This window comes from Leopardus geoffroyi, chromosome B1 (assembly GCF_018350155.1).
Source record: "Leopardus geoffroyi isolate Oge1 chromosome B1, O.geoffroyi_Oge1_pat1.0, whole genome shotgun sequence".
In the NCBI taxonomy this organism is placed as follows: Eukaryota; Metazoa; Chordata; class Mammalia; order Carnivora; family Felidae; genus Leopardus; species Leopardus geoffroyi.
Window position 1 is genome coordinate 14,352,032 of NC_059327.1, and position 576,716 is coordinate 14,928,747.

General features: G+C 43.7%; 4 protein-coding genes and 6 long non-coding RNA genes across 26 annotated transcripts; 6 read left to right on the forward strand and 4 right to left on the reverse strand.

Moving 5' to 3' along the window:
- Window positions 1-3,906: 3,906 nt before the first annotated feature.
- Window positions 3,907-21,425, reverse strand: RWDD4 (RWD domain containing 4). 9 transcript variants are annotated; one of them, XM_045452773.1, is made up of 8 exons: window positions 21,113-21,425; window positions 18,372-18,452; window positions 13,085-13,194; window positions 12,854-13,001; window positions 10,897-11,014; window positions 8,581-8,630; window positions 8,444-8,446; window positions 4,987-5,864 (listed from the first exon to the last, which is right to left on the reverse strand). In XM_045452773.1, the coding sequence occupies exons 1-8, from the start codon at window positions 21,134-21,136 to the stop codon at window positions 5,832-5,834; spliced, it is 567 nt and encodes a 188-aa protein (XP_045308729.1). In that variant the 5' UTR covers window positions 21,137-21,425; the 3' UTR covers window positions 4,987-5,831. The 9 variants fall into 9 exon arrangements, with proteins under 9 accessions (XP_045308703.1, XP_045308693.1, XP_045308747.1 ...); XM_045452747.1 differs by lacking the exons at window positions 4,987-5,864; window positions 8,444-8,446 and adding an exon at window positions 3,907-4,240; XM_045452737.1 differs by lacking the exons at window positions 4,987-5,864; window positions 8,444-8,446 and adding an exon at window positions 3,907-4,240 and having other exon boundaries at window positions 12,854-13,022.
- A 95-nt stretch (window positions 21,426-21,520) lies between these two features.
- On the forward strand, window positions 21,521-69,042 carry TRAPPC11 (trafficking protein particle complex subunit 11). Of its 2 annotated transcripts, none has more exons than XM_045452717.1 (30): window positions 21,521-21,761; window positions 24,917-25,141; window positions 26,837-27,006; window positions 27,647-27,717; window positions 28,554-28,668; window positions 32,081-32,180; window positions 32,516-32,589; window positions 34,331-34,427; window positions 36,456-36,589; window positions 37,250-37,397; window positions 39,364-39,457; window positions 40,201-40,280; window positions 40,383-40,461; window positions 40,545-40,599; window positions 40,935-41,080; window positions 41,524-41,585; window positions 41,696-41,828; window positions 42,919-43,049; window positions 46,708-46,863; window positions 48,214-48,401; window positions 48,537-48,685; window positions 48,866-48,987; window positions 49,518-49,637; window positions 53,675-53,740; window positions 53,851-54,007; window positions 58,397-58,508; window positions 61,372-61,463; window positions 61,913-62,046; window positions 63,913-64,080; window positions 68,038-69,042. In XM_045452717.1, exons 2-30 carry the CDS (start codon window positions 24,938-24,940, stop codon window positions 68,080-68,082), a joined length of 3,402 nt encoding a protein of 1,133 aa, XP_045308673.1. In that variant the 5' UTR covers window positions 21,521-21,761; window positions 24,917-24,937; the 3' UTR covers window positions 68,083-69,042. The 2 variants fall into 2 exon arrangements, with proteins under 2 accessions (XP_045308673.1, XP_045308667.1); XM_045452711.1 differs by having other exon boundaries at window positions 21,526-21,574.
- Window positions 69,043-77,657: 8,615 nt separating this feature from the next.
- Window positions 77,658-106,752, forward strand: LOC123585020. Its single transcript, XR_006705850.1, has 3 exons — window positions 77,658-78,020; window positions 78,116-78,206; window positions 105,541-106,752. It is a non-coding gene; the product is annotated as an uncharacterized LOC123585020 (long non-coding RNA).
- A 15,287-nt stretch (window positions 106,753-122,039) lies between these two features.
- STOX2 (storkhead box 2) lies at window positions 122,040-351,461 on the forward strand. Of its 8 annotated transcripts, none has more exons than XM_045452857.1 (6): window positions 236,596-236,677; window positions 315,077-315,401; window positions 315,510-315,629; window positions 328,825-328,977; window positions 336,996-339,261; window positions 344,951-351,461. In XM_045452857.1, the coding sequence occupies exons 3-6, from the start codon at window positions 315,605-315,607 to the stop codon at window positions 345,144-345,146; spliced, it is 2,640 nt and encodes an 879-aa protein (XP_045308813.1). In that variant the 5' UTR covers window positions 236,596-236,677; window positions 315,077-315,401; window positions 315,510-315,604; the 3' UTR covers window positions 345,147-351,461. The 8 variants fall into 8 exon arrangements, with proteins under 8 accessions (XP_045308775.1, XP_045308786.1, XP_045308770.1 ...); XM_045452850.1 differs by lacking the exon at window positions 236,596-236,677 and adding an exon at window positions 314,683-314,699; XM_045452819.1 differs by lacking the exons at window positions 236,596-236,677; window positions 315,077-315,401; window positions 315,510-315,629 and adding exons at window positions 122,040-122,335; window positions 122,490-122,933.
- Window positions 344,416-345,109, reverse strand: LOC123585064. Its single transcript, XR_006705878.1, has 2 exons — window positions 345,017-345,109; window positions 344,416-344,493 (listed from the first exon to the last, which is right to left on the reverse strand). It is a non-coding gene; the product is annotated as an uncharacterized LOC123585064 (long non-coding RNA).
- A 12,460-nt stretch (window positions 351,462-363,921) lies between the features above and the next one.
- LOC123585070 lies at window positions 363,922-378,250 on the reverse strand. Its single transcript, XR_006705888.1, has 2 exons — window positions 378,055-378,250; window positions 363,922-364,162 (listed from the first exon to the last, which is right to left on the reverse strand). It is a non-coding gene; the product is annotated as an uncharacterized LOC123585070 (long non-coding RNA).
- On the forward strand, window positions 369,249-379,002 carry LOC123585075. Its single transcript, XR_006705891.1, has 2 exons — window positions 369,249-371,357; window positions 378,962-379,002. It is a non-coding gene; the product is annotated as an uncharacterized LOC123585075 (long non-coding RNA).
- A 38,219-nt stretch (window positions 379,003-417,221) lies between these two features.
- Window positions 417,222-535,490, reverse strand: ENPP6 (ectonucleotide pyrophosphatase/phosphodiesterase 6). Its single transcript, XM_045452889.1, has 8 exons — window positions 535,173-535,490; window positions 480,073-480,252; window positions 449,615-449,726; window positions 439,780-439,921; window positions 438,680-438,859; window positions 435,606-435,743; window positions 422,135-422,258; window positions 417,222-417,568 (listed from the first exon to the last, which is right to left on the reverse strand). Exons 1-8 carry the CDS (start codon window positions 535,411-535,413, stop codon window positions 417,363-417,365), a joined length of 1,323 nt encoding a protein of 440 aa, XP_045308845.1. The 5' UTR covers window positions 535,414-535,490; the 3' UTR covers window positions 417,222-417,362.
- LOC123585091 lies at window positions 417,575-422,141 on the forward strand. Its single transcript, XR_006705899.1, has 3 exons — window positions 417,575-418,374; window positions 420,629-421,091; window positions 421,559-422,141. It is a non-coding gene; the product is annotated as an uncharacterized LOC123585091 (long non-coding RNA).
- On the forward strand, window positions 477,175-479,377 carry LOC123585097. The gene is made up of 2 exons (XR_006705901.1): window positions 477,175-478,736; window positions 479,316-479,377. It is a non-coding gene; the product is annotated as an uncharacterized LOC123585097 (long non-coding RNA).
- Window positions 535,491-576,716: the final 41,226 nt, after the last annotated feature.

Here is a 576,716-nt window from a genome sequence, read left to right on the forward strand (position 1 = left end):
CGGGGCTTGAACCCACAAACTGTGGGATCATGACCTGAGCTGCAGTTAGACGCTTAACTGACTGAGCCACCCAGGTGCCCCTATATGTATATATTTTAAACTTTACTTATTTATTTTGAGAGACGGGGAGGGAGTGGGGGAGGGGCAGAGAGAGCGAATCCCAGGCAGGCTCTGTGCTGTCAGAACAGAGCCGGACGCGGGACTTGAACTCACCAACTGTGACTTCATGACCTGAGTGGAAATCAAGAGTCAGACGCTTAACTGACTGAGTCCCCCAGGCGCCCCAGAAGTTTCCTTTTATGAATTGCATTCTCCTTAATTAGCAAAAGGACAAAACTAGATACAGAGATTGCTTGTTGCTTAAAATACCAAGAATAGTGTCCCAACAGGCCAAATCTTTGTGGAAGCCACAGAAAATGATAGCTCCAGAAGGCCGCAGAGAGGTACACAAGGTTACTTAGAACTTCTCAAGTGCCAGCAGCAACAACAGGGGAAAATGGGCGCTGGGGGTGGTGGGGAGGGGGATGTTTCCTGTCTGTGTTATCACCACCATCAGACTATTACAACAATTTATTTTATTTTAAAAATCTTTTTAAATGTTTATTTGTTTATTTTTGAGACAGAAAGAGAGAGATGGGGCGCCTGGGTGGCTCAGTCGGTTAAGTATCGGACTTCGGCTCAGGTCAAGATCTCATGGTCCGTGAGTTTGAGTCCCACGTCGGGCTCTGTGCAGACAGCTCGGAGCCTGGAGCCTGCATCGGATTCTGTGTCTCCCTCTCTCTCTGCCCCTCCCCTACTCACGCTCTGTCTCTGTCTCTCAAAAAATGACTAAATGTTAAAACAAAAAAATTTTTAAAAAGAAAAAAAAAAAAAAAGAAAGAGAGAGAGAGGCAGAGAGAGAGGGAGACAGAGAATCCCAAGCAGGCTCTGCACTGTCGGCACGGAACCGGATGTGGGGCTCGAACTCACAAACCATGAGATCATGACCTGAGCCAAAACTAAGAGTTGGACACTCAACCGGCTGAGCCACCCAGGCGCCCCTACAACAATTTGTTTTAGAGACTAGATTTAGACGGGAAACCCAGGAAGAAAATGACTGTTCCTCTAGAAATGGTGGGAAACTTAGAACTAATTTCCTTATGTTTGGTTCTTATCAGTGAGAAATGAAAGCCGTTATTTACCCCCGATTCAGGCACTCACTCTTACAGGTGCTCTTCAGCTCCTCATGCAAGTTCTTCAGCTCAAAAGTTGTCATGTCACCATCGCGCTGAGCCAGCTTCGCGGACAGTGTGGAATCACTAGGCGGTACATCTGGAAATAACGCCACATTGCGTGTCAGCTAGACTCGAGTTTAAAAAACAAGTATTGAAAAGTTTTCAACAAGATTTCTGAATGAGAAAGAAAGAAAGAAAGAAAGAAAGAAAGAAAGAAAGAAAGAAAGAAAAGAACGAAAGAAAGAAAGAAAGAAAGAAAGAAAGAAAGAAAGAAAGAAAGAAAGAAAGAAAGAAAGAAAGATGGAAGCATTAAGCCTATAAAAGACCGGGCCCTAGAACTCCCAACAGGGCAGCTCCTGGAATGGTCTCAGGGTTGGAGGGACTGGTGTGCACCATAGTAAATGTATTTTTGAATCTGAAACTGATTTTAGGTTTTTAAAAAATTTGCTGACATTATAGGCAAGTCCTGCATACTTCTCCCCCAGGTTGCCGTATGGTTAGCATCTTACTTTATTACCTGCTTACTTAATTATAAATCTTCATATAAAATCTGTCCCATATTTTGTATGCGCTGATCAGTGACTTTCATACTTTTTTTTTGCCATGACTCACTTTAAGAAATACATTTTACCTGGTACTCACACATATATACCCCAAGCCCAAACAACTGTCACACGCACTCAAATACCCTTGTGTGTGTGTATATATACATATATGTACACACACACACACACACACACACACACACACACACTGGTATTTTCTGTTGCATTCTCTTCTCTTCTATTCCATTAGGAAAATGGCAGGTGAAGATCCTCAATCAGTTTCTTCAGTAAATGGATTGCAAACTGCAGTTTGAAAAACACCTTAGGTCACAAAATTCCTTACTATTTTGTCACCTAATTGGAATCACTGAAATTTAGAGTTATGGATTACCAAGTAATCCCTACCAGATAATGCCTCTTTTCTGTTTTTACTCTGTGGAATATCTGATGACAAAACAAATCTGTTTTTACACAGCTTGATTTTTAAATTTATTATTATTGTTGTTGTTGTTGTTGTCGTTGTTGTTAATTTTTAAGCAGGCTTCGTGCCCAGCCCAGAGCTTAATGTGGGGCTCAAACTCATGACCGCAAGCTCAAGACCTGAGCGGACATCAAGAGTCAGATGCTTAACCGACTGAGCCACCCAGGCACCCCTAAATTTATTATTTTTAAAGCTATTGCTAATAGCCCTCTGGATACCCACTGACCAATTCCTTGTCATAAGGACAAGGTCTTCTGAACCAAGATCCAGGGAGGCACATGCGCGGTGTCAAGCTTCTGGAAAGCTCAAATCACCCAGCTAACCTAAAATGGGGCAGGGGAGGGGCTGTGAAGAAATGATGTGGAGACAGATTCTAATGTTACGATCAAAACGAGACAAAACCCAACGACGCAACTGAGTACCGCTTTTCATTCCAAAGGATATTTATACTTCACATTTGCCGAAGCGCACTTTGCAAGCAGTACTAGTCTTCATCTGTAACTTTAATTCCGTTTTCACTTTTCGAGAAGCTCTATTTGGCTCTTTTTCAGATCTGTTTGATGAGCCTTAATAGTTTCTCAATCCTGATTTAATTCCTCTTAACATGTAAGAGTCTCTGTCTGATCAATACGTCCTCGAAGTCCTCATTCCCTCAAAGTCCCTGCTGTCACAACATCCTGTTTCCGGGTACTGTGGCTTTTGACTATGCCTGTACATTTCAAGCACTCTAGGTGTGCAGCTTCTTTAGAGGTCTCTGGACGGTGGGTTCTTTCAGGGCCGATCTGTGCTCATTTCTACCAGTTGCCCAGAGGCTCTACCCCATTGGTAACACTTTTTCCTTTCATTTCTAATGTTTATTTATTTTTGAAAGAGAGAGAGCGAGCGAGCGGGGGAGGGGCAGAGAGACAGGGAAACACAGAATCCGAAGCAGGCCCCAGGCTCCCAGCTGTCAGCACAGAGCCCGACGCGGGGCTTGAACCCACAAACCCCAAGATCATGACCTGAACCGAAGTCGGACGCCTAACCAACTGAGGCACCCAGGCACCACTAATTCTGCTTTAAGATTTTATTTTTTTAAGCAATCGCTTCACCCAACATGGGGCTCAAACTCACAACCTCGAGATCGAGAGTCACATGGTCTACTGACTAAGCCAGCTAGGCACCCCAGTTGGTACCACTTCAAAATCCTGGGTCGAGGGATTTTTTTTTTAGATTGCTCATACGGGGAAGAAGTTGGGCTGAAATCCAGGTGTGAGGTGACGTGTAAGTCATTAGGAGGGCACATGTTTACATTTCACCCTTCCACCTAGAAAGAACCAAATTTCAAGACAGGAACTTTCCCTCAGGGTCCCCACCTCAGGCATGCTGTGCATACGTGCGTGTGCGTGTGACCCTTTTTACCCTGAGTTGACCCCAGACTTCATGTGTCTTCTGGGCCCCCCAACTCTGTAAAAACCAAAGCTGTTCTTAACCTCAAGCTTCCAATCTTCATTTATTGGACTCTGGGTACTCCCTACCTTCTTGTCAGCTCATTACAAAATGTCTTCTTAACCCAGCATTTTAAACAGTATCTGCTAGGAGGGCACATCTTACACCCTAAGTCTGTGCAAATCTGTAAAATCAACAATTCTCTCGCAATTGATTTGAAATAAAACACATAGAAAAATGAGCGTGTAGTTCAGGTTTTATTGCTTATCAATTATGTCATTCCATACAGTTTCAGGTGAACAGACTTTGAGAAAATATACTGGGGTGTCAAACAGATGATGGCAATACAGATGAGAAAGTTCAAGTGTTTCACAGAAGGTAGTTAGAGGCACCACTGCCACCATCACCCCCCAAATTTGTACAGTTCATATAAAAAGAGTAAAAATAGTTCATTGGCATTTAACTAGCATTATTCTTTGTCATCTAGGAGCCACAATGTGAGCCTGAACGATGTCACGGTCTTCAGAGCAAAACACAGTTCGTCCCACTGGCGGATATAGCTGTTTCAGTTTCTTTAAAAACAAGCCAACAAATCAACACAACCAAAACCACGCACGCAAGCCCCCCCAAAAGATGGCATGTTCCAGTGGTCTTGCCAGTGGTCTCAAATTTTACTGTTTCCATTACATAACTTCCAGATATGAAATGTGATTCAGCTTTTGAAAATCAGATTACACTCCTTCACCATGATTGCACAGTATTGACTTTGTAATTCAAACGATTGAACAGAGCCTAATATTAACCCGGGGAAAGCCGGGGATACAACTCAAACTGCTCTTATGCTGAAGACACATCTTTAAAAGTTAATTATTTGTTAAAAACTCAGACCCAAGCTGCACGGGTATAACTTGAGGAACCAACAGTCTACCATTCCAGACAATACAGCAGCAGTTCTTAGGGTTTTAAAGCCGGGGAGCAAATGCAGTCACTGGAAATCACACACACACACACACACACACACACACACACACACACGCACGCGCGCGCGCATGCGCACACACACGCGCGCACACACACACACACACACACACACACCAGTAACTTCCTGCTTACGCTATACTAATAGTTTCCCTATTTGGGGTTTTGAAAACAATCAAGCATGAACTATGATACAGCATTTGAAAGACTTCTATGTCTCTTATGATAAAGATGCTCAGGCCGAGAATTCCATGTAGATACTTGAAGGGAAACAAGACTTGAAATGTGGCTTTAAGACCACTTCGAAGACCTCAGTTACCAGACAACTAGAAACACACAGTCGCAGATAAATAGGAATTTATTAAAACCATGGTCTCCGACAATACAAAAATTAACTAGTAAGGCATTTTTACTTCCGTCCTGGCATATGCAGCAAAGAGAGACGTTTTAAATGGGAACCAGCACTTCTAGTCAAATGCTTTCGAGTGTATTTGGCAGATTTATTTTTATATTCTCCTATTCCACACACCACTGAGAACTCTCACGGTCAAACATCAGGACCCAAACCGAGAGAAAAGCGTAAAACAGAGGCTCATTTACTAAAAGGAAGCAGTGCACCCTCGAGAAATAAGAAGAAACTACCAAGAATATTATGTGTAACGTTCAAATGCTAGTATTTCGATTTCCCTGAAGCCATTGGTGCTTCAGTAACTAAGAGAAAGAAGAGATAAAGACACTGTTAAGACGAGAAGTCTACTGGTAAGGACCGTGCTGCAGAAACACCGTGGACTCGGCATTCTGCCCCACCGGGCTGAGAGTTTCCAAGGGGCTGCCGCCTCCTCTAAAAAATATCATAGCCACTAGAATAAGATCATATAAATTCACCTTGATTACTTATTTCCCATTTTGTCCATTTACGAAGCTCAACCATCTTTATAAGGTATACGAAACGGTAACATTTCACCTTTTATTAAGGCAAGTTTGTGAAAATAATCTCATACAACCAGATCTCTTCACGAACTTTCAGGTTAAAACATTTCTTCACGTAAGAAACATACAAAAAAAAAAAAAATTCTGTTTTTATAAAAAGCCACCTCAATACCAGAAAAGAGTAACGAAGGATTTTGAACCCGAACCCAGTTTACTTTTTAAAGGACGCTCTTCCTTTGTCTCCAGCTCCAAGCACTATTCATCATCTTTAGAGCCAGTTTTGCTTAACTATAAAAAAAGATAAAAGACATCGTCAACAAGGTGAAGCTATCATGTTATCTGCTAGTTCATTACTTCCACTCAACATCAGAAATAAATATTTATAGTTGATAGAACAACACGCAACAAGATTCACGTAACTGACACCATCTACAGCTTTCACCATATTTAACTAGTTTTCATCTTGAGGCTCAGCTACTTTAAACAGGATTCATTAAAAATATAACCTCAATAGATCAAGGGCGGGGGGGGGGGGGAGAATCCCTCAAAGTTTTCCAAGAAATAAATTGGAACCAAAACAGGTGCCATTTATAAAATGAATGATATTCTCCTATTTTTGTTTTCTATCACAAATCATAAACTTTAAAAATTTTTAAAACTGTGGCAAAAAAAAAAAACCCACATAAATTAAGTACAGTTTTAAAAAAGTGATACAAATCTTAAATTGCAAGTCTTTTCTGTAACAATCCAAGGAAGTTAGCAAGCCGCCAGGTGTGGGGGGAGGGGGGATGTCCCCAAAGCCTGACACACACACAACTCTGACCAGAATAAAGACCCAGCCACCAAGAAATCCCCACTGAACTCAAAGCCCGAGGACCCCAGAGAATGTGAGAGGCTGTGAAAGGCAGAAACTGCTAAGAGTAGCAGTTCTCAAACATTCTGGCCCCAGCTCCTCTTTCCACTTTGAGGATCTTAAAAAGCTTGTTTTTAATGTAGGTGATACCTACTGCATTTGAAATTAAAACTGATAAATTTAATTCATATAAAAAATAACAATCAACACATTGCATGATAACTGAACAACATTTCTTAAACGAAAAACTGCATTTTCTAAAAAAACTAATAAAACTTAATGTGAAGAATAGTGTTGTATTACATTTTTGTAAGCTTCTTTATCATTGAGCTCAACAGAAGACAGCTGGGTTTTTGCAAATCTGCTTCTACTGTACGGCAGGTATCATGGAAAACAGCTAACAAGAACATGGTACAAGTATTACGGACAAACTGACTTCATGTAAAAATGCACACACACACACACACTTAGATTCTACACCTACTCACTACCTTAGAAAATTCTGGAAAACACAAGACTCTAAAATCGCACATTCTATTAGTGCTCTAACAGAAGAGTATTAGTGATGGCACCATCACACTCCCCGCAGCCTCCGGTAAATACCACCGTCCACTTGTGAGAGAACGCGGAAAAAGGACGAACAACACTTAATGTTAAGATGTAAATAGTTTTGACCTTGCAGACCCCCAGGGAGCCTCTATGACCTCTAGGGGTCCAAAGACCACACTTAGAAACAACTAGTCTCCAACACTTGGGCTAATGGCTTCTGAGTCCAAACCATGCCTCGGTGGGAACCTCCCTCTTAAGATGGCTGGATTATTTAAATCTTCATTTCTTTTATGTTTCTTGAAATTCTAATTTATATTAATGAGGACTCTCTGAAAAACAAACAAAAAACGAAATTTCCGGAGCTAGGGAAGGAGGGGTACTATCCCCCCCTCTGGGACCATTTTGGATTAATCGGACAATTTTGTCTTCCCAGTTTCCGGGGAGATCTGCTGCCTGAAAAGAGGCACTTCTGTTCTGAGTTAGGAGACAGCTCGTTCTCAGGCATGAAGCATTCTGCAGAGGGAAACGACCGAGCTGGTGAGGTACCTACAAGCACACCTGGGACGACACGCAGTACCCAGCAGGCATCGGTGGAGGGGCCTGGGCAAGTGAGAGGATGCTGGAGAAGCTGCTCCCATACAGGCGTCTTGTGTACGGTCAGTCTCTTGCCCCGGAAGGGGACAAGACATACCGCTTCTTTATTACAATGGCAGCTCATGGTTCCCTACTCCCAGGGACTATTTTTGTACTAGATTCTAGAAGCACAAAGCTTCTTTTCAACAGTTTCTATATAGAAAAGGTATCCCACGGCCCAGAGGACTGACTTTCGCATAAACTTTAAGAGTATACTGCTTATACATTACGTGTATTTGTAGGTGGTCACTAAAATCCTAACCTTTAACTACTCTTGAATCATATCAATTACTTCTCACAGCAGCAGTGGCACTAATTGTCATGCGAAACTCATTTCACGAAGTCCTACAGAGAGAATTAACTTACTGTGCTAAGTATCACTTTATTTAAAACTACGAATAACTCAAGAAAAACAATGGAGAGAAGTTGGCAAAAAACTTCAAGGTGAAAAGTGAATGATTTTAAACAAGAAAAACAGAAAATTCTTGTTGACAATGATGGGAAACCCCATCTAGGGTTTGCTCTAAACAAACAAACAAACAAACAAACAAACAAACAACAACAGACAAACCCTCCAAAACCCAAAAACCTCATTTCTATTAAGAAATCAAAGCATTCCTTTCTATGACTTGTTTCTTCAGCTTCCATACACGCTCCTGCTAGTTCAGAGTCACAGTGAGGCACATTCATTATTCAGAGGTAGTTACGTAAAGTCATACTTTAGCGTACTCATAACTTAGTTCTTCACATTTTCCATTATTTAAAAAAAGAAAATCTAAAACTGAAGGTGTAGGAAAGAAAAGAACGCGAAGGATATTTCAAAAATACTTACATGCTGAAGTAAAAAAGGAAACAGCCATCCCAGTAAAATTCAAAGGTGGAGGGGGAAAGAATGGAAGATATGAGTTTCATTATTTGACGGCATAATCGTAACAACTGTCTGAGGCTTAGATTATACGCGTTACGTACCTTCACCACGTCAACCCAGTTCCATCCTCGGGGAAGCTGTCCTTTGTGATCTAGAAGAGAAAATAGGGACTTTACTTCCAAGACCAAGCACTAATTTTTAAATTAATTACCATTTGAATAAATCAGCTTTTGCACACTATCCCATGCAACAAATTAAAATTTAAATCACATATTATGAAGTGAGAAAGCTAGTGTAACATCACTGGGAATTGGGAGCACGGCTCTGCCGGGGATACTGGCAAAGCAATTCGATGTACTCCCTTTTCACATTTACCCCATTTCATTCAAGACAAAACCTGATACTAAGGGGGAAAAAATATGGAGGTGAGTTAGAAAAGCCAGAAAGAGGAGCTAATCAATTTATTAGTTTCATGCACTTGTACAATTTTATTTGCTTTCTATAAGGTCACTACTTATTTAAAGTAAGGAGTTGTGTTACTTTGCTGCTTCGGGCGTGTTTCACACTAGGGAGCTAGGCTCAAGACAAGAGACCTTGTAAACAAATGTCCAGCCCCAAGACTAAGAGGAGGCCCGGGCAACTTCTTTATTAACTTTTGTGGTCTGAGAAAATATGACTTATTTCATCTAACATTGTTTAATCTGACAGGCCTTTAATCTATTGGGAGCACTTGAAAACAAGCTCAAACTTTATGTAAGAATTTATAGTTCACAAAGCGATTTCGTTCTTGTGACAGAATATTTAAACTTGAAGAATCGTTTAATAAATACAATATAAAAGTGTTTTAATTTAACATGGCTTGATTTCCTGTATGCTCGATATATCTATATACATCTCATTTTATGGAATCTTCAAAATCTGCATTCAAAACCAGTACATTAATTTTACACAGGGAAGTAGACACTAGCCTCATGATTCTTATAGGACAGAGGCAATATTAGTGGAGCTCAATTTTAGATGCTAATACTTCTTTCCTCCTTCGTGTCAGTAAGAATCTTATCCCACTGTTTACTGGGTATACGGGGCATGGGGGCAGGGCACCAATGTGGGTAACTAAAACTTACCCACAGCGCCATGACTGTCCTATTCAAGTTTTATTTAGAATCCAGGTCCCAAACTCCTATACCATAACTATAGAAAGATAATCCCTTTTAGGTGGACGTCACGAAAAAGATGGAGATAGGGAACTATTAATGAAAGGGAATGATCATAGGTCATTATGTATGAAAACAACAGGTGATGAACCAACAGAAATGCTACAGCTTAAAAAAGAGATTAAAATTCTAGAGAACAGATTACAACAGCTAACAATCCACTGCTTCAGTTGTTCATGCTTTAATTCTGCTCTGACATTAGGTATAATGGATTCCCTGATTTTTTATTTTACAAACCACTCCAACTTCAAAAATGTATCTTGAGGGCCAGCACAGGGTCGTGATCTTTTCATTCTGTCACGCAGGATGTTAAACAAAGCATCAACAACCAAAAAACTGCCATCACTTTGTAAAAGAAAGGGCATTATTTTAAACTTCCTCACCAAAGTACAAGGGTCAGTTCCTCTCAATGAAGGGCGACTTGTAACCTTATATCAATAACACACACACACACACACACACACACACACACACACACGTACAGACATATGTACACATGGACACACTTGTATATATGTATACAAATGTTTATATGCATCCACGGTAATGTCCTCATTGTTATTAACCAGAAAAAAGTTTACGGACTGATACCAATTTGCAAACTTTCAGGTTAAATAAAGAGATCAAACATTATTGATGGTATGAGCTAGAATTTAGAACTCTCTTCTAAAGGTGCACACAAAAGGACTCTGCTTTAGTAGACACAGGAATTCTGTTCTTAAATCTTACTGTAGCTGTAAAAAATGAATTGAGTACAGACAAAAGCATTAAACCATTTATTTGTGCAAAGACTGAATGGTATACCAAACTTCATTTCAAACGAAAGCTAGAGTTCAAAATAATTTGAGTACTACACGTGTCTCCCATAGAGATAAGCAAATAGGAAAATCCCAACATGTGGAGAAGGGTACGAGTTGGACCCACTTTGCTATGCTATTCTGCTGTTTCTCAGTCTCAAGACTCATTTGTGGTTATTTTGCCGCTCAGTTACCTTCTCCTCACCTGGTGATGTCTGGTGGTGAATTAGTGGTAAATATTTTCAATATATATCCGTGACCCAAGACAGTGTCTGATCCAAATGTTCCAAGAATGAAGAGACGAGACCTTCTCTTCTAAACCTAAATATACTGATTAAACACTCATATCATATTAAAAAGCAACCTATTTATCTGTGTTACTAAAAAAACAAAAACAAACACAAACCTGTTTTATCTGCCAGCTTACGTTTCTGAGCTTTTGAAAGTTGTTCTTTTTTGTCTTTTTTCTTACTTGATGGGGCTGTATTAGGAGTTTCAACGGAGATGATACTGCTTATGGGTATCTAGAAAAAAAAATAATTCCTATACCAATGCCTTAAAACTTATTGAATTACACTAAATATGGCCACATCCACAAGTGAGTTGACAATTTTTAGATTTATGAAGTAAAAGAACCCTGTATTACAATATTCATTTATTAGGGCAGGTGTCATTAGCACATTGATGTCACTCTTCCAAAAGTTCACATAGAAGGGCTTACATAATATTAGCTCAATTATTATAACCAGGTCCCGAGAAAGAAGATCTGACACCAGTATCACATTGAAGCTCTAAAATACTAAGGTAATTTCACAATTCAATCGATTTGCTTTATTTGGAAATTTAAATAGATCTTTAGGAAAATCGCATGTGCCTACCGAGAAAATCCTGATTCTCTGAAGAAACGAAGAAAAAGATTTCAATTTGGATTCATGCAGTCAGAGTGTGATCCACACAATTTAAAATGCTTCCTAGTTGCCAAGCATTGCTGTAAATGATGTACGTATAGTACTCATCTGATCCTTACTGCAATCTTACGAGGTAGATGCCGTTATAATCCCCACTTTTACAAATGAATAAATCGAGCCTAGTGAGGTTAACACATCTGCCTCCTTCCTCCCACCGAGAGAAGTCACATCACATAGCAAGCAGTGCAGGGAGGGTTTTCCAGGCCACGTGGTCTGACCCGCAGGCCATAAGCTTTGCTGCCCTGCCCGATGGCCTCTCTAGCTGCCCTCCTTGTTCTTCCGTGTTCTGTTAGGAATGTGGAAGCCAGGATTGCTCAAGTAGAAGACATGCAGCCTTTGCTGTCAAACAGCTTACAGTTTGGTTCACCAAACTTGACGGATCCCAACCGCTAAAATTCTTTAAGCACATGACTTGGTGCAAAGGGGTCTAATATGTAGATGCTTAAGATCATGAAAGATGATTATTTCCTAAAACACTCTTAATGAAGTCTCTTTAAGCTTGCACCAACTTCAAAGTGAACTGTGGCAAGACTATCTACAACTAAATTTGCCTCATGAAGAAAGTAATTTCACATGTATCTTAGTGCTACATAAGAATCCTCTATAATCTTTATGAAAACATTAAATAAATTAAAAAAAATACTTGGTTCAACAATGTCTCTCTCTTTTTTTTTATAACATTCCTTTTTTTTTTTTTTTTTTTTTAAAGTTTATTTAGTTTTGCAAGAGACAGAGCAAGAGAGAGAGAATGCAGGAGGGGCAGAGGGAGAAGGAGACATGATCTCAAGCAGACTCTACACTCTCAGGGCAGAGACTGATGTGGGGCTCAAACTCACAAACCACAAGACCATGACCTGCGCCAAAGTCAAGAGTCAGACGATTAACCGACTGAGCCACCCGGGTGCCCCAACAGTATCTGTTTGGGCAGGCACATGAAGTCTTATATGAAGGGTAAGATCTAGGGGATACAATTTCATTTTTGAAGTTAAATAAATACCAAGAAATCTAAAATTCATTATTCTTATTTAACTCAGATGTAACTCATTTTAAATCTAACACAAAATCGGGGTGCCTGGGTAGCTCAGTCGGTTAAGCGGCTGACTTTGGCACAGGTCATGATCTCGCCGTTTGTGAGTTCGAGTCCCGCGTCGGGCCCCGTGCTGATAGCTCAGAGCCTGGAGCCTGCTTTGGGTTCTGTGTCTCCCTCTCTCTCTCTGCCCCTCCCCAGCTCTCGCACTGTGTCTCTGTCTCAAAAATAGATAAAACGTTAAAAAAAAATCTAACACAAAATTTCCTTCCAATTAAAAAAAACAGTAACCAGTAAAGATTAATTAGTAGCAGAGTGAAACCAAAACAACAACAACAAAACCTGACCCAAACTAATCACAAGCTCACCGTAGAATTAATGGGGTGGTGATTCTCCATGAACTGCTCTTTATTGTCCTTGGCATATTCAAACAATGTGTAGGTCATGGCGGTCCCGAGATGAATTTCCACTGCTTCCTGTAACTTGGCTAATATGCTCTGCTTTACAGCTGATGATCTACAATGCACAAGAAATACACTGCTGAGAAAAAAGTAAGGGGGAGTGTTACAAAAAAACAATGAGAACAAAACACTACTCACATGGTGTTGTTAAAAAAAGCGTTCATAGATATAATTGGAGGTGTTTGGGGATATGTTTCTGTCCAGGAAATCTCTATTAAGAAGGCTTTGGGATCGCCATTTTCACCTATCTGAAGAAAAGGGAAATCTTAGGCTTGTAAAAAGTGATACAAAGACAGAATATTTACTATGACTTTTTAAATGATGAATTATTGCCAGTGCTCACGATCAGGTCAGAAATGTAGTATTTTGAAAAGTTCAGGAGTACGGGACTTGTAGGAGTTGAGGGCCGTATGAATAGAGTCTGACTTTTGATGTTCACGGCCTGTCTCTCCAGACAGACCTTCAGCTTTTCCCAGTACCGAGACTGTCTTACATAATTTTTGTCTCATCAAAACTTTTTTTTTTTTTAATTTTTTTTTTTTCAACGTTTATTTATTTTTGGGACAGAGAGAGACAGAGCATGAACAGGGGAGGGGCAGAGAGAGAGGGAGACACAGAATCGGAAACAGGCTCCAGGCTCTGAGCCATCAGTCCAGAGCCTGACGCGGGGCTCGAACTCACGGACCGCGAGATCGTGACCTGGCTGAAGTCGGACGCTTAACCGACTGCGCCACCCAGGCGCCCCATCATCAAAACTTTTTGAAGGCAGACATCAACTGTGGGGGACAGGAAGGGAATGGACAAAAATAATAAACCAAGCTGAAACCCTTCATCTTTGTCTGAAGTTTTCTAATTGCCAAATCATAAAAGGCATCAAGAACAAGTGAATTGCTACACATTAGCCCAATTCCAAGAGACCAGAAAATGAAATGTAAAATTTAGAGAAAAAAGGCAAAGAGATAAGGTTTAGGAATGCCTTAGGCTGGGTGAGAACTTTCAAGATCCACTCTCTTACCAACCTTCAAATATATAATACGATACTCTGAACTAGAGTCACCATGCTGAACGTTACATTTCCCTTACTTACTTTTTTCTAACTGGAAGTCTGTAACTTTTGACCCCCTTCACCTGAGTAAAGATGTCTTTTTTATTTCTTTTGCTCGCCCCTACTTTTCACTTGGAAAAATGTTAATCTCGCAGAGAAACTAGAATAAGACGACGAGCACTCCTTGACATGTACCTTATTCACCAAATACCTCTGCTTCCATCCATTTCCCTTTCTTCCTTTCCACTACGGAACCAACCCCTGGCCCCAGGCGGGTGGCTTGTTTTCCTCTGTTTTTTGTTGAACTCTTTGAAAGTAAGACATGGTGAAACATCCTGAAATATTTATTGGGTAGAGTATCCTAAAAACAAGGACGTTTTCCTTTATAACCACACTACCATTATCACACCCAAGAAATTCAACATTGATACAGAAATATCATCTAATTCGTAATCCATCTAAGAAGTTCCCCAATCATATCTAAAGTGTCTTTAATGAACCACCTCCTCAACCCGTAAATCTGTAATGCATTAAGGATCATGGATTACATTTGGCTGCCAAATTTCAAATCCTGCTTTAATTTAGAACAGTACCCAGCCACCCTGTCTGCCTTTTAAATATCTTTCATGACAAAAATAACCAAGGGCAGTTTTCTTGTATAATGTTCCCAGATCAGGACTGATTGTTTCCTCTATTCCAAGTCCGATTAAATATTTTGGTAAGGATACTGTGCAGGTGCTGTGGTATATTCCCATAGCATCACATAAGGAGGCACATAAGATCTTCTGGAATCGTCACTGGTGATACTAAGCTCGATCACTTGGTTAAGGTGATATTCTCCAAATCTCTTCAATGTAAAGGTATCTTTTCCATTTTGTAATTAAGAAGTAATCTGTGGGGTGACACTACAAAACCACGTGAATATATTGTCTCGCAACATCTTCTCACCCAAAGGTTTTAGCATCCATTAATGATCCTTGCCTGACACCATCATTGTGCTGGCAGCAGCAAAATGGTGATTTTTAAAAATTAATTAACTTATTTACTTGAGAAAGAAAGAGAGTGAGCGCACATGTGCACAAGTGGGGGAGAGGGGCAGAGGGAGAGACAGAGAGAATCCCAAGCAGGGTCCATGTTCAGCACAGAGCCCCACACACGGCTTGATCCCACGACCCTGGGATCATGACTTGAGCTGAAATCAAGAGTTGGACACTCAACCAACTAAGCCACCTAGGTGCCCCAAAATGGTGATTTTCCAATACTACTATGGAGTAACTCACAAATCAGCATCTCCTTGCGCAAAGCTATGCTAATTTCCACTGTAATACTTTTAGTATGTATGTTGGGGTTTTTTTAATATTTATTTTTAGACAATAGCAACAGATTAAAAAAATTTCATCCCAAATTGTTATTTGATTTACCTTCACTCTCTGACCACTACATTTTTATTTCCTTCCCCTCCTCCTCAATCACAAGACACAGCAATATAAGGTGAGGCTTAGAAATTATGTCAAACTTAGGGCTCTGTTGATATTCACCTATGTAAGTTGATTACATACTTGGTTTATGCTTGTGTTTCAAATGCAGAGATGATAAAAAAAAGTGATGAAAATTACTTGCTTTATGCACTGAGTCCTTTTTCAAGGTGCATGTAAACAATGTGCCACATGCCTCCTGCAGTGCTAGGTATGGAAGATGCAAAGATAGAGACAAGACCACGCCTGTCTTCAAGGGGGGGCAGATGTTTAGGTAATTCACCAAACTGCATCATGATTAAACGTTTAAGGGGATGGAACAAAGTATGAAGACACGGGGGATGGCCAGTTCGGCTTTAAAGTCAACGGCTAGGAGACATGGCCCAAATACATCACAGAGGAGCCCGAGATAGGGATTAAAGGAGAAGAAGGCTGGATGAGGGATGTGAGGTGAGGGGAAGAGCAAATGATGTGTCCATGGGCACGGTATTAAAAATGCAGGAGGAGCACCTGGGTGGCTCAGTCGGTTAAGCGTCTGACTTCAGCTCAGGTCACGATCTCGTGGTTCATGAGTTCCAGTCCCGCGTTGGGCTGTGTGCTGACAGCTCAGAGCCTGGAGCCTGCTTCGGATTCTGTGTGCGTCTCTCTCTCTGCCCCTCCCTCGCTCGCACTCTGTTTCTCTCTCTCTTTCTCAAGAATAAATAAACTTAAAAAAAAAATTTTTTTAACGCAGAGAAATGTTCCACAGGCTACTATGGCTAATGGACAGTGGTGGCTGGGAAAATCTGGAGAGGCAGTGTGGGGCAAACAGAAGGGACTTGAGTGTCAAGCTAAGGCATTTCATCCTTATTCTATAGGCAGGAGAAACCTTTTTAAAAGAAGGGCTGGGGTAACTAATTACATGTCTCAGAGAGCTAACTAGTAGTCTGAGAAAGGACTAGTGGGGAGGTGCTGAGGGAAGCTGAGGACAGAACCAGAAGGGAAGAACTGCTCAGCAGGCTACTAAACCAGTCTGCACAGGAACTGAGTGAGGGGTCTGACTATAACCCGGCCAGGACCGTGCCCTTGTCCTCCGACTGTCACAACAGACAAGGTTTCTAAACCTCACTTTTTATTCCCTTTAAATCCATCCTGTAGGACACATGCACATTCCATACACTGCTCAACGAGTAGCTGCTGTTGTTAATACGGATATTTAGGAAAGGATGGGGCAATTCTCAGTCTCCCATTTGCTAAGGGGAGAGTGGCAGTTATTGGGGAAGTCTGGGCAGGCAGGCGGATTCAAATTGAAGGTCTAGGACTTAACTCCATTGTTAACCTTGGCTATTCAAAGTCTTTCGTCTTCCTATCCATGGAGTGGCCTAAGAATTACTGAGCTTGAAAGGGAATCAAGAGGAGTGGAGCAGAGGGGAGAATATCTAAAGAAAGTAATTATAGATAATCTATTTCCTGTGATGTCTAGAATTATGTATTTATTGTCTTAACTTACTTTAGATGATGATGCAAATAACTGTAAATCTTTTACAAAAAAACTTTCTCATATTACTACCACTTATAATCATCTGGATAAGTGGTTTTTACGTTATTTATTTACAAAATAAGATACTGGTACTGTTTCATGTTGGAAACAGTTATAAGCAAACTCCCTTTTAGAGAAAGATTGACATAACACATAATGTAAAAAATATTCACACATATTGATTATATGGAATTAGGAAAATATCAACTTTTCTTGACTATATCATAAGGTAGTAAAAATAATTCTAGATTTGGATTAGAGACCCAGATTTTAAATCTAGTATTTATCAGGATCAGCTTGGAAAGCTTAGGAAGCTATGACTGAGAAAAATTATCTTTAAGATTAGAAGGCAAAATCATATAATTTCCAAGGGTTCTTCCATTTCTAACATTTGATGATTCTGTCATAATAAAAACAAATTTATCTTGATTTTTAAAAGTTTCTGAATTGGGGCACCTGGTTCGCACAGTTGGTGAAGCCTCCAACTCTAGATTTTGGCTCAGGTCATGACCTCAGATTCGTGGGTTCGAGCCCCTTGTGGGGCTCTGCGCTGACAGCATGGAGCTTGCTTGGGATTCCTTCTCTCTCTCTCTCTCTCTCTCTCTCTGCCCTCTCCCACTCATTCTCTCTCTCTCTCTCTCAAAATAAATAAACTTGAAAAAATAAAAAAATTTTAAAAATTCAGAAAAAGTTTCCAAATTGTTTTTAAAAGTTACAAATAACTGATGTCACGGTGTGAAGCTTTCATTCAAATGCTTTGGAAAACTCAAAGATGTAATAAATTTAAACCACTAAATTCAAAATACAAAATCATTAAAAAAAAACACACAGCATTTTTTTTTTTTTTTTTGAAAGAAGAATTTCTCAACGTTTATTCATTTTTGGGACAGAGAGAGACAGAGCATGAACGGGGGAGGGGCAGAGAGAGAGGGAGACACAGAATCGGAAACAGGCTCCAGGCTCTGAGCCATCAGCCCAGAGCCCGACGCGGGGCTCGAACTCACGGACCGCGAGATCGTGACCTGGCTGAAGTCGGACGCCTAACCGACTGCGCCACCCAGGCGCCCCAAAAACACACAGCATTTTTAGCAAGCTTCAATCTTTTATAAAAAAATTTTTTTTTTTTTAATGTTTATTTATTTTTGAGAGACAAAGAGACAGAGTGTGAGCAGGGGAGGGACAGAGAGAGAGGGAGACACAGAATCCAAAACAGGCTCCGGGCTCCGAGCTGCCAGCAGAGAGCCCGACGCGGGGCTGGAACTCACGAACTGCAAGATCATGACCTGAGCTGAAGTGGGAAGCTTAACTGACTGAGACACCCAGGTGCCCTTAGCTTCATCCTTTTCTGGAACAGTCGCAAGGGCTCCTGTCTGTGCCGCGTCTTACCCTGTACTGGAATGAAACTGGACTCAATTCCCGGAAGCTTTCGTCTCCTTCATAAATAGAACGTAATGCTTCCAGTTCCATCTGAAAAAAAAATGAATCAAGTGAGTTTTGCTTAGTGGTATAAATGGATTAGTTTCCACTCAAGACCACTCCACTGTGTAAAACGTAGCTACCTTTTGCCGCCTTCCATGTTTATAACATTTGTATACAATGTATACAGTCCATGTGCAACATAGTAACACAATATTAATACTAATAGTTACTTTAATCCTTCCCCCAGACTACCAAACTTGAAAAAACATTAATGGACAACAGAAAGAACTTAAAAAAAAAAAAAAGATGGCTAGAAACAGGTTGACAAGGATCTACCCAAGACGCAAAAGGGACTGCAAGAGAAAATGTCACTAATAATCCTTGCCTGGAAATATTTCTGAGAGCACTGTGGGCTGACGGATGAGGACTCCATCACATTTGTGATGACTGATGAACGCCCGAGAAGAGAAGCAAGGAAAGACATCACTTGGGTATGTATTTTACTTTTCAAAAAGATGCGTGTCGTGAATTCTACAGACTAAGATAGACAAAATTTGAGAACAGATTATTAAAGAAACGGTTCGTGGGGTCCCAGGGGAATAAAGAGAAGAAGTCCCTGAGCATTGGCAAATGGATGAACAGCAAGATAAATGGAAGCACCCTTTCCTAGAGAGGGTGACTTGGCTGGCACATCAGGGAAAGGCCCACATGAGTTTCGGCAACACACCTCTTGCTACCTTCACAGGAAAACAAATACAGGAGTTCAAACTGGATTCAAGAGCAACTGAGATTAGATCAGAAACAACAACCTTATTTCAGATCTAGTACTCCTCCTCCTGCCCTTAATCCTTTCACATATTTTAACTAAGGAGTAGGACGGGAACAAAAATTGAAGGCAGGCTTAGCAAGTTTATGAATGACAATTTGATGGGATAGTGAATCGCGCTGGTAGCAGAAGAATTCAGAACACCCTTGCAAAACCATCTAACCACATGAAACTTTACAGGGTGGGAGGAAGAATTTATCTCAGACACCTAAACAAACGAACAGCGGATGAAAAACTAATTGCTTTGTACACGGCACTTAAAGGGTTGTAGTTGACAGGAACTACCTGTAGAAAACAGGACACAAATAAACGTAATCTGTGCACAGACACGATTCCAGGAGAGTGAAAGAACAAAAAGAATGGACATATGGAGAAAAGCTGAAAGGAACCACTGCGTATGAGAACAGGACATGGGAAAAACTGGGCAGAAAACTGTCTTCAAAGATGTGGAAGTCAGTCACGTGGAAGAAGCATGGAATTCTATTATTAAAATAGAGATCTCGGGGCGCCTGGGTGGCGCAGTCGGTTGAGCGTCCGACTTCAGCCAGGTCACGATCCCGCGGTCCGGGAGTTCGAGCCCCGCGTCAGGCTCTGGGCTGATGGCTCGGAGCCTGGAGCCTGTTTCCGATTCTGTGTCTCCCTCTCTCTCTGCCCCTCCCCCGTTCATGCTCTGTCTCTCTCTGTCCCAAAAATAAATAAATTAAAATAAAATAAAATAAAATAAAATAGAGATCTCTGGGCTCCCCAGGAATTCCAGGTCGGTAAATTCCAGGCAAAGTACAGGCTTCCGATTGTCTAACAACCACCCCAAAGGTTCTAAGCCTTGCTCCCTGGGCCAGACTTGGAGAAACGTTACATTTTATGCTCCATGGTTCACAGTACCAACTTTTTCATGCCTCCGCTTAGAAACTCACCAGGCAAGAACGGTTTCGAAGGGATTCACATATCAATTAGCTTGTTGGACATTGGGGTCCTTTACAGGTAACTTCCAGTCCAGAGAGACTACCACATCTATCATGGAAAGTGCCACCTTTCAAGAAATATATTCTAAATGAAGAGTGAATTGCGTACCTGGGAGACTCGGATTCCAGTCCTGAGTCTACCCACAAGCTCACTGCGCAGCCCTGGGGCGTTCACTTTGCCCCCGCCAACTCTTTTCCATCTGTACACACGACCCAGCTAGAGAAGGTTCCCCTAGAGATGACCTGTGTTACTCCCTGATCATATGATTCAACGTCGACGTGGCGTTTCACGAGAAATATCTGAGCACAAACCATACGATTCAGGTGGCACGTGTATGCTCAAAATAGACTTCGTTTCCACTGGACAACCACCAGATGGATAAATGATGCCACCAAACAATAAGGCCAGAAACCAGTGTCATTATCTTCCTCCACCAGAAATTTAACTAACTCAGGGAAGCCTCTCCCTACCGGCCAATACACTTGAAAGTTTAAAAGTGATCAGATTCCAAACAATGTAACTCAGTACACAAGCGCTACAACAAGAACCTTGAGGACTGAAGGTGAGCCGAGAGCACTGGGTCGCCAACCAAGGACACTCATCCTTGTTATTAAGGAGGCGTGGGGCCACCCCCCCCCCCCCGGGCTTGCAAAACTGAGATGGGGTGGGAGGAGCGGAGGCAGAAGCTAACCCTTCCCCTTCCCGCGCGCCTGCACCCCCCCAGCCCCCCCACCAGGACACCGGTCAACTTGGGGCACCCCAGCCAGGCTCTGTGCGCTGCAGAGGGGCGAAGGCACGTGCGGGGGCGCTCGTCCCGGAACCGGGTCGCAGCCGGGCCTCGCGAGGTCAGTCGCCCTCCCTCGGAGCCGAGGCACCGCGCCAGCGCGGGGGAAAGGGGAACCCGGCCAGGGGGACTCACCTCCTGGTCCTCGTTGGCGCTCATCGCGCCGGTCACGGGACGCGTCCCGGGAGGACGTGCGCGACGACGAGAAAGCGAGAGCAGCGGCTCCCAGCCCCGGGCGTCCTCCCGCTTCCGCGCCCTGGGCTGCGGGAGGCACACCCCTCGCACTGCGGACGAGAGTCACGCGCGCCCCCGGCCTTCGGGCAACGTGAAGCCGCCTGTAGCGGGGGGGGGGGGGAGGGGGGGGTCTGTGGGCGGGGAGCCCGAGGCCGCCGAGGGTGGGGCGCCGGGGAGACTGGAGCGCTGCTGCCGGGCGGTAGCGTCAGAAGCCCCGCCTCCTCCCCCTCCTCGCTTCTCCTATTGGCTCCTTCTCTCCCCGCCCCTATTTCCTGCTCCCGTAGGAAAGGGAGCGTCTTCCTACGTTCCGTGGAGCAGCGTGAAGTTTCCGGACCGCCGTTGGTGTACGGCGCTGTCGCTCAGGTCCGGAAAGTGCTTCCTGTGCCTGCGAAGGCAGTACCGGGAAGTCTCGCTCGCGGGGACAGGCTCTGGGGCGGTGGCGGTAGGGACGGGCCCCGGCGTTCCGTGACACCCGGCCTGCTTCCCCTCGTCCACCCCCGGCCGGCGGCGACCGGCCACAGCTGCAGCGGGCCCGGGGCGTGCGGCCTGGGTGAGTCCGGCCCCGGAGACCTGCGGGGCCAGGCGAGACCGTCGAGGGAGAGAGCTAGCTCTTCACAATGCTAGTTGTGAGGGGCCTGCGTTTTCCTTCGGCGTCTGCGGGTGCAATCCTGGCATGTCCCTTCTAGCCCCTGAAGACCAGACGCACCTGTTCCTAGGGCCTGCAGGTTTAAAGGGGAGGGGGAGGAGACGGGGAAGACAGCCTCTGCCGTGAGGGCTGCAGCGTTATTTCTCCGCCTATCCTCTGGATCTGCTGGGGCAGAATACTGAGAGCCTTGGGGATGGGAGCTTCTTAAGTCGGGTTGTTGCTTCACGTTTTCAACATCTGCCCCCGCCCCATCCTGGCCCCCAATTGTTATTCCTTTTAGGATCGTTTCGTAATTGGGCTTCTCCGAATCTCATCCTTACTAACCTTATGCACTACACCCCGAACCTCCGTAAATTAAAAAATAGTGACCACCTTGGGATATTTTTGTTTTGTTTTGTTTTACCTGCCACTTTGCTGAGGTCGCCTTTCTTTGCAGTATATCATCCTTTCCAAGGCTCTTCCTTATTATTTTCCACGCCAGCTTCCAGATTATTTCCCTTTGCATTACATGGTCTCCCATCCAGAGTGTTCACATTATGACTTTTGCATCTCCTTCCATGTAACAGTTTATTAGTTGCTTCATTGGCTTCTTCCAGGAGATCTGGAAATTTCTACAAGCTGTCACTGAGATCCAGACAACCTCTGCACCTGTCCTTTGCCAGTGTTGTTCCCAGTCCCATCCCTTTGCTGTAGAATAAGCAGTACCGTCTCAAGTGCCAAAGGCTTTTAAGGTAGCAGGTGGCAAGAATTTCTGGCACGGTTTCCATACGGTAGTTTTTTTGGGACAGAATTACAACAACATAAGCTGGGCTGTCCATTATGATAGCCAGTAGCCATATGTGGCTTCTGAGCATTTGAAATAGGCTAGCCTGAACGGAGATGTGCTGTGAGTGTACAATACATTTCAGATAATGAAGACTTAGTTCAAAAAAGTGAAATACCTCATTAACAATTTACATTAATGTCGAGGTGATAATATTTTGGACATATTGGTTAAATAGAATATTATTAAAATTAATTCCACCTGTTTCTTTTTGTTTTTTAATATGAGTAGAAAACTTAAAATTCTTTATGTGGTTCATGTTCTATTTCTCTTGGACCCACACTGTGATTTAGAGCTTTCTAACTCATTTCTAGTTCCCCTTAATTCTCCATATTCAAAGACCACAGCCAATTCTCTGGAGCCTCTGGCGATGTTAAAGGAAATGGCCCTTTTAGGGTTCTAATCTAGATTGGTGCAAAGCAAAGGCCTCCATGTCTCCAGATAGTGTGTTTTGGCCGACTCTTTATTTTTCACCTCCAAATTCCCTAGAAATAGTTTTTCTTTCTCTGAACTTGGCCCTCATCACTTAAATCCTATCTGGAAAATGTCTGTTTAAATAATTCTAAAACTTCTATCTCTTGTAAGCATTTATCATTTTTGGTAACCTTTCCAAATCATCTATTCAATACCCCTTCTTCCTTCAGTACCTAAATGTGAGAAGCCTCATGATTTTTTTTTTTTTAATTAACTTTTCAGTTAAAATTATTTGGTTATCAGGTGGTGACGGCTTCTCATTTTCCACAAAAATTGTGTTTGAGTTCTGTATGATATACAGGTGAAGATTACCCCTTAAAAGAAACTTTTGATACGTGATTTTGGAAATGAGAAATTATCTTTAAAATATAATGGCAATTTTGTTTGGAGTAAATGTGTTTTTATATAATTGTTTTTCTTTTTTTTTCTCTAGATTTAAAATTTTTTCTTTTATTTTTAAAAATTTTTTTAAATGTTTTATTTATTTTTGAGAGAGAGAGAGAGAGAGAGAGGCAGAGTGTGAGCGGGGGAAGGGACAGAGAGAGAGGGAGACACAGAATCTGAAGCTGAGCTGTCAGCTTGGAGCTCGATACTGGGCTTGAACTCATGAACCATGATCTGAGCTGAAGTCGGTTGCTTAACCTACTGATCCACCCAGGTGCCCTAAAATTTTCATTTCAGAGAGAGCATGCACGAGCAGGGAAGAGGGACAGAGGGAGAGAGACAGAGAGAGACAGGGAATCTTAAGCAGGATCCATGCTCAGTGCAGGGCCCGATGTGCGGCTCAATCCCACAACTCTGGGATCATGACCTGAGCTGAAATCAAGAGAGGTGTTTAACCGACTGAGCCACCCAGGCACCCCTATATAATTGCTTTTTTTTTTTTTTTAATTTTTTTTTTTCAACGTTTATTTATTTTTGGGACAGAGGGAGACAGAGCATGAACGGGGGAGGGGCAGAGAGAGAGGGAGACCCAGAATCGGAAACAGGCTCCAGGCTCTGAGCCATCAGCCCAGAGCCCGACGCGGGGCTCGAACTCACAGACAGCGAGATCGTGACCTGGCTGAAGTCGGACGCTTAACCGACTGCGCCACCCAGGCGCCCCTATAATTGCTTTTTAAAGTTAGTGCATGGTAGGATTCATAGACTGATTCTCAGCTGAAAGATGCAGTAGAAACGTGCCCTCCTAGAGGTTTTCACTCATTGTTTTTTCCCTTCTAGATATTCCTTTAAACAATACATTTTATATTAATTGCGGAAAAGTGTGAAAGCATAGCTATTTATATAACTGGCATATTATTTTAATAATTTCCCAGGAATTCAGAAATTAGATGTTAGCAGTTACAGAGAAATTGGAGTTGTATTTATCGTATATGTAAGTCAGCAGTTATTTTTCTTCATGTCAAAAATCGCTCATGAAACTGATTTTAATTTGATCACCTTCCTGCTTTCTTTGTCTGCTCATCCCAAAGTTCTGTGTGCATTTTGAGATGTTACTGAAAACACCGATTTGTCATGAGGTTGACTACAACCTTTGTAATAGGAAAGATTTTTCTAAAAAATATGGTACCACTCGTTATTCAGGAATTGAAGTTTTCCCTTTAGTTCTCCTATTTGGTATTTGCTTGACAGTTTGCAGACACTTGAAAAGACTCAAAGTCTTTGGCCTTTTTGTAACATTTTTTAAATGGTGGAGCCTCCTATATTAGATATGGGTGTGGACTTTTAAAACATTTTGAGTGTATTTACATTTGTATTTCAGATTTTTTGTGACACCTTGAACATGAGCCCCACACAGTGGGACTTCCCTGTGGAATTATGTTGTCGGCCTATGGCTTTCGTTACTCTTACGGGCCTGGATGTGGTTTATAATGCTGTCCATCGAGCTGTCTGGGACGCTTTCTGTGCCAACCGGAGGGCTGATCGGGTACCGATTTCTTTCAAGGTGCTCCCTGGTGACCATGAGTATCCCAAATGTAGACCTAAGGTAATGACGTTATGATTGAGTGAGGGCTTTCCTTCTCTCCCTCTCTTCCTCTGTGTGTGTGTGTGTGTGTGTGTGTGTATCTTTTTTTTGTTCCTGATGTCTGTGCTGGAAAAGCGATGGTTATAGTGATGCATTAAGAAAACCCAAGGCTTTTTGTATGTATTACATTATAGGTATATTTAATGATATATTTTTTAACCCCAGGGGAATAATTACATTATCATTATTAAGCTTTCTATCCTTGTTTTTTTTGTTTGTTTTGTTTTTGTTTTTACTTGCTTAAAATCACCCCTAGTCTCCATAAAGTCCTCTCTAAAAGTAAGGTCTCACATTCTCCATTTATCATTACCCGTTATTATAGAATCCAGTTATTATAGAATCCAGCTTTCACAGTTTGGTTCAATTTCACACACATATTTTTTGAGCACTTGCTTTGTGTTAGGTACTAGGAACTATACAATAGGCTGGTGACACAAATGTAAATAAGACATAAAGACATACTTTCTGTCCCTGGAGACTTCTACATAAAATAAAACAATTTATATAGTATGGAGTGAGAAAAGGCATTAAGTTCAAAACTGACTTTTAGGTTGAATATCGTAGTGGAGACTCTGATTGACCTAGAAAAATAATGGGATGATGTTAATAATAGCAGCTAATAAAAGTGCTTACAGTGTCAATTTACTTTTTAAAGAAAATATATATTCACCTGTTATTATAATCTTATGAGTTGGTCTGGTCTGAAAGTCAGTTAACAAGACATCAGAATAAACCACCTGTTCTGTGTGTGTGTGTGTGTGTGTGTGTGTGTGTGTGTGTGTGTATGTGTTTTCCCTGGAGCAGTGTTTCTGACAGAGTGGTCTATGGACCAAATATATCATCGCCACTTGGGGGTGTTGATTAAACACGAATGTAAGACCTCCTTGATGAAACTGTGGATCTGGTTGCCAGTTGATTCTTTTGCTTATGTGTAGGAGAAGAGTGGAGACACTGTTTTACGTTCCGGGCTGTAGAAGCCGTGAGCTCTCTCTGGACTTGTGCCAGTCACAGCACCCCGGCGCTCACATGTTTGTTCTTAGTTGGTGTTTGTGTCCAGGAGGGCCAGTGCCCAGCACAGCTGTCCCCCGTTTGTCCTGGATCCATTCTCCAGGGCAGGGAGCTTTTCATTTGCCCATTCCTTGTTCCTTCCTGAGTCCCTAAGCTTTTTGTGTTGGGTTTCCTTACTGTCCTCATCTTTCCTCACTTGAAGTGGATGTTGGATCAGCCCGAGTGGAGCAGTCTGAGTCAGCGCGGGTGCTTTGGAAGTCATTAGAGGTTTCCACGAGTTTCTTCAGGGCTAATATTCACATCTGCCACCTCTTTCCCGTGATGTGGCACTTAGCGCTGACCCCCGAGTGACTGCTATGACATTTCTGTATTTAAGAGTTGTCCTGCATTTCTTTCGTCGTGCACAGTAAGGCGAAATGCCATCCTGGTAATATGTCTTTGAAACAAGCAGATCCAGGGTTGAGATTCTACCTCCGCTGCTTGTTAGCTCTTATTTTATCTCTGTAAACCTGAGCTTCCTTGTCTTAAAAATGTGTCGTGTGTATGTTGAATGAGATGAAGGCACGTAAAGTGCCCGTCACTCAATAACAGGGGCTTCTGCTGCTACTTTATCAAAGAAGTCTCTTCAGCTTTTGCCCCTGTTCACAGAGGACTTCCTACGAATGGTACATTCCTAAGGGGATCTTAAAGACGGGTTGGATGAACAAACATCTGAATCTGGTGCCGGCCCTGGTGGTCGTGTTCTATGAACTGGACTGGGACGAGCCTCAGTGGAAAGAAAAGCAGTCCGAGTGCGCCACCAGAGTGGAAATTGTCAGGTATGGGTTTCCCCGTTTTCCAGACTGACCACGTTAGCTGCACATGTCCGTTATTTACCAGCACTTACCGAAGGCAGCCGAGAGCTGTTCAGGCTGCGCTGCCCTCCAGTGAAACTTGTCCGGTTCCTAACGGGCAGCTTCACATTAACTTGTACAAGGCTAAGCTGTGTGAAGAAATTTAGAAGACACATTAGTCCGAATTTCCAAATGCTTTCGTCTTGCATTTATAATATTTTGGGGAGAGAAAAACTAATTTGCTATTTAGTCTCACAAGACACTTGTTTTATCACCACTGCTGTTTTAAAATACTTCTTTTGGATGACCAGTCTATGATGTATCGCTATAAAGAGAGAAGCTGTGTTATGACTTTTACACGAAAGTGTTTATTCAACTTTGCTTTTGAAGCAGATTTTTGTTAGGATTAGAAGCTCGATACAAGAGTATACTTTTAAAACCTCAATCATTGTAGCATAGAGGTTTCTTTGTGTGCAGGAAAAGATTTCCTCTAATCTTGGGTGTTTTTAGTTGAAATTTATCTTCCTTCACCTGAATCATCAAGCTTGTACTTTATGTAAAGTCTTGAATACATTTTTTAAAAGTTAAAAGTTATGTTTAGTTAACTATTATTTTTCCATTGCAGGCAAAGTTTACAAGGGAGAAACACAAAAGTTGCAGTGGTTCTGATTCAGAAGAAAACTCCATTGCCCCCAGGTAACAAAAGATTAATTAATAACGAATTAATTGCTTTATGTTTCCCATTCATGTTATCAGGAGGTGTAGTTTTTGATGTTAAAATCTTTTATGCGTTCAGTTACGGGAAAGATGGTGTGTTCACTTTAAAAGGTACAAATAATGCATGAATAAATGCTTATTGTAAAAAGAATTAAAATATATTAAAATGTTTTTAAAAATTGATGTTAAAATGTTAAATATTAAAATATTCTCCCCCAGCCCCAGTTCACTTCCTCACCATGTAGGCATATATCTATCAACTGATGAAACAGTTATTCACTTGATCTTTTAAAAAAGAATGTTATCTGAGGTCTGTTTGAAGTTATATTCTTTATGTAATTTTTTTTCTTAACATGCAATGGGACAAAGAAAAATGCCATAGGATTTCTAATTTCTTATAAGAAAATGTCTTAGTTTCAAATGCTTATTTCTTCTACCTTCTAAGACTTTGAGAGGCCAGAATGTTTTTTGTTTCTCTTTTGAAACTTGTGGCATTTTGGAAACCACTTTCCTGGATTATTGCTTCCATTTTTAGTTACGGTTTTTGAAATAGTTATGTGGCATCTCTGTTGGCATAACTTGGCCTGTCTATCTTGGCTCCGTAGAAAATTCCACCGGGTTTTCCTAACAGATAGGTACTGTGTAACTTCTGAGGACCCCAGAGAGCCCTCAAGGATCCCAGGAGACCACATGGCATGGTGAAAGGGGGTTTGAGTTTTTCTTCCTAATTCTGTTGTTTAGATTTGGGGAGCCATTCATTTAGAAAAAACGCACCAATCATTTTATTTCTCTATCTTTATGGGATTTGTTAACAGGAGAAGATGTCACGGCGTCAGAAAGGGCTGCGGCTTTATGTAATGCGTGTGAACTCTCAGGAAAATCTCTGTTTGTGCTGCCCCACACTGACCACCTGGTGGGTTATATTATAAGGTAAATCAAGATCTTAAAATGTTTCTTCTTTAGATTGTTCATGAAGCATTGAAAAATTGGTTGTGTAGATTCATTTAATTAACAAAAACACGTGTTCATGGGAAAAAATATAAACGGTGCACAAGCTATAAGGTGAAAAGAAAAGTCCCCATTATTAACGTTTTCCAGTTCCTTAATATAACCACTACAACAGCTTCTTAAGTTTCTGTCCAAACATGGCTTTTAATATGGAAATAGATGTAATTGTACAACACATGCTGAACTGCCACTTAACGTTACCTCATTGACACCATATATACATCTAGGTCAACTGCAGTTTTTTGTTTTAATTTTTTTTAATGTTTTATTTATTCTCGAGAGAGAGAGTGTGTGTGAGCAGGGGAGGGGCAGAGAGAGAGGGGGAGACACTGAATCTGAAGCAGGCTCCAGACTCTGAGCTGTCAGCACAGAGCCCGACGCGGGGCTCGGAACTCACAGACCGCGAGATCATGACCTGAGCCGAAGTTGGACACTTAACCGACTGAGCCACCCAGGCGCCCCTCTTAAATATTCTTTATAAATCCCTTGTATCTAAAAGGCATATGACTTGGGGGCACAGCAATATCTCACAAAATATGTGACCATTATCTGTTGTTTTCTAGCTTTCAGTGTTGCAGGGAAGTTTTATAATATTACATTTTTGGCCAGGTTGTATTTTAGACTTGAACCTTTTCACTGATTTTGACCATAAGATGGTTTTCCTTTTCATTCTGTGTAAGTGTCCCTCTTAAATTCAGGAACAGTGTAGTTGATCTTTGATTATTACTTCCCTTCTGTTGGTTCCTGTGTCTCAGAAGCAAACTTCTGGAAGTGATGTCCTATAGGAAGTAATAGGTCATTCCCGTTGGTGTGTAAATGACACGACTTTAGGAAAGAGAAGTATAAATTCCACAGTAGAGAGCTTGAAAAGGCAACAAACGAAAGGATGAACTGCGAGAAAACTTAGATGCAGTCAGCAGGTAGAATCTCCGCACAGAAAGTGATAAACAGTAGGTAGCGTGGATACTCAGATCAGCGGTGCTGAGGCTGAAATTGCCATGATTGCCCAGAACGCCGAAGGAGAGGGCGGTGCGTTTTGTTTTCAACTGTGAACACTGACCTCTGGGGAGCAGAGGGGGGCGGATACCTAGGAAACTGGTAGCACACCCGTACTGCTTTTCCTCCACCAAGGCCCATCCCAGCCCCCCAGCTGGCCTCGGACTTCCTCTCCAGGCTTTTGACAGTTCCTGCCCGTACGGTGCAGTATTTCGCCGTTCACAGCGCTGTTTCCTGTCACCGTGCTTTCGTAGGACTCCTGCCTTCCAGCTCCCCTTCCTGGGCTCTCTTACTCCACTTCTGTGGCTGAGTTCGCATGCAGCCTCCTTTAGAAAGCCACTGTCCTCCATCCATCCTGCACCCTCATCCACTGATTCCTCACTGTGGGGATTTTGGCCTCCAGGGAACATTTGGGAATGCCTGGAGACATGTATCAGGGCCCCTACTGAGGCTTCCTAATACTGGCATCTAGTGGGTAGAGTTCAGGGGTGCTGCTCTCCACCCTTCCGTGCACAGGAAAGCCCACAACAAAGAATTACCCGGTCCACAACACCAGTGGTGTTGAGGTTGAGAAACCCCGCCTTAACGCCCTCCTCAGCTTTCAAATTGAGCGCTATCGTGGGTGCAAGAGAAACAGAAACTGTGGCTTCTGCCCTTAACCGCTGTGGTCTTACTGGGGATAATGCCACATTTGAGTAAGGAGGGCTGTATCGAAATTACTGATATAAAAAGCAAGTGCTCTGGATCCAGGACCTCCAAAATAGAGATGCGAGCGCCAGGGGTAATACCATCCACTGGACGTGAGGGAAGACATTATTACACCTTTCCTCATATTGATAGTTCATCTTAAGAGAGAGGGTAATGCTGAATATCGGTAAATCTTCATATTCAGTGTCTGATCCGGGAGGGAGTTAGCAGAGTTCCTGGTGGCATCCTCACTCATTTGTGTGCTTTCAGAACATTTTGATGTACATATTAAGTATATAGACTACAAGATTAAGTGATTCAGTTAAGTTTCTTTTAATATTCATTTATTTACTTATTTTTTTTTAAATGTTTATTTTTGAGAGAGAGAGAGAGACAGACAGACAGATAGTATGAGCAGGGGAAGGGCAGAGAGAGAGGGAGACACAGAATCTGAAGCAGGATCCAGGCTCCGAGCTGTCAGCACAGAGCCCGACGGGGGGCTTGAACCGTTGAACTCTGAGATCGTGACCTGAGCTGATGTCGGATGCTCAACCGACTGAGCCACCCAGGCCCCCCTGGTTAATGTGTTTTTTTAATGTCAAAGAAACAGAATGTGTATAAAACTCCTGTGATGTGTTGAGTGATCAGGAGATTCTTGTGCTTCAGAGGTTCACTGATCATTTCAAGTGAAAATACTTAAAAGAATTGTCAAGCTTCTCATGAATTAAGCATTTTTCTTTTATAAAAATGTGTTCTAAGTCCAAAGGCCTTTGTCTTAGGACAATAGACTATCAGTGTCATGCTAACCAGCAGATTTTTTTTTTAATCATATTTTGTCTTTCAAAACAAAGGTTACCCATTTATAAGACTTTATAGTTCAGCTTAGGTTCACATGTTCTTTCAAAGTTAGAACCTAATTTTAATTATTTTCATATTTTAACATTTTAAAAAGTGTAGTTTTAAAAATAGAAAATCTTGCCTTAAAATAGCAAATTTTTAAAGTTTAGGCTTAGCCATTTTTTTTCTTAGCATATTTTCCTTAGATGTACCTAAACTCTTTGAATACAGCTTCAAAATTGTGTTTTATTCCGAGGAGGAAAAGCCTTGAAGTCCAGCCTTTATCTGACTGTGAATTTAGCTTTCTTTCATGCCGTAGGCAGATACTTCTGATACATACTTATTTTCACAAAAGGAGCTTTGAGTTGTTTATCTGTCTGTGGTCAAATTTTCTTTGTTCTTATGTTATCCCAAAGTTAGGGAACAAAGTGGGATTTGAATCCTGTAAATGCTACTCTTCTGTCAATTGCCAGTTCTCATTTTTGGTCCTTTTTTCCATCAGTTTTCTTATCCTTTAACCTTAAATATTAAAATCAGAAAAAATAGTCAAATGAATATTGTATATCTGTTTCTTTCACACTTCTTATAAAATTATAAAATAAAAGAGTGGATTATAAATAACTAAATGGTTTTGGGGGTCTTTACATTTTTTATTTAGAAATTAAGGATATTTTGCTTTTTATCTTTATCATGAAGTAAGCTATAGACATTATCTCTGTCATGATTTTACTTTTAGGTCTTACAAATATGACTCTTGAGAATAGTTTGGTTTAAAATAACTTTAGTGTTTGAATGTTGATTTTTTTTTAAACAGATTAGAAAATGCCTTTTATGAACATGCACAGACTTATTACTACACTGAGATCAGAAGAGTGAAATCTCATAAAGAATTTTTGAATAAGACAACACACCAGGTACATTATTTTTCCTAAAGAAGGAAATAATAGAAGCATTCAGCATTGATTATTTTAGAGGAGTTTTTTAAATGTCTGTAATACTTTGATGTTTTTAAATAGCTTCTATGCTTTTAAATTTTTTTAAAAGCTTTTAAAAACTAATTTCTCTTTCTACTTTTTGCCCTTAAAGTTCTTAGAGATTTTTATAGCTTCCTTAACTATACTTGTTTGTTGGAGTAATTCTTGATCTTTAATTTTGAATACTTTTGTGTTTCCTCTTAATAAACATTATCGTAATTTTTACATTAGAAGAGAATATGTGTAATGATATTTTTTCTATTCTTTTTTTTCAGCTTTTATTTGTTAGACATCAGTTCAAAATAGCTTTCTTCAGTGAACTGAAACAAGATACACAAAATGCCCTGAAGTAAGTTTTTAATGGTTATCAAACTAAATTTTTCTTATCTTTATGTTAACAGTAACATATTAATGGCAGTGTCTGAATCTCAACAAAAGTTTAATTAATTTTAAAATGTTTATGTTGGTTAGATTCGTGTATGTAGTATTTGATTCGTTTAGAGATGAATGGAATATAATATTTTGAGATTTTAAAAGAATTTCCATTTTATTATCAGAAGTAAATTTCATACTCTCATAAAGCTTTCTGATCTAATTTGATTAAGTTTTGTGATCTAAAGAAACATTAAAATTCTTCCCATCCTGTTGACTACTTATTTGTATAATCGGTAAAATCTTTGTGTTGACTGACTTCCACCGTTAAATATATGTTAAACATTCCTTATCTAATACGATGAATTTCTGAAGATGTATAGTGCATTTAGTTAGTTAATCTATGATTTTACTTATTTAAAAAAAAATTTTTTTGGTTTATGTATTTATTTTGAGAGAGAAAGAAAGCAGGGGAGGGGCAAAGAGAAAGGGAGAGAGAGAATCCCAAGCAGGTTCCATGCTGTCAGCAATGAGCCTGATCTGGGACTTGAACCCACAAACTGAGACCGTGACCTGAGCTGCCCAAACTATGAGATCGTGACCTGAGCTGAAACCAAAAGTCAGACGCTTAACCGTCTGAGCCACCCAGGGGCCCCTATGATTTTGTTTTTAATTAAATTTTTGTTAAAGTTTATACATCTCAGCATCATTTTTCATTCGAAGGCTCTGCTTAGAGCTTTGAAGAGTAGTTGTGTATGTGTTGTTAGTGGTTACACATTTTATTCCTTTGCTTTTATTAAGCACAATTTAGTAAAACATTTTTTTCTAACTTTAACTCAGTTTTTAAAGGTTGAGTGTGGCAGTGTAACATAGGAATAAAAACTGAAGAGAGGCTAAGTATGCAGGGCAGAAGAATAAGAGAAACAAAAGTCAACCTACTATTCAGAGGAATATTGCAGAAACATCTTTTTTGTTATTATTGAGGTGGGGAACACCAGATTGTGTTGTGTAAATGTCAGCAACTCCATGGGATGGTAACTGGCTTTAACGTAGTTCACTTTGTACCCATGGTACCACTTCTAGGTCTTCTCAAAGGTAATTCTGGAAAGACAAATTTTACCAGGGGAAGTTAGGAGCAAAGAGTTGTCTTTGGAGAAGCCTGGAGATTTTCTCATCCCCTTCCATCCTCAGGGGAGGCATTCTTCTAGCAGGCTCTCCTGTCTCAGCCCACTCCCCCTTCTCCAGCCAGTGCCCGAGATCGGCAGTGGCCACTGAACTTGTAGACATACTTGGGTTTAAAAGCTGTTGACCTGTGCCCTGTCTCGATTAGCACCTTCTGTGCTATTACAATTTCTGTTCATTGGAGAAGCTCGCAATGGTGCTTTTTAAAAAAAGCTTATTTCTTTTTAACAGAATGCTGACTTTTTAACGTAATTCTGGACAGTTGTCCACTTTCGTTTTCAACTTACTTTCTATCAGTTATTGACAGACGTTAATGACAGAACGATGCACTTACAATGGTTCTGTTCTTAGTGAAAAGTCATTGATTCCTCCCACATACTATTAATCAACATCATTTTTCAGATGGATATGTATAAGTTATTCCTAAACTGTTCAGTGCTAAGAAATGTTTCCTTTTTCTAATAATTTGTTCTTGGGAATCTTTTCTTGAGATTTACTTATATCATAATTAACCATGTTCCCCATGTTTGCATTAGGAATTATAGGACCGCCTATAATCTTGTGCATGAATTGAGAGCCCATGAAACTAATATTCTGGAAATTAAGACAATGGCAGGATTTATAAACTACAAGGTAATGGTTCTATTTCCAAATGAAGAAAATGTGTCTTTAAATATTAGATTATCTTTTTGAAATTTGGAAATCCATATTAGTTACTTGCTCTGAAAGCGAGTATTTGATTAATTAGGCTCTCCTCTTGGTAATGCTTGCTTTCGAGTTTATGGGTCCCAGAGTTCTCCCTTAGGGCAGTTTTATTTTTGTAAGACTCCTTTAGAAGGGGTTTTTGTTTTTGTTTTTGTTTTTGTTTTTAAGTTTAGTTGTTTTGAGAGAGACAGAGCGCAAATGGGGGAGGGACAGAGAGAGGGGGAAGAGAGAAAGAATCCTAAGCAGGCTCCACGCTGTCAGCACAGAGCCCGATTTGGGGCTCAAACTCACAAACCATGAGATCATGACCTGAGCCGAAACGGAAGTCAGACGCTTAACTGACTGAGCCACCCAGGTGCCCTGAGGGGCTTCTGTTTTTCAGTGGGAATAGGAGGGAGAGAGAGAGAAGAAAGCTGCCTATATTCGTGAATTTTTAAAGATGCAACACATTCAAACTTTGTAAGCCTCCCTTGGTTTAATGGCACGGCCATAGAAAAGGCGTATCTGTTCACCTCGGAGGAAACTTTTATACCTGTTATTTGAACATTTTCAGATTGTGTGTGGTAGAAATAGATGCCTGCAGAAGGCAAGCGAGGGGTTTTTGTTTTGCTTTTAATCTTTCCACATTCATGTTTTAAAGACAGCTAACACTGGGATGGTGACGTGAGGGCGGATAGACACTTGGATTCCTTGTGTAAATGTAAATTGGTACAACATCTATAGAGAAGGTTTTCGCAATATTGAAAGGGGGTGTTTCCTTTAACCTAGCAATTCCATGTCAGGAAATTTATCTGATGTATGTGCTAATAATAAGACTTGTAAGTCATGCATGTGAGGATATTTATTGCACCTTGTGATAGGAGGAGATTGGGAGCAACCCAACAATAAGTGACTGGTTAACATAACTTATAAGTCCAGACAAGGGAATATTCTGCAACTATTAAGAATGAGACAGCTCTACTTGTTGATATGGAATATTAGGTAAAAAAAAAAAAAAAAAAAGTGAGTCACGAAACATATTTATTGTGAAACTATTTATTAAAAATGATAAGTTATATATAAATGACCACACACTTATCTGTGCAGAGACTATATTCTGAAACATACTGGGAGCTGGCTGCCTCGGAACAGGAAATTGGATGGCTGAGGGGCAGGGATGGATGAGAGACTTAACTTTTCATGTATTCCTTGTACCTTACAAATAAAACTGATGATAAGCATATGGAAATAAATTTAGGCCGCGTTTCTTCTGTTTTTCCTTTTACCTTATGTCGATGTAGATTATTACTGTTTTGAAACAGCATTCCAAATAAAAAGCTTTCAAGAACTTCTGTGATCCTTATTTGATATGGAGGCCGTTGTGCTGTAATTGTGGTACAGAAAAATCTTTATAGCTTTCTGACAGTTATAGTCTGTGCTTGGGGAGGTAGTATTTAATTTTCACCAATCTTTGTGTTCTTCATTGAGTATAATTTTTGTGTATTCTACACTTTTTTTGTTTTTAATGTTTATTTATTTTGAGAGAGAGAGAGATAGGGCGTGAGCAGGGAGGAGCAGAGAGAGAGGGAGATACAGAATCCGAAGCAGGCTCCAGGCTCTGAGCTGTCAGCACAGAGCCCGACGCGGGTCTCGAACCCACAAACTGTGAGATCATGACCTGAGTCAAGTGGGATGCTTACCTGACTGAGCCACCCAGGCGCCCCTATTCTATACTTTTAAGGTTTTCTAAGGTATACGGTGCAAATATGGAATAATTTTGTTTCATTTATCAAGGAGACATAACCTCTGGTTTTAGCATAACGATTCTAATAGAGAAAACCAATTCCGTTGCCAAGAACCTGAGAGGAAATTTCATAGTCTTTTTAAAGTGCGTCTCACGTTTTACATATTTTTAAATGAATACACCTTTTGACCTTATTTTCTTCTTTATTTTGGGGTTGATTCCACCTTTTGCAGATCTGTAGGCTGTGTTTTCAGCACAACACCCCACTGGACGCAATCGCTCAGTTCCGAAAGCACATAGACTTGTGTAAGAAAAAAATCGGAAGCGCAGAGTTGTCTTTTGAGCACGCCGCATGGATGTCTAAACAGTATGTTTTAAATTGTACTTTTGGAATTTTTTTTTCTTTCAATACTTGGGATTTGAAGGAATGGAATTAGCATGGACTCTAAGTTCTACATGGAGCTAAGCTTTTTGTCAGTAAGTGGGCTTTTAGAGATCTAGCATAAGTATGTTTCCAGTAATGGTAGATATTGATTCATAGAATTCCTTAGCGGAAATCACTTAATTCATGGTACCATCTCTCTCATTCAACGTGTATTTACGGAGTTTCTGCCACATGTCTAGGTACTGAGCCTATAGCAGGGAATAAAAGAAAAGCCCTCCTGGCCTGGAACTTGCTATTTGAGAATGATGTTTAACAGTCCCCAAGTGAAATTGTTCCCAGAAACATGGATGTTTCTGACTGGTGGGAACTATGTTGACATAACACTTTGATGGTATATTTATCAAGGTTTGCCAGTACAGAAGAGTTGACTTAAACGCAGAATTTATCTATAGCCTATAATTAGTGTGTGTTCGTATTTACAAAGAAACCCCCAAAATTTGCAGTTCCTCATTAGCATTATTTTAACACAGTCTGCTGAGGTTATGGTTTGAGAATGAATAATTATTAGAAGTAAGCTTCTTTTTCTTTCCTTTTTCTTTTTCATCTTTTTTTTTCTTGATTTTTTTTTTTTTTTTCTTTAAGATTCCAGGCCTTTGGAGATTTATTTGATGAAGCTATTAAGTTAGGGTTGACAGCTATTCAAACTCAGAATCCTGGTTTCTATTACCAGCAGGCAGCATACTATGCCCAGGAGCGGAAGCAGCTTGCAAAAACCCTCTGTAACCATGAGGTAAGTTACCAACTCTTGGCTTACGTGGCATTTAGGAAGTGGATTAACCTTCTCTTGAAGGAAGATAAGACTGATTAATGTTGATCATTTTTTTCCAAGCCTTTGAATATCATCAGTTTTTATCTTTAATAGTTTTAGGGATTATGATTATTTTCAGTTTTAGCCTGAAAATAATTTTCACCTGTGGATTAAGCAGAAGTTTTTCTGGTGAAGAACCAGTTTATGATTGACCATAAGTTAGTGATTTAGACAAGAGCAAATTACTTTCAAATAAAAGTCACAGTTTAGGGGCGCCTGGGTGGCGCAGTCGGTTAAGCGTCCGACTTCAGCGAGGTCACGATCTCGCGGTCCGTGAGTTCGAGCCCCGCGTCGGGCTCTGGGCTGATGGCTCAGAGCCTGGAGCCTATTTCCGATTCTGTGTCTCCCTCTCTCTCTGCCCCTCCCCCGTTCATGCTCTGTCTCTCTCTGTCCCAAAAATAAATAAACTTTGGAAAAAAAAAAAAAAAGTCACAGTTTAAAAAAAAAAAGTCACAGTTTAGTCTGTGCCGTAACATAACTCCATCTTGTTGTTTCCACTGATCACGGCTGTAGGAGTTTGAAGGACTTTGGAGGAATGTGCTTTATTTTGACCCACCAGAGAGGATAACGTTGGACTTCTTTCTCTTCCTGGGGTTTTTCTCTGTGGAAAACTCTTAAGAATCTGTGGCAGAATTTTAATTGCAGTTTCTTAACATTTCATTTTGCCTTTCTCGTGGGTGATTATAGTTAGATACCAGTTTCCCCAGAAGCACTTTTAAAATAACGTGGCGCATACATGTATAAATACATCTACGTTTGTATAGTTGTATCAGTTTTTGTCCTTTAAAATCTGCAGTTTTCTTCTCTGAAGACAGATGAATATCATCAACAGTACTACTTAAAAAACTAGTCCAAAAACAGTTTGCATATTAGTACTTAAAAGGTTGGATTTTTTTTTTTCCCTTAAACCATGATATAACCAGACTATTTTCTACCATGTTATTTGCATATGATTTTCATTTTCAGGAAGTCTAAGGCAGATAAGGGATCCTAAGAGATAAATACTAAGATTTAATTATAAAGTTCTTCGGACAGACTTATTAATTATAACGTAAAATATAAATAACAAAATGAACGATAGGGAATTTGTTAAAATGTAACAGCAGGCAGCCATGAAAAATAATGTTTTAGAAGAATAGTTAATGATGTGAAATTTACAGAATGTATTTAAAGGAAAAAAGCAGGTTGAAAAATTATTCCAGTTAATAACAAATAAATGTTTGTGTACAAAATCTGGAAGACTAAGGTATACATTGTCAACAGTGGTAATAGGTTTATAAGTAATTTAAATTTTTATTCATTTCCTTTCGGATGTTTTCTGTATTTTTCAACAATGTACTTGCATTATATGTCTGTGCCGTTTCAGAGGGAAAAAAATTATAAAAAAGAAAAAGGTATAAATTTGTAAATTCCGGTGCCAAAAATATCCCACCCCAGACAATACCAGGATTGAATACACAAGTGATAAGGAAGGAAAATAGTGTCTTCTTTTTAAAACTCCTTGTCACATTACTGTATTTTCATTTGCACAAAAAGCACTTATATGTGTGGAATAAACGTCAAGCATAATTTGTAACACATTTTTATTGGTTTATTTTAGCAAAGATGAAAAGGAAATGTAGAAGAGTTAGCTACTATGAAATCATTTGTCACAATCAGACTGATTTATTCAATTTAATTTTTATGATACTGCCTAAATATTAAGTGAAACATTTATTTCAATTTTTGTGAAAATTTAGTGTGTGTTGAAGTATTCGCAACTATGATATCTGAACATGTATTTGGTGTTTGTATTTTTGGAAATGTTTTTATTCTGTCAAAGACTGAAGAGAGTTGGTTTGCGAGAGGCTACGTAAACTCTTAATTAGGGTTGTGTTTTACTTTACAGGCTTCTGTGATGTATCCCAATCCTGATCCGTTAGAAACACAAACAGGTGTTCTTGACTTTTATGGACAAAGATCATGGCGACAAGGAGTACTAAGTAAATGATTTTTCCCTCCTTTCTTTTCTCTCAACCTCAAAAGGCACAGATTGCTATCACAGTTTTCCATTGGCTATATAGGCCATAACACATTATGTTGAGGTAAAAATGTGTCTTTTAAAGCATCTTCTTAAAGATTTTCAGTTCTTTAGTTTTTAGAATGTTTTATTTATATCACTACATCTTAGAATAACTTCTAATTAAAGATGTGAGTATGATTAAAACATTCGGACATCTCTTAAAGTCACAATTAATAAGCCACTTTAGGCTATTTAAATATTTTAATTCCAGTTAACTTTAATGATTTATTAGATTTGATATTTTAAAACAGTATTAACTTGTATCTCCTGAAAAATTTCTCTGTATCTTTTTTGCGTTTGATAAATACTTAATTTAGCAATTTTTGTGGCAATCACGCTTTAACTGTTAAGCAATTATATACCTTAACCTCCAGAAAGTATATTCTGTATTGAGAATGATAATTGATATTATTCATCAGGTGGTTGATATCGCTAGGCAAGAGAATGCTGAATTCAGTAATGTTCTCTTCCGAACAGAGATCACAGAGAAGTTCCCATGCTCATAAAGCTGTCTCTTAGGATCTTTAAAATTCTAGAATGTCTAAGAATCTTAAATACGTTATTTTAAAGTAAAGGATTCAAGGAGTGTACACATCCAATGTGCCTATGAAGGATTTATGTTAAATGAGCTATCCAAAATGGGTTGCGTCTTATCTTACACAGGTTTTGATCTTTCTGATCCTGAAAAAGAGAAGATGGGAATTCTTGCCATTCAGCTGAAGGAGAGAAGTGTTGTTCACTCTGTAAGTTTTTTGTTTCCCAATCTAAACTATGTTTTGGAATAGTCGAGGAAAACATGAGATTCTTTTTATTGGAATGTTTCACACTTTTCTCTCTTCTAACAGGAAATAATAATAACTCTTCTGAGCAATGCTGTTGCACAATTTAAGAAATATAAATGTCCAAGAATGAAAAGTCATCTAAGTATGTATCCATAATATGCCACAGTTTCATGCAGCTTTGAATAACTTAAAATTATGCACATACAAATCTTATTTCCTTTACAGTGGTTCAAATGGGAGAGGAATATTATTATGCAAAGGATTATACCAAAGCTTTGAAGTGAGTCCTGTTCCCTATTTATTTTTCTAAGTAATCCGATTACTTTACAGCAAAATTAGAAATTTGTTTTGAAGGATTGATTATTTCCATGTTTCTATTTCTATTAAACTCCATTTCTGCGGTATTTTTTTCAAGTACTATCTGTTGGTACAATCATTCTCAAAGTCTTAGGAAACCTCACGTTTAGCTAAATGTGAAAATACCTGTTAAACTATTTCAGTAAGTTTTCTGACATGTATATAACGTGGGTAAGGCACGTTATTTTCTCCACGGAGTCCTTAGGCCCTTTCTTTGTGACTCCGTTTCAGCATGTCTGACATTTTGCCTTCTGACAGGTTGCTGGATTACGTGATGTGTGATTACCGGAGTGAAGGGTGGTGGACCCTGCTCACGTCCATATTGACTACAGCTCTGAAGTGTTCCTACCTCATGGCCCAGTTAAAAGATTACATTACTTATTCCCTAGAACTCCTTGGAAGAGGTAACTTGGTGCTCTTACAGTAAAATTCTGATTCTTTAAAATTATGCAGCATCTTTAAGCTTCCTCAAACTGAAAGAATAATTCTCAAATCTTTGATAGTACTTTTACCATGTGCAGATCAGTTTGCCAAGCGAAAGGACTCTTACTTTCATGGAACTTACTGTAGTCGAGGTCTCATGATAGTTGAGAAGAACAAAATTCTTCTTCCTATTTTTTTTTTTTTTTAAACATGGCATGAAACGATTCTTCATATGGAGTTCAAATGCAAGTATATAGAGCATTGGGGCTAACATAGAAAGCCGTGCTGTTGTACGTTGTCTGGAATGGTGCTTAGCCGTCTTAGAAGACATATTTTTTCTACGGTATTTTGATCCCTTCGGTGGGGCTAGTAGACTTACTTGCTCATCTTACAGTTGTAGCTTTTTTTCCCTCTTTCATGTCAGCTTCCACTCTGAAAGAGGACCAGAAATCTCGGATAGAAAAGAACCTCATAAATGTTTTGATGGTAGGTTGGAGTTCTTTGTATAAAATATGTCCTGGGGATATGTATACCTAGATCTGTATCTGTGTATTTTCTGTAACTGGCTGAATGAATTGTGCTCTGTGTTGGTGCAGAATGAAAGTCCTGATCCTGAACCTGACTGTGATATCTTAGCAGTGAAAACGGCTCAGAAGCTGTGGGCGGACCGAGTTTCTCTGGCCGGCAGCAATGTTTTCACAATAGGAGTGCAGGACTTTGTGCCATTTGGTGGGTAGCTGGCATCTACAGTGTTACCTCAGAGAGGTTATCCTTTTTGCTACAAAATGAATAGATGGAGAATAATAAATAAGAAAGTCAAAGAAAGAATGCTCAAAATACGTCATTCTATAGATAAAAATTGTGATTTTTTTTTTCCCTCACCATTGACTTAAAAAGATGTTCAGAATTTTAAATAGTTAGTTTACATATTAAAATCTACCCTGCCTGTTTGTACTTTAGATGTGATTTGAAATGCATTTGAAAAGACAGTTATTTAAAGAGTTTATTCTGTAATGCCTGGGCAGGTATTTTGAAATAAGTTAAAAAGAACAAAATGGTTTTTTCCCTTTAAAATTCTATGTTCGTTACATTTCAGGAGCAACTATGTTTTTAGAATTAAAGGTAGTTTTGGAGTTGTGTTGTATTTAAATTTGTTTTGTTTTGTTTTAAGTGAACTATATTTTTGTGTTGAAATGCTTCAAGTACAGAATTCAGTAAGAATGTCCAGTGTAGGGGTGCCTGGGTGGCCCATTTACTTGAGTGTCTGACCCTTGATTTCAGCTCAGGTCATGATCCCAGGATAGTAGGATCAAGCCCTGCATCAGGCTCTGCACTGAGTATGGAGCCTGCTTGGGATTCTCTCTCTCTCTCTCTCTCTCTCTCTCTCTCTCCCTCCCTCCCTCCCTCTCTCTCTCTCTCTCTCTCTTTCTCCCTCTCCCCCTCTTCCCCACTCATTCTCCTTCTCTCTCAAATAAATAAAAAGAGGGAAAAAAAATTTAAAAATTAAAGAGGCACCTGGGTGGCTCAGTCAGTTAAGCATCCGACTTTGGCTCAGGTTATGATCTCACGGTTCGTGAGTTTGAGCCCTGTGTCTGCACTGTCTGTCAGTACAAAACCCACTTGTGACTCTGTCTCTCTGCCCCTTCCTCACTTATGCTCTCTCTCTCTCAAAAAAAAAAAAAAAAAAAAAGCCACTTAAAAAAAAAGAGGATATCCCATGTAGGTGTTTCCTTTCTGAAGAGTAAGCGCGGATCAGAGTAATTTGTGTGTCTAGACGGTCTTGTACTGTGTGACTCTGCTCTCTCTGTTTTATTTCTAGTTCAATGCAAAGCCAAGTTTCACGCCCCAAGTTTTCATGTTGATGTTCCTGTGCGGTTTGATGTCTATCTGAAGGCTGATTGTCCACATCCCATTAGGTTTTCCAAGCTCTGTGTCAGCTTCAATAATCAGGTAACGGTCGCTTTTAATGTATTTTTACCCTGTATCTTTTAAAAAAAAATTTTTTAATGTTTGTTTATTTTCAAGAGAGAAAGAGAGCATGAGCGGGGGAGGGGCAGAGAGAGAGGGAGACACAGAATCTGAGGCAGGCTCCAGACTCTGAGCTGTCAGCACAGAGCCCGACATGGGGCTCGAACCCATGGCTGTGAGATGAGCTGAAGTCGGACGGTTAGCCTACTGAGCCGCCCAGGCACCCCTAGCATGTGTATATCTTAATGTAGCTTATTTTAAATTAGATGAAATGAGCTTAGTGAATTTTAGGTCATAATGGTTTCATAGTAACAAATGGGCTTTGGTAAACTCTATCTGAAAATAAATATATTTATAGTTCTCACTTCTGTATCAGCCATTCAAGTTTTACTTACTCTTACGCTTTTCTTTAAGTTTTGTTATTATTCCATCCTTACGAACTATAAGAACTTTATCTTTTGTGATACATAACTTGAATTTCAAATGAGATCTATTCAGGATGAATGTAATTTAATTTTTAAATCATTTGTTTTGTATTCTAACAACGGTATTAGTTTTTTATTATAAAACTACTAAACGGTTGGTGTTAAAGTAAAGTGGACTGGATGGATATAAAATGAAAAGTAAGCGTGCTCTGTCCAACTCCATTGCCCAGAAGTCATTGCTGGTAACTTCTTGAACAGTCTAGACATTTTCTGTGTGTGCACATATAAGCAGCTTTTTCTTTCTGCAGGGCCAGGATTATATACACTTGCACATTTTTGTAGTGTGTTACAGTGTGATCAGCTACTTGATTACATTCCAAATATTCCGATTAGAAGCTCACATAATAGACAATTATCTTCTGGTCCCCCAGAAAGCACATGGAGCCTTTAACCAGCAAGCGTTTAATGAGAGTTACAGTGTTCTTAGCGTCGAGGTGAGCCTGTGAACGTTTAGCATATGTCAGCTCTGTTAAAATGGAAGCGTTCTGGGGGCAGGGGCCAGGACTGACTCACAGATTGCCCTAGTAGGTAACGCGGACTAAATTACGTGGCGTAAGCCAGAAATACAGTTAGAGTAGGCGTGCCAGAGAAGAAGGCGGAAGTTTCAAGAATGAAGATGAGATGAAGGGAGCTATAAAGAGATGAGAGGGGGAGCAGGCTTGGCACTTGCAAACGCTGGGTGGAGGCAGGCGTTCCCGTTCCGGGCGTGTGGGCAGCGAGGGGCCCGTGGGAGGCAAGGCTCCGTGGCTTACAGGAACTCGAGCTCAGCGCATTTAAAGGTTTCTTTATTCATTCACTTATTCATGTTCTATTTATTGGACAGTGGTAAAGAAAGAGCTTCACCTGCTTTACTAGATTTTTCTGTCTTCACAACTGAGCAGTAACCCTGTAAGAGAATCGGTTGGCTGAACCTGGGTCACCTGCAGACCGGTGTGCTTCATTCAGTTTTGAACGATTACCCAAAGATTCCTTCTGAGTAGTTGGAGAATTTCATTTATTTGTATACGAAAAACATTTTTTTAATGTTTGTGTTTGTGAGAGAGCATGAGCAGGGGAGGAACAGAGAGAGAGGGAGACACAGAGTCCAAAGCAGGCTCCGTGCCCTGAGCTGTCAGCACAGAGCCCGACGTGGGGCTCGAACCCACAGACCGTGAGATGTTTAACCGACTGAGCAACCAGGTGCCCCTAGTTTGAGGATTTTAAAGCAAGAGCATGAAACTTAGAATTTAAGACACTTTATTCCAGTGACAAAATAGAAAGAAAGGATCTTCTGGAAACCAACCAGAGCCTCTTTAGTGTGCTTCCCAGTACTAACGTGTGAGGACTTGGATGAAGACGCTGTCGGTGGGGATGGGAAGGAAGAAAGGCCTACGGGAGGCGTCTATGAATAGAGAAGTCTGGATTGCTGGGTGTGTGTATAGGGTAAAGAATAAAGGACAGCCCCTGCCCCCACCCCCACCAAAAAGCAATTCATTTGTGTGTGTATTTTATAGCTAAAGTGTACCTACAAGATGATTTGAAACGCATATACTGCAGAATATGACCACAGTTACCTTACATAATTACTTTTGTGGTGGGAACATTTAGGATCTACCGTCTCAGCAACTTTCAAGTATGTAATACAGCATTATTAATTATAGTCGCCATGCTGCCCCTTAGATCCCAGAACCTATTGTCTTGTAACTGGAAGTTTATACCCCAACCCTTCGCATCCACCATTTTACCCTGTTTCTATGAGTTACAGATTCCACATGTGATTGAGATCACACCGTAGTAGGACAGGAGTATGTGATGTTACTTCTTCTTAATTCCTTTTCATGTTTTATCCCCTTAAAAGCCTTACTTCCTCAGGGACACCCCCCCTGCCTAGCTGATTTTCCTGGCCGTAGCCCTCTGTAGTACTTACCACACCTGTGGTTTCATTTTTGTCTGTGTGATTCATTGGTAAGTCATTTGTTTTCCTTGTTAGCATGTAAGCTCTCCCAGGTCAGATACTTTTTTTTTTTTTTTTTTTTTTTTTGTTCGATGGTGACAGTTTTGGGGAGATATTCTAAATCTGGAATTAGAGGATGAATAGAGAGATTCTTATTGTACTTTTGCTGTTAATATCCTACTATTCCATTTCTTTCCCCCCTTTTCTTAAACAACAAACAGACTAATTAAAAACTAATTTAAAATGTTCAAATGTAAAGCAGTTCATTTTTAAAGTTAGATTATATTCTGAATATGCGTTATTTGAAATTCAAGATCTGAATCAGAAGAAAAAAAAAGTAGTCCTTAGGTTTCAGAAGCACAGAATAGAAATGAAAACTCGAAGGCAAGTATTAAACTTAACTAATAAGAATTTTCTGTAAGATAACTCATCTGCTGGGGTAGAAGACAGCTCTTGGGAAGTTCTTACTGCTTACTGAGTGGATGAGAATGTTGATTCCATAGACGTGCACAAGAAAGAGGTCTCCCTTTCTCACCTCTATTTATCGCAGAAGGAGTGTGCTCTTCTAGGAAGGTAGATGTACATTGAGTTTGGGACATGCTAACTTTGAGTGGTAGTGGAATTAACCTCTTGACATTTGTGGATACGAACTTTTGGTTAAAGAAATAGGACAGAGTTAGTTTTTAATGTGGGAAATATTAGCATAGAGGTACAGAACATGTAAAAATGGATAAACTCTGGAATGAAATGAACATAAAGAGAGTAGAACTGAAAGCCGAAGACTAAGCCTGTGGAGCCTCTGAATTAAGGGGACAAGAAGAAGAAAAGACCTTTGAGGGAAAGACCTTTCCCACTAATTGAGGGAAAAACAGGAAGTAGTCAAGAAGGATGTCACAGAAGCCACGTAAAAAGAAAGCTCTTTTTAAAAAATATAGTAGATAGTAGTGTCCAGTGAAACAAAGAATAAATCTTTGCTTCTCTGGGATTTGTAAATGTTTTCAGAAATCAGCTTGTATGTGGTGAATTGTCTCTACCTTGTGGCAGCAGTGAGTGGATAAGTGTTTCCGTTTGGCATAAAATACCTCCCATTAATCACCCTTCATAATGCTTTAGTTATACTGCAGGTAAATTTACCAACCTCCGAATCATTTTTGTTTAGTGTGAGCAAAACATGTGACACTTGCTGTGTATAAACAGTGACCCTTGCTGACGTCTTTTACAGGAATATAACCAGTTCTGCGTAATCGAAGAAGCAACTAAAGCAAGTGAAGTTTTAGAAAATTTGACCCAGGGAAAGATGTGCTTAGTTCCTGGTAAAACAAGGAAGTTTTTATTTCAATTTGTTGCAAAAACTGAAGATGTGGGGAAGAAAATTGAGGTTAGTGATGAAATTTGTTTAAAACATGCTTTAAATGACAAAAGTAATATGTGTACGTCAGAAAAAAATGTCAGTAATACACAAGTTTATTAAGTAAAAAATGAAAATATTCCACCTGGACTTCCTAAGGGAAATCGTTCATCATGGTTTGGTAGGTTTTCTTTTTTTGAGACTATACTGTACATAATATTCTATAGTTAGCTCTTTTTACTTACTAGTATATATGAGGCATCCTTTCCGGTTAGTACATAAGACCAACCTCAGTTTTAATGGCTATGTAATCAGTTAAGGAATTTCAAACAAAATACTATATTATACACTGTACCAATTATATTTTATATAATGACATAATTCACACTAGAGATATATATCATTTTGATGTCTAAACATTTCTGAATGCTTTTTTTTTAAAAAAATGTATATATTTAAAGGATTCCTTTAATGTACATAATTAAAATGACTTTAGAAATATATGATAGAAGTAATAATTTTATTGAGCGTAAATTCTGGAGCCAAACTTCATGGGTTTAAATTCCAACTCTCCAGCCTACTAGTGTGGGGCTCTGTGCAATTACTTAACCTCTTTGTGTCTCAGTTTACTCATCTTGTAAAGTGGGGATAATGATGGTCCCTACCTCTTAGTGTTTTGTGAGGATTAAATCAGTTAACGTAAATTGCTTGGAATAGTGATTAGTATATGGTAAGCTTGTTTTCCATGGTTAAATGGCGATAGTTGGTTCATCTAAACTTTGGGCCATTTCTAAGATAGAAACGTAAGACTGTACTACCAATATTCCCATAACAGTATCTGTGAATCTGTTGATTTTATTATTAACCAATATCCAGAGATTTTGCTTATTCACTTAAAGTTTTTTTTATGATTTTGACTAAATCCCTAATTACATATTTTTTATAAGATACTAAGGAAGGCTACCAGATGGAAATCATAATTAGTAATACTGTTTCGAGTACATTTGTTAATGGATTTTGTTGAAAGGAATATTTATTCAGTTAATAGTATTATACGTGTCTTTGGGGAAAAAACATGTGTGGAATTAGGAGTTCGGTTATGAGTGTGCTAATGGTCATGAAAATATTCATGTGTCTCACTCAGCAACCACTAATTGAGCATTTGTTATGTCAGGTTATTATCTCTGTTTAAAGGTGAAGCGGGTGGAACCTAGTCAGTGTCACAGCTAACAGATGTCAGGGACAGCTGTACAGCAGGTGTTCTGACTTCACCCGGGGGGTCTCTAGATGAACTCCACACACCAGCAATTGCTGTGTAACTCGTCGAGAGGGATGGTGACAAGTATGAGGTGGCATGTCTGACAACCCTCCATCTTTCAGATTACCTCGGTCGATCTAGTTCTGGGCCACGAGTCGGGAAGATGTGTGGTTTTAAATTGGCAGGGAGGAGGAGGGGACGCTGCCTCCTCCCAAGAAGCCTTGCAGGCCTCGCGTTCTTTCAAAAGACGGCCCAAGCTCCCTGACAATGAGCTTCACTGGGACAGCATAGTCATTCAGGCCAGCACGATGTAAGTCGACCTTGCTAGGCAGATTGAGGAAGGTCATCTTACTTCTTTTAAATACTTTGAAGAACTTGTTTTTTTTTTTTAATCGGTTGCTTAGCTAAGGTTTTGGGTTTTTCTCCCCCCCCCCCCCCCCCGAAGGATTATTTCCAGAGTTCCAAACATTTCCGTGCATCTGCGGCATGACCCTCCTGCCCTGACGAATGAAATGTATTGTTTGGTTGTGACTGTTCAGTCCCATGAAAAGACCCAAATCAGAGACGTGAAGCTCACCGCTGGTTTAAAACCTGGTAAACATGCCTTTTCCACATTTGATCAGTGTTTGTTCAACAGAAAATAAGTATCAGTGGTGTCAACCACAGGAAGTTTGTTTAAAATATGGTCGTGAAAGATGCTCTCTATGAAGTAGTAATTGTTAGGATAATGTCCGAATGCTCCGTATTTTAAAACACTGATATTAACACTTTCAGGACAGGATGCCAATTTAACTCAGAAAACTCATGTGTCTCTTCATGGAACAGAACTATGTGACGAGTCCTATCCGGCTTTACTCACTGACATTCCTATCGGAGACTTACATCCAGGGGAACAGGTGAACTTGGTCACCTATGACTGGGGAGGAAATCAACTAGATTGAGGTTTTAAATATGTAGTGAGTTTTAGAGAACATTGTAACAGCATATTCTGAGACTACAAATGGGATTTAACTAATGCATGTTTTTAACACTTAAATGTGTAAGATGTTTACACATATTTAGATGCATAAGATGTTGTAAGCAGTTTTATACAAGGGGTTTTAGAACAAATGGCCCTGATGTGGAGAATTAGTTGCCTGATAAAATAACTGAATAACATTAAGTTTGTAACTTTGTGAAATAGCCTTTCAAGCAACTTTTATTTCCAAACGAAACACAGTTCTTGGGCAGTTGGGAATGATAATAAAAAAGGTGGGATAGTACTGGTTGGTCCCACATATACTGTGGCAAGAACAGCCTGTAAACAGGGTTCAAGAATTTAGTCAGCTGGTACAGTAAACTCCAAAAGGTGGGAACATTATCCTAGAGTATATACCAGGAAGAAATCTCTAAATTATTAAATTAAAATACTTTTATTTTGTTACAGCTGGAAAAAATGTTATATGTTCGCTGTGGAACAGTAGGTTCAAGAATGTTTCTCGTGTATGTTTCTTACCTGATCAATACAACTATTGAAGACAAAGAAATTGTTTGCAAGTGTCACAAGGTATTACTTCTTTTTTTTTTTTTTTTAATTTTTTTTTTTTTTCAACGTTTATTTATTTTTGGGACAGAGAGAGACAGAGCATGAACGGGGGAGGGGCAGAGAGAGAGGGAGACACAGAATCGGAAACAGGCTCCAGGCTCTGAGCCATCAGCCCAGAGCCTGACGCGGGGCTCGAACTCACGGACCGCGAGATCGTGACCTGGCTGAAGTCGGACGCTTAACCGACTGCACCACCCGGGCGCCCCACAAGGTATTACTTCTCATGGCTACTTCGGGAAGCATCATACGTGGGGCGTTCCCTATTTTATGTTTTTTTTACCTGTAAAATAAGCAGCTTAGGTGCTTGTAGTCTATTACAGATTTTAATTAAACATCTTAGGTTTTTTTTTTGTTTTTTGTTTTTTTTAATTTTTTTTTCAACGTTTATTTATTTTTGGGACAGAGAGAGACAGAGCATGAACGGGGGAGGGGCAGAGAGAGAGGGAGACACAGAATCGGAAACAGGCTCCAGGCTCTGAGCCATCAGCCCAGAGCCTGACACGGGGCTCGAACTCCCGGACCACGAGATCGTGACCTGGCTGAAGTCGGACGCTTAACCGACTGCGCCACCCAGGCGCCCCTTAGGTTTTTTTTTTTAATCACTTACATTTATTATAAACGATGTACTATGGCATTCACTGCTCAAACCTTAGAAAACTGGTCTCCATGGCTTTTTGTACAATCAGCAGGTTTAGGATCTCATGCAAAAAAGTTTTGAGATTCCAAACCTATGTGTTTCTTTCTAAAATCGCACATTAGGTAAAATCTGTAAGTTGATTATATGCTGAAGATTTGAGGGGATGGAAGGTCTCCCTTGATGAGATATTTTTTCTATTAAAAAAGATTCTCATGAAAATTGTGTCTCGTTAAATGCAGATAGAAGAGGATGAGAATAGCATGGTCATAGTCAGTGCCTTGGAGGCAACTGCTGTCAGCTTTTTGCAGTGTTTTCTGTTGGTTTTCTGTTTATAGTGATTTGGGGGCACCGTGTTTTTATTTAGATTTAACCATATTGTATGTAATTGCTTGTACCCACTTTTAGTAATGGAACATTATGATACTTACTGTCCTCGTAGTCTTATCTGTATTGTTTCAGCCCGTTCTCAGGAATTGATTGATTCCTCAGCCAGCAGAGGAGAAGGCCAATCAGTCTGGGGATTTGTAGTTTGGTCATTGCCCAGAGTCTGGGCCGTCCGCCATCGTATGAGTCAGTAGGAGGCAACACTCATCCTACAAGAGTTAGGAATATTTCCCAAGTGGAAGGGAGGAAGGCATACAATATATCAGAGATTTCACGTAGCCTGATGCACTACAGTGGATCATGGCTGGTGAACTAGGAGGGGAGGGTGCCAATCTCAGCATGGCCTCCTAACGTGTCCACTCAGCCTAGCCATGTAACCGTTTGACCTGAGTTTCCTATCTACAAAATAAGAACATTCAAGTTCTATACAGCTTTGGAGTCCTATGCCTTGGAAAGGACTTCTGATAATGAAGCTTCTAGTAGACTTGGAACATATCTTTTTAAAATGATTGTTTGCTATGTAGTAACTATCCTGGAATCAAGCTACAACAGTGTGTAATGCTCTCTTTGCCTCAAGACACGATATTTTTGAGGTGCATGCCACTTTTTTTTTGATCCCTTCCATCTACTTCACCCATCCCCCCCACGCACCTCCCCTCCGGTAGCCACCAGTTTGTTCTCTGCAGTTAAGAGCCTATTTTTTTGTTTGTCTTTTTTCCCTTTGTTCCTTTGTTTTGTTGCTTAAATCCCACATGTGAGTGAAGTCATATGGTATTTGTCTTTCTCTGACTTATTTCGCTTAGCATTGTGATGTCTAGCTCCATCCATGTGATTGCAAATAGCAAGTTTTCATTCATTTTTATAGCTGAATAATATTTCACGGTATATATATACCCCGTCTTTTTTATCCATTTATCTCTTGATGGACATTTGGGCTGCTACAATTTGGCTATTGTAAATAATGCTGCAGTGAACACAGGGATGCATATATCCTTTTGAATTAGTGTTTTCATATTCTTTGGGTAAATGAATATTCAGTAATGGAATTACTATGTCATATGGTAATTCCATTTTTAATTTCTTGAGGAACCTGCGGACTGTTTTCCACAGGGGCAATGCCAGTTTGTATTCCCACCCACAGTCTACAAGGGTTTCATTTTCTCTACATCCTTGTCAGTACTTGTTTCTTGAGTTTTTATTTTAGCCATTCTGACAGATGTGAGATGATATCTCATTGTGGTTTTGATTTGCATTTCCCTGATGATGAGTGATGTTGGGCATCATTTCTGTGTCTTTTGACCATCTGTATGTCTGTCTTCTTTGGAGAATTTCTGTCCATGTCTTTTGCCCATTTTTAAATTGGGTTATTTGGTTTTTTTGGTGTTGGGTTGTATAAGCTCTTTATATATCTTGGATACTAACCCTTTATTGGCTAGGTCATTTGCAAACATTTTCTCCTGTTTAGTAGGTTGTCTTTTAGTTTTTTTAGGGAGGGATACTAATTCTGAGGGATAGAAATAGATGTTACACAAAAAAGAATGAGTTGGTCAAATATGTTTGGAAAATATGGGTTAAGAGGTATTAAATGGATATTTTGACTTTAAGACTTAGCACAGCATTGAATTTGCTAATGTGTGTTGAGAATTTCACAAAAGGCTGTGGTGATTATCTTTCAAGATTATTGTACACAGAAGCACTTTTCTCATGGAATATCTATCTTACAGGTCCCAGTGTGACTTGTAAGACATTTTTGGAAATTTAAATGTAAATTATTTTCCCTTCACTGGATTGAATCTCATTTTTACCTGCATGTGTGGAAATTTAAAGTAGGCCACATCTGATCTAGTCATTGAGTTGTTTCTTCATTTCCTTAGATCTTTTCTGTGGGGAAATACTGAGGCCCTGCTTTAGATTCACAGACCCAATGCAGGCGTTTTCTACCACTAATATCCTGCCTATTACACTTTCTTAAAAAGTTAGCTTGATGGTATTGAGAGGAAGTCATTTGAAGTATGTGATAATAATGAACATGGTTTAGGCATTTCACTGGTGCTTTATATATGTTATCTCACTTCATTGTCAACAGCCCCACGAGGATTATGAAACTGAGACTCAGAAACCATGGTTCTTCCTCAAGGTTACCTCACTAACCCCAAGGTCTGCATAGCTAATAGGAATGTGTCCTCCAGGATTAAAACCCACATCCACCTGGCATTATCACAGCCTGAGTTTTTAAATCAATGTGATTTTTAAAAAAGGGTTCTCACTAACAGGGCGGGTGGTTTGTTTCCAAAGACATAGTAAGCCCATTGCTTCTTGAATAGACTGAGGGAGGGATGTAGCATGTAGGTTAAGAGTACAGACCCCTACGGTCAGATCCGGGTCTGTTTCTGCCTTTGTCACTTACTAGCTATGCGGGACTACTTCATCTTAAAATAGCGAGTATAATGGCATCTGTTTCCTTGAGTTATTACAAACATTATATAATGCATTACATATATAGCGATTATAGCGCTGTTATATTATTATTGTCATTATCATTATTAGTAGTCGTCTTGACTTGAGGTGAAGTAAAGAACTTAGACAAAAAGAAAACCCAGATTCTAGGCTTGGCACCGCTAGCTTTGTGGCCCAAGGCCAAGCATTGAAACTTCCTTAACTTCTGCTTCGTCCTCTCTAAAATAGTGACATTGCCTGTCCTGCCCACTTTTACTAGATCCTGAGATAAATAACGTGTTAGAAAGCACTTTGCAGTGTGAGCTGTTTTAAAGCCATAAGATAATTTATTAGAAATTGTAGTCTGGTTTCTCTCTATAGGTTTTTATAAATATTATCTGAGGGAAAGCTTCTAGCTTCTTCATATATAAATTGGGATTATTTCTTGATCAGTTGCAGATTGTGTTTTGCATGTCTTCTATTTTTAAAACTATTTTTAAGTTTAGAAAAGCCATTGAATGTGCCCTTTAAATTCTTACAGGATGAAACTGTCACTATAGAAACTGTCTTTCCATTTGATGTCGCGGTTAAATTTGTCTCTACAAAGGTATGTTCCTATGAAGCATTTTGGAAATCATTTCAATTATAGAAATTAACAGAAAAAGCAAAATGAATTATTGTAGTTCCAGACAGATCTTTTGTCTTCATTTGTGACAGTTTGAGCACCTGGAAAGGGTCTATGCGGACATCCCCTTTCTATTGATGACGGACCTCTTAAGTGCCTCACCTTGGGCCCTCACTATTGTATCCAGTGAGCTACAACTTGCTCCTTCTATGACCCCAGTGGATCAGCTAGAGTCCCAAGTGGACAAAGGTGAGAATGTGGACCATCCCACTTAATTAGAAGACCGGGGTGAGTGTGTGTGTGTGTGTGTGTGTGTGTGTGTGTGGGCGTGTGTGTGTGTGTGTGTGTGTGTGTGTGTGGGCGTGTGGGCTAGCAGGGTAAGAGTTAGCTTTTTGCTAATGGAGGGCACTTGAGACTGATAGAAAAGTAAATACATTTAGAATTAAAGTAGAATTAGTATCAGTTACCACTTGTTTGAGTATACCTTATTTTAAAAGATAAGATTTTTGCTACTATAAGGAAGTTACTCAGAAAAATGTACTTGAAAATAAAATAGTATTTTTTCATATTTGGATTTTTTATAGATTGTTTTTTCTTATTGATTTTTAATTAATGTTTACCATATCTTATAATTTGAAATGGTGAAAGATGGTTATTAAAGAAAGTTGGGAAATATAGAAACATAGACGGTAAGTTTTCTAAATCAACTAAAATAGTTTAGAGAAGAGATTTAAACCCAGGATATTACTTTTCTGGTGCATTATACCTTGGGCTTATATGCTTCTTGAGCTGTTAGAGAAAAATAAAAAAAATTAGTTTGAATGTTAACCCAAGCAAAATTGTGCTCAGCTCTATGATAAGGATAAAGATTGTATGAAAAAAATCACAATGTATTTTTTTTTAAGTTTATTTATTTATTTTCAGAGAGAGAGCACATGCTCGCAGGAGGGGCAGAGGGAGAGGGAGAGAGAGAGAATCCCAAGCAGACTCTGTGCTGTCAGCATAGAGCCCAGTGTGGGGCTCAATCTTGCAAACTGTGAGATCAAGACCTGAGCTGAAACCAAGAGTTGGATGCTTGACTGACTGAGCCACCCAGGCGCCCCCCACCCCCACGATTAAAATCAAATATAAATGAGTCATTTATTTGCTGTATCTGTTTATCTATCTACTACTTGAGTTCAGTGTCATAAGTCATATAGTTGATTTGCAATACAGATTAAAATTAGATGAGTAGTTTCAGAATTCCAGTATATTTTTTGTATCCGGCCTGTGAATAAGTTTCAGTATCTATCAATAAATAATCAACAGGTATTTATCAAGTTCACTATCTGGCCCCATGCTAGGTTCTCAAGAAAACGCCAAGAAGAGTTTGTCTCTACAAGAGACATAGTCTTCATAGTCACTTCTGTGCATTTTAGGAAAGTCATCATAAAGGAGGAAAGATAAAATAGATTAAAAAACCTCTTTATTTAAATGCTACAAATAGGTCCTACGTCCTGTAAAGTAATAATACTAGAAAACAATTTTGCTTTCAGAATGCCTTTATAAGTTTTGTTTTTATCTTTTGAAACTTGGTTTTCTCTCATGGTTTTGGAAATCAGTCTGTGGTTCTGCTTTGTTTCTCTGTCCACACTTCTTCCTCTTCTCCTCCCTGGCTAACGTGGAATGATCACGAGCTGTGGAGTCACGCTGAACTAGATTCCATTCTCTGACCTTCTGCCTGCTCTTAGGTTACGTTGGATGGTTCACTTTGTTTCATCACTTGTCAGAGTTAAAGAAGATAACATACGTGAAATAGCGTGTATGAGGTAGTCTGTAGGAAGTATCTCAGCCCGGTGTTTGTCTCCTCACAGCTCAACACAAGCTGGCTATCTGTCCATTCTTTGCTGATTCCTTTTCTTACTCCTTAAATGTGGGTCGCTTCCAAGATCCTGACTTTGGCTCCTTTTACTTTTTCTACAAGTCTTCACCTGCCATGCAACCTCAGGCTCCCCGCAGTCCCCAGTCCAGAGAGAGGAGTCAGTGTATATTTGGCCCCGGGTAGAAACCACAGAAACAGACCAGACTCCCTCTTACGTGCGCATCCATCCTGGCGCCACGTTCTCCCTTCTGCACGTCTCTCGAATCCAGCTTCTCTCCATTCTCACCGTCTCTCATCTGCCTTCAGAAACACCTTCTTAACCGCTTTCCTCTTTGCCATTCTCTCCCCTAGTCTGCCTTTCATATTGCTGCCAGAGATTGATTTCTCAAAAAGCAATTTTGAACTTGTTTTTCCTTCTTAGAAAACCTCACGACCTACCAGACCTTTCCCTGGGAAGCTTCCCTTTCAAGCTTCTTCTGTACCAGGCTCCCTACTTCCCCTTCCTCTTTCCCAGACTTTGACCAAGCCCGGATTTGTACATTCAGCAAACACTACCTCCATCTGGTTTTGAACATGTCAGTACGTCTGTCCAAAACCCTTTCCTTTTTCTTTCCACCTGTTCAACTCTTGTTTGCTCTTTCGGTCTCATGTAAGCTTTGACTTTTTGATCTTCCTAAGCGGGACTAGGTAATCTTGTTTCTTTGCTCCCAGAGTTTCTTTACATCTGTGATGACACTTATCCACTTATATTGTAATAGTTTACTTACTCTTACGGCTCCCCTACTACACTATGTGCTCCTTTAGAGCAGGAGCCATGACTTACCCCTTTTTGTATTGGCAGCCTCAGCTGCATAGTAGTTGCTTAATAAATGTTTGTTAAACGAATGAATAAATACCTACCTTGAATTTCCCATTACTCGTTTCCTATTGCTGCTGTAACACATTATCACAAAGTTAGTGCTTAAAACAACACAGATTTATTATCCTAACGTTCTAGAGGTCAGAAGTCCTAAAATCAAAGTGTTGGTGATGTATCCCTTCTAGCTCTGGGGAATACCCTTTTCCTGCCCTTTTCAGCGTTCAGAGGCCATCTGGATTCCTTGGCTCATGGTTCCTTCCTCCGCCTTCCAAACCAGCAGTGTAGCATCTTCAGATGTTTCTTCTTCTGACCTCTGCTTCCATTGTCACATGTTTTTCCTCAGATTTCCTCCTACCTACCACTTTCCCTCAGAACCCTTGTGGTTACATTGGGCCCAATTGGAGAATCCAGTATAATCTTCCTATTTTAAGATCCTTATCTTAATCACATCTGTAAAATCCTTTCTGCCGTATAAGGTACCACATTCACAGTTCTGGGAATTATGATGTGGATATCTTTGGGGAGGGGGTGGCATGGCTTTATTCTTTCTGCCACCTCCAAGGACACCAGTACTAATGCATTACAAACTTTGTATTTGACACATTAAAGATAACAACTTTCCTAGGTCATAAAGTTGACCCCCATGTTAATTGTTAATAAACGTTGTGATCATTTTTGTTAACTTCTTAGAATTAAGGAAGGCTTGAGCTGGGGAGAAGCAATATGAATGTCCTAGGTTTTTAAAAAAGGTATCTTGGGGCGCTTGAGTGGCTCAGTCAGTTAAGCATCTGACTCTTGGCTTTGGCTCAGGTCTTGATCTCTCGGTTCGCAGGATCAAGCCCCATGTTGGGCTCTGTGTTGACAGCGTGGAGACTGCTTAGGATTCTCTCTTCTCTCTTTCTCTGCCTTTCCCCCGTTCTCTCTCTATCTCTCTCTGTCTCAAATAAACTTTAAAAAAATGAAAAGAAAACGGGGCAAGGATCCTGAATTTAAAAAAAAAAAAAAAAGGTATCTTAAGAGGTTTAAATTGATGTATGTTTTACTAACTGGGCTACAGCATCATTTCCTAGTCCTTAAAAATTACTTAAAAGTGGTTAGAGATTGGCCCAGCATTTTCCCCTTTGACTTCTAGTATCTGCTCACAATCGTAACTAGTAATTTGTCACAACCTTCTTCATTAGAGAACCATGAAAACAATTAGTTAATGTTTAGAGACCTTGTTATTACTGTTTGAAAGTTTCACCCACAGATTTGCCCAGGTCAGCCTCAGATGGGCACTGTTGCCAGCTTGCATCGAAGGCACTGCAGGCTGGGAGGTGCTGATGGCAGGGAGGGCTTGGTTCAGACGAACCTTTATCTTGGCGTCAGGAGTTTAGGCTACACTTGGCAAGAGGAAAGCAGCCTTGTATGAGAGGTAAGTCACCACATTAGGCAATAATGAGGCAACATGTAATGTATTTCCATTTGATGGTATCGCTAATATGTGTTTGTCAGAGAAAGCCAGAGTTGCCTGGAATGACATTTTGAGTACCTAAAAGGTTAACTAAAAATTTCTTTTTCCCTACTGTGAAATGTTTCCTTTAGAGACATGAAATAATTTGTAGAAAGAAAAATAATCACCAAATGGTATTATTCCAACTCCAGACTTTGCCCTGTCATTAGTTCCTATAGGATCTTGTCACAGACCTACAGCTGCTTTGCTGAGTTTTATTATAATGGAATATTGATATATTAGAAAAAACACTGGATAGGGACTTTGTGACCTTGAAAAAGTCATTTAACATCTCTGAGTCTTAGTTTTTAAGTCTCTACAAATAATGTATAACTGATATTCTTTTTTTGTTATATTACTTAAAGGTAAAACTCTCCTTTCATAGAGGAAATCGTTGCATAGGATTATAAAGATTATTCCTTATAGTTGTCTTACAGACTGGAGAGAGTGCTAGTGAATGCTTTTGTCTTCGGTGCCCATCTGTTGGAAATGTTGAAGGTGGAGTAGCAACTGGTCATTATATTATCTCCTGGAAGAGGTGAATCAGCCCTATCTCTTATTCCTTCTCTGTCCTATTCTACTGCCTTTATTATTTGTCATTGTCATTTAATATTTGAAAGCTTCTGTCAGTCCTGGAGAGAAGACTAGAAGTCACATGCTATCACTAAATGTTTGTCAAGAACACAAAGATTAAAAAGGATAATTAAACTTTTATTTGTATTTGTCACAATTTGTGACCTGTATACTGATGAAATTTTAACCAAGCGAATTCTCATGACAGGACCATTAAAAACATTAAGAGAAACTGTTCTTATTTGCATTCAATAGGATTGTCTACATAGAAAACCCAAGGGAATCAACAAATTATTTCCATTATAGGAGTTCCAGCAAGGTTGCTGGATATAACATCAATATACAAAAATCAGTTGGCTTTCTATATATCAGTAATAAACCTCCAGGCAATATACTTGTAAAACAGGTATCATTTAGATGATAACAACAATTATAAGGTAAGTAAGAATATATCAAATAGAAAATGGGTATTGCCATTATGGAGAAAATTATAAAACTTTAAAACATTAAAGGAAGTCCCTACATGGGACATACACAAAATTGTCTTGGGTAGGATTTGGATAAGATCTGATATTGTTTGTTCTGTAAGTCACTGCAATTTGCTTCAGGATCTCAATAGCTTGTTTTAGTTTGTTTTTGTGGAGCTTGACACTGTTGATTTTAAAGCTTATATGGAAAGGCAAAAACTCAGAAATAGTCGAGATACTTCAGAAGAAAAACTAATAAGCAAGGATACTTGGCTCTTCTAAATTCCCAGACTTAAGGTAAAGCTACAGCAGTCATTGCTGTGGTATTGGAATGGGAATATGTAAATAGGCCAGTGGAACAGAAGAGAGAGTCTAGAAATAGATCCACACATATGAAAATTATGTTTTAGGGAGGTAGCATTGCAAATCAGTGGAGATCTGGTAATTGGTGGTAAACAATTGGGTATCCTTATATCTCTATACTGTGTATAAAAATTAATTCCAGGCAAATTAAAATTCTAATTGTGAAAAGCAAAACGTTACTACTTTTAGTAGAAAATAAGAGAATTGTTTTATGACTTTGGAATAGGGAAGAGTTTCTTTAAATAAGACATAAAAAGTGTAAGCTTCTAAACTTGATGAATTTGATTTGTTAAAATTAAGCTTCTTAGTTCATTAAAAAATACCTATAAAAATACAAATTGGGAAAAGCTATTTACAACATGGAAAACTGAGAAAGCATTAGAATTCATATCAAGAACTTATACAAATCATAAGAAAACCAAGTCTCCTAACAGAAAGTTGAGCAAAATCTTGAGTATGCGGTGTTAAGAGAAACAGAAGAGGCCAGATGGCCAGGAAACATAGGGAGAAAATGTGCTGCCACTAATTTGGAAAAATAAAAGGGGTTAACAATGCAAAGTTTGTCAAAAAAGGTAGAGTATAAAATAGAATAGTTACTTTGGAGATCCATTCAGCAGGGCTAGGTGAAACTGAAGATATCTATATCCCTCATAGAAAAGGTCTCAAACAAGTACACAAAGATATATGTAAGAATGTTCATAGCACCTCTGATTATAGTAGTAAAAAGGAAAATGGACAAACTATGGCATGGTCATAGAACGGAATGCTATGTATCAGTGAAAATCGATGAACCAGAGCTGCTCCTGTTAACCATTAGTATTAAGGGAACAAAGCAACTGCAAATGTTGAAAATATGAACAGATTGCATGTATGTAATATTGGGAAACATGTAAAACACTGCACATTTCTTAGGGCTACCTTCATAATTTTGAAAAGTATAAAGAAATACGTAGCAATGATGACTCCTAAGTTAGTACTTCTAGGGCACAGGTGCAAGCAGGAAGGGGCACGTGGGGAGGTTCAACTATATTGTGATGTTTTCTTAGGCTGGGAGGTAGATATGTGATATTTCATGTGTGAATTTCTTGGCTCAATTTTTTCATAAATTTAAAAACTGCGAATGAGACATGAAAAACGAGAAAGGAAAAATCATGGACTTATTTTTTTTTAAAAGCTAAGATCTTGCTTTCTCCCACTTCTGAATTTACCACATCGAAGTTTAGTTTAATTTATGTTTACAGGAATTAAAATAGGAATTTGAAGGCACTGCTTACTCATCCCATCACGTTACTGTAATACCATAAAGACCTACTAATGAAGAGGGGTTAGATGTGTTCGCCTGGGGCTTTTGTGGTGTACTAATTTGCACTCAGTGTCAGCTGTTCCACATCTTGATCCAGACCCTCCCCAAGGCCAGTTCTCGGGAGTCAGCCAGCCGCCCTGTGGTTCCCGTCCTAACTGTGACACAGGGGAAGATATTTGACAGTTTCATAATGTTACTCACTTTATCTCCGTGATGTCAGAATGCTGCTTTTTTATTGGTAGTAAAATACTTTTTGTTCTTTGGTTTCTATTCTGTACTTTGGGTGTAGCTAGGACGGTACACTTGGAAGTGGTCTGGTGCTCGGCCTCGAACTGGCCACAGGGGGAGAAGGTCTGTGTCATAACGTCAGTCAGCGCGCTCCCACCCACGCTGAGCGCTCTGCTACCACGCCCTGTGTTAAATGGTGGGTTTCAAGGTATGGCTGATTCACATTCTGGCCCCTGGACCAAACAGCAGCCTTGGGTTATACCATAGATTCATTGGAAACATTCAGAACCCAAACGGGATTCTAAAAGCCTTTTCTTCACTAAACCACTTCCAGGAATAAAGTTTTAGGAGATGTTTAGGCCCTTTCTGTTTCCTTTGAAACAAGTTGGTGAGTATACACGTGGCCTGTTTTTGGTTTCACGTTTCACGTAAAATGCGGATTTGAAAGATTCCCTTTTCTGTCACAGGACCTCCGCCATGGGAAACGTCCCTGTCATCAGTACTGCCATCACTCTGCCACACGTGATCGTAGAAAACATTCCCCTCCATGTGAATGCAGGTAACGGCACCAACTTGTACTTGGTAAAAAGAATCCAGTGAGAATACTTATTTTAGCTTCTAAGATTTAAAACTACTTTTATTACAAAAAATGCCCAACGTTTACAGAAGTAGATTATGATCAGTCTTGTTTCATCTGTACCTCAAGCTCCTCCTCCTGCCTTATTTTAAAGCAAATCCCAGATAATATCCCAGATATTATTTCATCTATCAGCATTATTTCATCTATCAGCTTTAGAAGGAGACTTGATTCTGTTTAGCCTATTTTATCACAGTCCCATGGCTGTTGTCCAGTCCAAGAATGTGCTTCTTTAAAAAGAGTGCAGTATTAGCACTAATTTAAATAACCTCATGTCTACAGAATGAGATTCATTTACAAGAAGAACTCATAAATGGTACACCGTTTTCTTTAACCAAGAGAAATGAGAAATGTGTCGTCTTTCTCTGCAGATCTGCCATCGTTTGGGCGTGTCAGAGAATCCTTACCTGTCAAGTATCACCTACAGAACAAGACTAACTTAGTTCAAGACGTGGAGATTTCTGTGGAGCCCAGTGATGCCTTCATGTTCTCTGGACTTAAACAGGTATAGGGCCTATCGCATTGGGCTGCTTGTGTAGACACAGAGGTGTGGCCAGGAAATGGAGAGCTATATACTTAGTTTTTACAAATGAACTGATAAGGCTGATTATGGTCCCTGTTATTTTGATAATAGGAAATTTTTCGTCACCTTTAAATATTAAGTACAATTTGTGTAGCAGCGGATTAAGTGGATGACCCTTTTCACACAGAGATCATACATACAAGTTCTTTCTTTCTGTAAAACAAGAATGCACAAATCCTCAGAGTATAATAGACTTTCTGAAAATTTTAGATTTCCCTTTTATTACCACTGTGTGTGTGTCTGTGTGTCTGTGTGTGTCTTTTAACTTGAGGCCTAGAAACCTGACTACCCATATTAAAAGCCTGATTCTCTGGGGCGCCTGGCAGGCTCAGTTTGTAAAGCATGTGATACTTAATCTTGGAGTCATGAGTTCAAGCCCACACTGGGCATGGGTCCTATTAAAATTAAAATTTTTTTAAAAATTAAAAAAAAAAGCCCGATTCTCTTCTGAACTATCAGTGAAATTTTTTAGAGATTTTTAACCTTGCATAGAATTTACTTATCTTTGGTGCATTTAGACATAATTTTATATTTACACATAAAAATAAATTATTCAGGTGTTTTGATTCACCCATTCAAATCAGAGGTGGATTCCACATTTTTTGAGTGGAACATACACTTTCAGGCAAAACCAATTTCCATGAGAATACTGTTTTCTGTCAAAGTTGATAATAGACGCCCCTCAAGAGTCAGTAAATACTTTTTGTTAACAAGGGCATAATTAGAGGAACAAACATGTCATAATACTTAGAAGTGTCTACCTTGACTAGTCATTTTTGCTGTGCATATTCTGGGTGCTAGGTTTGTTGTGAAATGTAAAATAGAATTCTTGGGGTGCCTGGGTGGCTCAGTCGGTTAAGCGTCTGACTTTGGCTCAGGTCGTGATCTCATGGTCCTTGAGTTCGAGCCCTGCCTCGGGCTCTGTGCTGAAGGCTCAGAGCCTGGAGCCTGCTTCAGATTCTGTGTCTCCCTCTCTCTGCCCCTACCCCGCTCATGCTCTGTCTCTCTCTGTCTCTCAAAAAGAAATAAAAACATTAAAAAAAAAAAAAAAAATAGAATTCTATACGAAGTAGAGTGTAAGTCCATACACTAATTTAAGTTTATAACATAGTACATGTCGTATTAGCTGTTCTATGTTGGTACACACACGTTATCTTTGACACATACATAACGTATGTACTCATTTGCAAATGCATAAGCTTTTGTTGAGTGTCCTGATCCTTTTCACGTACTGACTTACAAATAAATAATGCATGATACCAAAATCTTACCTTCGTGTTCTTTTCTAAAGTATCACTAAAATTTTCCAAACATCTTTTTTTCCCGATAGTATTTACCTCACTACAAAGATAAAATCCCGAAAACACCAGAAACAACTAACTAGCTTGCCTTCTGTTGACATAGTATTTACAAAGATACTTTCCTACAAATTATCTCATGGCATAAGTGACTATAAAATCTACATGGTCGAGACATAGAAAATGTCAGTCCATCTAGCGTTCCCCTTTTTAAGCTGGTACAAGTTGCCATTTAGATCTTGGTAGAAACTGTAGAAGCTGAGATGATCACGCACGTATTTTTTGCATATTTATTATGTGTGTGGTCCTAGTCTCATCCTAATTCAGCCCTGTTAGTAGCATCTGTCTGGAAAGTGGAATAGGAGAGAGAGCACATTTCACCAGAAAGATGTGGGTGTCCAGTGATTTCTAAATAACTAAGGGGTGATACCATGAAGATGCTGTAAGTGTATATACTGATTATCTTTCTCTACCATTTGTTATGATGTAGATTCGACTGCGTATCCTCCCCGGCACCGAACAGGAAATGTTATATAATTTCTATCCTCTAATGGCCGGATACCAACAACTGCCATCTCTCCACGTCAACCTGCTTAGATTTCCTCACTTCACAAATCAGCTGCTCAGGCGTTTTATACCTACCAGTATTTTTGTAAAGGTAGGTCTTAGGACTTTTAAATCTCCTGTCTTGAACACAAAGCAAAGGTGGCTTTTCATGTAAGCTTCTCAACGATATTTTGAGATTAACTCATAGTTTTTTTGTTTTTTTTTAACGTGTATTTATTTTTGGGACAGAGAGAGACAGAGCATGAACGGGGGAGGGGCAGAGAGAGAGGGAGACACAGAATCGGAAACAGGCTCCAGGCTCTGAGCCATCAGCCCAGAGCCTGACGTGGGGCTCGAACTCACGGACCGCGAGATCCTGACCTGGCTGAAGTCGGACGCTTAACCGACTGCGCCACCCGGGCGCCCCTGGTTTTTTTTTTAACGTGTATTTATTTTTGAGACAGAGAGAGACAGAGCATGAGCGGGGTAGGGGCAGAGAGAGGGAGACACAGAATCTGAAGCAGGCTCCAGGCTCTGAGCCTTCAGCACAGAGCTCGAGGCAGGGCTCGAACTCACGGACCACGAGATCATGACCTGAGCCAAAGTCGGGCGCTTAACCGACTGAGCCACCCAGGCGCCCCATGACTAACTGATAGTTTTGACGTGTATCATATGAATTTGGCAGTATTGCTTTTCGTTTCTGTAAAGTTGCTATTATTTTACAGAATCTAATTTCCAAGGTTTTTATTCCCTCGGGTAAAAATGATTTACCTTTACAGTATCCTTAGACAGGTTTTTTCCTTTGGCTTGTAAGTAAAGCATATTTTTAAGTTGTGGTTAGTTTATAACTAATTTTTAATCAAAATGGATTAACTTTCTAAATATGACCCTTGAGCTTTCCTGACTCTCTATGTAATACTGGAGTGGAGTCTTTTCTGAAAATGGTCCTGTGTTGGAAACTGCAGTCTGGTTTAATGTTTTGATTTTTTTTTACACTGGTACCATTTCCAGGTTCCTGCAGTAAAGGAATGGGTAGGATGGTCGTGGTCAGTGTGGGAAGGAGTGAATCGGGCCACACAGGTGGTTTATTTAGCACAGTGCTCACCTCCGGTGAAGCCGTTCTCGATGCCTAAAATTAAGGCTTCCCTCCAGGTGGTTGTGGTTTCCTCAGTCACTCAGGTGTAAAAGTTTGGAGGAACTGTCCCTTCTTTATGTAATCTGGGATTGGGTACATTTTACATTCCTCTGTATTAATGTAGCCTTCATAATCTTCCTAGCTCTTATCTTTCTAGACTTACACTACTTCTTACTTACAGTTGCAAAAAAAAGAACTTATTGATGTTTCCAAGCACCATACTTTGATTAAAAAAAAAACACTTTTTTTTTTAATGCTTATTTATTTTGGAGAGAGAGAGACATACAGAGAATCTAAAGCAGGCTCCAGGCTCTGAGTTGTCAGCACAGAGCCCGATGCGGGGCTCAAACCCACGAACCGCGAGATCATGACCTGAGCTGAAATTGGACGCTTAACCGACTGAGCCATCCGGGCGTGCCCTAAGCACCATACTTTTAAACTATAAAAGAAAAATTTCATAATTCTAGATCTCCTGTGTTTAAAAAAAGTAGCTTTTTAAGAGACTTTATTATTATTTTTTTTTTTTTTGAGCAGTTTTAAGTTCAGAGTAAAATTGAATGGAAAGTACAGAGGTTTCCTGTTCACCCCCTGCCCTCCCCACCCCCCGATAGCAGTGGCTTTTTTAACATCTCTGCCCATTCACGTTCTGAAGCTATGTCTGTTGCTCTTCCTCCCTGTCATGTCTGAGGTCACCTCGCTGGGAAAAAATCTCATGACGGGTGGGGAGCACTGGGGAAGTGATGGCCGCTGATGTCCTTTTAGCCGTTGACCTTCTGAGGTCTGCTGTTCCCAAACTCAGAAGTGCAAGCTTGATTAGTGTGAGACAGAGGTGCACAAACACAGCCTGTTTGAGGTGTGAGAGTGGATTGATTTGAGGAATCGGGATTTCAGGTCCACCAGTTAATCTCCTCCATTCCTTTCCCTGTAGGGCTCCCTACACCCCACCCAGTCCCAGCTCCTGCTGGTTCAGTCTTCTCATTTTCTTCCACAGTAAACCTCCTCTGGGTAGTGCTTTAATCTAAGGAAGGGTTCCAGAACAATAAACATTTGCAAGGTTTAACGTAACTAGCATGCCCTTTCGAACTGCCATGCTCTTTTTTCTAAATCCACGTACTACCTTCTAGTAGCTTGACTACTGCCAAAAAAGTTGGCTGGGATCCTCAGAGCCAGCTCCTTTATCGGGGAGAGTCAGAACTACAGTTGTTTTACTTGTCACACTGAGGACAGTGACTAAGGGTTACCCTTTTCCCACTTAGCGAACAGTCTTACTCGCGCTGTATATCCCTTCACATCTTTACTAAACTTGAGCGCCGTGCTATTCCAGTATGACAGCCACTGGCCACGTGTGCCCTGTCAAGATTTAAATTAAAATTAATTATAATTTAATTTACTTTAAAAAGTAGTTGCACCAGCCCCCCTTGAAGTGCTCAGGAAGTCAGCGTTCTGGTGGCTACCATGTTGGACAGCACTGACACAGAGCATTTCCATCATCACAGAAAGTTCTGTTGGATGGTGCTTCCCTCCTTCAAAGCTGGATGAATATTTTTCTTCCTTTGAAAAGTACATTCCAGTCTTCTAATTGCATGACGTTCTTGTCTTCTGTTTCTGTTTGTAAAGCTGTGTTTCATAAGGATTTAGCCACGTTGAGCCATTATTCTCTTTCTAAAACTGAACATCCTCTGTCAGTACTAAAGATGACATGACGTATAAAAGACCAGCACCTATGCTTTCATTCCTTCCGTTCCTGCCTCAGATGTCAGAGGCCTAACTTATACAAGCACACACGTACATATACGCACACACATGCACACATACACACACACATACGTGCATAAAACGCACAGCAACAAAGCTGAAGGCAGGAGTGCTCCCTTCCTTACCTCAGGGAGTCCCCTGGGGATCATTCTGCATAAAGCATAGTAAATGGCTTTTGGTGATGACGTTATCACACTGTTCTGTTTCATGTCTTGAATGCCATCTGTGTCGTGCGTTACCACAAAGGTCTGCTGACATACATCTGCTTGATCAAATTATTTGCAAGAATTTCATTTTGGGGGCACCTGGGTGGCTCAGTCGGTTAAGCGTCTGACTCTTGATTTCGGCTCAGGTCACGATCTCACAGTTTGTGAGTTCAAGCCCCAAGTTAAGCTCTGTGCTGACAGTGTGGAGTCTGCTCATTCTCTCTCTCTCTCAAAACAAATAAGCATTTTTTTAAAAGTTTCATTTTGTCAGTTACTTGATGACACCCTGAGGTGTTGCTTACCTGTCAGAAGTTTGATACCCTAAGTACAGTTACAGTACCTTTTCTTCCTGCTTAGCCTTTACTCTGCTCATGTGATGGTTTAAGTTTTTCCAGTGACCTTGGGGAAGGGGAAATTTTGGTTTTCATCTACTGCTTCTATCCTTGCACTATTCATTGTTAGACACCGTAGTTCATCGCGGATTGCTCTTTCTCAAACAGGAGACTGGGAGACCTTGAATCCCCAAGAACTTGTCTATCAGCTCAGGTTTGTCGCCTACGTAAAGCTTGAGGTGCAGGAGGGCCCTGAGCGAGAGAGAATAAAGCTACCACTTAAGCGGGAATGGTAACTAGGTTCCCTCTCACCCACTCCCGGTGATAGAGTAGCTGCTAGAAAACAAGGTGAAGAGAAACAGTGCCTGCGGCGGATTTGGCAGGTGGACGTGTGTGGCCAGCGGGTGACGTCTGTGGTGTCGGAGGGAACGAGGGGGGAGCACCTAGGCTTGCAGTCTGCCATCCCCAGGTTCAAGCGCAGAGAGACTGGGGCGGGAGAAGGAGAAAAGCAATGTGATTCTGATACTTGTACACTTTATTCTGTTTTTGGGAAACAGTTCCAAGAATTTCAGAATCTTTTCAATTCATAGAGCTTTTGTTGTTACTGTGTTGTAAACCTGTTTTGTTTTCCCACTTTAAAGCCACAGGGTCGACTCATGGATGATGCCTCTATTGCCGCGGCGTGATGCTCAAGACTGGCCGTCGGCCGTTCTTACAGAGAAGGTGTACAGAACTGTATGTTTTTCATTGTGAACTATATCTTTGATCATGGTAAAGTTAATCTTTTCTATTTTTTGATGGATGTTATACCAACTATTCGGAGGAACTCATGCTTAAAATATTAGGAAAATCTATCCTCTCTTCTAGTTTCACTAATAAATATTTGAAATCTCTCAGTGCGACATGGAAGGATGTCAGACCATTGTTATTGTTAGAAGCCATTTTATGAATAGTAAGTTCTCTTAAAAGTAAGTGATTTGCATGTGCAATATTGGAGGAAAGGTAAGCATCCCAAATACGAGTGGCCAAGGAGAGGGAAATGCCCTAGTATCTGCCCCAGCGAAGTTCTGAATCCCCGTGAGTCACTTTTAGAGTTGACTGAACTGGAGATAAGCCCATCCTCACCGACTGGATGTGTGCTGAGAATACATACATTTAAACTCGTAAGCAGCTGTATGACTGATCCAGAAAACTTCTAGAAAGTTTTAATCAAAGCAATTTAAAAGCTGTCTAAAAAAAAAAAATCTTTGCTTGGCACCAAAACATGTGAAATAGGTTGAGCTTGTAGCCCAAATGTGGATCAGTTATGAAACAGGTTTGTATTTGTAAGTGTGTTAACAAGATTTTTGTCTGTCAGGATCTAAACTATAAGGATGTGATTATAAGCTGAATTTCTTAAGCTAACCGTTTTTGAAAAAGATACAAGGTCTAAATGAGAGCTTTAGTTATATTGGGCCGTTTCAAAAGGAACAATTTAAAACTCTTGGAAATTCATGTAAATAAAAATCATATTGTGGAAATTTTCTTCTGTTAAAATATCTTAATTTAAAACTTACCAGATTTCCTGGAAAATTTTATTATTTAAAAGTGTAGGAGTTGTAAAAAGGAAGTAGTGATGTAAATAAATATGTTCTCTTCTCTTTCAAGTATGCTCGTCTGTATCTTTTATTTATTTTGAGCCTGTTTGATTTCAAGTTCACAAAGCATCTTTTACTAAGAATACTGCTGCCTGAGGCCTAGGGAGAGCGTAGGATTGGAAATTAGGAGCTCTGCATTCCCGAACTGACTCTGCTAACCTTCCAGGAGACCGGACAGTGGGATTGGTGGTCTTAGGAGGACGTGAGTTCCCTGTGGTCTTGGCTTTTCAGATAGAGGCCCCGGGGAGCTCGTCTCCACAGTCAGGTTGTCCGGGGTCAGATCCTGGTTCTGCTGCTTGCTTGTGAGGTCTGTTCCAAGTTACTTACCCTCTGTGTGTTTTGGTGTTCTTATCTGTAAGATGTAGGCGGTGGTACTACCGATCTCCTAGGCTTAGGAGGAGAGTAACAATTACTGCATGAGAAGAGCTTGGAAACAGTAGCTGACGCACAGGAGTGCTCAACCAGTGACATCTATCATATTATTATCATTGTTATTATTATTATTATAAGACTGAAGATGATATTCATGCACCTCCTGGAGGGTTCATGTTGTCAGAATTTGTTGATATTTATGTAGTTCAGTTCTACATACATGAGCATATATGTGTGTACATATATATAACATATGTAAGTGTCTAAAACCGTGAGCAAAAACACCATGGAACAATATATTCTATATACTCTTGTATTATATATCCTGTACTTCATGACCCACTAATGGGACATAACCTGCAGCTTGAACCATTCATAGTTTCCTTTGAATTTGAAGATGGTCTGATGCAGAGCTTATGTAATAAAGATCTCACGTGTTAACACTGCTGTCGTCAAACACGAAGTAGGTGTTAGAACAAATGAATCACCGGCACTCCCGTAAAAACGGTTAACGTTATTGTGAGCGTGATGTGTGCAACTCTGTGCTCCTGCAAACACACCAGATGCACAGCCCCGCGCCTCCCCTCATCTTCCTTGGAGCTGCCAATAGAGTAACCCTTCCCCAGCCAGGAGTTCTCCCAGACCAGGAGTGCTCCTGTCTTATTTTCTACTCAAAAATACATGAGATCAGCAACTTCCCCGGGCCCCAGAATCAAAACTGCCACAGTGTTTCCAGAGCTGCTGATTAACAGGTTACAAGGGTCAAAGGGGACCTCACGGTCTTTCCCTTCCTGCCTCCGTGCCATCAGCCACAATCATCTGTGTGCGTGGAAACCTCTTACTTTCTGTTTTTTACTGGGTACCGTTTGGTTCTCAGTATTGCTCTCCACCAATTCAGGGGTATACATTTTTAATTAAAGAATTATATTTGGGGGGAGGTATCCATGGAACTTTGACTCTTTTTTTTTTTTTTTTAAGCTTTTTAATGTTTATTTTTGAGACAGAGAGAGACAGAGCATGAACGGGGGAGGGGAGAGAGAAAGAGGGAGACACAGAATCCGGAGCAGGCTCCAGGCTCTGAGCTGTCAGCACAGAGCCTGACGCGGGGCTCGAACTCACGGACCACGAGATCATGACCTGAGCCGAAGTTGGACGCTCAACCGACTCAGCCACCCGGGTGCCCCATTGACTCCTATGTCATGATGGCGAGCACTACTAGAGATGAGATGATCAGTGTCAAATGTCACGAGGAAGATGAAGATGATAATGTCTTGGGGAGGAAAAATTCAATTTTTTTTAATTAAAAAAATTTGTTTTAATGTTTTTATTTATTTTTGAGAGACAGAGCACAAGCAGGGGAGGGGCAGAGAAAGAGGGAGACACAGAATCCGTAGCAGGCTCCAGGCTCTGAGCGGTCAGCACAGAACCAGATGTGGGGCCTGAACTCACGAACCATGAGATCATGACCTGAGCCGAAGTTGGATGCTTAACCAACTGAGTCACCCAGGCGCCCCTTTCAATTCTCAGGTTGCCTAAACCCGTATTTTATGATCCTAAAAGTTCAGTTTGCAATTTAAACTCAGTTTTCCTCAGAAAATCTTAGGTTCCTTATCCTCAAATTCTTTAAATGATTTTATGGAGCTTGACTCTTAGAGTAGATTTTTAAAAATGTTTTTCATGTTACTTGAAGGAGGGATTCTTTAGTTTTAATTCAGTCATGTCTTTCATGGCCCAGGTTATATCTCCATCCCAAATATAAAATGTCTTCCAGTCGAGATACTGCCCCTAATAATAGCTGTTAAGAATTCTGAGTTGTGATTTCTACATTGGCATTGTAATGAGAGAAGGGCCACTTGTAAGTGGAAAAGTCAGGCTCACCCTTTCAATGGTGTGGGCTATGCGGTCCCAGGTAATACCTTTCTGAAGCTCCCCCTCTTGAGCTAAAACCCCAGAAAAGGCACCTAAAGTGTCCCAACTCCTAGAGTAGAAACTACTTAGGAGTTGTATTACTTAATGGTACAGTGAATAAATAGTAGTGACTATAATCTTCAAGAAGCAGGTATGTGCAACATTAGTGATTAGAGGTTGTTAAATGACTTCGTGACACCAGATGGAGATGTGTACTCTCTCCTGTTCCCCTCTCTTTTTTTCTTGCCGTAAGTCCTCTCCAACTAAAGTGTTATGAATGGATGCTAAGTAAAAAAAATCATCGATCCTGTGCATGAAGATATATAAGAAGACAAGCTTACATTTTATTTTATTTTCCTAGCATTTCAAATACCTTTTTTTTTTTTTTTTTAACACATATGGATTTGTTTGGAAATATTTTTAACAAGTGATACTCATGCTGTCCTTTGGTGAGTTCCAAAAAATATCTTCCTTTTACTTTAGCAGACACTGCCATTCTCAGACACACGTACTAAAGAGCTCCATAAAATTCGCTACATGAGTACAAAATCCCGTGTTTTTAGGTTTTCTTCAAAGATCGTATTTGTGAGAAACTTTGTATTTGTGAGAAACTTTCTCTTCCACTCAGCTTACTGTTTCTGCTTTCTCAGGCATGTTTTCCCACACAGAGAAGTAGAAGCAAAGTCATAGCATCTTTTTTAAAAATTCTGTTTTCTCTTCAATTGCCAAAGGAACTCCTAGCAACCTTGAAGTTGATTTTTCATTATGTAGTAACAAGCCTTATTCAAAAGGTATTAGCAAAGGTATCAGCAGGCATGGCAAATGGAAACTTGCGAATACTATCTTTATTAGGTTGGTCAAGATTTCTAAACGATGTATGTTTCCCAAATGATGATCGCCAACATCTTTTGAGTGCTATAATGTGCCAGTGATGCTCTTACCTCAGTTAATACTCCTAATAGCTTACTGTGTAGGAAACATTTTGGAGAAGTGGAAACTGAGGCATAGAGACCGGTGGTCTGGTTTTCTCTTCAAAACAGGCCACTGCAATAGTTAAGGGTTTTTTGTTTTTGTTTTTGTGTTTTTAAAGCCTAATTTTTGTTATTTTTTTTTTTGTTTGTTTATTTTTGAGAGAGAGAGGAGAGTGAACCCACGAGCAGGGGAGGGGCAGAGAGAGAGGGAAACACAGAATCTGAAGCAGGCTTCAGGCTCCGAGCTGTCAGTACAGAGCCCGACGCGGGGCTCGAACTCATCAACTGTGAGATCATTACCTGAGCCGAAGTGGGACACTCAACCAATCGAGCCCCCCGGGCGCTTCTAGTGGTTTTAAACAACAGTGATTATCTTTCATGGTTACAGGGGGTGGGGAATTCAGGAGGGGCGGGCTGTGCAGTTCCCACTGTAAGGCCGTCGTGGTCCCACAGTAACTGGAGTTAGAACGGCAGCGAATGGAACAGGATTCTGAAGTGGCCCGGGCCGGCCGGGAATCTGTGCTCATTGAGTCTCCGCCTTCCCAGCCGTCTGCCGGCCACGGACGGTTTGCAGGACCGCGCGGAGCTTCAGCGCGTGTGCCCTAGGAAACCGCATCGCCTTTTGTGACCTCACCTTGGATACCACACGACATCACTTCCACTGCGGCCACCGGCCCACCCGGGTTCAAGAGGAGGGAACATAAACTCCACCTCTGGAGGGGGAAACGTGGGGGACAGGAGATTCTGCAGCCATCTTTGGAACCCACCTTCTGTCGTTCCCAGTGACATCCACCGCAAGCAGCCAAGGGCAGGGATTCAAGTCCAGGCGCCCCACGCGCCCACCGTCCTGAGGCTGCCGGTGCCGAGTCCTAAATACTGAGTGTTTGGATGAGTATGTTTTTGATGACCGAGGCGTCATGCATTCTGTGAGCGAAGACCTGTGTTCTGAATTCTTAAGTCTCCGGCAATAAAGCTGCTGCCCTTAATCGCACGTTCAATTCCAAGTGTTTCCTGAGCACCTACCGTGGGCCAGTTTCCGTGCCGCTGCCAAAGCCATAAAGGACCCCCTCCTCCTGAAGAGCAACAGGGGAAAATGTAATGCACACAAATTCCACTACGAGGTGAAAAATGCAGCAGTGGGGAGGAGACTGGGAAACTACTGGGATGGCTGCGATTTGTTTTAAAATGCTCGGTGGGGGGGGGGGGGGGGAAGAAAATTAAAAGAAACTGGTCTGAAAGGAATGGATAAGATAAGATTTTGAAAAGTTCTGGTAATTGTTAACGGTGGGCCAAAGGGTGCCTGGGGGTTCATCTCACTCTATTTTGGGATGTGTCTGAAAATATCCACGATTAAGGAAAGAATAAAAATACAAGGGAGAAGGGAGCCACAGTGGAGGTGAGCACAGGGCGGGAATGAGGAAGCTTCGGTGAGGCAAGGGCTTCCTCCAGGAGCAACATCAGCTTTGTTTTCATATTTGCAAGAAAATCATTGTGTCTTTCTTGTATGGGAATGCATCTCCATTACCCTTGTACAGATAATGTTGTGCGAGTGGGTTTGGGAGGACATATAAAAGTTTGTAAAATCGACAAATCCATAGAGAGCCTTCCAGGGGATGAAGGATGTGCTGGCTGGCACCCATTCCTGCCAGCATGATGGCGTGCCAGGTGCTTTTAGCATAGACTTGTTGTAAGCTACTGCTGTTTTCCTATCCAGGGGGTTCATACTCAGTGATAAGAGAAAGAAGGGCCACGAAACTCACTTAAAACTGAAAGAATGAAGCTTTGTCACCGTCACCACCGCTGCTACTGGAGAGCGGGGCTTTTTCTGTTGAAATTCAAGGATTTGGGGATGACGCTGGTCTTTTTTGGCTTTGTCACGCTCATCAGATTGAAGACCTGTAGTTTGAGAAATGTTTGCTCTTGGATGATCATCAACAACCGTTGTCTCCGCAAAGGACTGAATCTGAAATGCCAAATTTAACTGGAAGAAATAGACAGCTCTATATTCAAGATGAAATACGGAATTATTTAAAGACAAGACAGGAGGAGTTCTGTGATAGCTCGTTTATCAGAGGTGTTGATGACCAGCAGGTACTCAGGCCACGTGGACACTATTTTCTCCACTTCTGATGGCTATCCCTGTATTTCCTTTTTTTTTTTTATTGTAAGAATTTCCAAACATACACGAAAGTAGACACTGTAACACACTTCCATGCTTGTGCTCATCTTCAGCAGCTATCAGTACTTTGCCATGTACTATTTAGTCTCAGCCTCTTAATTTTACCCATAAAAGGCCTTTTAAAAATAAAACCACAATGCATCATTACTCTTAAAAATTACCAATAATTCCCTGAGATTGTCTAATACACAATGTGTATTCAGTTTTCCCTGATTGACCAAGTAGTCTTTTTATAGCTGGTTTGGATCCTAACAAGGATTGACCGAGTAGTCTTTCTATAGTTTCACCAGTATCCTAACAAGGTCTTCCATTATATTACGTTTCTTTAAGTCTTGTTTTTTTGTTTTGTTTTGTTTTGTTTTTGTTCAGTGTCATATAACATAGAACAGCACCCCCTTTTTATCCCTTACGTCAAAGGGAGGTGTTGAAGAAATGGGGTCGGTTGGCTTAGAAAATATTTCACCTTTTGGTGTTGGCTGATTGCTTCCCCAGGGTGTCATTTAACCTGTTGCTCTATCTCCTGTATTTCCTGTGGTCTGAGGGTTAGAGTCCAAAGCTTGCCTGAGTCCCTTCCTGCCTTGCTTCCCACCCCCCTCCCTTTTTTGGTAAGAATATCTCAGATGATATGCTGCACATCCTATTGCCACCATGTCTGGTTGCCTCACTTTTGGTGACGCTGAGATTGATCAGTGGGCTTAGAGGATGACAGCCTCAAACTTTTAGTACACGCTGTCAGCGAAACATCCATCAATGGCAATTATCTGAACCAGAAGTTGCAGAAGGAAAATTTTAAATGCTATCCTACATTTTATTCCTGCTGAGACTATTCTGTATTTTTTCCCCACATCGACTAAGTCTTTTTAATTACCCTAAAACGTAAGAGAGAATGTTTAATAACTTAATTCTCTCTTTATAATATTCAGAGTGGTAAGTTGGTGCCTTCACGAAAATCTCTAATATTATGCAAGAGCTTTGGTTTTTGTTTTGGTTTGCCCTCCTCCTTTTGGCCCTATTCTTATGAAGTAATCATGTAAATGAAAAGCTGGAGGACCTGGAGGACCGGAATGTCAGGCTGGTGTGATGGCTTTATGACATTTTTGGTAGCAGCTTTCACCTTCTTTAAAAGAGACCCAGAACCCTCCATCTGGCTTCATCAACTCAAGAGGGATATTTGTGCCTATGTTCACCCGTGCAATGCTTCTGCTTTGAAAAATAAAGCTTGCAAGGAATCTTCAGCTGTACGGATAAAATCAATGAGATCACTTCTTCAAACTGATACTAATACCAGACTTTCACTCCTGTGAACCTTTTTCAACTATGCACTTAAAATCAGTATTATATGATGTTCTAAATTATTACCTTGGAAAAGCACATGAGCTTGACACGGAAGCAAAATGAAATTGTTTAATGAATGTATTTTATACTAATTGTTTAAAGATGTAATCATTACATGATGGATCTTTTACCACACTCACCCACACATGCATGCATACACCATTAGAAACCTGCTAAAAAAATTATTCAGGACACGTTAGAGACAGGCAGCCTCTCTTTATTCAAGAGGGGCTCCTACAATGGGGTTTTGTAGGGGAGAGAGGTTGGACTCAATTCTAAAACGGACAAATGGGGATGTACAGGCAAGGCATAGGGTGGGGGGGTCAGTGGATGGAAAATCACCAAGAAGGGGATGGGGGGTTCTTGCTAGACCAACTCCACAGAATTTTTTTTTTAAGTTTATTTATTTTGAGAGAGACAAGCATGAGCAGGGGAGGAGCAGACAGAGACAGAGGGAGAGAGAATCCTAAGCAGACTGCACTGTCACACATGGGGCACGAACTCACTTACTGTGAGATCATGACTTGAGGTGAAACCGAGTGGGACCCTTAACCGATTGAGCCACCCAGACGCCCCGTCCACAGAATTTTTGCTGAAGGCAGCCCAGGGGTATCAGATACTAAGGCTGGGGGTCGGGGATCCCCCTAAACTGATTTAGCAGGATTCTTGCTCAAACAGGATTCTCCAAAGTCAGAGAGAAGCCCAAGGGCAGGCCAAGTCGGTGCATACAGGAGCCCGAAGAAAGTGTGGTCCGAGGACACTCTTGTCCATGCACACTTGCTTACAACCACTTCCCACAAAATTGTAATTTCAGGTCAATAACCACCACCCCTCCCCCCACGCCGTCAAGTAGTGGAGTGTTTACTGTTCTTAAAGTTCGAGCGCGCTGGGAGAGCAGAACTTTTCTTCTCAAGCGTTGCTTTCCCTGCCTCGTGGAAAATTAAACCAGGGTCGCCCCTTCCGAGAGAGGTTTGCTGGGTAAAGCTCATGCGTCAATAATCCAGTGGCCGGTGGGACAACTGCCTCCAAGTTCCGCGGAGCATAAAGAAACTTCCAAAGTGGTCAGACAGGCTGGGTGACTTCAGGACAATGAACCTTTCTGTTCCAACAGACCGGCTGTGGCCAATAGAGGTTTCCACGCGCTTAGCGGACGTGAGCAGCCGACTCGCTGCAGGTGGAGGGCGTCCCAGCGCCGCGCATGCAGTCGCTCTGGTCTCGGGGTTCAGCGACCCCCCGCCCCGCCCCGCCGCGCACGCGCACGTGTCCCCGCCGCGCACGCGCCCATGCCCGCCGCGCACGCGCCCATGCCCGCCGCGCACGCGCGGACCAGGTGTGGCCATCGCAGCCCCAGGCTGCCGCGACACTCGCGTTCCCGCCGCCGGTGCACGCCTGCCTCTGTCTGAGAGAAGGCGCAGCCACTGCCCACAAGCTGCACGGCCGCAGTTCCCGGAGAGGCCCCCGCTGCGTTTCTGAAGCATAACGCAAAATGCCTTCTAGGGACTTTGCAAAGGCCACCTAGGAGGTGAAGCCATGTTAAGTCGACCTTTCCTCTCCGGGAGCAGCACGGTCCGGAAAGAGAGAGGACACGTCTGATTTATACCACCCCCCACCCCTACAATCCGCCCCGGGTGCTAATCCCGCCCCTCACCGCACGCCCCCTCACCCCACCTGTCTCAGAAGCCCAACTGAAGAAAAGTGAGAGCACAGCGTCCAGTATCTGAAAGGGAGGCAAGGGCGGGAGAGCCGCAAGCCTGTTGCAAGGCCTCCTGGCAGACGCAGGGAGGTGCTTCTGGGATTTGCGCTTCCAGAAGGGAGAGCGTCCGCGAGGCTGGTGCCTGGCGGTGTTACTCTCCCCCCACCCCCCCACCCCGTCCCCCGGGCCTCCTTTCTCCTTCCTGTCCTGTCTGTCGGGTTTGGCAGATCTGGGCGCCCACCCCAGCGCGGCCCGAGCCTGGACAGACGAATCCTTCTTTGTGACAAGGGCCCTCCTCCCTGGTGAAACCACCTGTCTTCCGGATATATCGATCTGGTCGTAGAGAAATACTCGAGAGCACGGGAAAACCGTCACTCAATATCGTTGAGGAAGAAAGCAAGCTACAAAACTACGTGCGATAGGGTCCTGTCTGAGAGGACAAAACCAACACGGCCCACACATACCCAGGGGGTTCCAAACGACCGGAAGTATACACATCAAACTATAGTTTGGAGTTACTGGATTATAGGTGATTTTAATTGTCTTTGTTTTATCATTCTGTTGTGTTTTCAGCAGATGTGTTTTTTTCTAACGAGAATAAATGATAAATGTTATTTTTAAAAGGAAAGTATCACAGCCACCAGAGGGAAGAGAGTCAGTGGCCGGATCCTGGCGTGACCTTGCTCCTATGTGACCCATGACAGTCACCCGGGAGGTAAGGTGTGCGAAGGCTGAGTAATATTCTAGGATGAGGATGTGATTAAGCAGTTTATATCCCCACTCACAGCTCTCTCTTCCTATTTGAGAAAGTCTCCCAGGAGTAGTAGGTGGATCTTTGGCCATTTGATTTTGGGAGAAGGTGAAAGGTTCTACATGTCTAAATGTAACGCTGCAATTCCCTTTGGGTGAAAGAATTGTTAGGTGTCCGAGACGAGGAACATTCTACTCAACTCGGAGGCACAGACATGTCTGCTTGTGAGCTGTGACTACAGACACCCCCCTGAGAAGCATCCTGCCCAGAGGCACAGGCCTGGCTAGAGGGGCCCCTTGGGGAAGAGCATGAAGGGAGGGAGACTAGCAAGGTAAAGACAAAAAGATACATTTTTGAGGGGTCATTATTTCCTTCTTCAAGGCTAAGCCTGGAATGTTCACTCACACATTCCGGTGGCCAGAGGAAGTAAGGAAATGCCATCTCCCTGGGTGCCCAGGAAGTAGAAATGGTGTGATAGAGCATCGTCTCTGCCACAGGGACCCTTCAAGGCTCAGCTGCACCTCGCCCTCCTCCACAGCCTTCACGGTCCTTCCATCGCCCTCCAGAGCCCTCTAGCATTTCCTATACATATTGTGCATCTTGTGACTTTTTAAAGGATGCATTCTGCCTCCTGACTGGACAGAAGCTCTTTGTTTTTCACCTCTTTCTTCTCCAGAGCCTAGTATGGGGCTCCAGAGGGAGTTGGATGCAGCCATAAATGGCCAGGAGGTGACGTAGATGCTCAGAAGTGTGTCAGCTGCGCTGTCTTTGTACATTACTAAGAACAATTATGCAGATAAAGTACCAAAGTTAACAACCAATTGCTTGTTACTCAAGTTACTGAACTGGATACAGAGAAGAGAGAGAATCCAAAACTGAGGCCAGCTGCCTTATTGATTTGGTCAGGAGGGAGAAAGTTCTCTCCACCAGCACACCCTGGAAGTCTAGCTTGCTGCCTTCAGGAACTTCATCCCAGAAAGTGATAGGTCCACACCTATTACTTTTTGAAGTTGAACAACGATTTATTTACTGATCAGACAGAATTTTTTTAATGTATATTTCCTGCTAAGAATGCAATTAAGGGAGCTCATCTTTGTAGAAATTGCTGATTCCTTTTCTGAAATCAAGATATGTAAAGATGAGTTCAGAACATTTTGTCATGCCAGAAATCAGGAATTAACCAAATATTGCTAGAGTCATGCCAAAATGACCTTGGGGCCAACCAGAAGAGGCTCCCAATGGATCTATAAATTCACAATGGCACTCAAATAAAAGAAACAAACAAACTTATAGGCCATGTTGGAAGATGTTAAAGAACCACCTTATTTTGTTTTTCGTTTTTTCAAGTTTATTTGTTGAGACAGAGGGTGGGGAGGGGCAGAGAGAGAGAGAGAGAGAGAGAGAGAATCCCAAGCAGGCTCCACGTTAACACTAACGTGGGGCTCAATCCCACAAAATGTGAGATCATGACCTGAGCTGAAACCCAAGAGCAGACGCTTAACTGACTGAGCCACCAGGTGCCCTGAGAACCATCTTATTTTGAAAACTGACCAAAAAAAATGTGTTTGTGTTGCCATGCCTGAATGAATTGTGCTTTAGGGTAACCACATAGTTGATAGAATAATTTTTCCTATGGGAGCATTCCAGCTAGTAATGACTCTTGGTAATGATTATCAATAGCTTGTGACATCTCAAAAAAGAGAAACAACTTGACACTATATGCCTCCTGATGGAAATACACAGTTCACTGAAGTAATTTTGCCCAAAACTTGATTCTGATTCTGATAGTGTTTCTAGACCTAACTACCAATTTTCGGGAAATATGGTGAAGTATTAAGTGACACTATAACTAAGCAGCAAAATCCACACTACAGGTAGTTTGGGGGGGACAACAGCTCCTCCAACAAATAGAATTTAAAGAACAGAGCAGGTGGTAGGGAAAGAAGGAACTTACACACTGAAAGATACTTGAGAAACCTCAACTGCAGTGTATGAACCTATAAAAAGGCATTTTTGAAGCAATTAGCAAAATATGAACACTAAAGGCTAATTAGATAATGTAAAAAGAGATGTCAGCTATTTGAGACATGACAATGACACTGTGGATGAAATAAAATGATGTGTAGATAAAATAAAATCATTTGCTTCAAGATAATCTGAGGTTCTTGGTTAGTGGGAAGTGAAATAAGATTGGCTTTGAACTAATCACTGAAGTTGGACTTTGGGTGCCTAGGCACTTCAGTGTGTATTTTGATTTTTTTTATTAAAATATTTTTAATATAAAAAGGCAGCTAGATTCTTAGTGATTTCTTTTTTTTTTTTTTTAATTTTTTAACGTTTATTCATTTTTGAGAGAGAGAGAGTGAATGAGAGACAGAGCACGAGCAGGGAAGGGGCAGAGAGAGAGGGAGGCACAGAGAGAAGCAGGCTCCAGGCTATGAGCTGTTGGCACAGAGTCCAACACGGGGCTCAAACCCATGAACCATGAGATCATGACCCAAGCCGAAGTCAGATGCTTAACCGACGGAGCCACCCAGGCTCCCCCATTTTTTCATTTTGCTACCTGTTGTCTCTGGGGGAAAAAGTGCCTCATTGAAAGAGATTGTTTTATTCCCCCTCATTATGCTCTACCCTGCGTGAATATGGTGGGTTAACACTGGTCACAACACTGTAGGAGCACCTGGGTGGCTCAGTCGGTTAAGTGTCTCACTCTTGATTTCAGCTCAGGTCATGATCTCACTGTCATGAGATAGAGCTCTGCATCAGGCTCTGATGGGGCGTGGAACCTGCTTGGGATTCTCTCTCTCCCTCTCCCTCTGCCTCTCCCCCACCTCAAAAACCAAAACAAAACAAAACAAAACACTGTAGAGTGTGCTACCTAGAAGGAATTTAACCTAATGCCATGAATTGGTCAGGATTTGACTTGCCTTTTTCTATTGTAACAAGATTTGGCAGAGATCCTGGACCTTAGGAGAATTTAATGTTTAAGGGCACATTCTTGATTCAGCCAATGCTAAGAAAAGCTGTTTGGCCAATTACTAGCGGATCCTGTCTTTTGCACAACCAGTTGCTGGATTCCGTTCAATCCAAGGGGCATGGCAGAGATGAATGTCTCTGAACTGTGTGTAAAAGGGAGGATCTCCCTTTCTGTTTCGGTTCTCTGCGATTAACAGCAGTCTTGTCATTCGTTTGTCTCTCAGTCCGGTGCAAATCCCATGGGGACAGGCAGGAACTTGGTGGAGCAAGCTGGTAGGAGAATCACAAGAAACAAGTGCTCTTTGCCTAAAGGGCAACTTCCCTGGGAGTTGACATGGTACTGTATCTACTCAGGTATTCCTTACCACCCCTTGGAAGACAACAAAGAAGAAACCTGCTGGATATTTCTGATCATCTCAGCCTAGAGTCCTAACTGCCTGTGACTAGAGATTGTGAATATTTTTATTGCACCCTGAGTTGCTCATTCATCCATTCAACAGATATTTACTGAACACTAACTATGTGTCAGGGGCTCCTTTAGGCCAGTTCAGGTACATCAGTGAATGAAATATACCAAGATTCCTGCCCGCATGGGTCTTAATAGGAGTGCAGATAATAAACTATAAACGTCATCAATAACTAAATTATAAAGTGTTTTAGAAGATGATAAATGCTCTAGAAAAAGAAAAAAGCAGAGTAAGTGATTGAGGAGCTAGGGTGGGGCTTCAGTTTTAAATAGGAAGTTATAGAGGGCCTCACTGAGAAAGGAACATTTAAGCAGACTTGAGGTAGAAGAGGAGGTTGGAAGTGAGCTAGTTGGAGAGACAGTGTTCCAGGCACAGAGAAGAGAAAAGAGAAGAGAAGAGAAGAGAAGAGAAGAGAAGAGAAGAGAAGAGAAGAGAAGAGAAGAGAAGAGAAGAGAAGAGAGGAAGAGGAGGGGAGGGGAGGGGAGGGGAGGGGAGGGAAGAGCTAATTCCAATATTCTGCAGCAGGAGCACACTAAAGGTTCAAAAACAAAGTCAAAATGGCGTGGGGAGCAGGGCAAACAAGGGCTTGAGTGGTAGGAGATGAGATCAGGAGTAGGAGATGTCTGATCTCGTAGAACCTTCCAGGTCATTGCATGGACTTGGCTTTTCCTCTGAACGAGACAGGAACCACTGGGGAGATGGAGCAAAAGAGTGACAAGATCTGAGAGCTTCTGCAGGATTGTTCTGGCTGCTGTGTTGATTCTAGACCATTGGGATGTGAAGATGAGACTAAGAAGCAGACGTTGCAATGGTCCCAATGGCTGGAGAGAGTAGTAGCAATGGAACTGGCAAGAGGGGATCAGATTCTGGCTAGAATTGAAGTGACTTGCCCAAGATCACATGGCTAGTTGGCAGAGCCAGGTGAGAACCCATTTTCCCCAAATTACAATCTCATGCTTAGTCACTACCCCTCCCCTAGATCCTCTTGGTCTTATTGCCGTGTAGGGATGCAGGTTTCTGCATGTGATTGTTAGTTGTCTTGGAACTATCGATGCATATTCATGTGTATCTAGCTGCCTATTCGCAGCACTATTCCCTCAGAAATGTTTTGGGTCAAGAAGTATATCAGATGTCTGCTCGTTGCCAGCTACTGACATTGTGTCAGGTTTCTAGATAATTTCTAGAAAATTTCTGGGGCAAATTCTGGTTTTCAAAGGAATGCCTCGGAATGCGATACCAGTATGCCAATTGGAAGCCCCATGTGGATTCCATGTGGAGAGATTCTGCCCTGTGTATGATAAACATCTGCTCCTGTCCCATGGCTACTCAAGGAAGAAGGAGATGAGCCACCACTGTAATTAAAACCATGATGCTTTTCTCTTACCCAGAAGACGTCTGAGGACTTGGTGACTCTGATCGGTTGCTTGGCAACCTACTCACTGAGTCGGTTCTCTTTCCCAACTTCCAATCCTATGTGGCCGGGGAGAATTCTCATAGCAGGCACTCTGCTGCATCTTGACTTTTAGATTGTCAGAGGCAGATCTGGATTCAGATTTCTGACCTAAGGGATGATGCCAAGGGACCTGAAGACATTCAAAGTTTTAACTAAACAGGACGTAGTAGCTTCAGCCTTGCCACACCTTCCTAAATGGGCCTTCCAGCAGGACCCCTAGCATGTAAGTGCCAGAAAGGCATGTTTGATTCACTGCTCTGTCTCCAGCTCCTAGAACCATCCTTGACACATTAGAAGGGACTGGTGAATATTTATTACATATATGTAGGTAAACTATAGACTTACTCTTTGGAAATGTTTATCTCCCAGTACTTCAGATTTCTTTTTCCTGTTCTTTTTTATTTTCTTGACCTTTCTTCCTCCCCTTCTCCTCTTCCTCCTCCTCCTCCTTCTTTCTGACTTTTATACCTATACTTGAGAACACCTCCCTCCCCCCGACCCCTGCCCTTTTATCATTTGCCTGCTATCATTCTAGTCATTCATTCAAAAATTGGCCTGTCTGAATGACAACTGAAATCACAAGCCACAACCATGTGATTCCTGGAAGCTTCCCAGTCCCAACACAACAACGTCTTGAAGCATTTAAGAGGAGAAACCAGAACCCAAATGATTCCAGCTGTGCCCTTCATTTTCATTTCTAGCTCCATAGAAATTTGGTACTAACTGGAACATAGGGTAATGTGCATTAGTGATGCCAATGGTTTTTGTCAACACATGAGAATGAAAAGTCTTATCAGACACCGTAGGCAGATGGGCCTGTGAAATTTGTGTAATTCAGCCAACACAGGCTGACTGACCCTGTTTCCCTTTGCAGCAATCCTTTTGCCTCTCACCAAGTTGTGTTTCTATGTCCCGTGTCCCGTGGAGTGAAAACTCCAGACAGTGTTTTCTAACTCAAGTTGAGTGATCAAGGGATGCCGGGGTGGCTCAGTTGCCTAGGTGACCAACTCTTGATTTCGATTCAGGTCATGATCTCACGGTTTTGTGAGTTCAAGCCCCGCATCGCGCTCTGCGTGCTGACCTTGCACAAGTGCTTGGGATTCTGTCTCTCCCTCTTTCTCTACCCCTCCCCCACTCAAGTTCTGTCTCTCTCAAAATAAAGAAGTAATTTTTTTTAAATGTTTATTTTTGACAGAGATAGACAGAGCATGAGTGAGGGAGAGGGGCAGAGAGAGAGGGAGGGACACACAGAATCCAGAGAGGGGCAGAGAGAGAGGGAGACACAGAATCCGAAGCAGGCTCCAGGCTCTGAGCTGTCAGCCCAGAGCCCTATGCGGGGCTCGAACTCACAGACCACAAGATCATGACCTGAGCCAAAGTCAGCCACTCAACTGACTGAGCCACCCAGGTGCCCCAAGAAGTAATTTTTAAAATCAAGTGATCCAGGGACGCCTGGGTGGCTCAGTCGGTTGGGGGTCCAATTTTGGCTCAGGTCATGATCTAACAGTTTGTAGGTTCAAGCCCCGCATTGGGCTCTGTGCTGACAGCTCGGAGCCTGGAGCCTGTTTCGGATTCTGTGTCTCCCTCTCTCTCTGCCCCTCCCTTGTTCATGCTCTGTCTCTATCTCAAGAATAAATAAACATTAAAAAAAATTGTTTTAAGTAAAAAAAAATCAAGTGATCCACATTGAAGTGTACATACATTTGGTAAAAATGCTAGGGCTGAGTTAGTAGGTTGTCAAAATCCAGGATAACATTCAAATCTCTGACCTCTCCTGGACTAAATGTTCAAACACTTGAGTGAATTGCTTCCTTAGTCGTCCTCACACTGAAACAACTTCTCTCTCCAGCTTCTCCATCTCTATCAGTTGTATTGCACTCTTGTGGGCTCCCAAGCTCCAAACTGGGAAGAAGGGAAGAGGTGTCTCCTCCATATTGTAACTCAGGAATACCAGAACGTTGTTTTCTCCTTTCCTCGTCCTCTCCATTCAGATTCTTCCTGGTTCACTGATGCCTGAAATTTCACAATTTACTGTTTTGGCTTAAATCCAGGAGGAGGAAAAAGATGTAAATTTCTTCTTTTCTAGTGCTGACTGTGTGTCAGATACAATCTTATTTATTCTCCATATCAATCTTATGCTTTAGACCCTTTTATAAATGAGGGAAGTTAAGTGATTTTTTTCCGGGTCACAAAGCAGGTAAATAGGAGAGATTATAATTGAACCCAAGTTGGGTTGACTCTAGAATCTGATTTATCTACTACTCCAGGGTAATATTTCTGTGAGCCTAGCACTGTATTAAATATTTGTCTTATTAGATATATATATTCTGAAAGTAAACAATTTTATCAGTGTAGTTCCTGATGAAGGTGTACCACCCATGCCTCCTTACAGTTTATGATGGTAATCACCCTGTGGGGTTTCTGATGCCTGAGGTCTTTCTTTGGCTACAGAGCCCGTCTCCTCAGAAATGTTAGTATAGCAGACTAAAAGTACATAATCAACCCCTCACCCCAACCCCACCAATCCTCAGTCAGTGACTGATGGAAATGGTGTACTAAGATCAAAGTTCCCTTGCCCCTAAGGTGGGCTAACCCTCCACTGAGTCCCAGAACTCTCCACTGGCCTTAAGCTCCAGTTGTCCACAAAGAGATGTGCTTCGTAATACACCTTTTATTGGCTGCCATTCTTTTCGTTTCTCAGTTCCCAAGTTACCCACAGATGTTCCTGGGATCCTTTCCAAAATAAACAACTCACACTTGAATACTTTTCTCAGGATTCTCAGGGTCTGCTTCTTTGGAATCCAAACTAAGGCAATCAGTAACTGTCCTTTTTTTTTTTTTTTTTTTTAAGTTTATTTATTTTTGAGAGAGAGAGAGAGAGCGCATGCACATGGGGCAGAGAAAGAGGGAGATGGAGAATCTCAAGCAGGCTCTGCACTGTGAGCACAGAGCCCAACATGCGGCTTGAACTTTCAAATCATGAGATCATGACCTGAGGCAAAATCAAGAGTTGGACACGTAATTGAGTCACCCAGGGCACCCCACGACTGTCCTACATATAACTTTTCATGAGAAGAAGAATCAGCAGACTTTAAGATCATCAAACATTAGAAGGAAAAGAAGAACCTGTCAGCTCTCATTTGTTCCCAAAATAGTCTTTACTAAGTCAGCTGTTTATTCGTTATCTCATTAGCTCCAGCCAGGGAGATGAAGGCGTGTATTTGTCTACGAACAAATATCATTCCAGTTCTAGGGAACAGGGATAAAGCAGGGCACTAAGTGCACTAAAATGCCCTACCCTTCTGGTGGTTATATTCTAGTGCCTGCAAGGAGATTTTGAAAAAGAGCCAAATAGATCTCCTGGAATTAAATAATACATTTCTGATATAAAACATTGATTTGATACACTTAACAGCGGAAGAAAGAATCAGTGAATTTAAAGACAGATGGATAGAAATCATTCAAGCTGAAGCAAATAGAATAAAAAGACTTAAAAAACATAAACAGAGCCTCAATGATCGCGAGACAGTATCTAACATGGGGTCCTAGAAGAAGAGGAGAGAGAGAAAATATGGCAGAACAGTCATGTGAAAAACAATAATGGCCCCAAACTTCCAAATTTGATTAAAAAGTATTTCAACCTATAGACCCAAGAAGCTCAGCATATCCCAAGCAGGATAAATTCAAAGAAAACTATCATTTTCATCATCAACAAACTGCTAAAAACCAAAAGATATGCAGCCAAAGAAAAAAAGCACTTCACATCTAGAAGAACAATGATCAGAAACAGTGGAGGGAGAAGACAATGGAAAAACATCTTTATAGTGTTTAAGGGAGAAAAGATTGCCAACTTAGAATTTCATGTCCAGTAAAAATATCCTAATCATCCAAAATGAAGCTGAGTGAATTATCTGGATAATTTACTCTGTGAAAACAACGGATTTGGTTGATTTAAGCTCCAAAGTGCATCATATGTGCAGTAGAGCATGATTCTGGAACCAATATGCCTGAGTCCAACTTTTTTTTTTTAATTTTTAAAAAATGTTTATTTACTGTAGAGAGAGAGAGAGAGAGAGGTATAGAGTGCAAGCAGGGGAGGAGCAGAGAGAGAGGGAGACACAGAATCCAAAAGCAGGCTCCAGGCTCTGAGCTGTCAGCACAGAGCCCGACGCAGGGCTTGAACTCAGGGACTGTGAGATCATGACCTGAGCCAAAGTCAGACGCTTTACCAACTGAGCCACCCGGGTACCCCGTCCAACTTCTTATTGCAACATTCACTAGCTTTCTTCACAACATTCAAACCACCTCCGAGGGTCATTGTAAAGATTAGATGAGTTGACCCATGCAAAATGCTTAGCATGGTGTCTGCAAAATGGTAATCTCTCAACAAGCCGCATGTATTGATTTCAACAGCAACTGTCTAAATTGACTGAATGAAACAGGCAGAACAGGACCTTGAATGAGTTACCCAGGGCTGCCAAAACTAAGTACCACAAACTGGGTGGCTTTAAACAACAGAAGTCTCACAGTTCTGGAGACTAGAACTCAGCAATTCAGGTGCTGGCAGAGCCATTCTCTTTCCGAAAGCTCTCGGGAGGATCCTTCCTCGCCCCTTCCAGCTCCTGGTGTCTGTTGGCACTTCTCGGTGCTCCTTGGCTCGTGGCATTATTGCAGTCTCAGCCTTTGTTGTCACATGGCCCTCTTCCCTCGTGTGTCCATTCCAAGTTCTTTCTTTTTCTGAGGATAGCAGTCGTTGGATTAGGGCCCACCCAAATCCAATGGGACCTCATGTTAGCTTGATTACATCTGCAAATACACTCTTTCAAAATAAAGTCATATTTACAGATTCTGGGTGGACAAGAATTTTGGGGAGACACTATTCAACCCAGGATAGACCTCAACTGTCCACGTCTCTTGACAACTTTATGTAGATAGGCAAGTTTCTATTTTTCTTCATCCCCTTCGGACAAAATATTTTCAAACTCCCTTGCTTACTTTTCCACATTTTAAAATCAGATGTACTGATTGCAATTGTGCCTTTTTTTTTTTTTTGGTAGATTTAGGCCATCAAATGTGTGTCACAGGGTCTGTGATGAGGTTTGAAGTCTGCTATGCTCTCTGGTAGTTGGGTTGGCACTAGAGAGTTTATCTCTTTTCTTTCCCTTTATTTGTTATTACCTGTCACTTCTTGCTGATGTTAGCGTTTGTGTGTGGGTAAATAAAGCCTCTGTCATTTCTAATTTCTGTGAGTTAGAAAGCCAGAACTCCCAAGTTTGCTGTAACTGTAGAATTTAGCCTTAAGCAGTCTCAATAACAGGCTGAGGGGCTTCCCTTGAACAGAATAGATTATATTGAATGCAAGTGTTGTTTGCAGCACTCCCAAAAATAAGCCAGGAATCTAAAGGTTTACTAGCTTGGAACTTGTTGAGAAAGCTTGAAATCAATGAGACAATATTATAGCCCATTTAGACAGGAATATGAACAGTTGTAGGTATTGATATTGCTTGCCTATTCTTTGTAATTAGGGTCAGCTGATTACATTTTGTCTTCACAGCTAAGGGCAGAGACCCTGTCCCAGCCATCCAGGGCACCTGCCCTCTTTGCATTGTCCTTGTGTCTGGCTCTTCTCTTCTGTGTTGAGTTGCCCCTCCCCTTTTTTTAATGCTTGTATCACTAACCATGGCTCAGTGCACTTGTTCAAAGCAGTCTTGAAGCATACAAGTTTCATTAATGGATTTCTTTAGAAAACTTTGCTTCCCTCCAAAATACTCTACAAAATGTGGGCTGCCTGCTTTGTGGTTTAGTAGGAATGGCTGCACAGTTCTCTGTCTGTTTGTCTGACTGACTGTCCCTCTGTCTCTACCCCAAGCATTGTTTTCCAATGCCTATAATCTCTACTCCATCACAAGCCCTTGTCTGCTTTCCTGGTTCCCCCTTATGCATTTGCTGTATAGTTGGGTTGTAGATGAGTGAGGTGTTACTGTATTTATTCAGTCTGATAATGTGTAGAGGTTCAAGTGATGATGGAATGCACAGTTCTTGTATCACTGGACCTTGGATTCCCAAGTCCATTAACCTCTGGCCCCTTTCTGCGAGGATTCAACAAAGAAGTCAGAAGTTTAACTCCCGGGTAGGAGAAAATTGACTGCGTAAATGCAGATTCTTCTAAGCATTAAAACGAAGGCTCAAATACTGACCCCATTGTGTCTTGCAGTAGTCTCTTCTGAGAAGAGAATCAGCAGACTGTTTTCATTGAGCGTATTTTTAGACACTCTGCATTAAATCCAATTTTGCAGGTATAGGCCTGGCTCTGGGTAAAACATGGCCACATTTGACTTTGCTGCCTTTGCAGCTCCTGTCTGATTCCTCTGCCTGTCTGAGGGCCCTTTCTCTGCCCCAGGTCCCCCACTGGAACTCGCTCCTGTAGGCAACACCCAGTGCTCCAGACCTTCTCATTTCTAAAAGCATAGGCCTGTCCTATGTTCTGTTTCCTCAGGGTTGAGCTACGTAACTAATGCAATGCGGAATCCTGGAATATTCAAGCTAGAGGAACTCTAGAGGTAAATTAGATGGATTAATTTTAGTTAAGAGCTGGACAAAGGATATATGTATATGTGTATATACATATTTATATGGGGGTGAGTAGGTGCATATGCATATATATATATATATATGTGTATATATATATATATATATATATATATATATCTACATATATACACACAGAGATACTATAGAAGTATAGTGTAGTACTAGGATGCTATGAGGGGAGTCCTCCCAATGATTCCACGTCAAAGATTTACTCTCTCAAAAGACCTGCCCAGTAAATGATACACAGCTGAAATGATCTTATCTCTTTGGTTCATTGAGCTACCCAAGACATAGCATTATACCAAATAGGAGATATTAGCGAGCCATTATCTTCCTGGAGAATTTTTGCCATGAGAGTTCATTCTTTACTTATGAGGGCGCAAGTGTCCTTGAAATCTTGAAATTCAGTAATTTTTTTAAATTAGAATTTTTATTTTGAGCTAACGAGCTGATCACGTGCAGTGCGAGAAATGTATTCAGTACTTTTAATTTAGGTAACGATTTCACAATGCCTTACATACTGTAGGCGTGCTCAATGTGTAATGACTGATGGATACATTGATGAAACAACTATAATTTGTGCCTTACAAGAGGTCTCTTGAGGGAAATATGTTCGGAAGTTACTGGGCCCAGGGATAGAAAGTAAGTCTCCTGGATCATTCAGTGGCTTTGTGTTTTGTTTCTTACACGTTTCTCACTCTTAGGGTAGTTTGATTTCATTTCCGCACATGCAGTATGCACTTAGTCTCACTGTGTTTAGCTATTGTCAGTGGGCATGAGGAAATCTAACCTGTGAAATGCTAGTATTCTCTTCACTGAGTTGGTCAGGGGGGAGAAGGAACTGAGGGGTGCGGTGGCCGGGTAGAGCCAAGAGCTGGATAGCAGCACCTTTCTGAAGGCCACGGGCATCTCTGGTTGTGCAGCTCCGAGGAACAGCCTGGCTCACAGATCTGTCTCCCACGGCGCAAAAGGAACATCACTCCCTTTCGACCCAACTCACCCACAGTGGCTTCTATTTATCATTCTTTTTCTCTGCCTCTAGAATCCTGCCAGGCAAGAATGCTGCCTCAGGGCCACCAGGCTGCAAAGTACAACAGCCTGCTCTCAGGGAACCATAAATATTTGGAATTTGAAGTGCATTACAAACTTAAAAAAGAAAAGAAAAGAAAAGAAAAGAAAAGAAAAGAAAAGAAAGAAAGAAAGAAAGAAAGAAAGAAAGAAAGAAAGAAAGAAAGAGAACGAACACCTTAGGAAACTAAAGTTTGGGAACGAGTTAGCTAAACCCTGGATTCCTTGAAATGCATTTGATAAACATTGCCTTAAAGTTGACCTTTTTGCAAGAGTTTCTGGAAAGTGATGGTTAGTGGGGTTTTTTTTCTTTTAATGTGATAAGAATTCACTCTGCCAGCTGAGCATGTACTTTGGGGTGAGAGCAGGTTCCTTTCTCTGTGGGAGACAGAAGCGTTCGAGTGAGGCCCTCTGGGGGAGTTCTTGATGCTGGCTACAGCTTTGATGAAGGCTTAAGCTGAAAGATACATCAAGTTTGAAATACATATTTTACAAGTGGAGGGCGTGGGGCACTGTCCTGGATTCCGTCAGGCATGCACAGAGCATCCTGTCACGCAAGGCAGAGGGCGGGTTGGGCTTACTGTTCAAGTCCCTGAGGAGACAAGGTCCCCTCACTCACCCTCAGGAGCAAAGTCACACAACTTCTTCTGAGATCTGTCTAAACTAGGAAAATGAAATTATCTAATTCTGAGGAAGGCAAAAAGCAATGTTACACAAAGAAAGAACAAAGTAATCATTTGGCTAAATTGTTTGGTGAAGTTTTAATGCTTCCTCCTCCATAGTCCTAAATGGGAAACTCCCGGAGCCGTGGTTTACTGTGCATAGACCAGAGTTCTCGAGGCCATGAGCACAATGGACTGTCAGGGTCAAAGGCAGGGCCTTGTATCCTAAACCACCACATCCTTTTGGGGAGCTATCACAACTGGAGAGGGAGCGGTGGTAGGAGTCAGGGCTGGGGCTGGGATCTGGGACGTGGGGAGAGAGCAATGTCGGCAGATAGGAAATCAGACCCTTCAGACTTGTGCAGTAGGACTGTTTTCAAATCATTTCCCTCCTTCCACCCCAAGACCACTGTCACTGGCGGTGGGGCTAACCCAAATTTCAGCGTGAGGGTTAACCCCCTGTGTTATTTATCCTTCCTCTTGACGTCTCACAGAGGGAAAATCTGGTGATGGCCTACATCGAGGGGAGAGCTAAAAGGAAAGAAGGACAGAAAGCATCATCAAAGGCCCCGAGGTGTGGAAGGCAGACACTCAGCTCTGACCGCCCTCGTACTTGGGGCATGACTGGCTCAGACCCTTTTACCACCAACTGGAGCACCAGCTCCTTCTCCATCCTGTGCCTCTGACCCCTGCCAGCTTCACCACCCCCAATCCTGTCACCTTAAGCATAGTTCTGATCCCTGGTCTCCAAATCCAGAGTGGCAAATTCTAAGAATCCGAAGGAGATGTGAGAATTTGATAGAATAGCTCCAGGGATCAGTTTGGATCAGAGTCTGGTAGTAAAGAACAGTTGTTTTTTTTTTTAACCTTATATTAGGCAAAATGGTTCTATTTCATATTGCCTTTTGATTAGCGTTGCCAGATGTAGAAATAAAAACACAGACGCACTGACATATGCTACAACGTGAATGGACCTTGAAATCAGGCTAAGTGAAGAAGCCAGTCACAGAAGACCACATATTGCATGAGTCCATATAGGTCAGATGTCCAGAATGGTCAAATCTGCAAAGACAGAAAGTAAAGTAGTGGTCGTCTAGGGCTGCAGAATAAGAGGACCCTGGGGATGGGGAGTGACTGATAATGGCTACAGGGTTTCTTTTTAGGGTGATAAAATGTTTTAAAATTAGGTTGTAATAATGGCTGCACAACTCTGTGGTATACTAAAATCTATTGCCTTGTATAATTAAAATGGTGACATTTCATGGTACATGAATATCTTAATAAAGCTGTTTTAAAAAGTATAAAATAAGTTAAATTTGAATTTCAGATAAACTATGAAAATAAATTTAGCATAAGTATATGCTATGCAGTATTTGGGACATATTTATACTAAAAACATTTTCATTATTTATTTGAAATTCACGTTTAACTGGATATCCTGTATCTTAGTTGGCAACCCTACTTAGGATTTGATTAGATGTCTCAGAAAGCACCAATCAACAGCAAAAGTAATAAGAAATAGTTCATGAGATGTCATTTAAATGAGATTTATGGGGACCCCTACATACTTTGGGGCATCAGAATGCTTAACAATTAACCAAGGCCAAGAACTTCTTGATTTAATAATACTTATTTTTAAAAAGTCTAAATGTAGCTGCCATTGTGGAGAAATCCAGGAAGAAAAGAAATAGCCTTGAAATTCTACATTAAAAAATTTCTAAAAATTATAGAAAATGTTTAGAAGTGAGAAGAGCTGGATATTTTATAAGAGCCTTCTGATCTTTACATTTAATGAATCTTGCCATCAAATTAGAAACATTTTGGGGGAAGTTCATCAGTGTGGATCTTAAAAATTTTTGACTTGTTCAAGTAGATGAAAAATTATTATAACATATTTACTATACAGTGTTCTTACACGGTAAGATTTGCTATAAAGTAAATATTGTCATGCTTATGGAAGAAAATGAAGGCAGCACCTCTGAAGGTGTTACATGTATATATATCATACATACGTGTATATGTATATACATGTTATATATGTGTATATCATACACACGCACGTGCACACACATATGTGTATGTACATATATATGTATACATGTGATACATGTATCTATATCATACACACACCCACTCACGCTGGTACATACACATTCTTTGGATGTTTTGTATTTGTTTTAACGGGATGTCTCGAGTTGCAAATTCTGATAAGCAGAATTGTTTAAGTTGGCACTCGCATAATGGTCATCTCTACAGAATGACTACATCCCTGCTTTGATCCTGGAAAATCTAGCATAAAATTGCTACAGCGGTATAAATCAGTGCTGGATTGGGGCACCTGGGTGGCCGAGCCAGTTAAGCATCCGACTTCAGCTCAGGTCGTGATCTCGCGGTCCGTGGGTTCATGCCCCATGACAGGCTCTGTGCTGACAGCTTGGAGACCGGAGCCTGCTTCGGATACTGTGTCTGCCTCTCTCTCTGCCCCTCCCCGGCTCATGCTCTACCTCTCTGTCTCTCAAAAATAAATAAACTTAAAAAATCAGTGCTGGATTATGTAGCAATTATTAGCAAGTTGTGCTTGCAATACTCGTATTCAGGCACTTAGGCCAGTGGTAACAGCAGCCAGTATTATTTTTCTTGTCTTACAAGTGAGAAAACATAAAACTGCAATACATTTTTCTGAATTTAATAATTTTATAAATTGAAATTCCAATATGTTGGGGTTACATGGCATGGCATATAACCAAACCTTAGATTTTTGATTACATATTTTGAATAAGTAATAGGTGTTGAGTTAATTCCTTATACTGTGAAAGCCCAACTTTCCCAGTGATATTGGTGAGATAAAGGATACCATTTTCTAAATAAAAATTAAAATTACACATTAAAAGATACTAAAATTAAATTAAATTGGCAAGTTCCACATAAGTTCAGTGGAAGAGACCAGTCTTGCCCCTTGAATAATTTCAAAGAGCATAAGTGATGGATGTTATACGTGATCTCAACAGTGGGCGATGATTTTCAGAACACTTTTCCTCTTCCTACTTACACCTGGAGTTTTAAAAAATCATTCATTTAGGTCACATCTTGAGAATTAGATCCCTAAGAGGCCATTACATAATTGTTCTCTTTTGAAAAAATTCCTTTTAAGGGCTGAGGTCTTTATATAAGAAAGAGTTTTCAAAAAGAGAGAGTGTGTATTTTTTTTTTTTTTTCAAAATAAGAAGCAAAGAGTACAAAGAGCATTTGGGGATTGAATCTGTTTAAAAGAAGAAAAATTCAGGCAGCTAATGTTGTTCCTTAGATTCATGAGGGTGCTTTCTGCTGAAACTTTCCAGGACTGGGGTGTTTCTGGGGACCGGAGCAGGGAGAATGCTGAGCACCCCGGAGCTGGCACTGTATCCGGGCATCTCCCTTTTCCACCTTATCTAGTGCTGCCTCATGTGGGCTGTTGGATTCTGGCCCCAGCCATATTAATTAAAGCCACCATACAAATGAAGACGTTCCAGCTTCCCTAACATGCCAAGATAGGAAATTTGGGGTCGTAACTGAAAAGTCACACAACTGGTGGACTCAATAGTCCCCTCAACTGGAGAGAGAGCTCGCTAGATTCAACCAAAGGGACGGATGCCACAGGAGAAGGAACAGCTGGAAAGAGAGGAAGATTTGTGTGCTTGCATGGCTAAATGATTTAATTAGAATCTCTCATTAAAATTAACCACATCGCCCAGACTTTATTTAGCAGGCAAGAATATTTGCAGATCGCAATGGTACAAAAGGCTGGGGAAAAAAAATGACCCATGATGTTCCCACTTGGGATTAGTGTAAAACACAGAGATGAACTTCACAAGGGCTGAATCTCTTAGACGTGAATAACAAAGTAACCCATTCCTTTTCATTCATTCCTAAAGACGGAATATATTTGAAGTCGGTACTACCATTTTCCATATTCTTTTCACCCAGTAGCAGACACTTTCTGTGCTATCTCATTAAAGTCTTAGTGTCATATCTGTGGGTCCAGGTAACCAAGTTACCAGGTTTCAGTCAACCAAATAAGGAAAGTGTTAGAGCCACTACCTGCCACTTGGCTAACACATTGAATCAAGAACACATTGAATCTCTGTTTCAATTTGTATTATGTTAACATACATTATTATATATTTCCATAAACAAGTTTGAAAACCCAATTCAACATTGTATTCCTTCCACTATGATCCAACATGTTTACTGGGTTCACAAGCATGCCCTCAAAGTTCCTATTGATATAAAGTGGTAAAATCTTGCAGTTCTTCTGGTGTGTATGGCATAGGTCCTATGTTGTACCTGTTGGGGCCTGCTGGAATTTGAATCTGGTCTAGAATGAATAAGTTCACCCTGAGGAAGGTCACCAGTCTCTTGTGTATGGCCTCAGAAGAGACCACGTCAGGATCTTCAAGCACAAGGATGAAAACTTCCTCAGACATAGGAGAAAGAATTTCTTCTACTGGCAAAGAAGACTCGGCAGAACTTGGGGACTCAAGGTCCCTAGCTGTGTTGGTTTCCTATATCTCCCCTTCCCGGTTTTTGGGCTCCTCCTCCTTTCTAATTATTGCCTTAACTTTAGCAAAAGAGATCCTGTAAAGTTGGAAATTCAATTGGATTGGACTTTAGGTTTGGTTTTCAGAAACCTTGGCCCCATAGCTACAGGCAAAAGGTTCGACTTTGGGGAAAAAAAGCATAGATTTCTTGTCCCTTAGTGAGAACTTGAGTTAGGAATTTAAAGCCCTGAGCGTGTCATTTCCCCCCCAAGTTCTCCAGAATGCAACTAAACAACCCCATTATATATACGAAGTTTTTTATGGAACAAACTACTTCATCACCCAAAGCTTTGTTTGCTAGAGACATTTGATTGCCAGTAACCATTAAAGTAACTTTTGCTGTGCATCTCACAGACCACCATTACCAATTGTTACTAATGATCCTGGTCATTAGTGCCTTTCAGTTGAATAAGGTCAGAGAACCAATTTCAGATAGTCTAGAACTGGTTCAGAGAACATCCTCTGACAACAGTTGCCAAGTCCAGGCTCAGTCAGAAAAGCCAGATCGCTGTAAGTGATGCAGAATAATGGGATTATTTTAGGAATCAGAGCTTACACAGTTGTGGAAGCTGCCTGGGGACTCTGTGCAAGGCTGTCGCCCCTCCGTCTGATGATGGTCCCGAAGTACTTATAAGTTACCTAGACCAACTCGTGAGGAAGGAAAGCTAGATGTGAAGCGGGGTCAGCAAGAGAAGAAACCAGAACCCGTCTATCAGTCACTGCCTGTAACCCTGATAACACAGGGAACCTGTAGGAGGAGCTGGTGGTCTTCACCATGGAGCTGTGCGCATGCCTGGCCCAGGACTCAGAGAAGCCGAAGAAAGAGAGGTGGTGGGAAGGAGAGGAGCACCAGCCTGGGCGAGCCAGCAGATCCGTGACCACGTGGGCCAGCCAGCACACTGCCGGGGCCCTGCACTGACCTTCAGAGCATAAAAATATGGCAGAGGCTTCACTTCTGACTTCCAAGTAATCATGCAAATTTCTCTTGTGACCAGCCCTAAGCCAAGAATATGCAGGGAAGAGAATGCTGGAGATGTAGTTTCAGTTTAGCTAAGTTGATACAGGACAGTCACCGTAGCAGCAAACAATCAATATTTCCCATTGTTATGCAGTTTACATTCTAGTGTGAAAATAGACTAAGAAATAAATACACGCATATACCTATATCTATATCTATACCTATATCTGTATCTATATACACATCCCTATGGGTGTGTTTGTACGTGTGTATTCCTTATTACAACCTTCTGATAAAAGTGCTTGTATTATCTCTATTTTACAGATGAGGAAACTAAGGCAGAAATAGCTTAAGTATTTTGCCCTACAGCTCCAAGCATTTGTCCTATAGCTCATAGGTACCGGGGCAGTTCGCAGTCAAAACCCATGGCAGTAATTGTTCCTCTGTTCTGTTTATTCTGCATGAAGCCTTCCCCAGGCACTCAAATTGCACAGTGCTTTCAGGTGATATCACAGATTGTGGCCGTTTATTGCATTCATACTGTTTTGTTCTGTAATTTATTGTTGCATTTATTGATAATCCTCTCCAGCTGGACATAAATCTGAGCGATAGTATGACTTTTATTTTTGCATGCCGGCTCAGCTGCTAATAGCGTGCATTTAGCGGGCACTGTTACTCTTTGTTGCGCTTGCTTAATGCCGTTGATGGTCGGAGCAAGGTGTGTGTACCTGTGGCCTGAGCAACACTGAATCCGAAAGAAATCTTTCCTCAATTGCTTTTGTCAGTTCTTTGAAATGTGCCGAAGAAAAGAGAAAACAGTCAGGGCTCCATCAAGGGTCCCCCTGTGTGCTGGTCTTGTGATAATCACATAATCCAGACAAGTCGGGGCAAGAGAAGAGCCGGGGAAGAATGAGGGGTCAGCGCAGAAGCTGGTCAGGTGGTGCTCTGTCCTTCCATCTTCCACGAAGAAGGATCATTCCACAGGATTATTAAATGAATTCCTGTAGTTCACTCAGCCGATGGAAGGTCTCAGAGACTTGAACCTTCAGGACCGGGCCCTGCAGTTTTGTATGTCCCCGGATGAAAAGGACCTTTGTTGACTCTCACTTAGATTGATTTAACATTCGGCCCACAGAAAACGGAAGGTGGTGTATGACATTGAGGGGAAAGGGGCCCCCACCCAGCTCCCATCACTTTGGGCATCAGCTGTTATTGGCCTCCCATGAAAACACTGGAAGGGAATTTGTTTTGTGGTCAGGTTTCCTTTTTAACATCATTACAGTTATATCTGCAGTATTTCCTCAAATATGTGAGGGGAAGGGAGCGGTGACTTCCTAAAGGAAAGTATTTATATTTTTAGACTGAAATATGCTTTTATAAAGCTTTTCTCAAAAAAAAAATACATTAAAAAAAGAGAGCTCTGAATAACAAGAAAATACCTCTGAAACCATAGTTAAGGCAGTGTGGCCTGTAAAATATAGTTTAATGTAACAGGGAAAAGATGAGCAATTTTGGTTTATTTCAAAGGACGAGCAGAAAGAAAGTGCTTCTGGATTGTGGAATATCTGCCTTGACCCCACTGTATTTTGCGTTGTCTTGCTTTAGGCTCACAGGCCGGCAAAGTCAGGAGAGCCATTCTCTTTGGGGTGATAGGGTCCAGCTCGCGCTGTGAATGATGGAGGGGTGTGAGCGGGGAAGTGGGGGAAGCCTGGGAGAGACGCTGTCTTGCGAGGACACGACCCATGCTGTGTTATAAACTCCCGTGGATTATTGCTCAGGAGGGTCCTGGAGGGCATCCAGTCCAGTGTTTTGCATGTTGTTAACCACGTCTGCCGGGGGGAGGAGGGGAGCCCAGGAGTCCCCATGCTTAGTGTGCAGCCCAGAGGAGCTAGTCCAGCACCTACTGGTGCGGTGGCCTCATTTCACAAATGAGCAGGCTGTGGTCTAGAAGAGGTAATGGGACTCAGAACAGCAGCCAGTTTAAGACAGAACCCACTTGAGACATGTGGCTTAAAGAGGGACGCTGTGTCGTGAAGCATGGGTATAGACGGGCAGACAGAGCCTCCGCGATATGCTTTACGGGGCTCTGGGAAGACAGCCTCCCTGGCCCTCCAATCGTCTCTTACTTGCTCGTGCTGAAATCCTTTAAAGAAGACACAAAATCTTGGGGCACCTGGGTGGCTCAGTCGGTTAAGCATCCGACTCTTGATTTCAGCTCAGGTCATGGTCTCATGGTTCTTGAGTTTGAGCCCCACATCAGTCTCTGTGTTGACAGCATGGAGCCTGCTTGGGTTTCTCTGTCTCCCTTTCTGCCTCTCTCTCTCAAAAATAAATAAATAAGCATTTTTTTAAAGACCCAAAATCTTTATGTCACAGTTAGAGTAACATATGAATGCTCTTTTAAAAAGTAACCAGAGTGTGCCCTGAATTGAGGGAAAGTCACAGGTCACAGATGGAAGACGGTTGGAAGGTAGGAATTTTGTTTCCTAAAATTTTTGTTGTGAAAGTTTCAAGCATTCATAAAAATTAAAAGAATAGTATAGTGATCACCCAGATACCTATCATTTATATTAAAAAATTTTAAACATATCCCCCATATTTGTATATTTGTATCACCTATCCATGCATATACATCTGTGTGTGTGTGTGTGTATGTGTGTGTGTGCGTGTGCTCCAGGATGAGCATTTGTGTAAGAATATGGAGTGCAAGATAGAGGAAAATACCAAGATCCACCGCATAGACATTTAGAATTTACTCAGGGTCATGGAGTCAGAGGAAGGAACTAGACCCAAGATTTCTGGGATCTCAGACTCTGCTCTTTCCTCTGTGCAAAACATCCTATTATTAATCATGATGATTCATACCCAGCACTTTGATCACGTGTTAGAGGCTTCAAGTTGCTTTCACATAATGCATATTATGTTCACTGCCACTCGACCTAGTGTTAGGGAAAGAGGAGAATGTCAGGGGAAGGGGGATGACACAGGGTGTGGGATGTCCTGAAAGCCCAGGTCTTTCCAAGGAGTTAAAGCTCAAAAGATGAGGCGCTGTGTTTTCTCTTGTTGGTTCTTTTGAAGTTTCAAGCGGGAAAAGTTGGAAAAACTAACTGGGAGCTGTCAATACGTAAGGAAGAGGCTGCGCATTTTGCGGGGAGACAAATGGGGTGGTGACGCTGGGATCTTGGGGACACACACCTGCTTACACTGTGTGTCGGCACCTGTCTCTCCTCTAGCCTTCTCACCTGAGACTGTTTCTTTCCGGGAGTCCCTTCTTCCCATCTTTTCAGTTGGGTTGGGTGCCCCTCCCCCCCACCCCCAGCCTCTGCCTGCCACCCCCACCCAGTGCTTAGTCCTATGCTTGCATTTTCACTCTGGGCTGTGATTTCCTGTTTATTTATTTGTTTCCCCCGCTGACCCACAGACGTCACAATGGCTGAAATTGTGTCCTCATCGCTTGTATTGAGTTCCATCCCTGCCACCAGCAGACGCACAATAACATTTGTTGAACAAATGACCAGAAACCATAAACGTGTGAAGGTTTGAACTTAAACTCGGCGTAGAGGGTTTAACTGCACGTGGAATAACGTGGAGCGGGGTTTGTTTTCATTTCATTTTATGCTTTGTTTTTCGAGAGTGAGAGGCCAGTGAAAGAGTTCAACAAGTATCTGAGGAAGAGAGGAAACAGAGTTCAATGCAGTCAGGACAGAGGCTTAAGCAGGTTGGCAGGTACCCCACGGGAATATTTGAGGAGCTAATGACTCATTCTTGGGGACAGAACAAAGTGAAACGAAGAGTTTATTGAGTCCTGTGCTGTAGTCAGCAGGGTTGGAGGGTGCAAACCGCAGGTGGAGGAAAACACCAGGGGCAAGAGAGGGACATGGGTGTGGCTGCAGCACTGCCCCCCGGAGCAGCCACTGCATTGCTGGGTTTTCACAAAGGGCAAAGGTGACTAGTTCAAAATAAGCTCAAACGCACCCTCAGCAGGTCTTTTCTAGTCTCCAAAGGAAGAGGCTTAAGTTCCCAGAAAAAATTTTAAATGTATATTTTCATTTAAAATACGCATAACATAGGGGTGCCTGGGTGGCTCAGTCGGTTAAGCGTCTGACTTCAGCTCAGGTCATGATCTCATGGCTCGTGAGTTCAATCCCTGCGTTGGGCTCTGTGCTGACAGCTCAGAGCCTAGAGCCTACTTTGGATTCTTCTCCCTCTCCTTCTGCCCCTCCACCGCTCACACTCTGTCTCTTTCTCAAAGGTAAATCAACGTTAAAAAATTTAACATATACATAATATAAACTGTGTCATTTTAACTCTTTGAAAAACGTTTTAAAAATTGTGGTAAAATAGGGGCGCCGGGGTGGCTCAGTCAGTTGAGTGTCCAACTTCGGCTCAGGTCATGATCTCGTGGTTTGTGGGTTCAAGCCCCGCATAGGGCTCTGTGCTGACAGCTCGGAGCCTGGAGCCTGCTTCGGATTCTGTGTCTCCCTCTCTCTCTGCCCCTCCCCTGCTCATGCTCTGTCTCTCTCTCCTTCCAAAATAAATAAACATTAAAAAAATTTTTTTAATTGTGGCAAAAGACATAACATAAATTTACCATGTTAATCATCGGAAAGCATATAATTCAGTGGCATTAAGTACTTTCACATTGTCGTGCAGCCAACAGTGCCATTTATCTCCAGAACTTGTGTCATCTTCCCAAACTCCATACCCACAACAATAACTCCCCACTCACCCCTCTCCCTAGCCCCTGGCAACCACCACTCTACTAAATCTACCATAACTATAATTACTATCACTGCCATATCTATGAATTCGACTCCTCTGGGTACACGTATAAGTAGAATCATACAGTATTTGTCCTGTTGTGATTGCCTTATTTCACTTAACCAATAATGTCTTCAAGCCTCATCTATGTTGTAGCATGTGTCAGAATTTCCTTCCTTTTTACGGCCAAATAATGGAATAATATTCCATTGTATGTATGGACCACGTTCTGTTTATCCATTTATCTGTCGATGGATACTTGGGTTGCTATTTGGCTTTGGTGAATAAGGCTTCTGTGAACACGGGTGCACAAATGTCTCTTCGAGAACCTGCTTTCAGTTCTTTTGGATCTATATACCCAGGAGTGAAATTGATGGATTAATGGTAATTCTATTTTTGATTTATTGAGGAACCACCATGCTTTTATAGTGGTTGCACCATTTTACATCCCACTAGCAGAGTACAAGGTTCCAATTTTTTTTCACATCCTCACCAACCCTTCTGTTTTGTTGTTGTTTATGTTTGTTTTGTTTTTGATAATAGCCACCCGAATGGGTATGAAGTTGTATCTCACTGTGGTTTCGATTTGTATTGCCCTGATGATTAATGATGCTGAGCATCTTTTCATGTGCCTGTTGGCCATATGGATGTCTTCTTTGGAGAAATGTCTATTCAAGTCTACTCGTTTATAAATCAGGTTTTTTTTTTTATTGTTATTGTTTAATTGTAGGAGTTCTTTGTGTTCTGGACATTAAATTTCCAGGAGGTTTAACCAATGTCCTCTTAGTATTGGCCACGGGTTGTTCCTGATCAGACATATTCATTTCCCCTTTTTGCCTATTGACAAGTCTAGACTCATCAGAGTGACAAATTGGGTCCTCCATGCACACTCTGGTTACACCAGCTCCCCATAGATTCACCCCACCATCTGGACCTCCTTTTCCCAGCACATCCAGCCTGCAACGTTCAACTCACTTTTCAAGATCCATCTCAAAGGCAAGTTTTCCCAATTTCCATTTAAAATTAATAATTTCTTTTTTAATTTCTAGGGTACTTGGTCTTCAAACTTTTTGGTCAAACACCCCCTTAAAAAGATTTTGGAAAACTGCTTGGCCCTTATAATATGATCAAGTTGAGGGGTGCCTGGGTGGCTCAGTTGGTTAAGCACCCGGCTCTTGATTTTGGCTCAGGTCATAATCTCATAGTCGTGCGATGGAGCCCCACATTGGGCTCTGAGCTATCAGCGCAGACAGCTCAGAGCCAGCTTGGGATTCTTTCTCTTCCCCTCTCGATGCCCCTCCCCTGCTTGCACTCACTCTCTTTCAAAATAAATAAGCTGAAAAAAAAGATAAAGCTGATGATACTCCCAAGTTTTTTCATTGTAAGTTTAAATAGATTTAAGCGAGATTTGATTTCCAGAGTATTATAAAACTGATAGTTTAAAATACAATTATTGTGTTTCTCTTTTAAACGTATCCGGCAGTGGTACGGTATTCCCTCTGAAGGCTCTTGCTGTGCGACCGGGTCCTGGAGCATCCTGTGTGTGTGTGCAAACCGTTTGCCCCTTTCGACATGGAGATTTCATCTCCACCCTTACCCATTAAAAAACATACAAGAAGAGCTTTTTTCCTAGTAAGAATGGGATGAAAGTGATAGAAGGCAGCGAGAGTGTAGACGTTGGTCCGTTCCAGAAGGATGAGCCCCACATCTGCTTCTCCCATCACGGTTAGCAAAACCAGACAGGTTGTGTGTCAGAGGGCAGAGAGAGTGTGTGTTTCCTGCCCTCCTCGTGCCCCAGGAAGCCACCGGATCCTGGAAAAGAGGTGACCATGGGATGAATTAGACATCCTGCACCTCCACATGTCACAGAAACATCTGGATGATTCTCAGGGCCCCACAAGGAGCCCAGGATTCAGGGAGAGAACCCTAAAACTCAAAGGAGCAAGTGTATTGGAAGGGAACTATCTCTGTGATCACGAGTATAGACCAAATACTAAGGGCCAGGCAATGCATGTCTAAGCAGATGCCGGTGTGGACAGATGACAGCAAGGGACTGGTTCACTCTTCTCCACTTCTGGACACCTTGGCATGACATATGACCCCCACTCCCCCCCACCCCAAAATGTAGAGACAACCTCGGGTAAAGAATGAGATTTTGTTTCTACCACTCTGATGTAATGGTGTTGGTGTAATGGTGGCCTGAAAGATAAAATACTATGAGTTGAAGAAAAATAGAGCTGTATTTCTTACAGATCTGGGGGTGCAAGAAAAAATATACTGAGATATAGACTAGCTACAAATGTATAGAACATATTATTCTTGCTTCTCTCATTAGACATATGCTCTGAGAATGGAGGTTGTATCTGCTTTACATTAAGTGTTTGCACACTTGTGCTTGTGGAACGTGTGTGTGTGTGTGTGTGATGGTTAGGGTGGCTGTGATGTATGAAGAAGAACCATCCTGATTCCAGACAACTCAACCAATATTTCCACCATTCAATTTGATTGATTTATGCCTTTTTTTTAATCTTATTTTGGAATCACAAAGTCTCTCATGAGTGTTGGGAAGTAAGCATTTTCACTGAGGAAGAAAATGAACATTAGAGAGCAAACGAGTAAGAAAAAGCAGAAATTGGAGAAGGTAGAAAAGTACTAATGAGAATGAAGGAAATTGTGAGAATTTCTACCCGTCGGGGAACCAGAAGAAAGCAAGAGGTCGGGTCAAGTTCACTGGGCCATCAGACAGCAGTCCAGGGGGGCCTCCAACTAGGCACAGGATGGCAGTCTAAGGTTCTCAGATTTAAATCCATTTCATAAATGGGCTTTCAAATCCAATTAAACGGGGCCAGAATTATAATAGCTTCAAGTTAAGCTGTTAGCTGAAATCTGAGGCCTGGAAGTTGACTCATTCCTGTGCTTTTGATCAGAGCACGAATAGATGGTTAGACACAGCAAAAGCAATAGTAAAGCAATTTTATATCTTTAGAATGTTGCCGTTTACAACACGCCAACCTGTGCTGTTCATTGTCTCGGGTGAGGAGTTTTGGAAGGGCGCTGTGCAAAATTCATGTCCCGGGCTTGAAATAAGGGCTTAGATGAATAAGGTGCCTTGTGTTGGAAAGGTGCGTGGGTAATGTAAGCACCATGAGAACGCACATCATGGGCTTGATCTTAAAAGGTCACTGGGGAAAAGAGGCTGGTTAAGAGTTTCCTTCACTGGGAGAGGCGAGGTACTTGAAAAGATACATATTCGAATGGGAAGCACGTTACAAAAAAGAGGAACCCTTGTGTGCATGTGCATTTAGTCACCGAAGCAACACCTACTCATTTTTAAATATATAAACAATTACACAGCAGGGTAAAATAAAATGTTAAACAGTTTATCAATTCCTCCTAATTGCACTCACCAATGGTAGCTCCTTTTTTATCGCTTGGATTGTGGCAGGAAACAGATGGCACTCTCAAAACCGGTCATTGAAGACAGTCTTATGAGGGGAATATTAACAAAGGAGCGGGGAGGGTTAAGGGACTCTAACAAGGGGAGTGGGGCGTCCTGGGGCTAGCTGCCACAGGGACTCTGCTACTCTCTCCGAGGCCTGAGGAGCAACATAAGGGATCGGATGCTGGCCCAGCCAGACCGGCCATCGTAGACAAGGGCCCTGGAGAAGCACTCGGGTAGAGGACCACACTATGCTACTGTCACCCCGGCTGTCTGACCAGGAAGAGCTGGGGCGAAAAATACCCCATTGTCTCCCTCCCATGTCTTCACCAATTTCTGTTCCTAGGCCAGACACCCAGAAGTAAGAGGGAAGAGAGCCTGGCGGTGGAGTATATGGCGGTCCATGTCTCGGCGGAGAGCAGGAGAGAGGGAGGTGGAGAAGGAGTCTGGAGGGGAAATGGAGAAAACCAACGGGTAGCTTGCCCACGTCCCCATCCCTAAAAGTCTCTCCACAGCCCACGCTCCTGCAGATTTCCCCGGGCTTCCCCTTAGGGCAGAGGCAGCCTCTGTGGAGGATGACCCCTTAGAGAGGAGGGCTGGCAGGGGAGGGGCAGAGCCTGGGGACCTGAGCCTCCCACACAGTTAGGGTCTCCAGCCTCGAAAGGGCAGATCTGAGCAACAGACATGGCCTGCGGTGCTGTTTTAATATTTAGAGTCTGACTCATCAAATCCAGGTGGTAATCACTTAGATCCTTGGGCCACCAAGCAAGGATCTATGAAAGAGCACTTTGCTCTTAATTAAGGCATGACAGAACACTGAAGCATTTTCCCTTTCCGCGAATACAATGCTTGGGCTGGTCTGACCACATTCACCAGCACAGCATTGCTTTTGTTCAGGTGCCATGCCTTCCCCAGCTCGCACTCTGTTGTTCTTTTAGATATTGGGCAATTCTGCATAGATGCTGAATTATATCGAAATGATGACTGAGTACGCTATTTTTACTTTCGACATGTTGTTTCTTTAATTTACCCGTGGCGTTGATTAGGACAGACTTAAAGGGGATAATGATGTATAAAATGGACCATAAATTGAGTGCTAGGAGTTAGGAGCTGTGGCTTAGAGGAAAATTTATCTGTGAGTTTCATTGAATTGTCAATTGAAGACTAGGCTAGGAGAGGATTCAGTGATAGGAAACTTCTGGAGGAAATGGAGAACTCAAGGGTAACATGTTCTCAGCTTGGAGTGTGTACTTTCTCGAGACCGTGTGGTGACTAGCAGAACTGTGGAGTGAAAGAGAACCCTAAGTACTTTAAAGTGGTAGGGTCTAACGTAGCCTCCATTAGCGTGACTAGAACTTTCTAAATCCCTGTGCATTTTCCCCACCCTCTTTAGCATGGTCCTCAAGCTAGTCACCCACTTTGTGGGGCTTGGTTCCTAGTGTGAACACAGCCCTGTGTGCCTGGTCTCACTCGTGACCATGACAGGCTGTCCCTCACGTAAATGGAGACCCACTTACTGCACGTTTACATAGTCTACAGTTTTGTGTCAAGCTAACAAACTATTCAAATATGTTCTGAGAAATTGGGGCACCTGGGTGGCTCAGTCATTTGAGCATCCAAGTCTTGATTTCGGCTCAGGTCATGATCCGTGGGTTGTGGGATCGAGCCTTGCGTCAGGCTCCATGATGACAGAGTAGAGCCTGCTTAAAAGTCTCTCTCTGCCCCTCTCCCCTGCCTGTGCACATTCTCTCTCTTTCTCTAAAATAAAATTTAAAAACTATGTTCTGAGAATGTACTTCATTTGCCTAATTGATTATTTTTACTTTATTTTTAATTTTAACTGCTTTATTGAGATATAATTTACATAGCATGACATTCACCTCTATCAAGAGTTTTAGCATACTTAGGGATGTACATTTACTACCACAATCTGAATTGAGAACATTTCCATCACCCCTAAAGAGAAACCTACTGCCCATTAGCAATCACTCCCCATTTCTACCCCAGCCCTAGGGAACCACTAATCTACTTTTTTTCTCTACAAAGTTATCTTTTTTGGAGATTTCATGCAAATAAAAACATACAGCCTGTGGTATTTTGTGTCTGGCTTGCTTCACTGAGAATTGTGGTTTTGAGGTTCTCCCACTTTTTAGCATGTATTAGTACATCATTCCTTTTTATTGCCAAATCCATTCCATTGTATGGATATATGACATTTTGTTTTCCGTTTAGCTGTTCTTGGACACTTGGGTTGTTTCCACTCTTTGGCTATTATGAATAATGCTGGTATGACCGTTGTGTACAAGTGTTTGTGTAGATATATGTTTTCATTTCATTTCTTTCGGGTAGATAGTGAGAAGTAGAATTGCTAGTCACACGTAAGTCTGTATTTCATCTTTTGAAACACTGCTAAACTGTTTTCCAAAGTGGCTACACCATTCCATTCGACATTCCCCTCAGCACTATGTCAGGGCTCTAATTCATCCACATCCTGGACAACACTTGTTCCTCCCTGTCTTTTTCATCATAACCACCGAGTAGGTAAGAAATGGTATCTCACTGTGGTTTTGTCATGTTGACAGTGTGCATTTTCCTAATGACGAATCACGTTGAGCATCTTTACTTTCTTAATAAATTGTTTTAATGTTTATTTATTTTTGAGGGAGAACAGGACAGAGTACCAGTGAGGGGGTGGGCAGAGAAAGAGGGAGAATCCAAAGCAGACTCGAGGCTCTGAGCTGTCAGCACAGAGCCTGACGTGGGGCTCGAACTCACGGACTGGGAGATCATGACCTGAGCCGAAGTTGGACGCTTAACTAACTGAGTGAGCCAGGTGCCCCACACCTTTTCTTTTAAAAAAAACAAAACAAAACAAACTTTATTTATTTTGAGAGGGAGAGAGAGAGAGAAAGAGCGGGAAAGAGAGCGAGAGTGGGGGAGGTGCAGAGAGAGAGGAAGAGAGAGAATCTCCACACTGACAGTGTGGAGCCCCATGTGGGGCTCTATCTCACTAAACTGTGAGATCATGACCTGAACCAAAATCAAGAGTCAGATGCTTAGCTCACTGAGCCACAGGTGTCCCCGAGCATCTTTTCATGTGTCCGTTGGTCATTTTTACATCTTCTTTGGGAAAATATCGATTGAAATCATTTGCCTTTTTAAAAAATTGAGGTATAATTGACATGCAACATTATATTAGTTTCAGATGTACTATATACACCCTTTTTTAACTGAAATTTTTATTGAGGTAACTGTAGATTCATGGGCCTATGTAAGAAAAAATTCAGAGACTCTGTACACTTGCCCAGTTTCTCCCACTGGTAACATATCGTAGAATATCACGACCAGGATATTGACATCGATATAATCTACCAATCTTACTCAGATTTCGCATTTTGTTTGTACTCGTGTGTGTGCATGCGCGTGCACGTGTGCTTGGTTCTATGCATTTTTGTCATCGGTGAAGGTTTGAGTGCCATCAAAATCAGAACATGATGTCTCGTGTGGTTCTTTATAACCATATCCACCTACCTACCCCCGCCGTTCCTAACCTCTGGCAACTGCTAACCTGCTCTCCATTTGTACAATTTGTTATTTCAAGAATGTCACATCATGGAATCCTAGAGTATGTGACCTTTGGAGATTGGCCTTTTTTTTCACTTCGCGTAATTCTCTGGAAATTCATCCAAGCTGCTGCGTGGATCAGCGGTTCCTGTTGAAGGACATCGAGCTGTTGTGTTTTTCAGTATTGTGAAGAAAGCCTCTGCAAGCGTTTATGTACAAATGTTCGTGTGACTTGAGTTTTCATTGCTCTGACATAAAAGCCCAAGAGTGCCGTTGCCGGGCTGTGTGGTAACCGCGTTTACATTTATAAGAAACCGCCACACCGTTTCCCAGGGTGCCTGTACCATTTTGTGTTTCCACCAGCAATATATGAGTGATAACAATTTCTCTGCATCCTCATCAGCATTGATGTTGTCCCCCTTTTAAATTTTCGCCATTCCGATGGGTGTGTAATGGTAGCTTATTGTGGTTTTAATTTGCATTTTCCTGATGGTTAATGATGTTAAACATCTTTTCATGTGCTTCCTTGATACCTGTATGTCCTCTCCGGTGAAATATCTCTTTATGTCTTTTGCTGATTTTCTAATTGAGCTGCTTATCTTTTTGCCATCGAAATTTGAAGGTTATTTATGTACTCTGAATACACATTCCTTATCAGATGCATGATTTGCAAATATTTTCTCCCAGTGTATGGGTTGCTTTTTATTTTTGTGATAGTATCTTTTGATGTACACAAGCTTTTAATTTTCATTAAGTCCAATTTCTCATTTAAAAAAAAATTGCATGTGTTTCTGGTGTCGTAGGTAAGAAGTCATGGCCTAACCCAAGATCATGAAGATTCATTCCCATTCCTTGTAGGATGTTTATAGTTTTAGCTGTTACATTTCAGTCTGTGATAATTTAAAAAAAAATTTTTTTTAATATTTATTTTTGAGACAGAGAGAGACAGAGCATGAACGGGGGAGGGTCAGAGAGACAGAGAGACACAGAATCTGAAGCAGGCTCCAGGCTCTGAGCTGTCAGCACAGAGCCTGACACGGAGCTCGAACTCACGGACCGTGAGATCATGACCTGAGCCAAAGTCGGACGCTTAACCGACCGAGCCACCCAGGCACCCCAGCCTGTGATAATTTTTGAGTAAAGTTTTTTTATATGATGTGAAGTGTTTTTGTTTGTGAGTATTCAGTTGTCCCAGCACTATTTGTTGGAAAGGATATTTCTTTCTTTTCATTTTTCATTTTTTTTTATTTGAGAGAGAGAGAGAGAGAGAGAGAGAGAGAATGAGATTATCTTTTTTTTTTTTAATTTTTTTTTAACGTTTATTTTTGAGACAGAGAAAGACAGAGCATGAACGGGGGAGGGTCAGAGAGAGGGAGACACAGAATCTGAAACAGGCTCCAGGCTCTGAGCTGTCCGCACAGAGCCCGACGAACTCACAGACTGTGAGATCATGACCCGAGCCGAAGTCGGCCGTTTAACCGACCGAGCCACCCAGGAGCCCCGAGAATGAGATTATCTTAAGCAGGCTCCATGCCCAATGTGGAGTTTCACATGGGGTTCAGTCCCACAGCCGTGGGATGATGACCTGAGCCAAAATCAAGAGTCAGACACTCAACCAGCTGAGCCACCCAGGTGCCCCAAGGATAGTTCTTTCTTATTGCTTTTTTTTTTTTTTTTTGGCATGCTTACTGAAAACCAGTTAACCATAAATGTAAGGCATTTATTTCTGGGCTCTCAATTCTTTTCATTGATCTACATGCCTGTCCATATGCTAGTACCATACTGTCTTGATTACTATAGTATATCTCTTTATTTTGATAAATACACAGTTATGATCTCCTGTAGAACCTTTTGATCCCTTGGCATTATACCTGAGGACATTCAGAGACAGGCCCTTGCTCCCAGCCTTCCCTTCCCCCTTCTCTTCACACTCCCATCTCTGTCTCATAGTGCTAGAAGTCTCCTGTGCACATGTTCAGATGCCCCAACCCTCACACGTGGTACTAGGTTCTGTTTCTGTGCTGCCTGTCCGTTGTGGAACAGCATCAGCTCCTAGAGGCCTCTCTCTCATTCTTGCACATGGGCTTGCTTATCTCAGAGCTCACCATGATGCACTGAAGTCTCCCTGACCTTCCTTTCTGCTATATCTTTCTCCTGCCTTTCTCTTCACCTTTGGCTGTAAGGAAACTCTGCTTGTAAGGGCTCATATGATTGTGCATGGTTCACTCAGATAAACTAGGGTAATCTTCCTATTTTCAGGTCAGCTGATTAGCAATCTTAATTACATCCTCAAAGCCCCTTTTGCTATGTAATGTAACATATTCATGGCTTCTGGTAATTAGGACGTGGACATCTTTGGAAGGCCATTATTCAGTCTATCGCATGGGGGTTAGAATTATTAAGTTATTGCTATGGTTTTGATGGTCTGAAAATATTTTTAGTTCACCTTCACTTTGTAAGAGTGTTGTCACTGACTATAAAATTGTAGGTCAACAGTTATTTTCCTTCTGTATTTAAAGAGGAATCACTCCATTGTCTTCTAGATTCCATCATTTCTACTGAGAAGTCAGCTGTTAATCTCATTATTACGCTTTTGAAGATAATGTGCTTTCTTTTCCTTTGGCTTCTTTTAGGGTATTGTTTTTGTCTTTGGTTTCCAGCAGTTTTATTTTGATATGCCTGTGTGTGATTTTCTTTGTGTTTATTTTGCTTTAGCTTCTGAAGTCTGTGAGATGATGTTACACATTAGTTTTGGAAAATTCTTTGTTATCTCTTCAAATATTTCTTCCGTCCCATTCTTACTTTCTAATCGAATTCAAATTATACACATAATTAAACTTTTCCACTATATCCTGCATATTTCCATGCTCCTCATTCTTGTTTTCCTTTGTGCTTTAAAACATATGTTTCCTGTGGGCCTATTTTTCAGTTCGCCAATTCTTTCTTGTACTATATATTGTTCATAGAGCCATGTATTCAGTTTTAATTTTGGTGATTGTACTTTCCATTTTAGAGTTTCATTGATGTTTTTAAAAAAGATTTCTGTTCTGGGGTAAAATCCTCTAATGGTTTATTTTTCTCCATCTTTTCCTCTATTTTCTTGAACATATTAGTTATTTTAAAAATTCTTGTCTACTGTGGGTCTGTTTCTAGTACATATATTTCTTCCATAACTACTCAGTAGAGTTGTTTTCCTTGGCATGCCTTGTAATTTTTAAATAAATAGAGTGTGTGTGTGTGTGCACGTGTGTATGTGTGTGTGTGTGTTTCAAATATCATCTTCTTCCAGAGAGAGTTCACCTTTTTCCTTGCTAAGTAGATAGACTGGGGGCTGATCACATTAGTTCAATAAGGGACTAAAGTGGACCGTACTGGGTTGCAGTTTGGGCACAGCTCAGTTTACATTTGGTTCACCCTCTTCACATCCTGATGTCTCCTAAGGCTTTCAGCTGACAGCTTGTTGTGTGTGCTGGGACTCCTCCCCCTGGCAGATCAGGAACTCCAGTCTTTGTCTCATCATTACAATGAGGTTGCCAAAAGCTTTACTTTACTTTTCTGAGGGTTTCAGCCCAGCTTTTCTTTGTCCCATCCTTTGCAGCTATCTTGAAGAGAAAACTTCCTCATTTGAGGCCTTTCAATTATGTCACTGAAGCTGCATAAAACTGCCATAAGTCTGTTGGCTTCTCCATCAACCAGAAGCAGCTCTTTCATCAGGCAAAGACTGGGTTTTTGGCTTATTGCTTGCACCCAGGGATTGAATTAACCAGTTTCCTTTGGGGAAAGTGGCTGCAAAAAGATCAGCTCCCTGCTTTACGGGTTTCCCCTCCGAAATGTTATTACTTTCTTTCCTTCTTGCTTCAGCAACTATGTGATGCATTTAAGCAATGTTTGTATTAAAATTTTTTTTTAAATTTTTTTAATGTTTATTTTTGAGAGAGAGAGGAGCAGAGAGAGAGGGAGACACAGAATCTGGAGCAGGCTCCATTCTCTGCACTATCAGCACAGAACCTGACGTGGGGCTCAAACTCACAAACTGTGAGATCATGACCTGAGCCAAAGTCAGACGCTTGACCTACTGAGCCACCCAGTTGCCCCTAAATTTTTTTTTAATGTTTATTTATTTTTGAGAGAGGGGGAGAGAGACAGAGAGAGAGAGACAGACAGACAGACAGAGCATGAATGGGGGAGGGTCAGAGAGAGAGAGGGAGACACAGAATCTGAAGCAGGCTCCAGGCCATGAGCTGTCAGCACAGAGCCCAATGTGGCACTCGAACTCACAAACCGTGAGGTCATGATCTGAGCTAAAGTCAGACGCTTAACCTACTGAGCCACCCAGTTGCCCCTAAAATTTTTTTTTAATGTTTATTTATTTTTGAGAGTGGAGAGAGAGAGAGAGAGAGACAGAGAGAGAGAGAGAGAGAGCATGAACAGGGGAGGGTCAGAGAGAGAGAGGGAGACACAGAATCTGAAGCAGGCTCCAGGCCATGAGCTGTCAGCACAGAGCCCAACGTGGCGCTCGAACTCACAAACCATGAGGTCATGATCTGAGCTAAAGTCAGATGCGTAACTGACTGAGCCACCCAGGTGCCCCCAGTGTTTGTATTTTATATAGCTTTTCTAGGTTCCTGGAAAAATCACTGGTCTAAGTAAGCAACTCCATCCTACTTAGAAGCATAATGTCAGTGCTAGAGGTGGTATTTTTGATACACATCACTTTAAATGCTTGCACTAAGGTTTAGGATAGGTAGTGTGCTCCATTGCCAGAAATGGAAGGTCTAAAATGCACTTTTTCCTTTTTAATCAATATGTTTTCTATTAAAATATGTCTTTGTTGCATGTATATATTTAATTCTTTTTAAAAAAATGTTTATTTATTTTGAAAGAGAGATGTGTGCGTGCATGAGCGAGGAAGGGGCAGAGAGAGAATCCCAAACAGCCTCCACACTGTCAGCACAGAGCCCGCCGTGCGGCTCAATCTCATGAACCTTGAGGTCATGATCTGAGCTGAAATCAAGAGTCAGACACTTAACTGAGCCACCCAGGTGCCCCTGTATGTATTTAATTATGATGTGAAATATAATATTTAGACATGAAATGTTTATGTAGTTGCTTTTCCAAATTATATTTATACCTTTTAAAATATTTAAGTAGGATAAATAGGACGAATTGAAAGTGGTGAGCTGAAAAGACACCAGGGTTTGCACCAACTGCCGCAGGTGGTAGACAGTTCTCGTTGATGTGCCACTTACCTTGTGCTTCTAAATTATCAAAACAACCCCCATTAAGAGTATAAAGGAAATGGGAACAAATTGCAAATAAAACTACTATTTTTTGCAAGAGAAGGTATTTATAGTTTTTCATCTGCAATACATGGGTTAAATATTTAGAAGTTAATAACTTTATCTTGAATCATTAAGAATAACCAACTACATTAAATATCTTTTCTAAACCCTTTGGTTAGTCACATTTCTAAAGTAAGTATGTGTAAAAACAGCCTAAGAACCTAATTCCATTTATAATTGAATGCCCAAGATACGTGTTTTGAAGTTCCACTTTTTGACAATTACAACATGAATTACATCATTAAGCTTTTTCTTGTGAGTGCCTGTGTTGCTGCCTTTTAAAACGTTTTGATATCTGCATGTTTCAGATAGCAGTTATCTGATTAACTATAGCATTTTCCTAAAACCGTCTATTTTTAGTTGGCCCTTCTCTTGCCTTTGGAGATCTGCCATCTGCAGTGATCTCAGAGGAGGGAGGGAGGGCCTGTTTATGGGAGAGGACGTACTTTGGGTGACATGGCAGGGTCCTGGCAGGTTATAATTTCCACTGTTGGAGATCTCAAACACTGAGCACTTCCTTATTTGGAGGAGACATAGTCAAGGGTAGAACTTGGCAATTACATTAAAAAAAAATCAACAGATAAGGAACTTACCGCATTCTAGTGAGTAGGAGAAAATATACAAAAATTGTGTTTGCTTTATCATGTTGCTTTATTATTAGTATTAGCTTTTGTCATTTAATGAAATATCAACAAAGTGTTCTATATGTTCATTTATATACTTATAAAATTAATGACACTATAATATGTATTATAGTAGTACTTTGCCAAGTTTTTTTTTTCTCCCACACAACAGCTTTTGTGGGAAATGCCATTTACATGAGGGTGACAACCCCATGGGAAAGCTAGTGAAATGCACAAATTCTGGCAAAGTACTTGTAACTCCACTCTTTTCTTTCCCTATGTAAGGAAGCCTAGTTATTTGCAAAGGGATGAGAGTAAACTTATTGTTGGAGGAACTTTGAATCTACCCTAACTTAAAAACAAATAGAAAGGAGTCAATCCCAAACAGATACTCTGTTGTTAATAACCATTTTCTAGGACACATTTCCCAGTGATAGAAACTCACTAGGAGACCATATCCCTTAGTTTGGAAAGAGTGTGCGTAAATACATCAACATCATACAATAAATACTTCCCTTCCAGGTGTTAGCTCAGTTTTTTCTTTTTCTTTTTTTTTTTTTTCAACGTTTATTTGTTTTTGGGACAGAGAGAGACAAAGCATGAACGGGGGAGGGGCAGAGAGAGAGGGAGACACAGAATCGGAAACAGGCTCCAGGCTATGAGCCATCAGCCCAGAGCCCGACGCGGGGCTCGAACTCCCGGACCGCGAGATCGTGACCTGGCTGAAGTCGGACGCTTAACCGACTGCGCCACCCAGGCGCCCCAATATTTTCAAGCTTCATACCTAATGTATGAAATCTTATTCTCAATGTCACCCACTTAATGAACTTCCCCTTCATTTTATCTTCCTCCCTCTTTTCTGCTCACATTGATATGTACATGTTTCTACCATTGCACCAGTAAGGCATAATTTCATTTTAGGGAGATTATTTGTTTCCTCTTATAAACTATGAGAACTCCCCCCTCCCCCAAATAAAGACTAGGTCATATTTATCTAGTACTCAGCACACTGCCTAGAATACAATAGTTGCTTGCTATATGATTGTTAATGAACAGGAACAAGATTTAGTAACTCTCAATCACTCAGAGTTAAAGCCTGAGGCATGCATGGTAATGATATGGACATCTAGTATTATAAAACACTTCATGAAAAAAGGAAACACACTAATTTTGTGTGGCTGATGGAATTTTTGTTCAAATAAAAATGATTTTAGCATGAAATTTAGGGAATATTGAATTGGGTTTACAATAATAGGCAGGAAGATCGTAAAATACTTTAATGGGGGAAAATATATTACTCTAGACTGGTTTCTACTTTTTTTTTTAATGTTTATTTATTTTTGAGACAGAGAGAGACAGAGCATGAACAGGGGAGGGTCAGAGAGAGAGGGAGACACAGAATCTGAAGCAGGCTCCAGGCTCTGAGCTGTCAGCACAGAGCCCGACGCGGGGCTCGAACTCATAGACTGTGAGATCATGACCTGAGCCGAAGTCAGACGCTCAACTGACTGAGCCACCCAGGCGCCCCTAGACTGGTTTCTACTCTTAATTGCTGCCCTGCACAGCTATAGGAATTGAACATGAATTAATAATTAATAGAAACATAAGACAGAGAAAAATATATTTTGTACACTGCTCTTTGAAAATTGGTTTTGATTAGGATGGGCTTCTGCCACTGTAATTGAGATGCCATGGCTGATGTCATATGAAAGCCACAGTATAGAGGGGTCATGGCTGGGTGATTGTCAACAAAGGCATTATTCGGAAGCATCTCAAGAACCATCTAGATGGACCATCTTAACTTTTAGGTCATATGAGTCTCTCAGTTATGGTGGCAATAATAAATTTTGTCCTAGAACAGATTAATTCTTTGGGGGAAAACTGAGTGAGGAATCAGAGGAGCATCTAGGAGCACTTTGAGTCATTTTGAAAAGGTGTCTCAGGCAATGAAAAAGTATTCCCTATAAGGAAGATCATTATAGGTGTTGAAGTAAGGTATAGGTCAGGTAAGAATCTTTGGTAGGTTGTTGGGAGAAGTGAAGCATCTGTGATACTTTTGCAGTCTTTTCAATCTCAAATTAATTCTAAACCACAAATATAGCCAATATCCTCAAGCAAGTGATTCACACGTGTGGCTACAGTAACAAGATGATCGCTAAACTCTTTGCAGAAGAGTGGAGGGGACCTTATATTATAGTTGTCAAGAGCACAGATGCTGGAACCAGACTGCCTGGATTTGAATCCTGGCTTGATGACTTGGCAACTGAGCCCTTGACTGTGTTGCTTAACATCTCTGTGGATCAGTTTCTTATCTATAAAAATAGAGAAACAACAGTATTTACCCCACCGGGTCATTGTGTGGACTAAATGAATGAATATACATAAAGTGCTTAGCATGGTAAGTGATACATAGGAAGCACCATATAAATGTTAGTTATTTTTGTTATTAATCTAGGATAAGCAGTTACAGACATGTAATTCAGGGCATCAATGATCAACGTATGTTCTTCTTTCCAGCTAGTAGGTAAGCATGTAGTCATAAGGGTCAAACAAAATCATTAATACTGCATAAATGGTGTGATACAATTAAGGATGTAGGTTGATTACCCTTGAAAGAACTTTTAGGAAGCTTTTTTTTCTTTTTAAGTTTATTTATTTATTTATTTTTAGCAATCTCAATACCCAATGTGGGGCTTGAACGCATGACTCTGAGATCAAGAGTCACATGCTAGCTAGCCAGGTGCCCCTCGTTTTAAAAAGTTTGTTTGTTTGTTTGTTTGTTGATGAGGCTTTATTAGAACAGGTGACTACTGCATGGTTATAGAAGCTCTGTGGAAATTCTGGACTCCTAGTGCAGCAAGATTTTATTAAGTGTTTTGTGCAGATGCCATGGTTTCTGACACATTCATTAATTGGTGCCTTAAATTATTAGTCTAAATCCAACTACAACACTTGTGACATAAACATAACATAGCAGGACTTCCTTTTTCTTTATACAAGTTGACTTTCCATAGACACCACACTCAGGATGTCATTGAAATATTATTTCCTGCCTGGATTCTTATACATTTGAATTCCATAAGAAGTATGCAAATGCTGCAGGAGCCAACAGTGGCCCAATTATCTATTGCTTTGTAACCAATTACCTCAAAACTTGGTGATGAAAAGTGGCTGCCATTTTATTATGCTCACAATTCTGTGGGTCAGGCATCGGGCAGGGCTCAGTGGGGATGTCCCCCCCCCCCCGCCCCCACCTGCTACACTAAGTTGGAGGCTTTGGTTGGGATAACTTAAATACCCAGAGATGTCTCTATTGGGGTCCCGGTTCTTCTAGATTTGGTGTCTGCTGGGGATAGAATGTCTCCTTTACTCACACGTCTGGTGCCTATGCTGGCAAGAATGGCAGGGGGTTGGTTGGCTCTGCTCTCTCTCTCTCTCTCTCTCCATACTCTCTTCGTGTGGCTAGCTTGAACGTCCTCACAACATGATGACCTCAGGGGAGTTGCACTTGTTACATGGTGCCTGGCTTCCAAGAGGCAGGAGTGAGAACTACGAGGCCAATAACATCTAGGACCAGAAGTGGCACAGCATCAGTTCAGCTCTGTTCTATTGGTCAAAGCAATCACGGCCTGGCCAGAGTCCAGGAGGTAGAGAGAGAGAGAGAGAGAAAGACTCTATCTTGTGATGAGGGAGTGGCCAAGTTATATTCCAGAAATGCACATACACGGGTACTATTGTGCAGCCATCTTTAGGCAACACTATCTGCCACCAACAGAAATTCCAAAGCAAAGGCCCTCAGACTGGAATGCACCTCCCTGAGTGATGATTGTCTGAGCTTCTGTTAATCCCAGGGGACAATCAGCAATTGATAAGCCTGGACAAGAGAACGTTTAGCAAAGCCCACTTTCCGCATAGGAATGGCAGGCAATGAGAAGAAATGCTGACAGAGAATTCATTCCCAGGGCTCTTTCATTCTGCCCCAAATGCCACTCGATCTCGAACTTTAGGATGGAGACAACTGAGGCAAGTGTTCCCCCCGTGTTATTGGAGCTGGGTTTGGGGTTTTTATTTGATTAGTACTCAAAGCATTATTCATTGTTTTTCTTGAGTGTTTTCAAGTAAATTGGTGCAATAATTTCTTCTGAATGAAGTAACACTGTCTCTCTCATGGGTTCTTAGTTCCCTTGGAGGCCGCGGTGAATGCTGAAGAAGCACGGGTTCTGGAGTCATATAGATCTGGTTCGAATTTTGGGTTCATCAGCTATCAGTTGTTTGACTTTGGGCAAATGACTTCACATCTGTGAACTTTTCTCATTGGAAACACTGAAATCATCATTGTTCCTCCTTATTGAATTTTGTAAGAACGAGGCATTTGATCAATGTTGAACACCTTTCCTTGGAAAATAACCAGGAAATCTTCACACTGTTTGGGTCAATACAAAGGTCCTGAATACTGAATCTAGGGAAGGAAACAGTTGCTTGCCTAGCACAGCTGCACCTTCCTTTGTGATGACATACACAAGTGCCCCTTTGCAGGGGATAGAAGGCACAGCACCACATTTCTGGAGACATGACAGATGTGATCATGGCACTCTTGGCAAGGCGGGCTCCTTCTCAGCTTTTGGGCCAGAGTAATCCCTGCCTCTGCCGAGAGGCCTCCCCTACCTGTCCTGTCTGGTGTAGTGCTCCCTGTTTCTATCACTACACCTGTGTGACACTTTCAAGACTTAATCTCATGCTGTAATTATACTTGTGGTTGTTACTTGGGTATTGCTTCCCCTATCTCAGTTTTTTTCCCCTCGATTGGTTTTTAGTTCATCTTCAGAACAGCATTTGCAGGAATGTTCACTTCATCTCTGTCTTAGCTCCCTGCTGCTGAAGCAGCTAGGGATTGGGGGCCACAAGAAGAAGAGACTGGGGCTTGGGAGGGGGGCAAAGAGAGAGGAAGAGTGAGGAAGAAAAGAAAGCTGTATTCATGGATTGATTTTGGCAGAGTGTCCTGGAGCAAAAACAATTGAGTTCATGAATAACTGGGAATTGAGGATTATTGAAAATGAAAATATGTTTGATTACTTATCTAAAACCTATTATTGCCATTATAACTATCTTCTGAAAAAAATCACAATAATATCACCACATATAAAAAAGTTACTAGCACATTGCCTGGCATTTTGTGAATAATCATAAATGGCAATAATGACCTTAATGAGGTTGATACTCAGGTGATAGTGGTAAGAATTGATTAGGTAGCTCCTCATATTAATTCCACTGAGTTCTGATGGTATATACTCTCACATGGCCTTACCTGTTCAGAGGATCAATACTATCTGTGAGTGAGTGTGTGTGTGTGTGTGTGTGTGTGTGTGTGTGTGTGTGTGTGTATGTAAAGAGCTTGCTAGCTGTATGTGAGAGAGAGCATTTATATTAGAAGTTGCTCTTTTAATTTGTCCCATTATTACAAACATTGTAAACATGGAACTTTTCATTGGTTCATTTTAATATGGTAGACAGACTCTAAGATGATCTCAAATGATCCCTACCTGCTGGTCTTCATACCTTTTTGTAATCCTCTGCCTTTGAGTTGGAGTTTGGCTTTAGTGAATCACTTCTAGCAAATAGAATGCAACAGACATGATGGGATGTCACCTCTGAGATCAGATTGGGATTTCAGACTTGGGTGATCTAAAGGAAGCAGCCTTATGTAGATGCTCATACTGGAGTGGGTCTCCAGAGAGTGAGGAACTAAGGCCAGTCCAACCATGCTCAAGGAACTGAACCCTGCCAGCAACTATGTGGGTGAACTTGGCAGTGATCCACACCCAGCTGAGCCTTCAGATGAGACTATAGCCCTGGCTTGACTGTAACTTTATCAGACACCTTGAGCTAGAGGCATTCAGTTGGACTGTGCCTAGATTCCTGACCCACAGAAAGTGTTTCTTTTAGATTTTTAAAAACATGTTTATTTGTTTTGAGAGAGAGAGAGAGAGAGAGAGAGAGAGAACATGCATGTGGGGGAAGGGACAGAGAGGGAGAGAGAGAGTCCCAAGCAGGCTCTGCACTGGCAGCACAGAACTGGATGCGGGCTCAGTCTCACGAACTGTGAGATCACGACCTGAGCCGAAATCAAGAGTCGGCTGCCCAACTGACTGAGCCACCCAGGCGCTCTGTGTTTCTTGTTTTAAGCTACTCAGTTTGGGGGTATTTTGTTATGCCACAATAGATACCTAATACAGATGTCAAATGCCATTTATTCAAGAGGCACCATTGAAGGACTTTTCTGGAAAATGTTACCTGCCGGTGGCTGATCAGTTTAATGGAACACATGTAAAAGCATAGGACACAGATTGTCTAGGTGTCGATTGCAGTTCTACCACTTCATGACTGGGGAACCCTAGACAAATGACTTACGTTCTTTTTGCCTTAGTTTCCTCATCTATGAAATGGGGACGGTCATATCTAACTCAAAGGGCTGTTGTAAGGATTGAAGACCTTTGCATACTCTAAGCACTGAATTAATTTTACTCTATTATTATTACCAAGGGGGACTGCTGCCCACAGAAGACCATTACCCCTGCCTGGAACTACATGTCGAAAGAGTATGTCCATAGAACTTATCCAGACATCTCAGTGCTGAACTCCTAAGCCTTGCGTTTGGGAAAAGGGGCTTTCTTTTTGCAGATGCAAAAAGTCTTACTTTTTTTGTCTTACTCTTGACTAAAACATGGCCCTAAGAACTTCGAGCCTAGATAAGAGTAGCAGAAGATGGAAAGCCTGTTATTTCAAAGCTTCAAGCAATCTTTCAAGAGTTAGCTATTTGAATATGCTATTCCTTTGTATATTCTAGGAAACATTCTTTATTCTGGGAAAATCATTCACTCAGAGCATTAACTCCTAATGCTTCTTCTGATAGTCATCTGTCTAGAAAAATGACAATATAATTTTTTCTCAATGAAAAATAAGCAAAACACAGTTTTACACAAAAACAACCTTAATGAAAGTTTTCTTTTTCTTTTTTTAAGCATAATTGTTATCTTTTCTAGTAATATCTGTATCCTCTTCGTAGACAGATTTTTGTGTCGATAACACCGGGAATTACTGGGTTTCTTCTGTAGCAGGCCCACAGTACTTGATGGAGATATGACAGGAGAGTTCCAGAAGAGTTTTGGAGGAGGGACTGATGACACGTTTTCGTGGTTGACTAACTTTTTAAAAAAGCCACTTCCAAGGGCCCATCAACCAGTCAGCTAATCCACTTGTTACGGGGGGGGGGGGGGGGGGGGAAGGGGTGGAGCGTGGGGAGGAGCGACACAGCTCGGGAATCCTTGCCTTCCAAGTGTAGTCTTGTGTGCCGTCCCCCCTCTGAGCCCGGCCACCTAAACGCACCCCGCCCCCCCTCCCCCCCGGCCTTCCGGGCCACCTCTAAGACCTTCCACCCCAGACTCCTGGAGATTTCTCTGGGCCGAGTCCAGCCAAGAGCGCTCCCGGGACTCGGCGAGATCTGCCCTCCTCCTCCCGCGTCTCCGCCCCCTGCCGGGGCCGCCGGGCGCCGAGGGAGGCGAGGGTGCAGCAGCTGGAAAATGAGCGGTGCCCGGAGGGTGGCCCGGAGCTGCAGGTAACGCGCGCCAGAGCTCGGGCCGGAGCGGGCTCTGCGCACCCTCTCCTTCCCGGCGCGGAGACCCTGGGGCTGCGCGGGGCGTCCCGGGGCGTCCGGGGCGTCCGGGGCGCGGGGTGGGGGGCAGCACTAACGCTCCCCGCCTGTCGCACAGCGACGTTCCGGCGGCTGTTCCCGGGAGCGGCGGGAGGCGGCGGCGGCGGCGGTGAGCGGGGGCCGCGCGGCGGGCGCCCGCCGCTTCAGAAGATGGAGAAGTTTCTGCAGATCGCGCCTCACTCTCTGGCCATCGTCCTGGGCCCGGCCGAGGGGCCACCGGGGGAGAGGTCCGGGGCCGCCCAGCCTGCGCCCCCGGCCCAGCCCCGCCAGCTCGCCCGGCACCACATCGGCTACGAGATCTTCGCCGACTTCAAAGCCGAGAACATGCAGCACTTCTGGAACAAGAAGGTCACGGCCGCAGTGGCCGAGACCTTCTTCCTGGGCTGGATCGACGAGCAGGTCCTGCTGATCCAGGGCAAGGAGGAGCATCTGGAGGCGCTGCGCGAGGGCTGGACGCGCCGGGCTCTGCGGCCGCCCTCGGGCTTCCACATCCGCTGCCTCGGTGAGTCTGGCGGCCGCCCGCCCCGTCCCGCCCAGAGCCCGCGCCCGGCACCGCGACGGGGACGGCCGGTTCCCCCCGGGCGCCCCGCGCCTCCCTCCGCCTCCGCGCCCCGGCCGTGGGAGGGGCCGGCGGGCCTCCGCGAGCGCGGGATTGGGGAACTTCCTGGCACCTAAAACGGGGATTCGTACCTTTCCCCACACGCCCCCCCGCCGGCCCGCCGGAGCCTCCCTGGCGCGGGCCGCGCGCTCCAGCGGGGCGGTGCCTGGGGCCGGCCAGGTAGGCAGCGGCGCTCGGCGCGGGAGGCTCGGCGGTCGGCGGCCGCTCGCGGATCCGCCTGGCTCACCTTCTCCGCGCTGCCGGGATCGGGCCGGGGACGCGTGCTATCGAGGGAGAGAAGTCGAGAGAGGATTCAGGTAGCATCGGGTAGCCACGGGCTCTACGGCGGGAGGCGGCGGCGGGCGGTTCAGGTGCGCTGTTGTCCCCCCCACCCCCGGCCTCCGTCCCCCGACGTCCTTTCCGCCCGCGACCACTCTGCGCCTCCGCGCGGCTCCTGGCTGCTTTCGCCTCGGGGACCCGTCCCGCAGTTCTGGTGCAGGGTGGGGTCCAAGCGCCGAGGTTTGTGTGCAAGACAGAGCTGTGGATTTCGTTTTAAATATCCTGCCTCCCGTACATCTTTCCGAAGTCATTTTGTGTGTTTGAAGGGAGGAAGGGACACGAGGCAAACGGGAAACTCTGATCCTCAACAAAAGAAGATAGTGGTGCCAGGGAAGAGAGGCCGATAGGTGACATTCGCTGCGCCCTTCCAGTGTTGCTTGACCTGCTGCTTGTTTGTTTGTTTTTAAATTGGTTTTTAAATTGCACTCCTGTATTCTTAACCCAGATTGCATCTCTTTTTAGAATATACTTCTTAGTTTTGTACCTTGGGCCCAGTGGTTAAAAACGTATATAGTAAATAGTAGTGTTTTATGAAACGATTTCAAGAAAGAAAGCATTCTTTCTAGTACCACGGTTTAGAAATTCTTTCATGACATTTTTGGGAGGAGGTCAAAAGTTCAAACGCTAAAAGACTGTAAAGCCGCCCTTTTCGTTACCCAGTTGCTATGCCGCCTTCCTCTGAAGGATAAGCTTATACCCGCTAGTGTGTCTTCCTGTATGCGTGTGGCAAATTTATAGCATTCTTCATTTACTTGTATTTTGTCTGTTTTCGCACTGCAGAAATCTTTACAAAGATTCCTTTGAATCGAGTGGACAAAAAACCAGGAAGGTTTGCATCTTGTGTGTTTTGTAACCTGTGCTAAATTTCAAAAGGTCCTTTAATTTTTTTTTTTTTTTTTTTTTTTTTACTTTAGCGAAAACCTCAATGGACTACCTGTAATTAAGCTGCCTTAGTAAAGGGGCCAAGATTAATGCCTCTGAGACTTGATCTGCTCTTGTATGTAGGACTGCAGCACATCAGGAAGCAGGGATATATGTGGTTATTTTTCATATCCTGTATAGACTATAGCACTTTAATAATTTTCTTTTGAACTTGACTTTATTCTTGTTTTTTACTTTTCATTTTTGAAAATCTCAAACATGCAGAAGTAGCATATTTCAAAAACCTTATCTTGAATTCTCGTGTACCTGTTATCCAGTTTTGAAATTTATCTGCACGTGGCCAATCTTATTTCGTCTCTACCCTTGCCCTCCCCACCCCCATTTTGAAATCCCAGCTATGGTATCAATATCATTTGATTTGTAAATATTTCAGTTCATTTTTTTTTTTTTTTTCATTTCAGCGGAATTTGTAAACTCATTGGAATTGACGATCTGTCATATTAACCAAAGAGAGCTATTTTGGCAATTTGAAAGGTTCCAAACTGCTGTAGTTTGACCGACAGTTGCCCTGGTCTGGCTGGGTAGCTGGAGCTGTCTCAAGCTGACTGGTAACTGGTGGGTGGAGCTGTTGGCTTTGCTCAGCTCAGCCCTTAACTCTGTACCAGGATGGGAAGTAAAGAGACTGCCTCCTGGAACAGAAGCAGCAGGTAAGGGAGCGGAGTGATGCCTGCTGGGATCCAAGCGGTAGCTTTCTTTTGAACTACTTTGGGGGTTCATACTTTCTACTAGAATTCCAATTGTGTTTCAGTAATGATAGTAAAATGCAGAGTAGTTGGAGAGAGTATATCTACTGTGAGAATTCTCTGTGGGAAGCTCAGTGTGTGTGGCAGGCTGCCATGTGCTTTATTGAAGGTGCAAGCAATTCCAGATTTCTTCTGCCTGTAATTCCAAAAGTATGTAAATTTCAGGGGCGAATCGGACAATGAGGAGATGACTGTGGAGTCAACAAGAAGCAAGGAACTAAGGAACTCAAAGGAAGAGTTTTGATTGGGAATACTCAAATCCATTTCTTAGAAATTTCCTACTCTGGGCATGTAGAAAAAAGTTCAGACTTTGGATTTCCAGGACCCTTAAAAGGGATATGTGTGTTCAGGAAACTAGGAACGTTTCAAAATGGTGCTGTATATTTTGAGTAAGTTAAATCCCATACACGTTCATTGAGTGCGTACTAGTTCCAGTCTCCGCGTTTCTCCTGAGATTGTAAAGACTGGTGAGGCATGCGGTCATTTTGGGGGAGACTCCCACAAAACCGGGAGGTGCTTCTTTGAAAGGAGCAAGGAGTGCCTTCTGCCTCGTAAGCTGGTGGAGAGGTTTCCCAGAGATGGGACCCCCCTCCCCACCCCCAGCTAGACCTTGTGCAGATGTGGGCCTCAAGGGGCTTGTTCAGAACAGGACCGCTTTCCCACCCAGGCAAGAGCAAAGTCACCGGGTTGGGGAGCTCATGACACATTTGGAAACTGGCTGGTTTGGGTGGGTGGGGAGAGGGTTGTGTTCCGACAATGCAAAAGGACGCTAGGCCGAGATCTGAAGACTTAGAAGCCACTGGTGACTTTTGAGCAGGGAGGGGGGGACGTGATTTGGTTTTTGGTACAAGGAGAATTCTGGGGCCAGTGGGAATGGGGGAGGGGATTAGACACAGGAGCCCCACTTGAGTCCACGGACACAGTTGTGGGCAAGAGGTGATGGGAGCTGCAACAGAGCGTTCAGTCTGGAAGGCACATCCCATGGCCAACGGGTCGTTTCCTTAAGGAAGGTACCATTTTAGCTGGGCTGTGTCTGGAGGGTCTTCCAGCCCCGGCTCTTACCCTGTAGGACTTGTGTGGAGCCCACACGCTCCTTCTCCTGGGGCTCATGGGGTTTTCCCACCCGCCATGATCCAGCAGTCCACACCACAGGGTCTCCTGACTTCATATCTCAGGGGGCATGGGCGGTTCTCTGTCCCTGCCAGTGGTTCTTCCTATTTCCCCAGTTTATCCTTCCGTATTCAAATGCTTAGCACCAAATACACTTTCTAGACTTTAAATCAGAACTTATATTTTATTTGTTTTTTATTTTTTTAGCATTTATTTATTGAGAGATAGAGACAGAGCATGAGCATGGGAGGGGCAGAGAGAGGGGGAGACACAGAATCTGAAGCAGGCTGCAGGCTCTGAGCTGTCAGCACAGAGCCTGACGCGGGGCTTGGAACTCATGAACCGTGAGATCATGACCTGAGCCAAAGTAGGATGCTTAACTGACTGAGCCACCCAGGCGCCCCAGAACTTATATTTTAATTATAAAATGGTTTAGAACTTAATGGGCATTGAGATTTTTCTATTTCAGTATCTTTATTGGTTTTCCCAAAAGGAGTTACTTTCTTAAAGTGGTTTCTCCCAGGAGTAAAATTTTAAGACATAATTTTTTTTTTTAATGCCTTCTCTTGGGGCAAAATGGGAACCCTCTTACACTGTTGGTGGGAATACAAACTGGTGCAGCTGCTCTGGAAAACTGTGTGCAGGTTCCTCAAAAAATTAAAAATATAATTACCCTATGACCCAGCAATAGCACTACTAGGAATTTATCCAAAGGATACAGGAGTGCTGATGCATACGGGCACTTGTACCCCAATGTTTATAGCAGCACTATCAACAATAGTCCAATTATGGAGAGAGCTCAAATGCCCATGAACCGATGCATGGATAAAGATATGGTTTATATAACCAATGGAATACTACTTGGCAATGACAAAGAATGAAATCCTGCCATTTGCAACAACATGGATGGAACTGGAGGGTATTATGCTAAGTGAAATAAGTCAGTCAGAGAAAGACAGATATCAGATGCTTTCACTCATGTGTGGAATTTGAGAAACTTAACAGAAGACTGTGGGAGAAGGGAAGGGGAAAAAACAGTTTCAGAGAGGGAGGCAAACCCATAAGAGACTCTTAAATACAGAGAACAAACTGAGGGTTGATGGGGGCGGGGAGGAGAAAATGGGTGAAGGGCAGTGAGAACACTTGTTGGGGTGAACACCAGGTGTTGTATGTAAGCGATGAATCATGGGAATTTACTCCTGAAGCCAAGAGCATGCTGTATTCACTGTATGTTAGCCAACTTGACAATAAATTGTATTTAAAAAAAGTGTCTTCTGGGTATCTGGCTGGCTCAATTAATTGGTAGAGCATGTGACTTCTGATCTTGCAGTCGTGAGTTTGAGCCCCACGTTGGGGGTAGAGTTTATTTAAAAACAAAACCAAAGAAACGGAAAAACCCAACCAAAGCAGAAAAATATACTCTCCAAAACAATTTGTATATGCTCCTCCAAAGGTTGATTTATTTAAGTCAACTTCGAATAATATTCCTAGAAGGAGGGTTGGGATTGATTAATGAGTGTTAGGAAGCTTTCTGAGTGAGAGATACTGATTCATTCAATGACCGGAAGCCTGCTGTGTTGTAGGATTTCTGGGAGCCGAAGTGGAGGTTCCATTCTAGTGGGGCAACAGGTATTTCAAAAATTAAACAAAGATATAAGAATTTCAGATTGTTGCAAGTGCTGTAAAAGTTATGCAGGAGATAGGATAAAGGGTGATGAGGAGAAATGAGATAATAATTGACATCTATTGATCATTTATTATTTTCTAAGTACTTTATTTTTATTTATTTTTTTAATGTTTTTATTTATTTTTGAGACAGAGAGAGACAGAGCATGACCAGGGGAGGGGCAGAGAGAGAGGGAGACACAGATTCCGAAGCAGGATCCGGTCTCTGAGCTGTCCGCACAGAGCCCGACGCGGGGTTCGAACTCACGGACTGTGAGATCATGACCTGAGCTGAAGTCAAACGCTTAACCGACTGAGCCACCCAGGCGCCCCAGTACTTTATTTTTATTAACTAATCTTTTTTTTTAATTGAAGTATAGTCGACACGCAATGTTACATTAGTCTCGAGTGTACAACATGGTGATTTGACAAGTCTATACGCTTTGCTATGCGCATCACAAACGTAGCTGTGATCTCTCACCACACAACACTCACCATACCATTGGCCATATTCCCTGTGACGTACTTTTCATCCCCGCGACTTACTCATTCCTCGCCTGCAAGCCTGTGTCTCTCTCTCCCCTCCATCCCTTTTGCTCATCCCCCACCCCCTCCCCTCTGGCAACCATTATTTGTTCTCTGTATTCATGGACCCCCTTCTGCTTTTTGTTTGTTTGTTTGTTTTGTTGTTTAGGTTCCACATGTAAGTGAAATCCTATAGTATTTTGCTTTTTCTGTCTTATTTCACTTAGCATTTTATTAACTAAACTTTAAGATAATTATCCTGTTTAGGTATCATTATTTTACCCATTTTACAAATGAAAGAAGTGAGGGACAGAAAGTCAAGTACTTCTCCAAGGACACCTAGTTCCTAAGCAAAAGAGCTAGGATCTGGGTCCAGACAGTGGGTTTTCTTTAAAAAAAATTATTTTTTAATGTTTATTTACTTTTGAGAGAGAGAGAGAGAGACCGAGTGTGAATGGGGGAGGTGCAGAGAGAGAGGGAGACACAGATTCCAAAGCAGGCTCCAGGCCCTGAGCTGTCAGCGCAAAGCCCGACACGGGGCTCAAACTCACGAGCCGTGAGATCATGAGCTGAGCCAAAGTCAGACACTTAACGGACTGAGCCACCCAGGCGCCCTTGGACAGTGGGTTTTCTTTCCTTTCCTTTCGTTTCCTTCTCTTCCCTCCCCTCCCCTCCCTTCCCTTTGGTCAGGTTTTCGTGACCAAAATTTCCTTCCCAGCCCCCAATACACACACCTCCCAACAATTTAGGGGCCAGCTGGCCCAGTTGCAACTGGTTTGGTTGGCAGTGGCTAAGTTCTTTTCTCTTAAACACAACAGAAGAGAGAAATCACTGCCAGGGTCCAGGATGTTGCATGGGAGCATCATGTTTGAGCTCCCTTTGGACCCAACAGGTGGGTTCGTTACTTTGTGTGCTTAATACTCTTTCCGCAGGGCTTATGCAAAGCAGGGCACATTCTTCACTTTGGGCCCCAAAGCTAGCGCCCCTCCCCACCCGTGTCTCCAGTGCCTGCCTGTCAAACATCTTGTTTCCCGTCCGCTTGACTGATGATCAGTCTGCCAGCGACAATGGAGGAGCAGATGGAAATCTGCTTGACGTGTTGGCGGAACGGAAAGAGCCAGGGAGATGGGGTGGGGGGCTTGTGGAGGCGGCCAAAGAAGGGAAGGTGTGACAGGAGATGAGGTCAGAGGGGCCCCAGGCCATGTGGGGCCTCCTGGGATTTTATTCTGTGGTGACGAGGCATCCCCATCCTGCAAATACGGAGGGGAGCGCCGGGTTGGGGTCTGTAGGATGTACAGAAAAGTTTCACTCCTGGGCCTCTCTCTTAGAGAACCTCACCTCTCATGTTAAAATCTCAGGATGAAGTCTAAACAGTGAGCGATGATGTATTTCAAGTTTTATTAATTTCTGGCCAGTTATAAAAAATATTTTTATGAATTACCTCACTCTGGCTCAACGACATTTTCAGTGAAGGTGTGTCAGTTTCATTGTAATAAAGCATTTAGAATGAACTTCTGAGGCTCTCGGGCTTGCCGTGATAACTGAGAGGCTTGGCAGAGATTTACAGATTTCACCTCTTAGGGCTTAATTCTGATCTTGAGCGTGTGTTTTTTTTTTTTTTTCACTCTTGCATTAAGAGGTAAATTTGCTGGTTATCACCAAGTTCTTTCTTTCTCCTCCCCTCCCCTCCCCTCCCCTCCCTCCCTCCTTCCCTCTCTTCCTCCCTTCCTTTCTCTCTCTCTCTCTCTTTCTTTCTTTATCAAAATTTTATTTAAATTCTAGTTAGTTAACATGTAGCGTAATGTTGGCTTCGGGAGTAGAACCCAGTGATTCATCACTTACATACAACACCCAGTGCTCACCACAAGTACCCTCCTTAGTGTCAGTCACCCATCTAGCCCATCCCCTACCCACCTCCTTATTACCAAGTTCTTTTTCTTTAAAAAAATTTTTTTTAAGTTTATTTATTTACTTTGAGAGAGAGAGTGCGTGAACAGGGGAAGGGCGGTAGGGGGAGGGACAGAGAGACAGGGAAAGAGGGAGAGTCCCAAGAGAGGAGGGGCTTGATCCCATGAACCATGAGATCATGACCTGAGCCGAAATCAAGAGTCAAACGCCTAACCGACTAAGCCACCTAAGTGTCCCCAAGTTCTTTTTCTTTAATTTTTAAATTTTTTAATGTTTATTTATTTTTGAGAGAGAGCGTGAGCAGGGGAGGGGCAGAGAGAGAGGGAGACACAGACTCTAAAGCAGGTTCCAGGTTCTGAGCTGTCAGCACAGAGCCCGATGCAGGGCTGGAATCCACAAACGGTGAGATTATGACCTGAGCCAAAGTCGGACGCTTAACCGTCTGAGCCACCCAGGTGCCTCTAAAGGAGCATAAAACTGAAAGGTGTCTGTCTGTGTCTTTTGTACTGGAGTGAGAGCACTCAGATGCTTTGGGGTAAAAAACCCAGAGAGGTTTGTTGTATACAAACTACTTGCTACAAATAATTTTAAAGGTTTCATTCCGCTTAAAATATCTCACACAGGGATGTGTGGTCACCACGTGTATGAGGTGGGCTTTGCCATAGTTGCTGAATGTTTGGAGATGTGCCTCTGTCATTATTCTTCTCAGTGTGTGCATTTGTGAAACAAGTTTTGAACGCTTCGATTCTGTATTATAGCTGTAGAAATAGTATAATCACATTCATTCTTTTGCTTGGGGAAACTAACGATCCGGTTTACTTGAATGAGGAGGTTAAATAGATGTATTGTGAAGGAAGGTCCAAGCTGTGAATATCATTAATATATAAGTATTATATATATGCGTATACAGAAGGAACTTTATCTTTGAGAAGATTCTGTGCCAAACACTTTTTAATAAACTTTAATCACACTAGTCTCAGGGGATGTTTAAAGCAGCTTTTGATATTTTGATATCAATCAGTTTCTTGATAGAGAACAGTAAACTGGGACACTGTCAGGGACCAGAACTAGAGGACTCTCTGAAGAATTTGATAGGTGACTTAGGTAGAGAGGATCCATCAGAGTCTTTGCGGGTGGGGTTGAAGGTCAACCCTCCTGGGAGGGCAGACCCAGCTCATGAGAAAGTCCACAAGGTGGTGGTGGGCACCGTGTGGAACAGACCGGGTCCTAAGATGTTCTTATGACGTTAACAGCATGAAAGCATACGTCTGTGCTGTCACTTTGACTCTTAAGATGCAAATAAACACAATAAAATCCCTCTGGGTTTTTTTTTGTTTTTTTCCATCTCTTGTGAAGGCCCTAAAATACAATTTTCTAAAGCGAGAGCCCATCTGTTGTTGATGCAAAAGGACTTGTCCCTGAAATCAGGATGTCCCCTTCCCCTTCCCCAGGACCAAACATGTGGGAAGCATATAAAGTCCCTCAGTGTGCGTGAATGCTGGCTGATGAGCGGGTCATCCAAAATAAACTTCTTCTCATGAATCTGGAGGTCCCTGGCATCACCAGTGCCTTTAAGGGGTGCGGTGCACTCTGGTGGGGTTCCATTCTGGTACCCCCCGAGATAATTGCAGCAGGTGCGTTCACAGTCAGCCTTGGGGCTGAGGGGGTGCTGGCTCCGAGGGTGGCTGCCAGTCTCCCGCTTTGTTGCTCCCTGGGGAGAGTTGCTGTCTCTGAGCGTTTTCCTTCTGTCCAGGCCAGCCTTCCTCCAGTGCTGTGTCAGACACCCTCCTCCCATGACCCCCCCAGGGTTTGGGCAGTTTTTCCTTTCACACCTTTGCAACAAAAGATGATGATTACATCTCAGCCTTTCTAAGTAGTTTCTCCCCCCCCCCCCCCCCCCAGATTTTTTCTGGAGACTAAGATTCCACGCCCCCCGCCTTAGGTATCCATTTACAGGACAATAGAGCTCAGCACCTGCTCCTCTAAGGAATGTTATCTTAAGAAATTCCAGTCTACCCCTTCCCTCCCCTCACTGCTGTGCCACCCTTGAAAGTGACCTTCACAAGTCCCAGATAGTTTTCTGACAGCTTCATGCTGGAAAAGAGGGGGAGAAGGCTCTACACATTTAACCCCTTAGAGGGTCGATATGATTCTCGCGACAAAATTTTACGTGTTTACAGATATTCCCAAACCTTTGACTCTTGCCCCGGTAGCCTGTGTTCTGCTCCTGGCACAGTCCTGCAGTTCTGAGCCGACCTGTCAGCCCCAGGCACCTGCAAGTCCGCCCCAGAGAGCTGTGGGCGATTGGAGCCACTCCTGCGCACCTTCTCAGTTCCTTCCCTCTTCGACTTCAGCTTGGTGCAGCCTGCGTGTTTTCCATAAAGTCACGCACCCGCCAACCTTCCAGCTCAGTTTCCTAACACTTCCTGCCTGTTCGGTGATGGCCCTGGGTGGGTGGCTTGAGCTGGAGAAGCCGTACCAGAGCCACGTGGGATGGGGCGTGTGTGAGGGGAGAAGTTGGTGGTGAGAGGAGGATACGGGTCCAAGACTGACACGTGAAAAATGCAGGGGGGAGAGAAGGCAGAAGACGAGGAGAAACCGGGGCACAGGGTCACAGGGGAACATTGGAAACTGTCTGGTTTATGTGGGCTTGCAGAACGGTTCGGGCTGGAAAGAGTTGCTTCGAACGAGGTCCCCCTCTCAGAAGCCTTCTCTCCCTGTCTGACGGGGTGGGGGGCCCTGAGCTCTGTGCATCCTGGCTGCCATCTTGCCCAGGCTTGGAGGAGGCCTACGGGCTCAAGTGTGTGGCCTGCAGAGGACAGCTTTCCCCCTTCCTGTGTGAAAAGAATTGTGCAGTCTGAACAATTCACCTCCATTTTTTTTCCTTCAACCTCTGCTTCTGGTCAACAAACCAGGCGCTTCGAGACTTCTCCTGATACAGCTCAATGAACACTGCCATCCTTCTGGGAAGAAATGCCAGCTTTTGCTGATCTCGTTGACTATGTATGCCGTAATCTCCTTATATGTCCCGTATTTACCCAGATCCTCAAACCTTCTTCCTCCAGGATGACCTCTTGCCCTCTAGGCTCTGATGACCCATCCCTTCCCCGCTGCCTCTTCCCTTTTGGTCTTGCCCAGCACGGGAAGCCTTGGAAAGCCTGCTGACTTTGGAGTTAATAGGGATTCTCAGGAGAGATTAATGATTTTTTGTTACGGGGGACTTTGTGACTGGCACAGTTTGTCTGGGTTGATCACTTTCTTTTCATCAGAGTCTGGTTATTAATTTGTTTAAAAAAATAAAAAGGAGGCTTTAAGTTAGTAGACTGTGAAATACTAACATAGAACAAAGAAATCAGTACTTTAGAAACCATGTCTCTGAATGCTCCCACATAGTTGGGGGTTACTGAGGCATCTTTTTCCTCTTTCGTGTATCTTCAACATTTCGTCTTACGCTTGAAGAAGGAGCATTCTAGAAGACAATCTATATGCCACATGCTCCTTCATTTTATGAAATGTTTACTGACTCTACTCCAGAGGTGATAATGTGGGTCAGGAATTGTTCCAGGCACTTTAATACACGGGCTCATTTAATTCTTACAGAGGTAGTGGTAACATTATTTCCATTTTATAGAAGAGAAAACTGAGGTTCAGAGAGTAACTCTGCATAAGCAAGTAATCTCAAATTTCAGCCCAGTAATCTGATTCCAGAGTCTGTCAACCTTTTTATTTAAAAAAAAATTTTTTTTAATGCTTATTTATTTTTGAGAGAGAGAGAGAGAGACAGAGCACGAGCAGGGAAGGGGCAGAGAGACAAGGAGACACAGAATCTGAAGCAGACTCTAGGCTCTGAGAGGCCAGCAGGGCTCTAAATCACAAACCTCGAGGTCATGACCCGATCCCAAGTTGGATGCTCAACCAACTGAGCCACCGAGGCGCCCTAACCTTTTTATTTTTTTTAAATGTTTATTTATTTATTTTGAGAGAGAGAGAGAGCAAGAGAGCGAGAGCACAAATAGGGTAGGAGCAGAGAGAGAGAGGGGAGAGAGAGAGAAAGAGAGAGAGGGGGAGAGAGAGAGAGAGAGAGAGAGAAGAGAAGAGAATCCCAAGAAGGCTCCACGCCGTCAGCACAGAGCCCGACTTGGGGCTCGATCCCCCGAGCAGATACTAAGAGTCGGACGCTTAAGCAACTGAGCCACCCAGATGTCCCAGAGCCGTCAACCCTTTTAAAACCAATTGTCGTTTCCATTTTTCTTTCTTTCTTTTTAATCAGACCATTTTAATTTATTGAACTTTGGCTTTGTCGGATAAATGGAGCTCCTAACCAAGTCCACCTTAGTAGAAAGTCAGATTACTCTGCAACTACTTCCTAGTTCATGAGAGTGGAGTTGGAATTGACGTTCTCAGCAACTGAGAGAATCTCCATCCAGATTGACTTCCTGACCCGGTAGGGATGGTTTTGATGGAGAGGGCCACGTGGCAGCCCCGGGTTTCCCCACTTCCAATAGAAGAGTCATAAAATGTCTTGTGTCTTTGGAGAGGCTCACAGAATTTAAGACTACATCAGAGATTTGAAAGATGCAGGATAGTAATTTCTATCTCCTTCCCATTTAACTCTGAAGCATGACAGGTGCAGAATGAGAGAGAATTGCAAGCTTAATGAAGCAGTGACTAATGTCATAGCTCCAGATCTGGATGTGGTCTTAGAACATATCAGTACAGCCATCAGCACAGTGATCCCCAACTGATCAATACATCGAATTTGTGAAAGTTTCCAACACCAACTGGTATACGTAAAAAATTTCCACATACAACATACGTACGTACATAAGTACACACACATACATAATCATATTAAAACAAAATCTATGTAACCATGATCCAATTTAAGAATAAAATATTACAAGAACCACTGCAGTATCTTTTGTACTTTCCTTCCATGGGATCCTCTTCTGTCTGCAAGAGATAATAACTGCCCTGAAATTTGTTACTCCCTCCCTTGATTTTCTTTCATAAGTTTACCACGTACGTGTTCTTTCCTATGTTGAGCTTCATAGAAGTGGAATAGTACAGCGAAACTGATTGTCATTTCTGCTGATCGAAGGTTTTGGTTTTGTTCACTATCACTGATAATTGTTTTCTCTTGGACTGTAATTTCTTATGAATGTTAAACAAAGTAGACTCATTTGTATGATGAATCCCGAAACGTCCTTAAAACATACAACGATATCTCACCAAACAGGTGAAGCAGAGTCCTAACAACAGTACTGTGGTCTTGATCTTTAAAATGCAGGGTCGAGAGGGGCATCTGGGTGGCTCAGTCAGTTGAGCGTCCGACTTCTGCTCTGGTCATGATCTCGCAGTTCATGGGTTCAAGCCCTACTTCGGATTCTGTGTCTCCCACTCTCTCTCTGCCCCTCCCCCACTCATGCTGTGTCTCTCTCTGTCTCTCAAAAATAAATAAATGTTAAAAAAATAAAAAATAAAATAAAATGCAGGATCAAGAGATGGTTGCAGGATAGTGGCAGGTGTTAAGTGTATATTCATAGTGTTACCAAACAGGAGCCTTAGGAAGTAATTAATGATAAAACTTTGCTACCAAGTGAGAGGTATTCCTTTTTAGAAAAATAAAAGTTCAGTGTGTAAAAGGTCTTGAGAAAATTGTTTTAAAATGGAATACGTGCCAGAATTTATCACATGTTCTTCACTGTTTGTATTTATTTATTTATCATTTTATTTATCATTTTATGAATTTTAAATTTTAATTCCAGCAGAGTTACCATACAGTGTCCTATGAGTTTCAGGTGTACAATATAGTGATTCTACAATTCTGTACATTATTCAGTGCTTATCCTGGTGAGTATACGGTGTTTTATTTTTCTTCTTCTTTTTTTTTTTTTGAGGTTCCAGAATGAAAAGGCATTCGTGTTTTCAGATTCTATAAGCAAATTATCAACTCTTTTACATAATCTAATAAGAAAACCTTGCTTCTCGTAGTCCATTATTTCTATTTTCCTACTCAGGTATTTTTATTCTCTGCATAAGAAGTTACACTAACAGTTTTAGGTCTGAAAGAATTACTCCTTTTGAATATTCCTAGCTTAGAAATTAACTTGATATGATAAAGTGTATTTCAGTTACTTTTGGATTTGGTGCCAGAACACTTTTTCTTTTTTTAAAAAAATTAACAACAGAGATATAGATTCTGTGAGTGACTATATTGGGTAGTATGATTTATATAGTACATGTGTGATTGTTAAAATATAGTCTTTAGGGCTGTGAAATTGCTTTTGAGTACAGCTTTGGCTACATCTCGTAAGCTTTGATATATGATATTCTCGTTGCGATCACTTCAGCAGTCTGTAATTAGTATTTTCATTCTTTTTGACCTAGTAACTATCTTGGAAAAGTTTCTTTTTCCTTTTTCCCCTGTAGAAATTGTGAGTTTTTTTTAAACTGCTGTGATTGTGTTCTCATATTATTTTATAGTTGCCTGAATATTTATTCTGTAATGTGTATTTTTTTTTTCAAGTTTGCTGACATTTTTATTGTTACCTAGTATAGCTCAAGATTATATGCTCCATAGAAACTTGAAATAAGGGATTTTTTATAGGAAGTGTATGTATTATATTTTGTTACTAAATTTATATTATATTGTTTAACTCCTCTGTATTCTCATTTTTTTGTATCTCTTATTTGTCAAAGACTATGATAACTGTGCTAATATCAAGTCTTCAAAATTGTGTGATTTCTTTCACTCTATTCCTAACAGTTTTAACTTGATATATTTTGATATTTCAATATCCAATACGCATCTCTATTGTTAATTTTTTTCTTTTATATACATATAAATGTACATATAATCGTATATTTATACATATGCATATAAGTGTATGAACATTTATATACACATATTTTAAATATTTATTTTTGAGAGGGGGTGTGGACAGAGACAGAGAATTTGAAGAAGACTGAGCCCCATGTGGGGATCAGATTCATGAACTGTGAGATCATGACCTGAGCTGAAGTAAGATGCTTAACCAACTGAGCCACCCAGGTGCCCCTGTACATTTATAATTCGTGTAAATATGCACTTAACACAAATTTCTCTCTCATCCTTTTTACCTTGAAATCTTTTTCCAGAATTAATATTGCCACGTCTCCATTTTGCTTGGCATATCACCGCCACCTTTTTCTTTTTAATCTTTTGTATCCTTCTGTTTTAGTGTGTGTTTTATAATAAAGCAAGATGTAGTTAGAGTTTGAATTTTAACTCAATGTGAAGAGTACTTTAGATATATTGAACCATTAAATGTACTGTAGTAACTATATGTTTGCTGTTGTTTGAAACTTTTTTTTTTTTTTACAATTTTTTAACATTTATTTATTTTTGAGAGAGAGAGAGAGACAAAAAGAGAGAGAGAGAGACATAGAATCTGAAGCAGGCTCCAGGCTCTGAGCTGTCAGCCCAGAGCCTGACCCGGGGCTCAAACTCGTGGACCATGAGACACGTCAACTAGATTTTCTCGAATCTGAGAAAAGGGAACTCAACAACTGTCATAACAGCTGAATCAATTTTCCCAAGTAAGGCAAACATTTAAATTGTGGCCAATTAAATAATTTCTTGGCTTTGCTTCCAGGTCTTCTTTGTAAATATTTCTGCTCTAGCCTCCCATCAGGGAGACCCCCAGTCACTTTTTGGTTTTGGTAGTGCCCAATTGGAATTGTTTTCTCAGATAAATTTTTAAAAATGTGACGTGTCTCAGTTCATCTTTTTATACATATTAACATTGGGAAAAAAACAACTCGGGTCTGGTAAAGGCAAGATAAGTCTGATACCTTAATATATTGACAGTGGTATTGTAAACTGAAAAAAATGTTTTTGGAAAGCATCTTCTCAATATGTATTGAAAAGCCATCTAAATACTCATATAGTTTGATGTAGTAATTCTACATTTAGGACTACATCTAAGATAGTAATCCAGAATATAGACAGCTATATGCAGGAAGCTATTCATTGTACAATTTTTTTGAAGTTTATTTATTTACTTGTTTTGAGAGAGACAGAGAGCATGTGTGTGAGTGCGGGAGAGGCAGAGAATCCCAAGCAAACTTAGCACCGTCAGCATAAAACCTGATGTGGGGCTCGAACTCACACTGAGATAATGACCTGAGCTGAAGTTGGATGCTTAACCGACTGAGCCACCCAGGTGCCCCTCATTATATAATTTTTAAGAAAGAAGGATTGTAAGTAACCCAAATATCATGAGTACAGAGTAAATTATAGTCCTGTCTACTGGGTGAATACTATATAGTCATTAAAGTGACTATGATGGTTATGAAACCACATGGAAAAATTCTTACGATACATAGTTTACTTGAAGCATGTGTGTTATTTCATAGCAATACAAATCAGAACAAAATCTCAAACCAGATGCATAGGAAAAAATGGGAAAGAATAACCATAAATATTAGGTACTGAATAATATTATGTTTTGAGCACTGTGCCAAGTATATTTTCTCATTGATTTTTTTTTTTTTTTTTGAGAGAGAAAGTGAGCGAGTGTGAGTGGGGGACAGAGGGAGAGACAGAGAATCTCAAGCAGGTTCCATGCCCAGTGTGGAGCCCAACTAGGGGCTCGATCTCATGACTGTGAGATCATGACCTGAGCTGAAATCAAGAGGCAGTTACTTAACTGGCTGAGGCACCCAGGCTCCCCTTCATTGAATTTTTATAAATGGCTCTTCGTGTACCCATTTTGTGGATGAGGAACTGAGCTTTGAGAGGTTGGATACCTTTGCTCAGCCTTGTTCAGTGATGGGACTGGGTCTGGACCCAGGTCTGTGGGATCAAAATGTGTGCTTGAAACTGGTGATTCACAAAGTTGACTGTGCATCAGGATCATCGTGGGACTTTAAGGACATTTTTTTATAAAGTTTATTTTATTTTTGGGACAGAGAGAGACAGAGCATGAACGGGGGAGGGGCAGAGAGAGGGAGACACAGAATCGGAAACAGGCTCCAGGCTCTGAGCCATCAGCCCAGAGCCCGACGCGGGGCTCGAACTCACGGACCGCGAGATCGTGACCTGGCTGAAGTCGGACGCTTAACCGACTGCGCCACCCAGGCGCCCCTCATCGTGGGACTTTAAATAAATACATGAATTAATAAATGAATGAATCCTGAATGGCTTACTCCAGCTCTCCTGGGCCACCAGTCAGACTGCCAGAAGCCCATATTTCTTTAAAAAAAAAATTTTTTTTTAACATTTATTTATTATTGAGAGAGAGAGAAAGAGCATGAACATGGGAGGGACAAGGAGAGGGGGAGATACAGAATCTGAAGCAGGCTCCAGGCTCTGAGCTGTCAACACAGAGCCCAACACGGGGCTGGAACTCACACACTGTGAGATCATGACCTGAGCTAAAGTTGGACGCTTAACCAACTGAGCCACCCAGGCACCCTGCCCCATAGGAGCCTGTATTTCTAATACACAAGGTGGGTTCTGTGGCCAGTTGATGGCTAGCATTTAAGACCCTCTGCAAATTCCACTGTTTGTATATAAAAATACACTATTGATTTGTGAATGTTAATAGTGGTTGAATTTAGGTAACAGGACTAAGGGTGATTTTATTTTTTCCCTCCATTTTTCAGATTTTCTTTTGTGAGAAATGATATTACTTTGTTTTAAAAAAAAAATTTTTTTTTTTAATGTTTATTCTTGAGAGGGACAGAGACAGAATGCGAGTGGGTTAGGGGCAGAGAGAGAGGGAGACACAGAATCTGAAGCAGGCTCCAGGCTCTGAGCTGTCAGCACAGAGCCCGACGCGGGGCTCAAACTCACAATCTGCGAGATGATGACCTGAGCCGAAGTCGGACGCTCAACCGACTGAGCCATCCAGGCGCCCCAAATGATGTTACTTTGAATATAAACACTTAATGAAGAGAATTGAATAAAATACTTCATTTAAAGAGTCTCTTCTTTTGGGGGAGGATATTATATGCTGCTTCTTTTTAAAAGTCCATTCTGAGGGTACATAAATGAAAATGGAATGATGTCCAAAAGAGACATAATTTTCATGAGATATTACAAAATAGATCAGTCTAATGATGATTGCAGTTAACAGCATATGTTAAATTTGTTTGTGTTGTAACAGTGCCTTAGGAAATAGGACTTAGACTATAGATTTAAAAAATAACTTAGGTGGTATAATAATTATATTTTAACGAAAAAAAGAAAATAAATAAATTGGATGATTAGACAAAGCCCCAGAGAAACTGGTCTGTTTGGCTCTTTGACGAGCAAGGGAGACTATGATCACGGAATATTTTTGTTGTCAAGCAGAGGGAAAAGAGTTCTTTTTCTCATAGTTTGGAGGAAGGGGTGTGAAATGAGATCATAATTACAGGAAATAATGGACTTTATTGTTAACATGCAACCATGTGACCCTAGTGTCGGGGAGGTTAACACAGGGCCTTTTTCATGGGGTGTCTGTGACACTGCACATTGCCATGTTGGGTCACCTTAAGAAAGGAATAACCATGTGGCACCTTAAATCAGATGAAAGCAATGCCAGGACACCTGGTGGCTCAGTGGATTAACTGTCAGACTTCAGCTCAGGTCCCAATCTCACGGGTTTGTGAGTTCGAGCCCCGTGTTGGGCTCTGTGCTGATTGCTCAAGCCTGCGTAGGATATTTGGTCTCCCTTTCTCTCTACCCTTCCCCTGCTCATGCTCACGCTCTCTCTCTCTCTCTCTCTCTCTCTCTCAAAAAGAAACATTTGTAAAAAAAAAATATGGAAACAATGCTGGCAAGTTTCTGTTTTTTAGGAGGACAGAGAAAGATGTCAGAATTGGACAAATCATATGCACATATCCTAAAAAGGAAATGTTCACAAAATTATATTTTTGTATTTATTAGGATACATGAAATGAGAAAATTTGCTTACTTGATTGGATGCCTGGCGTAGCCTCAGGCTCCAGTGTGCAAGTTCAACATCTTCCTTTAAAGGCCTGGCCAAACAGTCTTCAGAATTTCTGGGTGAATTACAATTGCAGGAGCTATAAATCATGTATGGATTCATGAATGCATATTGTAAAGAATAAGTTGCATAGTGTCTATATTTTTAAAAGCTGAGTGATGATGTCATTTAGCCTTAGTTGTGAAAACCTTATTTGAAAAGTGGCAAAGTTTTTTCTTCCTCGGAGCACTGACTTTTCTTCTGCACAGGAGATTAGTTGGAACTGGAATAGGTAGATAATCAGAAATCCACAAAGACTGAAAGTTTTTTATTAAAAATTTTTTAAGTGGTTATTTATTTTTGAGAGAGAGAGAGAAAGAGAGAGAGAGAGAGAGAGACAGAGCATGAGTGGAGGAGGGGCAGAGAGAGAGGGAGACACAGAATCCGAAGCAGGCTCCAGGCTCTGAGCTGTCAGCACGGAGCCCGACGCAGGGTTCGAACTCACAAACCATGAGGTCATGACCTGAGCCAAAGTCGGAGGTTTAACCGACTGAGCCACCCAGGTGCCCCCCCTCCCCCCCCCCCCCCCCAGGAGTGATTTTCAAGAAGTGACATCACATTTAGTTTGTCTGCTGGGTGAACCCAGACAACATACTCTTATCACTGGTGGAAAGTCAATTTTCTTTGGAGGGGAGAGCTTTTCCTCGCTGATGTTCTTGAAAAGAACACTCCAAGAGGAGTTTTGGAAAAGGGATTTGACACAGGTGTCAGCATAGTTTACATATCGCTGCGGTGATCTCCTTATTTGTACTAAAACAAGCTTTCCCAGGTATGATGTTATTTCTTTCATTTGCATGCGTTAGCTGGGCTGGTTTTCTCTTTCACTTCTGCGTCTGAAGGCAAGCAGAACGCTTTGATGATGCAGCCACTCTCGTTGTCCTTTCGGTGAGCAAGCATCCTCCTCCGTCTTTAAAAACATTGTGGGATGGAGAAAAATATGTATATTTCAAGGTTACTCTAAATATTTTTCTTCAAAAATATCGTTGCCTTGACATTGTTCATTGATCAAATTAATTTTGAAGCGTCCAGTACAATTCAAAGAGAGCAGGAGATTTTTTTCCATTTACCAAAAGGAGGCGTGGTTGAGAAAGCTTGGCCATGGTAGATCACAAGTGGGAAGATTAACTTCTGACCCCCATTGCACTTGCTAGTTTTTGCGTTGTGTTTTGTTTTTCTTCCCCTCCACCCCCCCCCCCCCCGCCCCTCAGGTGAACTGTCCCTGGAAGAGAAGGTGTGAAGTTCATGCTCTTAAATAGAGTGAGCAAATATTCTAGAAATAGGTTTTTTTAATTTTTTTTAATTTTTCAATATATGAAGTTTATTGTCAAATTGGTTTACATTCAACACCCAGTGCTCATCCCAAAAGGTGCCCTCCTCAATACCCATCACCCACCCTCCCCTCCCTCCCACCCCCCATCAACCCTCAGTTTGTTCTCAGTTTTTTTTTTTTTTTTTTCAACGTTTATTTATTTATTTTTGGGACAGAGAGAGACAGAGCACGAACAGGGGAGGGGCAGAGAGAGAGGGAGACACAGAATCGGAAACAGGCTCCAGGCTCTGAGCCATCGGCCCAGAGCCTGACGCAGGGCTCGAACTCACGGACCGCGAGATCGTGACCTGGCTGAAGTCGGACGCCTAACTGACTGCGCCACCCAGGCGCCCCATGTTCTCAGTTTTTAATAGAAATAGTTTTACAATGTAGTTGAGATTAGGAGTGCTTAGAGAATGCAGCCTGTGGCATTAGTACGTATCAGAATTAAAGTTATACCCCACTCCATATTAGCGGTTAAAAATGATTTGCATACTTCCCTCATTAATCTGTTTTTGAGGTGTTTCCCAGTTGCACAGCGAATAAAATCTGAAAACTCCAGGTTATTTTTATTTTGTTACTAAAACAGTGTTCTCTGTCCAGGAGACTGACACCTGACTGTGTTTATCATGTCCCTCACTTTTTTTTTTTTAACCATTAGTCCCAATTATTAGGGTCGTATCTAGTAAGGAGGAGGGTCACGGTCCCTTATCCCAGCACCCTTTCCTGCCCCGTGTGGGAAGGCTTTGGGATACTGCAAGCCCGCCACCTTGCTCTCTGGGTTTGGTGCAGGTAAGCCTTTGTCGGGTGATAAACCTGGATGTGGAGTCAAGAACTCTACGTAATCTGGGGTGACGAGTCACTGTTCTACTGGAGGATCGAAGGAAGTAAAAAATATAAATGTAGCCGTTTTTTCTTTTTTTCTTTCTTGTTTGTTTATTTGTTTTTTTATCTGTTTGCATGTTTATGCACAACAGTGTATTTTTGGGTTCCGTATCTTGCAAAGGGTTGAATGTTTCATACCTGGTTTCAAAGTGGGCTGGTTGAATAGCAGGCTGTTGGTAGAGTAAAATTGGGCTGATTCCAATGGTGGTTTTTGAGAAGATCCAGGTAGCCCTGAAACGAGAAATATAAAAAAAAATGAAGCCAAGGAGAGTTTTTTTTTTTTTTTTCTGCTCACGGCTCTGTTGACTTCCTGGCCCTCCTTTCTGACACTGATCCAGTAGTATAGTGTGACAACTTTATTTTGGTTTTGAGTCGTACACAGAGGCTTGGTTAGAACCCTCCCTTGGCCGGAAGCCCACGTGTAACCATATGGTGCTTCACGGAATGCAGATAATGGCTCCATTTTCCTGTGTGTTGTAATAGGCAGAAACCTGTGCCGGCAGGTAGAAGGGCTTTTATACAAAGTACACACGAGAGCGTTGCACAGTATTATTCATGCCAGAGCACAGCAGACTTCATCTGTTCAGAAATGGTGATTCTCTTCTTTCTGGACATTTCACGCAGGACTCTGAAGAGCGTTGAGGGTGGCCCGGCTCCTTGCTTTCAAGGTCACAGGTCCCAGCTTCAGCCCTTTCTAGGTTCCTTGCTCTGATGTCACAGGTGCTGGGCTTGGGGCTGCTCAGGGAGGCTGCAAGGCAGGTAGGTCATGGTGGTGAGGTCTGCAGTGCCAGGAAGTACCAGTTTCGCTGCTGGAAAGTACCAGTCCCCCTCCCACCCCCGGGCCCCTCGTGGAGCCCGTCCAGGCCGTGACTAGAGGGAAGGGGGCCCCCTGCTCTCTCAGGCAGCCCCCACCTCCACAGCTGTCCCTGTCAGGCTTGACTGAACCCTTGTCTCAGGGGTCTGTTGTTGAGTGGGCTGGAGGTCTAGGTCACAGAGGTGGAGCCTAGGATATTAGATCGGGACAGGACCTTAGGATTCATCGTGTGACAGCCCGCCCTTCACTCAACAGGAAACAGAAGTGTGGGAAGATCTGATTTGTGTAGCGTCTCACAGCCAGGGTGTCCCAGAACCAGGTCCAGAGCTCTCAGCTTTGTCCTCCTCACACTCCCTTCCGTCCCTGTCCCCGGCAGGCTTTCAGGCTCCGGACGAGAGTGTCTTTGGCACCCACGTGCTGGCAGTGAAATGGCTTTTCCACCCGTGGCCCGGGAGGGTCAACCCCCATACACTGTGAGCCTGGAGAGGATTCCTGTGCCCTTGTGGAGATGGCAGACCCCACTGTTGCTTAAGAATGAGGTTGAAAAAAGCTGTTATTGATTGTGTACATGCCATATGTTAGACTCGGAAGCAGCCCGTGTATGTACGTTACCGTATTTCATCTACAGTCGAAACCCAGTGAGGTGCTTCCTATCTCCATCTTACAAGAGGCTGACGTTCAGAGAGGATGTCCTCTCTGCTGTCCAGCAGATAAAGAGTGGCAGTACTGAGACCCTGGCCCTGTTTGCTCCACAGCCCAGCGTTCCCCCGAGGGGCCTCCCCCTGGGTGCACCCCTGCTCCCACGCTCCCCTGCTTCCAACTTGGTCACTTTTGTTCTCCTGGAGCCTCCGGGCGCTCTTCAAAGCTTATTCAACCAACTTTTCCTCCAGTATACATTTTACCACAATAATCTCATAAAGGTCCTCTTTCTTTTTAGCACTCTATTATCAGGAGGCCACGGCTGGCTAGAAGTAGATGAACAAACCCAAGAGATAGCCATTCCCAAAGGTGTTTACTGCCCCTCAAGTCCGTGGAGGGGGTGGTCAGCTTCGACAGGAATGAAAACTTGCCTGATGAGCAGGGCTTTCAATTCCAGTGACTTCCACAACTTTCCCGGGGTTTTTACTTGGCTCTTTCCATTGGTGCCTCCAGACTGTAAATGCTCCGGGGCAACGAGTTTGTTCTTTGGCACGTGTTAACTGTCGTAAAGTCGGTGTATACTGTATGTTAAAAAAAGATACAACAACAATACAACCTCGTCCTTCAAATGCAGCCTCGGGTTTCGATCTTTTTCCCAGATATGCAGGCGTGTATAGCCATGTGTCTTGTAAAATCGGCTACCGTGCTTTCCACGAGAGGTGGTTTTTAACAGGGTACATTTTGCTGTGTTCTTGCAAACTTGAGAAGTCATGAAGTGTTAAAGCAGCTTGACAGTTTTATGTAATGGTTTTGTTTAGTTCATCCCATAAGCTGTTACCTACTTGAAAATAACTTTGGGATTAAAACAATCTTGTGATCAATTTCGACTGGCCAGAATAGGAGAATTTAAACAGGGATACTGTTATATCAAGCTTGACCGTTTTTTTCCCTGCGTCACAAAGCTCATAAAATATTTTTATTATTCCCAAGATTCCCCATATTTTAATATGCATTATTTCTCACCTACGTTCTACTTTCATTTTAAGCCTAGTTTATTTTCCTAGGCATGGGCCTTGGGTAATTTCTTTAGATACATTTCAGTTACACCTAATATGAAAAACATACTAGAGAGAGTTACATGGCACCTCCAACCATCTTGTTAAACTTTAACAGCTTCTTAGGGCGCCTGGGTAACCCTGTCTGACTCTTGATCTCGGCTCAGCTCACGATCTCATGGTTCGTGGGTTTGAGCCCTGTGTTGGGCTCTGCACAGTGAGTTCTTGGGATTCTCTTTCTCTCTCTCTCTCTCCTCCTCCTCCTTCTCCCCCCCACGGTCTCCCTCTTTCTCTCAAAGTAAGTAAATAAACTTAAAAAAAAAAAAAAAAAACTTCAACAGCTTCTCAAGTAGACAACCCCAAAAGTATTATATTGTGTGAGTGTTAAAAAAAAGTTCTTCTTGATAAGCTAGTTAACAAAAACTTCTTTTATTTGACTTGTGGGCTAAACTTGAGAGGGAAGCAAAGAGAGAAAAATGTACATATTTTAAAAATAACAGTATTTTGGGGCGCCTGGGTGGCTCAGTCGGTTAAGCGTCCAACTTCAGCTCAGGTCATGATCTCGCGGTTCGTGAATTCGAGCCCCGCATCGGGCTCTGTGCTGACAGTTCAGAGCCTGGATCCTGCTTTGGATTCTGTGTCTCTGTCTCTCTCTGCTCCTTCCCTGCTCATGCTCTCTCTCTCTCTGTCTTCTGTCTCTCTCTCAAAAGTAAATAAACATTAAAAAAAATTAAAAATAACAGTATTTGAAGCAATTGAGCATTTGTTCATGCATATTAATCAATACACAGGTACTAAGCGCCATTAGGAGAAGCAAAGTCACCACGTATTTGGCCCCAGCTCTAGGGGCTCCTGGCTCCACTGGGAGCGCATGGAATAGTAGACTGGCTGCTGGTGAAGAGCCAAAGCGTTCGTTGCTGGGCAAGCTCCATGGGTTCATGGAAGCGGATAGATCAGTATAGCTAGACTATATGACCCTTACCTTCCTGATTGTGGGATTCCAAGATGGCTTTCTTCCTGGCCTGTACATCCAGAATGCCTGCCACGTCCCCTTTCTCCTCGTATGGTCTTAGGCTTGGGGACAGGGGGAGCAATGAGGTGGCTGATCCTTGCTTCTTAGAGGATACTATCAAAGAGGCAGAGTTGAACTGGGGGTCCGGGAGGACTCCATGGTGTCAGCAGGTCAGTGGTGGGGAGTCCAAGGTAGCTGGGACATTCTTGCAGCTTGTTATGCTTTGAAGATCCTGAGTTAATTATTCACGGAGGAGGTGGCGAGGCTGCGGGTGAGAAAGAGAGGGAGCGGGAGCGTTCTAAGGTGGGAGAAGAAGCTTGCCCCAAGGCCTCCGAAGCAGGAGGGAACAAGGCAGGTCTAGGGGGCCATCAAAAGCTGATTCATCCCTCTACCTGTGTCAAGCTTGTGTTGGGGCTGGCAGAGGTCAACCCCTGGCGTCTCCGAGCATCTGTGTGTCAGTGAGCTGTGCTTGCACTGGGCATCCACACCGTCTTAGAATGGAGGGGAGCCCTCACCCCAGGGCTGTATGCAGCCTCGGGGGGGGGGGCAGAGTTGGCGCCAGATAGAGGCCTTCATTTGCAAAGGCATGGGTTGGAGGCTGCCACCCCTCCTATCCCCTTCCTCCCTGGGCCTCCCTGTAAATCCCAAGTGCTTGCTTCCATTGCTGTTCTCTGAGGAGGCCTTGAGGTCTAAACCCAGTGGCACGTCAAGGAGTGTCAGAGATTGGGAGGGATTTGGGGCCTGACGTCATTGGGGAGGGAAGCAAGCAGAGAAGTTTGGACTTGATGCCGTAAGCAGTGGGAAGCTGCTCCGGGTGTGATAAAAGCAGTGTTTGGAGAAGATTAGTCTGGCAGTCGGGGGGACAGATGCAGGGCAGAGGGCAGGAGCCGCGACAGGCCAGTCGGGTGTGTGCTGAATATTGACATCATTTCAGTCACTGAGCCCTTTGGCTTCTTCCTCTTCTGTTTCCTGTTTGCCTCACCTGGAAATTCTCAATTTTTAGTGTATACCAGACTCACCCAGGGAACATATTAAAAATAGAGATTCCTGGGGTACCTCCCGACCCCTACCCCCGCCAGCTCTGGAATCAGTAGGCCAGGAGCGGGCCTGGGAATCTGCATTTTTATTTTGCATCCCAGATGATTCTAGAGCAGTGGATCTGATGACCACCCTTGAGAAAAGTGAGCCAGTTGGTCAATGTTCGGTTCTCAGGTTTTGTTCTTTGCTTTTCCATTCAGGCCCTCAGCTGCTTCCTCTAGCCTTGTCCTCACTGTTCTCTTCAGCGAGCCTGTGCCTGTCACTGAGCCCAGGGCATACCTCGGAGTCCATCTCATTCCTCTGGCTCAAAGGCCTCCTTGTCCCCGTTAGTGGCCTTGGGGGCACAGCTCCTCATTCCTCTTCCTGCAGAACCTTCTGCCGTGGCCTCCCCAGCTGAGTAATGGAGACCTCCCTGGCTCATTTTATGTGAACTCCAGGGGAAGGGTTGTAATCAGGAGGGGCACAGCCAAGTGGCTCAGAGACCAATGTCCATATAAAATTTAAAATGTGTACCGTTGGGGGGCCTGGGTGGCTCAGTCGGTTAAGCATCTGACTTTGGCTCAGGTCATGATCTCACGGTTTGTGAGTTTAAGCCCTGTGTCAGGCTCTGTGCTGACAGCTCGAAGCCTGGAGCCTGCTTCAGATTATGTCTCTCTCTCTCTCTCTGCCCCTCTCCACTCACGCTCTGTCTCTCTCTCAAAAATAAACATTAAAAATGTTTTTAATAAAAAATAAAAATAAAATAAAATGTATGTTGTTACTTACACTACTTAATTATGATGAAGGGTAAGCCACCAACCAGCCTGTCGACAGAGTGAGGGCTTTGAATCAGCGAGCCCTGTGACCCTGGGCAGGTCGCTTCTTCCCTCTCAAGTCCACTTTTCCTGGCTGCAGAACCCACCCCACAGAGCGTGGTGGGGTGTAGATGAGATGCTTCCCGGGAAGGGACTTAGCTCAGTGCTTAGTACACTGGATATGTTAGGTAAGTGTTGTTTCTCCTGCTTTTCCTGATGTGTCCTGAATCCCCAGCTGGACCAAAAGACCCTCAACAGAGAAAGACTGTGCCTTATGTTCCTCTCGAGTCTCAGCACGGAGCTTATGGTTCACTAGGTAATCATAATGCAAAGAGTAGTCATGGTAGCAGTAATGGTAATAATAGCAATAGTAAATTTATAAAGTATCTGTGATATGCCAGGCATTATATATAGCGTTGCTCATGTAATCTTCTCCGCCAAACTCTGAGGTAGGCGCTATTATTAACACTAGATGAGGAAGTCGAGGCACAGAGTGATTAAGTAACTTGCTCAAGGTCACCCAGCTGCTCTGTTGCAGAGCCAGTATTTGAACTCAGGAAGTTTGGCTGCAACCTCTGTACTCTTACAGCACTTTTATTTGTTTTATTTTTTACATAATTCTTAGAAACACTTTTTTAAGTTTATTTATTTACTTTGAGAGAGAGAGGGAGAGAGAGAATCCCAAGCAGGCTTCGTGATGTCAGTGCCTGGCACGACGTGGGGCTTGAACTCACGAACCGTGAGATCCTGACCTGAGCCGAAGCCAAGAGTCGGACACTTAACTGACTGAACCACCCGGGCGCCTCTGCAGCACTTCTATTACTGTGAAAAATGTTAATCGTATACTACAGAAATAGAAGAAAAGGTATAATGATTTCCTGTTTACGCAGCTTCAGTGATAATCAATACATGGTCCATCTTGTTTCGTCTCTACCACCACCTACCCCTCTCTCCACTTTGGATTATTTTGAAGCAAATCCCAGACATCATATAATTTCACTGTAAATACATATGTATGTAGATCTAAAAGATGCCTTTTTATTTTTTTTTTTTAATTTTTTTTTTCAACGTTTTTTATTTATTTTTGGGACAGAGAGAGACACAGCATGAACGGGGGAGGGGCAGAGAGAGAGGGAGACACAGAATCGGAAACAGGCTCCAGGCTCTGAGCCATCAGCCCAGAGCCTGACGCGGGGCTCGAACTCACGGACCGCGAGATCGTGACCTGGCTGAAGTCGGACGCTTAACCGACTGCGCCACCCAGGCGCCCCTAAAAGATGCCTTTTTAAAAAATGTTTATTTTTGAGAGAGAGAAAGAGTGTGCAAGCAGGGGAGGGGCAGAGAGAGAGAGGGAGACACAGAACCTGAAGCAGACTCCAGGCTCTGAGCCGTCAGCCCAGAGCCCAGTGCGGGGCTCAAACCCATGAACTGCGAGATCATGACCTGAGCCGAAGTCAGATGCTTCACCAACTGAGCCACCAAGGTGCTCCTGAAAGACGCCTTTTTAAAAAGGATAACTGCAGTGCCATTATCATGCTTAGAAATGTTATCAGTTGTTCCTTCATATTGACTATCCAGTTTGTGTTTAAATGTCTGTGATGGTCACATAAACATTCTTTACAGTTCCCTTGTTCAAATCACGATTCAAAGATAGCTTATTTCTCGTAATGGTTTCTGAAGCAGAGTCCCTGAAAACTTGCACGTCTTCAACTTCATTCAGCACATATTTACCGCATGTCTGCATTCTGCAAGGCCCAGTTTGAGGAGGATGAAAGGTGTTTCCAAGGGGCTGTCCATTGGCGTGGTAACCGCCTGGCTTCAGAAAATGGTGGAGGGCACTGGCTCATCGTGCCCCCAAGGTTGTAAGCTTGGATGAATAATGCAGGAGTAGAACTCTTGCAGAGATAGGGAAGGTGGAAGGAAGAAACAGCCTCAGGAAAATATTGTGGGTTTGGCTTGTGGTTAGTATTTAGGATCTAAAATCATACTCTGTCTCACCTGGATATTTCCTGCATTCCATTCTTCATCTCTCTCTTTCCTCCTGATCCTTCTTTTAGTGGCAACTGGAAAGTCATTATGCTGGCTTCCCCCCCCCCCCCCCACCGCCTTTAAAAAATCGATAGAAATTTGGAGGATGTGCTGAACAGCAGGGTCTTTTTGTAAAGTTAATAAATGTGGTGGGGTAAATCCGTGCATGTCAGTGGCATAATCCCAGCGGTGACAGATTTAAGTTTTTAGATATGCGCTTTTATTGTTCAGCCTGGCTCGAACGTACTGGAAAATGCCTTGTCAAATGAGCAAGCATTCAGAGAACGGGAAAGGTGAAATTCTGTGAAATATTTCTGTTTGCTTTGAAATCATTCATCTTTTAGTTTGGGGGACCTTGCTAACTTCAAAGCGAAGTATTGTGATTTACCTTGAGTTTGATGGAATTTTTTCTGTGTTTAACCAAGACCACACTTTAAAAACTAAACGGAGAATCATGTACCCACTGTAAAAATCTACTGCAAAAGCCTGCCGCTGACAGACATATGAGTTTCATCAAGTAGATTTAAGCTGAAACAGGCATATGAGAGAAAGCAACTTGACTTTAGTGCCAACCAGGAGATTAGAACAGCGATTTGCTTATTTCGGCTGTTTCATGTAGTATTTATATAGTCGACTAATTTCCTCCACAGATATTCTGCTAGCTAGCACTAAGAAACCAGAGATTTTAGAAACAAACTTTTTTTTTCCTGTCTAAAGAGATGGTATTCAGTTTTTTTAAATCTATTATGTTTTTCTTTGGTTAGAGATATTATATTTGATGCATGTCAGTAATTTTTCATACTCATTAAAAGTTATTTTTGAAAGTGAATCATGAAACCACTGGAATTTGGGGTGAGCTCTTTGGGTCCATCTGCTGTGCTTTGAATTTAACTTCAAGCCTACAAGTTCTTGTTTTTGAAATATTAAAAATACTAATCTTTGTATTCAGTGTGCCTTAAGGCTGCCGTGAGATTGTGAGTTGCAGTGGTAGCAGATAGGAAAGAGGCGGAAACACGGAAAAAACCTGTTCTCTTCTCTTTCTGTTAAAACTTGTAGTCCATTGTCATTTTATTGTCTTCCCCCCTATGGTAGATCTTTCTAACCTCAAGAACCCACCAGTACAACATAGAACTAGAGAATTATTTATACATAGAAATTTTTTGTAAGTGAGAAGATTATTTATTGTTCCTCATTCTCTTGTGTTTTTATGTTATATTATAAGTCACTAGGGTAAGTAACAATACACATTTTATTTTTATTTTTTATTAAAAACATTTTTAATGTTTATTTTTGAGAGAGAGGCAGAGCGTGAGTGGGAGAGGGGCAGAGAGAGAGGGAGACACAGACTCTGAAGCAGGCTCCAGGCTTCGAGCTGTCAGCACAGAGCCTGACACAGGGCTTAAACTCGCAAACCGTGAGATCATGACCTGAGCCAAAGTCGGATGCTTAACCGACTGAGCCACCCAGGCCCCCAACAGTACACATTTTAAATTTTATACGGACGTTGGTCTCTGAGCCACTTGGCCGTGCCCCTCCTGATTACAACCCTTCCCCTGGAGTTCACGTAAAATGAACCAATAAATTTGCGTAATCTTAAAGCAATTTGACTTGGGGTGTCTGTTACTTGCAACCAGAAATACACAACAAATTCTAATTGTAATGCACTTTATAAACAGATCTTCTGTTTCCTGTTGAAAATGAAACAGAGTCATTCTTCTCTGTGGGCTGAGGAATTTATACTCCCAAAGAGATAAGAAGACAAGTGAGCAATTATTGAGCACCTGCTGTGTGTCAGAGCAGTGTGAGGTGTTTTCATATTTTCTTAGTTAGTCTTGGAGATGGGCATGATTGTGCTTGTGTACCTGCACAATTAATATGCACTTGATCATGCAATTATGAGCGATATGGATGGGATTGGCAAGTCCTTTTTATTGCTTTTCCCACTGTTGCTAGAGTGGTGCTGCCTGGGACCATTTCTGGGCTGTCGGTGGATTTTTACCTGATTCTGGGCACCGTGCCACAGGGAGATGGTGCTATTTCCAATGTCTGTGTGAGAAGAACTAATCTCACTCTGTTTCTAATCCAGGATTTTGGGTCACCTGGCGCATTCTTATTTGTCTTAATGCCGGTTTGTTTTTGGTGCCCATGGTAAAGAATTTTAATGTTCTGACTATAATTAAAAGACTTTCCTCCTGGGTTGCCTGGGTGGCTCATTCAATTAAGCATCAGACTCTTGATCTCAGCTCAGGTCTGCAAGCAGATGTGGTTTATTAAATTCTCAGTTGGCTGGAGTGCATTCTAGATGCGCTGAGAGATTACTACTATGGGTGATGACATTGTTTTCTAAATTCCGCAGGGCTAGAGTGGTATTCTTTGTCCTTGGGGAGAAAAGAAGATGTCTAGGGGAGGCCTAAATGCCAGGGGTTGACAGAAGCAGTTATGAAGGTTCTTGACCTTGGGGCTGGCTTCATTTTTGACCCTGCTCTCTCAATGTGTGCAGAGCTGGTGTGGCCTGGCCATTTGTCATTCCTCAAGTGGAGTTTAGCTGAGCGTATTTGAGGGTGGTATATATAGGGCATACCTGTTGGTTGAACTTAGCTGGAGTGGAAAATAGATCTTTCATCACAGGCCGGTGGCACAATGAAAAGAAATTAGTCACGAGCTTCACTCACACCTGAAAAGCAATAATTAAGTGTCCTCCTCCAAGAATAGGAAATTTGTCATGGTTTCAGTGTCACCTGATCCACGATGAACACATTTGGGAAAGTCACGGTAATAGGGGACTATTAACTAAGAAAACTATGCAAAATGTTTTAAAAGGTGGTTGTAACAGGCAGTTCTGTGTTTTTAGAATTTTGTTTTTTGTTTTGTTTTGTTTTGTCAGCTGCATGTAATTAAATTGTTCTCAGTTTAGGGCACCTGGGAGGCTCAGTCAGTTAAGCATCTGGCTCTTGATTTTGGCTCAGGACATGATCGCACAATTTGTGAGTTCGAGCCCCACATTGGGCTCTGTCTTGACAGCATGGAGCCTGCTTGGGATTCTGTCTCTCTCTGCCCCTCCCCTGCTCATGCTCTCTCTCTCTCTCAAAATCAGTAAATGAATATTAAAAAAAATAAGTTGTTTTGAGTTTAGAAATTGTACCTTCTCCTGTTTACATCACTCGTAGGCCAGCCTTAGGAGGATCATGGGATTCTGAGTCAGGCCCTCTTCGTGTAAGATGCCCAAACGCTGGGCTGACTTTTAGGCCTGAACAGCTGGGTTGGAGGGTGTTGGCTTCTTCTTTCTGGGGGAGGGGCGGGCAGTGGAGGATTCCAGTGGGAGTTTGCTGCCAGAGGTCTCTGGGAGAGGCAGGATATAGAAGGTTAAAAAGGTTGTCCTGTAAAAAACACACCCACGATTGTACAAGTGTAAGGAAAAGTTTGACAGGACAGAAGCTTGGCTCCTTTGCCGGCGCTCATTTCTGCCCCCTGGGTCTGCCTTGAACTTGGAACCTTGCTTTGCTCACACTGCCAAATGCAGCCTTGGTCAGGAAGCAGGTGGTCACCCGGTTCCTGAAAACGCTAACGATCGTGTGGATCATGAAAGTTAGTTTTTGATGACCCTGCTGGAGAATTTAGAAGAGGTTTTCTGAGTGTTTTGTGAATGTCAGACTTACATTACGGGGCAAAGGGTGGTCTAGAAATGGGTTGGATATATTGTCATATGGTTGGAATCTGGTGGTGCGGCCAAGAATTCATGTACTACCCTATGAAAACTATACCGTGTGGTAAAGGAGAAGAGAGTTAAATACGTTTTGTTAACCCAGTTCTTTGCCACTTTCTCTCTGGCCCCGAGCGCCTCTGAGTCTGTGCTCTGCGTGTTTCCTCACTGCTCTGCCCAAATCCTCCCTGGCCCCTGGTCCTCTCTTGGAGCCAAGTCTACAATTCTGGAGCTTGGTGGTTTCTGTTTGCTTTTGAAAGCAGTGGTTGCACCTATCGCTCCCACCCATGCTGACATTGAATCGGCTTACATCACTGTACATAAGGGGTGTGAGAAATCATGCACTTTTTTTTTAAACTCCAGAAAACTAGATTCTACAGGTCTTTAGTAGCCCATTACTTGATTCTTACCTGTATTGTGACTATATTTTTTCCCTGCGTCCTTCCAATTAAAATGAAGGCAACGTCAACTTCATGCATTAATATCCTTACATATATATATGTAAGGGATAATAATACCTCCTTTTAATTGTACCTCTGCAGGGGCCCCTGGGTGGCTCAGTTGGTTGAGCATCTGACTTCGGCTGGGGTCATGATCTCGTGTGTGTGGGTTCGAACCCCCACGTCGGGCTCTGTGCTGACAGCTCAGAGCCTGGAGCCTGCTTCAGATTCTGAGCCCCCCTCTCTCTCTGCCCTTCCCCTGCTCGTGCTCTCTTTTTTGTCTCTCAACAAAATAAGATAAAAAATGTTAAAAAAAATTTAATTGCACCTCTGCAGACCAGACATGACAGTTTCAGTTACTTTCAGCTTTTCTGCTTTGCCATACTGTCTCCTTTTAATCTTAAATGACTTTGGCAGATTAATTAGTCCTTTATTAAGACTATTTTGCTAATTTGCTGCCAGATTTAGATAACCTGCCCTGACAGGGTACCTAAAATTTCTCCCTTGTGGTGGATATGGTCCAGTGAGCTGTAACAGTGATGAGTTTAATTCTTAATAATCTTCTACAATTTAGCTAAAGTTCATTTTGCTGCATCTAATAACTGCCTGCAAAAAGTCAAGTCCAGGCTAAAGGGCCAAAGTCTCTTTTTGACTTCATGGGAAATTCTGTGCTTCGCAGCCGGGTCTGTGTTTATGTGACGTATGAGGTCTCCCTTCCGGGTTCCTCAGCAGAGCGCTCAGGTCCAGAACGATCCAACAGTGTCACACTCCATTTTGTGACGATGAAGCTGGCGGGGTGCTGTCGAACAACTCTCACGAAGTTGTTTCTGCAGGTTGAGTCCCGCGGAATGAGACCGTTTGTCAAGTGTCCCTTCCGCTCTTGTGGGCCACCCACCTTCTGACAACCTTCAGGTTATGCAGGACGGATCCTCAGGAAATCCAAACCCGGGCAATGGTGGACCGGAAACGGTTGTTCCAGATGGCCACAGCAGAGAGGTCGCAAGTCAGGGCAGGGACGGAACTCAGCCTAGTGTTCCAGGCTGAAGAGGACCTTTGTATTTCTGCCGGATTTTGTGCTTCACCCCAGCTGTGCAACCGCAGAACCAAAGCAGGTAGAAGGGATGTGAGGACGTGTGGTGACAAGATCCGTGAGTGTGCTTCCTCCCCCTTAGGACCAGCAGAGCCTCCTCGGGCACGCCGTTTGATCTGGTTGAGCCGCCGGCTTTCCCATCTGTAGAAAGGCCACAAGAGCGTTACTTGCCAGCCAGGAGCGGAGCGCTTCCTGGGCAGTAAAGCATTCGCCGGCCTTCGTTTTAGTCCCTCCCCGCCTGGTAGCGTGCCACACTGTCCACGCGTTTGGAACTCATGGGCTTCTGAGTCCTTCTTTCATCCGAACCAGCTGGGGTCTCCAAAGGTTTACGCGGCGAAAGCCGTCGAGCGGTTGGCCAACCCAGGCCTGTGTTGGTGACTGTTGGTTCCCTCTGGACCAGGAGCAGCTGGGGTCAGCTGGTCATCCCTGGGCTGCGAGGCCGGAACGCTTCCTCCCGTGTGCACGAGCGGGGAGGCGGAGGGGAGCCAGGACGGGTGGGGGGCTGGGTGCCCCCTGTGTGAAGCAGCACCAGCGTGGTCCTGGGCACTCACACGATGGAGCGAAGGCCAGGGGCTTCGGAATTCCTTACAGCCTTCCGTGGTGTCTCCGAACAGTCCTGAAGACCCCACCGGTGCCCCACGTTCTTGGCGTCTCTTGGTGGTTTCACTCTAAGGCAAGGAGAGCACACAGGCTCTTGAGTATCAGCTGCTTGCTTGGAATCTTAGTGTGAGATATTTCTTCACTTCTTCATTCAACAAACCAATGGAAGCACTTGCTTTGTGTCAGGCATTGTGCTAGGGCCTGAGGGCCCTGTCCCCAGGAGGTTCAAGTTTGTGGAGGAGGAGGCACGCCGTGCTTACGGTCCGGGGCAACAGAGGTGGTGGAGAGCCCACGGGTGAACCGCGAATCCCCTCCTATGAGGGCCGGGGTGGAGAGGAAGCAGGTGCAGAGCGAATGATCTTTGGAGTTTGATGCAACGCAGTGGCGTGGAGACGAGATGTGTGTCTCAAAGTAGAGCGTAGTTGAGTTTGAATTACAGCTCCTTGTAACAACCGTGTGCCTCTCTGGCAAGTTTCTTCTCTCTCTCTCTCTCTCTCTCTTTTTGTAATTAAAAAAACAATGTTTATTTATTTTTGAGTGGGGGTGGGTCAGAGAGAGAGGGAGACACAGAATCTGAAACAGGCTCCAGGCTCTGAGCTGTCAGCACAGAGCCCGACGTGGGACTCGAACTCACCGACCGCGAGATAGTGACCTGAGCCGAAGTCACATGCTTTACCAACTGACCTACCCAGGTGCCCCTCTTTTCTTTCTTTCCTTCCTTCCTTCCTTCCTTCCTTCTTTTCTTCCTTCTTGCTTTCCTCCTTCCTTCCTCCCTCCCTTTTTCTTTCTTTTTCTTTCTTTCTTTCTTTCTTTCTTTCTTTCTTTCTTTCTTTCTTTCTCTCCTTCTTTCTTTCTTCCTTTCTTCCTCCCTCCCTCCCTCCTTCCCTCCCCCTTTCTTTCCTTCTTCCTTCCTCCCTTCCCCCTTTCCTTCCTCCTTCCTTCCTTCTTCCTCCCTTTCTTTCTTCCTTTCTTTTCATTTTTCTTTCCTTCCTTATTTCCTTCTTCCTTCCTCCCTCCCTCTCTTTCCTTTTTTCCTTCCTTCCTCCCTCCTTCCCTCTTTCTCTTTCTTTCTTTCTTCCTTGCTTCCTTCCTTCCTTCCTTCCTTCTCATTTTTCTTTCTTTCTTTATTTCCTTCTTCCTCCCTCCCTCCCTCCCTCTCTCTTTCCTTCCTTCCTTCCTTCCTTCCTTCCTCCCTCCCTCCCTCCCTCCCTCTTTCTCTTTCTTTCTTTCTTTCTTTCTTTCTTTCTTTCTTTTCCTTTCTTCTTCTTCTTCTTCTTCTTCTTCTTCTTCTTCTTCTCTTTCTTTCTTTCTTTCTTTCTTTCTTTCTTCTTTCTTCTTCCCTCCCCCCTTTCCTTCTTCCTTCCTTTTTTCTTTCCTTTCTTCCATCTTTCTTTCTTTCTTTCTTTTCTTTCTTTCTTCCTCCTTCCCTCCTTCTTTCTTTCTTTCCTTCTTCCTCCCTCCCTCCCCCATTTCCTTCCTTCCTTCCTTCCTTCCTTCCTTCCTTCCTCCTTCCTTCCTCCCTCCCTTTTTCTTTCTTTCTTTTTCTTTCTTTCTCTCTCTTTCCTTCTTTCTTCCTTCCTCCCTCCCTTTTTCTTTCTTTCTTTCTTTCTTTCTTTCTTTCTTTCTTTCTTTCTTTTCTTCCTCCTTCCCTCCTTCTTTCTTTCTTCCCTTCTTCCTTCCTCCCTCCACCCTTTCCTTCCTCCTTCCTTCTTCTTCCCTTTCTTGCTTTCTTTTCATCTTTCTTTCCTTCTTTATTTCCTTCTTACTTCCTCCCTCCCTCTCTTTCCTTCCTTCCTCCCTTCTTCCCTCTTTCTTTCTTTCTTTCTTTCTTTCTTCCCTCCCCCTTTCCTTCTTCCTTCCTTCCTTCTTCTTCCCTTCTTTCTTTCCTTTCTTCCATCTTTCTTTCTGTCTTTTCTCTTTCTTTCTTTCTTTCTTTCTTCTTCCCTCCCCCCTTTCCTTCTTCCTTCCTCCTTCCTCCCTTCTTTCTTTCCTTTCTTCCATCTTTCTTTCTTTTCTTTCTTTTTTTCTTTTTTTCTTTCTTTCTTTCTTTCTTTCTTTCTTTCTTTCTCTCCTTTCTTTCTCTCTTTCCTTTCTTTCTTTCACCACAGCCTTTTCATCTGAAAATAGGCCAAAAAGATGCTAACATCTGAAGACCTTAGCACAGTGTTTGGCAACCAGTAGGTCTTTAATGTATTAATTAAGAATTAATCAGTGTCCATTTTTTCTCCCTTCTTTCCTCTTACTTCCTTCATGTTGTTTCTGGGGAGAAAATACTGTGGGAGAAAGAGCGCTGGAATTGGTGGATCGGGAGTCCTGGCTCAGCCAGCAAACTGCCATCACTGTGCCACTGGCTCGTGGAGTGAGGATCTGGTCTCGCCCGCCTGCACGCATTGTATGGGATCTATGAGAGATGAAAGGATTCTGGGTTGTTTCCCCTCTTTGGCTGAAGGAGTGATGCTGCTCTGAGCATTCATGTACGAGTTTTCATGTGGACATATGTCTTCCCGTCTCGAGTATATCCCTAGGAGTGCTGAGTCGTAGCTCTGTGTTGAACGTTTTGGGGAGCTGCCAGATTGTTTTCCAGAATGGCTATGCCACTGTACATTGCCACCAGCGGTGCATACGTGTTTTCATTTCTCCACATTCTTTTTTTTTTTTTTTTTTTTGAGAGAGAGAGAGTGGGTGGGGGAGGGGCAGAGAGAGAGAAAGAGAATCCCAAGCAGGTTCCATACGTCGGCACAGAGCCCGACACGGGTCTCAATCCCGTGAACCGTGAGATCGTGACCTGAGCCGCAGTCAAGAGTTGGACGCTTCACTGACCGAGCCACCCGGCACCCTCACTGTGATCTTGATTTGCCTTTCCCTGATAACTGATGATGCTGAGCATCTTTTCCTGGGCTTATTGGTCATTTATATGCTGTCTTTGGAGAAATGTCTATTCAGGTCTTTTGCCATTTTGAGAGCCAGTGATTTTTAACATTTGTTGTCTGGAATCCTCTTAGTTTGTTGGGAGTGGCTTTTACCCTCTGAGGCTGCATGGCCTCAGTTCTTTAAGTTGGTGAAAATCGTGGTGGCATAGAGGCTTCCAGCAGCAACAGTACCTGAGGTCAGCATAGGCACAGAGTCTCTGCGTCAGTCAATGTCTATTTTATGGTGTTGTAACAAACAGTCCCAACATCTCTGTGGCTTTAATGCCTTAAGCCCTATTTCATTCTCATACAAAGTCCATGACCCAATCTTATGGCTCTACTCTACTTTCCGTGAAGGGGAACAACTAGAAAGTTGTTCAGGGACTTCCTGGAAGTGACAGACATCTGTTCTGTTCGCAAGCCAGTGGTGAGCCCTGGCACGTGGCTGCATCCAGTGGCGTGGTATCTAAGAAGTATACAGTCTTCCACGTCCAGGAATCGAGACCTGATGTTAGTGAGTGCTAGTAATCTCATCTAAACAAAATGCCATCGCAGTGACATCTGGACTGGTGTTCGACCATCACCCAGCCAAGTGGACACCATCACATCGATCTGAAATGTTTGGGTACCACAGTTGAATGTTCTATGAATCTGCAAAAAAATATATATGTATATATTTAATTACTTGATTTTTCCTGGGAGCCACTGGAGGGCACTGTGAACAAGGGAAACAGAAGATGTGGCTCATTTGCTGTTTTCTTTTACAACAACCAACATCAGCACTGCAGGAAACCCTAGGAGAGTTCTCCATTCAAGTCCCTAATTTTACAGTTCAGAAAGTTACTTTCACTGCCTGACAGATTACACCGCAAGGCTGCAGAGTAAATTAACGATGGAGGCTAGAGTTAGCACTGTGGCTTGTTGACTTTACGTTTCCAGGTCATTCTAAAAATTTATATTAATTGCATAATAATCTAAATTGATAATTAATGACGATTAGTAATTAAGTGGAAATAATTTGAAATATATATGAGTTTTTTGGTTCTTATAAGTTACGTCTGATGAGGTGGCACGTATATATATTATGCAGGTTGTATGAGTATTGAATCCATACAACTTTTTGGTATGAAATATGAAATGATAAACTTTCAGGATACCCAAATTATGTAGGTATTGGGTCCATAGCTAGTTTTGGTGAACACTTTAAGGGTTTTGTTTGTTTTTCTTTTTAAAAAATATTACCTTGGAGGAACAGAGGAAGCTTGTGGTATAGGAAGACAGCCCGCAAAGATTCCTTTCTTTTTCCTGATGTGGTTTGTGTGTGTGTGTGTGTGTGTGTACGTGTTTCTTAGGGATGGGGGGTTTAGGGGAAGGGAGGATGCCAAAAGATAATTTAACTTTTTGGAATCAAGTCTTTTGTACCTAGATTGGAATGTTCTAATCCTTTGTTAGACTTAGGCAATGCGGGGCGCCTGGGTGCCTCAGTTGATTAAACCTCTGACTCTTGGTTTCAGCTCGAATCATGATCTCGTGCTTCATGGATTCATCGAGCTCTGCAGCCGGCAGCCTAGAGTGTGCTTGGGATTCTCTCTCTCCCCCTCTCCCTCTGCCCCTCCCTTGCTTGTGCTGTCGCTCTCTCTCTCAAAATAAATAAACTTAAAAACAAAAAGAAGTAGGCGATGTCTATGAAAGGTGGGATCTGTAGAGAATGGACGGGTGATTTAAAATAATGATTCCCACTGAGAATAAACTGTGGGTTGATGGGGGGTGGGAGGGAGGGGAAAGTGGGTGATGGGCATTGAGGAGGGCACCTATTGGGATGAGCACTGGGTGTTGCGTGGAAACCGACTTGCCAATAAATTTCATATTAAAAAAAATAATAAATAAATAAATAAATAAATAAATAAATAAATAAATAAAATAGTGATTCCTAGCCTGTTTGGAAAATTCTGTTTGTCTCAAATACCTTTTCTTTGTTCTTGTCCTTTTACATCCAACTCTTGTTATCTGAAGGATGAATTTTCTTGGCTGGTTTTGTTCCCCCTTTAGCAAGCTGGCTCAGGTTTGGTTTCCCCACCAGGGGGCAAGCGAAGAAAGGCAGAGTCAGTCTGACATTGACTTCATGGCTGCAAAGGCAGTGGAGGCTTGCCTAGCACACGTGTGAGGTTTCCTGTGCGAGTGTGTGTGGCAGGTGGGGATGGGGGGACGTTATTCGCCGTATTTTGACTGTATAAAATTGCCACCATTTTCACTTGGATTCTTGGAAATCCTTTAGAAATGATTGCAACATGGGGGCACCTGGCTGGCTCAGTCGGAAGAATGTGTGTGACTCTTGATCTTAGGGTCATAAGTTCCAGCCCCACGTTGGGTGCAGAGATTACTTAAATAAAACTTGAAAAAATTAAAAAAAAAAGATTATGACACAATAGCAGTTTCAGTGGAAACTGTAATACCGTGGTGCATGGCTAATCTGCATATTTCAACCTTGCCAGGACCCCTCTTCCATGCCCTGAGACGTGGTCTTAATCTATTTATCTGGCTACAAAAATGCTTAGGAATGTGAATACAGTGTGTTCTTAGAGACATTGCATACTGTAGATCTGTGGGAGAGAGTCTTTAACGCAGCATTACTAATAATCAGAACCCTCTGTAGCTCGTCTCTCCCCAGCCTCTTTCTGCCCAACCTGTTTCTTATTTTAAAGTGAGGTTTACTTGGAAGTTGCCTCCCTCACTATTTTAGAACATTTGGAACAACTTTTTATTCATTTATTTATTTAGTTCCAGTTTTAGCGAGATGTAATTGACATACAGCCCTGCACAAGTTGAAGGAAGACAGTGTAATGATTTGACGTTTGCATAGTGCGAAGCGTACAACTTTTTAGAACAGGTAAGAAGTTTAGAAAACAGGAGCCGAGAAAATAAACAACTAATTAAGGCATCCCAAAATCTATACCAGATGATGACGGAGAACAACTGTTTTAAGACGTTATTATTGGGTGAACGGTGAAAATAAATACAGAGTTGACCTTGAATTAATCAAGATATTGAAAAATAATGGGCGAGATCAACACTTGTGTCGGGCCGTCTGTTTTCCCATGGAGGCATACGATTTCAGAGAGTCATTCATATGGAAGAAAATTTGACTGTGGAATTATGAATATTGGCATTGCTTTCAGCAAGTACTCTGTTCTTGCCAGTGTGTGGCTTATGTAATTAATTTCCTCGTATAATCCCTGTTTAAAAAAAAAAAACTAGATGGATAATGAAATCACTTGATCTTTTCATGCTCATTACAACATATAGTCATTAAAATATAACACACAGGTAATTCCCCGTTTCCCTAGTAGTTCTTACTGCCTTCATTGATTCGAGTATTTAAGAAGCCAGTTTTGCAGTTGACCACCCTGGGCATTCTGCAAGCCTCCGTCTTTCTAAGAATGTATGAGAACTGCTTTTTTAGATGGAACCTAGCCCCTATCCGTTTACTAGTTGCATACTACATGACTAAACTAATTTTTCAGATGCTTTGAGTGGAGTGTAGAAGACTATCGGTTTACTAAAAAAGCAAACCTGAAAACTCCAAGCCTTACAGTTAACTCCTATCAGTTTACTTTTAATTACCTCCTGAAGTACCTGTTAATGATTCATTACTTATAAAAATAAATTATAGGTACTCTGCAACCCTGTTTGTAGTTTCTTTAAAGTTTTTGATTTGGCTGCCACCGGGAAAATGGGTGTGTGGCAAAAACACGGACATGTGAACCAAATTGCTTGGTAATTTTATATATTCAATAAAGTCTACCACAGGGCTCTGTGCCCATGGGGTTGAGCTGAGGTGGAAGAAAGTGCTCTAGGAGAAAAATCATGCCTTCTTATAACACACCGTGTTGGCTCCCTACATTGCGATACATGACATGGTCCCTCAGCAGACAGAGGGCTGATTGGCTTGTGGTCCTAGTCTGTGGGGTTTTAGATACACAATGGCGTTTTTATTCATGGCCTTTGAAATGGCTTGAGTTTTCAGTCATTTCTCAGAGATAACATAAGTCCCAGTGAATTTTAAACTTTTTTTTTTGAAGAAAACCGTTTTTTTTCAAATAAAATTACACATGGAAAAAAATTACACATGGTATTCCAATACGTAAGGACGGGGAGGTGGGATAAGAGTCTCAGAACCTCGCCCACGTATCTCCCAAAGGGACATCACCTTGACCTAGAGGACTCCTCAGTACTCAGTGTGAAAAGCACTGAAATAGAAAATTAAATTGTTTTTGCATTTAAGTACTGTATATCTTCCACTCACTGTTTATACTTGTTTAGTCACGTATGTGTACAGAAGCGTTTATGTGCCTTCGTGGGAACTAACTTTAGATCAAGGATTGGCAAACTTTTTCTATAAAGGGCAAGATAGTAAATATTTTCAGCTCTGTGGGCCATATGGTCTCTGTCACAGCTACTCCACTCTGCCATTGTAGCACCAAAGCAGCCATAGACATATGTAAACGATGAGCATGGCTGTGTTCCCGTGAAGCTCTATTTATGGACACCAAAATTTGAATTTTAGATAATTTTCACATACGATGAAAAATTGCCTCGATTTTCTTCAACCGTTTGAAAATGGACAAAGTGTTCTTGGATCGCGGGCCACGGAGCCACGAGCTGGATTCGATCTGTGGGTCATAGTTTGCTGTGACATTCAATAGATATTTTTTGGGGGGGGAAGAAAAAGAAAAGAAGAAAAAAGGCAATTATATGTGTTTAGCTGAAGTCCAGATAAAGGGGTTTGCAGTTTATTTCAGCTTTTCTGACAACCACTTTCCCCTTTTCTGAGATTACTGTAGATTCTGCTTTGTGTTTCAGAGGCTGCTAATTCCTGATACAAATGTTTTCTTGAGTACACTGCTAAGAGGCAGTTAAATATAGGGGCGCCTGGGTGGCTTGGTCGGTTAAGCGTCCGACTTCGGCTCAGGTCATGATCTCACGGTCCGTGAGTTCGAGCCCCGCGTCAGGCTCTGTGCTGACCGCTCAGAGCCTGGAGCCTGTTTCAGATTCTGTGTCTCCCTCTCTCTCTGCCCCTCCCCTGTTCATGCTCTGTCTCTCTCTGTCTCAAAAATAAATAAACGTTTTAAAAAAAAAAGAGGCAGTTAAATATAGGGCAGGGTGGTAAGCCATCGGGCATAGGCTTCAAAATGGCTAAACTGCTGTGTGTAAAATTTAAAAGCTCTTATTTTTGAGTGAATATTTGATTTCTTCCCAGTGTCTTAGGTTTCCTTCCTAATAGACATTTTCTCAGGAGTAGATGTAAAACCCAGGCTAGAGAAATGTATGCCTTGGTCCCCTAGGTCTCCCATCCTGGTGCACTTGTTCCTGTCACAGCCTGAGCATGTACGGGTTGAAAAGCATAAGAAGAGAAAGAAAAACACCATGCCCCGTGGATCTGCACACACGCACAGATGTGCTTTATGACCCAGAGCACACGTGCTCTAGGACAGGTACAGCTGAAAACAAGAATAATGCTCTTAATACATGCAGTGGACTCTGAGATTTGGCATTCTATTCTCTCCTAACTTTTTTGGTTTTTTTCTTTACCCCTGCCAACCAATGAAATCGATGCGATGACTCGTGAGAGGATGCCAGGTCGCCGAACACAGCCTTATGGCCCGCATTGTAAACAATTTGAATCCTCTCCTTATGGCTTTGCAACAACAGTTAAGACTGCTAAGCCAAGGCTGACGCCTCCATTTGTGTGCATTTTATAAAGATCTCTCTGGTTGTACCATCCCGAGAGATCGATGGGACTGAGAGCAGACTGAGAGGCCGGCAAGGTAGCAGTTGCAGTGTCCACCAAGAGATGGTGGCTGTGGAGATGCAGAGGGACTGGGTACTCTGGATACGAGGGAGGAGCCTGAGCTAGGTGTGAGGTGGAGAAGAAGGCTGTCAGGACACAGGCTCAGTTTCCATGTGATTCTCCCCTTTGAGTCTCCACGCCTTACCTATAAAGTGGGTAGCAGGGCAGGTACCCACCTCCTGAGTCTTGTGAGGTCTTCAAAGATGGTGAGATAGGGTAGACACTTTCCCCTCTTGCCCGCCACCCTCCCACCCCTCCCCAGGCAGAGGTGGACCCAGATCTTTGCAGCTTAATTCTGGAAAGACTCCGAGCTCTCTGCTGAACCCAGCTCTTCCTTGGTTCCCTCATCTGTCATGTGGGGACAAGAACACTTTCACACAACAGCTGTGAGGATTAAATGAGAGGATATTCGCAATGCCTTTGGTAAGTGCTCACTGAGTGGCAGATAGAGAGGAGGAACAGCATGTGGCATGTCCTAGGTTGTCGCAGACTATGAGTCTGGTGTTCTGTCCAGCAAGAGAGCAGACGCAGGATTGAATATAAGAGAGGCTAATGTCCGGGAGGAGACAAGAGTCCCGAACAGGGGTTTCGTTGAGCGCTCAAGATCTTACACGTGTGGTGAACATGAAGAAAATAATCAGATAGTAATCGTTAACTTGTGTGAGTAAGAAGCAAAGGGTCTGGGAGGCAAGTGGTGTTAGTGATCGAGGTACATTGGCACTAGATGGAAAGTAATTTCTTGAAGGTGATATAACAAGTTTCTCATGATCCCGTCACAATATCTCGCTAACTAACATTGGGCACTTTTGCCCTGTGGTGGCAGCTTTACCACCCTAAGCTTTTTTCTAACCCACTTATGTAAGTATAAGGAATTCTTGAACCTATTTCCCCACAATAGGCCTTCTACAAATGCCAGACCCCTCCCCTTTGAATCTTTTCTGTTAACAATGGCTCCTTAAAAAAATCATTTCTATTTCTATTTTTTGCATCAGCTCTGTATTAGTCTGCCATAACAAAATACCATAGACTGAGTTGTTTAAACAACAGGAATTTATTTCCCATTGTTCTGGAGGCTGGGGAGGCCAAGATCAAGCTGCTGGCAGAGTTGGTTCTGGGTAAGAGCTCTTTTCCTGACTTGATGATGTCTGCCATCTTGCTGTGTCCTCATATGGAAGACGGAGAGCCAGCTCTGGTCTCTCTTCCTATTCTTTATTTTTTTAAGTTTTATTTATTTAATTAATCTCTATACCCACCGTGGGGCTCAAACCCATGACCCTGAGATCAAGAGTCACACACTCTTCCAACTGAGCCAGCCAGGCACCCTTTCTTCCTATTCTTATAAGGACAAGAAGCCCCTCATGGGGGGCCCCACCCTCATGACTCCATTTTAACCTAATCACTTCCCGAAGCCCCTCCTCCAAATATCATTATGTTGGGAGTTAGGTCTTCAACATAGGAATTTTTTTCTGGGAGGGGAGACACAAACATTCAGTCCATAACACTCTCTAATTTCTTTGTTTCCATTTTTATAGAAGTTCAAAACTGAAATTAATACTCTCAGAAGGTTAGTGAATTCCTGTATTTTCTCTTGTCAAGACCACACATCGTCACCAAAAAGTCAAATCCCAATTTGTTTCCCTCTGAGCTGAGCAGTAGGTTTTAAAGACAAGAAGAGGAACTGAAAAGGAAAAGACACGTGGGAGACCTGGGTGGCTCAGTTGGTTGAGCGTCCAACTGTTGGTTTTGGCTCAGGTCATGATCTCACCGTTTCATGAGTTTGAGCCCCACATCGCGCTCTGCACTCACAGTGCAGAGTCTGCTTGGGATTCTCTCTCTCTCTGTCTCTGCTCCTCCCCTAGTTATGCTGTCTCTATCTCTCTCAAAATAAATAAATAAACTTAAAAATTTTTTGAAAAAGAAGGAAAACACTCGGAAGCAAGGAGAATACAGCAAAACCTTGGGTTACGAGTAACTTCTTCTGCGAGCGTTCCGCAAGATGAGCAAACATTTCTAATACATTTTAACTTGATAAATGAGCAATGTCTTGCAATGCAAGTAGTACACGATGCCGAATGTCACATGATCACAACTGAGCCAATGGTTCTTGAGATTCGCTTTGATATACGAGTGCTTTGGATTACAAGCATGTTTCCGGAATGATTTATGCTCGCAAACCAAGGTTTTACTGTGCCTCAATGGATATGCAGGTTGAAGTTTACTTCTGTCAGTAAATACCCATGCAGAATTTTGCATCTTATGACTTGTCATGTATTCATCCTATCCAACCACCCCAAGCACAGCTATATTCCCATGATGGTAATGATGTTTGGCAGTCGTATAGTGTGTGTGTGTTTGTGTTTGTGTGTGTGTGTGTGTGTGTGTGTGTGTGATAACTGCTGTGTTATTTGCTGTTCACAGCAACCCTGTCAACTGGCCAGTTTTGTTATGGTAAGATGCCTCCCCCGCCCCTCATAGTGATAAAGACTGGAAGCATGGGGAGTTGGGCAGACTTGCCCAAGATCACATCACAAGTTAGTGACAGAGCTGAGATTGAACGTAGGCCTGCCACTGAAGTCCCGTGTAATTGTCACATCTCGCTACTTCCTACAACCTCCTGGGTAGTTGAAAAGCACTTGTCTAAATCTTATCTTGGAGGCTGGATAACAGAGTTTCCTGTCTCAGCTTCCCATATCCTGCCAGCTGTGTCATAGTTGATCTTGCTATTTTGTGTCTGGGTTTAAGTGTTGGGGAGATTTTAGGGGGTAAATTCTTTTTCCTTCTTCTAGAGGTGTCACCATTCTCTCCCAGTCATTTAATGTTCAATTCTGTAGGATGTTAGGGACGAGCTTATATCGGTTAGGAAATTAAAACTAATTCTTTGGCGCACCGGCTAGATTTGTCTAAAATAAAGCCTCTTAAAATTTAAAGTTTGCTTTCTTGAAATGGTGTTTGAGGCAGAGACTCATGTAGGGAGACTACAAGATATGGCTGATAGAAAACAACTTTTAAAAAAGCAGGAAATTGGGGCACCTGGGTGGCTCAGTCGGTTAAGCATCCGATCTTGGCTCAGGTCATGATCTCACAGTCCATGAGTTCAAGCCCCGCGTCAAGCTCTGTGCTGACAGCTCAGAGCCTGGAGCCTGCTTCACATTCTGTGTCTCCCTGTCTCTCTGCCCCTCCCCCATTCATGCTCTGTCTCTCTCTGTGTCAAAAATAAAATAAAACATTAAAAAAAAAAGCAAGAAATTCTGAAGTCATTTTCTTAACCGACTGAGCCACCCAGGTGCCCCTCTGAAGTCATTTTCTGATCCTAGCAAATATTCAGGATAAGCCTTCCATTCTTTTTTGAGACTTGCATCTCGAGAATATCTCCACATTTATGAAATGGCATTTTTCTTCTAGGCTGTAGCTTCTTACGGTGTTTGGAGTTTGGGAATTGCTTTTGTAGAACCACTTCCTTCAGGTCAAGTGTGTTTATCTCCTCAAAGCTTGGAATACAGGTGCCTGTACCCAGTGGCCACTTGGCCTCTACAATTCAGTTCGATATGGGGAAGGACATGGGGAGGCTGGTCTGGGAGCAGCCTGCTTATTCTTGTAGGCTCCTAAAAAAGGGCTGATGTAGGTCCCCAAGAGTTGCTTAAACTTCCTGAATGGAGGAACTCTTGGGGCACCCCCCAGTCCCGGTTCCCAGACCTGGATTTCAGTTTCAACCCCATCCCTCACTGCCACTCATCCCCTATAATCTTTATTTTCCTTATGCATGAGAGGGTGACAGAGTCTGACAAAAGTTTGAGGATTAAAAAAAAAAACCAGTTTGAGGATTAGAGAGAACAGTGTAGACCTTTCTCAGTGCAGTCGCTGGCACAGAATAGGCGTGCAGTGTAAGCGAGTTCTGTTTCTCTTTCCTTCCCATCATCTCCCTCCATGTGGCGCCAGGAGAAGTGACCCTGGAGGACAGAGGAGGCCGAAAGATGGCAGAACTGGCCAGTGCGTCAGGAGTGTGAGGCCAGAGGCCCCTGGGTGGCCGGGTCCATCTCCGTCCATCCCCGCCTTCTGGGGAGGTGCTAGATTCGGGCAGGAACCCGGGGAAGTCACCAGATGAGCAGGACCGTCTGCCAAAGAAGTGACAGGATCCTGGATCCCAACTTGGGCTTCTCCACTCACACTGTGAAAGTCGGCACGTAAACATCCCTGAGTTGTAGAAGTAGACGTTCCCATCATGTCACTGGTTCAGTGCACGTTCATCAGTCCTGACTGCGATTGTTTAGCCCCCTCGTGTGACTGTCAACGTGGTGAGGGCAAGGACCATGTTAGTGTCAGAGATGCGTGGTCAGTGCCTCACATGTAGTCACAAAAGCAGGTGACTGGGGAGTGAACGTGGAATGCAGTGCCGTTCCCAGAATATAATATGGTCCCGATTAATGCCTGTGGGGCAAATATGTTTTTTTCTTTTTCTTTTCTCTATTTTAGAGGGAGAGAGTGTGTGAACGTGTGCGTACCGCATGTGGGGGAGGGGCAGAGGGAGAGAGAACCCTAAGCAGCTTCCATGCTCGGCTAGTTGTTTTTATTTTTATTTTTATTTTTACATACTTTTTAATTTTTTAAATATTTATTTATTTTTGAAAGAGAGAGAGAGAGAGAGAGAGTGCAACCGGGGGAGGGGCAGAGAGAGAGGGAGACACAGAATCCGAGGCAGGCTCCAGGCTCAGAGCTGTCAGCACTGAGCCTGATTCGGGGGTCAAACTCACAGACTGCGAGATCATGACCTGAGCCGAAATCAAGAATCTGATGCTCAAACGACTGAGCCACCTGGCACCCCAAATATGTTTTTTTCTTACTTTTAAGTTGTGTTTATTTGCTTAACAATTGAGGGCTAACATAATACAGTAAAACACGTAAAGTGCACTAACCTTAAGTGCACAGCTCGGTGATTTTACACACACACACACACACACACACACACACACACACACACACACACCATGTAAAACCAACCAAACTGAGATATAGAAATTCCTGGCACCCCTAATGTTCATTTTTGGGGGGGGGTGTCTGTATTATATATTGTTCTAATAGGAAAATTCATTCACTCAGCTTTATTTTCTAGAACACTTACGGCATACATAGCATTATGCTGCATTCCAAGGGATACCTACAAAAAATAAGGTGCATTCTGCCCTTTAGGAGCCTCCGTATCTGGTTTGCAAGACAGGACTAAACATGAAATAATCCAGTAACTGATTGTTTACCAAAATTAGCACCGTAGACCAATGGTTTCTGGATTTTATACTTATATTTATTTTTTTAATGACAGAATCCCTTCTTCAAATTAACACCTACTTGGAGCCTAACCTATAAAACAAACAAGCAAAGGGATGTTTGGGTTGAAGCTGGAGTAAGGAGCCCCTCCCTGCTCAGGAATAAGTTCAAAGCAGAAGATTCCTGTGGCTGGAGCGGATAGGGAAGATCCTGGGGTTGGAGCCGAAAGGTGTATACCCCAGGGTTGGAAAGGTCAGGGCAGCTGCAGGAGAGGAAAGGGGTTCCCCAGTGTGGGAGAGACGTGGGAGGAAAAGGGGCCTCTGGTCTGAACTGGTGTCATTGAGAGAGCTCCTGCGAGGCTGGTCCCACGGGAGGGTGCCAGTCAGCGGGCAGTGAGGACCCAGAAGCCACACCAGTGACAGGACAGCCAGTGCCAAATGGTGAGGAGATGATCCCCGGGAAGAGAGTTACTCCACCCAATATTACATTAGATTTCCTCACGCATTTCATTTAAATTTTGCTCCAAATACAGACCTTGGCTATTTCTTCTTTTTTTTTTTTTTTTTTAATTTTTTTATTTATTTTTGAGAGAGAGAGAGCAAGAGCAGGGGAGGGGCAAAGAGAGAGGGAAACACAGAATCCGAATCAGGCTCCAGGCTCTGAGCTGTCAGCACAGAAACCGACCGACACGGGGCTTGAACTCGTGAACCGCGAGATCATGAGCTGAAGTCAGAGGCTTCACCGACCGAGCCACCCAGGCGCCTCACTATTTGTCTTTAGATAGCCAGATTGAGCCCTGAGAATAATTTGAGGGAAAGGAAGGGGAGTTCTGTCAGTGGTCCACTGGGGTCAGGGACAGAGAATCTACGATACCAAGTGATATCATTTCCTTGAGCCGTTTGGAGACTTACAGGGCCAAGCAAATGTCTTAGGACTTTAAGCTGGGAGTTGCAAGTAATGAGGACAGAGACTGAAAACAAAAAAAGGGCACAGGAGGCGCATTTCTATTTATAGAATCTAATGACACCACGATGGTGTGAGTACTACTAATTATAAACGGAAAGGCTGTTCAAAGGCTCAAATGTACTGAGTTTGTTTCTGCCAAGGCGAAGTGAACTGTCATTTACCTATTGGAGCGGGATGCCCTTCTGCAGGTGAAAAGGTTGTCACCGAGTGTCATTAAATGACAGTTTACTAAATGGACTCTACTACTTGAGTTGTGCTTCGCAACAACCCCTGTGTGCCAGCAAGGTGAGCTAGCCACATTGACTAAACGATGCTTTATCTGGTCCTGTGAGAGTCTCAGAATTTAAGAGATTCAACTTCAGAAAGTAATCATGAAAAATCTTTTTTGTTGTTGTTGTCAACAGCAAAATGCATAACATTTCTATTTGCAATTCTTTGACCACTAAATCCTTGTGATTTAGTTCTACAAATTCAACAAATACATGACAGACATTTATTGAGTGTCTACTATATACCGGGCATTATACTGTGAGGTCAAGACATAGCAGGGAACGGAATTGCCAAAGTTCTTGCTTTCGTGGAACTCATATTATCGTGTACTAATTCTAGGGTTTTTCTACAGTCTCATCAACAAGGTGGAATAATTACTTAAAGCAACTCATTTGGCTGAAGTCTCAGTGGATTTCAATGTAAAATTTAAGAAGGCAATTTTAAGAAAAAAGCATATATAAAGGTGAATTCCAACTCACCATGCTAATACCCATGGATGTCCACTATTTCGTGACATTGTAGAACTTTTTCTCCGTGTTAGTATTCTGGGAGAATTCTTGAAGAATTACTGACAGATATTTTTAAATATCTCATTTCATGTGGAAAGTAAATAGAATTTGACAGCTAACAGCTAGAGCCAAGTATATACGTGGACAAAGAATGTAAGTATCAGTGATGTAGGAGTGGGTCATCCATAGACCAGGAAGGTCTTGAGTGAGTTTCAGATTTAAGAACAAATGTATCTGTGAGCACTTTAGCCATTTCTTTTATGCTTAACCATTAAAGATGTATCTTAAACCACTAAACATTAAGTGACACAAAGAAACATTACAGGGCATTAATGTGGTCCGGGGGCTAAAACATTCTTAGTTTCCTGATTTCTTGAGGGAGCAGAAACACATAAACAAACAAGACAAATGACATTAAGTGAGTGTCTTATCGGATTGTCCACCTGAAAAATCAAATGAAGTAAACCTGTTAAAATAATCAGCACACATGTTACTCTTCTATTTATAAACAGCAGATGCTTCTAGGGGCGCCTGGGTGGCTCAGTCAGTTAAGCATCTGACTTTGGCTCAGGTCATGATCTCCGGTTTGTGCGTTCGAGCCCCGCATGGGACTCTGTGCTGACAGTTCAGAGCCTAGAGCCGATTCACATTCTGTGTCTCCCTCTCTCTCTCTGTCCCTCCCCTGCTCATGTTCTGTCTCTCTCTCTCTCTCTCTCTCTCGCTCTCTCAAAAATAAATAAACATAAGAAAAAACAAGAAAAGCAAAGCAAATGTTTCTTAGAGAGGGTTACTAAAAAAATGCAACCCAAACTTATAATCCTTTCCTTAAATAGAAGAGCACCAGTATTAAAAAGAAAAAGATTAATTACCCAGTGTTTTATTTGGAGTTTTACTTCAAACACAAGGATTCTTGGTTGTTACCGAACTTGGTGCTAAGGAATTCTTCTGTTCCACATTTAAAAATACAGACCATAATTTGTCAGTTATTTTCACAGTTCTTAAATTTTGCAAATAAACTACGAACTGTGTATAACGTTAGCAGAAGAAAAGTAATTTTCCTGAAGGCCCCCTACAAATATATTCCTATAATTTTTTTTGTATTCAAAAGTGGAGACCACTGAATACACTAGGTTGAGTGCTTGAGTGGTTTTTATTTTGTTTGTTTTGTTTTAGCAAAAAATCTGCTCCCCCCACACATAAACAAAAACTCTAAATTTTCTTGTCTGAATTTTAGTTACTATAGGGTAATAACATGAGAGAAATTCAAAAAGGAAAAGCCGACCATTACTCTATAATACATTTATTCCGCATTCTTCATATGCCAATGTATTTTCTAATAATTGTAAATATAGTTGACTCATAGTTCTGTACATTTGTTTTCCCTCAGTGTATATCGATATATATTAATGTATACACTGACATATTATAAAAATATATATAAAATAAATTTGTGTTAATATATGCCGATCTATATTTGCATATACATATGTAGGTAGATATATGAAATCATACTGTAATAATTTTACGGAGTATTAAGGTATAAAATTTTGAGAAGAAATTGTTTGGTTCTTGAATTTCATCTATCCACCTCTGCAATTTCTAATCTAAGCCTACAAAATTATTATTCAATTTGGTGAATTTATATTTGTTGTGTATTCAGGAATATCAACCTCTGGAAAAGACACACACCTTCACAAGTAGTTACTAGGATGGCGGCCAGTTTTTTGGTCTTCTTCCACCCTCTTTTGTTTTTTTTTTGTTTGTTTGTTTAGAGAGTGCAGGTGGGAGAGGGGTAGAGGGAGAGGGAAAGAGAGAGAATCTTAAACAGGCTCCACGTTGAGCGATCCTTCCCACGACCCTAGATCATGACCTGAGCTGAAATCAGGGGTCAAACGCTCAACCGACTGAGCCACTCAGGCGCCCCTCACTTAATCTTTCTGTGTGAAAAATCTGTAAAAAATATAAAGTTGGGTATACTTTCACTATACCTGATGCAGTCAGTTTTTCTTCTCTCACTTTCATTTGACAACTTGATTGCTGAATTGTGAAAAATAGCTCTGGGTTCAGAAAGTTTTTACCTTGAGGGAGACCAAAAAGAGTCATGTTCATAGTAAAATAAGTTCTTGCTGTGTTAAAAGTCAAGGTGAGTCATTTAACTGCATCTATTAAAAAAAAAAAAAAAATTCTTGTATTGACTACCTCTGGTAGAGATTGTGGATAGGATGCTAAAATCATTGATAAAAACTCCTCTAAATTATTTTAAATTATTCAACTACATATCACAGAATTAGCATGTTTGTTCATTCCACAAAAATTTATTGAACATAAGTAAGTAAGTAAGTAAGTAAGTAAATAAATAAATAGTTTGGGCATAAATGTGACTGTGGACTCTGGCCCCAAGCTAAAATGTTAACTTCACAGATAAAGTTCATCTGTAAAATGAACTTTAATGATTACGAATAACACCATTAAATTCTCACAAGAATCTCATAAAGCAGACGTTGTTTCATTTATGTTAATGATGAAACTGAACCTAGAAAACAAAATAGTTCACCCAAGCCTGTCTCTAATGCAGTTCCTTAGATTCCCAATCGGATGACCTTTGTAAGCTGCAGAGAGGACTCTCTGACAATCTAAAAAGAACAATAAGAAATGTCCACCACGGCTAAATACAAAATAGAAGGCAGTACATACAGTCAGAGAAGTATGGCAGAAGTGATACAGGAGTCCAGAAGAGGGAGAGGTGGCTTCTGGATGGGGGATGGACAGAGGAATACCACTGGAATCAGGCTGGATGGACTTTACACTTATGGAGCTGGGGACGGTCTTTCCATCTAGCCCTGGAGAAGCTTCAGTAAAGTTTAAGCCGGGTAGGGAATGGACATGGGAAGATTGGAAATAGGACTAGTCAGCAGTTTTGTTTATCTGTAATATAGAATGTGCCATGTTATAATAACAGAGTTATTAGAGGTGAAGCCAGAAAGACGGAAATGAGACAAATACTTCAAGTCTATGATGTCAGATCAAGAAGTTTGAATTTGGGGCGCCTGGGTGGCTCAGTCGGTTGAGCGTCCGACTTCGGCTCAGGTCATGATCTCGCGGTTCGTGGGTTCGAGCCCCGCGTCGGGCTCTGTGCTGACAGCCGGGAGCCTGGAGCCTGCTTCAGATTCTGTGTCTCCCTCTCTCTCTGCCCCTACCCCACTCGTGCTCTGTCTCCCTCTGTCTGAAAAATAAATAAACATTAAAAAAAATTAAAAAAAAAAAAGTTTGAATTTTATTTGCCAGGAAATGAAGAACCATTTGGGTCCCTATGCAGAAGTATGATTCATCTAGGAGAAGTTTTAAACACAGGAGTTGCAAATTCAAATGCCTGTAAATACCAACCAGGTAACAAGTGAAGCAGAGGGGATGTGGCGAAAGGAGAGGATGTCTTCCCTTGGGGATTGTTATCATTCACTGCTTTAGGAACACAGCCTCTCACCCTATTGCGGGTTTATTGTTCTCTTGTGCACATGTGCTTTATTGTCACAAATTACATCTTTATACCATGTGTGCTCCTTGGCATAGATTATGATTATTGTATTATGTAGTTGTCTTTTAGGTGACAGAAAAAAAGGAAATAAGTGAATATACATTAATACTGACTTTTATATTTACCTGTGTAGTGACTTTGCTAGTGTTTTTATTTCTCCACGCAGGTCAGGTTATTGCTGGTCCCCTTTCATTTCAACAAGAGGGACTGTGTAGCATTTCTTGTAGGGTATTTTACTAGCAATAGACTCTCCTAGTTTTTGTTTGTCTGGGAATGTTTAATTTCTTGGTCATTTTTGAAGGATAGTTTTGCTGAATATAGAACCCTTGGCTGATAGTATTTTTTTTCTTTTAGCCCTTAGAGGTCATCCCGTTGCCTTCTGATCTCCATGGTTTCTAACAGGAAAAAAAATCACATGGTGATCCCTTGTATGGGACAAGTCTTTTCCCTCTACTTTTGAAATTCTGCTTTTCAATACTTTGTGGGTTTTTTTGTTTTTTTTTTTTTTTAAATAATATCTTTTATGATTTTTTTAAAAATTTTTTCTACATTTATTTATTTTTGAGAAACAGAGAGAGAGAGCATGAGCAGGAGAGGGGCAGAGAGAGACAGAGACACAGAATCAGAATCAGAAGCAGGCTCCAGGCTCCAGGCTCCAGGCTCCGAGCTGTCAGCACAAAGCCTGACGTGGGGCTCGAACCCACGAACCGTGAGATCATGACCTGAGCCGAAGTCAGACGCTTAATCGACTGAGCCACCCAGGCGCCCCTGCTTTTCAATACTTTGATGGCAGTGTGTCTCATTGTGGACCTTTCTGAGTTTTTCATACTTGGGGTCCATTGAGCTTTTGAATATATAGATTAACATTTCCACCATTATTACTTAACGTGTTCTTTCTATCTCTTTTGTTCCTTTCTTTCTGGGACTCCTATTATGTATATGCTGGTATGCTTGTGGTGTCCCTTCAATTTCTTAGGATCTGTTCATTTTTCCACATTCTTTTTTTTCCCCCCTACTCCTGAGATTGGGTAATTTCAATTGATTTGTCTTCAGATTCACCAGTTCTTTCTTCTGTTTGCCCATATCTGCTGTTGAACTCAGCTGCAATTATTGTACTTCTCAGAATTCCTCTCCCTTTTTTTTTTTTTAACAATTTCTGTTTATTGATATTTTTTATTCAGTGAGACATTGTTTTCATGGTTTCCTTTCGTATTTTTTTTTAATTTATTGTTTTGCAAGAGAGAGAGTGCAAGTGGGGGAGGGGCAGAGAGAGAGACAGAGACAGAGAGAGAATCCCAGGCAATCTCTGCTTTGATAGTGCCTAGCCCAACGTGGGGCTCGAACTCACAAACTGTGAGATCATGACCTGAGCTGAAGTCAGATGCCTAACTGACTGAGCCCCCCAGGCACCTCTCCTTTAGTTCTTTGTGTATGGGTTCCTTTAGGTTTTTGAGCATATTTAAAATAATTGACTTCAAGTTTGTCTAGTAAGTTCAACATCTGAGCTTCCTCAGAGATAGTTTCTTTGTTTTCCCTGTGTATGGGCCATACTTTCCTGTATCTTTGCATGCCTTATAATTTTGTGTTGAAAGCTGGATTTTTTGAATACTTGTAATGCGGCTACTTGGGAAATCAGATTGTCTCCTCTTCACAGGTTATTCTTGCTTTTTGTGATTTTGTGACTTTTCTGAACAAATTTTGGGAAGTATGTATTCTTTGTCACGTAAGGTCACTGAAAGCTTAGTGATCAGCTAGCAGTTTGACAGAGATTTCCTTAAATACCTCAAACAAGCCAAAGAAATAAATAATAAGGAAGAGGAGAAGGAGGAGGAGGAGGGGGAGGAGAAGGAGAACATTTTAAAAAGGAAAAGAAGAACACATAGTAGGCCGCGTGTGTTGGGGCATGCCTTCAACGCTCAGCTGTGCAAGGCTACCTGGGTGGCTCCGGCAGTGGAGTGTCTGACTCTCGATTTTAGCTCGGGTCATGGTCTTACGGTTCATGAGTTCAAGCACCGCATTGGGCTCCGCAGTGGCAGCGGGGAGCCTATTTGGGATTCTCTCTCTCTCTCTCTCTCTCTCTCTCCCCCCCTCTCTCTCTGCCCCTCCCCTGCTTGCACTCTCTCTCTGTCAAAATAAATTAATTAATTTAAAAAAAACACTCAGCCGTGCAGTTTACAACTCTGCCTTAGCCTTTGTTTCCTGTTTGCTCAGAGCCTGGAAGTCAGGTAGAAGTGAGAGAGCAGGGTCTTTTCTGAGCGTGTACCTTATCCTGGGCACGTGTATGAGCTATTCGATTTTCAGTCATATGTGGGAGCTTTTCAAAGTCCTTATTTCCCAAAGTATCTCACTCCCAGCCTTTTCTCCTAGGCTTTTTGGTGTGTCTGTTAACAAAGAGTATCCCTTTCCCCTAGTGGCAGCAGATAATTCATTTGCCTTTAATATATTTGACAAATGCCCCTTGGGTACTCACTTCTTTACCCAGGGAGGGATCTGGATTAGGTGAAATAAAAATAAGCCCTTTGCACCAGTCCTCAGGGATCCACCAGACAGGCCCAAACAAATGACCATGATTATTTGGAAAGAAGGTCTGTGCCGCTCCCTCCAGCACCGGGAACCCACACCAGGCAAGTGGGTTGCGTCTTCAAAGCCACCGTTGAGCTAGGTTGGGGGACGTGGGGCTAGGGTACGTTAAAACACCGCGCATCTCTCCTACTGATATTTAGACACCTTTTTCTTGATTGTGTGTTCACCTGATTACTTTAAACATTTAACTAGTTTCCAGGTTTGGGATGAAGTTGATTTTGACAGTTTTTATTAGCTGTTCCTGGAGGGTCCAGCCCATGCAATTCCCCACTTCACTGTTTCCACTGATGTCACTCATGCACCTTTAAAGTATTGTACATATAAAAGAAAACACATGTATGAGTGAAGTACAAAATGCTACCTTACTACCACCTTTGGTAGAAAGCAAACTGGAGAAGAGAGAGATTGAATGAGATGAAGGGAGAAGGAAATGGGGGATATTGACCAAGCCAACCTGGGCCCTGACATTCAGTACAGTCTTTCTAGAAGGTTATGCCGCTCACGTGTCTGTTCTATCAGGGGAATGGTGTTTGGTCACCTTTAACAGCAAGCCTGGCTAATACTAGCTCAGACAGATAGGGATTTATTTGACTCACATAACCAGAAACTTGGGATGGACAGCCAGGAGTTAGAGAAATAGCCCAATGATGCTGTCAAGAGCGCAGGCCCCATCTGTCTTTCTCTCCCGGTGTCATTAGACTGTTGTCTCCTACATCCTCCCCTGTTGCCTTTTAATCTCAAAGCGGCTTCTGTGGCTCCAGATATTTCCTGTGCATTCAAGGCAGAGGGTTGGCACGGGCCTTTTCCTGGCGATTTAGAAAAAAATGTTGGGACAGAAATCCCTCTCGGTAGACTTCTTATATTTAATTATCCATGAATAGGTCATACGCCCTCTCATATCAGCCACTGGCCAAAAGAACTGAGATTTACCATGGGACCCTTTCCTTAGGACCCTTTCCAAGGCCCATCTGTTGAGAGATCAATGGCTCAGAGTCCTGTAAACTAGGAGGAAAAAAGAAGGGTAGATTTTAGGTAGGCAATGGATAGTGGGTGGTCATAGGCAGGGACTGGGAGAAAAGGGTGGGAAGTGGCTGCTTTGTCCTAGACCATGCCCAAATGGGAGCAGGCTGCCATAGTTACTGGGGGAATTGGAAGGTTAGGGATGAGGATCGGAAATATAAAATGTCCAGAGTGTCATATAACAGGGGTAAAACCAGTCAACTCAGAGCCAAAAGAAGCCAAAGCCTGTGGTGTGTCCAAAGCTAGGACAGGAGCCCAGAACCCATGTCAGGGCCCAGATGGAGCAAATAGAATTCTGCTGAGTGCCTGGTTTCCGGCTCTGGGTTTTGCTTGGTGGGAGTTTACATTGTCTTTGAGCCGACAGGTGGTTTCTGTCACGTGTGGCAATCTCTAGGCCCTTCGACGACTAGTTCACTCTGGGTAAGAACACGGTGTGGCAGAGGCCGGCAGGTTCCAAGCATTGAACCAGAGGTGAGGGAAGGGTTTTTCGGGGCCAAGCCAGGAAACGGGCAGGAGTCCCAGACCCAGGAGGAACCTAAAGGACTGCACAATCACCAAACCAAAACAGGAGCTTGGGAACGAGGCCTGGAGGTGAAGCCCTGTTACTGGAGGGTCGGAGGCAGGCTGGGCTTAGGAAGTCAGGAGCTCTTGGATTAAAACTGGCACCTAGGGGCGCCTGGGTGGCGCAGTCGGTTAAGCGTCCGACTTCAGCCAGGTCGCGATCTCGCGGTCCGTGAGTTCGAGCCCCGCGTCGGGCTCTGGGCTGATGGCTCAGAGCCTGGAGCCTGTTTCCGATTCTGTGTCTCCCTCTCTCTCTGCCCCTCCCCCGTTCATGCTCTGTCTCTCTCTGTCCCAAAAATAAATAAATGTTAAAAAAAAAAAAAAAAAAAAAAAAAAAAAAAAAAAAAAACAACTGGCACCTTAGCGAGGGACTGTCCGTCTGTGCTACCTGCTGTAGGACTCCGGGGGAGAGCTGGCTGAAGCTGAACTAAAGGTCTTCTGCTTTAGGGTGGGATTGGTGGTGGGAATACAAGAGTGGACCAAGTCTACTATGCACCGGGGCCAGCTGGTCCCAGTTGGGGGCGGAAGAAAGGATGTAGCTTCATAGGAGATGGAGACAGGAAATATTTTGGAGATAGCATGGACGGGACTTTGCGAGAGGAAGACGGTGTGGGCGCTTGAGCGGATGTGGCCGGCCTTATTAAAACTATGGAATGTGGAGGCAGCAGTCGTTTTCGTGGCTAAAACCCCTCGAGCCTGAGCCATACATATAGGACATCTAGGTGGAGATGTTCGTGATGGGCCATATGAGACTGGAACTTGGGAGAGAGAGTAGAATAAAGGCTGCAGTCATCCACATCGGGATAATGATGCGGAGAGACGGGAGGGCGAGAAAGCATGGAGAGAGTTCCGCACGCCGTTTGTTTATGTGCCACAAAGGAGGAGCCCTTCCCTCAAATGGCGGTGATTTTTCTTATTCATTTTACTGCCCCATGAATTCGTTTTCCAGATCCCTCAGATTTCTGATGGATTTTTCTTTCCTAATGTTTTCAGTTATACCCGATTTCCCCAAATATCTGCATTTTCTTATGCTAAGAGGTTTATTTAAATTCTTCAAGGACCGCCCTTCCCCCCCCCCCCCCCCCCCCCCCCGCTCCCAAAATTGGAGACTATCATCTTTCCCAATCCCCAGGCAAGGATTTCTGTTTATTATTCTTTAGGACTTGTATTTACAGTAATTGTTATTTATGGAAAATCCCCAAGATTCCATACTGAGATTTCTTTTAAAAATGTCAAAAACAGAATATGTTGCTACTTTCTCCTTCATGTTTTACTCAGGCAGCAAATGGGAGAGAGAAAGGTGCTGCCTTATCATACCCACAACAAAATTATTCTGGACTGACAACCTGACCACACCTTGTGCCTTGGAAGGAACATTCCAGTAAGGCGTGAAGGAGTCTCCTGTGTAAGGTGGATTGTTAAGGACTTATATGAATAAGGAAAAATAAATATACCTAAATGTATACAGTAAAATAAATGCTTTTATAAGTTGATGCAAGAGTGCCTCAGTGTCAGTAAAAGGTAGGAGCAAGGTGTAAGTTTTCTTCTTCTTCTTCTTCTTCTTCTTCTTCTTCTTCTTCTTCTTTTTAATGTTTATTTACTTTTGGGACAGAGAGAACACAAGCAGGGGAAGGAGGAGAGAGAGAGGGAGAGAGAGAATTCCAAGCAGGCTCGGGGCTTGATCCCACGAACTGTGAGATCACGACTCGAGCCAAAATCGAGTCAGATGCTTAACCGACTGAGCCACCCGGGCGCCCCTACAAGGTGTAAGTTGTAAACAGTCACAATGGCTAAACAGTTACTTAAAACTGCGATTTGGAGGGTAGAGGTGTTTTTCAGACACACGGCAACTGTAAAGAACTTTCCAGAACTGAGTCAAAAGCTATCGACAAGGTAACCAAGAATTGATGAAAGCAGGACAGTTTTGGGAACGGAAGGCAGTGTCGGGGAGCTATTCTGGGCAGCATAGGACTTGGGGCCACCCTAGTTAGACACCGCGACCGTGGTTCACTGTACACAGACTTGAAGGTGAAATGAAATAAAAGTAAGGCATTTCCTCCTTGTTCTGGCCTCAGAGCTGAAGCACTGCTTTGTTATATGAAATACAGGTGGTTCGAGGGCCTGGCAGAGCCCAAATGAGATTGTCTTAGTTGTTACAATTCTCCAGTTGCTTTTCAAGTCAAGGTGACAGTGTTTGGAGGCTGTGCTGAGTGGATTTCAGGGCCCAGCCCCGTAGGTACTTAATGACTTCAGTGTGGGCTTTTAATCTCCTGCCCAAGTGTTATCTGACTTGCCCAGACAAGCCCTTCACCATTACAGGAGAGTGTGGGAAAATTAACGCGGCCGGAGCAACCAGGGAAGGAAAGAAATGTCTGAAGGAAGAAATGAATTGCATTAGTATTTATTTTAATGCGGTCTGGAAATGTTCAGCTTTAAACCTCTGTGCTGCTTAAGGAGAACCCAGCACCCTTCCATCGAGGGGGAAAAAGGAAAAAAAAAAAAAAAAAAAAAAAAAAAGAAGATTGAAAAATACACAGAGCATGGCTATCTTTAATGTTTGAGTTAGCTATCAGGAAGCCTGAAATGCTGAACGAAATAAAATGTTGACAGCAGCTTCAGTTAACGTGTGGTAACTCTGGAAAAGAACGACATCTTTGGCACCAAAGGAAATCAAGAGAATAAAGCAGCAGTCGTCAGGATTTGAAGTAAGCCACAGATTATTACCATCTGTACGTTTTACAGACCCCTTGCAAAACCAGAAACCAGGACCCACACTGGAGAGTAAGTATATTGAACTCTGGGGTATGTTGCTAGACAGAAGAAACTCAGGGATTGGTCTGAATTTTTAAATACAATACTTCATAAAACATGACAGTTTTTTTTTTTTTTTTTTTTTTTTTTTTTCTGGCGACAGTGGCACTAAGAGTTCATTTGTCCAAAATCCGGAACATTAGGGGGAGTTATGTGGGCGCCTCACGTAGGAGATACGATTGCTGTAAACTTTTACTATACCAGGCCTTCATACTTTCATGATTTCCCTGTAAATGTAGAATTATTTGTCAATTGCTCTCCACTTTCAGATGGTTCTCATAAATGTGTTTTTGTGTTCTTTCCAGAAACTTGTGGAAAGGTCATCATGAAACACCTTTAAGTGTTTGGAAGAATGAATTGGTCCATCACTGTCATAGTTCACTTAGCTAGGACTTTGCTATTTATTATCTAAAGGAAGGTACTTCCGGATGGGCCCGCATGAAATCTCTTCAGATTAATTTTTTGCCCCATGTTCGCCTGACATTATAATTTGGGCCAATGGCAAAATTCCCTACAGCGGAGACCTACGTAGAGACCAAACATAAAACACACAAACTTCAGACGGTGCGTGTATGCATGCGTGTGCTTTAATTAGGATTTCTATTTGTTCTGAGAACTTAGACCTAAACTTCTAAACTGTAGCCCTTGAAAAAAAACTAGATTCCTGGGGGGCGGGGAGAGGGTAGAAAGGGGAGAGAGTTTGTTCTTTTCCATACGGAGTGAACGTATGTTTTAAAATAATAAGCAGTGCATAAGACAGGCTTACTTAATCTAAAATGTTTACATAAAAAGTTAAATCCTATGTAAATGGAACCATTAGGTAAATTGTTTGACATCTCACTGGGAAATAGAAACGTCCTTATAAATGAGTTTGATATAGAGCCCTGGAAATAAATTTAATGGAATAATTTAAACTTGAAAATAGCAATTAAGGACAGATTGCAGAAGTCAGACAGTGAATGGTAACTTAGTACTTTTCTGTCCAACGCATATGGAAGATTGTTTATAAACAGGGAGTATTTTTTAATGTGCATATGAATTGAGTATAATACTTGGCAATTCTTGGCTAGTTTGGCAACATTAACATCTCAAATCTTCGAGGCTCAGACGAGTCTTGGATGTGAAATGTTCCGTGGATAGATTTGTTCTTTTCTGACAAGCCCAGAAACCTTAATGTGAAGCAAGAAACGCTTCACCCCGATGTTCTTCCTCTGGTGATTAATCTAAAACTCACAGAATAATTCACGCTGGAACATTTGGCCAAGTTAAAGTGAGGGAGAGTGGAAATAACACAACCAATTCCCACACCTGTTGTACACGAGGTTAAGCAAGTAAGTTGAATCACACACATTAGTTTTAAGTGCTTAATTCTGGAAACTGCTCATCCCAACTGTTTACCTTGTAATTAAAGTGTGCGTTCCGGTCTCTCCTACAACAGGGTGTTCTCAAGTTAGTACAGTACGTACCAGTTCTTTAATTAATGATGCAGATTCTTACTCCATAGACTAGTCTTGGGGGAGCCGTTCAGCATATGTGAAAGGGGCCATGCCGCCGGACTCTGGGGTCTCATTTGATAAATTGTTGCTTCAGTATATTAAATGGGCCCCAGTGTCCTGAAAACGTTCATGTAATATCCACATGTTCACTTTTTCTTGCTAGAAAGTGTAACTTTCCAGCAAGGGTAGCTTGGAAAGCCAAGCTCGTTACTGAAGAAAAACCAACGTTCGTAGTTTCGGCATACAGTTTGAAACCATCTCAGCGTGGGAAAACCTCTGGCAAAGTTTGTTATGAATATGTACACGATACAGTTTTTATGTGTATGTGAGCATCTTCGGGCTTAAGCAACAAAGTGCTCCATAGGCATCGTTGGTTTCTCCTATTGCAAAATACCCGTGAGCAAGCCGCGGGGTTTTCCTTCAGCAGGAGGTAGGGCTGGAATTGCGCACTGAGGCATGTTCGGGGTTTGCCTGGAAGCGTGTGAGCGGGGGGCAAGTGCGAGCCCTTCACCTCCATCCTGCCTGCTTTCTGAGGCGACGTTTGGCACTTTGGCTGCCTTGTGGCGCCAGCTCCGTAGGAACCTTGAGGTCAGCGCACAGATTCTGGGAATGCCGGGTGCTCCCAGCGGCTCCAGTGTGGGTCGGGAGCCGGGCAGGCTCAGCTGAGGCCTGCAGCTGCCTTGGCAGGTCTGTTCTGAGTCAGCGTCCGGTCTGGGCTTTCCTGCCCTGCCTTGCCGGGAGCCTCCCTGACCAGTTCCCGGAAAGTCTTGCCGCACAGGTGGACCTCGCATAGAACCGTTCCGAGCACGAGCCCTGGGACCCCAACCAGGCACGGGGTTCTGCCCGCAGACGCCTTGACTGAGGCTACCCCTGCTCCCAGCCACGTGTCCCCAGCTGACTCACAGCTTGGAACGTCACCTTGCAGCTAGCTGGCACGGACGGTGGGGGGCGATGACCCTGGCCCAAGTGTCGTGGGGTGTCAAAGGGGAGGAAGATGTCAAGGTGCTCCTTGACAGAGTCTTTTTTGCAGCGGTGTGTGTTTAACAATTATTGCATGTGGACTGATGTCTGTGGCCCTCTTCTCTTTGGCACTGACCCAAACCGGCAACTACCGAATCCCGTCGGGAACTGTACTATGGAAAGTCCCCACGGTTTGGCCTGCCATCTGAATGAGGGGATAGGACATAGGAAGCAGCAGCGAATGATCTGAGCGTGTAATTAGAGCTAAATGGTGTGGTGTAGGCTGGGAGCGCCGCGGGGCGTTCGGAGCACAGGGAGATCACACAGGGGTGTCCCCCTTCCTCCTGCCTCCTGCGGGTGCTGGCTCCGCCCAGCCAGCCCCCGCTGCACCCTGGATGGCTGCCTCCTTTCGGTTGTTGGAATAATTGAGATTTAGTTGAACTGAGCACAGGAGGAGAAGTTAGAAACATGGGAATCACTAGGCAGATTTTGAAGGATTCTGCCCCGACTCAGCTGCTCCTTGAGCTGTGTTATTTTACGTCTTCTCTACACAACCTAAAAGTGTGTGTCCTGCTTTCGTTCCTTTTTTTTTTCCTTCCTGAAACCATTCTCCCTCGAGTCACCAGTAACTTCGTAATTGGTCACCTCTCCTGTTCCCTCGGACGGTCTACCCAGCGGTCGTCGTTAGTCTCCTTCTCTGTTTTGCGACTCCCCTCCGGTGCTTTCCGGAAAGTTGCACTGTCCGCGTTTTGCATCCGGGTTCTGCATCTGTTCTGTAGGCAGTACTGTCCCTCCCACGCCTCTGCGAGTATTTCCCAAGCGTCTGTCCACCAAGCTCCTCATTCTCTCCCTCAGATGTGTCACTGCCTCTCCCTGCTTCAGCTGTCCCCGTGGGGGATGCAGCAAGCCACTCCTCCTACACTTCTTGGGCACAGGCCATGCCCCAGGCACTGACCTAGGCATTTAGGGTGGAGTGCTGATGGGTCAGCTGGGCCCTGCCTCCTGGAGTCCATGGTCTAGTGAGGAAGGGAGACCGGCAGACAGCTCAACTCCGTGGGCACCGTGGAGGGGCCCCTGCTCTGAGGCGGGGCGGGGCGTGACTCCTGCATCCACGGCCACCTCGAGCCCTCCCTTCCATCTTGAACCTCCGTCTCTCTTGGAAGACCTGTCACTCCTTTGAGCAGACATGTCCAGGGGAAACGATCTTTTCCTCCAAACTAACTGCGCTCCGTGCTGGTCCCCTTTCTGTCAGCTCTTCCTCTGTAATAGCTCTCAGCCCGGCCTCCTTTTCCGTTCCCATCCCCACTGCCTGAGGCCAAATCCTGGCCACCTCCTTCCTGCACTCTTCAATATTTATAAACGGGCTATTTACTTATTCAGAGGCGATTTAAAAAAATTACCCGTGTGGTTCGTGTTCATGGGAGAAAAGAAAGTTAGAAAATACAGATAAAGAGAAAGAAGGAAGAAAAGAAGGAAGGGAAAAATCGCCTATTTCACTGCTCAGGTAACATCCTCATTTAACGCTCTGATATTTATCCTCCTGTATATCTAGATATTCTCATATATAAAAATAAGAAAAATGTCGTACACATTGTATTTTTTTATCTATGTGGTTTTGTAGCCTACTTTTTGTGCTTGACCTCTATGATTGCTTTTCCACATCTATAAATATAATTATTTGTAGTGATTTTTTCATGGCTGTGTAATTATTGGAAATAATTTGTACTTTAATCTCTATGCCACTTCAGTGTATTTATATATCACTGCTACGTATCCCTCTTAGAACGCTTTTTCATTTTGGCTCTTCTTCCGTGGAAGAAAAAACATCAGTGGGTTCCTAGTGCCTGCACACACACACTCATGAGCACACACACACATACGCATGCACGCACATGAGTACACACACGCACACCCTTCTTTTTACGTAGGAAGATTTTTCTGACTTTCTCAGTCTTCAGGATTCCTTCCCTCATGAGGGATAAGATTACTTAGACCACGTTTTGGTGGTTATTGTACATTCACGCCGTCATATGATGCATCCCTGAGGAAGGTGGGGTCTCAGGTTGATGGAGGTCACTTCTTGGGATGTCCGCAGCACCTCGCTCAGCACCATGGTCGCCCTTTGTCCATTTTCTCTCTTCCTCCGCTGCCGTTCGGGTGTTCTGATGTGACCACAGATGTGACCCTCTAAGGCCTCTCTTAACTCTGGTCCCTGCAGAATTGAGAGCAGGAGGCAGCTGTGTAAACAGGCAGATACAATACGGCAGGACCGTGGTGCTGTGAGAGTGTAGGGCTTTGAACGGGGTGACATCAGAGCTAGTCTGGAAGTGCCACAGGCACTTAGCCAGTTAAGTTGGTTGTGATCAAAGAGGATAAGGAAGGCCAGGGCCCACAGGGACGTGGGATGTGGGAGGTGGGGGCGCTGGGCGAGCCAGGCCTGGAAGTCCACAGAAGGGGATGCGAAGGGCAGCCCTTGGAAGGACGGGGGATTGTGAGTGTTGGTGTGGCGGTGTCGAGAGAGAGATGGCCGGCCCAGTGGGTGGAAAGCCTTTATGGCGAAGTCTCAACCCGCCCAGCAGACAGTTTAGACTCTGAAGGGAATAAAGCCAGTATGGCTCCTGCTCTATAGGAGCTCATAATCAAAACGAAGATCAATTTCTGTGTTTTTACGACTTTGATATTGCAAGTCAGATCCTAAAACCCAGCCGTTACTGGTCAATCCAAATTATTTTATCAAACTGACCGGCCTTTTTTTTTTTTTTTTTTTCTAGTTTACCGAAAGACTAGAACATCTTTTTGATATCCAGGACTTTATTTTCATTGCCGTAATATTCCTTCAGGCCAGCGAGTGTGTGCGTATGTGTATTTACATATTTGTCAACATGTTAAAGCTAGGTGAAAACACCCGTACTCTTCTCTAGGGGGGAAGCAAGAAACCTTTTTGCCATTCAAAGGTAAAGCATAACTTCACAGTGAAATGTCTGTGTGCCTTTAAATCACATCTCTTTTTGCTGATGTATATACCTATTTTCTATTTAGCTCACTGTGAAATTTTAAGTCAAAGAGAATAACTTGCTCCCGCTTTTGGATAAGGAGACAAGGGAGAATTCAAGCTTCACAAATAGGATCATAGTGTTTTGAACCGTGGGGGGCTTTCCGTTTGGCCCAACCTCCTCCCTCATCTTGCTGAAAAGGAATCCGAGGCCCTCCAAGATGAAGCAGTTTGCCTAAAGTGACACAGCTAATTAGCAGCCCAGCCAAAACCAGAATCCAGGACTGCCGGCTTCCAGTCCTGTGACCTTTCCGTTCCAAAGGGGGAAAAAAAAAAAAAAAAAAGAAAAGAAAAAGAAAAAAAAAAAAAAACCAATGGAACGACTGAATGGGCACCTTGCTTTAATTCTCCTCCCCCTTTATAGAGTGTGAAAAATCCTGATGTACTTGAAAAGAAACATTTACAAATGTATCCGAGCTTGTCAAGAAGATCGGGAATGTTCGTGATATGCTAATTGGAAAGTATCTCATTATGGAAGGAACAGGAAGCTTGGCAGAAGGGTGCTGTTCAGAGTTAACTTCAGAAAACCTCAAAAGATAGGACAAACGCATGTGCTTTATTTATTTGATATCGTGTGGCTGCCATCAAATTTCTGATAGGGTCTGACACCTTTATAATAAACCCCACAGACACTGGGGGAATGTGTGAGACACATGGAGGGAAAAGCGAACAGTCTCATTTCCGTGTGAGTTTCCTCCGGTTAAGTCAGGGCCTTTCCCCCAGAACTCGCCTGCCAAGCTTCTTCCTGTAGAAGCAAGTCAGTGCCACCGTTTGGTGTTTGCCGAGGGATTATATTTTGGCAGTCATGCTAATCACTCCAAGGTGACCCTCTATTTGGAGAAACAAATCCTTTTTGGTTGTTACGGTCCACTAATCCAGCGATGCAAGTAGTTATTTGGGGGGAAAAAAGTGAGTTTTCCCCCCACCGTGGCTTACTCCCACAGCTCCCTTCTAACTAGAAGTGTTGCTTCTTCCAAAACGTTCGACATGACATAGAGAAAACACCAGAACCTGGTCAGATTTGAAACTCAGGACCGGACCTGCAGCCCCCAGATCAGATAAGAACCTGCCTCCACCTCCGGGAAGTCCTCCAAGTGAGAGCGGGCCGTCCTGTGGAGAGCTTGGTAGGTCGTCACCTCTGCGGCTGGGGCTGGCAGTGCCCCTTCGGCCCACTGCCTGCATTTATGCCACATGAGACTCTTTGTGGTGCGTTTGATGCGAAGCTGAAGTCCGTGCGGCCGTGGTGCTGGTAGGCACCCGAGAAGGTGCTGGGTAAGGGGCCGCATTCGGCCTCTGTTGGCCTATGGCAGCCTCTGGGGAGGAAAAGGTATGGGGAAGGGTAAGGACATTTCAGAACCAGTCCTGACTTTATTTTTCTTTTTTCTTTTTTTCTTTTTTTTAATGTTTATTTATTTTTGAAACAGAGAGAGACAGAGCATGAATGGGGGAGGGTCAGAGAGAGAGGGAGACACAGAATCTGAAACAGGCTCCAGGCTCTGAGCTGTCAGCACAGATCCCAATGCGGGTCTTGGACTCACGGACTGCAAGATCATGACCTGAGCGGAAGTCGGACGCCCAACCGACTGAGCCACCCAGGTGCCCCGAACCAGTCCTGACTTTAGACGTGACTTTCAAGCAGGGTTCAGCAGAACGCATTTTGCGTTTTAGAATTCGAACAAATTGGTTTGGGGTCCCGGTTGGGCTGACTTACTAGCTGTGTGACCACGAACAAGGTACTTGTTGTCTCTGCGCCTCGGTTTCTCCATCTGTAAAATAGGTTGTGGTGATTACTTAATAGGATTCTTTTTTAATTTTTTTTTAATGTTTCATTTTATTTTCGAGAGAGACAGAAGACAGAGTGCGAGCAAGGGAGGGGCAGAGAGAGAGGGAGACACAGAATCCGAAGCAGGCTTCAGGCTCCGAGCTGTCAGCACGGAGCCTGACGCGGGGCTCGAACTCACGGACCTTGAGATCACGACCTGAGCCGAAGTCGGATGCTGAACCCACTGAGCCGCCACCCAGGCGCCCCTGGGATTTTTGAGGATTTGATGTGATAATCACCCCTAGCAGGGTGTAGGGCTCATCACGGGGTCCTCAACAATAGTAACAGTTACTCTCATTCCCATATTCATGATTATATAAATACCAATACATCAAAAACCATTTTAGTGTAAACCGAGACCCGGAAGAGAGCCAAAAGACGCACGTGCAGCTCGATGAATGATCACGAAGCGAAGGCAGCCCCGTTAAGCACGATCGCTTAAGTGAGAACGCTGGCGGGATCATCATTCACCCCGTCTGCACAACGTCCTCCTCTCTTCTCGCCCGGGAACCATTTTCTTAAACTTCTTGCACTCAACAGATATTCGGTGAGGGGTCTCCTAGATTCCAGGCATCAGAGCACCGTGGACACAGCAGCCAGGGCTTACATTCTAGAAGGAGGAGCCGGGCCTGAATAAATTAATAGGTTGACTCAGGTAATGCTAAGAGTTACGAAGAACATGATGGGTTGGTGGGCTGGAGGATGGCCATCGCCGAGGTTTTCTGAAAGTGGGGTCAGGAAGACACTTGTGCGAAATGACATTTGGGAAGAGCGGCCCACGCAGAGGGAGCGGGCCAGAATGACATGCGAAAGGGTCCACGTCATGATGGCCTGATTGGCCATGCGAACAAATTGGGTTTGTCCTAGTTTCAGTGGGCTCCAAGATCAGTTGTAACTGGTGCCGCGAGAGAAGTACCGAGGAAATTCAGAAGAAGCAGAGATGCTTGTCCTCCTTCCAACAGTGTGTTGCCGAACATCGGAGAACAGGTGTTTCTTTTCTAAAGCGTGCTTGTGCAAAGGGTCTCCACCGGTAGCCATGACCGCCATGGGAGGTGCCCAAGAAAGGCAGGATTACTTCCCGTCAGAGGAGGACCCCTGAAGCCGTGAGGGCTTCCGGCCTGTGGCAGGACTCCTACCGCACCAGCGAGCCCGCCGATCCTCACATGTGGGTTATTCATGTTGTAATGGCTCAGCACCTTCCTAAGAAACGAATTAACTCCTGCAGGCGACAGGTCGTCTTGTGGTCTTCCAAAAGGTTGTTAGTGGAAAATCGGGGGACATACGGTACTCGTGAAAGAAGGGGTCCTGGGTTGAGTGAATGTGAACACGGTATCAGTACCTCCTCCCGCCAGAGGTTCTCCAAGTCGAATGCTGTCAAGGCTCCGAGAGGCTCTGCGGTGAAGAAATGTATTGACCTCGCCGTTCCCCACACCTGGCCGTAGGACCCCCTTTTCTGTGCAACATCTCGAGGAATATGCGCTCCAGACATGCCATTGGGGAAAGACCAGACCAGAGAGTTGCTGTTTAGTGTGTACTAAATGGTGCCTTGGAAGAATTCAGTTATTTTCTGAGCGTGAAACTCCCCACTCTTTGAAAGGATTAGAAACCACATCTGTAAGGCTCTTCCATATGCTTCACATGAAGAACCTGGATAAATGGAGATTCGAAGTGATGAAAATCCCAAATCCACTCCTGTTCTGAACGCTAATGTTAATTACTTCGCCCTTTGGACTCACAGCATTTCCATTAGTGTTGTGCCACGATTGGCTTCCTCTTCTGGATTCTAGGATGTCGAAGCTGGAGCCAGTTTCATCTGGTTTAAAAGATAAATGCTCCAAATCACACATGGCTTTGATTTTGGATTATTATCTATGAGAATATATGTTTACAAAGGAAAGAGTCCATTTATAGAGACTTGCAATCTTCTGTACCTGTTTCCGCACGGATTCCCCTCTTAATTGTTTTTTTTCTCTTTGTTTTTTTGTTTGTTTTTGTTTTTGTTTTTCTCCTCTTGCCTAGGGGGTGGCACAACCATATCTGTACTTACGGGTAGTGCTTTTGAGAGGTGTTCACAGGAACCCCACTGAACTCTGGCAAAGTTTGTGGATAAGTGCCTGATTCACTTCTAACTTCAACTTTTGAATTCCTCCCAGATTTTCACATCTCTTCACACCTTTGTTTCTCCCTATTTGTTAGTTTCAGCTCCATCTGTGTTGTTTCCTTCATTCTGCTAACTCTGTGGTCTACACTTTTAAAAAATGTGAGTGTTACTTTATTTTAATACTCTGCATTGCCTGGAGTTCAGCATTTCTTAAATTAGGGTTCTCAAAACAAAAATTTTGAAGTATGTGAAAACCCAGAGTTTGTAAATGGGGCACTTGATTGCAGGACTTCTCAGTGCCTTTAATATTCTAATACGGGTCATTAATCTCCGGAAGGGAGACCAAATAGTGTTTTCCAAACTTATTTAACTACCTCACCTCCTTTAATAGCAACTTGTAGGGATGTTATTCTGCAAATCCTGCCTTGGGAAACGCTGTCCTAGGATCCAACCCAAACCTTTCGGCCTGCATTTCACTGCATTATGCCCCATCGCCCCTTGGATTATCTGTCCCAGCCAAACTAATTATTTTATAATCCTCCTAAAACACTTCGCATTTCTCCACTTTCAGTCTAATCTTGTGATATTCCCTCTCTCGTCTCCTTAGATCCAATGATCTTTCCTCACAAATCGGGAAGGCTCTATTTTCATTTCTTGGCACCTGTGTGAGAGATCACAGTTCTTCAAATCCCAGCTTCTCTGGGAAGATTTTCCTGACCACCACAATCTACAAAGAATCTCTCTTAGAATTGTTATCATCTGTATCACACCGTCAACCAGTTTTATAAATGTTTACTGCCTTGTGGTTTATCAGATTTCTGCCTCGTGGTTTATGTTCTCTCTGCTCCTGGAGGCTGAAACCTGTGTGTGTGTGTGTGTGTGTGTGTGTGTGTGTGTGTGTTTAATCTCTAGTTGAGCTTTGCACACAGGGAAAACTCCATTGAGTGAAAAGGACAGTTTATATTTTGTTTTAAAGACTAACACCTCATTCTCTCACTTCCTGGATAAGGAGCGGGATGGGATGGGATTGTCGTTTACCTACTGCCTGGTCCGTCAGGTGGACAGAGGCTACAGAAGAGGAATGAATAATTGCCGTGGAAATTGCAATAAACAAACATATTCAGCACCCAGAGGGTGCCAAGCTTTGTGAATAAAAGCACTGTTATTTTCCCTGAATGAGCTTGTAGTCTGTTGGGGGAGATGTATACAATTGAATAAAAGGCCATGCTCATAGCACCGAAAGCCATTATAGGAACGCAGAAATCAGGACGGTGGTTAGTGTCGGGTGAGGAGGGCTGCCGGAAGGCAGATACAAGGAATTTAAGAAAAAGATTCATCAGGGAGGAGACAGTGATGTAGGCAAGAAGAGCAAATGCAATTGGGAGCGTGGAAGGTGGGGAGGAAGGAAAAGAGATTCCGTGCAGAGGAAAAAGAGCATCAAGCAAGTCCAGCAGACCCGAAAACCTTGGCGTGCGAGGTTGCTCGGGGAAGCGTCACGGACATAAAGGTAACATTTTGGGAGGGTCGTACCGCGGAGGGCTCTTTACCACATAGGCATAGAGAGGCCGTGAAAACAAGGTTTAAGCCGCGAAGGGATGTGGTCAGACAGATGCTTTGGGAACAACGGAAGGGGGAAGTGACCGTAGATGAGAAAGATGAGGGTCCAGCTGGGATGGTCCTGGATGCAGTCCCGCTCTCCTGGTTATTCCCAGAGCTGGGTCTAAGGACTAGAGAAGACCTCCAGCCTAGGTGGGGGACGGAAGGATGGACGTGCGCCAGGCCCTTTTCTTTCAAAGGGGGTTTCAGTTCCTTTGGCGAAGTGCACAGTGCAGGCACCTTAAGTTCTTGCTGTCCACCTTCAAGCGGCCCCACTTGGCAGGTTCTCTGATCAGAAGGGCTCAGCCTGTTCAGGAGGATAAGCTAACCCCTGAGCCAGTGCTTGACTTGCCAGAAACCTGATTGCTGGTTTCTCCCGTAGTCTCTCTCCAGCTTTCTCTAACCAGCAGCCTCCAAGATATCACATTATAACGAGTGAGGAAAGAATGTTCTCCACGGAGAACCAGTTCTGACACTCTCAAGATCCTGTTTCTCCTGGTGTTATGAGTAGGATGGTTCAGTCTTCAGAGCTCCGGGGTATGATTTAAGAGCCATCTGTTTTAATCAGGCCTTTTCTGTGATTTATGGGGAAGAGGAGGATGTGGGGGAGGGGCTGGTATATACTATATTCTCCTAATTAGATCAGAATTATTATGCAAGTACCTGAGGCCCAGGCCATGGTGTGTTTACATTATCTGATGCCATTGTTGTTTTTCCTCTCATTGCTTTTTAGCTTAAAGTTTCAAAGCCCTTTGTGAAGGTTTCTAAAACTGCAACAATTTATAATTTTGGAGCTCCCGGACTTTGGATTTTTTACAACATTTTTTTAACATTTATTTATTTTTGAGAGACAGAGGGAGACAGAGAACGAGCAGGGGAGGAACAGAGAGAGAGGAGGGAGACCCAGAATCTGAAGCAGGCTCCAGGCTCTGAGCTGTCAGCACAGAGCCCGACGCGGGGCTCAAACCCATGAACCTTGAGATCATGACCTGAGCGGAAGTCAGTTGCTTAACCGACTGAGCCACCCAGGCACCCCGAGAACTTTGGATTTTTAACGTAAAAATAACGGAGTCTTTCTCACAATATTTCTTTATGTTATGCACATACTATCTCCCTGCATGAAGAACTAGGTAACAGTTGTATAGCATTTACTATAGTTTGAAGAGTTGTCCTATATTCCAGACATAATGCAAATTCATCTCATCTCCTGGTAACCCCTGAGGTAGATCCTGGTGTTATTACCAGCATAGGATGGGTGAGGGAATGGGGGAGAGAGAGAGAGAGAGAGAGAGAGAGAGAGAGAGGTCATAATAATAGTAGGAGTGGCAGAGCTGAGATCTGAACCCAGGCACTGTCGGTTAAGTGTCCGACTCTTGGTTTCGAATCAGGTTGTGATCTCGTGGTTTGTGGGTTCAAGCCCAGTGTCGGGCACTGAGCTTGCTTGGGATTCTCTCTCTTTCTCTGTCTTCCCCTCTCCCCCCCCCCAATAAATAAATAAACATGAAAAAAAGTTGCAAGGTGACTTGGTTTTTAGGATGTGATAGAGTCAGTGAGTGACTTAAAGTCAAAAGAAGTGAGTTGCACCTCGGACAAGCCCTGGACTCGTCAGCACGGACTCCGACGAGCTCTGGGACATTGTATGGGTTATTTTGTTTTCCAAAGTCTGTTCTTTACGTGTGAAACGATTCCAGCTTTAGAGTTCCTTGAATCCATTAACAGAAAACAGTGGAGAGAAGGTTCTATCTTGGAGAGAAACGTAGGATGAGTGCTAGTTCCTTACAGCATGACCAGACCTCATAGACTTTTCTGGAAGGTGTGGGGCTCGGTGGAGGGAGGCCGGAAGGTCTGCCACAGAAACATCACCTTTAGGTAAGATTCATCTCGTACTAGTGTTTTATCTTTTCTGGCATGCTATTTGTCACTTTCAAAGAATTATGGTTTTTTTTTTCCCTAGATTATAAATCACTACCATTTGGAATTCTGTCACTATTTCTTGTTAGCACAAGCATATCGTCACCAGCAGAAGGAACAAAAGGTCAAGGAGTTTGCTTTTCTTTTTTTCTGTTGGTAGTTTTATTTATGAATCCGATTTAACTTGAGCCCAGCATCCCAACAGCACACAGGGTTTAACTGGATGGCCACGGGGCTCAATGGCGATAATATTCGAGTGGCTCTGACTTTTGAATCAGATGGTTATTCCCATTCTGAATGTCGTATTTGATCCACAGGATTTCTCATAGCATTGTTTCATTTATTAAAAAAATGTTTTTAATGCTTATTTATTTTTGAGAGAGACTGACAGAGAGACAGAGAAACAGAGCGTGAATGGGGGAAGGGGCAGAGAGAGAGGGAGGCACAGAATCCGAAGCAGGCTCCAGGCTCTGAGCTGTCAGCACAGAGCCCGATGCGGGGCTCGAACTCATGGGCTGCGAGATCATGACCTGAACCGAAGTCAGACGTTTCACCGACTGACCCACCCAGGCACCCTAATTTTAATTTTCCTTTAATGTGATTTGAAAAATCTAGGAATAGAGTAAAATTTAGGCACACATAAACATTCAGTCGCCTGGGACTTCAGTAGTAGGAGTCTTTGAAGTTTGTTTTCTTACGACGAGTATATCTGGACTGCCAATGTGGTCAGAAATTAATGCTTTTTTTCCATTGATAGACTCAAGCTGCACTCACTTTAAAGCATATGAAATATTCAGTCATGGACAGCTAGGGAGGAGAAGTAGGGAACAGAAGTGTAAATACAGTAGACTGAATGATCAGGGTTGTTTTGTCTTGTAAATGACCAAATCTAGAAGTTAAAGTAGTTCGTCCTCACATTCGATATCTGTGGTACAAGTTAGAAGACAAAAAAAGAGCTATCTTAGCTTTATAGTTTTTATTTCCACCAATGGGGGCTATTTTGTGTGTCAAAGAATTGGTGGCTGAACTTCCTCTCACCGTGTTTCACCTCTAGAGCCACCCGTAAAGCACTTTATAGATTTGAGCAGATCAGGAGGAATATGTGTTGAGCATCCATCCATAACCCCGTGCGCGCGTCCCACGGATGTTTAGACAACAGCCTAGGGGCGCCTGGGTGGCTCAGTCGGTTAAGCGTCTGATTCGCCTCAGGTCATGATCTCCCAGTTGGTGAGTTCGAGCCCGCATCGGGCTCTGTGCTGACAGCTTAGAGCCTGGAGCCTGCTTTGAATTCTGTGTCTCCCTCTCTCTCTGTCTCTCCGTGGGTCACATTCTGTCTCTCTCTCTCTCTTTCTCTAAAATAAAATAAAATAAAATAAAATAAAAATCAGTCTAAATTTCTACTCTCATTTGTTGACAGGTCTTTAAAAAAGTTCAGCAACGTTCTGATTGGTTTTGAAACTCCCAGACTGCCTTTAAAACTTACCAGGACTCTTCTCCTATGTAGGGTTTAGAGAGAGATTTTTAAAAATGTGACATAGGAAGGGAGGGTGAAAGAATAGAACTTGTTAAGTCCACGAGCCCAGGGAGCAAAGGCTGCCATGGTGAAGAGTAGACATGGTCACTTTGGGGACAGAGCCACTTGTGCGGTGGTGCCCAATGAGCTTTCAGTGAATGCTAAGTCTCACTTTTGTCCTTGGACAGATTATCATTAAAAGTATATAAAACTGTCATAGTTCCTTGGAGCAGTAGCTCATCTAGCCACGGTCCTGCTTTACACGCGGGAATCTGCCCCCCATCATCCCGAGAGGGGGTTTCCCACCCAGGCTCTTATCCCAGACACTTGTCCTGTGCGACGACTTGCGGTCTGTTGATATTCACCGAGTCCCTTTGCTGGTCCAGGTTTGGCGCTGGGGTCGGGAGTTACAACGGTGAACAGCTTCTCTTGAAGGCTGTCCCACAGCCCCCCAGAGGGGAACTAGCCAGGGAAGCAAATTGTGACGAAGCGCCTGGTGTTAGACCAGAGCACCCAAGGCATGCTAGGGATGCGGGAGGAGGAACTGATGGCTTGGGAAGGTCAGAACTCCTTCAGCTCTTTATTCATGTAGTTTGACATTTGTGTGATAGGGAATCAAATTAACACGCTGTGCCAGCTGATGCCTTTCAGACATTGAAGTGCATCCGAGGTCAAGGATTTGGGCTCTTGCTCAGCAAGTCTGTATTTACCCTAAATGCCTCTCTTCAGCATCATCTCCATGACGGCAGCCTCTCTCGGTGGCATCTGAGGTGAAATGTTACGAAAACATTTGGACATCGGGCCAATAAATCACAGAAACGATTTTGCTAATAAAGCATCGTGACATTTTTAGAGAAGACGCCAGAATCCCAGTTAGCCATGGACGATCATGACTTCAACTCCTTCCAGTGCCTGTGGGTTGGATAACGGAGGACCTGTCTGAGTCCTGCTAGGTCGCTGGGTGGGCCGGTGTCGGTTCTGCCACCTAAGATGAACGTCATGGCTGCGGCGAAGGCTGCTCAGGTGTACAGGAAAAGTCTAGGGAAATAAGGAGCTGATACTTAAACTCCAAGGTGGCATATCACAGCCCACTGCATCCTGACTGCTGAGAAGGATTCAGATGCTCAGTTTTGCCCTGAGTGCTAGTCTTTTACCCCAGGTCAGGACTCATACTGTCCGAGTCATTAAATGGGGTTAGAAACTGACTTATCGTTGAAAGCCGTTCAGAATCCTTGTCTTTTATTAGTGGTGCATGTGGATTGATGGGTAGAAACAGGTGTCCTTAAGGCATTTTTTTTTTTTTTTTTTACTTTAGCCATAGGAATCCCATGAAAGGTTAAAACTATAATGTATTCACCTTTTCAACTCGCTAAGTTAGATTTTCATCATTGGAAGTAATTTGTATTACTGTAGCTGCGTACCACAGTTTGAAAACAGGGAATGTTTCCCTTTCTTAGATTAAGTCAGTAAAGGTGAAATTTGGCATAACTGTCAGAATACTAACACTAGTCATTTATCACCCTGTTAATTTCTTAACTCAGAGTTTCCCTTTATCAATTTTTGCTTTCCCTAATTTTAAATGTGATTATTTGGATACAAACTGGACTAGGGTTACCTTTGTTGGATTTGTGAAAGGCTTGTTAGATTCTGTAGTTGTGTAAATAGAGACAATCAGCGACTCTTTAAAGCTACTTAAGACCATTCTTTGGGAGTTCCCCTATACTTGAAAACATTGATAAACTATTTAAAAATCTTTCCTTTTAATCTAAAGGAATCCTGGAGACAGTTTGCTTTTCCTCGCTTCTTTTTCGTGATGTGTTAATTCCAGGCTTTATTATGCCAGGACCAAGGGATGGGCTTCTGATTAATGGAGGCCTCCTTCAAATAGGCAGCCCATAATGTGACACACGGATCTTTCCCGAAATTTGTTTGTGAGTTGACTTGAAGCATCTCAGAACTCAGATTTCCAAAGGGAAAAATCATTTAAAATAGTTAAGGTTTTAGACTAACCCACCAACACCCACTTCATTCCTTGCGCAGCTGTGATGTGTATTATGGTAATAATATCTCCAAACTTTAGTAGTTGGTCTGCCTCAACTAGGTACCAGAACCCTTTATCATTCAGATGGTTTGTTGAGCCAGTTCCTGAAGTGGTACATCAATCCTTGTACAATCTCACTAACTATCTCACCCACATTAGGGATTATGTCGGCCTTCTGTACTCCAGATTGCGACAGGAATTACCATCGATGATATTGTTTCTTAGGACAGTGGATTCCACCACAGATCGTGGTTTATAAATTTTGAGTCAGAGAACACCTGTGCACATATTTGGATCGTAAGGACTCGAGTAAACTCTGTTTAATAAAAAGAATCTTTAGATGAAAACTCGTTCTTTGAATAGTTACTGCTTACCCTGTTAGGATGCTCATAGCGTTTCTGTCCTTAGAAGGTCTCTCAGCATCAGAATTAGGAATTTCAGTTGTTACACTGAGCAGGGTAGTGACTTTCAGTTACTACTACGGTAACCTTGGATTGCGAGTAACTTGTTCCGCGAGTGTTCTGCAAGATAAACATTTCTAGTAAATTTTAACTTGATAAACGAGCGATATCTTGCATCACGAGTAGTACGCCGAATGTCACATGATCACAAGTGAGCCAGTGGTTCTTGAAATTCGCTTTGATATACGAGTGCTATGGATTACAAGGATGTTTCCGGAACAAATTATGCTCGTAAACCCAGGTTTTACTTATATGGAAATTGGAAGTGCTGGTTAATAGAATCTTGTTTGTCGATAGAACTATATTCTTTTTTTTTTTTTTTTTAATTTTTTTTCAACGTTTATTTATTTCTGGGACAGAGAGAGACAGAGCATGAACGGGGGAGGGGCAGAGAGAGAGGGAGACACAGAATCGGAAACAGGCTCCAGGCTGAGCCATCAGCCCAGAGCCCGACGCGGGGCTCGAACTCACGGACCGCGAGATCGTGACCTGGCTGAAGTCGGACGCTTAACCGACTGCGCCACCCAGGCACCCCTGATAGAACTATATTCTTAAAAATACAGAAGTGTATTTCCAAAGAGGGTTCTTTATTTCACAGTTTTTGTTCATTCCAACTATACTTCTGTTAGCGAGCCCACATTCATGGAGTTTACTGAATGTGAAAATGTTCTCACTTGAAATCTTATGATTCTATCCTTTCGAGTTAAATTTAAGAAACCTAGAAATCACACAGATGCTGGTTCTATGTGACTTACCTAACAACTGACTAAAATTATTTATGAGCTTTCCATTTCTTGGATTCTCCTCTCTGGTTTTTTTTTTTTTTTTTTTAACATTTATTTATTTTTGAGACAGAGAGAGACAGAGTATGAATGGGGGAGGGTCAGAGGGAGAGGGAGACACAGAATCTGAAACAGGCTCCGGGCTCTGAGCTGTCAGCACAGAGCCCGACGCGGGGCTTGAACTCATGAACTGCAAGATCATGACCTGAGCCGAAGTCGGACGCTCAACCGACTGAGCCACCCAGGCGCCCCTCTCCTCTCTGTTTTGACTAACATGGCAGCACAGTGACAGTTATTCTGGTGAGTGGGCACCATTTCTGGTGTAGGAGGGACGCGACCCTTCCATGGAAACCACGGTCTTTATGCCTTGGGGTCCGCTCTGCTGCTCCAGATTTGCCCACAGTTTTTTGTTGTTATTTTCTTTCGCAACTGTCTCTCTCCCTTTAATGCCTGTGACATCTCTTCAGGGACTAAAAACTTGTTGCCCTGTCCTCGGCCCTCCCTTCAGAGGGCATGTCTTTTTTCAGTGCCTCTGATAGGCATTTCCAGGTCTGTTTTCAAATCTTGCTAAACTTGGGAACGTTTTTGAACCTTGAAAAATGTGTATCCTGATCTATTTTCAGTACTAATGCCAGTGAGTAAAATTACACTAATTGCCTTTAATCCCCTAGTCACTTTAGTTTTGGTATGAGAACATTCTGGTATTTGTGAACAGGCTTTTGTGCCAGAAAAATAATATAAAACCATTGCCCGGTAAAATAGTGCCATTAGGAGTCATCAGCAGCACATAATAATGGCAATTAATGACAATCAGGGCCAACATATTGCCTGCCATGTCTGACATTTTTTTAAGGGAGCAAAGCATGTGAAGTTTATTTTATTATTATTATTTTTTTACTTTGTGCAAGTATTTTTACATCTGCTTGTGATTATTCTGCCTTGTAACTACCACCTCAGGCCCAGTTCTTTTTAGGGGAAAAAAAATGAATTCCTTATGTAATAAGTTATCGTTCAGAAAATTTCTCTGACAGACCGTGAGCTCTTCTTATGAAACATTCAATCCGGAAAAAAAAAAAAAAAAGTGCAGCTATAATTCACTGCAGAAATACGGGTTTATAATGGAAAGATAGTGGATCTTATGGGTCCAACTTAGTTATTTTTGTGAGGATGAAAATTTGTACCTCGTACGTTAACGTGATAATGTAATACGAAGTGTTGCGGGATAAAATTTTAAAAACCCTATCATGTGGATGAACTCTAGCTTGTACCAAGACAGCATGGCATCATGGGGAGTCATTTGGATCTTGTTCAAGATGACTTATGTATTAGACATATTTTCAATTCGGGAAGGGCGCCTGGGTGGCCCAGTCTGTTAAGCGTCCGACTTCGGCTCAGGTCATGATCTCGCGGTCTGCGAGTTTGAGCCCCGCGTCGGGCTCTGCGCTGACAGCTCAGAGCCTGGAGCCCGATTCAGAGTCTGTGTCTCCCTCTTTCTCTGTCCCTCCCCTGCTCGTACTCTGTCTCTCTGTCTCTCAAAAATAAAGAAAACATTAAAAACATTTTTAGAAGTATCTTCAGTTCAGGATTATCCTGAAGTGTATGTTGAAAAGGAAGAGTCGTAGTCAGATTCCAGAATATGTATAAGCATTCTATGTGCTTGAAGAAAACACAGGAGCGTTTAAAAAATTTAAATATAAGAGAGAAATACAAAGGCTATGTGTCAGAGGCTTGAAATAGCATATTGAACCCCGATAACAAAAGGAACTTCTTGCGGATTGTGAAATGGTGGTTTTTAAAATTAGAAGCTGGGTATGTTGTAACCTAAGAAGCATATGATATAGCTGTTGCTAGGGGAAGGGTACCGCTTTTGCCAAAATCTGAGTAAATAAACAAGATAAACCCACATAAATTGATGGCTCTGGTCCTCATAACTCATTGACCATCTGCTTATTTGTTTTCTTTCTTTTTTTTTTTAATGCTGTGTTTTCTCACCCGACAATATCTGTGTATCTGACACTTTGGAATTCAGATCAGCTATAATGAGATTAGTCAGTCATCTTTGTGGTTCCGTTGTTTGCTTTTCAGTGAAAGTTTGAAGAACCGTGAAAACCCTGGAATCAACCGTAAGACGTAAAATTTTCAGAAAGTCACGTTCTGAGATGTGTGTATAAAGCTCTGGATGTTGCTTCTCAGATTTGGAAAGTGTTACTTATTTTTCAGAAGCCGGCTCTTTACTTTGAATATAAAGGGGGTCTTAAGTCTTTCCCTTACATGATGCGTCCTGTTGGCACGCTCTGATCTGTCTATACGCATTTTTGTATTGTGCGCCTGCAGACGTTTGGAGGATTGGTCTGGTTCTTTGAGCGTTCTGTCGAGATGTCTAGGAGAGTGTGGAAGACTGCCTGAATGACTGTTAAAGGACAACTGTGCTGGTAGCACCCACCACATGCACCCTGTCTTCTGGAACACTGGGGTTGGGGGACTGATTTCGCAGAGACCGTGGGCGTAAGCATGCCGCCCTCTTACCATCTCACAGGTATGCTGGAAGGATAGTGAGACCGTGTGTGCGCACAGGCTTTGAGTTCTTGGAAGAGAGCTCTTTCAATCAGGCATGTAATTCGTTTCAGCCCCATGATTATCTGTGCTTCTCCTAAAAATTTCCCAGGGAAGCTCCACGGCGACTCATGTCACAGTTGTGTTCGCACGAAGCTGCCTGGGCTGCCCGCCTGTGGCCGGCTTTGTTTCCCCAGGACCGTCAGTCCAGTGCTCGGCAGCAAGTTTGAAATAACATCTTCTTCTTTTAAAAACAAATTTTTTAAATGTTTATTTATTTTTGAGAGGGAGAGAGAGAGAGAGAGAGAATGGGGGAGGGGCAGAGAGAGAGGGAGACGCAGAATCCAAAGCACGTTCCGGGCTCTGAGCTGTCAGCCCAGAGCCCAATGCAGGGCTCGAACTCATGACCCCCGAGATCATGACCTGTGCTGAAGCCGGACACTTAACCAGCTGAGCCACCCAGGCACCCCTGAGATCACATCTTCTCACGTGATCTCACTGGGGGGTGTGGATGAACTCCATTCTCCAGACTTGACTTTCTGTCCCCTGCCCCCAGGCACGTGCCATCGGGTGCACAGGGGTCCACCTTTTTTCGCACACGGGCTGGACATCGCATCTCTGTTCGTGGTTCCTAGGCAATAAATGAGTGGATAGTCATTGCATCTTTCTTAGGGAAGGGATGTTCTGACTCAGACGTGGTTGTACCCAGAGCCTAGCAGATGGCAAGAAACAGATTGCAGAGACTTGGAGGGAATAAACGTGGCATTGGGTGCGTCCGGCCCACGCTTGGAGCCACAACTCCAGTTGAGCTGATTTCTTACCAGTGACGTCGTGAGAAGGTCTTCCCGCCCTGGCAGAAGTGACCCTTTAGTCGGTCATTTTCCCTTGGGTGTGCCTGTGAATGTCCTGCCATCCTCTTCAAGCCCAGCCCTCCCTGCAGTGCTAACTGAGTAAGAGTCTTTTTTTACTTACTGTCTCTCAGAGATGGGGAGAGCCATGTGGTCAGAGCTTAGATGTCCAGAATTCTCTTCAAGCAGCTGCACTCTTGGGTTGACTGATGGAAATTTCAGAGTCTCAGGAGGACTGGAGATTATTAATGAGCTTTTATCACTTTGTTGAGCGTTTTAAAATGTACTTATTATTATAAGCAACTGTACAGAACTCTCTCCACTGGTATTTTTTTTTCCTGACCGTGGAACTGTGCACATATTTATGCAGAGACTATACCCGTGTATTTTAGGGTTTTACAGTATATATTAAATGTGCACGTTGTGGAATATTTTGGTTCGGGTGCATACTCAAGAACAGAGTCCCGTCCATCTCAAGAGCTCCCATTCTTCAGACTTTGAGTGGCTCTCTGCTTCCTCTTTCACTGGCCAACATTCTGCCCAAGCAGTGGCCAGCAAAGCCAATCATTGGGTGCTCGAGGCCCTGGGGATTATGGAGAAACTGAACTCCAGTCCTTCTTTTAAGTTCTTCTTCTTATTTTTTTTTTTAATGTTTGTTTATTTTGGGGCAGGGGAGAGAGAGGGAGACACAGAATCCAAGGCAGGCTCCGGGCTCTGAGCTGTCAACACAGAGCCCAATGTGGGGCTCGAACTCTCAAACTGCGACATCGTGACATGAGCCCAAGTCAGACGCGTAACCACTGAGCCACCCAGGCACCCCTGGTTCTTACTCTCTTAAAAACAGAGGCTCTTTTCGTCTTCCCTTCCTACAGGCTTTAATCTTCGTGAGGTAGTGGTGAGTGTCAAGGTCAGAGTTTTAGAGATGGGGCAGAAAGGAGAGGCATTGTGGTTCTGTTTTCTCCTCCTTGCTGCTAGCTAGCACTTTTCCCCTGGCCAGGTTGCTTTCCTAGGGAGTCTCCGCACCTGCCCAGAACCCGGTCTCCTTTTGTGGGAAGGGCTCGGGACGGCCTCCTGTAGGGCTGTGTTACCTGGAGAGTTCTCTCTCACATGCCATGGGACCAGCAGCCCTGGGAAGCCAGGCTGCCAGCCTGCACACGGCTGCTCTTCCCTTACCTTTCACGAGACAGTAGCTGGTGCCTCTTTGCAAAGCCCTCTGAGAAGCGTGAGCGCCGGGATGTGCTTTACCAGAAGATGAAGGGGAGCCTGGGTGGCTCAGCCGGTTGGGCGTCTGACATCAGCTTAGATCATGATCCCACGGTCCATGAGTTCGAGCCCCGCGTCGGGCTCTGGGCTGACAGCTCAGAGCCTGGAGCCGGCTTCTGATTCTGTGTCTCCCTCTCTCTCTGCCCCTCCCCTGCTTGCACTCTGTCTCTCTCTGTCTCTCAAAAATGAATAAACGTTGACAATTAAAAAAAAATAAAAAGATGAAGAGGAGGGTCGCCTTAAAACCTGGCTCTCGAGAATGATGGAGTTTTGCTTATTTTAGTTGGACGTCAATGCTTCAGATAGTGTTGACCCAGAGACCCCCCAGGTCAGCTGGAATTTTTATGGGAACATCTTGCCCACGCTCACCTTGAACTTCGTGTCCTCCCCAAGAGGTACGGATCTCCCGTTGACCCCAATTCTGTTTCCTGGGGACACCTGAACCCTGTCCCCGACACACACACTTCTTTGACAGAGACCATGTCTATAATTTGAACATTAAGGGGAGACTCCAGGGAGTCCGAGTCGTTACCCCCGACTTGGCCAGGCCCCAAGCTCTTGGCAGCTTCCCAGACACGCCTGCAAAGGCTGTGCCTGCCGGCCTTCCAGAGAGTATGCAGCAGGTCTGGGAAGTCTGGGCTTTGTTTCCTTGGGGGAAATGCCAGCTTTGGCTCAGCGGCCTCCCCGGTTGGCTCTGACCAGTAAGCGGCTGATGAATAGGCTTCTTGGTGTGCCTTGTTTATAGTATTAATATCCAGAAATGGAGCTCCACCAGAGAGGAGAGTTTTAAAAATGAAAGTAGTTAGTCACGTTAAGCCAGGGATGGGGAGGAGAGGTTGGCGACTCGAAACAATTTGAGAGGTGTTAAAAGGCCCCACCTGCACAAAGGCCGCCCGCCCAGCTGCTAGTAATTCTCGGCGTCCAGTAGGGGACTGACCAGCTGTGGCCTGAGCCAAGTCGCTTAACTGCCGTGCCCCCCGCTTTCTCGTCTGCAGACTGGAGGGGATCAGGGGTTGCTAGGCAGGTCATGTGAATGAGCGCGGTGAGCCACGTAGACATTCTTGTCCGTCATTTCTTAAAAACACGTGGTCCTCTGAGTGCCGTTGTGACTCGAGAGTTGAGACATATATCTCTAGCGTGAGAAAAGTTTACAACAGTGCATGTATCATGATACGCAGCCACTGGCATCTGGCCTCTGTGTTGGGAAGGACCGTGGTGCTTTGGGGTCCTGGAGAGCGTGTGGTCCGTCCCAGGGGCCGTCATTCAGCTCCCGTGTTCATTGCCATTCAAGAATAAAGTCTCTGGGTTATGGTATCTTCGGAGTTTTTTTTTCATGCCGTAAATCTGTGAAGGTTTCCCAATTTCTTTTTTTTTTTTTTTTAAATTTTTTTTTTTTCAACGTTTATTTATTTTTGAGACAGAGAGAGACAGAGCATGAACGAGGGAGGGGCAGAGAGAGAGGGAGACACAGAATCGGAAACAGGCTCCAGGCTCTGAGCCATCAGCCCAGAGCCCGACGCGGGGCTCGAACTCACGGACCGCGAGATCGTGACCTGGCTGAAGTCGGACGCTTAACCGACTGCGCCACCCAGGCGCCCCAAAGGTTTCCCAATTTCTGAAAACAGTATGAGGACAAAAAACAAAACACAACACAACACACACACACACACAAAACCACAAAATAACAAAAACAAAACAAAAAACCCCAAACCCACATTGATGTGTGAGTTGAATGTGACCAGTTTTCCATCTTTGGGATGAAAAACAATCTCGGAGTTCTCTTGTAGCTCAAAGTTCGATGAGTCTTTGATTCTTATTACCCTGAACCAGAATCCTGTCATTCCAAATGTGATCTGGGGACCAGCCCATCAGCCTCTCGTGGGAGCCTGAGAAAAATGAAGAGTCTCAGACCCACGCCCTAGTCTACAGGGTCTGCATTTTCACAAGACCCCAAATACTGTGGTGGGAGAAATGGCAGAGCAGAACATCATCTCGGGGAAGGTCCTGCTGAAATATTTCAGAGTAGGGGAAAACACCAATGCTCACTGGTGTGCTACCATGAATCCAGACTTTAGATTAATTTACTGTCTGAAATAATGAATAGGTCAAACATAGGAAAATTAATTTTGATGAAAGGAGACGATAAGGCTTGTGATTTGGGTTGGGATGTTTTGAATTCTCTGGGCAGCCGTGTAGGATGTGTGGAAACGTGTGTATGTTTTGTTTTGTTTTGTTTTTTTTTTTTAAACTCTACTAAGAATTCTAAGCACCTATCAGATGCCACACTGTGCTTCACCCTTTCCCGTAATTTATCGTGTTAAGTCCTGATAACAGTATTTTGAGGCAAGATTATCACTTGAATGTTTTAGATGAGGAAACTGAGTTGCAGAGAAGCTTAAGAAACCAGCCAAGGCCACTTGGTAGGAAGGTGGAAAGAACTGTGGTTTGCACCCAGGGGAGCTGTATCCCCAAAGAGCTGTACAGTTCAGCCTTCTTTTCTTTTTTTTTTTTTAATTTTTTTTTTCAACGTTTATTTATTTTTGGGACAGAGAGAGACAGAGCATGAACGGGGGAGGGGCAGTGAGAGAGGGAGACGCAGAATCGGAAACAGGCTCCAGGCTCTGAGCCATCAGCCCAGAGCCCGACGCGGGGCTCGAACTCACGGGCCGCGAGATCGTGACCTGGCTGAAGTCGGACGCTTAACCGACTGCGCCACCCAGGCGCCCCCAGCCTTCTTTTTTTTAACTCTGGCAATGGCCTGGCCTTGCTGGCAATACTCTCAGATTCAGTGGCCCTGCCCCCTCACGGTACCACCTGTAGAATTTCCAGGAAAGAGAAAGAGTACAATGCGGGCCTTAGAATTCTGCCTCACGTTGATGCGTTGCGTTTTATTTATTTATTTTTTTAAGTTGTTTTTGGGAAAGACTATTTCTTCGATCTTCAGTGGCCTTAAAAAGTGAGAGCAGTTCCAGGATAAGAGATATTTGTCACTTCATGAAGACCCATTATTGTGTTTTCACAGTGGTTTCCTGGGCTTATTCGATCTGGGAAAGTTGGTTCCTGATTTAACTTCTGAATTAGAATTGCAGACAATAGCTAATTTGGAGCACACACACAGTTCTGGTGTTGGAAGAAAACTGAATGAGTGTGAATTTAAAAACCATGTTCTTTGTGCACCTTTTATGAAAAAGTTTCCTCTATAGAGACCTCTTCGATTTAGTATTTAACATTTCAAAGGATTTTGAAGAACTCTGCCTTCTCAAAAGTTGCCAGAGATTTTAGCTGTTGTCCTCATTAGACTTCAAAGCAGACACTGCAGGGTATTTTCAAAGCGGATGCTTTTAATCCTCACCTTTGTATTGAGATTAGGAACACAGAGAGTAGCCAGTAAGGGGCCAGCTGAGTTTTTTTGTTTCGCTTTATTTTTCTTTGTCCCAAAGAGTTACAATGAAAACTCCACTTTCTGGATTCGTTCTTTACTCATTGATAGATTTTTTTTTTTTTTTGAGTTTCTAAACTATGTTGAGATCTGCACAGTGGGATCTGTGATTAAAAAAAAATAGTTGGAGTAACGGAAGGACTCGGCACTTACAGATCAACGTCACGTGCTCACAGCCTGTTTCCGTAAAAGATAAAAAGCCAGAAAACTCGCTCAAATTATCTTCTGTGTGTCGTTAGTTTAGCATTTGAAGGGTGTATATGTGCATGGGGGGGGGGGGTGGTTGGTATAAATGAGTTGCAGTGACATCAAGCAGCCTTAGCCCAGCCTCCATGGACCCTTTGCCCAAGAGCCCCCTCCCTAAAATAGCACCTGCCCGCCCCACCTCTCGCCGTCCCTACCTTCCCCACCAACGCACGCTCTGCCCATAACATTCACACACCTTCCTACTCTCAGCCAATATGTCATGCTCGGATGTGTTACGCAGTATCTCCTCAGAATAAAAATCCCCCAGAAGCATGCCGTGGAGGGAGCCACAGAACTTCAGTGTGGTTTCACAAGGTCTTGTACATCTTGGGTAAGTTCAGAAAGTGGCTGGACAGAGGCGCCCGGGAGGCTCAGTCAGTGAAGCATCCAACTCTTGGTTTCGTCTCAGGTCACGATCTCACGGTTTGTGAGTTCGAGTCCTGTGTCGCGCTCTCCGCTGATGGCACGGAGCCTGCTTTGGTCTCTCTCTCTCTCTCTCTCTCTCTCTGCCCTTTCCCCGCTTGCTCTCTGTCTCTTTCAAAATAAATAAACGTTAAAAAACAAACAAACAAAAGAAGCGGCTGGACAGCGGGCTACACTTAGTTTTCTCTTCTAATGGCAACTACGTAGGAAGGCTTGTGTAGCCACAAGTCAGCGTGAGATCCATGGGACACAGTTGAGATCCATCAGCTACGTTCTCATGGGCGACAGTCGTGAACAGCTGCATCTATTGCCTTGGAGGAATCTGGGCACCGTTTTAGGAGTTACAAGTGGTGTGGCTGGTGTGCTGTTGCTGGGAGGAGAGCAGGGACTGTTTTAGGTCTATGACCGGCTTCACAGGAGGCTTTGGGGGTGGAGCTAGATAGAGCAGGAATCGGTTATACTTGAGAAGCCTGGAGGCGAGGGCTGTGGAAAAGTGCTGGCGTGTGTCATATGGCAGAAATAGAGCTGACTCCGCGGTCAGAGACCTGGGGCCTCGTCCTACTGTGTGCGCCGCCAGTGAGCTGCAGAGCCTTGCGGGAAAAAAAAAACGTTCGCTGCCTCAGTTTCTTCATCCAACTAACCAGGCCAAAGGTCTCAGTGGGGAGGACCAAAGCTTGTGTTAATTTCGCAGAGGGATTGAAAGATACTGTTAGAATTTTAAAAAGCGAATGTCGGGGCGCCTGGGTGGCGCAGTCGGTTAAGCGTCCGACTTCAGCCAGGTCACGATCTCGCGGTCCGGGAGTTCGAGCCCCGCGTCGGGCTCTGAGCTGATGGCTCAGAGCCTGGAGCCTGTTTCCGATTCTGTGTCTCCCTCTCTCTCTGCCCCTCCCCCATTCATGCTCTGTCTCTCTCTGTCCCAAAAATAAATAAACGTTGAAAAAAAAAATTAAAAAAAAAAAAAAAAAAAAAAGCGAATGTCACGGCCAGATCAGGAACGCAGGTAATTTTGTCATCTACGTTAAATGAAAAAGTGTGTCCGGAGGCCAGGAAGATGGAAAAGATAAAACCGAAACGCTTAGGTTAGACTTAAGTTGGAGGTCTATGCCACTAGCGACGAGACGGAAAGAAGAGGAAGGAGACATTCGAAAAGGTTGTGAAAGAGAGAGCAGAAAGATTGGACAGATCGCTATTCATTATTTTCCTCTCATTTTAGTATTTGAGCAACCAGTGCGTGAGATTTGGGGGGGGGGGGTCTTACCTCTGACAGATAAAGAACACTGCAGGGTAATCATTTTGGCTGGTAACTCCTTTCTGAATAAGATTTAGTGGCTGTTTAAAATCTGTGTAAAAACTCTCAGGAGGAAACTTTTCCAAGGAATATATGTTATTGTTGGATATTTAAAATTGAGAATACTGTATATGGCAATCAGCTTTGTCTCACTGGTTGGATGATTCGTGCTTCAGATACCGAGCGAAAGAACGGACGTGCAAACGTTCTCCTGATACGACAAGAGATACTGTTGCTGGTTCAGGTCCCTTCCAGAGCCTTTCTGCCTTCAATGAGACTGAAGTGAAGTGTCGTCTCTGAGCTCCAGGGACTGCTGAAGTGGCCGATAAGCTCAGAGATTGTCCAGGAAACAAGTACAACCTCAGATACCAAGAGGGAGGTGAAATCTTAGGCCCAATCATTGAGAACAAGCAAAGGCTTGGTCAGCAAACTGGAAGAATGTCACTGTGGCACATCTTTGGGTTCAGGTGTTTGCTAAATAAACGAAATCGTCGGTTTTTGAAAACTAGAATTCCCCATGAATTTATCGCCGGGGGTACATAGAAAAACCTGACGAAGTTATTGGAATCTCTGTATACGATGATTTTTAGGCAGAAATGCACAGAAAGAATCATTTTTCTGTGTTGCGTTATGCTATTCGCATTTCCACTCAAGCCTGTTTCATACTGCAGTTTAAAATTTCTGTCTGATTTCATTCTGTGTGGCATCTGAGCCATCCTCTGTGTGGCTCCGTAATGCTGACGAATAATGACCAAAATTATTTCTGATCGAGACATCTTTAGACACCCTCCATTCTAGAGTAGAACTAATTTGAACCAGTAACTTTAAAATACCTTATTTCCACTGGTTGGATCTTGAACTGACCTAGAACTGAATTAAGTACAGTGATGAGGGCCCCAGCTAAAGCACCACTCCATAATATGCTTTGTGACCAACAGTGTTATGTGAGAAGTATGGGTAAGTGACAGATATTAGGACCTCAGATCGAATGTACATAAATACTGAACTTACTGTTCTGAAAAATTACAGTGAAAATGTTTGTTCTAAAACAGATCCTGGCCTGTTCTTTCTTTATAAGGACTCCCAAAATGGAATTTGGGAAACTGAATCCCTGAGATGAAATGCTATTCCCTTGATCCGAGTTAGAGTCTTTGTTTTTCTGTATATGGAGTTTTCTATTCATTGACCCTTTACTCTGCATACACGTTGATCTTTATGGGTTCCTGAGTGCTGGGCTCCCACTTTTTAAAGCAATTATAAAAGAGAAAACAGGGAATTTCCCAGACATAAAACTCTTTCTCACGTCCCAGTGGGTCAGTTAATCCTGGGATATTGCAAGAGTTCAGCGAAACCTAATTCAATTAAATTCTATCACTTCATTCTATCCGGATTCTGGAGTATACTTCTGGCTGCATAAAGAGGAACAAAGCCAAGACTTTGGTCAATGTCAGAAAATATCTTTCTTCCAACATTTAGGTGGAATGCTTAGTTTTTGTAGTTGAGCAAATGTACTGTAGAGTTTTAGCAGCTGTTGGGATTTACTATGCCTGGGTTGCACTTTAAACTGCTTGTCTGACATATTTTGCTGCGTATTTTTAAGCGGGCTTCATATTTCATAGAATCTTATAGCTGGAAAACACCTTGGAAAACTTCTCGGGCTTGACCCATTTGTCTTAGAAACGAAGCAACAAACCTGTGGAAGTCAGGAGACTGGCTCAAGGTCACAGAGCTGATAAGTGACAAAGCCCAGGCTAGAACCCATATCCTGCCCCAGTATTTTCAGTCACTTATTTCCAAGTGGGATTTAGTGATTATTTTGCACCTCGGTCCAGAATCAAGAGGAAAATGTCTCAAGGAATGTGTGTCATTGTTGGAGATGATAAAACTTAGACCATTTTATGTGGTTGTGAGCTTTTTTCTTATTATGTTCAATGTCTGATGTATACAAAAGTAGAGAGAATAGAAACACAAACCCATAGTCACCTTCCACGATTCTCAGCTTATGATTCACCTTGTTTCATTTATGTCCCTACATACTCTCCCACTTAGCTTATTTTGAAGCAAACCCAGACATCGTATTATTTTCCCCATAAATATTTCAGCATGAATCTCCACAAGATTAAGGTGCTTAAAAAAAAAAAAACATCATCACAATGTTATTACTAACTTAAATAAATTAGCAGTGGTTCCGTGAAGTCACAAAATATCCTAGAGCCCTTTAAAGACTCTGTCATAAATACCCTACGACCATTTTATTTTCAAATATGTTTTTTCTTTGAAAGGAGAAACAAACTGTTAAGGATGGTGGGTGTTTTAAGTCAATGAAAAGAGAGAGGAGCTGCTAAAGGACTCTCAATATCACTGATAAAACGTGCCATGACTTTACAATCCTGGAGGAATTCGCTAGATTACTCATTTGATTTGGGAGTGTTTTAATTTTCCTTTCTACCTAAAATAGTCCATTTTAATACGACGTTTTCCAAAGACAGTGCAGCTATTTTCATATCGCTTTGAGTTAAGTACCAGTAGATTGAAGAAACTTATCGCCACAGAAAAAGGGAAGATTGTGGTTATTTCTGGTGGTGGGTCTGTAACGGGTTTTTCCTTCACGTCCACAGATGTGAATGGCTTGAGGTCCTAGAGGTCCAGTCTCCCAGGATCGGGATATAAAATGTTTTCTGGTTAGAGACGTGTTCTGTTCGCTGCAAGTTATATTCCAGGGAAGCATTTTAGGGGAGACGGGTTGAAGCTTTAGGGGATCATGGTTGATAACTGCATTTCTCATTTCTTCGACTTCATATTTCTTTAGTGATAGAAGCCAAGAGCAGGTTTTGAATGGATGTCCCATCTCAGTAATATATCCAGACTGGCCTGGAATTCTGTGTTACAGGATATGGAATACAAAACAAAAATTTCCTCCTTGCCCGTCTTGTGTAATGAGAAAGCTATGAATTTTGTCAGGCTGGCTGAAACCAGACGTTTTCTTCCTTAGAGAAAAGTTAGGGAGAGTCGGGTCCTGGGAGTGAGAAGCAGGAAGCAGGGTTTTCCTGAACGCAGCAGTCATGAACCTGGACACTGCAGTGTGTGTGTGTGTGTGTGTGTGTGTGTGTCTGAGCCAGAGAAACAGCCACTGAAGAGGGGACAGTGTGTGCCCAGGAGCCTGCCGCTGTCACCGGACCCCTGAAAGCTGACAGAGAAGAGGTGTGATCTGAAGTCAGTTTTAGACTTGCTCGATGTAGGTCAGGCGGACTTCCAGGATGGAATGAAAACCGCTGTCCTGGGGTGATCAGAGCCACAGACGCACTTGTGATTTGCTTATGGTTTTGTCTCTCACTGTCCCCTCAAGGTTACCAGCCTCCCCACAACCTTTCACACAGTGGTTGTTGTTGTTGTTGTGTGTCTTCTCTCCCTGCCACTGGTTTTGGCTGGTCTCAGAAACACCAGGGTCTCAGGGAAACAAAGAGAGAGAGAGGAATTATGCAGTTGACAGGTTCTGTAGCTGGACCAAGCGTTGGTGAGCAGGCCCGAACTCTTGGGTCTCCAGGGCCTGTGCTCTGGGATCCGCAGCTCCTGTCCAGGCCTCTCGGCCCTGTTGGAGTTATGGCCATTCTAGTTCTTGTGTGGGAGACAAATGAGTCTCCTCCATCCGTGGGAGCTGCCCCGGGCCCGCGGCCTCATATTTGCCTTGTTAGTGGTGCTAAGGGAGGGAGAGGAGACGCCCCAGCTTCTGGAAGCTAAACATGTGGACGTCCAGCCTGATGGGTGAGTAAAATTTGTGTATCTCCCCCCCCGACCCCGACCCACTGCCAATACTTCATTTATCCAAAGCCCTGCTCTTTAAACCTGTTGCTGTGCAACTCTGACTGAAGGAATTAGAGGAAGCCCACCTTTAACGTCGCCTATTTGTTTAAAGTTTATTTATCACAGTTGGCCAATTGCCAAGGGCCCAGACTAATAGAGCGCACCCTGCAAAGGGAACCTCAGCCCCCTTTGTGACAACGTTTGCGTGGAAACTGCCGAAAACGTTCCAACGTCTACCTGTCTCCTCGGCTCCTGTCATCCGAGACTGCCGGCCAGAGGGAGTGAACTTCCCCGGCCCAGAGATCCGGCTCCAGGCGGCAGGATGGACACAGAAGATTCTAGAAGTGAATAAGGACTAGGGGACAGAAGGAGGGGGTCCCAAAGTGTATGGAGGCTAGAAGGTGTGCTGGGGTTTCAGATGGTTGCTTGACTCTTATGCAAGATAAGGGTCATGAAGGTTGGATGTTGCAGGGCAGAAAGAATGGAATAAGGGCCAGAAAGCATCTTTGGAGATGGGCCTCGTACTTAGGAGATGCTTTGTGGTTTGGTTTCGTTTTGCTTTGCTTTGTAATATTTTTTTTGATGTTTATTTATTTTTGAGAGAGAGAGAGAGAGAGACCGAACACGATGGGGGCAGGGCTGGTGGGAGGGGCAAAGAAAGAGAGGGAGACACAACATCCGAAAAAAGGGTGCAGGCTCTGAGCTGTCAGCACAGAGCCTGACATGGGGCTCGAACTTGGGAATGACGGGATGATGACCTGAGCCGGAGGTCGGATGCTTAATCTACTGAGCCACCCAGGCACCCCATGTTTTATTTTGCTTTAAATGTTTATTTTTATTTTTGAGAGAGAGAGGGAGGGACAGAGAGAGAGGGAGACACAGAATCTGAAACAGGCTCCAGGCTCTGAGCGGTCAGCACAGAGCCTGATGCGGGGCTTGAACTCACGAACCTGAGCTGAAGCTGGACGCTTAAACCGACTGAGCCACCCAGGTGCCCCTTAAGAGATGCTTTGTAAATGGGCTGTTTGCAATGGGGGCCACCTGGATTTTTCAGTAACACAGACTTGGTGAGTAAATCCTGCCTGCCTGTCTGTGAGTCCTTGGGGTACATTCAGACCCAGGAGAAGGGGAGGGAAAGAGCTAAGGCCTGGGCAGTCAGGTGTGTCTGCAGCAGTGGGCACTGTGTCACAGTGCTTTCCACGTGTAGAATGAAGACAGACCCAGCCCCGGTTGAGGCAGGTGTTAGCGGGGCAAGATACACAGGAGAGGACAAGCAGCGGCCGTCTTTCTCTTCCAGCTGTCTCTCTCAGATGCCCTTTTACCCTCTGACGGCAGGTCTTGAGCGCTGACACCCATCAGTTGAACACAGGACAGCCCTTAACGACAACCCCCTCCCTCCCCCTTTCCCCTCCCCACTTCCCCTCCTCCTCCCTCTCCCGTGTGGAGAATCCTTTCCTGTGGCACATCAGCTCATACCATTCTGCAGACCCGCCCGGCACCAGGATGGTTTAACTACGAGGGTTTCATTTTGGCGGGGGGGGGGGGGGGGGGGGGGGGGAGATGAAATAATGTGGTGTCCTGAGACAGGACAGTCTCCCCCACCAGTTGTCACAAAGGCACCGTAGAAGCTAGTTGAGGCTCTGGATCCACCTGCTTTCCCCCCTTTATGGTCAGACGCACTGCTGCTGCTGATTGGACGTGTACGGAGTTATTAGCAGGCACCTGCTGAGCCCTTTACCTATATTTTCATGTTTGTTCTTTTTTTCAACGTTTATTTATTTTTGGGACAGAGAGAGACAGAGCATGAACGGGGGAGGGTCAGAGAGAGAGGGAGACACAGAATCGGAAACAGGCTCCAGGCTCTGAGCCATCAGCCCAGAGCCTGACGCGGGGCTCGAACTCACGGACCGCGAGATCGTGACCTGGTTGAAGTCGGACGCTCAACCGACTGCGCCACCCAGGCGCCCCTCATGTTTGTTCTTTACACCACATTAGGAGGAAGCTATTTTTCCCATTGTTCCCTTGAAGGAAATGGCGGCTTAGCAAAGATTTTGGACTTTGCTCAAGGTTATGCATCTAATAAATATTCGATCCAAGCTCCCAAACCCAGGCTCTTCTTAATACCTTAGAATGGTAGGCGAATATCTTAGACCCATCCGTATCCTTCTACCCCGTGGGAGAAAAATATGGTGCTGGAGACCTCCATTATTCTTTATTATTCCTGAGACAGCTTCGTTTTTCGAAGGATGCAGATTCAAGGCTCCAAGCAAGAACCTCCCCTTAGACTCTGCCCCTCAAGCAGTGATAATAGTAGCTGTTATTTACAATGCTTAATTCTGTATCAGGCAGGGTTCTAAGCAGTTCACGTGCACTCATCTATTTCACCCTTAGAGCAGACGTGAGAGTTCCATTATTATCCCTGTTTTACAGTTGAGGAAATTAAGGCACAAGGGGCCCACGCAGGAGTCGTCAGTGGCCCAGTGCATTTTACCTGGGCCGGCTGGCTCCAGCGTCTGCACCGACGGCCTCTCTGGATCCCAGGTACTGTTGAGGCCCTGTCCTGTCTGTGTCGTCCTGGCCTCCGCGGACCCTGAGGAGGAGGCCTTGGGGAGGTCTGACTGCCGAGACAGAGGTCTGCCTGAGACAGCACGGCCTAATTGGGATCTGGACGTGTTCTCTCGCCAGCTCTTTGCCAGTCCCGTGGTTCGTTCTTATTCTGACTTGCTTATTTATGGGCCCTGGGGCTTGGCACGGAGGAAGCTAGAGGTTCACAAAGTCTGCAAAGGAATGAGACAGTTTCTTGCTCCTGTTAATGAGAGTTAAACATCTCGAGTGCTACTTTTTTTTCCCACCCCTATCTCCCACTTTATTTTTTTTGGATAGTGCTCAAATCCTGCAATTAGGCCAGTGACTGGAAAGCAGAGTGATTTACCACTTTGTTCCTTGAACTCTTTCGGTTTTATGCAAGGAAAAGGGGCAAACGCTCCCTTTCTCTAGAACACAGCAAACAAGGTGACTTCTTCCCTGAGTAAGTGATATGCACAGGTTGACCCAAAAGGCAAGTTTTGCTTTTATAAACTGCCAGAGAAGTACTTGAAGCATTGTTGGCTTATCTTCCCCCCCCCCCCCCCCCGCTTCTTCTTCATGACTAGCTTTGGTTTAGGACTTTGAGGGAATGTCAAAGGATTGTCATCAAAAACACAGTTATGTGTTGAATTGTGCCCTCCCCCCCAAAATTCATGTGTTGAGGTCTCTAAGACCTCAGAATATGACCTCCTGTGGAACTAGGGTTGTTGGAGATGTAATTAGTTAGGATGAGGTCACAGGTAGGTGGCCCCCAATCTTAAATGACTGGGGTCCTTATGAAAAAGAGCAAGTTGGACACAGATACACACACAAGGAGGATGCCACGTGAAGGTAGGGGCGATGCCCCAGCCACGGAATGCCAACTGTTGCCAGGAAACCACCAGAAGCTGGGAGAGGGGCCTGGAATGCTTTCTTCCTCGCGGCCCTCCATAGGAGCCAACCCTGCCAATGCCTTGATCTTGGACTTCTGGCCTCCAGACCTGGGAGATCATTTCAGTTGGTTAAGCCACTCGGTTTGTGGTATTTTGTTACGGGAGCCCTTGCAAACGAGTACAAATTCTTTCCTTAAGCAAACAAACAAAAGAGTAAACGTGAAAACGCTTGATGGATGTGAGCCCTTTGCGAAGGTGGGCTTTCCTTTTTCCAGCGTTGCCACAACTTAGAAGCAGAGGACCTCCGTGCTGGCAGGGACGTGCACGGGAGTGCGGGACACCTGCTGGGTTGGCTGTGAGCCCAGGCACGCCACTCACTGCGCTTCCCCACCCCCACCTCTTTCCCTTCACTCTTGTCAACAGGTCCCTTGCACAAGCTCCGTCTCCCAGAGATAGTCTTCTCCTCTCAGCCCCCTAACCCCTCTCACTTTCCCTGCCTTTTCCTTTAAGTCTTCCTTGTTTGATAAAAATACGCTGCTTCCTTTCAGCTTTCCCTGGTCTGGAAGTGAAATCACCACCCCCCTGTGTTGTGGAAGAAACACCACCCTACCTTTACATTTGTTCCCACCCTTAACCCCTCCAGTGCCTTTACCCTTTGCCTGTATATTTGGATGCCATATTCTGTGCCTGACTGTCTGGTACCTCCCCTACTTCTGCCACGTGTTAGGTAAAGTTGGAGTCGATAGGGAAGCCAACCACCGGACCGGGTTGCAGTTGGAGGTGAAGGAGGGTGTTAGGGCAGCACCCACGAACCCTGAAGGGGAGGCAGACCATGGTTAGAAACACAAGCCAACACATAGGCGACTTCCCAACGGGGGGATCTGGCCAAGAACCAAAGACAGAAGAGAGGAGAAAACACCAGGCAGACTGAGAGTATGGGTTTAGGATCCACGCTGAGTGCGCAACAGTGTAGACCGTCTCTGGTGGCAGCGTGAAGTATATGTGCACGGCACTGGGCAGTGAGTAGGGCTTGTAGAGGTTGGAGCCCTACAGCTGAGGAGGTGCAGAGACTCATGGGACCGTGCCATTGTGTCGCCTAAGATGAAAATCTCTTGAATTCACGGACCCAGGCTGTGGAGGGCTTTGAGTATTACGCTTTCTATCCTATCATGTTTTACTGACAGGAATCGTTCTTTCTAAAAGTTTACTCCCTTCCTCTTTGGAACCCCAGTGGTGTCCAAATCCGCTCTGTATGGGAGAGTGGCCAAGAGCTGTACCAAGGGGATGGAAGAAAGTGAGCAGTGCCCTGGCTGGACCCCGGGGGGTGGGAGTTCCTGACTCGGGCGGTGTTGTTGAGTGGTTTGTGCGGATGTGGAGGATCGTGGGGAATATGGCAGAATTCCTGGGCGTCTCGTTTGGTGGGTATGTTCTCCCCCCCCCCCCCCCGGCAAATTTTCTTTTCCCTGAGCAGATGCCAGAGTAGAGCCAGGTTGCTACTTCTGTTTTTCTATTCTCTTTGGTAGATAAAACAAGCTTATCTTCCCCCCCCGAAGACTTAAGGTATTAACCAAATAAATACTTAATGGAAATCCTTGACTTGACTAAGTTTTGCCTCATTTGCTCATCTTCAATGGCAGGGACTTCCTGAGTGTAAGCCTGAGCCAAAAACTTCACATTTATTATCTTTAAATTTTTATTTTATCTTATTTTGTTTTTATTTTAGAGGATGAGCTGGGGAGAGGGTCAGAAGGAGAGAGAAAGAACCTCAAGCAGGCTCCAGTATCATCACAGAGCCCAAGGCGGGGCTCGATCCCACAACCCCGGGATCGTGACCTGAGCTGAAATCAAGAGTCGGACACTCAACCGACTGAGCCACCCAGGCGCCCCACATTTATTATCTTCTTTAAATTCACCACTAACGTAATATTGTTCTCATTTTAAAGATGAGACGACCGAGGCTTACAGAGATTAAATAAGTTGTCCAGGGACACAGAAGTAGTGAGAGGCAGAGACAGGACTTAACTGAGATCTGACTTCAAATTCTGTGTTAAGCATTGCTCTGGCAGAACCAGTCAGATCATACGTAGCAATTCTGGGCTCCTAAGAATTCCTTTTTACTATTCCTGTTGTTTCAAAGTAAAATTTTACCATAACCTTCTGTATTATTGTCTCGAAATCACAAAGAAATAGACAAATGACTTACCATTTATTTATTGTTAACTCTAGCCCTAATCAACTCCTCTGTATAGAGATACAGTGCTTATATAGACCTCAGAGCATGTTCATATTTATCATCTCATGTAAGAACGTGCGATGGAGCTCGAGCCAGGAAGGGGGCCTGGCAGCTTCTAACACGCTCCCCGCCTTTCCTAAATGAAGATGTCTACTCATAGAGGCTTTGTGATCTGACTGTTATGGGGATCGTGAAAGCCTGGCGTAGGACTCAAGTTGCCATATGTCTGTTCTAGTGTTCTTTCCCTACACTTGCTGTCCCGCCCAGAGCCCTGATCTTTCCCAGAACCTCGCTGAGGTTGTTGGGTGAGAAAGCACAAGCTCAGAGAAGTTAAGTGATGCTTGCTAAAGAAGCCAAGCAGAGTTAGTGGCAGAGGCAAGCCATGAGCTTCAGAACCCCGATTGCCATCTTAGCGTGCCTTCCATCACCCCACCCCAGCTCCCCAAGCCTTGCCACGCTGTGCCTGGTAAGGGCTGCCCTCTCCGTAGGTGTCAGAGTGGGCCATGTTGCCCTGAGCCCACTGAGAGGGAAACGGAGACAAGGAGCGAGAACCATAACCATAGTATATCTCATTGTGACTAACTGTGAAAATACTAAAGGGTGCCTGGGAACTTTTGTTCCATGAGTGTGTGTGTGTGTGTGTGTGTGTGTGTGTGTGTGTTTCTTTTACCCCTCTATTTTTCTTTTTTATGTGTGTGAAAAAATCAGATTTTAGAAATACTAAGGGATTCTTCCTATTTAGAGACCACAAAAGAAAAAAGAAAGAAAGAAAGAAAAGAAAAGAAAAAAGAAAAGAAAAGGAAAGAAAAGAAAAAAGTGAACTGCTTGCTTCCATTTCAAGCAATATAGCTGACTCTCTATCCTGGAAAGCCCCAGATTAGAAAAAATAAATCTATAAATTTCCAGGTGAAATATTTCATCGTATTTCTTGGCTCTTTAATCTCATAAAACAGAGATCTCCATCCACCATGAAACTAGCAACTCAGACCCAAGGGAACTGGTTTGTTCATGCTGTGCAAGGAAACTGGTAGACAGGGCCAACTGCAACAAGGTCTGACTATTTAAAACAGCAATAACAAGATGAAAAAAAGAGAGAAAGAGAAAGGGGGAGGAAGAGAGGGAAGGAGGGAGGGAGGAAGAAGGAAGGAAGGCAGGAGGGGAGGCAGCAAGGAAGGAAAAAAGGAAGGAAGGAAGGATGGATGGGGAGGGAGAGGGAGGGAGGAAGGAAGAAAGAAGGAAAGAAAAAAGGGAAAGAAGGAAAGAGGGGGAGGGAGGGAAGAAGATGGGAAGAGGGAGGAAAATGAAGCAGGAGGAGGGAAAAAGAAGGAAGGAAGGGAAGAAAGGAAAAGAAGTAACAACAATAGCCTGGGAGCCAATATGTGTTTTGACAGCGTTGAGTCATTCTAAGGTCTTTGTGTTGTTGGGGAGAATATGGAGATAGTGGTTCACTTTAGATTTTTTTTTTTTAATTGAGAATGTTTGCTAAAATAGGGTAATCACAGAAAGAGTAGAACGAGAGGAAGCGATGGAATGAAGAGGACAGAGGGCACTTTGATGATCTAATGTGGCACAGTAAAGAGCTTTGTGAGCTTTCCAGGGATCGACCCCTTGCCTTGGCGGGCAGAAGAAGTTGTTGCCTCTGTGTCCAGCCCCGGACCAGGTATAGGGTGTCAATTAAAAATAACTAAATTAGCATTTACTGAGCACTAATGAATGGGCAGGCACTATTCTAGGCTCTTGATGTGTATCTCACTGAATCCTCTGAATAACCCCATGAGATTGGCGCCTTTGTTTCCCCCGCACATTACAGAGGAAGAGCTGAGGAAAAACAGTCACCCGGCTGGGAAGCAGAGATACCGGGATTTGGACACTGACATATGAATTCCAGAAAGTTCCTTGTAGCTCCTAAACCATGCTGCCTTGGCAAAATCCTTGCAGGGAAATCCTTGCCCTGGCAAAATTCCAGAGAGGGGATCCGGGGAACCACATGCCCCCAAGATGGCTCAAGGCCTCTCCCCTCCATTCTCGTGTCTCAGCGACCTTCAGCTGCACACCGCGGGGACCCATTGTCCCGATTTCCTGGGTACAGACCAGTGCTGCGTTTTTGAACTCGCATCACGTATGAACTCTGACAAGTGCACAGAATCACTTTCTCTTAAGCTTTTGTGTTTTGGTGGCTGGGGTTGTGGTGGGGGTTACAGCAATCTGTAATGACATGTGGAAGCCCACTGGATGTTCTTCTCGTAATTGATGCATACATAGGGCAAATTTGGCCTCTCACCCCAAGCAGTTATTTTTCACTCATTACAGCGTCTAAATTTAAAAGATCACACTTGGAGAGCCACCCATTCATTAGCATATGGGTGCTGACTCCGGAGACATTTATTTGTTAATACCAAACATGGATGGGTTCCCTTATGCCTAAAACTTACATAATGTAGGTTTAAAATTGTATAATGGGTCTGGAAAATTCCGTAGAAGGCTTGCTTCCAAGGACTTGGAGATGTTTAAAACACAGTGTCTGGAGCTAGGAAGCAAGATCAGATATCCTCTGGAAATAAGTCCTTGAGATTTTGGAAGAAAACTGTGTCCCAAAACTGTGACCCTTTCTTATCTCTGGGCTCAATATTCTCTTTCCTTCATTGCCTTCGGTCTCTTTCTGGTAGCTTCGAATTTGGGTTCGGCCTTTTCCCACTTCTGGGGTATTTTCTCTCCTTTCTTTTGAGAAGCCACCTTGATAGACAGGCGAAGTTTCCGGACTGGCACAGATATGTGTCCGCACGAAGCCCGAATGTAGGCCGAGGCCGGGGTTCGACTGTCGCACGTAGTCTCGTTTGTGTGCCAAAGCACGTGCCACGTGTAAAATGTTAGGAAACGTGGCATTCTGTCCCTGTCCTCTGCTGCCAGTCTCCTCGACTGGGAGCCACCACTGGTGTCTTAACACAGCCCCTCATTCTCTGTGGGAAGCGGGAGAGGGCCAGGGAGGAAAATCCGGGAATGCTGGGTTCACGTTCCCTTCTCAAGGAGCATTTGCCATCACGTGCCAGTTACCTGAGCCAGTTGCCATTATGTTTTTTGGTAAGTGGGGTCATAGCAGAGCCGATTCAATCTACGTCTTGGCCCAAACTCAACTTTTGCTACAGGCCTTCGGATCCTCACCATTTTAGTCAGAGGACAGAGAAGAGCAGAGAGAGACACCCAAAGTATTGCTATTTTACATTTGCAAATAACTGACCGTCCTGGAGACTCTACTTGTCCCCCCACTTTAGATTTATTTATTTATGGGCTCTTATAGAGCACAACTTACATTTTTTGACTGACCTTCCTGAAAGTAGGGTGACCAGATGTCCCTGTTTGCCCAGGAGGGCATTGGTTTAAGTGTTTTGTCCTAGTCTAATTAATAGCGTCCCTTTTGCTTTAAAAAGTGTCCTAATGGAAGAATAAATGATACGGTAACTCGAATGAAAGCGGCTGCAAATGATTTTTAGGTTACAACTAATCCTTTGTGTTTGAACTAGAGGGTCCACAGCACCTTTAAAATACCAAACGAAGAATCATAGGAAGATTGAAGATTTTTATCCATAAGCCCAATTACTTCAACTCGAAACAATATTTCCAGCGGACTTAGCAGAATGTATTAAATAATCGCCTCTGTGTGTTTTTCACTCTATATTAGGGTTGAAAATGTTGTTAGTCGTCATTACGTGCTATTACCTAGAAGTCCTATATTTTGCTGTAAGTTGAAGTAGTTATTCTTAAATAGAGTCTGGAATTTCCATAATCTGGGACCTTTTTTTTTTTTTTTTTTCCCTTTCCAATTTTTGTAATTTGATAGAATAGGAAACTATTGGGGCTTTGCTTCTTTTTTGATATATGATTTTAATTGTTCACGTATAACATTTCCTTAAATTACAGGAAGCCACATGTTGGAAAAAAGATCCATCCGTTACAATCCATCTGTGGTACAGTGTGGGTTTTCACTGGCTTGGGAAACGGGTCTGTGGTGACCTGTAAACAGAACTGAGAAAAGAAAACTTTCAAGATTGATTAGTCTGAAGGAGGCGTGTGGATTTAACTCTAAATCTCATGCACCATCTGTACAAACCAGCCGAGGGAGTCATTTGAGTCATCTGAAGAAATTCGTCTTCTGTTTTACATGCACATCTATTCATAAAAACTTATTAATAAGATTACGAATTTGGGGGCTGTTCTGGCAGTATAAAAATGTGTATGAACTTCATTCATACTACGGAACAGCAGTTAAGAGAGAACCCTCGCAAGTGCTCCCATCAGTCATTCCAGAGGCAGAGGCAGAGGCGGGGCGGGGCGGGGGGGTGGGGTGGGGAGGGGGGCAGGGGAAATCCTGGACAGGAGCAGAATCCCGGTTCTTCAACCTCTGTACGACATTGGGCAAGTCACTTACTGCCTTTGGGCCTTCATTTTTGCATCTTTAACGATGATAACTCCTGCCTTGCTCACCTCTGACCTTGGACACTCCATAAACTGTCAAGTCCTGTGCAAACATAAGGCAGCATTTACTATCCCTTAGCTGTAAAATGGATCTGGGGGAAAACGACGTAGATATGGTAGCAGTTCCTTTACGACCAAAATCCGCTTTATGTATCCATGGCATTTGTTGCATTTCTGCTAGGACTGCAGCACTGAAGAGGGTCTAAAATTAGCACAGCACGGCACACATTTATTGAGGGCCTACTTCTGGAAAGGCACGAGGCATCACTGATGAGTCGAGTGAAGCTGTCCCTGGCTACCCCATTTTAAATCGCAAACCATCAGCCCCAGTGTTTGTCCCTGGCTTTATTTTCTCGCATCACACACATCACTATTTCACGTCCTCTATAACTTGCTGCTCTCTGTGTTTATTGTTATCTCTTCCCATTAGGGTGCAGGCTCCTTAGTGACAGAACGTTTTGTTCTTACTGCTGTTATTTTGTTATCCCAGAACTTCTAGCCTTTATGAGCACAGAGCAGGTGCTCAGAGCACATGGGTTCAGCGCACAAAACGGTCCTTGGTCTCAAGGGGCAAACAAGCCAGGGAAGCAGTGGGAATCTCTGTGCCATATTACGTTGTGTTACAATGTGGTGAGTGCCGTAATCGGAGCAAAACAAGGGCTTCTCACGCTGCAGGAGAACAGAAGGGCTGAGGGAGGGAGAAGTCGTGGAAAGCTTGTCAGAGGACTGACCACAGTTGGAATCTGGAAGGATGAGTGAGAGGTTTTAGGAGGATAGAGGGACCACAGGCATCTCCGGGAAACAGGACGGCTTCCAAGAAGGCCAGGAGACGGAAAGGACGTTGTTGAGGAGTAGGAATAGTTGAGCTAGTTGGGCACACCGCAGTGAGAGCCCACAGTGATTTACTGGAGCATCAGGAGAAAACGTGAGGACTTGTATTCCTATTGGTCTTCTAAGTAAAAAGTGCAACAGAAATGAAGACTTACAGATCGATGCCAGGACCTGTCCTGGGTGAATGTGTCACCGGGTTGGAAATACATGGTGGAGAGGCCATTTCTGTGTGGCCCCGTGTGTTTAACTTTTAGGATATCACTCTCTGTTGCAGATTATTTGCGCTCAGAAAGTGGGTTTACAGCTCCCATGATCTTCAGATCTTGTCACGGGATGAGGAGTAACCGTGAAAATAATTGCTACCCCGGCCAAGCCCACTGGTCGCCTCGTGGCAGGATGCTTCAAGGAATGGGTCAACAGAAAGCTATAGTATTTTTCGTTATAAAATGATGGGAGGTAACAATCTTGCTGACCTTTTCTGAGGACGAGGTTGGTACCACTCACAATAATCTGAGGAACCCACCGATACTGTGATTTTTAGCTGGTCGTCTGTGGTTAGTCAACTATGACACTATGTCGGGTTGTGACTGATGTCCGGTGGCCCAGTGGAGAACTCAGTCTACCTACTGAAGCTGGGCAGTGGGAATAGACATTCCTCAGTCGCACGTGCACAGGGTAGCCCTGACATGTCTGAGGATAAATGGAAAGATTTCCTTAACCAATTGTTGATATTATCATTTGCGCCCGTCAGGCAACTTTCTATTCTTTTCCCTCTCAATCTATATAGAGGCGAGGTGACTCAAGATTTTTCATTCACTCAACTCACTCAGGTTGTTTCCTTCGGAGGCTTGTTGGATTTCATGGAGAGAACTCAGGCTTGGTCTGTTTGGATTTCAGAAAAGTATTAGGCCTTTCTAGAGGATGCCTGTTCTCTGTGAGAGCGTGCCTAGCTGCCCCTGGCTTTGTAAAAGGTCACATTTTGGTGCTATCTTTAATGACTCGAAGCCTTGTGAGCATAGCTTTAGGGTCTTTACGTGAATGAATACAGCCGCGCCACGTGCTAATTTGCAAAGACAGATCTTCAGTATAAGGACGATTGTCAAAGAGGTGGTTACGAAGCTGGACAGAGGGACTACGCACCAAGGTTAAGGTGAACTGGATTCTTTCGCTCAGCTGACCACCCAGGTGAACTCTTCTGATTTTACGGAAAATATTTTAAGCATTTTGAAGAGAGACTTGAAAGCCTGACACAGGATCCTCATGGGTACTTTTCCCAAGAAGAGGGCAGTATATATTACTAAATATGTGGCATATTCAGAGTAAAAACCGGCCACGAGGTTTACCTCAGGTAACAAACCTTGTTGAACAGAAGTCAGCCGCTTCATGGTCAGTGTCGAAATCTTACCAGAGAAGATGGTTAAACGGTTTTATGTTTTTCCAACCGCATTCATGTGTGATTTGGGGCTTCTCCATGCTAGTTAATATAAAGACTGAAATATGTAATCTTTTTATTACTATGTAGTCTGATTTTTGCCTTAAACTCTTTAATATTGAGCCAAATTACTGATGATCAGTTTCCATTTTTAATTGAAAAACTGGTTTTGAAGTGTGTATTTAGACAAATTAGGCATACGATTATATATATCTTAATTTTTGACATTTAAATTTATAATGTAGTCTTATTTCATTGAAGATTTTAGGTTACTCTTTACCTTTGGCAAGTTAACACTGATTTTCCATGTATGGCCAGCTGCTCCGTCCTCATTGCCTTGACTCAGGCCTTTGGGAGGTAGGAAGGCAGTGGAGACACAAGAACGCGGCGATGATTGGGTGGAGTGAGGGGCATGGGATGGATGGGAGGGAGCCGTGGAAGAGAGAAGCACGGGCTGCCTCATCCCCATGGTCTTGCTGTATGACACAAGATGGCCAGAGTGTCATTCATGTATGGAAACGTGTGCCGGGAAGCCAGAGGCCAGGAGAAGGGGGATAACAGTGACTCATTTTGTGTAACGAGCAGTTCGAGTTTGATTGTCCGTGGAGGATCTGGGGAATATACTCCGTTGGGGGAATAGGGATTTGGAGATCAGGGGAGAGGTCAGATGGTGAGAGTTTGGGGAAAGCAGTCACTTACAGGGGTCAACACTAAGCGGAGGGTGTTGTTGAGTTCGGCTAGGGAGACTGAGAAGGGGAAGGAGGAGTGACTAGGGACGGATTCCAGAAAACGCCAGCGTTTCGTGGGCAGGGGAGAACTGAGAGGTGGGAGGAGAGCCAGTGGAGAGGGACAGCAAAACAGACAAAGGACAGACACATTTTAAGAGGAGAGAGTGGGCACCAGTGCAAACAAGAACCCAGATAAGGACCACAGTCGTCAAAGGATTTTGCAAGGGAGAGCTTGTCAGTTATGTCAGCAAGAAGAAAAATGTGTGTGTATCATATTTAGGAGTTATGTAGTATTGGAAAGTATGGGAATAAGGGCCAAAATATGTAGCATAAACAATAAGTGCCACAAAGTTCAAGAAAGGGGGGGACCCAGAAGTAAAATGACTCCCCGCTTCTGTGTGCGGAATCACCAGTCCGTTAAACCTTGGAGGTATCCGCGATCCCCTCCCCTTGGCCTGCCCTCCTCGCCCATCGTCTCCTACATCAGCCGTGTAGATCTGCAGGTTCTAACCTGGCGGTGTCTCCTATCCACACTCCTCCATGCTTCCAGGGAGAACTCAAATTCCAACTCGCATCTTGTCAACCACACTATTGCAGTAGCGCCCCAGCTGGCCTTCTGGGGTGGGTGTCTTTCTTTTCCAGATAATGTCCCACTCTACTGCTGGGCTAATAAAAAAAAAGAAAACAAAACACAGCATTTAAGAAAGTATAATTCATATACCATAAATTCACCAGTTTTTAAAAAAATTATTTTACATTTATTTATTTTTGAGAGACAGAGAGCGAACGGGGGAGGGGCAGAGAGAGGAGGAGACACAGAATCCAAAGCAGGCTCCAGGCTCCGAGCTGTCGGCACAGAGCCCGACGCGGGGCTCGAACCCACGAACTGTGAGATCACGACCTGAGCCCAGGTCGGACGCTCAACCGACTGAGCTACCCAGGCGCCCCTCACCAGTTTTTAAGCGTTGGATGTGTTTTGATACATCTGTGCAATTGTGCAGCCGTGGCCACAGTTCGGTTTAACAGTATTTTCATCGTTCCAAAAAGCTTCCCCCTGCCTATTTGCAGCCAGTTTCCGCTGGATTAAATTTATAACCACTCAGTTATGTCTTTCCTTTGCTTGGTAGTCACTGTGCCCCCGTTCCTTGTGAGTTATGCACAGCCTAATCGGCCTAAGTCTCAAGCCCTCCCTGCACTCACTGCCCCAACATACGTTTCCACCCCTGTCTCTTAGGATTCCCTGTATCTCCCTGCCTTTCAGCTGGACAAGACTATTAGCTGCCGCTGTTGACATCTGACCATTGTGTCGTCATTGATCAGGCTACTTTTGCCAGCTGGCAGACACATGGAGTGTTAGAATGGAGTGTTTGTTAATTGTATATATTTATGTATGTATTTATTTATTTATTCATGGCAAACGCTTCAGTGTCTGCAAACTTAGAAGAAATTTAAAAATTGTTTCCTCTCCCTCTCTACAAACTCCAGTGCAGCCTCGAAGGGCCCATTTTCCACTCCGATTTCGGTGGCACGTGACCCTGCCCGTTTACCTTTGAGCTTGTTCTGTGCCCGTGGCCTACCCGAACTTAGCCTGCGTTTTCAAAGCTGATAAAGGAGAAGATGTGTGCGGCTGGCGTGTGCGAGTATAAAGACCGACTGGCAACGGCACGGCCTCACACAAAGCCACTTCTTGCCTGTGGCTTTTGTTCCATGCAGTCTCTTCTTTTTATCTTTAAACGTTTGACAAAATGTACATTTTAGTTAATTTTGAGTTCAGTGGCAACAAGGGGATTCATATTGTTGGGCAGACCATCCCCACCATCTACCCGGGACTCCATACTCACTGATCACCAACTCCTCCTCCCCACCCTACCTAGGCCCTGGTGACCATGATTGTTCTTTCTATGGCCGTGGGTTTGTCTACACTAGGTACCTCATTTAAGTGGGACCACACAGCTTTTGTCCTTTTGTGTCTGGCATCTTTTCGCTTCGCTTGGTGTCTTCAAGCTTCATCGTCCACGTTGTGACCTGTGTCAGAATTGCCTTCCTCTTTAAGGCTGAGCACTGTGCCATTGTATGGACAGACCACATTCCGTTTGTCCTTTTGTTGGTGGACCCTTGAGTTGTTTCCACCTTGTCTGAACTCTGTTCTTGACCCCAGGAATTTCTCCACTTTAATCAAGGTGTGCTGGGTACCACTGAATGCCCCGGCTCCCGAGTATGCGGTAGCTGAGCTGGGTGCTGTTTTCTTCTTTTGTTCTAAAACCGGTCTGTGGATGCTATATATTTCCACTGTCCAACTCAGCAGCACCCATCAGGGTCAGTGAGCTAGCTGGTAGTATCCTTGACCCCCACTGGAATTCAGCCTCTTTTGTAAATTTGATACAAAGCAGGGTTTATAGAACAAAGGGATCTAGAAGGGACTCAGGTTTTAAAAAGGCTTTCCCCTCTCAGTGATCAATACTAATAAGAAAATTGGTTCTGTTTTACTGATGCCTTCTACTTGTCAGCAGTGAACTGGGACATTTGTGTATTTACCTCAGATTCTTGCTGCAACCCTTTAAGAGAAATCTTACTACCATCACAATAGAAAAACAAATGGAACCCAGAGATGAACTTTTCCCAGGCCCCCAACAAAGATATGGATATAGTACCTTGGACATCACCATGCCTCCCTGCTCTCTGTTTCTCTGCCTGCGATTAGCCTGGTCTGGAGGTGGGCATCACAATTATGCCAGTTTACTCCAGCAACAGTCCTCCAGATCTCAGGCCCTCTTGAGTTACTTCTCTTTGGTGAATCCCTCTGTCCCCAAACATTGCTGTCTTTAAAGGGAGCATTCATTGACAACCGTGACTCATTATGGCCCTGTTAGGAGTAAATGACAGGTGACAATGTACCTAAGTGGAGAATAAGAGAAATTCAGCTTAGATTTTGATAGCAGTGGAAAGAACAATATATACATGCATTCTCCTTATTCTTCAGAGCTCTCTTAACCATGTTTCCCCCTATGGATTTATCACTTCCCAGGGTGTTTCAGCCACCACCTGTCTAGCATCTTTTAAGAAAGACCGTAAGGGGGCGCCTGGGTGGCACAGTCGGTTAAGCGTCCGACTTCAGCCAGGTCACGATCTCGCGGTCCGTGAGTTCGAGCCCCGCGTCGGGCTCTGGGCTGATGGCTCAGAGCCTGGAGCCTGCTTCCGATTCTGTGTCTCCCTCTCTCTCTGCCCCTCCCCCGTTCATGCTCTGTCTCTCTCTGTCCCAAAAATAAATAAACGTTGAAAATAAGCTTTAAAAAAAAGAAAGACCGTAAGTACTGGAGCTTTCTGTTAAAATTGTTAACTAGCAGTTTGGGGCCTGGGTTAGGGAAGACAAGATGTGGATAGACTTGCCCTGGGGACAGAGCCTTGGTCAGCTACCTTAGCCAGCTGCCTTCTGGAGGCCAGCATATCCCAGGCCCTACAGACGTGCGAACATCTATACATATGAACATACGCGTGTAGATATGTGTCCCATAAGAGACTCCTCCAGTTTTCCATTTCACAAACCACTGAAAAAGCCCTAGTCCTTCAAGGGCACGCTCTTTTCCTACTCGCATCTAGCTTTATGACCAGGGTCACCCACCTGCCCAACTTCAAGGTGTGCATTTATGTCTCTCTCTTTTTTTTTTTTACTAATCAGCTCATTCGTCAAATTAACCTATTAATCTCATCTGCAAATCATGTTTCAAGAAGAAGCAGAAAGATAAATTATTCTCAGACTCAGAATTCTCATTTTTATTTAACAAGTATTTTAATCACAATATTCGATGCCTGTATCACATAACATACATAAATACGAGAATGCCTATTTCCTTTCTGCACATTTAGGTCGCTTACTGTACTATAGTCGCACTTGGGCAGAGAAATGAGGCCACAGGCAACTTTGGTTGCAGTTTCAATGGAATGTCCCCTGGATATTCTAGTTTGGGGAGTCTAATATGCCATTGGAAATTGCCAGTGGAATTGCAGCGGGCGTCCCTGCATCCCAGAGTATTGTGAGCCTAGGAGGTCCTGGATTGAAATTCCTCTTCTAGGTGACAGGGTCAAGGCTCAGACCTGTTACCACTTACATTTATGCTTGTGTTCATTTTTCACTCATATCAACCTTTTCTTTACCCCAGAGATTTTTCTCCCTGATCTATTATTACATGTTCAGTCTGTAGTCAGGGTGGGCTTTCTAACGTCTGAGGGGGGCTTTCTGTACACAGCAAAGATCATTTACAGATATTTAGGTCTTTCATTAATGCTCAGTATACGAGAGATACAAATTCAAAAAATCAGGTTTTCTTTTACAAGAGATACAAATGGAAAAAATAAAAATGCCCTTAAGTTTTTAGATTCGGTGACTCTGTTTGTAAATTTAAAATGATAAAATAAAGTAAAAACTATAACTCTTGGGGGAATGTTGAAAAAATATTTGATTAATTCAAGTTAAAGACTATAAAGTCCCTTTACTCAACAATTAGTTCCATTCAGAAATACGGTTTAGTCCATTCCCTTAAAAATTTAAATCTCATTTATAAATTTGGTATATTTAACTTTTAAAAAAGCACTTATTGCGTCTGACTGGGAAGGCTTCAAACCAGATCTTCCAGAATACTCACTCAGGCTTCATTAGCATCAAATACATGCCAGGCATTACTAGCCACTGGAGATATAACTCTGAATAAAACAACAATGAACAGCGATGAGTAAAACAGAAAAATCCCTTGCCTTCATGGAGTTTATATTCTTAAAACTCTTAAGTTCATTAAACTCCTAGAAACCTAAAAAACCAGAGTTTTAAGTGAGAATTTCAAAGTCAAATTTCTTACACTTTTCCACTTAGAATCAGAAGTCTAAGATCAATTATACATTTGAATTAGAATCACAAAGCAAACGTGTATCTAATTATCAGCGTCTATAAGCTCATATGTAAATGCCAAATGTACAAATTATGCTGGAGCCTGATTTTAAACGTTACACCGTAAAATTCATTTGCTTTATCATTTTTCCATTGAATTCTAAACTTGCCTAGTACTGAATACTGGGTTATGCAACTGAACTTCCTTGAGAGACGGTGGGTGACCCAGATACAGGACAGTCTCATTTAGGTGGAGAGACTTGGAACCAGTACTGAAGACCCACAAGTTGGGTGTGAGCGAAGTGAATGTTTGCACAGGACACGCTGGGTCTCATTTTCACAGTGGCTACAATCACAGGGGTTTCCACGTCCACTTTCTTCCGAGAAGATTGGTTTCATAATGTGCTGTTTACGAGATTCAAGCCTTACCTTCATAACCTTTCTTGATGTTGCCACCTGATTCGGATGGATAAATTACTTAACTGTCCCTAACTCTCCTACTCCATTTACTATCCGATTCCATTCAGCTAACCCCACCTATTTGCTCTTTGATGCTTCTGTGTCTGGCTCCTTGGCCTTGCCTCCAAGGGCACTCTGTTGGGTAGGTACACGGGACAGTACCACTCCCCTCTAAGGCCCACACTCAGAGGTGGCTGAGGGTAGCTCTCCACCCCAAACCTCCATCACCCCACCCCATTTTTTTTTTCACGTGAACAATGAATATTTTCTCAGTTTTAAGTCAAGGGCAATTCAGACTTACTCTCCAGAAAATTCCTGGCTGACCCCTCCCTTCAAACAGATTCCCTCTTCTGAGCTTCTTCTATTGAGAAATTCTAAAACTATCTGTGCGTCTTTGCTCAAAACCCTTCAGCAGTTCACACTGCACTGGGAATAGAATACAAAATCTTTAATACAGCCTGCAAGTCCTTGCACGATCTGGCTCTTGCCTTCCTCTATGACCTCATCACACGCGTTCCTCTTCTGCTCCAACTCCAGCCCCACTGGCCCTCCTTCACTTCTTCCAGCAGAGGCCACACTCACTTCCTACCACAGGTCCTTTGTATGTACTGGTCCCACTTTCTGAAATACCGTGTTCCCAACTCTTTGCTTGGATGACTCCTCATTTCCCTAGGTCTCAGATGAACATTGTTTTTCATAGAGGTTATTCTTCTTTCTAGAACTTAGCACACTTGGTGCATTTATCTGCTTACTACCTACACCATAAACTGTGTGGGGCCATGTGTGGTATTCAGCGCCCATGACAGGGCTGGCATATTCTAGATAGTCAATAATTATTTGCTGAATGAGTAAATATCATGTTTGCCACAGCAATCACCATTAGCCTTCAGTCAGAACTATTATAATCATTCACATCACCACTTTTGGCTCATGGGAGGTACTGAGTAATTGTATGTTGAATTGGATTGAGAGATCTAAATGTCAATATCTCATGCATTTTTATTTTATATTACCTTTATGGCTCTTTACACATTTAGTCTTCTGTAGCTTCTAACACTGTGGTCTTTCTGTTCTTAGAAGACCTCTTACAGTAAGGAAGTCATCTTAGCAAAATGTGCCTTCTGGGGGAGTCTCTTTTCCTAACTTTTAAAAAATGTCACTAAACTGTGGCTAATTGGTTTACAGTTGCAGTAAATTTTGATTAGTGTAAATATAAGTTCCATATGATACTTAGTGATTTTATTTGTTTGCTGGCTTGTGTACTCCCATTATCCCAAGAGATAGATTAGGTACGCTGGCTTCTTAGAGGAGTTCTGGCTCTTTAGAGAGCAGCCTTAAATTACTGAATAGAGGCTCTGGTTCTAGATTATCTAATGCTTGTGGCTTAAACCCCGCCCCCATATGCATAGTTCTTCAAGAACCTTGCTGCCCGCCCCCACCCCCAACAAAGAATTCAAGCCTCCGAATGGCACCAAATCATGCTAGAACTCTTGAATCTTAACCATTTAGAGCCCGCTGTTTTTCTGGTTTTATTTGTTTGTGTTTGTGGCATCAGCCTAAGATCATAGCCCCATAACATTTCGTATCCTTGTCTCTGCATCTTGGCACCTGTGTCTATGAAACAACAACATAAAAATGATTCTGAACGTTGCATCGTCAGTAATAAAAAAGCGCAAAAATGTACAATAAAGTATACTGTCGAAAAAAAATCAGGTTTATTTTTGTTGTTTAGAACACCCGAGCATTTCTGGAAACCCAAATGGGGGTATAAGCGCTTTGAAAACAAAAAACCAAAAACAGAAAACCGGCAGCCCGCACAGCGTCGTCGGGGTCCGCAGCATTGTGACCGCGCGCCTTTAACTCGGCGTGACCTCGGCGTCCCGGCCCCGCGCCTCGGCCGGGGCGGCGCATCCCCCTCCGCCCCTCCCGCGTCGCGCGCATTGTTGTCCTTTAGCGATTGGTTGCTGGACCAGAAGCAGCTGTGCAGAGCCGTGCTGTGTAAAGGACCTGAATGCAGGTTAGCGGGCTGCTGGTGACTTACACGAGGGATCCAGGGAGAGAGAGGAAGAGCCGGAGACCACCTCCACTGCGTTTCCCAGGCGGCGTGGACCAGGTGCCCCGGCGGTTGCGGCTGTCGCAGGAGCTCCCGGTGGCGCCCCCTTCTCCGGCTCTAGCTGACTCCGGGGTTGGCGCAGGTGGGCAAGACAGGGCACCTCAGATCTCCCTGTTCCCACCGAGGGGGTTCTGTCTCTTCCTGCGAGGGGGAGGGACTATCCTAAAAATATGTAAATATCCGAGCGCGGACTCCGGGCTGGGGCGCCCGCCGAGGTCCCCGCGCCGCCGCAGGGTGTTTTACATGAAAATGAGAAGCCTGACAGGATCCGTGCTCTAACTTAAGGCAGCTCGGTGATTAGCATGAGACTGGGCGGCTGCCCCGCTTCCTGCCCTTCAATAGCCATTCTGCGCGCTCGCGACCGGGCGTTGGTGCCACCGTGCGGGTGTGGATCGGCAGGCTCGGCATCGCTGGCAGCCATGGCTCCAGACGCCCCCTCGGCCAGTAAGTAGGAGCATGCATGTGTAGGGGGGCACATGCGTGTCGGCGCGCGCGCGCGCGCGCGCACACACACACACACACGCACACACACACGCACACCACCCTGAGCCTGGGAAGGAGGAAGATTGACGAGGCGCTGCAGTTGCGAGGAGGACTCGGGCTCTTCCTGGATTCCGCAGGAGCCCGCCTGCCGCAGCTGCTGTCTGCAGAGTCTGCTCGGATCCCTGTGCACACGCGCCCCCCATTCGAGCCTCTGTAATGAAGACTGCCTCCCGAGGACTGCAGGGGAGGCCGAGCCAGCCTGCGCCCGGGACTGCGGGCCGCGCGGCCGAAAGGCCCGGGGGGACACGACTCGGACGCTGTCATCCCCACGCCTCGCTCTGAGCCGCCGGGTGCGGAGAGGGTCTGCCGCCGCCCCTCCGACTTCCCGGGCGCCCGATCCCGGGTCAGCCCCGGAGGAGGCCTCGGCTTCCTCATTTGTTTGGGTCTTTTGTGCCGTGGCTCACAGTTGGCTAAGCACTCCTGCGCTGAATCGGGCCATTGTCTGCGCTCCCATTGCTTTCACGCTGCAAGTCTCGGCGCCCCCACCCCGCCCGCCCCCTCCCCGCCTCCTCCCGGCCGGGGAGCCTCCTAACGTGCCTTTCCCCCCCAGGAATCTGGAAGCTATAAGCCGGGCGGATTGCAAATGAAGTGTAATGCATTGTGGGACGTGTGTAAAATCGGAGCCTTCGCCGTGGGGGTGTGTGGGGGCGTGGGGAAGGCCGGACCCGCCGCTGGCGGTGTAGACGCCGACGAGGAGGGGCTGGGAAAATGTGCGCAGAGTCCGCCAGGGTCGTGCCCGCCGTAGACGGATGAAGCAGCGCGCTGCGCCCCGGCGCTGAGGCCCCCAGGATCGGGGCGGCAGGTCGCGCTCCCCCACCATGAAGAAGACCCGGAGCACAACCTTGCGGCGAGCCTGGCCTAGCTCGGATTTCTCCGACCGGGCCTCGGACCGAATGAGGTCCCGCAGCGAGAAGGACTACCGCCTGCACAAGCGCTTTCCCGCGGCCTTCGCGCCCCAGGCTTCGCGGGGCTACATGACATCAGGTGGGTAGCCGCGTTTCTGCCCCCGGGCCGGGTCCGCGGGGCGTGCTCGGTGCGCCGCCGCCGGGGTGCTTAGGTGGGAGCACGGCCGGTGATGGATGCGATAAGTTATGGGGAAAGCAGGAAAAATTAGCTCACATCCACCATTTTGTACCTCCGCAAGATCCACAGCAGGCCCTCTCAATATGGGGTTTGAGAGCTATTAGTTAGGTAAAATAAGGGAGGGGGCCGTGCCTGGCGCTTTGGCTGCAGGAGATAAATGACTGCAAGGCTCCTGCGCGGCAGCCTCCTTGAGCTTTGTGGGAGAGCCTGCGTCCGGGGCCGCCTGCAGTAGCGAGCTGGCCGGCTCCTGCATGGTGGCCAGTTATCCTGGTGGGTATTTAGACAGCCCCTTGTGCCTACAAGGGAACAGGTTCCGTGCACAACTCTGGATGGTTGGAGTCCGGGAAGAGCCCCGCATACGTCTCAGAGCTCGTGTGATTTGCACGCAGACAACTCTGTGGGAGCTCATCGCATGCATTCCGTGGGGTAATGGTGTGTATGCGGATTGAACGCTCACATGATTCTGTGTGGATTTAACATATGTTGCCTCGAATTAGGTTGTATGGAAAGAATGGAGGCTGTATTTGCATGTCAGACAGGAAGGACGAACAAAACGGTGAATGGAAACGGAGGCTTCAGAAAGGGTTTCATCATCGTAAAACGCAGGGCTGTTAAGAGCATTTCGGAAGGAGCCGGTTCCCTTTGGCAGCACGACGGAATGGCTTTGGCTGTGACTTGGGAACCCAGGGGATAAAATACTGGAGGAAATGCCGAAGAAGGCAAATCCTGGAACTCTTTCCTTGTTTTCTCCTTACTTATTGTTGACCACTTGTGTGCAATGGTCAGACATCAATTTTTGTTCATTTTTTTTCAGTTTGAAAGAAGTGATTTTCTACCAAACACAATGTGATGGAAGAGATGAGATTATATTTGAAACCACATACTATTCCAAGTCATCCCGAGCCCTGTCTTCACTGGCGAGGTTGCTTTAAGCGTGTGGTTGGTGCTCACAGGGTAGCTTTGCTATCTTTCCCCTTAAAACAGCAAGTTTTTTTTTTAATATGTATTATCCCTGGGATCAGTACTTCATGCTTTAAAAATGTCTTGTGACCACATTACCATAAATATAAAACCTAAATAAAATAACCATCTTTTTTATCGCAAAATCTGGCTACAGAGGATGTTGTACTGTTTTGGCAGTAAGGCGCCCTCGATTCTCTCTTTCATGAAAAGCCAGATTTGCAAAGTGACAAGTACAGTTTATACGTTAGTAATTCAAGTCGATCACTGCTGTGGTTGCTACAGTCTTCAGACTTGTGATTGTAAATTTTGAAATGCACCTAAATCGAAATCTAACCTCAAAACACATATGTACATAAACTCATGTCTGCACCGAGTGTTTCGATAATCCCAGGTCTCAGATGCCTGGGTTTGAATGTCTTCATTCCACACTGAATGGTTCCCCTCTTTTTTTTTTTTTTTTTTTTTTATCCCTCTTCAGGAACCAGTACTGACACCAAGTGTGAAGCTATGGGAGGGCAGGTGGCCATAATTTCTTCAACAAACCTGTGAGATTCTTTAACGATTTCAGGCATATTCCCATAGAGCCTGTTTTTATCTGTCTTTGGCATGGCTTCATTATGATCACATTTTCGTTATTTGCTGAAGTACTTCTCTGCGTTTGCCGGATCTGCGAGGTGTTTCTGAAGGCGTGGGGGAAGAAACTCTTAATGTTATTTGATTCTCTTTTCTTATTTCATTTCTTGATCTGCACATGGTAAGCAGGTCTGACAGTGATGTTGAAGGATAAGCTGTTTCAGGATAGTGGTTTTCTATGCAGATTGAATGTTAGGTACCTGCTGACAAAAAAACAAAAAAACAAAAAACAAAAAGCCACCCAAAAACAAAAAACCCAAGAGGTGGGGGACGAAGAGCTGTGTCAGTCATTCAGTATTCTCTGGAGCGTCCCTAAGGGCCAAGTGCCTTGCTAGATTCTCACCTATCTGTTAGGTTGGATGTAATATGGTGTGCCCAGCGAGGGAGGGGTATTATTTATCTATCCTTAAAACGTTAGCTAAAACGTGTAATGAGTAGTGTTGGTGCTGATGGAAGGAAATGGTAAATATTAAGACAGACACCTACAATGAGCGTTGGGAGAGTAGATGGAATCGCTCATATGCATCTTTTGTGTGTTTGGGGTGGGTATCTTATCAATTTCCTTTTCAAAAATGGCTCTTTTCCAAATATGAAACTTGATAGGAATAGATGGTATATCGAAACACTCAGAGATCATTTACAGGAAGTTCTTTTCCTCTTACGAAAGGTAAAGGAAATCTACTTGTATCAAGTTAGTGACTCTGGATATAAACAGAGGCTTTGTCACATAAAATGAAATAGGAAATGAGGCAGCTGAGAACATGAGTCTTTTCATATTCTGTTTGTCCAGTCATTTGGCATAATAACGACTGGTATTATCATACTTCATTTTCAGTAGAAAGAGTTTTTTTGTTATTGAGTTCAAAGGACAAAATAAGTTAGGGAGTTACTTAAAATAAGAAACTTAAAATAACTTCACTTGAGACTCTTTTTAGAAATCCGCCTCCCCCCACCCCAACAAATGTTCCTAAAAAATATGGGGGGGGGGGGAAATCACTTTTTTTTTTTTTTAACTTTAGGAAAGAGGAGAGAGAGAGAGAGAGAGATCCTTGGGAATTTTAATAGCAGTTGTTTTGGTCTGGCATACCTGTCACACAGTAGACACTTGAAGTTTACCTCTGTTTATTAAGGCCGAATTGCAGGCATCCGTAATAGCTTTCTAATGAGACAGCACCATTTCAAACAGCCTTTTCTCCACTAATAAGTAATCACCAGTTTGAAATGTGATTTATAGCAGTAGGCTTGACATTTAGCCGTGGCTTTTTCGTATAGCTTCAGGATAAACTACACTTAAACTCGAGAGGTTAGAACAGGCACATATAAAACTTAAAAGAGATCCTCTGGAAGTACAGAGAATTCTGAAACTTCAAATCTTGACGACCATGTCTTTTATGACCGTTTAAGCTCCCAATTCATGCTACCAAATCTAAAATAATCCTAAGAATTCACAGGCCTCCTTCTGGCAACCAGCAAGTTCACAGGCCATGAGATGAATTCCTTGTTCATCTTGACTATTAATTTCCCAATGGTAGTTTCTGGGCAGAAGGGGGAAAATCTTACCTTTTGTTCAAAACAAGGTGAATAACTCAATGCCCAGGCATTATCTGAAGAAGAAAAGAGGTTAGATCAAACGGATGTGGAATCATTCTGCGTTTTCTAAAACTAGATATTATGACATCAGTTAACTAGAAATAAACGTCTGTCTCCCCCCAGGGAGGGCAATAGCTGTATAATTTCTAGTGCTTTCCACGTGAAAACATGCTCACATACCTCCATGAAATAATTTTCAAGACCGCAAACCTTTTGTCGGTGAAGCTATTAGAGCCTTAACTGTGTGACCTCTTTGCACCAATGTTGCTACTAACTTTACATTTTCTTCACTGTCTTCTCCCCCAGTCCCGGGGAAGAGTGAGTCTAGATGTTCCACGCGCAATGCCATCAAGTCGGGGGTATTCTATTGATCAGGAGTTGGAAAGTCAATTTCCCACATAAAGGTTCTACAGAGCATGTCCATCAAAGCTGTTGCTTAATGCAAGGTATCTCCAAACTTATGGTGCTTTTAGATTTTAAAGAATGGCAAAGCAGACAGTTTTACCACTATGACTTTAAAGGGTTGGGAAAGAGAGATAACACAAAAGGCCCAAATTGGCATCTGAAGAAAATTTATATCCGTCTTGTCTGCCGACCCAACTGATGTCATTGGTGGGGCGGAATGACCAGCACAACCACCTTGATGACTTTATTAGTTTTAATTTTATAGAAACTAATTCTGGGGCACAGCTGACTGTGTGTCCCAGATCCTTCTGTTCTGTTATTTTAAGAGACGTGAGAGTTTCCTGGGAGTGGAGGATGGACACTCGAGGTTCCAATCTGGGCCTGCCACCAAACGGCTGTGTCCCTGGCGAGTAATGTGACCTCCCTCCCGTCTGTAACGGGTCCTTCTGGTCCCTGCTTCCATTACAGAATTGGGCCCCGAGGTGACTCTGTAATGAGCCATCACAGGACTCGTGAGCACTTACACAGAAATCGTTAGAAATAACCTTTGCCCTTTCTACTTATTGGAGTCACGTGCTTCCCCGTATGTGGGGTGTGTGGGAAGTGTGCTCATTTTGCAAAACAGTCCTATTTCCTGCCGTCCTCAAGCATTGTGTTAAATGTGCGCGCGGCTTGTGCTGGCCAGCAGAGTGATGCGGGAGGGAGGTGATGGACGAAGTTATAATCACATGCAAGTTTTAATAAATAACATCCTGTCACCTCCTTTCCCCTCTTTGGAGAGATCCATTTTCAGCCAGCTACTCCAACTGTGTTTTAATTTGAAACTACCTGTGTTGACTCCTTTCATCAGGCAAGTGGAAGTGAGGAATATTACACTTGGTGGTGAATGACTTTATTCTTTATTTCCCAAGAGAACACGAATGCACTTACAAAAGGTCACCTCTCTTGGTGTTTCAATATCTTTTACGCTCTCGTGAATGTTTTTATTTGAAAAAAGGAGTATGAGTGTATTGTATAAAAACCTTAGCATTTTTACACCTCCGGAGCAATTCTGGCTTAAGTTCCCAACACCCCAGAGAGTTAGGAGAGTTCAGACAATAGCATGTTCTTTGGTAAACCATTGCTTGTGCTGGGTGCAAATATAACCAAGAAACAAAATCTGGTTAGGTCCTTGCTGGTGGGATAATACGTTGACTTTTCAGTTTAGGACAGGCTTTTGTGGATCAGAGAAGCTGTATGGAGCCTAATCTATAAGGTGTAAAGGCTCTTGCATGTTATAAGACTGTAGGCTATAGTCAACTCTAAATTAACCCCAGCCACTGTACCACTGGAAAGAAATGTCATGGGCAAATTTTTTAAGTAGACAGCAAACCTTTCCTCGAGTGGTTAATCCCTAGACTGTTTCTATGTGACGTTAGAATGTACAACCAGTTGGTCAGAAAATCCAGTGTCTACCACCTAAATATTTCTAAAATCTGCCCTCCTTCTTCATCTTGTGTTGCTTGAATCTTCTTCTGTTCTATTATGGTATCTTCCAAACTGACCTGTCTTCAGGTACAGTTCGTCCTCCATGGGTCCCCAGAGGGTTTTTGTGTTAGGGTCACATCATTTCTCTTTCCAGTGTGTCTCATGCCTGTGGATGAAGTCCTAGACCAAGGCTCTTCTTGGCATGACCTCTTCTTGGCATGACCTCTTCTTGGCATGACCTCTTCTTGGCATGACCTCTTCTTGGCATGACTGCCTTTTCCACCCCCTCTTCCCATTCTTTCCCCACCATCCTGTGTTCTAGGCTCCTGAAAATACCTTCAACAATACCGTATTGCCATTTTGTGCCTTTTGTAATGTCTGTTCCACTGCTTAGACTATGCTCTCCATCTTTTATTTTTTATTTCTTAAAATTTTTTTTATGTTTGTTTATTTTCGAGAGAGCGAGGGAGGGAGAGACAGAGCACGAGTGGGGGAGGTGCAGAGAGAGGGAGACACAGAATCGGAAGCAGGCTCCAGGCTCTGAGCTGTCAGCACAGAGCCCGACGCAGGGCTTGGACTCATGAATTGTGAGATCATGACCTAAGCCGAAGTCGGACTCTTAACCGACTGAGCCACCCGGGTGCCCCATAGGCTCCCCATCTTTAAAGGTCTGAAGGAATACTTTTGAACCTTCCAGAACCAGCTCATACACCATTCTCTTTCAGTTGACCTCCAGATCCTTTCTAGAGCAAATCCCTCCTATGACATTTGTTCTGTACTTGTGTTACAGCAACACGGTCATCTTGTGTCATACCACGAGTTCACACGTGGGTCTCCAGTACAAGCCAGCGAGTTCCTCAATGGCACTATGTGTTTTATTCACATCTCTACTTTGCCAGCAACCACAGGGCTTGGCACATATCGGGCACTCAGTAAATGTTTATTGCGTGAATGAATAAAATACGACTCCTCTTTAAAAATTGGATAAAGACATGACCAGCTGTCAGCGAATCGACCATTAGAAAGTGGTAAATAATAGGTAGGATATGATCAAGAGTCAGGTGGGGAAGTTGATACAGTTGGTGTAAGGGGAATAGGAGTTCAGAGAAGGATATCAATTAGAAAAGGCTTCCCGGAGGGGAGACTTCCTTGGGTCTTGAAAGACTGGGTAGGATTTGAGGAGACAGAGAAGGAGGGGGATGGAGGGAAGGTTGTAGAAGCAGTAGCAACCAAGGATGAAAGGAGCATTTCAGGAGGAGTGTCTGTGGTGGCCTGCAGGACAGATGGAAAACATGAGAGTCTTGAGGCCAGGAAGCCAGCTGGGATGTGGTCGAAGGGGCCAATGTGATCAAGCCATATGATGCTGAGCGACCACCACAGAGGAGGGCTTCCCAGCACTGCCAGGCATTTGCACACCACCCCCAAGATTTTAGCCATGTCCGTAAACCACCCGTATTAGTTACTTAATATTTTCCCTTAACCTGAGCCCACTGTTTGATTGAAATGAATTAAGAAGAAAGTTTTGTATTCTGTGTGACATTACAGGGTTCATTTGCTAATTCCATTTTTCTGATCTCCATTAAGATTAATATATTACTGTATCAACTAAAATACTCAACTAAATACCGCCTAAAATGACCTCGCGTACCTGAGCAGTAGTCATGCCACATCGTGGAAAGCTTGTATCAGCCAAGGAAGGAGGGATGGGTCCGAAGGGGAAGGGGAGAATCTTCAAGAACAAAGAGCTGGCCATTCCTTATAACTGGATTTAAGATGTTAAAATAAAGGGGGGTTGTAAACCAGATTTTTGTTGGAAGAATGCAGTATACGGCCAGAAAGCTGGGACAGTAGAGCAGGTGACGAGTTCCATTTTGAACCTAATGGGCTGGTTAAACACACGAGGAACAGTAAGAGTTAGAGATACAGTTTTGGGGGTCATCCAGTTAGCAATGTTGGTTGAGAACACAAGTCTAGCTCAGCTTTTTTTGTACTCGGTGTTCTGTTTCTTAGAGGGGAGCAGATGACTGACTTATTTTTATTCCCGGCACATGGAGGGTCAGTTGGGTTCCGTGAACTTTCAGTCCCACTTGGGTTTTTCTGAAAACGTGGGGGACCAAGGTCAAGGTTGCTTGGAGATCAGCTGCTCTCCCGTTCGTAAATGTCAAGTGCTTTGTAACGCTAGGATTTGTTTTATTGGTGTTTGCCTTTATTCAGAAGCCGCAGTGCTGATGATAAAAGGGATATATGTTTGGTGAGTACAGTCAGGTGTGAAAAGGCTTAGAGTAACGGGTGTAGCAACCCAGGAGACTAGACCAGCTATGTAAATAATGTACATTTCAAACATCTGTCATACACCTATGCAGTTGAAAAATTATGGCTTAGGTAACTCATACACACAGTTAAAATCTCCATTTATCTTTCTACTCAAATCCATGATGGCCCCTCCAGGCCAAGTTTTCTCCTTTTGAAGATAAAAGAGAGATACTTGGCAGATGCCTGTGGGCATTACTGGTGGCAGGACCTATGCCTGGCCGTATCCTGCTGATGGCCATAGTTTCAGAGGGAGGAACCATCCAGCTTTGCAATTAACGCCCCCACCACACCCCAACTGCACATTCCTGTCTCGCTGATTCCCCGAAGAGAGCTAACAGGCCATTAATTGCTTTCGGCATATCCAACTTTGGCTTTGAAATCACTTATTTCATCCTTACATGAGATGAAGGGCCCTCCTAGCAATTGAGATACATTGGATATTTGTCTTTTTTTTTTTTTTTTTTTTGGCTGCCCAGCATCTGAACCCTCCACTGTCCTGTGTTGAATGAGCGCCCCCACCCGCCCCCACCAAAAGAACCATTCACGTCCTAACCTCTGGTACCTGTGAATATGAACTATTTTGGAAACAGGTTAGATGTAATTACGATGTGGTCATATGTGAGTAGAGTGGGCCCTAAATCCAGTAAGACTGGTGTCCTTACAAGAAGAAGAAGAGAAACACAGACGGCAGGCACAAGGTCATGTGAAGACAGAGGCAGAGATGTGAATGATGCGTCTACAAGCCACAGGCAAGGCCAGGGTTTGCTGGCCATCACCATACCGGCGGGAGAAAGGCACGGAGTGGGTTCTCCTTCGGGGCCTCCTGAGGGGAAATGGTCCTGCTTCTGTCTTCTGGTCCCCAGAACCCTGAGAGAATAAACGTCTCTCGTTTTAAGCCATCTGGTTTACGGCGTTTGGTTTTGGCGGCCCCCGGGAATTAATACAGCCGCCTTATGAAGGTTGGAAGAAGGTGGAAGTCTCCTTTCTCTCTGTGTTGCTGCTGAACTCGCCATGGGATTGCCTTCCTGGCCTGCCCGACGTGGAGGGCCTGGGTGCTGACCTAGGCTTCACCTGTTACCCACGCCCTTCGCTTGTGCACAGAGCAGCGGGGGCTGTGAGGCACGTTCCCTTCACAGGGTGGCGCTGTTGTGCAAGACCGCGCTCTGGAGGCTGCTGGGGGCGGGGGGGGGGGGGGGGGGGGGGGGCGGTGGATAGCTGGCAGGTTGTGTGCATTGTGTGGCCGGGTTGGTGGCGCTCATGCTTGGTAGAAGCTGCTGAGGAGGCCTCACGGAAGCTGCTCTGGCCACAGAGCTCCAAGCCTGGATCTCCAACACCCCGCCCCCCGAAATTCTCCGAGTTACTCAAAATATCCCAGTAAATATTTCAGCCTCTCTTCTCTGAGAGGCTGTGTAGCATAGCAACTTCGAGCAGAGATACAGGCCACGGGGCTTCATAATCAAGCCTTTCCAGCACTGGCTGGGTACACATGGATAAATTAACGTATTTCCTCCGTTTTCTTACCTGCAAAATGGGAATAATAATGGTATGCAGCCATGAGGTCTGGGGTGAATTATATACATGAAGCACTTAACACCAGGTACAGCACACGAGAAGCATTATATCAGTATTGCTTGTCATTAGCATTATTAAAAGAGCCTGCGTTCGTTCGTTCTTTCTTTCTTTCTTTCTTTCTTTCTTTCTTTCTTTCTTTCTTTCATTCATTTCTTTCCTTCTTTCTTTCTTTTTCTTTCTTTCTTTCTCTTTCTTTCCCTTTCTTTCTTTCTTTCTTTCTTTCTTTCTTTCTTTCTTTCTCTTTCTTTCCCTTTCTTTCTCTTTCTTTCTTTCTTTTTCTTCCTTTTTCTTTCTTTCTTTCTTTCTCTTTCTTTCTTTTTCTTTTTCTTTCTTTCTCTTTCTTTTTCTTTTTCTTTCTCTTTCTTTTTCTCTTTCTTTTTCTTCTTTCTTTCTCTCTTTCTTTTTCTTTCTTTCTCTTTCTTTCCCTTTCTTTCTTTCTTTCTTTCTTTCTTTCTTTCTTTCTTTTTCAATCTTTGTTTTTGAGAGAGACAGAGACAGTGTGAGCGTTGGAGGGGCAGAGAAGAGGACAGAGGATCTGAAGTGGGCTCTGTGCTGATAGCAGAGAACCTGACTTGAGGCTCAAACTCACGAACCGTGAGATCATGACCTGAGCTGAAGTCGGACGCTTAACCCACTGAGGGACCAGGCACCCCAAAAGAGCCCGCATTGGTTTCTGTGAACCCAGTGAACTCATTTGAATTTTCATTTTGGTTGGTTCTAAAATAATTGAAACAAGTGTTTGAACATTATTTTTCCTTACACTTGCTCACTGGTTATTTGTAATGAAGACAATGGTCGGCTGCTGATAAACAGAAAAAAAAAAAAGATGCTTTACCAGAGTTTGCTTCTCCGGGGACTGAACATGCCCAGAAGAGCTGAACGGGAAGATGGTCGTCGTGTCAGATGGGGTTTTCCACCTTTGTAATAGTGGCTTCAGTCTTACGTTTGTAAAGTGCCTTTAGAGAGCAGCAGAGCGTTGGGACTTAGGGCTTTGAAGTCAGAGGGTTGGTGTCCTGACACCCACTTGCTGGCTGTGTGATCTTGGCAGTTTGTGCGATCAGTCTGTTCTCTGTTTCTCGTCTGTAAAATGAGGATAAAATAGTATCTTCCTTACAGTTGTTCTGTGCATTAAAGGAGCAAATGCGCACAAAACAACTAGCATAGTGCCTGACACAAGTAAGAACTTAGTACGTTCTTGCTACAACATCATTATTTCTCTGGGGGCATAACTACAGGGCGGCCTCGGTCCTCAGTGTCTAACGAAGAAGGGCGACGACGGGTAGTGTTGTCCATGATCCGGCAGAGTTAAAAAACAGCTTTAAATCTTTTTTCTTACGCTTGGTACTCATGTAATCAGAAGTCAGACATTCCATTTCCTCCTGATTTTGGTATGCGATCTTCTAAGAAATCTGCGGAACTGTTCACGTACCTAGGTGGGCTCGCCTGTCCTCGAATGTCCGTCTTTGGAAGAACGGTAGAGCATCATTGTGCATTCAGTGCACCTGCAGAGTATACATCTGAGAGAACTTGGCTTCACGGAAATCAGAGAGACAGTGCCCCATATGATCAGACTCCGCTTAATCTGAGATATATGCATTGACTTTTCAGTTGAAGGCAAAGGGGAAAAAAAGCTGCTTCTGAGCTGAGGGTTGAGCTGTGTGCTTGTGTGTGTTTGTGTGTGCAGTTGAGCGTCGCAGAAATGGGGTGTGAGGTAGGAAGGCAGCGTTGAGGCCAAGGTCCATCTATCAAGGGCACTTTTGAAAGTGAGGCCCAGTGGCTTCTCTCCTCCAAGCAAAGCCCATTTCCCCTCCTTGGGGAGTTTAGTGATGGTCCCGTGGAATCTCAGGTCAGAAAGTCCCCCTGAATGGTGCAGGAGGTAAAAGGGTGCTGAAGGTTGGGGTCCACTTGTCAAATATGTTAATATTTCGGCAGCTTTCCTAAGAACAGATGGGATGGCAGCCTGAGCTGGGGGATAAAGGGCCCCCCTCCTCCGCAGCTTTCAAAGCAAGTCACTTCCCCCCTTCACCCCCCTTTCCAGGCAGACATGCGAGCTGCATCCACTGGGATTGGGGGGAACGCTGAGCTTTTCATTTTGCCTTGTTTACTCCTGAATTTGCATTTTACCTATTTGTTTTCAACACTTCTCCCCCTCCCGAGACCCTCCTTCCTTAAAGTCTAGGTAAAAATACCTAACGAACCGGAAGGGTACTAAGGACCTTGTTTTATACGGCCGCGGCCAACTGCCTGAACCTCAGAAGCCTCCTCTATCCAAAATGGGACAAAAGCATTGGCTTTTGTTGGTTAAAGCATCGTTTTTTGGAGCATGCAGATCTTGTTTCCCCACAGGTTGTCCTGTCCTTGATGTGGGTAATTTAAACATGTGCGAATTTCAAGGGACGTGTTTGGGATGCCAAATGCAAAAGAAGACGTGATACACCATCCTGATCTCAAGGCCCAGAAACGGAGGTTTGGGTCACCAAATGCTGCCAGAGGTGTGAAAGTATGTTCTCTGCACTGAGGCCCTGCGAGTGTCCTCCCTCAGGCTGGAATCGATGCTGTGGGCTTGTGGAAGGTGTCTTTCGCACCACTGTGTGTATAGTCCGGCCCTGCAAGGTTTCTGTTCAGCTTGGTGGAGGGAAGCCAGAGGTCAAAGGCCCTGGGACACGAGCACAGGCTTCCTCTGTCAGTCTGAGAGCAAGTTTCCAACAAGATAACAGAGTTCCCCCCACTCCCCAAAAAAAGAAATGTCTAAAAAGATAACAGAGTTCCCATGTGGTCCTGACATGTAGATATTCCGGGGGAGCCGTTTTACCCTCAGTCCCCTTTTCCCCCAGCAGAAGGGAACCATTGGTTATTAGGCACAACTTATACCAGCCAGTGGGTAAGAATGATCTAGGGGCGCCTGGGTGGCTCAGTCAGTTAAGCGTCTCGCGGTCCGTGAGTTCCAGCCCCGCGTCGGGCTCTGTGCTGACCGCTCAGAGCCTGGAGCCTGCTTCCGATTCTGTGTCTCCCTCTCTCTCTGCCCCTCCCCCGTTCATGCTCTGTCTCTCTCTGTCCCAAAAATAAATAAACGTTAAAAAAAAAAAATTAAAAAAAAAAAAAAGAATGATCTCATTCACTGACCCCTCACACAACGGTCTTGGGGGGCAGCCACTAATTACTGGTTAAGCAGTAAGATGACAAACCTGAGATTTTATATACTCATACACATACATACACACATACTCAAACACACATACATAAAACATATACACACACTCACACACACACTTTAAACCATGTACATATTCAACTATTAGTTTCTATGTTAAATGTTAGTAAAACCAACTTTTTTGATGGGTCGTCTTTCTCTTACTCTAGGGCTCCCTCTGGCAACACCTGTGTTCTACTGAGAGGACAGATCTTAGCCTTTCCTGCATATTTTAAGGAATCTAAAGTCAAATATTTATGTATGATATTTGAAAATTATCTCTACTCTGTCAGTGAATGTTCTGAGCGTGACCTTGACTTGCCTAAAGGACAGTATTCTCCTAAAATCCGGCAGGCGCTGGGGTGGGGGACCGTAGGGGGAGCCGTTGCTGGACTCTTTCCTTGCTGACTGTTTCCCTTAGCACCTTAGACAGGGTTTCCTCATCCACATGATCTCCTCTGGTGTCTTAATTAGCCTAGCATTTCCATGTGGTGAACATCCCTGATTCTTGGAGGAGAGGAAGCAGTTGGGACCACACACTTCCTGGGTCTCAATTTGTTTGGCACAAAAGGACCTGACAACAAAATTGGAAACTTTATGTATTTGTTTATTCTGAGAGAAAGAGAGACGGAGGGGCCAAGGAAGAGGGAGAGAAAATCTTACGCAGGCTCCACACAGAGCCCGATGCGGGGCTTGAACCCACGAACTGTGAGAACATGACCTCAGCTGAAACCAAGAGTTGGATGCTTAGCCGACTGAGCCACCCAGGTGCCCCCAAATATGAAACTTGAAATGGAAAGAAGTCTCCCACAGGAACATCATTTCATTTATTTGGTAAACCATTTTCTTCTGCAGGTTCATTTTGTCTTGTATTCTCCTTTACTTTTTTAGTTACGGAAAATCACCGAGGAAGCATTAGTTTAGCGCATCAAGCTTTTGCCATGTTATTGTTCAGACTGAGCATGATTCTGAGCATTACAATAGGCTGGCATCCAAATAATGGCGTAATTGGGCAGTACTCTGCACAATCATTTTTTTTTTTTTAATTTTTTTTTTTCAACGTTTATTTATTTTTGGGACAGAGAGAGACAGAGCATGAACGGGGGAGGGGCAGAGAGAGAGGGAGACACAGAATCGGAAACAGGCTCCAGGCTCTGAGCCATCAGCCCAGAGCCTGACGCGGGGCTCGAACTCCCGGACCGCGAGATCGTGACCTGGCTGAAGTCGGACGCTTAACCGACTGCGCCACCCAGGCGCCCCTCTGCACAATCATTTTAAATGACAGTAGCAGGTGGGGGGAGAAAATAAGGAGGAGTTGTATGGGTCTGAATGGTATATGGTAGGATTAAGTACAAGGTAGTCAAGAAATTAATAAACTAGGAATTTTGGTGAATATTGTAAAAAAAAAAGTACAGATGGCTAAAATCAGGTAAGTGGATTATATCTTTGAAAAGAATCAGTTAACTGATTTTGAAAACATCAGTTGTATGTTCTAAAATCTTCAGTTTGGGGGAAAATGAAGAAAAGTGTCCTTGGGATTCCCTACAGGAACCACTCTGAAAACGTACTGTATAGTCTCTCCTACTTTGTCACTGGGCAAAGAATATGAGCTCAGTAACCCACGGCAATGGAGTGAATGTCAATAATATGAAAACATAATCTAAAAAAAAAAAAGAAAGAAAACATAATCTTCATTTTGTATTTCTCCTGGTCAGAGGACTTGCAAAATCGAGCACCTCCCTAACCCTTGGAGTGTATAATTTTTTAAAAAAGGCTATTTTTCAGTAATCTCTACACCCAACGTGGGGCTTGAACACACAACCTGAGATCAACAGTCACATGCTCTACCTGTTGAGCCAGCCAAGTGCCCCTGGAGTGGGTATAACATTTAAAGTAATACAAATGAGGGGGCACCTGGGTGGCTCAGTTGGTTGAGCATCTGACTTGGGCTCAGGTCATGATCTCACGGTTTGTGAGTTCGAGCCCCGCATCAGGCTCTGTGCTGACAGCTCATAGCCTGGAGCCTGCTTCGGATTCTGTGTCTCCCTCTCCCTCTGCCCCTCCCCTGCTTACAGTGTGTCTCTCTCTCTCTCTAAAATAAATAAATGTTAAAAAATTTTTAATAAAATAAAGTAATACAAGTGAAGCAAACTCCCCTCTTCTTTAGAAAATTAAAGAACAGTCACAAAGCTTTATGATACAGTGTATTTAAAAAAAAATAAACAAATTGCTTTTAGACACTCTGTACCGGTTAAAAAATGTATCTCTTATCAACTCTTGCCCTGTTTTATGGCTAATCAGTGAATACGTATATTCTGTATGTATCAGATTTAAAAATACTAAACAAATATAACAAAATTGCCAGCTCTTAAATTAAAAAAAAATGTGACTCTCAGTTTCTCTGTATTTATTAACTTTAGAACCAAGGCACCAAACCGGATAAACTCAAAGAATGAAAAAGGTCACTTGCACTTATATTCAGTTTCCTTAGATTAGAATTTCTTAATATTTGCATATCTTTGTTTTAACTTCTTATTGCCAGGCAGGCAATGTGGGAGAGATTTGATTAGCCAACTACTTCTTTAAAGAAAAGAGTTTAACGATATGCAGGAAATTAAACGTATGGAAATTACTTTCATCTCAGCCAGAAGACTTCTTACAAATTCCCTGTACCCTGCTGCTTTGAGATGGATAGTTTGCTCCTCAGGTACAAATATATTTAATTCTAAAGACTCGTTCTTTAGTCATCTGGTTGGTTGTTTTTTTTTTTTTTTTTTTTTTTTTTTACCTTTTATTTTTATTGTGGTAAGATAGACGTAACATAAAATTTGTCATCTTTTTAAAAAAAATTTTTTTAACGTTTATTTATTTTTGAGACAGAGACAGAGCATGAACGGGGTTGGTTTGTTTTTGTTTTTACCTTTTATTTTTATTGTGGTAAGATAGACGTAACATAAAATTTATCATCTTTTTAAAAATTTTTTTTAACGTTTATTTATTTTTGAGAGAGAGAGAAACAGAGCATGAGCAGGGGAGGGGCAGAGAGAGTGGGAGACACAGAATCTGAAACAGGCTCCAGGCTCTGAGCTGTTGGCACAGGGCCCGACGCGGGGCTCGAACTCACGGACCACGAGATCATGACCTAAGCCGAAGTCGGACGCTTAACCGACGGAGCCACCCAGGCACCCCTATCATCTTAATTCAAAGTGAACAGTTCAGTGGCATTAAGGACGGTCATGTTGTACAACCACGTCGCCCCATCTGTCCGCAGAACTCTTTTCATCTTGCAAAACGAAAACTCTGTTCCCATGAAATGGTAATTCCCTGTCCCCCTCGTCTCAGCCCCTGGCAACCGCCGTTCTTTCTATCTCAGTGACTGTGACTAACTCTTAGTACCCGATACACGTGGAATCATGCAGTGTTTGTCCTTTTGTGACAAGTGTGTCCTTCGGTCCTTTTCTTTCACTCAGCACGATATCCTCAGAGTTTATCCGTGTTGTAGCACGTGTCAGGATGTCCTTCCTTTTTAAGGGTAGGTAATATTCCATTGTCTGTATAGACCACGTTTTGTTTATCCATTCATCTGTCGGTGGACACATGGCGGCTTCCACCTTTTGGCTGTTGTGAATAATACGGCTACGAATATGGGTGTAAAGGCATCCGTTCAAGCCCCTGCTTTCAGGTCTGTAGGATAAATACCTGGAAGTGGAATTGCTGGGTCATATGGTAGTTCTTTTTTTTTTTTTTTAAGTTTATTTACTTATTTTGAGAGGGAGAGACCGAGTGCAAATGGGGAGAGGGACAGAAAGAGAGAGAGAGAACCCCGGGATGGCTCCATGCTGTCAGTGCAGAGCCTGATGCGAGGCTCAAACCCACAAACCGTGAGATCATGACCTGAGCTGAAACCCAAGAGTCAGTCACTTAACTAATCGAGCCACCCAGGCACCCCACTGGAGCATATAGTTCTGTGGCTAATTTTTTGAGGGACCGCCATACTGGTTTTCAGAGCGGCTGCACCAGTTTGCATGCCCACCAACAGTGCAAGAGGGTTCCCCTTTCTCCGCATCCTCACCAACACCTGTTCCTGTCTTTCCCTCCTCCCTTCCCTCCCTTCCCTCCCTTCCCCCCTCAGGTCTTTCTTTTGACGGTAGCCATGCTAACGGATGTGAGGTGATCTTAGTCGTGTATTTTAGGAAGTGCAAATACTCATAGCCTCGCTGTGTTCCGGATGATCTTTTTTCTCTGGGGGGTTGGAAGGAAGGTGGAGTGATCTCTGTGTGGGAGGTGACCATACAGAGAGACGTGATGAGTGTCAGAGGCTGGGTTTTCGTTTTCTTTTTTATGTAAGAAGGCAACAGTCTCCTGGTTAATGGGCACGGTGGAAGGTAGAGGTAGGGCTGACGCAACCAGGAGCTTCTAGTTTCTTCGAATACTATTTTCTTATTATTCCCCCCAAATGAGGGACGTACTTAAATGTGGGTAAAGTCAACTTCTAATCATCCAAATGCTATTCCTGAGGTGGTGCTATGGGATGGAAAGACATGAGCCCTTACCCTCAGGGTGCTTAAAACATATTTGAGAGCTTGAAATATACATGGAGGTGAACTGCAAAAAAGCCGGATGCTGGACGGTGAGAAGTGGCAGGTCTAATCAAGGGTAAAGAGAGGGTGATGGCATGAAGTTGTGTGCATTTGGCAATGTCGGCACGGAGGTTCCTATCCTGGTATTCTGGATACACTCACCCCGAGATAGCCAAGACGGGAGCATGTTGTGTGGACGGTGGCTTCTAGAAGCCATCTGTGTGGCTCAGTGTTGAGTTCATTCCTTCTGCAGAATCACCCGGGGAGCTTGTGAAGCAGACCCCTGTCTTGGCCTCATTCCTCAAGTATTTAGGTTTGTAAGTTTGGGATGAGGCCCAGGATTCTGTAGTTTTAAAAACTCCCTAGGTGATCCTGAGGCACACTGAGGTTTGGTGGCCACTGATTTTGTACTCCTTGCCCAGTGCGTCTGTCAGTTCATTCCTCCCTGTGTTCATCCCGGTCCTGTCCTCTGTCCAGGAGCCTGAATGCCTGTACCTGTTGTGGGGAATGCAGACCGCTTCTGGCCTTCAGGAATCCTGCAATTTTCTGGAGACTTCGGGGAAGCAATTCTACGATAGGATAACGCAGGCTTGGGTGGAGCCGAGGGAGGCGTACCACACGGCAGGAGTACCTGGCAGAAATCTGGGAGACAGGAGGGGACTTGGGAAGAGGCACAGCAGTGGCAGTGGGGGTGGGCAGGGGAGGACAGCTAGAGGGCGATTCACACAAACAGCTCTCTCCTTTTGGAGGCCAGCTGGGGATGGTGGGAGGTAAAGGACAAAGACAGGAGAGGTAAAGATCTAGAAGGGTCTTTGAGTTCAAACCAAGGACCTGTGACCGAGTCACAGAGGAATTGTGAGCAGGGTTGTGACACGTTGTGATTTGCATCGGAGATCATCCTGGCTCTGGGCAGGGGAGGGGGAGGGGGGGGGACAATGGATTGAGGGACCTGGAAGAAGTGCCAGAGAGGAGAGTGGTCATCAATATGCCTGTAAGGGTCACAGGGACCAGGATGTGGAGGGCTTTCAGTCCCATGGTGTCGGTCTCCTTGAAGCAGGAAGTTGGCGATCGGCTGTGAGAGGTGGGAGGGGAGATGGGCAAGGTAGTGAAGTCAAAATAGCCGTGCTGCTACCAGAAGAGGGATGTGTAGACGGATTGGTGAACAGCTTGAAGAGCCCAGCTGAGGCCGATACCATGCATTTGTGGTGACATTTAATTTTTAACTTAGTTTGATTGAGTGGTCTCCATAATGAGCGCTCTGTAATCTGAGTGCAAGAGTGGAAAAACCAGACGTTCAGATTTTTCTCGGATTGGCACTTTGCCGAGCAGAGGGATCAAGAGTCCTAAGAAATCGAGGTGGCTTCTCTGTGTCATCACCTGCCAAGTGAAACCCGGAGCTGGTGTCTCATTTAAGGTGTGGTCTTGGAGGCACAGGTGTGGCGTGTGACTAGGGATCCGTGGACCCTGCTTCCTCTTCCAGATGGCTCTCTGGTGGTGGTATTCTGAATACTCAAAAGGTAAACCCAAATTCGACAGAAACACAGTAGGCCGAGATCTGAGTCATGTTCTCACACGGAGGCATCCAAAACTCATTTTGAAGTTGTTGCAAGAATAATTCAGATCTGAGTGTGGCATCATGAAGAAATTTTTCTTCAGGACCAGTGGTGTTCGTCTCCAGCTCTAGTCAAGAAAAATTGATCATCTAATTAGGCCTTTGTCAGATGGGACTCGCTATGTATATAATGTCCCACTAGACAATGTAATAAATATAACTAGGGCTAGAATTGCACTAATTTGGGATAATTAGGAGGAAGACTTGTCTAAATAAGTGAAAGATTTAAATTTTATAGAATGTTAATGAAATGGAGTCATTACTTTCATGTCCTCGGGCTATCTAACGAATGGATAAATTATTTATAATTAGCATATCAATTGTTGCCGTATAAGAGTTTGCTCCTTTAGTGTTTAAAACAGGTTATTTTTCCTTCTTCAGTAATTGATATGGTCCGTTGAAACTGTATTTATGCCACTTGATCCATACTAACTATCCATACTAACGTAAAGATGACCTTCAGCCTAGCCCTGTTCTGTAATTTTTAACTCCGAATTGGTAGGTTACAAATTAAAATGATTTTTTTTTATATGGGAGGATGAGATAATTCTGCATTCTTAAAGACATCTTAGGTTTTTTGCTTTCTTTTTAAAAAGAAATACATATCTCAGCTGTCTGTATGAGAACAGATATGCTTCTCAAATTCATAAGTAATACACTAAAAATGCATGTTATGTAAGTACATAATGCATAAATACATATTCAAGATAAATTAAGAGTTTATTCAGGATAAATTTAAAAAGTAAAATGGCGGGGCGCCTGGGTGGCTCAGTCGGTTAAGCATCTGACTTTGGCTCCGGTCACGATCTCACTGTTCGTGAGTTCAAGCTCCGTGTCGAACTCTGTGCTGACAGCTCAGAGCTGCTTTGGATTCTGTGTCTCCCTCTCTCTCTGACCCTTCCCCGCTCACACTCTGTCTCTCTCTCTCTGCCCCTCTCTCTTTCTCAAAAATAAACATCAGAAAAATGAAAAAAATTTTGAAAAAAGATCATATTCAAGATAAATAGTGAACTTAAAAATAAGTAAAGCGTACAAGATAAACACTCAGAATAATAAAGATATATCCCAGAAGAAATAAGTAATAAATCATGTTTTTTTTCCCAAAGAATTTTAGAATTTTGTGCTAATAATGTCCTTCATTATGGAGGGTCTATGAGATGTTGGTTCCATAGACACTTAACAGGACAACCAATCTTTTGAGGTTGGTACTATCATTCTATCAGTCTAGGTTGAACTTTACATAGTCCGTGAACATCAGAGCTAGGATTGGAAGGCAGGTCCAGGTTTCCTTAGTAAAAACACTTAGTACTTCATGCTCCAGTTTAGAATCAGAGTAAATGGTGTTTTTAACCAGATCTAACAGTATTAAGAGATGGAACCTGGGCAGTGAGTGAGGTTATCAGTGTACTGCTAACAGAAAGAAAGAAAAAACTGTTGGTAAAAGAAAGGCAGCGTACCATGAACATCACAACAATACATCATGGTGGACATTACTCATTGACCCTCATCTTTTTTTTTCTGGCCAGTTACCGATTCTTTACACACACAGACTTTTCAGTTGGTTTTCCAGGAGAGTCAATTGTAGCCTGTGGCCCCAGGCCCAGGTTTGGGAGAAGGCTGCCGGAGTCTGGACACGGGTCGTGCACGTAACCAGCTGGGTAGCCTGGCCTTTCTGTGTCTCGTGTGTAAAATGGGATAATAACAGCACCTGCTCACGGGGTTGTTTTCAGGATTAAATACCTTAATAAATACAAAACTGTGAAAGTAGTGCTTGGCACCTAATTTGTGCTCAGTAACAGTTAATAGTTATTATTATTAGTAATAACCTTACGGTCTGAGGATAGCAATGAGCAGCTTTGGGTCTCTAAAAATGGGTCATTTATTTCTTAGAACTGTTTCCTTTTTTTTTTTTTTTTTTTTTTTTTTTTTTTTTTTTTTTAGGGGTAGGAAAGACTTAACTGCCAGTAATTACAATTTCCCTGACCTATAGGGAGCAGTTTTAAACAGTGTGTTTAAAATAGATTGGCTTTGCGGGATAGACGGGGTGCTTTTCCAGTGCACGTGTTACTGATCTGGAAGTAGCAATTAGGACTTAATAGTCATGAGGTTGCCGACTGATGTATTTGATAGGAGGTAGGAGTGTGCGTGTATGCTGGTGTCGCATCCTAATTACCGCCTTGTTTTGCCCTTTCTGGGACTTACCCAGGGCTCTACATCTGTGAGGAGCTACCACCAGTCTGTTCCCTCCTCTCCCTTGGGACATAACCCCACTTTCTGTCTGCAGATCGCTGAGCAGACCCCTTAGCAGGGCACTGGCTTCCCCCGCAAGTTGCCCAGAAGCGGACTTGGCTCTGTGCCTGTCCTTGCTATGGAAGGACTGTCTTGCAGAGGCCGTGATGGGACCATCCTGGCGCTCAGGGCCCTCTACGGAGAGCACAAAATTGCATATGTGTTCCCGGACGAATAGAGGCCTTCGGGATCCACAGTGTGTTATTTCATTCGTTCCGTTTTGCACTGTTTGCTTTGGTGGCTGCTTCTTTTTGACACATCCGTTTGCAGCTGGGGCCATCTGTCTTGAATATGGTTGTTGGTTGCTCTTCCCTTGGTGTGGAAGGGGGCACGGCCCTAAGGATGGGACATGTTTGCATCTGGTCTGGCCTCCCTGTGCCTTGTGGCCTCTTCCCAGAGTTGTCCACTGAATGCTGGTAGACCCGGTTGCTGCCTTTATTTGCAGAAGATAAGCGCTCGGGATTAAAAACAAGAACAGTCCCAGCACACATACATATAAGGGTGCCTCCGTGCCTGAGGGCTTTGGGATTTCGCCTTCTCGAGGCTCTTGAGAAATTTCTGTTTTCAGGTGGAGAACACCTTGGAGAGAACAGCAGGGGAGAGCCTTGGCGTTCAGGGATTTATTTATTAGAGGTTTCAGTGATTGACCGGTGATCATGAAGGAGGTCTGGAATAAACTCGTAGTTGTGCAGAGGCACAAAATTCAATCCTGCATCCTGTCCACACGGGTGTGGGCGGCTAACCCAGTGAGTGGGTTGAGCCTGCTGTCCAGGGTCCAATCCAGTGTGGCCTGAGTCTTCTCTTAAGGTTTCTGAGACAGGAGGGAATTGCCTTAGTTTCCTTTTGGGAAAGGTTCCCAAAAGAACACTGACCACTACTTTTACTGATGAGAATTAAAAGGAAGTGAAAATGTCTGAGAAAGCCACAGTTCTTACACAGAGAAACAGAAACTTTGGATAAAGTGTGAAATACGAACTTTGGTGATGGTTTGGATCTGTGATGTAGTTCAAGCCCAGAAAGAGCAACTCCTATAACTGTCCTGAGAATGCACTCAAATGAACATTATATATATATTTAAAACATTTTAATGTTTATTTATTTTTGCAAGAGAGTGTGTGTGTTTGTGTGTGTGTAAGCAGGGGAGGGGGAGAGAGAGAGGGAGATATAGAATCTGAAGCAAGCTCCAGGCTCTGAGCTGTCAGCACAGAGCCCGATGTGGGGCTTGAACTTACGATCCGTGAGATCATGACCTGAGCTGAAGTCAGACGCTTAACTAAGACACCTGGGTGCCCCTCCTTTTTTTTTTTTTTTTTTTTTTTTTTTTTGGGAGGAAGAAGCCATAATTTTTTTAATGCCATCAGTCAGTATTTCTGAAAACCTGGTTCAAAATGCTGATCCAGCTCTCCTGTGTTTTGTTTTGTTTTTCTTGCATGATGCTTCCAAGAACCATACGTGGCTTCTATAGAGATGTCTTCAAATCAAAGAGACTGAGCATAAGCCATAAGAGAAATTTCTATTGAGAGATTATGAAAAGGTATTCGTATCAAAATAGCCCTTTATAATTGCCACCTAGAAACTAGAGGTCATTGTTGAAATGATTGCATTAAACCCAGATCCTAGCTTGCTGAGTTATTTTTTCTTTTAATTTCTCAAAAGATCTTCATCAGTCATCTGCTACAATACGCTCGTTATGGAACTACCGTATTCCCGGTACTCTCTTTGGTTGGTTTATCCAGTGATACCTGGTGTCTGTGTGCAAGCAGGATATTAGGCATCAGGTGCCTCAGGAGAGTGAAAGACACAGGCTCCTGTTCTCCTAGTCGGCAGACATTGGGAAAGAAGGGAACTGAAAGAAATTCACTATGCCTGGAAGGTGGTGGGCAAGGTAAGAAGCAGCCAGAGTGGACTTTGGAGAGTATGGCAAATCAGAAGGGGCTTTGTCGGTAGGGTGACCATATAATTTATCATCCAAACAGGCACCCCTGGGCCGGTGAAAGGGGGCACTATTAATAAATACACTAGAATAGCAGGCATGGGGTCCAGCCATGCCAGCCAGCCAGAGACACATGGTTACCCTACTTACAGAGTTAAGGAATTTGCATATTATTCAAGAAGTAGTAAACAAAGAGCCGTTGGCAGGTTTTTAGTAACAAAACGGCGTCGTGGAAGGCAAAGTGGAAGGCACAGCGACCAGGTGAGGGCTGTTCCAGAAACCCAGGCCTGAGAAGGTAACGGCCGGGAACTTACAAAGACAACACAGAGGCAGAGTGGTGGACAGACCTCAAGTGTCCACTGGGGACCCAACTGAAGGATCTTGGTGATCAATCAGACACTGCGACTGGGCGGGAAGGAGGAAGGGGTAGAGGATGGCACCCAGCTGACTGGGTGAGGCGGGGATGGCCTTCACTGAGAGGGACACACAGGAGGAGAGGAGCAGGTGTGGGGTGGGGGACGATGGCGAGTTCCATTTTGGCTTTGTTGTGTTTGAGGTTCTTCTGCAGACGTGCAAGTCAGAGATGTTTGATGGACATTTTCCCCTTGTGTTAACCTGGAAATCGGCCTGCACCGTATACTAGCGTTGGTACGTATAGCTTTCATTCCCTACAGTATCAAGACCTTGAGCGCGCAGACTTACCTTATTTCTCACAAGGGATCATGTCGATCTTGAAAAAATCTAGTTACTGTTCTGAGCCTCGTCCAGAGTAGGTAGTACGGTTGCTCTTCCTGAAGCAGCTTCAGTTTGGCTACGGAACTGGGGAACCCGGCTTCCTACAGCAACAGCGTTTCCCCTCTCCAGGTCAGAACTGTGCAAGATGTGGGTGCTTCTGCAGCTTCGGAACTAAAGAAATGTCCCACACGAGAGCTCCTCATCTGAACAGTATTTGCAGCCTCTTGTAGAATCCTACTTCAAAAATGCCTAGTATTTATAAAGCACTTCTTCTAAAGAGCTTTTGCTGGCATCTCTCCGTACATCCTTAGAACGTGCATATGACGTCAGCCGGAGTCCGACTCGCATTCTTTCTTTTTTCTTTTAACTTTTCCCTTCAGTTTTATTGAAATATATTTAACATATAACAGTGTATCAGTTTAAGGTGTGCAGCATGATGATTATATATATATGTATATAAGTGTATATTGTAAAATGATGACCACAGTAAATTTAGCTAACGTCCATCACGTCCCATAGTTTTTTTTTTCTCGTGACGAGAACACTTAAGGTCCACTCTTTTAACAACTTTTAAATATACAGTGCAATATTTTTTAGCTATAATCACCATGTACGTTATATCCCAAGAGCTCATTACTCAACCTTACCACCTGAAATTTGTGCCTTTGGCCACTTTCTCCCAGCTACCCCTCCCCCACCAGTAATCACCAATCTGTTTCATTTCTACGAGATTTTTTTTTTTTTTTTTTTAGATTTCACGCATAAGTGAGATCATACAGTGTTTGTATTTCTCTGTCTGATTTATCTCCTTTAGCATAACACTCTTAAGGTCCATCCGTGTTGTCACAAATGGCAGGATTTCCTTTTTTTTTTTTTTAATGGCCGAATGTTCTTCCGTTGTATATTTATTTATATAGCACATTTTCTTTACCCTTCATCCGTCAGTGGACACAGATTACTCCCCTGACTTGGCTATTGTAAATAATGCTGCAGCAAGCATGCGGATGCAGGTATCACTTCAAGATTGTGATTTTTGTTTCCTTTGGATATATACCTACAAGGAGAATTGCTGGATCATAGGATAATTCTATTTCTAATTTTTTGAGGCACCTCCATACTGGTTTCCTTAATGGCTGTATCAATTTACATTGCCACCAGCAGCGCACAAGGGTTCCCTTTTCTCCACATCCTTGGCGACACTCGTTACCTCTTGTCTTTCTGGTGACAGTCATTCTGACAGGGATGAAGTCATATCTCATTGTGGTTTTTATTTTCATTTTCCTGATGATCAGTGATGTTGAGCCTCTTTTTGTGTACCTGTTGGCTATTTGTATGTCTTCTTTGGAAAAATGTCTAGTTAGATTCTGTGTCCATTAAAAATTTTTTTTTAATTTGTTTATTTATCCATTTACCTATCTATTTCTTTATTTTTTAACGTACATCCAAGTTAGTTGGCATATAGTCCAATAGTGATTTCAGGAGTCTGTTCCAGTGATTCATCCCCTATGTGTAACACCCAGTGCTCATCCCAACAAGTGTCTTCCTTAATGTCCCTTACCCACTTAGCCCATCCCCCCACCTACAACCCCTCCAGCAACCCTCAGTTTTTTCTCTGCATTTAAGAGTCTCTTATGTTTTGTCCCCCTCCTTGTTTTTACATTATTTTTGCTTCCCTTCCCTTATGTTCATCTGTTTTGTTTCTTAAATTCCACATATGAGTGAAGTCACATGATACTTGTCTTTCTCTAATTTCCCTTAGCATAATACCCTCTAGTTCCATCCGTGTAGTTGCAAATGGCAAGATTTCATTCTTTTTGATTGCTGAGTAATACCCCATTGTATATATATATATATATACACCACATCTTCTTTATGCATTCATCCCTCGATGGACATTTGGGCTCTTTCCATACTTTGGTACTATCGATAATACTTCTATAAACGTGGGGGTGCATGTGTCCCTTCGAAACAGCACACTTGCATCCCTTGGATAAATACCTAGTAGTGCAGTTGCTGGGTTGTAGGGTAGTTCTATTTTTAATTTTTTGAGGAGCCTCCACACTGTTTTCCAGAGTGGCTGCACCAGTTTGCATTCCCACCAATAATGCAAAAGAGATCCTCTTTCTCCACATCCTCTCCTACATCTGTTGTTGCCTGAGTTGTTAACGTTAGCCATTCTGACAGGTGTGAGGCGGTATCTCATTGTGGTTTTGATTTGTATTTCCCTGATGATGAGTGGTGTTGAGCATTTTGTCATGTGTCCGTTGGCCATCTGGATGTCTTCTTTGGAGAAGCGTCTATTCATGTCTTTTGCCCATTTCTTCACTGGATTTTTGTTTTTTGGGTGTTGAGTTTGATAAGTTCTTTATAGATTTTGGATACTAACCCTTTATCTGGTATGTCATTTGCAAATATGTTCTCCCATTCCGTCGGTTGCCTTTTAGTTTTGCTGATTGTTTCCTTCGCTGTGCAGAAGCTTTTTATCTTGATGAGGTCCCAAAGTTCATTTTTGAGGCAGATTCACATTCTTAATGACAATTAAAAATATATAAATATCACAATGCTTTCTGAATGCTTTATTGAATGCTTATATTATAGTAATATTTACATTTTTAAATGTGCAGCCATATAAAGGCTTCTCCTTAATCTCTTGGATAATTTCAGAAGCAGATTATCTAGTTCACGTGAAACATTTAGTTGAGTTTATGGACAGATACAAATACTGTACTTTTCCTTAATGTATTTGAAATGATAGGGATTCATTTTAAATTTGGGAATGGCTTTTCTTAAGCATATTTAATCTTACCGAAATTAAAGTGATTATATAAAAACCTATGCGAAAAGATGAGGGAGTTTTAGGGCATAGAACACTGCCCAACCTGGGTATCCCTGGCCACTTCAGTTGGGATGCAGTAGTTAAAATTGTAGTATCTTATATTTGGGAAAGCATTTATTTGTACTCCACCTCATCCTCCCTCTCTCGAGAAGATTTAAGATGTCTTAGGGACATATTTAAATACAACACAATTTTAAAAATTAAATAAGTGGAAAAACGGACGTAGGGAGAATAAAAGGAAAGTAAACTGAAGGTGGAGTATTTAAGGATTCACAAAAAGAGGATACATGGCTGGAAGTGACTTGCAATTCAGACCTGATTCTCACCTATTTAAAGATGAAGTATAAATACGATGTTTAATCAAACCATCTCCGCCCCTCTCTCCCGATGTCTTAGCCCACCCCCATTCTCTTGAATCAGGTAAGCACTTCCTCAAACACCTTCAGTTAAGTGTTTAGTCATTTCTTATTTTTATGGAGCTTATCTTTTGTCTCTGGCTCCTTTTACTGACTTTTCTAGTAATACGGTAATAAGTTCATTAAAACAAATATCCAAATTCTCTTATTCAGTATTTCTTTGATTTAAAGCAGTGGCTTTCAGCCCCCTTAGCCTCAGCAGACCTCCTTTGTTACAACAAATACTTTGGTAATACTTCCTTTCCTACCCAGAAATGTAATCTTACCTGCACGCATAATTTCAAAAAACCAATATGTTTACCTAGTTGTCAAATCAGTGGGAAAAAAGAAGAATGTAATGTGTAATAAGATAATGGGTACTTTAATATGTAAGTGCGTGAGTAGGCTTTACTAGAAGCCACCCTGAAGCGGTCAGACGCCTGCACCTGTCAGCAGAGTCCTCCCGAATGCAAACGCTGCCCAACCCAGCTGAGTTGTGGGGTGGCTCAAACGATAATTGCCATTGCTATTATTGGCACAATTTTCGGCAGTGAGGAATCACTCAAGGCAACATTTAAAAAAATTTTTTTAATGTCTATTTATTTTGGAGAGAGAGACACAGAGCACGAGCAGGAGAGGGGCAGAGAGAGGGAGACACAGAACCCAAAGCAGGCTCCAGGCTCTGAGCTGTCAGCACAGAGCCTGATGTGGGGCTCGAACCCATAAACCGTGGGATCATGACCTGAGCCGAAGTCGGACGCTTAACTGACTGAGCCACCCAGGCTCCCCTAAGTCAACATCTTAAACAAAGCAAAGTTTATTCCATGTCCAGTTGTAATCTCCTGGAAAAGTCAGTGCTTATTAAAGGTGGTTGTAACAGTTTTGTGTTGTAAAATGGAATTCTATTCTAATTGTCAATGAGTATCTCACAAAAATGGATGTCCAGCAGGACGTGGAGAGCCCATGCAGGATCACGCACTCTAGGGGTCTGCCCCGTGCCCTCCAGAACCTCCGGCATCCCTGGGACCTCTGCCACTGAACGCAGTGACACCCTCTCTAGTGTTGTGGCAAACAGAACTGCCTCACTCATGTTCAAAACTTCTCTAATCGGTATCAGCCTGCTGAAAAAGAGGAAGATTAAAAAAAAAAAAGAAAGAAAAAAACAATTGCAAATTCATGTTTAGGGTTGTCTTTCCCTTAGCTTTGGAGTGCAGCATTCAGGGATCAACTCCTTAGAGAATTATAAGAGTGAATATATCTATCTACCTGTCCCAGAAAAACTAGCAGGCAGACAGCTGAGAGGGTCAAAAGGTGGGTGAGCGGTCACAGGCAGATCAGTTTGGTAGCTGGTGGAAGTCAAACCAGACTGAATCCAAGCCCTGGCACTTGGCTATATGATCAGGAAAAATCCTTTCAAACTCTGAGGCTTCTTCCGTAACACAACTACTTATGCCTCATTTGTAGGTTGGTTATGGGAATGAATGGCATGGTAATATATCGAAGTAACTGACATTGTGCGTAGGACCCAGAATGTACTCACAAACTGGGATTTGTAATACTGGTGTTTGCATTCCAGAAGGGGGATGTAAGGATAATAATTAGGTGACATTTTTCTAGGTGCTTAGGTTTTTAGGTTCTTAATTTCTTAGGTTCTTAATTTTTAAGGTCAAAAACCTCGTATATGGTATATTGTATACCTTGAAGCACTTTGGATTTTTGTTGAAACAAACCCTCTGCATTTCAGGTTTGGGTTTTACACTTTAAAACATTCCTTGGAGGAAAAAAAAAAAAGGGTATTTTTTTAAGATTGCAAAAGAAATACTTTGCTGTAGAAACTTCAAATGAAACACTTGTAAATAAACTTGAAATCCTTACCACCCACTCCAACTCCCGAAGGGTAGCCAACATTAGTAGAATTTGAACTCGCGTGCTCCTTTAGTCCCCTTCCTGGCCTTGGCCACGGCTGTTCTCCCTTCTGGAGTCGCTGCACTGTCCATGTGACTCTTCCGCACCTGTCCTAGAGAAGCCACCCTGCTGTGAAATGCCCGCATGATTGTATTCATTCTAATTGCTTCAGCATGGCTTTTCCTTGTCATAGGGCTGTGACGGCTGTACATCACTTTATATTTCTCCTGTACAGGTTTTCCTTTTTCTTTTCTTTTCCATTGGATCATGAGTTTATTGAAAACGCTCTTTCACTTTATTATAATATATTATTTTACCTTTTTATAAGTCCTTATGGGGTTGTTGTCGTTGTTTGCTTTTCTGCTTTGGCATATGAAGGTTGCTAAAAATGGGAAATATTGGGTGCCTGCGTGGCTTAGTCAGTGAAGTGTCCAACTCTTGATTTTTATCTCAGGTCATGATCTCCCCATCATGAGATTGAGCCCCATGTTGGGCTCTGTGCTCTGGGTAGGGGGCCTGCTGGGGATTCTCTCTCGGACTTCCTCTCTCTGGGCCCCTCCCCCACCTCTCTCTCAAAAAAATAAAGAAAAGAAAAAAAAAAAAAGGGAAATATGGACCAAAGCGTTGCTATTTTGATTATATGCAAACATTCTGTAGGAAGAACTGTGTCTGAGGACCATAAAAGAAAAATCTAGAGTATAAGAAACTAAGGACGTTTTGAGTACACTGAATCATAAATATGTTTATTTAAAGAAGAAATATAAATGCATGGGGTTCTTTAACATTTGGAATTACCAGCCTGCTTGTATTCCTAGAGGTGCTTTGTGCTGCATGGCACTCTGCCTACTTTCCTAACTCCGTGCGGTATTGTCTGTTGTAACCACCTAGAGGTCTGGTAGATGCTGTGTTACCTTATTTCCATCCTAACTGGGGTTGAAAAGAGTGTCATAAGAATGATTAATTCTTAAAACAATTTGAGGCCTCATCTTGTGGCCAGAGGATTGACGGTTTTGTGCGTTATGAATTTTCTTTACGAAGGCATCATCTTACTCATTTTAATTTTCTCTGGAATAGGCACCACAAGCAAGGAGGAAAACAATCATGACGGTATCTTAAGTTTCCATGTGTGTCTATTTTTATGCACTGCGTGGTGTCTTTGATGCACACTTAAGGCCTCCCTCGTTTGGGGGGAACTGTGATGATCTTCACTGCATCCGATGGACAGTCACTAGGGTTTTCCTTTCCATTCCCTGCCTAAGAGAAAGCTCAGTAACATGCAAGGAAAATCCCAAACATATTGCAACTAGGGTTTAACATATGTGATGCTTCAGCTGGGATAGAAATCTGTCATTTTTTTTAAAAAAACTATGAATTCTCCTAGTTAATTTCAACCCCCCATGGAGACATAGTTTTCTTAAAAGGCTGTAATGATTTTTTCATCTGACTTGAAGGAGAGAGTTCCCAGTGGAGAGAAGACTATGTCTTTTCACCTTAGGTCATGCACACAAGAAGCCATCATAAGGCCCCTCCTTTATCGTATGAGGCCACGGTGCTTCCATAGGGATGATAGCAGTTTGTTTGAGGGCTACTCTGGGTGGCGTTGATGGACAGGTCCACCAGGACTTACATTCAAAAATTAAGACTAGGCATGTCATTATACCTCAATAAAACAGGGGGGCAGTCTTCTTTTGAAGGTAAGGCTATAAGTTGTGTTAGTTATGGTCATCTAAAACATATTCTTTTCTCTTGGTGTATACATAAGTTTTTACTCAGTTTGTGAGTTGCCTGCCTATAGGCTCTAAAATCAAGTTATAGAAATACGATTATTTCCCATCATCTCCAAAAGTTTCCTCCCGGCTTCTTTATTATTTTGTGGGTGTGCGTGATAAGAAAACTTAACATAGGATCTACCCTTGTGGCAAAATTTTAAGTATACAGCACAGTGCTGTATTGAGGGGCACTTGGGTAGCTCAGTCAGTTGAGTGTTCAACTCTTGATTTCAGCTCAGGTCATGATTCCAGGGTCCTGGGATCGAGCCCTGCATCAGGCTCTGCACTGAGCATGGAGCCTGCTTGGGATTCTCCCTCTCTCTCTCTCTCTCTCTCTCTCCCCCCCCCACCCCTCTCCCCTGCTTGTGCACATTCTCTCTCTCTCTCTCCAATATAAAAACAATTTAAAAATTTAAGAAATATATTGAGGGGCACCTGGGTGGCTCAGTCAGTTAAGTGTCCGTCTTTGGCTGAGGTCAAGATCTCACAGTTGGTGAGTTCAAGCCTTGCATCAGGCTCTGTACTGACAGCTCAGAGTCGAGCCTGCTTCGGATTCTGTGTCTCCTTCTCTCTGTACCCCTCCCCCCTCAGAGACACAATCTGTCTCTCTCTCAAGAATAAAGAAACATTAAAAATTTTTAAAAAATTAAACATATATTGAGAGTAGGCATCTAAACCTGAGAGGAGATTGACATTTTAGCAACATCCAAGTATACTGTTAGTGGATTGTCCCCAGTTCAGGTGTGGTTTGAGCTGGAGATAGTAGGATGTTGTTACTGTATACCCCGTCTTAAGATTAAGTTCTGTAACCCAAAAGGCTACAAAATCTGGAAACCACTTTTATTGTGGATAGAGGATTTAAACTTAGCTCTGACTTTACTGGTTAAATTGTTGGCATCGACTACTGATGAAGGATTAAAGATAAATTTTGAAAATACAGGATCTCTGGCTTTGAGTAAAAGTTAAAAAAAAAAAAAAAAAAAAGCCCAAGCTTGTGGAATTGCTTTCACATCTCCTCCATTCCCATTAACATACCTTTTTGAGACTAATTTCCCTACTACGACTGTTCGTAAAACAAAACACAGAAGCATTTGAGATCTGCATTGTCTCCTGTAAGACCCTCGCCATCCATCCAGTTTAGATTAGTAAATTAACAACCAAGACTCAAGCTCAGTTGTCACATTAAAAACCTTATTGATACACTTGTTTGTTCAGAGTGTGCATATTGACATTGAAAATGACAAATACTTTTTCTCCTATAAATTTTGTCCCGTTACCAGTTACGAAAAGACAAAGAATTGCAAGTATAGTAACATTTCTTGAAATTAATTGTCTGAGTACACTTTCAATGATCAGTGTGTAATGTTTGTCTTTTATTTTTTTGCATGTGTCTTATTTGTTGTGATTTTATTTGTTGAAATGTAATTTGATAGCTGCATATAATAAAAATTTGGAAAAAATAGAAAATGGAAAAAATTTGGATTTCCCTTTTTGGTTTTTTTTTTTTAAATTTCCTTTCCCCCAAGAATTCATTTTTATTATATTTTACAGAAGTGTCCTTGGCACAGGTAGTGTGGCACGGGTATAATGAACCCATCTGACGTTGAGGAAGCCAGCAGTTACTTGGTTTTACATGCGCATCTTACAAACATCCCTTTTTCTTTTTTTTTTTTTTTTAATTTTTTTTTTCAACGTTTATTTATTTTTGGGACAGAGAGAGACAGAGCATGAACGGGGGAGGGGCAGAGAGAGAGGGAGACACAGAATCGGAAACAGGCTCCAGGCTCTGAGCCATCAGCCCAGAGCCCGACGCGGGGCTCGAACTCACGGACCGCGAGATCGTGACCTGGCTGAAGTCGGACGCTTAACCGACTGCGCCACCCAGGCGCCCCAAACATCCCTTTTTCTAAGAGCTTTTAGTGATTGCTTGTACCTTGTGACGTTCCTGTGACGTGTAGGGTCCCCATCATTTTTTTTTCTGCTTCTTTAAAAAAAAAAAATTTTTTTTATGTTTATTTACTTTTGAGACAGACAGAGCATGAGTGGGGGTGGGGACAGAGAGAGAGGGAGACGCAGGCTCCAGGCTCTGAGCTGCCAGCACGGAGCCTGACGCGGGGCTCAAACCCACTAACCGTGAGGTCATGACCTGAGCCAAAGTCGGATGCTTAACCAGCTGAGCCACCCAGGCACCCATTTTTGGTTCTTTTGTTTGTTTGTTTTTAATTTTTTTTTTAATCTTTAATTATTTTTGAGAGAGAGACAGAGTGCGAGCAGGGGAGGAACAGAGAGAGAGGGAGACACAGAATGTGAAGCAGGCTCCAGGCTCCGAGCTGTCAGCACAGAGCCCAACACGAGGCTTGAACTCACGAACCGTGAGATCATGACCTGAGCTGAAGTTGGATGCTTAACCAACTGAGCCACCCAGGCGCCTCTTGGTTCTTTTTAAATAAAGGTAAATTGTTTCTTTCTAAGTTATTTTTGTTTGTTTATAGGAGGAATCTATTTTATTCCCAAAGTTTGTTCTTTCAAATGCCATGGCTTCTGTGTGATAACTTTGGTTTTTATAACTCCTCCTTATCTTGGAGACAACATTCTGCCTCATTTTAGGATGATTGTTTTTGAAATGCATTTTAGATGTCTTTTCTAGCAGTGTAACATCAGTTGTTACACTCCGTCAGCTCTGATTTAAAATACCAGTCTTTTAATAGGCTACTAGTTATGAACTTTTTTTCCTGAAAATGAATTATTTTTAAAATGAGAGCCGTGTGAGGAAATCGGTCGAGTCAGTTCCTTGGCATCTACTGAGTGGGAGACTGCCTTCAGAGTTTGCACTTGTAAAGGCTGTTGAGTAGTTAGCCGGATAATTTGGAATTTTAAGTGATTTATAATCAACTTAGTCATGTGGTAGCTTGGACCTGTGGATGGTGTTTGAGTTTGCTAGCGGTGCCCTGGCAAAGTACCATAACCTAAGTGGCTTACGATCACAGAGAGTTCTTCTCTCACAGTTCTGGAAGCCAGAAGTCTGAAAGCAAGGTGTCGGCAGGCCCTCCCTCCCTTCAAAGGCTCTAAGGGGTGGATCTTTTCTTTCCTCTTTCAGTTCTGGTGGTTCCACAGCTTCCTTGGCCTGTGGCCACATCCCTCTGATCTCTCTCTTCATGTGGCCTTCTCCTCTTCTCTTCTAAGGACACTTGTCATTGGATTTAGGGCCAGCCAGCTAATCCAGGATCATCTTCTCATCTTGAGATCCTTACCTTAAAGACCCTTTTCTAGGGGCGCCTGGGTGGCTCAGTCAGTTTAAGCGTCCGACTCTTGATTTCAGCTCAGGCCACGATTTCGAGGTTCGTAAGATCAAGCCCCACATCGGGCTCTGTGCTGACAGTGCTGACCTCACGGAGCCTGCTTGGGATTCTCTCTCTCTCTCCCTCTCTCTGTGCGTCCCCTGCTCACACGCTCTCTCTCTTTCTCTCTCTCGCTCTCACACACATACACACACACCACACACGCACTCTCTCTCTCTCTCCCTCAAAAATAAAGAAATAACTTTAAAAAAGGACCCTTTTCTAAATAAGGTCACGTTCGCTGGTGCTGGGGGTTAGGGCTTAGACGTATACTTTTGAGGGGACCGCCACTCAATCTGTTGCAGATGGTAACACATTCTTTTACGATTACTGAGCATCTCTTGAGTGTTTTATAGTACCTGCCAGTTGTGGCTGGAGGGCTGGGAGCAGTGCCAGAGTGAAAAGGGCCAGCTCAGTCCCGGGTCCGAGTTCTGGTTCTAGCACATTCCTAGCTCTGTGACCTGGGGGGCCTGTTTCTTACATTCTCTGCACCTCAGCTTCCTCATCTGCAAAAGACACGGCGAGGAGACATGCTATTCCTGAAAATTCTGAGCAGTGTGAGAGAGACGGAATATCTCTCATATTATTATCACAACGATGGTAATTCTCTTATTTGTAAGATGCATTTTTTTTTTTTTTTTTTTTTTCCATTTCTGAACTCAGGGCATCCCTGGACGTGAACCACTGGTTTCCTGGCTTGGTTGATTCATCGTACGTTTCATGGCTCAGTAATGTTGTCGTGGCATTCCTAAGGCAAAAGAAATACCTCGTCATCCTGTTCAGTAATTAGTTCGGTCCATTTAAGTGATGTCCTAACAACTTAGTAACAATTTTAATAATAATTAATACGTTACATGGATTTTTAATAAAAATATATATTTTTCATTCTCAAGTAACTCCGGTTACTTACCGAGGAGATGTGTGCATACTCAGAACACTGTACCACTTCCCAAACCTGGGAATTAGATTGGACGCGGCCCCCCCTTATTCGTGTTCCGCACTGATATTCGCACAGCACTGCTTTTTATCACAGCCATCAGAGAGCCAGAATCTCAGAGATGTTGTCAACAGGAATGGAGCACAATCTAATTTGAGGCTGTACGATAACCCCAGCTGGTTGTTGGCATGAGATCAGACGGAGGTCAAATATTGTTTTCTAATTTGGTTCTACTACATTTACAACCAACTCGGCGACGTTAAAGCGTACCTGACATTTTCTCTAAGAACTTACTACTGTTTGTTACCCTAAATGATGTGTGTGTGTGTATATATATATATATATATATATATATATATATTATTATTATACCCGAAACATAGTACTTTTTTCGGAATTTCCAACCCTATTGATTTTACTGTTTTAATTTTTTTTACTGTTTTATTTATTTTTGAGAGAGAGTGTGTGAGCGGGAGCGGGGGAGGGACAGAGAGAGAGGGGGAACCGAAGATCTGAAGTCGGCTCTGCTCTGACAGCAGCAAGCCCAATGAGGGGCTTGAACTCACAAACGGCAAGATCATGACCTGAGCTGAAGTCAGATGCTCAACAGACTGAGCCATCCAGGCACCCCCATTTTACTGTTTTAAAATTTTGTTTTATAATTCCTGCATAAAATAATTGTTCAGGAAATGCTGTTTGATGAATACCATGTCAAAGAAACCTTTTTGTTGTTGTTGTTCAGGCTAACAGAGATAAACACAGATGATACAAAGCTTGCTCTGTGTTTTTTGATCTGTTATGGCTGACCAGCCACTGTTTATGAAGCAGGCTCTGATCTAGCCTCTTTGACTCTCTCTAGCCAGAGATAAGGATGGTGTAGTAAAAATGCACGAGGTTATCTTCAGTTGATCTTTTCATGAACCAAGTTAACTTCTCTGTGAAATGGCTGTACTCAACTATGGATTCAGTAGACTGATGGAGTCTTTGAGTAATCCTTGTTCATCATATTCATTTTGACCCATTCTTCTGGTTCTCTTCCTACTCTTCCGTTCTTAAATTCATTCAAAAAAATTTTTTTTAATTTTTTTTTAAATGTTTGTTACTGAGAGACAGAGAGAGACAGAGCGTGAGCAGGGGAGGGGCAGAGAGAGAGGGAGACACAGAATCCGAAGCAGGATCCAGGGTTTGAGCTGTCAGCACAGAGCGTGACGCGGGGCTCGAACTCACAAACCTCGAGATCATGACCTGAGCCGAAGTCGGACGCTTAACTGACTGAGCCACTCAGGTGCCCCTCAAAAAATACTTCTTGAGCACCCCAGTAGTTGTGTAGTGGGCATCTATACCTACTATGACACGCTTAAAACACTTAGCACGGTGCCTGGCGCATAGTAAGTCACTGGCAAATGGCAGATAGAATTAATGTTAATATTATTAAGTTTATATATTATGCATTGAAAAGCTCCACGAGAAAGAACACAGAGATGAAATATAAATCAGTAGATCGTGAATATTTTATTGTAAACTTTGGCTAGAGAGAGAATTTGAGACTTCTCTATGACAAGAGACATAATGATTCCCTTGTCGACATTTGTCACATCGTCATGCCTCGCTCTTCAGTTATTAGATTGCACATGTGTTGAAGGATCTGTCCTCAACCCATTAAAAAATATGTATGGTCCTCAGGGGTATTTAGTACATCAAAAGTGTTTAAAACCCTCAAGGATTAGTAAGTAATTAGCCTTCATGCCTAATGTGTAAACAGCAGAGGAATCTTTGATTTTGGCTCAATCAGTGTAATTTTGATGTTAACAGATCAGCAGCCAACAGTTAAATAAACTTTGACACCGAGAGCAGACATGTCAACAAAGGCACAGTCAAATCTACTATTGATTCGTCAACCAGCTAATTTCCTTTTAGTTTAGACATTTGTCAACGCTTTTCTTACACATTTGCAATATGCATATGTGCAAAGCTTCTTGCCTAAAAAAGCAACAAAACAAAAATTAAAAAAATAGATAATTGTGGGACACTCATGACTCACCCCGTCAACATACCAGATTTGAGATTGTTAGGTTTGGGTCTTCATGCACCTGCTGAAAAGTCACTGAGAGGCCTCTGATTCTTCAGAGCTCCTATCTAGGATACAGCTACACCTGCCCTCTTTCATTTTTGTGACCTATATGCAAATCCTGTAGTCCCTCAGCTCCCCTTCAACTGTATTTTTCCTTTTCTCAGGAAAAAAAAAAAAGGAATTCTGTATTGCCTAATTTACATCTTTTAATGTTTATTTATTTTTGAGAGAGCAAGAGAGAGCGGGTGAGCAGGGGAGGGGCAGAGAGAGAGGGAGACAGAATCTGAAGCAGGCTCTAGGCTCTGAGCTGTCAGCACAGAGCCTGACTCCGGGTGGGCTGGAACTCACAAACCACAAGCTCATGACCTGAGCTAGAAGTTGGAAGGAAGTTGGAAGCCTAACCAACTGAGCCACCCAGGTGCCCCTGCCTAATTTACATTTGTAAATTGACTTTGTAGGCACTCCACAAAGAGGGGGGAAAGCTCTTATTTGTAAAATATAGGGCAACTGCTGTTTCAACTTGAGAAAACAAAACAGGACCTTTGTAGACTACAGAGCTAGGACAGGTTCAAATGGAGAGACACATGACTTTCTAAGGATTTTTCTCTCTCACATGGTCTTTAGAAAACGTCTTTTTAAAAATAGTTTCCTTTTTTGGGGCACCAAAAAGGTGTTCGTGAGTTCAAGCCCCCCATTGGGCTCAGTGCTGACAGCTCAGAGCCTGGAGCCTGCTTCAGATTCTGTGTCCTCTCTCTCTCTCTGCCCCTCCCTCCCCCACACTTTCTCTCTGTCTCTCTCAAAAATAAATAAGCGTTAAAAAATTTTTTTAATAAAAAATAGTTTCCTTTTGAAAACAGTTCTTATGGAAGTGAAATTGATTACTGTTACTCTCCTAGTCTAATAGTTTCATCTCATAAAAAGGTACTCTTTGGATCACTGTATGAGCATTACTTAACCAGTCTGTCTAATTGCCAGGGCTCTGAACTCCAATTCTGGAAAGAGTGAGTTAAAACTTTTCTAGAGAAATGTGTCGCTCTGGGATGCGAACGGTTTTCAGAATGATGTACAGAAGAAACTGGGAGATTGCAAATGTGATACAGTTCACTATTGCAGATGAAAGTTTAGGCTGGGACGGAACAGTGGTCCTTCATTATTAAATACATGTAATCAGTTTAACTAGCATTAACTGTTGGTGCAGCATATTATAGGACCATGACCCTGTGTCTGCGAAGTTGACAATCCAGAACATGTTGTCGTGAACATGACTGGTAGCTAGTTGTTTAATGGATGAACTTAGCTAAAGCAGGGAGTCATTTTTTAAAAATCCAAAATATTTTAACTGAAAACACCTTTTTGATATAGGGCCAAGGACACTTCTTGGCATGTGATTTTGCATAGCTTTTCTTTCATAAACATACCTATATCATCTATGGTATATCCAGTTTTGGTTTCTGTAAAGAGAGATAAAAATGAGTTAAATAATGGGGCACCTGAGTGGCTCAGTTGGTAAGTGTTCGACTTCAGCTCAGGTCGTGATCTCGCGGTTCGTGGGTTCAAGCCCCACATCGGGTTCTACGCTGACAGTGGGGAGCCTAGACCCGGCTTCAGATTCTGGGTGTCTCCGTCTCTCTTTGCCCCTCCCCCATTTGAATTCTGTCTGTCTGTCTCTCTCTCTCTCTCAAATATTAAAAAAAAATTTTTTAATGAGTTGATTATTGAAGCTGGGTGATAGGTACATGAATATTCAGTATGCCGTTTTGTCAAGCTTTCGAACTTTGGGAATTATCCATGTTAAAATTGTTTTCAAAAGAAAAGTGATCAAGAATTTAAAACATACGAGGAGATATGGAAGCACAGAATCATTCTTGAGTTTTATGATATTTTTAAAATCTACAAGATCCAGTTCACTGAGGCTACAGCTGGGTATTGAGCTCAGTGCTATGGGTGCAAAGATGGCCGAAAAGAAGCACTACCCTCGAAACCCATGGTTTGATGTATCGAGGACAGACGTGTAACTCCCCAAAATTACGTTGTGGTGTTCTACATGCTGTAACGGAGGGTGTGGAGCAGGGGAGAAAGAAGCCATGCTAGGGATTTGGAGAATACATCACAGAATAGTCCTCAGTACTGAGTCCGAAAAATCAGGTCATTCCTGCGTATCATGGGGGCTGAAGCTGCTATACCCCTCCACATCCTGGAAAATAACATCTTTCTTTGAGCACCAGTGTTTAACTCACGTGGTCCTGATATGCGTGGGTGCTCCAAATTTTAGTGGATACTCAAATACTACATTAAGATGATGTCATTATGCAATTGGATATTTGTGGAGCATGCATGTGAAATGTACGGGGGAAAAAGTTGTGTGAGTTTTGTGTTTGCATTTGAGATTGATGTCTGGAATGTTTGGAGGAACTTAACTTATTCAGCAAAATGATGGAACTGCCCTATTATAAACCTATCTTTCATTTGTTCAACAAATATTCATCTAATATATACCATGTCTACACTTAGTGCTAAATACTGGGTTCATCAACAGAGAAGAGAGACACAATTACGGAACAATTAATAATATGGTACCATTTGGTTAAGTGTTTTATTAGGCACACGAAAATACCAATATCATGTGGGGTGCCAGGGTGGCCCAGTCGGTTAAGTGTTCAACTCTTGATTTCGGCTCAGGTCATCGTCTCGAGGTTCATGAGATTGAGTCAGGCATCGGGCTCTGCGCTGACAGCACGGAGCCTGCTTGGGATTTTCCTTCTCCCTCTCTCTCTGCCCCTCCCCTGCTTATGCTCTCTCTCTCAAAATAAATAAACATTTAAAAACAAAACAAAAAGCCAAATATCACATGTACATACATTTCCATATGTAAAAGCGTTTTAAGGATTGGGAGGACTGGGGCTCCTGGGCAGCTCAGTCAGTTAAGCGTCCAACTTCAGCTCAGGTCATAATCTCATGGTCAGTGAGTTCGAGCTCCACATCAGGCTCTGTGATGACAGCTCAAATTCTGTCTTCCTCTCTCTCCGCCACCCCCACGCCCCCCCCCCCACTTGAGCTCTGTCTCTCTCTCTCTCAAAAATTTTAAAAAATATTTTAAGTATTGGGTGGATTGACATCAAGTTGAGAATGATGATCTGTGGGTAGGGAGACCTTGTATATATCACCTTCCCCCGAAAGATTTCATTTCTTCTATAGAAAAGATTATGACAACATTTCAACAGTTGCCAATGTGGGGTGGTGGCTATACGTGTGTTCGTTAATTTTTAAAATTTCTCCAAGAAGGGAAAACACAGGAGAATATCAGTCGCAGGACTTGGGGGGTGGAGGTGGAGGGCGACAGAAGACCGATCTCATTTTCGCTGGAGAGAGAACTGTCAAGAGTACAGCCATTCATTGGTGAGAAAGCAACAGCAAAGGGACTTATTGGTTAGTTATTGATAAACAGTTTATCTATTTAGAACAATAAGTAATTTTGTCCTTTGGATTTTATAGACCCTTTCCAGGTAGTATTTTTTTTTTATCATTCTTCTTCTTTTTTTTTAATTTTATTTTTTATTTTTTAAAACGTACATCCAAATTAGGTAGCATACAGTGCAACAATGATTTCGGGAGTAGATTCCTTAGTGCCCATTTAGCCCCTCCCCCCTCCCAGGACCCCTCCAGAAACCCTCAGTTTGTTCTCCATATTTATGAGTCTCTTCTGTTTTGTCTCCCTCCCTGTTTTCATATTATTTTTGTTTCCCTTCCCTTATGTTCATCTGTTTTGTCCTTTAAAGTCCTCATATGAGTGAAGTCATATGATTTTTGTCTTTCTCTAATTTCATAATACCCTCTAGTTCCATCCACATAGTTGCAAATGGCAAGATTTCATTCGTTTTGATTGCCGAGTAATACTCCATTGTATATATATACCACATCTTCTTTATCCATTCATCCGTTGATGGACATTTGGGCTCCTTCCATACTTTGGCTCTTGTCGATAGTGCTGCTATAAACATGGGGGTGCATGTGTCCCTTCGAAACAGCACACCTGTATCCCGTGGATAAATGCTGTTGTAGGGTAGTTCTATTTTTAGTTTTTTGAGGAACCTTCATACTATTTTCCAGAGTGGCTGCACCAGCTTGCATTCCCACAGGTTGTATGTTTGATTTGAGCAAAACTTAGTCGTGCTCAAGTCAGTTCTGAGGGGTACAGGGTGCTCTGTGTGCCCGAAGGCATGATTTAAAAATGGTGGGGCGCCTGGGTGGCGCAGTCGGTTAAGCATCCGACTTCAGCCAGGTCACGATCTCGCGGTCCGTGAGTTCGAGCCCCGCGTCGGGCTCTGGGCTGATGGCTCAGAGCCTGGAGCCTGTTTCCGATTCTGTGTCTCCCTCTCTCTCTGCCCCTCCCCCGTTCATGCTCTGTCTCTCTCTGTCCCAAAAATAAATAAACGTTGAAAAAAAAATGGTACCTGTGGCACTTGTTACGAGAAGAAGTTTTGCGAAAACCAAGAAGGTTCAGTTTTCTTGGGGGTTTATGCGTGTTGCCAAGGGTTGAGGAAAACCACATAACCGGTACAGCGATGGTGTTTTACAAACATCCCTGAAGTCAAAGCACATTTTCGTGGCGGCTAAAAGACACTGTTAACTCAGGTTCTGACTGAGACTTTTTGGAAATGAGCTCTTGTCCTCATTCAGTCTGTTCTTTTATCTTTGGTTTGTTTTGCTAGGACGCATCACTTCCTCTCTTCTTGCCAAGAACCCCAGTCATCTTGCCCTCCCTTTAGAATGTATTTCTTTAAGCTCTTTAAAAAACTTCAGTCATGAAATGCTTAATGTTCTAAATCTGAATAATACATTTTGAATGTAGCTGCAGAGCTCCCTCAGGACTACAGTTTTTTAAATGGAACAATTTAAAATATTTTCTACGTAAATGGGCACTCGGGGTAAATGATTTTGGTAAGAATGCAGTAATGTTTCCGTATAACTGGTCCTGTTCTAACACAAATAAATACAAGGTATTGGCTGAATCTGAGATACAACAAAACAAAACAAAACAAAACAACCTTTTAATTGTTTCCGATGACCTGTTCGTGGTTAATCAAATGGCAGCATAGCATAGAGGTTAAAAGCATGGGCTTGCTAGTCAGACTGACTTGATTTCAAGTCCTGAATTCAGCATTTATTTGCTGTGTGATCTCAGGCAAGTTACATACCTTTTCTTAGCCTTAAAGGCCTCATTTGTAAAATGGCTGTTGTAGGAATAACTACTTCAGAGATCACTGTTGGAAGGATGGAGTGAGGTTATGTAGGTGAACAGTGTCAAGCACATAACAAGAACTTAGTAATTAGCAACACTTACTTACCTGTCGGCCTCGGCATTTACTGGTGTATTAAGTGTGTGGTTTGTGAAATGCACCCGCCTTTTGCTTCTCAGTTCAACACACATCCCAAAGTATTCTCTTTGGTGGTACACAGAGCTCCACTCTTCCATCGGGTATAGACATCGCATCTGTTGCCCTGTCTGTAAAAAGGGAATGGTCCTAGTACCACCTCACTGGGTTGTTGTGAGGCTCAAATAAGGAAGGGAATAGCGACCTTACTCGTCTTCAGTACACAACACACGTTTGCTGATTTTGTATTATGTGCATCGCTTTCTTTGCTTGAAATGTTTGTCCCTCTTACTCCTTCCTGAAGACTCCGTGGTTGTCGCCATTCTCTGCTGCATTTTGGGGGTTCTCCCAAGCAGAGTTACGGTCCCTTAACATGTCCCGGCACCATTGGGTAGATACTAACAAAGCGGTTGGCGTCTCGTGTTACGAGTTGGCCTGTTACTTGATTCTGTGCTATCCTAAGTTGCAACCAGGTACTGTTGTAATCAGCCTCCATCTCAGGGTGGGAAGAGAGTGCACGTGACAAGTAGGTGGAGCCTTATTTCCTTTCGAGAGTAGAAACCGGGAGATAGACTCTGTAGAGTATTTTCAGGTTGTGCATTTATGTCTTGTCCTTAAACTGGTAGGTGGCATTTCAAAATAGGCAGGTGGAGGGTTTTCCAGTTTAGTTCCCCATTACCGTTGGTCAGTTAAACACGTAGTTAGGGTGTTAATCATTCGGCGGGGATCCGGGTGTGCTTGGGGCTGTTGCTGTAGTGACTGGACAAGCTGTGAACTTTTTAATGCTTTATTCTTAAAATCGAGATAATGAAACCCAACTCACTGGGTTGCTGTGATAGTTAAACGAGACGACGGGTCAAATACTGTCCCTGGTACTCGAGGTGGTGCTCACTGAACGTGAGATCTTTTCTTCTTGCTCCGGGTTCATCCATTGCTGGAGTAGGATGCTAATTCTTAGAGATCGTGAGAAACATGATGGAAGCGGTATCTGCTTATTACAATTCCACGCAGTAGTGGAGTCACAGTTCCGATAATTATTTGCATGTCCTAATGGGAGATTGAAGTTATCGGTGTCATGTTTGGGATATGACAGTGTTCACAGCCACCAACCAGACCCAAAGATCAGGCACCAGGGGAAGTTGGAGAAGTGTACGAGAAGAGAAGGAGCTGTCAGAAATCATCTCAAGTCGGGAAAACTCAGGAGCCACCTTGCTAAACAAATACTCAAATAGGCAGGTTTTTAAGAATCAGAAGATTAATTCCTTAAATACAGGAGCTCAGAGGTCTCCTTTTCCTTCTGTTCTCCTTTAATTTCAGTGAACTGCCATTAGCGTTGCAGTATTTTGGATTCGTGATTTGCTGCACTTGAAAAAAATTTAGTATTTATTTCACCTTTTCACTGAATACTTTTATATTTTTTAATTAATTAATTAATTAATTTAATGTTTTATTTATTTTTTGAGAGTGAGAACGTGATGGGGGAGAGGCAGAGAGAGAAGGGGACAGAGGATCCAAAGCAGGCTCAGCGCTGACAGCAGAGAGCCCGGCGCTGGCTTCGAACCCACAAACCATGAGATCACGACCCGAGCTGAAGTCAGACGCCCACCCAACTGAGCCACCCAGGCGCCCCAGTTTTTATATTTTTAAATCATATTTCTTTATTTAGTTCTTGTTGTTGTTTCAGGCTGAGGGTCTTAGAAATTTAGAAATGTAGCTAAGTTATGCCTCACATTTTGTGCATTCACATGTGAATGCCTCGTTGTGTTCGGCATTTACGTTCTGCCTCATCCCATGTCTCTCTGAGCCACTTTCCCTACATCGTGCACCTCTGAGGGGTTTGAAGTCTCCCGGTGAAAGTTAACAGCTTGAATTACAAATCACAAAATTTTCATTGTAGACATGCTCTGGTCCCCATCGCACAGCATTTTTATGATACTTGATTAATGCGCTAACTGCATTGCACTTATTAAATTACGTTGCCGTTTCATAAAAAGGGTAACTACCGCTGAAATTCTTCTAGCTTTGTTTCTGCAGGTAGATCCAGACACTTCATTCATGCGTTCATTCATTCAGATGCTGAGGACACATTTACGGAGGCTCACTGTGGCCCTGTGCTGGTGTGGGTGCTAGGGATTATTTGAGGATATCTGCTGGGAAGCAAAGGTCCTCGGTGGGCCAACAGGTTAGTGAGAGAGACAGCATCAAACACGGAGGCCGTCATGAAATCTAGCCTCGGCAGGACCCAGGGGCAGAGTGTCAGGCAGCGAAGCAGCCAGGAGGCCCCTGTGGCTGGAGCATCTGAGGAGACAGGATGGAGAGGCCCAGTGACCCAGGAGTCCCTGGCTGTCCCCAGTGAGGCAAGTGGCCCGATTAGGCCAAGTTCGTAAAAGATCACAGTGTCCCAGGGAGATGGAACGGCACAATGGCACGCGGCTAGATTGTTGAGGGTTCCTGGTACCCCAAGGAACTTCCAGGGTGCCAGGGACTCCAGACGAGTAAACAGGCAGCTGTGGAAAGCACACAGAGGGCTGATTTCAGAACTCAGGGTCCCGCGGGAGGACGGGACAGGAGAATGGCTGCCAAGAGCTGTTAGCTGGGGTCAAGGTGTAGAGCACCCTCCAGCCATGATAAAGAGTGTTCAGTTCCAGTAGGAAGAGAGAGGGTGCAGCTGGAAGGCTCCCCTCGGGACCTCCCAACTGGCAAGACCATGTTAAGGCACCTCAGAAAGCCCCTTTCCTGCGGCGTGGGGGTGGGGGGTGCGGGTGAGGGCTGACGGTGGGGGAGGAGGAGCTAGACTGGGGAAAGGCCGGTCATTGTTGACTTGGAGGAAGACCATCTTCTCTCCGGTTGTAAAAAATTAGGTGATTGGCTGTTTTCAGCTGACCAGGGCGTTTCCTATGACGCTTCTCAGGAAGATTTTAGGCGTGAGAGTAGTTGTTTGGTCTGATTTGGTTTCTGTGAAATAAACGACACCGGATTTCCAGACGCGCTTTCTCAGAAAATGCCGGTAGTACTGAAAAAAAATGTATTTTTGAGTTTTCTCAACAGGCAAGAGAAGCAAGTGAATATAAAATAATCCAAGTCATGCATATTTCAAAACAGGAAAACGGCAGAACCCACCTGGTACTTTTTTTTCTAAAAAAGCGTTCTCACAGAGGCCTTGTGATGCAGATTTGTTACAATATGCTTAAAAAGCCATAACATATCTCATTTTTCAAATTACCCATGATTCATAGTATTCTTCTAAACGTAAGAGTAGAGAATCTATTAACTGCTTTTTTTTTTTTCAACGTTTATTTATTTTTGGGACAGAGAGAGACAGAGCATGAACGGGGGAGGGACAGAGAGAGAGGGAGACACAGAATCGGAAACAGGCTCCAGGCTCTGAGCCATCAGCCCAGAGCCTGACGCGGGGCTCGAACTCCCAGACCGCGAGATCGTGACCTGGCTGAAGTCGGACGCTTAACCGACTGCGCCACCCAGGCGCCCCTCTATTAACTGCTTTTACCTTTGTTCTAAAAACTTACTGGAGCTTTTTCCTGTGTGTGAGTTATTTGAAATCGACTATATGATCATTTTCAAAAGTATATGCAGATCTCATCAACACCTATTTGATTGCTTTTCACAAAAGGAATTTAATTAGGGGAGCTGTCTATTAAATCATATTTTCACCACTTTTAAATTTGTCAAAATAATCGCGGCAAAAGAAAAGGGAATTTAGAAGGCTGTGAAAAAGGAGAAGCAGAATAAAAGGACAGCCTCAAAATCTACGGCCATGGCTCCCAGAACGTCTCACTGGAGCACCATTGTTGTGACGCTCGGGCCTCTTGAATAAAAAAGAGTTCCAAGGTCAAATTCGTTTGGGAAATACTGGGTTTCAACCCAGGGAAGGGACAGGGAGGGGGGAAAGAGAGAATCCCAAGCAGGCTCCGCACTGTCAGCACAGAGCCCGACGTGGGGCTCGAACTCACGAACTGTGAGATCATGACCTGAGCGGAAGAGTCAGACGCTTAACTGACTGAGCCACCCAGGCACCCCAACCGCACAACTTTTTTGAAAGAGTGTTTTCGGGAATTCACATTGGAAACACTGATGGTTCGTGCCGGGGTGCTGAGGGGAAGTGGAGTTCAGGAACTTGTCTCCTGTAGGGCCCCATATGTTATCCCTTTGTGACCTGGCCCTGTCACTGCCCACTTTACTGCCACGAGGGCAGGTGCCGTTTTTTGTTCATGTTGTTCCCCAGCGGCAAGACCAGGACCCCATTCATAATAGTATGAGTAATTGTTGCCTTGATCCGGCACTTTTTCTGTGCCGCTATTACTGAGATATGTCTTATTGACAGGTAAGGAAAACTAAGACACAAGGAAGTTAAAAACTTGCCCAACGTCACACAGCTAGTAAGTGCTGGGCCCACGGGAGGTAGTCAGAAAAGGTATTACTAATGGATTGATTTCTACCCTACCTGCGCCTAGGCTATTCATCACAGTTTTGGTTTTATAATTTAATTTTTTACTTTTACAAAGAGAATTATGTAGAAAGTTTAAAAAGTCCAATGATACAGCTATTATAGTAAGTACACACGCATAGACTCGCACACTGCCGCTCTCCTGTCTAGTCTAACGAAAAATCCCCGTCACCCGTCAGCCCTCTGTCCCCCCATCATTTCTGATTCTTACTTCCTACAGGTAATAATCCCTGCCAACCCTTTTAGGTGTTTCTTTGGTATTTATTCAGTTTCTAAATAGTGTGCTTGTAAGGCTGTATCTCGATTTATTAATTTTAGGCTTTATCTTTTGTCTTCCTGGCAGAGTAAATGAACATTTCACTTTCCTTATAAACTCACTTCCTCTCCGCTGATCTTTCCAATGCAATTGTGTAAGAATTTAAAGATACATCTGTAGTCAGTGTTCAGGTTATGATGACTGTGTAGCTTTTGTTTTACGAAGGGCCCAAGAAGTGTATTGTATGTACATTTACTTATTTAAAGAAAATTTTTTTAATGTTTATTTTTGAGAGAGATAGACAGGGCATGAGCAGGAGAGGGGAAGAGTGAGACAGGGAGACACAGAACTTGAAGCAGGCTCCAGGCTCTGAGCTGTCAGCACAGAGCCCGAAGTAGGACTTGAACTCATAAACTGTGAAATCGTGACCTGAGCTGAGCCACCCAGGCGCCTCTCGCCTTTAAAAAGAAAAAAAAAAAAAAAAAAGTTTATTTTTTTATTTTGAGAGAGAAATCGTGAGTGGAGGAGGGACAGAGAGAGAGGTGGAAGAGAGAGAATCTCAAGCAGGTTCTACACTGTCAGCCTGGAGCCCGACATGGGGCTGGAACTCGTGAACCTTGAGGTCATGACCTGGGTCAAAGTCAAACGCTTAACCCGCTGAGCTACCCTTGTTCCCCCTTATACCTCACCTTTAATGATACCTGCATTCTAGAGACTTTCCAGATTTCTTTCCCCTCTCCAGCTTTGAATTTATTTCTTGTAACATAGAAGTTTCAAAATAAGTGAGATGGATACCAGTATACCCTTCACCTCGATTTACTAATTACCGACATTTTGCCACGTTTGTTCATTCTATCTATCTGTCTCTCTGTCTGTCCGTCCATCCTTCCATCCATGATCTGTCATGTATCTGTCTTTAGTACCATTTGAGAGTCAGTGCAAACATCATGATATTTCCCTTGTAGAGCACATTTCTCATAAACAAGGACATTCTGTTATATAATGAAACCAGAATTACCAAATTCAGAAAGTTGAACATTGATATAATGCAGTTATCTAGTGGACAACTCATATTTAATGTTGTCCTGTTATCCTAGTAATGCCCTCTATGGCTGTTTTCTTTGAATTTTTATTTTTATTTTCATTTTTAAAGGTTATTTATTTTAAAATAGAGCAGGGGAGGGGGCAGAGAGAGAGAGAGGGAGAGAGAGAATCCCAAGTGTGGAGCCCCACACAGGGCTTGAACTCATGAACCATGAGATCACGATCTGAGTCGAAATCCAGAGTGGGACACTTAACCAAATGAGCCCCCCAGGCGCCCCTGGATTTTTTTATTTTTTGGTTCCAAGCTCTAATCAAGCACCACATGTTGCATGCTGTGATTCTCCTTTAAGCCAGAACAGTTTTCCAGCTTCCTTTTGTCTTTTATGACATTAACCTTCTTGAACATTACAGGCTGGTTTTTTAAAAAATTTTTTATGTTTGTTTTTGAGAGAGAGAGAGAGAGAGAGAGACAGAGTGCAAGTGGGGGAGGGGCCAAGAAAAAAAGAGAGGCAGAATCAGAAGCAGGCTCCTAGCTGTCAGCACAGAGCCCGACATGGGGCTTGAACCCATAAACCGTGAGATCGTGACCTGAGCCGAAGTCGGACACTTAACCAGCCGAGCCACCCAGGTGCCCCCATAGGCTGGTTGTTTTATAGGCTGTTCCCCGGTTTGAAGTATGTCTGATTATCGTTTCCTGATTAGATGTAGATTAAACTCTTTTTTTGGTGAGAGTATCTCATAGGTTGGATTGTGTGCTCTTCAGTGCCTAACATTAGGAAGCATGTACTGGCTCTTTGCCTTATTGATGATGCTAAGTTTGATCACTTGGTGATGATGGTATCAGCCCAGTTTTGCCATTGTCTTCTTCCTTTTGTAATTAAGAAGTAATCTGTCTGTTGGTGCGTTGAGACTGTATGAAGGGCTTGTTCTCCAACAGCGTTTTACCCCACATCTTGATCATGCATCGGTAATTCTTGCTTGCATCACTTTGATTTCGATGGTGGTTACCAATGCAGATTCTAGCTCTCGAGGTTCGTCTGGGGTTATGAATTGGTGTTCATTTGTGAACACAGAAAAGCTTTATTGTTTTCTGCACACCCTGTATCGGCGTGTTTGTTTCGGTATCACAATGTACTCATGGCTTCCTTTCTGTTCAGTGTGTTGTATAGTATTTTGCCTACACGCTATTTGATGTTCAACTTGTTCCTGATTTGGCCAGGGAAACCCCTTCAGCTTGGTTCCTGAGTCTTTTGAAGTGTCCCCATCAGGTTTGGGGCCTTCTCTTGCTTTCTGGCACAGAAAGATGTTCCTGGTTCACTTGTGTGTTTCTTGCCTCAGACCTGGGATCAATCCTTTCTTTTATTTGTTTTTGAGAAACAGAGAGAGACAGAGCACGAGGAGGAAAGGGGCAGAGAGAGAGGGAGACAGAATCCGAAGCAGGCCCCAGGCTCCGAGCTGTCAGCACAGAGCCCGACTCAAGGCTCCGACTCACAAACTGTGAGATCATGACCTGAGCTGAAGTCGGACGCTCAACTGACTGAGCCACCCAGGCGCCCAAGATCAATCCTTTCTCTAAGAATCCTTTTCTCTTTCAGTGGGGAATGGTATTTAGAACCCAAGATCATGAGTGCCGTGTGAGTTCGCTGCTGTTGGGGTGGCACGGTGACAGAGCTAGGAAATGGGACTCTTCCTCTCCTCCCCCCCCCCCCCCGCCGGCGAATGTGTATGCTCCTTCTCCCACGTTGTATTTATTCACTTTCTCATCTCACCATACACACAACATCATTTCCGAATTACTCTGCCCACACTACCATCCACGGTTCGCTCTTCCTCTTGTATGTATATTTAAACTTTCTTTATTGTCTTCATTCAGCTACCTCTCATCCATCTGTTTTTCCAGCTTCCAGAATTGTTCGATGGTTTCATCTCTCCTGTCGTTCTTTTCTTCCTCGTGCTCTTACTGTCCCCCTATAGGAGTCAGGAAGTACTGTTCACAGCCTCCCATGTTTAACGGAGACCAGCCTCATTTATTTGCTATCTCCTGCTTACTTGAAGTGGGAAGTCGGGGACAGAGGAAACAGTATTTACCTCTAATACCCCAAATAGCCCTGCCAATCACCTCTCCTTCGCTCTCATAGGCCGGCGTTGCTCCCATATCCCTCACAGACAAATTAGAATTCTATACGGCTTCTCTGACATTTCTAACGATCTCCGTGGGTGGGACTTCTTTTCAGTGGTATTCGGTGGTAGCTGTGAAAATTCAGAGATGAGGGGGGAGGGTGGGGACACCGGGAAGAATACAACCTGTCTGTCTGCTTATGGGTTTGCCCTGTGTTTGAGGACAGAACGCCATGAGTCAGGCAGCTGTGGCTGACTTCCGACGGGAAAATTAGCAGACCTACCTGGGAGGAAGCAGCAGCCCAGCCTGCTCCAAGCCTGTTTTTTAACATCTTGGTTTTCTCATTTAATTGAAACTAGTGCAGGCTTTCCCCATAAACTGTAACCCTTGGATTTTTAAAACCACTTTGATGTCTGTTATCTCTGCTTTTTCACAGTGAACCTCGTTTCAGATTTTAATTTTCCTTCGACTCTATTAAATACGTTAAGTGGAAAGCTGAACAGAAAAAAGAAAAGCACGAGAAATTTTTGCTTTAGAATCCTAATGTCTCTAGGATCAACTCCAGCCACAAGGTATCACTAGAGGTGTAAGGGGAGTTTTCAAAAAGGCGATGGATGTGAGGCAGCCATCATCTGTGAACCCGTTTGGGAGGTTTCATTTATTCGTCTGTGCTTTGGTAAACAAAAACTGGCATCTTCTTCCCATGGGTTTTCAACTGCAGACCTGCTGTTTTTGTCCCACCCCACCAGGGGTACATTTCAGTGGTCAAATCTAAAACATAAGACAGGTCCACAGACATGCCTTCTGCTGGAACCCCTTTTTAGCACTTGCCATATTGGCAGTTTTTACAGGATCTTTTTCTCTGTGCTTTATTTATTTATTTACTCTGCTTGCATTGTGGAATTATGGGTAAAGCTGCTTTCGATCAGAATCATGTGAAACAAAAAATATTTAAAGAACATTTTGACCAAGAATGATGTGAATATTTCAACGTAAATCATCTCTGCTGAATTGGCTTAGATATTTCCAAACAGGAAGAACATCTTTAGCGATGTTCCTGGTTTGGTTAGCGACAAATTCCATCTGGCTCGAGCTACGTGCAGTCTCTCTATTGATTGGTTATATTGGGACTTCATGGGAGTGTCCTTCAAATCGCTTTTCCCAGCATTTTTTAAAGCTCCGTTGGAAAAAAAAAAAAAAAAAAAAAAAAGAAGAAGGAGAAGAAGAAGAAGAAGGAGGAGGAGGAGGAGAAGAAGAAGAAGAAGAAGAAAGGAAAAGAGAAAAAGGACGCTGCATTGTTTCAATTTGCGTCCAACATGCGAAACATAGTCCTAAATTTTTAATTAGCTAAGTGAGTGGTGAAAAGGAAAAGTAATATAACAAGCCTCGGTGAGCAGCTGGGATGTGTTGCCATGGCGACAAGTTCAGCAGGCTGCCAGGGAGCATGTCAATGGGTAATATTGGGAGAGGGCTTTGAAACAGTGCCTGCTAGCCACAATGTGATTGGTCACGCCTCTGTTGTCTTTGTGTGAACCGGAGGATGCTGGGTAAGACCTAGAGTGAATGCTCAGCTTGTCTCAAGGCTGCAATGAGGTAATGCTTCTGAATCTTTGGGGATTATGAGCTCCTGCCTCCAAAAGACTGCAGTCTAGAGTGTTTTCATTCCTATTTGCGTTAATTACGGACTATAACGTGTTAAGAAGTTTTACAGCTGCTTTTTATTCATTCTTTTATACGTGCATGTGTACGTTATAGATAACTTAACACGTGTATATGTTGCATATAGAATCTCACGCGTATTCTAAAAAAAGAGATAACCCTCCATATTAGTCATTCTGCTTAGAGTCAACATTTCTTTTGATTGCTGGCATCAGTGACAATATCTATTGATGGATAAATGAGGTATTAAAGTGCATTTGTGTTGGGTAAGCAAACTTGTTCGTTTCTAGAGAATATTTCGGTGTTGATTACCTTGTAGAGTCTTTTATTTATAATGATAAGTCTTTTGATAGATATAAAGGAGGGTGTAAAGAGTGTCGTCGGATTTGCTTGGTCAGGAGGGTTCAGTTCATTTTAGATTCCTTGAAGTTGGCTGCTTTATATCCTAATCCTGATCTTATATAGGTTTTCATTAATTGGACGTAATATCCTAGCGCTCCAAAATTATCTGCTGAATAATGGTTTGACAGTTTAAATTTAAAGCTCTAAAGGGAAGCTGTATTTACAGATTCAGAGATCTGGTAACGTTTGTGTGCGGGTTTGCGAAACAAATACATCAAGGTGCTGATGTGACAGAGACACAAGAGCCAAACCCTAAATGTGGGTCCTCTGTGATGATACAGTAACTTGGATTCATGCCAGGGTCTCTCAGGTGGTTGGAGAATGTTTTCTCACGTTCATAAACGTTTACCCTGGAAAGGTTAGGACAGCATCTCCAATGCTGTGTTCAGCTTGCGGGGGAAGCCGAGGGGTTGACCTGCTTCGTCGTGTCACGCACGGAAAAAGCATGGGAGCTAGCTTTCGGACCGAGCTCATCGGGCTGTCATATCACCACCCTGTTGTAATTTACCTTGCAAAGAGTTCATAAAAATTTATAAGCCTTTAAATGGATAAACAAAGAATGAAGATACCTCTAGCAATAATGGTTTGAACGGTTTCTGCTGCTGCACGAAACAGAAAACTCTGCCAGCTCCCTTGCTTTATTTGAGGGCCGGCCACGGGCATGTGGTTGGAACCGGGCGATTCTCCGGCCCGGGCGTCACAGTTCATGGACTACAAGGCCACGCAGCAGGAGGCGGTCAGGCTCTGCTCCTGCTGCAAACCACGCTTTCTTTAGTCCTTTAAAGAACTTAAAGCCTGCTTTCGTTTCGCTCGTCTGTATGGTTGTAAGCAAAGACTATAAACAGAACCAGGGATAAATAAATGTGATAGTATATCTAGGTTTTAAGTGGCTGGTTCAAATACTGTCCTTGTGGCACACATTGGATCATAGGTTGTGACTTTCCACTGGACTTCGTGAATGGGGAGGCCCTGGAAATGGGCTGGAGTCCTTTGTCTAAAACAAAGCAGGGCGCAGTGACCCCCTGAACAGTGCAAGGAAAACCCACCTGTTGATAAGCCAGGGACTTTTTCTCCTCTGAGCAAAATGTGATGTTTTGCTACCTTCGTTTCTCGGGGGATAAGTTAATTGTGTAGTTCCAAATCTCAGCATGCCTGGCTAACTCAAACAGTTTTAAGGTTCATTAATGATTCAGAGTGTTCATAAGATTGGCCGCTCTGTAACACAGTCCAGTTGTTATCGGCAGGATTTGTCACCTTTGTTATCTTGCAGGCTAGAAAAGATCTTTCCTTTAATATTGTGCGACTGTCTATGCGAATTTGTTTCTCTTAATCAGGTTGTAAAATCCTAATCTCTCTTATTTAGGTGATGTAGTGCGTCTCTGTGAATCAGATTATGATACTGCAAAATCTTCATTATTAAGTCATTTTAGAGCCTCGAACACATACAAGATTAACCTGTTAAAGATGACGTGAAATAAAGAGTAAGGGAACTTTTTGCTTAAGGTACTGTTTCATAAGCTGTTTACTAGTTCAAAAGCCCTCTGGAAGAGGGGAGTTGCAGGTCTCAACTAGCACGAGTCATTATGTCCTGTGACAGGTTCCACAATAAATGACTTCTGATTGATGCGGAGCCCGATGCGTAGAGATTAGGGGCAGGTACGGTATTGCAGTGCTTAACTTTCATCTCTAATGGTATCGAATGAAGCTCGTAGCTTAGCAAAGGGCTTTGCTAAAAAATAAGGGCGATTGATGATATTGATGGCTTGTAAAGTTGCAAAAGTAGGACCCTTTGCAGAAGCCCAAAGGGGGCAAAATATGCTTTTAGATAATTTGAGGGATTCAGGGGATTAAAAGATAACTTTTCTTAAAAGATTCGCACTTTACAAATGAATCGCACACCCAGCAAGCTTATAAAATGGGGCTTATTGAGTAGTAGAAGCAAGTTTTTGTTGGAAAAGCATAACTTTAAACGAGGAGAGTAAAATGAGGGTCTCCGAAAAGTAGAATACAAAAGTATTAATGCTTTGTGATTAGACAAAACCCTAATTGTTCTTCATTCCTTCCGTGATCCTTCTGCCATGTTTATCAGTCACAAAAGTCAGTGCCTCCTGGGGCAGGAATGGTGGGGACTGAGGCACACACCTGGATCTTTATTCTAAGGAAAGTTCCTTCGCATGGAAACATGAGGAGGAAGGAGTAGCTGGTACCCCCGGTTGAGAAAAATGTGGTCTCTATTGTCATGGACTTTATTATAACATCAAAAAGTTGCATTTGGGGGCACCTGGCTGGCTCAGTCGGTTAAGCGTCTGATTCTCAATTTCAGCTCAGCTCATGATCTCACTGTTGATGGGTTTGAGCCCCTCATCAGGCTCTACGCTGTTAGTGCGGAGCTTGCTTGGGATTCTCTGTCTCCCTCTCTCACTGCCCCTCCCCTGCTTGTTCTCTCTCTCTCTCTCTCTCTCTCTCTCTGCCTCTCTCTCTCTCTCTCTCAATAAATAAACATTTTAAAAGATCTTTAAATAAAAAGGTTGCATTTATATAACACTTAATAACTTCATTAATAAAGTGCCATTAAAATAGTTTTTGTAAGCAGTACAACTTATTGTAAAAGTGAATTCCATGTCAAATGTTGATTTCTTCCATTTTAAGGTGTTATATTATTTCTAATATGATAAAACCTTACAAATGCATAGTGTGCTAATTCAGAATTTAAAAATTGAAATAGGGGCTGGTAAGAAATGTCCTTGTCTTCCCTTCACAAAGAAAGGGTTTTCTAGTTGAGTTAATAGCATTGAAAAGTACATCAGGGAGAATGTCTGCTGTAGAGAATAAGCTTTGCGAGAATCAGTTCGTTCTTCATGTGAATTTCTCATTAATACTCAAATGGTATGTTTAGAAAGGACTAGTTTTCAGATCTTTATGCTGTAGAATCTCCCCTGTTATGGCATAATTTATACATTTGTGTGGTTTTAATATGTCAAATCCTTTTGTATACGGAACTGTTTTGTTTAGATTGAATATACGATGGGTCGTGTGTAATATCAATGTCATAATGCCGGAATAGCAAACGTTGCCTTTCTCAATGATCGCATGCCTCTCTTGGTGAATTGATAGTTTGCCAGGATCATGGCTTTGTTTTTCTTTGTGTCCATAGTACGTAACCCAGTACTAAGTATAGGATAGATACTGATCCAGCTATCTTACCTAGTTAAAAAATCGGTGGGGTTTTCTATGGAAAAATACCCCGGGCCTTAGACCCAGGCAACAGAAGGGTTCTATGAAATCTGAGCTGTGTTGCCAGTTGAATTTTCGTATCATCAACTCTTGTTTCTCATCTTTACCTAGTTCCTCTTTCAGTCAACATAAAGGTTTTATATTCCTTGAAATCTGAAATTTTGACAAAAAAATATTATGGTTGAATTTAGATGAAAGCAATGATACCATGTATGTAACTCTCTTTTTTTAATGTTTATTTTTGAGAGAGAGAGAGAGAGAGAGAGAGAGACCCAGTGTGAGCAGGGGAGGGGCAGAGAGAGAGAGGGAGACACAGGATCCAAAGCAGACTCCAGACTCTGGAGCTGTCAGTACAGTGCCCAACGCAGGGCTCGAACTCGTGAACTGCGAGATCATGACCTGAGCCGAAGTCAGACGCTCAACCGACTGAGCCACCCAGGCGCCCCTGTGTGTGAATCTTTTAATCATTCCTTGCCCCTGTGAGCCTCAGCGTTTTCTTGGTGAGGTGGGTTGCCAGATGATGGCAAGTGCGTGGGCTGGGATACTGCACAGAGTGACATTTGGATCCTGGATGTACCACTCAGTGCTCTGAGACAGAACAAATTACTTAGTGTTATCCCTTGAAATGGGGGTTATTCCTTTATTACAGGGTTGTATTAATTTTGGTAACTTACAAAAAGTACCTGGCATCTCGTACCTGTCATGTGGTAGGTACCCAGTATATGTCAGTATCTCTCTCTCTCCTGTTTGCGTTGAACTGCTGCAATGATCAAATTATTTTAACCTTAATGGGATCTCTTTCCTGCTGGGATAGGAGAAAAATGATTTGTTCTTCAACGCAGATAAGTTATTCTAGAGGAATATCTTTCTGATATGATAAAATTTTATCACTTGTATTTGTATAACATTCTTGGTTTTATTAGCTTGAAAATAGGGATGTAATTGTTATCAACACATTTAGAGCATTTGATGTTGGTTACATTCCAATTTTCAAGCTGATGAAACCAAGGTACATAAATACAGGAGCACCAGACATGAAGAGTATTCTGGTAGTTCGAGAAATAGCAGCAGGCTTTGCAGGTGGTCCAGAGAGGCAGAGACTGGCTAACAGCAAAGCAGAAGAAAGGGAACAGATTTAGAGACAACCAGGCAGGGAGTAGACTGGCTTTATTGACTCTTTAGATTATGGGGCGTGGGGGTGGTCAGTGAGGAAAAGACAGGAATCTGACATTCGTGGGTCACGTGTCTGCATCCATGATGGTGCTGTAATCCAAACTCAGACATCAAAGAGGTTGCAGTATTTATGGGAAGGATAACAAGTTTCGTTTTGGACAGGTGGAGTTTAAGGCACTGGGGACATGTAGACGGAGTTGTCTGGTAAGGAGAGAAGTGAGAGGTGGGTCTGGAAGTCAGAGGAAAGTTTTAGGACCAGAGAGGGAGGTTTGGCCCCTTCTCAGCTGTGTGAAGCTGGGGGTTACAATCGGAATAGTGGATGGGGGTGCCTCTGCTGGGGATATGGCTGCGGAAGAGAGGGAGGTGAAGGTTGGAGCCCTTGCAAGCACTCCTTTCTTGAAGCAGCCGGGGGAGTCTCAGACCCTAGATGTGAATTTAGAATCCAGATTGTCTTTTAATGATTTACACATGACTCGTTTCCCCAAAGAAATTGATAAAGTCAACCGTTTGGAACTGAAAAGCCGAAGCTGGAAAGAGCTACAGCCGTCTAATGCGGCTCTTCTGCATTTGATTGACAGACTGATGGGTCTCTGGAGTCAATGGGAGACCTTGCCGTTTCATCACACTGCAGCCTTCCCGTAATGCACTTTCCCCAGAAGCTCTGCTCAGTGGTGGTTATGTACTCAGGCCAAACCACACACTGTTTATTTCCATGAAATAAAAGTGCTACAGATGGCTGTGGAAAATGGAAGAAGATACTACCCCAGAAATGTTGAATTAGAAATAGCTTTTAACTATCTTCACCCTGAGTGCATAAGTTTATAATTAGAGGCTATGACCTAGGATACATGTGGAAATTGTGACTTCATCTTCTAATCTCTACTTTCGAGGGCTATTAAAAGAAGCGAATTGTTCTCGACTTTGTCAGGTTCTGCTTCAGACCTTTTTTTTTTCCTTCCTCTGGATATAACTCTATCAATATCATAATTATTATGATTATCTGTCCTGAAAGCTGTGTATTGACTGTGACCCCAAGCAAGTCACCAAACTCTCCTGGTGTTCGTCCATCAAATGGAGATAATGGCATCGGTCTTACCATGTTCCAGTGACAAATAAATGAAAGGACATAGGTAAAGCCCCTTGGTAATGCTTGGCACATATAGGCACGCAATAAGTGTGGGCATTATTATCAGTAGGAGGAGGGAAGGGAGAAATACTGTCAGGTGCTAGGTGGGCATTGTCGATGAGAGGGAAATTGTTAAAGGGGAGGGGGAGTGAAGATGCTTACGGCAAGTGGCATTATGAGACGGTTAAATGGTGCAGGAGGAAGAAAGAGGAGCATTGACCATATCTGGCGTCCTTAAGGGTGAGTGAGGGTGGAGGCGAAGACACTGAAACACATACTACATGTTGTCCAGACCTGACAGTTGGATGTTTGGGACCCATGGGGTCCCTGACCGAATTTGTTGATTTTCCTAATGCTGGAATCGTTGTGTTTGCTTTGTTTTAGTTTTGTAAAATCAGACATAGTTGGATTGTAAGATACGGTGAAAATGGCAATAAGCTAAGAAGGAAAGTCATTACATTGTATTGGATGAAAAAGATCACTTTCAGATTACAGAATAGTGCCCAAAAAAGTACAGAACGTTGAAATGTATAAACCAGGGACTTAGTAATGTTAATCTTGCAGATAGAAATATGAAATACCCATTTTTTTTTTTTGTTTATTTGTTTATTTAGAGAGGGAGAGAGCATAGGGGAGGGGCGGAGAGAGAGAATCCCACAGACAGCTGCCTGTGCTGTCAGCGCAGAGCCCGACATGAGGCTGGAACTCTCAAACTGTAGATCATGACCTGAGCTGAAATCAAGAGTCTGACACTTAACCAACTGTGCCACCTCGGTGCCCTGAAAACCCTGTTTTTTAAAAAGTAGGAGAAAGACAGAATGAAGAAGACAAAGCTTAAGGAAAAACAGTGAGGCGGCCCACTTAAAAAAATTCATTAACACACATTGATTATATAGCTAAAAACAATACCTCCTTTATCCCAAAGATATCAAGGTCTGTAACACTTTGGTTTCCAAATCCTGGGGATCACCCATGAGTTGGAATGGTTTCAGGATATGTCAGGATTGTAGATACCTGTGCCTTCCTCCCTCCCTCCCATCTGAAATCTAATCCAGCGGGTCTCAGGATCTGGACTTCACAGACCAAAAGCATTTCAATAAAGTCTGTGTGGACCAAAATAAGATTACCACCTTTCAGTTCCAGCCAGGAAGTGCTTTTAAAAAAGCATCAAGCGTTATCATGGTCAAAGACAGGTTTTTAATCAAGTAGAGTTATCTTGGTGAAAATTCCGTGTTGTCCTAATTTTTCCTTCCTTTCATTGGGGACTGATGAAATAATAGGTCCAGAATTTGGAAAGTACTGGTCCCACTGTCATTTTCTGGCTCCCAGGTAACCATCAGCCTGCACAGCTTGGGAGACAGAGATCCTGCCTCTTAAACCAAGTGCTGAAAAGACAAACACTTTTCCCAGACCACTTTGTGTCCCCAAGCCAGTTTACCAAAAGGATCTTTGTTGCCAGGGGATCTTTTTTTCTTTCTTGAGGCTAGGTTGGACTGGGGAGGGGATGAGGCTAGAAGGGATAAAAGGTACTAAAACAAGGAGGGGTGGGGGGCGTGCCTGGATGGCTCAGTCAGTTGAGCGTCCGACCTCGGCTCAGGTCATGATCTCACAGTTCGTGGGTTTGAGTCCTTCATTGGGCTTACTGCTGTCAGCACAGAGCCCGCTTTGGATCCTCTGTCCCCCTCCTCCACTGTGCTCTCTCTCAAAAAAAAAAAAAAAAAAAAAAAAAAGTAAATAATGTAACACAAGAAGGTGAAAACTTAAATACTTACAATGACTAAATAGTATGACTTTAAGATATATAGGCAAGAATAGGGTATATTTTAGCATAAAGGAATATTACATAGTATCACAATGGAAATAATTTCTTTCTCAGTCATTTGGTCTCAAAAAGGGATTTTATAGGGTGTGGAACTTTAAACAGGATGGTTTTGCTATTCCTATGAGACCGCGACTCTGTATCACTTCAAAATATGAATGTGGTATCCATGCTGATTTTTTTTAAAGTTAACAGAAAATTTTTCCGAATCTGAACAGATCATTAAGAGTATAGCCTCTTTCATCAATGTATGTGTTACTTCCAGAAAAACAAACAACCAAAAAGATAATAAAATTTAAAAAACTTGAATTGGCAGTTATTTATCAGCAAGAAAAGAGAATAAAAGGTAAAATGTGGAAGCAAAAACATACCATGATACTTTTCTTTTTTTTAATGTTTATTTTTTCTTTGAGAAAGAGAGAACGCAAGCAGGGGAGGGGCAAAGAGAGAGGGAGACAGAGGATCCAAAGCAGGTTCTGTGCTGACAACAGAGAGCCTGATGCAGGGCTCGAACTCACGAAGCCTTGAGATCTTGACCTGAGCCGGAGTCGGACACTCAACTGCCTGAACCACTCAGGCGCCCCCCACCACCATCATTCTTTGATTATAAAGAAGGTTATAGGGGCGCCTGGGTGGCGCAGTCGGTTAGGCCTCCGACTTCAGCCAGGTCACGATCTCGCGGTCCGGGAGTTCGAGCCCCGCGTCAGGCTCTGGGCTGATGGCTCAGAGCCTGGAGCCTGTTTCCGATTCTGTGTCTCCCTCTCTCTCTGCCCCTCCCCCGTTCATGCTGTGTCTCTCTCTGTCCCAAAAATAAATAAACGTTGAAAAAAAAAAAAAGAAGGTTATAGGTAACTTTTGTTGATAGATTTCATGAATTTAGAATTATTTTATATTAACAGCTTAATATTCAGAGACACTTACTTTGTCAATTAGTTTGATTCGTACTTCTGGTGAATGAATGCTGGCTTTATCATTTGCAGGGTTTATAGTTTTTAGATGGCAAATGTATTGTCTGCTGCTGTGGAAACTATTGATTTGGGTCTAGACCTCTAAGCAAACCCGAGTATAAGGGAGCTGATCAGTCACCTTCTCTCCAGGTAGACTGTGCAACAACACTCTATGCCTTGTCAGTTCTCTTGTTCTGTATAATCCTTTGGGGGTGAAGGTTCAGCTGAATTTTTTGCCTGAGTTAGAAATCAGATTTTACTCACTTTTTTAAATTTATGTGTTTATTTTAAATTTATTTTTAAGTTTATTTATTTATTTTGAGAGAGGCAGAGACAGCGCAAATGGGAGAGGGGCAGAGAAAGAGGGAGAGAGGGAACCCCAGCACAGAGCCTGATACGTGGGCTGAACTCCCAAACCCGTGAGATCATGACCTGATCTGAAACCAAGAGTCAGGTGCTCAACCCACGGAGCCACCCAGGCGCCCCAGATTTTACTCACTTCTTAATTTGTCATTATTTCAAGAAACATTGGTAATTTTTTAAATTTTTTAAATTTATCTATTTTTGAAAGCGAGAGTGCTTGCGCGCACACGAGCGGGGGGTGGGAGGGGGTGCAGAGACACAGAATCCGAAGCAGCCTCCAGGCTCCGAGCCGTTGGCACAGAGCCCGACACGGGGCTCGAACCCACCAACCGTGAGATCATGACCTGAGCGGAAGTGGGATGCTTAACCGACTGAGCCACCCAGGCGCCCCCGAACATTGGTATTGAGTGTAGTATTTCTGACATCTCCAGGAGCGTTTGCTGTGTGAGTACCTGTCACAGGTGTCCACACTGGTAGCTCAGTTTAAGTGGTGGACAAGAAAGCAGTGCTTTCTCAGCTGGGCGGGGAAGCCCCACAGGGCCCCCGCAATGTGCGGAAGGCACCAGCACGCTTGTCACGCTGTGCGCGGGGGGGAACCCCTGGGCCTCGTTCCCTGACCCAGGTCACATCACCGCCCCCCACCAGACCCTGGCTTACGTGTACCCTTCACGTGTCACGGAGGCGTCACGCAGAAGGAAGGGCAGTCACCTCGTAGCTGGAGGACAACGGGTGGCTCCCCACCGACAGCAAGGGGGCAGCCCCACGCGGCAGTGTGGCCGAGGAGTGGCCGCTCCCCCACGCGCACCCCTACCGCAGTGCTGCTGCCAGTAGCCGGATTGAAATCCTCATTTGGGCTGCATAGGAAAGTTTGCCCATTACACGTAAACCTCTTCTAGCAGATGCGCTCAGGCTGCAGATACGACTTGTAGCGGATGCTCTGCGCGGCATAGAAGGATCAATATCCCTCGCCCACTCCCCGTGCTGCCCACCGACGATTCCTGCTCCCCGGGCATTCGCTGGCCTGTCAGCCCTGGACTGGCCCAGCTCCGGCACGCTGAGCGGTACGTGTGGCACGAACATTGTCTTCGCAGAGCCCTTGTAAATACCCTCCAGGGAGGAAGCCACTGGAATCCTGGGGTAGAATGACTTAGGGATGGGAGTGCGTGGCCGCGATGCCACGTTTGAGAGTTCTGCTTTCCTCGGAAGGCTTTGCGTCAGTAGAAGACAGCGGCTCATCGTGCCCACGTCCTGAACAAATTGGGTGACGTGTGCCTCGGGGACCACAGACACCAGCCATCTGAAGGGAAAGGAGGAGGAGTGAACTTACCTGAGTAAAAGTCTCAGGCCACACTGGTTTCTCCTCTCAGTCCTGACGGCCTCGGTCACCGCTAAGGAGGGAGTCTTTGAAGCACCTGTTACCGCTCTGTGTGTGGTGTGGATAGAAGAGAGCGGGTCAAAAGGGGAGCAAAGAAGGCAATAATGACATTTGATGCTAATGATCTGGCTCGTGGGGAGTGTGGGTGCCTCATTGCTCCCAATCCATCTAACACTGACGACAAAGCTCATTAGTCCTTGTGCCGGAGGCTGGACGCTGAGAATGGGACAATGGCGCTCATGTCAATCACATTAGCTTCTCTGTAGTGACTCCGAAGCAAATATTGTGCCAAGAGACCGGGGCCTCAAAAAAGGAAGTGGATCTTAGTCAACCGTGTCAGCCTATACCACTATCCCCAAGGTGGGAAAGGGGGAGGGACTTAGTGTGTGAGAAATGGATAAGCTGAAGGAGAATGGTTGGGCAGCTAAAATTTAAAAATTAAAAAAAAAAGCTACTTAAATACATCCTAAAATAAAAGGACATTTGTATAAAAGGAAAACAAAGACCCAAGTTAACGTTTGCTTCTGTTACCAATGGCGCTTGTTTATTTATTATGTTTATGTAAACAAAAGAAAGGAATTACAATAAAAAGAAGATTCCACTTGTAAGACGGATAAGCATACTCCGCCCTGTCTTTCCTACCATATGTAGCTGTGAAGTTTGCAAACAAGACTGAGGACTCTAACAAGAAACGGGATCAGGCAGATTGGGGAAGGAGACCAGAATTTGAGGTACCACCAGATTGGTTGAGTTTCCTTTTTTTTTTTTTTGTCTTCCCTGGTATCACATGGCATAGACCCGAAGGTGGCCCAAAGCCCAGTAGAGCACACTGGTGTGGACAGGACGATCTTCAAAGGAAGCCCTCGCTTTCTGGCCTGATGAGGAGAAAAGTGGACTCCTACATTCAGATGAGTGAGGGAAGTCACTGTTTTGTTTCTTCTTATTTCTTTCTCTCCTGTCCAACTTCTCGTCATCCTTCAGGGAGAGAGCAGCCGTCGGGTTTGGGCAGTCATCTCAAACTGTAAAGATGGAGAAATCCTCTCCAATGAGGGGAAGCATGGTCCCACGAGTATGGAGGTGAATTCCCATTACTTTTTCTCCCTCCAATTGTACTCCTGTAATTCGACACCAGACTGATTGAGACAGTAGCTAGAAGTAGATGCTTGAGCAGGGAAACTAAAGCCCCAGGCTTCTGGAAGAACGATCCCAGGGAACTTGGAAGTGTTGAACAGATCACCTAGAGGAGGGAGCTCAAGAGAGATAGCACATAAAATCCTGTATGAACTCGTGGGTTCACTTCCAAGCTGTGCAAGTGTGGATCCGGACCCTAAGCAGCATTCTGAACACTTTGATATCTGACATATGGACTGGATGACTCCACTGAATGGAACACACAGTGGACAGATGCAGATAGCATTGCAAAAGCTTTGAGAACACGGACGTTCAAATCACAGCTAACAGAGGTGCTTTGGAAATTACAGCTTGAACTTACCATGTTGATCACCTCCCTTAAAAGGAAACTCAGCTTTTTCCTAAGGATTTAAAGACTCAGAGTCTCATAACATAATAACCAACATTACTCAAAATTACTCAGTGTATATGAAGAACTAGGATAATCTCAATTTGTAAGGTAAGGGACAGTCGGCAGTTGCCAGTGCTAAAGTGTCACGTGTTGCAATTAGTAGACAGAGACTTTAAATCATCTATTATAATTAATGGTTCAAAAAGTATGGATAGTCACTCTTGAAAAGAATAGAAAGGGGGTGGCTCTGTTGGCTGAGCATCCAACTCTTGATTTCAGCTCAGGTCATGATATCACAGTGATGGGATTAAGCCCTGCATAGGCCTGCTTAAGATTCTCTCTCTCCCTCTCTCTCTGGCCCTTCCCTACTCACGTGTGTGTGTGTGCGCTCTCTCTCTCTCTCTCTCTCTCTCTCTTAAAAAAAAAGAATAGAGTGTAAAGAGATAGAGGATATAATGTATAATCAAATATTTTAGAATTGAAATATATAATAACCAAAGTTAAAAATTTATGGATGAGCTCAATCCAGAAAGGAGATAATTGAAAAGTCAGTGGATTGAAAGATAGATCAATGGAAGTCTCAACAACAGGGAATAAAAGATTGAAAGAAAAAATAAACAGTCTCAGGTTATATAGGACAGTACTAAAAATGTCTGACATTTTTGTCATCAGAGGTCTGGTGTGATTTGAAAAAAAATATTTGAAGAAATAATGGTTGAAAACTTCCTAAATTTGGTAAGACATAAACTTTCATATTCAAGAAGACCAGCAAATCCTACTAAATAGGATAAACTCAAAAAAATCCATTCCTGGATACATCATAAGCTGCTGAAGATTAAAGAGGAAAAAAATCTTGAAAGCAACTAAAGAAAAAATGATACATAACATATTATAAAATAACAAGTTGAATGACTGCAGATTCTTCATTAGAAGCCACCAAGGCCAGAATGATACTTATTTTTAAAATACCCAGTGAACATATCCTTCAGATATGAAGATGGAATAATGACATTTTCAGATGAAAGAAAACAAAAAAATTCGCTGCCAGAAACCTGCTCTAAAAGAAATGCTGATGGACAGAAAATGCCAGAGGAAATTTTGGAACATCAGGAATGAAAGAAAAACAATGATGATAAATATCTGGTTAAATATAATTAACTATTTTTCTCTCGAGTTCTGTGAACTATGTGTAATGACAAAACAAATGTAACACTAATGAACTTCTCAGTATGTATAGCTGTAATATATATAACAACTATAACATAAAAGAGGAAGGTCAAGGAACCAATATCATGGTAAGATTTCTCACTTGATGTAGTAAAATATTAATTCTAGAACAGACTGTGAAAAGCTAGGTGTATATACTGAAATGTTTAGAGTAACAACCAAAAACACTATACATAGAAATTAATAAAAACTCAATAGATAAATTAAAATAGAATAGTAAAAAATATTCAAATAATCCAAAGAAAATAAGAAAGAAAAACAGGAACAAAATGTGGGTAGAAGCATAAAAAGTGGTATATCTAAATTGCAACATTCAAACAAACTACATTCAATATAAATGGTTTAACAGGGGCGCCTGGGTGGCTCAGTCAGTTAAGCGTCCGACTTCAGCTCAGGTCACTATCTCATGGTCCGTGAGTTTGAGCCCTGCGTCAGGCTCTGTGCCGACAGCCCAGAGCCTGGAGCCTGCTTCGGATTCTGTGTCTCCCTCTCTCTCTGACCCTCCCTCCATTCAGGCTCTGTCTCTCTCTGTCTCAAAAATAAATAAACATTAAAAAAATTAAAAAAAAATAAATGTTTTAACATACCAAATAAATAACAGATATTGTCAGAATGGACTTTAAAAAAATGACCAAGGGATAGGTTGTCTACAAATAATACAATTTAAATATAATGAGATGAGTAGGTTGAATGTAAGAGGTTAAAAGACTTACTACGTAACCACTAATCGAAAGAAAACTGGACTTGCCATATCAATGTCAGGAAAAACAGACTTCAGAGCAAGGAAAATTACTGGGGATAAGGAGGATCGTTACACAAAAAGAAATGCGTAAGTTCACCAAGATGACATAAAAAGTGTATGTACCTCTTCTACCATACACAAAAATCAACTCAAAATGGAATAAAGATTTAAATGTAAGACCCAAAACTGTAACACTTTTGGAAGAAAACAAGGGAAACTTCATGACATTAGTCTTGGCAGTTATTTTAATGATTATCACTGAATGATTTCAATGACTTCAGTGATTGTCATTGGATATGACACCAGAAGCACAGGCAACAAAAGCAAAATTAGGTAGGTTGGACTACATCAAACTAAAATACTTCTGCACAGCAAGAAAAAACAGTCAAGTAAAAGGGCAACTTCTGGAATGGGAGAAAATATTTATAAACCATATATTCAAGAACAGGTTAATTTCTAAAATACACAAGGAACTCCTATCACTCAGTAGCAAAAACAAACAACTAATAACCTGAATTGAAAATGGGCTAAGGACTTGAATAGACATTTCTCCAAAGAAGATATACGAGTGGCCAACAGGTATATGAAAAGATGCTCAACATGATTAATCATCAGAGAGAGAGAGAGAGAGAGAAGGAAGGAAGGAAGGAAGGAAAGAAAGAAAGAAAGAAAGAAAGAAAGAAAGAAAGAAAGAAAGAAGAGAAAGAAAAGAAAGAAGAGAAAGAGAAAAAGAAGAAAGAAAAAAGAGAAGAAAGAAAAAGAAGAAAGAAACAAGTGCTGGTGAGGATGTAGAGAAATTGGAAATCTTGTACTCTGTAGGTGGGGATGAAAAATGGTGCAGCCACTATTGAAAACAATGTAAAATTTCCTCAAAAAATTCAAAATAGAACTACCATATGATCCAGAAATCCCACTTCTTATTTATTCAAAAGAACTGAAAGCAGGATCTTGAAGAAGTATGAGCACTCTCATGTTCCTTGCAACACTATTCACTATAGGCAAGAGGTGAAACAACCCAAATGTCCATCGACAGACGAATGGATAAAATGTGGTATATACATATAATAGAATATTATTCAGCCTTAAAAAAGCAAGCTGTCCTACAATAAGCAACAATATGGATGAGCCTTGAGGACACTATGCTAAGTCAAATAAGCTAGTCATAGAAGGATGAATACTGCAGGATTCTACTTACTATATCTAAAACAGGCAAATTCATAGGGGCAAAAAAATAGAATGATGTCTGCCAGGGACTCGGAGGACAGGAGAAAATGGGGAGTTGCTAATCAATGAAATGTATGAAATTTTAGTTTTGCAAGATGAGTAAGTTCTAGAGATCTGATGGACAACATTGTGCCTCTGGATAACAAACCGCATGGTACACTTAAACATCTGTGTTAAGAAGATAGATCTCATGGTAAATATTCTCACCAAAAAAAAAAAAATTGTCTCCTAAAAAGAGTATATTAACAGTGTATGCACCGTTATAACAACAGAGCTTCAAAGTACATGAGACAAAATAGAACCGAAAAGAGAAATGGGTGATTATAGTTGGTTGGGGACTTCAGCATGGCTCTTGCGGTAATTGATAGAATAAGTAAGCGGAAAACCAGTAAGAATGTAGAAAAACTGAACAACACCATTAACCAACTAGATCCAAATGACATTTATAAAGCATTCCTCCTCAAAATAGCAGAATAGACGTTCCTTTGAAATCCTCAGAGATCATTCACAAAGATAGATGATATCCTGAAACATAAAACATATCTAAAAGCAGTTAAAAGAGTTGAAATAGTTCAAAGTGTGTTATTTTACCGTAATGGAATTTAGCTAGAAATCAACAACAGACAGGTAACTGATAAATCCCCAAATGCTAGGAAATTAAAGAACTGCTTCTAAGTAATCCATGGATCAAAGAGGAAGTCTCAGGAAAAGTAGAAAGTATTTTGAGGTGAGCAAAAATGAAAATACAACATACCACAATTCATATGAAGCAGACAAAGCGGGGCTTAGAGGGAAATATATAGATTAAGTGCTTAGGTTAGAAAAGAAGAAAAGATCTGTAATGAACAATCTAAGCTTTCACGTGAAGGAGCTAGAAAGAGGAGAGCCAAATAAATCCAAAGCAAGCAGAAGGAAAGAAAAACAATAAAGTGTAGATGTCAAGGAATTTCAAAACAAAATTAATAGAGCCAATGAAGTCAGAAACTGGTGTCTCAAAAAAAAAAAAAAAAAAAGCAATGAAATTGATAAATCTCTAGCCAAATTGACCAGGAAATAAGATGCAAATTGTCAATATTAGGAGTGAAAGAAGCTATATCACTACAGATCTCACAGACATTAAAAACTAGGTGAATACCACAAACAAGTCTGTGTACATAAATTCAACAATTTAGAGGAAATGGACCAAATTCTAGAAAAAACATCCTATCAGGACTCACTCAAGAAGTAGATTACCTGAACCGTTCTGTATCCTTTAAGCACATTTTTAAACTCATAGTTAAAATTTCACTGCCCCAAACCCAAAACCCAAATCTCCAGGTCCAGATAGTTTTCTACCAAACACTTATGGAAGAAATGCCACTAATTTCACATGAAAATAGAAGAGGGGGCAGGACTTCCCAACTCACTTTATGAAACCAGCATTATCCTACTGCCAAAACCAGACACATTACGATAAAATTACAGGCCAATGTACCTCATAAACATAGATGCAGAAATCCTCCCCCAAATATTAGCAAATTGAATGCAGTAATATATAGGAAGAATAATAAACCATTTCCAAGTGGGGATTAGACCTGGAATGCAGTGCTAACTCAGCATTTGAAACTCAGTCACTGTAATCCACCATATTAACAAGCCAACGAAGAAAAGAATCACATCATAATGTCAATTGATTCAGAAAAAGCAGTTGTCAAAATCCAACATACATTCATGATAAAAGCTCTTCATCTGGGAATAGAGGGCAACTTCCTTAACCTGACACAGAACATCTACAAAACTGTGCTGCTGGCATCTTATTTAATAGAGAAGGACTGAACACTTTCCCCTTAACACTGGGGCTAAGACTAGGATGTCCATTCTCACTGTTCCTATTCAACATCATGCTAGAATTCCTAAAAAAAATTCCTAAGGAAAGAGAAACTAAAAGGCTTACAAGTTGTAATAAAACCATTCTTATTTGCAGACAACATGCTTGACCATGTAGAAACATCTCAAGAAATCTATGAAAAAGCTCCCAGGCTACGTTGTTCATTGGATTGCAAAACTGCATAACCAATCTGGGAAGTAGTCTAGCAGTTTCTTATAAAGGTAAACACACTCTTACCATTTGACCCGCCATCCCATTCCTCCTTCATGCAACAACATGGACATATCAGTTGTTTCCAGGCGTTAGGAGTATATAAGGATCAGGAAAGAGTTTTTTTTGTTGTTGTTGTTTTTTGTTTTTAATTTTTTTTTTCAACGTTTATTTATTTTGGGGACAGAGAGAGACAGAGCATGAACGGGGGAGGGGCAGAGAGAGAGGGAGACACAGAATCGGAAACAGGCTCTAGGCTCTGAGCCATCAGCCCAGAGCCCGACGCGGGGCTCGAACTCACGGACCGCGAGATCGTGACCTGGCTGAAGTCGGACGCTTAACCGACTGCGCCACCCAGGCGCCCCAGGAAAGAGTTTTTTTGAGGGGGTGATGGAATTGCTCTGTGTCTGACTCATCGTGATGATTACCCAAATCTACATATGTGTTAAAACCCATAGATCTTGAACATATTAAGAAACTCCTTGATTTTGGTATGTTAATTAGAAAAAATTGTATCTAAAAAGTTACCAGTTTTCATGGTAAAAGTGAATGGTACCTGATGTTCTTGTGATTGCTCATTGATAAACTAGATGAGATCCCTATTGTCCAGTAGAACGTTCTGAGATGATGGAAGTGTTCTGTTTATGCTGTGCGCAATGTGGTGAACACCAGCCCCCCTGTCAGCTAATGAGCACTTGAAATAGAACTAAAATTTCAATTTATTTCATTCAAATTAACTTAAAAAACCCACACATGGCTAGTAGCTACTGTATTGGACACAGCAAATATAGATGGTTGTATAATCACTGTGATCCCAGAGAGCAAAGAAATCCTAATTATTTTTATCCATCCATTATAGAGGATAAAAAGACGATATGACTGGTTTGTATTTCTTGACTCCAGGATTTTCTGATTTTGTCCCCCTAGTTCCGTAAATTCTTTATTTGTTAATAAAAAGGTAGACTGTGACTTCCGCGAGATGACATACAGAGGATGACACTGAGGTTTGGACTCACGTCAGCCAAAGAAGTTAGTAGATAAGTTCAAGTGTGTGATGATGAATACATACAGGAAGCCCAAGCCCAAAAAATGTTGTTGTCTTTCTGTCAATAACTAGTGCCTGTTTCAGGTGCTGAAAACACTGTTTGCAACCCCTGTCGTGAGTACCGAAAATACAGTCCAAATCCTGTTTTCACCCTAGTCAGTTGGAACGGTGTAGACATTAGAGTCAGTCCAGGGTTTATGCAAAAGTGTCGGGAAAGCAGCACATTGAAGGGACCGCCGTTCCCCTGAAGTGTGTGTTAGATTAGCGGCTTCCCCCTTCCAACAGCGTTCTGTTGGAACCTGTAAGAGGTAGGAACACAACCCAGGCCTGCTGAGTTCAGCTCTGTGATGGAAATGTTTGGCCGGTATTTCTTTACACTCCGTCTGGACTTAGTTTGCAGTAATTTTCCCCCCTCTTATTCATCGTTTTCTTGGGGACGTAGTGTGATACCTCCTTTTCATGTGTGTTTACTTTTCATTCTTTCGTTAATTGGAAGCACCTTGAGGTCAGAGGTTAGTTCTATAGATATGTCTCCTTTTAAAAAATATGGCAGCCTTTGCAACATTTTCTGTCTCTCTCTCTCTGTCTCTCTCTCTCTCTCTCTCTTTTTTTCCTGATTCCATCTTAGAAGGAATGCAACCCACAAAAAGAATAACTTGGCCATAATGAAATAAGCCAGTGATCAAGTAATTCAGTTTCTCAGCTCTTTGACCTTCTAACTAACTCCAGCTAAAAGAGCTCTCGGGCTCTCTAACGGTATGTCTTTAAAGCTGCAGAGGGACTGATGATAACTTTGAAAACGAATTGGGAAGTACCACTTTCTGGTGTATTTTCAGATGTAGTTGTTGCTTCTCAAATTGGGGGCGTGTTTGCCTCCAGGGACTGAGGCCTACACTGCAGGTTTATACAACCTCAGGACAAACGTGGATGGGCTTCCTGGAGCTGGTTCCCTCGTGGATTTTGGAAAGCAATCTTGAATGATCTTCAGTGGAAACATTTTTTTTAAGCTTTTACTATTAAGGCAAAAAGTGATATATTACAGAGTGTATTATATGGCTCGCGTGAATTTCAGGGAGACTTCCAAACAGAATCTTTTTCCTGGCAGACTGCGGACTTCTTTGGGCACACCATTACTGTCGTCTGCAGATGAAGATACAGAGTACAAAAAAAAAAAAAAAAAAGAAAGAAAGAAAAAGAAAAAAGAAAAAAAGAGAAAAGAAAATACTGAGCACCGCTGTCTGAGGTGTAGTCAGGTGAATTTTTGCCCAGTGGTTTGGAAATGAAGAGTCCACAAATCCAGATGCTTAGTAATAAAATATATCACCTCATTTCCCCATGTTTTCCCGTAGTTTTCTTGACATTTAATATCAAAACATCAAATTTACAATCTGTCTTTTACCTATAAACTCACCAGCTCTCCGTTTTTCTCACCTCACTTTTATCTTTTCCTTCCTTGTCTTCTTTGGACATTGATTAGAAGAACTGAGGGCAGAAAAATAATGCATACCACAATGAAGTATGGAAAATTGGACATCTGCCTACTTAATTTATAGTATGGTACTGAAAATGCATCCAGAAAGGTCTTACAGTTTAATATTCTTTTAATAGGTTTTACAGGGTGTTGCAGAGTTGTGAGGAGATGTCTGCACTGAGAATCAGGACATCTGTGGGGGCTAGTTGTGGCTTTGTTATTAACTCTCTTTAACCTTGGGGAAGTCCTTTCTCCCATTTGGAACCTAGGATTATCCTCAGTCAGATGAGTTTCAGTGCCTTGCCCAGCTCTAAAATGTCACTATTCTGTTTTCCTAATCCCACGAGGAATGATCTAATCCAAAGACTTTGGGGAATTTCAGTAAGTAACATAGAATAACCTTATTCTCGGCTCTGTGGTCTTTTTGGCGCTCTCTAATGCTTGTAGGGATACCGAGTGTATTCGTTCTTTAAATATTTAGTTTCCTTGCCTATACCATGCTGCATTGAATCCAACCGTAATTGCAATGGTTTCTTCCACCATAACAATAATGAACTTACCTTGGTCAACCCTGGGCTGTAAAGCCCCTTGAAAACTTTGGAACTTTCTCTTTCTGAAACCACCATTGAATTTTAAATTTGTAGCTTTGATCAGCTTTTGTGCAACTAGGAAAGCCTGGTCTGTTATTGGTGCCCAAGGATCTTTCTTTAGAGGATTTCTCCTCTTCCCTTTATTTCTCAATTTGAACTAATATTCTACCCTGGGCATTGCTCCAGATGTCAGACTATCACCAGGGTGCAGGCTTTTGGACAGTTTCTCGGCAAGTCGTATTAGGTGTACATGATGCTTCTAGAAATGCATTGCGGATAGTACTCTAATATTTCATGCTGGACATTTTGAACAGTCCCTTTGTGAGACAGAAAAGCATCTCACATCTCTGCGCTTGTCTCTGTCCCTTGTTCAGGCACTCTTTGCATCTTGTTGGGGCTCACACAATAGGCTCTTCCCTTGTGTCAGTAATTCATTATCTTCTCTCTTTGGACGCATCCTGTACCCTGTTGCCACAGTAACATAAACCTTCAGCATAAATAGCATCACCCCCTGTGAGAACCTTTCATGCCTTTCTCCTACACTTTCCTGCTCTTCAGAATCTTATCTCAGCTTGACTACTCTGGTTTTATCTCTACCCATCTCCTTCATGTATCCTGCCATGCTAGCTAGCCAAGCAAGGTCGGCCACCAGTCATTCTCTGAGACAGCTTGTACTGTCTAACCCACGTGGTCTGTAAGCCCCCGGCTTTGCTGCCTGGAAAGACATCCCCACCATGTTTCTTCTTCCCGCTTCGCTTACCCAACTTCGGGGCCCACCTCAACGGCTTCCTTCCTGAAGCACTACCCTGTTCCCACCACGCTTCCTTACCACCTGTCTCTTACATCAGAAATTGCCATCTTTCTTTGGTCTCACAATACTCTTCCTCTCTGTGCCTTGAACATCTCAGATGTTGGCACAAAACTGTGAGGACAGATGCTGTAACTTCACGTTTATTCTGACCTCAGCAACAAGCAGTGTCTTACATGTTGCATTTAATAAATGTCTGTTGACTTGAATGACACTGAATTAGGGTAGGTTTGGTATAATATTGCTGCAGACGAGGATTTTTATCTCCCCTGTTGGTACATTCTTGCAAACCAGAGAGAGTGTTGGCATCACAGACTTCTGGGTGGCGTCGGGGGCCAGAGAAACCCCCCAGGGGAAGCAGCATCTGGCCATACTGTCAGCATATCATCCCTCTAATGGACTGCCATAAGCGTATAAATACTTGTTTTTGGAGGATGAGTTCACGCAAGGGTAGTGTTTCTTGGGAGGAGACTTACTAATTGCTGTAACAGATGCCAAGGGGAATTCATTGCAAATATAAGGTGGGTCATTTTCTAATCCTTTAGAGTCTATTCTTAATCTGACCTTGAGCCACCCGTTTTGCTTCCTCTTCGTCTGTGTTGCAGTAGGAACCCCGTGCCCCACCTCATGCTTCCCACCTCCCCCCACCACTTCCTCTCTCCAGGCCATTCATTCATTCATTCATTCATCACCTATTTATTTCGTGCCTTCCATTGGCTGGGCACTTTTTCAGGAATACGTCTGTAAACACAAGGCATGCAGAAACCCCTCTCTCCAAGGAGCTCATGTTCTAACACGTGGTATGCCCTTTCTCTGTCTCCCACCCGTCCAGATTTTAGGACAAACTTGCCTTGGCCTTTGAGCCATCCCTGACTGCTTCGGCCAGCTACTTTACTCCAGAGTTCTCAGAGGCACCTGTCACCCGTTCCTCCTCTTGGACAGACACTGTCTTGCATTCTTTACACTTCTTCTGTGTGGATGTCTTATCTCTGCAAGTGTTTTATAGGCTTCTTATGAATAGAAACCATGTCACCTGTTCATAAAAAGGTGTGTGTACCACTGTGTATATCCTACATTACACACACTATTCACACATGCTCAAATCTCCATCCTTACCATAGACTTTGCAGCTTGGTACCCAATAAATATTTTTAACCGATTTAAGATACTTACTGCTGTCCTTTATCAAGTACAGCAGCTCTAAGGCTGTAAGATCCTGCGTGGCTGTGTCACTGGGTGGTGCCACGATGTCCTCTTTTGCCAAGGAACCAGTCAAGCGCCAGGCACAACCTCTGCCCACACCTCATCAACTGATCAGATCACCTCTGCGATAGTCTGTGTGATGTTTGTAAATCTTTACTGTAACACCAAAGCTGTTATTAAAAGGAGTAAGAGGCAGCGGCGGGGGGGGGGGGGGGGAGGGCGGGGAGGAGGGCGAGGACTGCTCATAACGCCTCTCTTGAGTTTCTCTCCCCATCAGAGACTGGTACCTAAACCATCAGAGTGCCTTTCTCGCCTTTATTTCTGAGTTAACGCTAATGGTTGTCCAGCATAAAACTCACCGTGCTATTAGTAGGATGGCAAAATGAGCTTAAGGTGATCAGTCACCCTCCTTTGCATGATCATTTAGGGACAGTCTGCCAGCAGAGGCCAAGGCTGGAGGCAGCCCATTAAGGGGGTGCAGAACTGGGCAAGGCAACTGCTAGGAAGGGGACCCCCCCTGAGGCCCCCCACTGGCCTCATGTGCTAATGAAGTGAATTACCATCAGTTTAAATGTAAAAATTCAGGCATGGGTTTTTAAAGAATGTTGTTACCAATGGTTATTTTATTATAATAGTTGAGGGGCCTTATATGTGGTTTTTTTTTTATTGTTTATTTATTTTTGAAACAGAGGGCACAGCGGGGGAGGGGCAGATAGGCAGAGGGGGTGTGGGAGGGAGGCAGAGAATCCGAAGCGGGCTCCATGCTGACAGCAGAGAGGATGCGGGGCTAGAACTCACAAACTGTGAGGTCATGACCTGAGCCGAAGTCGGATGCTCAACCGACTGAGCCACCCAAGCGTGCCAGGGTGGTATAACGCACGGGCTCTGGGGCTTGTTCTGCAGGTTCAAATCCTGCTTCTGCTGCTTAGCAACTGTGGGAACTTGAGAAAGAGTGAATCTCTTTTTAAAACGGGGATAATAATGGGAAGCCTGGGTGGCTCAATCGGTTAAACGTCGACTCTCCATCTCTGCCCAGGTCGTGATCTCACAGTTTGTGAGTTCGAGCCCCACGTTGGTCTGTGTGCTTGCAGCATGGGGCCTACTTGGAATTCTCTCTCCCTCTCTCTGCCCCCACCCCCCTCGTGCTCTCTCTCTCTCTCTCTCTCTCTGTTAAAATAAATAAATAAACTTTAAAAAATGGGGACAATAATAGGACTTACTTTACTGGGTCCTTGGAAAGCTTAGGTGAGTTTCTAATATGGTCCTTGGAGGCCCATGTATAGGTGGAAACATACATATTCAGATGTTAGAAATTTCGAATACCTTTTGATTTGTAATTTTCCATCCTTTTTCTTTGGGTATTTTTTTTTCTTTATCCGTTTATTTAACCTTTTCTATATCATAGAGGAAATCTGAATTTTTAGCTATCAGGAGGTGGTCCAGTGACCCAGAGCTTCCTCAGAGGCTCTTACATTGCCAGAGCTAAAGATACTCTATTTAGAGCTTCATTTTTCATACATTTATTCTATAGCTACGTCACTGCACTCTTACAGTGCAGTGGTTTACAAGGCATACTTTTTTTTTTTTTTTCAACGTTTATTTATTTTTGGGACAGAGAGAGACACAGCATGAACGGGGGAGGGGCAGAGAGAGAGGGAGACACAGAATCAGAAACAGGCTCCAGGCTCTGAGCCATCAGCCCAGAGCCCGACGCGGGGCTCGAACTCACGGACCGCGAGATCGTGACCTGGCTGAAGTCGGACGCTTAACCGACTGCGCCACCCAGGCGCCCCAAGGTGGCATACTAAATGAGAGGAAGCAGGGGCTCCGGGGTGGCTCAGTGGGTTAAGCGTCCGACTTCAGCTCAGGTCTTGATCTCACGGCTCGTGAGTTGGAGCCCCACATCGGGCCCTGCACTGACAGCTCAGAGCCTGGAGCCTGCTTCAGATTCTGTGTCTCCCTCTCTCTGCCTCTCCCCCACTTGCGCTCTCTCTCTCTCTCTCCCAAAAATAAATAAATGTTAAAAAAATTTTTTTAATGAGAGGAAGTAATACATCAGGAAGGAAAATCAAAACTAAACCATTTCTGATGAAAATGCATAGGGCATCATGGATGAGGGTTTTTCTCAAGTGTATAAATGAGACCTGATTTAATAGCAGTTAATGTGAAGAAGTCCTCTGGGGGTTGACCATCTGACTCAACCAAAAGCCTACTGTATAGTCTCAGGCCACGTGAATATTAAAGAGTCCAGAACAAGGGAGGTAACGGTGAGAACACAGCTAGAGTGTATTTGGTTCTTTGTACGTTTTTTTGTTAAGTTTATCTATTTATTTTGAGAGAGAGAGCAAGAGAGTATTCAAGCCGGGGTGGCGGGGGGAGAGGCAGAGAGAGAGGGAGAGAGAGAGAATCCCAAGCAGCCTCTGTGCTGTCAGTGCAGAGCCTAACACAGGGCTTGAGTTCACGAACCCGTGAGATCGTGACAGGAGCTGAAACCGACAGCCAGGTGCTTAACCCATTGAGCCACCCAGGCATCCTGGTTCTTTGTACAACATTTCAAGAGGGAAGTTGATATGCCAGAGCAGAAGCAAAGGAGGGAAACCACGAGGGCAGAGGATTTGGAAAGTGTCAGATGGTTGAGGGATCTGAAGAAACTTTATTTAATAATGTCAAGACCATGTATCGGTCAGTCAATCAATGAGCATGTAGTGTGTGTGGTTACGAAGTGTCCCAAACTGTAGGCAACTAGAGAAGAGATCATTTGGAATGTAGGGATGGGATTTTTATTTGTAGATACCGAGTGACTGGTCAGGCAGAAGAGGGTTATACGTTTTTTATTTTCCAAGGGCAGAATGGGAATCCCTCCGTGGGGTCATAGGACTCAGTTCCTGGAGGGAGGGCCTTCCCCAGGGGGTATGCACAGGCTGGGATGAGACCCCGGCTCCTGGGGGAGGAGGTCGCGGGAGACAGGCTACATCACAGAAGTTACAAGAAGAAAGGATTCTGGTAGGATTGTAGCCGAGGGACCGTCCGAACTCAGCAATCCGGCATAGTCTCACTGAGAGATTCAGAGCATGTTTGTTCTCCCAGCTCTGGTTGTGCCCTGTAATTTATATTCAGGGAAGGCTAGTTGCTGTATTTGTGAGGATGTGGGAAACATGCTGTGCATGCATCCCCTGCTACCCAAATCTCTTTGGTTTCTTGTATCGGATGATTTACTGATACCTGGTTCTTGAGTGCAGAGAGTGAGAGGTGCCTGCTTTGGTGTCCTTTCTTTTGGGGCAGTTTGGACGGCATCCTTCCTAGGAGCACGGAATTCACTTCTTGCCTAATTATTCTTTTCCTCGCAGGCTCCATTTCTCTGCGGTTTTAGCGCTGACTGCTGGTGTCCCTATCTTCCTTTCCTCCCTCCCCAACTCCCACCCCCTTTCCCTCTCGAGATGTTTATACGTTGTTTCGTGTACTCTAAATAGAGATGAAGCGTTTCCTCTCTGGCTCTGATGAAATAGGGCCCCGTGCTGTGTATGTGTGTCTATAAATACAACCACGTACACGTGCATATGCATGAGTTAGTTGGTGCAGGGCTCACACACAGTGCAGCGGAAAAGACGTTTTCACACAACTATGTAATTGATTTTTTTTGGGGGGGGGGCCTTACTGGTCTGAGACACAGAAAATTAAAAAAGAAAAGAAAAGAAAAAGCAGAGGAAGCCACGATGTAAAAACCACCACCACCAACAACCACCCTGTGAATCCTCACGCTCTGTGCAGTTTCAGCTGTGTGGTGAGCCCAGGAGCTCACGCTGGAATGAGTTCCTGACATAGTGACCTCATTCCCAACACCGCCTCTCCGGGGCGGCGGCGGGGGCTGCGGGAGCTGTGGCCGCGGGTGCCACAAGCCTGTGGGCTGTGCCGGCAACGAGGAGACCCAGGCGTGCGAGGGCTTGTGCGGCGCCTGGAATTTATGACAAATAGCTCACTGCAGCTAAACTTTGATCCAGTGTTACAGTCGAGCCGCCTGTTACACACAGGAGGGGGATCGTCCTGCATCACAATGAAAAGCCAGCCTTAGAGAGAGAGAGAGAGAGGGAGAGGGAGAGGGAATGTGTCAGGTTTATAATTACAGACTGGTGAGTATATGACGCTAGATCAATTTCAGTGTGTGTGTGTGTGTGTGTGTGTGTGTGTGTGTGTGTTCGTTCTTCAAGCGTCCGGAGGTACGTGCCCTTTTTTGCTGTTTTAATGATGCAAAGATCTGAGTTGGCGCTAACGCGTGGGAGGGGACCCGGGTCCCTTGGAAGGAGGATGCACCCCCTCGCAGCCCCAGGCCCGGGGTGCGTTCCCAGCCCAGAGTCTCCGCGCTGCACAGACAAAGGAGCCAGCGCAGACAACCAGAGGAGGCTGTAGCTTTTCTTGGAGCGATGACTCATTTCGGTTCACAAAGGATTCTGGGCAGGGTAGTGAGAAGTCAGGTTGGCTGATCCGTCCCTATGACTTCACTTTGCAGAGAACAAGGCAGAAGAGGAGTGATACTGCAGATTCCCGAGGCACTGCAGTGCGATACTGGCTCAGTGCGAGTGGCTGTGATGTATGAGATAGGCACGGGACAGACCCCAGCTGTCCCATGCAACTAGGAGGAAAGACTGGTAAAGAGGATCTGTTTGTTTGTTTTTTCTTCTAAAATCGTTACCAGCAAAGTGCATTCACAGAGCCTTTTTAAAGGTGCTTCTTGCCAGCTTTTGAACCGAACTTGAACCAGTATGTCGAGCCCCGAATTGTAAGAAGAGCTGAGAGTTCTGGAAAACTCAGTTTTTAAAAGTAGACCTCCGAAGGTAAAGTACCAGATTCCTGTTATGTTCCACATGCCCTCAGTAGCCAATCTGAAATGCTCATATTTAGGATATTATTACTCGAAGGTTTACTCTTTCTTCTTATTCCAGATTCTAGGACGTCCGTTTCTGTCACTGGCTCCTCCTTGTGCCTGGATGCAGTCCCCTAGCATGCACCAGGCTTTAGCGTCAAAGCTACCTGGGGCATGGAGCCAGTCCAGAAAGGGTCAGGTACGTTTTCCCTGCTTTTCTTTCAAGACGTGTTGTGTGCGAAGCCATATGGTAAGATGTCGACACCCGCTTTGAGAAGAGTACACTGTCCCCTGAAAGGTGGTCTTGCCTCAGTCTTAGGCAGCAGACATGCCCCGTGGTAGGCTGATGCCACCTCAGCAGCATGATTCATCCTAAGTCACATCAGAGCTGAAAAGTCAGACAGCTGTAGGATTTGTGAACAGGAGATAATTAAACCGCTTCAGATTTCCATCTGCTGCAGTATCTCTTCTACTCTTCCGGTGGGGGCATTCTACAAATACTGTTTGAAATGTCTTCTTCTCAATTAATATAGTCCCCGAAATTTGGCGTGTTATTTGGCCTGTTAACCTACATGTAGTGCACTGAAATCCAAGAGAGCCTGATTTATACGCTCAGGGACTGTTTCCAACACTAACATCAGATTGAGGTTGCTATTAACCACTAAGGAAGCAAGCGTGTTTCTTCCTCGTCTGCTTTAGGATTCAAATGATTACATAGCTGTTTTCTTGCAACATCCATGGGCTTTTCACACAGAAGCTTTTTTTTTTCTTTAAATAGTGAGATGGCAAAATGAGGTCCTCAGAAGTCCATTACATGCTATGTTTCCAAAGTGAAACTTGGCAAATCCGAAAGCGTGGCTTTAACTGTCTCGTCGAATTCATAGGTTTAGCACTCTTTTTTATTAAAGATGTTTCGAGAGCACCAAATCCCTGATGTCATTTGTACTCATAATGAGAACATTTTATTTTATTTTTTTTTTTCAACGTTTATTTATTTTTGGGACAGAGAGGGACAGAGCATGAACGGGGGAGGGGCAGAGAGAGAGGGAGACACAGAATCGGAAACAGGCTCCAGGCTCTGAGCCATCAGCCCAGAGCCCGACGCGGGGCTCGAACTCACGGACCGCGAGATCGTGACCTGGCTGAAGTCGGACGCCTAACCGACTGCGCCACCCAGGCGCCCCAATGAGAACATTTTAAAATGCAAACTCTGCATTGGGTAGGCTCCTTGAACCCCTCTTCGTCTCTTTGCTTTCATATCCATCGCCCTCGCTCACTCTTCCACGGAGGGGCAGAAAGCATGCTTCCTTTCCACGCGGTTAAAGATGTCTCTTCTTTGTGCACAGTGCTGTGCATCTTCAAAGCAAAGTCGAGCATGTTGAGTCAGTATTAAAAGATGCTTGGTGACACCGTAGTATATTGAGAATATACAGTAATTATATAAGGTCCCCACACCCATCATTTCGATTCATCCTTAAAGACCCTATTCAAAGTCTCCCTCTTGCGTAAAGCCTTCCCTAATTTCTCCAACAGAAGGTCATTTCTTAATGCTATTATAGAATTCCTACTTCTGTCTATGGATAGATGAATATAATTATATATGAGTAAATTCCTATTATTGAGTTAATTTGCTAGCCATTCATGTATTTTCTCGTATCTCTTCTAAGGATGTTGTAAACAGTGATTTAAGTATGTTCTAGCTGCTTGTAATTTCATGCATTTATTTCATGCTTCCCCACCCAAATCATAAGCTCATTGAAGGCAAGGATCGAGATTTATGTCTATGTCTACAGTTCCCATCTCCTAGTAGTTCCCTGCACACGGGAATCCTCCTTAAATAGTGGAGTCAGAAGAGAGGCAGTTTAAAAAGCATTCATTTGTCACAGAGGGCGAGAATGGTCTGTTTTGTTCATTTTAAGAGTCTTCACAAGGTAGATTACTGCAGGATGGACGTCAGGAGTTCAAATTCTAGCCATGATGATTGTTCTTACCTTGAGATATGGTTCCGGACAGAGTCGTACACTGCTCGTAGAGGGTTGTTACTGTTAAGAACAGATGTGAAGATGCGACCCTTCAATGGGGACATTGTTTATGATTTACTTGATTAGGAGGCCTATTACCGGACAAGCCATCCGTAGGCAAGGAGTGTGCAAAACTCCGGGATTTTGTGCATAAGTGACTCTCTTGAATCCCACAGGATGCTTTCCTTAGAAGGGGTAACCATCATGGCTCTTTGTACCTCAGGTTCTGTCAGAGATTATGTAGCTCCTAGTGTCACTGGTTTTTGGTCCTAAGGGTACCTCCTCAAAGGCGGAGTTTCCTTTCTCAGGTAAGAGAGTGGCCCAGCCAAAATTTCCAAAGGGGCCAGCTTTGTTTGGTGTCCTTGTAACTCTCTATCCATACAATTTCTCATCTTCTGGTGCCCTTCTCTCTTCCCCTTTGCTTTCACACCATTCTCCCCCAGCCCAGTAATACATGTCAAATGTTGTATGTTTACACACAACACGCACACGCACACACACATATTGTATGCATATATATATATACACATATAAAGTATATATGATATGTGTATGATATATGTGTATATATTAATGTGTATAATATATGTGTGTAATTCTTGTGTGTAATATATGTGTATATTTTATACATATATATTATATGTACGCACATATAATACATATATATGCATATGCACATACAATATAAATATATACACATGGGGCGCCTGGGTGGCGCAGTCGGTTAAGCGTCCGACTTCAGCCAGGTCATGATCTCGCGGTCCGTGAGTTCGAGCCCCGCGTCAGGCTCTGGGCTGATGGTTCAGAGCCTGGAGCCTGTTTCCGATTCTGTGTCTCCCTCTCTCTCTGCCCCTCCCCCGTTCATGCTCTGTCTCTCTCTGTCCCAAAAATAAATAAACGTTGAAAAAAAATAAATAAATATATACACATATAATACGTATATATACATATATAAAATTATATACGTATATATCTTAGCTTTTCTGCTTCCCAGTCAAACTATTCCATTCACTCAGTGCTTATGCTCACATTTAAGAGGTGAGTGGTCCGATTAAACGAATTCATACTAGTGTAACAAAGACTGTTACTCTCTTATTCTTTTTGCAGATGTCTCAGTTTTGTTTACAAACAAAAATGTCCCTTTTTAGGGCAGAGTGATTGTTCTATTGAATTGCTATCAGTAGATATTCAAACACCACCAAAGAATAAATGGAATAAATTTAAGTGGGCTCAGGGAAGGTAATTATAATACTCCTGCATTTGTCAAATAGTTTTTAGGTCTCAGGGGCAGCATAAGCACCCAATATCTCTTATCTTCTTTAATCCCCTCAACTCTGTAAGGTGAACATCACTTTGTGTACTTGGCCCGAGAGGAAACTGCAACCCCCCAAATTAAATAATTTGCCCCAAATCCCGCAGCCAGTGAAGAGCAGAACTGGGCTCTGAACCTACAGTTTTCGCTGCAGAGTCCATGGCCTCTATCCGTCTTGTGATGCCAGACTTGGGAGAGTAAAGTTCCTTCTTGGTACAGTGAGTTGGGCGTTTTCTCTGTGTCTCTCTTCTGGCCTCTGTACCTCATTCCAGTAGACTCTTACGTGGTTCTTTCATAACAGCCTCCATGACTGTTGGAAGGGGTGGTTGGAGTATTCAGTTGTTGGGGAGTTGGTAGCAGTCATTCAGTATAATTGTGCTGTAATTTGGGAACTGTCATTTAATTAGGCCTTCTTGTTCTGGTATAATTGCATTTTGGAGAAATCAGTCACAGTATGGTTGCGATACCAGCAATAAGCTAGTGAATCCGGGAGTACAGAGACTGAGGAACAGCTGTGGTGATTCTACCTTGTAAATGGTGGGAGAGAATGACCCTGGAGGTGTTAGACTCATGTATTAAACTGTCCTCGAGAAATATCACCGGTGCAAGTTGGAGCGTCTGATCCGTCTCTGGTGTGAGGCTGGGTTCTGGTGTGGGGTAGATTAACTGAGGCACATGGGTCCGGTCTCACACGATGCACTTAAGTTGAAGAGAAGGAGGACACTGTCTTGCAAAGGACTTCTGTTGGCCAGGTGCCCTACCGGTGTGTAACACCTGAGAAATTAATTGTTCAACCAGGACTGGTATTTCGTCATGATTTTATCCCTGGGGGTAAATGGCTGTAACTTAGCCCCGGATGAGGGCCTAAAGAGAAGGAGGCAGCTGGTGATGGAAACGTCTGGCAGTTAGCAGGGTCTCACCTTGCCTTGTCCATGTATGTGCCGTCCCTAGGTATTCAACAAGCATTTGCGTGCCTGCTTGTGAATAGCACTCCGCCAGGTTTTAGTCCATACACATGTGCTGATGTGGAGCCCGAGCAAAGGTTTGAATTACTGAAGCATTTAATTGGCCCGATGGCTCATATTGCCATCCTAACTTTTCAGCTACACATCTAGCACAAGAGCAAAATGGTCCAGCGGTGTTATCTGGCTCTGATTAGAGAGATGTCTGAAGCATTCCTGCTGACGGTGACAAGGGCCCCCCAGCAGGGGGTTTTCACCCATCACTGCCCACGGGTTGCCCTTCTCTACCTCACCCTCCACCCTTTCTGGCTTGCCCATCTCTGCTTATCCCGTGGCAATTTTTTTATCAGTAGTCAAATCTCAGCTAACAAGAGTGATAGCTAATATAACTAATGAAAGCTCGTAGACGGAGGAAGATAATGGGTTTCTGAACCGATTGATTTGTCATCACACCTAGCTGCATGTCTGTGCATTAGACAGACTGCTAAGCAGAAAGATTCAGGAGACGCGGTGGACATTAGCCCATTTGTGTGTGCGTGTGTGCACGTGTGTGCACCATATGCCACCATGATTGCTCGTTCACTCTCATCAGAAGTTTCTTACGAAAGTCACGGGGAATGGACACCATTAACTTTACTATTCTTAATGGGAACCCCTTATTTACGTTTCTCTTTGGGATTAAGACAGTTCGTTTATTCAAATGGTAGCTTAGGAATTGAACCTTCTTTAAGACACTCATCATGTGTTGACATAAAGCACCGGGTGACTTTAGAAAAGCTAGTGTAGAATTTCTAAATGTTCTAACATTCCTTCTTTTTTTAAAAAGAAAAAAAATGTCATCTTTACTGCCATCGACTATTGCAGGGAAGGCCCAGCCTTAAATTTCTGAAAACAGTGGCATTTAAACCAAACCTATAGTAAACTGGTAAAGCGGGCTTTTTCAATGCCAGTTTCCTTTTAGATTTCAAATGCAAACATTTGAAAGTCAAGTATAGTAATTTGGTTCCAAGGGAAAGCTGTTTAAAATAACGCAGCTGTAATGCTCTGCCCTCCTGCAGGGGTCGCTGTCTGCTCGAGAGGGTATGGGAAGGGAATACGTGTTCCTCTAGAGCAACTTTTTAAAAAAATATATCATAGTAGATCGTCTGTTCCAAGAACCAAACAATATTTGTACATAAAATTGGGGTTCATAAATTGAACTCATTGTAAAACACAAGGTCCCTCTGATGCCCTGCATCAGAGACGTTGTTCACTTAACCTCAGAGAGCTTATGACTTCCCCAGGCTCACGGGTGTTTTCAGGTAAAACCTGGCTTGTCAGGAGTTCCGTGAATAGCTCATTGGAAGGAATAGAGTCGTCCTGCCGCTGTGCCCACTGTACATTTTATAGGCATGTTTGACCATTTTTATGAGTCACGGTATCTACCGCATGTGGTAATTTTATTGGCATCTATAATTTTAACTTTAGTGTTAATTTTGGCAACACAGAGAACAAAAACAGGCACGCTTTCATCCCGAGGAGCAAAGCTGAGCAAGACTTTGAATGAGAAAGAGTAAATGATGAAGCCTTTATTACAAGGGAAAAGATTAATAGCCAATATATTTTGCTATTCTTTTTAAAATTAAAGCCTACTTTTTTTCCAGATTGGATTGATTATTAAAATAGTTTCCCCGGCAAGATGGAAACAGAGCTACACATGAGTACTATATTATGCTTTTATGCCAGAATCCTGCTGCATTGACGTAGAATCACAGAATCATTGAGAGCCTGAAGGAATCTTTGACATCATTTCCCTTCTCAGATGAGGAAACAGCGCAGAGTGGTAATTGTGTTCTGTTGTGAGAGACTGGGCGCTTAGCAAAATACCTCCTGAATGCCTTTGTATGTTGGGAATTTGCCGATTAGAAATTAGTACAGTTGCAGAACCGCGCTTGGAAGTAGGCTGCTTTGACTCATGAACTTGATTAGAGTCGAAGGTAACTCTTCAATCCAGAGTACAGATTAAATTGGCATTTACAAGGAAGAGTTGTGTTTAAAAATAAACAGGAAAACAGGGTAATTTAAACATAATGCTGGTGCTTGAAAAAAATGGGTTAAAGAAGGTTAAGATAGAAGATGGGCTTCGGGGTATTTTCAGTGTTGTAGTTTATTATCATGTAGTTCACCTGGAAGAACTATGGCTGTCTGTTGTTTGTTTGTTTGTTTTTTTTTAACGTGTATTTATTTTTGAGGGGGGGAGGGGCAGCGAGAGAGGGAGACACAGAATCCGAAGCAGGCTCCAGGCTCTGAGCTGTCAGCACAGAGCCCAGCACAGGGCTTGAACTCACGAATTGTGAGATCATGACCTGAGCCGAAGTCGGATGCTTAACCGACTGAGCTACCCAGGCGCCCCTATGGCTGTCCTTTTCTTACAGTCGTGTGAAGATGGGGACTTTAAGATGGAAGGAAATGGTATGCTTGCTCTTGTAGTTAGGTATCTTTTGGAAAGCTGCAGTTATCATCTGGGAAGAGATGGGTATAAATTGTCATGAAAGTCATGTCTTCCTAGGCTCTGTGTTGCCCTCCCTCATATGCAGAGACTGAGGAGTCCGGAGAACCCAGATTAATGACTGAAAAAAAAAAAAAGGCATTTATAAAGAACAGAGCTTTATTACAGTACTTTTTTTTTTTTTTTTTTGGCACACAAATAGAACCAAGATAGGAACCACTTTGCAAGGCGAGTGCCTAAAGGTATTGAATATATAACAGGCTCTCAAATATATTTCTTGAAAGGATGAATTATGTGAGCGAGCATTTTTTTTTCTTTTTTGAAATAATTCCAGCTAAAGGAACTGGCCAGAAGTTGGAAGGGAAAATAGAGGGGGGGGGTTTCAACAGTAAAAACGCACACTTGGGGTACAGATATCACTGAGATGGAAATAACTAGCTGTAGATACTGAGGGACGGAGAAAGTCAGCACGGGCGTGATTTCTACCTGTCGGCCGGATGCCCCTTGCCAAACAAACCAGTTGCCGGTTTGTTTCCCACGGTGGCACAGAACTGATTTTCTGACACCAACATGTCACGTGATTCCTCCGTATAAACACACACAGGGTTCCCCATCAGCATCAAGAATTGGACCGAAGCCTCTGGTCAGGCAGGACCTGGCTCCTGTTTTTCTTGCTAGCCTGCTCCAGCTGTGCCCAGATGTGCCCCGCTCCCCGGGGAAGGGGGGTGCTGCCCCACACCTGCTATCCCGCCTCTGCCGGGCTCCCCACCTCCTCCCCATGACCCCGGGCGGGCGGTCTCGTCTGTCCTCATGCTTCTCAGCTGACCGGTACCTTAAATGAAAGCGGCGTCCAAATGTTCGCTGAGGCATCGAGCTTTAATGTCGAATGCTCTTAAAAGCAAAGAGGTTTGCTTACACTGGGAACATTTTCATGTCTTCTCAGAGTTGCAGTTTATTTACCAGGAACTTACGGAATGCTTCCTCTGTCCAAGGCACCGTGCTTGGTCTTATCCGAATTATTTTGGATTTGACAAATGTCCCCTGAGGATTGTACTTAAGTGGATGTTTGTAAGAAGGTAAAAGCTGAAGTAAAACCTACTTTACCCCTTCTTTTTGGAACAACAGGACAGAATTGTGGTCCAGGAAGAATTTGCTAGTCTGCAAAGGAGCCATGAGTTGTCTTTATTGAATGCATACAGAACTAATTGTGACAATAGAAAAATCCATCCCATAAATTATAGGCAAGTAACAATTCATAGTTTATACACCGTGTGGTAGTTTCTGTAGATTATGGTGACCCACAAGATTTTGGCAGTATTTACGTTCCCTTGTTTTCTTCTTTGACTGTAAATGTGGTCCAGTTGTTGGAAGAATTTTCTAATATTTTAATTAAGAGTGATTAGCTGGCTCATAAAGCAGGTCTTTATATAAAAGAGCCATAGAAAATCATGGTAAACTTGAATGATGTGTTGTATTGATACATCTGTATTGATTCCTTTAATACAGATCTTAAATGTATGTCCTAACCCTCACTTAATATATAATTACTTTCCTGTGGTAACTGCTGTGTTTGGGTGCTCTGTTGTTGATGAAATTAATAAAGGGAGTCTTAGAAATTGCACGGTTAAGTATATTCGGTCTCTTGTTATTTTGTTTGAAATTATTTAGCAAGATACAAGAGGGAAGTCACAATCCTTTAAATACCCTGAGAAATTCCTAGGATTACAGTGTTATCAATGGCCATTTTTTATTCATTCATTCATTCATTCATTCAACAAACACTTACTGGGTGTGTGATGTATTCTCTGCATTATTCTAGGCATCGGAAATCTAGTAGGAACGTAGCATTCAAATGTTGTTCTTCTACGGAGCTCTTAGTCAAGTGGGCGAGACAGACAGTGAACACACAGACACACGCACACACACTCAGACAGTGAAGAGAGTAGCTTGCTGAGATTCTGGTACCAGTTCAGGTGTGCGTGTGGGTTTTCCACATCACCAAGCAGTTCTCCAACACAAGCGGACTGTCCTACAGTTCAGCTGATTTCTGATATCATCTTCCTGGAGATAGCATCAGATCCCACAGGTTTTACCTGAATTCTTTGGGATTTGGCAGACGTTCCCTGAGGACTATACTTAAATGGATGTTTGTAAGAAAATAAAGCCGGAGTAAAACCTGTTTACCCCTTCGTTTTAGAACAATATGAATTACGGCGGCTCAGAAACAATGTGTTCGCCCACAAAGTAGCTGTGAGTTTGCTCACTCCTGTAAGATTGCCCCCCTTCCAAGCCGACCAAAAGCCCTAATTGTCACCTGTGCTTCTGACTGACCGGCTGTAAATTGGTTTCCATGAGTCCTCCTTGGATTCAGTTAACTTGCTCATAGAACTCAGGGAAACACTTTATTTATTAGAGTGCCGGTTTATTATCCAAGGATACAACTCTGAAGAGCTGATGGGACGAAGTGCAGGGAAGGGGCTCGGACCTTCCATGACCCTCCCCGAGCACACCCCTCTTCCCCAAATATCCACGTGTTCACCAGCGTGGAAGTTCTCTGGACCCCATCCTTTGGGTTTTCAATGGAGGCTTCGTTAAGGAAACGTAATTAAATCATTGGCCATTGGCCACTGAGTCAACCTGCAGCCCCTCTCCCCTCCCTGGAGGCTGGCGGTAGGACTGCAAGTTCCATCTCTAGTCACAGTTAGTCTCCTGGCCACCAGCTCCTCCCTTCCCCCTTCCCGCCGGTCTGTCCCTAGTTTCAGGTCTAAAAGCCACCTGATTAACATTACAAAAGACAGCTTATCTCTCTCCTCACCTAGGAAATTCCCCCTGGTTTTAGGAGCTCTGTGCAAGAAATGGGGATAAAGACCAAATATGCATTTAGTCTAAATCACCTATCAGACTCGGGTAACAGGAGAGAGTCTCTCTTGTAGCGTTGGGACAGCAGTACATCGGGTGGTCAGGACAGGGCTCCCTGAGGAGGTCCCGCCTTAAGCTGAGACCCAAAGGAGGAGAAGCCAGTCCAGCAAAGGCCTGTGCAGGGAGCATCCCAGAAGCTCAACACACGCAGAGGCCCCAGTGCAGAAAAAGCTTGTCGTGATCAGAGAACAGAGGAGGTTGTGAGCGTGGCAGAGGGAGAGGGTGGGGAACTGGGAGGGTGACCGTCCCAGAGGTGGGTGGACAGGCCCAGACCCTGACCCTGCCACTGCAGGCCTGGTGAAGGGATCCCTCTCTGGGGCGCTGTGTGCAGTCACTGTAGGACGTTCTGCAGGGCGGGGGCATGTTTTCTGTTTTTCTAAGACCTGGCTGTCCTGTGAGGAAAGCAGTGTCAGGTCAGAGGGAAAAGTGACAGTCATCCAAGCCATCCCAGTGGGTCAGGGGAGAGCATGGTGCTTTGGAGGACAGGTAGCACTGGACATAGAGCAGAGGAGCCCATCTAGGGAGCACCTGGGCCCGGGGTAGACAAGGATTGCCGATGGGCTTGGGGACCTGCGGGGAGTGGAAAATAATTTATCTTAGTGCAGTATAAAAAATGAGGTGACGAGATAGTCACTTAGCGCCTCCAGATTCCTTTCCGTTCTGTACCCGGAGTGAAAAGTTATGGCGCATATATTCAATATTGTCGCAACACTGAGCTTTTTCGAAGCAAATGCAATTCAGACGCACTTGAAGCATGCTGGCCCTTGTAGTTGGCGGCGAAGAATGAAAAGAAATTAACTTAGAAGATAGCAGTTCAACTAAACAGATCATTTTAGCTAAAAGCATAAGGACAAGAGTGGCCTGAACTCAAGCGGTCCGTTTGCTAACAGCCCTATCTTTTCTCCGGACACTGCAAGTTCCCTGTATCCTCTACAAGACTAGAAGGGAGACCTGCATTCAAAAAACAAAGATCATATTTAGTGGTTTTGTACCCCTGGTCTTCTGAGAAGCCCTTAATCGTGATAGGCAAGGTTCAGAAGGTGTTCAGCTCCCAAATGGATCCCGGGTCGGAAGGTGCCGGAATCTGCACTGATCTCCCCCGTGGCCCGCTGACCCCAGATGCCTTAGCCAACTGAGCAAGAACCTAGCCTCAGTGCCCCAGCCTCTCCTGCAGGAGGTGGAGGGAGAGAGAAGGACTTCCAGAAGAGATCTTTCTGGAGGCTGTGGCTGAGCTACAGGGGCCGCTGTGGGGAGGGGGGATTTGAACGGGAAGAGCTCCAGACTCCCACCTCCCCTGCACCTCACCACTACCACCGGTTCATCTATTACGCCTGAGCCTTTAGAATTAATTTGGTTTGAACTGAGGGTATAATAGGTTTTAAGAAGATATATACTGACGGTGCCTGGGTGGCTCAGTCAGTTAAGTGTCAGACTCTTGATTTCGGCTCAGGTCACGATCTCAAGGTTCGTGAGTTCGAGCCCTGCGTCGGGCTCTGTGCTGACCGTGCGGAGCCTGCTTCGGATTCTCTCTCTCTCTCTCTCTTTTTCTCTTCCTCTCTCTCTGCCCCTCCCCCCTCAAAATAAATAAACTTAAAAAATATATATACGCTGTTCTAGGCAGTTGCACACTTGCCTACTGAGATGGTCCCAGCCCTCATTTTTGAGCCACCAGTATGAATTGAGCTTTACCAGCCAGCAAGTGATGCTCATACCCCCAGTGGCAGCCAAAATTCCACGTTCTCACTTCCACCCACTGCTACCCCACCGAATGTTTGAAGGAGGCCTCTCTTTGTGATTCTTCTCTTTCTGTTCCATTGGCCCCCAAAGCTCATGTATTCTGGTCAGTTCTGCCTTCTGCTGTTCTCTCCTTCTGGGCCTGGGGACTCCCCACTCGCTTTGACCACTCTTCTCCGCCCTGTCTTGGAGGGCACGGAGCCACGGCAGAACTGAACGGGGCTTGGTGGGAGGGTTGGGGCCTCCAGGCTTTGACCCCGGGTTCCCGCTGCCTCATCCCTGCACCTGTTAGGCCTAACCCCTCTCTGGGGGTTTTCATTCCCGGGCCCCGTTGCCTGGTTCCATCCATCAACCCTTTTCCCATCTAGTCCATCCAAGCACGTTCAGGTTCTTTCTCGAAGGGCCTCTGGGTTCCCAGCAAACCGGGAATCGTGGCTGGGCACAGCTTTGAGTGCCCGACAGTGAGGAGCTGGCCCACCCCAGAGGGTCCTGACACGCTCCCAGGAGGCACTGCCCAGTGCCACAGGCTGACCCGAGCCTGGGTTGTGGCCAGCATCTGGGAGTTTATTACATGGGAGAAATCAGGCCCAAGAAACAAAAAAGGAGAGATGATGTAAATACATGTGGGAAGTCAGCTCAGAAGCTCCCAGATCCTCTGTTCTGCTGCTAACTTTACCCTCTTTCTGTGGGGCCCTTTTGCACACGACACCCTACCGAGCCCCAGGTGGCACCCAGGTGGCACCTTCAGGCTTTCCTGCTCTTCCGGCCTCTCCCTCCGCTGGGGCCCCAGCCCCACCCCAGAGATCTTTATGGGGAATCCTAGGAATCCTCGGAACATAACTCGAAAAGCACCACACTGCGACACAAAGACCGCAGAAGTGAAGACAGAGCCTCCCGGTGCACGTTGATGCGCTTCAGGAACCGTCGTCAGCCCCTCGCGGCTGGGTCTTCAGCCTGTCCTCCGCCACCGATTCTTCCAGTTGCAGACACAGGCAGGAGGTCACAGGGTCCCTTGCGGATGGTGATCTGCTCTCTCCTGCTCCCTCCAGTCCATCCGGCTTCTGAAAGTCGTATCTGACTTTGTCGTTCCTGAAATTCCTTCCGTGGCTCACCCTCCCTCACAGGGTGAAGGCCTCGCGTGCTCAGCTGTCCCCTCGTGGTGGCCCCGTGCCCTTCCCCACTCCTCCCCAGAAAGCGGCTGCTTACAAGTCCTTCCCCCCCACACCTCCCAGCCCCCCAGGCACACTCCCGCTTCAGCACCTGATTCAGGCTGCATCTTCGGGGAAACCTCTCACTTCCAGCTTCTAAGCACCCCCTCCCCTCACCCCCCACCCCCGCCCCCGGTGCTGCTGCACCACCGCCCTGTCCCCTCTGTCCCAGAGTCTGTCATTCAGCCTTCTGTGGAGAACGGTGGACTTCGGTCTAGTTGCCTGTCTCCTCCCCTTACTCCTTGAGAACAGAGATGATCTGGGGAGGGGAGCTCACTCCCTTTCCCAAGGAAATCCCAAGCCCCCAGCAGATGGCTGACACGTGAAGAGCACTCAACATTTGAATGAATGAATCCTCACGTTTCCCCAAGTGCATTTGTCGAGATGGGAATGGCAGTTCTTAAATAAACCGGCTCCGAGTTAATAAAAACAGAGCTCATTTTTCAGCCTCGTGTCGTACGCCCTTCAGCTGTAAGTCTGTTGAAAGGAGATCTCAGGTTTTAGAGGCAGGTTCTGTTTGCCGAGGCCATTGGAGCTTCCACTGCTTGGGGGGCATCCTTCCACCTGAGGGGCATCCGCTGTGTGGCCGTAACAAGCTTCAGCGTTCAGAGTTGATCGTCCTCATGATACAGGGAACCGGGAAGGGTCATGGTGTGCGTGTGTGTGTGTGTGTGCGCGCGCGTGCGCGTGCATGTGACAAAAGGCTGGGTCCTTTAATGAACTGCTTCCTTGAAAATTGTCTTTCTGCAGGTGATGTGTCACCAATCAGCATGTCTCCCATCAGTCAATCTCAGTTCATTCCACTCGGGGAAATCCTTTGCTTGGCCATCTCAGCAATGAACTCCGCGAGAAAACCTGTCACCCAGGAAGCGCTGATGGAGCATCTGACCACGTGTTTCCCAGGTAATGGGAAGAGAATGTAGCACTTTCCAAACAGACATGTGTGCTGGTCGCTCTGGGACCTCATGTGGACCGTGGTGCCTCTCATTGAAATGTAATAGAAAAAAAAATGTTTTGCCAAAACTGGCCAGAAACGTTCCTTAGGTCTGTAATTAGAAATCAAATCATCTCTGTTATTTCAAAACTAACGTGTCGTCTCCAGGTGATAATGTAATGCTCTTTTTAAGGGGCACTGAGAAGAGGAAATACAGTCAGGATGCGTGAAGAATTCTGGCAAAACCCACCAAGGTTCTAGTCAACTTCAACATAACCTTTATTTTTAAAAAAAATTTTAGTGTTTATTTATTTTTGAGAGAGAGAGAGAGAGAGACAGAGCATGAGCAGGGGAGGGGCAGAGAGAGAGGGAGACCCAGAATGCGAAGCAGGCTCCGGCCTCCGAGCTGTCAGCAAAGAGCCCGACGCGGGACTTAAACCCACGAACCGTGAGATCACGACCTGAGCTGAAGTTGGACGCTCAACCGACTGAGCCACCCATGACGCATGGGAGCGTGTCGGAAAAGTTTAGTCCCAAGGGATTACACTAGAGCGATAGTAAGGACAAACAAACAAACAAAAACATATCTTGCATGCTTGTGTCATGGCCTGATGAGTTTTAATAATAGGATATTTGATAAATTAGTTAAGATCTCATTTTAAAGGAAAAAAATAAAATGTGTCCTTGTCTCTTAAATATTACAATAAGAAGACAATAGTCCAGCTGCCCTACCAATGGCATTTGGTGCCTCTGGCACCAGAAGACGTTAGGAATAGTGATAAGCGGGGCGCCTGGGTGGCTCAGTCGGTTGAGCGTCCGACTTCGGCTCAGGTCACGATCTCACGGTCCGTGAGTTCGAGCCCCGCGTCGGGCTCTGGGCTGATGGCCCAGAGCCTGGAGCCTGCTTCCGATTCTGTGTCTCCCTCTCTGCTCCTCCCCCGTTCATGCTCTGTCTCTCTCTGTCTCAAAAATAAATAAACGTTAAAAAAAAAATAAAAAAAAAAAGGAATAGTGATAAGCTAAAGACAGCGTGACCTGTCTCAAGGGGGGCAGCCCGGTCCTCAGCTCCCGTGTATTGCCCCCCCCCCCAAAAAAACGTCAAACCCTGCCAGAGCTTCAAATCTACTCCTTTTTCAAGAGACTCTGGAAACTCTGTAGAATCTGTGACATCTGTAGATTTCCTTAACTATTGGCAGTTACGTGTGTGTTGGGTGTGTGTGTACATTTTAACACACGGGTGCCCGTGACTTGCAAGTCAAATAAAGCACGTTATCGGGCCACCAGTTTGGCAGCTTGGACTCGACATGTACCTAGATGGAAATAGAGCTTACCCAAAAAATGAACTCTCGACATAGTTTTCATCCAGCCTAGAAGGGACCTTGGTGAAACAGAAGCTGTGGACTGTATCAGTTCCCTTTTGCCTCCAAAATGCCGGGTAACAATCACAGGTCATGGATGGCATACGTCAGTGAACGTTTATTCAGCTCATGTGTCTAGGGGTTCTCCGGGAGTCAGCGGATCCAGACTGGACCTGCCCAGGTGGCCCTGCTCCACCTGTACCCCATCCTCTTTGGAAAAGGGGACAAGCAGTGGCAAGTTCTGCTAACGAGGATGACAGAGGCCACAAGAGAACAAATCTGGTTATACAGAGGCTCTTCAGCCCTTCGGTCACACCACACCCACTGACATTTCATGGGCCAAAGCAAACCTGGCCGAACTCAAGGTCGAGGTGTAAGAAAATGCACCCCACCCATGGCAGAGGGCAAGAGGAATACTTCTGTTTTTTTTTTTTTAATGTTTATTTATGTATTTTGAGAGAAAGCACCCACATGTGAGTTGGGGAGGGGCAGAGAAAGAGAGGGGGAGAGAGAATCCCATGTTGTCAGCACAGTCCCTGAAGCGGGGGTTGAACTCACAAACCGTGAGATCCTGACCTGAGCGGAGATCAAGAGCTGGTCACTTAACTGACTGAGACTCCCCACTTTTCCTTTTGCCCCGAAGGAACTTTACATTTCTCTCCCAGTGATTTATTTCCTCCTTCTTCAGTTTTCTAATTAACATGTTTGGAAACTATGTGTGCTGTTTAAAAACTCTAACACAGACCGACCGACCTTTTGCAACCTATAAATTACCTTAAATTTTCTAACATTATCTCTGAATATTCTTCACTGTCTGATCGTCTTTCTTTGTTAACTTTCAGGCAAACCCTTTTCCTTTCAGTAGCAAGATAAACAGAGTGCCAGGTGAGAGCAATCTAAGGGGACAGATGTGGTTCACAGATGTAATGCTCTTGTGAAGAAAGACCCTTCTTGGTGGCCTTGTACCTGGTTGGCCTCTTCTGACATCAAACTTCCCCACAGCTTTTGAAATCTATTTTTATGTAGCTTCGTGGGAGATCACCTAGCTTTTCCAAAATTGGTTACATCTCTCCCATTACTGGGCTATGAAATAGAGAATGGAAAGAACACAGAGCCGGTATGTAAGAGCAAATTGTGAAAAATAGCAAAATAAAGTAGTAAATTGCCAAGCAGTTGATTACAATATCACTAAGTTGGAATACTTTTGTAGAGAAATCCATAGGTCACCTGTACTTAAAAGAATGACTGCTTTGCTAGCTTTTATGGCATGTGAATTTAGATCTCAATGCCTTGTCATCAGATGGGCCGAGGGGAGCGAACTTCACCTTTTTCAGCTTTGTGACACTGATGACTAACGGGTCAACCCCACATTGCAGGGGCGCTGTACAGATCTGAGTCTGGGGCAGGGGTTGGCAAACCATGGGTGCAAGCTAAGTGTGGCCCACCACTTAAGCTTGTAAATAAAGTTTTATTTGGAACTTTGTTAGAACACAGCCTTGACTATTTGTTTATGTATTGTCTTTAGCTGCTTATGCGGCAGTTACAGAATTGAGTAGTTGCAGCTGGGAGATCAGAGGCCTCACAAAGTAATATAATTACATTCTGCCTCTTTAGAGAAAAAGTTTGCTGACCACTGGTTTAGGGCGTGGTAGTAATGATTTAAAACTTTGTTCAGCAATAGTTCCATATTTTATTTTATTTTTTGATGTTTGTTTATTTTTGAGAGAAAGGCAGAGGTGAGTGGGGGAGGGGCAGAGAGCGAGAGGGAGACACGGAATCTGAAGCAGGTTCCAGGCTCCAAGCTGTGAGCCCAGAGCGTGATGCGGGGCTCAAACTCCCAAACCGTGAGATCATGACCTGAGCTGAAGTCAGACGCGCAAACGACTGAGCCACCCAGGCGCCCCATGACTGTTTACTTTTATGTAGCTTACTGCCTGAAAATAAAGTTTTGACTTTATTTAACTTAATATTTAACTTAATGTCATTAAAACATTTGAACTCTCATATTTAATACATATGTTATACGTAAAAAGAATAGTCTAGATTTGGGCCTCCATTACTGTTTTGGTCATCCATATTCTTTTTTTTTTTTTTTTTTAGTGTTTATTTTTAGAGAGACAGAGAGACAGAGCATGAGCAGGGGAGGGGCAGAGAAAGAGAGGGAGACACAGAATCCAAAGCAGGCTCTAGGCTCTAAGCTGTCAGCACAGAGCCCCAACACCAGGGCTCAAACCCACGAACCGCGAGATCATAACCTGAGCTGAGATCGGACACGCAACCAACTGAGCCACCCAGGTGCCCCTAGACACCCATATTCTAAAGAAACTTTTTAGTGAAAAGTCTCCTAGTAAAAATGCCTGACATACTGAAATGTAAACCCTTTTATCACCTTTCTATATTGGTTGAATTTTGGAATTTCCACTATAGAAACAAGAATTTTTCTTAAGGTATAAAAAGAATAAATACTTGCTTCTCAGCTAAGGACTCATCACCCACCCATCCAGAAGGATCACTTAAATTGAACTAGTACTTGTTGGGTTGTTCATGATTGGATCTTCCTGGGAGGAAAGCTGACTCTCAGAGAAAGAGACCTATAGGCTGCTAATGGGGTTGAAGTTTGCTTGTGAATTTGCTAGAGAATATTAACATATGTATGTGTATATATATGCATATGTATGTATATGTGTATATGTATATATGTACATATATAATATATATTATATATACATTTAACATATATGTATATGTGTATATTATTATATATGTATATGTACATATATACACATATATACATATATATACATATACATATATAATATTGTCTCCCATCTCATCCCCTTACATTGGTTCTTGCTAAATTCTCCCTCAGCCAGTGTTCTTCACAAATGAGAAGAAATAATCCAGAGAAGCCCATTGAAAGTTTCCATCTAAAATGCTTAACATACAGAAGGTATACATAAGCGCTCCATTCCAACGATTTTCAGATTTGTGGCATTAAAGGGATATGTAAGTCTAAGTAACCTCACGTTGTCATGCAGTGTTATTGGATCTCTGTTTTTGCTTTGGAAGATGTAAAAGTGTGGAAAAGGAGAGAAGTCGGGTGTCAGCCTTATTTGGATACAGAGTTTATCTTTTTGTTCTTTAAGCCCTCAAAATCCAAGCTCATGATGAACCTTGGGAACAGGATCTGGAAGTGGTTGAATGCGCAAACTTCGAAAAGTACCCATCACGGCCATCTCTGTCCCAGGGGAGCCCTGCAGACCTCTCATGGAAGTCTGGATTTCACAGACAACTGAAAGTGCAGTCATTATACTGGGGCTTCATAATAAAATAAGCATCATAAATATCAGCGACTTTCAGTTAAAGCCTTGAAGACTCACAGGTAGAAGTGTGGAAGGTTGACTGGACAGGGCATGTTTCCAGCTTGTGTTTTCGAATTAGACATCCCTTGACCGATACACGTGAGGATCCAAGACACGAAGACTTCGTTCTGTAATACCGTCACAGTTTTGGTTTGTAGTAACAGCTGTTCTTCCGGATTACGCCTCAGCTTTCCTTTATAATGACAGCATAGTAACCTGGGCAGTCGTGAACTCGTATAAACGAGGCTTGCCGTGTTCTGGAAAAACTTGTTTCTGTTCCAGTGTTGACTGCAAGCAAGCTACTATGTAAGACACAGATTTCAGTACAGGTTTGGTATCCGGATTGCTATGCCCCACAACCCAAGTGGGCATCATTTGTGCCCACGGTGTGAATACGGTCTCATTTGGGGAGTTTTAGTCTGTGTCAGTGTGAACGGTGCCCCCAGACTTGTCCAGCAGGAGGCCCTGGTTGTTAGTGGGGTGTAGAAGCTCTTTTAAGTTGCTTCTCTTATATGCAAGCATTTTTTATTTTATGACGGCACTCAAGAATTTCATATGTATGGTTTGGGTTCTATCGCTAATTCATATGAAGTTCATTGTGTGCAGAAACTATCATAAAAATTTTAAAAATTGTTATTATACCAGCCTTGAAGCCATTTGCATAAAAACCAGAGTACCTCTCTCAAGAGCAGAGCCCTAGACTAAAGGGAAACTATGCAGCTCAAACATTAAATAATTATACTAAACAATACATTATTCATAAGCGACGTTGCCTTTCCCACCTCGCCACTACGGATGCCTTCTGAATATGGTAACTCAGACAGACGTGTATGTTACATCGCATTCATCGACTCTCTCCCAGGCCGTTACTAATGCTTTCATATCCCACTTTTGTAGTTTTGGAAGGATTGGGGGAGCCTAAACTTAGTTTACCTGCTGTTTTAGGTTGCTACAGAATGTTCTTAGGAGGTAATCTGGGTTTCCATGGATCCTGCCCCAAAGTTGAGACTATATGGTTCATGTTCATGGAGCTCCCAGTATATGTCAGGCACTGCTTTACATATCTTAAGCTCATTTTTAGAAACTTTAAGTTTATTCATTTACTTATTTTGAAACAGATAGTGAGTGGCAGAGGGGCAGAGAGAGAGAGAGAGAGAGAGATACAGAGCCCCAAGCAGGCTCTGCACTGTTGGCACAGAGCCCGACGTGGGGCTGGAGCCCACAAACTGGGAGATCATGACCTGAGCCGAAGCCAAGAGTCGGACGTTTAACTGACCGAGCCACCCCAGGCGCCCCTGCCTTAAGCTCATTTAAACTCACAACTACCCTACGAGGGTACATGAGGTTATTATCCACATCCCGATGACCATGGACAGAGGCTCAGAGAGGTTAGGTAAGTTCCCTAAGGTGATAACCAGCAATACTCATTTTCTAGCATAACCCTAACCAAGTACAGGTGGCTTAAACAACAGAAATGTATTTTCTTACAGTTCAGGAAAGCGCAAAATCAAGGTATCAGCAGAGTTGGTTGGTTCCTTCGGAGGTCTGTGAGCTCAGAAACTGCCAGACCTCTCTCCTTGGCAGGTGGATGGACATTTCTACCAGTGTTTCTTCACATGGTCTTCTCTCTGTGCACGTCTCTGTGCCCACTTACCCCTTTTTAGAAGAACATTGGTCGTGTTGGAGTAGAGTCTCCCCTGATGACCTCATTTTGACTTGTTTACCTCTGCAAAGACCCGGTCTCCAAACCAGGTCACATGCTTAGGTTTAGGGGATTAGGTCTGAATGGAGGAGTGGTGTGGTGGGTGGGGTTCTGCATAATGCAGCCACTGCCACCAGGTAACAGTGATGGAGCTGGGGTTTGAATCCAGCAGTGTGGCCCTGGGCTCCAGGCTTTCAGTCTCCACGTCACACTACCTTAACTGTGTCAGGTTGAATCCCGTGAAATTACATTTTTGTGGGTCAGACACGGTTGAATGTTGGCAGTATGATTCAACCTGACCTATTTCCAAATTATATCATCCAGATCAAACTAGTCAGGACTGTCGCCCTCAGTGTGCCTGGCACTGAGGAATGGACAATATCCAAGAAATGAGTAAATGTCCTCTAACCTGGAGAGTTTACTCTCTCTTAAGAATTTATACTTGTAATTCTGTCTCTTAAGAAAGACAAGGCATAGACATGCACACAGAACCCTTTGAACACAGTATCGGCCACGGTACCAGGAAGTCTTGTCATTTTCTTCTGGAATTTCTATTCTAAGGACTATGGCATTTTCGGACTCAGTGACCAGACAGATGGAGAAGCTTCTAAGTTTTCACAAATGTATTTCTTAGGGCTCTCTGGTTACGAGTTAGAAAAACTACCTCCATCCTGCTGACTTAGTCCAAGAAGGAGAACATTGTCACCCAAACTTCATCAGTAACGTAGTCACTTTCAAAACTGAAGGTAATGATTTCAGACCTGGAGGGTACATCTTGAACAATGGTCGAGTCTGATTGCCCTTTTAGGTAACTTACAAAGTTAAGTTTATTAAGTAAGCTTAATCTTGAAAAGTGAGTGTATGGAGTAGCTTCAAGCGTGTATGGTGGCCTCTGTATATGTTCTATTGGTTTTTGATGATCAAGATAGCTATTTCAACCCAGTTTCCTTAGGTTTTTTTTTTGTAGTGAGAAAGGCTTTTCTGTAAACATATATTATATGATGTAAAACATTTTTCATTTTTCCATCCTTTAAAAATACTCTGCCTTTTCATGGCTCAGTTCAGGAAAGACCTTGTGACAACCGTAGCAATCTCACTGCCCCTAACTTCTGTCTCTCTTCCCGAACGCCTTTGAATCCTGCTGGCTTGCCATGTGGATGATACGTTGAAGCTTGGCAAAATTCATACGATTTTGTCTTAGTTTGGGCTGCTGTAAAAAATTCCCATAGACTGGTGGCTTAAGCACCAAACATTTCTTTCTCACGATCCTGGAATCTGGGAGCTCTGAGATCAAGGCACCTGCAGATTTGGTGTCTGGTGAGGGCCCTCTTCCTGGCGTGAAACCGGCCATATCCTCGCATGGCAGAGGGAGGGAGGGGTGGCTTGTCTCTTCCTCTTCTTACGAGGGCACATCACGAGGGCCCCATCCTCGCACCAGAGATTAGGATTTGCACATGTGAATGTTTGGGGGGATACAAACGTTCAGTCCATAGCAGATCCTGAAAAATCGGGAACCAACGACAAGTTCCCTCTACATTCTCATGAGTGTGTTCCTTTGGTTTTAGGTGTTCCCACCCCAAGCCAAGAGATTCTACGGCACACGCTCAACACGCTGGTGCGGGAGAGGAAGATCTACCCAACTCCGGATGGCTATTTCATCGTGACCCCGCAGACTTACTTCATTACTCCTTCTCTCATAAGAACTAACAGTAAATGGTACCATTTGGATGAGAGGATACCTGACAGGTCTCAGTGTACCTCTCCGCAACCCGGAACCATAACGCCCTCTGCCTCAGGCTGCGTCAGGGAAAGAACATTGCCCAGAAACCACTGCGACTCTTGCCACTGCTGCCGAGAAGACGTGCATAGCATGCACGCCTCGACTCTGCAGAGGAAACCTGCCAAGGACTGCAAAGACCCCTATTGCCCTCCTTCACTCTGCCAGGTGCCACCCACTGACAAGAGCAAAAGTACTGTCAACTTTTCGTATAAGACAGAAACTCTCTCAAAACCGAAAGATAGTGAAAAGCAGTCCAAAAAATTTGGGCTCAAGTTATTCCGGCTAAGTTTTAAAAAAGATAAGACCAAACAGCTAGCCAATTTTTCTGCCCAGTTTCCTCCCGAGGAGTGGCCCCTGCGAGATGAAGACACGCCAACCACTATCCCTAGGGAGGTGGAAATGGAAATCATTAGGCGTATTAACCCGGACTTGACCGTGGAAAATGTCATGAGACACACTGCACTGATGAAGAAACTTGAAGAAGAGAAAGCACATCGGAGTAAAGCTGGGTCCTCTGCCCATCACAGCGGAAGAAGTAAAAAGAGTAGGACTCATCGAAAGTCCCACGGGAAGTCTCGGTCCCACAGCAAGACACGAGTGTCTAAAGGAGACCCTTCAGACGGTTCTCATCTGGATATCCCAGGTGACAGAGAGTATGACTTTTGTGATCCTCTTACCAGGGCACCCAGGGAGGGCTGCTTCATCATTGAACACAAAGGAGATAACTTCATCATGCATAGTAACACGAACGTGATTGAGTCTCATTTCCCCATGACACCAGAATGGGATGTGTCTGGGGAATTGGCCAAAAGGAGAACTGAGATGCCTTTTCCTGAACCTTCCAGGGGAAGCTCCCACTCAAAAGTGCACCGAAGCCACAGCCATACCCAGGACCGAAGGTCCAGGAATGAGAGATCCAACAAAGCCAAGGAGAGATCCAGATCGATGGATAACTCAAAGGGCCCTCTGGGTGCTTCTTCTCTAGGGACCCCTGAAGACCTGGCTGAAGGCTGTAGCCAAGACGACCAAACCCCCAGCCAGTCCTACATTGACGACAGTACGTTAAGGCCCGCACAAGCAATTGGCCATCAAAGGGCTCATGTGTCATCCACGAGCTACAAAGAGGTGTGTATTCCAGAAATAGTCAGTGGCAGCAAGGAGCCTTCCAGTGCTTGTAGCCTCTTGGAGCCAGGAAAACCACCTGAGAGTTTGCCATCCTATGGGGAACTCAACTCTTGTCCAACAAAAACAGCTACAGATGACTATTTCCAGTGCAACACCTCCAGTGAGACGGTCCTCACGGCACCATCACCTCTGGGAAAGAATAAAGAGGATCATGACACTCTGACTCTGGCGGAAGGGGTGAAAAAGCTGCCTCTGTCTGATAGGCAGGCCCCACATTCTTCCCGGGAGCCTGTGGGGCACAAGGAGGAGTCACCGAAAGGGCCAGGTGGGGGCCCAGCTGTTTCGGGCGCAGTGGCAGAAGGGATCGCCAATGGACGCCTCGTCCAGCACCACAGCGCCGAGCCCAGCAGCCTGGACAAGAGGAAAGAGATATTCAGCAAAGACACACTGTTCAAACCTCTTCACAGCACCTTGTCTGTAAACAGCTATCACAAATCGAGCCTGTCCCTCCTCAAATCTCTCCCGAAGACACCTGCCGACACACTGCCAGGCCGATGCGAGAAACTGGAGCCGTCCCTGGGGACCTCGGTGGCACCAGCCATTCCTGGTTCCCAGCGTCAGCAGGAGTCCGGGGGGAACCAGGAAGCCTCTTTTGACTATTACAATGTCTCTGATGACGACGACTCTGAGGAAGGGGCAAACAAAAACACAGAGGAGGAAAAAAACAGAGATGATGTAGGCACCATGCAGTGGCTCCTTGAGAGGGAGAAGGAAAGAGACTTACAGAGGAAATTTGAGAAGAACCTCACCCTCCTTGCCCCAAAAGAAACCGACAGCAGCAGCAACCAGAGAGCCACACATTCGGCACGCCTCGACAGCATGGACAGCAGCAGCATCACTGTGGACAGTGGATTCAACTCCCCACGGTAGGGAGAGGCATCTCTGCACATGGGCACACACACACATACACCTACCAGGGCCTGGGGCTTTATGCAAATAACTTGAAACGTTTTTTGATTTCACAGTTTTAATTCTGTGAATGCGGGTTAAGGGTTGTGTGAGCTGTATTGTTAACAACCTGTTTCTGACTTCTTTTTCAGGAATTGAAACAAATGTTTCTGCAGCTGTAGAGATCACCAATCTGGACTGGTGGGTTGGCTCCCTCCCTCAAACTTGCATCAGGCCAATCTAACTAGGACCAACATTTTCCAGTATTTTTCTTCTATGCGTATATTGCCCCCATGCTGGTAAAAGAAGTTTGTTTTGTTTTTTTTTTAGGTCCTCAAAAATAATAACTTTTTGGGTAGAATGAGTGGTCAGTAGTCAGTTGGGGGTTGGGTATAAATTAATTGACTCAAAGACAGGGGTCCCTCTAGTGGGAATGACAGATCTCAACCCCTTGGGGCATCCAGATGCTTGCTGCCACTGCAGTCCTGACTCTGTGCGCCCCCTTTCCCCCCTTTGCTCATACATTTGAGATCCACAGAGAAATGGAATCTTGTGTCTCTCACAGGAAGATGAGGGGCTCTTGCTCCATTAGATCAAAACGTGTGCCCACACTTTTATGTCTCCTCCTGCAGAATTGACACAACCCATTTAGGCACTCTGATTATAGCTGGTAATTCAGCAAAGGGTTAACAGCAGAGAGCATGCAATGCCTGACTGGCACGTCGAGAGCACTAAAGTGGTTCAGGGGATAAGAAAGCCAAAGAGCGTCTGTGCAACTTCCTTTTTTTTCTCCTTAACTCTTCCTTCTCCTCAAAGGGCAACTGGGGACCCAGTTCTTCTAAATTCTACTCCAGATTGGTGACTCTGAGATGCAGAAATACTACTGAGAGGTTGACATTTCTCACGAGTTGTGATTCCCAAGATTCTACAATATATTTTAGAATTTTAACAAGTACCCAGATACGATTATATGCTTCATATATTATTTTAATTATTAAGAATTAAATGTAGTTCTGTTGTGATTTCACTTTACTCTGGATAATTTGGGGATGGAGCATTCCCAAATCCAAATTGGGAATCATTAATCTGTCTGTCCCATATTAGACCTTTATTATTCCTTAAAGGGCTAGTTCTTGATTATGATGATGATGATTTTTGCCATGTAACCTTTTTTTCCAAGTCAACACGTGTGTGGAAGTCTAATGTCTAAACAAACCACAGAGATGGTGCTCTGGCGGAAGAGGGTGTGAGGCCAGGAGCCCCACATCTCCTCTGCCTGTCCCTCCAGGAGCCCTAACTGACCTCAGGGGGCCATGGCACTCAGTGTGAAAACCACTGGTCTACCTATTAATGACTTTTCTAAAATACGACTGCTGCTAAATATTTTTTAAGTCCCAAATCAAATCAAATGTATATATCCTTTTCTTTCTATTTCTGTCTTCTGCTCTTTTTTTTCCTCTTGAGTTTCTAGTAGTGGGTGCAGGAGAGGCACATTGAAGGTTTGTAGTTGATGGTAGATGTTCAAGACCATTGCTGATGGAAGGTGTGGTTTATTTTGCCTGTACCTTATGTTCGACTGTTTCTTAACCATATAGACACTACCTGACCAATGCTTTGAACACCAGCTTTCAACCTTGCACAGTGCCCACTTGGCCCCTGCACCTCCACAGAGGGAAGGCTGTGGTGCTCTAGAGATCATTGCTAAGAAGATATTGAGAATAGCTTAATGGGTTCTAACTCAAAACTCTCCCACTACATAATAGTGAAAGGAAGGTTTTTGGCTTGGGGGCAGATAAACGCATATATTCACAAAATCGTTGAACCAGTCTCGCCATAGAATGTATTGTTTTATCTCTAAATTTGAAATGCAGAATATAGAACTTATGAATGGGATTATTTCTTGACATAGGCTTTATTTTCATTTCTTTATTAACATACTTAAGGTTAAACGCTTTGTCCTGGTAGGAGGGGAGATCTCTCTGAGGAGACAGCCTTCTCACATTTAGGGATGTGTCTGTCCACTACTATGAGGGAGATTTTCTCTACTGGAATATGCAGACCACCCATAAATTTCCCGCGGTTAGATAATCTACAGAGCAATTCCTAATTTTGCCCCTTTCGTATTTAATATCCTTTGGTTAGAAGTTATGTCAAAACTTACTTACTATACCTGTTTTTAAACTGTATTTTCTGTACACCTCAATTGATTACGTTGTTTTCTGATGCATGAAGAAGGTCTGTGAAGGAGAATGGTGGAGTTATAGGGAGTTTTATTCTATGGCATGAGGCGTATTTTAGCCACAGAGCATTATCAGACTGATACCGCTCCACTGCCGTGAGATACAGAAGTCTTAAGTGGGCCATTTATTCGAATCTTCCAGTACTTAATTCACTGAGCAACTAAGATCCAACAACAATAACAACAACAACAAAAAAGACCAAGCAAGGTGATGTCCACACTCCCAGCTGTCAGTGCTGGCTCACAAGTCATGTTCAGCCACATTTCCAAAATTCTTTAGTCCCTTTCGTTGGGGACTAAAGGGTTTTGAAAAGGGGGGAATGGGGAGGGAAGGTAGAAGCTTCAACTGTGCTGGGAGATCTAATATTGAACATGAAAAATCTTGACCTCAGAGGCCTGCTATTCCAAATCTGAGGCCAAAAACTGCTTGAAAACACAGTGTGAAAATCAGAGGTAGCACAGCTTCCCGGGAGGTGTCTGCTTTGTGTACTGCGGGAGCACGTGCCTGTCGGAGCGCCAGGCCAGCGGAGGCACGCTCAGCCAGGGCACTGAGCAACCAGCGTCTTGGTTCACCTCTTCTGCTTATCAAATCCTGAAATCTTATTTTTAAGGTTGCACTCCACTATAGCTTTCTTTTTCAAGAAAGTAAGAACTTTTAAGTGTGAGGAATAGTTTTACTGTTAACGCTCTACCTCCGTCGGCTTTTTCAGGATCATGCCCAGAACCCTCATTATGAATGCCGCTCACCCTACTCATTATTACGGCAATAATGAAATATATCCTTTGGGGAAACTGGAGTACTATATATATTTATCACTATTAATGACTCAGGCCAGACGTGGCCAGAGGCATCTCAGAGCACCTACAGCTCCCAACTTAGATGATCTCTTGCAGTGATGTGTGTTTATGGTGTCTGGCATGCCTTAAAAGCTGGTTGAAAAAGTTTAAGCTGGTTTAAGGTCCTTTGGACTTTAAAGTGCATTTTGCCCTAGGAAAGATGTCATTTAGTCATGTATGGATTCTGAAACCAACTCATCGGAGCTACTTAATTCATTAGATGCCAGATGTACAACCGAAATAATATGTATCTAGCTTTTTAATGTACAGGTTCCTTGATGCGTATTTCTTCACAATCACCCTGTGAGTAGGTGAATCCCATAACTCTCCCCATTTTAGAGATGAGGAGATCAAATACTATAAAAGGTTGCTATCACGATTTAAGAATGAAACTGAAGGAACAGGGCAGGAAATCTTTGGGGTTCTCCATGTTGATTGCCCTTTTTCCTTCCTCCGCCTCACCCCGTGCCTCAGCTGTGGTGCTAGCAAGCCACGGATGACTTTTCTTAGGGAAGGTGTAAGGCAGGTAAGTAGGTGAGTCTAGCACTTTCCATCCCTTTAGTGCTGATGTTTTGGGGTATTCTTTAGGTATGCTCAGATCTACTGTAAGCACAATGAAAGAACTTGGTTTACTTCTGTGAACATATTAACCTTCTGGGCGTGCACTTTGCAGTCAAGAAAAGTCCAGTTGTCTTTGTGATGGTTAGTGAACAAACTTCCTTTTAAAGGAAGTTACCTGTTTACCTGGCTCCCGGACGAGTAGCAAACTCAAGGCCACAAGGGGTTAGGATGAAATAGTCCATTCTCTAGGAACTACTGCCAAAGTATAGGCAGGCCCTGCCTTCCCAAAGTTTGCGTTCACAGCCCTTCGCTTTGACGAGACACCCTACTCATTAACGGCTTTCTTCCTTTGAAAGCAAAAATCTTCAGATTTCTTTCAGATCGCAGAAACAGGTACTAACTTGGGCCTTTCGTAAAAGTGAAGAAGCGTCATTGCGAACATTAGGAAAGCGGGTGTGTCTACTTTTTAACCATTTCGGCCTCTGGAAGGTTTCATGGGAACATCCTACTGTCAGATGGTGGGAAAACCTGCGTAGGGTTCAGACAGCATTGCTGTCCGTTCCGACGGGAATGAAAGCGGTGGTGAGGCTGTCCACTTCAGTAGTTTGACCTGTTGACTGGTTCCAGCAGGCTCACATCGGGATGGGGGCCGACTTTCAGAGAATATTTTCTAAACTTTGAATCTGTCTGCTAGGGTGGATGGATATTTTGAGCGTCCTTGTGGTGTCTTCAATCTCTTTGTAAACTAAGCTTCTTATTACCATTTTGAGGACTTTGAACCTGGAACCTGTTCAGTTCCTACCAATCAGGCCAAGTAATTTTTTTTTTTTTTTTGGTGTTTATTTATTCTTGAGACAGAGACAGAGCATGAACAGGGGAGGGGCAGAGAGAGAGGGAGACACAGAATCTGAAGCAGGCTCCAGGCTCAACCGGATGCTCAACCGACTGAGCCACCCAGGCGCCCCTAAGTTATCTTATTTCTAATGCTATTGCCCTACACATTTAAAAGGTTAATGTTCTGAATCTCTTGGAACAATAAAACAAACTCACAGGTTTCTGACATAGAAAAACTGAAAGAGAGGGGCGCCTGGGTGGCTCAGTCAGTTGAACGTCCGACTTCAGCTCAGGTCATGATCTCACGGCTCATGAGTTTGAGCCCCGCGTCGAGCTCTGTGCTGACAGCTCAGAGCCTGGAGCCTGCTTTGGATTCTGTGTCTCCCTCTCTTTCTGCCCCTAATCCACTCACATTCTGTCTCTGTCTCTCTCAAAAATAAATAAACATTAAAAAAAAAAAAAAAGAAAAAGAAAAACTGAAAGAGAAATAGAAATGCTAAAGCCTTTAAATCACCTCTACTCTGAAAAATAAAATATTTCTACCAAAGCAGGGGGAGGGCATGTAAGCTTCACAAATTAATGGGGAAAATCTTAAGAGTCCTTTTCTGGAAATACAACGTATTTCCACGAAAGTGTTAAGATTGGAAACAGAGGTACCAAGTGCTTTAAGAAGAATTTTATTCCCATCAGTGTGGCAGATTAGCTAATGGCATGCTTGAAGTCCAACCAGAGTCGAAATCTGCTAATCGGGAATGAAAACAGCATCATTAGGGGCAAAACTGAGTTTATTCAAGAGCACTTTTCTCAATGAATTTCCAGCCTGAAATGAAATCACTACGTATGTGTATTTAAGAGGATTCTTTTCTCAGATGAATGTGTGATAGCCATCCATCACATCAAATCTGGAAGTGGTTGCCTTGAATGGGAAGGGAAGGGGAAAACATTGAAGATGCGTTTAGCTGGGTGGAAAGCTGTCATTCAGGGTGCCGTTTACCATATAACACGTGTGTGAAAGCTTCTGGAGCCCACGCTGAAAGAGCGTGTGTGACTAATCAGCGTGAGATGGGGCATATGTGACATCATGAGCCGACAGGAAATCCATTAACTACATCATTTGCTCTTCCTCTGGGGCTCAAGAGGTAATTGTTTATGTGTAAAACAAAACAAAACAAAACAAACCCTTTTTACTCTTTTAGCACTCGGGAGAGCCTGGCTTCCAACACATCAAGCATTGTTGAAAGTAACCGTCGTCAGAACGTTACCTTGAGCCCGGTGCACGGTGGGGCTGGTCCGGCTTTCAGCTTCCGAGCAAGTACGGACCCCGCGACGAACGAAGCTGAGAAACTGCAGAAACCCTCCACCTGCCTGCAGGCTTCTGTTACCAGTGTGTGACTGTCGTTCTGCCTCAGATCTCCTGGCTCCTCGGACACAGCCAAGTTTACGACACTGGGACTGATGTTTACATCTTGGGAAAGACGAGCATCTCGACCGCAGTTTTTGTGTTTACTTAAACTGTGCCGCTGAGTAGGCTAGGGCAAAAAACAAAAATCTTTATTTCGGAGTATCGCTTTTCACATGTATGGCTCTGTAGCAACCGAATAGCAGCAGTAGGGGTGATATGTATACTTTTGCTTCACTACTTGTAACTGAGCACACATAGGAAAGTCTAGACACTGTAAGTGTGATATGCATTCCAATGTCATGAAGTTGCCAATTCCATTTCTAAATGCCACAGATGCGTGTTGCTCCCAGTCTGTGGTCAGAGGGTGCCACGGAACTGATCCTTGACACTTCCAAAAACAGAAACAAAAACAAAAAAAGCGTAAGCCACCACAAAACGTCAAATGCGAGGGTCCGCCTTGAGGGAGATCAAGGTCAGACTGACCAGAAGGGACCCCAGCCCTTTGTGTGTGAATTGTTCATGCACCAGTCATTTCTCACTGTGAGTTTTCGTGACATGATTTTGCAGGAGCCCGTGGAAGTGTGTCAGAAGGGGTCGTGATCGAAATTCTGGGAGTGTCTGTTTTCAGGATTTTGTTTTTTAAGTGTAACAGATGCTTGTCTGAGTTTTTAACCTTCCATAATCACAAACAGGAATATAGGCCTTTGATTCTGAAGTGGACGAAGGAAGGGGATCCCCAGCCTGGCTGGGGCACAGCACTGAGTGATGGAAGAGGGAAATGTGGACTCTTAACTGGTGTTAATCAAATATTTAAGGAAGATAATTTCCTCCTTGTGATACTTATGATGATCCTATCTTACTATAATAGATAACGATAATTAGTTTGTTTAAAAGCAAAATGTTCTTTGTGATACAAATGAAGAGTATGGCCTGGGGATGTTATTCTTTCTAATGGAAGGACATTAATCTATTTTATGTAGTTTTAAATAGAATGCCTAAATTAGGCTATGGGAGATCATTTTTAGTGGTTATAGGAAAGAGCAAATTTAGGGAGAGTTGAACTTCAGGCCTTTTATTCCTGGAAAGATATCTATAGAGAAAACTTTAAAAAGTAATTTTTGATTAGAACTCTACATGTGCCCATGTACTTACCAACAGGATGTGCTCATTCTGCAAGTATGGTATAATCCGAACTTGTACTCCCCCAAAAAATCTATCAGAATGACAATTATGCATACATGAACTATGCCAGAGTGATGTTTACAGATACTTTGTAACCAATTTCAGGAGGCGTTTTTAGGCGGATGTATAGTTATTGGCCCAACTTATTTCAGAATGGTTTGTTAACGTTTTGCTTTGGTTTACATCATGTTGAATATGGAGAAGACTCTAAGCAGCAAAGGAATACAAATAACCGGGCTTCCACTTTACAGAGAAGAGACACTTCCAAGTTCCCCCATTTTATTGAGAACCATGGTAGATACTGAACAGGTATTTGCAGAAGGGTTACATATGACGCAAGTAAAGTCTGGCAAAACGTTTTAGTTTAGTGGCACGTGATGTTTGGAGCCACAGACCGTAAAATACATACCCCAAAATAAATCTAAAGTCTTTCCGCCTCGGACTTCAGTAATTGGCATAAAAATGTGTGACACATTTCTGCTTCAGTATTAGGTTCAATCCCTAGGGATCTGTTTAAGGAACGCAGTCCTACACATAGTTGGACTGATTCTTGAAACATATGGATACTCCCTCATGCATTTTCAGATATTTGCAAGTTGCATTGAGTCAAACTGGACTCATCAAGCTTAGATTCCTTTTTTTTTATGCCTATAGTGAAACGTCAGCACGTTTCTTGGTAAGCCCCTCTGCCACTAAAATGCTTAGGTCAGTTGGCTTCGAGTCTCATGCCTTATTTCTTCCAAGGCATGCCCTGATTGCCCAGAAATGAACTATTTGTCTCATGGCTTAAATATGTCCGGAAGGAATGATAATGTATCTAATAGACTATACACAGAGTCTATTTCCTTGGGGAGGTGTATACCATACGGATACTAAATTCTTCTGTCTAAATTCGTTTCGGGTTTTTTTTTCCCCCAAAAAAACCTGCTCTCAAGCGCTGAATCATACCATCAGTTCATAAATAACGTAACCATTGAAACAATACATCAGCCTCTAGTTGATCCTCTGAAAATGGCCATTATTATAATCAAATGCTGTGTGGACAGGAAAGGAAAGCATTACCCTTTAAGAGAAGCTTTAAAATATGAATTTATCAATAGTTCACAAGAAATAGGTTTACAGAAGATGTTATTCAAATAAAACGTGTATACCATTAGCCTGATGCTACGGGGTACATGATTTTAAAAACAACCAGAAACTCCCTTAGACCTGGAGCCATTAGTGTAGAAAAGATGGGCTTTAAAGACCGTACGATGGAAGCAGACATTCCGTGTGGAAATATCCCCGTCTGAATCTAATCAGGATTCTTGGATGGGGGAGGAGTGAGGCGGCAGGAAGCATGTTACAGATGTGACCCGAGATGGTCAACGGCGAGCTTCTCAGTGACCAAACGCTCGGCCCGCACCAACGTTGCCAGCACCCGTTTCCTCCCCTGCGCTGATAGCTTTGTGTTACATGGCTGCTTATCCAGTCTTCGCTTAGAGTTTCTTAGCTGGAAGGTTTACAAAACTGAATCTGGTTGAATCTCTGCGTAGCGTTCAACTTTCAAGGGTCAACCCATCTGTCGGCATTTTGCACACGTATGTATTATTATGATACAGCATATTACTTTATGGTAATTTTTATTTTTACATAGAACTACCTCCATAAATTTGATGAAGCGGCAGCAGTGTGTTCAAGTGTATTGTTCAGAAAAGCAAAGTTGAAAACTTTCGTAAACATTCGGCCATGGCGTTCTGTGTGTGTGTCGGTGGCTGCCCGTGTGGGCTCGTGACTTTTTCATGGCCGTGGTTTTGTTTTACGGCATTATTTCGCTTTCAGATGTAAACCTGTCTCTCCTCTCTATCCCACAAAAGCACACTCGATTTTGTTACGAACGAAACGAAGTTGAAATTTCTTGTCTTTCCACCCCACCCCACCCCACCCCACCCACCCCATTCCTGCCAAGAGTTCTCTCTGGCAGAGAGCCGATTGGTACACATAATTTAGCCAGCTCTCTACTCCTGAAAGAATCCGATTTGAATTCTAGGTTTTCAGTAGAAGTCACACCAGATATGTGGACCGTGCCGGCTTTGAAGTACTTTGGGCCTCGCTGCTTTCACGCACACGCTACCATACCGAGCCCAAACTTCATTTTAATTAAAAGAGCAGTGCTGTGTACTCACCACGTGTGCTAAATAATTTGTATTCCATTTTCTATATTTTGCACATCTCAGGGGACCTTAATGAGCATATGAAAAGGGGGGTGCCATCAAATAGAGAAAACTAACAGAAGAGCTGAATGGGGACCAAGCAGGATAAAAATACCAAATTACTGCTTCTCTGATGTTGTGAAGCTCAAGTTCAGGAAGCATAAATTGAAAGTTAAGCTGAAGTAACGATGATCCGAACACCAGCTGTTCCCAAGTCTCCCTTTCTTAGAGCCCAGCCAGTGGTTCGAAGATGTAAATTTAAATTATATCGCAATCGCCATGGGGAAGAAAAAACCCTGTTTGATGAAAAGAAAAGCATTGTGCGTTTTTTGTTTTTTTTTTTTTTTTTTTAGGTTGGCACAGCTCTGTAAAACCCTACCCAGGACGAACCACATATTGCCACCAAGTGTACTTGAAAATAAAGTTTTTAACTTAAATTATAGGCGTCTTGCTCACTATACGATAGTGAACCTATTTTGAAAAGTCTCACCATTTATAACATGGGCAGCATTTGGAGCTTGATTAAAAGCCAACAACAAACTATCATGACTTTGCCCGTTCATTTTGGGATCTCAAAGTGCTTCCAAAGCATTCAGATTGACAATTAACAAAGCAGGTCCTGTTTGTAACACCCATACTTGAAATGGACAAACAGAAGGAGTGACTTAAGATTACCCAGAAACTCAGTGGCAGCTACCAGTGACCTATTTTCTAACTGATAGACCATCATGAGAAATCACTAAATACAATGCTGTTTTTTCTGATGTGTGCTAATAAAGTCAAAGGAAACAAATACAACTGTACACTTTTGTCCATTTTCATTCAAAAAGTTCAGGGTGTTTGGAATTTTACAAAATCCACCCAATGCCATTGCGGTCAGAGGCAGATCCCAGACATACACCCTAGTTTACAGTTTCCTCTTGGGCTTCTTTAATTCCTGTGCTAAAATACCATCTTTCAGGAACATGTGCTCCTGGCAGTGGAAGGTGCTGAAACAGAAATCGTAATTTAGAACTTTATCAAGTACTCTTCACAGTGCTGCTTTTAGCACAACAGAAATTCAGTACAACGTATTGAGTCCTACCTGTAAGAATCTGGATTTCCGAGGGAGCTGATCTAGTTCTAAGTGTTTTCTCAAACTAGGAGATGTCAGATCCTTGCTGGGGACCTTCTCCATTGCCACGGGCCAGGCACAGAACCAGCCGGAAGCATGCTGTCAGGCGACAGCAGACCCCAAGCAGAAGTGATCCCGTCTTTTCCTGTCCCTCCCCGCCCTCCTCCCCCACCCCACCCAGTACTGTCCTGCCCATTCTCTTCTTTCTCTTCTGTTCTCGAGACATGCTTCTGCACGTGTTCAGGCTCAGGGAAGCCAGGACACAGGAAGGACGAATGCAAAAGCAAGGAAACCACTGTTTTGCTTTGGGTTAATAAAATATGGGCAGGAAGGAGATTACGATCAGTCTGATCTTTGCCAAGTAAGACAAAACAATCAGCTGTCACTCCGTCATTCTCCCAGAAGGTTCTACAGTATTAAGGATACATCTAATATTTTCCCATAGATTTTTATTTAGGAGACATTTCATAAATTATATATACGAAAAATTTCATGATTAAATTTCCCAGTGTGTTGAAAATGGGCATTGGCACGTCCCTGATTGAGTTAATCTCTGCGTCTTTTTTAGCAGCATCCCAGAGAGAGTCCCTAGTGATTGCTCCTCCAACACATAATCCTGTGTTTTCACAGTTGTTCTATGACTTACAGTTGCTGATTTGCAAGGTAGAGAATTCTACGAGGCTCATGGGGGACTAAACTTTCTTATGATTGTATATGATCAGTTGTAGGGCTTTAATTGCTCATTGTTGGCTGCAGATGTGAACACACATACGCACACACGCACACACACCCTGCCAACGAGGGAAGGGGGAGTTTCACGAGTGAGGCAGCAGTGACCCTGGAAGCAAACGTAAGGCTAGAGGCTTGGCCTGTCCACGTACAGTGCCTACGCCTCCCTGTCCAAAGGCTGACCTTGGCACCCCGTTCCTTGCTCCCACCAAAAAGAGGTACCAAATCTGAGAACTCCTCCAGTGTCAGTCCTCTGCAGTTACGGAAAATTCATGAAGTCCACACTCAGCAGCTTCTTGCCTGCCTTTCCTCGGAGGTCCTGCCTCCCTGCCTCCTTCCCGTTCCCCCCTCCTGGATACCGATACACCGCCACGGTTTCCACACCGGAAGCGCAAAACAGCGTGTGGTACTGTGCACACGTGATGGGTTAGGACTAGAGCTGCCCTAGGGTCACCTTCATGTAAGTATTGACAGCTACAAATTAAGGTCCTTAGAGTAGTTGACATAGATACTACTTTCTAGAAGAGAATTAAATTTCAACATTAAGTTTAAAGGGATCATAATTCTGCAGGTATCTTTCTCTGAGTGACTGAATGTGACTATTGCATTAGGGTAAATGAATTAAGAAGTGCAAGTGGGATTTACTGTATGTTAGAAAGGAGTTTTGCAGCCAAGACTGCCTTGAATAAAATGTGTTTGCACTGAAAAAAAAAAAAAAAAACTTTAAATTACTTGGTCTCTGGTTGCTGTAAAGGTCATCCAAGATGGATGTTCTGTTTATATTGTATAGTATTTCATATGAAATAATTACAGTTCATGAAATGTCTTCCCTAATGTTACTGATTTATGACAGCACATTTGTAACATGGTTTTTATCGTGCCGGTGTGCCATATTGTAAATGATGATTGACTTGTCATGCTTAGTATAATAACTTAAAAGGAAAACAAAGCACAGGGATTTTTGTAAGTCTATATTTGAAAGTCCCTCCATATGGTAATACTGTGTTCATGTTGTTTATGTAGTGTTGTGTGAAATATCCATTTTGGATCGTGTTACTTTTTAAGATATTAAATAACATTTGGTTATATGTCTAAGTGGATTTTTTTTGGTACTTGAGCGAAAATACTTTAGGTGAGACCAATTTATTGCTCTCCTCAATTAACAGGAGTTCGTAGCAAAATTTTTATTGCACAGTCTTAGTGATTAGAGCTTTTGAATGAAAACAACTGAACACAGAAATATCTAATCAGAATCTTTTTCCAGGAATGTTGAAAAAGACACATTTTTGGCCAGCTATTCAAATTTAAGAGTTAGGCTTAGAGACACAAAGGATTACGTCTTCTGTGAAATCAGAAAGCGGTGGGGTTGGTTTGTTTTGTCGGCCCTCAAATCACAACTTCTGTCCCCAAATAAACGTGATCCCCTCCCCCATGAGCACCCAGCGTCTATTCACATATTCCTGGAAGGCACTTGTACAAGTTTGCGACTCCTCCAGAATCTACCACTCTTTTGGCTGTCCACAGTGGTAAATCTTTGTCCTTGGAGAAAGGACTCCCTTTTTTCAAACCAAAAGTAATCCTCCCTCAAGCAAACGATGAAGTCCGGCAACAGCAGTGTTAGTCAAAAACAATCGGAAGCTATAACGTTGAGCCTGATTTTCTTGTAAAGGCAGTTACCCAAAGCAGACCTCCGACGACAGAGTCATTTGGGTAAGTGTGGGGAACCCAAGGTGACCACTTTGAAGAACAGGTCCTATTTTAGTTTGCGTATAGTTTGAACTGTCTCCATTCAGACACCCCCTTCTTCAAGCACGAAGTTAGCACGAGCTTACAATACCGGAACAATAAAGGTGATGGCGTATTCCCTTCAGAGCGATCCAGTGAACCAGACACATGGAGGAAATGTGCCTTCAGAAGATGGAAGGCAGGATTCTGACTCCTTTGAGAGAATGGTCACAGTTCATAAAGATCTTTTCTTTCCAAAGGAAATGGTATGGCTTTAACTTATTTTTAAGTGTTTAGAGTGGTGGGATTTTTTTTTTCCCTCCGTAAAGAAAAGCCAAGCAGGGTACTCAATACGTGCCTCCTGCCCTGTTACAGCTGTGAAATCGAGAGCCACTGAATCATAAAAAGAAGGTATTCACCTGACTTTAATAATTTATTTAACTGTGAAATCATATCCCTACTGTGGGGATACTTGGATTTCATGATATTCCCCCTGTTTGGGCCCAGTGGCTCCAGACTTCTCCTGTAAAGCAAATAGTTAATCATGTAACACATGGAATAAGTGTGTGTGATGAATATTTAGAGGCCACATAGCACCAGACAGCAATTCCAAGAAAAATCAAGGCACCTGCACTCCAGATAGGCTGAGCGGGCTTTTCTGGTGAACCTTGTTAAAAGAATGGCATTAGAAGTGCAATGTCAAGAGCAAGAGGCAGATACAATGCATTAGACAAGAGAGGTCAGGTCAGAGATGCTAATGTGGAATTACAAGGAAAGAACGGTAACTGCTGATGTTCAATGAAGAGCAAATTCTTCCCTCCTCAGATCCAGGACTTTGGGGCTGGTGTCTGTGGCTCATGGGGAGTGAAGGCTGGACTTCAAACCAGCCTTGGCCTATCCAGGTGACCCTTTGGATGGTTTCTTAGGGAGCCCCCAATTCCACCCAGCACGTTCCTCTGAGGTCATATTCTTCCATGTCTCCCCGTTTCTCTTCTTTTGTTGTGAAGCTCCGTGCATTGTTTTTCTTTCCTGTTTCCTTGGGTTTATTTTCCTTTGTTACTCTTTTCTCTATGTTTAACCAAGAGTTTTTGTTTGTTTGCTTGTTTGTAGTTAGGCTTTCTTGTCTAATGTTTGGACTCCTTCCTGGTCTCAATTATTTATATGAAAGCGTATAATTATTTTTATAATTTGAAATTTTTCTATATATTAATTATATGTATTTACATAATATCTACTAAGTATACTATAGATACAAGATGTATGCGTTATAGTATATAATATATAATGTTACATACATAATCTGCATGTAGTGACAATTGATAACTAGTATTTTAAATTTCATATTTATATTGCCCTACCCTCCTTGGATCCACAGGCCTCTGTCATCCCTCAACCTCACTTCCACGCACCTTTGCACTAAAAGCTTTTGGGTTCTCCAACACTTGGATAGAAACCTGCCACCAGCTGACTCATCAAAGGTCTGCTAAATCACTGGCAACTTCCGGAGATGAGAGAGAGATGATCGATAGATAGATAGACGATAATGCATTAGACCAAAGATCTCTGTATTGTTATAGTCTATAAATGGCAATGAAAAAAAAAAAGATGTCACGCAAGAGGATATAGTTTGACTTCTGTGTGACTCCCTTTTAATGATGTGTGTTGAGAATTTATTATCTTGGGAAATTATCTTTGAACATTTTTATAGCTATCCTTCAAGCCAGCACCTGCCATTCTTTACTATACCCTATATTGGGGAGGGTGGAACCCCCCTGAAAATCACTTTCTTTAAAATTAATAATAGGTCAGGGGCACCTGGGTGGCTCAGTCGGTTGGGCATCCGACTTCGGCTCAGGTCATGATCTCCCAGTTGGTGGGTTCTAGCCCCGCGTCGGGCTCTGTGCTGACAGCTCAGAGCCTGGAGCCTGCTTCGGGTTCTGTTTCTCCTCCTCTGTCTGCCCTTCCCATGCTCATGCTCTGTCTTACTCTGTCTCAATAATAAATAATAAATAAATATAAAAAAAATTAATAATAGGTCAGTGGTTTCTAGTATGGAAAACCTCAGTCTCAGTTATCTTCCATCAAGGTAACATCCCCACTCGCCATCCAGCTAGATTGTGAAGGTATCAGTGGTCTGTCCTGCCCAGTGTGGCTTCCTGTTGTCTGTTACTGTTGACAAGACATGCGACAGGTTAACAAATATTAAACGGATTGGAGATGACAGGGTTTTGTGTTTTTTTTCCTTTTTCCCGTCCTATGTTATTTGATAGCAGTTTGTAAGACTTCTGTGTTGAATGTCAAGAGATCAGTATTCAGATGCAGAAGGTACCGGGAGCCCCAGGGATAGAGCGATGGCCTTGGAAACAGAAGATTCCATGTCTACAGTTAGTGTCCTCCCATGTCTCCTTCAGTCTTTAAAAGGGACCAAATTGGGTGGAGTAGGGGCTACCAGCTGGCCTCATAAGTCAGGCAAATGGGTATGATAGACATTATCTTTTACAATTGACTTTTGCTCTAGCCAATTAATTGGGACATCTACTAATGCTTTCGCTTCCCTAAAGATTTCAGCAGCCAGAATATTTTGTAGAGAGCCTATTGAGAGCAAAACACTTCCACTGCGTTTGTAACGCAAACATTTTAGAACAGTTTTAGAATTACAGAATTACTATGACAGTGATACAGAGAGTTCCTGTGTACCCTGTACCCAGTGTCCCGTACCATTAACATCTTACATTATATGGTACAGTGCTTGCAATCAACGAACCGATACTGATGTTATTGTTAACTAAAGCAGTACTTGATTCAGATTCCCTCAGTTTGTCCCTACAGTCATTTTTCTGCTCCAGGAGCCCAACCAGGATACCACATTACACGTAGTCACTGTGTGTCTTTAGTCTCCTCTGGTCTGAGTTTCTGAGACTTCCTCTGTTTTTGATGACCTGGACAGTTGTGAAGGGTGTGGATCAGGAATTTTGCACAAGGTCCCTCACTTCGGGTATGTCCTCTGCTTTTCTCACGGTCAGGATGGAGTTGTGTGTGATTGGGATGAGGGGGTCACAGAGGGAAAGTGCCAGTCTCCTCATACCGGATCAAGAGTAAATACCATCAATGTGACTTACCACTGTTGACGTTAACATCGATCACCTCGCTCGAGGTGATGTTCATCAGGTGTCTGCAATGCGAAGTTATTCTTTTCAGCTTCCACACTGTACTCTTGGGAAGAAAGTCCGTATACTCAGCTCACACTTAAGGAACAAGGACTTAAATACTCCATCTCTGAGGGCAGAGTATCTAAATAGATTGCTTGGGACTCTTCCGTACAGATTTGTCTCTTCTTCCCCAATTTACTTCTTCAGTCATCTATTGCCATCAGTATGGATGCATGGATATTTACTTTATACTTTGGGCTACACCCCATTACTACTTTATGTTATTACTCAAATGTGTCCACCATATGCTACTGATTGCTGTTTCGGTGGGCTCATTTGACATACCCCCATTATTGCAGTTGATCGTTTACTTGGTTTCCTAACTTTCTAACTTTCTGGCACTGCAAGGCTCTAGGCTTATTCTGTATGTACCGCCCCAGACTTGGAATCAGCCACTTCTCCGGGAGCCCTGGTTTCTTTTACTGGATGGTATTAGAAACCAAGATCTAGTAGTAGGCATTCCCACTGCTGCGGGAGAACCATTATTTCCAGGACCTCTCAGCTGACAGAGCAAGGAGATATAAGTGTGTGCGCTAACCTGTGTGTATGGGTGTCTAGAAATATTTCCATCTGCAACCATCTGTATCTCTGGTAAGCTAAACGTGGGTTCCTATTGATGTATCCAACCCTAATCTGTTACTAGCTGGATCACTGTAGCCTCCTGCTTATCTGTAATCCCCTACTCCAGCAGTGAGAAACTTCGCTCCCAACACATTATTTACTCAATTGTTCAACTGCAGTATACGTGGAGAGCACTTCATCTACTGAATTTTACAAAACTGATTAGGTAATTGTGGATGATGAACATGGAAGTAAAAAAAAAAAAAAAAAAGGTGGAAAGTTCTCTCCACTTATCCTAGGTAAGTGGCTTACTTAATGTGACAGTACAGGGACGATCACAAACTTACCAGTCTTATTTGGTCTGATGGGACTGTTATAAAAATTTTAAGGTGCAGGGGGGAAGAAGCCAATACTAATAACATTTAATGTGTATTTCTGCTCGTGTCACAGGGTCAATACTTGGAGGGAAAGTGGTGTGCTGGCTCAGTGGTGGCAGGCCACGTGTTTGTAGGCCCCTGCTTCCTTCTCTCCATTTCCGGTCTCTGCATATCTAAATCGTAACCACATCTCAAGGTGCAGATCAAATACCTTCTCTCTCACAAGGGCTCCTCTGAACACCCCTTTCCACTCCCAGGCCCTGACAAAATATGGCTTCTTTCCCTTCCTTACCGTACGACATTCATCATTCCCAACCGTGTGTTCTCAATTTTTGTCTTAACGTCAGGACCTCAGACTCCTGCCCACGACCATGACCTCAGCTGAACAATTTATGCCGCTTTTATGCTACCTCCTCTGGTCATTTTTGTCCTCAGTGGCCCTGAAGAGCTCTGAGAGCTTCAGCAGGCTCGGCGGTGCCAGCAGTGGGCTCCACGTGACACACCCAGCGGGATTTCAGAAACGTTGAGCACTTTGCTCCCCCCTGCCTCGAACCTAGGCAGCCTTCTGGAAACGTGCTCGCTGGCTGTGGTGCTCAACCTGTGTGCCTTCTCTCTCACAAAAGAAAACCAGCAAGTAAGGTGTGGCTTTGGAAATGTCAAAAAGCTGTGAAGAGATGAAAAGCCGAGTGGACGGCTTTTGTCCCTTCTGGTGATCGAATACGCTGTGGGAGCCCGCCCCTCCGGTCCAGGGCTGTGACCCCAGGGCTGTGGTGTTCCTACTTGGTGCCTGCAAAGACGGGAGAGGCGTTACGAGAGGTGGTCAAGAGCCACTGAATCTGCGGGGCAGAGGAAGCCACTGGTGTGTGTGAAAGGACAGACCTTGCTCCGTGAGCATGTAGTCTGCTCGTGTCTCCGTGGCTCTAAGGCTGTGTTTCTGCACAAAGCGGTGGGAGTATTTATGACCATCGTCCACAATATGTTTCCTTTTAGCCGTATCTTCAATCTAAAGACAGCTATTGTTTATGCAAACTTTCCGTAGAGGTCTAACCAAAAATTTATTTCCTCTGTCTTGATTTTGAGTTTTTTCCTGATCTTAGCCACGTTTTTCTTTCTGTTTCTTATCATTTCTTCCCCTGATCTCCTGCTCCTTCCCTTTCTGCCATCTGTGAGATTTTGACTACAGCTAATTTTTCATTTTAATGTTCTCATTTCTCTCCCCTTTCCCCCTCACACGCTTTTAAAACAAGTCCTTGGTTTTGCTTTCTTGATAACCTTTTCCTTATCTTCCCACAACGGTGTCCCTAGCTATGGCTAACTCATTTAGTAGCTGTACTGTGAGTAGTTTAAAAGCTTGACCAGGGAGTTCTACTAACAAACTACTTGCTATTACTTCCAGATACTCAGGTTAGCTGGGAAAAAAAAAAAAAAAAAAAAAAAAAAAGTCTTGTCCTGGCTTGACATAACACTAAAAGTCTCCCAAGCTCTAGTTTACCTGCAGTGCTGGGGATGGTGTCTTCAGCAGAAGTGTTTGCAATGTTTTCCTCTGGGTGCCAGGGTTCAGAAACCAGGACTGGAGCCCTGTCCTGGGGTGTGGTTTGGGTCAGGGTGAACCGAATGACCACAAAGTCAAGTTCTCACTAGGAGACATGGTGTTGCGTAGTATCTTCCAGATCCACGCTTGAAGGTCTTGCCTCTAGGAATATACTCTTTAGTTCTCTGTATGTTCCAGTTTTCCTTAAATAAGCACAAATTATTTGAAGGTCAGAACAATGTTCAAGAATATAGTAAAGGGCAGGCCTCATCTGTGTCAATACTTCCTTTCTGGCCACCTCACCTTGGACGGGTGCTAAACTGCAGATTTCTCTTTATAAGAAGGCTTGTTAATTTTGCAAGCTGCAGCTCGATGTGCTTCTTGCTTTCCAGAGCAAAAATGTTCTCCTGGTCTCACTAAAGTGCAATCCAAAATTTCTCCATTACAAGGTAGAGTTAAGAGGGGAAAAAACTAGGATTAAAGGTAAGGGTTGTTTGGGTACCGAGGAGAAGCCATACTGAAGGGGAGACAAAGGAGCCCTGTGTAGCCATTATAAGCTGGCGGCTCGGTTTGCTCTCCTTACTCATTACTTTAGGACTTAAATGTTCTTCCCAAATGATTTGTCACAATGAACTCATTCTTCCTCAGAACCTAAGTGGGAATCTTCAGATCGTTCTTACTGTGCCTGGAAATCCAGTGACTGTCAATGTGTGTAGTGCTTGATTAAGCTGTATCATGATTTGTAGGAAATCTATGTAAGTCATAGACTTTAAAAAATATTACCCTCCACCGAAGGCTGTCCATTAAAGGGGATGCATTTTCAAATTTAGGGCCCATTGTTGTAGACTATTTTTGTTTTGTTGTTATAGACTGGGTTTTGCAAAGCTAGCTGAATGAATGAAGTTTAAATTTAGTAGTGCCCTGAATACTGCTTCTCTTAATTCAGAAATTAGTAACACACCGTCTGAGGAAGGAACCTAACTCAGAAGAAAGGTTAAACACAAATATACCTGCATGTACTGTAATATCATTTGAATGTCAATTTTGATACAGCGGGTATTTCAAGCAGCAAATGTTCATTGCTTTCATCTTGGCGGCACGGCATCCCAGGGGGTTCTAGAAGCACAAAGTGAAAGACATGATCGCCGTCTTCTAGGGGGTTCAGAACCCAAGGTCACCCTTACACCTGGAAAAGCAGCAATGCAACCAGGTTGCACAATGTTCGCAATAGCATGGGAGAGCGTACCCACCGGGAGCAGCTCCGGGTCCCAGAACCACCCCTCCTGCTCACCAGCTGTGGGGTTCGGCGGCCGGCTTCACTCATCTGACCTCTGGGGTCCAGCATTATGGTCTGCTAGAAAAATGGGGACAGATTCTGCCTTCTCCCCTCACAATGGAGTCTGTGAGGATTACGATTCCATGAGACCCACGAAAACCACTCACAGTGGACAAGGTACAAACCCAGTGCCGTGTTATCGTGCAGGTTCAGAGGAGACTGCGCCCTGCTGTTGTACTATTCTGGCAGACGGGTTCTTTTTTTTGTTTTCAAGGTTGTTTATTTTGGGAGAGAGAGAGAGAGGGAAAGAGAGAGAGAGGGAGAGAGCACAAGCGGGGGTAGGGTAGAGAGAAAGGGAGAGAAGGAGAATCCCAAGCAGGTTTGAGGAGCCCAATGTGGGGCTCGAACCCATGAACCATGAGATCATGACCCAAGCCAAAGTCAAAAGATGGATGCCTAACCAACTGAGCCACCCAGGTAACCCTGGCAGACGGATTCTTACAATCAGGATTTAAGCTGGACCTTTAATGAATGTAAGGACAGAGTGGCCTGAAGAGTATTCCAGGCATGTTAAAAGCAGGAGTGGCAAAGATACATTTGCAAGACAGTATATGTAATTCATCTGCCTTTAGACTTCATGTTTATTATCATAAATGCTATGAGTGTATGTGGGGGAAGGGGAACTAACATTACATGTAAGTTTTCAACCATGATTTGGCTACAGAACATTAAAACCCATCACGGGAAGGTGCCACAGTGGACGTTTGTCATGTGCTATTCTTTACGCCCGTGTCTACAGATGGGGCCACCACATATCTTTGCTTCCAATTATGGTCTCAAGTCTACCTTTGCACAGGAAGCCCTGTCTTGGCCCCTCCAGTCATTTGAACACTCTTGCGTTCTTTGCTTTTCTTCCCTTTCCCATGTACACACTGTGTGCCCCCAGCTGGATTATAACGGCCCTGAAGTTGGGAAGGTCTTTTGATCATGCCGCCTCCCAGAGCCTGACAGGATGGCGTGTCTGTGCCGGTGCAATGGTGTGATGCCAAAAGACCATTCCTCCTCCTCAGTGCCGACGTGGTCACTGCTTCTGACGGTCACACCCACTTGCAGATCTATTGGTAGGTTTCAAAGTATCATTCACAAATAATACACTTGCACTCGGGTAGAGAAAAAGTCAAATGTATTTTTAAGACTTCTGAAGAACCCGTCATTTTGTGCTGAGTTACCATTATCCTAGTCCTTAATGTAAAGATGCCATGATCTTTTGTTTGATGTGAAATGGTTCAATACCAAATTCTGTTCTGAACCCAGCATACAAGTCTGTTACCCCCCTACTTCAATCCTTCCGTTGGTCAAAATTAGTTGAATCAGATCCAACTCTTTCCTAGGGCTTGTGAGGTGCCTCCTGACCTGGTCCCCACCTTTCCCTCCCATCCCACCTGCCAGTGTCCCAGCCAGAACCTTTCGTTGGGCTCCTTGCGGCCTCCAGATCATTTCTAAGCCTCTCCTGCCCCCACCACCCCATCATGGCACTCACTCACTACTCAATCTTCAGGTTTCACTGATCTGGACTGCAAGAAGCTTGCCTGCCTTGCAAACCCTGGCACTCTTCTATGGGTCCCCCTGGCTCCGACACTTCCTTCTCAGGGTCGGGGGTTATTTCTTGTCCCTGGGTAGGTTTCCCTGTGATGGAGACTCTGAGATGAAGATCTGTATTGGAGGGAATGCCCTTGGGCTCAGGCCCCATGAGAAAAGAAGGGAGAGAAACGAGCTGGCCAACGAGAGGTTGGGCTGTGTCGATTCTCTTCAGCTGAAGTCCACCAGGAACATACCTGAAGTTCCACAGATCGAGTCCATCACTCACTGCAGAGAGCGAGACGCACACCGTGGGGAACCACGGGCCCCTCAGTACGAGTGTTAGAAAGAAGCTCAGGTAGCATTTGGGCTTCAGGTAGGTGGGGTGGGAGAAGACCGAAGGTCCTCTCTAGATTGGACGCTGCTAGTGCAATCTAGAAAACAAAATGGCAGCCTGTCTGTGATGGGTGTCTCCATAAATCTTACCCCTGGCGAGGGAAGAGTAGGATGAGGACAAGGTTGTAACCGGTAATCGAGTAGCAGACACTCATTCCGGCCAAGAAGGGGTGACGGGAAAATCTGTTACCGTTTGAGTGGCACAGTGACCATCTTTATGCTTAAGTGAAACTCTGGAGAGGGCTTGCATCATCTTGTTCGATTTTATTCTGTGAAGTTGTTTATGTCCAACAGGAGAATAACGTGGCCCAGCTGTGAGTGCCGGGCCGGCTCCGGTTATGAATGCCTGGTCTTTTCTCCTTTCGCAGCTGTGACACGGTTCCAGCCAGTCCCTGGGCGGACCCCCGAGGAAGCTCCCAACCTGGGTGACCCTGCAGAGTGGTCTGGTCTCCTGACGCTCCCACGGCTGTCGGCCACTGGAGGCAGGCCGCCCCCGGGAGGGCAGGGTGCCGGGGCGGAGTGGGCTTTCCAGCTCAGGCAATTCTGGAGGAGAGCCCATCAGTGGCCTGAGTGACAGCATCGCCCCGGCAGCAGAGTCCCTCGTTCGCAGGGCGAGCAGGTGGCACAGCACAGCAGCCACTCCATCTCCTGGCGTCACTCTTCCTGCGACAGTGAGCTCTGGGACGACCAGGACTGAGGCTCTCTTGGTCTTCCTTGCACCTGCAGAGAGAGCCTAACACGGCGCCTGGCCCATACTCAGTCCTCCGTGAATATGTGTCAGATAAATCAACGAGCTGCTCGTCACGAGGTCCTCATCTTCCACTTGACCAAATGTTCTGCTCCTGGTCTTTGAGTGTAACATTTTTCTTTCCAATCGACAGCTTATTTCCTGTGGACTATCAGTCACCATCCAGAACGTCCAGAGCAACTGTTCTCAGCAGTGAATGGGTGGCATCAATTAGGTTCCTGGAGAAACTCTCTCAAAGGATCCCTGCTGGGCCCCCAAGGAGACCCTATCCACTCAGGATTGTGATTCACTCAAGTCCAGCGTGGTGCCCAGGTATGGGTATTTTGAAAAAACTCCCTAAGACTGAGTCTGTTTCCCTTGTAACCTGCCCTTCCCCAGTCCCCCAAAAAGAAGTCTTCAAGTTTCGTGGTAACTTCTAAAAATGGCCATTAGGAATCAGGGAATTTTTTTTCTACCTTTTTCCCCTCAGACGTAGTTCTAAAAAGCCAAACATGAAGTTACATCACTGCCAAGCTGAAGAGCATTCTATTGAGATACCTTATATAACAACTAACGTTTTCCAAAGACATAAAATATGATTGAAAAAATTCCTTCTTACAATTACAAGAATCCTATTTAAACTGAAAGCCTCATCCTTGGGTCTTCCAATGACTCTCTGGAGATACAAAGATTTCCACTACATACAAATAACACGCCAGCCCACGGCACATCCTCTCCACCAACAAGATCCCCTGGAGCCACTGCTTCTGGATTCAGTGTCACATTCACCATTATGAATGCCTCTTTAGAGGAGAAAGCCATTCCCAAGCCTGCCCCTTGGCAACGTAGGAAGCAGGTGAATTTGTCTTAAACCACTGTTCTGTTTCCTGTCCATCAGTGTCTTACAGCCTTGTCTCTCATACTCAGGAAGAAAGCCAATACCTATCTAGAAAACTTCTCCTTTCCAAAGGCATTTATATTATAAAAGAATGTACAATGGGAGGATGCTGGTGATCGTGACCTTCTATGTAATCTCACAATAGCCTGCTTATGTGTCTTTCTGCCCCATCAGTCTGTAAGGAGCGTCTTACTGGTGGGGGAGTAGAAGGGGGTGGGAGCACTGTCTCTTAGTCCTCTTTGCAATTTCTGTGCTGAAGCAGACGCATGTTTATGAATGAATGAGTGAATGAACGAACAAGCGAATGCATGCCTAGGAGTAGTAGGGGGGATGTAAGCATTTGCATGACCTTGACAAAGTCTCATATGCATCATGGTCACCTGGCACTCAGTTGTTGTTTTGATTCAAACCTTAAATAGCTAAATGAAAAGCCTATGAAATAGAGGTCCATTCTTTCAAGAAGCTTCTAAGTGAAATCTTAGAGCTTGGTATTGATACATTCTTTGGGGGGGGGGGGGGCACAGTTATCAGTAATTTTTTAAACAACTGAAATTTGAAAAAGGATTTGGATAGAACATATTTGTATCTTTAAAAAATAACTTGAGTAAAATCAGAATTAGGCTTATACCACAAATCTATCCTGAACCATCTCTAGTCCTGCCATTGAACTACAGACCCCTGTACCATCTTGCTGCTGTATTGTACGTGGCTGAGAGGCCCCATCACACATATGTGCACTCACACGTACATGCAGTAAATACAGGTGCAGTGTTAGACCAAATGCGCGAAGAACTGGGGAGCTATTCGTACGTGGGGAATAGGTAAACACTTGGAATGTCTGGTCTGTTTGTTATGCCTCGTTGATATTAACATTTATTCTTATTTTTTTGATTAAAGGCTAATATATGTTTGTTATCCTAAAAATTATAGGAAAGCAGAAGAAGCAGCAAAGAAGAATCAAGCATTGGGGCACCTGGGTGGATCAATGGGTTAAGCGTCCAACTCTTAACTTCAGCTCAGGTCATGATCTCAGGGTCATGGAATCAAGCCCCATGCTGAGCTCCATGCTCAGCGTGGAGCCTGCTTAAGATTCTCAATCTCTCTCTCTCTCTCTCTCTCTCTCTCTCCCCCCTCCCCCACTTGCTTGTACTTACTCTGTTTCTCAAAAAAAAAAAAGTTAAGCCGCATATCACCCAAAGATGATCACAAGTATTATTTTTATATACTGCATTTCCTTTTAACATTTTATATATATATATATTTTTTTTAAAACGCAAAATGGGAACCGTACAATCCAAACTCCTTTGTAACTTGCCTTTTTCCCACAGTCATCGTGAAGGTTTGTCACGACTCCCATTTTCTTCTTCCACGTCGCTCCGAATGTCTACGTGATGGTTCTTTCCTTGAATCATTTTCCTTCTGTTCCTCATTGTTGGACATTTCTTTAAACACTTTCCTGATGTTGAATTTTTAGGCTGCAGCGAATATCCGTGAAGAGATCTGAATGTTTCCTGGAATTAAAATACCTAGGTCAAAAGCTGTATGTACGCTTAAGGCTTTTAAAATATATTGTCGAATTTCCCTTCACTATTTGCCATGCCCATTTATACTCCTGCCTGCGGTTACCATAGAATTTATTCCCTAACACATTTAAAGGTCACTTTCATTTGGTACCCTTGCAACTGTATCCATTCCTCTACTACTCGCATTCAAGGGCTGGGTTCCAGGGTGTAATCTGGGAAATTATCCTGCCTATTGATGGAGTCTTTAGCAGCTAAGGGTATCACACGTCTCCTAATTAAGTTTTAATAAAACAGTATGATGAGAAAGGATATTGTGACCTTTTCAACTCCAGAAGTATACCATGGAAAGGGGATTAGTCATTTCTCATCATAAATATTTTGAGAGAAACTATTTTGCTTATATATCTCTTTCATCTGGACGGCCAGGAACAGTATATTCAAATTCATAATTGTTTCCACGTTCCCGTTCTCAAGCACCCAAGCACAATGCCAGTGAGATTCCGTCTCAGCTAGGTAGGGAAACATTTACAATACAACCCAGATATTTTCATCCTATTTGTATGGGTGGAATGAAAGCATTTCTAATTCCCACGAGGATGCAACCTCTCGCATAAGATGTTTCTCATTTTAGCCCAGAGTGAAAGTTGCATAGAAACCTCTTGACAGTATTCTCTCTGAGTAACATTAGATTCCCAAGATGCAACAGGTTTCCAGATTTATTATTCTCCTATAATGAAGAAACTCAAGGATCCTTAAACGTGGAGGAGCTTTTTATTTGACATCTTTCTTTCAAGGTAACAGCTTTGCTGCAGTTGGTTTTAGTATGCACCTGCTTATTAGTGGTAGCTTTTTGGGAAAATGCGGTTATCAAAAAAAGGATGATATAGAGTGGAGAGCAGCTGCTCCAAATCACAAACTATTCATAAATAGCTTTCTCCCCACTGGAGTGAGGCCCTCTATTCTCAAGTTGTAACAGTCAGCAGAAAATTAAAACCCCATAGGATGATAAATACTTTAAAAAATATTTCTCCCTGGTGTTTCAAAGGTCGTCTTGTAACGCAGTGCACTTTCACTGAACCAGAAATTGTCTGTAATAAAAGAATATTGGGGGGAAATGTTTAGATTCCCATTGAATTCTAGAACTCAGAAGGAGTGTTCTGTTTTTCACTGTTAAAGGTTAAATAGCTGGGTATATGTCATACGTTTCAGTAAAGGGAGACCTGTGGTCCTGTGCCCCCAATAAACAGTTACAGTTTTTAACTAAAACCTGGAAACCTTTTTCTTCCTAATTTAAAATAATCGTCACATGGGGCGCCTGGGTGGCTCAGTTGGTTAAGTGTCCGACTCTGGCTCAGGTCATGATCTCATGGTTCGTGAGTTCGAGCTCCGCGTCGGGCTCTGTGCTGACAGCTCGGAGCCTGGAGCCTGCTTCCGATTCTGTGTCTCCTTCTCTCTCTGCTCCTCTCCTGCTTGTGCTTTGTCTGTCTGTCTGTCTCTCTCTCTCTCTCAAGAATAAAACACTAATAAAATAAAATAAGCATCACATGAATTTCTTGGCAATAAGCAAATGACTGCTTTTTAAAAATTCCGTATTTCATTTTTTAACATCATTGAAAAGAAAAGACTAGCTTCTTTTAGCTGCCTCTCAACTTAAAACCATCTTTTCTATCCACGCAGGGAGCAAATGTGATTGTTCCTAGTAATTATGCTGATGTCTTTCCTGGTTATTAATCATCTGTTTATACATTGACCGTTCTCTTGCAGCTTTCTTCCTTGTAAAAGGAAATTGAGGCATCACAGAAATAATTTCAGAATCTTCCCAAGACCTGTTGAGTGGAAGTGAACTCCAAACGAACCATGCTAGGAAAGTCATTGTCAGTTCCAGACTACGGTTTTCTACTTGAACCAAACGGTTTCCGCTAGAGGTTAACTGAATGTTTGTCTTTCCTGTAGGTGATTCTTTTAAAACTATTAGTAATTATCAATATCTGCAGAAGAGAATCTCAGTTATAAACAGCTCCACTAAGTGTAGAAAATGAGACTTTGTTCTTCGCCCAGCTGACTGATGTCTCAAAAGTCCTTGAAATTGTATCTATTCTTTCCAGTGTGTGTGCAACACAAAGAATGCGAGCTTGTTTTCCACAGTCTGCATCTTCCCTGGAACAGATGGAGCTTGTGCTTATCTGGGTGGGAGAGTCTTAAGGACTCCCACCTTGACATTGCAATGAAAACTTTCCCTCAAATCCCTAAATTCTCTCATTTGGCACAATAAATATAGAAAAGCCTGCTGTTCCCTTTGGTAGGCTTCTAGAGTGCCCCCATGTTAGATTACTATCCAAAAATCATCTCTGGTGCAGCAGAAGGCAGATGATGAGTCCCAGATGTTTCTGCAGGACTGTCATTCCCAGACATAATAGATTACATCAGGGAAACCAACAAGAAAGACCTATGTACTTTCTTGGTCTTTCTCTTTTGCTCTTTTTTCCTCCTTCCTTCCTTTCTCGCTTTCCTCCCTCCCTCCCTCCCTTCTCCTTCTCTCTTTCTTCTTCTCTCTTTCTCTCCCCCCACCCCTCTCTCTCATTCACTCATACACACTCATCTTTTTCTTTCTTTTCTAAGGGATTCAGAAGGTTTGAGCGTTGACTAATGACCTCACTTTACAGAATAACTTGCCCCATATTGCAGTCACCATACCTGGCACTGAGGGCTCCAGATGTTGGTTAGTTGGAGATACTCTAGATGTGGCAAACTCGGACATTACGTAGAAGTGTGGAGTGGACCGTGGGATGAACAACATCTTGGGGCAATGGTCCTTTGGCCATTTTGTAGCTTTCCTCAAGGCCGAGACTCCTGCAATTCTGTTTTGGTGATAAGAGTTGTGGTTGATTCCTTCCTATTTGCTTTATCCCTTGCTGCCTTAAAATCATAGGGACAGTTAACAGAGCTCCTCACAAAATTCCAGAAAGTCATCAGCTGCCCTAGGGAAAGTAAACTTTTTTTTCTTTCCTGTTTTTTTTTTCAAATGATAATTTATTTTTGAGAGAGAGAGGGAGCGCGCGCGTGTGCATGCAAGTGGGGGGAGGGGCAGAGAGAGAGGGATCCAGAGGATTGGAAGAAGGTTCTGCGCTGATATCAGCCAGCCCAATGCAGAGCTCAAATTCAGGAACTGTGAGATCATGACCTGATGCTCAACCGACTGAGCCACCCAGGTGCCCTGGGAAAGTGAACTTAATAATAATTGAACCTCCCTAGCTTCTTAAAAAAATTAAAAATAGAACTACCCTATGACCCAGCAATTGCACTATTCGGTATTTATCCAAGGGACACAGGTATTCTGTTTCGAAGGGGCACATGCACCCCAATGTTTATAGCAGCACTATTGACAATAGCCAAAGTATGGAAAGAGCCCAAATGACCGTCGATGGATGAATGGATAAAGATATGGTATATATATCGGATTATATATCGGATTCCACAGGTCTCATGGGAGAACACAGACGAGATCAGAGATGAACTAGAGGAACTTCTTGCGGCTACAGAGTTTAGAAAATTCTTTTCTATCTAACTGCAAAGCTGTCTCTTTTATTGCTCTTAAGCTTCAGCCACCTGGGATGTGCTGGAATTGATCTTTCTCGAGGCATTTGCCAAACTAGAGAACAGAGGGGAAAGCAAATCCCATGCTAGAGTGCCTCCCGGTTGCTCCCGCTGGAGTAGACTTGCCTCACAATCTTATAAATCTATACACACAACTGCCTCTTTTGCGGTTTCCCATCTAACCGTGGGAGTCGATGGTGACTGGAGACTCATTCACACTCATATTTGGAGGAGTCGTGCTCTGAGGGAGAAGTGGGGGACATATCAGGATTCTCCTCGTCCCTCCCTCTCAGCTGGCCCACCTGTGCTCACAACTTCGTCATAGGCAGTTGGGCAGAAGGTAAATTGAGACTTTCCACTCCCTTTCTTGCTGATGAAAGTAAGCAGCATTTCAGAGCTTGGAAAAATTGAGCCCTGTTCCTTGTTCCATTCCCCCCACCCACGCTCCCTTACCGCACCTGCATGCACAGAAAAGTATGAAGAGCCTGAGCTCAGTACTGGTAGATAGACAGCTTACGTAACTTGCCACTTGCAATTATTTTGATCACTCTATGGGGATAGAATAAGGTGGTTGGCATCCTTTCCTTTTCAAGAAGAGGAAATCTGTACTTGGAGGTCAGTTGTATTGTCCAAAGTCACATGGCTAATAAACAGCAAGGGTTGGGAATCAAATGTCAGCCAGTCTTACCCCAAAGCCTTGATCTCTCAGTGATGCCACACTGTTTCACGTACTTTTAGATCAACAGAAAGCTGCTCACTCTGAATTCTATTTATATGACTGAATCAGTTACAAAGATCACGATTCCACTGTCTTTGGTACATAGCATGCCAAAGCAGATTCACAAAGGGGCAAAATGGAACAAGGTCACAGACTAACCACAGTGTTTCTTTTTTTTTTTTTTTTTTCAACGTTTATTTATTTATTTTTTTTTGGGGGGGGGACAGAGAGAGACAGAGCATGAACAGGGGAGGGGCAGAGAGAGAGGGAGACACAGAATCGGAAACAGGCTCCAGGCTCTGCGCCATCAGCCCAGAGCCTGATGCGGGGCTCGAACTCACGGACCGCGAGATCGTGACCTGGCTGAAGTCGGACGCTTAACCGACTGCGCCACCCAGGCGCCCCTAACCACAGTGTTTCTTATGGAAGACAGACTCCAGAGCAAAATAATACAAACCATGCTGAATGTCTACGAAGCCAAGCCCTAAGAAAGTTTAAAAAAAAAAATTTTTTTTAATGTTTACTTATCTTTGAGAGAGGGAGAGATAGAGTGTGAGCGGGGGAGGGGCAGAGAGAGAAGGAGATATAGAACCCGAAGCAGGCTCCAGGCTCGGAGCTATCAGCACACAGCCTGAGGCAGGGCTCGAACCCATGAACTATGAGATCATGACCTGAGCCAAAGTCAGATGCTTAACCAACCAAGCCAGGCACCCCAAGAAAGCTTCTTTTTAAAATGATATTTACTTTTTTGCCCGCTTATAAAAATAATACATACTCATTGAAAAATATCTAGGAAAATATAGGAAGAAAATAAAAACCACCCATAAAATTAACATTATGATATACCTAGTTTTAATTTTACCACTGCATATAATCATATTTAGTGAAATCAGCCTAAAACTATACACAGTTGTGAGTTTGTTTGTTTTTAACCTTGGGATTATCTCTGACCATATGGCCACCGTCAGCCACTCCATGGATCGATGTGGGGCCTTACTCCAGGCCAGTTCCTCTTATAGGCCAAGTGCTGCCCGCTGGGATGGTTTCCTTTCCCCAGTGTTCAGGGCTACCCCTAAAGAGGACCATAATCACTGCGATAGTCCATCGTGGGGATATGGTTCAGGGCCATCTAAATCCGGCCTGAATTTAGTCAGGCGGTCATTGGGAATCTGCCACGAAGCATTGGGTACAGGTGAGGTTGCCAAGGTACACATGCTGGGCACAAGTGACTTGGCCGGTGGGCCTTATTTGTGCCTTCACAAACTGTTCGGTAGGGGCCCGTGTAGACCAATAAATCATCTTTCTGTAATAGTTGCGCACTTGTTGGAATTTCCAATTTTATGGCCCAGTGGGTCAGATAACACCCAGTTCACGAATGGCACGTATCTGGTATCCGGTCACCTGGTGTCCCATGGTCAGTTGTCTCCTCCAGAGCCCAGTGACAAGCCAGGGGTTGCTACTCTCAAAAAGAGAAGAATTATTTGTTGGAGGCCTGGCTTTGCTCATAAATCTTAAAAGTGCTTCCCTTCTGATGCTCCCACGGAAACCTGCAATATGGCCCCAAACAACCTCTTGCTGCGCCTGTGTCTCTGGAACCAGAAGGTTCTAGCAACAGTAGCCACTTCTCTGTACCCTGACTGGCATAAGGGCTTTTCCTGGCTCTGATCCCGCTCAAGGCTAGCAACTGCTCATGTCCCCAGACCTGTGTGATTTGCTGTCACACGTACAGTTCAGTGTTTCTGTTGCTCAACTTACTTTCCACCAATCACCGAAGCCAACATTATGCATTTTCCTGATTGCCCCAAATATAAAATGAGCAAATTAGCCCATATTTCCCCTCCCACCATCTTCTCCCTCACCAATTCTCCAGACTCTGTTAATAAAAATCCAGCTTGTGGCTTCTGACATCGTTTTACACCGTGTATAGTCTTAACTCTGAAATACCTAAATTCATTTACATTTACTTAATTACAATGATTTTCTGAATACTGAATATTGTTGAGTATCATTCATTGGTTTTAATGACCAACGGCCAGTTCTTTTTATTCAGATCTCACTGGCGCTAGAACTGGAATTATAATGATCTTTGAGCCTATTGTAATGCATCATCAGATAAGTTTTTAAGAAGGACACATAGATGACATGTTTTCTGAGTTCCTGAGTGTACAAGACAGTTTTTTCTGATGCCTTCACAAAAGAAAAATAACTTCTTGACAAAGGATAAAAATCTTACGCCACAAGTACAATATAATTTATACAATTATATTTATTTCATTTATATAATTCTTTTATATAATTTATATAAATTCTTATTTATATAATTTATATAATGTATTTATAATTCTTACTTCATTTCTTCTGATACCTTATGTAACCCCCCAAAATCTCAATCCAGTTTGCTAGTCCAGTTTGAGCTTTGATCTCTTTTGAAGGATTGTCTCTCTTTTACCCAAATAGGTTTAGAATTGTTTTGTTGGACCGCTCTTACAAATACCTTTTTTTTTTTTTTTTTTTTTTAGTATTTCAGACTCAGAAAAAAGCTGCAAGAATAAGATTAGTAAAAAGAACACCCAAATACCTTTAAGGCAGATTCACCCCTCACTGGCGTTTGGTCCCATCTCTCTTTGTTCTCAGTCTCTTTCCGCATAACGCGCACACGCAGGCACGCAGATGCACGCAGCACGCACGCACAGACGCACACAGACGCGCACAGACGCACACGTGCAAGCATGTGCGCAGACACGCATAGGCGCGCGCACGCACCTTTTCTCCGAAGCGCTCGTGGGTAAGTTATGCGCCTCTGACGCCGAACTACTTCATCGAGTCGCCTAAGACGAGGGAGACTATTTTCAACTTCAGTAACTTAACACTGTAAGCATTTTTTAATCTATCATAAGCGTCCATATTCCAGTTTCGTCAGGTGATCTAATGATGCCCGTTTTAGCATGTGTTTTCCCTTCGCTGTACTTTCCTGTTGATTTTTTTTTCTTTTTTTCCGGGAAGAGTGTAGGGGGAGACTTGGAACTGACCGATTGCCATTTTTCTGAAACATACATCTCTTCATAGACGTCAGTATCTTTTTTTTAATTAAACAGTGTTTAATTTTTTCATGTTTATTTCTGAGAGAGAGAGAGAGACAGAGTGTGAGCGGGGGAGGGGCAGAGAGAGCGAGAGAGAGAGAGAGAGAGAGAGAAACACAGAATCCGAAGCAGGCTCCGGGCTCCCGAGCTGTCAGCACAGAGCCAGAGGCAGGGCTCAAGTTCACTAACCGCTAGATCGTGACCGGAGCCTAAGTCAGGCGCTTAACCGACTGAGCCACCCAGGGGTCTCTTAAAAAATGTTTTTTAAAATGTTTATTTATTTATTTTGAGAGAGAGATCGAGCGAGCAGGATAGGGGCAGAGGGGAGAGGAGGAAGCGAATCCCAAGCAGGCTCTGCGATGTCCGTGCAGGTCATGGCCTGAGCCCAAACCAAGAGTCAGATGCCCAACGGGCTGAGCCCCCACCCCCCCCAGGCTCCCTGGTGTCAGTATCTTCTTATTAATTAAGCTTGAAATATAGTGACCTTTTTCAAATTCTATGCCCAGCTTAATTTTTACTCCAGAAATTTTTATTTAATTATATCTTTGATAACTGATTATTGATTCAGCCTTTTGAAAAATACTCTATCTCTCAAAATAAATCAAAACTTATAAAAAAGAATATTCTTTCTAATATACAAATGCTGGGGATCTTTGTTTTTTGTCCTGACTATCCATCATCTTTTATATATACTACCTCTTTTTTCTTTTTCTCTGCAGTCTGAGAGAATGCCTTACCTTTGTCCTCCGTATCAATGCTTTGGTTTTCCACAATACCATTTTGTGTTAATTAGTGTAATGCTACCCAGATCTCAGCAGTTTAGCATAATAGATGTTTATTTTTTTTAAGTCAACTTATTTAAGCAAAAAACAAAAAAAGTGATGTTTATGTTTCACTCAACTAAAGTAAAAAAAAAAAAAAACAATACCTGTTTCTGAATAGAGGTAAAGTTTTTCACAAGTAGGGCTTTAGGGAGTTCAGCCTCCATTCATCTCAGAGGCGCGGGACCGCTAGGATCTCAAGAGTTCTTTGCTAGATCCTCAGCATCTGATTGGCAAATAGAGAAAGAGAGAGTATGGAGGAAGTCTCTATGGGCCTGACCCGGAAGTAGTTAGTATCTCTTCAGTCCATGTTTTCCCGGCGGGAACTCAGTCCTAAGGCCATGTCTACCAGCGGCGGCGGCGGCGGCGGCGGCGGGGGGGGGGGGGGGGGGACAGGAAATGTCCCTGTGTGCCAAGGAGGAAATGGAAACAGGTTAAGAGAAGATAGGCGGTGTTAGTAAAACATTTCTCTTTACTGACTCCAATTCAGATTTTAACTCTACAATTGTAATTATAATTTGAAGTTATGGCTTGTATCTATTCATTTCCACTTTATTCTCAGCTTGTTCTTGCAGCTTATCTTGTCGTCAGGTCTTTCTTTTGTTGTTCTAATTCATCCTGTTTACTCTTCTAATTCTATTGGAAGGGCCCGCTGTTTTTCTGGTTCCTGTAATAAATTCTTTTTCTCCAGTATCATGAAAAATCACATTCTGTCCCTAGTGTTCCACATTTATTTTCCATAGAAACTATGTTGGTTATTTTCTGTTTATTCATCCTCAAACAGAGAGTAAGCTATGTAATTTTGAGTTTTGGATGAGTGGGTTTCTCTCTGTTCTACTTAATGTTCTTTCAGTGACTGTTGCTGGAGGGGGTTTTGATGTATACAACTCCCAACTCAATTTCTGTTGTCTGTTATTTAATCTTTTGCTCTAACTTTGCTTCACTCATCTGTGGTCAGCTGTGTGCCTACCCTTGCCACTTGTCTCTTGTAGAATTTCTCAGGAGGATTGATCAACAGGCTCAGGCTACAGGCCGGGCTGGAGTGTACCTGTGAAAGTGTTTTCATTGTTATGAATATGTAATTATTGTTCATACAAAGTCACAGAGTCACTTGAGCAACACTATAAGCCAACTGACCTAACAGACATACACAGAACACTCCACCCAGCCACAGCAACATATACTTTCTTATGGAAAGATTCAAAACAATCCCTTCAAAATCACAATGTACCCCCCCCCCCTTTTTCAGAAGTGGAAAAGCTGATCCTAAAATTTATATAACATGACAATGGGTCCTGAATAGAAAAAACAATATTGAAAAAGAACAAAGTTAGGGAACTCAAACAGTCTGACTTCAAAATTTACTACAGAGCTACAGTAATCAGAAAAGTTTGGTGTTGGCATAAGAATAGACATCAATAGAACAGAATTGAGATCCTGGAAATAAATCCATACATCTATAGTCAGTTGATTTTTGACAAGGCACCATCACTATTTAATGGGGGAAGGAATAGTCTTTTCAACAAATGTATATCCATATGCAAAAGAATGAAATTGGACCCTTACCTAACACCTTGTACAAAAATTAACTCAAAATGGATCAAAGACCCAAATGTAAGAACTAAAACTATAGAATTCTTAGAAGAAATCAGGGGAAATCTTCAGCACACTGGATTTGGCAATGCCTACTTAGATATGACAGCAAAATAACAAGTAACAAAAGAAAAAATAGGTAAATTGGACTTTATCAACATTAAAAACAAGTGTGCACTAAAGAACTGTATTAATAGAATAAGATAGCCCACAGAATTGGAGAAAATATTTGCAAATCATATATATGATAAAAATTAATGTGCATAATATATAAAGAACTCTTATAACTCAACAACAACAAAAATCCAAACAACCCAGTTCAAAGATGGATAGACAACTAGAATAGACATTTTTCCAAAGAAGATGTACAAATGGCCAATAAGTACATGAAAAAGACACTCAACGTCACTTGTCATTAGGGAAATGAAAATCAAAACCACAATGAGAAATTACTTGAAATTCATTAGGGTGACTATTATTTTAAAAATGGAAAATAGCAAGTGTTGACAAAGATGTGAAGAAATCGGAACCCTTGTCCTTCGTAAGTGGGAATGGAAAATTGTGTAACCACTTTGAAAAATGTCCTGGCAGATACTCAAAAAAGTTAAACATAGAATTACCATTATGATCTAGCAATTGCATTCCTGGGTATATACCCCCACAGAATTGAAAGCAGGGACTGGAACAGAGATTTGTACACAGTAGGAGTCTTCACAGTAGCCAAACAGTGGAAACAACCCAAATGGCCCTCAGGTTTAAACAGATACAGTGTTTCCATACAATGGAATACTATTGAGCCGGAAAAAGAAATGAAGTACCAGCACATCAACACAAAGTGGATGAACTTTGAAAGAATGACATGAAATACTATGGCCTTTTGTAGCAACATGGAGGATGGAACTGGAGAGTGTTATGCTAAGTGAAATAAGTCCTACAGAGAAAGACAGATACCGTGTGTTTTCACTCTTATGTGGATCCTGACAAACTTAACAGAAGACCATGGGGGAGGGAAAGGGAAGAAAAAAAGTTACAGAGAGGGAAGGAGGCAAACCATAAGAGACTCTTAAAAACTGAGAATAAACTCAGGGTTGATGGGGGGGGTGGGGGGGGGAGGGAGGGGAAAGTGGGTGACGGGCACTGAGGAGGGCACCTGTTGGGATGAGCACTGGGTGTTGTATGGAAACTGATTTGACAATAAATTTCATATTAAAAAAATAAAAAATAAAAGTAAAAAAAAAGCATTATGCTAAGTGAAAGAAGCCATACATAAAAGACCATATATTGTATGATTCAATTTATGTGAAATACCAAGAATAGGCAAATCCATAGAGACAGAAAGCAGAAAAGTGGTTGCCAGGGACTGGGAGGAAGGGAGCTGGGGGTGATTAATTAATGAGAATGGGGTTTTCTGTTAGGGTGCTGAAAAAATTCTGAACCTACAATTGACCCTTGAACAATGCAGGGGTTAGGGATTCTGATCCCCTGCACAGTTGGAAATTAGTGTATAACTTTTGACTCTCCCAAAACTTAACTACTAATAGTCTCTGTTGACCAGAAGCCTTATGGATAACATTAACAGTAGATTAACACATGTTTTACATGTTCTGTGTATTTCTACTGTATCCTTATAATAAAGTCAACTAGAGAAAAGAAAATGTTATTAAGAAAATCATGAGAGAAAATACATTTACAGTACTTTACTGTATTTGTTGAAAAGAATCCACACGTAAGTGAACCCACACAATTTAAACCTGGGTTGTTCAAGGATCAGCTGTAGGTTCAGGTGATGGCTTGTACACTTTGTGAATATACCAAATTCCAGTGTTTTATGGTTAAAATGATGAATTTTATGTTATGTGCATTTTACTACAATTTTTATAGTCACAAAGTCGCATGTGAGATTTCTTTTTGTATATGACCTTTTGTTTATCCTTGAGTTTCTCGTTATTATTTTGCATTGCATGCCTTTATTATGTTCTCAAGGTTTTCAAATGCTCTCAAATGTTAAGTGTTCTGTTGTGCCCCATATTCTCCAAAAAAACCTTTTCCTTCACAGCTCTGATACTCCTGGTCCCAGCTAGGTTAATTTCTCTGCTACATGGACATTTCCTTAACCTACCTCCCTCTGCACCTTGACTCAACCTCTGTTTCCCCTTGCCTTTTCTTTTTCAGTTCTGTGTTTAACTTTAGCATACCTCCAAGTAACGCCAGATGGTTGTGTCTGAAAGTGTCTATGATTCAACCTGAAAACTGATTATTTGCCTAAATCCAGATTAAATATACTTAACCCTCGCCTGCAATGTTGCTTCTGATGTTTCATATTTTGTACATTACTTGATTTTTCTCTCAAGAGTTGTTAGATTCTTTTTATTATTCTCATAGCATTCTGAAATTTCATGTGCCAGACGCAACTCTTTTTTCATTTCTTCGTTTGTTCATTTATTAAAGTACGCTTTTTAAACATGGAGACTTTTATTTTTCAACTCATAAATTTTCCTGTATTATATCTTTGCTGATTTTCATCCCTCCATTTTTTGTAGTCTTTCCTCCCCAAACCCCTATTTGTTAGACACAGGATATCATGTATTATTTCTCTTAGTTTCTTATTATTTTTCTCATACCATCTCTTTGTCAATCAGTTTTATTTTTTAGGAGATTTTCTTAATCCTTCTTCCAATTACCCTATTGATTTATTTCCTCTTGGGTCTTGTATTTTTAATTTGTAAGAATTTTTATCTTGTTTCATACCCATCCCTTTATCAAAACATCCTGCTTTCATTTTATAGATGTGATATCATTCTTCAATTTCTTGGAGAATGCCAGAGTTTTTGTGTTTATTTAGTTCTTTCCTACTCCCCACATTATCCCTTCCTTTGGGGATCATGTTTTCTGTCTGCTTATCATAAACTCTCTTTTTCAAACTTTTTTATTGCTCCCAGGCTGACCATTAATATTTAAGAGTAAGATTCTAAATGTAGCTTGGGAGCTTTGTATATTTGGGTAGGGTTTTGTTTTCGGGCCATCAGGCAAGGAGGCAGCTGTCGTCCTGGGAGTCCACCAAAGCCAGAATGTGGAGGTGGCCACTTGCTTTTCTAAAAAAGGAACCTCATCTGTCAGCTTTGGAATGCTTCGGCAATAGCGTTCTGTGTGAGAGGCTAGGGACGGTGATTGCTTAATTTACTTATCTTTAAAGAATCCACTTGTTTTCAGCTTCAAGTTTCACTCCTGCTTTTGCCACACTGGAGTCTCCAAGCCCTAAGCTTCTGAGGAGTTCTGCGGGGCAAGCAGCCTCTCTGTTTGAGGCACCTGCCCCTGAGGGAGCACCAGCTCCACTGTGCCTGCCCCTGAGGGAGCACAGAGATCCACTCCCCCTCCCCCTGAGGGAGCACCAGCTCCACTGCGCCCCCCCCAAGGGAGCACCAGCTACACCGTGCCTCCCCCCCCCCCAGGGAGCATCAGCTCCACTGCCCCTGCCTCTGAGGGAGCACCAGCTCCACTGCGCCTCCCCATGAGGGAGCATCAGCTCCACTGCGCCTCCCCATGAGGGAGCACCAGCTCCACTGAGCCTCCCTCCACCTCACCTGCTCCCTTTACCACTTTTCCACAGGCTTCCACCTCACAGAATTGTGTCGAAATCACTTATCTGCAGATAGCCCCTCGCTACTCTCTTTGACGTCGTAGGTTAATATGTTTTTAATCTTTTATCCTTACATTATAGGGTCTCTCAAGAGAGATTTTTTTTCTTTTTGCTATGGACTTAACCTCTCAATTTCTTAATTTTTCTCAACTGCAAAATAATCATCTTTAAGGCACTTATAATTTTAAAATTCTGTTATAAATCTCTCCCCTACTTGTGAGTTGACCTCATATCCCAAAAGCCCGTGCTTCACCAATTTTCCTTAAGTCTCCTCAGACTTCACGTTGAATGAATAATTTCACTTTTTTCCCCTGCCAAAGGGACTGATTTACTTTTACCTGCTACACGATCTCCCCGGAGTTGCTTTGTGGGAACACTAGCCATTATTTAACAGGTCGTTCTCTCTCACCTGAATCAGCCTGCGTGGAGTTACTCACGTGAAAAGTAGCTAGAAAGGAACTCCGCGTCCACACTCAGGAGTGTTTGCCCTTGCGGTTTGCAGTTTAAGGCGTAGGTTCAAAATGTGTCCGATTTTCTCTGTCAGTGGCATCTTAATATTTGTAGCACGTCTCTCTTAATTTTCAGTTCAAGGCGACTTTTGTTAGGCTGGGTCTCTGCTGGTCTGGACAAAGACTGCCTGTCGTTTTGAAGTTTCCTTTGGCGTTTTTCCAAAGCGAATTTTTACCATGCCACGGAGGCTATATTTAAGTCAGATCATTTCACATTTGCTGAAAACCTGTTCAATTAGTTTGTGTGATACACATAGACAGAACTTTTATTTCTGTTTTTGCTTTATTTCTTGGTTAAGTTGGTCAATACAATTTAAAACCGAGTTAAGGTAATACAGTGTATATTTCCCAAACCAGTTTCTGTGTGATTCAGTAATATTGAGAAGAAAAGTAGCTAAGACTTAGATATTTCTTATTATATGCCTGGCACTGTTCTAGGGACTTGGCATTAATTAATTCCTTTAATCCTCACGTGGCCACATGGGAGAGCTACTCTTACATCGTGCACATGAGGAAAACGAAGCCAGGGTACAAATCCAGGCTGTCCGGCTCCAGAAGGGGACTTTTGTGGAAAGTTGTTTTCTTTTAGAAATTGTCCAGAAAATAACCAGGTCCTAAGGGAAAGACACGAACCCTGGAGTTATTAAGATGGAGAAAAAGGATTGGTTGTCTTAGAGATCAGAAAAGGATACACTGGCTTGTTAGGATTCGTAGAAGTTTTATTTAAAAAAAAAAACATAAAACCTCCATATCCTACATTAAACACCACTTTCTGATGTATTGTTGAAAAGAATTTGGTGCTTTTCATTCACTGATCTACTCATTCATTCAACAGATACTTCTTAAGCGCCGACCGCGTGGCAGACCGGAGTCCAGGTAAGCGGGATACACTGGTTAGGAAAACATGGGGCCTCCGTTGAGCGGGCGGTGGGCGGGTGGGAGCAGCACCGCTGGTGGGCAAAATAAGCAGATGGCACGGTAGAGGTGGGAAGAGGAAGGAAGAGCAGATTGGGGTAGGGAGATCTGGAACGTGCAAGGAGGGGATGCAGACAGTCTCCGTGTGCTGGTGGAGATGAGCCTTTTAGTGAAGGTTAGAGCTGAGCCGAGACTGGAAGGGGGTCAGGGAGTCCAGCGTGGGAATTGTCAAGGCAAGAGCACCCCAAAACAGAAGAACTGCGAGGAGGTCCACGTGACAGGGCCAGGGGACGAGGGGGCGCTCGGGCTACAGATGCGCTTGAAAGGGAGCGGGAAGCCAGAACATTACAGGCTGGGTAGCTCGGTTTGGGGCCTCGGCTTCTACCGAGGGAGTGGAAAGCATTCTGGGCTTTCACATGGCCTGACTTATATTTACACGGACTCCTCTGGCTGCTGTGTTGAGAATAGACCATAGAGGGCCAAGGGTACGAGTAGAGAGACTGCTGGGAGACCGAAGCAGTCATCACTTCCGTGAATGTTTACCTGCAAGTAATTTATCTAATTTATGGTTGAGAATAATTTTTAATGTTTATTTATTTTTGAGAGAGAGAGGGAGAGCATGCGTACGCGTGTGCACAAACACGATTTGGGGAGGGGCAGAGAGAGAGGGAGACACGGAATCTGAAGCAGGCTCCAGGCTCTGAGCTGTCAGCACAGAGCCCTAGGCGGGGCTCAAACTCACAAGCAGTGAGATCATGACCTGAGCCAAAGTCAGAAGCTTAACCGACTGAGCCACTCAGGTACCCCAAGTTGGGCATAATTTTTAAGGAATCATTGGGAACACCCAAGAATTCTTATGAACTAAGAACTTTTAGCCTACAAACTTTTTCAAGTAACTAAAAACGTTGGTGAATTCTAGATTTCATAATCGTGTGGACATAATGTATTTTATAAATATCACGGACTGAAGCATGTATCCTCAAGATTCATATGTTGAAGCTCCAAACCCCAGGACCTCAGTATGTGACTGTCTTTGGAGGCAGGGCCTTTAAAGAGGTAATTAAGGTAAAATGAGGTCATATGGTTGGGTCATAACTCAATGTGACTGGTGTCCTTAGGAGAAGGAAAGATCAGGACACAAAGACACACAGAGAAAATGGTGGTGGGGACACAAAGAGAAGACGACCATCTGTAAGCTAAGGAGAGAGGCCTCAGGAGAAACCCACCCTGCTGACCCCTCAGTCTCAGACTTCCCACCTCCAGAACTGGAAGGAGATGCACTTCTGTTGTTCAACTCCCCCGCCTGCCCCCCACCCCCGTCTGGTACTTTGTATTGTATTAACAACTAGCATTAATAGATGTGTAGTTGAGCCTGAATTAATTTCAGTTATGTGGCTTTATTTTTGTATTTTTAAGGCAGTTAATTTTTCTTTTAACTTTACAGTATTTTGTAAGCACTGAAATATCTGTGGCTTGGGCATTGAGCCTGAGGCCAAAAGAGCCCTGGTGTTGTAAGAAAGATAGGAAGGCTTTCACAGAAGACGTGGAAGTTTAGACTTCCTCCCCATAGGAGGATGGGATTTCCTGGTTTTCCATGTGTATCTATAGTGATGATACCTTTGTGTTTTATTTTCAAGTTCTTCTTTTTCTTCCAGTCTGCGGGTTGCCTTTCAGAGGGAGTGCTGGAGGGAAACCATTACTTTTTAGCTTAGTCTTTCAGAATAAGACTTTCCTGGCATATTTATCTTACCATAGGCTAGGAAAGTCGTTGTAATGTAATGTAATTTATTACCCCCATCTGTTGTGTACGCTGTGTTAATTTAAATTTGTTAGTGAGCAAGATACTGTTACAGTTGTTAGGAGATTTAAACTTGGTACAGTTAAGAGCTTGGCAGGTGGGGTGCAGCAAGTTTCTGCCTGTTAATTACTCACAGGTAAACAGATCAAGTCACCTAGTAATGTGCTAAACACTGTCATTTGACCAGGGTTGCAGAGCAGTGAACAAGAATATGGTCAGCTAGGATCTGCACCCAAAATTGGCCTTGCAAAGACCTAAAGGTCCAGAAAACTGGCCCCAAACTGCTGCTGATATCAGTTATTCCCATAAGGAAGGATAAAATGTTTTCATTTACATTCAGAGATAAGTCTTAGACTAGAACTAGCTTGGGGAGGTAGCACTCACCGGTGAGAGTCTCAGCTCCCTGAGGGCAGGACTGAAGTACCACTGTGTTGTAGCCTCCAGAACGTTACCCGGAGCCTGGTACCCAGTAAGCCTTAAATACATGTTTGCTCAATAAATAGTTCTGATTTTTCTCCCCTTAGGAGCAGGTTTTGTTAGGAGGTCAGGGAAAGAGCCTGAAACGGAAGATCACCACTACCCTCGTAAAACAAAATCCAGAACCGAGAATCAGAATCCCAAATCCAGAATCAAGGCTTCTGGTCCCAGAAGGAGAACCTCAGTGCAGAGAGGGATAGCTGGGCCTCCTTCGCAAAGGATTTAACTTCTGCTGGAGTTCTCTTATCTCACTGAGCTCTGCTGCCGTGCCTGGCCCCGGAGCCGTGTTGTGCATACTTAAAAGTCCTTGTCCGAGCCTGGACACCATTGCCTTCTCTGTGTCCCTTCTAATACAGCCACGGGAGGCTGGGGCCCTTCAAACACTGTCAAAAAGTGAAGCCGATGGAAAAGAAAGCAAAGTACATGTGAGCATTAGAACAGCCCTCATTTCAAAGGCTGAGCTAATTACTTTCCAGCTCCAAAGACCTGGCACAACCTGGGTTGCCCTGTCCGGGTTCTTGAGGTCCAGCTCTTGGCTTGTTTTCAGAGAGCGTGCTCATCCCCAAGACCCCTGGCCCAGAGAACCGGGGCCCCTTTCTGTGTCCGACCTGAGGCTGTCCCTCCAAATTCCAGCTTCGGAGTTGGAAGATGGGCTCCCTCCCCTGATGACTGACCCCCCCAGAATGACTCCTCCAGAGGAGCGCTCCCCCTGCACCTGCAGAGAGGGGCCCGGGGCCCACACAAGATCCCGTGCACACACTATGACCGTGTCACCTCCATTGCGGGTGTCATATGCAGACCCCCGACACGTTTGGAGGCAGAGAGGAAGGAAACGTCATGAAGGCAGCTTCAGTAGAGACAGCCGGGGCCGCCCAAGAAACTAACCCTGCGCTCTATGGTGCCACCCCAGGCACGCTCTGCATTTATGATATTGGAGCTGGTAATCTGAGGAGCAAAACCAAGAGATTGTGTCTTTAAAGTGGTCACAGGAATGTCAGAAACAGGTAGCAACTACATTTTAATGGTTTATCGTGGGGAGGTAGCTGCTTGGCTGCCAGGGCCCCAACCTTCGTGGGTTGCAAGTCCGGTCGCCTCTTCAGTGAAGAAGGCCTCTAAGGAGAGCAGGTGGGTCCAGTTTTGAGTTTCCTTGTTGGGATTTTGTGTGTAAAACTCTCAGAAACAAGGCTGGCCTCTCACACCTGTCATGCCTCCCTCAGCCTGTTTGTTTTCCAAGACCTTTATGGAACTGTCATTGGTTAACAGATGCCAAGTGGTTTCATGTTCTAATCCCCCTTCACCCACCTCACTTCAGCACCACACCCACCTTCGTAATGAGCCTGAACTTGCCACTGTCCAAACATGAGCTACTGAACTGAAAACTCAACTTTATGATTTCATACACGGGTTTGTTTTTTTTTTTTTTCCTCTCCTAAGAAAATTTATCTGATCTTGGCCAGGTTTTAGTTTGTCATTATGCTGCATGCAATGTTCTTAAATTAATCTTCCCTTTCGCTCCCGTACTTTGGCTTACATCAGTCATATCTTGTTCAAAACTCCCTTACTTGCCCATATTCTGATTACTAATATTTCCTATAGACAATCTCCTGAAACAGGTCACAGAATTTTCACATAGCCAGGTAAGGGATTGAAGAAAAAGTGTCTTCTATAAGAGATAAAAAGTGTGAGTTTTTTTTTTTCTTTCTTTTCTTTTCTTTTTTTCTCTTATAAAGGATGACTTTGGATATACTCGAGGCTTCTTGGGTCTGAGTATGTCTCAGAACAGATCTTGGTTCCCTCACTTTCGTCTTTTACTACTTCCTGCCTTGATTCTATTCCACGTGGGGGAAAAAAGTCAACACGAGCGTCAAGCAAAAACTCCACTTTGACGCAAGATGTTAGAGGTGAACTCTTTGTTCTTTGCCAAGACATAGGAAAGAAAGGAGATCAAGTATTTAGATTTTCCTCCTCCTCCTTCATAGAAATAGCAGTCTTCTCTGGAAATGGCTCAGTACCACAGATGCTTCTTAATCACAGTGCCTTTTAACCTTTTTGAGTCTTAGTCTAAATAGAGGAAACGTCTCTGCTTTCCGTTCAGTTTCCAAATGGGGAAACCATGGACATAGTCCCTCTGTGAGATTTTTTTCTCTTTTAAACTTTTCTTTCCCTTCTAAATTATGACTGTTCTCGGTGAGTCTTGACAATAATTTCTAAATTAGCCCTGCCTGAACTTGTGTTTGGTAATCTTAGGTATTTAATTGTAAGTGTCATGGATTCCTAGCATTTCCAGTGCAGGTGTTGGATTAAGAAAGACAGTTTGACATCCTCATTGTGCGGGTCATTTTAGTATTTTCCATGCCAGGAGCAAGGTAATTAACATTGCTCAGGGCCGGAGCAGTGACTTTCTAAATGTTACACTTCACATATATGGACTGTGATGCATGTCTTACTTCCTGTGTGTCTAATGCGCTGCTACAAAGGATTCTGTGGTTAGAAGGCCATACCATGCTAGGCAGTGAAGCAATTCTGTCAAGAAGCAGGGTAGCCAAAGCTGATATACAGTCATGTCTTCTGAAATGTTTATTTTACCCAGTTCTTGAAAAGCGAACAGGAACTGTGATTTTAAATGGGATTAAGAGAGATTATGTCATGGAGGAAATCAGATGCACCAAGTGTTTAAAAGGAGAGCAATTTTTGGAGTCGAGACTCAGATATTTTGTTGTCATGAATCTTCCTACAAATTGTTTCCCGAAGCTCATAGCTACTTTTGAAATCAATAGGCATTCTGGATGGAGTATGAGAAGAAACAACGTGGAGGAGATAGAGATTTCTCAGTACTGATTCTAAAGTTGTTTCACAGTTAACATTTTTCAGTGCTTCCCAAATACTTCTTTTTTTCTGGGGATCAGAATGCTTACGCTGCCCCTATTTCCTTTGTGGTTGGAATTTGACCTGAGAATTTAACTAAACCACCAGCAGGTTGCTTGGTGGGCAAAGAACCGAGAGCCAGGGCAAGTGAACGGTTTAGGAGAGGTTATGTCTAGGTGAGGGCGGGACACCCGGAGCCCGGGCCTGCAGGGAGCTGCCTGCGCACCTCTTCTGACTGGATCTCTGCCCCCCATTCCCTGTCTCACTATGTGCCTTGTGCCCCATCAGGCTTTTCAGTCCCTGGTGACTTGGTCTTACCCTTTTTCCTGAGTTCTGGACTGTGTGTTCAGCCCATGTCCCAGCCGTATTCGTGGAATATTCATTGAGCGCCTGCCTGTCCAACTTTAGTGTGCAGTCTTTCTCCACTGGTTCCATGTTCCCCTGTTAAGTCACATCCCGATTCCTGCCTTTTGAGATTGCCCATACGGATTTTCATTGGATTACAGATCCTCTCTGACTCAGTTTATTGCATATAAGTTTACATGGAATATACTTGAAACTGAAAAAATCAAATGTCTTTGAAGATAGTCAAAGGAAATCAGTGAGGACTGGTAGAATGGAAAACTGTTTCAAAATTCCCAAGTGGTATTGCTCGCTTCCTGGAATCATATAATTACTATTATTTTATGTTAGAGAAATTTCCAGTCCGTGACGTTTCCTACTGAAAAAAAAAAAAAAATCAGTGAGTGGTTTATTTTAGACAGAATTTGAAATAGAGGAGTTGCTCTTTTTCTGATCACCTGCATATACAGTTGTTGGTTACCAGATCAGAGAAATCAGTGGCCAACTTCAGAATAGTCCAAATTAATGTTCTCAAATAGAGGAATAAATAAGGATCTGAAAAATTTTCCAAGTTTATTCAGGTATAATTGACAAATAAAATTGTAAGAAGTGTACCATGTAAAGATTTGACATCTGTGTATGTTGTGGGAGGATTCCACCCCACTCCCCGCCACTGAGTTCATGAATGTATCCATCACCTCACTTTTTTTTTGGTGAGAACACTTAAATTCTCTCTTAGCGAATTTCAATTATATAATGTAATGTTAACAACTGTAGTCACCATATCATACATTAGACCCTCATATCCTATTCATCTAACAACTGAAAGTTAGTACCGTTTTACCAGCCTCTCCCTATTTCCCCCACACCCAGCCCTTGGAAACCACTTTTCTACTCTGTTTCCACAACTTAATCCTCCCTTCCTTCCTCCTTCCTTCCTTCCTTCCTTCCTTCCTTCCTTCCTTCCTTCCTTCCAAATTCCACTTATAAGTGATGTCGTGTGGTAATTGTCTTTCTCTCTCTGGCTGATTTCATTAACATCCACCACGGTCATCCCATGTTTTTGCAAATGACAGGATTTCCTTCTTTTTTAAGGCTGAATAATATTCTGTGGTGTGTGTGTCCATTTTCTTTATCTGTTCATCTGTCCATGTACACTTAGGTTGTTTCCATTTCTTAGATATTGTAAATAATGCTGTCGTGAACATAGGAGGACAGGTGTCTCTTCGAGATGCTGTTTGCCTTTCCTTTGGACGGTCCAGAAGTGGGGTTGCTGCTGACATGGCAGTTCTGTTTTGAATTTCTTGAGAACCCTTCAGGTGACTGTACCAATTTACAGTCTCACCAAGAGTGTACAAGGGTTCCCTTTTCCCTCTATCCTCGCCAGCATTTATTCTCTTTTGTCTTTTTGATAATAGACATCCTAGCAGGTATGATTTGCATTTCCTGGTTTTGATTTGCATTCCCCTGAGGTGGTGGTGGTAGCACCTTTACATGTATTTGTTGGCCATTTGTATGTCTTCGAGTAAATGTCTATTTAGGTTTGTTTCCCATTTTTAAATTGGTTGCTTTTTTTTTTTTTTGCTATTGAGTTGTATGGCTTCCTTGTATACTTTGGATATTAACCCTTTATCATATATATGATTTGCAAATATTTCCTCCCTTTCCATAGGCTGCCTTTACATTTTGTTAATGGTTTCCTTGGTTGTGCTGAAGCTTTTTAGTTTGATGTAGTCCCAGTTGTTTATTGTTGCTTTTGTTGACTTTGCTTTTCGTTTCAAAACAAACAAACAAACAAACAAACAAACAAAAAATCATTGCCAAGACCAATGTCAAGGAGCTTACTCTCTTTTTTTTTTAGGAATTTTATGGTTTCTGGTCTTATGTTAAAGTCTTTAATCCATTTTGAGTTGATTTTTGTGTATGGCGTAAGATAGGGGTCCAGTTTCATTCTTTTGCATGTGACTGTCCCTTTACTGAAGAGACCATCTTTTCCCAATTGTATATTCATGGCTCTTTTGTTGGAAATTAATTGACAATATATGCATGGGTTTATTTCTGAGGTCTCTGTATTGTTCCATTAATTGATATATCTGTTTTTATGCCAATACTACAGTGATTTGATTACCATGGCTTTGTAATACAGTTTGAGATCAGGAAATGTGATGTCTCTAGCTTTGTTCCTTCATAAGATTGCTTTGGTTATTTGGGGTTTTCTGTAATTCCATACAAATTTTAGGATTTTTAAAAAAAATTTCTATGAAAAATGCCATTAGAATTTTGATAGGGATTGCATTGGACCCATAGATTGCTTTGGGAAGTATGAACATTTTAACAGTATTACGTTTTCTAATCCATGAACACAGAATATTTTTCCATTTATTTGTGTTTCTTTTCGTGTCTCATCAGTGTCTTGTAGTTTTCAGTGTATATACATCTTTCACCCCCTTAGTTACATTTACTCCCAAATATTTTATTCTTTTTGATCCTATTGTAAATGAGATTGTTTTATTTTTTCTATTTTTTAAACTTTTTTTTTTTAATGTTTCTTGATTCATTTTGAGAGAAAGAGAGCATGAACAGGGGAGGGGCAGAGAGGAGGAGAGAGAATCCCAAGCAGGCTCTGCACTGTTAGTGCAGAGTCCAATGCAGGGCTTGAACTCATGAACCGTGAGATCATGACCTGAGCCAAAATCAAGAGTCAGTACTTTTTTTTTTTAATTTTTTTTTTTAAGTTTATTTATTTTTGAGACAGAGAGAGGGCATGAACAGGGGAGGGTCAGAGAGAGAGGGAGACACAGAATCTGAAACAGGCTCCAGGCTCTGAGCTGTCAGCACAGAGCCCGATGTGGGGCTTGAACTCACGGACTGCAAGATCATGACCTGAGCCGAAGTCGGTCGCCCAACTGACTGAGCCACCCAGACGCCCCAAGAGTCAGTACTTAAGTGACTGAGTCACTCAAGTGCCCCTGAGATTGTTTTCTTAATTTGTCTTCCTGATAGTTCATTGTTGGTATATAGATATGCAACTGATTTTTGTGTCCTGCAACTTTACTGAAATCATTTGTTATTTCTAACAGTTTTTTCATGGAGCCTTTAGATTTTTCTATATGCAATATTATGTCATCTGTAAATAGAGACAGTTTACCTCTTGACTTTTATTTCCTTTTCTTGCCTAATTACCCTGGCTAGAACTTCCAGTTCTGTATTGAATAAAAGTGGTGAGAGTGGACACCCTTGTCTTGTTTTTGATCTTACAGGAAAAGTTTTTAGTGTTTTGTCGCTGAGTAAGATGTTAACTATGGGCTTGTTTTACATGACCTTTATTATGCTGAGGTATGCCTATACCCACTTTATTGAGAGTTTTTATCATGAAAGGATGTTGAATTTTGTCACATGCTTTTTCTGTATCTATTGAGATGATCATATGATTTTGATCTTTCATTTTGTTAATGTGGTTTATCACGTTGATTGATTTGTGGATGTTGATGCATTCTGGCATCCCTGAAATAAATCCCACTTGATTGTAGTGTATGATCATTTTAAGGTATTGTTGAGTTCAGTTTGAAAATACTTTGTTGAGAAATTTTGCATCTGTGCTCATCAGGCATATGGCCTGCAATAGTGTCCTTGTCTGGTTTTTGTGTTAGGGTAATGCCTTGTAAAATGAGTTTGGAAGTATTCCTTCCTCTTCTATATTTTGGAAGAATTTGAGAAGGATTGGTACTAATTTTTCTGTAACTGTTGGGGAGAATTCACCAGTGAAGCCATCTGGTACTAGACTTTTTTGTCTGTTGGGAGGGTTTATTTGTTTGTTTGTTTGTTTGTTTGTTTGTTTTGGGAGAGAGAGAGAGAGAGAGAGAGAGAGAGAGAAAGAGCATGCAAGGGAGGGGCAGAGAGAGAATCTTAAGTGGGCTCCACACCCAGCATGGAGCCTGATGTAGGGCTTGATCTCACGACCCTGACATCACGACCTGAGCTTAGTTCGAGGGTCGGATGCTTAACTGAGCCACCCAGGTGCCACTGGAGGTTTTTGATTCCTGATTTAATCTCCTTACTAGTAATTGGCCTGTTCTGAGTTTCTGTTTCTTTATGATTCTTGGTATGAGTCTTGGTAGATTGTATGTTTCTAGGAATTTATCCATTTCTTCCAGGTTGTCTAGTTTGTTGGTATGTAACTGCTTATAGTAGTTTCCTTTGTACTTCTGTGGTGTGGATCTGAATATTTCAGACTTTCATTGAAGGTCAGTTGCTTCAGAAACATTTTGACCATGGCCCTGCACCTCCTCCACCATGAAAAAAGACATATTGCAATTCTCAGATAATGAGTATGCTTTAGATACGTATAAGATGCCTTTGGTGCATGCCAATTCTCTAGCCCCTGGGAAGTTTAGAGAAGCAGAACAAAGGCAGTGAGCAAAGCCCTAGGCAGTGGAAGCCTTGGCTAAGTGGAGGCAGGAAGAAGAGTTGGCTATTCAGCCTTGGCCTTGGAATGGCTGAAGCCCTGTGTGATAGAGCCCTAGTGCCCGGAGCAATGGGCGAATCCCACCGAGGGGACTACTGGGGGCATCTCCACAGCTGTCTTCCTCTTTGGCTTCTCTGCCAGAGCTGGCTGAGGTCTTGGCCGTGTGCTACTCGTGGTGCCCTGGTCTCTGCAGGCTCACTGTGCATCCTCACCCCAGATGTCCAAGACTGACAGAACCTGAGTATGTTCTGCTTTTTAGCAGCGGGCATCTCCAAGCACATATCAGGAGCTTCAGGGATCAGGGTCCTATGGGGGTAGCTTTGCCTGTGCTGAGCCCTATCCTGTCACTGAAACTTTGGGGCTTCATTTTCTCATCTATAAGGAAAGTTTGAGGAGGACCCCTCATCCTTGGAGGGCTCACTCTGTGAGAGGCATGGGTCTAAGCATTTAACATGCTTATCTCTTTTCAATAGTTGCAGGAGTCCTGTGTAGTGGGAGTCATTGTTGACATTTCACAGGTTAGGCAACAGAGACACAGAGAACTCCGTGACTTGCCCAAAGTCACTCATGACTGAGTGACAGAAGCAGGTTTTACGTTCTGATCCAATTATATCCAAAGTCAGTATTTTTCACCACTATGCCGGGTTGCTCTATGATTTTTTTTTTTAAATCACTTATGTTTATCATAGGTGTTGATATCAGAGACTACCAAAGTGATCCATGGATTGAGAATGTCAAACATGAAGCAAAACACTGTTTTTAATAGGGTGTCATCCTTCGTATATGAAGACAGGGCTCTTAACTATACCAGTATAGTACATACTTTGAGCTTTTTTTTTTTTTTTTTTAATGGCAGTAAGAGAATTTTGCTTGTTCATTTATATTCTGAAAGGGTTACACTTGTCTTGTGCCTCATAGCTCATATTTTGCACTTGGCATTTAAAGAGTAGCTTCATGAAATAAAGATCAGAGGTGGGTGGCCCGAGGAGAGAGTTTGGAAGAACTAGATAAGGAAAATTTCTCTGACCATACAGTGGATGCGATGCTTTCTGTTCTAAATAGTAAATCTAATTCACTTTATGGGTCAGAGAGTGATTTGATAAAGACTGACAGAATCATTGAATTTCCCATAACAATGCTGTGTGTGTTTACGTCTCTGTGTGTGTCTGTTATGATGCATTCACTCTTGCAAACCCATCATATCCAGTTCCCATGGGTGGGAGATGTGTGCCAGGATGGGAGTTACAGGACTAAAATGTGTGTGATTTTCAGGGAAGAATGACTGGTTTTACAACTGATGGAGATGGAAACTTGTCTTTAACTTGACTTTTTTTTTCTTCTTTGTAAAAACTAACACCAGGACTTTCTAACCTTATTATAAAGGTAACATATCTTCGTTTCAGGTTAAGTTCGAAAATACGGAAAGCCCCAAATTTATACAGAAATAAAAATCTTGCCTTTAATTTTCAGTCTCCTTATTTTTCATCCTTAGATTTGTATGGAATTTCTAAAAAAGAGAATGCCCAGATCTAAATCTTGCCTTCTCAGAGCGCGCCTCCCTCACGGGAGCCGACCTCCTGCTCTCCGTCACCCCTGCTTGCTTGCCGAGGGGCAGGGAAACTGTGCCTGGACCCCTCTCCCCTCTCCCTTGGCAGGCTCTCATGGTTTCACACATCGCTTCTTGACTCCAGAATCTGGATTTCCAATCCCGACATTCCGTGTAATTCATCTTCTTCAGAAAATGTGAGATTTGTCTCTACTTTTCACTCCCCTTCTACGACACTAACACAGCTCTTATTCCCAAATGCCAAGACTGTTACAGCAGCCTCTAAACTGGTCCTCCTCACTCTGTGCCTTCTCAAAATCCATCGTTACTGCTGGGATTGGCTTAAATTCTCTACAGCAACACTTTAAATATTGGTCTTTCCCGGGGCATTTGGGTGGCTCAGTCAGTTAGGCGTCCCACTTGGGTCATGATCTCACGGTTCATGGGTTTCAGCCCCGCGTCAGGCTCTGTGTTGACAGCTCAGAGCCTGGAGCCTGTTTTGGATTCTGTGTCTCCCCCTCTCTCTCTGCCCCTCCCCCCCTCATGCTCTGTCCCCCTTCTCTCTTTCTTTCAAAAATAAACATTAAAAAAAAATTTTGTAAGTATTAGTCTTTCCCTTGTGCCTCTTTGGTGCCTGTAGGGTAGGGTACTAACACCTTCACCTGGGAACCGGAATGCTTTGCAGTCTTGTCCTTATTTGCTTGATCAGCCTGTTTTCCCCAGTCCAGTCCCGGTTTGGCAGAAACATTTAGTGGATACTGAAAATCCTCTCCTGTTGTTAGACTGGGGCTATGTGCCTGACTAAAGAGCTTTGGGTAGAAGGGAGGTTCATCACTTCTAGGCACGGCTGTCACAGCCCCCGGCGGGCCGCCCAGGCTTCTCTTCACGTTTCTTGTTGTCTTCAGAGGTGCAGCTCCAGCCTGGGTCCCTGAGTGATCATGTAGGGTAGGGCCCTCCGCCGACCCACGTTGGGCATGTAACGTGAGGAAGAGGTAAGAGTAAGCCTGTTTTTGCATTAAGCCTTTGAGGTTTTAGGCTTACTTCGTTACTGTAGTGTCACCTTTGCTGTCCTGGCAAACCTCCATGCGAGTGCATCTCTAGAACCTCACGACATACTCGGAGGCCCTGTCTGCTTTTGCCCAAGGAAAGGGAGAAAACTGAAAAACAGCGCATGACTGTAGTTCCCGGTGACCAATGCAGTGATCCCCAGACTCTGACACTTCACCAGCTAATGAGAGTCCAGAGTAAAAACTGAAAACTTGGCAGAAGCTGCCAAATTATGATTTTGTCATGAAAAGGCATTTAAAAACTCTCGTCCTACAGTCATTTTATGTAATAAGGGACGTGTAATGCTGCATACCTCCTCCCAGAAGGGGAAGCCTGTGCTGTCAGAATTGAGGGCAGATATTTAAACTGAATCTATTCAGCTTCATAAAAAAGGGGCCTCTCTACATTGTCCCTGTTTTTCTCACTTCGGGTTTTCCCAGTAAGCACGCTGCCAAGGAAAGGTAGTGACCTAAGGAGCAGGGGTTAAAAAGTGCACAGGAAGTTCCCCGGGTGAAGCTTGAAGACCCAGAAGGAGGGGGTGGAGTTTTCCTCTGAGACGTCAGCCGAACCCTGGGAAGCTGCCTTCTTTGCTGACTGCTGGCTTTGGGACCTTGGTGTGCTGCTGAGACCTCTCGATTCGCAGAGGTACAGCGGTTACACCAAGACGTGTGTGCAGGGAGGGGCTGGGGGGTGTGGGAATGGGGAGGGCAGATGAGTGGCGGGGTTGGGGTCTGAACCAAGTCTCACTCTGCCATATGAGCGCCACACTCCTCTCTGGACACTGAAGACTGAGATCTGCAGGGCCACCGGACAGAGCCGCCTGAGGTCCCTTGGAACTGGCTCTGCTCAGGTCTTCGTTTGCTGCTGGTATTGCCTGTTCCCACGGCCTGGGTGTTGCACTGACCTCCCCCCTTGGGCCTGAGTAGATTCTTCTGGGCTCAGCTGTGGGGTCCCTTCTCCCAGGAACATTCCTTTACCCCCATGGGAGGACTCGATCCTTCTCTTCCGTGCTCTCACAGCATTGTGAGTACACATCGTCATGGGTCATTTGTGGTCTGCTCTAGTTCCTTGCTTCTTGTGTTCCCTGGTTAAGTCGCTCCAGGGACGCAGGGAGACCCTGACCTCGGATTCCCACTACTTCCTTAATCCTGCACAGCTTAAACCTTTGACACACGTTCGTTGAATAAATGAACGAACAAATGTCTGAGTGGCCACATTTAGAAGATGCCACCCCGTTACGCTCTCTTGCGTTGGAAGAAAGGCATGTTATATGTTTGAGATTTCTTTTTATTATAGTTACTTTAAAGGGCCAACGTTTTCTTACTTACGTTTTCTTACATTTTCCAAGACTTAATAACAGGGGAAATTGTGTGAAGGCATGGGGGTAGCATATTTTCTTGCTTCCATTGTATCTGCGGCACATTTCAGAAGGTGGGTTATAAATACTCCTTGCTCAGTTTCGTAAGTAGGTGCCAGACTCAGTTTCTGCCATGCTTTCTGTTATCTCATCACTGCTGAGGGTGCTGAAGATTTTAAATTTCTTGACCTGAACCTTTCCCAGTTGCAGTGCTGGTGCTTAGATGGAGTGACAGAAGGGGGAGCTCTGAGTCAGGTAATAGAGGCCATTAGTCGGGGGGCGTGGCGGTGCTTTAGACCTCAATGACAGATGGGATAGTAACTCTCTAGAATGGAAGAGAATCTGGGGGGTGTTTGGCACGTCCCCCTAGAACGGTCCTGTGGGGGGCCGGGAAGGGGGGCAACGAGCACCTGTGTGAGGAAGGAGAGCTCCCTCCTGCCACATGCTGGCGGCAGGCCGGTGGGGATCAAGTGACCTTCCCCGTGGGGTCCTTCCAGCATCAGCTGGCCAGCACAGGGCGCTGAGGAGCAGGGAGGGTGAAATTGCAGTCTCTTGAGCACCCAGCTCTGTACCCTAAGCCTTGCACACACTGCGGTCCTTAGTTGTCCCGAGCGGGCCGCACACGCCTTCCTCTGCAGCCTGCAGGTCTGGAGGGGCCGCTGGAAAGGGAAGGGGAACCCCAGACACCAGACCTAAGATTACATTTGATCCTGGCTTGTCCTTCTGAGGACTGCCGTGCCCCCCCTCCCCCCCCCCCCCCCCCCCCAGGCCCGGCTGTCACGGCCTGAGCCCCTGGAGACATGCACGAGCCCTGCTGGACGCAGAACCATCCCTGCCAGGCGTGCAGGAGGCCGTCACCACCGCGACCGGCTACGCGGCTCCTCTCTGCCACCCCTGCCGACACTCACACACGCCGGTGATCTCACATTTTGCTTGAGAACACTTGGATTTTCTTCCTGGCAGAGTGTATTCATGTTCACCTTGGCTCTCTTTACTCAGTTTATAAACCGAGATGGTGAGAACCATGAACCTTCATGTCATTGCTGAAGACCCTCCCATCACTGAATGACAGCGCTGCGTCTGGGAATTCTGGCCCATCCTCGGGCTGACAGCATCCAGACAGAAACCTTGCCCTATGCTCAGAATCCGCCACCCCTCCTTTTTAAAAAATTTTTAAATATTTATTTTTGAGAGAAAGAGAGCACAAGCAGGGGAGGGGCAGAGAGACAGAGGGAGACAGAATCCGAGGCAGGCTCCAGGCTCCGAGCCATCGGCACAGAGCCCGATGCGGGGCTGGAACCCACAAACTGAGATCATGACCTGAGTCGAAGTTGGACACTCAACCGACTGAGCCACCCAGGTGCCCCCTGCCTTTTTTTTAATTTTTAATTTTATATTTCGAGAGAGTGTGTGTGTACACGCAAGCAGGGGAGGGACAGAGGGAGAGGGAGAGAGAGAATCTTGAAGCAGGCTCACGGGGCTTGATCCCACCACCCTGGGATCGTGACCTGAGCTGAAATCAAGAGTCAGATGCTCAACCAACTGAGCCACCCAGGTGCCTCTCAGACCCCCTTTTTGACTTATAAGTGCTTCCTGACTTCTTTTTCCCAGATGAAAATGACTTTCATTCTATCTGGTTATTTACAGTTTTACAGTAATGCTAAATGAACATAATTCTGACAAAAAAGCATATAAATAAAAAGCAGATTATTTATATCTCACTGTTCTATTATCATACTAATTTTCTTTAAAAATTTTTATTTTAAAATTATTTTTTTGTTATCATTAATTATTTTTGATTGAGTTAAAATTCGCTTAAACATAAAATGGATGGTTTTTGGTTTTTTTTTTTTTTTTCAACGTTTATTTATTTTTGGGACAGAGAGAGACAGAGCATGAATGGGGGAGGGGCAGAGAGGGAGAGGGAGACACAGAATCGGAAACAGGCTCCAGGCTCTGAGCCATCAGCCCAGAGCCCGACGCGGGGCTCGAACTCACGGACCGCGAGATCGTGACCTGGCTGAAGTCGGACGCTTAACCGACTGCACCACCCAGGCGCCCCAAAATGGATGGTTTTAAAGTGAACAATTCAGTGGCATTTAGTACACTCACAGTGTTGTGCAGCCATCACCACTAGCCTGTTCCAGAACATTTTCATTTTCATCACCTTAAAAGGAAGCCCACGCCTGGCAGCAGTCAGTCCCCATTCCTCCGTCCCCTTGGCCCCTGGCAACCACTGGTCTGCTTCTTTTATCTGCGACTTCCCTGCTTTGGAAATTAGGGGTGAATGGAATCATATAACATGAAACCTTTGTGTCTGACTTTGTTAATTATTTTAAAGCACTGTTTTGCACATTAAGTCAAGTAATAAACATTAAACTTAGTAAGATTATTAAGGGGCCACTCCTTAGTCAACTTCTATATTGAGGGTGTGGTGGTATTTTATTTATTCTTTTCTACCCCCCACCATGTTGTACATTATATCCCCGGGATTTATTTATCTTCTAACTGGAAGTCTGTACCCTTTGACCCCCATCACCCATCTTGCCTCCTCCCAACTCCCCACCTCTGGCAACAACCAATTGAATCTGTTCTCTGTAACTGTGAATTTGTTTGCTTGGTTTTTTGTTTTGTTTTTTTTCTTTTTTAGATTCCACATGTAAATGAGGTTATATAATAGTATTTGTGTTTTTCTATCTGATTTCTTTCTTTTAGCATAATGCCTTCAAGGTCCACTGGGGTACAGTAAGTAAAAAAATAAGTATTTTATTTATTCTTAATGCATCCCTTCATCTTAGCAAACTAGCACCACGGCCTTGTATATGCTTTGTTGTTGTGTTGTTGTTATTATTATTATACTTTATTTTTAGAACAGTTTGGATTTACAGGAAGATTAAGCAGATAATACAGATGGTTAGTACAAAGTATATAGGAACATGCTACCCTCATGCCCTTCACACAGTTTCCCTTATTAAAATGTCTTACATTGGTATGATGTCTTTATCACAATCAACGAACCAACATCAATTAATTGTTATTAACTGAAGTTCATAGTTTATTCAGATTTCCTGAGTTTTTACCTAATGTCCACTTTCCGTTCTGGAATCGCATCCAGGATCCTGCTGTACATCTAGATGTCTTGTCTCCTTAGGCTCCCCACCCCCCCCGACTGTGGCAGTTTCTCAGACTATCCTTGTTTTTGATGACCTTGACAGTTTTGAGGAGTATGGGTCAAGCCTACTGTAGGATGTCCCATTATTGGAATTTGTTTGGTGCTTTTCTCATGATTAGACTGAGGTCGTAGGCTTTTGAAAGGATGGTCACATATGTGTTATTTTCATCACATCATGTTAAGGGTACATTTCAACGTAATATATGTCTGTTGATCTTGACCTTGGTCGCCCGGCGAAAGTAGCGTTTCTTGGGTCTCTCCACTGTAAGGTTGCTCTTCTTGTCCCCCTTCCTGACTTTTTTAAGTTTTCAAAACTCTTATTCTATGACTAAACTGTGCTGCTTAGGTAACCAAGTGGATGTTTTGTGCAGACACAGCCAGCCTTGAAGGTTTGAATGGCCTCACTGTCTGTGCAGCGGTGTGGTGGGCGGGATATAGGCAAACGTATTCCGAGGTCGTGTGTGCTGAAAGATCTCCTGCCGCTGCAGCGGTGTGCCTAGGGCACGACCCGCGTTGACAGAGAACCTCAGTTCCTGCCAGAATGCCAGACCCCTTCCCATGGGTAGCCAACGGTTTCTGCCTGCTCGAATTCTTTTTTTTTTTTTTTTTTCAACGTTTATTTATTTTTGGGACAGAGAGAGACAGAGCATGAACGGGGGAGGGGCAGAGAGAGAGGGAGACACAGAATCGGAAACAGGCTCCAGGCTCTGAGCCATCAGCCCAGAGCCTGACGCGGGGCTCGAACTCCCGGACCGCGAGATCGTGACCTGGCTGAAGTCGGACGCTTAACCGACTGCGCCACCCAGGCGCCCCTCGAATTCTTATTTAAAGCTCTTCCCAGTTTCATGAGTCGTGAAATCGTAGCCAGTATCAACAAGAACAGGAGTGCGGGAGGAGGTAGTACAGTCAATAGGACAATAGATGACTTCACGTAGTCATTCACCTCACATTCCCTACAATGGGTAGCATATTCCTCAAGGGCCCTTCATCTGCCTAATTAAGCTCCTTGTGGTCAGCACAGATTGTTCCTCTATGGTGTCGCACACAACCTTCAACCAAGCGAGGGAATCTATTTAATACGTGACAGGTAACGGAAGCCCCAAAGCTATAGCTTCAAAGCCTATGAAGATGGTCTCACTGCCACTTGCATGAAAATTCAAGGAAGTGAGGGACTCACTCTGGGCTCTTGACGCTTAGATTTAGGAATATATTTTTGCCTGGATGTTTTCAGCTACAGATGAAAAGTAACAAGGCAGATCCAGATGATGGAGAGATGACACCCATGGTCCTTCTCACTATACTTGGTGACACCTGCAGAGGCCTTCAGTGAAAAAAGCTTCTTGCATCTAGCACTTGGGCATAGCACATTAGAACTTCTGAAAAGGGGGGCGCCTGGGTGGCGCAGTCGGTTAAGCGTCTGACTTCAGCCAGGTCACGATCTCACGGTCCGTGAGTTCGAGCCCCGCGTCGGGCTCTGGGCTGATGGCTCAGAGCCTGGAGCCAGTTTCCGATTCTGTGTCTCCCTCTCTCTCTGCCCCTCCCCCGTTCATGCTCTGTCTCTCTCTGTCCCAAAAATAAAGAAAAAAGAAAAAAAAAAAAAAAAAAAAAAAAAAAAGAACTTCTGAAAAGGGAGGCAAATAGGATCACCTCCCTCTCAAGTGAGACTGAGAGGGAACTGAATAAAGTCAGCTGGGTCACCGGAGGCTTTCCGCAGTTCTCTGGAAAGGGACTTTCTGGGCTGGGAGTGTCAGCTGTGCAGGGCGCTGCACTTGCAGGAGACGCCGGGCAGCAAAAGGGGAGCACGGTCCTGATCCTGACTGGAGTCTTCTCTCTCCACCAGCACACTCTCTGGCTGCAGCCCTGAGCATGGAGGCAGAGGGGAGCAAGGGTGGAGCGCGTGGACGCAGGTTTGGGTCTGGGGGACGCTGCTCCGGGAGTCACCTGAAGGCACAGGTGGCGGCTGGCAAGCGGCATACAAAAAGCGTCGATCAGTAAGCACACTTAGAAACTTGGACAAGATGACATGGGCGTTTTCAGTAGAAGATAGGAAACCCCATCCTCGTGCTCCATCACCATCACCAGCCATCACAGTATGAGCAGCTTGTCCAGGGCATTCCGGTCTCCCAAAAGCTGTCATGTCCATTTTCTCAACGGATTTTTAAGAATGGGGATTTGAAATTGGTCACTCCCTCTACTTGAGTGACATAACTATTAGGGACCGAATGCTCACGTCTCCCCAGCTTGTATGTTGAAGCCCCATCCCCCAGTGTGGCTGTGTTTGGAAATGGAGGCTCTAAGGAAGTACTTGAGGTCAAAGAAGATCTGATTGGGTTAGTGTCTCTATGGGAAGTGGCGCCAGAGAACTTGCTTTCCGTCTCTCTGGCTGCGCACGCAGAGGAAAGGTCATGTGAGGACACCATGAGAAGGCTGCCATCTGCAGCCGGGAGGAGAGCCCTCACCGGAAGCCAGATTGGCCAGCATCTTGATCTTGGACTTCCCAGCCTGTTGTCTAAGCCACCCAGTCTGGCATCTTGTTATGGCAGCCTGGGTGGAACAAGACAATAACTTGTAGTCACAGAGCCATTTGGAGGCACATGGGCCTCTCAGTCAGAGCTTCGTGCACACGGTATACTTCCAGTGAAGGCGAGGAAGTAGGCTCATAGACTTCAGTCAGAATCTTTATAGTTGATACTTGGCAATCGCTAAGAAACGCTCCAGTCTCTTAGGATGAAATGAGCCCTGTGTGGGGTTTCAGTTAACGTCCCTGGTCCACTCAGGAGGATGACCAGCTAGTCCAGGCTTGTCTGGTTTGGGCACTGAAAGTCCGAGCTCCACAAAACCCGGAAGTCCTGGACAAAGCACGTCGGTTGTTCACCCTGCCACCTGGCTACCTGCCCCGTGTCTCTTCATTTTAATAACTTGGTTTGTGAATAATCTAGAGTCGTTTAGTCTGAAATTAGTAACTGACTTCAGAGCGCATTTGTGCCCCGCCCCCCCCCCCCTTCCCAGGGCATTCTGATCAGGAAGCGGGCTGCAGGCACCAGCTCCACTGGGAAGTCTTAACATACCAAGGGGCCAGATACTTTTCAGGAACCCTGGGTTAAACCTTGAAGGCCATTGCTAACCTATATTGATCCAGTAACACCGTTGTTCTGATCAGCTGATCAGACTGACTCTGGAGAAAGCAAAATATTTGCAAAGCCAGGACTTGGGACCAGAGAAATTGCAGTAAAAACATCAGAAAGGACCCGGGTTTGTGGCTGAGTCGGCAAATGCCCGAGGAGGAGCTCCTGGGAGAAACCGAACCACATGGGGCTCCCTAGGTCCTGGCCGAAAAGCTCAGAGAAGGAAGAAATACCCTCACAGGGGGAGTAGGGAAGGGTGGTCTCTTCCCATTTCTAGTGGAGTCTCCTTTGGGACTGTCATTGCTCCTGTGACCCTAACAGCTTTGATCTCCAGGACAGGCAAAATGGACTCCTTGGATTTCCTCGAGATTATAGTATTTATTTATGTTTATATCATATCTGCAGACATGTATTACGTGGGTTTCCTCTGCTGTGTTTCTTCAGCTGTGCTTCCATAATTTATTCTGCCAGGCCTGGCCTGGCCTTGACATACCAAGCCATTAACTTGAAATCAGAAAAGTTCTGTGAGGTCTCTAAATTCTTTCCTCTGATTATCAAGCCCTATGCTTGCTGAAAATCAAATCACTAGGCTGGCAGAGGAAAAATAATTGGCCTAAATGGTCATGGAAGAGTCTAAACAGAAGATTTTCTTTCTCTCTCCACTTGCAATGATTTATTTGCATGGTTTTATGAGACTTTAATGAGGAAACCTTATCTGTATGCCTGGTAATTATCAACCAAATTCTCATTTCCTGTCAGAAAATCCACAAGAAGTAAAACAAAAATGGCGGAATCGGGAGGCCCTTTGGCCTCTGACCTGCACGGCTGAGGAATAACCCGTTAGCACCTGGAGTATGTGAGTGAGCAGCGTGTCTGTGGCTCCTCTGACACACCACTGCTCACACCAGGTCGCCACCTTCAGTTTAGGAGAACTCCGTGCAAGCAGACTAAGATGCCATGGATCCCCCAGAATGCTGTCCCGTGAACCAGCTGACTTGAGTGGGGGAAAGTACCGTTTCCGTCTCCATGATTTACTGTCATTTCTCGTCTGGGCCAGTTCCTTCTGCTGGGCGAATGAGGTCACACCTGAAGCAAAGGCCTGACAAGACGCTATGAACTTGGCATTTTGAAAAGTTAGGGGTTTTGTTTATTTGTGTGTGTGTGTGTGTGTGTGTGTGTGTGTGTGTTTTATTTTGGTGGTGGTTTGCTATGAACTGAAGCTCTTGCCAGTCACAGTCCTGGGTTACTTGATGAATTCGTCAGGGCCCCTGACTTGAGACTTAGGTTTGGATGACCCCCAGCATCTTGTGATTCAAGCAGAGACCTTGTCAGGGGGTGGCGGTGTCTCTCAAACCTCTAGGACAGAAGGCACAGTAAGAGGAGTTCAAATGAGCTCACCAGAAAGCTGTTAGAATCTTTTTGGAATTTTTGGGCGACATAGCACCCAAAGCAGCCAGGAAGGCAGGACACATCTGAATCTTTATTTTCAGTTCTAGTTTAGTTAACAAGGTGAGAATCTCTTTTTCTTACACTTTTCTCTAGGTGTAAAATTTGTTGTGCTCCCAAATAACCTACAAATTGCTCTCTGCTTGTTCTGTTATTTGACAAGAATTTGGAAGTGCTTTAATCGTATCTTTATTGGCATCTGGGCCAGTGATAAAAAATAAACAACTGAATAAGAATGTAATAACTTACTTTAAATTTAAAAAGTACTCTTCCAAAGTGTATTCTCAAGTCACTGCAGATAGGACTGGCTAAGCTTGTATCAGGTACATGGTCTACTGCAGGAGAAAGTGAGATGGCCCCCATTTGTTCTTGCCTCTCTAGAACTGAGGTACCAGCCTCCTCACCCCCTCTCTGTTTCCCTTCCCTGTGGGAATAGGGCAAGAGCAGGGCACCAGGAGAGAGAGCTACTCTATAGCACCCTGTGATCACAAGTTTTGGACATTGTTGGGGTTTCTGTTACCTTTTCAGTTATTAATTGACTTATACCCTTTGATTCTCCATATTGTGGGAGTATTTATGTCTGGCAGGCTCTTTGGACTAGTGAATGAGCTGGGTCGGGCCTGTCTCCTCTTTTCTCTGGAGCGGCCATCACAATTTAGCCACCTTGCTAAGATAGCAATGACGAAGGGACTCTCGGCTCACCAGTACTACCCAGAAGGAGCACGCTCCAAGATCAAGGAATTCTATAAATTAAAACCCAGGCGCCATACTCCCCTAAAACAATACTGTCCAACAGAAATATAATGGGGGTCACATAAATAATTTAAAAACTTCTAGTAATCTCATTTAGAAAAGGAAAAAGAAACAAGTGGAATTAATTTAGCATTTTATTTAATACAGTATTTCCAAAACATCATTTTAACATATAATCAACAGAAAAATATTAATTAAATATTTTATATTCTTTCCTTTTTGCGTACTTACTTTAAATCTCGGCACGTTTTAAGTGCTCAGTGGACATATATGGCTGGTGGACACCATATCAGACAGCGTGAGTATACAATATTTATCTGCTCCAACTGACTGCATCACCTCAGCCGGCTGCCATTTGCTGCTCTGGGTACACAAGTGACTGTGTTTAATAGTGGTGTGGAGTCTGCCCCAGAAAATAGTACTTCCCTTGTTCTCTCCACTGTCCACTCTGAAGCAAAATTTAGAACGGAAGTTAGACTTTGGAGAGGCCGGGCCCGCCTCTGCCTCCAGACAGTGATGTGTCCGTTTCCTATAAACCTTCAGACTGTAAAATTTGGACCGATGATTCTCAAAGTTTGGGATGCATTAGAGCTGGGGTATTCAAGGGCAGATTCCTGAGCAATCTCCAGACCACCCGGTGATAACTTTCTAGAGGTAAGACTTGGGAGTTTGCCATTTCTCAAAATCACCAGGTGATTCTCATACACCCTGAGTGTTGAGAACATGAGCACATCCCCTGGAATGGCGTATGCCGTCTTCTCCAGGAACTTCTGGCTTCCTCCCTTCAGGCCATGGGACAGCTCACGTGCATACACATCCCAGGCAAACAGAGCCTGCTCCAAAGGCTGCTGATCAGTCTCTGTCCTGTACTTTACCATTGCCGTGCTCTCAGCCAGTTGCATCCGCTGACCTAAATAACACCTGCTACAGCCGAGAACCCGCACTGCGGTGTATTTTTAAGACTTGAACCCCCCTTTTGAACTTCCTCTATTTTTGTGCGTGCCGAGATAGCTGTGCGTGTGCAATGCCTTCTGCTTATACGACCAGTTTACCCAGGACTTTGAAGGTATTTATAGACACCTTCTCATAACCTTCACTGCAGCCCTGCAAAATGAATAACAAGCCAGATGGCCTTCATTTTGCAGGAGGGAAGTCGAGGCATCTGGTAGCTGATTGGCCAAGAAAGTGGGATCTAAAGTAAATGACTGAATCACTTCTCTCTTTGGCAACCGTTCCTGTGCCCTCGCTTCCCTGACCACTGACGTCTGCTGTGGTCATTGAAACCTACTAGGAAACACATCTAATAAAAACGTTGTACCAAAGACATACTGTGTGCCAACTTCCTGCCCCAATAGGAGTATTTTATGTCTATGTTGGGAGACTTCAGGTTGGAGGTGCATTCTTCCATTTCGTATTTATTTAAAATTCTATGTCTTCTGGAAGGAAATTATCTATAGACCCCAGTTCCCAGGAACCAAGTGGTAAGCACTTAGAATGAAAGCCGACGTCTTGCCCTGCCTACATTCTCTTGCTCCCTACAGAGCGGACGGAACGTTGTAAGTCAGGGTTGCAGCAGACTCTGGGAGAGGGCGGAGTCTCGCATGGGCATCCGTGGCCTGCCCATTTCATAACGTGGTCCCAGGCCATCTCTGCCAGTAGACTTAAGGAATCTTTGTGTCAAGAGAGACAAATGTGTGTATAACTACCTCAGGAAAGGGCTCCCTTAAAAAAGATTCTGAATGGCTGTCCTTTGGCTGCCTGATCATCTTCTTTCAAAACATCTACTTTAATAATATTTATTTTATTTTTATATGTATGTTCTCATAACATAATTTTGTTCACTGTCTTTTTATTTTAGAGGTCAAATTTTTTTTCAACCATAGGTTCATCATAGAAGACTTTTAAAATGCAGAAAGCATAAAGAAGAACATTAAAATCACCTACAACCCCCAGAAACAACCACTAATATTTTGGTGTGTTTTCTTTAGGTTTTCCCTTACCTTTTTTTTTCTGGTACATATTTGAGATGACATGAAACCAGCTTTTTCTTAAAGAAACACTGGTTTGATTTAGCAGGAAGTGGTATTTTAGAAACCACAACCTAGATACTAAGAATGTACTGGATATGTAATTGCTACTAAGTCTTTTTAGTGGACAGGGCTAGAAAAAAATATAGTTAAAGATAAATTCCCTAAGATTTGTCACTGATAATTCAAATTCGAATTCAGGACATAGAGGTTTTATTTAACTTCCCCTAGGTTATATCCTCATCTCCATTCTTCCACACTGAGAATCCTGGTTGTCAGTGATACAGGAATGATAGAGTTAGAACATCCCGTATTGACTCTTGTACCTTAAAGCTCCATTACTTACACAATAGTCTCAGAATAGCATTCCAGATATTCCCACCACCAAGATGGTTGATAATAGTTAATTTGGGAGCATATTCTCTCCCCATCTACCTATTTGAAAACCATTATTCCATGCCTGCACTGTCAAAGCACATCGCCCAGCATGCTTCAGTCTCTCCCCTGGTGGATAGTAACTGTTATCAGTGTTCATTCCCAGGCCTGAGTTTCCCTGCTTCTTGTCAGTTGTCTGAAGCATGTTCTCTGATGGATTCATCAGGAAAGACTCATGGGCTCAGTATATTGCCTAAATTTGTTCATGTTGATAACAGTTGGAACCGTTCATACTTGAAAGTCAGTTGTGCTGGATATAAAACCCTCGGCTCATGTGTCCTTTCTGTTCATGTCATAAACATGTTAGTCCGTTTTCTTCTGCCATGAATTTTGTGTTTGAAAAGTCTTTTCATCATAAATTACTTCCTCATTTTGCTTAGATTCCCAAAGCATTTTGGGGGGGGGGGTTCTTAAAATCCAGTAATTCCCAAAGCATTTTGGGGGGGGGTTCTTAAAATCCAGTAATTTGGGGAGGGGTTCTTAAAATCCAGTTCTGGTTGATATTTTCAGGTGTGCAGAGTGTTCCTTCAGTCTGGTGTCAGTTTTTCCTTTACTTTCTTTTCTTTCATTTGTTTTATAGTTTTAATATTTGTTCCATTCCTCTGCTTTCATTTTCTCCTTTGATTCCTATTACTGTATATTAGATGTTCTTTACCTGTCTTCAGTGTTTGTCACTTTCTCTTGAATCTTTTAATCTCTTAATTTAATTTTGATTTTTGAAATTTTCCCCTTTTAACTTTCTCTTTCTCCTAATACTATTGTATTAACTTCTTGTTCCCTCTAGTTCAGATTTCAGTTCTGAAATGTTTTTTCTTTATCTCTTATTCTTTATTGAGTTCAATCCTTTCTCAGTTTTTATAATTTGATGTATGTTGTTCTTCCATATCTTACATTGTTTTCTTCATCTATTTTAATTCATCTTGAAATAGTAAGTTATGGTTTTGATCTGTTTTGTGATCAGTCCTTTCTAGCATGTTTTCATTGGCTGTTGCACTGTAATTTCTGCTATCACTTAAAAAATAGTAACCTAGTATGGGATTTGACTTCAGTATTTCTCACATTTTTGTGTGAAATTGGTTTTTCTACACTTTAGAAGGAGCTGTGGTTCAGGATAGTTTTTTGAATTTTATACAGTATCTTCTTGTTCAAAACTATGGAGGCTTGCTCTCTTGGAATTCCTGGCTCTTTTTTTCCTGTCCTGCTTACCTAGACCTTCTCTTTCCCTTGTCTCTATTGTCTTGCTGGATTCTGATTGAACTTCCAGCAGATCCTCAGTTTGGGGTCTTGTCCTAGAAGTCAGCCCTGTTTATCAGCTTCGAGGGTTCATAGTAGATACACATCCCTCCCTCCCTCCTTCTGTTGGATTGGCCAGAGTTCACTCAATTTCAGCTGTTGACTTCCAATTGACACTTTCTGCTTTTCAAGAACACACACTGACTATTTTGACCTTGTTCTTACGTCCATCAGGTGCTCTATTGCTTCTCTCTGCCTCTTCCCTCACAAACACTGACATGATGCAGGCCCCAGAGGCATTGGTACTTTGTCCCCATCCACTTGAATCTTGGGGTTTTGAAGATATTTTGTAACCTCATTGTGTTGTAAATGTTGCCATATGGTTGCTGGTTTTGGGGGCCAGCTGCCCTGACCTGTTAAAGTAAGGATTCAGGAAGATTTTAAAAAGCAAACTGTCATCATCTGCCATATCATCTTCTCAGAATCCTTCTCAACTTTAAGAAAAATATTAAATGTGCTCAGAACTCCAGTGCCCAGCCATGAGCCACCATTTCTTTTTCACATCTTTTAAGCAGCTTCCAGCCTTATTGAGCCACCTACCTGGATTTTTAGTGAAAGTAGCAATTATTGCTTTTGTTACTGCTCTGATTATAAAGTTGCACAGGTTTTAAGAAGTCATCTTCAACATCTTTTTCCATAAGTCCTGTGACATTTAGGGTACAGCTTTACAGGAGATGGAGTTTTTGGTAAAACAGATACCATGTTGTCACAGAAATGGCTGCTCATGTTCATGTATGACACATGGGAAAGACCATTGGGAAATAATTAAGGATCAATATTGTGAAACTGAAGAAGGAAACCTCATTTAAAATGGAACCATGGGAATGGATAAAGAAGATGTGGTTTATATATACAATGGAATACTACTTGGCAATGAGAAATCGGGCCATTTGCAGCAACCTGGATGGAACTGGAGGGTATTATGCTAAGTGAAATAAGCCAGGCAGAGAAAGACAGATACCATATGTTTTCATTCATATATGGATCTTGAGAAACTTAACAGAAGACCATTGGGGAGGGGAAGGGGGAGAAAAAAAGTTACAGAGAGGGAGGGAGGCAAACCATAAGAGACTCTTAAGGACTGAGAACAAACTAAGGGTAGATGGGGGGTGGGGCAGAGGGGAAAGTAGGTGATGGGCAGGGAGGAGAGCACTTGTTGGGATGAGCACTGGATGTTGTATGGAAACCAATTTGATAATAAAGTATATTTAAAAATAAAAATAATTAATTAAAAAAATAAAATGGAACCATGGGGCCAGAAGGGGACGCCCCCTCCCATCACCCAACCAGAGTCCAAAGATTTGAGGACTAACATTTCACTGCTATACTTGCTGGGAGTGGTGGCCTTCGGCTGGGGCAGGGACATCCCACACGGAGGATGCTTATGTTCTGTCACGGCAGGCACACGTGTGGCTTATGCGGGGACCTTCAAAGCCTCTCAGATGTGTTCTCCATGGCTCTGTTGGCCCTTCGCGTCCTCTCTGGACTCCTGGCAAGAGCAGCTCCATGACGCATGTGGCCCTGGGCTGGCGCCTGAAAGCACCCAGTAGATGGCCTTTTCCTAGAGAGTAATGGGTCTGACCTTTCAAGATACAAAATCCCTTCGCTGAGTATTTGCACAGAACATTTTATGGACTCTAAATGGGTCTCCCAGTGCTAAGATGCCTGGTCCCTGCCAGCCTTACTGTAGTCCGTCTGTGTTCATTTAATCGCTAGATTTGATTTTCTTAGTTCAAACTGACGAGTAAACCAGGTGAGACAGTTTCTACCAAAGACAGATTAAAGTCTAGCCTCCACAGCACGCCGTATTTGGGCCCCCAAACAAGGCCTCTTGCTTGTCTGTCTCTACTCTCGCAGATGCTGTGTCCGGGCTCCAGCAGTGGGGCGGTTTCCTGTGTGGCCAGTGGGTGTTTCTGATGAAGTTGAGTTGCAAGTAACCCGTAGGAGGCTGTAAAGGAACTCTGGCCCTCTGTAGGGCACAGTGCTCATCCTCGCCGTGGTCTGGGTCAGACCCGAAGCCATTTTCTAGCTGATTTTATTTTCTTTTACTTTGATCTTTATTATAAAGTACTGAAGAAGTGCCAGCGCGCTGAGAGGTATTTTTTGTAACATGGCGGAATACGATGAATTTCCTAATCTGGATGAACTCTAACAGTAAAACTATGCAAGCCATCCGTGCTCCCTTAGGATTCTTAAAAGGGCCTAATTTCTACTCACATTTTTCTTCTTTTATCACATTTTTTTTCTTCCTCTTGGGTATTTTTCATTCCTTGTTCAACGTTAGAATCACTTGGTGAGATTTTGACAGAATACCAGCACCTGGGCCCCCTCCGTACATTTGCATCAGAATGCGAGTACTTTGAAATCATTTCCTCAGGTTAATTCTGGGTTAGCCAGGATTGAGAACCAGTGCCCCAAATTAAAAACTTGAATTTGTCAAGCTTACAACACGATGCACCTACATAAACATAGTATTCCTCCTCAGGAGCTTATAGAGGCCGTGTGCTGGGGGCTCTGGGGTCATGGGTGGCAGCTCTAGAAACCGCGTGAGAGATGATGGAGAATGGCTCCCTGCTTTGCCCTGCTTGCCTGTTTCTGGGGTGGGGGCTTGAGAGAGTGCTGACGGAGACCGGAGGGGTTAGGGCAGGCCGAGCCAGCGTCCTCCGCCAGAGCCCTGCTGACCTGGATCTGTCTTTCCTAGCTGTGTGACCTCGGGAAAGTCACTCACTCTCCAGGCTTTTCGGTTGCCTCCATAAACAAGAGATAGCCTGTGTAAAATGCGTGTCGTAATACCAGGCACCACCCTGGTGCCGGTTTTAGGGTTTCAGATGTAGAGAGCAGTCTGGACCCTGGAATGCTCAAATGCTCCATGAGCCACCTACAACTTCATGCAGATCCCCAGGGATGGTCCGGGGAAATAATGTTTATTACTCATTGGGGCTTTGACCCCCAAATACCTCTTTGTTGGAGTGGACTGTGGTCTGAACTCTGATAAGCTTCCAGAATTCCCTTCTGCTCCTTTGATTTAAGAGCAGGCAAAGTGGGGGGCGCCTGGGTGGCTCAGTGAATCATCTGACTTTAGCTCAGGTCATGATCTCATCGTCCATGAGTTCGAGCCACATATCAGGTTCTCTGCTGTCAACTGTCATGGAGCCTGATTCAGATCTTCTGTCTTCCTCCCCAGCTCACACATAAGCTTTCTCTCTCTCTCTCTCTCTCTCTCTCTCTCTCAAAAACAAACATTTAAAAAAAGAGAGAGAGCAGGCAAAATGGCTTCCTTGTCTCCTTTTTCCTACCCTTTCCCCTACCCTCCCCACCCCAGCCCTGTCCCTCTGGCCCTTGTCACCAACTGTGCAAGTGGAGGTGGCTTCTGGGGACCAGCTTGTTCTGGGATGTGGCAGAAGTTCAGCTCCTCCTTGTCCCCCTGATGTCACTCTGAGGCCAGACTGCCCTTATCCTAAGCAGCAGAAAGACAGGAGAGAGAAGTGTAAACAGGGTCGTCCCAGGAAGGGGATTTCCTAAACACCACTCTTCCTCCCTCGGAAAGCTCTTCCCCACCTCCCCCTGCCACCCACTGCCCATTTCTCAGGAGCAAAGGCGGACAGGATTCAGAACGCGTGGGAAGGAGGACACGGTGATTGCGATTCTTCCTCTTCCTCCATATGCTACATCTTGGGCGTCTGAGGCTCTAAACTCCCTTCTGTTGTCTCCTCCAAGCTTCGGGAAATGACAGTACAAGAGTGTGGTAGTTTTGTTGAAAAGTCACATCAAACGTGGTGAAGACAGAGCTAATTTATCTTCTTTCTTTCCTCCCATCTGTTCCACTTCTCTTGCTCGTGGCTAAAGAGGGGGCCTGCTGAAATGCTGAAAGAGAAACTCCTGCCCTCCGGGTCCCGTGTCACACAGCTAGTCATTTGTCAAACCCTGTTCCTTTCCACAAAACGTTCCTGCACCTGGCTTTTCCAGTCCCTCCCTGCTTTGAGAAGTTCTGTCCGAACTCAGAGATCTTCTGACTAGAGTGTCCTAACCTCTTCACTTCATTCATTCATTCATTCATTCATTCACCACTTATCAACTGTCTTGTGGTTGACTTCGTCACTGCTCCAGACTTTGTCGGAAGACTCCAAAAAATGAGACCACCCAACCCTGCCACTCTGCTTAGCTTACACCCTGGTCGGAGAACACTTGCAAAGAAATTCTTACACTGTAGTGTGACTTGCTTTTTGTAATAAAAGAAGCGATAAAGGAATATGAGAGGCCTCACACAGAATCCAGGCCATGAAGGGTAAGTATAAGTTCACTAGACAGAGAGCATGAAGGCACGTCCCGGACATGGGGCCCATGTCAGAGAGTTGAGAACGGCACGGTCACGGTGATCAGCTGAGCTCTGATATGGAACATAGATGTGGGGGGAAGTCAAACCCTAGAAGTGGTTTGGAAGCCGAATTTGGAATTTAAGTCTATAGGAATGAAAGACACAAGGGTGGTTTGTAACCAGATCAGTAACGTGATCAGCCTTGCTATTGCTGAGGGATACTTACAGAAGGCAAAGAGCAGATCGGAGGGGGCATCCAGTGGCCAAGAGCGAGGTCCCAACCAAAGGAGGCAATGGACGAAGTTCCATCAGGAGCACGAGTGAGCTTCCTGTCCCCAGCTCTGCTGCTCTAGAGCAGATGCTTGCTTTCGCGGTGTTACTCCTGTTTTCTCTGAGACCCTCTCCATGCATTGCCCGTAGCAACTGAAACATTTTGTTCCACAGAACCGAGAATTCAACTCTGCTCAAAAATGGAAGGAATGAAATGACTATGGTGTAAGTTCAATGAGGACGGTAACAGTATTTTTCCTTCTACGTGTCCCCAAAATGTTCACAGTACTGGTGTGAAAGAGGGGCTCAAGAAATCTTAGTTGAGCTAGACTCACCCCAAAGGCAATATGAAAGGTGTATTAGTTTCCTGTGACTGCTGCAACCCATTAACATAAATTAGGTAGCTTCAAACAACAGAAATGCAGTGTCACAGTTGTGGAGGCTGGTAATCTGAAATCAAGGTGGCAGCAAGGCCACACTCCGTCTGAAGGCTCTAGAGGAGGCTGCTTCCTTGCCTCTTCTGGCTTCTAGTGGTTGCCAGAAGTGCTTGGTGATGCATGGCTTTTACATGCGTCACCCTGGCCTCTGCCTCCACTGCCACGTGACCTTCTTCCCCGTGTCTCTGGATCTAAATTTCTCTCCTATAAGGACACCAGTCATTGGAGTAGCACCTACCATAGTCCAATGTGACCTCACCTTTCTTGATCACATTCATAAAATTATTTCCAAGTAAGGTCATGTTCATAGGTGCCAGGGATTAGGGCTTGGATATCTTTTTTTTTTTTTTTTTTTTTTTTTTTTTTTTTTTTTTTGGCAGGGAGTGAGCAATTCGTGCATAACAAAGGATGTGGTGTGTGCTATTGTTCTGTCTCTAGCAGCTTGAACCTTCTCTCGAGGGACTCCTTCTACACCGACAGGTTGTCCCCAGGGCGGCTCTGGAACACCAGATAATTGTACCACATAGTCGGCATGCTCTTTTAAAAAAATCAGACGCATCCATTCTTCAAATGTTTGGGAACCTACTATGTGCCTGACCCTGTTCCAGGATCTAGATATGCAGAGGGGAATAAGCCAGGCCTGGGCTCTGCCCTGATGAAATTATTTGTGTTTTAAACTTGCCAAGGGGGTAACAAACTCCGTTGGCAATTACGGGACTAAAAAGTTTTGGGTTTTTTTTTTTTAGGAATGAAAATTAATCATTCTTTTGCCAAGAGTTGCTAAGACTCACAACTGGGAGAATGTTATTTCATAGAACTACACCTTATCTACAAGGGCTTCCGGCAAAAATGTGAACCCCGCTTGAGGTGCCCCAAGTCCGAACACAGTGGGATGCCGGGCCAGGCCACGAGGCCAGGGGGCTCAGGCGGAGGCAAAGTGCAGTGAGCTGCCTGGAGCTCCTTTCTGAGGGCTGAGGGCCAAGTTACAGGCATTTACATGTGGCCTCCCCAGGAGTCAGGCCACACCGAGGCCTCCTGAATCACTTCGGTGACCTTTGGAACCGCCGCAGGATGCCCCCTAAGAGCTAGTTGTGGGCCAGTGAGTGCTGGACGGCGCAGAGAGGAAACCGTATTCAGCGCTCAGGGAATTACCCCCAGCGCTGCTGTCCATCAGTCTTTGTGCCTTCAGACTTGACACACCACTTGCTTCCCTTCCTGCAGGCTGCAGGGCACTCACGGGTGCGGGGCGTCGGTGGGCCCATGTGTGTGACTCGGAGGTGTGGCGTCATAAGCCACGTTGTCCATAACCATCAGCTTCATTGTGGGGGCTGTGGGCTTTTGTTTTTTAAGTGAACTCTATGGCCAGCGTGGGGCCTGAACTCCCCACCCCGAGATCAAGAGTTGTATTCTCTGCCGACTGGGCCAGCCAGGCGCCCCTATGAGCTTTATTGTAATAAGGGTGACGCTTCACTCTCCGTCTACCAAACCCTGGGTCCACTTCAATTAGATACAAAATTAATTAGAAGGCAGGGATGCCAATGATTAGGGTCCCCTCAAATCCTTACATTCCAAAGGACAGGAGGAAGAGAGGGAAGCTCTCTGCTTCTAAGAAAACTATAATGAGACAGAGAAAAATGTAATTGTTCCCATATTTAGCTTGCAAAAAAAATGCAGAATAGAATATGTATGAATTCAAGGAAATAGAAATAAAGATAATCGTGAGGTACATTTCTCAGTACTAAAGGAAAACCAAGGTAAGTAATTACAAAAAATGGGGTTAGATAAGAAGACCGGAGGTGAGATTAAAATGGTGAAGCAGGAACTTTAACAGGTATTTGTGATTTGGGGTGGCGGGGGGGGGGGGAGAGGAGTGGTGGGGGCAGTTATGAAAATGAGAAGAAAACACAATAAAATGCCAAGGCATTTGTGCATTCAGCAGATATCCATCGAATACCTATTGCGTGCCAGGCATTTTGCTAGGTGAATAAGAAACACTGTCACCACCTTTCTCAGTGGAAATTCCAGTGAGAAAAACAGTATTAAACAATAACTTTATTTATGTGATTAGAATTTTGGTTAGTATATGACAGAACCACAGGGGGGTTACGTGTAGCTAGTGTGGAGGGAGCGTATAGAGCAGGGGCCTAACCTGGTCAAGGGGAGGGTGAGGAAACAGCACTGTGTTACACGTCTGGTGTTGTGTAATCTGAAGTACAAAAAAATTCACGTTTCTGGAGTGTTATTGTTTGAGGTGTTTATGTCCAACAGAATCATTTTCACATTTCTCTGAAAAGTCAGTATGCTTTGCAACAAACAATTCGGGGACAACTGGAAATCCACAGGCAAAAGAATGTGGTAGCATCACTTCCTCACATCATACACAAAAAATTAACCCAAAGTGGGTCATAGAACCTAAGTGTAAGTTAAAACTGTAACACTCTTGGGATATATTAGAGGAGTAAATCTTCATAATCTTGAGTTAGGCAAAGCCTTCTAACGACACAAAAGCACGACTGACAGAAAGAAAAAAATTAATCAGACTTTTGTCAAAATGAAAAACTTGTACCACAAAGGATACTATCAAAAACTGAAAAGGACACCCAGGGGACGGGAAAAAAAAAAAACCAGTTTTTGCCAAACATATATCGGATAAGGGATTGCATCCAGAATATATAAAAAATTCTCACAACTTCATAATAAAAGGCAAAAATCCAGTCAAAAAAGGGGGCAAAGGATTTGAACAAACACTCATGAGGATAGGTAAATGGGCAATGGAAGCATGAAAAGATTCCCAACATTATTCATCATTAGAGAATGCAAATCAAAACCACAATGAGATCTCATGTGTGCTAGGATGGCTATAATGAAAAAAAGACATGATCACAGGTGTTGGTGAGGGTGTGGAGAAACCCTCACACACTGCTGGTGGGGATGCAAAATGGCACAGCCAACTTGGAAAATGGTCTGGTAATTCCTCAAAAGTTTAATGTAAGGTTACCATATGGCCCTGCAATTCTACTCCAGGTATCTTCCCCAAATAAATGCAAGGTCCACAATAACTCGTACACGAATGTTCAGAGCACCCATATTCGTACTATCCCAAAAGCGAGAAAAAACAAATGTCCATCAACTAAATGGATAAAATGCAGCCACTCCATACAATGGAGTATTATCTGGAAATAAAAAGAATGAAGGACTGCTTCATGCTAGAATGCTGAAAACACTTTGTTGAGTGAAAGAAGCCAGCCGCAAAAGACAACATATTGCTATTCCATTTTAATGAATTATCTGGAATAGGCAAATCGGCTGAGACAGAATGTAATTCAGCGGTTGCCTGAGGCAGGGTGAGGGCAGGAAATGGGGACTGACCGCTGGTGCACTTGTGAATATGGAGTTCTTTTGGGGTTATAAAAATGTCCTCAAATTGATTGGGGTGATGGTTGCACAACTGTGACTAAAGCCATTGAATTGTACACTTTAAGTGGATAGATTGTATGGTATATAAATTAAATCTTGATAAAGCTATTATTCTAAAAGTAAATATGTTTGATATATTCAAAATCTAATCTCCCTGCTTCCTTCCTCTCCCTCCTTTCCTCCCATCATTCCTTCCTTCCTTCCTTCCTTCCTTCTGTCCATCACCAAATTCATACACCTGAGATGGAATATGTTTAATCCATGGAATGAAGTATAATTATATTTTCAATTGGGTGATAAGAAATGATAGAAAACCAAAAATGAAACATTCTTTTAATTTGTGGAACTACAAAGAATATCTGAGGTGTAAGCAAGTCTCTTTAATGAGATTTATTCTTTTTTTCATTCAAAACATATTTATGGAACATTTATTAAACATTTGAGAACTGTACTAGGTGCTATTTTAGGATTTCAAAGCAACACGCACATGAGTGTATTTTTCATAGCATGCACCTGAGACCAAGTTTCCCATGTTTTATAATAACCAGTCTGCCAAGGCTACAACTCCCTCCTTTCTAGCAAGTAGTTTACAAGAGCTGACTTTGGTCTATCACAAATTGCTTAAAAAGATTAAACACACAGTCACATTTGGACATCTCTTGACACTTACAGAAATGCAAAAACTTTCTTAGAAAATTCGTGAAATTGCCACATGTCTTGAACAGTGAGTTTGTTTGACAGCAGTCTTGGGAATCTCAGAGTCACCGGAATGGGGTGTGGAGAAGCCAAGTTTGCCCCCTGGGGTGCCTTTCTCCCCAGGGACTTGCAGAATTGCTGTGGTTTAGAGACAGCTGGAAGCTTGACCCAGCTGGGACCGGTAGCCGATGCCAGTCCGATGGCCTCTGGAGAAACTGGCGGATTCTGAAATTGCTGTCAGGAGTCTCGGGTCTACCGAGGTCAAAACAGAACCCAGCTCTCCATAAGTCGATCCAGACCTTAGGTCAGTGTGACCTTTAAGTGCTGAGGCCCCACCCGGATCCCCTGAACCTGCATCTCTGGAAGTAGGCCAGATGATGCTTACAACCCCGGTAAGTTTGTAAATGGCCATGATGCCATGTGGATTACCAAATTCTCTTTAAAAGTAGAAAGAGTTGGGGCTCTATGATCAGGACTCTTCGCGGCTAGAAAGAATTCCCTGAGCCTGTTCTAATTTATGCTTAGTTCTTCAGAACTTAATTGAATTGGGTTCTGGAGATTAGAAATTGGGCGGGGAAAGTAGCCATTCATCTCCTCTTTAACGTAAGGACCCTTCCTTTCATTTACCTTCGGTATTTTCATGTCCATCCACTTATCTTCCCCCTGGAATGAGCAGTGAAGTAGCAACATAATCCAGGAGAAAAGTGTCTATATGTACTCAGATTTTACTCCGATGGAACAAAACACATTTCGAGAAAGAATTTTCCTGGGGAAAATAATGTAACTTTAAAAGAAAAATCAAAGGGAAAAAATTGTAGCCAGATAATTAAGCCACTAAAACATATGCATTATTTTGGGGAAAAGTTTTTTTCTCCATTTAGTGAAATTTCTTTATTATTCACCAACACTCACGACTCCAAAAGTATCTTACTCTCATTCATCTATTCAAGACTATTTATTAACTACATACACTTTGTCAGGCAAATAACTGAAGTTTTATTCTGCAACTTGAAGAATTTAAGGATAAGTGAGGGGAATAATGGTAGAGCAGGAAAGACAAGTGTTAAGACTGTGTACATCTTTTCACTCTCTTGATTTTGATGACTCACTTTTAACTTAGTCTTCTCGGGATATCTATCTTCTAGGGATCCCTCCTTCAGGAAGGTGGGCGTCACTCAGTTCATTAGATCGCCATCCTTTCAGGAGAAAGGAAACTTTTGGACAACGGATGCCTGTTTCAACAGCCACTGCCAATGTTCTGAAAGCACCAATTTACTTTCAGCCATATAACAAAGGCCGATTTGCCTTCTTTCTAATTGATTCGATGGCTTGCTGGCACTTTTAAAACGCATTACGTCAATCCTCAGACATCTTTTGTGATGGTAAGTAGTGATCTTTTGCTCTGGTGATTCCAGGCACAGAGATGCCGCCAGCCTTCTCGAATCACAGTGTTGACACTCACTTCTCAAGGCAAACACTATATACATATAAGGGCTTCATCATCCTGAGACTCGATGTGCTGTCTCTCCCGGACAGAAGTCTCTTTTGTAAATGTGCCCCAACTCACTGTTAATGCAATCATATGTGCATGTGACTCCAGTCATTTGAAAGCGCATTGATCCTTTGTCTCACAAGATTTCCTACAGCAAATCTAGAAGACTAAGAACATTTCAACTCCGGCCCAGTGGCTCTTCTTAGGGAGTTTCCGAAGAACGTAGGTCCCTGAGGTGGCACTTGGACCAAACTGTTTCCTAATTAAATGGCTAATTGGTTAGTGACTGGGATTTGGTCCCAGCTTGGGTCCCTACCCCAGCTTGGGATTTTCCTCAGGATTCTGGGTCACTCAGGGTCCACTTTGCTGGTGCTCAACCAGACTTGCTCCAGAACTACTGGTGCATAGAACTTACGCTTAATGTGCTACCATTCCAAGCAGTGAACTGAGATTTCTGCAAACATGTCCACATGTCCTCAGCAAGATGCGTAATGACTGTATCAGACTGTGATGATAGGTCAGGTACTGCTACAGCCAACACTCTGGGGATCCAGAGCATGGCAGGTGATCCATCAGGCCACCCACACATGCAGGGCCTGCCACGTGCAAGGCTCCATGTTGTGACAGACAGGGAGAAATCTCACAGAAGCCCAGGGCTACAGCAGGCTTTCCTCCTCAAGGCGAGGGAGACGTTTTTGTGCACTCAAGACCTTGGGAGGGCACCCACATCTTCCACCTTGTTCTAGGAGTTCTTCAATCCTTAGTAATTTTGATTGGCGATCCAAGCTAAGATCTGCCCTCCCCGGGACTTGGCATAGAATGAAAAAGAGTCACAAACAGAAGACAGCTATTGATTTTATGGGGATTTCCTTTTTCTGGGATGGAAGAAGCAGTACAGGGTTGTGGCCATAGACCCCAAGGGTGGCTCCTGGGTGTGGACACGACACAGACAAGGCCCTGCTTTGTGCAAGGCAGGACACAGGAAGGTCCAAGACTCCATGCAATATCCACTGTCTGCCGCGGGGGCAGGCTCCTGCTCACTTCATCCGAGTAGCTGCATGAGAACAATGCAGAAAGGGACAGACCGTTGAGCCAGTGAAAAGCTGGGGTTTTCCTTATCTCCAGAAGAAATAAAGTTTGGGGTTTTTGGTGGGTTTTTTTTTTAAGGAAGTAGGGACTTTTGGGGCACCTAGGTGGCTCAGTTAAGCGTCCAATTCTTGGTTTCGGCTCAGGTCGTATCTCGAGGTTCGTGCGTTCCAGCCCCGTGTCGGGCTCTGTGCTGACAGCCAAAACCTGCTTCGGATTCTGTGTCTCCCTCTCTCTGCCCCTCCCCTGGTCACACACTCTCTCTCAAAAATTAACATTAAAGAAAAAAAATTTTTTTAAAGAAGTAGGGACTTTTATATATGGAATCATCCAAGAGCAGTATATTTACAATTTTTGTGGCCTCGATTGTGTTAATGAAGCTGTTACTCAAATAGAAAATGAAAACCATTGCACCGTGGAGCATACTTGGCTGAGTGTTTGGGGACAACGATAGCAGCGTCTATGCAAACAGTCGGAGTAGAATCAAGACCAGAACACAGCTGCTCGGCCGGACAGACGGAGCTGAGTCAGCCTCTCCCTTCAGCATGCACATCACCCTGGACCAGGACCCATTGTTGGGCAGGGGAGCAATGCCTGCCACGTTGCACATGATGTTGTAGACATCCACGGACCTGATTGGAGCGGCTCTGAAGTTGGATTTGAAATCTGAAAGGGAAAGGCAAGCAAACAAGTTGTCACAGCCACTCCCTGGGCAGAAAGGGGCTGAGTCACAATACGGAGGAATGACACTCAGGCTCCAGGCAGCTTTGGGACCGGAAATCAGCTCTGCCAATGGGGCGTGGCCAAGTCACTGTGACCTTGGAAGGAGATGTGGAAGGGGTAGAGCTGACAAGAGGATGTCGCTTCCTATGGCTCATGGAGATGAGTTTCTTTAAAAGACAAGTCAGCAGACTGTCCTTGTGCATAACTGTGGTGCCTTTCTGACAAGAGCCATCCTGGAGGGGGCAGCGGGGCATCTCCATTTTTGTTGCTCATTTCTGCAGAGCACTGGAGAGCAGGTGTGGTCGCAGAAGGTTGACTGTCTTGCTGAGCTCCCCAAACCCAATTACACGGTATGCTTATCTTCCAGAACATCTATCTAGCAGGGACTGGTTGGACAGGAGGCCCCATTGCCACTCAAGAATTTTTGTTTCTCATTTTCCTGCCCCACTGAGGTCCCAGGGCTTAATGGAATGTGAAACTGTACGGTTTCCTCTGCGCTAGCTAACTCAGAAGCAACGGTTTCTTAAAAAGCTCGGAAGATCGACTCAACATTCCGTGGGAGCCTTTCCCCGGCAGATAAAACACCCTAGCTGAGTGGAAAGCAAGCAAACTGGTATTGGGGTTCGGGACCCACGCGAAGCCTCCCAGAGCACTAATGGAGAAGAGTATTGTGCTTCCACCCAGAGGCGGCACCAAACTCCAGCAGGGACACGGGAATGTGAAGGGTAGGGCTGGCCCTTCGCAGCATGGTATGTACAGAGGGATTTCAGTGGAGAGTGCACCTTCTCCTCCACAGGAGGCAAACAGGATGCTGAATGTTCAAAGAGTGAGCGTATGCGTTCAGTAATGTACAGAGCAGTTTCCCTTTCGGGCCCCAAACCAGAGCTACACTGAGGTTGAATTCAAGAAGGAGATTTCATCCATCAGTAAAGGCCTCTCTGCATGAGCTTTTAAACCACGCAAGACTTGGAAAAGAAATGGGTCGTACGGGGGCTGTGAAGCCAAGTTTCCTACCTTAGAAAATAATCCTTTATAATTGCTGTGCTAAAATGATCCCACATACTGTATTTAAAAAGCGAACAAACACCAATGGCAACATAGTCCAGAAGTGCCAACAGCAAATCCTGCTCTTACGTTAACCCTGAAATTACAGATACAGAAAGAAGTTCTATTCAGAAAACTCTGCCACAGAGTATGCTAGAGCCAGGGCAACTTCCCCGGTGATGGCTTTTGCTCACTTGGGAGAATTAATGTTGACTTCGGTATATAAGGTTAATAGGCTCTACAATCAGCCCACAGCCACTTACTAGCTGGAGAAGCTCTGGAAATGGGTGTGGAAATGGTATGTAAACCATTGTTCCAGGAACGTTCTGTATGCTCAATAAATGGTAGTCGTTACTATTGGTAAACATGTAGAGTAAACACCCGGCACGGGCAAGCTATGGATTGAAAATATGCACCCAGTACATTACTTGGAGAGTTCACTTTACTCTTGAGGCAGAAAGGATAAGGGATAAGGTAGCATCACCTCATGGTAAAAACTAGTTAAAATCCAGAGCCTCCCTGGAGGGCAGGATCAGGACTGCCCCTGAATCCCAGCCCTTCTTAGTATCAAGGCAATTACAGGTAGGTGTCTGGTCAGACGTCCCCAGAGAAGAATCAGCTGAAGTATGAGAAATCAATGGAAAGGTTGTCCCAGTGATGTGGAAACAACTCCCCTCCCTCCTTCCAGCTTGCCAGGGGCCTGGATGTGATGGCCACACTGCCCCACCGCATGGTACCCGTATCCTTTCCACGTGTGTGGGTGGCAGACATCAGTAGACCCAACTTATCTTTCCCTAGCCTTCCCTTTCCAAGCATCCGCATCTTTAACACGTGGCAGGAAAAACTAAGATCAAGCTCTACTGACAAAGAAATATTAGAAAAGATTACCCTTTTACATCAAAAGTACAAAACTAAATCCTATGCACATAAGCAGGAAGGAGTATTGGGTTTTCTTTTCCATTCCATCTGGTTCATGGCTTCCTATTCTGCAGTGCTGGGACTTTGGACCCGATGAAGAGATGATCTAGGCTAGCATGAGAGCTTCTAGAAAATTCCGAAATAGCAAAACCAGATCCAGCTGGGGAGGACGTGGGGGCCAAGCTCCACTAACTCAAGGTGGCACTTTGAACCTGGATTGGGAATCCAAGGTAGTCCCAAGAATTTAAATTTTGTTGATACTAAAACTGTTTCTCCTGAAGACAGCAGGTTCTGCAGGCCCACGCCACGCCTGGCCACCTTGGGGCTGCTTTCCGGGTGAGGCTTGCTAGCTCACGGGCAGCTCACTGAATCACACTCCTGCTGTCTTATCTTGAAATGTGGAGCTCTCCGGGGCAAGATTAGGTTGTTCAAATTAGAAAACTGGGATTAACCAGAGAGAGGCTATCTTCCAGAATTATTTCCTTTTCTTTTTGCTGGACCAGACTTCCTGACTTCTAAAGCTGAATCTGGGCAGCCGCAATGATGCCCAGCTTCCTCCCTAAGCGAGAAGCGCATACAATTAATCAGGAGGGATGTACCTCTATCTCAATGTGCAGCTAGATAGCTATTAAAGGCCTCACTCTTAAATTTTCTTCTGAGTAAACAGTGTGTAAAGCTGTTCAATCTTTCATGAGAATTGGAGCCAGAAACGTGATGGTTTGCGGGCGGCTCTCAAGGCTGTATCTGCCTGGAAACATTTTTGCAATTGGCCCAGTCCATTTTCATCAGGGTCATCTATCTGTCTATAAAAGACTTAGGCTTTTAGTTTTAAAGGAGCATATGATGGAGGCCTTTGTTGATGGACAAACTCTCCCCACTGAATTTAACTTTAAGCTAATGCAGCTTTGAGTACTTTGTTTTAAAATTTTGGTTTGAGGCTAGATTTGCTTCTGCTTTAAAATATGCCTGAGACCCTTGCTTATAAACACTCCTTCAACTGACAACTGCTTTTGCATTCCCGATCTTATTTCTGTCTTCTAGGGAAGAAGGAGGAGATGCTTTTGAATGAAAGCCCTGATGTTTAATGTTCTCCCGTATAAAGGCCATGACCCTGGAATGTCTCCAACCTAATCTAACAGTTGACCTCAACCAAGTCCTTAAGGCTCCATCCCTCATTTGCTATGTTTTCAAGCTTTTTAGAGAATTAATGTTGAATTTAGTATAAGAGGTTACATCTGACGTGAGGCTTGGCCGACCAGAACACCCACCAGCTACCACTGGTTGATGGCAACCTGCGTGGGCATGTTCTGAACTCTTTTAGGCCAATGTTGTGAACCTGGTTGGCCCTCTATGAATGTTTGCTGCTCCTGGTTCTGATGCTTCAGGATGTGGGAACTTGGGTCACATGTGGGAAAGGATCTGGACTGATGTGTTCCCTAAGCTCAGGAGGCCAGGGTCTCCTGTGGCGGATGCAGAAACTGATGTCTCATCGTTCTCTTTTGTGGTAAGTAGAGTGGCCCAAGGCAGATGAAATGAGTTGGGTTGACATACATCTTCGTCTTGCTACAAGAAGAAGAGCAGACCTTCTAGGCAACACCTCTAACCTATAATTTGAAAGGGAAGTGTGGACTTTCATGGGCTGAAACATTCTGATCTATATCTAGAAAACAGCATTTGGAATACGATACCAGGGTAGGTTTATTATATTTAATAAGGAAAGTGGACAGTAGTAAGAAAGACTAGCTTATAAGCCAGTCAACTGATGGCTGATGGCTGTAGAATGCTTCTCTCCCTCCGCTTTTTGTTTTGTTTTGTTTTGTTTTGTTTTTAAGAAAGAAGGGGATGTTTGGGTCATAGTATGATCTCCAGAATGTGTGATAAACTTTCCCCAAATGTGAATTTACAGTCCTCTGTCAGTTAAAGCAAATGACCAAATAGACCCTCTCCATCTCCCCTCTCTTCCATCCCTAGGAATTTATCTGGTCAAGGAAGAGACATCAAGGAAGAGAAAGTCATTCTGGCTCATTCTCAAAGTCAGTCTCAAGGTCATTTCCTAGCCTGGCCTTGAGCACATCCCAGCTTCTGGTTGGGCCCTAAACCGAATGACCCCCACAGGGGTGGGTGCTCTAGACAGGGAGGAACCCTGGAAGGCTCAGACCCTGTGAAGTGATCACATCAACTCTGAGACTCACAGCTGTCAGCAACCTGGTGTCTGATAAGCTTTCCTGGACATCAGATAACTGTGAAATAACGTTTTGATGAATTAAGTAAAAAACGAATCACAAACATGTGGAATACATTTTCTTCACTGCACTCAAGATTTAAAATTTACAAGGAAAAGTATTTGGCCACATTTGCCAAACCTAAGAAGCATTTGAAAGCAAGCCAGCAAAAGATGTTTCATGGAGACCAGCTGGGTTTGCTCAGCTTTGCTCATAAAGAGGGTCCATAAAGAAATCGCTTCAGCCTTTACTGTTCTATCAGCCCCTACTGGAGACACTTCCTTGGGAACGGAGGACTAAAAGAATTTGGTCAGCTCTTGCCTACCGGGTCCAAAGGCCAGGAAGATGCCCCTCATGTCCATGAGTTCATTGTCATAGCCATGCCACCCACGCTGCCAGCCTTCTCTCCTGCCAGTGCTGTTCATCCAAAATGGAAGTGACTCTCGATTCTGAAACCAAGCAAAGCAGTTACATTACCCTTTGTCCCAACCATCATGATGAGTGAGCATCTGGCCCAGACTACCACCCCGTGTGGGGATTTCCTTCTCAACATTCTCCACTGGGGTCATCCAGCCTCAGCTGGATCACTTCCTTCTTCAGGTAGCTCAGACCATTGGAGGCACGCCGGTAAATTGCCAGAGAGCTCTAGTTATAAAAGTATTTTCTTACACGGAGCTGAACTGTACATTGTGATCAGTTTTAGAGCCACTAAATATATCATGTTAGAGACGGAAGGGATGTTAAAGTGTATCTGTGGTATAGTAAAAGGTATATTTGGCTTTGGTCCCATGTTCCTGACCCAGAGCTCCCAAAACCCTGGGCGTGTCCCGAGTGACAAGAATTCATAATGAGCCCCTTTCTCCCATAGCCGAGTACATGGTAATGGGATGGCTCACTGCGGTGGGGGGCTGGGCAGCTTCAGGAGGTCACTGGAGGAACCAACCACGTGATGGGGGGGTTAAAAATTTCAGCCCGTCCCCTGTGCGCTAAGGCTGCATTCAGGCTCGTGGCCAACGATGGTCACTCGTGCCTGTGCCGAGAAACCTGTGTAAAAACCCCGGAGGGCTGTGGCCTAGGGGGCTTCTGGGTAATTGAACAAATTGATGTGCTGGGAGGGCAGTGACCCCAAAGAGAGCATGGAGGCCTTATGCCTCACCCCCCCCCCAGACTCGGCCCCATGCCTCTCTTCCGATTGGCTGTTCCTGAGTTGTATCCTCTGTACTGAAACTAATCATAAACAGAGCACATTTCTGAGCTCTGTGATTCATTCCACTCAATTATCAAACCTGAAAAGGGCTGTGAGAACCTGCCAATCGCACATAAGTATGGGTGGCCCGGGGACCCAGGACCCCGGGGGCGCGTGTGGGGTGCGAAGAGGGGGCGGCCCGGTGGGACTGAGCCCCCTGGTGCAGGGGGCCGCTCCAACTCCAGACGGTCAGTGTCAGGACTGGGCTGAATTGCAGGACACCCGACTGCTGTCAGAGAATTGCGGGAAAATACAGAGTCTAATCTAATCACCTCATTTCTCTAGCAAACCTGACAAAACCCAGAGGCCTTTCCACCCCACACACCACCCCCATCTTTCTGTTTTTCTAGCTCCACCCTTGGGAGCAACTTGGGATAAATTCATCCCCTCCCCTCAAACACTTGAAGATGACACTTCTGTTCCTCTTAGCCAGGGCTCTTACGTTTCCTCCAACAGTCTTCATCTGGGATGGGCTCCAGAGCCATCACTTCTCTGTCACCCTTCTTCCCTTCAGAACTCAAGTTTTCTTGGACCACAGACGCTTACTTCTGAGACAACGGCTTAAAGAAGGTTCCGTGGGGCCTGAGGAGGCTGCGGCCAGCGGGACAGAACCCTAGCCCTCCACTGCAGACTAAACATTCTTTCCTGATATTCCAGTCACCTTCTGTGGAATAGGGTTCGATACCACAGACACTGCAAATGCAGGAAGTAGACCGACTGGTCATGAAGGACGGTTGGACCCAACAGTACCAGCAATTTATAGATTGGTGCGTCAGACTTGTGATAGTACCATCTTGGGGGCGCCTGCGTGGCTCAGTTGGTTGAGCATCTGACTTCAGGTCGTGATCTTGAGGTTTGTGGGCTTGAGCCCCGCATCAGGCTCTGTGCTGACAGCTCGGAGCCTGGAGCCTGCTCCAGATTCTGTGTCTCCCTCTCTCTCTGCCCCTCCCCTGCTCCGCACTCTCTCCCAGAAATAAACATTAAAAAAAAATTAAAGACCTGTAACAGTACCATCTATTTACTTAATCAGGAGGTTACACTGACATTCACTTCGTCGTCACCACATCCCGGTGTTGGATGATGTCATTTTCCCCATCGTAGAGTTGAAGGAACTAAGGCACAGAGAGGGTAAGGATCACTCTTAAAATCACACAGCTGTTGAGAGGCAGGGCTGGGATCAAACCCAGGTCATCTGTCTCCTGGTCCTTATGCCTCTCCCACCACCCCACAGCCAGAGACCACGGCGGTGCTCCTGCCGGCACTGACAAGGAGGTGGCCCTGTCCCTTGCCTCTTCACCGAGTAGTGGCCAAAGTATAGAAAAGAGGTTTTAAAAGGGGATTACAGTTTGCCAACGTTCTGCCTCTGTGACCCTGGGCGAGCTACTTTTCTCAGCTTCAGGCTCCCTGCTGGATGATAATACCTGCCTCACAGAGTTCTGGGAGGAGGTCATGACTGTGCTACATGCCTGACACATAATAGATGCTCAGTAAGTAGCCGCAGGATGGTCGCCAGATGTCGCTGGCTGCGGGGCGAGGCGCTCTGGTCCTGTGCAGCCGGACAGTGATGGCTGCGAGCCCCGAAGTCCCCTCTGCCTATTTAGCTGTCATATCGCCCTGCGCACACATCCAGTCTCACCCCATAAATCGCTCCCTGGCATGACCGCTTTCCAAATCACACTAGATCACTGACTCTCCGTTTCCTGAATTTCCATCATCCCTCCGCCTCCTTCTCCAGCTGTAGCTTGTATTTTTCCATGGGAATGTTTTTATTAACTTACTGCACTTCTAACCTGTTGTGCTGTGTTTGCTCTTGGTCTGCGGCGATGACCGAAGCACATCCAGCGTAGCTCCATCAGCTGATGTGAGGTGTCGCTTCCCCATCAGGCTACCAGGCAGTGAGTCCTGCAGCCCCAGGTAGCACATTTTGTTACTAAGGACGTCACAGTTGATGACCCCCACAGGACATGTGTGCCCCATGACCAAGGAACCGATGAAAGGGAGATGCAGACCCATTACCTGATTTCAGAACATTCCAGTCCAAATTGCACAAGTACAAACATACAGCCGCGAAAGCCTTGGCCTGAAGGTCACCGGGGCTCCGTCTGATCACAGGTTGAGTGCGTTCTTTTTTATTAAAGTGGCAAAGTTGTCCAGTGAAACACCTCTTCTTACCGATTTGAAACAGTAAGAACAAACTGGCAGCTTATGAGAGAAGCTGACCATGTCCCCTAAGTGACGGGACGGATTACGTTACGTACGCGGCCTTGACTTCAAAATGGCATGTGGATGATCTTCTCCCTTCCCTTCCCTGTCTCTGTTCCACTTCCTCATCCTAGAGGCATACATATGAGGTCACGCTGACAAATGCGTGTCACGGGCCTCTGTGCCTCCAGAGCAGAAACCCCCAGGCTGCACGTCCTCAAGGTCCTGCTTGAGGAGAGCTGACCTCATCCTGACTCTACCAGGCCCAGGGACTGCCACATAGTACCACCTAGTGACGTCCTGGGGAGGTGCCCAGGCCCTCCAGACCTGGTCAAAGCTGAGACAGGGGTAGAGGAGTGGTGTGTGTGTGTGTGTGTGTGTGTGTGTGTGTGTCCGTGTGGAAGGAGGAGGAGAGCACTGCTAAGTTTGGGTCACTAAGGGAGCTGGGCCCAGGGCAGGGTGGGCAGCCGATTCCCAGGGCCACGGGGAACACCGGTCCCGTGGCAGCGGGTGGCGGGAGGGCCCAAATAAGGCACCCGCCCGGACAGGGTAGTTCTCCCTAATGAACAGGTGAGGGAGGGAATCCGCTCTACGAAGGCCACGGAGGAACAGGGTACTGTTGGCAAGGGGAGCCACAGGGAAGGGTGGGCACGTCCCTGTCCCCATGCACGTGGGAGAAGGCAGTGACTTAAGAGGCTGATGGTTCCGTCCTGCAATTCGACGGATGGGTGCGGAGCTCCGGCCACCCTGCTAGGCTTTTGGGTGAAACGCCTTCCTTCACCTGAAGGAGCTCGTCTTCGGTGAGGAAAGGAGAAGGGTTACGGCTTCTGTCCCGGGCTTCTGTCCCGATGCCTGCACCTACAGGGACAGGCGGTGAGGCGGATCCGGCCCCGGGGCGCCTTTGGCCTGAGCGGAGGCAGGAGGAGCCCGCTGTGGGACTCCTGTCCGTGGGGGCGCGGGGTGCGTGTAGCGGAGGAGCCTCGGTGACGGCCGCGGGTGGCTCTGACAGTGTGGGCCCGGGGTTCCCACGGGAGCACGGCCACACGCCCCCCCCCCCCTGCCCCGGGAGCTCCGGGAGCGGGGAAGGCCATGGCCGCCGGCTGGGAAAGCTGGACAGCCTCCGACGGGAGGAGCAGGAGAGGGAAGCAGCCGTGGGAGAAGAGTTGGCAGGAGCGAGGAGGAGAGAGGACCCGGAGTTCTCTGCTCTCAGCGCTGACAGCTTGTGCCAGTCACTGCGGTTCGCCCAGCACGACGGCTGGCAGACTTTCATTTTACTTATTTACTTTTTAATGTATTTATCTGGAGAGAGAGAGAGAGCGTGCAAGCAGGGGAGGGGCAGAGAACAAGGGAGAGAGAATCCCAAGTAGGCTCTCCACTGTCCGCACGGAGCCAGACAGGGCATTCGAACCCGTGAACCGTGAGATCGTGACCTGAGCCAAAACCAAGAGTCTGATGCTTCACCGACGGAGCCACCCAGACACCCCAAGACTTTCAGTTTTAAAACCAGGATGGTCCTCGGCAAACCGAGATATGCTGGCCGTTCTACAGTGAACGCTATCTTGGAAATTTAAATAAAATCTTCACTATGTGTGATTTGTTCAGAACATTCCAGAGCTTTACGGGACCCCTCCTCTATACGTGGGTAGGTAGCAGGGAGGGGACCCTCTCTGATGAGCCATTAAGCTAGTTAATCATTTCTAACAGGAAGGAACCAGAAGTAGCCCCACATGGGGAAACAGGGGAGAAATGGTTATTATGTTTGCAGACTTGTATTCTTTTATTTGGGCGCCTGCACTCTGCTGCCGGCTCACCGTGAAAATGCCTGTCATCAGCTTGCTTGAATTCGGGAAGCCAGGGGAGTGTTTATGAGATAAGAGTTATAGTCTCTAGACTACATCTTTGTCTCAATCATCCTTAGAATTAAAAAAGAAAAAGAAAAAAAAAAAAAACGTAATGTGCACTGTTTACTCCCAAATCAGCAAACCAGTTAATGAAATTTGTTCAACACACGCCCGGAGGCATCTCTGAATTTGCCATTTCATGGCGAGTTCAGTCCTTTATGGTGCTGAGCTGGGAGGTACAGGGAGCACAATCAGAAACGGGGGTAGGGTTGGGAATGAGGGTGAAGGTAGAAGGAGGGATAGAAGGACAAGAAGAAGCAAGGAGCAGCCTGGACAATCTGTATCATTAGCTTCTGTTTGCACATGGCCGAGGCACTTGCTTTGGCAAAACCTCAAGGCATTTACTCGTGTTTTATCGTTGCATTTTCGGAATACGTTAGCGTGTACACCTCTCACCTCTTCCTTCCGACTTCCCCTCGGTACAGATCAGAAAATGGTTGCGAAACCACACAGAAAAATACTCCTAAGGAGGCAGGAGGGCCACCAGCTGCTGGGACAGCATCTGGGCCCCAGCTCTTGCCGTGCACCCCAAAATGACTGTGTGGGGAGGCTGAGGACGCAGGAGATTTCCCCCAAGGCCAGGGGACCATTTGAGGGCCTTGTCGGCTCCTCCTGCTCTGTTTGACTTCCTGTCCGGTCTTCCCCCACTGGAGGCCACAGTGGACACTCCTACCTTGAAACTTGGGAGCCTTCACGGTCTACACTGCTGGATCCCAAGCCTGGCTCTGCAGAGACCGCCCTGAGCTTCTGTGGGGACCTACTTTGGGGTATTTGCATTCAGTAGGTCAGGGTGAGGCAGGGAATATCTCTATTTAATAATCTCTCCCCACGTGGTTGGGACACATAGTCAGGTCTGGAAACCGATTCTCCCGGCACCTGTCTTGTGCTACGTTAAATTACCCGTTCCTTTCTAAGGACACTTCTTGTTTATACTAGATTACCATGCTGAGGTCCGAGTCTGTGTCTCAGGCCCTCTGAGCCTAGCAGCCTAGGGCCCCCCTCCTGGAGGGAATGCAGGGTCTCAGGGCGAAAAGAATCAGTCACGCAATCTGCTCACAGAGGATTGCAGGAACCAGTGGGGCCTTACCGGCTGATTTCATCCGGCATCCAGTCTCAGTGGTCGGGGCCTGTGGGGTACCGGTGGTTAAACTTTTTGACTACCACCCCTCCTCTCAACCGCTAAAAGTGTCATTCTTCCAGTGAAGCGGGGTTGGACACCCGAGTTTCTCCCCGATGAGGCATCTCACTGAATCTCCGGGGCTCTGGGGGAACACAACTGAAATCTGGTCAGATGAACATAAATAACATGTGAACACCTATCCGAAGTGTGTGAATGGCCTAATAAACATAAATCTGCTTTATTCTCCTAGGACACAATTGTAAGAGGAACCTCCCATGTGCCAGAAAAGACTAGAAACTTCTGACATCATCTCAGGCTGAAAGAGGCACCCGATGGTGTCCAAGTCAGGGGCGGCTTCACTTAAAACTCTTGTGGCAGCGACAGCAGGTTGGCTGGCTCGGGTGGTTTCGTTGCTAGGGTTAAGTCTGAGCGACGGTTTCCACTATGGCCCCGTTTCTTGGGTTTCCCCCGTGGCTCTCCCAAGAGGCTTCCTGTTGGCCTGACTCCTTGGAGGCCCGTGGGAGTGGTGGTCGGGAACACAGCAGTGCAAAGAGGTCTCCCTACCAGTTCCTCTCCCTGCATCTTAGGAGGCTGCCTCTTCCTAAAACAGAATTTAATTGCTCAGGCCCCGGGCCCTGCTCTGACCCTGGGAAGCCCTGTTGCCACACCCAGCCTAATCCTTTGAACAGAAAATGTCAGGGAGCAAAACCAGCAGGGATCAAGAGAAGCAGAATTCCCTGGAGGACAGCGAAGGGGTGGACAGCACAGAGCGGATCGGGCTCCTTGTTTCCTTTCCTTTCCCCCCAGGGCCGTGTTTACTGAAGTGTGCCAAGGGTGAGGAGGGTGTGCGTGTGCCCCCAGACGACCCGAATCCCCACCAGAAAGTAAGCAGCTCCCGGCGCTCGACAGCCGACTTCCTGAAGCTCAATTAGTCGGGCCTGGACAACACCACTCTTAGCTGCCACTAAAACTCAGAAACCACGTTCTCCAGATTGTCTTGATTTCCCAACATATTTTGGGGCCGTGCCTAACTGCCATTCCACCGAAGACCTTAGAATTGAGCCTGGCATTTCACATCCTTCGCCAGTTTTCAAAATAAATCTTTCCTCTGGAGACAAATCTTGGCCTCCCTTAGACACTCAGGCCCGGATTACCTGTATTTCTCTCCACTCGGACAGGAGTGAGCCCAGAAGATCGGCAACGAAGTGCCATGTTTTACGGTCCCTCGCCAGGCTGGGGCCGCCCCCCCCTTTCTGAGCACCCTGGCATGAGGTAGACGCTGTCCAGGACAGGCCACAGGACTTAGCCCTGAAGGGGAGGGGTTGGCGAGAGCTGCTGCGTCCCACACTTGGGCTCCAGCTGTGGGCTAGCTGAAGCTAGCAGAACAGCCATCACTGGTTTAAACCCCCTTTCCCTGTTGAAGTCTCTCCGGGGGCAGCTAATAAAGAGCGAAAAGGAAAGGCTTTCCTGACTCAGCCTTCCTCTCTGCTTACTTGGTTACCTACGAAGTGAACAGCCTGTTGATAAGCAGCCCGGAATCAATGGTCTTCGTATTTAGTAATTCATCTGTCAATTCATATTCCACAAACACGTACTGAGCCTCTGTCATGTACCGGGTTCCACGGAGGAAAAGGGAGGTGAAGACGCCACAGGCCTGCCTGCGAGGAGCTTATGCTCCAAGAAGGAAGAGTCCGAAAGCAGACACACGAATGTAGCAGGCAGGGGAGAGAGTCCGCCTTTTATGAGAATTCCACGCTGGAGGAAGTTAGGGGGGAGCCGGGTGTTTCACGGGACAGCCGGTGTCTGAGCTTACGGACAGGTGGGAGTCAAGGAGGAGAGGGCACCCCAGGGGCTCTGACTGATGCTACCGGGGCCCGCTGAGTACAGGCTGATCTTTTAGGTACAGGTATCCCCTGCTTTTTGTAAGTTCGAGTTACACAACTTTGCTTTTACGAAAAGAGCTGCATTAGTAACCTGCTTTTGCTGACTGAAAGATATTCAAGGAGGATTTCTGTTTTGGGAAGAAAAAAAAAAAAAAAGACGGAAAGCGAACACAGTGTTCAGCATCGGTTTTGCAGTAAGCCTTTACAGAGGCAGCGCGTACCTGAACAGCTCCTTCCCTGGAAACCACCAGAGCTTTGAACCCCTCCTGTGAGCATCTGGGCTTTGTGTCGATTTGCTTTGTGCGTCCATTAGCAAGAGGTGACCTAAGGTATCAGAAAAGCCTGAGAGAGGTCATTTTGGGGGGGCCTGGGAAAGCTCATAAATTTTTCCAAATAAATTAATGGTAATTGCTTCTTTGCTTTGCGCCATTTCTGCTTACGGAAGCTTTCATAGGAATGCTCCGCTTCCGGATAGCGGGGCAAAGCTGCATGTGGATGGAGGAATGGACGTGGAGGGTGGAAGGATGCACTTGAGTTCGGCGGAAGCTACCCTCAGTACCTGTCCACTTTGCCTTTTCCCGTGTTGTTCCTGACGTTCCCATATGCCAAGGACATGCAGCATCACTGGACCTGCCTCCTGAAGGCAGTGGGACGACCCTGTCTGACCAAATCCGTTGCGTGCGGGCGCCCCCTGGAGGAGAGATGGGGGTGGAGCATGGGTAAGTGAAACCTGGGGACTGGGCAGTGGGGGGGCTCCTGAAGGGTTATGGCCTTTGACCCCTGGCAAGCACAAGCCAAGAGGTTTCCAGGGGACAGTGACCAGGTCTTAGGGAGCAGAGGGGGTGGGGACATCAGTTAGGAAGCTCTTGAAGAAAGGAGCCTGGCAGGTGTGACAGGCCAGGGCTGGACCTCGGCAGGCGGCCTGGATTTTTCTCCTCTTCGTGTTTAGTCGGTCCTCTGCCGCCCTTGCATGAGGAGAGCCAGGGAAAGGACTGGCTGTAGTCGGAAATCCAGTCCAGATATTGAAGAATGCAGGAGTAGAAGCAAGCTGCGGGGAGCCACTGGCCAGGGAGCTTGCTTTTCTGCCGCAGCAACAGCAGTCACACTGGGTAATTGTGCAATTCCAGGTGACAAATTAAATCTGTTTCCCTGTCTTTATCTTTTTCAGTGACAGCTCTCTAAGTGACCGTTAAAAAAATGAGCTCAGTTAAGTCTTCCCGTTAGAGCAGCTGCCTTAGAGTCTGCAAGGCTTACATCGGTAGCAAAAAGTTGGTGTTTACATGGGAGGGGCAGTGTCGCCAGGGAAGCCAAATCTTGCATGTTGCGGCATGGCGGCCAAAGACAGGCAGGATGGGGAGATGCGGCTCTATTTTGCTGGCCCCAACCGGCACCAAATCGTCCTGACTCAGCTGTTTTTCTAATCGTGTCTAAACCAGAAAAAAGACTCCTCTGCTATCCACACCCAGAGCCAGGGAGACGGCTTTCCGGGCTGAGAAGCTGGTCCTGCTGCAGACGCCAAGTGGGGTTTAGCTCAGAAACGTCATCATCTGTGCTCCGCGCTGCCGTGCAGGTGACGGAGCAAAACACAACGTTCTTTTACCACGTGGGGAGAGCGACAGCCCAGCTCTGAGCAGGAGCAAAGATACAGAATGGAGTTTTTCGATTCTCTGCAGTCAAGGAAGTATAACGAACAACAGAAAGGTGTAACAGAAGAAAGTCTAAGACAACAAGGAAACGGATGGACATGCGTCTTTAGGGTTTTTCAGAAAACAAAGAGATAAAACCCTATGTTCTATCAAGGGAGAATCAGAAATTCTAATTTTCACCTGTGAGTCTTGGGACAAAAATCCACAAATTCAAGGAGGGGAGTAAAATGAAGGCATTCATTCAATCTAGGAAACTGAGGTACAAAAAGGAGTCACTGAAAGACATCTAATTTCTTTCAGGACTCAGGGACGACCATGGTTTGCCAGGGAAACATTTCATGTTTTTACATTACTCACAGACACTGTAAGTCAGACTAAGGTAACTGAGTGTGCCACCATCTCTGAGCTGGCTGCTAGGAAGCTAGAGTGACGTCAGTGTCCCACGTTATGCTGTGGTGCGTTACTTTCAGGACTAACAATATCCTCTACGCAGACTCATCGGGAGGGACAGACGCAGTAGCCAGGAGGTACTTCATTCAAGATAACTGTTATTATTGTTGTTGACCAAAATTTTAAGAAGAAATGTTTCTTCGTGGGTTTATTACCTGCAAAAGGTGCAATGACTGTATTCGTGTCCTTGAAACTGTGGGGGAGGAGTCGTTGTAAAGTTTCTAGTGAACCAGACGTGGTCAATGTCGATTCCTGACCGCAGTACTAATTAAAGCTGGGTGAGTTAACAGTGATGGTCCCTGTATTTGGTGGGTCAACACTAATCTTTCCAGGATCTTATTTTTTCACATCCTGTTTATCTTACTTCTGATTTCATTCTTAAAAAAAAAAAAAAAAAAAAAACAAAAAACTCTCTGCTTCAAAATATTTAAAAAATCATCTCAAATTTCCTTTTGGAAATAATTCTATATTTTTCAAAAAGCTTTTCAAGCGATTGTCCATCGTTAGACATTCTTCCTTTCTGTTCTTGTGGCTTCTTCCCCCACTCCTGAAAAGCATACAGTGAAACACTGGGCGGCCCCTGTTAACTGATTTAGTTCTGATTTACACAAACATATGTATGCATATGTGTGTAATCATGTGATATGTACAAAATATAACATAATGTAACATAGTATGCAGTATGGTGCATAATTACCATGTGGCTCGCCCTCAGAAGACACGTGATTTGACCGGCTTCCTGCAGAAGAGCAGATACCTGGACGCTCAGTGCAGAGGCGAGGGGTGTTGGGAGGTCGGGGAGGCAGTGATGAGGCCCCATCAGATTTGTCACCGGGCTTTGTGAGCGGGCCACTGCCAGCTAGTCACCAAGTTTGTCCTCATTCTCCTCTCACCTCCTCTTCCTTGTGATCTAAGTTTCAGGGACTCGTGCGCCTCATTCCAGAGCCTCTGTATCACTTCTGTCTTGCGATTGTGGTGCCCTGGTCCACGCTGCAGCGTATGTTAGATCTCAGGACCAAAGCGGACTCAAGGCAGGAATTTTCTAGCCACGCTGTTGAGTTGATGGATGAGACCCAGGGGGAGGCTTGCTAGTGGGGTCTGGGCAGAAGCGGACGTACAGTGCAGTTAAAGAAGCTTAAGCATCAAGGCTCCTCACTCTCATGGGTTTCTTTCAAGTCCCTACACCTAATTTTATATTTATAATTATGTGTTCTTTTCTTAAAGAGAGACACCCCCCCCCAAATTTTATAACTGTGAGAGTCCCATGAAACCAGTATCTGCCTCTGATTCTGGGATGTATTTTTTGCTCCCTAATAAAAGTAGGAGACGTATATACAAGAAGCTACACCCCTTCTTTCCTGCTTTGGGAGAACCTGCAGGGATGTGATGCTCAGGGCTGTGGCAGCCGTCTTGTGACCCTGAAGGGAAAGCCAAAAGAACCATATCGGGCCTTGATATGATGGACATGATTGAACTGCAGGATGAGCCAACCCTAGAACTGCCTACCTCCAGACTTCCCGTTATGTGAGGTAGGAAGTCTTTACTAGTTCAGGCACAGTTATTCAAGCGGTCTGTGGCTTATAACAAAGAGCATCGTGCCGATACCTCCAGGTCCCCCCATCGCTATGTTTTAGTCACTCACTGAAGAAACGTGCATCTCCCTGCTACTGCCATGATGCGCACCTTCTAGAAAGCACTTACAGCTAGAGCAGCTTCACTGTTGCCCATCCTACCCTACTGGAGGGGCTCAGGGCCTCCCCCATTGGAATTGAGACGGTACCTCGGCAGTTGGGCAGTGTCTCCGACTTCGCCACTCTTCCCACTAAGACTGTCTTCCCGTAAATTACTCCAGATCACCTCGGTAATCCCTCCCTACCATGAGCCAGCTTCTCAGTGCCCTTGCCTTCAGCTAACTATGAGAAGGTAAACAACAGATGCAAATAATCATGCAAAGACACGTGTGACAGATAACCAGATGGACCGTCATCATCTCTTTGTTTGAAAAACTCAGCAATTCCACCAGAATTTCCTAAATTGAGAGAGTTTCAAACTGTAAGCTCTTGTGAGTGGCTTGCCAAGTTGGCTTTACGGAATAAAGTCGTGCAGGCACCCACCCAGCTGACCCAATTGGCTGCATGTGTGTTCAATGCAAAGCTGCGAGAAAATCATTACAAATGAAAATGCCAGGAGCCTAGAAGAATCGCGCTCCAGGTAAATGTCAAACGGTGTGATAAAGTGAAGAAAGAAGCATGTTGGTTCCCAGAGGAGGGGAGCAGGAGGAGGTAGAGGGACCTTCTTGGAAACTTCTACAATCACATGGCGTGGAAGCCAAAGTGTGATTAGACAGCCCAGCTTGGCCTCAGGACCGTGCAGACTGACATCTCTAACTGGGTCTGTTTTGTTTCCTCGGTGACCAGATGCTTCTCTTTGAGAGCACACAGGAATGACTCAGGCCTCCTGAGTCACCGATTTTCATGCCAGGGAACCCCCATTTTCCCACACCTAGGTCCCCAGACCTCCACCCATTTGCCTGACCGGCGTTTCTGCTGATCACTGCCTGCCCTCTCTCCGGCAGATAACTCTAGTCGTGCGTCCTCATACTTCACTGATGTCAACCAACGGCTCCCATGTGCCAACACCTGCCAGTCTCTTTTGCCCTGCAGTCTGGGCTGTCTGCAAGCCATCCTCAAACTCAATGTCTGTGGTAACCCACGCACACCCTCTTCACAAACTGATTCTAGACACGTCTTGACCTTGGTTTCCCTGAAGGCCAGAGCCTTCCCACACTGGCCTGAGATCAGAAGCTGATCCCAGAGCCTGGAGAGCTTGCAGTCCAGGCCAGCGAGCAGGAACTGCTGAAGCCATTCGTGCACGAGGCAATCAGAGTTTGGACCCCAAAGGCAAGGTCATCTCCTCGGTAAAATCAAGTTGGCCAACTGGGGACCTGGATCTGTGGAGTTTCGTTTGCCGAACATTTCCCTTAAAGGAGAAAGCAAAGCTGAGCCCCTCCTTGGTCTTCACCGCCCTAACGCGATTGCTTTGGTTCACAGTAATCATTCTGCTTTAAACCGAATAGGTTACAGTGCAAGCCTGGGTAATTGAGTTAAGGCTAGTTTGTTAAAATATAGCAAGTCTGGAGCCAGGAAGTCTAAATGTGCCTCTGGGGCCAAGTCTACGGTTTGTGTCCACAAAGTCACCTGACCAAGACTTTGGAGTCTCTAAAGTAATGCCATGAAGGACACTTAAGTGAAAACAAAACATTTTAAGTGCAAAAGCTGAGTAATTACTTACCGTCAGCTGTTTGATAGAATTTGTCTAATGAACATAGTGCCATAATTTTATAATTACCTCAGTTATGAACCACCCTTCATCAGCCACTAAGGTCAAAGGAGAGACGAATTTCCCTTTCTTGTAATAGAACCTGCTGGGTATGGCTTCTTTCTCGTAGACGGTCATGTGTTCCACCGCTCTCAGCTTGTTATATACCTGCAAAGATAACAAGAATGGCCAGTTTTGCATTCTCTCTCTTAACTCCATGTGAGTATCTACTGGACCTGGGGGAGAGGGAGAACTTTATAGACCAGAGAAAGAAATTACCAAAACACCTGACAGGTCTGACTGCATAAAAATGAGAAACTTCTGGACATCTCAGAAAACAAGGTGACTTTATTTAGTAAGGCTGAAGATCACATACCCCCCACCTACCAAGTTAGCTCTAGAGATCTAGCTCTAGAGATCTAGAGATCACGCTTCATGATTGTACACCTGTAGACAGGAAGAGGGATTTATGCTGCAGACTGGAACAGCCCAGATGCCCAGCGACAGCAGAAGGGCGAAAATGAATGGAGGTGTGGGTCTGCAGTGGAATATTATACAGCAACGAAGATGGATGGATTGTAGCTACATAGAACACCTGGAGACGTCTCGGGGATCTCAGTTTGAGAAAATAAAGCAAGCTGCAGACGAATACAGACAGGACTGTTATTATTACCTGAACTCCGAATAACTTCAAAACTAAAGAAATCTATGGTAAAACCATAAAGAGAATTAAGGAACTGATACCTTATAATTTAAGAGAGTAGTTTCCTCTGAGGGGGCAAAAAAAGGGTGATGGGGTTTGGGAAGACATACAGGAGATACCATGAGCGGTGGTCATGTGAACGTAAGATGCCCCTTTCTACTTTGATATTTTATAATAATTTTATAATAATTTGTCTACTCAATAATTAATACACAAATTACAAAACTTGTGTATGTCCAAAACTCTGTAGTAAAATTAAAAGGCAAGTGAGGAATTGGTCTGCTTGATGTCAAATACCACTAAGATCAAAGAAAGAGGATTTGTTCTTTGATTTGACCTAGAGCATGTCTTACCTCCACCTGAATCTGGAAAGTACTAGTGATTGTCTGTCATTCACTACGCTACTCATGTCATGATGAGGGTGTAAACTCTGTACATATTTCCAATATTGAGCAGCAGCTGAAACGTTTATGGCTTAACATCCAAATCAACTGGTTGAGCTGGACTTGTTGGCCCTTTGCCAAGTCGGGCATATATTCCTGGGCAGAACTGAATGTAGAATTGAGTTTATCAACGCAAATCTGGAGTCTAATTAGCCTTCAGGCTGTTTAGCAGAGGGTTTCTGATGACCCCACTTGACTTCCTACTGGAGAAAAGCCACGGTTCTTAAGGAAAGTGGATGCGTTTGCACACAGATTTGGGATAAGCGAAAAATCTGATGACATACAGCAGAACTCGCAAACTGTTGTGTCCATCACGTGACAAGCCGTCACCCAAACACAGCCCCCACTCGCAAATGATCCACCAACTGCTTCAGGCGGCTCGCACTGCCTGGCTCGAACGCCGCGCTGGAAGAAGCTGTTCCCGGCCCGCAACCCGCAAGCTGCCGGCGCGCAAGCGTTCTGGGGGCGGCACGTCCCTGGGCGCCAGATGGGAGCTACGGATGCTCTTCCTTGCCAAGAAAGCAGAACTTCCTCGCAAGAAGCCGTTTACTGTGGGACCTGCCAGTGTGTGGAGCACGCGTCACAGCTTCAGACCGAGGGAGCTCGTGCGGACACGGCAAACCGGTTTGGCACCTCCGCCTCCGCCGCACGGAACTTGACAAAACGGGGCGTCCGCCTAGGAAACGGGACAAGGCTGGAGAGGGGTGGCATTGTTGGGGACGGTGTTGGCACCCCCCAGACAGACAGATCGTGAGCGTGTATATGGCAGGGGGCCACGGGGCCCAGCGGAGAGACCCCGGCCCGCTGCGCGCAGTGCTCCATCGATACTGACGACCGTCCATCGCCGAGTACGTCCCTGCCGTGGGCGGAGGCACCGGGGCCCGCCCAATGCCTGTTCCTGGCACCTCCACCGGCAGCGGTCCCAGCCTCCCCGGAGGATGAGATCCGCTGCCGGGTCCAGAGCAGGAAGTTCTCCCCGGGAGCGGGCAGAAGCCCCAACGCGTACACTTAAGGGGACTAGGGCGACGTGGGGCGAAGCGGTCGGCCAGCGGTTCCTCTTGCTCCTCACTTTCTCATCGTGATTTAGCAAGAACTGCCAGATAATGACTGCGGAGCAGGGTAAGGAGAAGTCCAGTCCTCTCTGGGTGCTGAGCTCCTGGAGGGCGGTGCCTGTGGGGAGCACCCTGTGGGGCCTCAACACGCCCCCCTGAGAACGACCCCTCGCAATGGTGATCGCCGTAACAAGTGACATGTACGTCGTCCCTGGGGTGGGTGCAGCCTGCTTCCGTGTGTTTTGCAACAGCCCGGGAGGCGGCTGTGACGACACCACCATGGGCCCGGACACAGAGGCAGCAGTGGGGCCAGGTCATGGGGACCGCGGGACAGCAGTCCGCGCCGGGGCTGGGATCTGCACCCAAGCAGTGTGGCTCCTTGGATAAGGAGCTGACCCGTGGCACACAGGGCCTCGGCCTCTGCTCGTTCATCACATCCTTATCTCCACGTCCCTGGTGAAAACAGATCAGACTGGCAGCTTTGTTCCAGAGAAAGAGCGTTCTCTGCACGCATCCGCTGTCCCCCAGGGTGGCCTGGGAAGTGCTGCGTCTTGGCCAGTCATAAAACAGCCCTGGCGGAGGGCGGAGGGCTTAAAGCGCTAAGCACTGCACACCCCTCGCCTCCTTGAATTTCCACCGACGTGGCGTGCGGCACGTGCCATCGTGCCTGCTTCAGAGAAGGCAGACGCAGGAGGGCGAGCCACTGGGCAGAGGTCAAGTGAGTGGCACGGCCACCGGAGGCCAAGCTCCTGGCTCGGCTCTACCTCAGCACGAGAGCCACGGGGCGAAGGTGGGGCCCAGAGCGACGGTGAAGAAGGGCGTGGAGCTCTCCCTTCCCCTCGTGGGACCCGCCCGTCCTTCCGCCCACGGCCCCCGCCCTTCCGCCCACGGCCGGCGCTTCCTTGCCTCGGAGTGCTTCCCGGGGGCTGGCCAGAGGCTCACGACGGGCCCTCGGTCCTTCACTCGCTGCAGGTCACTCAGGCTCACGTACTTGTCCAGCTCGATCACTCTGTCCATCCAGAAAATGTCAGTCATCCCATGGTCCGAGAAGATGATAACGTCCAGGTTGTCCTGCAGCCCCAGCTCCTGTGGGCGGACAAAGGCCGTCAGGACAGCGCCCTCGGCCACGGAAAGACGCTCTCACTCCGGAAATCGTGTAAAGAAGTGGGCTTTTTAAAGTTTATTTATTTATTGGGGGGGGGGGGGGAGAGGGCGGGAGAGAGAATCCCAAGCACAGAGCCTGACACGGGGTTTCGATCCCATGAGCCCATGAACCTGAGATCCAGACCTGATAACGAGATCAAGAGTCAGATGCTTAACGGACTGAGCCACCCAGGCGGCCCCTAAAGAAGTGTTTTAAACTATAAGTTACGGGGAAAGGAGAGGTCCTCAGTTGTAAACTGAATCGTGTACTTTTCTGCCCTGATGAGGGCAGTTCAGAATCACCACAGACGCACTTTGAGGAGGGGGACTGTGAGAGCGCGCTCCCCACTCCTACTGGGCTTTTGCCTCTCCAGGTACCCTTTCTGTTTTCATTTCCTTTTGGCTCTTTCAACAAGCTTGTGTGGTACTGTGGGGACTGTCACTTACCCATTTTTACACATGTGTAAAAAAAAAGCTCAGAAGGTTTTAACAAATAATACCTTGCTTAAAGTCATCCAGCAAGGGGGTGGCAGAATCAGGGACAGAACCCAGGTCTGTTTTCCATGCCCACTTGAACCCGGTTACCAGGCCTGTTAGGTCTGATAAAGGACTGGGCCATCTCGCCGGCTCCGGGTAATAATGCAGATCTGGTCGTTCCAGTCCTGCGGGCCTGGCAGCGAAACAAGGGATCTCTTGGTGTCTGAAGAGGGGTCGTGTGAAGAAAAGAGACCCGTCGCAGCCTTGTGCCGGCCTCGCCAGCTAACAACAGTAAGAAGGAAGATGCTGAGGGCTATGACAGCCAAGCAAACAGAAAGAAAGTGACGAGAGGGAAGACTGGCCTGGTGGGCCCGGTTCGGGCTTACCTGGATCCACTTGGTCATGTGCCTCAGGATGCTGTCTACGGCCTTCAGGGCGTCTTTCCTCTGCGGTGAGGAGGGGCCGTAGTGGTGGCCTTCCACATCGATGCGCTCATAATAGATGGCTGCCAGGTCGGCCCGGCCACTCCTGGAGGGAGCAGGGGGAGAGAGGTGAAGTCGAGGGGGACGCCCACCAGCTTCCTCCCCGTTCACCCAGCAGCGGTGACACTGGTGTATCCCCCAAACCCTGACCCGTGGGCCAGGAAAAGCCGACACCTGAGAATGAACAAGGTGATCTCCAAGGGAGAGACACGGTTACTGCATCGAGACATGCCATGGGGCGCCTGGGTGGCTCAGTCGGTTAAGTGTCCGACTTCAGCTCAGGTCATGATCTCGCGGTTTGTGCGTTCGAGCCCCGCGTCGGGCTCTGTGCTGACAGCTCGGAGTCTGGAGCATGCTTCGGATTCTGTCTCCTTCTGTCTCTGTCCCTCCCCCATTCGTGCTCTCTCTCTGCCTCTCAAAAATGAATAAACGTTAAAAAACAAAACAAAACACACAGGCCAGTCCTGAGCACCTCAGCGCAACAGTCAGAGAGCACGTCTATGGGTTGTCTCCCCTCCGGGCTGCTGTGGCATTGCTCACCACGCCCCAGGAGCTGGAAGGTGTGGTAACAGGAAGGGGACAGTTCTCATAGCTCCGCCCCACCACCTGCTGCCATTGGAAGATGAGAACAACTAGAGGCAATCATTTAAACAATGACTGTTCCTTCCAGGGGAGCCTGGGTGTTCAACTCTCAGCTCAGGTCCTGATCTCAGCCCCGCATGGGGCTCTGAGTGTGGAGCCTGCTTGGGATTCTTTCTCTCCCTCTCTCTCTGCCCCCCACTCCCCAGCTCACGTGCACGCACGCTCTCTCTCTCTCTCTCTCTCAAAACAAACATTTAAAAATAAATAAATAAACAAATAAATAAATAATGACTGTTCGATTATTGCTAGACTTTAGGGAAATGTCTGCATATAACACCAGACTGTGTGTTTAACTGACTGGCAAGAATAAGAACAAGGTTTACAGGGCAACTCTGTGGGATGCAAACAGGTTAGTGTTCAGGGCCTGACATCGGTAGCCACTTATCCTGTAGGGACATTTACCCTCTGAAGGGTCAGCTCCAGTGTGGATACAGAGTGAATTCTAACAGTGACCACACTTCTGTGGGTCCCAGGAAGATGCTGGTTCTGGAAAAACCGTCTTGGCCAGAGTGCTGATAATACTAATAATGACAGACTACCAATTATCCAAGCCCTTGATGCTGGGCTAAGAGTGACCGGGAACTAGTGATCCAAATTGGAGTCGGAGGCCTATGGAGTCAGGGAGGGGAGAAAATGCCAGGGAATGCACTCCCTCCTCCACACAGTGCTTTCCACCACCTCTCCCTCCCCAGCTCGGGCTTTGCCTACAAGTGCCCCGAAGCAGCTGAACAGAACAACAATCTTCGTTGCCAATGATGATGATGATGGTGGTGGCGGTGGGCGGTAATCGAAACTGGCAAAAGTGGAAGCAAATGGGAAAGAAATTAAAGCGAATTCTTTTCCTTAGACTTTACAGGGGCTGATAATACTCTTGGTGGGTTGCCTTGTGTCTGTTGAAAAACTGCACTTTAAATGCACCCGCACAAATGAGCTGGCACAGTGCCTCCTGATGTGGCTGCCTCAACACTTGGAAACATGAGCAGGAGAAGGTGTGTCCTCAGAGCCAGCTGTGTCGCGCGTCTTGCAATCCACGGAGGAGGGAAAATCCCATAGGTAGTTGGAGAGCATGGTCTGCACGACCGGAGTTACACGGCTCCTGCCCACCTGCCAGGCGTCGGACGAGATGTCGTCCCGGGAAGCTGGCTCCGATGCCCCAGGCTCAGCGGGGCGGCCCTCCGGGTGCTCCTGTAGCGCTCCGGGCTCATCTCCTGGGGAGGCTGTTCCATGCTGTGCTATATGTCAATGTTCCTTCTCCCTTTCTGAGCTGTGAAGTTCTTTCAGGGGGGTGGCCAGTCATCCCGCCCCGTGGCTCAGTTCTAGCCTACTGTCTCTGGCATTCAGGAGGCGCTCTGTAACTGCCAGCTGGATGTCTACGAACAGTAGGTGCTCAAGAAATGGCAGTTGCTCTGCGGCACTACGTTCAAGGCTTTTCCTGCATTGTGTTAGTTAACCCTCACAGCAACCCTTCGGAGAGGAATACGCTGAACAGAGGGCTCCATACAGTCGCCCGCACCACACAGCCAGTGAAAGACGGGGCCAGGACTCGAACCCACACCGGGCTGACTCCAAGACCCTGACCACAACCACCGAGGACTCTGGAAGACTTCGACAGCCTATGCCAATGGGGCAGAGTGCTGCTCAGACTTCTTGTGGAAATGGTCCTTATTCTCATGTAAGAATCTTGGGGCGCCTGGGTGGCGCAGTCGGTTAAGCGTCCGACTTCAGCCAGGTCACGATCTCGCAGTCCGTGAGTTCGAGCCCCGCGTCGGGCTCTGGACTGATGGCTCAGAGCCTGGAGCCTGTTTCCGATTCTGTGTCTCCCTCTCTCTCTGCCCCTCCCCTGTTCATGCTCTGTCTCTCTCTGTCCCAAAAATAAATAAACGTTAAAAAAAAAAAATTAAAAAAAAAAAAAAAAAAAAAAAGAATCTCGCCAACCCCAGGACAGCTGAGCGTGAGGCAGCACTGTGAAACCGAGTCCCTTCTTGAGCTACGGCCCTCCGCGCCTGTGGGTTGGATGTGCCCCTGAATTCTGTGCAGAACGTCCCTACAGAAAAGTCTTTGCACATTTTGCAGATGAAGAGATAGGCCAGGAAGGATTCTAGAACTTACTCAAGGCCTCACAGAGACATAGCTAGTAATGGAAATGTGAGCCTTCTGCCTCCAAGGCCAGAACATTCTACCAGCCTGGGCTTTTGGAAGTCTGCATCTCCTCCGTTCGCCGCCCTGGGGGGCAGTTTTCAGAGGATGCTCCGCCTGGCGTCTTCCTTCATTATGGTCATACTTGCCAAGAGGGCACGCTCTTTAATGATGCCGTCCCGGGCTACTACGTGTCCTCACGTGCATTTCATTTATGATTTTGAGGGCAAATTGGTTTCAAGTTAAGTGAAATTGTTAGTTAAGTGTTGTTTTCTCTTTTTAGAACAAAGCAAACTGGACCTTCTTTAACAAATACCATTACCATGCTCCTCCACAATGGGGATTGGGTTAGGTGTTTTTCACAAGTGATATTATCATTATTCAGACTCGCTAATGTGTGAAGGACTAATCCATCTATAGACAGCAGAGAACAGAAACTCACTGCGGGGGTGCCTGGGTGGCTCAATAACTTAAACATCTGACCTCGGCTCAGGTCATGATCTAGTGGTTCGTGGGTTCAAGCCCTGCGTCGGGCTCTGTGCTCACCGCTCAGAGCCTGGAACCTGTTTCAGATTCTGTGTCCCTCTCTCTCTGCCCCTCCCCAGCTTGTGCTTTGTCTCTCTCTCTCTCAAAAGTAAGTAAACATTAAAAAAAAAACATTTTTTTTTAAAGTCACTTCATGGTCCCATAAGTGTGTGGGCAGTGGGTAGAAGTTCTCACTAGGTAATGGCATTTTCATACACATCCCTAAACTTGTTTGAGGCCTGTGTTCATTATACTGATGAAATAATGAACAGAATGGAAACTTCCATAAAATCATTCCCTCAGCTAAGCCTCAGCCTTTAGCTGCTTTATGCTCTTGCATCGGTAGCTTCCCAAATGTGCAGATTCGTGCAGTATACCCTGTGTTCAAGTGGACACACTTCCAAGGTGTGGCTTGCATGGTGGGGGAAATTTCACAAACAAGGTTGACCGTTGCATTAAAGTTCAACGGAATGCTTTCAGGTCACTGCATTTTAGACCTCTCCCTTAACACCGCAGCTACTTGGCTTGTTTCTTTCAGGCTTTTCACCGAATTCACAAATCTGTATGTGACCAGAAAGCCGGTAAGTATCACAGATTTAGCTGATGGCTTTGTGTCAGGGAGCTGTCAACCCCAGGTGCCAGGAACACCGGATTTGGGATGCTGGCAATTCAGGGATTATAAATGTGCCTTTGGGAAAGATTTCTAGGTTGGAGTTTCATCAATTCATTAGGGACCTGGGTCTTCAAGGGCTGAGAGCTCTCGCCTGTTTGGAGTTTAGCGGACAAATTCTTGGTCGCCAGCTGTTTTCCACATGGATCTGGTCTCCATCACAGGTCGGCTCATTTGTAACGGAGCAGTTGGGTGAGGAGTGATGGTTGGAAATGCCTGCAGACCTGTTGTTGGCCATTTATAATTTACAGCTCAGGGGTCCAGGAACGGAGCCAAAAGGACATGTGGCTGTCAGCCCAGTACTTGAGAACTGCAAGGGGCTCCCAGCCTTGGAGTTTCAGGGACACTCAGATCCCCTATCATCTCAGGATGCTGTCCAGATCTCTCCTCCGTGTAAAAGTTCATAATCTCACATCCATTTTCCTTACTGAAGTGAGTTGGAAAGAGAAGAATCAGGGAGACAGAAACAGGGGTGGGGGGGGCAATTCAAAGGAATGGTTGGAGTTATCAACAGTTAAGAAAAATGATCCAAAACTTAGAAATTAGGCCCCCCAAACCAGCTACCTGTCTTTCCTGTGTCCTACAAGAATGGGGTCTAGTAAACTTGCTTACAGGTCACCAGACTTTATGGCCAACTAGAGCCCGGACTGTGTAAACTTAGCTGTTAACCTGTAGGAAAGCAGCAAGATGAAGGTTCCATTTGCCTGATGGAGAAAACAGTCCCAAAGATCATGGTTTGACTGTCCTCTAAGTTATTAAGCATTTCTGCATCTAACGATAATCACATCCCATCACCCTCCATCATTCATTTTCTTCGAGTGTGTGCGTTTCTCATATTCTCCAGTTAACCAGCCCTGTCATCTCCTGATTCCCTCAGCAATAAAGTAATTTGAACTCTGGCATAATTCTCGCATTCGTATGTACTCAGCACATGACAGAGGCTTAGGTTTGAAAATTATACTTTGATAGGGAATTGGAATTAGACAAATCTGGGTTCAAAGATGTGAACCTCACTAACCTGGAGGTCTCAGAAGAAAAGCAAACATATCTGCAGGCTTCAGTTTGCCATGTGAAAAACCTCCACAAAGGGCCGCACTGAGTTTTAAATGAGCTGAGGTTTGTAAAGTGCTTGACGCCTGGCAAAAGGGAGAGAAATGCCTCTCTTCCTTCCAGATGCCCCCAGATGGCTTTTCCCTGTGTGCTGAGCCCCTTCCCTCAGAGTCCACGAGGAGGAGGGCCGAAGGCCGGGACATTTGGACCAGCCGCCTCGTGGCCTGTGGAAAGAACCTCTGGCCATCCGTCCGCTCCTTTCTAGGCACCAGCAGGCACTGAGGTCCCGGGATCCCAAAAGGATTCCCTTGGAGCTGTCTTGCACAGCCTGGAGCTTGACAACGGACGGCAGCCGCGTGCACCGCTCCCACGGCCCGGTTGTCGCTTGACCAGCCCTTCGGAGAGGCCGCATCAGGCAGTCTGCCGGGACCAGCCCGGGAGCCATCAAGGCCGCCTCCGGCTGCCACGGCTCACACGGTGCTGCCCTGCCCCCTGCTCCCCGGACGAGCTCCTCAAGCCCCTCTTTTCTGTCCGCGGGAGCGTGCCCGTGCCGCCATCAGAGCTTCCGGGAGGATGGATTCAGTGATGCGGTCACAAACCGCTTCCTGTGGTGGCTGCGGGGCAGGGGTGCGGCCTCGCAGGCCCCAGGTGCGGTGCATGGTGCAGAAGTCGCTCGTGATGGGGGCTGCGTGCTGCTGAACGTGTCACATGGCGAACAGAAGGCCGAGGCCGCCATCCCGCCCCACCACGCAGGGGTGGCTTGCAAGGGGACCACCCCTACATCCTCTCCATCTGATGCGGTTTCAGCGCACCTTGCAGATAAGGGTGTAGACCAGGAGGACAGCTGTGAAGTCGACCCCGAAGCGTTCAGGCACTTCTCATCAAGAACTGGGCTCGGGCTCCACCACCTGCTAGCTGTGTGCGACCCCGGGGCAAGGTGCGTAACTCTGGGAGAGTCACTGGCCTCCTCAAAAGGGCAGGGGGGGAGAACGACATCTATGTAACACAGTAGAGGTCGTGGCAAAATGGGCCGATGGCAATGAGGCCTTTGACACAGTGCTAGCAGTTGGCTGTTGAGGACAATTAATCCTCTTCTCCTTCTCTTTTCCTCCACACTGGAAGTTCTCCAGGTGCTAAGGTGGCGTCTCCCACGGATATGACTTGGATCCCTAGAGCCTCATGAGCGCTGGATGGTAACGCCCAGGTCAAGCACGGAAGTTGGATTAGCCCTTCCTACAGAAACATGCAGCTTCTTGGCTGAGCGGGACCCTTTGCTGAAATGCTGTCCCTGGGTCCATCTTAACCGCCTTCTGTAAAAGCCTATCTATCTTGTATCCCTTTCTTTCTGCTTCTCAGACTAAATAGCAGAGAAGACGAAGGCACTCTATCAGCAGTGCTGATCAGGAGAAACATGTGTGCCTGTGTTTGCACACTTACGTGTGAGAACTCTAAGTACTTTTCCAATTATAGCTAGGAATTTGAGATAGAACTGAGCAGAAACCAAGAGGTGAGCTAGGGAGCCTAAACTTACTCCTTCTCTGGGGGCTATCTGATGGAAAGGTAAATAATAATACATCTTTGCCTCAACACACATACCATGAGAAATTCATAATTCCTTTGAGTCACACTCTTCTATGAATAAGCTGCTACACGCAAGATGTTAACTGTTCCAGAATGTTCCAGGCTGGACAACTACTGGTCCACAAATGTCACTCCTTTAGTCTACTTTGTAAGAAAGTAACAAGACGTGTTCTCAAAATGCACAGGTTGGTTGAAGGAGGCACCTTCTTTTTCTTTGCAAGAGAGCCTAAATCATCTCACTGCGCCTTCCATAGGCAATAAGTAACGTCTGGAATATTATTTTTCTTCTCTTCCCCCCCCCCCTCATTTCAAGCCCTGACTAGTTTTAGAAATTGTGGCTCTCCACCTTTCCAACCACTATTCCCAGGAGGGTTTCTGGTGGCCCTGTTAACTTTGGCAGTGTGAAGAACCCACAAGAAAACCGCACTGGCCTGAGTCCATCCTGCCCGGGCCTCCACTGCCCAACTCCAGAAGCACCATTCACATTATAGACTATGTGAATGCCACCCTCTGCAGCTCAAGGCCATTTACGTGGACTACAGTGTGAGTGGTGCCAAGATGAGCAATATGGTAGCACCAGGTCATACCAGGTAGAGGCTGAGCCTGGGGCCACTTTCCTAGACTCCAGTTCTTTGCAGCCTCTTGTCTCTAGGGGAGCCCAATGCCTTTGCTAAACACACACACACACACACACACACACACACATACACACACACACAAACCACCCCCACCCCCATCTTTCCCCTCTCTAAATGCTGTGCTCTAAGGTAAAGATGTTACTCCCCAGCATTCCATGGCTTTGTCATGTTGCCTGAAAAGAAGAAAAGAAAAACTTCTCTAGAAACAGAGAAACAGGAACAGAAACTTCTCTGGGAAACAGAGTGCAAGACCAACTCGTCCTGCATTCTGGTGTGCCTCAGGACAAGACACTTTGCTTGAGGGGCCAGCTTGCAGGCCAGGGCTAATCTGAGTCTCTTGTGACTGTATGACTCTCTACCTGTGAGTCACTGGGTTGTATGCAGTTGGGACCATTCAGCTGTCAAAGCAAAACGAATGTGTAAAAGATTACACTCCCGTATAGAGTGTTGGGTTATTTGGAGGTCTTCGCGTGTTCATATTCAGCACAGCAATAGGCTGTGGGGGGTGGCGGGGCGTGGCTAGCATTTCGGATGTGTTGGAAATAGCACGGTATAGACACAGAGCTGTTCCAGAGTTCTAGCTCTGCTCAGCCGCTGGGCGGGTGGTGCTGTTTGGCTTTGCACAAACTGGGTTGCAACTCGATATTCCAGTTCATCATGTGTGTGGTTTCCAGCCCTTGTGGGCAAGGGAAAGAAAGCAGAGTAGGTAGGAGGCAGAATCATATAACACATATGATTTATAAACCATATGTTGAAGAATATTTATTTAATATTTCATAATATTTATTTAAAGTTCCCAGACCCTGCCCTTTCCCTCTTCCCTCCAGAAAAAAAATCTAAACTTTTAAACTTGTTACATCTCAGTTTTAAAGTATTTCAAACCTATTTCCTCTCCAACCTGTCAGAGCTTGAAACTTCCTGTGCCTCAAAAGACCGCCTTGATGGGTTTCACGGACGTGGAATTATTCGAAGAAGCAACGAAGGCAGGGGTGTTGTTTTCTCCCCGTGTAGTTCCATGGGGGGGACTGCTCCCCTCTGCCATGGTTAGGTGGTGATGGCAAGAATGGGATTCCTGATCGGTCAACTCTACACCTGGGGAATCTCAGCTCTGGGCCAATTCATGGAGTTAGTGCCAGTGAGCTGTACGCAGCACCTAGGATATGCTGGTTCGCGGGGTCTCCAAGCTTGGAGGCTGGCTCTTCCTCCTGGGAGAATAAATGTCCCTCCCTGGTCTCCACGCTGATTACTACGGGCCCTCTGCCTTGATCCCACCCAGGAGACTCATTCAACAGCCAAGGAGATCTCAAATCCAGCCCTAGAAGTCCAAGAGCCCCCAGCATCTTTAGCCTCTTGGTTGCTGATTTCTCAAGTAGACCCCACCCGGTCTCCCATCTTGACTTTCACTTCTAGTAGCTTCTGAGACTGACTTGAAGCTTTCTCCTGACCTTTCCTGTTGATCAGTTTCTTTTCTTTTTTTTAAGCTTATTTATTTATTTTTGAGCGAGAGAGAGAGAGAGAGAGAGAGAGAGAGCGAGCCTGAGCAGGGGAGGGGCAGAGAAAGGGAGAGAGAGAATCCCAAGCAGGCTCCGTGCTGTCAGCGCAGAGTTCAACGCAGGGCTCAAACTCACGAATCATGAGATCATGACCTGAGCTGAAATCAAGAGTAGGATGCTTAACCCATTGAGCCACCCAGGTGCCCCTTCTTGTTGAACAGTTTCTCTGATGGACTCTTATGTGCTATTCAGGACAACATTACTTATTTCTACACTTTTATTTATTTTATTTTTTTTTTCAACGTTTATTTATTTTTGGGACAGAGAGAGACAGAGCATGAACGGGGGAGGGGCAGAGAGAGAGGGAGACACAGAATCGGAAACAGGCTCCAGGCTCTGAGCCATCAGCCCAGAGCCCGACGCGGGGCTCGAACTCACAGACCGCGAGATCGTGACCTGGCTGAAGTCGGACGCTTAACCGACTGCGCCACCCAGGCGCCCCAACACTTTTAAAGTTCTGTATCATTGTTCCATGTGGGAGCGGAAGAAAAGGTTCTATGTGCTAATATGCTAATGTGTTTCGTACATTACCAAGAAGAGGGTAGAGTAGGCAATTTTTCAAAATTTATTTCACCACAGATCCTTCCTTTTTGCCAAATAATTATTGATATTTTCTGAAATACAAGTATTCCCTTAAATCTTAAATTAGAGAGATGTTGATATTCATTTTGCTTCTCTCTTGTCCATCAACATAAAAAAGAAAGTCCCAAACCCTCGGGGACTTTCTTGCTCCCAATTCAACATTTACATAGAGTGCCCCTACCTGAAATGACTCACTCACAATTATTCTCTGGTAGTAGTCAACACTCACCATGCAAGAGGCTCACCACGTTTCTAAGACATTATTCCACCCATGCCAAACCTTCTTAATTCACTTTAGCATTCATTACCAGTCCTGAAAACCATGAAGAACAATGGTATGACTAAGACTTTGGGACACTTACTTGAAGGAGTCAAGAGCATCGCTCACTGCATTGGCAAAATTGATATCCGTTGGGACATTTTTATATTCTAGGCAGTAAGTAGGTCTGACACCAAGAATCTCAACCTCACAGCCTAAGAAGGAAAAAGATGGCAAATGGTTACCTTCTTCAATAATTAAGGTAGGGTTATGAGCCTATTTCAGGAAGCAAACACCATTAGTCAAAATATAAATTTTGTTCATTTTCATGAAATAGAAGAACCTATTGTTGACAGTTGGTATATATATATATATATAATTATAAAATTATAGTTAAATTTTGTTTAACTGGAGCAGAGGGTCTCAAAATACATTCTTTTTTTTTTTTTTTTTTTTTAACGTTTATTTATTTTTGGGACAGAGAGAGAGAGACAAAGCATGAACGGGGGAGGGGCAGAGAGAGAGGGAGACACAGAATCGGAAACAGGCTCCAGGCTCTGAGCCATCAGCCCAGAGCCCGACGCGGGGCTCGAACTCACGGACCGCGAGATCGTGACCTGGCTGAAGTCGGACGCTTAACCGACTGCGCCACCCAGGCGCCCCTCAAAATACATTCTTAAGCAACACTCATGTCCCATGACAAGGACTAGTAAAATTTAATTAATGTTTGTCTTTCCCAACTTGAAACAAAAAGTTAATTAGTACACAGAAAGGTCTTAATTAAAATTTTCTATAGGTTTTTCATAACTACTAAGACTTCTAGCGTGTCTTTGTCCATTCTAAAGTCAAGTTGTAGGTAGTATCTGATTAGTCCAGGAATAATAAAATAAATACTTCACTAGTCCAACTGGACTTAGAGATAGATACTGCACTAAATTAGCAAGGCCTAAAATTCAGTAGGTCAAAGCAAGGATTCTGAGACATGACCTTGCCTCTTCCAAAATGAAGTAAAAGGATTAAGGGCATTCAGACGTTGGAAGCTGCGATGGCCTTAGCTTCACTGCCCCGGTCCCTGGGACAAATAGAAGTAGTTGCTCTGAGAGAGAGACACAAACCTTATTATCAAAATACAGGGCAGGAGAGGGATGAGCCAGCCTCAGTTTTAGTGGAGTACTATTGGGTACCTACTCTGAACTGGTCACTGTGTTCAGACATAGCAGAAACAAAAATGGGTCAGTCAGCATCTCCATCCTGGAGCATCCCAGAGTCTAGCGGGAGGAGGCATACAGGAAAACAGTGTCATTTGTGAAGTCTAAAATGACATACACTTGCTGGTGCAGGGCATTTACTTCAGGGATTATTTCTTCCTGGAAGCCTTCCTTGAATCTCCAGGTTGGGCTCAGTCCCATTTGGCCAGTGTGTCTGGGGATGGAGGTAGGGAAGAAAGGGACATCCCAAGCAAAGAGAGTAGCAGAAGCAAAAGTTCAGAGATGAATAACAGTAAGGTATGCGTGGAGACCTGTATGCAAAAGAAAGTTCCAGACAAGGGGTGCCCCTCCCCCACGGGGCTCAAACACACGAACTATGAGATCATGACCTGAGCCGAAGTTGGGCACTTAACTGACTGAGCCACCCAGTGTCCCAATGCTGCCTACTTTTTGAATCACTGAGTTCTTTTTCTCTCCAGCATTGTCCTCAGCTTTCTGCAGCTTTGCTGATGGCTCAGAGCCTGGAGCCTGCTTCCGATTCTGTCTCCTTCTCTGCCCCTCCCCCACTTATGCTCTCTTTCTCTCTCTGCTCCTCCCCTGCTTGTGCTCGCTTTCTCAGAAATAAATAAAGAAACATTTAAATGTTAAAAAAAAAAAAAAAAGTAGCATAAACTTTCTATGTAAAGAACAGAGAGCTATATACTGGACAAATTCCAAAGCCTGCTAAAGAGATAATCCTTATCTTCCCTCATGACACTTGTAACTAGTGGCAAATTAAATCTAAAGCTTCAAAAACTCCCAGATCCAGCTCAACTACAGATGAGAATGACTTAGCCTCCACTCTAAAGGCCTGACATAGGAAGAGGCATGAACTTTTTCAGGGAAAATATCATTTGCTATTGTTCTTTCTCACAAAATGCTTGGCATATAATAAAAAAAGCACGAGATGTACTAAGAAGCAGTAAAATGTGCGTCATAATTAAGAGAAAAACATTCAACAGAACCAGATCTATAGATGTCACAAATGTTGGCCAGAAAGGGTAAACATAAAAGAAATTTCTTTAAGAGATTATTGACTATATAAAGCAAAATTAAAAACAATATATTACGGGGTTTACAATATATGTTTAAGTAAAATAGATGACAATAAGAATATAAAGAGTGTATAAGTAGACCAATGGCATTATAAAATTTAAAAACTCTACTTTCGGGGCGCCTGAGTGGTTCAGTTGGTTGAGTGTCCAACTTCGGCTCAGGTCATGATCTCGCGGCCAGTGAGTTCGAGCCTCGCGTCAGGCTCTGTGCTGACAGCTCAGAGCCTGGAGCCTGTTTCAGATTCTGTGTCTCCCTCTCTCTCTGACCCTCCCCCGTTCATACTCTGTCTCAAAAATAAATAAACGTTAAAAAAAATTTAAAAAAAACCAACTCTATTTTCATTGTGAAGTAACACAATAGTATTTCAAGGTAGAACATGAATAAGTTAAGGATGCATGTTGGTGGAGTAACCATTAGAAAAAAAAAACAATAAAATCTGGAATCAATAGTGAAAATACAATAAAATTCTATAAGTATTCAATTAATGGAAAAGAATAAAGGAAACAAACAACAGAGGAATAAAAACAGTTAAGACAAATTAAAAATAATGCAAACATGGTAGGCTTAAACCCAACCATATCAATAATCACATCAAATGTAATTGAATTAAACACTTTGTTTAAAAGGCACAGATGGTCAGACTGGATTAAAAATTAAGACCCAAATATATACAATCTGTAAGAGAAAAAAAATTTTAAATATAAATACACTGGTTAAAAAGAAAGGGCTGGAAAAAATTTATACCATGCAACAATAAGTATAAGCAGCTGATACAGTTATACATCAAAATAAATGTTTATAAAATATCAACTGGAGATGAGAAACTGGAAGTTTTATAATTTTCTGCTGGGAGAGTAAAATGATACAGCCACTTTATACACTTGTTCACCAGTTTCCTATAAAGTCAAATATACATTACCCAATGAACCAGCAATTTCGCCCCCTAGGAATTTACATAAGAGGAATGAAAACATATGTCCACAAAACGACTTGTACAGGGGCGCCTGGTGGCTCAGTCGGTTAAGCATCCAACTTTGGTTTAGGTCATGATCTCACCATTAGTGAGTTTGAGCCCCACATTGTGCTGTCTGCTGTCAGCACAGAGACCACTTTGAATCCGCTGTTCCCCTCTCTCTCTTGTCCCTACCCCACCCTCTCTCTCTCTCTCTCTCTCAAAAATAAATATTAAAAAAAATTGTATGAAAATGTTCATAGTAGCATTAGTTATAATAACTTCAAACTGGAAATAACCCAAATACACATAACAGGAGAATGGAAAACACTTTTTGATATATTTCTGCTATGAAATACTACTCAACAGTGAAAAGCAATACACCACTGATACATGCCACACAGGGAGTGTAACTCAAAAATCTTACAATGAATGAAAGAAGGCAGACATGAAAGAGTATGTATGGTGTGATTCCACTTACATGAAGCCTGAGAACAGACAAAACAAATCTATGACAATACAAATCAGGAAACATTTGCTTCTGGGGATGGGGAGTGGTTGACTAGAAGGAGGAATGACTATGGAAACATTTTTGTATCTTGATTTGGGTGGTCGTTACACAGGCACGCAAGTTTGAAAGTGCACCAAACTGTACTTTTATGATCTGCCTATTTTATTGTATGTAAGTTATATCTAAAAAATTAAAGTAATGATACATCTTAATGGAGTAACTTTATTGTGCATAATATTATATTGAGATGTGAACAGTGCTGAATAAAGATGGTATTGGACAAAGATTAATAATAATAAAAATCTATTATGGACTGGCTGCTATGTACCAGTGTTAACGTACTTTAGTTGGTATAATAAACCTTATGAACCCTGTAAGCTGATAGGGCCTTCAGTTTACACACAAGGAAGTGAGTCAGAAAAGTAAAGACAGTTGCCCGCTGTCACAGGGCAAGTGTGAGAAAGAGCTAACATTTGAATCTAGTTTTATATGACTCTGAAGCTTTAGGTATTAGTTTAAAATGGTATCTGGCAATTTCACACATACAAGGACAGAAATTATGCTTTCCTTATTGTTTTTTAAAATTTATTTTATTTATTTATTTATTTTAAATAAGAAATTTATTGTCAAATTGGTTTCCATACAAAGTGCTCATCCCAACAGTTGCCCTCCTCAATACCCATCACTCACCCTCCCCTCCCTCCCACCCCCCATCAACCCTCAGTTCGTTCTCAGTTTTTAAGAGTCTCTTATGTTTTGGCTCCCTCCCTCTCTAACTTTTTTTTTTCCTTCCCCTCCCCCATGGTCTTCTGTTAAGTTTCTCGGGATCCACATAAGAGTGAAAACATAAGTCATTCTCTGTATGACTTATTTCATTTAGCATAACACTCTCCATTTCCATCCACGTTGCTACAAAGGGCCATATTTCATTCTTTCTCATTGCCACGTAGTACTCCATTGTGTATATAAGCCACAATTTCTTTATCCATTCATCAGTTGATGGACATTTAGGCCCTTTCCATAATTTGGCTATTGTTGAAAGTGCTGCTATAAACATTGGGGCCCAAGTGCCCCTCTGCATCAGCACTCCTGTATCCCTTGGGTCAATTCCTAGCAGTGCTATTGCTGGGTCATAGAGTAGATCTATTTTTAATTTTTTGAGGAACCTCTACACGGTTTTCCAGAGCGGCTGTACCAGTTTGCATTCCCACCAAGAGTGCAAGAGGGTTCCCGTTTCTCCACATCCTCGCCAGCATCTATAGTCTCCTGCTTTGTTTATTTTCGCCACTCTGACTGGCATGAGGTGGTATTTCAGTGTGATTTTGATTTGTATTTCCCTGATGAGGAGCGATGTTGAGCATCTTTTCATGTGCTTGTTGGCCATCCGGATGTCTTCTTTAGAAAACTGTCTATTCGACACTTCTCTAAAGAAGACATCCGGATGGCCAACAGGCACATGAAAAGATGTTCAGCATCGCTCCTTATCAGGGAAATACAAATCAAAACCACACTCAGGTATCACCTCACGCCAGTCAGAGTGGCCAAAATGAACAAATCAGGGGACTATAGATGCTGGAGAGGATGTGGAGAAACGGGAACCCTCTTGCACTCTTGGTGGGAATGCAAATTGGTGCAGCCGCTCTGGAAAGCAGTGTGGAGGTTCCTCAAAAAATTAAAAATAGACCTACCCTACGACCCAGCAATAGCACTGCTAGGAATTTATCCAAGGGATACAGGAGTACTGATGCATAGGGGCACTTGTACCCCAATGTTCATAGCAGCACTCTCAACAATAACCAAATTATGGAAAGAGCCTAAATGTCCATCAATTGATGAATGGATAAAGAAATTGTGGTTTATATACACAATGGAATACTACGTGGCAATGAGAAAAAATGAAATATGGCCTTTTGTAGCAACATGGATGGAACTGGAGAGTGTGATGCTAAGTGAAATAAGCCATACAGAGAAAGACAGATACCATATGGTTTCACTCTTATGTGGATCCTGAGAAACTTAACAGGAACCCATGGGGGAGGGGGAGGAAAAAAGAAAAAAAAAAGGGAAAAAAAAAAAAAAGAAAAAAAAAAAAAAAAAAAAAAAAAAAGAGGTTAGAGTGGGAGAGAGCCAAAGCATAAGAGACTGTTAAAAACTGAGAACAAACTGAGGGTTGATGGGGGGTGGGAGGGAGGAGAGGGTGGGTGATGGGTATTGAGGAGGGCACCTTTTGGGATGAGCACTGGGTGTTGTATGGAAACCAATTTGACAATAAATTTCATATAATAAAAAAAAAAAAGAAAACTGTCTATTCATGTTTTCTGCCCATTTCTTTACTGGATTATTTGTTTTTTGGGTGTGGAGTTTGGTGAGTTCTTTACAGATTTTGGATACTAGCCCTTTGTCTGATATGTCATTTACAAAGATCTTTTCTCATTCCGTTGGTTGCCTTTTAGTTTTGTTGATTGTTTCCTTTGCAGTGCAGAAGGTTTTTATCTTCATGAGGTAAAATGGCTTTTAATTCCCTTGCCTTTAGGAAGGGAATTTTTATTAAGTAAAGTACTTATTTTATCAAGTAAGAAATTGCTGCAGCTAAGGTCACTGAGGTTTTTTCCCACTTTCTCCTCTAGGGTTTTGATGGTTTCCTGTCTCACACTCAGGTCCTTTATCCATTTTGAGTTTATTTTTGTGAATGGTATAAGAAAGTGGTCTAGTTTCACTCTTCTGCATGTTGCTGTCCAGTTCTCCCAGCACCATTTGTTAAAGAGACTTTTTTCCACTGGATATTCTTTCCTGCTTTGTCAAAGATTATTAGTTGGCCATACTTTTGTGCGTCCAATTCTGGAGTCTCAGTTCTATTCCATTGGTCTATGGGTCTGTTTTTGTGCCAATACCATGCTGTTTTGATGATGACAGCTTTGTAGTAGAGGCTAAAGTCTGGGATTGTGATGCCTCCTGCTTTGGTCTTCTTCTTCAAAATTACTTTGGCTATTCAGAATCTTTTGTGGTTCCATGCTTTCCTTATTGTTAAGATTTACTGAAGCTTACTGAGAAATAAGTCAAAATAAATAAATAAACATTTATATTTTAATACTTCATAATGTTGTAAATTTTAGGCTAACATAACACCCTGAGTCACATTTGATCCCTTTCTGCTTGAAGGGACCACATACAGTTTAAATTTCAATAGAATGAAATTCTTCAAGAATGAAGACAATGAAATGGCAAAATACAGTTAAATCTAAGTAATAAATATTTACTAATGTAGCTATGTGAAAATATTTTATTGGAAAAGGAAGTGCATATTTTTTTAAGTTAATGTAATAATCTGGATCTAAAGTTCTAAATTATGTCAACAAAAATTGGGGGAGAGTTCCAGGGAAGGAAGGCAAAGCATTTTCATTGTTGTTGGAAGGAAGGGACGGAAATTTATAATGTTTCATTCTAGACACTGACCTAAAGATTGGAATATAAAGCTTGGAAGCTGGGGGCACCTGGGTGGCTCAGTTTGTGAAGCATCCAACTTCGGCTCAGGTCATAATATCGTGGTTTATGAGTTCAAACCCCACTTTGGGCTCTGTGCTGACAGCTCAGAGCGTGGAGCCTTCTTTGGATTCTGTGTTTCCCTCTCTCTCTCTGCCCCTCCTCTCTCTCTCCTCTCTCTCTCAAAAATAAATAAAACATTTTAAAAAAAGGTTGGAAGTTGTATGTGCATAACTTCCAAATCACTAAAGGAATAAAAAAGAAGCATATAAAAATAATCTAATATCAAAATAGATGAAACACGAAAAAGATTTAAAAAAGGAAATATCCAGGAAGCACTAATACAGAAAGCATAATAAAAGGGAAAAACAAATATATTAGCTTCAAAATAAATGTGAATGGATAAACACTTTTTAAAAAATTTTTGTAATGTTTATTTATTTTTGAGAGAGAGGAGTGCAAGCAGGGAAGGCTCAGAGAGAGAGGGAGACACAGAATCTGAAGCAGGCTCCAGGCTCCAACCTGTCGGCGCAGAGCCCAATGTGGGGCCCGAACCCACGAACCAAGAGATCATGACCCGAGCTGAAGTCGAAAGCTTAACTGACTGAGCCACCCAGGTGCCCCGAATGGATTAAACTCTGAAAGATTGTGAAGATTGAAGCAAGAAACAAAATCCAACTATAAACTACTTAAAAATTTACACTTGAAATAAAATGGCACAGAAAGGTTAGATATAAAAGAGTGAACAAAACCCAACCCCCAACCCAAAAATTAACACCCCAAAGGTAGGTCTCAAAACCCTGAAATAGCTATAAATCTTCATTAACAGTTTAGAATGTGTATGCTTGGGGCGCCCGGATGGCTCAAGCAGTTATCTCCCTTTCTCTCTGTGCCCTTCCCCAGCTCACAGGTACATGCTCTCTCACTCTCTCTCTCTCAAAATAAACAAACTTAAAAAAAAAAAAATGAATGTATGTTTGTTAAGAGGGGAGATCTTAAAAGTTCCCATAAGAAAAATATAATTTGTAACTATGTGTGGTGATGGCTGTTAGCTAGACTAATGATTGTGATAATCATTTCACTATATATGTATCAAATCATTCTGTTGTATACCTGAAACTCGAAATTTTACATTTCAATGATATCTCAATAAAAAATAAATAAACATAAAAAAGAATGGGCATGATTGTTTATATATCATTAATATACACAACACACACACAGTAACTAGTCTTGGGAAAATAAAGTGCAAAATTGAAATCTTGGTTGAAGATTTCAATGAAGCTCAAGAAAGAAAGAATAAATGATATCTAAGATATAGGTATATAAAGACATAGAAGATTTGAATGTTAATAAGCTAGATTCAACAGACAATGAAAATTTTATCTTCTTGTTGTAGAATATTATTATCAAACTTAACAGAAAAACTGACTGTATTTTGGTCCACAAAGAAAATCTCAATAATTTCCAAACAGCAGAAATTTTATAGGCCACCATGCATATTATCTGACCAGAGGTAATGAAATTAGGAATTAATCATAACAGTTAACTAAAAATAAATCCAACTCCTTGTGAATGAAAAAGAAAACCCTTATGTAACTTGACATAAAGAGGAAATGAAACCTTCACTGAACCTTCACGCTAGGTATTAACCACAGTGAAAATTCTACATTTCAAAACTTCATGGGATGCGTTTTCATTTAGGTCAGAAGCAGATCAGGAATGTTGCCGTCACCACTGCAATTTATTACTGTTAGAAAACTTCTTAGCAGGGCAATTAACAAGAAATAGAAATAAATAAGGAGTGCTACAAATCAAAAGGCATGCGTGAAGAGTTCATCTATGGGAACATTTTTAAAACTTTTTGTTTGCAACTCGTGGCAAAATACTTATATTTCTTCATGATACAGTACAAAAACAGACTCACGGCAGAAACAGAAGTTTCACCCAACTATGAACAACGCACACTAATACTTTCTTGTTCTATTCTACTCTAGGTGTTTTTTTTAATACTGATTAGCAATCCATAAATTGATTTTACTGTCCACTATGGATCAAGACTTGTGTTTGGAAAACACTGATATGAGCCATGTACCTGAGTATTCCTGAATCCCTCCTGTCCTTTGAGAAGAAGTTTGTTAGGCAATATTCACACAATATTTATTGTATGCATGCTTCGCCTACCAAACCACTTCTAGGAACATATTCTAAGAAAGTTGTATATATAAGCATCTATATTATGCTGTTATTTATAATATAAGTTAAAAAGCAACTTAGGGGCGCCTGGGTGGCTCAGTCGGTTAAGTGTCTGACTTCGGCTCAGGTCATGATCTCACAGTTTGTGAGTTCGAGCCCCGCGTTAGGGTCTGTGCTGACAGCTCGGAGCCTGGAGCCTGCTTCAGATTCTGTGTCTCCTTCTCTCTCTCTCTGTCCCTCCCCCCACTCATGCTCTGTCTCTGTCTCTCAAAAATAAATAAATGTAAAAAAAAAATTAAAAATAAATAAATAAAGCAATTTAAATGTTTGAAAGTAGAGATGTGGTCAAATTATGGTATATCCATATAATGAAGTACCATGTAGGCATTAAAATCATTATGTCATTTGTATTTACTAGCATAATATTTTAGGTGAAAGGCTAGTAAATAGTATGTAAATGGATGATCTCATTTTTGAAAATATTTAAAGCATATTTGTGTCCAAAAAGAGAGAGGCAATGAATGTAATATGAATGTGGGAAATTAAAATAAGAAAATAAATTGAGTATAAGAAAAGGTAAATTTAGTGGCTGGTTTGGTAGACTCTTGTGGGCTAATTGAAGTCATTCTGAACTCCTTCCTCACTTTCCATCACTTTACGGTAGAAGGAGGAAAGCCTTCTTATTTCCCCAGAGCCCTTGGTGGCTAGGAATGGTCATGTGACCTAGTATCTCAGAAAACTGAGATCTGCTGAGGAGCTGAGGGTGGGAAGCTTTGCTTCCAGATGAAAGATAAAGTGCTTTGCTGGCACTGCCTCTTTCTGTCTTTTCCAGTTTGGAATGCAGGTTGTGATGACACAATCCTTGAGTCACAGAAGCCATCTTGAAACTATGAGGCAACATGTATTTCGTTAAAAAGTAAATATGTGAAAATGTAGCCAAAGGATATAACAATCCTGGGTTTTTTAAATGAGGTTGTTGGGGTGCCTCGGTAGCTTAGTCGGTTAAGCATCTGACTCTTGATTTCAGCTTGGGTCATGATCTCATAGTTCATGAGTTCAAGCCCCAAGTTGGGTTCTGGGCTGACAGTGCAGAGCCTGCTTGGGATTCTCTTTCCCTAGCTCTCTGCCCCTCCCCCACTTGCATGCATTCTCTCTCTCTCTCAAAACGAATAAACATTAAAATAAATAATTAAAATGAGGTTAAGCAGATGAACCACATAAAGTATTTCTTGTAACATGATACAAATGAATTCCCATGTGTGTGTCCATTGTTCAGTTAGCTAGATTTTCTATTACTTGCAGCAGACAACTCCTGACTCATTCAGAAGGATTGTGGTTGACATTAAATTATTGTTTACTGAATTGAACCAAGTTTATTAAAATAAATACGTTATTTTTTGTAATAGGAAACCAAAAAATGAATTTTTTACTGATAACTTCCAATTTACAGATCAGGACTATATATATATATATACAGTCCTTCTAATATACAGATTAGGACACAAAAATTCTATTGTATCCCTATCCAGTTTAAAAAAATTATAAACATTCATGTGCATGTTCTTTGATGCACTTAGGCCTGCATTTCTGTTGGAATATGTGTATGAGTAGAATTGCTAGATTTGGGGTATGCATATGCTCAAATTTATTAGATAATGCCAAAGAGTTTTTCAAAGTTCTTTTATTAGTTGGCTCCCATCAGCTCATTATGAGACTTCCAGTTGCCCCATCTGTGTCACCACTTGGATTTGTCAGTTTTTTTTAATTAACCATTTTCCATTTTGGCAGTTACACAGAGTTATCTCGTTGCAGTTTTATTTTGCATTTTTCTAAAAAACAATGATGGGGGCGCCTGGGTGGCGCAGTCGGTTAAGTGTCCGACTTCAGCCAGGTCACGATCTCGCGGTCCGTGACTTCGAGCCCCGTGTCGGGCTCTGGGCTGACGGCTCAGAGCCTGGAGCCTGTTTCCGATTCTGTGTCTCCCTCTCTCTCTGCCCCTCCCCCGTTCATGTTCTGTCTCTCTCTCTGTCCCAAAAATAAATAAATGTTGAAAAAATAAATAAATAAAAATAAATAAATAAAAAACAATGATGTTGAGTAACTTTACCTATGTTTAGTGACCACTGGAATACCCTGTTATGCTATTTTTTTCCTGTTTAAGGAATACTTTTCTTACCCAAGACCATGAGGATATTCACCTATGTTTTCTTCTAGAAGCTTTATGTTTTACATTTTACAGTTAGATCTACAATCCACCTGGAATTACCTAGAATTGGTAGGTAGAATTAATTCTACAATCCACCTGGAATTACCTAGAATTAATTTAATGGATAGTGTTAGATAGGAGTCTGGATATATATATATATGTATATGAATATATATATATGTATATGAATATATATGTATATATTCAATAGATCTTTCAAAATTTGTTGAAAAGATCATTTTTTGTTACTTCTCTAAAGTGTCTCCCTTGTCATAAATCAGGTATTGACTGTATATTTGTGGGGCTGTTTCAAGAATATCTAACCTTTAGTCTATTTGTCTACTCGTGTAAATACCATTTTGTGTTCATTTTTATAGTTTTAAATGTCTATATTTAATGGAGTAAATCCTCCAGTTTTTTTCATCTGACTTAAGATTGTTTTTGCTGTTCCTGATTCTGCATTTCCATATAAATTTCAGAATTGACCTGTCAATTTACACAAATGCATACACACAAACTGTTAGAATTTTGATGGCAACTACACTGAATCTATAGATCAACTTTGGGAAAACTGGTATCATATTAAGGCTTCCAATTCATTTACATAACATATTCCTCCACTTTTTAAGGTCTTTTTATATTTTTCTAAATAATTTTCTATGTAAAGTTCTCAAGCCATTTTTGTTAGATTCATTCCTTTATTTTTTGTGTTGATTCTATTGGAAATGATATTGGCTTTTAAATGGCATTTTCTAATTTTTTTCCCTAGCATATATAAATACAATAATTTTTAAATATTGACCTTATATCAAAAGACTTATTTCACTAACTCTAAAAGTGAGTGCTTTTGGATTTTTGCAGCAGCAGTCATCTGTGAATAATTACAATTTCTTTTTCTTTTTGTTTTAAAACTTTTACCCCTGACCTCCCCACCACATCTCCTAACTGGATTGGGCCTCTAAATATAATTTTGAATAGAAGTCATGGTAGAAGGCATCCTTATCTCATTACTGAACTCATTTACCAGCAACTATGATCTTTGCTATAAGGTTTTTGGTAGATAGTCTTGATCAGATTAAGGAGGTATTTTACTAGTTTCCCAAGTTTATTCTAATAAATTCCAGTTTAGTTTACTAAGACTTTTTTTATGAATTGTTGATATTTATCAAATAGTTTTTATTTATCTACTGAAATGATCAAATGTGTTTTTTTACTTTTATTCTGTTGCTGCTGTGAATAACATTGAGAGATTTTAAAATATTAAACCTATCTGTTATTCCTGTAATAAACCCAATTTGCTTGGCATGTATTATTCTATTTATGTATTGATTGATTCAGTGTATAAATTTCTTGTTTAGAATTTTTATATCTATGTTCATGAAAAAGATTATCCTGTAATTTGACTTAAAAAAATTTTTTTAAGCTTATTTATTTTGAGGGGGGCAGGGGAGAGAGAATCCTAAACAGGTTCCGTGTTGTCAGCATGGAGCTGGTCATGGGGCCTGATCTCATGAACCATTAACTCATGACCTGAGCCAAAATCAAGTGTCAGACTCTTAACTAATTGAGTCACTCAGGCACCCCTTGACTTTCTTTTAATATCCTTGCCACATTTTAGTATCAAGCCTATGCTGACTTTGTTATGGATGTGATTTATCATTATATATTCTCTGAAAGAGTTTGTGTAAGATTGGTGTTACTTTTCCCTTACATGTTTGAAAACTTCACTAGTGGAAGCATCTAATACTGGGGCATTTTGCTAAGGAAGGTTTTTAAAGATTTAACTTAAAAATAGATATAGAAGTATTCCAACTTTCAATTTCTTTTTGTCAGTTTTGGTAATTTTTCTCCAGCAATCTGTCTATTTCATTTACATTTTCAAATACATCGGCATAACATTTTTCATAACATTATTTTACTGGCTTTTTAATGTCTGTAGGTTCTAAGTTGATGCCCCCTTTTCCATTTTATTACTGGTTATTTTGTCTCCTCTTTTTATTTCTTGATAAGCCTTGTCAAGATTTCATACATTTAATTAGTTTTTAATTTAATTAAAAATTTTTTTTTAATTTACATCCCAATTAGTTAGCATATAGTGCAACAATGATTTCAGGAGTAGATTCCTTAGTGCCCCTTATCCATTTAGCCCATCCCCACTCCCACAACCCCTCCAAGTAACCCTCAGTTTGTTCTCCATATTTATGAGTCTCTTCTGTTTTGTCCCCATCCCTGTTTTTATACTGTTTTTGTTTCCCTTCCCTTATGTTCATCTGTTTTGCCTCTTAAAGTCCTCATATGAGTGAAGTCATATGATTTTTGTCTTTCTCTGACTAATTTCACTTAGCATAATGGAACTGGAGGGTATTATTAGGTTTTTCTTATAAGAACAAATGTGGCTTTATCAATTCTCTCTCTTGTATGTTTGGTTTCTACTTCACTTCTGCTCTTATTTGTTTTTCTCCATGTGATGGAATTTAATTTTCTTTGAGATGGAAACTTAGACTATTGATTTTCAGGCAATATTATCTAATACATGCATATGAGTATTAATTTCCTTTAAGGCATGAGTTTAGTTGCATTCCATTTATCCTGCTACATTATATGTAGTATTTTCACTAACCTTCCATTCAAGGTATTTCCTATATATTTCCACAGTACCTTCTTCTCCGAATCATGAATTATTTAGAAGTCTCTGATTGTTTTCCAAATATATGAAGATTTAAAATTTTCTTTCTGTTATTGACTATACTTAAATTATACTGTAGTTAGAGAACACATTCTGTATGATTTCACACTTTTCCAATTTGTTGAGAAATGCTTTATGACTAACATATGGTCATTTTTTACAAACGTTCCATGTGCACTTGAGAATAATGTGTATTCATCAGTTGTCGGGTGCAGTGTTCTGGTAATATCAAGTAGGTAAATATGTTAATTTTTTGTATAAATTTTCTATACCCTTCTAATTTTTTGTTCTCTTAATTTATCAGTTACTGAAAAAGAGGTCTTAAAATCTTTTAATATCATGAATTTACCAATTCTTTGGTTCTGTCAATTTTTGCTTTATTTATTTTGAGACTGTACAATTAGTAGCATTACAATTTAGAATTGTTACAGTTTCCTGGTGGATTGAGCCTTATATCAACATGAAGTGTCCTTTATTTTTTTTTAGTTTTTTTTTAATGTTTATCCATTTTTTGAGAGATAGAGAGACAGAGCACGAGTGAGGGAGGGGCAGAGAGAGAGGGAGACACAGAACCCGAAGCAGGCTCCAGGCTCTGAGCTCTCAGCACAGAGCCCGACGCAGGGCTCAAACTCACAAACTGAGATCATGACCTGAGCTGATGTCGGACGCTTAACTGACTGAGCCACCCAGGGGTCCCCTGACGTGTTCTTTATTTAAAAAATAGTCTAGAGGAGCCTGGGTGGCTCAGTCAGTTAAGCATCCGGCTTTAGCTCAGGTCATGATCTCATGGTTCATGAGTTCAAGTCTTGCATCAGGCTCTGTGGGGACAGCTTAAGGCCTGGAGTCTGCTTCAGATTCTGGGTCTCCCTCTCTCCGCCCCTCCCCTGCTTTCTCTCTCTCTCTCTCTCTCTCTCTCTCTCTCTCTCAAAAATAAATAAACATTAAAATAAAATATAGTCTAGGTTTTTAGTCTACGTTGACTCATAGTAGTATAGATGCACCAGCTCTCTCTTGGTTAGTTTTTTAAACTCATCTTTTAAAAATGCTATTACTTTGAACTCTTCCACATACTTACATTTAATGTAGGTCTTTTATAAGCAGCATATATCAGTTTTGGTTTTTGTCTTGTCTGATGGTAGTTTTTTTAATGTAAATATCTAAAGTTTCACATAGACAAAAAATGAAAAAAATCATAATTATACAGGTCAATGAATTCCTATGAAGTGAATGCAGCTGTGTAACCAGCACACGGACCAGGAGACAGAACATTACTGTCACACACCGGCACCTTCTTGTCCTTATTCTCCCAAGTGTAAACACTATTCTAACAATGTGGCTTAGTTTCACCTGCTTTTGAACTTTATGTAACCAGAATAACTCAGAGTAATTGGAATTGTAAAATGTTAGTAAAAAAGTAAACTTTTACATGTAATGTATTTACTGATATCTTTGTGTTTCAATCAGCCATCTAACTAACTGTCATGTATTCACTATACATTTGATAGTTTTTCTCTCCTTTCTTGATTTCTTTTCGACTAAGTATGGATTATTGTTGTTTGATTTCTCTGTCTTTATTAGCTTGCTATATATATATATATTTTTTTTTTAAGTTTATTTATTTTGAGAGTGAGAGGGTGAGTGGGGGAAGAACACAGAGAGAGGGAAAGAGAGAATCCCAAGCAGACTCTGTCAGTGCAGAGCCTGATGTGGGTTTTTTTCTCACAAACTATGAGATCATGACCTGAGTCAAAATCTAGAGTCAGACACTTAACTGACTGAGCCACTCAGGTGCCCCACTATTTATACATTTTAATTAATCTCTTCCTGGCATAGGGCTGATTTATTGAAGTCTAATACAAATTTGTACTTCTGTAACTTCCCAGAAAATACAAAGACATTTGAATACTTTGAATTTACATTTCTCCCGCCTTCTGTGTGTTTTAATTCTCTATGGATTTTTAATCCAAATGTTGTTGTTATTATTATTATTACTATTATTAATTTACTTGACCCTCCATATGTTGTCATCTTCTTCTAAAGAGTAAATGCTTTGCTTGTGATGGCCACCTAGGCCATGGGCAGACCATTTCAATCCACAGTGGGTAAAGATGATTCAAACCTCATCTCTTTTTTTTTTTTTTTTTTTCAACGTTTATTTATTTTTGGGACAGAGAGAGACAGAGCATGAACGGGGGAGGGGCAGAGAGAGAGGGAGACACAGAATTGGAAACAGGCTCCAGGCTCTGAGCCATCAGCCCAGAGCCCGATGCGGGGCTCGAACTCACGGACCGTGAGATCGTGACCTGGCTGAAGTCGGACGCTTAACCGACTGCGCCACCCAGGCACCCCTCATCTCTGTCTTTATGAAAGCTTCAGTCCTCAAAAAGTCTACACCCTTGCCCATGTCTAGCTCATTCTTATTGCTGAACTGTTGCCCTTTATTGTCCAACTAAAGTTCTGGGACATTTACTATGTCTCTTCTCCTTGGTGGGCTATGAACTTCAATTTTTGTCGCTTCTCTCATCCTATGAATCTGTCAAAAGCTCAGTTCAGTTTACTAGCCTCTCAACTGCTTTTGAGATCAGTATTTCACTAGAGAGGAGACATGGTACCAATTGCCAGATATACCTCCTTCTCTAGGTCTTGATATGTGTCTGATACATTATGCACGTACACATACACCCATAGTCCAGCGGCTTTTCTAATTGCTGCTGGAGATAAGAGTTATTTCAGATGCAACTCAGCCTGTCATCGTGCCAAGTGAAACACCAAATTTCAATAAATAATTTTTAAACATAAAAAGTTCCATTTTATTAGAAATGCACCTCACAATGAAAGGAATAGGGATGCTTTTCAAAATCAATTTATATATCCATGGATGAATATGACTGATCTCTAGAATAAGACAAGTTCAGAATCCATTCTATTCTTATTTGTTAAGTCGAAGTACTAAGAGAGTTGTTCACGTAAATAAGTAGATGGAAATAGACATCGTTTGTTGTACCAATGTCATTTAATTCTTTGAACTGCTGCCTTGCTTGAATGCCAACCTTCACATAGTGATCTACCATCATGAATTTTGAAATAATGTTTCATCTGACAACTCAATTAAGTTTTTCCTAAATAATTTTAAAGCATGCAGAGGAAAATACTTGATTTTTTTTAAGTTTTATTGTTTTATCACTAGATGTATTCACTTTCTCAACACCGACACCAATATTTTGAACTGTCCCTTTATCTGGTACCTGGAGGTTTTCATGTGCCAGAGCAATGCACCTTAGTAAGGTTCTGGATGGCTGAGGGATATTCCTTTCTTAGGTAAAGTATGGAAAGGGCATGTTTTTCATCAAGCCAATATTTTCAATGCACTTGGAACTTTAGGATCTTAGAACTGATTTCCTTAAAAGCAACCTTGTCCTTGTAAACCCCTAGGAACCCGACGTGAAGAACCCTGAACTAGGAAACCAGGCAGCAGTAGCTCTACTCTAAGGAAACTGTAATGTTCTGAAAGCAGCTGGGCATAAAGCGGTGTGGGGAGTATGACTGACGGTTGTATAATTTATTCTCTTTTGGGTTGTCCCACAACTGAAGCTCTGTGAGCAGAGGGAGAGGAAGAACTTTCATAAGCAGAGCAAATGGGGCATTACAATTTGCTATCTGTTCAGGTAATCAGAGAGCCAAATGATAGGGTGAAAGGATCATAGCTCAACCCATCAGAGATACCCTGAATCCAAGTCCTGCAAACAGTACATTTCGATAGAAGCTATGTACCTTCATGTGCCCCTGAGAAGGGATTAAACTAGCACCCAGGTGGACAGAAACAGGGGCAAGTGTAATCTTTCTGCCCTGTCCATCCAGAATGGTCTCTTCTTGGTGAGATCTCAGAAGGCAGACACATTCACCCTACTTCTAATCTCATAACCCAGAATGAATAAACGACTGGCAAAGGAAACAGCTAGCAAGAAAGGACAGCCACAATGCAGTGTAACGTGAAATTGGTGACACTTGTAGGTTTAAGGAGAGCAAGGCTCATTATTCCTAGGTGAATTAGTGTAGGTACTTTGCTTTGTTTTCGTTAGTCTTTATCTGAGGGAAATCAGCAGACTGGTGGTGGGGGTGCTGTGTGGATCCCACGAGATGGTTCTCTAATCAGGAGTCTATGGGCCCTTTCTGGATTGATCACGTGCTCAATTTGTGAAAGTGGGTATGTTGCTCCAGCTCTGAGTCTGCTTCCTCCAGTCCACTTCCATGGCTTCAGGGGGAGCATGGAATCTGGGCAACCGAAGTCACTGCAGGTCGCCTCAACGTGACTGAGGAAAGCAGGATTTCTGGATCTCGGCATTGGGATGCAGGGAAACAAAGGCAATGGCCTGGATCTCACAGTCTGAAAGATCAACCGGGAGCTATGGAGTAAGATTTTGGTTTCACAAATGCTCTGAGGGCATGTTTTGGCTTTACTCCATCTTGTTTCCTCACTGTTCCCAGGGACCTTTGAAAGGAATTGCCCTTAATTAGGGTTCATTTTCTAGGACTTCATCTTATCTCTGCCTAGACCCCACCTTCCTGCTGGATATTCCCACCTCAGGCTGGGTGAGAATCTCCTTCTACAACCTAATAAAAACATCTGGAGTAGAAAATACAGAGTTGAAGGGAACTTAAAGGGCAAAGAGGGCCACCACTAAGCCCATGCTTGATTTCTTTAAAAAGGCATTTCTTTTTAAAAACACTTAACTGCCATCCAACAGCAACTTATTTGAATATACCTGTTTTGTCACGATCACACTTGACTGCCACAGCCCAAAACATTGTCAAAATAAATATGCAAGTCACGATGTCTAGAATGTGAGCGATGTCCCCCCGGATGTGGCATCCTAGCACAGCTCAGGGCTTTCAGAGCCGTCCGTGGCAGGCGTACATCAAAACCCTTTAATTTTACGGGGCGCCTGGGTGGCGCAGTCGGTTGGGCGTCCGACTTCAGCCAGGTCACGATCTCGCGGTCCGTGAGTTCGAGCCCCGCGTCAGGCTCTGGGCTGATGGCTCAGAGCCTGGAGCCTGTTTCCGATTCTGTGTCTCCCTCTCTCTCTGCCCCTCCCCCGTTCATGCTCTGTCTCTGTCCCAAAAATAAATAAACGTTGAAAAAAAAAAAAAATTAAAAAAAAAAAAAAAAAAACCTTTAATTTTACAAAGAAAACAAGGGTCTCAGATGGGAGAAGTGAATGTCCCAGGGTCTCCCTGCCAGCTAGTAATCATCTCTCCTGGCCGTGGTACATTTCTACAACACACACTGCTTTCCAGAATGATCCTTGCTTCCTGGCAACTCTCTCCAAGGACCACCAAGTTGAGCCCATAAAAAAAATCACATTTCTCCAACTTCCAAGAGCGTGGGTCTTGCCTTCTAAGTGCAGCCGTTTGCCAACTTTGACACATACTGTAACAATAACCCTTGTGAGCTGCATTTTATGTGATAGGAGGCAGGTGTACAACTGTTGAATACATGTCTCAAGAGAGCTTATTAAAACAGCTAAGCCAATTAACTCTCTTAGAAACATGTAACCTTTTCCAGGAAAATACATCTGAGGCACAGGAACTTGTGGGAACAAGTCCTTAGGGAAAGCATGGCCTTTGATCTCAGAGACCCTGTGCCCAGAGTTGGCCTGGCCCACAGAGCTAGGAGACCTCTGGTGGCCATTCTCTTCTGATGTAGGGAGAGGACGGTGGGCTGGCCTTAGCACAGGATGCTGCCGAAGATGGTTTTGTGTGCAGGGGTAGAGAGCAAGCCCGGGAGACAAATGAGATGAGAAACAACTCATCCATTAGAGAGGATTCCAAAAACTCAACTGAAAATGACTCACTGGGCATAAAAAGTGACTAATGGGAAACCAAGGTGAGAAGGAATGTATGCCTAACCCAAGCTGAGTCTGCGCGTTAGGAAGGCGGTGGTGAAACCACAGCAAGGCATAATGAAGCCAGAGGTGGAGCTTTAATCTCTGCATCTGTTAGTTAGCTTTAGACGGGGAAAATCTCTGGCCCAGGGTCAAGGACTGCACTCCTCCCAAGTGGGATCAGGTGAGGAATGAATGACCACTACTGGAACGACACCCCTGGGACCCCCTCATATAAACTATCAGCTCTGGGTCTGGGGCACAGGTTTCAAGATGATCTAAATATTGCAATGATTACATGATTACAGTGACATCACGATCCCCCCAAAGGAAGCCATCTGACTTCTGTAGCACATGATATTCCCAAACAAAGTCTCCTCCTCTGAACAGGCGCTTTCCTGGCATTTAGATCGCAGCAGACTGGACCTACTTAGGATGCAAGATGCTGACAAGCCCTTTACTGCACAGCTCAGCCCTGTCCGCAAGTTTGCTAGAACTCTAGCACCTATCCGGGGACCCCTCATCCCTCCGACCCCCAAATCCAAGCTGTGATCTTCAAGTCTTACAAACCACCCTTTCTCCCCATGTATCTGGGGGAACATGGGTCTCCCCAACCTCTGAGGTGGTTCTGAGCCACTCCTAGGAGCATCTGGGACCAGGACTGAGTGCTGTGTGTGTGGGCTCTGCAAAACCACTTCTCGGCAATCCTTGGGCCAACAGCCTGGGGCCAGTCCAGTGGCCACACGGCCCAGTGTTAGCCTCTTTCTCTGCTCGTGGTCCTGTGTATGGCTAACCCTGTCGCTGGTTTCTGCCTCCCAGCCCTGAAGCACCAAACAGTCGGGCTCTGTCCATTCCTTCTCTGATGACCCAGTGGTCAGCCCCCTCTATCTACCCCTTTCCTGAAAACACTCCCCTCCTGTTCCTTACTGACCTGACGACCTGTCCCAGAAGTCTCTTAGTGATTCAAAATAGGGCTTGTGTTTCACTCTATGGTGTTTGCTGCAAATGTATGTTTGAATTCTTGATGTGACCTTGCAGCTTGATTTTGGGCTAAGAATGACCTGGATCTGAGGACTTCCTCCAGGTGAATCAAAATGGGTCCAAACTGAAGATCCCTTTTTATTTATTTTATTTTTAATTTTTTTAATGCTTACTTATTTTTGAGAGAGAGAGAGAGAGAGAGAAAGCGGGGCAGGGGCAGAGAGAAGGAGACAGAATCCGAAGCAGGCTCCAGGCTCTGAGCTGTCAGCACACAGCCCGATGAGAACCCGTGAACTACAAGACCATGACCTGAGCTGAAGTCAGACGCTCAACCAACTGAGCCAGCCCTCCTCCATTGTAGAGTGGGCATAAGAGGAGTAACTTCTCACAATTGTTCCGACAGTTAAATAAAAGTATGTGCGTGACATGCCGAGTTCACTTTAGGTGTCCGGCCCACACGTTTCTTTTCCTTGTTGGCATCAGAGAAGGCTAAGGCGCCTTGGTTTCAAACGTGCCGGAGGAGGGTGGCCCTGGGGGGTTCCCCAGCAGTGACCGGGGCAGAGAAAGAGGATTCCCACAACAGTTTAACTAGCCTCAGGGCTGTGACAGGGGCTAGAGACGACACATTGGGTCACAGGCACCAGGCAAGTGGCCAAGTATGTTTGGGCTGCAGTTCTCACCCAGCTGCACAGCAGAACCAATGGGGTGGGGGGGGGGGTAACTTGCAAGAACACTGATGCAGGGCCCTCACCCCAAACCAGTTATGCTGGAACCCCTGAGAGGGCAGCCTGGGCACTGGTGTTTTATAATAGCCTCATGTGATTCTTACCTGTATCCAGAGGGAAGAATCTCTCCTAAGGAGGGAGAAACAAGGACAGAAACTTACAAAATAAATTTACCTCTGGGGAGCTGGATGGCTCACTCAGTTAAGCATCCAACTCTTGATTTTGGCTCAGGTCATGATCCCAGAGCCATGGGATCCAGCCCTTTGTGTGCTCTAAACTGAGCATGGAGCCTGCTTGGGATTCTCTCTCTTCCTCTGCCTCTCTTCTACTTGTACACGCTTGCCCTCTTTCTCAAGATACATAAATAAACTTAAAAACAATATATTTGCCTCTTAACATGCAGGAAAGGAGGATGCAAACAGGGAGCAGAGAGGGTCACTGGTGCTGGTGTTTTGGGTGAGCATGGAAAGAACTAAATGTGGAAAGAACCTGGACCCAGACGTCGCCCTGAATGGGAGGGGAGGCAGCTTTTCCCCTCAAGTTCTCTAATGAGACCGTGGCAGGAAGAAGGCTCTCCCCACCCCCCACCCCCAGGGAGGCCAAGCCTGCCCAGACAGCCTGAGATGGGAGTTCGGCGCCCAGACTAATGCAGAAAGCAAACGGAGGTGGTGAGGCCCTGCAGAGCTTCTAAGCCTCCTGACGGGCCAGCATCAGCTCTGGGCCAGAAGGAGCTCTCAGTGGAAATTAACCTTGACCCTGAACAAGCTCTGGAGCTGGCAGAATGCCAAAATCAGCCCAGAGAGAGGTCAGCAATTCTGATCCCACAGAACAAAACTTTCTTCCTCACTGGCTCCTACCCTGTAGGCTACAATTCCCATGTTAGTCATTGCTTCAAATTAGCAAGGCACCGGGGGATGTTAGAATAAAATGCTGTCTGCCCTGAGATGCCCCATCATTAGCCTTCGTTGAAATCTCTTGATGGGATCAGCTGGCAGCAGGGACACTGACAGGTGGGACACAGGGTGAGTCAGAGAAGGCTTAGGGAGGCTTGAGGCTGTTGCGTCGCTTGGGAGGCCAGGCCAGGTGGAGTATGGCGGGCAGCCCTGAGCCCCCGGGGAGGAGGGTAAGTGCTCTGAGGATGAACGCCCGCACTTCACAAGTCCCAATGACGGCAGGAACGGGAGCCCTGAAAATCCCTCGCCCTTGTTCTGATTTGCAGTGAATCCAAAGGCTTGCCTTCTGGCCTGTTTGCCTCCTCACTTGGTCTAACAAATGTTGGGGTCATGTCTGTCTCTCATGTTTCTTTTCTTCCTGATCTTCTTTTTCATCTTCCCTCTTCCTTTCTGCTTTAGTGCGTTTGGGCTGATGTAACAAAATACCATTGACTGGGTGGTTTAGCCAACAAACGTTTTCCCATAGTTCCTGGAGATGCGAAATTCAAGATCGAGGTGTTAGGAGATTTGGTGTCTGGTGAGGCACCTCCTCCTGGTTTGTACATGGTCACCTTCTTACTGTGTGGCTGAGAGAGGCCCTGGTCTCTTCTTCTTCCTGTAAGGGCACTAACCCCAGCACGGAAGCCCTATCCTCATGACTTCAGCTAAACCTAATTGCCTCCCCAAGGTCCCACCCCCAAATACCATCACACTGGGGATGGTATCCAAGATACAAAATGGGGGGTGGGGGGTGGGGTGTCATATTTCAGTCCCCGGCAGTGTCTGCATGGTTATTTGGTGAGTCAATGGCTGATCAGGAACACTCACTGTGGACTTTCTGTGGGCAAAGAGTAAACTACTGGGTTAAGCCACTGACACTTGGGGGCTTATCTGTCTGCCACTGATCCTAACTTATTAATAGTCCCTTAGACTCAAATTGCCTTACATAGCATATAAGGTACTTAAAGATCTGGCCAGTGCTGGTTTTCTATCTCTTCACGCCCACCTTAGTCAATCAGCTGCAACCTTGTTTTGCTCTGCAGATCTGCAAGGACGACATGCCCTTGCTTGCTTTGCCTTCGAACCACAGCATGCAATCCTTTCCTCTGCCTCAAATGCTCCTAGAGAGCTGGCCTACGTGATCATTCAATACCCTACGTCTATTATAATCCCGACATCCCTGGTGTACGGTAACTACCGACTTCCTGTCTGCCTCCCAACCCGAGGAAATAGGCCCCATTTCTCATTAGAACGTACCAACTCCTCAATGGCATTCGAAGCAGCCACTAACCAGAAAAAAGAGGTGTTGGGTTTTTAACTGAAAATTGTCTTTGTGGGAAAACTCGTGGCAAATTTTATTATTTGTATGTTCTGTTTTCTTCAAAACCAATTCCAGATGAAGTATCATAATCATAAAACCATCGTCACTATTAAGGTCAGGACTCTCTTGCCGTAGATAGAAATTAAAGAACACCCTGCATTATTAATAATTATTATTAGTCTAAATCAGAAAATGTTAAAGGAGATTAAACTCTTCAGAGTTCAGAGCTTGCCAGGGACATCCCCGATAATAAACCCGATGCTCTCTTTGCAGGCCACTTATCATGCCTCCAAAGTGAGCACCGACGATGGCCATTCCCATCTCGAAGCCATTGTATTCCATGTGCCAACAGATTTCAGCTGGAGTCACTCTCTCAGTGACACCTTTCCCTGCCTTCTCAGACGAGATCAAGTCCCTTATTAGGCACCTTTTAAAAGGAATATCACCGTTCTTTTTCTTTCTTTTTTTTTTTTTTTAAGATTTCTTTCTTTTTGAGAGAGAGTGTGCAAGGGGGAAGGGGCAGACAGAGGGGGACAGAGGTTCCGAAGTGGGCTCTGTGCTGACAGCAGCAAGCCCGATGAGGAGCTCGAACTCATGAACCATGAGATCATGACCTGAGCCAAAGTCCGACGCCTGACCAGGCCCCCTCACTGTTCTTTATTAGACATTTCACAACTCCTGTTTTTTCTCTTGCTTCTCAAGCTACTCCTTTGTTTCTTTTTCAGGCCCACCTCCATTTTATCATTAACTTCCTCAAGGCTGTGTCTGGGACCCTCTCCTCTCCTCACCCTGCTCTCTCCCTGGGTAAGCTTCCAGAAGGCCCACAGAGTCAATGACCCCTGATGCCTCCGCCCCGAACCACACCTCTGTGCCTCCAGCTTCTCTTCCCTGAGCTCTAGACGTGCCCACTGCACATGTCTCAGCGTCAACCCAAGGCCTCTGCCCCCAAATCACTGCTCTTTCAGTTTCCCCTGTTGAAGTGAAGACTTGCCATCCCTACAGTTCTGTTAGCCAGAAGCAGGGGTCATGCCTGTCACTGCTCAATCCCGAGTCCAATTCGTCACCGGGTCCTGGTGATTTTAATTCCTAAATGTGTCCCCAGGCATCCCATTTCTCACCACCTCTGTAACGCTAGTCCAAGCTATTCTCACCTCCTTCCAAGGTCCACACAATAGCTTCCAGACTATTCCATCCACCCTGGGTGCCACATTCCATTCTCCACGTAGCAGCCAGAGTGGTCTTGTCAGAATGCAAGGATGACACTGCTGCCTTCCTCCTTAAAGCCTTCCAGTGCCTTCTTATTCCTCTCAGGGTAGGAATAAATTCTCCAGCCTGGCCCGTAGAACCTGGCCTGGCCTAGCCTTCTCTCCACCTCATCCACGGCACACCCATCCTCCCTGTCCATTCCTTGGGCCTGCCACGCTTCTCCCGTCCCTTCCAGGCCTTCACACTGCTGCTCCCGCAGCCTGCATGCTCCTTCCCATCGATCCCCCAACTTACCCAAGGCGTCACCCTCTCTTATTAGATGATGTCACAGTGCAATACACTCTTCACTATTATGCTTTTAGCAAGTGGGTTTTTATACGCATTTATCTGGCCAAGTATAAGATTATCATCTGTCTCCTCCACGGGATGGTGAGTTCTTGGAGGGAGGGGAGGATGGAGTAAGGAGAGCCTGTATCTGGTTTTCCTCATAGTTGTCTCCTAAGAGCTGATTCCGGGGCCTGGAGTCACACCCTTTTAAGATGTTTTATGAAGAAGCAGATTTGCCACGACTTGTGATGAATAGAAGTTCATCCCTGGATGTCTCTTTCAGGCTCTCTAATTACCATAATGGATGCTGCTGGGAAACTACGAGCCCTTTTGGCCGAGACGCCAGCCTGCAGAAGGAGACTGGATGCGGCTGGACAGCTAGGAGAACTGGAGGAATTGCTCCTGCGGGCAGCGGTCCAGAGAGACACCACCTCTTCAGTTTCTCTGCAGCAGAAGTGGTTGACGCCTAGGAACCCTGCAGGATGCTTTTGAAGATCACTTCTTAAGACAACCCCCGACTTGAAATGAGAATTCGTAATCTTTTTCTTGCTGACACAGACAGAAACATCAGTGATGCAGACCTTACCAAAGTTACGACAGACAAAGGAAATGACTCAAGGTGAATTCAACCCAAAGAGCCTTACGGGATTGTGACCCAAGCCCGCTCTGGCCAGACAAGATTAATTACAGGGCCCCAGATTTTACTTGGTACTGTGGTAATGTTTAACATATGTTTCTATCACATGAAAAAAATCAAATCAATTAGATATAGATTAGATGTGCACGTGTTGCTGTGTCAAAGACCACTTACCAGTCCTCATCATTGTCACCTGGGTTGCATGAGCACAAAATTATCAGTGTGGTATGCACGGGTGTGTTTTTCTGCAAAGGGGATCCATAGTTTTGGTCATTTTCCTAATGTGGTCTTGATTTACAAGTGTAGGAATCAGCAAACTACATACTAAGGCCTCTCTGGGTTCCAAACTTACATACATCTTAAAGTGTAATGCTAAATTGGTGATATTATTGGAAAATTTAGTGAGACTCTGAATCCCTTGCATTTAAATGTCAAGTATTTTCTGGAAAAAAAATTCAGTTTTTATCCAGTAATTTGGAGTCCTGTTCATAGAGTCAAAGAACTGAGCCATATATAATGTTAACTCACACATTTGTAGAATTGATGCTGGGCCCCTAATTTTCCCTGTGCCATGTATGTATCTAAGTTCAGCCCAACAGGAAAGGGAAAGATGCTGTGAATAATCCCCAATCCTCCATCCATAGTCAATACGGGTCTCTTTACCCCTGCAGATGAAATCACCTTGCTTGTAACAAGTGAAAAGTCAACAGGAGCTGAGTCAGATACCCACCCATAAAGCCCCCACCCAGCCCACCTTTGGCAAGTAGGGAAGGGAAGGCCAGGTGGAAATGTGTCCTTCTCCACACAGAAGGTACTCTGTTTATCTGAACACCTGTACAGGACAGGAAGAGCCCAGACCTACACCCAACACTGCCCAGGGCCATATGAATCATTGCTCTCAAGTCCCCACGAGTGCTTGCCCGTAGGGAGTTAACACTGCAAAACGCATGATAAATGACGTAGAGCTTAGAGTCTTCAAACACTCCAAAGAGTTTTAGCCATAGACTCCTAAAAAGTTGCTAATTTTTGTTCCTTTTTTGTGTTTCATGAGAGCCATAAGAACAAACTTCAAAACCACTGCTACTACGTAAGGCAGCACTGACTGTCCAAGGAGCTCAAACTCAGTTTCCATACGGTATCTTACTTATCCTGCCATTTTCACCTCATTTCTCCTCCTCGTCAATCCTTCTCTGCTTTGGGTTCCCCTTAATATGAAGTGACTATTGGAGCCTCTTCCTTTTCCCCCAATAAAATTTCTTTGATCTCAAACTAGAGGGATGGAGTAGGGGATACAGTTAGTGAACGACACATGCTCAGCTCTTGTCCTTTCCAGAACATTACTAGGCCCCAGCTACGCAGTTCCTGGATGATCTCTTTGGGCTTCCCAAAGAGATGTTTGATTTAGGGCCCGGGATCATTTCCCATGGTGCACTTCTCCCTGCACAACTCAATGGCATCACTGGGTGGGGCAATAAAGGGTCTGTTTACAATATTAAATTCCTTTGAGACTTGAGGTGGGCTATTTTGGACTCTTCACCACTGATGAATTTTTCCGTCTGCTGCTTTATCTACCTGACAGGAAAGCTTGAACTACTGCCATTTCTAAATTGCACTTCTAAATATTGACTTCATGGCGAGACTCAAAGTGTCATAACACAGCTCACTGGAGGAATGAAGATTTTCCAGGCCTCATCCAGAGGTCTGTACAATATCCTGTGGGAAGTGGAGAAGGAAGAGGAGGATTTGAGAAGAAAAATAAAATCAAGTCATGTTTAGAAGAAACGCCATTGCACTTCACTTAATCTCGCAGAGACAAATGAACACTCATGGGGCTATTAGCTGTGGAGGGGCTGGAGAGGACCAAGGTGGAGAGAGAAAGGATGGAAGTGACCATTAATCCCTCAGCGGTCGGCCGGGAAGAATGGAGGGTGCGAGAAAGAGTCCTTCAGAAACACCTAGCTCTCAGAGAGCCTTTATTTGGGTTTCCGGCTTAGAAGGACTGGACAGTGTCTGAAAAACAAGAGACTTTACATCCAATTTCTGTCAAGGCTTCGACATGGCTATATCTTTAGCTAATCTTCATTTGGGTTGCTGAGAAAATTCTAGGAGCCTTTCTTTTTAGCTTCTTTCCTCCTAATAGTTAACACTATAAACTGATCTTAAGGCATATTTGTCACATCATATTAGCTGTTGAACCATGAATCAAAGGAAGCGATTGGCCCTTTCTTGCCCTTAAGGAGCTGTTTTGAAGGAGCAACACGACGTTTTACGTGCAAGTTAGCTTTGAGATTTTTTTTTTTTTTTTTTTGGATATTTAGGGATATATAACTTCAAGTTGTTTATTAGCATGAAGGGGCCAGATTCCCCAGGATGAGAATAATGCTCTTCAAGGCTGCAGACAGAGGTCCTGTCTCCCTTCAGGACATGTCCCCATCTTCGTGTGCATTGCCAGACACGGCTATCTGAAAGGCCACCGTGTGGAGGGGCTCGGGAGAGAGTATGCGGGATGTGCTCTTCAGAGCATATGACAAGCTCAAGTGCCAAGACATAGGAAGTTAAATTAACCAGGTACCATGGAAGATGGCCCTTCCGGCAGTGGCGCGACATGTATCTTGATTATCCTTAGATTGTGGAAGATGGCCCCTAAGGCTGCATGCCCAGTCTGTTCCCTCTCCTAGGCCTATGCATGTGGGCCCTTTTATTTGTTGATAATTATTTCCAAGAATGACCTCAAAGTGCGTCTTCTGGCTTGAGACCTCATCACATTGGACTGACCCGTGAGCTTGGATCCTCTAGCAACTCTGATTAGCTTGGCTGAGGCACTGACTTCTTTCCTTCATCTCATGTCCAACTCTGAGAAAAGCTGGGTCTCCATTTAAGGTAATAAAGTCCTCTTAAGCCCTTCCCTTGCTTGAGAGCTTCTTCTCGTGTCAGCTGAGTAGCTGCTATGGGCAGAATCCCAGGTGTCTTCTGAAGAAACTCCAGTACTCCCCTGAAATTCTATCTGCCAGCAGAGCCATCCTGTGTATACTGGTTCTCATGCCCAGTTTGAATTCATGCGGTCTGCTCTGGCCTTCACGGGCTCACCTACGGATGCTAGTCTCTGCTCTGTGGCAGCTTTCCGGGCGCTTACCCCAGCTCCACTGTGGGTCTGCTTTCCACAGTCTCCATCTGTCTGTGTGCTATGCTCCTCTAAGAGTTGGCACAGTCTTGAGTGCCCCGAGCAGCTCTCCATGTGACCACCTCCAACCAGCGTTCTCCAAACTCCTGCTGAAGGCCCACGCCCTCAATGTGGGCCATCTGTGGTTCAGCCTCGGCTTACTCATCCTTCTCTCCGTCCTCCCCCACCTCCACCTGCCATGGTCTCCCACAACCCACCGTGCTCTCACAATTTTATCAGGCTGCTGCCAGTGAGCTCCCCTAGCTGTCTCTCCCCATTAATCCCTTTATTTCTTCCAGGCCTCCCCTGATATCTTCTTCCATGATGGCAATCAGCAGTGTAACACCATTAAGAATTTGGGGAAAAAAAGCATCTACGGCCACGTACATAGGAAGGTCAATTTGCCCACTCACCTAAAGAACGAATCCCACCAATGGGAAGACACCTGTAAGTTGATTATTTTATTACCACTAAATCCTCTCATCCGTAGTGAAAGGGTTTCGACTGCCAAGACAAGAGTATTCTGAAGACTTCTCACAGGAGTCAGAGTAGTTTGCACAATGACTTACCTCACTGCAGTAAGAAAAGTAATTTAGTTTCTCATTGATCTACTATGTACAGGAGGAATATAAATGCAGAGAGACTTCATTTACTATAGTACCCAAAAGTTGGAAGAGCTTTGAGTCCTGTTTTCAGCATTGTAGGGGAGCTCAAAATCCATAGAAACAGTATGCCAGATTCTTTTGTAAAGCAGAGAAGCAACACCTAATTTATCTCTTTTGTATATCCACACTTTTGCACATGAAAAAGCAGGATATACCGAAGCAGTACTGCTGAACCAAGGAAATCAGGAAATGGCGTGGTGTCTGGTACAATGCTAGAGAGCTCAAAACAAAAGTTTAAAAACCATGCCCATAAAACATATTTCTTGTAGTATTCCCACTTTCCAAACCTCGGCTTGGTCTTAGAACATGACAATGACGTCATTTGTCTTCAGAGACTCCATGGTGTTTGAGATTTGGAAGGCTAGAGGGGCCTGGAGGCCAACACACTCACCTGGCCAGTAGTACATGTAGACCTTCCTTTTGGCCTTGGTCAGAGTGACCCACAGAGGTTCTGATCCATTCCACCAGAGAGGCATCAGGCTGTCTCTGTTGACACCAATGTCAAATGACTTGTTGGTGTTGGGGTCCCACATGTAGTTTCCAATCATCTGATGGACCTCACAATGGCGGCCTATGTTAATGAGAACACAAGGCTGTCAGTTTATTGTTCTGGTCTTTTTATAAAAGCCATTTTTCTCTTTTCTGTTTATAAAAGCCATTCATGCACATTTAGTTAAGTACAGAACAGCATGAAGATTTTCTTTTGATTTTTTCATCATAGATATTTCTTCTCTCTTAGACTGTACCACAAGAACAATCCAATGAGTAGTCTAATAATTGAGGATGGGGTCATTTTTTTGTGAAGTTAACTTGCCAAGCTATTTTAAATTACACTGAGGACATGGTGTGCACAAATCGACCCATTGTTCACAGCGTGAAATCTAAATATGAATCAGTATGAAAACTGTAGATTCCCATAGGGCTTGGATTAGCTTTTCACCCCGGAGCACCCCTCCGAAGCTCTGCTCCCACACAGTCACGAATCTAGATGCTGGGGGGTTTATTCCCTTGTTTCCCTGGATAAGAGGAGTTATCGCTTCAGCACAGAGCACTGATAGGATCTACGACATTTGGAACAGAATGGTGAAAAATAGATTCAACTTTGGAAAACAAAGCAAGAAAACAACCCTCCAAATGGAGTGTTATATAGAAATGAGGATTGCTTCTGTTGGGCACAGCTTAGTCCCAGAAGAGAAGCCAGAAGTGAAAGACGCAAGCGCTTGGACTCTTTTGAAACGTTAGGCTTAAATTATTTATTTTGGAGCAATCTGCTACATCTTTAAAGTAAAAATAACACAAACATTGGCAAGTGCATCAAAAACTGCTGCAATTTTAGTGAGCGTCATTTGGCATCACGATGAAATATGCTTCACCGAGCTCACTAACTACGCTTAATCCAAGTGGATTTTTTTGTTTGTTTGCTGTTGTTCTTTCTTCCCGAGCACCCCTACCCCACCCCACCCCAACACACACACACACACACACACACACACACACACACACACACACACACACACACACTTTGTTTTTGAATGAAAACAAGGAGAAACCATAAAATACAATTTTGAAAATTTGGAGACCCAAAATATTATAAAGGAAAACCTTTTATTTCATCACAGAAACCCAGGCCTTCTACAAATCATGCTTTGAATTTAAAGCCCAGAGATCCAGACAAAATGGTTTTTACCCAAGGCTACAGAGTTAGATTTTTGACCCTGACCAAAACTTTCACATGTGGACTGATAAAATTAAAAAATAAAGTAAAAAACTTTGAGCAATTTCTCCAATGGTTAAGATTTCTCCAGTGGTTAAGCAATTTCTCCAATGGTTAGTTATTCCTTCAACTAACATTTAGTCAGGGTTCCTATGGGCTCTGCATTGTGATAAGCTTAGACATTCAAAATAAATTCATGTGGTCCCCATCCTCCAATGTCTTGTATGTAATACTCAACAGAGGTCCTTTTGCATAAAAAAGACAGGTTTCCTTGGTCCCGGACTAAGAAGGGGACCAAGCTGCCAACTTAACTTAAGAATTGTAAGGATTCTCACCCACTCTTTTGCTGAGGATAATTCCTAGTATGTTCTAACTCATTAAAAGTAGAAGCATTATTGGTTAACCATGTTACTTTTTTTGTTTTTAGTGTATCAAAGTTTAATAATATCAAGAGAAACCCTCTCATGAGTATAATTTCTTACCTGCTTTCTTTACCCAAAACTTGCATCCTGTACCTAAAATGTTTTTTATTATCCTACTAATGCTCACTTATCCTTTTCACAAGGCAAGATAATCGTGACAATATTCATTGGGAAATGTGTCCTTTCTGGTCTTCCCCTGTAGATGTCCTCTAATGCCCTCCTAAGGGCAGGGGTATCTCATCTGGAGCTGGTGTCACAGACACTGAGCAAGGGTGCAAAATTGGAAAGGGGTGTGGAAAGTGTTACTGAAGTCAGTAAACCAAGAGAAGTTTCTAGATGAGTCACAGGAAAGGGCTGCAAAAGCTAGGGATATCAGGTATGGGAATAATGGGGACAGGTACCAAGTGGGAGGGGTGTAGGAATCTCTGCTTTTGTTTGGAACTGTTTTGACTATTTTAGAAGAAATTCCTGAAACCCGAATCTAAGCAGGGGCCTCATGTGATTCAGTTTCCACTAGGTGTTACTTGCAGAGAAGGATGAAGCAACAAAAAAATAATGTTTAAAAGTACTTATAACCTCTATTGTATATCTCAGAAATGCCACAATATCATTTGGTAAAATATTTTTCTTTTTTTTTTTAACACTCTCACTCAACTGTCTAGACCATAAAGGGTGGAAACTCTCTTGCCTTCTTTTGCTTTCCGGGTAAAAATTTATAAGGAGCCTCCTGTGGATTATAGAGCTGCCATGTGACTGGATGGTGGAAGGTGTCTGTGCAGGAGAGACACAGAGATGGAGAGACAGAGAGAGAACATTCTTCTAGAGAATGTCTGTTACATTAAATTCTCTACCTCTTACACACGTTTCTTTGGAAACATGTATAGCGCCTCACTGAGGAGAGACAGAATCTATGTGTGCAGGTAACACAGTTCTGGCATATTTTAAATTTTCAAATGATGATATCTTGTTTCCTGGGGTTATCTGAGTCCTTTAGCTTTTTTCATGTCGGATATTCTCTCCTCCCCATTATGTGGGATGTAGCATTAGCCTTGGTATTCCTTTTACACACCAGTCGAATCAGTGGTGCCCACTCATTCAAGGGAGCTCCAATAACTTTATAATTAAAGCATTCTTTAGGGAGGCATCTTTAAGACAAGGACCCCAAGGATGGCTTTGGTTCCTGCTCCCATCTAGCACACTGGTTGGTCTAGGCTGGCCCAGAGTGGTTCATCCATTCTAAAGGAAACTTGGACCCATGGAAGTCAACATTTCTCCAAAGGCTGGGAGTGATGTGCTGCAACAGAGGTTCTTGATCACTTCCTATGAGTGAAGGGCACCTAAGGAAGATCCGGGGACCAGTAGTTCTCCCTACGTGAGTTAATGGGTTTCTGTTAACAGTGGAGATCTTTCAACAAGGAGGTTATCCTGGGACCTCTGTTTAGAAAGTAGGTTTTATTCTTTGGGTGGATTTAGGGCCTTGAGTTAAAACGAGGAGGTGTATTCTTCAAAGGCTCAATCATAGATGCTGTGCTAGTCCCCAGGGGCATCCCTTTGTTCTGGGAAGTCAGCAGGAAGCTGTATGTTCCCATCTCATGTCTGCTCTGAATCTTCTCTCCCAGATGAGCTGATTTTCTTCCCATGAATATATTAAGGCTGGCAGTCTGTGCTTGTAACAGTATGAGTCCGCTCTTACTCAAGCTGGTTTCCTTACCTACCCTGTCTCTCTCTCGCTCTTTTGTTTTTACTGCCTGGGCAAATGTGGTGGCTATAAAAACAGAACAGAACAAAACACAATGTACTGGCTTCTGCAGCCCACAAGCTCTCATCTCCATATTTCTGTCTGACCCACATCTATTTTTATACATCTGCAACTCTCCTTGGTTTTCCTCTGGTTTGGGCTTTCCAAACAGAGCTTTGCTATAGTTTCATTATTTGGACCCTTTCCTCAAGACTTCAACAGAAACTTTCCTGACATGGACACAAACCACAAATCTCAAATCTCAGGTGGTTTTCGGGCATGGTGTAAAGAAGGTCTACTTCTGCTCATCCCAAGTGACAGCTAAGTAGGGCTCTAAAATTTGTTCCAGAAGGTGTATTACTCACTGTGAAAATGAGGGCAGCTCCTGGTAGAAAAATTTCCAAATACAGTTGAATGTTTTTCTCTTTTCTCCTCCTTTATCCCTAAGACCCAAAAGTTTATAAGCTTATTAACACAAAATGTGGCAATCGACCTGCTACCTGAAGGACTTGTGAACTCTTGAAGCCCATCCATAGATGTCACCTCAGTTTAAGAGCTGCTGCATTTAACTGGGAGCAGCTAGTGGCTACTCAGGCCAGTGGCAAACATGGGGGCTACTGCCTGCCTGTCTCAGAGGATACTCATGGAACAGTTTCCACACCTAGAACTGTTGTATGAAAGGAGCAGGATAGGAAACCTTCATTTTTTATTCCTCAAAGTCTCAGTCAAGTGTGTTCTGACGTAATGACCATCACCAGAAGTTTCTTGGCAAATACCCGAATAATCCTCTGCACCTGTTATATGTTCCCAGACATCCCAGAAATGGCTGGCCTTCACATCAAATGAGATAGCTGTGGATCTGTCCATTTTATCTATAACTGAAGGACATCTATAAGGTTGTTGCTACGACTTCATCTTCAAGCAGTCTTAATGTTTTCTCATTATTTTCAAACAGTAAATGTTAATTCCTTTTATAGTTTCTTATTTCATTTTTTTTTTCATTCACGCCACATCAATGTTTACATGCCAGGCATTTAAAGATCACAAATTATGGCCTCTGTATTTGAAGTGCTCATAGCTTGGTGGGGGCAACAGTGTGGCATAATGGTTAAGGGGGCAAGTCTTGGAGGCAGATTGCATAGGTGTAAATTCAAACTCTACTATTTACTATCTGTATGACTTTGGACAAGTAGCTTTGACTCTCTGAGGCATCAATTTTCTTATCTAATGGGCATGATAATGATTATGGTGATAGATACAAATAGATATGTAATTCTCCCTTTGCATGGTAGCGCAGGACCATAAAAATGACCACGCACAAAAACAAAGAGAAATGAATTCAAGTATATCACTAAAGAAAGTCAACAAACCGTGAGAGAAGAGAGCAAGAGAAGAAAGGAACAGAGAAGAACTATGGAAACAACCATAAGACAAGTAACAAAATGGCAATAAAGTACATACCTATCAATATTACTTTGAATGTAAATGTACTAAGTGCTCCAATCAAAAGACATGGGGTGACAAAATGGATAAAAATGCAAGACCCATCTATTTTCTGCCTACAAGAGATCCATTTAAGACCTGAAGGCATATGCAGATTGAATGTTAAGGGATGGAAAAGCATTTATCAAGGAAATGGAAGTGAAAAGAGCTGAGGTAGCAATACTTATATTGGTCAAAATGGACTTTAAAAACAAAAACTGCAACAAGAAACAAAGAAGGACACTATATAATCATGAAGGGAAAAAAATCCAAGAAAAAGATATAACAATTATAAATATTTATGCACCCAACAATGCAGGACCCAAATATATAAAGTGCTAATAATAAACATAAAGAAAGTAATTGACAGTAATACAATAATAATAGTGGACTTCAACACCCCACTTACATCAATGGATGGACCATCCAAATAGAAAATCAACAAGGAAACAGTGGCTTTGAATGACACATTGGATCAGATGGATCTAACAAATATATTCAGAACATTTCATCCTAAAACAGAAGAATACACATTTAAAAAAAATTTTTTTAATGTTTATTCAGTTTTGAGACAGTGACAGAGTGCAAGCAGGGGAGGAGCAGAGAGAGAGGGAGACACAGAATCCGAAGCAGGCTCCAGGCTCTGAGCTGTCAGCACAGAGCCCAATGTGGGGCTTGAACTCACGAACTATGAGATCATGACCTGAGCTGAAGTTGGACGTTTAACCAACTGAGCCACCCAGGTGCCCCTACATATTTTTTTTTCCAGTGCACATAGAACATTCTCCAGAAAAGATCACAGATTAGGCCACAAAACAAGTCTCAACAAATTCAGAAAGATTGAATCACAATGCTATGAAACTAGAAACCAACCACAAGAAAAACTCTGGAAAGAACACAAATGCAGGGAGGTTAAATAACATACTACTAAACAATGAATGGGTCAACCAAGAAATCAAAAAGAAAATCAAAAAATACATGGAGACAAATGGAAATGAAAACACAATGATCCAAAATCTTTGGAATGCAGCAAAAGCTGTTCTAAGAGGGAAGTTTATAGCAATACAGGTCTACCTTAAGAAGTAAGAAAAATCTCAAATAAACAACCTAATTTATATCTAAAGGAGCTAGAAAAAGAAGACCAAACAAAACCCAAAACCGGTAGAAGGAAGAAAACAATAATGATTAGAGCAGAAATAGATGAAATAGAAACTAAAATAATCAGTAGAAGAGATTAATGAAACCAGGAGCTGGTTCTTTAAAAAGATCAACAAAATTGATAAGCCTTAAGCAAGACTCATCAAAAAAGGGAGGGGGGAATCAAATAAACAAAATCAGAAATGAAAGAGGAGGAATAACCCACACCACAGAAATACAAAGGATTATAAAAGAATATTATAAAAATTATAAATCAACAAATTGGACAACCTAAAAGAAAGGTATAAATTCCTTGAAACATATAACCTCCCAAAACTGAATCAGGAAGAAACAGAAAATTTGAACAAATTACCAGCAATCAGTAATCAAAAAACTCACAACAAACAAAAGTCCTGGACCAGCTAGCTTCACAGATTAATTCTATCAAACATTTAAGAAGAGTTAATACCTATTATTCTCAAACTATTCCAAAAAATAGAAATGGAAGAAACACTTCCATAATCATTCTATATTCATTCTTTAATACCCAAACTAGATAAAGATACTACAAAAAAAGAGAACTACAGGCCAATATCTCTGATGAACATAGATGCAAAATCCTCAACAAAATATTAGTAAACCGAACTCAACAATTTATTAAAAAAATTATTCACCACTATCAAGTGGGATTTATTCCGAGGATACAAGGGTGGTTCAATATTTGCAAATCAGTCCGTGTGATACATAACATTAATAAAAGAAAGGATAAGAACCTTATGATCATTTCAATAGATGCAGAAAAAGCATTTGACAAAGTACAACATCCAAACATGATAAAAAGCCTCATCAAAGTAGGTTTAGAGGGAACATACCTCAACATAATAAAGGCCACATATGAAAGAGCCACAGCTAACATCACACTCAATGGTAAAACACTAAGAGTTTTTCCCTTAAGGTCAGGAACAAGACAAGGCTGTCCACTCTCCCCACTTTTATTCAACATAATACTGGAAATCCTAGCCACAGCCATCAGGCAACAAAAATAAATAAAAAGCATCGAAACTGGTAAGGAAAAAGTAAAACTTCTACTATTTGCAGATGACAGGATACTATATATAGAAGACCCTAAAGACTCCACCAAAATGCTATGAGAACTGATAAATGAATTCAGTAAGGTTGCAGGACACAAAATTAATATACAGGAATCCATTGTATTTCTATATACTAATAATGAAGTAGCAGAAAGAGAAATTAAGAAAATAATCCCATTTACAATTGCACAAAAAAGAGTAAAATACCCAGGAATAAACTTAACCAAGGAGGTCTGAGAACTATAAAACAGTGATGAAAGAAATGGAAGACAACACAAACAAATGGAAAGATATCCCATGCTCATGGATTGGAAGAACAGATATTGTTAAAATGTCCATACTATTCAAAGCAATCTAAATATTTAATGCAATCCCTATCAAAATACCAACAGCATTTTTTACAGAACTAGCACAAACAATCCTAAAATTTGTATGGAACTACAGAAAAACTCTGAATAGCCAAAGCAATCTTGAAAAAGAAAAACAAAACTGGAGGTATCACATTCCCAGATTTCAAGATGTACGACAAAGCTGAATAATCAAAACAGTACGGTACGGACACAAAAACAGACACACAGATCAAAGGAACAGAATAAAGAGCCTAGAAATATACCCCTAATTATATGATCAATTAATCTTCAACAAAGGAGGAAAGAATATGCGATGGGAGAAAGACAATGTCTTCCACAAATGGCGTGGGAAAACTGTACAGCTACATGCAAAAGAATGAAACTGGAGCACTTTCTTACACCACACATAAAATAAAATCAAAATAGATTACGGACCTAAATGTGAGACCTGAAACCATAAACATCCTAGAAGAGAGCACAGGCAGTAATTTCTTTGACATCACCCATAGCAACATTTTTCTAGATATGTCTCCTGAGGCAAAGGAAACAAAAGCAAAATTAAACTATTGGGACTACATCAAAATTAAAAGCTTCTGCACAGTGAAGGAAACAATCAACAATCTAAAAGACAATGTACTGAATGGGAGAAGATATTTGCAAATGACATATCCAATAAAGGGTTAATATTCAAAATATATAAAGAGCTTCTACAACTCAATACCAAAAGCACAAATAATCCAATTAAAAATGAGCAGAAGACATGAATAGACATTTCTCCAAAGAAATAGACAGATGGCCAACACACACATAAAAAGATGTTCAACATCACTCATTGTCAAGGAAATGCAAACCAAAACCACAATGAGATATCACCTCACATCTGTCAGAAAGGCTAAAACCAAAAAGACAAGAAACAACAATTGTTGGTGAGGATGTGCAGAAAAAGGAACACTTGTGCACTGTTGACAGGAATGCGAACGGGTGCAGCCACTGTGGAAAACAGTATAGAGGTTCCTCAAAATATTAAAAATAGAATTACTATATGATCCAGTAATTCCACTACTGGGTATTTACCCCAAGAATATGAAAACACTAATTCAAAGGAATACTTGCACCCCTATGTTTATTGCAGCATTATTTACAAAGGCCAAACTATGGAAGCAGCCCAAATGTCTATCAATTGATGAATAGATAAAGAAGAAGTGGGATATGTATACAATGGAATATTACTCAGCCATAAAAAGAATGAAATCTTGCCATTTGCAACAACATGGACAGATGTAGAGGGTATAATAATGCTAACCAAAAAAAGTCAATCAGAGAAAGACAAAAGCCATATGATTTCACTCATATGTGGAATTTAAGAAACAAGCAAATGAACAAAGAAAAAAAGACACAAACGAAAAACCACTCTTAATAAACATATGGTTACAGGGATGGGGATGAAATAGGTGAAGGGGATTAAAAAAAACACTTAGCATGATGGGCACTGAATAATGTATAGAATTGTTGAGTCACTATATCGTACACCCGAGACTAATAGAACACTGCATGTTAATTAACTGGAATTAAAATTCTTAGAAATGACTATGCAAGCTTAAACCATTCAACACTATCCTAATAATCAGTGGGAAAAATTATAATTGTTCCATGGCCTTTAAATTTTTTTAAATATTTAAATATTTATTTTTAAAATATTTTAAAACCTTTAAAATAATTTAATGTATTTAAAATATTAAAATTTTTTTAAAATATTAAAAACTCTTATTGTAAGTAATGATAGGGAAATGAAGAAAATAGTAAAATTAATACTTACTAGCACATTGCCATTTAAAACATTAGAAATATCAACAGCCAAAGAGTCTTATGTCTTTGTAAATACAAAAAACTTATCAGAATGTTTTGAACACTGTTTGGCTGCTTCATCCCAAGATATAACACAATACAGGTGAGCATATTTTCCTTGCCTTAGCAAATTGTCCTACCCTTTTTTTTTTATGTTTATTTATTTGTTTTGAGAAAGCGTGGAGCAGAGAGAGAGGGAGAGAGAGAATCCCAAGCAAGTTCCACACTGCCAGTGCAGAGCCCGATGCAGGGCTCAAACTCATAAACTGTGATCATGACCTGAGCCAAAATCAGGAGTCAGACGCTTACCCGACTGAGCCGCCCATGCGCCCCTGTCCTACCCTTTCAGTTTGGATCAGCTTCAAACATTTTATCCTTTGAGTTTCCATGTTATGAAATATGTCTGAGAATTCTTTTAATGGGAAAATTTTTGCTGGTGTCACGTCAGGACAGCTTCAACCTCTTCATTACAACTGCTTTCTTCATTTATGTCAATAAGTTCACCTTCAGTAAGTTCCTCTGGCTGCACAGCGACAGGTCCCAGTGATGCTGGTGTCAGTATCCCCGTGATCAACTATTTCCTCTAGGAGTCCAACAACTTTTGATTCAGATCCTGCAGAGTCATTTGCACAATTCAGGACATTCCTGCCACGTTGCACTCACGTTACTTGCTTCCATCGTGCTTGGATGCTTTCAGCTGCATGTTTTAGGTCATATTTCTTCCAAAACTTAGCTAAAGAAACTTCATGATCTCCCACTGTAGCATCAATAGGCTGGTCAAAAGCTTGTCTAAGAAAACAGGTTTTTAAAAAGTTGAAATAGCTCCTTGGTCGATTTGCTGGATTATTGAAAATGTTTTTGTAGTCAAAAGGAAATGTTCACATCTTCATTCAAGGGTGGAAGAGAACCAGGGTGACCTGTCGCATTTAATTTAAAGTCAAATTATGCGGGTTTATAATTATACCGGCAGGCGAGGAGGCAAAACAGTGGTATGTTTTGCTGTCTGTGCACGAACTAAGCAACATGTCCAACAACCAATTACCAACAGGCTTTGAAAGAGGTGATACGATTGGTCACTGATCGTGATGCACATTTGTTATTTATGTAGCGATTTGTGGACTGAGGAGCCAGCAGTGAATTACACTTTATGTTACGAAAGCTACAGTTAAGGTTGCCATATTTATTTTAGTTAATATAGGGGGCAACTCAAGTTAGAATCCTCTTTCTGGGAAGCTGGTATTATTTAACTAAACTGTGGTAACTGGATTTTTGTGTTTACTCAAACTGAACAAAGCGAGGGGTGTTGTTTGTGTATACATGGACATACGTACACACACATACATATGTGTGTGTGTATGTGTGCACACACAGCACAGTAAGTGCTGTTAACATGAACTTATGTTGTTATTATTAGGGTAGAGAATCAAATGTAATCTAGAGATCAGCTGGAATCGCCTTTCTCTTGAGCTCTCCACATGGTTTGTTCCAACCCTATTTCCACCAAGATTCTTGTAAATTCCCAGGAGCCCCACATAACTGCAGGCACCTCGACCTCGAGACACCTGCTTCCATAATACATAACACCCCAGAAATGGAGCTCAGCCTTTTATTTCATTGTGTTACATTTCTACAAAGAAACCCCACACACAAAATATTCACGAGGGGGTGAACTTTACTGGGGATTCAGGGGAGTGGGGGTGGGGGCTGGAGAACAATGTGCAGAACTTCAAATTGAGCATCAGACACAAAGTTCTCCTAAGCCCGCTCAGCTCCCCCACCCAGGCTTCCTCCTCAGTCCCCTCACTATAAAGGTCCCAGCCTTGTCCATCTCATTGATTCGCCTCTTCTCCACCCTCTGCTCCACAGCACCTACCGGCCACATTTCTCTCCAGACTTCAGTTTTCTCAAAAGCAATTCAGCCCTCCAGAGCTCCTGCTCAACTCCCAAATTTGCAGGCTCATTAGCTCATAGAACGCTGGAAGGAAGGAAGGAAAGAAAAGAAAAGAAAAAAGAAAAGAAAAGAAAGGAAAAGAAAAGAAAAGTTTCTTTAAACAGGAGCCACCCACTTTAGAAGGCCATTGTAGTTAGAGTTGCCAGGTTTATTTTAGGGGAAAAAAAGAAAAAAAAAGACAAAGATGGAAGGCTCCCAGTTAAATTTGAATTTCAGACAACAATGATTTTTTTTTTTTTTTTTTTACTGTAAGTACGTCCCAAAAACCCTGTGGAACAGACTTGTGCTAAAGCATTATTTTTTGTTCACCTAAAATTCAAATGTAACTGCGTACGCTATATTTTACCTGGCAACCCTCAACCGTCACGCTGAGGCGTCCTTTCTTTGTTGCTGTTTCGCAGTAACAGTGAAGCCTGAGAAGCGCGAAAGGAGGTACCCGTGGAGCCCAGCAGGAATGGAGGGATGAGGGCAGGCCAAGTCGGCCTGGAGGAGTCAGGGCAAGCTTCTAGAAGAGCTAGGATTTGAAAGCTAGGGAGGACTTTTCATGCACACCGAGGTGATGGCAAGCATAAAATGATGAACAGATGAGAGAGGGGATACTTCTTAGGTCAGATGCAGAATTTCACTTTCTATCACTCTGTGTTCACTTTCCTCACAGGGCGAGATGCTCTTAATGACACGACGTGCTGGTACAACTCAAGGTAGTCATGGCTTGACTCAGTCAAGGTCCCAGCACAGTAAACAGATGGTACAGGCCCCCAAAGAGGGACTATTTACAAAGGGGTGGCCAGAGTTCGGGAGAACCAACCGCAGACGGTGAAGCAACCCAAGATTACTGTAGCAGGGAGCCAGCACCCCCACCCCCACCCCCACCCAGGCTTGAGCAAGGAGGAGAGGAGTGAGGCCAGCACTGAGCAGGGGCGTCAGGACCACTCTCGTGACTTCAATCTCCTCCCTCTGTCCAGCTGAGGCCATCCAGAAGCTCAGCCTCCTGGGGTTCCAGAAGCACTAGAGGAGGTGGAGTCAGACAAATACACAAACAGAGAAGACCCAGCACAGCAGCCAAGGGAAACCATAAGACAGATTTTTTTTGTAAAAAATCACATTGTTCTCTTTCTCTGACTGACAGGTGAACATAGGGGAAGGGAAGGAAATATAAGATAAAAAACAGAAAGGGAGACAAACCATAAGCGACTCTTACAGAGAATAAATTGAGGGTTGCTGGAGAAGTGTTGGATGGGGGGGGTGGGCTAAATGGGCAATGACATTAGGGAGGGCACTTTTCAGGATGAGCACTGGATGTTACATGTTAAGAGATGAATCACTGGGTTCTACTCCTGAAGCCAAGACTACACGGTATGTTAACTAACTTGAATTTAAATTTTAAAAAATAAGAATAAATCTTAAAATAAAATGAAAAATTAAGAAAAGAAAATCACATTGACCACTCGAGTAGGCCCTTAACTAAATATTAGGGACACCTGAGTCTGATGTTATCACCACAGGGCCTTGTGAGTGCTTATGGTCCCACATATAGCTTAGAAAAGGGACCATAAGGCCACAGGTGGCCTCTTGATCTAATCCTCTACCTGTAAATTCAGAGGAAAGGAATAACTCTCTGTGTTATGTATGCATTAGGTGTGTAAGGGGTGAATATTTTGCTCAAGGTCACAGTGCTAATAAGTGGTGCATGGGTGTAGGCGCAAAGGGAACAAAAGCAACTTGAACTCTGATTACCTGTCTGTCAATAGAATGTTCTTTGCTCTTCACTCTTCATGACTACAATAGAGTTAGTGGTCATATCTGTATTCTGGAACATACATTTATGCTGATTTCAGGAGGGGGACCTCTTGGTTTTTTTGTGTTTTTTTTTAACCATTTACTTATGTCTATAAATACAATGCAGAAAACAACCATATAGCCTATTATTTTACAAAACACACAGGTTCCACAGCCAATGAGGAACCAAAAGAGGAATTTCTCTATTATACAAAAGCTTTCTTAATTCTGATGTATAATCATCTTTACAAAGTGATATTAATCTTGAATTTCTAAAGTCATTCATTGTACTTTTCTGGGGTCCATGTGTGTTTTCATTAGATGAGTGTGGCCATGTCTAATCAATGTTCAAACAGCTCACTGAGGGGCGCCTGGGTGGCTCAGTCTTAGGTTAAGCGTCTGACTTTGGCTCAGGTCATGACCTCATGGTTCGTGAGTTCGAGCCCTACATCAGGCTTTCTGCTGTCAGCACAGAGCCTGCTTTGGATCCTCTGTTCCCCCTTCTCTCTACCCCTCTGTTGCTGCTTCTCTCTCTCTCTCTCTCTCTCTCTCTCTCTCTCAAAAATAAATAAACATTAAAAAAACCGAGCTCGGGGCGCCTGAGTGGCTCAGCTGGTTGAGTGTTCGACTTCAGCTCAGGCCATGATCTCATGGTTCATGGGTTCGAGCCCCACATCGGGCTCTGTTCTGACAGCTCAGAGCCTGGAGTCAGCTTCGGATTCTGTGCCTCCCTCCTCTCTCTGCCCCTCCCCTGCTTGTGCTTTCTCTCTCTCTCTCACTCACTCTCTCAAAAATGAATAAATAAATGTTTAAAAAAATTGTTTAAAAAACATAGCTCATTGAAAAGTGAAAAATGAAGTTACATTTTAGGCACATCAATTTAGTTGAAATGTGACAATATAAATACAGGTTACAAAATACTAATACAGATCTGGGAAATGATTGTTTTAAAACATACACATTTTCACCCAGAGGTAGCACTCGTGAGGCTGAGTCCAGAGTTGCGGGCAGTCCTCTGGGGCCACCCACTGGAAGTCTGTGTCACAACCGTGTATGATAGGCACACTGAACCAGGCTGTGGGAAGTCTGTCCGCCTCTGGGAAATGATGGGTACAGCAGAATGATGACAAGCGTGTGGTCACTCACACAGACGAGAGTCTGGGTTAAGGGGTCTTCCCCCTTTCTAGCTGTGGAAGTTGAGACTAATCTGTAACTTCCTAGAGCCTCGTTTTTCCATCTCTAAAATGGGAAAAACAGTACTTCCCTGGCTGGATTGTGGTATTAAAGATAAAAACTGTCAACACATATACAATGCTTGCTATGTTCCAAGTATTGTTCTAAGTTCATATGTTATGGGTTGAACTGTGTCCTCCCACAAAAGATATGCTCAAGTTCTGACCTCTAATGCCTCAAAATGTGACCTTATTTGGAAATAGGGTCTTTATAGAGAATCATCTAACTAAAATGAAGTCAGGGGCACCTGTGCTGACAGCTCAGAGCCTGGAGCCTGCTTCAGATTCTGTGTCTCCCTCTCTCTCTCTCCCCCTCCCCTGCTCATGCGCTCTCTCTCTCTCTCTCTCTCTCTCTCTCTCTCTCTCTCAAAAATAAACACTAAAAAAAATTTTTTGACTGAAGTCATTAGGTTGGCCTAAGGGGAAGTTTGGACTCAGACACACACAGACAGAAGACGCTGTGAACACACGGGGGAGAAGATGGCTGTCTACAAGCCAAGGAGCACCAAGCGCTACCAGAAGCTAGAAGAGGCAAGGAAGAATCCTCCCTTGGAGCTTTTAGAGCGAGTGTGGCCCTGCCAACACCTTGATTTCCAATTCACGCTCCTCTAAGGCACCCAGAGTGTGGTGCTTTGTTATAGCACTCTAGGAAACTTATACAGCCTTTAATCCTGGCAGTAACTTAGGCGATAAGTACTACTGTTAGCCCACTTGATAGGTGAATTCACTGAGGCCCAGGGAGGTAATTTTCCCGAAGTCTCTCACCAGCAAGTGTAGTGGAGCCAGGATTCAACTCAGGAAGCCTGGACCCAGAGTCCTCGCCCTTAATCAGTACAATCTACTAACGCTAGTTCACCAGCGTATGAACGAGCACTCGGTACGATCCGCACCACTTAATAAGTCCATGAGAAGGGTGCTTCTGCTGCTGCTGTGCTTGCTATTATGCAATCTGGAAAGCTTCCACCCTCAAACACAGGATGGCTTCAGGGGCCCCAGTCAGTCCAGGTATAAGGCTGCAGGGGTCAGCCTATTCAGGAAACACTTTAACGGGGGCAATGCATGGGTGGGCTAGAGGCCAAGTTAGACTCAGGAGCGCTCAGCACCTGAAGGCCAAAGGTCTGAACATTGACAGGTAATAAATGCAGCAATAAGACTGATCAGCTTAGTAATGAGACTAGTTGCCAGTTCTGGGCCACCTCCTGTGTATCTGGAACGAGGTGCTTTATGTTTTCATCTTAGTCTCCCACATAGCTCTAAGGGATGGCTACTATTATCCTCATTCGCAGGTGGAGAACTAAGGCTCAAAGTAGGAACGCAGCTGGTGAGAGGGCAGAGCCCCAGTTCAAAGCCAGGCCCCGCTGATTCAGTGCCCTCATGCTTCCCAGCAGCCGCTCCCCTCCAGCCACGAGGTTGCTTACCAGCCTACCAGGACTTGGTTGTTTTAACAGAAATTGCCTCATAATCCAGGTCGGCTTCTGAGAGTCTCACCAAGGTAACCACATGGAGGTGCACGGATCTCCAGAAGGCCAGACGCTGCTGTCTTTTATAATCAACTATCATGCATAAACATTATCATAAATATCTCTAAAGAAGGGAATGCTGCCCGACAACAGATACTCACAAAGCAGAGAGGGATCATGCATTCCCTCCCCCTCTGGAAAAAGTCCAGCTGTGAAAAGAGAGGCTCCCAAAGGTCTGAAATCTGGGGGTCTCAAGTTAATGGGTACATTTTAAAGACTGAATGTATATACATCACCTCAAATTGATGTGGCTCCAAGAAGTAACTATATACTTGACTCAGAACCAGGCAGCCTGAGAATGTTATGATGCAGACTTTTCCACTATTAGGCACCTCTCAGCACCTCTCCTTACGCATTTGGAGGCTCTAGAGAATAGTTTAGACCCTATTTAGATGGGTGAACTTTCAAAAAACTACCTGATACCCAAGAAACTTGAAAGAATTAACAATGTATTCCTCAAAGCACCTTACAAGTTGAAACTTGTTTTCAGGATAACTTCCATTGGGAAATACATCTTATTTTCTTAACTTGTTCTAAGACAGAATTTGGTATGTTAAAGAAGGGGCTTCAAATAAAATATGCAAGATCAAGTTAAAAGAAGAGCTCAACATTTGCACATTTTTTAAATGTATCCACTGATATATGTGCTAGACACAGTCATGATTAGAGTCTGAGTCACAGATATTGCAAGACCAAGATAACAGGCTTTGATTTGATTATGGTGTGAAATGTAGGGATTGCAACAAAAATAACCCCAAACGTTAAAAAGGAGAAATAGTTTTTATTAGAGACATTCACACTCATAGTTTTGAGGTCACTGGACTCAAAAAAAAAAAAAAAAAAAAAACAACGCAGTTTTGTTTTTCTGGCACATACTAGCTTGGTGCAATTATTTAACAACTAGAATACAGGAAAAGAAATTTTTTATTTCCCGTGTAAGGACAAAAATGTACGTTTTGGAGCCTTTATTTTAAACATTTTTTATTTTTGGAAAGCTATTTTTTTATCAAAGCTCAAAGAAATTTCCAAACAATTAAATCTATCCTCACCTCCGTGCAAAGTTGGAAATAAGCCTGAATTAATTACCGCATTAAGATGGACCCTCTTTTGAGGTACATTCCCATTTTAGGGAGTACTTGCAGGGACTTCTAAAGATGGCAGGTGTTTGGAGGGAGAAACTTCTCATTCCTGGCTCATACTCTTCCATGTGTGAGTGAAATTCAGCCAATACCTCTATCCTGAAGCCACCCTCTCTCTAGTGATAAAGCCCTCCGTGTCTCCCCACCCGGTGACATTAGATCGGTCACATCTAATGGAGTGGTTACTCTGGCATAAGACAGGCTCGAGTCCCCTCTCACACTGTCTGCCTACAGGCAGTGTGAGGCCCCTGTTTGCATTCTCTCCTCTTACCCGGGACAGGAGTTCTTGCCAGGGCATCAGGTTTCTCCAGCTCTTCAGTTGGGGCAGGGGTGACTGGGGCAGGGTTGGGGGGTAAGGAAGGAGAGTTCAACTCAGTAAAGACAAAAACAAAAACAAAACAAAACAAAACAAAACAACAACAAAGGTACATTTAGTTATTGGATCTAGCCCACATCCTCCAATCCAGCTTTTCAACTGGTGTAGAATCCGGGATGACCAATGGGTGACCTCTGATGCCAAGGACCAGATATCAAAATATTATTGGATCGACCATTAATTCCAGAAACTGGTAAAGAATATCAAATCCAGCTGTTCAGGGGTGTGAGGTAACCAGCAGTGTCAATGGCTCAATCTTGTGTGGACCAACCCATCTATAAAAATAAAACCCGTCCCACCCCACCGTTGCCTTTTTTTTTTTTTTTTGGTAGAAAGCAGCTGGAAGAAAACTCATTTTTGTCAACGTGGTTTGCTTTGTTTGTCATTGCTGGACTGTGTGAGGTATGATGTTGGTCTGTCCAAGTTCACTACCCTGGGCCAGGTATGGCCATAGAGAAGTGAGACCGACTTCCCAAGTCACGGGAGGAAAAACAGTTTAGGTCATCGCTGTAGCCACAGTTTATCTGCTCCAATCAATGAGCACTAGCAATCAGCATGTAAATGGGCGGCTTTGGAGTTGACACTATGCCTCACCTAATGATTTGTGTATATAACTTTCCTCAGGTGCTCCTAGCATACATAAAATGTGTTGAAAGAGTTTGCCTTGGGGCGCCTGGGTGGCGCAGTCGGTTAAGCGTCCAACTTCAGCCAGGTCACGATCTCGCGGTCCGTGAGTTCGAGCCCCGCGTCGGGCTCTGGGCTGATGGCTCGGAGCCTGGAGCCTGTTTCAGATTCTGTGTCTCCCTCTCTCTCTGCCCCTCCCCCATTCATGCTCTGTCTCTCTCTGTCCCAAAAATAAATAAACGTTGAAAAAAAAAAAAAGAAAGAGTTTGCCTTACTGATGAAAGAGTAACTCAAATGAGCGGTTCATCCCTCGGCTAAGTGTGAGCAGTATCTTTTTGATGTACTGATAGTGTCCCAGGTCAAGGAGTAGACACCACTGGAACAGAGGAGCTTTGTGAGTTAAAAACAGAAGCTCATTCAGGATGAGAACTGGCAGGAACTGAGGACCTATGGGAAGCATGTGGCCTAGGGGAAAGCGTTTTGGAACCCACCAGATCAAAGCTGGGATCTTACCCCTGCCAGGGGAGCTCCCACAAGTCACTTAACCTTAATGAGCCTTCATTTCCTCATCTGAAAAATGCAGATAATCACACTTTCTAGTAGGGTTAAATAATTTGGGTAGGTAGAACATTAGCACCCAGTAGGTACATAGTAGGCATTTGGTAGATGCACGACACCACCTAAATCCCCCTTTAAAGGGCAATGCTATCTAGGGGCGCCTGGGTGGCTCAGTCGGTTAAGTGTCTGACTTCCGCTCAGGTCCTGATCTGGCAGTTCGTGAGTTCAAGCCCTGCCTAGTCTCTGTGCTGACAGCTCAGAACCTGGAGCCTGCTTCCAATTCTGTGTCTGATTCTCCCTCTGCTCCTCCCCTGCTCATACTCTCTCTCTGTCTCAAAAATAAGTAAACATTTAAAAAAGTAAACAAAAATAAAGGGCAATGCTATCAAACAGCATGCAGTTATCAATGGCTTCTAGGGAGAAGAGTCTGGGCAGAGAAGAGTCTTATTTCGTCATACACACATCACGGTCTGAGGCAGAAGAAATAGAAAAGAAGCACTGCCATATAGATGCCTTGCTCTGCAAAGTTTGGAAGGGGTGAATCTCACATTCAGAAAGTAACCATGGGGCTCATGACGGCTGAGATAACACCTCCCCTGTGCGGGGAGGGGGGCGGGGGGGGGGGTGTGGAATGCCTGGCCCAACACTGCCCTCTGCTGGCGGTTATGAAACACTCCACCACCCACAGCTACACCAGGGTGATGCTAAGAGCCTCGTGACTGTGCCAGCCTCTCATTTTGGTTTTGCATGTCACGATGTGAAGGCACCCCAGAATTCTTAAAGCTGCTTGTGAAGATGCTGAACATGTTAAGAATCTGGACCAAGGCAGGAAGCGAGGCCAGAGGCGCCGGGGCCATGCACCCAGGGGAGCCCTTCCAGTTGCGGGCACAGCAAAATCTAACCTGCAGAACTGGGAGAGATCGCGCTGTCTGAACATTACTCATTTTAGTTCTCATGTTGTGTTTCCATGTCCTCACCCACCCTGCCTCCCATCCTCCTTGTTTTGTTTTGCTTTGCTTTTTAGAATTTTGCTTCTACTCTGTATTTTATTATCCTACCCTTTATCACCCTCCTCTTCCTTTCTCTTTGGGTGAATTCAGGTCAGGAGTTTTTAACCCCAATTTGCAACGGTCACTGCAGTGGGCATTTAACTTCTCCAGCACCCCTTTGTCCTGCCAGGAGCAGCTACCCCTGGCCCTTGGGAAACGCCTCCCCACAACACGCGGTCCTCGCAGGAGCTTATATGGCCAGACATGTGCGACTACAGTGAGTGGGAAGGAGGTGGCCGCCTATCCCAAGCTGGGCTAGAGCACCCCACTCCTGACTGCAGCGACAGGTGCTCCAAGGTCCAAGCTGGGCAGATCAGACACCTGCCCTTGCACTCCCATGCAGAAGAACCCATTCCTTTTGGTGGCCAGGCCGGGAAGAAGTGTTCCCAGTGTAAAGACGTGTTCCTTGGGAGGAGAAACTCAGGCTGCAATAGAGGCAAGTTTGGGCCACAGGAGGGGAGCAGCGGAGACAAAGATCAATCCTGGCAGGGTTTCGTCCTTAGCTCTGCTCCCAGCCCCACTGCCATGTGCCTTTGGGCAGGGGGAGCCACCAGAGCCTTCTCTGTGTCTACAGCAGCAGCCTTGGACTGCCACCACCTGGGTCCTTTACCATTTCCAGGTATCGTCTCCCTGAAGTCGTCACACAGGCTCTGTGTGCATTTCTGGCCACTTGGCCCTCCTCACTCTGAACCCACAGTGCCTGGCCCCAGCCCTGGCCATTGAGGGCCCCACCTCAGAATGCTTTAGAATGAGACCCTGGACCTGGGTGGTGCCGGGCTCTGAGCACCAGGCCCCAGCAAGGCTGCTTAGCCCCTTCCCCCAAGCCCGCTCACCCACGGCCAATCTCACAGTCGAGTTTGCGTTAAAAGTGCTCACTCGGAGCACCTGGGTGGCTCAGTCGGTTGAGAGTCTGACTTCGGCACAAGTCATGATCTCGTGGTTTGTGAGTTCGAGCCCTGCATTGGGCTCTGTGCTGACAGCTCAGAGTCTGAAGCCCGCCTCAGATTCTGTGTCTCCCTCTCTCTCTGACCCTCCCCTGCTTGCTCACTCTCTCTCTCTCAAAAATAAATAACATTAAAAAATTTTTTTTTTCAATGTTTATTTATTTTTGGGACAGAGAGAGACAGAGCATGAACGGGGGAGGGGCAGAGAGAGAGGGAGACACAGAATCGGAAACAGGCTCCAGGCTCTGAGCCATCAGCCCAGAGCCCGATGCGGGGCTCGAACTCACGGACCGCGAGATCGTGACCTGGCTGAAGTCGGACGCTTAACCGACTGCGCCACCCAGGCGCCCCTAAAAATTTTTTTTTAAAAGTGCTCATTCACGCATATGTGGAATTTGAGAAACTTAATGGAAGAACATGAAGGAAGGGAAGGGGAAAACAGTTTCAGACAGGGAGGCAAACCCATAAAAGACTCTTAAATACAGAGAACAAACTGAGGGTTGATGCGGGGGGGGCCTGAGGGAGGGGAAAACGGGTGATGGGCACTGAGGAGGGCACTTGTTGGGATGAGCACTGGGTGTTGTATGTAAGCAATGAATCATGGGAATCTAACCCCAAAACCAAGAGCACAGTGTATGTTAACTAACTTGACAATAAATTATATTTAAAAAATAAAAAGTGTTCATGGGCCAAATATAAGTTTATCTCTTCTGAAGACCTTAGATAAAATTTAAAAGCTCTCTTCTATGGAAATTTTCAAATGTACAAAAACAGTAGGATGAACAGCAACAAAGAACATTCTGCCTTGGTTTTATGTTTCCCTCCCCCACTGGAATATTTTTAAAGGAAATCCCAGACATCGTATCTTAACTCAAATACTTGTATCCTATTTCTTATACTGAAAAACTTTTTTTAATGTTAATTAATTTATTTTGAGAGAGAGAGAGAGAAGCAATGGAGGGGCAGAGAGAGAGGGACAGAGAGGATCCTAAGCAGGCTCTGCACTGTCAGCACAGAGCCTGATGTGGGGCAATCCCATGACCCTGGGATCATGACCTGAGCCAAAATCAAGAGCCGGACACTCAAAAGTCTGGGCCACCCAGGCACCCCTATGTTAAGAACTTTTTAAAAAATGACATTATTGTTTCACACCCAGTAAAATAAGTGATAATTCTTCAATATCATCTGTAACCCAGCCCATGTTCAATTTTCCCTAATTATTTCAAAAAATGCCCGTGCAGTTGATTTCTTTGAATCAGGGTCCACACAAAACCACATATCATTTTTTGGTTTTGGCTTTTAGTCTCCTTTAACCTACAAGAGTTCTCCTCTATTTTATTTATTATTTATTCTCCTTTTTTTTTTTAATTGAGAAAACAGGGTGTTTTGTCCCGAAAATGTCACATATTACAGATCTGGCCTATCACATCCTTGCGGTGTTATTAACATGTTCCTTTATCTCCTGTATTTCTTGAAAACTCGTATTTCAATGTAGAGGTCTGATTAGATTCAGGTTCAGGTTTTTTTAAGGCAAGACATAGATGGGGCTGGCACTTGCTCTCACTTCACATTGTGTACTCACAGTGTCTGCTTATCTAACTCTTCGGTAACTGGACCTGTGGGTTTGGATGGTGTCAGCCTAATCCATTTACTGTCAAGTTTCCCACCAACCTTCGTCTACTGATTTTAGCAACAATCACTGATGATTATCACCTACACCCACTCCTTTTAAAAAGGTTGCAAAACCCCTCCCTTCCTAAGTGAAACAATTTTCTGGAAACAAGTTATTTTTGGAATTTCTGTTTGGCCTGTATATCCCTTCTGATCAAGTGGGTGGATGTATCAGTTATCAATTGCTGTGTAACAAATGACCTCAAACCTTAAGTGATTAAAAACAACAATGATTTATTCAGCTCACAAATCTGCAGTCTGGGTAGGGTTTCTAAAGGAAAATCCTCTGCTCTATGCGGCATGAGCAGCGGCAGTTCAAAGGTTGGGGGTGACTGACACCTGGGGGCTGGAAATACTTGAAGGCAATTGATGTCGGCTGTGACCTGAGCTGGGCCTGTCAGCTGCCACGCCACGTGTGGCCCTTCCACATCGCTGCTTGGCTTCTTCAAAAGCGTGGCTGCTGGTTCCAAGAGCGAGAAACCCGAAACAGCAAAGCGGAAATAGCTGGTATCTTTATGACCTGGACCCAGAAGTCACACAGCACCATTTCTATCGTGCTCTGTTGGTCAAAGCTATCGCTAAGGTCCATCTAGGTTCACAAAGAGGGAATACACAGAATGTCTTACAGACATCCTGGTTTAAATACCCATTTCTGGAGTATTTGTTTTCAAGACACAATGTTAGGTGCTGTGAATACTAGATCAGTAGGACACGATCCCAGTATTGGAGATCCGCCCAGGGACACAATTGGTTGGTCAAGTCTGAGGGACACTGCAGTTTATAATTCTTTTAACTCTGAAGAAAGGAGATGACAGAGGCTCAGACTCTAGTGCAATTACAATTGAGTTCGAAATTAGGACAAATTAGGAGGAAAGGGCAAGATATAAAGAACCCCTCTACTGGATGGTGAAACAGGAAGCTCTTAGCAGAGGCCTTAAATACTTAAAAAAAAAAAAAGGATATCAGTGGATCAGCCTATCGATTGCAAAACAAGAGATCTTAATGCTTTAATCCTATGCCAACCTAATGAAATACACAAAATACTATATGCCTGCAACATACCTAGTAACAACCAATGAGAACCATATGAGAACAGAAGCTTTTACTGTGTGCCAAGCACAGTGCTCAGAGAGTTCCAGAATTATCTCATCGCAGCTGCACATTAGCCTTATAGAGCAGATAGTTTACAGATGGGAGAACTGTGGCTCAGACAGTTAAGTAAGTTGTGTAAGTTCCCCTGCCAGGATGGGAACCAATCTAGATTTAATTTGCACCCAAGAGTATTTAAAAATATTATTTTGTAATGGAGTACATGCCCTTGAGTTTACTGCTCCTGTCCTCAGGTACCATGGGAATTTCCCAGGGGGCATGAAGGGGAAAAGGTGGTGACACTTAGCATGTGACCGCACAGGCCCTGAAGTCCACGGAGCCCCACGCTGCAGTCTAGTTCCACCAATCATCCAGGCTGGTCACCTTGGGGGCCTCCCAGTTTCTTCATCTTTGAAATGAAGGTAATGTAGTCCATGCACCCCACCCCGCTAACTTTGCACTTCTGTGCACTCACTGGAAATAACCCACTCCCACAGAAGCATTAAGAAACAATGTGCCCTTTACTGAAGATTTCCTAACAATACACCGTGCACAGCACTTATGCAAAACCCCCAGGAGATACAGATGTACCGCTCTAGTCTCTCTTCGCAGTCTCTCTTCTCGCCTGGCACCTCCCAGGACCCGTCTCTCTCCTATCCCTGACCCCATACTGCTCAGTTTGGGTTCCTGACTCCCTCCCACCCAGATATGTCCCCTTGCTCCCCAGGCCTCTTATTCTCTCTTTAACCTTGGGCAGAGGCCTTCAGCTTGTTACGAGTCCCGGTTTCCAAACCTGCAAACCCACACCTGTCTCCGCTTGAGTAAACCAGGATCTACACCCCCCTCAAAATCAGTGGAGGACTATAAATCACATGTTACTTTTTTCCTCTCACAGGGGATGATAGAGATACATGTAAATGAATTGCATAATAGTCACCGAATTAAAGGCGGCTATTAGTTTCGTGATAGCCCTGCTCTCTTCCCTTCAACACCACTACTGAGTTGATGCCAAAGGCAAATGGCAGAAAAGCCCTTCATCTGGGGCTACCGCTGCAGAGGAGGGCATTTTCTCACACCACTGGGAAAATCAAAGCCAGCTCTGAAATGGGAATCTCCAAGAACAGACGAGGAAAGGTTGAGTCAATACCCCAAGGTTGGGTGGTTGTTAAATGGCAGAGCTCGAATCCAACTCCAGGAGTCTGACTCCAGAGCCAGCCCCCGGGGCCAACCGAGCAAGGCTGTGCCAAGCGTCATCTTCACCATCCCAGCTAACAGTCACCAAAAATGGAGTCTATGTCAAATAGGATACAACGTGCATTCCCAGTATTATGTTTTTAATCCTCACCCCAACCCTGTGAAGTAGATGGATCATCATCTTCTTTTTATCTAGGTGAACAGATGGAAACCCAGAGAAGTAAAGTGGCCCACTCAAGGTGACTAGGGACGGATCTAAGCATGCACAGAGGCCATCTCACTTGGGTTATGGTTCCTGAGCGGTGTGCCATGCTGCCTTTCCATGGGCCACAGGGAGCACATCTCCTTGTGCCTGGAATGGCAGGAGGGGAAGGACTTTGCTAAGGATCAGAGCTCTACATACCAACCGTACGGATGTGTGATCTGTGAGTGATGAATGTTGTTACCTTGGGTACTCTCCGGCTGCTGGGGCCTAAAGAAAAACCTGTTAGAGTTTACTGAACCTTTTTCAAAGTGACTCAGTTAAGAAAATTTCGTGATGAGAATGAACATAGAGACTATGAAAAACTCAAAACATACTGTCTGCATACCATTTTTGCTGCCCAGGTCCTGATGGTCACCTGTGGGGGAAATGTGGGCAAGAGGATAGAATCTGGCCCTGAGAGACTCAGTCTTCAGCTATATCCTGAGGCTCAGCTTTCTCCTCTCTAAAATGGGACTAAAAGAATCTCACCCCTTTGCACCAATGAGAACCATATGAGAACAGCAAGTTAAGAAATCGTAAGGATGCACGAGTTAATAAATACGAAGATATTTGACAGTTCTATGAAAGAAAGGTGTTAGAGAAACATGATGTGATATTTGTGTGTACAATGTGTGTGTTAAGCTCGTCTATATTATCACACGGAGAGAGGTATGCTTCCTCCTAGCGCTAGACTGACTAGATTGTCAGACTAATGGAATGTAACCAGAATAGACAATTTTATTAGGCAGATATTGAGTATGTAGAAATAAGTGAATAGCTTTTAATTTTAGATTGCCAGCTATCGCACAGCCAATGAAGGACATTAAACGTGAATATTATGAGCACAGATACTTTCCACCATTGACAGGCATATGAGGAAAAACCTATAGGAAGTTGGGCAGGTTAGATACTCTGGAGGGCTCTCCCTCTACAATAGAACTACAATATACAATATTACCAGATGCTAGATAAGATATACCAAACACACACACACACACACACACACACACACACACACAGTGTTTAAAATTTTGCTAAGCTCACAGATGGTCCCAGATCAGTAGTATGTCTCCTTTCCTGAAGAAGCAACTGAACATCTTCTCTCAAGGAAAGTTCCAATTTAAGTCCTCAGATTTCCTACAGACTAAGTTCAATCAAATATGAGCTTAAAAAAAAAAAAAAAAAAAAGACCAAACACAGAGAAATAAATCATGTGGCACAGGAAGGTAGTTCTCAACCAGTATCTCTTGCTGGGAAGCAAATGCCCAGCCAACAATGACAGTTTCCAGCCACCCTTACATTTAGATGGAGCCACAAATGCACTTTGGCCAACAGGAAGAAGGCAGAAGTGGTAAAAACTTCTAGGCCTGGTACACAGACACTACCCCTGTGATTCTCTGCAGTCTCTCCCTATCCACTAGCGGGATGTTCATGCCCAGGGTGATTTTGGAGGTCACGTGTCAAATGTGGCATAGCCTTCCTCAGTCAGGGTCCCTTAATGACTGTGTAGAACAAAGTCCCACCTCAATCCACCAACTTGACATGATGTAAGTAAGAAAAAGGATCTAGAATGTTAAACCACTGAGATTTTGGAGTTTAAGTGGGCAGCAGTTAGTCTGACTTTAACTAACTAATCAGTTTGTGAGAGTCAGCAAAAACAATAAACTCAAATTTAGCACCAGGAGCTTCAAAGTTTGGGATTACCATATCTAGCATATAAAATGAGATTTGTGACATGTTTAATGTAAGAAAATCAAAACTGTCAAGGAACAAAAGACTATCAAAAATAACCAGGCAGGAATTGGGGACATTAAAAATAGAACCATTTAAGTTAAAATTTTAGTGATCAGCTACTAGCAGAATAAACACAGCTGAAAAGACAATGAATTGGAAGATATAACTGAATGACCCAGAAGTCAGCATATAAGGAAGAGAGATTAAAATATGACAGAAAGGCTGTAGAGGGTTTGAATGGTGGCTCCTCAAAAGATATGTCTACCCAGAACCTGTGGATGTGACCTTTTTTAGGAAAAGGATCTTTACACGTGTAATTAGGTTACGGATCTTGAGAGAAGATCGTCCTAGGTCACCCACAGGTCTTCATAAGAAGAGGAGAGGGGCGCCTAGGTGGCTCAGTCGGTTGAGCATCTGACTTCGGCTCAGGTCATGATCTCGCGGTCTGTGGGTTGGAGCCCCGCATCAGGCTCTATGCTGACAGCTGGGAGCCTCGAGCCTGCTTGAGATTCTGTGTCTCCCTCTCTCTCTGTCCCTCCCCCGCTCATGCTCTGTCTCTCTGTCAAAAGTGAATAGACATAAAAAAATTTTTTTTAAAGAAGAGAAGAAGACCAAGTGAAGATGATGGCAGGGATCAGTGATGAATCTACAAGCCCAGGGATTCTGGCAGCACGAGAAGCTAGGGGCGAATCACAGGCAGACTTTCCCACAGAAGCATCTAGAAGGAACCAACCCTGCTTACATCTTGATTTAGACTCTGGCCTCCAGAGCTGTGAGAGAATAAATTTCTGTTGGCTAAAGCCACCTAGTTTGTGGTAATATTTTAATGGCCACCTTAGGAAACCAATACAAGGACTAAGAGATAAGAAGAACAGAAATGAGAGGTTCTAATTTACATCTAATAAGAGACCCAGAAGGAAGAATAGAGAGGCTGGAGAAAGATCAATATTATAAGAGATAATGGCTGATAATTTTCCAACTGATGAAATACATGAATATTTATTTAGGTAATCACAGCATATAAAAAAAGCAGGTTAAATTGTAATACCAAAATTCATATCAAAACAAACTGTTGTGAGGATGCAGAACACCCCTCTCTTCAAACCTGGGACCTGGGAGTAGAATTATTGGTCACTGGTAGAGTTTACCCCAGATAGTCATGGTTTATGCCCATGGTTCCAAAATAATGATTCTTAGCTCCTTTTTCATTCTCAAAAGTGTCCTGATTGCATAGATTTTGAATGTCACTCAATCCCCCCATAAAGGCAAATAGCATCTACAGCAAAACTAAGTGACAAAGTATCCCGTGGACCTCAAGGTTGAAGCCTTTGGGAACAACCCAACCAATGCTACAAAGAGCCACATGGTCCAGCATGTGTATTGGGCAGCACAGGGAGAAAACTTGTGACCTTCTTCTAGAATAATACCAACACCTTCAGACCCTTTTAAACACATTGCCCTCTCCCAACTTACATGACACCTTGTCCTGATTTGGGATTTAAAAAAAAAATAATAATATTCTTCCCCAATAAAGGTTTAACTTGAATCTAACCATGAAAAAAAAAATAAGACAAATTCAAAATGCAGCCAGTTTGTAAGATAACTGGCTGGGCTTCTCAAGAACGTTAACATTATGAGAATTCAAACAAAACAAGATGAAAAGGCAAGGATAATAGTCTTATAGAGAGCAAAAATCATGGCAACAAAAGGTACTGTTTGAATCTTGATTAGAATTTTTATTTCAAAAAAGTCATAAAGGATATTTTTGGGGCATTTGAGAAAATGTGAAAATAATCACGGTTACATAGGAGAAGATTCTATACACGCTGAAGTATTTAGGGGTGAAGTGTCACGATGTTGGCAATTTACTTCCAACTGGTTCAAAAACAAAACAAAACAAAACAGAAACTGGTATTTCTCAAGTGAGAATGAAGCAAACGTTCTAAATGTGAACAGAGAACCTAATGAAGGCACATGAATACTCCCCAACTCCATAATACTCCCTGTATTTCTTCGGCTTTAAGATTTTTTATTATAAATATCTGAGAACTATCCATAGGATGGAATTCTATTCAGCAATACAAAAAACAGGAATAAACCGTGAAAACATGCTACAATGTGAATGAACCTCGAAATTATTCAGCTCAGTAAAAGCAGCAGGACCCAAGAGACCATATATTGAATGACTCCATTTATGTGAAACATCCATAAAAAGCAAAGTTAAAAAGCCATAAAGTAGATTAGTGGTTGTCTGGGGCAGGGGGAGTGACAAATGGGAGTGAACAACAAACGTGCGTGAGGGATCGGACCACCGAGATGAGAAGAGAGAACAAGAGGAACAAGTAATACTCTGAGGAGCCCCGATGTGAAGGAACTGACAAAAAAGAGGTCAGTGGAGGGGCGCCTGGGTGGCGCAGTCGGTTAAGCGTCCGACTTCAGCCAGGTCACGATCTCGCGGTCCGTGAGTTCGAGCCCCGCGTCGGGCTCTGGGCTGATGGCTCAGAGCCTGGAGCCTGTTTCTGATTCTGTGTCTCTCTCTCTCTCTGCCCCTCCCCCGTTCATGCTCTGTCTCTCTCTGTCCCAAAAATAAATAAACGTTGAAAAAAAAAATTTAAAAAAAAAAAGAGGTCAGTGGAAGTTACCAGAAGGTGAGATTGAGAGGAGAGAGGAAACTCAGAAGCCAACAGAGACAATCTCTAAAAAGTGGGCAAGGTCAAAAGGTAAAAGACCACAGAGATGCTGAAAGATGTCGCTGGATCTTGCTATTAGAAGGTCTTGGGTGAACTTAGGAAGAGCAGACATCCACATTCATCTACTTGCCCAACCCTGGTCTGAGTGGAGGCCTCCGAACAGTGTCCCTGCTTCTACTCTGACCCTAGTGGATTCCTAATCTCCATGATTTCTAAAATTAACGCTCCTCTACTCAAAACCATCCACAGGTATTCCCTGTCCTCGGGATAAGATCCAAAGTCTGCAGGCACCATGACCCACAGGGACCTGACATGACCTCGGGTCAGTTCAGATCCTTTGAGAAGGACACTGAGCCAAGGTTAGACACACATAAAACATACTGGGGGAGGCGTCTGTGACAGACATACGGGAAGACATGGGAGTAGGCAGGAAACTCCTTTATTTGGGAAGGACTGATATTTGTGAACGGAGATGGACAAGGAAAGGGTTGGGTAGAAAGGACCTCACAATTCTAAGAAATTTGAGCCAGGCTGATGAGGGGGCCTTCAGCCAAAGTCAGCAGCAGCAGAACGGGCCTGCCCTCCGACCCCTGCCTTGCTCAGTCATTGGTCAGGACTGGCCTGTGAGAAGTGGACCTGTGGCACCAACACAGTGGTGGCCTGGGGGTTAACTATAAAATCTGGCGATCTGAGCAGGAAATGTGAACAGTGCATTTTCATGGCTGCAGCACCATTTGTTACTTTTCAGACCTCATCTGGCACTCTCCCCGTCACTTGCCTCCAATAGCCCCAGGGTGTGCCTGCCTCAGAGCTTCTGTCCTTGCTACTCACTCTGCCTGCAATGCTTTGCCCTCAGATATCTACGCGGCCAGCCCTCTTACTTTCTGTAGGTCTCTGCTCAAATTCCCTCTTATCAGGCAGGCATTTCCAGACCACTCTGTGTAAAAAATGGCACTGTCATCATTCTCAGTGCCCTTAACCTTCTTTAATTTTTTCCATAGGATTCGCTGCCACCTGGCATTATTTACAACCTAGTTTTTGGTTTATTTGTGGCACTTCACAGGGACAGATGTTTCATGAGGGTGGAAACTTCACCCTGCTTTGTTCATGGGTGTCCCCAGTGCTCAGAAGAGTGTATCTCCAGGCTCATGGAAGGCACTGGATATTTTCTGAATGAACGATAAGGGCATGATGAACACCTCTTATGTCCACGTAGCAAGTGCTCTGAGAATATTTATTAATGAATGAATGAGTTGGGCACTTTCCAGGAGGTGGGGATACAGCGCTGAACAAGACAAAGTCCCTGATGTCATGGAGCATACATTCTTTAATAAAAATAAAAGATTGATGACTACATGCTAGAGCCTAATAGATCATTTGCAAAGCAGAGGTATCTTGTCATAAATTCCTTTAGGCTAACTTTAAAGGAACATGCTTTTAGGGGTGCCTGGGTGGCTCAGTCGGTTAAGCGGCTGACTTCAGCTTGGGTCACGATCTCACGGTTTGTGGGTTCGAGCCCCACGCCAGGCTCTGTGCTGACAGCTTGGAGCCTGGAGCCTGCTTCGGATTCTGTGCCTCCCTCTCTCTCTGCCCCTCCTCCGCTTGTGCTCTGTCTCTCTCTGTCTCTCAAAAATAAATAAATGTAAAAAAAAAAAAAATTTAAAGGAACATGCTTTTATAGGAGACTATCCCAGGAAAGAATGTAACATGGCCCGTGGGTTGAACAAGCCCAGCGGTCTTTGTTTTTATCCGGGAGTTTATATTTTAATTCTACAAGTCAAGCACCGGTTTACCTTGTGCCTGAAGCCTTTCCCAGTGGTGTCTCCTTATGAAAACGTTAACTGAGCTTGGCTTCTGTGAGCTAAATTCCGAGATTTACAAAGCAAACATTTTCTTAAAATACCAACCCAATTCTATTCAACAAAATCAAACACTGTCTGAGGTTTTTGCCCCAAGTGAAAAAGGTCATTTATTCACAGCCATTTTCGCTCTTCCCGATATTATCTAAAGAGGTGGGAACCCATGCTCTACTGGTGTCATTAGTAGGTACGTGACGAGAACCTTCCATACAAGCTTCAGCTTGGTCTTGCCACCCTGTGTTTGTGGCTGGTCGCTAGGCATCCTCTACTTTGGACCCCAGACAGACGTCTCATGGAAGATGTAAAAGAGTTCAAAAGAAGCCACATGTGAAAACTGAGGCCATGTAGCTCCAGAGCTCTGAAAACTTATGAACGATGTGGCGCCGAGGAGTAGCGATGGTGATGAGAAAAGATTCAGAATACACTGCCAATTAAATGGTGGAGACGTTTTAAAATAAAAACACCAAACCGCAAACACAAGATTCACTCTTAATCCCCTGGGCCCACTGATAAAGCCGTTTCAGCATTTCATGTTTTCCCTTCTGTGATAGAAGAGGTACTGATCGCCATGCAGAAGTCAACCTCTGGCCTTATTATCACTTGGACTTGAAACCAAATCAATCTAGAAAGATTGATAGGAATCAAAAGGACAGATAAGGTGATCCGGCAGACAAATGTATTTGCCATTCTTTCAAAACTCAATTTCCTGGATTTTCCATCTGTGACCCACCAGGGTGGCCACTCAGCCTTTCAGGCTGTCTCGGGGGCTGAGGCTTGGAACCCAGCAGCACTGCGTGCCAAGCCAGCCTGCACGCTGCGCTGGGGAAGTACGTGGGGGCTGAGAGAATGAGTAGTTCCTCGCGGTCACCCGGGGGATTTCTTCCCTTGGCTGCCCCTCTTTTCACCGCCATGACTCGACATGGGGATTACTCCAGTGAAATCAGAAGGGGATAGAGTCCATTAGATGTTTCCCCAAAAAGAATTAAACTTCATTCCTCTGGGAAATTGCTAGTGAAGGATGTGATTTTAACTAGAAATTTCTGGCCTGGGTTTCTAATCCCCCAAATCCTACCTCAAGCCAGGCCATTTTCCCTTTTCTTAAAATCGTAACGCCGAATCTTAACAGGGCAAACGGTGTGTGTAAAAACGAAATTCATGCTTTGAAAAGTAAATGTAGGGACACATGGCTTCAAATGCTAACCAAAGCTGCAGTTCTGGCTTGGTTCAGTAGCAACGGCAGTGAAGAGAGAACACAAGGTCAAAGAGCATCGCCTTTCCTTTGGCAGGAGCCAGGGTTGGAAAGTTAAGGGAGAAGCCCACCAGAAGTGATCCCGACAACAGATAAGAAAGAGCACCTTGCTGGGGCATTGGGATTCACTTCCTTAGAGCCCTCAAGTCTCTCCTTCTCTCTCTCTCTCTCTCTCTCTCTCTCTCTCTTTACAAAACAAAACAAAAACTTGAACCCACAAAGGCTTTGAGGCCACAAAGTCAAGATAGTGCCATGGCCCGGACTAGGACCTTGCTCCCGCCCATGGCTCCCTCCACACAGATCTCTCCAAGAGACAGAGAAGTGACTAGGCCAACGCCCAGCGCTGGGCTATTAATGTGGACAGGAAGGGACTCATGTGAGGGGAGAAGTGGTTGGATCTGGCAATGAACTGAAAAAATATTAAATATGGCTAAGCAAAATACAAAGCAATCCTATTTTGGCACAAGCATTGCCTTTTTATTTCATGTTATTAACAAATTCTTATTCTCCTGCTGACCACAAAACCACCTGGAAGTCGAAGCGGGGCTAAAGCACGATACCTTCTACCTCACACCGTGTCGCCTGAGGGAACTGCTGTTTCTGAGAACTTTTCCAGATTCTCTGTTATAAATGGCTTAAACTCCCAAACCTGAGACCTCTGGGGAATACAAAAGCAGTCGTTTTAAATCACCACAGCACTGCTTTACTCACCCACTTGGAATTCACTGAAAAGGCAAACCATGAGAGTTTTAAGTTGGGTGTCTGCTCGCCTCTGAAAATATTTGAGTTTGCAAGATACTCCATGATAAGCATTTCTGCTTTGTATTTCTAGGGCCTGTCCTGGGTTGGGTGTGAACTGGCCTAGGGGAGAAGAGGGCAAAGGGAACCGTAGAGCCCTGTCCGAGGCGATCTTTGCCACTTCTGTTGGGATATTTCATCTGCTGTGAGACTGAAAACGCCCCTCTTGACAGCCTGGCCACAGGGCCTCCCTTTCTGTTGGGAGCGGGGGTGGGATGGGGAAGAGAGAAACTGGCCCAGTGTTTAAGATAAAGCGGATTCCAAATAACTTTAAAACAGATACAAAGGGGCATTTACTGAGTTCCTACCGAGTGTCGGAGAGTGTGAGCGGGATGTGGGGCAACACGGCCTCCCTCCCCCCTGAGGGGCCGCCACGGCCTCCCGGGCCCCCAGAACCAAGTGTGATTAGAAGCAATAGTCCAGAGATGCATCTTGGTGGTCTGGGTCAGGATGCCAGATGTGTCTTATCAAAAGAGGTCTGTTTAAACCATCCCTCACAACTGTTCGGCCTCGGCCATTTGAGATAAGTAGCTAAGTGTCTGAGGCTGAATCCTCTCTTTTATACTCAACCCCAGAAGCGTTTATTGTTCACATTGTCCATTGAGACTCACAAAGGAGGATTTAAAAACATAGTTGCCCATGAGGTTGCTTAGTCTGGAGGAAGCCTGGAAAGGCAGTGACTCACGCGCTATGGGTGTCTGTGTGTGCAGGCATACGCCATGTGCATAACACAACTACGAGATCCCCGTCTGGGGGCCGGACACTTAAATGGCCACACAGGACGGAGCTGCCCTAAGAGCCACTTCTTTGAGAGCAGGAAAGGAGAGGTAGCATGATGTCACGGGAGAGCACAGGACTTTGTACTAATGGTTCTACTCTTTATGGGCTTTGTGATCTTGGGCAAGTGTTTTACTACCTCACAGTCTTGGTTTCCTCATCTGTAAAATGGGGGTAACTATGCCTACCATACAGGGTCTTATGAGGATTGACTGACTTAGTATTGGAAAGCACCTAGCACTGGGTGCTACAGGGTATACAGACACACAAATACTGCAGACATCTGGGAAATGTACATTCTGCTCCCTGCTTGACTGAATCTGGAAGACAATGGGAGTGCTGTAGAGATAGAGGCCATCCATTGTCTTCTCTACCAACCAGAAGGGGAGTGGTGAAAATGCTGAGTGATGGATGGAGGGCAGAAGTCCTCTGTTCTGGTGCTGATTACTCACTTCCTTGGCTAGGTGACTTCAGACAAGCTGCTTACCCTCTCTACCCTGAAGTTCTCTCTTGGGCAAAAATGCGCAAGGTGATTATAAAGATCAATCAAAGGCGGCAAGATTAGGAAGAAAGAGTAACTGTCTTTGTTTGCAGTAAACATGGTATTGTATGTTCTTGTATGCATAGAATACAATGGAATCTCCAAATACTATTAGAACTAATAAACAAATTCAGCAGAGTTGCATGAAACAAATTCATGCAAGATCAACACCCCCAAACCAACCATGTTTTCATACACCACAAAAATGAAATTAAGAAAATAACTCTATCCACAACAATATCAAAAAGAATAAAGGGCTTAGAAATAGCTAACAAAAGAAGTGCAAGACTTACATACTGAAAACTATAAAATAGTACTGAAAGAGTTTGGAACCCGAATAACTGGACAGACCTCCCATGTTTACGAATTGGAAGATGTATTGCTCAGGGAGATACGCTTCCTAAATTGTTCTAGAAGTTCAAAACAATCCCTAACAAAGTACTAGTTGGATTTATTTTTCTTTCCTCTTTTTTTTTTCTTTTTTCAGAAGTTGTTAAGCTCATCCCCAAATTCATTTGGAAATACAAGTGACTGAAAATAGCCAAAACGATCTTCAAAAACAAAGTGGAGGAGAAAAACACATCCCGATTTCAAAACTTACTACGAAGCTAAGTAATCATGACAGTATGGTCCTGGTTTAAGGAAGGACATATGGAATAAAACAGAGAGCCCAGGAATAAACTCTAACACTTATGGTCAGTTGCTTTTCAACAAAAGTGTCAGGAAAATTCAGTGGGAAAGGAATACTCCTCAACAAAGAGCTGACTACCTCACACTATACACAAAAATTAACTCAAGATGGATCACAAACCTAAATGTAAGGGCTAAAAGTACAAAATTCTTACAAGAAAACACAGGTTGGGTGCCTGGGTGTCTCAGTCAGTTAAGTTTCTGCCTTCGGCTCAGGTCATGATCTCATGGTTTGTGAGTTCAAGCCCCATGTTGGACTCTCTGCTGTCAGCACAGAGCCTGCTTCAGAACTCCTGTTCCCCTTCCTCTCTGTCCCTGTCCCATTCACTCTCTCTCTCTCTTAAAACTAATAAATTTGAAAAAAAATTTTTTAAAACAGAACAAAACACAGGAGTAATCTTCATGATGTTGGCTTAAGCAATTATTTCTTACATATGACACAATACAAGTGATTAAAAAAAAATCAATGAATAGGACTTCATTAAATGCTTTTACACTTGCAGCCACTCCATTAAGAAAGTGAAAAGGGGAGCCTGGATGGCTCAGTCAGTTAAGCACCTGACTCTTGATTTCAGATCAGGTGATGATCTTACGGTTGGTGGGATCGAGCCCCGCATTGGGCTCTGTGCTTACAATGCAGAACCTGCTTGTGATTCTCTCTCCTTCTTTCTCCGCCCCTTCTAAGCATGCTCGCTCGCTCTTTCTCTCTCTCTCTCTCTCTCAAAATAAGTAAATAGGGGCGCCTGGGTGGCGCAGTCGGTTAAGCGTCCGACTTCAGCCAGGTCACGATCTCGCGGTCCGTGAGTTCCAGCCCCGCGTCAGGCTCTGGGCTGATGGCTCAGAGCCTGGAGCCTGTTTCCGATTCTGTGTCTCCCTCTCTCTCTGACCCTCCCCCGTTCATGTTCTGTCTCTCTCTGTCCCAAAAATAAATAAACGTTGAAAAAAAAATTTTTTTTAAAATAAAAAAATAAAAAAATAAAAAATAAGTAAATAAACATTAAAAGAAGAAAGTGGAAAAACAGTCCAGTTCCTAAGAGAAAAATATTTGCAAATCGTATATCCTCTAAGACACATACAGCCAAAATGTATAAAGAACTCCTACAACTAATAATAGATAACCCAGTTTTTAAAAATGGTTAATGGAATTTGAACAGACATTCTTCCCAAGAAGTTATCAAATAGCCACTAATTAGTCATTATGGAAATGCAAATCAAAACCACAGTGAGATACCACTTGACACCCACTAGAATGGCCTCGATGAAAAAAGACAATGACAAGTGTTACTGAGGATGAGAGAAATGGGAACCCTCATACGCTGCTGGTGGGAATGGAAAATGAGGCAGCCACTTTGAAAAACAGTTTGGCAGTTTCTCCAAAAGTCACACATAGAATTACAATATGACTCAGCAATCCTACCCCTAAGTACCTGCTCAGAAGAAATGACAACATATGTCTACACAAAGACTTTGTACGTGAATGTCTACAGCGCCATTACTCACAACAGCCAACAAGTGAAAACAACCCAAATGCTCATCAGCTGGTGAATAGATAAACAAAATGTGGCCTATCTGTATAACAGAATACTTCTTGCCAGTAAAAAGGAATGATGTGCTGATACAACATGGATGAACCTCAAAATCATTATTATGCTTAGTGAAAGAAGCCAGACACACACACACACACACACACACACACACACACACACACACACCCCCTATGGTTCCATTTATATAGAATGTCCAGATAAAAGCAAATCTTTAGAGAAAGAAGGTAGATCAGGGGTTGCCTAATGTGGTTGCTGGAGGTGGCAATGAGGAGCAACCACAGGGTACAAGGTTTTTTTGGGGGGGTGATGGAAACACTCGAAGATTATATGGTGGTGATAGTTGCACATCCCTGTAAAGATACCAAAATCATTCAACTGTACACTATAAATGCATGGATTTTATGGTATGTAAAGTATACCTCAGCAAAACCATCAGTAATAATTTTAAAAGATCAACTGAGATCACATCTAGATAGATAGATAGATAGATAGATAGATCCGTAAGTCAGCATATGCAGACTGAGTTAGATCGTCCACATTCCCAGCGACACAGGCAAATGTCAGCCCCCAAATCCTCCATGCAGAACTCACCTACAAAGCACTGTCCCTCCTTTCCTTCTCCCCAGTGGTCTCCAAACCCTACTGCCATGTACAAGGCATCCCAAGAGAATGACTTTTGTTTCTTTTCTTTAATTCTTCTGCTTGATGGTACTGACTGCCTCCTATTGAAAAAATTAGTTTTTCCTTGATTACTTTGGCCCTCTTTGACTCCTGATTTTCATTTTGAGTCTTTGCTAGAATGGTCTGTACTTCTTCCTTGTTTCCTTTGGTGTTTCTTTGTCTACATCATGCTCCCCAAATGTAAGTAAGGTCCCTCAAGAGTTTCATATTGACCTCTTTTCCTTCTCTTGCCATAATCTTCCCAAGGGGCCTGGTATGCTTGCATAATTCCCCACCTCTCTGAGGACAACTCTGAAATCTTTATCTCTAAACCATCATGACTAGTAAAGAAATCGCCACCCAGATAGATGATCTTGCAAGTGCCCAACGTATGAGAATATAAACAACTGATTTAGATACTGCACTGAGATATTTACTGAAATATTAACTAGCCTGTTCTCCTCCTATATATTCCCCTCCATTGTGTTTCAAGCAGGCATCCGGCCCCTTTTGTCCTTGGAGTTGGTCTGTGTTTCTGGAACAATAGCTGATATTGCTTGCTGCACACACTCCTTCCTCTGGGGCTTTTTATCATCTCAAACTGAGTTCCTTTGAACACACTGTGTACATGTCTCTGAAGGGGAGAGGAGGAAGGAAGGTATACATGCCTTCAGGGAAGCAAGGAAGACAGACAGGATGGGGTACATAATTTGCAGGACCTAGTACAACATGACAATGTGGGATCCTGTGTCCATAAATTGTTAAGAATTTCAACATGGTGACAGTAGAGCATGAAAGCAAGCACAAGGTCCCTATAAGCATGGGGCCCAGTGTGACTTCATAGGTCACATACCCATGAAACTAGTCCTGGTGGAAATGTTTCCTGCAGACCAGGGAGAGATAAGAAGGATTTGCTGGTCCAATGAGAACAGAAAATGATGTACTGCTTGGTGGCAGAACTCCACGGAGACCACTGACATCCAAGAGACACAACAGGGGAGGCTGGAGTCAAGGCACAAGGTTTTCTAGCTCAAAGCAGCAGAGCCTGGTCTCTGGAGCCACATGGATTGACATGTGGGCATGTGGTGAGAACCAGGGTAGACCAATGACAAGAGCTGCTGTCCCAATGCCTTAGGACCACATATGGCCCAGGACCATGGCCCATAACCCTAGACGAGGAAGAAAAGTCATCTCACAACCCACCACCCAGTAGTGACTGAGACTGAAAATCCACTGAGCTCAGTGGGACGGGAGTCAGAGTCAGAATTAGTTTTTTCTTTTAATTGTGGTTAAATACACATAATATAAAGTTCACCATTTTAATCATTTTTAAATGTATAGTTAAGCATTAAGTACATTCACTTTTGTGCAACCATCCCCACCATCCACCTCCAGAACTTTTTCTCATCCCAAACCAAAACTCTTTCCCATTAAACACTAACTTCCCATCCTTCCCAGCCCCTTGCAACCACCATTCTACTTCCTGCCTCGTGAATTTGACTACCCTAGGCACCTCATGTAAGTGGAATCACATCCATCCCATTTGTCCTTTTGTTTATGGCTTACTTGACTTAGTATGTTTTCAGATTCACCCATAGATTTAGATTTTTTTTAAAGAAAATAAAGAAACGCACTATTTCTTGTACATTCATGATTGTGAACTTGGATGCACCTTATACACAGATGAATTCATTGTTACCATAAGACTAGCTTGAATTCTTGTCTGATACTGAGACTTTTTTTCTCTCTGGTCCTCCACATGCAACCAGTCTTGCCCATTCTCTCTCCACAGAGCCTCTCAAATCCTCAAACCCAGGTTCCTTCCGGCACTGCGGACCTTACTCCCAGGCCCCCTCATTCTCACCCCAGACCTGGATGGCCTCCCCCAGACTCATACTGCTCAGTAATGTCAGAGTAATCATCCCAAAGCCCAGTCCTGCTCTCCACATGCTCCCCCTCATTTCCACGTCTGTCCCTTGACTTGTGTGATAATGTCCATCTTCAAGGCCCTTCCTCCAGGTTTCAACCTGTCCAAAACCTTCAGGCTTTAAATATCAGCACCTCAGCGAGCCTTTCCTCTTCACTACACACTTTCAGAAATGGCCTCTGTATCCCCTGTGCCTGTTCTATTCTGTCCTGTGATTATACTTATTTCAACATGTATTTGGTTGCTCCAGTTAATTGCACGCTCATCCAAGACAGAGGCTATGTCCCGGCCATCTTTAGAACAGCAGCTTACTACGGTGCCTGGCTGACTCGGTTAGTTCAGTGTCCAACTTCGGCCAGGTCATGATCTCATAGTTCGTGAGTTTGAGCCCCGCGTCGGGCTCTGTGCTGACAACTCAGAGCCTGGAGCCTGCTTCGGATTCTGTGTCTCCCTCTCTCTCTGCCCCTCCCCCACTTGTGCACACGTGCGCTCTCTCTCTCTCTCTCTCTCTCTCTCTCAAAAATGAATAAACATTTAAAACAAAATTTTTTAAAGAAATTTAGAACAGTGGCTTATTTAAAATCGTAAATGTTCGATACATTCTTGCATAGATTATATTCATATAAAGCTGCTGCAGTTAGCAAATTCTGTGGTTCAGACAGTAAGTGGTAGAGGAGTAGCATATGAATGAGAGTAAGTTCTCAAAGCATCATTCAGCTCTGAATGGTTACTATCTCTGGGTCAAGGCCTTTAAGAAGGGAGACATCTTGGGGCGCTTGGGTGGTTCAGTCAGTTAAGTATTTGGCTTCGGCTCAGGGCATGACCCCGCCGTTCATGAGTTCGAGCCCCACATCAAGCTCTCTGCTGTCAGTATGGAGACTGCTTCGGATCCTCTGTCCCTCTCTCTCTCTGCCCCTCCCCTGCTCATTCTCTCTCTCTCTCTCTCTCTCTCTCTCTCTCTCTCAAAATAAATAAATAAATAAATAAATAAATAAATAAATAAATAAATAACTTAAAAATTAAAAAATAATAAAAATAATAAAAAAGAAGAGAGACATCTTTTGGCTCGGGAGAGAGAAAGATGAGAAGGAAGCTGGCACGTGGGCTGGAGCGGAGGCCTGGGGGTTCCAGGGAGGATAAAAGAGCCCTTCCAGAAGTAATAAGCAGTATAAGCAAAGGCAAGGACTAGCAGTTCCCAGGGAGGCCTCCAATAAAAACAGGGAGGTGACAAGGGAGAGGTGAAGAGATCATTCTCCAGAATTCCATTCCAACAGGGGTTTCACAACTGGCCAACAGGCCCCTGACCATCCCCTGTGTTTGAAGGGTAGGAACTAGTCCGATGTCCACTGAGGGAAACCCCGGAGGTGAATTTTCAAGACACCCACACAGCTGGCGACTCACTGCAAAAGAACAAACAGGCAGTCGGGATTGGGTATATAGAGTCATTTTTGTTTTTATCTGATTATTTTAGCTTGTAGCTAGATGTTGCAATACATGCTGATGCAGTCTAAGTGATTTCTTTGGAACGTGATTCTCTTATCTGTTCCATGAGAACTTGGTGAGATTATTTAAGGAGCTTAAAGAATAGGAGCCAGACTTCCATGATCATCCGTGGCACCGGGAAGTAGGAAGGATGGTGGGGAGGAGTCGGAACACCACCACCTCCCATCTTCCAGGCGGTTCCACCTCCTCCTTGATCAGATCCTTGATGAAATCTACACAGATTCGAATCTTCTCTGAATCTCCTTCCATTTCCGCTGATACCTCCTGGGAGATGTGAACAAGGAGGGAAGAGAAGGGAAAGTCCCCCAGGCAGGGAAGCCCCGTGGTGAGTGAGTGGCAGGCCCAGAGCAAAGCTGGGAATGCAGGCAGGGACGTCAACCGGACTGACAGCTGGCAGGAAGGGGTGCAAAGGACGCCTGGGCTTCTGTCCCTGTGAATTTGAGGGAGGCTGGCCTCGGACACCTGTGCTTGGTGAGGTTCTTCTTCCAGCTGGGTCTGAAGCTTAGGCCTCAGTCTCCTGTTCTGCGCAGTGAGGCGATAAATGCACTAGCATTTCTACGGCTGCTTCTGCTTTTTACATTTTGTAATGCTGAATGGCTCTGGAGGAAATTTTGGATTGGGATACAGTGGGTTTTGTTACATATTCCCCAGCTCATTCCACATAGTTTTCATGCTATATTTTACACTGACAAATGCATGCTAAAACGGACTGTGAATGTACAGGGAGGGGTGTCCTGGTCTGGGACGAGGCCAGCTGGCCAAGCTGCAGGGGAGGGGGCTAGACTGGGAGTAACGGGAACGCGGAATCAGATGCACCCACAGAGCCCAGCGAAAAGGCGCCCCAGGTGCTGGGGAGTGCGGGACGACAGGCTGACAGTGGCAGTGGTGTTGCTCTGGGCCCCGGGGAGGAGAAGCACATCCAGTGTGAAGGCAAAGGAGGGAATGGAGAAGCCTATGGAGAGCGGCCAGAAGGAGTGCAGAATCCAGCGAGATCAAGGCAGGCCTAGGAATGTGCCGGTGGTTTGTTAGACGACAGTGGAACCTTAGTATGTGAGGTTCAGCAACGAAACTCTAGGGTCTACCGAAAAGATAGGTAACATAAGGCTTCTGCAGTGGGGTCAGACAGAAGTCCAGGTACCGGCTGAACCAGCGAGGTCCAACAAACATGAATCGGGTGTCTCTTCTGAGCAAGCACTGTGCCCAGGGGCAGGGACTGCCCACACTCCACCGCCCTCAAGCAAGTGCAGACCAACAGCAGGGTGGACTGCTGTGTGGACTGGCTTTGTCTACAGGGGCAGCTCGAGGGACCCACCTGGGGAATGGAAAGACTTCAGACACAGGTGGGGCCTGACAGACTGCCCTCAGTCCTGGTTCTCAGAGATGCATGGCAGTTCCCATGCAGCAGCAGTGTTCAAAGAAGGATGACGACAGTGGCCTTGACTATGGGTCCCCTGAGCCCCGGCTGGTGGTTGTAAGCCTGCAATACAGACTGGAAAAACCAGACCAAACCACAAAACACTGCTTTATGCCCACTAGGCTGCAAGACATCTTTTTAAAAACTCTCTTAATGTGAATACATTTCTCTAAATCACAAGGGCAGTGCAATGGGCCAAATGCTAGTCTCCCTGAGAAATTCCTACACTGCAGTCTGATTTCCAATGTGATGTCATTAGGGGGCTGGGACTTTGGGAGGTGATTTAGGTCATGAGGACGAGCCCTCATGAATGGGATTAGAGCCCTTATTAAAGAGACTCCAGGGGCGCCTGGGTGGCACAGTCGGTTAAGCGTCCGACTTCAGCCAGGTCACGATCTCGCGGTCCGGGAGTTCGAGCCCCGCGTCAGGCTCTGGGCTGATGGCTCAGAGCCTGGAGCCTGTTTCTGATTCTGTGTCTCCCTCTCTCTCTGCCCCTCCCCCGTTCATGCTCTGTCTCTCGCTCTGTCCCAAAAATAAATAAACGTTGAAAAAAAAAAAAAGAGACTCCAGCTAACTCTCTCACCTTCTTTCTTTCTGCCATGTGAGGGTACAATGAGAAAATGGTCATTTGCAACCCAAAGAGTACCTTCTCCAGAATCAGACCAGGCTGCCATGCTGATCATAGACTTCCAGCCCCCAGAATGGCATGAAATAAATTTCTATTGTTTGTAAGCTACCCAACCTATGGTTCTTTACTATAGCAGCCTGGAGTCAAACAGGGAGCTTAGTGTTAAATTAAAATGTCTGATTACTCAACCAGAGATGAGAAAGCTCCACTGGATATGGATATATTTTTAATTTAATATTTTTAATAGAGAAATCATATTGTTCAAAAAGGCAACAAGACATCTCTCTCCCATCTTTGTCTCTCTCTCATCTATCTCTAATAGGGAACCATGGTTCTACCTTCTTATGTGTCTTTAAAGACCTGTTTTTCCCCTAACTGGCAAAAGTCCTTGGCTGGGCCCTAATGACAGTGAATGGTGCTGTCTCCCATCAGAGGCTTCTTGTTGTCTCCTGCCTCCTGGTGGAGCCTGGCTGGATAGAGGGTGGGAGAGAGGTTGCCTTTACACCTTGGAGTGCCTGTGACCAGAGACTGGGAGGACATGTGTGAAGAGTTTTTAAAAAAAAAAAAAACTGACCCCTTGGGGGCACATAGGTGGCTCAGTTGGTTAAGCGTCCAACTTTGGCTCAGGTGGTGATCTTACACTTTGTGAGTTTGAGCCCCGCATCAGAGCCTCACTACAGAGCCTGCTTAGAATTCTCATTCTCTTTCTCTCTCTCTCTCTCTCCCCACCCCCCCCGCCGCCAAAATACATAAATAAACTTTAAAAATAAAATAACTGACCACTCACACACAGTACATGGCCTGGCCTCTGGTAACATGTCAGGGTAAGTGACTTAGGGGCCTTTTTCAGGAGTGTAGACCCTGATGACCTCTCTGAAGTGCCCTCGTGGCCTGACGTGGCCTAGCCTCACATCTTCACTCTTTGGTGGACTCTTGGTGGGTTGTTTTGCAGGCCACGGGTATACCCTAGAGAGGGCCCACCCCCATTACAAATGAGAACACACCAAAGTCTAGAAATGGAATTCACATGGCCAATGAGGGTGGACCAGACATGCTAGCCCTTGAGTAGGTTCCCATTACCTTTACCCCCTACAGGGGCAGGGGCTGGAGGGCTTAAGAAGCATGTTCTAGGCTGGGCCTATGGTCTGCTACTGAATGACTAGAAGCCCAATATTTGAGGTTTTCTCCCAAACACCCATGGTTTGTTTAAGGTTTCTGCCCTCAACCATTAAGGCAGAATGTTTTCCCAAGCCCACCTGAGAAAGCCAATCCTTATACAGACATATAATTTTTCAGGGAAGACTAGACATGCTGCAGAGCCAGTGGGCTAACATATTAGACTTGTGTGCGGAATATGGAAGAAGAGCCAAGGCCGAGGGACCCCTCAGGCAAACTCCGTGGGTGGCTTACCCACTACACCCATAGATGTGGGGACCTCCGTCTGCTGCCTCCCACCTCCAACAGGTCAGGTCCTTGTCAGGGGCCATCAGCAGCTCAAGGGGTGAATGAACTGCAGACTACTTTCCTCAAATGTGAAAAGAGGTCAAAGTGGACTCACTGTGACCATAACAGGGGAAGAATGCAGAATGCCATCGAGACCCCCCTCAGGTCACCCTTTCCCTCCACCCCACCGTGGCCCCTGAGAATCTCCTCTGAGCCTCATGACTATTGCCAGCACCTAGAACACAGCACTTAGAACATTCCCAGCACATACCCAGTGCTCATTAAGTGCCCAGCTGACCCCAGGGCTCCTCTCTCCCCAGGTCTGTCGTCTTAAAGCTGTGGGAACTCAGGACTAGGAAGGTGATACGACTTATCCAGCATCCCGGCGGGCCATGGCACACTCAGGAGAAGAAATGTGCCACCCTGACTCCCTTCTGAGCTCTGTCTGGTCTCCCAGTGCTCTCCATCCAACCTGCTTCACATCAGGCATTTTGGCTGGACAACGTGGGAGGAATACACAAGGCTGCTCGTACCCGGTGACTGGGCAGGGAACCTGGTCTCCTGGCACAGCCACAACCCATTCATGGCCCACAGCACCCAGGTTGGGACACCTTGCTGCAGACACTTACATGCAGTCTCACGGTGACCCCACTCATCTCCCTGCTGTACAGCTGGCAGCCACAGAAGCTCTCGCCCTTAAAGCCAGGCCCCCCGGGGGAGTGACTTCATCAAGAGTAAAATATCTGCAGTATCCCCGGCCAAAAGTCTGTTTGTGATCTCAGCCCGAGCAGCCCCTTGTCCAAATGAGTCCTGGGCCACATGGTTCCGTGACCTGTCTGCCAGACCCTTTTTTCCTGCTGTGGAAATGGCTGAAGGTAGGAGTCGGTTATGACAAGCACAATATCCAACAGGAGCCAAGTGCTACACACGGGATCCAGAGGAGCCCCAGACTTGCCCCAGGTCCTCGCCTGGGAAATGGTGGACACAACGGCCCTATTCATGGAAGGGGACTCTGAAACTTGAGTATGTTTAAAGTGTCTTTGAAATAAATGTTAACATGCTGACTCAGGCTCCCTCCGAAATAATTTTAAATGTCCTCTAACCCATTTTTGGCATATCATTCATGATGAAGCAGGTATTGAGAGCAGCATGGTTCAGCCAAACTCCCAGAAGCCTTGGCAGGAGGCATATGGTCCTATCAATCAACACTGGGGTCGGGGGAGGGGAGGGGGAGACCAGCCATGGTTTGAAGACCGCAGTGGCTCAGTGTGGGTGAACCTTCTGGAAAAGGGTTTGCTGTTATTATAATCAAAAGCTTTCACCACATTTTTAAGCTTTACCCACTACCCTAACCATTCCCTTCTTTCAGGGGGTGACGTTCCAGCAGCTGAATGCCATATAACAAGAACTCCCTCTCATCACCATGGAAGCCAAGAGAAACATACTTTTTGAAAAGTGGCACTTTGGTGCAGAGAGCTCTGCTGATGGGAGCTTAAATAATGACGTGCCAGGAGAGATTATTTTTATGAATTCCTGGAACACACTTTTTTCTGCGAGCATGAGCGGAATAGTCCTCTGCACGCTTCTGTTGCCCTCTACTTTACCTAGCCAGCCTGCGTCTTCAGGCAGCGTAATCAGGACACGTTATACAGACTGTAGGTTGTTTTTAAGTTAATTTATTTCTTTTGAGAGGGAGGGGGACACAGAGAGAGGGAGAGAGAGAATTGCAAGCAGGCTCTGCACTGTCAGCACAGAGCCCAACATGGGGCTCAATCCCACAAACAGTGAGATCACGACCTGAGCTGAAATCACGAGTCAGACCTCAACTGACTGAGCCACCCAAGCACCCTCATACCATAGCTTTAAGTTGAAACGTGGGAAGATGTGGTTAAGTGTCCCCGGGAAGTAAGTGATGAGATGTAGACAAAGCTCATGCAGCTGGGAAGACAGATTTAACTGTGCATCTGTCAGAGATATCCTCCCCAGGCTTGGGGAAGGCAGAGAGATAAGAAGTCCATTTACTGTGGGTCCACTGGGATCCACAGGAGCAATTTCTCCCTTTTACCCCCATGGTTATTCTTCATGTTTCTGGAACTCTCCTTTAAGACACTTTCTCTGATCCCCTGAAGGGCCAACTCCAAGTGAATATCCTACTCCAATGTGAAATCTATTCTGGTGAAAATTTACTTCCCCAAATAGACAGCCCTCCAAACTTTCCCCGGTATCTGCACACAGGAGCCCCAGACTCTGAATACCTCCTGCCTGTGGAGCTGATTCAGGCCCCCTTCCTTTTAGTTCCTCCATGCCTTCTCATTGCCCAGCCAGCAAGTCTTGCCACCAGGATGCTCTTCAAATTCAACTCCTCACTTAACAGCCCATCACAAGGAAGAGATGCTTGAACATTTGAAGTGGAAAAGGAAGAAAGGAGGAGCTTACTGGTTCTTCCAATTATTTTCCGTCAACTGCATGTGTTTGTTTTTTTTTTTTTAACAAATCATCTCTGTCTAGTCCTTCCACCCACAACCAAGTGGTGAATGGGTTCAGCCCCTCTTCACCTGCCTGGTTGTGCTTCTCTGATTTGCTTGTGCCTATGGCCCTCACATCTCACAGTCTTCATAGATTTCTTCTTTTCTTCCTTCAGATCTGGCTCAAAATTCACCTCCTACTAAAAATCTTTCCACTCATCTCTCAGTGTTTAGTTCTAGATCCACCTTCTCCCTGGAAATGTTCAAGTCCATTGTAACTGCCAATAATACTTCCCTCCCCTGAGTTGCAGACACTTATTTCTATGCCCTTCCTTTTCAGTAAGACCCACAAGCTTCTTATAAAATGCAACTAGTATCCATTCAGTGTGTGGAATACACTGCATCAGTATTCCAGATAATTCCCGCCCCCACTGTCAGAGGATTATGCACCCTTGACCTACTGGCAATATAATTTGCTTTGGCCAACGGGATGAGGGATGTGACATGTGCCACCTTGAGCAGAGGTCTTAAGCACCACCACATCATTCTGCCATTTTCCCTTAGCCACACGAACAGCACATCCCATCTAGAAGTTGCTTTTTCTGTCTGAGTCTCAAAATGAAGAGGAAAGTGGGGCAGAGTTAATCCTTAAACTCCATGTTCATGAGTGAGAGATAAACCTTAGTTGTAAGCCTCTGATACAGCTTGTTACTACAGCATAATTTAGCTTAATCTTAGTTCTAAAGTGTGTAATAGGTACAGTTTTTGTAATGGTGGCTTTACACTAGGTGTCTCCTTCTGTCCTCCAACAAGCCTACCGGCTTAGTTTTACTTTGGCCACTCTACTGATAGATAATATTAAGACACAGAAGAACCTGTTCCAATTCTGAAAGTTAAAACCGGACAGACTAGAGGAAACTAGGTCTTCTGCAGCAAACTGACAGCTTTTTGCACTACATGATGCATTTAGGGGTTGAACTGTGTTCCCCCAAAACATCCTATCCCTTGGTACCTGTGAGTGTGACCTTATCTGGAAACAGATGTACTCAAGTTAAGATGAGGTCCTGAGGGTGGGCCCCCATCCAATATAACCAGTGTCCTTGGAAGAAGAGAAGAGGCACACGTAGAGGCACACAGGGAGAGCAGCATGTGACGACTGAAGCAGAGACTGGAGTGACACATCAATGCATCTGCAAGCCAGGGAGCACCAAGGATTGCTAGAAACACCAGAAGCTCAGAGAAAAGCACGGAAGAGATTGTCCCCTAGAGCCCTTAGGGAGAGCGCAGGCTCGCCAACACCTTCATTTCAGATTACCAGCCTCCGGGGTTGTGAAAGAATAAACTGTTGCTTTAAGCCACCCTGTTTGTTGTAACCCATACAGCAGCCCTTGGACAGCAGCACACCATGGCCACCTCCAGTGGGGGCAGAACCCACTGGAAACTCTCTGCATGTGGGGGACAGAAAAAGTCTGTCTAGGGATAACTTCATTCTTCTGTCAGCAGCCTGGTGTCACCATCCCGTCTGTATTTCTTTCCAAGAGCTGTCATCACACAGCACCACAGGCTAGGTAGCTTAGACAACGGAAATTTATTTTTCACAATTCTGGAGGCCAGAAATCTGAAATCAAGGCATTGTCAGAGTTGGTCTCTCCTAAAGGCTTCTCTCTTCTGCTTTTTTTTTTTTAAGTTTATTCATTTATTTTGAGGGGGGGCAGGGGCGGGGGGAGAAGAGGGAGCGCACAAGCTAGGGCGGGGCAGAGAGAAGAACAGACAGAATCCCAAGCAGGCTCTGCGTCATTAGTGCAGAGCCCAATGCAGGGCTCGAACCCACAAACTGTGAGATCATGATCCGAGCTGAGATCAGGAGTCGGACGCTTAACCGACTGAGCCATGCAGGCGCCCCTCTCCTTGTCTTTTAGATGGCCGTCTTCTCCCTGTGTCTTCACATAGCCTTCCCTCTGTGCCTGCCTGTGTCTTGATCTCTTCTTGCAAGGACATCAGTCATACTGGTTAGAGAGCACCTGAATGACCGCATTGTAACTTAATTACTCTTTTAAAGACACTCATCTCCAAATGAGGCATTGGGGGTAAGGATTTCAACACACACATTTGTGGAATTCAGCCCACAGTGCTATCTCCTATTTTCAGATATCTAAGGAGACTCATGATGCCTGTGTTCACAGCCTAGCTCCTTAAGCAATCTGGGATGGGGGGCTCAGAACATAAGGATGGCCCCGCCAGACCCGTCCCAGGGTCTGACAGCCAGAACCACAGGACATTTGGCCTTCCCTGTCCTCTTACAGATGTTCTAGTGGTTCTGAACCGTTTGCCTTGTTCAGGCTTCACTGTTGCCTCTGCTTTCTTGGCTTCAGCAATCTTGGCGAGAATTAGGTTCTCTCTTGGGCTTTGCTGATGGCTAGTGTTCTGGTTAAATCTCCTCTCAACACCCCAGGCCTTGGATTCCCTACTTCGGCACAGCCCCCTCCTCATGGCTGACTCTCCTTCCAACCCTCTTGCTGCCCCAACCTTACAGTCAAAATTCAAAACAGAATGGATAGACATATTTTGAGATACCTAAGACTATTAGAAACAAATAGTAATCAGTTCACCTAAATGGCTGTTAATTACTTTCCTAAAGCAAAGCATAATTTCAGTATTTTCTCCTCCTTATTGGTTTAGGAGTATCTGGAACCAAAAGAATAATCAACAAGTTCCTTGAAACTCTGAATGTTTTAATCATTTTTTAAATAATTTTTAAATGTTTATTTTTGAGAGAGAAAAAGAGCACGGGAGGGGGAGGGGCAGAGACAGAGGAAGACACAGAATCCAAAGCAGGCTCCAGGTTCTGAGCTGTCAGCACAGACACCAGGCAGAGCTCGAACTGATGAACCATGAGATCGTGACCTGAGCCGAGGTCTGACGCTTAACCAACTGAGCCACCCAGGTGCCCCTTAATCATTATTATAATGCTGCTTCACAATAATAAATTTTATTTGAAGAAGACAGGATAAATAAACCATGGTGCAGAGATGGAAAATTAAGGAGAGAATGACGGCATCATGTGGGCTCTTCAGTTAGAGGGCAAGAAAGGCAGATCCACTACAGTGACTTCAGGAAAGAAATCTGGAAAAAAAAAACAGTGGAGCAAACCTTGGGTCTTTCTGGTTAAAAGCATTCCAGCCAGAAGAAATGGCAAGTTGAAGTGTCCTGAGGTGGCCATGTACCCAGAACAGGTGAAGAAGAGAGTCAGGAATGAGGCCAGAAAGGGTCGGGGTGGCCACATGGGTTCTCAGAGAACTTCAGATTTTACTTAGTGTGGAAGCAGAGTCTCCTGGAGAGTCTGAATGGAGGAGAGACACGATCGGATACATGCTGTAGAAGGACTACTCTGGTCGTCTGTGGAGACAGGCAGAAGGTAGGGCAGAGAGGTTGGAGGGAGCAGGGGCTGTTGGGGAGCTCTGGGCAGCAGAGGGTGCAGACTCCAGGGATGGAGGTAGAGGAGGACAGGCTTTGCCATCCAACTTTCTGAAAGTACAGCCTACTTGGGCTGAGGCAGAAAGGGAGGTGGGGAAGAGGTGGAGGAACAACAGAGGGGACCAAGGGGACAACAGAGGGGACAAGGAGCCTTGGGTAAAACAAGAGGAACCCAAGAAAGCTGTCCAGAGGAGAAGCATAGTCCAGCTAAGCACTGTTCCTGGGCCAGAAATCAAAGCCTGAGGATTGACCCTTGACCATGAGGAGGCCCTTGGTGAAAACAATAGTGGGATTTGGTTTTGAGCAGGAGAGAATGAGAGAAGTCGAGGGCATACCAGACACCATGCATTCCAGGAGCATCTCAGTCTGGGGAAGCTAACATGCTGGGGTGACTGTCCCTGAGCAGATGCCGATCTTCAGAGAAGGGGAGGAGAGGGAGCCCTGGAGGCCATGTCCACGCTGCTTATGCTGCGGGTGTGCAGGGGTCTGCAGGCAGCCCAACAAGTAAAACCTGAATTCTCCAGAAGACTGAGGAGGTGGGCTTTTCTCAAAACATGATTTCTCAAGTACTTTCTGCGTTGATTTCCGTTGGTCCAAATGACGGCCGGTTTTAATTTAAATCAGCTATTTTCACAAAGGCAGGGAAAAGCATGCTTCAACCTGCCATCTCCTCCTCCAGAGTGTTGGATCCTTGATATCTGGGGAGAATTTGCTTCTGTGTAATTTCTAGGAGTGCAATAGGAAATATGTTGGCACAAATATCAATGCTAATGGTTAACACCCTTGGTTTGGCTTTGATCCCAGTAGAAGATCAATAAAGCACATTTATTCAGGCTCTTATTGCCTCCTGGACTGCTCTTGAGGAGACTTCAGTCCCTGGGTCCCAGGTCCTATGCACAACTTCCTGGGAACTCCAGGACTGGGGTCAGGGCCCTGCTAATTGCTGTGTGAGAATCTGGTCCCTGATGCCTGTTCTCTAATCTTGGTCCCGCTACTGACAATCTTTGGTGTCTGGAGTGAAGTGCCCAACCTCCCTGTACTTTATTTACTAGTTTTTAAATGCTGAACTGATAATAACAGATTGCAGAGCAAATTAATTTCAGCATATGTTTGTCTCTTGGTAGATTATGTTCAGTGAAGATTAAATTCTAGACCAGTTTCCCTGCTACTCAGAGCATTTCTGGACTACTTTCTCCAAGTGCTTAATCAGGAGTGTTCAAGAATTACAAACAAATGTTGCCATTGGCCTTGACAAAATGATGCTAAGTTATGCTGCCTTAAGACTACCCAGCATTTTCTCTTACCCATGGTCTGGATTGACCAAATCACTGTTTTTCTTCCATGGATTTTATGTTAAACTTCACTTCAATGTGGATTTACCTCACAGAGAAGAGCTTTCCAAAAAGATCCATAGTAAGAGAGATTAAAACAGAAAGCAGAATAGTTACACTGTGGTTGCGTCTTAACCAAGATTAAGTTGATTCAGACACAGCTCTTTGGAAAGAGAGCTTAGGCATAAAGTAAGATATAATGATATGTGTGCCGTGCTTGTGGCTGTTTATTCCAGCTCAGAGCCCACCTCTTTCAAAATGCTTCACATCCTACTCCAACTGAAAGAAAATTTTCCTCCCTTCTGGTCTTCTGTCGCATAGTAGGAAAAGCACCCACTGGTCCTTTGTGTATTCGTTTGCTAGGGCTGCATAACAAAATATCACAGACTGGGTAGCCAAACAACAGTTCTAGAGGCTGGAAATCCAAGATCAAGGTGTCAGCAGGTTTGGTTTCTGGTGAGGCCTCTCTCCTTGGCTTGCGGATGGCAGCCTTCTCATTGTGTCCTCACATGGCCTTTTCTCTGTGTACATTTATTCCTGGTGTCTCTTCCTCTTTTCAGAGGGCATCAGTCAGATGGGATAGGACCCCACTCTAACAGCCTCATTTCGACTTAATCGCCTCTTCAAAGACCGTATCTTTACATACTTTACATTCTGAGCTACCAGGGATTGGACTTCAACACATCAATTTTGGAGGGAAACAGTTAAGCCCTTTGCATGCATTTTAGAATATTAGTAGGTACCTGATGTGTCTCTCCTCAACCTGACTGCAGGCTCCCTGGATGAAAGGCCCTGTTCTAAGATTCTGTGTATCTCCTGCAATCAATGGCTTGATGAGTCTTCCTGATACTATCGAATGTTGTTCACATTTGTCCTGATGCAGATATATTTTGAAGGAGAAAAAAATCAGCCACGGCAGCTTCGTGTCAGTGACTGGGCTAGATGATTTCCCAGATGGCTTACAAATCCCGTGACTGTTCATGCCCCATCACCATCCGTGTGGCTTCACAAAAAATTCTCCTCTCTACAGAGTTTTAGTCATTTGCTTAATTTCTTACAGTTAGACCTCCCAAGAGGTGCCAGTCTTAACTTTGGCTAATTCCCTATGCATGTCTGCATCTGGCAGTCCCTGAGATCCTGACCTGACTCGGACCCGGAAGCCGAGGAAACAGGCTCAGGGCAGTGCAGCGGGTTGCCTGAAGTTGCCCCAAGAGGACTCCAACCAACTTTTTCCAGCTCCAAGGCCAATACCCTAATATTCCTCATTATGCAAAAATAAGAACACCAAGGGCTTTATGTCTTATGGGCAGTAATTTATGTAATGAAGTGAGATCATAGTCTCTCTTATGAATGCTGATGAGCCTTATAACAGCGTATCTTTTAGTACCAAAAGGATCCAGCATACTTCTTTTGTTGGTTCATAAAATGCTCAAACCGTATGTTTAAGTACAACTCCCAATGGATATATCCTTCCTTAAATGAAAACAGGAATTTTTCAACATCAGGTGGGACAATAAGCATGATATTGGGAGGAGTAATCTCAATGTAGCCACGAGTCGCTTCCAGGGCGGTGGAGATGATACCAGCCTCATGGCCTGGCACCTCCCAGAGGTGCCTTCTCTAAGCCATCACGTTCACCCGGTAGGTACAAGACAAATCAAACCCAGAGACATGTGCACGAGAACATGAGCCTTGCTAGACACGTTCTGTGTACAATATCACTTCTATAAAAGTGGGAAAGCCAGCGTAAGCATCGAGTAGGCTTTCAAATGAAGTAATGCATTCAACATCTAAAACTTTGTAAGCGTAATGTGTATGGGGCCCTTGTGGCTTCCTCGGGGGAGACTGAAGGTGAGAATTTTGCCAAACGCCAATGGGCACTGCCCATCCCACCATGGGAAGGTCTCTTCTGTCATGACTGGACAAGTGGAAACACCCCGAGCTTGAAAAGAAGGTTCGCCTCTGAGTGACTGAGGCCTCGCAACCATTATTCCCCGTGCCAATATCAGGACTGTGGGTCTGACAAACAAAAGGCCATGTCCTTGGCTTGGTTTCTATGGGGAGGCTGTAACGGTCCCCTTTTACTCACTGGAGGCTGGCTTTCTCAAATGGATTTTGTTCATTTTCCACTCAGATTGAGAAAACTGCACGTGGCAGTTTATGAATTGGGCCTCCCAGCAAGTCTCTGAAGGACAACAGGAGTGGGGGTGGCCTGCATGCGGGAGCCTCCCTGCACAGAACTGAGGTCGGGCTGTGGCACACAATAACATCTATGTGTGACCCAGCAGCCTGCAGACCTACTCCCTGCGAGGGGAGACACATGCCAAGCAAGGACGAGAGGACTTTTGTTCATCCTTTTTATCTTACACTTGCTGGTTGTTTGTGGCGGGGGCGGGGCGGGGGGGATTAAACATAAGCAAATAAATTCCTTGCTTGTGTGTCATCTGGATTTTTTTTTCTCCCCATGCTTTCATTTCTAACTCTCCAAAGTATCTTCCCACCTTAATTTTATGGCATTTTTATATACACATGCATCCAGGACCCGCACATGAAGTCAGAGATATCAGTTTGTCTTCCAGACTCCTTTGGGTTTGCCGCTGCATGGAGATCCATAGTGAGATACACGAGTTCTCATCCCCTTCCCATGAACATGATTTATAGAGTTCTCCCTGTGCTCAGAGCATATAGCTAAATCCTGCATAAGCAGCAATCACAGTGCATTCTTAACAGCCTCCCTGGACAGTTTGCTAAATTCTTTCTGAGAGCCTCTCGCTGGCCCTTACAAAGATTAGCGAAAAAAACAAACTGGAGGCTGGGAATCCAACTGTGTGAACAGAAAGTATGTTCCACTGCACTCATAGAGGATCAAGTTTGTGGAATCACACTGGGCGTCCCAGATGAAGACCAATTAGGCAAAAATCAGCTTTCCCAAACCCAAGCGCACTCTGGGTTGACTAGGGTTGTTTTCTTTTGTTTTGTTTTAATACCTACTAAAAGTTAAAGGTGGGAATCTCAACTAAGTAACATTTTTTTTCTTCCCTACGTCATTTTACCTGGTCCAAGAAGACAAAAGAGGGGCCAGCGGCATTACTAAGTAATACTTCAATGTACAACCTAAAAATTCTCTCCCAGTAATCCTGGAACCCCACGTATAGTTTTCATAGTCTAGCACAATGACAAGCTAAAATACCTCCAGGATGACAGATGACTGCAGAGCAAAGGGACAGAAGGAATTTGGTACAAACACACAAGGACCTGTTGACTTTTCAGCCTGAACTTAGAAAGGACGGAGTTAACCAGAATTTTTGTTTGTAAAACAAACAACTACTTTTAAAATCCTCTATTCATGTGGTTCTCTGTTCTCCACATAGAGAATCCAAAACAGGTCCTTGGGATAACTTTTGGAGAACCACACTACTGTGGAAACAAAAAAAAAAAAAAGTCTCAGCCAAGAACTTTGGTGTCCCAAAAGACCAGGGAAACCTGAACATTTAAATAAGACATTAATGCCAGGAGCTAACCGTTCCCTGTTGGACTCCAGCTCCCCCCCGCCCTCCCCCCCGCCCCCCCCCCTGCCGAGCTCCACCAGCCAGAAGAGGACACAGTACTCACCAGTCATTAGGGTGTAGTAATTGGGGTAAGAGAGACTGGGAAAGTCTGGGGTCAAGTAATCCACTTTCACTCCCCTGCTCACAATCTCTTTGAAACCGGGCAAGGACTCCAGGGCCTCATCACTGATGTAGTCTGAGCGAAAACCATCCAGCAGAAACACCAGGAGCTTCCGGCCAGCCGAGGCTGGCCGCACCAGGCTGAGCGCGAGGACCAGCAGGAGGGCCCCGAGCTTCGCTGCCATGCTGCCAGGAGCCTGCCCGCTCAGCTGGCACAGCCGTCCCCTTGCAAAGACTGAGGATGGAGAATCTGTAGCTATTCTCTCTTCTAGGGGCTGGACCTTGACTGCTGGCCTTCCTGAGCCAAGTTCACTTTCAGAATTTAAAGGTACAGCACCCCCTTTAAAAAACATCTATGCTCACCCTTTACTATAAAGGCCAGAGACTAACTCCTTTGAGTCTCCAAACAACCCAGAATAAACACCGGGGAAGAGAAGGCAACATTATTATTTTGGGTGAGTGTTCCAGAAATACAAGCACCCACAGATAGGTAGAATTTTAGAAGATGACAGAAGTCAACACTAACTTTGCAGTTGGGCTAACCAAAGGGTGGAACCAAGGAGAAGAACAATCTTTTAATTTGCTGCTATCCCACGTCTCTGCCCCACTTAAACTCTCCTACTGCCCTTTTCGCTTACAATTTAGGAACACGAACCTCCTAATTCGGTATATAAACAAGAGATGATAAAATTAGGTGGGCACATTTGTGAACTTTTCAGCAGTGCCTCTGTCACACAAGCATTTAGAAACAAATTACTTGTCAATGTCTCAGCCACCTTTTTCCTATGCATCTATAAAAAAGTGTTTATTGTTGTATTCTTCAAGTTGTTGGTGTTCAAACCCATATGCAGGAGGAGGTGGCGCTCAGCAGAGCTGTGGAACTAGACAAAAAGTTCCAGAGTTGAACAACAGGAGGTCGCTACTATCACATGGGTCCAAGGTAGCCCTGCCCCAAGACAACAGCCATGAGATAGAGAGCAGGAGGACCAGAGTCCACGATGGAGAAGCAGGTATAACCACGTGGGCTTCATGACAAGGAGGATTGGGCAGAGGAGGGACTTGGAGGCTGGCCAGGAGATCAGGGAAGGGCTGCAAGGCGCAGGTGGGCTAGGCCTCCATCCAGATTGCCGGGGTTCCCCAGGGTGGGTCTTTCACTGGGCAGAAAATTAAATGGAAAGGCTTATTAAATGTGCGTAGCCCATAGCAAGAGCTTAACAAATGCTAGCTGTTATTAGCATTACAACACTGCTCAGATTCCGCTGCAAGGCCCAGGGCAAAGCTTTACAGGGACCTACGGTAGCCAGCCACCAGCCACCCGGATCTCGGATCTCGGTCAATTCTAAAACGCCTCCCCAACCCCTGCCCTCGGCCTGTGCCCTCTCTTCTCCTGTACTACTGCGTGTAGAGTCACGAGATCATTTCTAAACTGCGCAGCAAAAGAGGAAACACATCGGCCCAATTACCATTCCTGCTTCAGCTGACTTAGACAAGGTTCAGACTTCATTTTTCTAACAAAATCAGTGATTTTTACAATTAAAAAAAAATGAGAAAACCAGAGGAGATTTTTCTTAATGTTTGTTAGTTCGAAAACATAATGTTATTCTTATTTCTTTGAGCTGTGGGTTATTACTGTTATCCTAAACAGAACAAAGAAGGAGGGAAGGGAAGGGAAGGGAAGGGAAGGGAAGGGAAGGGAAGGGAAGGGAAGGGAAGGGAAATAAACAGAGAAAGGAGATGGAGGAGGGAGGGAAGGTGGGCAGGCAGGAAAGACAGAAGACGGGGGGGGGGGGGGGAAGGAAGGAGAGAGAAAAGAAAGGGGAAAGGGACTGACGAGCTGGTGGTCTGTGCAGGCAGTGATGACACACATTAAAGAGACTTTCCTCCTGTCCAAGGGTCCAAAGGTCCAAGGGTCCAAGGGTCCAAGGAGGCAGCAGACACAGTTAGATGTGCTGTCAGTTCCTGAGCAGTTCCAGGGTTGTGGACTGGGGGGGGGGGAGGGGGGGGATGTAGTAGTGTCAGCCCATGTGATTTGCCTTGGGGTGGCCCCTGGGCTAACTTGGGGAAAGGTTAAGGACTCCAAATTGTCAAGATGAATATAAATGGGGCATCCGCATTCCTGGGCCACCATTGGGAGACACGACCCAAAATATGGCTCCCTGAGTGTTCACAGATCCCCAGAGGTTCCCAAGGCTCCACGGACAGTGCTGTGAGGTATCTGGGCGGGGACACTGCTGATGTGCCCTATATTGTTTTACGATGATCTTATTGCTTTACAATAATGTTTAGACAGTTTCCCTAAAGTTCTAGGTCAATAATTTATTGGAAATAAGCATCTTAAATAAACATACCCACATAGGAAGAAAGAAACAAACACATGGGATGGAATTCAAACTAAGGAAATCCCAGCATTGCCTACAGTAGGACTCCTCCTAGTCTTCTACGTTCTGGTCTGGAAAAGGTTGGAAATAAAAGGTAAAAGGCAATAGATGAGAAAGTGTGGTTAATATTAACTGCCCAAAGTCTTATGGTCCAAAGTCTTACGTGTCCGTTATCTGGATGAGATTACTGGAGGTGTCTATCAACATCTAATACTTAACAGAACTGCTTGGTACTTGTTTTTCAAAGATTGACAAGGCTGTATGGTCATCGTCCACAGGGGTTTAACACAGACAATACAGAAAAATGAAAAATCTCCTCTAGAATTTAGAACCACCTTTGTGTTGAAAGCTTTGTGTAGTTGCTAGTGACATGCATGAGTTCTCAGGAGTATGCTGCCCAGATCTGTCAGTACTCTGGTGCCTCACCTCCATGGAGAGAGACAGGTGATATGGAAGAAAAGAGACCGAGGCTTTCAGAAAGAAGACATGATTCCGTGGCCTGGATTCTGGCATTAAGCAATTGTGTGATTCTGGGGGAGTTGGCCTTTCCATGCTTTAGTTTTCTCCTCTGAAAAGGGACAAAAACTTTAAGGTCCTTTCCAGCTAAGGATCTGAATAGACATTTTTCCAAAGAGGACAAACAGATGGCTAACAGGCACATTAAAAGATGCTCAATGATCACTAATCATCAGGGGCATGCAAATCAAAACCACAGTGAGATATCACCTCTCACCTGTTAGAATGGCTAGCATCGAAAAGATGACAAATAACAAGTGTGGGTGAGGATGTGGGGGAGGAAATGAAATCACTGTCTCAAAGAGACAGCTGTACCCTCACGCTCACTGCAGTATTATTTACAATAGCCGAGACATGGAAGTGTCCATCGATGGATGAAAGGATAAAGAAGACATGGTATGTATACATATATACATACACAATAGAATATTATTCAGTCATGAGAAAGAAGGAAATCCTGCCATTTGCCACCATCCAACATGGATGGACCTCGAGGACATTATGCTAAGCAAAATAAGTCAGACAGAGAAAGACAAACAACTGTACATTCTCACTTGTGTGTGGAATCTAAAAAAAAAACCAAAATCATAGAAACAGTAGAATGATAGTTGCTGGGGGCTGGCGGGTGGGGGAAACGGTGAGATGTTGGTCCGAGGGTACAGATTTCCAGTTATGAGAAGAGATGAGTAAGTTCCAGGATCTAATGTACAAATACGGTGACTATAATGACTTGTACACTTGAAAGCTGTTGAGCTTACCACACACACACACACACACACACACACACACACAAGGGTAATTATGTAAGGTGATAGAGGTGTTAACTAACCTTATTGTGGTAATCATTTTGTAATATATATGTGTTTTGAATCAGAGAGAGAGAGACAGAGAGCATTTTGGAAAGTATGACAGTTAAAGGTGAAAAGGAGTCAAAGGTGGTATTAAAAAAGTGCATACAACAATATTCTATTTGTTCCTACCAGAAAAGTAGTCTTTGTCCACTTTTTAAATGCAAAAGGTCTCCAGGAACATACTCCCTCTACAAAAGGCAGATAACTAAGCAAGAATATAAGTGGAATATCTAGAAACTATTAGTCTGAGTCCTCAGCTCATGCTTTGGCACAACCTGCTGTTTCAAGGTGAGGATCAGGGACCCTCTCTTTACTCCTGTTAGCAGTCACCGAGCGAGAACCACTATCAGCCTTCGGACAGAGTCCCAGACTCATAGCTACTGTGGTGGACGCCTGGTCTCACTCTCTAGAGTACAGACAGGGTTGAACCCATCCCACCAAAATTCCAGTCAGTAAGACTGGGTTATTAATATGTAGCTTTTAAGGTTCCTCAACCGATTTTTGGTCAAAAGCCAGGCTTGGGAAACAATGCTGACAATGACAAGCAGCAGTGGGTGACCATGAGCAAGGTCATGTCATTACCAGGTTTGCAGTCTAGAAAGCAGGCTCTGGAAGCCGTGTGGAGACAGTAACAGTGTGGGTAGAAGCAAGAATGACAATACCCACCCGCCTTGATATTAAGAACTCTAAACACATTAATTCATTAAGACCTTTTGATAATTTTGTAAGGTAGGTATTTACACCTCTGAGATACAAAGGAAATCGAGGTTCAAAGAACCCTAATGTCAAATAGCCTGAAGCATCAGAATTGAAATTCAAGCCCAGGTGTCTTTTATAGTCTTGTATTTTGGACGGAAAAAAATTCAATTTTTGAAATTAGGAAGAAGAATCAAAGCCTTTGTGAAAGAAAAGAGAATAAATCCTGAGTATCTTTCATTTACCTTGATTAAACTGAGCAAATGAAATAGAAAATTACCACCATAATACTAAGGAAATAAATGTCACAGGCAACATCCACTGATGGCGGCTAAACTTAGTGGGAAAAAGTAAGGAAGTGTTCAAAAGAAGGAAAGGATGGGGCACGTCAAAGGGACACAGGAGCCAACCTGAAAGGGTTCCCAATGACCAAAGCCAGAACAATCTGAATCATAAACTAAGCAGTGCAATATTGGCATATTAACCCAAAGTATAAAATAAATGTATAAATCCATACCAGTATAAACAAACAAATAAATAAATAGTATGTATAACTAACTAAATAAATAAACAAGCGAACAAGAGAGAAATGACAAATATTTGTTACAAAAGAATTCCGAATAATACACATTGATAACCTCAGTCCGGGGGTGGAACTTGATCAAAGTTAGGCCAGACCTAGAAACTCACTTCCAAAGAATAGAGTAGGAAAAGGGAAAAATAACTTTGCAGTGGAGAAATCTGCCAGAGAGGACATTACCCAAAGTGATGAAGGTTAACATTACCAGTGATATCGTGTGGACATCACGTACCCCTGTCATAAGATCAGATAGATACTTTGCTCTGTGGTATTCTTTCCAAAAATCCAAAGCTCCAGTCTAATCATAGGCAAAACACCAGACAAACCCAGATTACAGGATAATTGTTAAGTATTCCTTAAGAATGTCAAGGTCATGACAAACGAGGGAAGACCAACACACTGTCACAAATTAGAGGTGGTTGAGGCAACATGACAACTAAATGCAACATGACATGGGGGTCTGGATGGGCTCCTGGAGCAAAAAGAGACATGAAGGGGAAATTGGAGCATCCAAATTAAGTTCTTTAGGTAATAGTGTTGTACCAATGTTAGTTCGCATAACTGTACTCTGGTTACACGCGATGCTAACTTTCCGGGAAGTTAGGTGAAGGCTTATGGGAACACTCTGCGTTACTTTTGTAACTTTTCGGTAAGTCTAAAACCTTTTCAAAATTAAAAATTAAAAAAATTAAGTTGAAACTACGAACCTAGTCATCAATAACAGGAATCTTGGGAAGAGAAAAGTGTTTTTTGACAACACAAACAACAGAGTAACAGCTGCCCTTTGTTTAGAAGCTGGGAGGGAAGGTTACCTCAAATACACGCAGACTACTACCAGTCCGTCTACGCTGACTCTGCATCCTGGCGTAGTAACATGCCTAAGTCTCCTTACAGAAACAGGCAAAAAAGATTTTCCATAGCATCAAAAGATTTGTTTGACTGGTTTCAATAAGAGAAAGCTTGTAACCCTGCAACCAAAAACGTGTAAGAGAGATCACTGTGCTGTTCGACTCTAGTGCGCTAACACTGGTGCTATATCCCTCCGAGCCCTGGAGACACGCTCACGTGTCTGTTTGTACAAGGATAAAGGTACACAGATATTTCTTGCAGCAGTGTCAGTAATGGTAAAAAAAAAAAAAAATCGGAAACCATCTAAATGTCCACTAACGAGGGTAGGAGCAAGTGATGTCAATATTCGTATCACAGGACATTCCACAGCTGTTCAAAGGAATGAACCCCAGTGGTTCCCTACTGGAACCCATCTGCAGCTTTGCGTTCCGAGATGTATTAGCTGTGGTCACCCGTGCTCGGGATGCAGATGGTCCTCCTTCTGACGGTGTCAGAAGGTCAGCGGTAGCCTGGCCTAACGCTGTGTCACAACACCCACATCACTCACCTTGCTTCATCCCACCATGCAGGCATCCTGCCATCCCCCAGCATCACGGGAAGGAGGATGATACAGGACAATAAGATATTTGGAGAAAGAGAGGGACCATATTCACATATGCTTTTGTTCTAGCATATCAGTGTTCTACTTCGTTATTATTGTTGTTAATCTCTCACTGTACCTAACTTATAAATTAAACTTCACCAGAGGTGTGTATGTATAGGATAGAACTTAGTGCACACAGGGTTCAGAACTGTCTGTGGCTGGTTCTGGAATGTATCTCCTGCAGGTAAGGGGGGATGACTGGAGACTTAGACGTCTAGTTGTTGGATAGAGCTCAACAACGTTGAATGGGAAAAACAGGCTGCAGGTGGATACCAACAGTATAAAATATTAATATTAAAACATGCAGCACAATATATAACAGCACCAATATCAGGGGATTTGAAAATACCAAAATCAGGACTGAAGTTTCCCCTGGAAAGAAGACAGAAGAATGAAATCGGAGAGAAGGACGCTGGGGGTTCTGACTTGGGGCTGTGATGTTCTATTTATTCAAAAAATAAACCAAAAACAAACAAACAAACCCTGTGGTGTATATATTTGTGACAAAATGCTACAGTTTCACAAACCTGAAGGTTGGTACGTGGGTGTCATTTATATTATGCTCTTGGATTTTCTGTAGGCCAGAAACATAACTTTTTTCAAAAAAATCAGCAGGTCTTGGTGATTAATTGAACATGTGGGTGGTAAGGGAGAGGGAAGGGTCCTGGATGAATCCCAAGGTTCTGCCTTAGATGACAGAGTGGTACCATTTGTCAAGATCGGTACTGTAGAGGAATTGCCATCTTTAAGCAATCACCTCGTCATATAAATCAGAAAAAAAAAGAGAGAAGTTAACCTAATTCAAACCATGATCCAAGGTAACAAAGGAACTTTATCTTCAAAATAGAACTAGGGAAGTGATCTCAGCACACCCGTCAAGAATGAGCAATTCTGAGTCCTGGCTCAAATACTCTTGTACAAATGACCTAATGTTCTGTCTTTACGTCTTTGCTGGATAAATAGAAATCATCATGTATGCAGAGGGAAGTAAAATGAATCATTTAATAATTATGCAACATTCGAATGTAAACATTCACTTAAAGTCAATTGAAACTGCTCAGTGTTGTTGTTGTTGTTGTTGTTAAGAAAATTGGAAAAATGGTTAGTCACAGCAGTATGTTTGAGTTTACATTAACCATGTGGAATACGAAGGGACAATACAGTAGCATGTGACTGAAAATTCCTTGACAAAAAGTTGCCACATCTTCTTGGCTGTGGCCAGATGGGAAGAACTGCTTTGAAAAAAGGAATTAGGACCATGGAATTATAAACTGGAAGGGACTGCAGAAATAATCCAACTGTAATTTCCTCATTTTGGAGAAGAAAGAGGTGAGTGTTGACTGGGTAATGGGACTTGGCCGACAGGAACGCAAAGCTAAATAAAGGCAGGGTTATCTCCCATATTAATGCTTTTTAGATTTCCACTTTATTTATTCTGTGTCTCCTTCCACTCCACTCCCTTTTATTGTTTATTTGTCTGTCATATATTTATTACCTGCTTTTACTGGGTCAGGTCCACAATCCCTTATTTAAAACTCTTGGGGCCAGCTATGTTTTGAAATTGTGGTGTTCTTCTGATTTGAAAAGGTAACATGGTGCGTATAGAGTATGTTATATAAATACCTGCAGCATCTCCGGCATCACTCAATAACCAAGTCTGTTAACATTTCTATAGAAAATGTAGGGGCTCCTGGGTGGCTCAGTCAGTTGCTTGTCCAACTGTTGATTTCGACTCATGTCATGATCTCAGGGTCATGGGATCGAGCGTCATGTGGGGCTCCTCGCTGAGCGTGGAGCCTAAGATTCTCTCTCTCTCTCTCTCTCTCTTTCTCTCTCTCTCTCTCTCCCTCCCTCTGCCCCTCCTTCTCACTCACGCTCTCTCCCCAGCCAAAAGAAGAAAAAGAGAAAGAAAAATGTATATACATTCATGCGAAGGGCGATAAATAAATAAAAACCATAAGTAGCTTCACATTATATTAAGGTGAGTATATTCCACCAAGTTCAGGTAAGATCAGGATTTTCCCTGAGTAAGTTATCAAAATCTTTAAGTTTTTAGAACTTTGTGAACTCCAGAATTATGGATAGGGACATAAACTTGATGTTTTGGAGAAAACTCTAAGTGTTATTAGGTAAGGATACATACTCTGCTCTCAGTCTGTGGGGCTTGGCGAGGCCTTGTCAGTGTAGAGCATTGTTAGAAAGATAGAAAGGACAGGCCATCCCTATGTCCTAATAAAATGCTCAATGCCATGAGAAGCTATAGAAGGTAAAAGTGCCTAGAAACAAGCATGAGGGAGGAATGAGTTGCTAATTTGGAAAGCCACAAACATATATGTGATTGTCAATAAAGATATAATCACCAACTACCTTTGCTTACCTTTGCTCTGCAGGATATTAGTTTAAATCTCAGCAAAAGACTTTTGTCCTCTCTTGGACAGACCAAGCCCCTTCTAAGAATTCTCTTCTACATAGCCTTGACCAGTCCCTAGCCTCTACTGGAGGGCGGCCTTTATGTCAGCCATTTTTGTGTCAGTTGACTCTGTCCTGTGACCTAACCACAGCTTATTGGTCAAGGGTGGGCCCTTGACTCAATGGCAACTAATCTAACAGCTTGTGTAGGCCTCATAGGATACCATGAACATGGCCATAAGTTTCCTTCCTCTGGAAACTGCCACTTGGATTGGTGTCAGAGACATATGTAAGCTGAAGCCATGAAGAAGAAGAAGAAACCATAAATGAGCAGCGGAATCAAGGTGGTAGAGAGGAGCCAATGAAGAGAGAGAAGCAGAAATAGACGTGGAAGATACTGTATATCCGTAAAAGAGAAACAGGATGTCTCCAGTCCTACTTCTGCCTTGGATCCTTGGCAGCTCCATTTCTAGTCCGTGGTCTCCTTCCAATGAACCCCGTTCTCATAAGGGGATCGGAGTGGGACTCTGATCTTTGTACCAACAACCACCACTAAGGCTACTAGCTGCCAAGTCACACAAAGTACCTCTTTCCAGTCCAGTGTCTGACTAGTGGGGTCCAGAAAGAAGTTTCCAGTTTCCTTCCTGGAGAAATGTTCTTTCTTATTTAAATTCTAGTTAGTTAACATACAGCGCAGTATCGGTTTCAGGAGCAGAATTCGGTGATTCATCACTTACATACAACACCCAGTGCTCACCGTAACAAGTGCCCTCCTTAGTATTCATCACTCATTTAGTCCATCCCACACCCACCTCCCTCTATCAACCCTCAGTGTGTTCTCTGTCATTAAGAGTCTCCCAGGGTGCGTGGGTGGCTCAGCTAGTTAAGCATCCAACTCTCGATCCCAGCCCAGGTCTTGATCCTCCGGGTCATGAGTTCAAGCCCCTCGTTAGGCTCTGTGCTGGGCATGAAGCCTACTTTAAAATAAATAAATAAATAAAATCATCCCTTACAGCTTGTTTCCCTCTCTCTCTCTTTTTCACTTTCCCATATGCTCATCTGTTTTGTTTCTTAAAGTCCACATATGAGTGAAATCATATGGTATTTGTCTTTCTCTGACTGACTTATTTTGCTTAGCATGATATACTGTAGCTCCATTCACACTGTTGCAAATGGCAAGATTTCATTCTTTTTGACGGTTGAGTAATATTCCATTGGGTATATAAACTACTTCTTTATCATTCATCAGTTGATGGGACACTTGGGCTTTTTCCATAGTCTGGTTATTGATAATGCTGCCATAAATATCGGGGTACATATACCTCTTCGAATTTTTGTATTCTTTGGGTAAATACCTAATAGTGCCACTGCTGGATCACAGGGTAGTTCTATTTTTAACTTTTTGAGAAACTCATTGAGAAATTTTAAAGAATGTTAATTAAGTAGCTGCCTGAACCAGTTCAAGTGGTGCCAGAAGTGGCTCAGATCACCTAGGGGTATGCTCTCTAGGCCTATGTTTATCCAGTCAGAAGGTCTTAGGCTTGGTTTGACCCAAGCTCTCCCTTTATTTGAAGGGTCTGACCCAAAATGTCCAGCTTTTGGGAGCCTCTTCTCTGAAGATATACACGGATTGAAGCAATCTGCATCTATGCATTTATTGCAGAGTTCATATTGTTAAAAACAGAGACTATTTTGAACACCAAATGCTATCATTATGCAAAATTTGGGCAGCACTTCTTGATGTTACATAAGAGCTAGATCTATATTTCACAGAGAATGGATATTCCAACCCAATGTATGCTGCCTGTGACAGAAGATGAATTTCAAATTTGGTTACAGAAGTAAGTAGAGGGGCGCCTGAGTGGCTCAGTCGGTTGGGTGGCCAACTTCAGCTCAGGTCATGATCTCGCGGTTCACGAGTTCCAGCCCTGTGTCGGGCTCTGTGCTGACACCTCAGAGCCTGGAGTCTGCTTCAGAGTCTGTGTTTCCATCTCCCTCTGCCCCTCCCCTGCTCACACTCTGTCTCTCTGTCAAAAATAAATTTTAAAAACATTTTTAAAAATTAAAAAAAAGTAGAACTTCTATTTATCTTTTTAAATGTTTTTTATATTTATTTTTGAGAGAGAAAGACAGAGCATGAGCAGGGGAGGGGTAGAGAGAGGGAGACACAGAATCCGAAGCAGAGTCCAGGCTCTGAGCTGTCAGCACAGAGCCCGACACGGGGCTTGAACTCGTGAACCACGAGATCATGACCTGAGCCGAAGCCAGACGCTCAACTGACTGAGCCACCCAGGTGCCCCTAAATAAGTAAAACTTTTAAAGAACCTGATGGGCTGTCATTTCTAGGAACATGATGGACTATATACCAGGACTGACCTGCTCGATGAAAGCAACTAAAACAAAAACAAAAACAAAGTGATTTCTTTAAAATATTTGTAAAATGCATTAATAATGTCACAAGAAAGAAAAGCTTCACTGGGGCCTAAAACCAAGTAAACACAAGAAGGCAGACTGGTCAGAATGCAAAATTAGCTTTGGACGTCTGCTTTTTAAAGTGCCACTCCCAGCAGGGAACAAGAGACAAATCCTAGGCCAGATAAAGATGAAGCAGAATCGAACGGAATCATAAAGATGGGAGTCTAAGCAACAGATGAAAGACCATCATTAAAAAAAAAAAAACAACAACAACAAAATAAACCATCACCGCCACTCTGAGAAAACAAGAAAGGAAACTGCCTTTCTTGAAATTCTGGTGGGTGAAAAGTCCATGATAATTCTTAATGACAATCTAGCCCCTACATGAGTTTGCATCCCAATTTACACTATTACAGGGGGAGACACAGAATCCGAAGCAACTGCCAGACAAAGAATGTGGCTTCAAATTACCCCAAGCTGATAGTGCCCACGGGTACCTGGAATTAGTAAATGCTAATCCTCCCTGAAGAAATTCACCTTGAACTTGAAACCCAAGGAATTCCCACCTATTCCAGGAATAGAACCTAGAGTAAACACACCATACACACACACACACACACACACACACACACACACACACACACCCCTCAAGGAAACCAGGCATTTGGCTAAAAGGCAGCAGAAACAACAAACAGAAAAATCAGATATTGGAATTATCAGCTACACAATACAAAATAAACACATTTGACATGCTTAAGAAATAAAAGGGGATGAAAAATATGAGTAGGGAGTAAGAAAAGATTTATAACAGAAGCAGACATGAAAAAGAACCAAATAGAAATTCCACAACTGAAATGTAAAATAAACACAATTCCAAACTTAGAGGAAGTTTTATGAAAGATTAGACAAAGCTAAATAATGCACTAATGAGCTGGAAAAGAGAGCTGAAAAAAATATTCAGAACACAGCACAGAAAGAAGAAAAGAAAGGAAATATGAAAGAATGGTTAGGAGACTTGGAGGAAACCAAACATTTAAGCAGAATTCCTAAGGTCAAGGAGGAAACAGGACAGGGTAATGTTTGAAGAGATAAATATGGCGACTTTCCCAGAAGTGACAACTGTCAACAGCCTTCTTTTTTTTTTTTAATTTTTCTTTTACATTTATTTACTTTTCAAAATTTTTTTTAATGTTTATTTATTTTTGAGGGACAGAGAGAGAGAGTGTGAATGGGGGAGGGGCAGAGAGAGAGGGAGACACAGAATCCAAAGCAGGCTCCAGGCTCTGAGCTGTCAGCACAGAGCCCGACATGGGCTCGAACCCACAAACCATGAGATCATGACCTGAGCTGAAGTCGGACACTGAACCGACTGAGCCACCCAGGTGCTCCAACATTTATTTACTTTTGAGAGAGAGAGAGAGAAAGAGAGAGAGAGAGAGAGAGAGCATGAGCAGGGGAGGGGCAGAGAGAGAGGGAGACACAGAATCCAAAGCAACTCCAGGTTCTGAGCTGTCAGCACAGAGCCCGACACGGGGCTCAAACTCGTGAACCACGAGATCATGACCTGAGCCGAAGTCAGACGCTTAACTGACCAGGCCACCCAGGCGCCCCCTGTCAACGGCCTTCTGATTCACGATGCCAAATAAGTTCCAAATAGGTAAATAAAAAGTAATACTTACGGATAAACCCAGAGGGCATTATGCTAAATGAAATAAACCAGACATAGAAGGACAAATACTGCATGCCCTCAGTTACATGTGGAATCTAAAAAAAGTTGAATTCATAAAAGCAAAGAGTAGAACAGGGGTTGGTGGGGACTAAGGGGTGGGGAATATGGGGAGATGTTGGTCAAAGGGAAGAAACTTTCAGTTACACAGGATGAGTAAGTTTTGAAGATCTAATGTACCGCATGGTGACTGTAGTTACTAGTACTGTATCATATACCTGAAATTTGTTGAGAATAGATCTTAAGTGTTTTCACCATACACACACACAAACATGATTATTACGCGATGTGATGGATATGCTAACCAGCTTAATTGTGGTAATCAATTCACAATGTTCATCCATCTCAAAACATCACGTGGTACACTTTAAATGCATACAGTTTTTATTCGTCCATTATACCTCAATAAAGCCAAGGGCAGAAGAAAGTAATAGACATGTAGGCAGATCATAGTGAAGTTACAGAGCATCAAAGACATGTTAAAAAGCAGACACGGTAAAAAGGAGAGATTACCCAATCAAACAGAAAGGAGAATAACAAAGTACTTCTTGACAGCAACAATAGAAGCCAGAAGACAATGGAGCAATGTCATCAAGGTACCAATTAAAAAATAATGATCAACCTAAAATCAGGGGAAATAACTTTCAATAACGAGAGCTTTTGCTCATAATGAGAGGCTGTTGACGGTTGTCACTTCTGGGAAAGTATTTGCAGGCAAGTAAAGACTGAGAGTTTGCCTCACAGACTCTCATCAAAGGAAACTCTAAAGGATGTGCTTTAGCCATGGGGCAAGTTGCCCAATTAGGTTTAAGATGTGAGAAAGAATGAAAAACAAAGAAATAATGAATATGTGCCTAAATCAAAAGAGTTTGGTAGAGAAAACACTATTGATAGCAAGATCTCATGGGGTCAAAATTAGAAATAAATTTAACAATTATATATCAATTGAAGAGGACCTAAGGTCATGTCTTTGGTTCCCTTTTTAACAAAATATTTTTTTAAGTTTATTTATTCATTTTGAGACAGACAGAGACAGCACAAACAGAGGAGGGGCAGAGAGAGAGAGAGAATCCTAAGCAGGCTCCATGCTGCCAGCACAGATTCTGATACGGGACTCAAACTCACAAACCATGAGATCATGATCTGAGCCGAAGCCAAGAGTTGGACACTTAATTGACTGGGCCACCCAGACACCCTTGTTGGTTTTCTTTTCAACTGAGTGTGTCATATTAAATTTTGTAAGTATGGATTTAAAATATAGAAATGTAAGCTAGTAGGAGAGAGGGAAAAGTGAGGGAAAATAACCAATCCAAAACAAGAAAAGGGAAAGAAAACAACAGAAAAATGTTGAACAACAGGAACATCATGGGCAAGAAAACATGGTGACAGGAACAAATCCAGGTGGACTATTACTTACGACCAATGCTAGGACTAAAGTCTCCCTTTAAAAGCAAAGATTATCCAATTGGATTTTAAAAATATAACTATATGCCATCTTGATGAGGTCCCAATAGTTCATTTTTGCTTTTGTTTCCCTCGCCTCCAGGGATATGTCTAGCAAGAAGTTGCTTTGGCCAAGGTCAAAGAGGTTGCTGCCTGTGTTCTCTTCTAGGATTTTGATGGTTTCCTGTCTTACATTTAGGTTTCTCATCCATCTTGAATTTATTTTTGTGTATGGTGTAAGAAAGTGGGCCAGTTTCATTCTTCCACATGTCGTCATCCCAGTTTTCCCAACACCGTTTGTTGAAGAAGCTGTCTTTTTTCCATTGGATATTCTTTCCTGCTCTGTCAAAGATTAGTTGGCCGTACATTTATGGGTCCATTTCTGAGTTCTCTATTCTGCTGCATTGATCACTGGGTCTGTTTTTGTGCCAGTACCATACTGTCTTGATGACTACAGCTTTGTAATATAGCTTGAAATCCTTCTGCACAGTGAAGGAAACAATCAACAAAACTAAAAGGCAATCAACGCAATGGGAGAAGATGTATGCGAATGACATACCAGATAAGGGATTAGTATCCAAAATCTATAAAGAACTTATCAAATTCAACACCCAAAAAACAAATAATCCAGTGAAGAAATGGGCAGAAGACATGAATAGACACCTTTTCAAAGAAGACATCCAGGCTGCTAACAGACACATGAAAAAATGCTCAACATCACTCATCATCAGGGAAATACAAATCAAAACCACAGGGAGTTACTGCCTCACACCTGTAAGAATGGCTAAAATTAACAACTCAGGAAACAACAGATGTTGGTGAAGATGTGGAGAAAGGACAATACTTTCGCACTGTTGGTAGGAATGCAAACTGGCACAGTCACTCTGGAAAACAGTTTGGAGGTTCCTCCAAAAGTTAAAAATAGAACTACCCTATGACCCGGCAATTGCACTACTAGGTATTTATCCAGAGGATATGAAAATGCTGATTCAAAGGGGCACATATACCCCAATGTTTATAGCAGCACTATCAACAATAGCCAAATTATTATGGAAAGAACCCAAATGTCCATCAACTGATGAATGGATAAAGAAGATGTGGTATATACACACAATGGAATTTTACTTGGTGATCAAAAAGAATGAAATCTTGCCATTTGCAACAACATGGATGGAACTAGAGTGTATTGTGCTAAGTGAAATAAGTTAGAGAAAGACATGTATCATATGATTTCACTCATGTGGAATTTAAGAAACAAAATAGATGAACATAGAGGAAGGGAAGGATAAGTAAAATAAAAAGAGAGTAAGGCAAATCATAAGAGACTTTTTTAAAAAAAAATTTAAGTTTATTTATTTATTTGGACAGAGAGAGCAAGTGCTCGCTTCGGCAGCACATATACTAAAATTGGACAGAGAGAGCAAGCAGGGGAGGGGCAGAGAGAGAGGGAGAGAGAGTATCCCGAGCAGGCTCCACACTATCAGCATGGAACCCAATGTGGGGCTCAAACCCATGAACCGTGAGATCACGGCCTAAGCTGAGATCAAGAGTCAGACACTTAACCAACTGAGCCACGCAGGCACCCTGTAAGAGACTCTTAAATACAGAGAACAAATTGAGGGTTGCTGGAGGGGAGGGTGGGTGGGAAGATGAGCTAAATGGGTGACAGGCATTAAGGACAGGACGGAGCTTGTTGGGATGAGCACTGGGTGTTACATGTAAGTGATGAATCAGTGAATTCTCCTCCTGAAACCAATACTACACTACATGTTAACTAGCTTGAATTTAAATAAATAAATAAATACATACATAAATGAATAAATAAATAACTGTATGCCAATTATAAGAATATCAGTTAAAATATAAGGCTATAGTAATGTTGAAAATAAAAAGGTAGTACATAGATTCTAAACAAAAGTCAACAGATGTAGCTATATTAAAACCAGACAAAACAGAGTTTAAGGAAAAATCACTAGAGAAGAGAAGCTGCATAATAAAAAAATTTAGTTTGCCAGGAAAACAGATCAATTCCAAACTTCTCATACCTTATAACATAGTCTGCAAAAATATAAATAACTAACAGAATGATGAGAAATTTAAAAATCTACCCTACAATGGGAGATTCCAAAATACCTCTCCAAATAATTGACGGTTCAAAAATCATTAAGGATGGATGTTTGAATAGCATAGTCAACAGGAATCGCCTAATGGACACATACTTAACACTGCACCAAACAAGCAGAGAATTCATATTCTTTACAAGCACACGTGGAACATCTGTGCAAAATGGGCCAAAAAAAACTTACTCAACAAATCTCACCATCTGATACCACACAGCCCATATTATCTGGCCACAACCTAATTACATTTTAAATCAACAGTAAAAAGATAACTTTCTAATTATTTTTCTAATGATAACACTCCGGATTACACATGTCTAGCAACAAAGAAAATGCTGAATAATTCATGAATTCAGAAGAAATCATTATGAGAATTATAAAATGTTCAGCTTGGAATGATAATATTGATACTACATGATAAAACGTGCAGATGCAGCTAAAATAGTAGTTATAGGGAAATTTATAACTTTAAATATTTATATTATAAAATAAGAAGGTTTAAAAATGAATACTCTAAGTACCCAACCTGAGAAATTAGAACTAGAACAGAATAACCCCAGCAAAAGCAAGAACAAAGAAATAAAAAGAGCCAAAATTAAAGAAATAGAAATGAACACAAAACAGAAGATCAACAAAACCAAAAGTTGGCAAGCTCAATAAAAAAGAGAGGGAAAGAGAGCATGTACACAATTAGGCAATAATAGAAATGGAAAGAGAGACAGAAGTACAGATCCTGTAGTGATCAAAACCTAAACAAGATGTCCTGAACAACTTAATGTCAATAAAGTTGAAAACAGAGAAAACTGCCACATTTTTAGAAACTTGTAACCTACCAAAATCGACTCAAGAATATTTGGTTCTTACCGGTGGTGAACAAAGTAAAACATAGTAAAAAAAAAGTCTATACTAAACTTATAGACTTGTCAGATCACTATGCTAGACCCCTGAAACTAATGTAATATTATGTGCCACCTGAAAAAGGAAAAATTAGGTTATAATAATACCAGAAATTAAATAATAGAGGTCAGATAGAAAATAGACACTGTAACAGAAGCAAAGACGCTAAAAATCCATGCTATATAAAATTTGAAAAGGACAATAAAAATCCTTATATATTATTATTTTTTAAACTGATAGTTCTGTTCACCAACAAGGCCTAGAAGCAATGTCATCTTAGTAGCAATGAGTTTGGGGGGTAGAGGCAATTAAGTGGGGGTGTCTCCCCACTCAAGCTCAGTTGTTTTGTTTTGTTTTGTTTTGTTTTGTTTTGTTTTGTTTTTTTTGGATGGTCTCAAGGTAAGTGCTACTTGGTAGCAAGAGAAATAAATGAACTGAGCTTTGAGGACAATGATTTAAAGACCAGCATCTGCAGGTAAAATAATTACATGTCAGTCAAGATCCTTGACTGTGGTTACTTGTTCATGACATTGACAGACTAAAATAGATTGACATCTTTTTATATTTTTAAAAGAATTATACTGCCAAAGAAACCACAAACCTGGCAAAAGCCTGTGACAATTCAAACCCATAAATCACTCCACAGGCCCTTGAAAATGTATAGACAGGAATTGGGTGGTGAGCACCATACAGCCTAAAAAAAGGGAAGACTTGTCACACCTGCTTCAAATGTGGCCAAAAAGGAAAGTAGACAAGAAGACACCTTCCAGAGAAAGAACTGGAGCCAGAGAGGCTGGTGGCCAAGGGAGTTTCTTCCCGAGGAGAGCTGGAGATGCCAGGTAGGCAGATCACAGAACTCACTGCACATCACGACAGCGAGATTACTCTGTGCAAACCCTCCCTGCAGCGCCTGAAGGCCACATACAATGGCTGCTGTGTGTTTCCCTTCTGCCATATCCAATGGGAGTCTGTACTGTGGTGGCCTTGTTCCTACTCCACCACGGGGGAGGTAGGCAGGCAGACAACTTGTCTTTCGGTTGTTGGACCACAAGGAGACCCAGCTGGACCTGTTTAAAGGACTCTCCATCCCCCGGAATTCCTGGACCATGAATTGGATGGCACTCTGGTTTGTTTCCCTTTGGGGACAGGTGTATTTCTTCTCCGTGTGAAGAAGGGTGTGCATGAGGAAATTCATAGCTAGAAAGGTTGACTGGAGCTGGAGCTACTCAACTGTCCCCTGGCATCTGGTCTCCTCTTCTTCAAAGTTTTAGCAAGCATAGTGCCTCCCTAGCTAGAGACCCTCTTTCCCAGCCTCCATTGCAGGCAAGAGAGGCCATGTGACTAGATTTGGGATATAAGTAGAAGTTACATCTCCTTGAAGGCAAAACTGTTCACTTTGCACTTCGTCTTTCCACCTTCCCATGGAAGGAGAAAGGAACAGCCACAGTGGATCCAGAGAGAAGAGCTCCATAGCTGAAAAGTCCCACCAGCCTGAATTCCTAAATGATCTTGTGAAGCAAGGCCAGTCGGCCATCCCCAACCCTTTGAAGGTTAATGAGAAAAAGAAGAATTATCTTCTATTTTGTTTAAACCATTCTATTTTGGCATCTCTTTGTTATGACAAAGAGATGGGCCTCACACTTAGATACTGTTTCCATATAGCCAATATTTTAAAAGAATATACATTTTGTTTGCAATGCCTTTGATCCTCATATATTTTTACATTTATCTACCCTGTTTTCTATTTCTAAGGCATGGCTAAAAATAACAGGACTGGCTTCTCAAAGATTTGTTATAAATTTACAATCACAATTGAGGCCCTTCTACCTCCTCAAACACATTAGCAACATGGCACATCCCTATCACTAAGAGTGGTCTTGCAACAATGCTTCCAGGAATGAATCAAAAATCTCTGTGTATGCGTGTGAGAGAGAGGCAAGGAAAGCATGTATTATTATCTAATAAACCCTCAAGTGTCTGAAATCCATCACAGAGAGCTTTGGGCTAAAGTCATTCTGTTTCATTCCTACCGGGTCCTATCTGCAGTCACTATATTTCTGGCATGACTCTCTGATCTCTGTGCCTGATATTTCTCCATAGTGCCTCAACTGGGCTCATGTGATGACCATAGTAGCCATTTAACCCACAGAAAGCAACCTCCTTATTACAGAAGTTGCATTTTTTAAACTATGAGATGTCAGGAGCAAATCTCGAGTAAGGGAACTCGGAACTCTCTAACAGGGAAAATGTACTTGGTTCCCATTTCAGAACAACATTGTCAGATGACGCAATGTTGCAACAGGGCTTGTCTGGGTGAGCAGTGGCCGCTATTTTAGACCCTACATGACAGCACTTGTAGACTTGAAATCTTTGGGATTCGATGCCTTTACATAGTGTAAGTTCTTTAAAAAAACAAAACAAAACAAAAACAAACAAAAAAACTTATTTTGAGAGACAGAGAGAGAGCTCATAAGCACAAGTTGGGAAGGGGAGGAGAGAGAGGAGAGAGAGAATCCCAAGCACTGTCAGGGAAAAGCCTGATGTGAGGCTTGATCCCATGACCCTGGGAACATGATCCGAGCTGAAACCAAGAGTCTGATGCTTAACCGACTGAGCCACCCAGGCGCCCCTATAAGTGTAAGTTCTGACAATTTATTGGACATTCTGTCCACAAAGTTTCCCTTCAGGGAGAAGAGACAGAAACTTTTTTTAAATTTTAAGCTGCCAGTGCGTAAGTAAAAAGGACCCTTGCCTTAGGAGAGTATGGATGACTATGGAAGAAGGAGCCAAGGGGATGATGGCGAATGCTGATCACTGAGGCCTGTACTAGGGATGACTGTGGGAATTTCCCCTTCATTGTCCACCTGGTAGGTCAGCTCTGGATACTGTTTTTAAATATCAACAGTGTTTTCATCCATCTACACCCACAGACATGAGAAATGGCTTCAGTTCTTCAAAGAGTTGTCTCCCTCTAGTGGCCAAAGATTTTTCTTAAAAAAGACTCGGGCCGTAACGCAGCCTGGGTCCACTAAGAACACAACACCTTTACATTCTTGTGGAGAATGTGTAAATAATCCTTGAATTTGGAAATATCGTTATCGCATTTAATTTTATAAGCATATTCACCATAAATCCCGGAATGATAATATCAATTTTCAAAGGGTTATTAGGGGAACTAACCTGAGCTCATTAAATAAAATCAACAGGGGAATGTTGTGATGTTGCAGCTGGGAGGCAGGTTAGGCTCACTCGCTGGTGAGACAGTGGCTTTGGCACAGTCGCATAGAAGTAAAATGGCAAATGATTATATGTCGCAGACTCTCACTATCATTTGCAAATAGTTGAAACCAAGAACCTTCAAATCTTCAGAGGTCAAGACTATGGCTGTAGGGACTGCTCCTGACAAAGTGGGGTTGCACTGGGGTAGACAGAATAATGGCTCCCCCAAAGATGTCCTTGTTCTAATTCCTGGAACCTATATGTAAGGTAGGTTCCGGGGCCAAGTGGAATTAATGTAGTGGATGGAATTAAAGTTGCTAGGGAGGGGCATCTGGGTGGCTCAGTCGAGAAAGCATCTGACTCTTGATTTCAGCTCAGGTCATGATCTCAGGATTCGTGAGATCGAGCACCGTGCAGGGCTCTGCACTGACAGCAGGAAACCTGCTTAAGATTCTCTCTCTCTCTCTCTCTCTCTCTCTCTCTCTCTCTCTCTAAGCCTCCCCTGCTCACACACACTCTCTTTCTCTCAAAATAAATAAATAAACATTTTTAAAAAGCTGCTAGGGAGAATTTCCTGGACAATGAAATTATAAGGGTCCTTGAATGTGAGAGAGGGAATAGAAAAGAGGTTAGAGTGATGTGTTGTGAGAACTAGAAGAACCTTAACCAATGTCTCTGGCTTTGAAGAGGGAGGAAGAGGGCACGGGTCAAGGAACCAGAAGCTGGAAAGATCAAGGAAATGGACTCCCCCCGAGAGTCTCCAGAAATGAACACAGCCTTGCCGACACCTTGATTTCAGCCCTGTGAGATTTTAGATTTCTGACATCTAAAACTGTAAGATAATAAATGCGTATAAGTTTTAAACCCCTAAATTGGTAGTAACTTGTTACAGCAGCAAAGGGAAACTGATACATGCCCTAACTTCTTTCCTGGAGGAAATGCGAAATACCATCAGACCTTGAATTTATCTATTCAGAAGTGACCTGTTGCTAAGCCTTGTACCATGGGCTCCGAAGACTCAAATCTGACTGAGATTCAGGTATGAGAACATGGACCCCCCCCAAAGAGGACACTTATTCAGTGCTCCTTCCCACATTGAGATGGGATGGTCCTGACATTCTCCGTAAGGCTGGCCAGGAGGTGAGCACATTGGCAAGCTCCATAGGTGTCTTCTCTTACAGAATGAGAGGGTTGGGCTAAAAAACCTCGTTGGTCCCGTTCAGCTCTACAAATTCTATGGAACTAGAGTTCTCAGCTTTTCAAGCGGTTGATAAAGTAACACCAATACTTTTGTTTCTGCAATTCCGTCTGTTGCATGCAGACTTGCATCAGAGCAAGAGCTGGGGCTTCTGGTAGAAGTCTTTTCTAGCCATTTAGATGGATGGGCACCCCTGCTCCCTGCTGTGAGGAGGAAAAGGGGAGAAAACAGTGGATGTTCTTCCACACTATCCCTAGTCACACCCCCCACAAAGGGCTTTCCTTCAGCTTCTCCTGAGCCCGCAGGAAGGTAGCCACCACAGGCTCACAAGTTCACACAAGCTGCCTGAGGGAAAGTGTGAGCACAAGTGCCCTGCATCCAGACAGGCTGCTCGGGACCGAAGGCTCTGAAGTAGGGGACGAAGTTTGTGGCCACTGTGCACGGCAGCCTTCCGGCTGAACCTTCCCCCTGGAACAGCATTACGCCTTGGGCTTCCTTAACTAAGTCCCCAATAAGTTGGAGGCTTTGGGCCTGTGAAGTGTGGTACTGTATTTCACTAAACTCCAAGATGCCAAATCACCACTGTTGTGCTGATTAAGGATTTCTTAAGGGTGGGAGGTTCCCAGAATGAGTTACAGAAACTTTTATTTCCCAAGCTGGCCTATGCACCACGACAGCCACACATGAGGCGGGGGCTGGGGCTCCAGCGTGGTTTTTGTGAGGAGCCTCTGCCATTTGCTTTTAGCCGTCTTTTTGGAGGGCTCGCTCTGCCTGCACGGTCGGTAAATATCCTTTGCCGGCTTCATTCCAGGCTTAAAATCAGTGGGGAAAAGTTTACTCGTGGGCTTGAGGCGACTGCATCTTGTTTCTATGGAAACCCAGGCTGCTCCATAAGCCCAGTTGTACATTCCTACTGCCCAGTCCCTTTCACGGGCAACTTTCAAGTAGACTGTCCCCTTCCCTGGGTAAGAACTTTTGATTTTCAGAAGCCGAAGTGGCTTCGTGGGCGCACCCAAGCCTGACCATAGAGTGCTATGATTGACTGGCAATGCCTACCCCAGACGTGGGCCACATGTTCCCCCTGAATTAAACACTGTATATCCACTCCAGAGCAAAGCAGTGCAATCAGTCTGTCATTCACATGGGCTTCTGGGAGCTCACATCCAGGGATCAAGCAAGAACGTCACAGGAGTTGCTTCTGATCCACCCAGGGCACAGCAGCCCTCTAGAGCCAGGGGCATGGGACTAGTGTCCCATTCCTTCTGTCTGGGGTAAGCGCTGGGCTTGTCTTGAGCACTTGATATAAAACATTCAGAGGTGGCCCCATCCTTAAATGGGGACCCATTCTGCAGAGAGCAGGGGCAGAGAGTATCTGATTTCCCTTCCTTGGAGCTTGGGACTCCAAAAATAGTAATTACAAGTTTTGTTGTTGTGAGGCAGCTGGGTGGCTCAGTCGGTTAAGTGCCTGACTCTTGATTCCAGCTCAGGTTACGATCTCACAGTTCATTAGTTCGAGCTCCACATCAGTCTCTGCTCTGACAGCAAGGAGCCTGCTTGGGATTCTCTCCCCCTCCCTCCCTCTCTTTCTCTCTCTAAAAATAAATAAATAAACTTAAAAAAAAAAAAAAAAGGAAGTTTTGTTGCTGCTGCAAGCAAAGGAAAGCTGGCTTGAATGAGCTCAGGTGAAATGGAGACCACCCTCGAGAGGCGTGGAGATAGCCGTCTCCCTCCAGAGGGGAACAGGAAGCAGCTAGGCCTCAGAGACAACTGTCCCAGCAGGACCCTCCCACCATCTCTCAAGTCTACTTCACTCTGACATTGGCTTTAGACTCTCCCACTGGCTCTTCTAGGTAAGTAACCTGTCTTGGTCAGCTCCTGGGCCTCCTGTTCCCAATCAGTGCTGCGATCCTCCCTTCATTCCAATTCACGAAGTCCAGGGAGGCATTCTTTTTTTTTTTTTTTTTAATTTTTTTTTTTCAACGTTTATTTATTTTGGGGACAGAGAGAGACAGAGCATGAACGGGGGAGGGGCAGAGAGAGAGGGAGACACAGAATCGGAAACAGGCTCCAGGCTCTGAGCCATCAGCCCAGAGCCCGACGCGGGGCTCGAACTCACGGACCGCGAGATCGTGACCTGGCTGAAGTCGGACGCTTAACCGACTGTGCCACCCAGGCGCCCCCAGGGAGGCATTCTTATTGGCCGGGCTTGCACAGGTAGGCCCTCAGGACCGACCACTTGGACCAGGGCTAAGATAGTCTGACTGGCTGAACTTGGGTACACCTGGATCACTTAGCTCAGGGAAGGCACAGGCTGGGGACCCAAGGCTGTCTCCTGAGGCCCAGCACTAAGTCTCAGAGCTCCTCATAGACAATGAGGAGAGTGACCACAGGTTACCCCTCTATGCAACCACCACCCCACGAGTCAGGGCTGGGCACGGGAAGGGGGACGCAGCCCTCAGCTTATAGGGTGGGTTAGAAGGGTCAGAATCACCAAATCCCAGAGGCTTTAGGGAAAGGAAATATTTCCAAAACATGGAGTCTGAGGCAGGAGCATCAAACAAGAGTAGTAATAATCATAATAGAAGAAGTAGGAGTCATAAGAAAAATAATACCATTCATCAAGCATCTATTTTGTGCCAAACATATAAAAGCACTTGACATGTACTATTTATACCTTTATAATCCTGTGAGGTGGTGCCATTAGGCCTATTTTGCAGTAAGAAAATTAAGGTTCACCAGATAGTAAGACACTCTCCTATAGCTTTTCTATAAGCTCCAGAAGTGGTTTGAGAAAAAGCCTTTTTGGAGAGATCATGCAGAGCCTCTGGATGGGGAGGTTTGTTAAAAAAAATAAGCCAGCCTGGAGAAAGTCAGTGTAAAACCTAGGAAATTTTTGTTGGGGGGGGGGGGGGGGACAGTCCTGATTCACCTGTTGTTCCAACATCTGTATTACTAGCACTTCCTTTCATTCTCAAAAGCAGTGATGTGCTGATCAATGTTTAAAAGCAGGTCTCAATATAGATACATGTGTGGATATGTATAGATAATATGTGTATGTCTGATATGTGTATATCTGATATAATACAACATATGTACATCATATGTACAACATATGTACATCTGATACAAAGGATGTGTAACATGCAATCTACAAATAGTAAAATATACACTACCCTTTGTTGAAAATTCCATCTGTCCAATTAATTCTCAAAGAATGCTTTTGTTGGTTTTTGCCAAAATCTTATATTCTTAGCCAACCTACAGGTTCGACCACAATTTGACCGATGGAGTTGCACTGTTTTCCCGCTCAACTGCTAACAGAAAACTGCTCATTCTCTTCCCTATAAATTTATTGTAATTAAATCTAATAGGTGACCCACCATTGAACTATTTCTCTTTCTTGTACATATTACACTCAGAAATTCTAAACAGAAACTTCTCTCAGCTTCAGTGCTATGATTGCAATAGTGCCAGCCATATTCATATAGTTACAGGGATGACAACATTGTCCAAATCTGCATTATTTAATAGCAGCTGTATCTGACACCTGGCTCCAGAAACTACAGAAACGTTAAGCAGCAGACTCATTGCTTGCTGCCAGTACGAGCCAGCCTAGGCGTGCCACTGAGACAGTGCCCGATTCCAGCAAGGTATCACAGCCCTGCCCTACCTTTAGGAGAATATTTCCAACCGTCCCTCCATAGCTGCAATGCTGGTGACTGTCACATTATGATATTAGGGACCAGCCAGGCAGAGGGAGAAAGGAAAGGTCCACGGGAGAGGCTCTGCCTCCCAATCCATGACCTGGGATCTGGGTTATGTGGACCCTGCAACTTTTAAACTGTTCCTCACTGATGAACAGATGTGGGGGGGCTCAAGGACAACTTAGGAGACGCTGCTCCTGTGAGCTAAGTGAACTCATGTAATTTTCTGGGTGTGCCGTTTCTCGACTTTTTACAACCAGGGAGTAAATGTTCTGACAACTTCCCTGTGCCTGGGAACAATCTGACTCTGTACTTACAAAACCAACTTTATTTCACATTTCTAGAGGCTTTGTAGTACAGGAAAAAGTGACTCCCAACTTGGACACTTAGGTAAGTAAGGTCTTCAATTTCTCTCAATACCACTTCTTTAGCTAGAAATAGCAACAGCACTAATACTTAATGCACAATCTTGTGCTTTAATTAATTTGAGATGCTTTAATGAATTAATTAATTGAGAATTAAAGGAGATAACATACATGAGGGAATCCTTGGAAACTACAAACGTAAGACACTATCGCTGTTATGCTGTTTAAATGTTACTAACATTTAAAAGTAGTGGCATCAGTAAATACAGCCGACAGAGCTGCAGTTATAGGTCACACAGGAACATGGGAGAAGCAAGAACTGGGTCTTTGTTATGTTTTGAAATTTCCTGTTCATGATTAGGACAGAGCAGAGATATGAATACTTCAGGAGGTTCAAAATTAAAAAAAAAAATCCCCACTATTCCAGACTAAAAGCTTAATTTTCTCCAAGTTAGTTTTTCCAATTATTTGAGATTTTTTTTAATGTTTTTATTTATTTTTGAGACAGAGGCAGAGCATGAGCAGGGGAGGGGCAGAGAGAGAGGGAGACACAGAATCCGAAGCAGGCTCCAGGCTCTGAGCTGTCAGCACAGAGCCTGACGTGGGGCTCAAACTCACGGACCATGAGATCATGACCTGAGCTGAAGACGGACGCTTAACGGACTGAGCCACCCAGGCACCCCAATTTGAGATTTTTTTCAACATTTATTATTTATTTTTGAGAGAGAGACAGAGCATGAGCGGGGGAGGGGCAGAGGGAGAGGGAGACCCAGAATCCAAAGCAGGCTCCAGGCTCTGAGCCATCAGCACAGAGCCCGACGCGGGGCTCGAACCCACCAACCGTGAGATCGTGACCTGAGCCGGAGTCAGACGCTTAACCGACTGAGCCACCCAGGCACCCCTATTTTAGAATTATTGTAGGCAAATGAATAATGTTCCATTTATAATACTCCCATAGCATTACCCATCTTTACATTCTCAGTTCAACAATTTTTCTATGGAGCCCGTCCTCCAGGTCAGACACTGTACTACGTTTGGAGGATTCCTGTCCTTGAAAAGTTCCTACTAAGTCTCTTTCTAAAAACTAAGAATATGTAGGTTTTTACGTGAACCACGACTCACTCCCATCATGTGATGTCTGAGTGCTCAGGTGTAAGGACCTTGTCACGCCAGCCCTCAACCGAGAGGAAACGCTCCGTCAACAAGGAGACACTGGGGATACAAGAGAAGGACACAGTCTTCGCTGAACGGGGCCTCCGTGTGCCCGAGCCTGCACCCTCAGACGTGGAACAACGGGAGAGGCTAGCTTCTGAGAATGCCCCAGAAAACAGGGCAGCCAGCAAGGCGTTCCATGAAGCAGAAGACTGCATTCGCTAAGTGTGGGGGGTTGTGGGCTTGCTCGCTCGTGCCTTTATTCTCAGTCCAAAACTGAATGCTGTCGGTCTTTGCTTTAGCTGAGGCTAGTAATGCAAAACATCAAACCAGTAATTTGCTTTAACTGTGTCACGTTAATGGACTGTAAACTGACAAAAGGACTCCTTAACATTCAACAGCTTCTAGCTCAATTTGAAACAAATAAAAAAACATTTAAATGTAAATCTAGTAGGTTTATAATTATTGTCTAAATAAATAGACTTATCCCCTAATGAACAGGCTACATAGCACATGTATTTCTAATCCTCAAGCAATCACTACCAAAATAAAGGTCACTTGGTCACTTACTTTGGAGAAGACTTTTTTTAAGCATTGTGTCATAATCACTGACGGGAGGGAAATTGAGCCATATGCTTCTTCAGCCTGGGGAACGTTCATAATCTTTGGCCCAGTAATCTTCTCTCTAGGAATCCAATTTAAGGAAGAAATTAGATATATGGAAAAGATTTACATACAATATGTTCACATGAGTGCTATCATAATAAAAACATTGGTTATAAAATTATATTTTGTCAACAGAATTGAATATTGAGAAACCATTAAACAGCATGTTTTCAAAGTGTTTTAGGAATATCTAATGTTTACAAAAATAAATAGGGTGTAAAACTTTATAATGAATAAAATGTCATATATAAGATACATACTATATTTATTATGTATTTAATAATACATATATAGGCACACACCTATCACATAGAAAAAAATTAGGAAGAAAATACACTAAAAATACTAATGGTAGTTTTCTCTAGGTGGTGGGATTATGAGTGGCTTTTATTTTTTAACACTGCTTTTCTGTTTGTTCAGGTTTCCCTAATAAGCCCGAAGATCGGCCGAGAATAAAGAATATGTGGGCCAGGTTGACACATAGTTCCTATGACAATTATACATACAACTGTAAAATAATAAACTGACATCATTTTTAATATCTTAACATAAATATCTAGTAGCAAAAAAAAAAGACCATGATGAAAAATTTGCCTAGTAAAGAAAAGTAAAATGATAGGGGAAAGAATCATCCAGAATTCCACCCGTCAGAGGGAAATGCGAGCAATATCCCGTGACTGACTGAGTGGGTGGGTGGCTTTGTGCTATGCCGTGGAGTCCTACATTGGCCATGGCTGTCACCCTGGAGAGTAGGGACTGACTGGGTCCTCCCCTTCAGGTGGGGGACTGAAACAGAACCCCCTTCCCCACTTGAATCAACCCTTGTGCATTTGAGACTTTCATGTAATACTCCACTTGAAGAAAGGCTCCATGGAAAAACAAGTACTAAAAGAACTGGAAGGCTCACTATTCAACCTCCTCCCTAAAGCTAAACCCTTAGGTTGTTTCTAGTTTTTCTCTAACATAATGGCAGATTGAGGACAATGATCATTTTCTAAAGCTCTTGATGTGCCCAAACCACACAGACAAAGGTCAACCAGTTTATACTCCCGTCAGCTTGGTCATCTTACAGTACCCTTACCTACACCAAGCAAAAAAATTTTTTAATTTGTTAATTTGATATATATATATATATTTTTTTAAGGTTTATTCATTTTTCAGAGACAGAGAGAGCATGAGCCTGAAAGGGGCAGAGAGAGAGGGAGACATAGAATACGAAACAGGCTCCAGGCTCCGAGCTGTCAGCACAGAGCCCAATGCGGGGCTCGAACTCACGGACCGTTGAGATCATGACCTGAGCTAAAGTCAGATGCTCAACCGACTGAGCCACCCAGGCGCCCCTTGTTAGTTTGATATATTTAAACTACAGTCCCTCATTTGTTCTTACCCATCTTAAAAACCGTTTCATCTTCTTTGACTACCTCTTCCAAGAACTCTTCCATCAGCAGAATCCCTCTGAGGAGGATGTGGACACCCCCTGACTGAAGTGCCTGGAGCTGTCTACGCAGCTTATGCTTGGATCTTCTTCTCCCTAGGCCCCAGGGCAGCCACATGACTCTACTTCAGAAAGGGCCAAACTTGTGGAGGAAGTTTCCCTCTGAGAAATGCCAGGTGCCAGATCTAACATCCCCCTTCCTTCTGAAACACTCTCCAGGACCACAGAATCTTGGAAGTGGATGATGCCCTGAAGAGTAGTCTTCCTTCGGCCTCTGGTTACAGAGATAAAGGCTCCGAGCCCTGTAGTGGGAAACAAGTGTACCAGTGAATGATAGAGCCAGGACCAAGACCTGGGTGTCCTGGGGGTCTTAGCCCAGGGTTCTTCCCACCGCCAGCCTCCAGCTGCCTCTGTAACCATCAAACAGCAGCCAAAGTGAACCCTGATCCTTCATCCTATCTGATCACTTTCTAGGAAGGGTGTGTCATCATCATCCAGCTGGAAGAATAAATCACAAGGGATCCTGATCCAGGGGGTGAATAGAAGCTGAAATCTACCTCAAGCAGAGGGCAGAAATTCAAAGCAGAAAGAAGACAAATTCGTAGATGTTCCCCTGAAACTGGCAAGTTCCTACAACTCAACTTTAAAGTCAGCCTACGAATGACCACTAGGCGGAGCTCTATTTTCAAAATAAAGTCTTAATCTTTGAGCTATGAACTGGCTTTCAGCTCAAATGGTTGAAAATATCAGCTTAGTGCAAGGATTTGCTCACCAAATCCACAGGTTCCCGTCCAGATTTTATGCCAGTCTAAAGTCTACAGTCTTTAGTGCCCCCATGAGCTAAACCTTCTGGTCCCTCGATTACGGTCTTAAAAGTAAATACAAGGAGCACCTGGGTGGCGCAGTCGGTTAAGCGTCCGACTTCAGCCAGGTCACGATCTCGCGGTCCGTGAGTTCGAGCCCCGCGTCGGGCTCTGGGCTGATGGCTCAGAGCCTGGAGCCTGTTTCCGATTCTGTGTCTCCCTCTCTCTCTGCCCCTCCCCCGTTCATGCTCTGTCTCTCTCTGTCCCCAAAATAAATAAACGTTGAAAAGAAAAAAAAAAAAAAAGTAAATACAATGGGTGTGTGTGTGTGTGTGTGTGTGTGTGTAAAATAAACCTGAACAGAGAAGTTACAAAACATGTATTTATCTCGGCAACAGAGAATTTTAAATATATATTTAAAATGTATTCTAACATGTGAAATATATATTTTGTATTATGTAAATACAATGTAAAATATACTTAATATATATTTATGTGTAATTATATTCAGATATATTTAAATGTATTTTAATATACAAAATATATGTTTACTGCATTCTATATAATTGCATATGTTAAATATTTAAAATTCTTTCTGCTGTTGAGTGATAAATACCTACTTTGTAACCCCAATTATACATAAGATGTCTATATATTTATATGTATTGTGCTAAATATATTTTATATAATAAAATATTTTAAAATACATATTTAAAATTTTCTCTGTTGCTGAGTGCTAGATACATACTTTGTAATTTCTCTGGCTGTTTTCCCTGTAATAATCACCAAAAACCCTGAACACACAGAAAAGCCTTTTTATTGACCCATTCAAGGTATTTAATTCTATGTTTCCCTACTGCATATCTGTTCACATAGAGTTGAAAACAGAAAAGAAAGGGAGGGATTAAATTTAAAGAGAAATAGGCATTGGCTGCTGTTCCTTGCTGAATTAGGGCAGAAAGCAAAAAAAAAAATAACAAAACAAGAGTCTATTGTACCTACGAGGAAGAAAGGCTTTAAATAGTCCCAACCAAATATGAAAATATAACAATCTTCTTGTAATTGCCTTTAGTGCTAGTTTTAACATACAGATTGAGGGGTGAAAAAAGCATATATTTAGTACTCCTTCCTTATTTATGCTGCTTTGAGGAAAATCATCTCAGCGTGAAACACAAGAAAATAATAAATTGGGAGGTTTTCATGAGATCTGATCAGCAGCCCTAAAATGCAACTTTTCTCAGCCTCCCAGGAGAAAACAAAAAGCAAAAACACACACCCTCACCAAAACCAGGCTTGACAGACAACCTCATGGAAGAGTCAGACAGACTCCATTAGCTACACGGCAGAGGGAGCTGGGCGGGGAAAACACCTACTGACATGCTCCTTGTCAAGGCATACTTATCCAGGGTTTCACTTCTGGAGACTGAGACCACTGAAAAAGGTCAGAAGCTGTTCCCATACGTCCCCGCAGGACTGCGGATCCGAACTCTGAAACAACCAGAGAGGCACACAGGTGCTACTCTTTGAGATAACGAGTTCTTGGTGATTCCACTGCCCATCCCATGCCTCTTTTAGTCTAGGTCCATTCAGAAGTAGGAACTGAGAAAACACCAAACCGTGCAGAAAGGAGGAGGAGGAACCGAGGGTAGCTCATCACACTGGAGGAAAAACAGTCCCCACAAGTAAAGTTCACTAAGTAATAGAAGAGTGGGAAAGAAACCTGTTTAGCAGGATAGAGGCACCTAAGTTTTCCAGGCACTTCTTGGATTCCAAATACAGTATCAGAGAACCAATCAGCTAGGAGGAGCTGGAGATGTGGTAAAACAGAACTTCTCGGGGTGAACATCGGCCAGGAACTGGGAACAGGAATTTGTGATGTCCCTCTGGCCAGCACTCAGAGAATGAGACTGCACGCAAGCAGATGTGACCACACACAATCAGCCTGCTCTCTCTTAACAGACACCAACTGTATACAGACGCCACCACGTTCAAGGATGAGTAAATACGGGGGGTAGGAACCCTACAACGGGAGCTAATTGTAAAAAGCTACAGAAAATAGGAAAGGGAATTCATCTTGATGGTCCAGTAGAATAATAGCTCTAAAAATAATAAGTAAGCTACAGCAGAATCCACAAGATTCAACGAACTGGCATCCTCTATGGGACATAAAAAGATATTACCTCTATTTAGCAAAAGCAAAAAAAAAAAAAAAAAAAAACAACAAAAACCATGAAGAATAAGTGGAGATGAAAATGGAGTGATACGAGATAAACTAATACTTTCCACAGATAATTATGAACCCAACATAAGCCAAGCACTGTGTTAGGAGTGGAGAGCCCAGAGATAGGAGAAACAGACATAAGCCGCTTTTGCTGCAACTTATACTTTGATGAGATTCACAGACAATAAAATAATAAACAAATAATTTAACATGTGATAACTTCTATGCAGAAAACCAAAAGGGCGCTGATTTAGGGAATAACGGGGGCACCTACTTAGATAAAGGTATCAGGGAAGGCTCCTGGAACGGGGTGGTATTTACTCTGAGCCAGCTTTGAGAAGAGCAAGTAAAGAACATTACTGGCAGAGAAAGCAGAAAGCAGCTTGCTGTAAGGTGAAAAAAGGATTCTGCCTGCTTGAGGAACCTAAAAAAGAGCAGTGTGCGTGGTGAACAGTACAAGATCAATTTGGAAACACAAGCACCGGTCAGTCACATAGGACCTTTACTGCCAGGAAAAGCATTTTGGATTTTAAATATGAAACAAAGTTACTGAGCGTCAATATATATGGATATGTATGTGTGTGTGTGTATTTATGTGTATTTATCTGCATACATACATATATATTTAAATATATATATTAATTACTACTGCATAGAGAATGGACTAGAGACCACAGAGGAAGCAAAAAGATAGAGGGTCTCAACTCAGGGAAGAGATAACAGTGCCTGGAACTGAAGTAACGATGGACAGTAGGAGGGAGACGAATGGGCAGTTTAAAGAGGCAGAGGGCAGGGGCGCCTGGGTAGCTCAGTCGGTTAAAAGTCTGATTTCGGCTCAGATCATGATCTCACAGTCAGTGAGTTCAAGCCCCATGTCGGGCTCTGTGCTGACGGCTCAGAGCCTGGAGCCTGCTTCCAATTCTGTGTCTCCCTCTCTCTCTGACCCTCTCTCCCACTTGCGCTCTCTCTCTCTCTCTCAAAAATAAACATTAAAAGAAAATTAAAAAAAAAAGAGGCAGAGGGCAAACTCCCGGGATGCAGAGGAAAAGGAAGCAGCAGAGATCAAAAAGATAAGAAAGATGACTGAGAATACAAAACTCTTTTCTGGATGACTGGTATTTCTAAAGGAGAAACCACAGCAATTGAATGAAAATGATGAAGATAAAGGGATATTTTCCTGAAACAAACAATACCCAAGTCTAAAAATGTAAAAGTTCATCCTTTTCCAAGGAAAATTAAGAGTACAGCTGCTGGACATTTCCTTGAGAAATGCCTGAATTTACAAAATAAATAATCAGATTTGTTCAAAGTTATCTGTAGAGAAAAATGTGAAATCAGTGTGGCTTTGGACTTTTGTTCCATAACAGGAATTCCCAGAAGGCCGTAGAACAACATCATAGCAAGTACAACTCAAGAATTCTACAACAAGCTAATATTGCTACTCATAAGAGAAAAGGACAAAAAGGTATTGTCACATCTGCAAGGGCTAACAAAATGGTACCCATAGAAAAATTACTCATCCCCCTGTCTAAAAAGGGATAACTCAAAAATGGAGAAGTTATGCTACGGAAGGAATAGGAACATTTAAAAAAAATTTTTTTTTAGCGTTTATTTATTTTTGAGACACAGAGAGACAAAGCATGAATGGGGGAGGGCCAGAGAGAGGGAGACACAGAATCTGAAACAGGCTCCAGGCTCTGAGCTGTCAGCACAGAGCCTGACGCGGGGCTCAAACTCACAGACCGCGAGATCATGACCTGGGCCGAAGTCGGCCGCTTAACCAACTGAGCCACCCAGGCGCCCCGGAACATTTTAAATCCAATCATAGAAATAAGTCTGAAAGGATGTGTTAAATATATTTTCTTTTTTTAATTTTTTAATTTTATTTGAGAGAGAGAGAGAGAGAGAGAGAGAGAGAGAGAGAATCTTAAGCAGGCTCCATGTTCAGCACAGACCCCCGGATCCTGAGATCATGACCTGAGCTGAAACCAAGAGTCAGACACTCAACTGAGCCACCCAGGCACCCCAAATATACTTTCAAAATCAAGAGCAAATGAGTATGTATGTTATACTTCAAAGAAAAGTTATACAATGAAAAAAATATACTGCTAATAAAAATGTTATCTAAAATCCCACATATTGACAAGAATCAGGAAACGTGAGTGAAATTTTTGACAGTAAGTGAAAATACTCTGACTTGTTTTGGTGCATAATTGCACAATTGTTTTGAAGAAAATGAATAGGGTGATGGTTTAGACACGGGGCAGGGGAGAGACCTACTTAGATGAAATAGCCAGGGAAGATCTCTCTAAGAACTACAAGTTCCTTCTCTTCTGGAGCACAGGTGCTCTGAGAGGACAGAACATTTATATGTTGGCCTCACAGTATTTAATTAGGTACAGAATTGACCCGGTTGGAAAGATATCACACAACCAGAACTCACAGCCAATACAGAAATGAAAATTAAAAGCACTTTATTCCTTAATCAGCTAAACAGAGAAGACAGCTTCTCCCTCATCTTATAATTGAAATAGGGTGATGCTTTAGTGAATATGGACAGAACTGTTAGCATATCATTCAAGTTAAATGGGTTTAACTTTATTCTGTATCTTGTCATTATAAAATTGAACTGAGTATCTGCTTATAAAGAAGGGCAAAGAGCTTTTCTGGAATACTGAAAAGTTCGTGTTCATAGTTTCAAGGGCAATTGGCTTAGAACCATCACACCATGAATATTTTTTATAGGAAACTACATTGGTTTAAATTTTGGTTGTAGAACATTGCTTGTTCTCTTAAAATTGTAAACAGTGGGGAATTCAATATCCACTTAGATCAGAAGCGGGCAAACTTTCCCTGCAAAGGGCTGGATAGTAACTATTTTTGGCTAAGCAGCCATATAAAATACATAGATGAATGGGTGCATCTGGCCAATAAAACTTTGTTTTAAAACTGGGGAGCAGGCTGGATTTGGCCAGGGGCCATAGTTTGCCCACCAATGATTTAGATGATTCTACCAAACCAGTCTTCTCAGTTCGTGGAAGTTATTTCTCTAATGATCATGCTCCCTGACCTGCCTCAGCCACTTTCATGATCATACCCTGAGGCACAACCACACCATTTCTAATAACTGACACTCCTCCATAACCTCAATCCGTCTGGCCCACTCATGGACCAGCACTCTGATCTTTCCTCCCTACTCCCTCTAGAACCCAGACTCATAATCCCTTGACCCCATCAGGTCCTTCAACCCACTGGTCCTGCCCTCTGTATACTGTCCTTCATACCCGGCTGTCCTTCTGCCCTCCCCGCTACAGACTTCAATCCCATGGGAAACCATCACCGTCCCTCCTTTGCATAAACTTCCGGCTTCCTCCACCTTCTTTCGCTCTGTCACTCACTTGGCGAAAATACAACCCTATTTAAATCCAACTCTCCACATACTGTGGAGCTCAATGTGCCTGGAGGAAATCCCAAAGCCACACTGACTGGCCCTTTTAATTCATGACCATAAATCTCAAGTGAGTATTTTCTGTGCCATTTTCCTAATGCGGCCAGTCTCCCACTCTGACTTCACACCTCCTCCACCACCATCACGAGCCCATGACAAGGCTTATCATTTCACTGCATGACTAGAAGCTAGAAGAATAAAACCTCTACAAACACATGCCAGCCAGCCGGGCCTTCCCTCTTCACATTCCTGTCTTCTTCACTCGTGTGCTTCACTCGTGTGCATTCTAGACCCCATGACCTCTTATCTACTTAAGGACCCCAGTCCAGCAATGCCCCCTTCTCTCTCCAAGGTCTCTACTGAATCACTACTAGGAGTATTCAAACAGCTGCTGTGTCTCCTATCATCTAGCTATCAGTCATTCTGGGTGGGGTTGGGGGTGAGAGTGGGTGGCAGGGCAGAAGTCCCTGCTCTGAATAGGAAGGGCAAATCGGGCAGAGCCAAGCTGTCCTCATCCAACAGACAGAACCAGGGCAAAGGAAGATGGAAACCACAGCGTAGCCCCAAGACTGCCCCATTCCCATCCCTCTAACTTTCCAGGCAGGTTCTGAAAGAAAAAGAAGTCCAATTGGTGCCAGCTAAATTCACTTGAAAAGGCAAAGAGCTTAGTCTAGCTTCCAACGGCCTGGGGACTGTGACCTGAGCCCAACTCAGCCTGGGAAGAGAATTTAGATGCTTGTCAGAGAGGCATATGCTCACTCACTTCTAAGCTCCTGAATCTTATGGCTCTTTTTCTTCTCGTTCTGTGGAACAATCTTTAGAAAAAAATTCCTAATGGTCTTGATCGAAATCAGAGAAAAAGGATGCTTTTCTTTTCCAACAGTTGCACCAGAACAGCTCAGGTGCTGCAAATGCTGTGAGGCCAGGCGTGATGGCTGCTGGATCTGGGAGGACATGCGGCACACCCAGGGGGGACAGGGGAGGCGGCAGGGAAGGGTAGCAGCTTGGGTTGAGCTCCTTCTCACTGGCTTGGCTCTCCCATGCTGGAAGGAGGGAGGGCCTTTCCAGTCCCAACAGAATTCCAGAAGTCAGTTTACATGTTGGGAGAGAGGAGATGGGAGCCCATCTGGTGCTCTGTGCATGGCATGGGGAATCCTGTGAAGTCAGGTGGGTACAGCTGACTCCTGGAAAAATGGCACGGTGGGTAAATCAACCATTGTCACATGTAGCCATGCCCTGCTCAGGACCTTTGGGCATCTAATCCCCACTAATTCAAGGCTTCGGGCCAACTTGGGCATCTTATTGTGGTATCTCACCGATGCCTGTCCTAGCAATGCCCATGTTTCAGATTTTCCCAGACCTTCAGCCTCCTTCTACCTCTGGATTCCCTGCTTCCTAAGTACATAGAGCCTACTTGCCAGCTGTGCAGCAGTATTCCGATACAGTCACCACAGAGTCCAAAGAAGTCCTTTCTGCTCTTTGTGTGAGATAGCTGGATTTTTGGTAGATATACCCAAGAGAAAACTGAGGAGCAAACTGAAGGCTGAGAATTTCTGGGTCATTTCCTCAGCACTGGATAGTCACTAGTGGGTTTCAGTCAACCCACGCAGAGGCTCTGCGACTGCCACATATAAACGTCACAAAAATAAGAGATGCACTTTCAACATCACCTACGGCCCTTCCAGACCGGTAACCATGGCAATACCAGCGGCACCCTGAAGAAGCGTGGCGGATTCCTCCAGGCCCTGACATGGGTTCCTTCATCTGTCTCCCCCTTCCGCTGTTCTACTCCTTTTTACTTTCCTCTTCGCCCCGTTGATTCTTTCCTGACCCTCATATTCTGGAATTATTTGTGGCAAACAGGTGCATGCCAGAATGTCAGCCCCCTGAGGGCAGGCAGGGTTTTTTTCTGCTTTGTTCCCTGCTGTGCCTGCTGTATCTAGGACTGTGCCAGGCACACAGTGGGTGTCCTCTTTGGTGCATGAATGAACGAACGCACTAGGAAGCTAAGAGCGTTGTCGTCATCGCATTTTTATAACCCACCAGGGTTACAGGCCGAAGCCCCCTGCTTTCTGGATGCCTCACAGGGATATCAACAATGAGTAACGATTTTCTAGAATCTCACCCTTCCTCCAACAATATGTCTCCACCGAGATGAAAACTTCCTTTGCGAATCTCTATTTTCGAGGACGACCCACTTCTGAGCCACGGCCAGCTAAGCCCAGAGGCAAGCTCGGAGACCTGGGAGCCCACGCGGCCTCGGGCGTGGGTTTCCGGACAGAATCTGCACACGGGCCTGGGAACACTACTGGACTACACGGCTTCTTCCCCCTGGCTCCACGCTTACTCCACGTGCTGAAACCGCTCAGCCGAGACCCACGTCCCGCCCTCTCTAGTGAAAGTCGTCAGGCGTGGCTGTCGTAAAATATGGCTACTGTAAAGGGTGGATGCTGTAAAGCGCGGCTGTCGTACTATTCCGGAGGAGTCCCCTTCCTCTCCATCGCAGGGTCGGTTTGTTCTGCAAATGTGCCCGGAGCCGCTACCGTGTAGGCGCTTCTGCAGCCCCGAGATGCACACGCCGAAGGGGTGCAGGGTCCAGTGATGGTACCCGAGCAGACGCTCCACGAAGCACTTAACCGTGCGTTTGCTCATCGGATCCCCCGAAGAACCCTCGGGGTCACATACTGTGGTTAACCCCTTTCGCAGATCAGGGGACTGAGGCTTAGCTAAATCAAATGACTCGCCCACACCAGACATTATTGAATGGAGGACCCAGGACGTGAACCCGCAGTCTGCCTGGCAAGAAAATGTGTTCTTTTCTGCAGACAACTCCAGGTGAGGGTGACAAGAGTTAGGCACAGTGCTTCGGCTTTGCGCTCCGCGAACAGTCTTCACCGCAGGCTTACTTCGGGAAAGACCTGTCTCAGTTGTGCACACCTTGCACATCGAAACAGCTGGGTGAAAATGGGTTTTGCTCATGCACCCTTTGTTTTAAATATGTAGGGAACTATAGCACAAATGAGTGTTTGTGAGCAGTCTTGGAAATGTAAATATAGTGTATTTTTGTTTCTGAGTTACAACCCACTTACAGGGGGCATTTTGGTCTTTAGCCTGTTTATTGAATCAGGCACTTTTCTGAACTTTTTTTCTAAAAGAGAAGGAAAGGAATGAGCATTATTGAATGTTCATTAGATGCTACCCACTTCACAGAATGGCTGCATCTAATCCAGCAGCCCAAAGGGAGAGAGGCCCTTCCCTCATTTTAGAAGTGAGGGAACGGAAGCTTGACCACCGCGGATGGCAGAATCGGGATTCCGACCCAGTTCCAGTGCCAAAGCTGCGCTGTTTCCGTGGCCCCTCTGAGTTGGCCAGGGTCCTCGGCATGTGGCGCGTCCGGGGATGGGCTGAAAGTGGGCGGTCACTCCCCCAAATGCTCCCGCGGGGAGGAGATATCATGTGGTCAGTGCCCAGCACAGCACAACCCTAAATATCAGCTGTATGTGTTGAGTGAGGCCGCCCCCCAGAATCAAAAGGAATGCTGCTTTAAAAACCACTGTTGAAGATATTCAACATGAAAGGGAACCACCACAAGCCAGTGACAGACAACTTGGCCAAACTAGCCAGGCTCCCCCCAGCCCACTTCTCAACTAGGCCTCAACCTTGGCCTATAAAGACCTGAACAAAACACCAAAATAGTTTCTAACGGCTCAAGGCCACATCCCTAGGATGAGCCTAAACCCCCCCGCTTAAAGTGCTTGTCTGAGAAGGCTCAAGGCCACCAAAAGAATTTACTGTTTCCCCAGCCAACACTTGAAGGTGGGGCTCTCGTTCCCCCTTCTCTGTGGAAGGGTAGGAGCCCAACTTTGATAAATTCCAGTTGACAAACCCAGATGGGCTTCACCAACCCTCACGTCTCACTTTTTGTTATTTTTCACTTCCCTGCCTCTGTTGAACCCCGCTCAGCCCTCTCCGTGTTGCCTCGTTCCTTTAAAATGCTCGGCTATTTCTGTACCAAAGTTGAGTTCAGTCCACACTGGGCTTTTCCCTATGACAATGGTGTACTACCGATTAAAATCTGTCTTTACCACTTTAGTGTCCAGCTCTGTTCACCTTTGACACTAGTCAGTTGTGGCAAACAGAACGGCGCCCCCCCCCCAGTGATTGTCACTGTTAATACTCCCCTGCCCCCCACCCTAGCTGCTGTCCCCCCGTCTCAGCCCCAACACTAGTCTCAGCAGTCACTCCCCCTTGCCCCTCACTTGCCCCCTTCCTCTGCCCTTCCTCCTGGGTTTATACTTCACATTTCCAGGACAAAAAATAACAGCTGTCTAGAGTTGGGCTGTGGCATGAAATAAAAAAGTGTTTGGGCCAGATGGGTGTTCAGGCTACTGAACTAGTGCACCCAAGGCCTACTCTTTCACATCTGATGTAGAAGTTTATTAAGGGGATTGGGAGAAAGCACACTTCTTAGAGCCCAAGAATTGGGTGCTGCCGGGAAAGGAGACCTTGCTGGGAACCAGAGCCACCATGCTTTGGTGCTGTTGGAGCAGCCTCTGTGGGGGTCAGCACCCACCCCTGGGGAAGAAGCAGACTCTGGTGAGGAAGGAAGCCATGCCCCTGGGCTCTTGGCCACCTTGCAGGGGAGGAATTGTTCAGGGCGGGCTTCTTTGCTCAGTCTTAGCTGCCCACTCTCCAAAACCACTTCATGTATCTACGAATGGGGTGTCAACTGGGAGTTTCCATGGGAGTTGGGTGATTTCCAGATGGCTCGGGGTTTCCTCCCAAGCTGTGCACAAGACCCAGTGTATCGAATGCTTTTAAGTTTTCAGAAGAAGAGTCAGGTGTCTCAGATTTTGTTGTCTTTAGTTTGTGACGAGTGTTGAGAACATATCCCAACATGTGAGCCAGGCTCTTCTTTATGAATTTGGGCCAGTACTTTGAGTCTCTAGACTAAAGAAGGATGTTCATCTGTAATGTGAGTTTTTTGGAGTTAGGACACCTAAAGTATCTTTAAACTTTAAAATAATATTTGAACAATTTACGTTATTTATGTGTTCCTGGCACGATGCTGGGCAAACAATGGTGGCATAAGAAGTTGAATTATGGAACGAGGATATGTGAGTCCTGGAGTATTCCAGAAGAAGTAGGGAGAATTGGACTCCAAAAGCAGTGAGGGAAAAGTCGTCACCCATCTCAGCAAGACCTTATTAAATTACAGTAATCCCAGGGGCACCTGGGTGGCGCAGTCGGTTAAGCGTCCGACTTCAGCCAGGTCACGATCTCTCGGTCCGGGAGTTCGAGCCCCGCGTCGGGCTCTGGGCTGATGGCTCAGAGCCTGGAGCCTGTTTCCGATTCTGTGTCTCCCTCTCTCTCTCTGCCCCTCCCCCGTTCATGCTCTGTCTCTCTCTGTCCCAAAAATAAATAAACGTTGAAAAAAAAAAAATTACAGTAATCCCAGAAGCTGCTTTGTCAAATTTTTTCATCTTTTTCTCTCCCTTCCCACACTTGTGAGCTTTTCTTTCCCACCCAAGAGAACCTCTCTTTGCCTTAGCACTAAGCTTTTTCATTTCTGCGACCCTACACATTAGTACTAAAAGGGAGGAAGAAGAGGGGAAGGTCTTCCTGTACTTGTCTCTGTCATATATGAATCTCTCTTTTAATGTTTATTTTATTTTTGAGAGAGAGAGAGAGAGAGAGAGAGAGAGAATGTGAGTGGGGGCAAGGTGGGGGGGGGGGGCAGAGAGAGAGGGATAC

Excerpts from the sequence above, each read along its gene's own strand:
- TRAPPC11 (XM_045452717.1), top strand. The coding sequence starts at position 24,938 with ATGAGCCCCACACAGTGGGACTTCCCTGTGGAATTATGTTGTCGGCCT. Across the intron at positions 43,050-46,707 it reads GTGTCAGCTTCAATAATCAG|GAATATAACCAGTTCTGCGT; the intron begins GTAACGGTCGCT and ends CGTCTTTTACAG. Across the intron at positions 46,864-48,213 it reads ATGTGGGGAAGAAAATTGAG|ATTACCTCGGTCGATCTAGT; the intron begins GTTAGTGATGAA and ends TCCATCTTTCAG.
- ENPP6 (XM_045452889.1), bottom strand. The coding sequence starts at position 535,413 with ATGGCAGCGAAGCTCGGGGCCCTCCTGCTGGTCCTCGCGCTCAGCCTG. Across the intron at positions 480,253-535,172 it reads TTACTACACCCTAATGACTG|GCCGCCATTGTGAGGTCCAT; the intron begins GTGAGTACTGTG and ends TCATTAACATAG. Across the intron at positions 435,744-438,679 it reads CCCCCGGGAAGCACTCCGAG|GTATATAACAAGCTGAGAGC; the intron begins GCAAGGAAGCGC and ends TTATCTTTGCAG.
- RWDD4 (XM_045452737.1), bottom strand. The coding sequence starts at position 21,136 with ATGAGCGCCAACGAGGACCAGGAG. Across the intron at positions 13,023-13,084 it reads GCTTTTTTTAACAACACCAT|TGTATTTCTTGTGCATTGTA; the intron begins GTGAGTAGTGTT and ends TTTTCTCAGCAG. Across the intron at positions 4,241-8,580 it reads ACTGGGTTGACGTGGTGAAG|AAACTGAAACAGCTATATCC; the intron begins GTACGTAACGCG and ends TTGTTTTTAAAG.
- STOX2 (XM_045452814.1), top strand. The coding sequence starts at position 122,582 with ATGGAGAAGTTTCTGCAGATCGCGCCTCACTCTCTGGCCATCGTCCTG. Across the intron at positions 328,978-336,995 it reads TCTGACCACGTGTTTCCCAG|GTGTTCCCACCCCAAGCCAA; the intron begins GTAATGGGAAGA and ends CTTTGGTTTTAG. Across the intron at positions 339,262-344,950 it reads AGTGGATTCAACTCCCCACG|CACTCGGGAGAGCCTGGCTT; the intron begins GTAGGGAGAGGC and ends TTACTCTTTTAG.